General features: G+C 47.0%; 6 protein-coding genes, 1 long non-coding RNA gene and 1 other non-coding gene across 25 annotated transcripts in view; 5 read left to right on the forward strand and 3 right to left on the reverse strand.

Moving 5' to 3' along the window:
• Positions 1-11,096: 11,096 nt before the first annotated feature.
• On the reverse strand, positions 11,097-41,623 carry Cep43 (centrosomal protein 43). 5 transcript variants are annotated; one of them, XM_039090781.2, is made up of 13 exons: positions 41,438-41,570; positions 41,173-41,226; positions 38,596-38,650; positions 38,049-38,137; positions 37,539-37,676; positions 34,617-34,697; positions 31,651-31,710; positions 25,249-25,472; positions 23,372-23,484; positions 21,490-21,558; positions 16,283-16,322; positions 15,296-15,392; positions 11,097-13,071 (listed from the first exon to the last, which is right to left on the reverse strand). In XM_039090781.2, exons 1-13 carry the CDS (start codon positions 41,537-41,539, stop codon positions 12,997-12,999), a joined length of 1,197 nt encoding a protein of 398 aa, XP_038946709.1. In that variant the 5' UTR covers positions 41,540-41,570; the 3' UTR covers positions 11,097-12,996. The 5 variants fall into 5 exon arrangements, with proteins under 5 accessions (XP_038946709.1, XP_038946716.1, XP_008756996.1 ...); NM_001101008.1 differs by having other exon boundaries at positions 12,825-13,071; positions 25,249-25,475; positions 41,438-41,623; XM_039090788.2 differs by lacking the exon at positions 31,651-31,710.
• Positions 40,262-48,206, forward strand: LOC134484997 (uncharacterized). 2 transcript variants are annotated; one of them, XR_010062886.1, is made up of 3 exons: positions 40,262-40,741; positions 41,197-41,967; positions 46,377-48,206. It is a non-coding gene; the product is annotated as an uncharacterized LOC134484997 (long non-coding RNA). The 2 variants fall into 2 exon arrangements; XR_010062887.1 differs by having other exon boundaries at positions 40,725-40,862.
• Positions 48,207-54,009: 5,803 nt separating this feature from the next.
• LOC134484998 (uncharacterized) lies at positions 54,010-63,677 on the forward strand. Its single transcript, XM_063280811.1, has 2 exons — positions 54,010-58,384; positions 58,496-63,677. The coding sequence occupies exon 2, from the start codon at positions 62,688-62,690 to the stop codon at positions 63,615-63,617; it is 930 nt and encodes a 309-aa protein (XP_063136881.1). The 5' UTR covers positions 54,010-58,384; positions 58,496-62,687; the 3' UTR covers positions 63,618-63,677.
• Positions 63,646-80,815, forward strand: Rnaset2 (ribonuclease T2). The gene is made up of 9 exons (NM_001106210.1): positions 63,646-63,836; positions 65,779-65,839; positions 68,082-68,134; positions 69,049-69,106; positions 71,726-71,796; positions 74,875-74,988; positions 77,761-77,806; positions 79,119-79,193; positions 80,522-80,815. The coding sequence occupies exons 1-9, from the start codon at positions 63,742-63,744 to the stop codon at positions 80,717-80,719; spliced, it is 771 nt and encodes a 256-aa protein (NP_001099680.1). The 5' UTR covers positions 63,646-63,741; the 3' UTR covers positions 80,720-80,815.
• A 28,286-nt stretch (positions 80,816-109,101) lies between these two features.
• On the forward strand, positions 109,102-384,385 carry Rps6ka2 (ribosomal protein S6 kinase A2). 5 transcript variants are annotated; one of them, XM_039078975.2, is made up of 23 exons: positions 109,102-109,753; positions 113,838-113,897; positions 161,980-162,042; positions 303,887-304,003; positions 312,303-312,384; positions 322,733-322,813; positions 324,950-325,029; positions 327,138-327,244; positions 329,945-329,982; positions 331,730-331,872; positions 337,420-337,490; positions 338,688-338,776; positions 350,048-350,112; positions 356,633-356,735; positions 363,051-363,181; positions 363,991-364,116; positions 370,438-370,527; positions 372,362-372,520; positions 374,763-374,924; positions 377,260-377,336; positions 378,070-378,187; positions 380,366-380,503; positions 381,293-384,385. In XM_039078975.2, exons 1-23 carry the CDS (start codon positions 109,691-109,693, stop codon positions 381,416-381,418), a joined length of 2,289 nt encoding a protein of 762 aa, XP_038934903.1. In that variant the 5' UTR covers positions 109,102-109,690; the 3' UTR covers positions 381,419-384,385. The 5 variants fall into 5 exon arrangements, with proteins under 5 accessions (XP_038934903.1, XP_038934949.1, XP_038934984.1 ...); XM_039079021.2 differs by lacking the exons at positions 109,102-109,753; positions 113,838-113,897 and adding an exon at positions 161,810-161,888; XM_039079056.2 differs by lacking the exons at positions 109,102-109,753; positions 113,838-113,897; positions 161,980-162,042 and adding an exon at positions 218,563-218,897.
• LOC120093055 (small Cajal body-specific RNA 3) lies at positions 125,938-126,052 on the reverse strand. The gene has a single exon (XR_005500205.1). It is a non-coding gene; the product is annotated as a small Cajal body-specific RNA 3 (non-coding RNA).
• A 20,212-nt stretch (positions 384,386-404,597) lies between the features above and the next one.
• Positions 404,598-405,557, reverse strand: Gpr31 (G protein-coupled receptor 31). Its single transcript, NM_001169132.1, has one exon. The coding sequence runs from the start codon at positions 405,555-405,557 to the stop codon at positions 404,598-404,600; it is 960 nt and encodes a 319-aa protein (NP_001162603.1).
• A 9,910-nt stretch (positions 405,558-415,467) lies between these two features.
• Positions 415,468-423,486, forward strand: part of Tcp10b (t-complex protein 10b) — a 23,483-nt gene continuing 15,464 nt past the window's right edge. For 4 of the 9 annotated variants that reach the window (XM_008758759.3, XM_017589093.2, XM_008758757.3 and 1 more), the window contains exons 1-4: positions 415,468-415,588; positions 416,249-416,375; positions 416,690-416,844; positions 420,731-421,069. In XM_008758759.3, the coding sequence (XP_008756981.1) occupies positions 416,737-416,844; positions 420,731-421,069 (447 nt within the window). In that variant the 5' untranslated portion in view covers positions 415,468-415,588; positions 416,249-416,375; positions 416,690-416,736. The remainder of the gene's footprint in view (positions 415,589-416,248; positions 416,376-416,689; positions 416,845-420,730; positions 421,070-423,486) is intronic. The other 5 variants (XM_006227927.4, XM_063288520.1, XM_006227928.5 and 2 more) reach the window with 3 other exon arrangements.

Raw genomic sequence — 423,486 nt, forward strand, 5'->3', positions numbered from 1 at the left:
ATGATTTTAGGACAGTTGGTTCTTCCTTTCACTTACTTTGAACACTGTTTTCCTAGACCTCAGAGGCCAACCTGTCTTCATCCCGAGCCTGGGACTGATGGTTTCTCGGCATGTTTCCTTGGTAACTTGGAAGGTCTGTTGACTTCTTTGTGAAGTCTCATTGTTCTTCAGCCAGTCCCAGCTGTCTTGATGCCTATCCCAGCTGCCCTGCCACCCATCCCAGCTGCCCCCTACCACCTGTCTCAGGTGCCCTGCCACCTGTTCCAGCTGCCCTGACACCTGTTCCAGCTGCCCACAGTCCCAGTTGAGGTCTGAGAGTTGGCCTGCCTGGAAGTAACTAGTCATTTCAGAAGTCTCAGGAGTCCAAGCAGTCATTTAGGGAAAAGTTTTCTCTTATGCCTTAGGGAGGAGAGTACCTCTTTCCTGGCTCCACAGTCTACAGGTACCCTGAGAGCTAGGGTACAGCTGTGAGGAAGATCTCAGCTCTCACCCTACCAGCAGCAGGCCATGAAGAGCACTGTAGGGCCATACACTGACTGCAGAGAGTGGTCCATCCTAATCTCCTTGGGTCGGCATTCATCTGCTGTCTGTTTGCTGTTTCTTCTGGGCATGTACTTCCATACATATAGACTGATTATTCGACCCCAGCCTCACCTTAACACCTATTTTGATTAATATTTAAAGCTTAAAATGAGGTTGGAGAGACAGATAAACTGAAGGTGGTAAAGAAAAGGGGGGAGATTAGTCTTGAACTCACCGGCCCAGGACTTTCTAAATAGGATACTCCCAGCACAACACCAAATAAAAGGAACCTCATGAAATCGAAAGGCTTCTGGCTGGGCCAAGAGCTTGGACAAAGCAGCAGGCTATAGAATGGGAAAAGATCTCTATCAATTTCGTATATAATAGAGAGGTTGATATCTAAAATATATAAAGAACTTTTAAAAAAATACCTGGCCATCAAGAAAACAAATAACCAAATTAAAAAATAAAGAACTAAAACCAAAGTTCTCAAAATACGAAACACAAATGCCAGAGAACACTTAAAGAGAGGTTCAGCATCTTAGTCAGCAGGGAAATGCAAATCAAGACTACTCTGAGCTTTCCATCTGATGGACTAACCAATCAGAGTGACCAAGATCAATAAGACAAATGACAACTCATGTTGATGGGGGTGTGGGAAAGGAAAATACACATCTGTTAATGGTGGGAGCGAAAACTTGTAGAGCCACTCTGGAAATCAGTGTGGCGGTTCCTCAGGAAGCTGGGAATAGATCTACCTCAAGAGCCTGCCTTACAGCTCTTGAGCAAATACTCAAAGGACTCTACTTCCTACTACAGGACATTTGTGCACCCATGTTCATTGCTGCCCTATTCATGATGTCCAGAAACAGCCCAGATGTTCATTAACAGACAATATGTAATGAAAATGTGGTTTGTTTACACATTGGGATTTTACTGGGCTGTTATAAATCATGAAATTGATAACTGGATGGATGGAGCAACAAAAATCATACTGAGTGAGGTAACAAAGACCTTGAAGACAAATAAGGTATGTGTTCTCTTCTATGTGGATGTAAGCCTTTAATCCTTCAGTAGGTATGCATCAATCCATATAACCGAAGCGGTTAGGGATAGAGAAAGGGACTAGGGGTGAGGGGATGATCTCCCAAGGAAGGAGAGATACAATATACAGTTAGACACAGGGTGGAGACTGGAAAGGGAGGATTAAGTGGAGGTGGGGAGGGAGTAAAGAAGGGAATTCCTCAAACAACTTAGGCTATTTCAAGGCCATCAGTTGCTCTCCATAAGCTGATACTAAAGGTCCTGTTGCTGAAGACAATAGTCTCATTGAACACTGAGAGGTCGAGGTGGTGCCTGGCTAGAACCCCCTACTGCCTAGTGTTAGTGGCATTCAAAGGTTCTCTGTACACTACCAGAAGAGAAAGGTAAACACCAACCCAATTATAAACTGGTCTTAGTTATGGTTTTACTGCTATGAACAGACACCATGACCAAGGTGAGTCTTATAAAGGACAACATTTAATTGGGCTGATTTATAGGTTCAGAGGTTCAGTCTGTTGTCATCAAGGTAGGAGCATGGCAGCATCTAGGCAGGCACGATGCAGGAGTAGCTGAGAGTTCTACATCTTCATTTGAAGGCTGCTAGTGGAAGACTGACTTCTAAGCAGCTAGGGTGAGGGTTTTCCATTTTTTTTCTTTTTTTTTCAGAGCTGAGGACCGAACCCAGGGCCGCAAGCGCTCTACCGAGCTAAATCCCCAACCCTAGGGTGAGAGTTTTAAAGCCCACACCCACAGTGACAAGCTACTCCAACAAGGTCTCACCTCCCAATCATGCCGCTCCCTGGACCAAGCATACACAAACCTTCATATTCTACTCCCTGGTCCCATGGGCTTGTTTGAACACATGAGTCTATGGAGGCCATACCTAAACATACCATAATGCAAAATACATTTAGTTCAACTTCCAAAGTCCCTATAGTCTATAGCAATCTCAAGTGTTAAAAGTCCAAAGTTCAATGTCTCTTTTGAGATTCATCCAAATAATTAACTGTAATACCCAAAGCAAGACAGGAAAACAGCTGGGCAAACTCCAAACTCTGCATCCCCATGTCTGATGGCAAAGCGGTCTTCAGACCTCCACCTCCTTTTTCATCTTTGTTGACTGCAGCAAACTTCTTTTTCCTGGGTTGGTTCCACTCCCTGTCAGCAACTTTCCTCAGTAGATAGCTCATGGCTCTGGTATCTTAAACATTTTGGGGTCTCCAAGGCAACTTCAATGCTACAGCTTCTTGTTTCAATGTCTGGCATCCACACATAATCTTCTGGCCTCCACCAAAGGGCTGGTGTCACTTCTCCAGCTCTGCTCTCTGTAGCACTCTGAGCTCAGGTTGATCCACTCCCCTGCTGCTGCTGTTATTGATAATCATCCCATGGTCTGGTATCTCCAATACACTAGGGTCTTCCACTACAACCAGGATTCACCAATAGCCTCTCATAGGCTCTCTTCATGGTGCCAATCCTTAAATCCTTTGCATGACCCCTTTAGTCCTGGGCTATGAACTGAAACTGAGGCTGCACTTTTACCAATGGCCTTCCATGGCCTCTCACAGTGCCAGGCCTCAGCTGCTCTTCCTGACCCCTTCATTCCTTCAAAATCAGTACCACCTGGATGACTCTTACACATTACCAAGTACAGCTGCAGCACGAGGTACAACCTTGGTTATCTCTGGAACACAGCTCTTTTGTGCTCTCAGAAAAACTTCACAGAAGATCTCACCTCAGTGATTCTGGTCTCTTTTTAATCACAACTAATTTCTTAGCTCCAGTTAACTGGCGTCAATTGTCTCAGTAGTCTCCTTGTCCTCTTGACTATAAAGCCAGAGCCACGTGGCTGAAGCTGCTAAATTCTGCTACTTACAAGAGCTAGATTATTTGCCTGTTCTCTTACATTATCACTAGCTTCCTTTTTCCAACTCTTTCACTGGGTAAACTTGGCTGTCCTGGATCTTGCTCTGTAGATTGTCCTTGAACTCAGAGATCTGCATGCCTGTCTCCTGGGATTAAAGGTGTGTACCACCATGCCTGGACGCAAGCTTTTCTTCACCTAGAACTTGCTCTGTCTCGGGCTGATCTCAAACTCAGAGGTCTGCTTGGTTTTATCTCCTGGGATTAAAGGTGTGTATCGCCATGCCTGGATCTATATTTAGCTGGGTAGGATCTTGCCCCAAAGTCCCACTCCCTTAATTTGTTATCTCCTTGAAAACAGAATTAGGCTCCATTTCACTTCCTGGTACCCTTTTAATACTCAAACCATATATTTTATATTTTTCCTTTCTCAGCTTGCTATGCTTGTTTAAAATGCTCTTCATGAGACTTAACCAGAGAACAAAATCTATGATGGGTATTTCTGAGACTTCCTTTGTCAATGCAATTAATCTGAATTTCTTCATCTTAGTCTCAGGTAGACTCTTCAGACAAGAGCAAATAGTAGCCATATTCTTCACCAAACTACCACAAAAGCAGTCTCTAGGCCACATATTGAAATTCTTCACTGAAACCTCTTGGGCCAGGTCTGCACAATTCAAATCACTCTCAGTAAAAGTCTTCCATAATCATACCAGGATATCCCATTAAGCCCCATTTAAAGCATTCCACTGCATTCCAGATCCAAAGTCCCCAAATCCACATTCTTCCAAACAAAAGCATGGTTGGGTCTATCTCAGAAATACCCCACTCCTGGTACCAACTTCTTAGGGTTTTTACTGCTGTGAGCAAACACCATGACAAAGGCAAGTCTTATATAGGACAACATTTACTTGGGCTGACTTACAGGTTCAGAGGTTTAGTCTGTCAATGTCAAGGTGGGAGCAGGGCAGCATCTAGGCAAGCATGATGCAGAAGGAGCTGAGAGTTCTACATCTTTATCTGAAGGCTGCTAGTGGAAGACTGACTTCCAGGCAGCTAGGGTGAGGATCTGAAGCCCGTGCACACAGTGACAACCTATTTCAACAAGGCCACAACTCCTAATAGTGCCACTCCCTGGACCAAGCATATACAAACTATCACAAAACTCTTTGAACTACTGTGGTGACCTGTTTGCAAGATGTGCAGTTCAATAAGGTCACAAACATTGTGGGAGTAACCACCCACTTTCTAATTGGATTTAAGGCCCATTCTCAGAGATGGAACTCATGCCAGGTGCCTGAGTGTCCAGAAACTGAAACTAGATAGGCCATAGACGTAGGAGAAACCCAAATACTATTGTTCTACTACTAAAGGAGCTTGCAATGACATGGCTCTTAATGACATCCTACTGTGCCTATGGATCATGTTCCATTCAGCCATCATCAGAGAAGCTTTCTCCTGCAGCAGATGGGAGCTACAGAGACATCCATAACTGGGGAATATGCAGAGTGAGGGACCTTGGAGCACTCAGTCCTAAATAGTATGTCTTTACCAACTCCTCCCTTCAGGACGTGGGGACCTCTCAGAAGAGATTGCCAAAAGATTGTAAGGGCCAGAGGGGATGGAAGACACCAAGGAAAATCTTCAGACGCAGCAGAACTGACACATATAAACCCACAGAGACCAAGGCAGCAGGCACAGGGCTTGCAGGGTCCAAGCTAGGCAGAGTCCCAGTGCTGAGATGGGGAAGTGGACATGAGGCCTGCCCTTAAGCAACTGTCTCCAACTGAGCACTGCTTGCAAAGAAAAAGTTAGTTTGCTCTAATGGAGACCCACTAGGTATATAGACCACATTTAAGGGCAGGTTCCATAGAGAGTTTTTTGTTTCTTATTGCTTTGAACTTTTTCTTTAAACCTTACTGACAGTTTACTTACATGCTATGGTTTCATACCCTTGTCTATTGTGTTTTTCATGGGTTCGTGTGAATCTGTTTCAAATGCTTTATTAATTATTATTTTTTGCCTGTTTGTTTTCTAAAGAGAAGAAGGTGTGGAGTTGAATGGTTTGGTGGTAGTTTGGGAGGATATGGGTGGAGATGAGGGCAGGAAACTAATCAGGATACATTGTAGGAAAACTTTTTTTTTTTTAGAAAAAGAGGGACTGGAGGGATGGCTCAGTGGATACAGTACTTGCTGTACAAACTTGACATGATTTTGATCCGCAGAACCTGCAGTAGGAGGAGGGGAGAGTTCTGACTTCCACAAGTTCACCATGGCATATGCATCTCTCTCTCTCTCTCTCTCTCTCTCTCTCTCTCTCTCTCTCTCTCTCTCTCTCTCTTTCTCTCTCCCTCCCTCCCTCCCTTCTTCTCTCTGTTTAACATAAACAGTTTAAAGTTTAGCATGTCTGTATTACTTTCTAAGGAGTGTATTGACTTTCAGGGATGTGTTGCTGGAGAGATGGCTCCATGGATTAAAGTGCTTGTCATGCCAGTGTGAGGGGCTGAGTTCAGTTGTGCCCATCTGCAATCCCAGTGTTTCTATGAGGTGGAGACAGACTACCCAGAAACTCGAGGGTGGGTCACCTACCCCAGTACACACAACAGTGAAGGAGAGACTGTGCCAAGCAGGTAGAAGGTGAAGATAAGCATTTGAGGATGCCCTCTGACCTCCACACTCCTGCCCTGGCATGCACACACTGGCACTCACACATGAGCATGTGTGCACATACAAAGGTAGCGCAGAGAGCAGCATTGTAAGGTAACGTGAGGATCAGTGAGACCGTTTAAGTATTCTTTTGCTGTTATTCATCTTCAATATGTAAGACTCTCCTCCACAGACAGACAAGGAGAACACAGGAGACAACACTCCTCAAGCTTTCAGAAAGTCCCATTTTAGAAGTCACTAGCCATCAGTGAGCTAATGCATTGAGAGGTGGAGGGTAGAGACCATCTCGAGCAGCCCACTCCCCCCTGCTGCTGCAGTGCTGTGTAGAACACACCACACCATCCTCCGAATCTGCATCCTGTCATGGAGCAGGGCCCATGGTTCCTTAAACGCTCACAGACAGCTATGAAAGTCTTCTTTCCTAACTACACTACGGTTAACTGACTCTGGCCCACTTGTGAGAAACTACAGTGCATGTCATGGGAGGCGTGTTTTGGAAAGAGGGGAGCCTGGCACTGAGCCAGGGAAAGATGTTCTCCCAGAAACAGGGGTGGCCAGCAAGATTAGAAAGGTCTCATTGTCCAGGGGTACAGCCTGGGAGCTCAGATCCCCGCTGAGGCAAGTTGAAGTACTCTCTGAACTTACTCTGATCTTCCTTCCTTAGTCTGTCGCTAGGAGCGTCCCTGGTTCACTTTGTAATCTTGGGCACTTAAAAAAAATATAGTTGTAGAAAGCAGGAGTCCCAGCAGATGTTGGGCTATGGGGCAGTTATACATGGGGCAGGTCTGCTAGGGATACCATGAAGGCAAAGTGCAGAGGCATCGAAGACTGGCCCTGCATCCTATTAGAGGAGAACTGTGATAAACTGACGGGTAGGCTGTAGGACCTGGACCAGTCACTGAGGGAGATAAACGAAAATAAATTTTAAAAGATTAAAATATTTAGGAAATTACATTGGAAAGTATGAAAATATTTGCCACATGGAAACAATATGGGATAACAAAGACACAGATCTGAGCCTTATTAAAAATCTAATGTTGTGGGCTGGAGAGATGGCTCAGCGGTTAAGAGCACTGACTGCTCTTCCAGAGGTCCTGAGTTCAATTCCCAGCAACCACATGGTGGCTCACAACCATCTGTAAAGAGATCTGATGCCCTCTTCTGGTGTGTCTGAAGACAGCTACAGTGTACTTAAATATAATAAATAAATAAATCTTAAAAAAAATCTAATGTTGCACACATAAATTCAACTATAAACATTCCACCCAAAAATACTTAGAGTAACGACAAGCAAACCAACCCAAGCACACGGCATCTACGGGAGACAGCATAAAACCCAAAGACACAACTGTGTCTTCAAGGGATGAATTCAAAGGACGAAAGGAAATGATACCCCATGCCAACAGGCACTAGGGCAAGAATGGCTACACTGCCACCAGACAAGATGGACATAAGCAGTCAGCCAGGCAGGGTGGCAAAAGTCTGTAATCCCAGCATTCACTTGTGGGCCATAAATCTGAGGCCAGCCTGATCGACATTGTGAATCTCAGGTTTTAGCTGCTTCTGACGGTTGGAAACTTGGAGCGCTGGTACTGAACGACCTGCTCAACACTGCTCCATCAGGCGTCCATGCACAGGGATTCTCTCTACTGCTTATATTCATGCTGTCTGTGTCGCTCCACTCCCTGCATCCCTGCTGACGCACGCTCCTTCCTAGGGACATTTTCCCCATAGAGTAGCCTTCTGATTTTAACATGGGATCTAAGGAGCACTGTCAATCATAGGCCACACACTCCAAAAGCCTCTTTCCTGGTAGATGTTTGCTTCTTCCCCGATTGTCTCCATGCACAGCCTGACATCATATCTCAGCCAAGTTTCTTCACACAGTGTGGCAGGTGGCACACTGCACCATGTCACTCCATCACAGACTGAGCTAGCCCAGAGGCTGAGTTTCAGGCATAGGGTATAGAATAGGGTCAAGGCCTGACAGGAGCTGGCATAATGGGTGGCGGGGTTAGGTCTTCAGGGTTCACAGAGAGCTTCCAATGGAGGCTGATGACTCCCTTTCCATCTGAAGATGACATTGTTCTGTGATTCACAGACCACGCCTGGGGACCACTAGAATTTGGCACGCTCAGTGGCAGAGAACTGGCTCTAACCTGAGCCTTGAAGTGGGGGGAAGACTGGCAATGCGAAAGTGTACGTAAGATGGGGAAGGCAGGGTCCTACGGGTAGAATACAGCAGTGCAGCCAACCCAGAAAGCTGCAGTACCTCAGCACCACACACAGTCCAGGAGCCAGCACAGCTGGATGGAGAGGCAGGAGACTATCCTGTCAAAGCTCCGAACCTAGGTCAGATGAAAGCCTTAGACCACACAGGAGGGGAGAAGAGAGCTAAGGGGTATTACTTGCCAGTGATCTTCATTTCCAGAGAGCTATCTGGTTTTAGAAACCTCAGAGTGAGCAGGAGAAAAAGGGTCCAAGCCGCTTGCATGTTGTAGTGAGAACAGAGGCTGGGTGGGGGTGGAAGATCGGGGGTTAAAACAAGAACACCGAGGAAGATGGATATGCTGCTTGAAGTCAGCTATGCTCCCAGCTGAGACACCACAAACTCAGATCAACTTGGGTGCCCTTGTCCACCCACCCTCATGCCAGCATGAACTGACAGCTACAAGGATCTTCCTCTTTTTGGTTCTTGTTTCTCAGGAAGTGGGGCAGGCTTGCAGGAAACAAACTTTAAGCCATATAGCTGCTGTGCAGGCAGGCAGGCAGGCAGGCAGGCAGGCAGGCAGGCAGGCAGGCAGGCAGGCAGGCAGGCAGGCAGAGCACAACCTTCTAGAAGCTGTCTGGGAACCTTTGTCTGCAGGCAGAATCTGTCCTGCAGGATTACAGTAGAACTTTTGATGATGAGACTGCTCAACCTACTGGCCTGGAGTCCCATGTCCTTCTGGTAGCAAGACTTTTTATGGTCTTAAAAATGGGTCTTACAGGGGTTGGGGATTTAGCTCAGTGGTAGAGCGCTTGCCTAGGAAGCGCAAGGCCCAGGGTTCGGTCCCCAGCTCCAAAAAAATAAAAAAATAAAAATAAAAAAAATAAAAAAAATGGGTCTTACAGATCTAAGCTACACCCACAAACCATCTTCCTGGGAACCACTACCTCCTTTGCAGGATCCTACCCAGGGATATTCTGTTCTCCATCCAGCCATAGTTTTCTATGTGACCACCTCAGTGCTGACCCTATTAGTTACAGGACGGCCTTTGGCCAAGTTTCCCAACTATTCTTATCTTGGCCTTTTTTTGTAAATAGAATCCTTGAATTCATCTGTAAGCTCATGAGTAAGGTTGTGATATATCTTGTTAGTTCAAACCTTCCAGCCCTGAATATTCAGCTCAATGATTTCAAATTCAAATTCACTTGAGAACCAGGCACAGTGGTATGGGCTTGCAACTCCAAACAACTTAAGACTGGCAATAGTGATTGAATCCTCCCAAGTAACACACCAGGAACCCATGTAAAAGGGGGTGGGGATGGGGAGCCAAACCCACAGGGCTGGCAAGATGGCTCAGCAGTTAAGAGCTCTTCCAGAAGACCTGGGTTCAAGTCTCAGCACCTACATGATAGCACATCTTTAATTCTAGTCCCAGAGGATCCAATGCCACCTTCTGGCTCCTATGGGCACTACACACATCTAGTACATAGATATATATGCAGGCCAAGTATCCATATGCTAAAAATAAAAATAAAGAAAAAATTTAAAAATCAATAATTTTCTGTTCACAACAATGTGTTTTAGGTAAAAGACATCAAATCTAAGTAGCTTGACAGGTGTGACTTTATCCTCTGGACTCCATCTCCTCACTAAGGCTTTATCTACACCAGGGGCTAGCAGCATGGTCTGTTAATATGCACAGGCAGGGACCATGGGGACCACACTCCTAGTCCAGTGCTCAGGGCTGAGAGCGCACAGCTCCCTCCAGGGCAGCTGCTCCTTTATGTCAACAAGGGCACCAGGGCTATGAGTGGGCATCTCCAGGTGCCAGAAATGTCTGCCTGGCCTTCAGTTGAGGAACTGTCAACTTCTAGAATGTGGCCTGCATCTAACAACCCCGTGTGAAGACTCCAATCTGGCAGGGACACTATCCCAAACGCAGCCCTGAGCTTGAGAAGGGCTGCTTGGCCACTAAACAGTCCCTGCATTCTGCAGTACGTGCAGAACCCATTTCTAAAGTTCGTACTAGGGTCCAAACGCTCTTAGGGAAACTAGATTTTAGCACAGTTCCTGTTCTGGAGCTTTCAGACAACATACAGGGACATGGAGCATTTCAGAATGAGTGCTGTTGGCTACTTCCCACCAACCCACCAATCCCTCCTGCAAAGGTAGGCAGACACATATGCTGCGGAAACTTGTAAAACTCAGGTTTAGGAAGCCACGAGCCTCGAGTTAACTCCCTCCCAAGGTCAGATACGCAGTGCACAGTAGCCAAGGACACTCCTCAGCAGAGCCGTTCCAAGTTGGTCAGGATGTTCTAGGGATGCTGGGATGTAAGAGCCCATGTGAGTTGTTGTGGGCTCTGTAATTAGCCCCACTAAACTGACAAGTTCACCAAACTAGACTTGGTTTCTTGGGTATCCATCCTATCTAGGTGAATGATATTCTGTTCATGTCTCCCACAACAGAGATAAATCAAACACAAGGATAAAATACGTGTGAGAGGGGCGCCTAGTCTAGTGTGCCATCTTCACTGAAAACCAGCCTGTGTGACTGTGAGGAAGCCATTTCAGACAAGGAAAGGTGAATACAAGCAACTTGAGGAGCTGCAGGGTGCAGAAGCTGCAGGGTCTTGCAGCACACAGTTCTAGGACGGTGAACAGACTTCAGACGACATGAGCTGCGGTAATACATGAGGGGCAAGTCAGTGGCTCATCTAAATGAACGGCGTTTTACAAGAGCAAAGTCCTGTCGAGCATTTAAAAATAAAACACTGTAAAATACACGTCACTGCCAGCCAACACTGTAATTCACTTTTCAAAGAGACATTTTTTACATGCAGACCCTGTCATTTCACACACTAAGGTTTAACAGGTCAACAATGACTAAGCAAGGAATACTGTAGAAACCACTTCTTCCCTGTTGAATTTCACATTTTTTACAAGTATTCAATACCTGCATGGAGTGGTGACCACAAAGTTGCAGTTTGGCTTTTTCTTTCCATCCTCTCAAGACTTACCAAAAGGTCAGTCACTGGGTAATAGAAAGTGACGAATTTCACATTTGACTGTTGGAAAGTCTTCCTCAAATGTAAAAAGCCACATCCTGCCATGCTTGCAGGTCAGTTCACTAACTGCAGTGCCCACCAAATATTAAACCACACATTCAATCCAGACTGCAGAGGCTCAGTGGCCCCAGGGCATCCCATTGCTGAAGAGATGACACAGGGCAGTGCAGTTTCTAACAGCAGACAGCGTCTTCATCCTGTTTCCTAAGAGTAAAGCACGAAGAGCAGGCAGCGCCATGTTGGGGCAGACTGAGAACAAGCACTCCAGGGCTTTCCAGGCCGCCTGCTGTTTCTGTCCTACTTCCTCTTGATTACAGCTCAGTTTCACTTAGGTGAAAAAGCCAGACTCTATGTCAGAGAGCCTGAACCTTTACTACGTTTTCATTTCCTCTGCACTCACAGCCTGAAGAATGTCACTGTGCTTAGGCAACTATGGAGTGGAAAGTGGCGCTGACACAAACCACAGCGCCTGCTCACTCACTCAACACGGATCAATGGTTTCCAATTTCTCTTTTTAGTAATAAAGGTAGCTTTTAATAGTCATAATTGAAATAAAATACATCTAATTTCATACATTCCCAATTTTAAGTGGTATGACTGTGCATGTATTGGACTGAGTTTCTATTTGCACATTGTAAATAATTCAGCATTATTGATGCCAATGGCCTATATCCCTATAGCACTACATACAGATTTAAATTAAATCTGCCAAAAATTCTATTATTGGCCTTATTTTTAAAGGACTACAATGCAATTATGTACAGTATACAAAGTTTGTCAAACTGAATATACATGGTCTTAGGCCATTACTACTGTTTCACTCCAATTTGGATTTAAATATAATGAACTTACAGATCTGAAATGAAAGCACAGCTTAATGGTTTCAGATGCATTTTGGTATTGAATGTTTCAAGGCATTTTTAGAAATAATAAATTAAGACTGTAATGAAGTAATCTGTGACTACAGCTGCTTAATAGACAGCAAGAAGAATGTGACCTTAACTGGTAACTGTTATTGACAAGTCTATGAATTAAGAGTACTAACAATTTCTAGTTTAAAACAAGCAAAACTAAGTACAGAGTACTTTAATATAACCTTAATGGTCTAACAAACCTTCCAAATGGAAGGAGATACAAAATAAAGTTTATAAACCCGATTTAACTTGTACTGATACTCTTTAGCATCATGGATTTATAGGTCAGCTCACCAACTCTGGGCTAACCCGCCTGATACTAAGTGGGTGAGCTCTCCATAGCTAATGCTAAGGCTTCAGAGAACCCTGGAGCAGCCACAGTCACACAGTGCACAAAGCATGGCTGTCCTGAGCCTCTCTCTGCTCTTTAACACTGATGCTCAGGGCTCCCTTGCTGTAATGAGCCTGACCATAGATGACGTCCTTGGAGATGTGCAGCTAAACCAAGGTAAGAACGTTAAATCTCCTAGACGTGCGCTCATATAGGAAGTATTTGTTTACCAAACTGAAAAGTTAACTTTGAAAAATATCTGCAGTCTTTTTGAAATGCAAGGCACCAGCAGGAGCGGACATTCCAGCAAAAGTGACTGAGGAAAATGGAGCCAATGAGTCGTTCGTCCTCTGTTGATCAGAATACTTCCTTTTCCTGTCTATGCAACATCTTCCAGATAGTCAGCAACATCACTGAGCTGGGAAACAGTCAGGTCTTGTGTGAGGTCATCGAGCTTTGTTGTCCAGAAGAAAGAGAAAAATCAGTATAAGCAAAGTCAGAATCAATCTGTATATTGCTAGAATTTAAATATACAATTTAAAAATTGTAATTTATCTTCTGTAGCCTGTTTAGAGAGGCCAGCCCGACTAGAGATGGCTTATAAGGGACAGGGACACTGGGTGAGAACAAGTCTTTGCAAACTTTGTGACACTCTCTTAACTCTGCTCATTTGGTCTTTTGAATCTTTCTTTGTCATTGTTTGGATACAGGAAATATTAAAAACAAAATCTCTTCAAATAAATCACCCTCTTCCTCTCCCTTGATCAAACAGCAGTCTTAGTATACAACTGTCACAAAGAAAATTATAATTATTGTATATAACCTTAATTAAAGTTTATAGTTCTTTAAAAAAAAGTAAAAACCCACCTACTACAAAATCCAAAATCCTTTGGATCTGTATTATTTTTAACACATCGTTATTAAAAAATGAACTCAATAGGGTAATCCATTTTATTTGCAAAACAACTGAATACTGTATTAATGTTAGTTTTAGATTGGAGACAAGTGGGGGAACTATAGGTAAAAATGATTTGTCATAATCTACGGCAGATGTCAGTCTGCTGGGGTTTTAGTTCTTAGTTAAAGCAAGGAGGACAGAGCAAATAGGCTTGGGTTTTGTTTCTTTCAAATGTGCTACTGGAGCACAGCAATGCTGCTGACTTTGCATGATACTGTACTATGCTCAGTCTGTTAATCAGTTCAATAGCTTTAAGGTAGACTTCTCTGTAGTTTATGTATTCTGATCAAGCTTGCTGTGAACAATGTCAATTTGATTTCTTCCTTCCCTATTTGGATGCTTATTCTCTCTCTTGCCGGACTGCTTTGGCTAGGACCTCCTGCCCTGTGTTAAATCAGGGTGATCAAAGTGTTGAGTGTTGTGAAACCTGAAACACAGTAGTTAGCGCTAGCGGCTGCTGGGGATCAAACCCAAGCCTAAGCTGGCTACCTAGGTGCGCCATTGCTGAGCTGGCCTGCTGATCTGTTTTGAAATCTGTGATATTACCAAGAGGATGAGTTGGCAGCTGACCTCTAACATGAACTCCATTACAAATGCTAAACAAAAATAATAAAGCGCAGTATAGTCAAACTGTTTTTGACTTTTATGGATGATACCTGTTTGCTTATATACTGGGGCAGTAACTACACGCGGTCTCACCTGCTGTCATTAAGTGCTAACATTTTAAAAGAAACTGGGTAAAGCTGGGCACAGTGGCACACACCTTTAATATCAGCACTTGGAAGCAAAAGGCAGGCGGATCTCTGTGAGTTCAGAACAGTCAGAGACTTAATCTAAAAAAACCAAAAGACAAAAACACCTCCAGAACAAAAAAGAAACTAAAAAACAATCAAGAACAATGGAAAAAAATAAACCACACCAACAAAAAGAAATTGAGATGTAAGACTCATTTTTATCTAAGACAATTAGCATCTGAAGGTGGAGGCAAGAAACCTGGTTCAAGGTTGAGGCCTGCCTTTGATACATAGTGAGTTGAAGGAGAGAGGGACTTAGATCAGGACCCTATCTCAAAATATCCAAACCAGACAACAAAGAAACCCAATACAATAAAAACAGCCTACACCGCATTTTGCTTACTCCTTTAAAAATACCACCTTTCTTGAAGGCCTTCTCTTCATGTGATAATCAGAACTCATCCTATACCCACCTTTCTTTGAAGGCCTCAGGCATTTTCTAGTTATCCCATGACATGAGAAGGCAGACCCACCCAAGTTATGAACAGAGATGCTGCAGCTCATCTCTGTTGGGTAAAAAACTCCAGTGCTCACTCTAACAATGGATTCCTGTCTTTAACCTCATACCAAGGCTGTTTCCCTTTTGTTATCCTGCCTTGGGTAGCCTGAGATGATCACAAGACCACCCCACCCCTCCACCCCCTGGAGACAGAACCTCACCTGTGACCCTTAGAGAGGCAACATCTGACTCTAGTCCTAATCCCTTATGGCCACTCTTAACCAGAAGCAAGCCCTGAGGCCTGTCAGAACACAGGTACCAGCTGACAGACAGCTGAGTCCACCGACCCTTAAAGGTTTGCTTCAGACTTGGAATAGGTGTCACAAACTTTTTGTGATTTTCAACCATTTTTTACTAGGCACATATATTTACTAGGTCTCACACAAGTCATCGAGTGGACAGACACAGACAGACTCTGGCACCTTACTTTGTCACTGGTGTTCACGTCCTCTACTCCCATGGAAAGGTCTTCTTCAATTTCTTCACCAATACTTAGCTCACTTTTTTCTGAGCGATGGCTAGCACTAATTAGAAGAGGGGGAAAACGACAGAGAACTCTGAAGAACAACTATCATTGGCCAAAATTTCCAGAGAAATTGAATCCTCTAAGTAACATACAAAAGCAACATTAAACATCAACTTTATATATATAAAGATGATTGATATATATATATATATATCATCTAAGAAAACTGACAAGGGTGGCAGTGACAAATAACATGGGAAACCTGCATTTCTCGGGCTGGGGATTTAGCTCAGTGGTAGAGCGCTTGCCTAGGAAGCGCAAGGCCCTGGGTTCGGTCCCCAGCTCCGAAAAAAAGAACCAAAAAAAAAAAAAAACCATGGGAAACCTGCATTTCTCAAACGCCACTCACCACCTGCTATTCCTATCTCCGAAACATGGTACAATAAATTATTGTAATAAATAGAAATCTCTAATCAAAAGAAAATTGTCCTAATACCCAGGCATGCAATTTGACTTTTCTAATCATATTTATAACATATATTATTTTCCCATTAGTAGGCAATTCATAGAAGAAAGCTACCTCAAACAAAATGTTAAGTAATGTCACATTGAAGAACACAGGTTTGCTTAGAGTAAAACACAGATGATTCCCATCCCCAAAGACAAAAATGTGCCTCAGGATCAGCCAGTGACTTGGTTTTGAGGGACAGGCCAACAGCTCAGCCACTTCTGTATTATTGCCAACCCTCCAACACGGCATACATACTCATCTGATTGTACTGTAAGGTGAAAAAATCACCCAAACATGACTCTGGATTAACTATCCTTCTGTACTTTCAATCAATATAAAAAAGAGAATTAAACAAAAGTAAACTCAATGTAATTTTACCATATCTGTATTCAGAAGGTTTTTAAAGACTTACATATTCACCTCAAGGTGTTTCTTACCTATTAAAATCATCAACATAGTCCTCATCTTCTCCAGATCCTGGCAATCAGTTTTAAAAAAAGGAACATGTTAAATATATTATTTAAATACTTTTTTTTCAGAGCTGGGGACTGAACCCAGGGCCTTGCGCTTGCTAGGCAAGTGCTCTACCACTGAGCTAAATCCCCAACCCCAATACTTATTTTAAATAAGCGGTTTCCTCCAAAAACAATATATTGTTGAATAATATTACTTCATGAAAACATGAGTATCAAAATAGTATTTAAATGTTTTTTAGATTTTATATGCATGAATATTTTGCCTGCATGTAGAGTATGTACGTGTGCCATGTGCATGTCTGGTGCCCAAGGAGAAGAGAGTATTGGCGTCCCTGGAACCAAGGTTACAGTGGTGGTGAGTTGCCAAGTGGGTGCTGGGAAATGAACCTGGTCCTCTGCAAGAGCAGCACTTAACTCTTAACCACTGAGCTATCTTTCCATCCCCAGGAATAGTATTTTTATCACATGAAACGAAGGCAAATAATAAAAAATGTTCAAGTCATTGCATCATATCCTAAGTAGTGAATACCCTGTCTGTGTTCTAGTTTCAATCAAGGAGCTCACCATGATGCTGTCTACCCTGGGACCTAATGAAGCAAAGCTCAGGGTGGAGCTCAATAGCAGAACACTTCCTGGCATGTTTTTGGACCTGAGCTCTAGCCTCATTATCACAAAAACAGAAAAAGACACAACAGCAAGGTACCATCAACTTCTCTAGCCACCCTATTTCCAACTGCCATGACCTTCAACTCAACAATTCATCGAAAATTCTAAAAGCAATCAGAAGTCGTGAAGAGGCAATGGCACATGTGGGCCTATCACCCAAAAGGGCGCTTGGCGTTCTTTCATGGTTGTGTCTGAGCACAACCAGGCCCGAACCACAAAGTTTTGAATTCATAGGGTTTGGTGAACAAGAGGTTCCAAATGCAGTCACCACATGAAGAGGAGCTGCCATCAATGCAGAAGGACCGGAAGCTTCTTCACATACACAAGAATCTGAGGCGCTAACCTATAGTTCTCAGTGACAACTGCAGTGGCTGTTACTGCGATGCCTTTTAGAGCAGTCAAGGAAAGATGCTGGAGAAACAAGACAACCACTCCCAATGGAAAAGAATGGCTGCTAGGAAGTGCACAGGAAGTATCTGAGGGACAAGAGGAGGCTGCAGGGCAGGCAAACCCTGGCTGGAGAGTGAACTGCTCAGAGCTGCCGCCTATACTGTTCTGGGTCCTCCAAAACATGGGGCCAGACCTGAGGAGAATTCAAGACCTAGAGGAGGCAGAGCACTCTCTTACAGTAGTTGACTATTCTGGAGTTGTCACTCTGGAGTGACAGAGGTCTCTCACAGCACAGCAGTTAACACAGAGAGAGGCTCCACTGTACAACAAAGCAAAAGGTAGCATGGAGGGTGAAAGAATTGAGGCAGCTTAAGCTGAAATCTAAGGCAGAGAGGGACAAGTTCCAGGAGAATGTGTTCCTGAAGAGAAGCAAAGCCTGACACAATGAAGACTGCACCTGAGACATCCACTGTGGAGCATGATGGGCTGGTAGCATAGAAGAATGACCTGATGTCTTTTCTCACAAGGAGAACCATGTGTAGGAGAAGCAAGAATGAAAGTTAGAAAGCTGGGTAGGTGGCAAAGCTGGAGATGACTGGGATGAGAGCTCCAGTGCGAGGTGAGAAAGGCATGGCATGGGGTGAGCAGCAGAGACTCTTTACTGGAGTCCCTGAAGAGAACTAACAGGCAGGGACAAGTTTCTGGGTTGCTCTTCTCTGGAATAAGGAGGTTGTCTCTATCTCCAGCCACAAAAGTTAAGGGGCTGCAAGGGATTGAGAGAACGCAGGCAGTGTCTGGTCCTCAAGGGAAGAGAGGAGGGAAAATGTTCTGGTAACAAACCCCAACCTTGGCCAGTCTACAAGTGTCATTATACAAACAAGAGTGACAGCTGATAATATACTGGAGCCTCTAAGGACCGACTGCTGTCTCCAAGAATTAAGACAATACAATAGAGGAAACCAAGTCAGGAGAGCAGGGCGGATGTGAGTTAAACCAAGTGAATTCTCTACCTTCTGGCATTTGTAGTTAATTCAAACTCAAGATATTTAATGACTAGTGTGCTACCACACACGAGGCTCTCTGCCTTCCTGGTTATTACATGTTTCTGAAGTTATGAGTACATTTAACAAAGCACATATTAAATGTGCCTGGTACACGCTGCTCAGCCAGTGACTGTGACTCTCTTCATTCTGTGTACATGAGCTCTGTCCCAGTCTTTATCCCTGACACCTGCCTATCACTTGTTTCCTTTGCATTCATTCTTGTGTCTGACCAGTATTAGCCTATGAGCTAAGAGTGTTTTTTATATTTCTAAACAAACATTTTGTATAACTTTTAAAGATTTATTTATGTATTTATTTATTTATATGTATGTGGGTACACTGCTGCTGTCTTCAGACACACCAGAAGAGGGCATCAAAGCCCATCACAGATGGTTGTGAGCCACCATGTGGTTGCTGGGATTTGAACTCAGGAACTCTGGAAGAGCGGTCGGCGCTCTAACCACTGAGCCATCCCTCCAGCCCATAACTTTTAAAAATTAATCTTTATTTCATGTGTGTGGGTGTTTTGCCTGCAGGTGTGTCAGGCTGTTTGGCTGCTGCCCTTGGAAGGTCTCAGATCCCCTGGAATTAGTTATGATATGGACAGTTGTGAGTTGCCACGTAAATGCTGGAAATTGAACCCAGGTCCTCTGAAAGAGCAACCAGTGCTTTTAAGCACGGTTTAAGCAGCCCATACATAAGTATTAAAACAAAACCAAAATAATAAATACCATAAGATATGTGCTGGAGAGGATTCCCAGGACTTGCTGAGCTGACCTAATACTCTATGAAATTTGTTATGGTTGACTACTCTTGCTGTAAACAGGAAAGTGTGTTTATAAACACGCCATTTGTAAAGTTGTGTTTCTTTTTACCTTTACTATAAATCACATATACTTATGTAATGTATAGCATGTCTTAACGTGGACAATGTAAAATGAACAGTGACTTTTGCTAATGTATTTTTTGCTTTAATATTTTGGTACAAACAAGCTTGACTGTCTTAGAAAACTTAAGGTAGTCGCTGTACCATCCCAACAGTACTCACTGTGCTAGACTTTAATCTCTAGAAGGGGTCATTTACCTAACTTGGTCTCATTATGTAGCCTGGCTGGCCTCAAATTTAGAGGTCTAGGTAGAGGTCTCTGTCTCTGCCTCCCAAATGCTAATATCAAAGGTGTGTGCCACAAGCCCAGCTCATTTGCCTACTTTTAATCTGTTAACGTAAAATAGATCGGGTTGAAAAGCTTTATTTTAAAACTGTTCCTGTGAAATCCAATTCCCATGAAACAATATTTAAATCATGTCCAAGGAGAACCCATGAGAAATCCTGAAGGTTCTAAGTAATTCAGTCAAGACTCTAGAAGCTTACACTCACTGAGAAGCTCACACTGTCTGTAGAACAAAACAGGCTGTTTCTCTGAATAACAAAAGCAGTTTCTTCCTAGGGTGGGAGCTGCACTCTGACATTATCCTGCATGAGCCCAGTACCACAGCTCTATATTCCTCACCAAGTGCACAACCTTGCCATGCACAGTACAACAGAAACAGGTCAAATGACAGCCACTAAACAACTACTACTTATTTCTATAGGGTCTGATGACGCCCTACTATGCTGCCACTCGACACTGGTACAACAGCCAATCTCAACTCAAGGTGTGCGCCAATGCCAGCAGAGGGGGAAGTGACCTGCCACTTTATTTGCTCCAACAGCCTACACTCAGCTATCTTCAGCAGAGCAGGGAACTACACTTTGATAAAAAAAAACAAGAATGATGAAAAGGGGGAGCCCAAGGCCTGGCACAAGGTGAACCATCACAAGGTGAAACATGATGTCAGAATGAGGGGACAGAGCAGTACCTGAGGTGTCACGATCAAAGAAAGGGGCAAAAATGCACTGAGGTGCTAGGATAAAGAGCTTTCCTCCATCACACCTAATGTGGAGGAAGGAGATCAGGCCACAGAGTCAAGCCAGCCAGGCAGCCACCAGGAGACCCTGAGGAAGGGCAGCTCCAGCAGCCACTCAGCAGTTACCCAGGAGGCCTCCAGGGCACTGTAAGGAACAAGAGTCAAGACAGCTCAGAGAACATCTACCCTGCAAATGGAAGACAAAGGAAAGCAGCATGTAAGGCCCTGAGCCAGGCTCTGTTCTGTTGTGCATGTAGACATGGTAACATCCTGTGTAGTCTTTAAACTGAGGTGCATGTTATTGGTTCCACTTAACAGAGGAGAAACAAAGGCACAGTTTACCCTAAGTCTGGGCTATAGCTGGAATCTTTACATAAACCTCTCCATCTTTCACCTACTATTCAACCAGAGTGGTTGTCCAGAAACAGGAGAGATACTCTGCACTGCCCCACAACATGCCCAAGTTCACAAACTGCCCAAGTTTGTGGTACTTTCTCCTCAGCCTGCCTGAGAAGCAGTGCTCTAACCCCGCTAGAGTTCAGTGCTCTCACAACAGAGCAACTTAGCATTATATCAATCTACAGAGGACAGGAGATGGCTAAGTGCCCCGGCTATACCATTTCCTTCAGGTCAGTGAGAGAGTAAGGGTCTCTTGAGGTCTCTGTGTTACACCAGTCTACAATGTGCCCACAACTCAGTTCTGTGCACACTGGCCCTTTAACTCTCACAGAATTCCATTTACTTATACCTGTTCCAAATAACACAGCAGTCCACAGTTGTCCTCTTACAAGTATGAGCCTTGCACTAGACATGACTCCCTGTGGTCTGGATCTTGTATTCACAGCCCCCAGAGACAGCCCTGTCCCTGCACCAACTTAACCCATTCTTAGCCAAACCCTTCTGTTCTACAGTCTGACGAGATCAGCCTCTTCTGGAGGTCTTCCCTGAAAGCCCAGGCCAAGGGCATTCCCCGACTATCATCTGAACACCACGAAACAAAGGTCTGTCCAGCTTGTTGCTGTAGTCATCTCCTCAAGCAGGGCTGAGCTCGACACATGATAGCTCCTCAATATCTGCCAAACAGCAGCAGGAAGGCTCTCTCTGTAGACTTTACTCTGGAGGACGGTCTCAACAACCATGCTAAGACTGAAATCTACTTACCTAGCCCAAGTGATCCAATTTTTTCACCAACCAATTTCAGATCCTTCAAGACCGTGCTTCCTCGTTTACCTGTGCACAGCAAAAAATACTTGCATGAAAGGAACTCAGAACAACATTCTCTAAGCCACAGCAACTTCTCTTTTGGATGGGACATCTATACCCCTAAGCATACAGAAAAACCTAGAAGTCATAAATTATAATCAACAGAGGCTGGAATCATGTACTATCATTCCCTGGGTATTTATCATTGGTAAAAAAGGTAAAGGATTCATGTGGGGAGAGAAATCAGATTTTACTATTCTTTATTAGAACATAACCATCAAAATAAAAATATACATGAAACCCAATCCTGTGAAGTCCAAGTGGATCTACTTCAGCTAACCTGCTGATTAAACACTGAACTGACTGTGATGGGGTGAAGTCCACACCTGCTTTCTTAAAGACTTAGCAGTGTTGTCCCAGGGGTAGGGATGGGATGATAGGATGGCATAGTGCAAGAGGCTGGCTATCCTACATGGTGCCAGCAATCTCTCCCCTGGATCTCATACTCATAGCACCCGGATGTAGGCTCCTGAGGGCAGAGTGAGTCCTGGGATAATCACTCTATGCCAGAACTTCCTTTAAAGATCAGGTTATTTTAAAGGTCCATGAAACATGCTTGGAATGGGACAGCCTCTAATACTCATCCTAAGTGGCCAATAGTACAAACCAAGCAGCACTCTGCAGGGCACTATTTGCCTTCCCTAGTGATCATGTGGCTAATGAACATGTTAAAACACGGAAGGACATGCACATTGTAGCCAGAGAAAAATCAAGACTAATTTTGGAGTATTGAATGTGTATCACATCTGTAAAAATTGAAAAAGTTTAAGTCAAGCTGTAAGCTGAAACACAGACACAGACACAGACACACAGACACACAGACACACACACACACACCTATCAATAGTCTAAATCAGTTAAAAAGGCAGTTTGTTAACAAATATCTTAATTAGCATAGCAAAGAATACAAAATGATATCTACTGACTACATTAAGAAATGAAAATAACAGCCGGTTGTGGTGGCGCACACCGGTAGGATTTGCTGAAGGAGGCAGAGGCAGGAGGATCACGAGTTCAAGGCTAGCCTGGGAAAATAACAAAATATTGTCCAACTGATTAAAATTAGGATTGTGTATAAAAAAAACCCAAAGGAAAAAAACAAAAACAAAAACAAAAACAAAAAACGGGCTGGAGAGATGGCTCAGTGGTTAAGAGCACTGACTGCTCTTCCAGAGGTCCTGAGTTCAATTCCCAGCAACCACATGGTGGCTCACAACCATCTGTATGTAATGGGATCTTACACCCTCTTCTGGTGTGTCTGAAGACAGCTACAGTGTACACATAAAATAAATAAACCTAAAAAAAAAAAAAAAAAACAAAAAACAAAAAACCCACAGTAATCCTATCACATGTGATTAGCTAGTTTTTTTGTTTTCTGTCAACCTGACATAAGTTAGTCATCTAGGAAGACTAAATAATCAACTAAGGAACTGCTTCCATCAGACTGACCTGTAAGGTAAGTCTGGGGGACATCTTGACTAATGATGTAGCAGGACCCAGCTTCACTGAGCAGTGAGCACTGCCCCTGGGCAGGTGGGCCTAGCTAGTTCTATCAAAAAGGAAGCTGAGTAAGCCATGGGGAGCAAAGCAGTAAGCATTGTTCCTCCATGGCCTCTGCTTCAGTTCCTGCCCTCACTTCTCATGAGGAACTATGATTGTCAGCTGAAATAATGGTGCCTTCTTCCTCAGCTTCTTTTTGGTCATGGTATTTTACCACAGCACAGCAATGAACGCCACAGTTGTCTGGAGAAAACAAAACCTAGAGTATTCAAGTACTTACTCTCAGCATCTGTTAGTGAAGGGGCTCCTGCCAGGGAGCTGAGACCACTCCTTAAGTGGGGCTTGTCAGACAGTGAAGCCAGACCTCCCACTTGCTTCCTAGGTTCACTTCTCCTAACAGGAAGCAATTGACAGGTAAATCACAATTTCAAACCTTGTCACTATAGTCTTTTATTCTGTAAACATAAAAAAGCAATTTAAAGAAGTTTTATATGCGTACAATGGTTGGAAATGAAAAGAATTTACAGGTTGTAAATCATAAAGCAAATCTGCAGAGCAATGCAGACTGAGAGCACGCTGTGGTTACAGATCCCTGATTCGTGTGCTAAGTTTGTCAGTGAAGCTCCAGCTCCCTGAATTTACGACTGTCTGTGAACTCTCTAAAGTCTGCACTTTGGAAGCCCTCCCCCACTTTCCAGAAACAAGACAGTACTGGAGTCAACAAACACAGATGCACACACTGTCATAAACGGCAGAGCCTTTGATGTTGAGGGTATTAGTCTGTGCTTTCCCCTCAGCTTACTCCTAATTCCCCAGGTACTGCGAATCAGGCCCACACTGTACACGCTCTTCATCCTGCTGGCAACTCCTTCCTGGAGTCCAGTACCAAAAAGCACTCCAGCAATTCTTTGCTCTCTTATACTAAACCCCAGGTATCGTTTTCTTACACGAGTGTTTGTACCCAAATACAACCACATGCACACATGCACCGGGACTCATATTCCATCTAAGTCCCCACACCTCTATTCTCTGTACCCTTTTATAACTCACTAGGAAGTCTTATTTTAATCCTCCCCCTGCATTCCTTCCTGGTCAACTGTAACCCTTTTATCTGTCCTATTTCCAGTCCAACAAAACTGACAGCCAAAGTCATTACTAACCTCCATGTGGGTGTGACTTTCAGATGTCACTGCAGCTGTTGCCTCCTGCACTTCCTGCCATGGTTCCTCAGTCTCCTTTATGCTCCTGCTCATCTCGCTGACCTCCAGTGTGCTTGGCCCACTCTTGTGATCTCCTAATCTATGGCTTCAGTATTCTGTGTACCAATGACTCCCTTGCTCTCTCCAGGGTACATCCTGCCCACCAACATCTAGATCCTAACTTGTCATACTCAGGACTCTCAGGCCACCCATCTGTGCCACCTAATCCAGCTTCTCCCATTTTTTTCCACTTCTGTTTATGGGTTTTGACCTTCTGAGTATTCAAGTGTAGATCCTCGGGAGCCACCCTGTTTATCACCTGGTTCTCTTGTACTTATCTGCAAATCCTTTTACAATTGACCTTAAAACATCCCTAAACCACCTATTTTCCATCATTTTGCTCCTGAAGAATCCAGACAGCCTGCTATCTGGAAACCCTTGCATGGACTTGGCTCAGCAGCAAGGATCTGTGTGGGCTGGGTCAAGACTTCAGTGCTTCCAATCTTAGCCAGAAGTCACACTCTCGTGATTTACCTCCAACTCACATAACCCTCTCCTCTGTGACCACACTGTCCTTCTTCCTCCTGATGAACCTAAGCCAAGAGGGCCCCGACTACAGCCTTCTCTGGTCAGCTACTGAAACTGATGAGTCCCCGGCATCCTGATACTGCCTACCATGCAGCATCTCCGCTGAAGACGAGTCTTGCTGACTACCTCACTGCCTCTGAGGGTAAACTCCCAGGCAAGAGTCAGAATTCATTGCTGCACCCTGAAACAAACTGAAACCTGAAACAGCTCCTGTTATACAGAAGGGTTCTGATGCAGGCTTTATAAACAGAACATCCGATTTGTGGGTCTAATAATTATAAAGTTACTAGCAGATTATCAGTTTTAAAATATAAAGTGAAATTTTGTTTTTAAATCATGAGTCATATAATCTGAAGGAGAGCCTACTCACCAACCATAGGTTTTTTCTGGTTTAGGAATGGGATCATCAAAGAAAGAATCTCCTTCCACATCGTCTTCATCTGGACAAAGAGCACTTTTGTCTTTGGCATCTACAGTGCTGTTGCTTAAGAAAGATGCAATTCTTGTTTCATGGACCAGTGAGTGCAGGCTGCTTTTACTCTTGGACTCTGACAAGGAGACACTTGGCTCACTCTGACTGGTCTCGCTGCTGGTCTTCTGAAAGAGGGAGAGAGAGCTCTTCTTGGTGATAAAGCTTCTAAAACAGTTTAAACAATAGTCAACACAGGGGCATGGGCATGTATGCTGCATGTATGTAAGCGCGTGTGTCTAGCTTTTAACAACAGAAACTGCAGTGTAATCCTAAGGTTTCCCACTTCATCTGAGGCTTCCTGACATGGGCATGTTTCGAATGACAAAATGTTAAAGAAATATGGTCACACTATTTCTTCCCTTCCTTTCTAAATGAAAAGGCCTTTACTATGCCTAATTCACATAGCAACTCTCAATTCTAACAGGTTTCCCTTTTCATTCCACATGTGTGTCACTGTTGCGTAAAATATTTGAACACACTTTCAGCTTGCAACCAGGAGAGAGCATTAAAGTTATGAAGACTACGTCACAAAATAAAGTTGCATTATTCATCAGAGAAGAGAGCAGTATTCTACCCAGCACCAAATAAAAGCCTTTGAATGCTCCTATGTATAACAAGCAGACCCAGGCTACAGCAATTACCTTAATTCAGGCTTGCTGGGCTATGTACCGACCTGCACCCCATGAAATGTACACAAGCAGGCACATAAATCCTTTTTGTAGCTTAATCCAAGGTTAAGAGTTCCTATGGAGGAGCACTTCTTTCCTGCCCCACTGATGTAGCCAGGTCAGCATGAACTATTACAGTGTTTGGTTTACTCTGAGAACCACAGCGTAGTTTTAGTCTACACCTGGCCATACCTCTTTTAGTCGCCAAACACTTCAATCTATATTAATAACAACAATTACAACAAACAATGCCAGTAGTAACAGCAGTGGCTAACAATTATGGAGAATTATGAGTGCTGCGCCTCAATCAATCTTTAGGTTATACGTGTAGGATATATTTATCTGTACGGATTTTAAAACAGAACACAAAGGTTTTTATGTAACTTGTTAAGACCCCTAGGGTAGTTACGTGGTAAAATGAACAACAGATTAGCTCCCCCATTTCCTCCCTTTTTTGAGGCAAGGTCTCATGTGGCACAGGTGGCCATGAATTTGCTGTACAGCTAAGGATGACCTTGAACTCCATCTCCTTGCCTCTTAGGTTCCAAGGGCTGGGATGACAGGAGTTTGCCCCTACATCCAGAGTATAACACTGTAATAGAGCCCTGTGATGCTCCAGAAAAAACACTTGAAATAAGAAACCTAGAAAACACCTGTTCTGGCTTATTAACTCTGTGATTTTAGACAATGTGTTTAAGACATGAATTTCCTCCAGACTTAAATTTAGGTCAGTATGTGTACATTAAATTACACACACAGGCTGGGTCAGAGCTGATCAGCAGCAAGGCAAGAAGCTGGGCAGCAGAGATGTGGAGTAGATAAACACACAGGGCACTACGCAGGCGATGCTGTTTTTCCACATGCAGACAGCACAGTGCAGCTTAAGATGCACACTTACATTTTTAGACTCGAGGTTTTGGGGCGGGGGTTGCCAGAAGCAAGGCATATACTACATTAGTTTTAGGGACTTAGATGGAGCTGTATAGTCTGTGGGTTATTAATAATAAACTAATAATCACAAAGAGATGCCTGGAAAAAAAATTATCCAAGTTATCCTTTTAAGGAGGTACTTTGAAAATTCCCTTCTAATTTTTTTTCAAGTTTTCCTGGTACTGTGAAAAACAAAATTATTACATGTTTTTATATATCTAAATTAAATTCATATCAATTTCAATTTTTTATTTGAAAATGTTTTAATAATTGACTTTTTCAAAGCCACTGCAACTACATGTCTTAGGATATTTAAACACATCCACAGAAGCTTTGATGGTGACTCTCTTCTTCAAAACTTGGCAGAGAAAGTTATGAGGGAGGAGGCAGAGTGAGACACACACAAAGCACCCTCACAAGTCAGTGTCTCCAGGACATGCTCTCCTCCTCCTAGAGTTCACATCATCAGCTCAAGCCCACACAGACCACAGAAGACTGAAGAGCCTGCTGATGCATGCTTGTCATGGACACCACCTGTCTGGTGTCAGTGACATTTGTACTAGTGATGCAAGGAAGCCGGGTTTCGTAGAGAAGGACATTACAGTATGGCAGATACACTTTTAAAATAACAGGATTATTGATTTTATTCTACTATTGCAGTTCCATTAATGAACGTGAAAACCAAGTTTCCTAACCCAGTAGGGAGCTAGTCAGCAGAAGCGGACATGTGAGCCTGGAGGCAGACACAACCAGAGTGGTCCACTTGTAAGGGAAAGACCACCATCCAGGCTTGCCTCACACTACAGAAGCTAAGCTAAGACCGACACCTTTCTTTCTGCTATGCCTTCAGACAAGGAAATAACAGGCCCTATTTCTCCAGATCCAGATTCTATTCCAGTACAGAAGCTGAAGAAAGTCCCAGCTGTTTATAATACAACACTTAGCCTTTGTCATTTAATACAAATGTAAGGACTTATTAAACAGTACTGCATCAACCGTTCCCTTTGATGGAACTCAAGATTAAACTATATGGTAAACTATGATAAAAAGTTTTTTAAAGCTTTAGTATAGGATTAACTTTCCAATAAAATAATCAAAAAATCAATTATTTAAAAAAAATAGAAAATGAGCATCAGAGGAAGGTTACACAATGAAAAAAACTCCTTGTCTAGTAGCCAAAAATCGAATTATTGCTGTCTTTAGGAACCTGAAAAAGGGCTTAGGTGTGGCTCAATGGTAACAGACTTGCCAGACAAAGGCCTCAATTCTCAGCACTGAAGGAAAAACAGAAAAATATAATTTGGTTTCCAAAGTAAAAACTTAATGTGCACTGTTCATAAATAGACAAAATATTTCAGTTTCTACCTGCTCTATTTCTTTTCCTCACACAGGGTTCTAACACTGCCTCCTCCTCCACTCTGACAAAAGCAGTTTTAGATTGATGGCTTATGAAGTTTACTTTTACTATTTCTAATATTTACTTACAAAGTATTGAAAGAATATTATTACAATTATATTGAGTACTATACTTAACAGTTTCATTTGTTCACCTTAATACTGCAGAATTCTAGAATCCATGACAAATCTTTAAACCTCTGTTTCTAGAGAAACTCGCTTCCTACCAGCAGTCAGTCATCTACATCATACACACACTCAGCAGAATCACAGCCTTAAGTAGCAAGCCCAAGACAGAATGGCCCCTGCCAGGTGCCTCATCCTTGTCCCCTCAGCCCTCTTGCCCTTTACAGCTCTGAATCATCTGAGGATAATGCCAAGAGGTAAAGTCCAGAGGCTCAAGGGATAGGGAGTCCAGGGCTAGGTAAGTGCTTCCTACTACCTACCTCCCACTCACCCAACTTCATGGTGAGGAATGAATAAGAAAAAGCTCACACTCAGTATAGACAGCCAGAGACAAACAAACCTAGCCTGAAAGACACACAGCATGCTTGTTACCAATGTCCAAAATCAACATTCGCCTGAATTTATCTGGGAAGGAGTAATGACCTACATCATGTTACTAAGAATTAAAGCAAATGTGCCTCATTATACATTAGTGTGGAAACGGAAGAAGGATGCCTTCTCAGACAACATTTAGTGGTGTGATACAAAGGACTTCATTTTAGAGCTGCAGAGGTGCTTTGGCACCTGAGGCCCTCAAGTTCCACCCGACCCCACAGTGCTGTCACAAAGTAGGAAGAGAGGAAGAATGCACTGAGGGTAAATATTAAAAATACCATCTTGTTTTGCTTTTCTAATTAAATGGTAAAGACCCAAATGAGCAGAGTTCTGAAAGTCTGCTACGATGTTTTTGCTGTTGAGTTCTTGAGAAAGGGTCTCACTCTATAGTTCAGGCTGGCCTAGAACTCAGTACATAAGCCCAGAATGGCTTTGAAGCAGCAATCCTCCTGCCTCTACTTTCCCAGTGTTGGTATACAGGCATACACCACTACATCTAGGTGTCCTAGTTCTTTATATTTATTATATTTTAAGAAACATTCTTTGTTAATTCTTTAAGAATTTCCTGTAATGAATGGCATTTTGAACATATTTTCTCTCCTCCCCCAACTCCTCCTTTCACTTTCTCCCCTCCCCTCCAACTGAGTTTTCTAACCCACTGCCTGCATGGAGCCCAGCTTATGCTGTCCAACTAGTTTGGTGACTGGGGCTTTCTCATATTGATTTCTCAGACAACTGACACATTATTTGAAAAAAAACAAAACAAAAACAAAAAATGGTAAAAAAGAAAACCTGAGCAGACAGCTCTAAATCTCGCCCTTCACAGCCAGGGGGATGTCTCAGCAGGGCAAAGCTCCTGCACAAGCCTCAGGCCCATCTGACAGAAGAAGAGAGCCCACCTTCAAGTTGTTCTCTGACCTCCACAAGTGTATTATGGTATATGTTCAACTTCACAAATACAACTCATTAAAGAATTACTTCCCATTTAACTTTAACTCTGTGTTCTGAATGTATATATTCTACTGTTTAACAACAAAACAAAAAACCTTACCGAAATTGTTTTTAAAAATCCTTATATCATCAGTTATGTTTACATAGACATCACACACATTTGCTTTTGGGTTTCTTGAGGCAATCTCAGTACTGAAGCCTGGCCGGCCTCAGACTTGCAGCAATCATCTGCTTCTGTCTCCAGAGTGCTAGGACTGCAGATACACAAGGCCACACTGAGATAGCCTATAAGTAATTCAAAAGAGTACTTGCACAATTAGCACAAGTCTGGGCCTCTCAACAGTTGCCCACAAGGCTGTCTCAGAGTGCCAGAGCTCAATGAGAAACAATACCCTGGGCTTCCTTGTTTTTGCTCAGTTCCTCTGAATTCTCTACACACAGCACACACACTGTGTCTGTCCATCACATGGATGAGGTTCTGACAACTGGAAATGGCACTCACCTGCCAAAGCAGTGGCTCCCACTGGCATTCTGGTGGGCATAACCCCAACCACTACATGCCAGTAGGTATCTTGATTATGTCGTTAAGAATGTTCTGGAAACTGAAAAGTTACTGCATGCAGAGGGCAAAGCAAAAAAGGGAAAGGTTCAAGAAAGAGCAAAGGGCTTAGCTAACAAAGGCTAGAAAGAGGCAACGCTGAGATTCATACTGGCTACGAAAGCAGTTCAGAAAGAAGACCAGAGAAGAAAAGGATAAAAGGACTTCCAAGTGACTGAGGAGATAGTCTTGACTCAAAACACCAGGAGCTAGACTTACAGTCTCCACTATGAAACATGGGCCCAAAAGGTTCTCAATTCCCCTCAGGTCAGAGAACACATGAATTCAAGTCTGGCCCACCACAGCTCTATCACATTACAGGGAAAACCATTCTCTTTGTATACACTGGTTTTATGTACTAATTCGTTCAAAAGGTTTAGAGTTAAAGACTTAAGACACTAGTAAAGTTATAAGAACTCAATTCTATGAAACATGCATCTAATTTAAAAATTCAAAACAATACAATGAATCTCAAACCACAGGTTAATGTCCTTACATAGTCTCAAGGCTGTCCCACCTCTCCAGTTAGACTGAGTTCACACAAAGCCACTTTTACTATGCTGATGTTCCAACAGGACAATGGAACATACTTTCATAGAATAATGTATAAACAGTGAATGCAGAGAGTTTTTCCCTTTAAAAGCACTACAGCTAAAGACAAATCTAGGCAAATCTAAGGTTTTGCTTTTGTTTTTTTTTTTAAATAAAAGCCTTTATTTCAGATATTTGTAACTTTGAAAAATGTCTATACATCAGACTCCACAGAGAACTGAGGGATCCTAGAGAACTGAAAATTAAATCACTGTGTCTTATTCGAATTACAGAGACTGAACGTTATTTTTGTTTTATGCCAGTATGCATTCCCACACTCTTCTGCACCTCGTCTTTTTATTACTGAGGACTGAGCTCAGTGCATGCTAATCTAGTGCTCTACACCATTCGACAGTTTCCACAGCCTCCATATTTACTTTGTAGTTTTAAGATGGGATTTCACTAAACTGCCCAGCTTGGCCTTCAACTTGCAGTCCTCCTTTACCCTCTCACGTAAGTTAGATGACAGGCCTGTGCCTTAGGTCTGATAACAGATGGCAGTCATGTTTAAGAGGAAAGCTGAGAACCCAGGCCAGCAGGAGGCCCCGTGTCTGAGGGCCTGTCTCAGCACAGGCTGCTTTGCTCTTCTGCCCTCATGCATGTTACCTTGTCACCAGACTTCTGACCGCTTGTCTTCTTCTTACCTTGTCCTTTATACCTTGGTATCTGAGCATGAGAATAAAATGACATTTTACCATAAATGTAATTTTTAAAAATAAACTAACTCATACCAAACTAATAAAGATTCCTATTAGATAATACTCTGTAATTGGACAATTTAATTAATATATTCCTCTCCACAGCTTCCTTTCATAACTTCTGGGAGTGTCCACCCGTTTTAACCAGTTTCCAGCAGGTTTCTGGTCAGCAACAGGCACTGGCTATTGCCCCACCGCTTCTGAGTGTGCAGCCTGGTTTCTTTCACACTGCTCTTCCTACCACTCTACAGTGGCCTGGAGAGAGTCCTAAGCAGCTTGCTGTGGGCTTGTCACACTTTACTTGCCCTTCCCCAGGAGCACACAAAGCTGGTTCCTAACAGCTGGGCTGAATCCAATCCTAGGCTACAACTTTCTGGTGTTCCTCACACTTACACTTTCACTCTGTGGGCTCACAAGGCTGGTGAGGAATCATGGAGAGACAAGGAGGAGTGGAGAGCTAGAATCTCAAATTCTTCAGGTATGTAACGGAATTGTACTGCAAGTGACAAAGCAAGGATGTATTTTAAACAGACCCCAGACCTGGACAGCTAGCAAGATCTTGGGTGTTTCTTAAAGGGCCACTCTAACCCCAGCTTACAACATAGGAGACTACACTGAGAGAAGAAATGAAAGGTGACAGAAATGTGGCACCCCTCCCCACCGGAGACACAGGCCTCTATACTAGCCTATGAGAATGTTCTTTTGTAAGAACTTACAGCAATATTTCCTAAAACACTTAGTATTATCATAACTCTTAGATATTAAAAAATATACAGAGAGAATAAAACATGTAATAACATCTTACTATGTTTCTCTTCTTGAAGATATACTTTAAATGGAGTGTCAGTAACTCTTATAAAGAACAATTTACTAAAAAGTAGATTTCCAAGCAGGTCAACGCTTCAAGCATTGATTGACAATGTCAGTATTTAAAGAATTTTGTAAAATGTACTCATGACCTATTCTGTCAATCACGGTTACAGCTTTCCATAATCATTAAAAAAGAAACATCTTTAAATACTCCTTATCTGAAAAGGCCTGGCCATCTCAGAGGCCACACAACAGAATAACCCCTCTAGCTACAAATAAAATATTTTTTTGACTTTCAAAGTTTAAAAAGGGAACAAATTGCCAAAGAACAAGCCATAAATAACACCAGTGTGCTGTACCAAGACACTTGGCAATTAAGTACTTGGCAGTATACTCACAAGCTCCAAAGGCCACCTGATTTAAGACACCAGTTTTATCTATATAATGCATGTCCCACCCCTGAACCCACATGAAGCCTTGTGCTGGGATGGACTGCACACCATCTTCCTATTCTGATGGGAAAGTCAGAGTTCAATACTCAACTTCAATGAACTGTGCAGCTATGCCTACCCACCCTCCTAAAAACCTTGATCATGTTGAAATCCCAATCCTACAGTAAGAAAAGTATTAAGAAGGGTCTTTGGGGAATGATTAATCAAGAGCGTGGAGTACCTGTACATGGGATTAAAGAGTTCATTGAGCTCTGCTTCCCCTACATGAGGCTATAGAGAAAGAACTGGGCCTACACCAGACATCAAATCTGCCTGTGCCTCAATCTGTGAGAAGTCAATGTCTGCTGTTCATATGCGATGCAGTCTCTGCCACTTTATGACAGCAGCCTGGGTGGACTAAGATATGACCCAAACCCATTACTTCACAGGACCAACTAGAAGCCGTCAGGATGTACTCTATCAGCTTTGGGAGACCACCACTTCAAATCCACTATTATTACATACATCTTAGGGCTAGAGAGACGGCTCAGAGGTTAAGGGCACTGACTGTTCTTCCAGAGGTCCTGAGTTCAATTCCCAGCAACCACATCACCATTGCTCACAACCATCTATAATGGGATCTGATGCCCTCTTCTGGTGTTTCTGAAGACAAACCTCACATACATAAAATAAATAATTCTTAAAATTAAAAAAGAATAATTTAAATAAAAACAAAACCACATCCTTGATTTTAAATTTAAGTGTTCAAAATTTTTTTCTCCTTCATGTAGTATTCCTAAAATCAGGTCTGGTCTGGTGTCTCTCTCTCTCTTTCTCTCTCTCTCTCTCTCTCTCTCTCTCTCTTTCTCTCCCTCTCTCCCTCCCTCTACTTGCCCCCATCTCCCTTGCCCTTCTCTTCACCCCCCCCACACAAATACACACACACACACACACACACACACACACACACACAAACCATAGTACACTTTTCTATAAATCTTGTCAAAATAGTTCATAAATACGTAAATACTGGGGTTGGGGATTTAGCTCAGTGGTAGAGCGCTTGCCTAGGAAGCGCAAGGCCCTGGGTTCGGTCCCCAGCTCCGAAAAAAAGAACCAAAAAAAAAAAAAAAAAAACCCATAAATACTACCATAATTCCAAATATGGTCACCTAGCTAAAAAGTCTACAAAACTCAACTACAACATTTTATATTCTGGAACCTCATGCTCACCAGCTAGAAGTTTATGCAAAGCTTCTTACTAGTGCAATACAAAAATACTTCCAAGTATCAGTGTCTGCTGAGACACAAAATTCAATTATTACCAATAAACAAAAGAAGCAACTTTTAAAAAACACTTATGCAGGGGTTGGGGATTTAGCTCAGTGGTAGAGCGCTTGCTATAGCAAGCACAATGCCCTGGGTTCGGTCCCCAGCTCCGAAAAAAAGAAAAGAAAGAAAAAAACAAACAAAAAAAACCAAAACACTTATGCAATCAAAAAGGGGAAAGTACCTTCAAGACACTTTAGGAAAGCTTGTTACAAAGGAAGTTTATAGGTAACAGGTAAGAAGAGGGAGCAGAGTACCTGGGTGTCTGCCTAGTGCCCCCATCTCTGTCCAGCCATACACTCACCTTACTTGGGGTGGAGTTTACACTTGTTTTTCCTTCTGGTGACTTTGATGGAGGATGTCCATCAGATAGATCCAGTGCACCCTAAAAAATAAAAATTTAAACTGAAACACACTGAAACTAAAACATGACTATGCCAATAATACTTCAATAGAAATTTAGCATTTAAGAGCATTATATTGACATTTATTCATAAATCCCTTTTCTAAATTTTCCTCTAATTTGAATACACACTTAACTGTCAGATTTGAATTACCTGCAAAGTATTTCCCTTAGCCACCTTGAACTGGCCACTCAATCTACACTGTAGCTGCCCAGTCCACCTTCCATCATGGCTTCTTGGATTTGCTTGGATGGCAAACTCTATGGAAACATTATAAAAACTCAAAAATCTGAACTGCTTCTGCTCCTAGGATTACAAAAGCCGGGTCCCAGCTGTACACAATGTACACTTTCCACCTCAAGTTGGAGTCATTCCAATTTTTAAATAGACAACGAATATAAGAGCAGAATCTTAAAAAAAACATTCAGCATGAGTGAAGAGATTGAGAAGCCATCGGCAGGAATGGATGCTTCTAGGAGAGACAAAGATGTAATTGCCAAAGATGCCAAAAAGGAGGGAACTCAATCACTGGGAAACTCAGAAGAGGTGCAGTGTCTTTAATCATCCACAGCAGGGACTAAAGCCAGCAACCCAATTCTTAAGTTAGCTTTTAAAATGCAGGTGTAGGGGCTGGCTGTCTAGATGGCTCAGAGGGTAAAGGCACTTCCTGCTAGGCCTGCCAATTTGCTCCCTCAGACCCACATGGTGGAAGAAGAGAACCAACTTCCACAAATCGTCTCCAGAACACACACAGACACTAATAATTAAAATACAAACTTTGAAATGCAGTTTTGGTAAAGAGCAACAAAACTGAGTCTGATGTGTCTGATCTTCATATAGGAACCTTTCTAATCTAAGTTTAGGATTAAAAAAAACTATCATTTTTTATTTGTTATGACAGACTTCCTTTCAAAGTAAAAAAGTAAACACCAGTGAATTATGGAAATGAAAACAAGACCCAGACCCGCTGAGCTCACTTGTATTGTTTGTACAGATGCCTCCCAATAGCTCCCACCCAACACCCACTAACGAGTTCTACAAAACAAAAAAGTAGCAAAAAGTGGAGATACATCCCAATTTCATAGTGTTTCAATTTGGACAGCAAAGTATTTCCTTTTGAAGATATAAATATCTGTCTGGTCTGCTTTAAGAATTTGAGTTTTTAATGTCATGGTGGACTGAGTTCAGCATTAAATAGTTGCTTCACACCTTTCGATAGAATCTTAGATGACCATTTAAACATAAACTCCTTATAAAAGCCTATCTTCCTGATTAGATGAGCTCTTTCAAGATACAGGACTCTCATAAATCCTGCTCTTTTATTACCCAGAGAATCTATTTACTATGTCTTAAATGCAATTAGTATTCAGACAAGCTTTCGTGATTTTCAGATTCTGACTGATCTTTAAATGGAATCAACAAGTAGTTTATGATCCTCCCACCTCTCTCAGCTAAATGTTTCTCTGACTGAAAGCACACCCAGCCAGACAGTGGAGCAGCCACTAAGGAGTTAAGTATGTAAAACAGTATGTCTAGGTAAAGATAATGTGTGCAACTAGAAGTCAGATCATCAATCCTATGAGCAAGATTCCATAAAAGAAAGATGACAGGCAAGGAAAGTAACTGCTAATAAGAAAGTATACATTTGTACAAGGCTTGATAGCACACACGTGTAATCTAAACACTAAGGAGGCACAGGAAGATCATGAACTCAAGGCCCACCTTAGACTACATAGCACAACTATATAGAAAAAAAACAAAAGAAAAAAAGTTGGAGTTTAAAAACATTTTAAAAATAAGTAATGTCAAAAGTTCAGGGTTTGTTTTTTGTTTGTTTGAAATCCTTTAGATGGCTAGAGAGATGGCTTAGTGGTTAAGAGTACTGGCTGTCAGCTCCGAAAAAAAGAAAAAAAAAAAAAAAAAGAGTACTGCTGTTTTTGCAGAAAACCTGGGTTCGAATCCCAGCACCCACATGGCTATTTACCATTGTAACTCTAGTTCCAGAGGACCTGACACCCTCTTCTGGACTCTGTGGCCACCATACACAGAAGATGCATACACACATGCAGGCAAAACACTCATTTACACATGACAAAAAGTTTTTTTAAAACCTTTATGTCTAAAACCGTATGTATAAGGCAGCCCTTCACGATGAACTAGTAACAAGAACACCCATCAGAGGATGTTCTCTATGCTGAGTGCTGCTCTTACTCTGTCATTTTATAGCTGAGGCGATGGAGAGGTGAAGTACACATGGTCAAGGCAGCGGCTTATCCTTGAGGAGTTATGATTTATTCCAGCCTGGCTCCTGAACTCTGAGGACCAACAGCCAAAACAGGTACACAAGCACAGCTGCATAGCTTAACTCTCATTAAACTCTTTACATACCATCACAGTCCATCTCACTTCGTTTTAAGGAGCAGCTTCTTTTTTTTTTTTTTTTTTTCAGAGCTGGGGACCGAACCCAGGGCCTTGTGCTTGTTAGGTAAGCGCTCTACCACTGAGCTAAATCTCCAACCCCAAGGAGCAGCTTCTAATGCTAGGTGAATCCCAGCACTCGGGAGGCAGAGACAGGCAGACCTCTTGAGTTCAAGGTCAGTCCAATCTACAGAACAAGTTCCAGGACAGCCAAGGCTACACAAAGAAACTCTGACCTGAACAACAAAACAAAATAAAACCTTAGAGTGGCCTGAACAAAACAACAACAAAGGAGTAGCTTCTTTCTGTGCAAGCCTCAATTCATTGAGTACATACTCATCTCCATGACTTAAGTAGACAAGTACTAACATAAAATAGAGAAAACAGTAGCACAGGATACTTACTTCCACACTGGTAGGTCCTTTTTCCTTCTGTTGACAGCGTCTAATCACTTCTAATAATAAGGGTCCACCCACAGTACCTTCTGCTTCAATGATGCCTAAATCCCGGGCTAAGTTCTCTCGACCTTCAAGACCTTGAATCTAGAAAAGAAGTAAGATTTAGGGGCAGAGAATAAAGCAGGAACAGCCAGGTACCAAAAGGAATATTTTGGAAACTTAAAGACTTCTTTAAATTTAAAGGGACCATGTGTAGTGAATGGACTTATGGCAGTTTTAAGATGTCTACTGTGACAGCTGCAGTACAAAGTCTAACGTCTTAGTAGGATCAACTCTACAGTGACATTTATTTCTCAGCAGCTTCAAGTTACATGAAGCAGGTCAGATGGCTTTTAGAAAAATAATCTAGCAAACACAAAAAATAACTTAATGTGAAGCATCATATTGTTCTAACTTTTCTCTTAGTATTCACTCTGTAGAGACATCACAGGATAGGTATAAAATCATTTTCCTTACTGTGCTCGTTTCAGGATGGAAAACAGCCAAGGTGAAGTCAAGATTAAAAAACTGAAGAAATTCTGCTACGAGACTAGCCACTAAACGACCTGTAAAAACCAAGGGAAAAGAAAAAGACATGATGAACAGAGCCCAAAGAACTCCCGATTTTCCTTGTGAACCGAAGCATTCTATGGGAAAAAATTAGGTTTTGAAGGTTTTAAAATCATATATTTCCCCTGTGACTAATTTGCTTAAGTATGAAAATCCCCATGTTTCTACTTTTGTATTTGGATCATCAATCTGCAGCTTTGAGGCCGTGTAGTGTTTGATAAACGGATTCTAGTGTTTTCTTGCTATTCTCCTACGTCTGCTTTAGCCAACAACTCCCCACTGTCCAGATGCTTACTAAGGCAGCTTGAAGCTAGGCATGGTGGTCTGCTCCTGGGTAAAGTCAGCATCAGGCAGGAAGATCCCTGAGGACTAGAGTCAACATGAGTCAGAGTGAGACTACTCTTCCCACAAATACTGACAAAATTGTAAAGCTCAGAGATAAACATTATCTTACCATCTTTTGTATTTAAAAACTTTTTCAAGCTCTCATTAACCAACGGAGTTTTGTTCTGTTGAAAATAAAAAGAAATATTTATGTTTATAAAGTGTTTACATGTGCTATATGTTTACCCTAAAATAACTAAAAAGTGTGCATTAAAGTTCTCTCGTTCCCACAGCCCAACTTTACTGTCAGTAGGTGAAAAAAAGAAGAGCGGAGAGCATGCCCTGCAGAATGGAGAGCAGGCGGAGCTAAGTATCAACAGTCACGTTTATTTTGGCAAAGATATAAAGAATACATACATTTGGGGTTGGGGATTTAGCTCAGTGGTAGAGCGCTTGACTAGCAAGTGCAAGGCCCTGGGTTCGGTCCCCAGCTCCGAAAAAAAAGAAAAGAAAAAAAAATACATACATTTATATTCACAAAATCATGGTTTTATGATCCATCTCACAACTATTTATTTAGCATAGGACTTACTTTGTGCTATTTAGTAACTTTTCAAGTTAAGGAAACCAATCTGTATATGAAGACATTTATTTCAACCTTTAAAACACTTTTTTACACTGCAGGAGATTAGACTCAAGACCTTTTACATGATGGGCAGGCACCCTACAATTGTCTACCACAAGCCCTTCAACATGTTATAATTACACTGCTTTTGTAATGGTTTATTTAAAAACATGTGTGTCATTAGATTTACTTTTAACTGTTTATATTTCAAGTACATACAATTTGAAATTTATAATCTTAGATAGCTACCATTTGCAATTCCAAACTAATCAGTAGTGTATGAGATGACTTTGTATGGCCATAGCTCTGAACAAATGTAGTAAACTATCCTTCTTGCAAATAGAAATGTGGTAACTGTTGACAGTGAGGATAACATAGGTAACACATGATGGGGTCCTTAATCAGCCTCACATCTTGTGAATGGAAATACTAAATGCATGGGCACTGTGGAAAACAGTTGGAAGGTTTGTTCATTTTTAGGTTAACATTATCTCCAGCAGGTGAGCCAGTCCTTCCACCCTCAAGCATTTTCTCAAGATCAGTATCAGGTCCCAGCAAAGATTTGGACATGACCATTCACAGCAGCATTATCCTCAAGGGAAAAGCAGGGACAACTCAATGTGGTATCAAAGGGAGGGTGGCTAGGCAAATGAAGACTATCCGCTCAGTGACTAGAGCAACGATCACCATTCTTGAAATGAGGACTACGTGGAAGAATAGGATACACTGCAGCATTCTGCTGACTATCAGACCTAAGTGCATTTTACACGTTCCCATTTGCATAGCTCTGAAAATAACTGAGATGCTGCGGAAGGAAACTCAAAGGGTTGGGCCTGTATTTTCTTTCTTGTGTTCCTCACATTCCGTAAATAGCTTATCAAATCTGACTTTAAGGTGTGCATTTCCACAAACAATTATACCTCAAGTTAAAGAGGGAGAAAAATCACAGAAGTACATAGTGTGAAGAATCTAGGACACCGAGTTAACTGAACTAGTCAAGGAGAACAGAAGAACAGAATCAGGCATGTACTACAAATGGCCAACCCAGGACGGATGAAGACCTGAGACATATGATGAGGGCACCAATGACAGGTGGAGAGTAGCAAGTGTCGCTCTGGAAAAGCTGTAACTAAGCCAAGAGGGGCAGGCAGACACTGCCAGGAGACGATGGAGTATGGGTGAAGCAGGTCTGGAAAACTCGGGGACATCAGTCTGTTACTCAGTCTAATGAACAGGTCTGAAGCTGGGAAAGGGAACTATGTAGTACAGACACTAGACAAAGTTACCACAGGGAAGCTGCAGAATAAGTACGTGGACTGTGGTACGCAGGAACAAGATCCTGTTAAAGAAACCAAGGAGTATGCAAAGGAAAACACATAGAGAAAGCTTCCCGAGGTCAAAACATTTCCAAAAATGAGAGAGGGGTTACTGTCAGATGGTGTAGCGGCTAGGTGAGCTGGAGGATCAAATGATCATTACAGTTTGACTAGAAAGCAAAGAAATATGGGATTCCAAGGTGTGGACAATGGAACCTAGCCTAGATTCCAAGGTGTAGACAATAGAACCTAGCCTAGATTCCAAGGCGTGGACAATGGAACCTAGCCTAGTCAAAAATTAGCAGTAAGGATGAGAAGGAGGAAGTTAAGAGCGGGTAGGTATACAGGTCATAGAAGGATGGAGGAGATCTGTCGCACAGGAAGACTTTGATTATCCTGTGATTCTTACTGACAGGGAGTTCCAGGACACACTCAGGATGGTTGCTGGGAGCTGGGGTAGGCAGAAAAGCCAAGTTACAAAACATTCAGGGATTACTAGGGTTTTTTTGGTGTGTGGTGGTGGGGGAGGGGGGGACGGGGACACAAGAACAGAGATATTTTTAAGGTAATGGTCAGATTTTTATCCAACCAATCAGAATTTGGGAAAAGGTTCCACAGTACAACCCTTAATACTTTCAGAGTGTAGTAACTTTTAACCATTCAGAACCATCCCCGTAACGTTAGTCACTGAACTATTTCAGAATGGCTTTTCATTTATTAGAAACCAGGCGTTAAGAGGTACGGCGTTAAGGTCTGGGGCTCTTACCTCTACTTTTTCTTGTTCTTCTAGTGCTAAAAACACAGCCGCTCTGAGTTCAGCCTTCAAAAAAAAAAAGCCCACAAGTTATAAGTCAGTTTTGCGACCTGAAAGTACAGGGACAGGCACGAGGGAGTGTGCAGCGAGAGAGGGAAGGCCACGGGCCTGTGTGCTCCACACCCGGCCCACGAGCTCGGGCCCAGGCGCCATGGCCGCGTGACTGCCCCGCGCCCGCGTCCCGCGCCCTTCCTCCCTGGTAGCCGCTCCGCCGCACCTTGATACGATTCAGCACGCCGCTGTTCTCCAGCGTCTGCACCAGCAGGTCGCGCAGCTCCGTGTCCTCCTCAGCCACCACCGCGGCGGTAGTAGCCGCCATCTTGCTTCTCCAAGACAACCACCCAAGCTGCGCTAACGGCCAACAGCCGCTGCGGAAGCCGCCCGGCGCGCGAGCGCGCAGTCGCAGCCCCGCCCCTCACGCGGAGAAGACCAACGGGGCGGAGCCTCCAGGCAGCAGAGTCTGCAGGTTCCATGACGTGAAGGGCGGGGCCTCCGTGTACGGTCTGTAGGCGGGGCCACGAGCATGGGACCGGGTCAGGCTCTGGTGACACGCTCTGTGGCATATTATAATTATATTAGAAATGTCACTAGGTTGCACTTAATTCCCCCGTTCCTGTGTGAGAGAGAAGAGTCCACTCCGGCTGAACGTACCGGTCCCTCTAACTGAAGTGGTGGTGGCAGTGGAGAGCCTCTAGGAGGGAAGGAGAAGCGAGCTGCGGGGCAGGGCGGAGACTTCAAGTGGGCGGGGTAAGATGTGGGGCGGGGCCTTCCTAGGGGCTGTTTCTAAGCGGGAGCAACGTGTAGGCGGTCTGTTCTTGCCTCTGTGTGTGCGTATACACATTCAACTTAAGTCGGTTTTGCGGGGCGGCGGTAGTTGGACCGCGGGGGTGGGGAGGGAGTAGGAAAGTCTGCTGTCTGGTACCATGCTCTTGTTCTTTTGAAAAAACAATCAACCAGGAGGGTAAATTCCAGGCTGCCGCATACATGGGAAGCTTCAACCGTGTGGGCTTGGAACTTCACAAAGATTCCGGTACCAGTCTGTAAAAGGGTTTAGAACTCATGCAGGTGGCCTGTGCAGTATGAATGCAGATGCACATAAGAATAAAGTTAAACGCTTTCTGTGCTGCTTTTCAGTTTATGAAAGAAATTAGAAGAGTGGTTTTTTTGTTTGTTTTCCTATATCTTTCAAGAAAGGAATCATTGAGAGGTTAATTTCTTTTTTTTTTTTTTTTTTTTTTTTTTTGGTTCTTTTTTTTGGAGCTGGGGACCGAACCCAGGGCCTTGCGCTTCCTAGGCAAGCGCTCTACCACTGAGCTAAATCCCCAACCCCGAGAGGTTAATTTCTAAAACTGGCCTTAAGGAGAACAGTTAAGGGGTTAGAAGGGTCACACGGAACACAGAGAAGGTGCAAAGTATTTCCCATGCTGGCAGTCTAATTACAATTTGGGCACAGGAAAAAATGGGTTTAATAGATCTGGACAAACTAAGGCGTCCTTGGAGTGTGCAAACTTCAAGCTAGGGACAGATGAAGGGGAGAGTGCTCCAGTAAAGGAATAAACTTGTCTGTGCTTGGCTTGGTCCATGTGCAGTGAAAGCAGCATTGGTATGATTGGCAGAAGGAAGCTGCATTGGGGTGGGGGAGCTGGTCCAATGCAGACCTTGACATATTACTTTGGAGAATGAGGGCTTGAGGCATTAGCTGATCTGTAGATTTGGGCATTCAGAAAGGTTTGAAATGCTTTTAATCAATACTTTAAAACTGAGTGGCTATCCAGTTCTAGACCCCAAATTAAGAGGCTTGAACATGGTCAAAACTAATTCCCACAGCCAGGCAGCCAGCAGTCTGGGAACTCAGACAACAATCTTTACAGCAGTCTGAAGCCTTGGAGTGAGCCCTTGTGGGAGGACAGGGAAAAGTGCAGCTAGAGGGCCTGGAGGGAGACTAGAGATGCTTAAGACTCTGAGACTATAACCTCTACTTTGATCGCAGTGAAGATGAGATCTCCACAGACTAGTAAGGGTTGGATGAGGTCATAATCAGTGTCCCAGGTCAGTGTCCCAAACCCTCCCAACACTATAACTCACAAAAGGGTCTCTTAACAGGAACTGAAGACACTGACACCATCTTGAACTTCCTCTAGAAGACTAAGATCAGTTTCTGTTGTGGATGACACCTGGTCTGTGGTATTTTGTTACAGCAGCAGGAGCTACCAAAGCCAAATGGCTTCCCCAACAGGTTTATCGAACAGCTGTTGTTTTGGGAGGTTTGCTGGTGAGCAAGAGAGGGCACTCCAGGCAGAAGGAACTGGACAGAATGCAGTCAGGACTCAAAGGAAGATTAGTCTGTATATAGGAGAAAGTCAGGACCTAAAGTAAAATTACTCTGTATATGGGAGTAGCAAGATGCCCATGAACATATACATAGACACATACCTACTTGCATAGGACTTTTATTATAATCTGCCTACAAAGTCATGGAGACTGACAAGGGCTTGGGTCTGCAGTGTGAGTTGGAAGCTGGCAACTTGGGAAAATTGTTCCTGAGCTAGCAGGCTCAACACCTGGCAAAACTGAATCTGACCCTGGAGCATGTCCCCCTTCCCCTCCCCCAGTCTAAAGGCCAGGAACAAAACAGTCTCTTATTGGAGAGACTAAATCCCTTAAAAAAAAAAAAATCAGAGGCTGGAGAGATGGTTCAGCAGTTCAGAGAACGCACTGCTCCTACAAAGGACCAGAGTTTGGCTCCCAGCACCCACACTAGGCAGCTTATAAATGCCTGTAACTCGAGTTTCAGAGGATCTGACACCTCACACCTATTTGGGCACCTGTACTCATATGCTCATATCCACTGACCCCCTCCCAACTACAAAAATAAATCTTTTAGAAAATAAAATAAGGCTAGGAAGGATGGCTTGGTGTTAAGAGCACTGGTTGCTTTTCTAGAGGATCTGAGTTCGATTCCCAGAACCTACTGGCAATTAACTACTGCCTATAACTGCAGCCCCAGAGGGTCCGCTGCCCTCCTCTGGCCTCTGCAAACATGTGGTGCACAAACATAAATGTAGGCAAAATGCCCACCCAGATAAAAACAAAATGTGTAGTATTAATATTTTTTTTGTAAATGGCGGCACAGGGTGACTGCCCACTTCAATGGTTTATGTTCCTGAATGAAAGACACACACACACACACACACACACACACACACACACACACACACACACACAGCCGTTATATTAAATATGCCTTAAACAGCATAATAGCTGGGCAGCTGCCTAAGCTCCGTGCTGTTAATCTACTTCCCACCACTAAATCTGAGTTACTATTTACTAATTTTCATGTTCCATCTTGGATACTCTTAACTCTTATCTCTGTCCTGCACACTCCTAAGGCATCAAGTCTCTCCTACCTCTTCCTTGATGTCCCAAGCCTGGGAACCCTAATTCTCACCTCTCTCTGCCTCGCTGTCTCTGTCTGTCTCTGTCTCTGTCTATCTGTCTCGGTCTGTCTCTGTCTCTGTCTCTGTGTCTGTTTCTGTCTATCTGTCTCTGTCTGTCTGTCTCTGTCTGTCTCTGTCTCTGTGTCTGTTTCTGTCTATCTGTCTCTGTCTGTCTGTCTCTGTCTGTCTGTCTCTGTCACTGTCTGTCTCTGTCTGTCTGTCTGTGCAAATGATGTGGCCTGCTTGGGGGGTCATGAATCCACTCTCCCTCTGCTAGAAACCCATCAGAGTGCACTGAAATTGCTATAGTTGGTTGTTTCCATGAAGATTTGCCACTAGTTTTGTGGATGGTGCTTACAGTCCCCCTTGGGCTTCGGGGCCGTGCTGTGTGGTTTTACACTAGCAAGTTACTTTAGCCTCTCTGTGCCTTACTTTCTCTACTGCAAATGGGAACAGAGTCTAGAGTACGTGTGTGTATGCATAGAAGTGTGTGTTGTTGGTAAATAGCATTCAATGCCTGAAACAGATACAATAAACTTTAAAAAGTAATTCATTGCTTGAGCATCCTGCCCAATTCCATTTTCTCTGAAAATGTCTTCGATGCTGTGAGCAAATTGCTCTTGTTTTTATACTTGCTTCATGCCCCAGAGAGGGTGTAAAACCTAGGAAAGGTGAGTGGTTTGCCCATCATGTGCAGCCGAGATTTACCACAAGCCTGTCTGGATCCCAGCTCTTGCCACGGTATCTTGCTTTCTTTCAGAGTTATAGGGCGTAGTTATCAGAGTTTGTCTTTTGTGGCTGCACGGACTAATTTAAAAAGGACCGGGTTTATTTAGCTCCTGTTTCTGGAGATTGGAAAGAGCAGAGCCAAGGTGTGGCTTCTGGTGAGGCACTGACAGCATGTGAGTTAGCTCAGTCCCTTTTCCTCAAAAAGCTACTAACACCACCACAGGGCCCCATCCCCTCTGTCTCTCAGCTTGTCCTAGCCTCCTCCTGAAGGAGCTTGGGGCCTTAACTGTTAACACATGAACTTATTAGAGAACCTTTAAGACACAGCAGCAATCTGATTAAGTAAAATGGAACTAAATAATAATAAAGCAGAGACAATAAAAGCAGAATAAAGGAAATGTAGAATGGGAGACAAGTTCATAGCATAACCACCAGGGGGAAGTGTGCAGCAGAAAAAGACCAGAGAGAGGTTTTCATTATTTTGTATTAACTACCTGCTCAAAGATGTGGTAAGTATAGTATGCCACACCTTCTGATCCCCCTCGAATGCCCCCGTCCCCATTTTGGCATAAGAACTATTTTGAGCGGAAGGCAGTTTAGAAGAACCAGGTCTATAAAAATATGCTCTGCCTTCTGCCTGTTTGCCCACCAGCAGGATATGCGTTTACAAAGGTGTCTTCTCCTCTCTACTTGGCAACAGGAAAGCCAGCAGTCACCAACAGGCAGACCCTCTGTACTCTGTAGCCTGGGAGGAGGTACTGAGGAAGCAAACTGTACTGGCTAGCTTCTTCCACCATTACCTCTCATGTGTGCCTCTGCCCTTGTTTTCTGCCCTAGAACCCTGGCCTTTGTGAAAAGTCATTGCTTTTCTAGGATGTAGAGAGACTCAAGGGCCAGCTTTTCCCCTTGTCACTCTCCTCCTAGTGCCTCTGAACACCACATGGTACAGGGCAGTAAGCTTCTGTCTTTTCTCTTAACCTCTTTTGCCAGAGCCCCAGCCAGACACTAAAATGGATAAAGGGAAAATCTCTCTCCTACAACGCCGAGAAGTGCAGCCAACACTATCAGCTAATTGGCCAACGTTACCATACCCTTTAAGTTAGAGGTTTTTTTTTTTTTTCTTGCTGTGCTGTGCAAGAACCCAAGACCTCCCGCCGAGTTATATCTCCGTCTCCTACATGCTTTTAAATATGAACAATAAGAGAAACTCTTTGAGTGTTTTGTTATTTACTTCTGCATTTAACTTCACACTGCCTAGCCTTTTTTTTATACTTAATTATCTTGTTGCTAAGTGCATGTCTATGTTAAATTGATTGGTTCAAAAGTTGTCACCATGGTAACAGCAATACCTGGCACATTCGAGTGCTGCAGTGGCTGTGGCTGAAGAGTCACAATTTTAAAAACTACTTCTGATTGCTGCTAACCCACCTTTTAAATCGATGACTTACATGTATCCCACACTGAGAATCTGGCCAGATTCTAAGCTATGGTGCTAAGATAATTAAATGGGTGATGATATTATTTATCTTTTTTTTTGTTTTGTTTTTTTTAAGATTTATTCATTTTTTTTCTTTTTTTTCTTTTCTTCGGAGCTGGGGACCGAACCCAGGGCCAAGCGCTCTACCACTGAGCTAAATCCCCAACCCCAATATTCATTTATTATATATAAGTACACTGTAGTTGTCTTCAGATACACCAGAAGAGGGCATCGGATCTCTTTACAGATGGTTGTGAGCCACCATGTGGTTGCTGGGAATTGAACTCAGGACCTCTGGAAGAGCAGTCGGTGCTCTTAACCGCTGAGCCATCTCTCCAGCCCGATATTATTTATCTTTAAAGATTATTTTTTCTCACACTGGGGCTAGAATCAAGGACTTTGAAGCCTGCAAGCTAAGCATACTCTAAGTCTGGTAGACCTCCAGTCGCCTGCTAGTAGTATTTTAATTTTAAAAATCTATGCAAGTTCATTAAAAAAAATTGTGTGCATTTGTGTGTGAGGGTCTGGGGTGGTGGTGGGGAGATGACTCCTGTCAATAGTGTCTGTCTGCCTTATAAACATGAGATCCTGACTGGATTCCACAGCTAGGATTGGTAGGTGTCAGTAATCCCAGCGCTCAGGAGGAAGTGAGGTCTGAGGCAAGAAGTTAGTCAGCCAGCCTAGGTAATTGGTTAACTCCGGATTTAGTAAGAAACTCTGTCTCAAAAGGTGGGGGCTAGAGAGTTGGATCAGCAGTTAAGAGAACTCTGTTCTTGCAGGTCCAATTCTTGGCTGTGACGTGGTGGTCCATGACCATCTGTAACTTCAGTCCCAAGGGATCTGAAGCCCTCTTCCAACCGTTGAGGTCATCAGACACACAGGTAGTGCACAGACATACATGCAGGCTAAACAGATAAAATAATAAAATAAATCTTAAGAACAATACGGTAGAGGAAAGCACCTGAGGAAAGCACCCGATATCGACTTTGGGTCTCCACACCCCCACCCTGCAACCTAGACATGTACGTGTTACACACAAATACACAAACACCTCAATACCTTCAAAATGTTAGGAATTTAAAAATTATAAAGAATGTTATGAATTAACTTTCTACTTCAAAAATGAGAATAAAGAGAATGGATTTTGGACCCGGAGGCACAGGGCTGAGATCTAGCTGCTTAGAAGGGTGATGTAGGAGGATTGCAATATCAAGGTCCACACGGGCTACAGAAGTCGTTCAAAGCCTGTGGGCAACTTAGTAACTCAGAGTGCTTGCCTAGCAATGAACAGATTCTAAGTTCAGTCTCCTGCACAGAGAGACATAGGGAAAGTGGGGGAGAAGGGGGAAGGAGGGACGGGGAGAGAGAGAGAATTGAGAAACTCACTATGCCTTTCATAGAATATCAGGAGAAATCAATTTATAGTTGATTTTTTTTTTTTTGGCAAATAATGACAAGCCAGGTGGAGGCAGCTATGCACACCTATAATCCCAGTTACACATGGTGTTGAGACAGGAGGATTGTGATTTTTAGGCCAGCCTGGGGTGCATGGAGTTCTAGACTAGGCTATCTTGAACTATGTAATAGGGCTCATTCTTAAGAAGGGGGTGGGGTGTTGCGAGGGAGCTGGAGAGATGTGGTTAAGAGCGCATGCTGTTCTCGTGGAGGATGCCAGTTTGGTTTTCAGGGCTATGTCAAGTGGCACGGCCAGGTGTAAGTTAGTTTCAGCTCTGACACCTCTGGCTTTTATGAGCACCTGCAGTCACACACAATGATGAAATAGTCTTTTTAAAAGGAACCCACAGAATTACAATATCACTATTTTCCAACCATTCAAAATGGCCACTGAACACAAAGACCTGCAATAGCACATGTACACAAAGACACAGGACACACGTTCCTTTGAGAGACGGACACAACACCACCTAAGAGGTAGCTGAATTCCAAAAATCAAACCTGCACCTTAACAAGTTTCTCTCTGTCTGGCTACAACTGTGTACAAAATGCAAAAGAATGACGTTGTGATCGTCACAATCTTCACTGAGAATGCAAGGAAGAACGCCTTTGATTGTAAAAACCTCCATAGGAAGGCTCAGGGGAGGAGAAGGGGTATAGGAAGCTACAATTTAAAACGGTGAAATTATAGTGCTTGAAGATGCCAACTCGGATAATAAATTATAAAGAAATAAATGTTTGCCATACAAGCCCGGAGAGTTTCCTACGGGTAATAGCTGGAGAGAACTGGGAGGCTTGGACAGGGGACCCATTTGCAAGGTGGCCTGGGGGAGCTGGCAAGAGTCCAGTGCCTCACATTGAAGGTGACTTTAAAACAAAAAAAGAATCACAACGAAACAGCCCAAAGCACAGAAAGCAACTATTTGGCTTCAGAGTCACCACAGTGTAGTAACCTTGAGAAAATGATGAGACATTTTCCAAACAAAGCTACAGGGAAGTGTAACCAAAAACCAGGAAGTGACCCCCCTGCACAGTGGAGGAAATAAACTTGGGCTGCCAGTGTCACAAGACAGGGCTTAAGAAAGGACCGCAACTGTGTTTGTCTGCATGGTGACACTTCTGCAGTTAGTCTCTGAGATGGAGGACTGGAGGACGGGACCCCATGGGGGTCCCGGGAGTGGGGGTGGGGGAGCACAGACAGGACTAGCCTTCAGTACTCTTAAAGCAAACCCATTCTCTCTCAACAATGTAACATTAACTGAAAAGATCATTGAAAATAAACAAAGTAGGAGAAACGGCTGGAAATGGCTTCGCAGTTAAGAGTTAACACGCTGCTCTCTGGACCCAACATCCCCCTTCTGTGAAGGCCTGTCTCTTACTTCCTTAGCCTAAGCACAGCTCCAAATACATTAGGTGCTTAAAAAAAAAAACCCACATGCTACTTGTTTACATCCTAAGCACATCTAAGGAAACACCTTCCAGGCACATATAGAAACAGAAAGGTGACGGAGTCTAAGCCGAGTTCCACATGCAACTAATCCCCACAGGTATACTGGGAGTGTCTGGATCCTGCATTGCAGGTTCAGCCATATTGTGAATCCCATTGGGTGGCTCTTTTTCTGTGTTCTCATCAAGGAACACACACACACACACACACACACACACACACACACACACACACACACACACACACACACACGTTTTCACAACCTAGCAATAACACTCCTGGATATTTACTGGAAGGAAACAGAAACTTGAAAAGAAGTCTACATGGACGTGCATAGTGACTTTTTTATTATAGCCAAATCTGAAAACTATCCAAACGCCACCAGCAGAGAAGAAATAAATCACTGTGATATTTTTACAATGGAATACTAGTGATTGATAAAAAGGAATGAGCCACAGGCATGTAAGACAAGGGTGGATTTCACAAACATAGCGCTGAGCAAAAGATGCCAGACACAAAACATTCAAGAATGGGCACAACCATTTCTTGAGAGTCAGAGTGTGGGTTTTCTGTGAGCGGGGTAGGCGATAACTGAGAAGGGGCAAGGGGCACTCTCAGGGTGGGGAGGAAATGTTCTATTTCTTGAGAGGAACAGGACTCCCTGGATGGAAATGTCTGGCAAATGTTAAAAGTAGGAGCTGGTGAGATGGCTTGTCAGGGCTTGCCATGCAAGTCTAGTGACCTGCGTCCAATCAGAACCACGTAAAGCTGCAAGAAGAGAGCTGTGCACAAAACTGTGACCTCCACTTGCATCCCCCACAAACATCTCACCACAACCACCAACCATAAATAAGGTTTTCATACTATAGTGTTGGTTTAGGTTTTTTTTAAACCTACTTTTTTTTTTTTTCTTTTTTTCGGAGCTGGGGACCGAACCCAAGGCCTTGCGCTTGCTAGGCAAGCGCTCTACCACTGAGCTAAATCCCCAACCCCTCTTAAACCTACTTTAAATAAGAGTTTTTAAATGTTTTAATCTCTCTTTTAGCTCACCACACAGCAGAGGTAGTGAAAAAGAAAGGCTATTAGGATATGGGTGACATGGACCTGTTTAGAGCAAATCTAATCTGTGTTGTTAGGACATAAGTAGTTTGGTTCACATGAATTAGCAGCGGCAGCTCAACTGACTGGTAAATACCATTTACGAATTACTAACAGTGGGTCGACCTTAATCTAATTGTCAGGATATGACTAGTTTAGTACTGTCAGGATAGCAAGTACCAATCAGCAACGGTGGCATGACCCAGTAGAAACACTCAGGCCTCCACCGAATCAGCACAAGTCAGCAGGAGCGATCAATGAAACACTCACTGTAAAGCTATGGAAGCCAGGCTTCACTGTCCGTCTGCCGAATCCTAGTTATACTTCCTCCAGACATCACGTGTCCTCCTACCACTCTTGCCTTAGCAAAACACATGAGTCTGTCTTAGTAAAACTCCATGAGTGTCTGCATCAGCTGACATCTGCAGAAGCAAAAAGAAGCCCCCAGAATACTACCAGAAGTTTTTGGTGTGTTTCTTTTTATGAAGTCACTACAAATGATGACCATTAAGGAGTGGCAAGGCGTGCCAATACAGTCCAGTGCTGTCTGTCCACTGTCTGTTGGGTCATATTTATATTCCTTACCATCATGTGTCCTTTCACATGCTAGCTTTAGGGAAACATCCCTGCACCTGTGTGCCTCAAGAAAAACATCACTTAGCATAACTGACTTTCCAAAGAAACCAGAAGTTTCCTCTTCAACACAGTATGGGCAATTTTCCTCAGGGAAATGTCTATGCTATACACAGAACAAAATGGTGAGTGTTTCAGTAGATTGAAGCATTATCAAGTTGAATACATTTAAAAGTTGGAGGCAGAAAAGATACATCAGTAACAAATGCAGAATATTTTAAAATTTGGAGCACATGTTCTCTACCTGTGGGTTGAGACTCCTTTGGGGATCAAATGGCTCTTTCACTGGGGTCACCGAAAACCATCAAATAACACAGATATTTACATTGCACTCGTAACAGTAGCAAAATCACAGTTCTGAAGTAGCAACGAAAATAATTTTATGGCTGGGTGTCATCAATATGAGGAACCGAATTAAAGGGTCGCAGCATTAGGAAGGTTGAGAACCACCGGTTTAGAAACTCAACCGATGGAGAGCCAAATCTCATAAGAATTCCCTAGAGAAAACAGGAGGAAACTTAAATAGGAGATTATCACAAAACACTTCAGAAGACGCCCCAGAGCTGAAATAAAAGTATTTATAAATGAAAAGATCAAACAAGCACCCTGAAATGAATTTTGTATCTCATAAGTGTGTGTTTGCCTTCAACCATACATGCACACTACCACTGTGTGCAGTGCTGGGAAAGGCCAGAAGATGGTGTCAGACCCTTGGGATTGGCATTGCAGATAGCTGTGAACCACGATTTGGATGCTGGGAAGCAAACATGGGTCCCCTGCAAGGGCAGCCAGTGTTCTTAACCACTGAGCTACCTTCTCCAGCCCCCAGTAGTGGATTTTAAATATAACTAGTCCCACAGCTTCCAGATATCAGTGGATAAAGACAGTTGGGCCAGAGAGGTAGCTTGGCAGTGGGGGATACTTGTTGGTCTTGCAGAGGACCCAAGTTCAATTCCCAGCGTACACACACACACACACACACACACACACACACAGTGGCTCACAACACTTGAAACTCTAGTCCAAGGGAATCCAATGCTCTCTTCCAGACATGTACATGGTATGTAGAAATATATACAAGCAAAACACTCATACACATAAAATGATAAAACGAGTATAGAAAAAATATGTATATAACCACTCCTAAAACTTTTATGTATTTGTGGATAAAGAAAGTATCAGTTTCCAGAGTAAAAGAAAAGCCACCTATGTGTCTGGAGTGAGGTCAGCTAGGAGGTGACTGGGAAGGGGCAGGGGTATTTCTTTGGGGGAGGGAGGCTGGCAGGCTGGAACGTCTGTGGTTGTGGATATTGGAAGGTTTGTTGGTCCAGGTCCGAATGATCTTGGGCAGCCTTTAGCTTACTAATGGCCAGTCAATGGCCACCTCCATGCTTCTGACTAGTAGGCAAATCCCAAAGGCTTAGAATGTCCTCAGATAACATCTGAGGCTTATAATAGAGATTTTCCCATTCCGCTGCGACCCACCCGCCTAGTGTTCATACCAATGGATCTGAAAAGTGCTTTGACTTACGATCTTGGCTGTTGTTCTGTTACTGGGAAAAAAAAAAAACTTTCAAAAAAGCTATTACTGTGTGAGAATGTGGTGCCGAGGTAATCTTTGTCCCAGCTGCATGTATCTGCCTCTAGAATGAACTGTCTTATTTCCTTTGAGGTAATATCTGTGTTTTCCTACCAACACCTTTCTGGTTTAGATCTGAAATGTTACCCCACGGGCTAGTTTCCAGCTGGCAATAGTTTCTTAGGGTTGGGGAGGAACCTTCCTGAAGTGGGACTTGGTTGGCTGAGGCAGGTCGCTAATGCAGGGACTAGGAAGGTCGCCATCAGCTGCTACTTCCTACTTTGTTTCCTGGTCTGCCATGGTGTGGGCAGCTTCCCCCATACGGTACTGCTGTCCACATGAACTGAGGCGCTCCAAGTCTTCCCCACTACAATAGGCTTAGCGCTCTGAGAGCAAACAGATATCTCCTTTCCTTAAATTCTGTCAGGTTTAGAGCTAAGATAACTACACACTGTCTGAAAAGGTGTCAGAGGGCAGGTGAGATGGCTCAACAGGCAAAGGCACTTGCCACTAAGGCCGACAACCCAAGTTTGATTTCTAGAACCTACATGGCAGACAAGGTGAACTAACTCCCTCAAGTAATTTAACAGGTTTATTGCGGCTATTTTTAATTAGTGTTGTTAAGTGTTCTCAGTCTTAATTTACAGTAATTTAGATGTGGAAAAATATGGAATAGCATAGCAAATTGGGACTCAAATTGGCCTGGGCTATGCGCATGCCCTTTTCCTAATAACACACCAGCAACCCAAGCTGCGTGCACACCTCACTCCAAACAATGGAGCAAGTTTCTCCTCCTCTTAGTGCCCATTATTCTCGAGTTATGTCAGGTCCAAGGGTAGGGAGGGTGGGGAGCTGATCTAGTTGGAGCTGATTTGGGTACATGGGCAACAAAGCAAACTGTGGTCTCGAGGTGAATTTCTAGGGAGAATTCCCTACTTACCATCTTATGCATATGCATAATTTGACATGCATATTATTAAAATCAAAGGCTTTGTAGAAGTGCACAGCAAGCTAAGGCTTATGTAATATAAGCCAGTCAATCAATTAGGGAACCATCTATGATGTGCTCCGTAGCAACCAAAACTCCCTCTCTTGAACTCCACAAAACAGAGACCCTCTATTTTAAGTAGGGTCCATGAGTACCCTTCACTCTGATCTGCCCTCTCTTTGCTTTGAATAATGTGCTCTCGATACTCTGTAATTTTTAATTTGCTACTTGCAAATTTTACTTTACTCATCTTGAATAAGGCATCATAAGAACCTGGAAACATAGGTCCCAGACCCTGACCTATTAACATAGATGTCCTTAAGTACAACAGCTCGGGACATAGTAGTTGAAGGACCACTGTCCCAGAGAATAAATTAAATCTTGCTAGGTGATGTCCCAGGATGGCAGTGGAAGCCTGTGGCCCCTTGGGCTACTCCTGGGTGTTAAACATCATTGCTTTAAAAATGTTTGCTGGACCTACTATTCTATGAAGGAAGAAATGTCATCAGTGCCCTTGGGCTCTGGGCTGTTCCTGACACACACCGCTTAGCTGTGTCTACTCGCATATGCAGCAAGTGTCATGAGGCTTCACTTTCTGCCTCTCTGAGGTAGGACAGTCACCTGACCTGCTAGTCCTAGGTATGTTAGAAAACCCAACAAGATAATGATAGTAAAGCATGTACTGACCCAACGACTGCTTTGTATTTTATTCCACAGTTACAGCTGGATGTGTGGGCAGAGTGTCTTGGATCGAGTGACTGGAGGAAGGATGAATAAATGAGTAAGCCTGTGTGCCACAAACCTCTCCCAGTAACAGGACACAGACAGATCATGAGACAGCTCCATCCTGTGGCAGGGTAAGGCACTGCAGGGGGCTGAAGAGGCCTAACTTAGAGAGCAGGAACCACACAGGGTGTCTGGAAAGCAGACAGAGGAAGCAAGTGGGGACCAGCAGAGGCTTCAGTACAGGTTTGCTGTTACAGTAGAAACAACCAATGATCCCCAGGAACACAGAGTTCCAGAGCTTGTGTGCATGGCCGACTGCATCCTGGTGAGTTCTCAGACCATGTTCTGTGGCTGGTGAGCTGGTGTAGCCTTCTTTCTCTTCCCCAGCAACCACTTTCACACTCTCTCTGCCCACCTACACATCTCTTTGAAGCCTGCCTTTACATATAAGGAGATTAATAGTAACAATGCCCCAAGTGGCCTCCGCCTCCTCCGGGCTACAGAAGTGCTGATGAAAGTGAATTATGATGGGGATGGCGCTGACTTTAAAGTAACCGAGACCAGCTGTGTGTCGCCACCTCAATCTGGTCCACGGAGACTTTTCTGTGGTTTAACCAGTTTTCCGAAACAGAGTCTGCCCCAGGGAGCAGGGAAAATTACTTTAATGACCAGTTAGATTTTGAAGATGGAGCAGGGTGCCATTTAGACAAACAGAATTCCCTTGTTAATCTGTGGCCAAATGCTTGCAAGACATTAAAGGGACGTGGGAAAGCCCATAAAGCAAGGAACCAAAACGAGAGAGGCTCTCATCCTAAGTTTGACTTGCAAATATCACTATGAACTCATGGTAGGTTTCCTTTAAAACAGAAACCAACAGGGCGGTCTCCTAGCTTTGCCTCCTACGTACGCTTAGAACAGAGTAGCCTGTTGGAAGAACATCCTTGAACCTGGCTGTGGTCTCTATGCGCCAAATTCCAAAGCACCACCATGTCTTGTCAGAATGAACATGGAGTCATGATGTGTAGCCATGGCTGGAGAACGTTGCAAATGACCAAAAAGCAAGTGTCACGATGCCTGAAACTACAGCCCTGAACAAAGGCCAGAAAAGGCAGAGCAGTGCTGGACTTCAAGGCTGCGTGAAGGTGTGCTGTGTCCTGCTGTATCCGGCTGTATCCGGCTGCCAGCCTACTGCCTGGTGGCTTCTCTCAGTGTAAACACTGCTGGGGCTTCAGGTTCCTTGGCTGACCTGAGGTGCAGTTGACACAGAGCAGCAGATTCAGTGAAGACCTTCATCTGCTCACACAGTTTTGGAATTCAGAACTATTCTCATGTGTGCCCCAAAGTGACCAGTGAGGACTTTCTTTTCTGTTCTAGTCTTTTTTCTCTTTTCTTTTTTCTTTTTTTTTTCCCGGAGCTGAGGACCGAACCCAGGGCCTTGCACTTGCTAGGCAAGAGCTCTACCACCGAACTAAACCCCCAACCCCTCTGTTCTAGTCTTATTTCTCATCAGCATCATAATTACTGTGTACTCATATACTTTAGCACACATGGAACTTCCTATGGATCACACTTCTTGTGCCCATAGGTGCCATTTGAAGTTAGCGTCCAGGGTCTGCCTTGGCCCGAGGTGTTTTGGGCCTCCCAGCTCTCGAGTGACAGACAGCCTGTCTCACTAAGAGGTCCTGGTTCCTCTTAGTGAAAATAAAGACTCAGGTGCTCCTGTCCTAAGGGTGCTTATGAGCTGTCCATTACCACTGTTTGTTTGTTTTTAAGATTTATTTATTTATTCTATATAAGTGCACTGTAGCTGTCTTCAGACACACCAGAAGAGGGCATCAGATCTCATTACAGATGGTTGTGAGCCACCATGTGGTTGCTGGGATTTGAACTCAGGACCTCTGGAAGAGCAGTCAGTGCTCTTAACTGCTGAGCCATCTCTCCAGCCCCTATCACTGGGTTTTTAAAACTAATTTTAAAATTCTTTATTAGTTTACCTTATCTTTAGTTTTAATTAATTTTTTTACATTTATTCATTTTTATGTGTATGTGTGTGGTGAGAATTCTGAAATTTGGGTTTCTTGAAAAACACAAAAGTATGGTAATGTGTTTTTGTTTTAATCCAAGGTATAGGGATGTAGGGCTGCTTCAAAATGTCTGCAGCAGCTAACTATGATTTGCCCCGTGCTCTAGCAGAGGCATGATTTGCCAGCTGCAGACAGTTACTGTGATTGTGTACCATTTGGAATTCTGGAAACTTTTCAGAGGGTCTATAGATGCTAGAGACCTAATAGGTAGGGTAGGTAATTGTTGGTCTTTCAGAGGGGTAGGTTGTGGTTTGTTAGTAGTCATTTCTTCAAAGTAGTAGTTTCTTCAAAGAAGAAACAAAAGGAAAGAAATTAGACTCAGGGACCTCGCTCTCTCCTCCCTATCCTTCTTTCTCTCCTATTTAGTGATAGAGGGTAAAACCATGGTGGGGGGAATAAAGGCTGGGCAAAAACGAACCCACAAAGTAGCAAGGACCGGCTACATGTGTACACATATGTCCGTGGATTCACGTAAGCCATAGCCTGCATGCGAAGATCAGAGGACAGCTGCAGGGAGCCAGTTCTCTCCATCCACCATGGGGGTTCTGAAGCTCAGACTCAGGTTTGTCAGCTTGGCGCAGGCACCTCTCCAGCTGAGCCATCGATCACACCGGCCCAGTTTTCATTCTTCCATACACCAGACAAACCTACCATTCCTATCAGTGCTCATTTGTTCTCTGTATTTGGAGTCACGGTAACAATGCTATGTAATCATTAACAAAATGGAAACTGAAAACAACTCAGTTTCTTTTATGTTAGGTTTGGTTTTGGTTTTGAGTTTCCTTACAAAATGTCCTAGTAGGAAACTTGGCCACCCACTCACATCTTAATTCTATATTTCCCTTCTGCTTTGCTTTTGGTTATTAGGGGTTGCCGTTTTAAGAATCAGTTTTTGTTTCATAACTCTAAAAATGTGTGCCCCGTGCAAAGATAAATCAAACTCAAAGAAATGTGTCTTCCATCCTATTCCATTAGTGTGCTCCTCCATTAACAATCTTCTCTCCCGTTGCCATGGTGATGCAACAAGTTACCCCCGAAGCTTAGTGGCATGCACAAGTACTGTGTAGGTTCACACATTTTGTGGGTTGCACATTTAGTCGAGGGTGACAGCATGGGCTTCTACCTGGCTTAGGCTATGCACACACCCCTCTCAGAACAAAGCAGCTAGCAAGCTGTTAGCGACCTAGCTCTGCTAACCTGCTTCAAACTTTAAACCCATCCCGCTTCGAACAGTGGAAATACCGAACAGAAGAAACACTGGCTTTCTCCTCTTAACAACCGCCAAACGTAGATTCTATCTTATCGTTTCCATTCATGTCCAGGCTTGGAGGTTGAGGAGCTGATCTGACCTAAACTGGTTTTGGGTTCGTGCGCATTAAAGCAAATCATGTCTTCAAAGTGAACTTGTAGGGAGACTCTCTTATTCACCACCTTATGCCTGTGCATAATTGGATACACATAAGATTAAAATCAAATACATCATAGGAAGGGACAACCATGCCAGAGAAGAGGTAGTACAACTTTTTTTTTTTTTTTTTTTTTTTTGGAGCTGGGGACCGAACCCAGGGCCTTGCGCTTCCTAGGCAAGCGCTCTACCACTGAGCTAAATCCCCAACCCCGAGGTAGTACAACTTAAAAGCCCTTCAACCTACTTTTACTAAGTCCCTTGGCAGCCAAAGTTTCCTTCTCCTGAATCCTATAAGTTGAAGCCTTCTTTCGTGGCTTGCTGTCAATTTGGATAATATATTTCTTCTCTCCGGCACTACTGCATTGCTTAGACTAAAGTTTCCTTGCTACACTGCTATCTGTGCAAGCTTTCAATTCCTTGAATAAAATATCAAGAGCCTGGAGACACCTGGTCCAGACACTGACCATCACTAACAGTATGATGGGAACGTTAGGTACAGTTTGTACTTAAAATGCTCCCCAAAGATCTTGGTTGCCGGCTAGCGGGGTTTCTGATTGGGCCCTGGGGGCTCTGAGCCATATGTGCTGAGGGCTTTCTAATTGACTAGTTGATGGCAACTGGATTTGGTAAAGCCTACTTGAGGAAGCTGGGGTGTGCTCTTGGGGCCTAGATTTTTAAGTCCCCCAGCCCTGTTTCTATCAGCATGCTCTTCCACCAGGATGGGCTGCCTTACCACAGGCTTAGGAATAGCAGCAGAGCCAAGTGACCCTGGCCTGATAACATCTTAAACCTTGAGCTAAAATAAGCATTTCCACCTTTTAATGTCTCCTGTCAGGTATTTTATCACAGTGATAGAAAGGTAGCATCTAGTGACTTAACTACTCCTTGATGCCTGGGTCTCAGCTTGTCTTAGTCTCTTTCCTCTTGTTAATAAAAAATACTACAGACTAACAGAGTTAAGAAGGGAGAGTTATTTAGCTTACTTGAGGCTAAAAGCCCACACAGTGTTGCTGGCTCTGGTGATTGACAGCTTTCTTGTTGACAACATCCCGAGGTGGTGCAGGTAACTCTATGTTGAGATAGGGACAATCTTGTCCATTGTGTATGTGTCCTCTAATCTCTTTCTAAAGAAAGATAAAATTGGGAGGGCCCTGCTTGTGACCTTTTTCAATTTTAATTAATCCCCATAAGCCCATCACGTACAATCCAAGGTTGGATTTAATCTCTACCCTTTTAATACCTCACCGTGGAGGTCAAATTTCAACAAGTGACAGAGGGGTAAACATTCAAACTACAGCTGGAAGTGTCAGGAGCTATAAGAGAGGGAGTTCCTTTGTATGCCAGCCTTTAATGGGTCTCTCCATAAAGGTCATTTGCTCATGCCCAGTTTTTGTTCTTCAGTGAGGGTCCTAAGACAGAGGTCACTGAGTAGAGAGGCTGCAGCACCTCAGGAGGTGCAGGGCATCACTCGCTCTGTAATGCTTGAGCTCCTGTCCCCGCACCCATGCTGAGTCTACTATGCACTGGCTGGCTTCCTGCAAGATGATGGTTTAAAACGCTCAAGTAAACAGCCTTTCATAATATCCACGTAGGAGTGTTTATAGGTGCATGTGGGTGTCTATACACGTGACTGTGTGTGAGTAAGCTCTTTTTTTTTTTTCTTCAGAGTAAATATCCTTTGTGGAATGAGTCAGAAATATACAGATAATAAACTTTTAAGGCAAAATTTTGTAGATGACATTTTGGTCCAAGGTACAAAAGTTGACATTAAAGGATAAAGATGACATATTTCACATGACAGAGCATCAGGCTGTTTGGTTTATTCCGCTTCTTTCCCAGGGCTCTAGTTTTCTCTGCTGACATCAACAGGGAAAGATGACATGCCAAGTGACACCTGACAAGGTTCTTCTATTTCTCTCCTGTGGCTGTTTGTCATAGCCGCAGCTCAGAATATAACACTTCTATACAACGTCCCACAACAGCCAGCCTGACAAGCATTGGCAAGGCTAGAAATCTGGGAACTGTAAGAAGAGAAAGGGCAGAACAACTTGAGCTGTCCCTTCCCAACACACAGACTGCAAAGGAGTTTTAAAGCAAGACTCGACAGAGTATGGCAAAGCCCTTCAGAATTTGAGAGTTCTCAGCTGGCAGCTTAAAGAAGGAACCACACAAGTATATAATCAAGCCAAGGGAGTTTCCACCAGGAAGCCCTGACTCTACTGTCCCAACTACAAGGTCCCCTAGTCTCTGTTCCGGGAGAGGAAAACAACATGGGTTCTTCCTGGGGATTGGGTGTAATGGCTCCCGACACCATTACTGATGCTTTCTTTACACCACATGGCAGGCTACCGAGATGGTTGGTTTCCTAGTTGCAGAAGTGGAAAGCTTGCTGGGAAGAAGCCAGTTAGCTAGCCTGCTTCCTTCACATTGCTCACCACTGGGAAACCATGAGCTGAAGCCCAGGTTCTTCCTCTTAGCAGGGATGGACGTACCCTCAGCTTTAAAGCCTCATGCAGTCCTGGTGCCTCATCTTGCCCACCTTGACCCTTGCCTGGCCTTTCCACTGGAAATCATCCAGCAGTGTGCACTTTGAACTCAGATGGGATGCTCCCTTCCTGTTCTGGCTGGCCACTGCCCCCATATTCCCAGGGCCTGTTTTCCTGGGAACACCCAAGTCTCAGGGTATGTGACGCTTTAATAAAAGTTTGCATTCTGACACTTGGCACATTCAGTTGTTGTATGGTGCTCGGCTTGTTGTTGACAGCTGACACATTTGTGCTCACAGACGCTGCAAACTACAGCTACTTTCAAGGCAGGTCCTGACCCAAGGGATTCCACTGGACAATGAAGCATCAGAACTAATGTGTTGGGGCCATCGAAAATGTCATTCTGCCTTTTGAAGAAGCTTTTATCTTCTAGCTAGGTCTAGAGCAAAAAAACCTTACCTTCATCTGGAAAGGAAACTATGTTGCAACAAGCCACCAAAATTGGGCCAGTTTGTTGCTGCAACACAATCTGGTGAAAACTGCAGTGGGAAGTCTCCGTGTTAAACCTGGGAGGTCACCGAAAGGTCATGCCACGAAAGCATCCTGGCCTCTCGGGTCTCAACAGATTTAAAGACCTCAGCTCACCTACTGGATTATCCCTGCCTGTTACCCCCCTATCCCTCACTGAGGTCCTGCAGACACACATGCAAACTCCAACCCGCAAACTTCACCATCCGTCCCCTCACACTATGTCCTGGGAAGGAATAAAATCCCTTCAGAGCTTCACCTCCCTGCTGCCTGGCTTCCGAGTGAAGCTAGTGCACCTCTTTCCCTTTCTCTCCTTTATTACAAACATTTCCCCTCTCCTCAGGTTGCACGGGGCACTTGGTCCTGCTGGACACTTGTTCTGGGTTCACATCCAACTTTTGGGAGGTTAAGCACTTCCACAGCTTGGAAGCTCCTTTTTTAAAAAAGGAATGAACTGGAGTCTTATATTTAATCCAGCAGAGTCGGGCAGATCTCTGTGAGACCAGTCTGGTCCATATAGTAAATTCCAGGTCAGACAAGGCTACAAACTGAGACTCGGTCTTAAACACAAACAGCAACCCACTCAGGAATACACAGCTATAAACACGAAATGAAGCATGGGTCTTGAATGGACCCATGTCAGTGAAGGGGGAAGCAGGAGCCCATGCTCCGCTCAGGTCCCTTGCTGAGGGAAGCAAGCATAGTAAGTGGGTTGTAATTCTTAAGGGAGGAGAGACCTTTGCTGAGGATAAAGGAAGTAACTGGTGACTCCTTCCAACCGATGTGGCAAATATTACAAAACCAAACCCCTCACTCTTTGGGTTCTGGGAGGTGGCTTATTGCAAGAGCTGTTTTTTCCCCAAGTGACCTAAAAAAAAAAAAGCCCAAATGTGCCTGTCAATTCTGCTCCTCACCAACTCCATCACCACCAATGTAACAAAGGACTACCCAAACATTACCCAAGCCATGCTAAGCTGTTCTCTCCCTAGGCTGAGGGGCTGGGGCTCACCCATTTTAGGTAGAGGCTGGTCCTGGGTACAGCTCTAAAATTATACTCCAACAATGTGTTGAAGCCAGGATACTCATGAGAACTATTCCGACTACATCACCCTCCCATGAATGTGGTAGTTCTCAGCCAAGTCCCTGCAATTACCCTTCCTAATAACACCTGGCCTTAGAAGTCCAGGTTTGGCTTTTGTTTGGCAGGAGCAAAGCAGGCTTCTTTCTCTCAGGTGTTTAAGTAGACATGACTGAGGTTGAAGTAGAATTTGGGGTAATTCGTTTAAATGGTTATGTTTATCCATGAGAGAAAACAGAACCGTGGGTGTGTCTGCATCATCTAGTCTTGGGGGTCTAACATTTTGACAGTGTGGCACAATTTTATCATCTACAATGCTCATCCTAGGGCATCATGACATTATTTCAAATTGCAAAAAGCAAACAAACAAAACCCCTCATAATGTTTTAGGTTGGGTTTGTAGTTTTGTGTTGGGCCACATCATAGCTATCCTTGGCTGTGTGCTGCCCGGGGGTGTGGAAATTGGACACTTCTGGCAATGCAGACTTAGATGGTTAGTGCTCTCTGTCCAATCCGCAGCCGGGGTCCTACAGTGGCAATGTGGCCAAAGTGGCACGGGCCTCACTTCAGTCTGGAGGGAATGGCAGATAGTAATCTGGATCATCAGATCTTTATTTACATTGGACCATGGTGTTTTTCCCACGGGGTCCCGGCCTGGAGGAGTTTCACAGATCCAAGTGCTCCAGTGCACAGGGCCCGAGTGTCCCCCTCATTGTGGACCAGGTATGTTGGAGGCTGGAAAGCAAGGGAACCTCGGGTGCCTGGGGGGTACGGGGCTGCATGGATATGGTATAGCAAGGAATTTGAAGTCTACTAGGTGGCCTGAGTATTTCAGTGTGAGGGGCGAGATGGGTGTGAGGTTCCTCAGGAGGGCCTGGGCGTGGGATCATAAAGTGGGTCAGGTGGGCCTGGGCGTAGGGGCACATCCCCTTATTGGGGGGCGTTTCAGCGTGGGAGCGTGTCCGTCAGGTGGGTCAGGACCTTTGGGTGTCTGGAGCCGGAGCGTCGGGGCGTGTCTGTCAGGTCCCAAGCAGTTGGGGGCTGATCTCTTTGGAAGGCCTAAGCATCGGGGTCAAGTAAGTTTGGTGCCAGGAACCGAGCCGTCGGTACCCGGAGCGTGGGGGCTTCCTGGGCTAAGGCGCTGGGGGTGCAGCGTGGGGGGCGTGTCCGCCGGAACTGGAGCCCGGGACTTTCTGGGCTGGGACATGGGGGCGTGTCCGCGCAGGCCTGTGGGGGTGGCTTAAGGTTATCCGGTGCTGCGCAGCGGACTGGCGGAAGCCTGAGGTGAAGAGTCGCTGGCGGTCAGTCTGGTTGCCGAGCGAGCGTGCGCAAAGGCCGCTGGGAAGCTGCGGAGCCCGGGACAGCGCGATGGCGGAGGCTCGCGGCGCGCTCCCGGGCTGGGTCTCGGTGCTGGGCTGGGGCCTGGCGCTGTGCTGTCTGTGCGGGGCGGGCCCGCTGTGGAGGTGAGCGCCTACAGGGCTGGAGACTGGTTTCTAGAAGGATGCCCCTCTTTGTTAAAGTTTTCCATTCTCTGGGGCCCCCGCGTTCTCACACGCCCCTTAGTTCTCTCTGGGACACACGGGCTATCTCTGGTAATCTCGTCTACATTAATCCCTGAACACATTATGACTTTTTCCTTCCTCTGTATAACAGTCGTATTAGTAGGTTTTGGTGCTTACATCACTGGAGCGGAAATGGTGGGGCATAACTCTCTAGAAGTAGTTTGTTACCCGAGAGTAAGTGAACACCAGTGTGTTGGGGTCCGGGGTAGTGGGGCAGCATAGTTGGTACCAGGCAGAGCAGCGGACACAGAAAGTACTAGGAGCAATGAGTGTTAGCTGAGGCTGTAGAGCACAATTCTCCTACCACCGGCTTAATGTATGCAGCTGACATAATGGCTAGGTCATGGGATTGCTTTAAGCCCTAAGGTCAGGTGAATCTCTTGCTTTGGGAGGATCTTTAACTTCTCTGTGACTCCTTGAATATTGTTGGTGTAGGTGGGGCTTTCGATCTTATGAAACTGTTGTTGTACCTTTCTTTTGTCTGAATTACAGATATAGTTTGGTTGAGTTTTATTGTAAGCCTGCAGTCTTGGCCTTTCTAGGAATGGCTGAAACTCCCAGGCTCAGTGTGAACTTTTACAAATAAGTTTCTGCACAGGAGACTGCCGGAGCTTTAACTTTCTTCAGCCCAGTTCTTTTTTTTTTCTTCTTTTTAATTTTTTTCGGAGCTGGGGACCAAACCCAGGGCCTTGTGCTTGCTAGGCAAGCGCTCTACCACTGAGCAAAATCCCCAACCCAGCCCAGTTCTCTTAGTAGAGAAGGCTTTACTCCTCTGTTATTTCATGGCATTTGTCAGGAGGTCTCACCAGGATCCAGGAAGACTACCATAATCCTGTCCAATGCCATACCACCAGTGACCTGATGACTCCCAGTTGGTCCCATATCTAAAAGCTCCCACTGTTGCTTAAACTCTGCCTCCAACACATGCACCTCGGGGGACAACCACACTACAGCTCCATGGTCCCTCTACGAAGGCTCTGGGTTGGGCGAGCTTCACTTCACAGACTTGTGATAGAAGCAGTCCAGTGTGCATGCATGTGACAAGGCATAGAGTGTGTAGCATAGACACCATGTTAGAAGGCTGTTTACCCGGGACAGGTTATGGATGACACACACGGCCAGGGATCATACCCAGGCCAGGTTCTAGGTAACACCATATCCACAGTGGTCTCTGAAGCAGAACCCTGTGAGGCTAGAATATTGATAATACTCTTGTGCTATTTCAAGTCAGGTTTTGTGTTGCTACATGAAATAGAGGGAGATGGTGAGTTTTCAGAGCCCTAGAAATTCGCAAAGACAGCTGAGGGATTATGGGTCTGTGTTCATAAAATACCTGAGCATTCCAGAAAGGGAAACTTACTGTTCAATTACTTTCCAGTAGTCCTTCCCAGCTATACCCCCGCCCATACCACTTTATTGTGTTTATATTCTCCTTCACTTACAAATATACAAGTTGTTGTTCTTAAGAGTGTTTGTTGCTGGGCTGGAGGGATGGCTCAGCGGTTAAGAGCACTGACTGCTCTTCCAGAGGTCCTGAGTTCAAGTCCCAGCAACCACATGGTGGCTCACAACCATCTGTAATGGGATCCGATGCCCTCTCCCGGTGTGTCTGAAGACAGTTAACAGTGAACTCATATACATAAAATAAATACATCTTAAAAATATATAAAAAAAAAAAAGAGTGTTTGTTGCTGTCCTCTGTGGCATGTGTGTCAGGAGGTGGGGACTTCCTGGCAGTATGTCTAGTCCCATAGACTCTCCCTGTTGAACGAGTGGTTGATTGGATGGGTGGATTTTTGTCACTTTAAAACAGGATTGAAAAATACATCTGTCTTTTCAACAGTGGCAGCCATGAGTGGAAAAAACTAATTTTGACCCAGCACTGGCCCCCCACAGTATGCAAGGTGAGCTCTGCTTTGGCCTTTTTGATCCAGGGAACCTGTCTGAATCGCTTTGTGTTAGTGCCCACCTGTACACCGGGCATATTAAACCGGTGCAGTAGACCCTATTTCCGAATGAGGTTATTGTTCACAAGGTGATTTTGGAGAGAGAGTTGTCTTTGGGAATAATAGGCTTTCATTAGGCCTATACTTGTTTGTTCCCTCTGTGCACCTAAATTTTATTCAGATGCCTCCCATGAACAGAATGTGGATGTTGCCTGCTGCCAACACTGTTCTGCTTGGTACCCATGGTGCCCTTCTCCCACTCTGTTCTCCGTAGTAGTCACGATACCCTTCCCCCCTGGAGGGTTGCTCCCTCTCTCCATGTCCCTGTCTTGTTTCATGCCTTGTGTCCTTTGGGCTGCCAGTGCTGAGTGCTGTGCTGTAGTGATGGCAGCTGGAGCCCTTGCTCTGCATCTTCCTTATGGGCAGTTTATAAAGCTGATCCTGGAGTTGGCTATGTGAAATCTGAAGTGTTCTGTCATATTACAGACTGGGCAGTGGCCTTAGAGATGGATTTTCTGAAAACCTGTTTGAGTTTAATGTCTGAGACCTCTTATATATTATGCGGGGTCCAAGCAAGCTTCGATGTTGTTTGATCATCTTCCCCAGTCAAAAGCACCCCTGCTTTTTCTCATCTGTTCTTGAGCATGGCGTAGTGGGGGTGTGGGGGTTTCTTTTTCACTTCCCGTCTTAATTTCCTGTTGAGAAAGGAACAGTTTGACTGTCACCGAGTTAAACTCTTGACCTGGAAGGTCACAGGTGCAACCTTGTTATAGTGCACCGCTGTGATTCTCTGGCTCTGGTGCTGCGGAGTAGGAATGTATAAAAGGGGAGGTATAGGGCTTGAGCTCTTCTCAGCAGGGTGGCTGGAAACCTTGCTCTCTATTGCAGGAACCACATGGAAAGAAACCTCTGCTTCAGGCCAGCTCTAGAGCAGCTGCCTTTAAGGAGGAGACACCAAGCTGGTCTGGCCTGTCTGAGAAAATTTGGGCTGGTTGTCCTTTGGCAGTTGTGAATACGCATGGGAGTGCCTTCCTGCCTTAAAGCTTTAGGGATTCAAGGAAGAAAACCAGACACTATTAAAAAAAAAAAGTCACCATTAAGCAATTTATTTCAAACTATACCCCCCCCCCCATTGATAAGGAACTTCTTTCCTCAGTGTGCCCTTCTCTGGTGGCAAGTGCTGTCTCTTGTTCTCCTCGCCACCAACCCCCACTTGATGAGGTAGACATATGAATTATGCTGGGGCACACCCGTCATAAGCTCAAGTGGTACCCGGAGTCCTCAGTGCTGGCTGAGTGAGGAAGGAAGCTGCCTCCTGTCTGAGTTACCATCATAAAAGCAGGTAGACTGGAGCTCTGCAGAGACCTTTCAGACTGACTCTTCTCCTCAGGCACAGTGAAACAACAGGAAATGAGCTCTTTAAGGAAGGAATTGTGCTGGCTGAGGTGTAGTAAGAGGCCTGTTATCCTCTAGTCATTCTGTCACTCTCCCCAGTGATTCAGTCACCTGAACTGCACTCTCTATAATCCATAGGAAGAAGCCGTGTGGTAGGGAGGCATCAAGAGGCGCTTGATGTCTGCCTGTAGTAATTGGGTCCAAGTGTCATATTTGCCAGCTTACGGGGGTATGTGTATATATGTATGCATGTGTCCTGTTTCACCCACTCTGATAGCCCAAGAATATTTATTTATATTTTCATTTATTGTGGAAAAATTCCATCTTAGCTAAACCATTTGGAGGGCCCTAATAGTTTATTTTACTGAGATTTTATCTCTGACTTTATCGTTATTATTGATACATTTTCACTCTGTTAGATTTGTTGGCTTCAAGTGTTTAGTACTTTCTACTTGACTGATGTTTTTCTGTCTGCTACCAGAGCAGACTTGAGAGTCACAGAGTATCAGGGTGTTCTTACACATTCGCTTGTGGTAAGCAGGTTATTCATAGGTAAGTGTGCATATGCTTATCTGTGAATGCATGAGAAGAGCAAAACCAGCTGCCTGATTCTCTGTCTGCTCAGTTGTCTGAGGACTGACCTAGAATGTGCAGGCCTGACTTTTCCTCATGAGCTCCATGTTGGATAAACTACAGCAACACTGGATTTTCTTTCTATTAGTGGTGGACCTGTTGATGTGTGTTAAAAGAAAACAACTGATAAATATTTCAACAACCAATCACCTTCCTTATCTCTTCTCCCTAGGAAGTTAACAGATGTCGGGACTCTCTGGATTACTGGACAATACATGGACTATGGCAAGCATCTAATGCAGTTAAACCCAATGAAGTAACCGGGAAAAGCTACCTTAAGTCTAGTCACCATAAGTAGAACTGTTAACACTTGGTAGACGTTTCTTCAGTTGACCAGATGCATATACATATATTCATATACATATGAATATATACTTACTCTTTGTGTATGATGTTTTCCCTGCATGTATGTCTGTGCACCATGTGTGTACTAGGTACTTTCAGGGTCCAGAAGTGGACATCAACTGTGGGATTGGAGTTACAGGCTGTTGTAAACCACCATGTGGGTGCTGGGAATTTAACAAAGGTCCTCTGGAACAGTAGCCAGTGCTCTTAGCTACTGAGACTCTCTCCAGCACCCCTTATCATAGATAAATAAGGATCTTGGGTCCTTTCTTGCTTTATTCTTGGGGCCTATTATGGACAAATATTTACAGTGTTAGATCAATAGATAGACAATAAACTGCTTTACACACTTTACAGACAACCAACTCCCCCCACCATGTTTGTGTGCATTCTCTTTAATTCTTTATTGATGCATACACCTGTGGTATCGAAGTATGCATATTAGTTTGTCACTTTCAGAGTGGATATGGCCCATATACCAGAAGGTCCTTGGATAGGAAAGAGCTGAGACTGGGGTCCCTCCGAAGCTATTTCCTATGTTTCTCCTGCTGACAACCCAGCTTGTCTGTTCTGCTCCTGGACTTGTTTGTCTCTACCAGTTCCTTTTTTCAGAACAAAGTCAAACTATTTGCTCAGACCCATTGTTTGTTGACTGCCACATGTGGAGTGAGGAGTTCCTGATCAGAGTCTCTCTGTTTTATGCAGATTTCGATGACAGTACTTCCCAGTGTCTTGTACTAAGCATTCTAACTAAGACTATTATTTCTTCTTTCTCTTAAAATTCGGATTTCAAGGCCTGACAGAGCAGAAGATTGTAACCACTCCTGGCACTTTAACCTAAATGAGATTAAGGTATTGATCTTTTTGTTATACTTCTATTGCAATAGAATGTTGAACTAAATGAACTCTTTTCTTCAAAAGTGTACCTTCAAAGTTAAATTTAAAACTACAGGATCAGGAATGAATTCACCAGGACTGAGTGAGCCCCTGGGTCTGTTTAGTAATTAATATCTACAACAATCCCATAAGCTCAAGAACAACAACAACAAATTTAGCCTTTTCCCTTCACGTCCTCCGCCGGAGTAAGCCATAGAAGCAGGCTCAGGTGGGAGCAGGACCTTTGCTGGCTGCGCAAACCCTGACGCTTACCTGCCAGTCCTAGCTAGTCCTTGGCCCTGGGGCTTCTGGTCAGCAAGTGAAAATGGGCACCTGGTCTGTGTGGCCTAGGGTAAACATTTCCAGACGACTGTGCCTTGGAGAGTAGGCACATAGCACATGGTACTCCAAGCTGGTCAGTTCTGGCCATAGATGGCATGGGAGTCTAAGTAGGATCTCTGAGCAAGAAGGAAATGGTGGGTCTCTTCATTATCCAAGTTTCTAGGTCAGGAATAAGTTGTAAGCATGCAAGAGATTGTGCTCTGGGAGTCATGTGGCATGTTGAACTACTCCTGCACATTCATCTTTCCTTAAGGGAAGCCAACAGTCCGGAGTATGGTCCTATGTCAGGGTGACTGGGGTGGTGTAGAGCACATGGCAGGCCTGACAGGTGAACATTACAGAGCCGACAACTGTTGTTGGGTGGCAAGTGTGACTGCCCTTTCCTGAGTCACTACTGTGCACACACTGGAGCTCTGGTGTGAAGTATCACTGAGGTGGATACTGTGCTGTCAGTCCCTCCTACGCTTCAGGGTGCGCCATGCACGTTTGCCATGGCATATAAAACTGCACAGATGACTTCAGGCTTCTCTTGTTTCTCAAGAGTCCAGGCCAGGTCCTCCAGGAAAGAGATGCTCGGTCGAAGTAGATAGTGAGGCTAAACCCAATAGTACATGATTGTCGCTTAATAAAAGTACATTTTCTTTCATTTTTTTAAAAAAGTACATTTTCCTTAAAGCTAGAATTATTCAGTGTCTATGGAGATTGTAAAATGTTGCCCATGCCCACTGTATTGCAGGTCATCGCACCGAGGTATTAGGCAAAGTTTTCAACTCTCTGTGGTTGAGCCCTGGATAAACCTCATCGGCTAGGATACTCTTGTAGCACAACACTGACCCTGGGGTTTAAAAGCTGATGGGAAAGGGAGCAGTGAGGAGGAGGAAGCCAAGAGAAGTGGGGTTTCCGAAGTTTCCTTGTGTTAGAAAGCCCAGGAGGAAGGAAGGTCAGAATGGCAGGGTTGAGCTGCCTCTTGCTGGGGGCCCCTGGGTCTGTAGTAGCCATGCCCTACTGTCCCTCAGAAAGTCCTGGCTTGCTCCTGTAGCATTAGTGTTCAGTGAAGTGGCCCCACAGCAGGAACGTGCCCTGGCTTGGCTCATTTACATCATCACCCTCCATTATCCCCAGAGGTCTGACTAGGGCTGAAGCCAGGTTGAGGGAAGTGGCAGTGAGGAGGCATGAAACTGACAGGTGGGGCAGAGTGGAGAGGAGGAGACAGGCCTGTGCTTACCTGGGATGGGGAGGCTGGCTGACAGGATTTGGTATGTGGGGATCAGGGGAAAGCCAGGGAATCCTTCTTATACACCTTTATCTGCATTCCTTTCCAGTGACGTTCCTTTGTCTAGTGCTTGCTTCTGTAGACATTGGAAACTGAGCTTGAGTCCTTTGGGCCGTGTTTACTACCTGCCAGGCTAGGAAGGTGCAGGTTGCCGTGCTCAAAAAGCGCTGGAAGTCAGAGTCTGACATTTTTTTAAAATAGAAATTTATTTTAGAGCTGTTTTATATAAACAGAAAACTCAAATGCAAAGTACAAACTGAGTTTTTCCTCACTGTGACCATCCATCCACGTGCTGTATTCTTACGAATGAGCCAGTATTGATACCATACTATTAACTGAAGCAACAGCCTACATTAGGATTCATATCTTATGCTGTAGTTTATGGGTCTTGACAAGTCAGGAGGGTAAGTATCCTGCGGTATCACTGCCTAAAGTGCCATGTTCACCTCCCGACCTTCTCTCGTCAGTCCTGATATCCACTGCAAACCATGGATGCCGTTGTGTCATGATTTGACCTTCCCAGAACGTCTTGTGGTTGGCATCGTGTGGTGTATAACTTTTGCAGTCTGCAGCTGTCACTAATGGCAGTACTTTTAAAATTCCTCACGAGTCTGTGATTTCAGATCCCGTCTCTTCCTTGGCTCATCATTCTCTCATAAGGGCTTGTGTTTTCATGCGAAGCCCAGAGACTATAACATGCTTCACGCAGAATAAGCACAAAGTCATTTTGTTCATTTAAGTTGTCAGAGATTGGATACTTTTTGTTTAGTACGTTGTCAGAGATTGGATACTTTTTGTTTAGTACGTTGTCAGAGATTGGATACTTTTTGTTTAGTACATTGTCAGAGATTGGATACTTTTTGTTTAGTACGTTGTCAGAGATTGGATACTTTTTGTTTAGTACATTGGTTTGTTAAATTTGCTTAGAAGTTTTGAGTTTGCTGGGTCTTGGGTAAACATTCTGTTTGAATTATGTATAGGACCTTTTGCGAGACATGAAGATCTACTGGCCTGATGTGATTCACCCGTCTTCTAATCGCAGCCAATTCTGGTAAGTCTGTGTTTCTGTTGGTCATATGCATTTTAAACAGAGGTATGAGAGTTCCTAAGTGTTTTGGATGGCAGCTTGTGGGAGGCACGAAGGACAGACACCTGTCTCTAGAGGCTGAGAGCTGCCTATTGTCAAATGACTGGGTCTGTCACTTCAGACGCCTCTCTCCAGCAGGTTAAAAATGAGGTCAGGTGGGATTTATATTCTGAACTTGTTTTCTAATCTATTATTTCATCCATTACTTCATTTAAAGAGTCTTATTTCCTGAAATTTAGCTAAATCAAGTGCTTGCATATTTAAAAATCAGTCTGAATTAGACACACCCAGAAGGAGCATGCCTTAAAATAGTGATGTCATGGAGACCTAGGTCAGAGAAAAGGTGAGGTTCTCACAGCCATGGTCTTCTTCTGGGTCAGCAGGGGCCGATCCCGGAATTAACTCAGTTGTTTGGAAAGCACTGGGGTTTTGTTTTTTTTTTTTTTTTGTTTTTTTGTTTTGTTTTTTTTTTAAGAGAATAAAATTTACCCAACTGAAAGCATTTTTTGGCATTTTCCAATATGAAAGTTTATAATTCATATTATAGCTAATAATATTTTCTAGATAATTAAACCTAGAAACATTTCTGTTTTGTAGGATTTTTAGTGCATTAAAATGCTTAAGTTTGGCAAAAGACTACAAAGCAGTGGAATGTAAGGGAAGCCCCGGTCCTGGGTCATGGTGTGGAGTATGACTTTTTCCTGAGGGGTGCTAGTTGGGATCTGTGGACCGTAATGAGTAGGTTGGAATCAGCTTGAGCTAAACAGAATGCTCAGTGAAGGCTTGGGTGACAAGTAGCTTCCTGGGCTGAGTCTAGGTTGTCCCTGCATTAAGTGCTTTCCCTCTGAGCTTGGTTCCCAGTGTTATTTTTAGTTCCGAGAAGGCTGCTCACTCAGGCGCTTAGGCTAGGTCACTTCGTAGCCCAGGCAGGTCCTAAACCTATCTTTTTTTTCTTTTTTCTTTTTTTCCGGAGCTGGGGACCGAACCCAGGGCCTTGTGCTTGCTAGGCAAGCGCTCTACCACTGAGCTAAATCCCCAACCCCTGAACCTATCTTTTGTAGCCTGTATTCTAGGAAGTACTTCAACTTCAATGAGGTGAGGGAAAATGAAAAGTCCTTTATGTAGTATTTCTCAGTGTGCTTGAAATGATGAATTGTGTGTGTGTCAGTTTTCTGTAACTGAGACAAATATCCCTGAAATGTCAAGTGGAAAGTGAAGATTTGCTGGGCCCGTGATTGTCAGAGGTTTAAGTTTCTGATCGATTCTGGTGCCTTTGGGCCTTTGCAGCACAGTGCGTCATTGAGGAGCCTGTACAGAGGCGGCAGCTCACCTCACATCAGCGTGGAGACACAAACAAATAGGAAGAGGGGTGTCACAGTGTCTTCTTAGGTACATCCTCCCGTGGCCCGAATTCTTCCCAGAGGCTACATCTCTATAATTTTATACCACAGGCTAGGGACCAAGCCTTTGATGTATGGGTGAGAACTTTGATGTATGTAAAAGAGGATTTCAGTTGTACGTCATGCCTGAGGCAATCGGACCCTAGTCAAATGGCTTGAAATAAATGAGCACAGATAAGGCAGCTCCTCTGTGCAAGGGGCCCTATGTAGTTAACCAAACAGTGAGGGCAAAATAGGAATTTATTTTTGTGATTCACTAATGGCAAACTGATTTGCCTTCATGTTTAAGTTAGATGTTAAAATGACAGACTTTTCACACATGACTTGTATCTTAGTGTTTGTACTTGGGAGCCTGGTGCTGTGTTCCCCTGAGCCGCCTTTGGCGTGGCATCCTTGAGGGCGGGCTTCATTACAGTCCTGTGATCAGGGTGAAGGGAAGCTCTTAGACAACATTTAAAACTCCAGTTAAGGTTGGGGATTTAGCTCAATGGTAGAGTGCTTGCCTAGGAAGTGCAAGGCCCTGGGTTCGGTCCCCAGCTCCGAAAAAAAACAAAAAAACAAAAAAACAAAACTCCAATTAAAAGCATAGTGTCCTTTGAAAAACTGCTTACTTACTTACGTGTGGGGTTATTCTGCCTGCGTGCACTTCTGTGTGCCATGGCACTCAAGGAGGTCAGAAGAGAAGAACGTCAGATCCATTGGAAATGGAATTATGGACCGTGAGAGCTGCCATGTGAATGCTGGGAACTGAGCCTGGGTTCTCTGCAAGAGCAGCACACACTCTCTAACTGTTGAACAGTCATTCCAGCCCATAGGATGTCTTTTAAACTGTGCGCGCACACACACATACACACATGTGGTTGGTCAGTCTTTGTGTGTTGGAGCTAGGGGAGGGCAGAATTTTCTCATTCATAAACTAACAATACTATTTCCCTTTGTGGAATTCTGTAAAGCAGTAAAAAATGCAAAATGTTTACAAAACTTAATGCTAAGCAGGAAGGTGGTTCAGAGCTAGTCTGAGTTACACAGCAAGACCGTGTCCCAAAAACCAAACCAGCCTAACCAGGCAGCACACAACAAAGCTCCCTAATTAGCATTGAGTGCAATGAAACATAGTTTTTGTCATACAATAATTACTAATCATTTGCAGGTGTCTTCCCAGGTTTCTTTATTTACTGCAGGCTTCAGGAGAATCCCTATGTGAGTGTTGTTATTTACTAGAATTATTAGAGGGAGGCTGATAAGGAATGGGCTCAGGTGGTTGTGGTGACAAGCCACCCTGCCTCTTCTTTGTCCTTACGTTGAACCATGCCTGGATTGTGCCACTCTCTGGAATTCCCTGCTGTATGCACTGGCTCTGCAGAGGGCCACACAGTGCTGTGTAATGTGCAGGTGTCTCAACAGTGACATCTCTTCTTTCTCAGTTAGTTTGTTATTAGAGCACACTGGTCACAGAGATGCCCCGGAAGTGGTTTGTAATGGAAAGCATGAGAAGATCGAGTGGTGCTCTTTGGAGGTTGGTGCACATGGCCAGGCTTTGGCCTTAGCACAAGGTATCCGTCCTTCCTGCTTTGTGAAGGCTGCCTATGGACAGCTCTGTACGAGAGGACTTATCTGAGCATTATTACTGCAAATCTCACAGGAAACATGAATGGGATAAACACGGCACCTGTGCTGCCCAGGTGGATGCCCTCAATTCCGAGAGGAAGTACTTTGGGAAGAGCCTGGATCTATACAAGCAGATTGACCTCAACAGGTGGGTACACACTTCACTCAGGCCTTTGAATTAGTTCTTGTTCATTTACTTCTTGAATTTATTATTTCTTATTAAGTGTATGTGCATATATGTGTGCATGCGTGTGTACATGCATGTACATGTGTGGAGGTTTGAGGACAGTTTTGTGGAGCTTTTTCTCTTCTATCTTTACCCAAGCTCTGGGTATTGAACCCAGTTTGTTAGGCTTCTGTGGGAAGTGCTTTTACCTGCCAAGTCGTCTTGCTGGCTCTTAAGTTGTCTTACTGTGACTGAATGTTATAAGCCAGGGAACTGTGAGGGAGTGGTGAGGGCATCACACGGGAGCCCAGGCTCAATGTAGGCAGCCTAAGGAGGGTGTCACAGGGGAAAAACTGTAGGCCAAAGCCTTCATCCCCAGGGGGCTGGGCCATGAGTGTGGAGTGCTCACTCACGAATGGAATTAGTTCCCTCACAGCAGACCCTGAAGCTAGAGAGATGGTTAATCCTCCCTATGTAAAGACACAGACGTATAGACTGTGAGGACAGAATGTCTGCTGATGATGAAGGATTTTACGGTGCCTGCATACTGCTTGTCATTTGTACAGCCTGTTCTAGTCGGAGCAATTCTCTTTCAGATGGGAATAACCCCCAAGATCCTGTGCACATCAATCATATTTAATGTTCATGGATTAAATCTGCTTAAAGGATGACTAAACCACTGGTTCCCTAGAAAATGCTTTGCCTCTGTAGCACAGAGAGTGCTCATGATGCTGTCTCACCATCTCACGCAGTCTTCTGTGTCATTTTGCTCAAAAGCAGCTGGATTTGAATTGATTAATCTAGCTGGTGCCTTTGGGAGAGAGGAGGTAACCTTAAAACCACCAGGCGGAAAGCGCAGGGCTGCAGAGGCCTTGTGATCCTTTCTGACATAAGTTGTACAGTTTAGCTATAGAACCTCTAGATCTTTTCTCCAGGACATAAAAAGAATGGGTGGGCAGTGCCTGGATTTTGAAGTTCCTTCTTTCTTTTAAAATTTTGCATTATTAGGCTTGTATAGTGGCATATACTTTTAATCCCAGCACTTCAGAGGCAGAGGCAGATGGGTCTCTTAAGTTTGAGGCCAGCCTGGTCTGCATAGCAAGTTCTAGACCAATCTGGCCTACACAGTGAGACCCTATCTCAAAACAAAATAAAACACCCAAATATCTTCATTATGAAGGATATGCACTAGGAGTTACATACTGGCATGTGTAACAAGTCCTCAGCACTGTGAGTTATGTATATACTTTACCTAGCCTGTGGGGTTTCTGAGGACACAGTGTTCTCTCAGTAAGGATAAAGCCTTTGGAAGCCCACTGGGCACCTCTGCAGCCACCGTGAGGGATCACTGCAAGAAGGTCCACCCTGTACTTCTGGATCACAGGAAGGCAGTTGTTGAAAAGAGACTGCCCTTTCAGAAACTGACAGACAGACCCACAGAGAGCTGCCGCTGCTGAGAACGGCCAGACCCAGGCTGGTAGCCACAAGTTGTTCTGAGCTGAAAATGGCCTAAGTCGCTCCTATTTGAAGCTCCACTTGAAATAGACACTTAAAGAGCATTTACCCTTGAAACTCTGGCTGTGTGGGGTTCACAGACACTCACAGCCACACACCTGGTTGTTGGAAAGTCACCCCAGAGGCCCACTACATGGAAGACTCCCAGTAGTGCCTGCTTAAAATGGCACAGCTGTAGAAGAGTGATTGCTCTCCCGTTTCCCAGGCAAATGTAGGACTCCTGTCTGTCTATATAAGCAAGGTGTCTTAGGCCGCGTCATGTTCACTCACTACTTAGTGTGTAAAAACTCCTGCAGGCAGTTCTCAGAGCGCCTGCAAGTGCACACATGGGCTAGCACCCAGCTCTTGCATGTGGCACAGCTTGGCCCGTCTTTCTACTTTATTCCTTGACTGCCTGCATCAGGTAGAACAGTGTGTGACCCCCCGTGCTAAGCAGCATTTTTCAGTAATGCCATGAAAATGCAGCAGTTAAAAAAAACTTTCAAAAAATGTAGTAACATTAAGCTCAGTCCATCCAAGGTACTAGTGTTGTAACTTAGAACAAACATAGTTTTGAAACTGGAGTATTTTATACTTTCTCAGAGCCCATGTTGATCATATACTGACGGCTAGGACAGGCAGTGACAAGCTTATATGGATTTGGGGGCATTTCTGGGGTTCCAGGGACCTTCCTGCCTCCTCTTTCATGCTTGTCCTTTGCTGCCACAGAGCAATAGCAGGCCAGCATTTAGACTCACAGCCTCGAATCTACCCTCTTAGGTCACAGTCCAAAGTCGTGCAGGAGCTGTGGTAGACAGCAGGGAACTGCTTTGGAATGAGTGGTCGGGCCTCCAGTACTTCAGTTCGTTACCAGAAACGTGATGGGCACTAAGCTCTATGCATTTAAATTCTCCGAAGACCTGGCTAGTGCAGGTCCTCAGGATAAGCCTAGAGTCACGTGGTCAAGGAGAAGGTGCCTCGCGGAGCTTGTGTGACCAGTCGCCCGAACATGGTCTGTTGCTGCGAAGGGTGGTGTGGAATACTGTGTAGTTCTGGGGAGGGCCATGTGGATAGCATGTGATCAGGCCAGAAAGGAAGGGGATGGGAGCTGCCTCTTTGCTGTCTTTATTAACAGACTTTTTGCTGGACGTCAGAAAAGGCAGACTTCTTTAAAACCATCTTGATTCTTACTGAAATCCGATAAAAAGAACACAGGTAATGTGCTATCATAATGCAGCTAATTTTTAAATTTTATTTCAGTGTACTACAAAAATTTGAGATCAAGCCATCTATCAACTACTACCAGGTAAGTTTACCTTTATCTAGTATCTAATGTGTCTCTGGGGACATTTGGCAGGATCCAAGCTGCACTTTGGTTTTAAAGTGACCCAGCACAAACCTACTTGAAATGGATTCTTTGTGTTTGCATAGGAGCATACACTATAGACTACTTACATTACTTACTGGCTTGAGGCACAGATCCATTTTCCTCTAGGCTTCAGCACAGGGCGGAGCACAAGTCAGCAAAAGTACATTCAGTGTCATGGAATTGGAGGGGAAGCACATTGGCTCTTTGCTTGTCAGGTAAACTGTGTGACACAGGAAATAATGTCCTGTCATACTGACTGAGAAGGACATGTGCAATATAGATGCCTTCAATTCTGGATTGTCTTGTTTTCTGTCTGTCGCAGAGACATGTGCCTTTCACAAAGTTTAAATACTACCTGGGCTTACAGGAGAGCTCGCAGATGGGCACTGCAGTTACTCTGTCCTATTGGCAGTGTGTCAAGTAACCTGGCAGCTTTGCCTGCAGGACTGTGTTCATTTTCCCAGTTGATTCGTATCTCCCTCTGTAGAGAGTAGGGAGTTGGAGCCTGGGCTTGAGGAAGGTGCTTGGGTGGCCAATTAAGTTAGACCCTTGTGGACAACCTCAGGATGGAGGCTTGTAGGGGCTTCCCCAAGCTCACTGGACTTCTGTTTAAGGTGATAAGGGGAAGGAAGGGGTTTTATAGTCTCACCTGGCTTGATGTTCAGAGGTATCTGTGACCTCCTGAAGGAAAGAGAGGGAGAGGCAAGAGCTCCATCTGGGGCATGATGGGATGCGTGTTTATCCTCCGATGGAATTCTCCGCACACAGGGTCTGATTCTGTAGTTCACTGAGGGAGGTGGGCTCTCTGAGGAGCTACGTATTATTTTCTGTGATGGAGGCAGCGTCCACTGCAGAGAAGGAGAGCTGCAGAGGCAGAGGTCTGAGGAGGGGTAGGCCTGCATCCTAGTCATCAGATTGGTACGGGTGGCTTTAGGTAAGATAGCATAGTGGGAGAAGCTGGGCTGGGCTGAGCTGGGCTGGGCTGGGCTGGAGACGGGAAGGAAAAGCTGCCTAGTGCAGGGAAAGGAGGAGCCACAAGCAGAAAAACTTGATGCTTGGGCCTCCTAGGAAGAGCCGAAGTTGGGTAGTTGGTAGAGACTTGTCCCTCAGTGATGGGTCCAGGACATCCTCAAACTTCACGTCAGATTCTCTAGGCATACAGGGGTAGGAGGTGCTCTTTAAAAAAGTCAGTGAGTGTGTGAGAATTCTGCTGTTGAAACTCATTGCTAATGCTTTTGTTTAATGTCAGCTTGCAGATTTCAAAGATGCACTTACAAGAATCTATGGTGTGGTGCCTAAAATCCAGTGCCTTATGCCAGAACAGGTAAGACATGCATTTTGTCACCCTCTCTTTCTCTATTGAAAAGATCATTTTACTTTCCTGATAGTTTTGTCTCCACTGTGGAGTTTGTGGAACAGGGATGCATTCGGGTGTATCGTCTTTGTATGTGCAAGTACATAGATGTCTTGAAGTAACTTACGCATTTCTACATTCCTTCCTTGTGGGAGACATAAACATTTGCTTCCACTCCTAAGGACCCAACAACATACTGAGGCATGATTCTTCCAAAGTTCACTCTGGGGACCCATGAGTTTATAGAACCTAGTTATAGAGCATAGGCAGGGGTTACCACAAGGGCAGGGTGCTTTTCTCCCAGAAGGCCTCACCAGAATGTCTTTAGCCAGCAGGGATGAGGGCATTTACAAAACCACATGATGGACCCTTACATCTATTCTTCCCTGACCACATACTCAAGCCCCTCCTAGAGACCACGTGCAGTTAGTTGCCTTCAATAGGAGATAGGAAGCCACTGGATATTCAGGCAGGGTCAAGTGACCCTCTTGCCCCTCTGTGACAGCATGTGAACAGGTAAGGAACCCAGAAGGAATGATCCCTTGTAAGTGGCACAGCTGACCTCACCCAGATGGCAGTCATTTGTTTAGCTCAAAGGCTAGTTCTGTGCAGCACCAGAGGCCTTGTTTTTATGCTGCTTCATTGTAACGAGAATATCCTGTTGGAGCAGGAGGAGGGAAGGGAGGAGGGAAAGGAAGGAGCTATAGTTCTGGGTTAGACATTTCTAAGTTTCTAAGATTTTTGTTTCCTTTTTTTAATATTGTCTGTTCATTTGTTTGGTTTTGTTTCTCATTTTTGTTTCTGAAAAAGGGTTTCTCTATTATATAAGGAGCTGTCCTGGAATTGGTTGTGTAGACCAGGCTGGCCTCCAATGTACAGAGATCCACCTGCCTCTGTGTCTGCCACCACACCTGTAGGTTTCTAAGCTCTTAAGTACTTAATGTAGTTATACTGTCTAATTTCTAGAACAGCCGTAGTTTTTCCAAGCTTCTGAGTAAAACATGCATATTCTTTGGGCCATCCTGACCTTGACTCTGCTCTGCCAGGGTCTCCATGTGTGCTCTATGTATCTTTATGGTCACTTTTTGTTTGTGTTTTCTCCAGGCTAAAAATACTACCTCGCCCCAAGCTATGAGAGGCAAGGCTCCGGCCAGGTCCCCTCCCGAGGCTCTGCTCAATCTGGAGCCTGATCTGGAGCCTCTGCTTTTATTGTTTGCTAGTGTTCAAGTTTTGTGACTCCCAGATTGGTAATAACCCAGGGCGCTTGAGTTCTGAGTCGTCTGCCATTTTCTGCTTAGGGAGAGAATGTACAGACCATTGGGCAGATAGAGCTGTGCTTCACCAAGGAGGACTTCCATTTGCGGAACTGTACTGAGCCAGAGGAGCAGCCATCCTCCGGGCAGGAAGCCCGGCTGGCCAGGGAGGCTTCGACGCATGGGATGATGGTCTGCGAAGACGGCCCGATCTTCTATCCTCCACCCAAGTCCCAACACTGATGTTCACATTTTGGAAATATTTTATGTTCCACAAAGTAAGAGAAGTTCCCAAATCATTGCTTTCTAAAAATTCACTAAAAAGTTTCTTAAAATGTGTGTTGAAGAGTTGATTTTTGTCCGGTCTAATTAGTAGGTGCTACTGTGCGTTCCTGCCAGCTGGCTGCCACAGACAGCCGCCGTCAGTCTCACTTCCCATCCTACAGACAGCCACTGCCGCTAGCCTCATTTCCTGTCCAGAAAAGCAAGATTTACATTGCTGATAAGAACTTGAAAGTCTCAACACAACTTTTTATTTTGATCAAGTTTGTTACTCTATTTAAAATTAAAAAATATTATGCATGTATGTATGTATGTATGGTGTGTGTGTGTATGTGTGTGTATATATGTGTGTGTGTGTGTATGTGTGTGTGTTTGTATGTGTGTAGGTGCACATATTATGGCACCTATATAGAGATAAAAGGAAAATTTGGGGGAGTCATTTTCTCTAGCATTAGGTTCTGGGTATCAAACCCAGGTCATGTTATAGTGAAGTAACACTCCCCAGTGAGAATTCGCTCGTGTTCTCAGAGAATAAGGAAAAGCTCTTCAGTAAAGTCTGTGTCTGCTCTGGCAGCCTGGCTGGTGCTCAGAGACACTGGCCTTGACAGTTTATATGGATGTTGGGCTACAGCATTCTGCATACATTGCCAGCTGGAAATCTCCTCTAGGTCCCTGTCCCGAGTTAGCTTTGAGCAATTAAACATGTTTTTAGAGACAGACAATGCAAGCTTCGCCGTTTTGGACGTACAGTAGAATTACACAGCAAAGATACTGTCCCAGTTATTTTTGAAGTAGATAACATTGCTCTTTTCAAGTAGTTTTTACCCAGGGTCATCCTGCCTGCCTGGCAGCATTCTGCAGTAGGGCCAGGACTTTGTGGGCAGCTGTTAACCAGTGCCATCCCCTTTGAACTGAATGATAGAAGCATGTTCTTTTGATCTGGGAATAGGGCCTACTGCCCAGGGTTGTCCTTTTTATTATGGGAAGAGGGGTTACTAGTGGGTGGTGGCAATGTTAGTGAACAAATCTTAGCAGAAGAATGTCTTATGCAAACCTAAATTTCAGTTATGTTAGAAATAGAATATTTCTGCAGTTTCTAACAAGTATGGTTAGTATGCCAGTTATCTTCCCTCCTTCAGCTAAATTGTCCTTTTTGTAACTTATTATTTCCTAAGCAACTTTAATGGTAAATCCTTTATAACATTAGCTCATTACTCCCAGTCCTTTCCTCATCAGTCAGCCCTGTGCAGCAAGCACGTCCCACTGAGCCGCCTCACCAGTCCTGTCCATCCTGCTTATTTAACAGTTACAGCAATGCATGCAGGTATAACATTAAAACGCTTTACATTGCATAGTCCTCAGAACAACTGATCTCAAAAACTCTTTAAAAACTGCTGTACCGGGGTTGGGGATTTAGCTCAGTGGTAGAGCGCTTGCCTAGGAAGCACAAGGCCCTGGGTTCGGTCCCCAGCTCCAAAAAAAAAAACAAAAAAAAAAAAAAACAAAACAAAAAAAAAAACAAAAAAACCAAACCAAACAAAACAAAACAAAAAACTGCTGTACTGATTGGAGTTACTACATCTACTTACAATTAAAAGGCTTTCAGATAGGCTCAAGCAAAACCTGACTTGTTGTCTATAAGAGACATCTGAAATGCAGTGAGTTCATTAACAGGATTTATCTGGGTCAGTAAAACAGCCGTCATTGTGGTGGAATCGGAAGGACTAGTCCTCTCCAGCACAGCCTGTGAACTTAGATGGTTGCTCTGTGGACAGACATTAATAAGGATTTGAGCAGGAGCAATCTTTCAGCTTTTCTGTGTTAGAGGGAATTGCTGACCTTGCTTATGTGGTCCTGGGTGCTGGGTCCCACATTTCCACAGTCCTTCTCCTTGTTCCTATTCCCCTCCTGAGGGCACGTGTGTTCCCAGTCCTCCTTCACTTAGGCCCAGAGCATGTGCTGCTCTCTGGAACTCATAGTTGGTGTTGAGCTGTGGGAAGGGCCCAGTTGGAAACATGGGTAAATGAGGGACTTGTCTCCTGTCTGGACTGATACTCACTCCTTCACTGTCCTCTAGTGGGAGAGTTGTGTACCTTGGGCTTGTTTAGAAGATGGCTTTGTTTCTCAAGTCCCTTTGTAAACAGAGCTCAGAGCTGGGTTTCCACAGGAGGTCATGTTGTCTCTCCTCTTCACAACAGTTTATTTTGTGTCCTGGGAGGTCAAGGGAGACAGGGCTTGCAGTGTTCCTTGGACTTTATCTTAGTCTGCTGCTGTTTTAAAGGAAGCATCATTCTTTGAAGTGGGGCATATTTGTAATTCTAGTCCAAGTATTTCTTGAGAGCAGCCTGAATTCAAATAGGCTGGCATGATGGGGAGGTGTGGACCATGGGATGAAGTGAGTTTGCTAGAGTCCTGTGGTCCTCATACAGCTAAACAGTGAAATCCTAGCAATAGCATGGAGTTCTCAGCTTCCGTCACTGGACCAGGGCTCTGATTTTCTGGGCCTACTGCACAGCAGCAGGTAGTAAGTAAGTCTCAGTGGCCTTGTTCAAGTCAGGTTAAGTGTGAGCTTTTGTGAGCCAAGGGAGACATGGAGAGGCCAGTTCCAAATAATAGCCAATGAGTGTTTCCAAATTTAACTCACTATAAAGCAGCTCTGACAGCTTACTTTTGCTGTAAACCTGACAGATTTTAAGACAGCCTGCAGGTCTATGGGAACCTGCGTTAGGGGTGAGTCGGGTGTATGTTGTCTGAATTGGGGTGTGATTCTGTGTTTCTGCCTTGCTTCCAGGGTGTCAGAATGCTGCTTGGGGAGGTGAAACACAGAGGCCCTCGGCAGCACTTCTTCCTTGAAGCTGGGGGGCCAGGCTTGTGGGACACCAACATGCCACTAGGGAGGAGAAACACAGTCTAAGATGGGGTCTCTGGGAGAGAAACCGCAGGGCCTGGGATGGAGGCTGTGGTTCTCAAACTCCTGTGCACCCAGTCTGCCCCGGGAACTCCCGTTCTCTCTGTGTGTACTCAAACATTGCTTAGGATCCCTGAGTTAGGAGTGGGGCCTGTGGACCTGCAGTAGCCCTCTGTGGGCGTGGGACTCTATGATGAAGCACCCACATATACACAGCATCCTTGATGAAGGAGACAGGCCTTGCTTTCCAAACTGTTTATTCACGGCAGATGAGGGTGCATATGGTTTACTCAGGGTGAACCAGAGATAGAATACCTATTGCAGGAAGGGATTCCTAGGAAGGGAAACTCATTGGCTAAACACTCACGGCCCCTAGATACCTCTTTAGCATGGAGAACTCTAGGCTCTATACTACTTGACCAGTTGTCATGGTCCTCTTAATGAGGTGTCATGGTCACATGCTCTAGGATAGGAACCAGGTCAGGAAGTAGTCCACACTCCTGTCATTCTCAATTATGAGTATTACTGGGGTTCTGAACTTCGCCACTACCTTACCTGTTCTGTCTAGTGGCACAGTCCACTGCCCCACATAGGACCAGTCAATTTTGGAGGGTGTGGCATGGAGACAGCCTTTCAGGGGGGCAGTTCGCTCAGGAGGGTGGTCCTTTTGCCTACAGTGTTAGGGAAAGGATAGTCCTGAAGCTGGGCCTGGAGGGCTCACTGAAGTTAAAGTGGAAAGACACTGAAGACAGCAGATGCATGCAGATGGTCTCCAAGACTAGCTATGCCATCACTTCTTGCCTTGGTGTGCATGGCTCCTACCCAGGATGCTTTGCCTAGCCCTGGAGCAGTGCCTCCTATTGAAGTAACAGTGCATGATACAGGATAAATGAGCATCACTAGCCTAGACATACTTCTCAGAGCTGGATCTGACGGCTTTCCACACCTGCCCGCCGTCACTCAGTCTTTTTTTAAAAGCATGTCAAAGCAAGCAGTTTTACTTTGCTCACGAAAAGCATTGCATTCAGTTTACTTCCCATTTACCAACTTAGTTCAGAGCCTTATGGCTTATTACCCGGATCATTCTACAAGCTGCGTTCAGACTGCAGATGTCACTCTGGACATCTGTCCACTAGAGAATGGGTCTCCAGCCTACAGTTTGCTGCTCTCCCCTGGGCTCTTGATGTTTGCCAAGGGTTTTATCTGAATGTACCTTCTCGCCCGCCGTGGATGTGACACACTTGATCTAGTAGGTGGGAGAATTCCCACCATGGCTTTAACACCCTGACCTGTTAAGACTTGGGATGAAGTCAGCAAATGGAAGGAGGAGTCTTCCCCTTGGAGTGCACGAATGAGTATTCACTGTAGATTTCTGTATACGTCTGTACTGGCTCTGACGTTACATAATACTGATTCCTCTGCATCCTCTGTACTCTTGTAAGTCAGTGGACTCAGGCGTCCTATTTCATTCTGTGAGTTAAGAGCCATTGTGGTGATGATTATTCCAGTGGGAGTCCCCAGCTGGCGTCTGTGTCTGCTCCCGTGTACCCAGATCCCGCCTCTTTCCACCAAGACAAACGCTGTTCTTCCCACACACTTAGGTTGAATTGACCTGCATATGCAGCAAACCACAGTTTATGCTAGTTCCAGTTGTAGCCTGTTACACGGAGGATTATGATCATTCCCCTTTCCACTTCAGCTTCTGTTTACCAGTAAATCTGGCTTCTCTTCCCTCTGGTGTCTTTGCTTATGGATCCACTGAGTGGAGCTGAGTTCCTCCTGCCTGCCTCCTCTCCTGCACCATGTAGCTCTCCACATTGAGCTGTTTTCCTCCTTCACTATCATGGACCTTAACAAACAGGGTCTCTGGTATCCCCCATTCCTACTCCTCACCCCCACCCCCAAAAGGAGGAAGGGAGGAAAAGGAAGGAAGGGAAATCTTACCAACTTTCATGCTTCATTTTCACAACTTGAAAAGTTCATTTTGTGCATCCCCACATACTAAAATTCTTTGCAGAAAATATAAAATGGAAGTAGTAAGGTCAGAGAGCAGCGTACATGTGTAGCAATATTAGACACGTTCTGAGAGCTCACACTCAGCTGAGCATTGCCCGGACACTTTGCTGTAAGGTCCTGCAGAGGGCTAAGTGCAGGAAGATTGCCTTGGATATTTCTTTTACCGCTCCAACACCCCAGTGGATGAACTCTAGGGTGCAGTTCACATGGAGAAGCCCTGCAGGCTGAGGAATGGGGCTGTTGCCTCCTCTGCAGAGCTGTAGGGACATATCTTCTGTCTTTACCTTGCTTCAGTACCGTCTTTTACATAATAGCTCATTTCCACCTTCTGCATGCTGATCTTAATGTTTCCCGGCCCTCTTGGACTATCTCTACCTCCCCAGCACTGTGGAATGATTGAATCAGCTCTCCAGGCAGCCTCGGCAGCAGAGCCTGGCAGAACAGGGAGGGGTCAAGGGAAAGCTAAGCAGGCAAGCAATGTTCCTTTTTCAAGAGCTGGCAAGAGAGAAATGTCCTTGAGCTGCTGCTGCTGCTGTGGTGGCTGGCACCTGTTCTTGGAGTCTCAGCACAGCACAGCCACACTGGTGCCTCCTCAGGCAGGTGAAGCTTGAGCCTTCCATCCGGCATGCTCTTCTGTAGCTTGGCTCTGTGGTGCCCACCCTCTGGGAGTTCATGTGGTAGGTGGTGTTTGCCTTAAGATCCCCCTCCTCTTCGACTTGCTACAGAATTCTGAGTAGCAGACAGAGGAATTTGGAACTTATGGGCAGTAATTACATAGTTTGGCTGTACGTTGCCATATGCTATCGATTTTGCCCCACATGAGATGATGGTAAAAGAAAACATGATTCCTACGTAAGTCTTTGGTGAAGCCATGTTATGTACCAGAACCCTTGCAAGACTTTGCCAAGTTACTGCCAAGCCATAGTCACCAATCTGACCTCAGCCCTGTGGCCTAACAGCACTTACATGCTTTCCCTGTGCTATGTAAGCTGTAGGTGGATTAAGGGCACACACCAAAGCTAGTCTCCACCCACAGTCCACTTCTCTACCCTCTCTCTGATTCTGAGACATGGCTTTTATCCTTTTTAAGTGGCATGTCCTGTTATGGTGACTTATTAAACAGTGAACAGAAATGGAAGCTCAGGAAGTTTTTTTTTAAAAATGCATTTGGGTGTTTGTATGTCAGGAAAACCCATGGCAGCCAATAATGCCGTCAATGGGAGTTCGTAAGGGCGCTCCTTATGAGTCCTGGAAAGCAGAGAATGTGGCTGGGGGCAGCAGACAGGCCATAAGAGAGAGGGACATCAGAAAATGAGTGCGTAAAGTCTCATAGACTCTCCTGTGTTAGGAATAATTTAATTTTTGCAGCATTTTTTTGTGCACGTATGTATATATGTGTATGCCATGGCATGCATGTGGAGGTCAGGGGACAAACTGTAGGAGTCAATTCTCTTCTTTCACTGCAGATTGAACTCAGGTTGTCAGTCTTGGCAAGAGTTTTCACTTGTTGGCCTGTGAGTAACATTTTAGCTTAAGAAAGATGTCCTTGAATCTATCCTAAAGGACACTTTGATGAGGGTGACTGTGAGGAAATGGGGAAAGCACTCAGAAGACAAAGAAGGTTCAATGTAGGCACAGCACCAGGAGGATACCCATCTATGGGATGCAGGGTTTTGAGTGACAGGGACCTTTAATGACCCAGGTGTGCATCCCAGGTGTGCACTACCTGAGGGTCTAAAATGCTGGCACTCAGTCACCAAAGAAAGAGCTTGTGCAGTAACTCATCAGAGAAGATTAGAGACTCGGACAGTTGCAGTATGCAAAGTAAGAGCAAGCATTATTAAGAATTATTGCAGAAAAGTGGGAAATTGAGGAAAAGTGAGAGAAACTCCAAGAAAGGAAAGAAGTCCTTGAGTTTTCTTTGTCTAGGGATTTTATAGTGTAACAACAGCTGAGGTAATTCCTATTGAGATTGGTCAGTTTCATGAGCTGTCATGGAGGGAGCCAATGGGATCCCACACATCCTATGCATGTCCTCCTATACCCGCCACATGTCCTCCTAGCCCCCACCGAGTGTTATTCTTGTGCTCCCCACCCAGTCCAGGGCAGTTTGAAGCTTTTCTCTGCCCATCTCTGACTCCAGCTGGGCTTTTTTTTTAAGTTTATTTATTATAAATAAGTACACTGTAGCTATCTTCAGACACATCAGAAGAAGGCATCAGATCCCATGACAGATGGTTGTGAGCGAGCCCCCATGTAGTTGCTGGGATTTGAACTCAGGTCCTCCGGAAGAGCAGTCAGTGCTCTTAACCACTGAGCCATCTCTCCAGCTCCAACTGGGCTGTTTTTTAGCTGTTAGTTACTTGACCCGTGTTACTACCCTCTGACCTTGCCCTGCTGTTAATTATCCTAAGCTCCCTTTCTTCTCATACTCCCTTGACCAGCTCGTAGCTTCACCAGGCCAGAGTTAGCTTTTGTAACTGCTAAGATAGTTATAATTTTTCTTGGTTACTTCATATTTAGCACCATGCTATTAGGATGGTCTAGGTGTAAGCTCATTAACAGTCAACTTAAAATTCACTTGGCTGAATTTAGAACCAGAGATGTGTAATAGGACAGGCATACCCTGTATCTATTCTGGGGGTTTTGCTAGGGCAGGTCAGCCTGCTCTCTTGGTGACCCAGAAGGTTGCTCTGCCTCTTTTCTCTTCAGCTTGGTTATCTCCCACCACTTACTCTTCTTCCTCATGCTTCAGGCTCTGCTGTGTTAACCCATAATCGTCCTTTAAGCTTCAGCCTCTGTTCTCACTGCAACACACAAGCAACTTACAGTTTTGACCAGGGGACCCTTTCCCTTGCTACCTACAGATAGCATTTGCTGCCTTATATGCAAGGCCTAAGAGGGACAACCAGTGTATCTTTAGGACCTCACTCCATGTGTGTGTCAACATCAGGAAAGGCAGCTTCTACCCTGTGTGAGGCTTGGAAGCACCAGTGCTGTTCAGAAAGAGTTTGCGTATGACTTCCTTCCAGCCATGGGTATACCTGTGGGTGCCATGATTTCGCAAGAGCAAGGACTGTAAGCCTTGTCATGGGTTCTTCCAGCAAACCAGTGGTTTCCAACCAGAGGTTGGAAATCCTCAGACACTGTTGCTTTGACCCCTCCCTTCTTATCTCCTGTAGGGCTTTCTTAGAACTTTATGCTCCAGGTCCCTGTACCAACAACTACCTTCATCTCCACCTCTTTTTTATAAAGTCAGCTTTCTGGGTGTGCCCCCTTGGCTTTATAAGTCCGTTCCCATCATTTTCTGTTAATATCTTTTGCGTAAATCCTGTAACTAATGCTTTATAGAGTGCTCTCTATGCAAGAAGAAAAGAGACACCTGACCTTGAGGGTGCTTGAGGTGGGAGTGAACAGCTGAGTGAAATGACCGGGGAGTAGGCAGGAAGCAAGTGAGGCCCATGGAAAGGGAACACAGAGAACGCAGCGGAGTGAAGTGTTGGGCAACAACAGCAAGCCTGGCATAGGCCCAAGAGAGTAAGAGGTTCAAGGACTTGTCCAGCTGCTGAAAGCTTTTCAGGAAGTGGTAGTCTCGTTTTCAAAGAGAAGTGGAGTCAGACAAGCTGAGACTGCAATGATGGCTTAGTGGTGGACGTTTGGTGGAGAGGTTGGACCACAAGAGGGACAGTGACAGAAGAGGCCAAAAGTCCTGGGCCAGATCATGTAGGTGCACAGAGAAGTCTGTAGTTCAGGGTTGGTGTAGATGATACTTAGACTCATTTCAGGCACTGCCTGCAGTGTGGTCAGCTGAGAATGATGGGTATGTCTGACAACAGAGCCTCACAAGCTGAAGACATTTTGAAATTCCTCTCAGATTCCAGGTGGAAGCCCCAAGTGTCCCACACACCTTAGAAATGAGAGTGCACTCCAGGAAGGAGATGCACATCCATCTACATAGAGCCACATGTGCCTCATGATGGGTGGAGACACAGAGGGCACATTCTAGTTTTTACCCCATTGTGATGAAACACTCCACACAGAAACCACTTAGGAGAATAGGTTTGTTTCAGCTTACAGGCCATGGTTTAGCACTGAGGGAACTCAAGACAGGAACTGAAGCAAGAGCTTGAAAAAACCACGGAGGAATGCTGCTTGCTGGCTGGCTCACGTGCTCAGCTAGGTTTCTCATGTAGCCCAGACCACCTGCCCTATAGTGCACCACCTAGGGAATGGAGCCACCTGTAGTAGGCCGGGCCCTGCTATATCCACGAATAATCAAGACCATCCCCCACAGACATGATCACAGGCCAAACTCCCCATCTGTCTGCCTCAGCCTCTGTGGTGCTGTCTTCTCTCCACTCTTCTGGAATCCTTGTGTGTCTTCACTGACATTCTTAAATGCTGTTTCTCCCATCACTGTTGGTAACTCCCTCCCCTGCTCAGTTATCTTCATGCAGTCTTTCAAGTGCAAAACTTTTAAATTACTGGCAGTAATCTTACCAGGGGCAGGAAAGCAAAGAATTTGTTGATTTATAATCCAAGCAAGCAGCAGGCCCCTAGAGAAAGGGTCAAATTTCTTTTATAGCAGTTAAAATGTAGGTTAATTTTTGTATTGGATATTTTTTTTAATTTACATTTCAAGTGTTATGCCCTTTCTCAGTTTCCTATCCATAAACCCCCTATCTCATCCCCCTCCTGTTTTTTTTCTATGAGAGTGTTTCCCCATTTAACCAACCACCCCTTCCTGCCTCCCCGCCCTGACATTTCCCTACACTGAAGGGTACAGCCTTGGCAGAACCAAGGGCTTCTCCTCTCATTGGTGCCCAACAAGGCCATCCTCTGCTACATATGCAGCTGGAGCCATGGGTCAGTCCATGTGTAGTCTTTGGGTAGTGGTTTAGTCCCTCGGAGCTCTGGTTGGTTGGTATTATTGTTCTTATGGGGTTGCAAGCTCCTTCAGTTCTTTCAATTTTTGCTTTAACTCCTCCAGTGGGGAGTTAAATGGTCAGTTCAATGGTCAGCTGCTAGCATTCACCTCTATATTTGTCAGGCTCGGCAGAGCCTCTCAGGAGACAGCTATATCAGGCTCCTGTCAACCATCACTTCTTGGCCTCAGTGATACTGTCTGGGTTTGGTGACTGTATGTATATGGACTGGAACCCCAGGCTTTTTTTTTTTTTTTTTTGCCCGTGAGAGACTCCAATGGGAACCTGTATCTGAGAGGTCGGGTTGTCTGCTGGCTACTTGCTAAGCAGTAAATTTTGCAGGGACAAGTTATTATATTTTTTTTTAAATTAGCTGTGTAAGGTTATTAGTCATTGGGCCTCGGATGTGTATGTAGAACATTGGTTAGACTCTAAATGGTTATAGCTGGACTGTAAGTGGGAATTTAGATTTTATTTTGGGGTCCTTGTCTATCTGCACTGGCCTATGTGTCTATGAAATCAGCGAAGATAAGATTGACTGTCTGAGGACTTGATGAGACAGCATTGCCCAGATCGTTTGTGTTGTTTTTGGTCTTGGCTGTTCTAGCTATGGCCTCTAATGCTGCATGCACTAGATCCAGCCATCGCTGGCCTTGAAATTTTAAAAGTAAAATTTTCATTATTATAATATAGTTACTGAAGGGCACTTGGATATGCAGATAGGTCTGAGCCAAGACCTAACATTTAACTATGATTCTACAGTAGTGTCTTGCTTTCCCCCACCCCTCCTCGTGATTTTCGGTTTCCTCCGTACAGGACAATGACCTGGGTTGTTTTTGAAACACTCATTCCTGTGAGAGGTTCTTTCTGACCAGTTTTTACCAAGTCCTTGGAAGTCTTATGCACAGAAAAGTTTCAAACACTCCTAGGATCTAGCTAGTCACTTAAGTCTTTTGATGCTATGTTTTATTGACCTTCTTTATCTAGATACAGCCTTTACTTTAATTTTTTTGCATGGTGGCTCACATCTGCAATTCCAGCACTCAGGGGTCAAAGGAGCAGGACTGCTGCAAGTCTGAGGTCTGCATAGCTCTGGAAGGAGGCTCTGTGTCCAAAAAAAGAAGAAGAAGGAGGAGGAAGAGGAAGAGGAAGAAGAAGAGGAGGAGGAGGGAGAGGAGGAGGAAGAAGAGGAGGAGGAGGAAGAGGAGGAGGAGGAGGAAGAGGAGGAAGAAGAGGAGGAAGAGGAGGAGGAAGAGGAGGAGGAAGAGGAGGAGGAAGAGGAGGAGGAAGAAGAGGAGGAAGAGGAGGAGGAAAAGCAAACAAGCAACACCCCTTCCAAAACAAACAAACAAAAACCCAAACCAAAAAAGATTAACAGTAAGATTAAAAACCGACCAACTCCCCAAGAAAACCCAAACAAAGGGGCTCTCTGGAGACACTTCCTGTTTACCACCTCTGCTTTGCCACCAATAGCTTAGTTTTATCACATACCTGTCCACTTATTCCTCCCTCTAGCTATACCTCTGCAAACCGAATCATCTATATCATAGACTGGATTTCAGTCCTTGTTTTTTTTTTTTTTTAACTTTTAATGTCAAATTTACATTCAACAAGGCTGGCTAAATGGCTTAGTGGATAAAGGAGCCTGCCAGCAAACCTGCTGACCTGAGTTCAAGCCCCAAGCCCCCCTGTAGTGGAACAAGAGATCTGACTTCATCAAGTTGCCTCTGAACACACTCATCCACATGAATAATACATACACATGTGTACACAAATAAGTAACAGTGTAACAAAAATTGTCATTCAACATGATGCACACATCATAAGTATATATATATTTAAAGATTTACTTATTTTTTAATGCATGAGTATTTGCTGTCTTCAGACACACCAGAAAAGGGCATCAGATCCCATTACAGATGGTTGTGAGCCACCATGTGGTTGCTGGAATTGAACTCAGGACCTCTGGAAGAGCAGACAGTGCTCTTAACCACTGAGCCATCTCCCCAGCCCCGATAAGTATATATTAAAACCGCACTTTGATTCATGTACTCATTTTGCATCATGGCCCTGACAAGTGACTTCCTCCAGCAAGGCCGTGTCACTTTGCCAAACGGTGGCACCAAGTAGGACCATGTGTTCAAATACCTGAGCCCATGGGGGATATTTTTTCACTCAAATCATTGCAAATACCCTCTAATCGCTCTGGTTTGTGCTGTGGTAATGAAAGAATAAAAAATGCAGCCAAGAAGTCAGAAGTTTAAAAAAGCCCTAAATACCTCAAATTCCAGACCCTGCCCTCTACCTGTAAGTAAGTAAAGGGTCACATTTCTTGAGCCTGCTCCCCCAGGATCCAGATAAAAGGGTTTAAGATAAGGCCCTTAGATAGGTGATCCCGACTTAGTAAAGAAAGCTTCTTCCAGGAACTAGCTGACCATAAAGTTAGATTAGAATCTTAAGAGAACAACCTTGAGAAGCAGGAAGCTTCTCCTAGGAACTAAAGGGAACATAAAGTTAAGCAATCTTGAGAGACGGGAAGCTTCTGGTGATTTTCCAATGACACTACCCCTGCCCTCTTGGGTTGTGGTTTCTCCCTTTAAATACCCTTTCTCCCAGCCTCTCGGGTCGACACCTCTGTCTCCTGCATGGGATATGTGTCGGCCTGGAGATCTCCGTAATAGATCTCCATAATAAACCTCGCCTTTGCATATTACATCCAAAATGGTCTCTCTGTGTCTGGGGTCCGTGATTTCCTGAGGCTTGAGTAAGGGTCTCTCTTCGGGGATCTTTCAGTATGGTATCTACACACCCTGTCCCTAGGATCTTGCTGTTAAGCTCAGGACTGGTTTGGATCTCTTGTCTCAGGGAACCTAGTGCTGAGATTTCAAGCATGCCCTGGGTTACTCTGGGTCTTTAAAAGTTAATGCCCTCTGTGTCGATGGCTCTTAACTTGTGGGTAGAAGTACCCTTTCCTAGGGGTTCCCTATGACCATCAGATAACACAGATATTGACATTATGATTCATGAGTAGCAAATTACAGTAATGCAGTAGCAATGAAAACAATTTTGTGGTTGGAGGTCACCCCAACACAAAGAGCTGTATTAAGAAGCATCAGGAAGGCTGAGAACCACTTCTGTAGGTGACGTCTGCCGCTACCATCACTTAATTGACTTCTTCCCGCTGTCTAGCTCAGCTGCTGGCTACCTGGCTTGTTTTATGGAATTCTATAACCACTTGGCACATAGTCCCACCCTAAAGGGGATTTTCGAATTCTGTAGTAAGAGTAGCTCACATGTTCTAGTATATAATAACCCTTTCATTACTCTTATAAACACAATTCTAGATAGACACCAGAGATGAAGTCCTGAGGACTCAACTTCTTTTCCACACTAATTCCTGGTGAGGAAAGAGAACACAGGACATGGATGATTCAAGCTGGATCTGACCTGAAAGCTTTATTTCCCTCAGTGTAGCTTTTGTGGTTCCAGAAAATGCTATATAAGCTGCCAAGGGAGGAAGCAATTAGACAGTCCTACCCAGCTGCAACATCTATGAAATACCCACGTTTTTACAGCCACATTCAATTCCTTCTATGATGTAATGAGAGTGATAGAAGTTAGCAACTTCCCCTTGCTCCAAACCCTGATGCTCACCCAACCACAAGCCGCTGTGTGGAGCCCTCAGGAGCAGGATGTCCTTGACCCTGCAGACCATTCTTCCTCCTTCCCTCTCAAGCTTCCTGCTCTCTGCCTCCCTCCACTCCATACACCATTGCTGGGAGGCTTTGTGTCTTGTAGCTTGGCAAATGCTTCTTCATTCTTGGGCTCCGGGTTTGAGAATTGCTTGGCTTCCATGACGTGAAGGCTTAACAGAGAGGTTGCCCTTCCTGTCTGCCCTGGAGCTGGGAAAATTCACCAACCACTGCTATTGTTGGGAATCTTGAATGTGCTGCACTGTCGTCCCCACCCCCACCCCCTATCCCCCCACTCTTCCACCCTCCCAACCCCCCCAACACCCCAATACCCTGCATGTGCATGCCCAAAAGCTTTACTGTTGGTGGTGGTGAAAGGATTGCCCTGGTTTTGTGGACTATGTGGAAGACTCTGTATGTCACATGACAGAGGCTAATGGAGCCCTTTTGCCTTCAGGGTTCCTGATTCTAATGCAACTGCACTAACCCATGCTGTGGTGTCACTGGCTGAGATGGGTCCCCTCTTCCCGAGTCCTGATCTTATTTGGCTTTTCTTATCACCTTGGAGATTTTCCTTAAGGCTACACAGCCATGTGCATTTCTGTCTTGTGGGGGTGCCATGACCTGCATGTCTACTTGCACTGAGCCTGGTCCTTGAGTTCCTTGTCCAATGTCACTGCCTAAGCCATAAACTGCATCCCGCTTTCTTTTAGCACTCAGCTTAGATGACAACCGCTAAACCATGAGATGTAATACAAGCGCTAACAAGTCTATAATTTACCCAATTACCAATGGCTCAATTTTTGAAAATAAGTTTTAGACAGATGGTTCATTAAAACATAATGGAAAACATCAAAACTGTTACAGACACATAATAAAATCTAAGGATGCATAATACTTAAAACTGGTGCTTTAAAAGAGTCATTCGCTCCGAATAAGGAGCAAGGCAGAAGCATTTACCCTAAGCTTGCTGAGGGAAGGTTTCATGCATATGTTCATGGCAATGATTTCTCTGCCTATTTTATTTCTATTTTAATTATGTGCGTGGGCTTGTGCACGTGAGTTCAGTACCTGCCGAGACTAGAAGGGGTGTTAGGGCCCTTGTTAGCTGTCTAATAGTGGGTACTGAGAACTGAACTTGTGTTCTCTGCTAGAGCAGTTCATAACTGCTATACTAATACTAACTAAAATATCAAAAGCAGTATTGTAACTACCAAGCCCTATCTACCTATTAAATCTTATACTAGAGAAACTAGCAAAGAGAAACTGTTACCCTTTGCTGCCTTTTAAGATAATTTTTATGTAGATATCACCTTAATTTGGTCTTTTGAAATTCATTCTAGTTTTGCTTGCCACATAGATATTTACCCACATTTCTTCTTTGTTGTTACAACTTCACACCGTAAACAAATTTAACGTTTATTTTGCTTGCGCATGTGCAGAGGGGCAGAGGAAGGTATTCTGGCATGCACGTGGGTATCCTGCCAGGTCATGGAGGTCGCAAGATGGTCTGCAGGTGTGGGTCTTTCTTGACTTTCACTATGTGGATTGGATCCCAGGGATCAAACTCAGGTCTTCAGGGTTGGCAGCCAACGGCTTTATCTGCTGAGCCATCTTCCTGGTCCCGTTTTCACACTTCATGATAATGATTTAAATTACCCTGGTATATATATAATTGGGTTTGTATATTTGGGAAATAAAGCAAGTTTCCCCCAAATGTAATCTATCCCTGTAACTTGTGTTCAGTCCTTTTTCTAGTACCTTCCAGGCCTGTACCGATGAGCATCACTGCTTGGATAGTTCTCATTGATGTGTGCACACGGGTTTGCCTTTCCGTGGTTCTGCTTTAATTAGCAATCCTGGGGAGTATGTATTTTATGTGACAGGAGATACTGCCTTTCTTATTTTTATTCTCTCTCTTGTCTGCTTTAATCTTGTAGTTTTCATAAGGAATGGACCACAAACAAATCTTGATTTCAGTTACAATAAGGTTTGATTGTAGTTACAATTAATTATTTTCTCAGCCAGAAATATAGCTTTGATTTTGTCAAAGCTAATAAACCGACTTTGTAGTGCGTTCAAGCCTCCTTTCATAGTAATCATCCTAAAGGTGCAGTGCCTTTGAGTTGGGACGATCTTTCAAGCCACTTAAAATCTACAGGAGCAAATCTCACTTCCCATAGCTGTCAGGTAAACCTTGCTTTGGAACTACTTTATTGTTGTACATAATAAGAGGCAGACGTGTTCATACTCTTTATTTACCTAGCAAGCTCACTGTGAGGATCCCATGAGTCTAGAGTGGAAACATTATGTTTATTGAAGCAAAAGTGTTCATCTGTGGGAACAGATCTACGAGCAAAGGCATAATGACACGATGGAATACTGTACAGAACTCCAAAGTGATTTTCATGACTAGAGTGTTTAATTTTTATTCTCTCTCTCTCTCTCTCTCTCTCTCTCTCTCTCTCTCTCTCTCTCTCTCTGTGTGTGTGTGTGTGTGTGTGTGTGAGAGAGAGAGAGAGAGAATGTTCACCTGGAGGTCAGAGCCCCGCTCTGTGAAACCGGTTCTCCCCTTTCCTATTTACATAAATTCCAGGGATCCATCTCTAGTTCCTAGGTCATAGCAAGTGTTTTTAGCCATCTGAGCTATTTGGCTAGCTCAGAAGATATTTTTAATAGATGGTAATTTAAAAGATGGAACCCCCCCTCCCACCAAGATGCTTTGCTTTAAGAGAAGCAAAATGTTAAGGTGCTGTGTCCACAGGACAGACCTCCTCCCCATGGTTTCTTCTCTCCCAATCTGATCCCCATATACAAAACAAAGCTGCCCCATTCCTGAGTTAGCCAGGTGTGGCTTGGAACTGCCTCCCCAGCATGGACCGCTGTGCATACAGCCAGCCTGTTTCCCACAAGCCCCAAGTCTTTGTCCACACTTGCATCTGAGTGAGGAGTTCTCTGAATGTGGACTGCTGTTGGCTTTCCTAGGCTGACCTCCCCAACCATCTTGTGCTCTCCAGGAAGCATTTTCTATCCTCTCCTACTCCGACTGAGACGGGACCCGGAGAGAGTCTTTTGTGTTCACTTTTAGCTCATGCCCGATGTAAGCTAGACATGTGAGTCACTGTAACATGAGCAAGAATCTCTGCCTGGAGGAGCTGTCTTATTAACATGGCTCTGCCTGTACTGGACTGGCTTGGCCAGATTGATAAAAGGCAGTCTCTTGCCTCTTGCAGAGCAGGTCTGCTCACCTGTCCTTACTAATTCTCAAACGGTTCCCATGGACAAAGAAAACCCAGAGCTGAGGCTGGGCTGAGCTAAGCTAGAGAGACTGAGGCTCTGAAAACTCATGAGTACTGTTCTAGAAGGACAACTTAGGGACAAGCTCGGGTCTAGACTCTTGACCACAGGAGGGGACAACACTATTGCCAGCCTCTGTCCTCACTTGGGCCCGAGATGCCAGGGCTCAGCTTCCTGAATCCTGTTCCCTTCTCTGGTCTAATTCAACTTTATAGTCATGTGCCCAAGGTCTGTGGAGATTGTGTTCTTGAGGAGAAAGATAATACCAAAGCCTCCTGCTCACATGTGTTTTGTGGCCTCTGTGGACACAATGTTGGTCAGACTCAGACTGATCATCTCTGTTCATTGGGAGCCCGTACTCTTTTCTCAGGATCGAGTTAAATTCTGGACAGGTGACTTACTGCACAAGAATTAATTTGGAATATAGTTTGGGGAGGTGTAGCCTTTTGTGCTGGGGATGGCTTTGTGGTGGGTGGGACTCTTACCCCCTAATCTCATGAACAGGAAGCTAAGAGAGGGGAGTGCAAGAGACCTTTGTTTTCCTCCCTTTCCCTTTTATCCCTTCATCCCACCTGACACCCCAGTCTCTGGAATGGTACTAACTATAGTTAGGGCCATCACAGACATACTTAGTGCCGTGTCTCCTAGGAAATTGTAAATCCAGTGAAAGGCCAATGAGAGCAAACCATCACCCTGCCTCACCCTAGCCATTCCTTTCAGATGCAGGGTACCAGGTAACCAGTAACACATTCTATGGGTTAAAATAATGCATTCCAGTATAAATGAAATAATGTATTCCTGTATGTATAAAATAATATGTTCCTATATGTATAAAATTATATATGTATATGTATGTATATATACACACAAATATATATACACACAAATATATATATACATATATACACACAAATATATATATATATATACATATATACATATTATCCTTGTATGCCATTACTTTCCTTTCCTCTGGTTTTTCAAAGTTCAGTTACAAAACTTGAAAGGGCTGGTGAGATGGCTTAGTCAGTAAAATTACTTGCTGTACAACCTGAGACCCTGAATTAGATTCCCAGAGGTCAAGTTGAAAGGAGAGAATCAACTTCTAATGTCACGTGAGTGACACACACACACACACACACACCTCTCTTTAAAAAGGACACTGACAAGACATCAGCACCTGACAGCGCAGAAAGCTTCCAGTAGCTCCGAGCAGAGACATCTATTTTTATTGAAGGAGGAAGTGATCTCAGCTGGCACAGTGCATCTAAAGGACGGTAGCCAGCTGTGGGTAGGAAAACAGATTGACAACAAGAGACAAAATGCTGTTTTTAAGGGAAATCAAGCCACACTTTTTAAAAAAAAAAAAAAGAAAAAAGAAAGAAAGAAAACCCTGGATGAGGTGAGCAAATCAGAAGGCTGTTTGGCTTGTCTAAATAGCCAAGTCTTTGATATTTTATGTGAAAGAAAATATGGAAGCCCGACACAGTGAAGCCATTGGCAGAAAATGTATCTGCTCCTGCTGTAGCAAACACAGGGCGGCATGGGTCCATTTCCAAATGCAGCCAGGAAGAGGGGAGACATTCGCTTGAGGAACCATCACTTTAACTACAGTCTGTCTACCACAAGCTAGAGAAGACATATAATAGCCAGAAAGAACCAAAAAATCACTTTTCCTTCATGGTTATCATGGGCGGTCAAGTTTGTTCAACTCAACATGTGATTTTGTTATTGAGGAAACTCACCATTACAGAACAGATGAAGCAAATTAAGCTTAGCATGATTTACTTGGACAATGAGTGACTGACAGGTTAGCAGAACTTGGGGGTTTGCTCACATGGCAATGGGGTTGAAGTCCTACATATAGAGTCTCCTTAAGGAAAGATGACCTCCCTTCCAGGCAGGACACATACCTTATGTTGCTCTCAGGTATACAGGGCTATTTCCCTCCCTATCTTGCCTCCTAGAGTGGTTTGAATGAGGACTGCTCTACTCCAAAGATTCATGTATTTGGATACTTGGTCTCCTGTTGATGGCACTGTTTGGAGAGGTTTAGGTGGTGGGCATTACTGGAGGAAGTACATTGCATCAAGGGGCTGGCTTTGAGATACATACCCTTACCCTACTGTAGTCTGAGCTTACTACTTTGCGTTTGTTGCTGAAGATCTGATATCTCTACTCCCTGCATACGCTGCCATGCTCCCACCATTATGAATTCCTCCTCTAGTACTATAAATTCTTTCTTCCATAAGTCACTTTTTGACAGAAGCTATGGCAAGCTAGTGAGGTTCCTGGAGATGGCCTGCCATTTTATATGACTGCAGTGGGTTCACTCTGGAGGGGCACAGCCTCAGAGACTTACTTCATCCCAAGATTGATTCTTGCTATTGATCTGCCTTTCCTGCCATTATTACATAGCCTGATGATTCTTCAGCATCAGCCCACCCTATTGGGCAAATTTCCTGCAGAATCAATATGAAGATAAACTTTCATGAATTAATGCTGTTTAGATGAACTAATGACTGCATTTCTGATTTGATTCAAATAATTATAGGAAGAAAGTTTAAGTTGTTTTGCCAGTTAGAATCAAGAATAACATGTGTCCCTTCCTTGTAGACTAGTAAGTGAAGTCTGCATAATGAGGAATGCAATGAGCTTTCGTAAATTACACTAAGAAGAAAGATGAGCTTGGGACAGATTTGTGATCAAGGAAAAACATTCATTCTAGATCAGATCCAAGGATAAAGTCACAGAAGTGCACTATGATAAAGCAAGGCCATGTGGAACTGTTGCTTTGAACTTATAATGAGCTTACCGAATGAACACTGCTTTGAAGTTACTATCAACATCTTCTGTAACTCCCCTTCTGTGTAACATTTTATCTGTGAGGTAATTTATAAAGAACTTTTGTCTAGGAAGGTAGAAAAAGGCTAAGAGAAGAAATAAAGTTGTGGCTGTTGGGGTTCTGCTTCATATGTATATATGTCTCTCTGTCTATAGGTATGTACATGCATATGTGTGTAGGTATATGTGTGTATATAAATATGCATGTGCCTTTGTGAAATTGATGAAACAGGTGGTTGGGCCCAACCAGTATGTGTGTGTGTGTGTGTGTGTGTGTGTGTGTGTGTGTGTGTGTGACTTTCTTCCTTTCTCTTTTTCTTTTCTCCCTGGCTCATGAAGAGTTAACAAACTCTAATCCTCTTGCCTGGCTATCAAGGGGCCCTTGAAGAGTAAAGAGCCCAAGTAACCAAGATTTTTTTTTCTTAATTCCCTCCTACTACCATCAGTGTTAAATTGACAGAAGCCAGCAACTTCTGGTTCCAGAATAGCAAGAAAAATTAAATTGCCAAAATTCAGCAGCTTTTGGCTCCAATCTCCAGCTCCATACCCCTGTTTGGCTGCCAACCTTGGGAAACTGGATGACAGGCTAGCTCTTGGCAACTCCTGGTCATGGTGTTTTTATCACTGCAACAAGAAGTAATTACTATACTTCCTGTCACATATCTTTCCAGGGTCTCTATGTTGCCTGTGAAGTCTTTGGATTTTTTTGTATACCTGTTGCTGCCCTTGAACTTGTGTTTCTTCTGCATCTTTCCCACTGGGGTTGCAGATGGATACCACCACACGTGGCCCAGCTTCACCCTCTTTTCCTACCCTCCCTCTCTTTCCCTTCCTCTTCCTTACCATTCCCCTCTTCCCATCCATCCCTCTTCATCTACCTTTCCCCATTTTCTTCTTCCTCCATTATTTTTCCTTTAAATCACATTAATTATGAGAGGAGGCAGGGACCTATTTTGTTGCAGACTCCTGAGAAGCCTTAGAAGGTGCTGGCTATGTGATGGCCCACACTGGCTATTCTTGGGCCCTGTCTCCTGCTCTCAGGGCAGGAGAGCCTGTCACAGGAAGCAATGGAAGAGGTGAATGTGTGATGTAGAACCTCCTCAACACTGATCCTTACTTACAGGGTCCCCATAACTGTCTTCTAAGACACTACCTGCCCTGCTGGGGGCTCGTGGTCACTTCTCCCACATGCTGCATAGAAGAGTCCTTTGGGGGCTTAGTGAGGAACCAAAATTGATTGTCCCAAGACTTCTTTGGTGCAACCTGTTAACTCTGAAAGGAAAAGTTATTTTTCTTTAAATAAGTGCTTCTCATTTCAGTCTCTAAATGATCCTAAAAATTCCTAGTTAAATCAAGCTGTTCTGAAGGGATAACCTGGTCACACTGCAGGGAATTAAAAAGCTCTGTGGTAATGATTCCTTTTCCAGCACTCAGTGCTGTGCTCAGTATTAACCTCTCAGCATTTTCTTTTTTAAAGATTTATTTATTTTATGTGAGTACACTGTAGTAATCTTCAAGGAAAGGTAGAACCCTCCCATTGAGCTCTACTCTGGAAAATTCATGTAACCTGTACTCTCTTTAAGGAGATACACTCACACATGTGCAAACACACAGGCACATAAAAACTCTGTCCTGGAGCTGGAGAGATGGTTCAATGGGTAAAAGGACTTGATAGCTAAGTTTGACCTCTTGAGTTCGGGTCACCAGGATCCACAGAAAAACTAGACACAGTAATGCAAGAATCTGTAATCCTAGTGCATCCCTGTAGGGAGAAGGGAGGCAGAGCCAAGAGAATCTCTGGAAGCCTGCAGGCCAGCCTGCCGTGATCACTGAAGACTAAATCCCATCTCAAACAAGGTGGAAAGACAAGGGCTGACCCCTGAAGGTTGGCTTACCTTCACAAGCAGATGATGGCATGACCGTACCACACATTTAACCAGCACCCACCCTGCCCCGTACTGGTTCTGCATGACCACATCACACGTGAACCAGCACCCACCCCACCCCTCTGCTGGTTCCATTGGCACTTCTTTAGCACTGGGTGAGTATTCAGCCCTGCACTAGTACTCTGGTGAGCACTGAATGGCCTGTCCCCAGTACTTTATCAATACTTATGTCCCTAAACCAAATGGTTCCCAGAGGTGAAATGAGATCGGCTGTAGCTGAAGTGCAGTGCATACAAACACAGTAGTTGTTTGACTCATGACTGGTATGAACTCTGCACAGATGGGTCCTTCAAGATAGTCTCTGAAGCTCTTGTCCATCCGAGTTTGGAGGGCCTTCCTGGTTCCTTCTGCTGCCTGGACACACGGCTTCTTAGTTTAGCTTCTACCCAACATATCCTGATGCACTTGTTCCATACAAAGACTCTAAGAGGTCCAATAGGGCAACAGCAAATTACCTATCTGGCTGCTGTTTTCTGGTCTTGCTGATTATTGTTCCGAGGTTACTCTCTGATTTCTCTTCAGTGTGGAGACACATTGATGCACATATGCTCCTATTACCTCTCTGCTCTATGCATGTCCTAAGCAGAACACTTCCTGGAGAAAGAACAAGAACAAAAGCCTGTTTTCCTGCAAGGCGTCCTGTCAAGGTTGCCAGGCTCCTCTGTTCTCCGTCTCCTGGCAAGGTAAGAAAGCATCAATTTATTTTGTTGTTTTCTTTTTGAGACCTGGACTCATGCATTCTATGCTGTCCTTGAACTTGCTATGTAGTCAAGGATGACCTTAAATTTCTGATCCTTCTTCTTCTTCTGTCTCCTGAGTTCTGGGATTACGACACCACCATGTCAGGTATCCAAACAATAGTGCACTGTGTGATTACAGAAGCTAAGGGGGAAAGCTGTGAGTTTTAGCATTAAGATGGTAAATATTTCAGAATAAATATTAAATCGGTTTCAATAATGCCCAGGGCAAACCTGTGTAGAGACACAATATGGCACTCATTAATGTGTACAGATCCCACATTTTTATATAGTAGTAAAAAATCAAAACAAAAGAAGAAAGTATGTCTGGCCAAGAAAGGAAACAAGACTGGGCTTCTGGGGTGTGCTTGGGTGTGCTGTCAGGAGCACAGCCTTGCAGCCTCCCTGGATGCTCACCTGTCTCTGATTTCTTCTGTCCAGCCTACTCACTTGTGGAATCAGACAGCATGCTTCTCTTGAGCCATCCATCCCCTGCCATAGAGAGGTCTCCACAGCACTAACAGTGCTATTCTGTGGTCCCTGAACCTTGTAGGATACTCGGATGCTGTTGCCAGGGGCATATACTTGGTTCTGCAGAGAGTCCTATAAATACCGTGCTTTTAGCAATTACTCATGTTCTGAGAGTATTACTGCTGTGCTTTGGTGACTTTACCAAGGCTCATTTGTGCTCGTGTCTAATTTCTTATGGTAAATACCAACTACAGTGAGGATTTGTTCCAGTTTGCCCCAAGTCTTGTGAGCACAGAGTCTTTGAATCACCTGCTCTTTAGTCACCTCTGTGTGTTTTTTTCGTGTGTGTGTGTGTGTGTGTGTGTGTGTGCATGTGTTTGTGTGGGGTGTGCATTTTAGCTAAGTGGTCTACACTTGGACTCCTTAGTTACATCTGAGACTCCCTTCCACTCTGTCCTTAATGACTGCTGAGCACTTCTTTTGTAATAAAGACACTCAGCCATTATGAATATGCAGCAAGGATGATTAAAACTCTGTGTGCTGTTGGTTGAGTCTGGCTCATGACACCCTTTACATCTCAGCTAATTTATCACTACAGTGTCTATCAGCACCACATTATTATTATTATTATTATTAATTATTATTAGCATTTTCACATTTGGTCATAGGTATCATATGCATACATATGGTTCAGAAGAAAAAACACTTTTAAACGGTACATCTCTCTTCATCTTGATCCGAAACTCTTGCCAAAACCATGCTTATATGCCTATCCCTCCACGTGGGTGTGTGTTTGAATGGGGTAGCATCTCTCAGCATGGACCCTAGGAACTATAAAAGCCCTGTCTTCCTGAAGGTGGCTTATCCACAGATTCTAGCTGCAGTATTGTATGATCAGAAAGAATCCCGAAAGCGGAAATAAATGTTTAGCCAGTTGATAAGCTAATTCGATAATTAAATTTAATTAGATAATTAAATAAGCCCCAGGGGTTGCTTAGTGGGCAGTAACTACAAGGACACTGTATCAGGAAAGAGCATAGCTTTGGTGTGATCCTTCCAGGGCCAGCGAGGATGGAGTGCAAACAGAAGGCTGGTAAGTCGTGTGGCATAGATGTCACGAGCCTGCGCTGATTTCCGGAAAATGTATGCAGGCAGAGGGATGGGTGTGCGGAAGCCGGAAGGTAGCATGGCACTGTTCCCCTTTCCTTCTGCACTCTGCATGTGCACATGTGTATCACATGAACCAGCCGTGCTGGCCTGAGCTGTGCTGCTCCTTGGGATGGCGGCCTTTTCAGCCGCAGAATACCCAGGTGTCCTATGTGGACAGGCTGGGTTACCATGACTCTTCCTGATGAGATGGAAGGATCCGTTAGAAAGGTGGCAAATTCCTTCTTTAAAAATTTCTCGGGGCTGGGGATTTAGCTCAGTGGTAGAGCGCTTACCTAGGAAGCGCAAGGCCCTGGGTTCGGTCCCCAGCTCCGAAAAAAAAATTTTTTTTCTCTGAGCTTATAATTTGCTTTTCATAATAAAGAGAAGCTGCTCTCTCTCTCTCTCTCTCTCTCTCTCTCTCTCTCTCTGTCTCTCTCTCTCTGCCTCTCTTTCTCTGTCTCTCTCTCTCTGCCTCTCTCTCTCTCTGCCTCTCTCTCTCTCTCTGCCTCTCTCTCTCTCTCTCTCTCTCTCTCTCTCTCTGTGTGTGTCTCTCTCTCTGCCTCTCTTTCTCTGTCTCTCTCTCTCTGCCTCTCTCTCTCTCTCTCTCTCTCTCTGTGTCTCTCTCTCTGCTCAGCCTTTAAATATTTTTCCTTGTGAGTAATTTTCTGAGGAAAAAAAACCCCATGGCTGTTCTGTAAAGCATGTCGTGGTGCCACTGTGCTGGAGATGGGACTCTGACAGCAGCCTGTAAGGGCTGCCTGGATTCAGTGCCTTGGTGTCTTCCTGATCCAATGAAGACTGCTTTGAGGTCTCACTGTTGCCAGCTGATAGGATGTCTCCATGCTTGGACAGTCCCTGTGCAGGAGGGGGCAGTGCAGGGTCTTCAAGCTTCTTTGTATGAAATGCCATGGAATGGCGGTATTGCAGTATCTGGTTTATTGTTCTGTTCTCCCCAGTCCCCCAGCGGGTATATCACTTTGGTTATGTGCCACAGTAACAGAACACCAGCTTAGAAGTGTATTATCTCAGTCTGGAGGCCAGAAGTCTGAGATCGAAGTGTGGCAATATGGTGGTATTCTCTGGAGGTCTGTAAGGCAGGATCTTCCCTAGGCCTCCCTAGCTTCTTGGAGAATGTGCAGTTCCTTGACCTTTCATGGAAAGACTTGGGCTCCATATGGTGTTCTCCGAATGCGGTGTGCAGCTGCACAAAGATCTCCCCTTAACAGTTCCAGTTACTACAAACAGTGACCTCTATCTACTCTGTTGTGGCTTCTGCATGTACCCAAATTCTATACTATGGAGGCAGGATGTCAAGACTTCGTTGTGTGCATCTGAGGGCACAGAACTCACACAATACCGATAACTAGCTTGCCTTTTTGTTAAAATGAATTTGGTTCTAAGGTGTGTGTGTGTGTGTGTGTGTGTGTGTGTGTGCGTGCTGTGTAAATGTGTGGGAGTGTATTTGTGATATGTGTGTGGTGTGTGTGTGAGTTTATGTGTATGTGAGTTGTGTGAGTGTGTGCATATGCTTGTGTAAATGTGTGAGTGTGATGTGTGTATGAGTATGTGTGCATGTGTGAGTATGTATGTTTATGTGAATGAGTATATTTGTGATGTGTGTGTGGGGGGTGTGTGAGTGTGTATGTGTATATGAGTTGTGTGAGTGTATGATGTGTGTATATGTATGTGTATGTGTGTATGTGTGTGTGTGTGTGTGTGTGTGTTTGTGCATGCACATGCGAGTGTGTGTTTGGGAATTCTATAGAACTCTAGAATGTGGAACTGGCAAAACAAGAAAGCACCTACTAGAATTGAGCATATGTCTTAGTCTACAGATCTTTAATGTACCTCAGCTGCAAGATGAAATAAGACAGGCCAGAGCCTGAGCCATTTGAAAACAGCTGTCAGTGACAGAGTGAAGGGCAGGAGCACCTCATTATTTCAAACACCAGGTGCCTTAGATTTGGCTGAGGCCTTCTCCTCAGCTCACACAGTACACTCTTGTTTCATGGTTGCTGGGACAGCCAGGAGCCGATGATGACCAGGGGCTCCAAAGTCCACAGCAGGGGACAGCCACTTTCTTAAGTCATTGAGAATCAGGGCGTGAGCAGGCTCCCCCTTCTTCCTTCCTTCCTGTGAGAAAAGAAACATGTTCTCAGACTTGCGGGTCTGAGCACCTTGGGACTCCTCCTGTCCTCTTTGTGCTGTTTGGGGAATGGGTTCCCTGGGTTTGACGCCTTGGTGTCTGTTCTGTATCACGACGGTCCTGTGGCTGGGACTCCGTCAGGCCTTCCCATCATTTTTACTCTGGAGAGTTAAATTCACGGAAGAGTGGTGCTATCTGCAAGGGAGGTGGGTTTCTTGGAAACTAGATTTGGGAGGTGCTGTTCTTGTTGAACAGGCCATTTGCGTTTTCCTGGGATTCAGTTGAACACTCATCCAAAGGCACTTGGCTCTTTAGTGCCAACTTAATCCTCTTTGGAATTTAGATGGAATTCTTCCCCCTAGAAGAATCCACTCCTTCTTTTATGTGTCTTTTCTGGGGAATGAAAGCTTTATAAGCAGGGATAACATCTTCCTGGACCCTTAATTTTCTCTCATAAGCTTCCTTTTCCACTTTACCTCACTCTTAGGTCTTACGCGCCCTGTTTGGCACTCCTGTCCAGCAGGCTGGGCCTCTGTGTGCTGCATTCCCTGATGCCCAGGTTGTTTGCTTTGAATAACCTGCTTCCAAAGGCAGCAGTGCAGGGTGAGCAGAGCTTTGCTCCCATTACTGAGAGCCTTGCCCTCCCTCTCTCTCCCATAAGATCTACTCAGGCTTCTGTGTTTCACCTGGAAGGGGTGGGGGTGGGTTCAGCTCACGTAGCAGAGACTAGAAAGAGGCAAAATGCTGAATTTTGAGCCATGTCTGCAGCAATACCCAACACAGCCCTTCAGTAGTCAGCATTAGGGTTTGCTGACAGACAGTCAGGGCCTCCCAGCAACTTTAGTCAAGTCTCTTAGGAAGTGTGGCTCACCCTGAGAGGCCCTGTCTAAACCTCTTTCCTCCTCATTCTTCCCTCAAAAGAAGGACTAATATTTCTTTCCATCTCAGGGCATCTGTAGAATGTTCTAGAAGTGGGTTCTGGGTAGGTGGGAATCACAAGACAACTATTGTGTCTCCCTCCATTGTTTGTAGGTTTTCAGGTGGTCAAATGAAGTGTTTTTCACATCTTTTCAGCAGTCTTTTAAAGTTTTCCCTTGGCTTTATTACAGAGAAAACCCATTCTGCTTTGCCTGTTGTCAGTCTCTGACCTTTTACCGCCTCAATTGACTGTATTATGGTCAGCACACAGGGTGTCCTCACTCTACCCTGTCAGCCAGGAGGTGTCCAGTGTAAAACAATGAACAACATCACTGTTATTTTTATCCTGAGTAGAATTAATTTTTAAGGTTCTCACTGACCTCATTTTGTAAAAAGATGAAATACGAAATGCCTATTGTAAACCCACCTAGTCTTGACTTCCTCTGTTAATGTCACATGCAGTAGGCAATATCTGGGCCCCTTTCCTTCCTTGATAAGTTGCATTTCTTGGTGATCTTTATAAAGATGAAAGGGACATGATAAAGTTCTGAACCAGGGAGCCATTGCCTTAGATGTTCTCAAAGATAAGGGCACACAAATGAAAGCGATGGTTCTCAGAGCAAGGTTAAACTGCACTCGCCTTGAACACTACTTCCCAAGTGCATCCAGGCTCAGTACTGAGATGAGCACATCCACTCCTGCGTGCATTTCTTATTCAAGACAGAGATGGAGGGGACCAAAGATGCACCTGCAGGGAATCGAGGGCAGGAGGTGCACCCTGAAACACACTCCCTCCTCAGAAACTGTCTCTTCACCTCAGGCAGATATGTCAGGGCTTCCTCTCTTTGATGTCATCTATGTTCGTGAGTATTTGCTTCTCTTTGAGCCACGGGACTTTCTCATCTGTGAAATGGGAGTGAAACGCCCAGTCTGGGTGGGAAAATCAAATTGAGTTAGTGTGCCTAGTGCATATGAGCTTTAGAGTAACCTCCCTGTCCTGTCCCCCTGATCCTGCTGGGGTTTCAGCAGCCTGGGCTCTGCTCTCTTCCTGCAGAGAGGAAAGGGATGCCATAATGTTTCTGCTGCTGGTCCTATCTTCCTGGTTAGAGCAGGAAAAGTGAGGTCAAAGATTGGATCCTGAGGTACCATCCCACCAGGTCCCTTCAGCCTTTGTGGGCACTTCTTTCTCCTGGCTGTCACCAGCCCAATGCCTGAACAAGGTGGTTGGTTGGGGACAGCAGGGAGCCGCTGCACCAAGCTACCTCAGGCATCAGCGCAACCCCCAACGCGGGTATCTGAAACCCTAATGTTGAGGGGTGTCTCTGCAGCTTCTGGTATACGGCTTCGGCTTCGGCAAAACTCCTGGCAGGGGTGGTGGCATAGCGTCCCAGGCAGTGTCGCAGAGGTGGGGAGGGGAAGGGCAGAGCCTGAGCTCCAGTCCTCCTTCTCCCTCCCTGGCCCTCGGTGGTTGCTAAGCAGTTTCTATGGCAGCAGCATCCTCAGACTCAACTTTCACCCTCATTTAGAGCCAATTAAGGTAAAATAGTGAGGGGCGGGAGCGGAGTGGCAACGTAACTGGGAGGCAGGGAAGCACTTGGAGGCTGCGAGCAAAGCTTTACTCTGTCAGACAAGCAGGCACGACACCCAGAGGCAGCTGCAGTCTCCTTGCCTCGCTGCAGCCTGCTGAGCCTGCTGAGCAGCCGCACTGAAGACCTCAGGACCCTTTCCAGCAGCGGAGATTGTCCAGCGCGTCTTTCCCATTCTCTGCTCCAGCCTTGCGTGCTGCCCCAGCCCCTGACATCCCATCGGGTCGATTCTTTGGCTGCTTATTTACTTTCTTACTATCAACACTTGATTGGAAGAAAGGGAAAGTTAAAAAAAAAATGCCCATTGCACAGTTGCTGGAACTATGGAAGAAGATCGAGGTGGAACCCATGGAGATAGAGGTGAGTGCAGAGGAGGGACGCTCGCGCTTTCTCCCGGTGCCCTCTGGACTGTAGCAAATGGGCTCTGCTCGGTGAGGAAAAAAAAAAAAAAAAAAAAAAAACCACACAATTATCCAGGGGCTGTTGGCATGGTAGAGGTGTGGACGTTCTGCATACAGGTTTCACATATGTGGCCACATAAACATTTCCGTTTGTGTGCCCATGACAGCGTGTGGTATTAGTGCATGCGTGAAAGGAACAGGAGACAAGCGTTGTTGCCCACCGCCACCCTTCAGCATGCTTCCTGTAGCGTGTCTTGTGCCCTGAAGTACTCCGTTTGTCAACTAGTTGGCACCAGTTTGCTTTGCTTTCAACAAGTGGCTCATGGTCTAGATCCCCATTTGCCGCAGAGACCAACTAGCTGTACTAGATGGAACAGGAGACAGAGAGAGCCATGTCATAATGGCCATGTGTGTGAATATGGGAGTCACTAGAAAGGAGAGGCGAGGAAACCTTGGCGTCTCGGTGCCGGGGCTACAGTGAGGAGGATGCTGCTGCTCTTGTCCTGGGGCGATGGATGCCTCTGTTGTCTGGAGTCCCATTTGCTCCATTTGGGCTCTTCATGAGGACCAGACATATTTCTGAGAAGAAAGTTTTCCGAAGTTGTTAAGACTGACCGCCTCTTGAGATATACCTGTGTTGTGTCAAGAGCAGCTGAAACTGAAATGAAATGGCTAATCTTTATAGGCTCCTAAATTTCACAACCCAAGGTCCAACACTGACTGCATCGATGAATTTCATGCTGACCGTTTTGCATTTCACGACATGGAGACATTCACATAAGTAAATCTTTTCACCAAATGAAGGGTTCTGTCTTAGAAGACAGATTATTTGGTATTTTACATTGAAGGCTTTCTAAGCAGGCAGACTCTCATAAAAACACGGGGAATTGGGCTTGCGGGTGGATTAATGTGCTTGCCTATAAGCCTGATGTCCTGAGTCCCTAAACTCAGGTCATAGGAAAGAACTGACCCCTGAAAGTTGCCCTCTGACCTACACACACACACACACACACACACACACACACACACACACATACACACACACACACACATACACACACACAGACAGAGGCAGCCAGACACACAGAGACAGAAAGAGACTGACAGACAAAAAGACATAGACTAAATAAAGTGTAGATTGTTTTAAGTGCTTGGAATGGGTGTTGGTGTTACACAGGAGAAGAGCCTTTCACAGAATGTGTGGCACATCTTGTAGCTAGAGCAGTCTGGGTGTTGGTGCAAGGCTGTTCCCGTGGTGAGTGAGGGTGACACTTGGCACAGCCACTGCTGTTTACTCCACTGGTACTTGAGTCTAAGCACCAGCCTTGGAGTTGAAGGCAAAATCACTCCTTCCCCAGCCAACAACTCTTTTCTTGAAAGGTATTTGATTCTTCTAAAGATCTGCCTAATGCAAGAGCCAATGATGAAGGCAGACATCCTAGTCTCCTGTAGCTGACCCCATGGTTTGTGCTCTGATATTCAGCTGCTTGGCTTCTTGAACACAGAGCTCTTTTCAGGAGAACTGGCTGATAGGGACAGGCAAGCATGCTGGAGACGTTGGGTGCTGCTGGAATTCTGGGTCTGGCACTATCACCAGGACAGAGACTCCTGAGAGCAGCTTGTGTTTGAAATATTTCTGAAGTTGATGAGAAATAGACTAGCCAGAGAGGCAGATGAATTTTACTATAAAAATAGGTCGTGACCCAAGAAAACGTGCAAATCCAAAATGTTGAAGCAGAAGTGATGACGCCCGCACTGTCCCGCTGCCCAGCAGGAGAGACTGTAGTTTCTGTGATTAATCTGTCTGATACCATGAGAAGATCCAGATGCACTAAATAGTCTTGAAAGAAGACCTTTCCTCAGGCTTTCTGGGTTAGTTTTTCAGAATAGCAAACTTGGAGCACACAGAGTTAGGATGGGCATTAAATTATCAGTCATCTGAAACCAAGAAAAACTAGAGTTCTTTCCACAAAAGGATCACAACTGAAATACTGCAAGTAGAATGATTCCAGCTCTTAAGGAACCTTCCTGTCAAGTGTGAAGTTCTCCGGTCACAGTACATTGAAGCTGACCGTATTGTCTTATTTCACCCAGGTTTTATGACCTATGGTACTAAAATTAACTCATAGATCAAGAGGGTGGGTGGAGGTGGGTGAAACACATGTAGTGTCTGATTTCCTTGCACGGATGGGAATGTCTGAGGAACACATTCAACACACTGGCTAGAAATCAGGGTTTCTGGATTCTTCTTTTAGGCTAACATTACTACACTTTGCTCTCCTCCCCAAATGTTTTCTTGTCCACGTCCTATGAAACCTAGGACCTGAGGCCCACTGAAGTAGAACAGGTTACATTCTTTATAAAACCCATCATCAGTCTAGCATGTAAAACAAGAAACCCATTGACTGTAAGGAGACTAATTGTGGTGCTGTGGATTGGTTTGGGATATTTTGGATGGTGTTTTATCCATGAATAGGGTAAGAAAACAGGCTAATTAAAAACTGGAGGAGCTGGAGAGGTGGCTCAGTGGTTAAGAGCACTGACTGCTCTTCCAGAGGTCCTGAGTTCAAATCCCAGCAACCACATGGTGGCCCAGAACCATCTGTAATGAGATCTGATGCCCTTTTCTGGTCTGAAGACAGCTACTATGTACTCATATACACAAAAACTGGAGATTCGGGTTGGGGATTTAGCTCAGTGGTAGAGCACTTGCCTAGCAACCACAAGGCCCTGGGTTCGGTCCCCAGCTCCGGGGGGGAAAAAAAAAAAAAAAGAAAGAAAGAAAGAAAGAAAGAAAGAAAGAAAGAAAGAAAGAAAGAAAGAAAAGAAACCTTGAGATTCCAGAGAAGCCCTGAAGAATTTAGTTTGGAGGGGAAGCTGTGGTGTTCTGTGAGTTGTACTCACCACTCACCAGCTAGAGGTAAGCACCAGAAGCAGGACTCTGGGGTACCTGGTCTCAGCAGGGTTTCACCAGCCACAGCCATGCTTTGGAGACAAGGGGTGACACGAGAGCCAGTGTGTGAAGTCACCTGTGAGGCTTAGCTGACTCATTTTAACCTTATTTTTGTAGGAGCCAGTACTAGTTTTCCGGGATGTCGCAGTATATTGGAGAAAGCAAAGTCCTGGTTTTCAAAACAGTATACATCCACCATGGTTCCCTGGTGACTCAGAGCCAAGCTAGTGTGGTTTCTAACCTAGTGTGGCTGTCAGCAGCTAAACTGGAGTATCAGAGCCCACTAGAGCTGGTGATAGGTGGGGAGTTTCACTGAGTTCTCCCAGAATCTCAAGGTGGTAGGGGTTGTCACCTTCTGATGTCCCGTGTGAGGAGACTGAAGCCACCTGAGCAGTTCTCCATGCCATGGCATAGTCAGTGCACATGCAGCTGGGTCATTCCTGCTTAAGCCCCAGGCTACAGAGAAGCCGTTTGATGCCTTTGTGAGCCCAGAGATTTACTATCTCTTATTAATTCCCAGTTGGGCTTGGTGGCCTATACACCTGTCATCCCGAAACCCAGAAGGCAAGGGTAGGAAGACTGCCACAAGACCAGACATGTTTATATATCAAATTCCTGGCTGCCAGGATTTATACAAGATAATCTTTAAAACAACAAACCAATATCCAATTTCCTATTCCAGAATTAACCAGAGATTTGTTCCGTTCAACTAGGAATAATCACAGATGTCCCTACTGTCTATCTGTGTGCATCCTTACCATACTGATGTTTGAGCACCGTGGAAGCTTATGTCTCCTGCCTCTTGCTGGCTGAAGGCTGTGTAAATGTCTTCTTTGGATTGTCCTGGAAGTTACAGACTCTTCATTGGTTCAGCAGTTGGTGACTTTAGATATGCATGCCCATCGTCTGTATGTAAAACGCTGGTCTCTAGGACAAAGCATTCCACAAGTAGAGGTACAGGTGTGAGGGAGCCATGGTGCAGACCACACCACCTACCAAGCTAGTTTTACTGGTTCCGGTTACACACATATGAAACCATTGACACAAATCTTGAGATGCTAACCATATTACCCTGTGTCTTTGTTGTCAGACCACCGAAGAGGAACTCAGCCTGGACATAGAGCCGACCCCAGAAGATACCACAGAAGAAGTAACTATTATCTTTTTTCTTTTTTTAAATAATCTGGTTATTTGTGGGAGATTGGACCTGGAAGGTAGACCAGAGGGAAACCTGAAAGTTGAAAGTAATAAGCCACGAGCAGTCATTTTAGTGAGACGTGTGTCTATCTGCACATGCTTGTATTGTGTGAGTAGTATGTCAGTGTGTCCCTCAAAAGAAACAGTTTGACCTAGGAAGGACAAACATAAGCCAGGGGAGCCTTGGCTTTGGGAGAGCAGTGGCTTGCTCTTGACCATTAAGACAGGTGCGGAAATACTGGCAGAGATACAGGGAATGAGCCTGCCTGCTGGGAGTTATTAGCACGGCTCTTAGAAGGTTTTGTGAGTGTGCAAGCAAGCCCCGGGATCCCGGGATCCTGGCAGGTGGATTCTTCTGTGGGAATTTCCTCTTCGGAGGTGTGGGAGAAGATGAGGGTCCAAACAGGAGAGTTGAGGGGGCAGTGCCGAGGTCAGTGAAGAGTGGGGCAGGAAATGAGACCGGAAGCAAAGAAGAGGCGTGGGGCATCTCTGGACGCTGCGGTGAAATGGAACCCTGAAAGCAAGAAGACCACAGGCTTTTCCATCTGTGTACCCTCCGGCTTCCATGCTTCCTAGGAGCCTGCTATCCAGCCAGGCAGATGGGCCCTGGCTTAGACACAGTGACAGTGTCCCAGCAAACACTGGTGACATAGAGGGTGAGTTTGTATAAGAGTGTATCTGCCAGAAAGACCTTGGACAGTAGGGGCTTAATTCCAAAGCTGAGTTGAAGATATAGCAAAAGAATTCGAGATAAGCAACTTTCTATCCGACACTTAGAAAAGAAATTCTTCCAACAGTGGGTGCAACTATGGAAGGATGTGCTCATCTAGGGCCACTGGGAGCCGCAGAAGGTGCCGAGTCCACAGCTCTGTCATAGGAGAACTGCATTGTTGGGCATTGCTAGCCCTGCTCACAGATGAGAATCGTCTTTGCTGTATCCTAAGCTACACATGCCAGCTCAAATGTCTGCCTGGTGTCCCCAGGTCTCAGAATCCCATGAAGCAGCCTACTGGTCAGTTAGGAAAATGTCATTAATCTGCCTCACCTCCTTCCCCTCTGTCTCAGTGTTTTGGAGCTCAGCTCTCTCCAGAGCTTTGAAGAGACATGACTGAGTTTGGATAAAATACCAGTTTGGCTGTGAACCTTGGCTTTCTCTGGATAGTGGGCCACAAAAGCAGAGGTTAACGAAGCATGAACTAGGTACTTTCCTGAAAGATGCTCATTTGACTGGACCTTTGCCAAGTTTCGGGGCCCCCAAGACTCATCAGACCTCACTTTAACACTGCCTTGCTGCATTCTGGTGAGAGCCATGCACCGGGAACCTTCAGTGTATTCACATAGTGCAGAAGGCAAGGGTGAGGTGACCCACTTCAGCCTGCTTGGCAGGGGCAAGTGTGAGCGTTCTTTCTGGGATGTCACCGTGCATTAGAGAAAGGAAGGGGGTTGGCTTCTGGAGACAGATTCCGTGGCGCTGTCAGTGTAGGTGAGGCTGACTGCTCATTTTGCAACCTCATGAGGAGCAGTAAGATTGGGCATCAGAATGAGTTAGCTCATTTGAGCTGTTAACGAAAGAGCAGCAGCTCAGTGGCTCTTGAATGACAGATCCTGTTCTCTAGTTCTGAGGTTCCTTAGAGCTTGGATTATAGCTATGTGACACACACACACACACACACACACACACACACACACACACACACGCACAACACACTGACCCTCAGTGCTTCTTATGGGAATCTAGACACGAATCTACAAATATCGCAATAGTTGTTTGGGGGAGTGGACTGTGGGGTAGTAGAAATTATTTCTTGGTAGTTCACCTTGACTAAGATGTTAGGAAATTAGAATTTTCAAGTCTTTAGTAAATAAAGGAGAACTCCAAACCCAACTTAGGGGTATTTGCAGGATCATAATGCTGGCTCTCAGGCAGGACTAGAGTGACTGGAGAAGTCACCTGATTGCTTAATGATGCTGATAGATGCCACTGGAAAGCAGCACGTAGCTTTCCCATTGTTCCCGCAGAGTGCTGCATTTGAATGTTCTCTCTGGTTGGCTTCTGTTTGCCTGAATCAAGTAATTCTCTACCCATCCTTCTTGGTCTTGAGAGGACAAACTGTAAGGTTTTCTAAAGTAAGGGATTTAAGTAGGGAAATTTGATGGCCACAAGCTGTCCCAAAAGTGTCACCTTTGCCAGTAAACAGCTGACAGTAAAAAGTTATCTTACTTAGGAAGAAATAATCATTCAAATCATAACTGCAGGTGAAGCACCATGCTTGTTCTAGAGAATGCTGGAGGAGGGACATCGCACAGTTCCATGACTTTAATACAGGTGGCTGCTTCAAAAAAAAAAAGGTTTTTTTTGTTTTGTTTTGTTTTGTTTTGTTTTTGAGATAGTGTCTCACTATGTAGCCTTGGAACTCAGGTGTAGTCCAGGCTGGTCTCAGATTTATAGAGATCTGCCTGCTTCTATCTCCCAAGTGGTGGGTGGAAGGTGTGCCCTACCACTCCTGGCCTTCATTTTATTTTTTAATAGCGTGTGTGCACGTGTGTCTGTGTGGGGGTTTGTTCATGCAAGTAAAGTTTTCTCAGAGGCCAGAGGCCAGAGGGCTTCAGATTCTTTGGAGGTGGAGTTACAGGCAGTGAGCTACCCAGAGTGCTGGAGTGCTAACTGTGCTTCTAAGAGCAGTGTGCACCCTCAAGGGCCAGGCCAACTCCCTTGCCCCAGGTGGCTTTTGAAAATGAAGACCTTTTCTTGCCTTTTAAAATAGAGAAGATGTTGGATATTTTATGTCTAAATATCTCCCTGTGGAATCTTTGTCTAGCTGTGTCTGGTGCCACGGCTCTGCCCAAAAGGAACCCCAGGGAAGTTCCAACATAAAGAGTAGAAATAGGTCAAGAAGCCTGCGCCTGAGTTCGAGAGTTAACACAACATGGTTTGCCTTCACCACTGTCCTTTCTAGGGAGAGTGGGTTCCTCGTGGGGAGTTTGTGTTTTAATTCCTAGGAGGGAAGACTTACTCCGATTCCATTTGGTCCACACAAAGCACATATCTATTGTTTTCTAAACAATAGCAAGGAGCCAGCAGGTTCTCTGCGAGTGCTTCCCCGAGGGTGTATTCCAGGAGCTCAGCTTAGGGCAGATTGCTGTCTCAGAAGGAAGCAGATGCAACAGATTTGAGAAGGAGCCTGCGGTGTAACTCGGTGTAACTCGGAGGCTCTCTTAGTTCCTTTTGAAGATTGTGTTGTGAGCAAGCCGGGGTGCTGGAAAGTTATGGTGGGCCAGAGAACTTAAAGATGGATGCAGGAAACACATGTTTTCATGTCTGAGAAATTGCTGTGCAGAGTCGAGGGTCTAAGGGGGTCCCCACTGACTGCATGGGCTTTGCCCTTCAGGGTTAACTGAACACATTTATTTGTCCGTGGTCCAGGGGCAACTGTCTCCTCATTGCCTGGGAAGCATCTTTCAGCCATTGCTTTAAGTGACATCCCACAGTGACATCCATTCAGAGACCTTGCCCTTATCTGTCCATGTGGGAGATGGGACATCAGGGACGGAGCCATGGAGGGCACTGTCCCTTTGCCAGTCAGTTCCTCCTGGGCCATAGACAGGGAGGAGGGTCAGGTGGAACAGTGGAGTGGGGAGAGCTGGCCTTGGGGAACACTTGGGTATAGATGCTTTCTATGTCTTCTAAGCGCCACACCACATCGGGTTCCAGTGCAGTTTGTCAGCTTCAGGCGCCGGTGTTGCCAGTTGCTCATATGGTTTATAGGCAAGCTTTCAGTTGATGTGAAAATGCTAGAGCACTGTCGACGAGCGTGGTTTAGAAGGGCTGAGGTTCCGGGGCTGTGCTCCTCAATCATCCTAAAGAACAGTTTCCTGTCTTGACGACTTTAGATCCAAGGAAACTGTGATAACGTTCTGAGATTTCACATTCCTTCTTGTGACTGCAGCGGCGGCGTTTCCCCTCCCCCACCTTTGCTGGCAGCACAGGAAGTGTCTGTAGTGAGTGGGTGGCTTCAGTCTGTAGGAGAGAGCTGCAGGAACACTCCCCGGGCAGGACTCTGCTGGGCAGAAGACAGCTGCCCAGAGACGGAGAGGAAGCTGAGGCAGTCAGCACCAGTTCGGAGGCTGGGGGAGATCTTGGAGCCGGGTTCATGGCCTCCTCTCAGGGTGTCACCAGGGTCTGTGGCAGATCACTGATGAGCTCCCAAGCACAGCCCTGTCTCGTACAGTGACTGGCTCGTGGGCAGGAGACTGGAGCAGGAGACACTAGGATACCAGATGGAGAGAGCAGGCCTGAGGGTATCATCAGGGCCCTGGACACGGTCCTGCACCAGTGTGAGTGGCTCAAAAAAGGCCCCTGTGCAGGCATGTGTGGAGACAGCACCTCACCTCTCCCTCTCTGGAATCTATAAACAGCGAGATTTTTCTTAAGAAGGAAAAAAAAACAACTGAGACTGGTTTGAATAGCAATGAGACAAGATGAATAATGAAGCTTAGGAACTAATAAAGCAATTAAGAGCGGTGCGATTACAGCTTAAAGAGATGGTTAATAGGCTTGAGCGATTAATAAGGCACACTCTCAAGTCCTGCTTATTAGCTTACACAGTCTGTTCAGGCGTCTGTGGGTTCTCTAGGATCAGTCAGTTCCAGTGACCACCCCAGTCTCTGGGTTTGCAAATCTTACAGTTCCATGTCGGTTACTCAGAGCTGTGCTTGTGTAAACGACTGTAGAAAATGGTAGCACACAGTGCTTCCTGGAAAAAAGAGACTTGGCCCCTCAGTTTAAGTAATTGTGGGCATGCATAAGTAACAATGTCTGTTTGGAGCATAAATGTTTATTGAGGCAAAGATTAGGGGCCATCTATTAATTTACAGCAAAAACTGACAGTGCACATAACAGTTTTGGGGCAAGAATTCATAGAACACAGAGCCCTTAGCTCTTGTCATCCATGACATATGTCTCCAGGCATCTGTCCCCTGGGCAAACATAGATGGCTTGCAACCCTGTTTAGCCTGACATCGTCATCTTTCTGTTTTTTTTTTTTTTTCTTTTTTTCGGAGCTGGGGACCGAACCCAGGGCCTTGCGCTTGCTAGGCAAGTGCTCTACCACTGAGCTAAATCCCCAACCCCTATCTTTCTGTTTTTATAGCAGGCTAGGCATTGTACAATCCCAGAATGAACACAGAGGGATCATGCAGCCAGTAACCAGGGCTCTCAGACTGGGGAGGGGGCACAACTGCAGTCCAGTGGTTTTGTGGGTGAAGTTGCATGATAGCATATTCTCCATGGGCATGGCCTTGTCAAAGCGTAGTGCCTGCTTTCTCTGACTTGCTAGTACCTGGTATGAGGAACAGATTATCATTGAATGGAAAGGGGACACAAGTCGTACAGGGCCTCAGACCTTCCTTCTGCTCAGGCCTTAGCTTGGTGCTGCTTGTAGCCCTGTGATGCAGAGGTCTATACGAGGGACCTGTGCCCAACCCATCATATCTTTCCTACAGTGTATACAGAAGAGCTGACTACAGGAGGGGGTCATGTTCCTTTGAGACCCTGCATGAGTTCAGTGCCCTGAGAGCCATGACTAACACAGAGCTGGTCCTGGAGAGCTCCCACCTCTCAGATGAGGCTGTGTACAACCCAGACGCTGAGTTTTCACACAGGGGTTCTCTCAATTTTTAACTCTTTTCTTCAAATGATGATGATGATGGTGCTGGTGGTGATAATGATGGTGATGATGATGTGGTGGTGGTGATGATGATGACACCAATGATAATAAACCTAAGTTCTTGTTTATGTATATAAAACACTCCAGAAGAGCCTTAGAGGGGAGATGCTTTAGAAAATTAACCTCTTACCCAGGTTTTGGACTATATCTCTTTCTCTCCATCATAAGCAAGCTACCGAATTACCAAATGAATAATCTGAAAAATTATGGCCAGGGAGGTCATGTATGTGTGTGTGTAAATGTGTGTGTGTATATGTGTGTGTGTATGTGTGTGCATGTAAATGTATTTTCAATGATAATGTTAGCTTTGATAAGATGCAAAAAAAGCCATTAGAAAATTCCAAGTCTGGGTGTACACCTGCAGCTAGGTGTTGGCCCTGGTGTACACCTGCAGCTAGGTGTTAGCTCTGGTGTACACCTGCAGCTAGGTGTTGGCCCTGGAGTACACCTGCAGCTAGGTGTTGGCCCTGGAGTACACCTGCAGCTTGGTGTTGGCCCTGGTGTACACCTGCAGCTAGGTGTTGGCCCTGGTGTACACCTGCAGCTAGGTGTTGGCCCTGGTGTACACCTGCAGCTAGGTGTTGGCCCTGGTGTACACCTGCAGCTAGGTGTTGGCCCTGGTGTACACCTGCAGCTAGGTGTTGGCCCTGGTGTACACCTGCAGCCGATGCAGAGATGAAGTCGTTACAATTGGTGTGAGTCATAGCAACTGCTAAGAAATCAGCAAAGCACATTTTTCCCAGAATACAAGATCAAAACACCCGAAGTGCCAAGCACGCCCAGAAGAGCCAACCATTGCCAAAGAGGGCTTTGTGGCTCAGTGCTCTCTCAGGGGGAGCTGTGGGTGAGCTTCGGCTCCCTTGGTTCCCTTCTGCCTCTTCTAGATGAGTGGTCCATCAGAGCATGAGTCACGGGTCCAGAGAGCAGCAGATGAATGAGCTCCAGGCCACTCGACAGGCAACTCTACAAATATTTCCTGAGTATTTATGTGAGACAGAGTCTGTGTTAGCACATGGGACAGAATCGCCAGCAGTGTGTGGTGTGGCTTCCTTCAGAGTCACAATCTGTTTGGGAACTCACACATACGTGCGTAGTTCAAATTTACAGGCACATACAGAAGGGAGTGTTCTCCAAACAGTGTGGAACTGTGAAAAGTCTCCTGTACCCATAGGCACAATGTTTGATGCCTTTGCACCTCTCAACTCGCAAGCCCCAAGTCTGTCCCCTTCCTCTTTCCGTCCCTGCCTTTCATCTTATTCACTTGTGGGTACTTGTGTGGGTGCTTGCACAAGCACAGCCACACACATACACAGATACACAGACACACACAGGCCTACAGACACACAGCAGTATTGGGATATCATGTTTTATGCATCCCATTAGTGTTGCATTAGTGTTTTATCTATGTATAAGTGCTATGTGTGCATGTGTGCATGTGTGTGTAGGATCCAGAGATTGTCTTCTTCTGTTGCTCTTTACATTATTAGAACTCACTGATTCAGCTAGACTGCTTGGCCAGTAAACCTCAGGGTCTTCCTGTGTCCACCTTCCCTGTGGTGGTATTATGGGCACATGCTGCTGTACCCAGCTTCTTACATGGATGTTGGAAATTTGAGCTTAGGTCCTTGTGTTTGTGTCAGGAAGGTCAAAGCACTTCATTGTGGAAGTTAAAATCCATTCTTCCTTCTCAATGTGTTACCGTGCTTCCTTAAGGAAGTCAATCACACACATATTTAGCCCTGTTGGACAGATATTGATTTCCTACCGGTAATTTTAGCAGACAGCTTCAGCTGCTGACTACCTGCTAAGACTTCTAGAGAATGAGGTTCTCAGCTGTGACTCAGGCATTGCCATGGAGGGATGCTGCATTTGCCAAGGAGACTGACTGACTGAATTATTAATCAGGAGAGCCTCCGCTTACTAATCTGTGGGAACTTTATTTTCACTTTGTAGGACAGATATTTTTGATAGGTTATTTGTAAAAGGAAAATGGCAATCTACAATAACAACAACAACGAAGGGTTTTTTGGTTTAGCTTAGGGTATTAAAGGTCGTAAGTGAACATGGCTAACAACAGCAATAGATGTGGGTAATCTGAAAAGGGGATGGTGTTTCTTTTTTTTTTTTTTTTTTTTTTTTTGTTCTTTTTTTCGGAGCTGGGGACTGAACCCAGGGCCTTGCGCTTCCTAGGCAAGCGCTCTACCACTGAGCTAAATCCCCAACCCCGGGGATGGTGTTTCTTGAGCCTTTAAATGGAACAAGACAGCCAGGATGCTATCTAATGTGAGGGTTGCATGGTGTGGGGAGTTCAGTTGTGGCCGCAATAGAGGCAGACAGAGCATCCTCATGGTGGATACAAAGATTGCCGCTGAGTATGGGCTATGCACCGGCTTAGATCCTCAGAGTCCTTAATAAAGGAATCTCCATTTGTCCCCAGATCTGGTGTATAGATCTCCTCCACTGGCTGTGACTGCATGGCCAAGGGAGCAGGGGAAAGGCAGGGCCTGAAAGAGTGACCCTCTGTGGAAGAAAGGGATGAGGCAGAGAGGAGGAAATCCAGCTCCCAAATGTTCTCTTATATGAGGCAAAGCCCGAATCTCTTGGATGAAGGGGAAAGGGACCTTACTTGGAGGTTGTGGAAATTAAAAATGGCCACTCAGAGTGAGATCAGGGAGAGCCCACCGATGTCCCTGAGGGGTCTGCAGTTAGGAAATGGTAACAGCCATTGCTCTACTGCTGGATTTTGAGACCACAGGAGAGGCAGAAGTCAAGCTCCGCCCACTGCTGGGAGACTCAGGAAGCCAGCGTTCCTGCACACATGTACCTTCTGAGCTGAGGAAGGGAAGGCAGCTACCCCTAGCAAAGGCTAGGAGTTGTCCTCCCCCAAACTTCCCCCAGTAAGGCTGATGGTGACCCCTTGGTGGGCCATGAATAAAGGTGGAAAGAGGACCAGAAAACACTACCGTCTTTTTTTTTTTTTTTTTTTTTTTTAAGCAGGTAGCAGGATATGCAGCAACTTGCTATACCTGGGGTAAAGACACTGAAAGTCCCATTGCAAGAATAGGAGATCTGAGATGACCTCTGGGAGGTTGTCCAGGGAAGGAAGCTGGAACAATTTAGTGAGACTAAGAAGTTTAGCAATGTTGCTGGATATAAGGCAAATATAGGAAAGTCAGTTATATTTATATAGATAACAAAAATTTGAATTTAAAATAATACATAAGAACATCCAGTGACAACACTAAGCAACAAACATTATATAATAGGTACAAGCTTTGCATACTGAAAACTACAAAAGACTGCTGACAGGAAGAAAAAATTCTTCAAACAGAATGCTCATGGACTGACAAACATGTCAGTGGGGAAAGGCACTTCCTCAGCCTGACTGCCTGAGTCCGATCCTTGGGCCCAACGGTAGAAAGAAAATATTAAAACATTCTTGTGAGTGGTTCTCTGATTTCCACATGCATGCCATGTTTTATACACACACACACACACACACACACACACACACACACACACACACACACACACACACTGCCACCAACCGCCATCACCATCACCACAACAAGGTAAGGAGAACTTGAAACCTGAAACACTCAGACTGTCAGAGCAAGCATAGGCAGCGCCCTACAAGATACAAGTGAAGGAAAGGGCATTCTGAATTGGACTCCATCCACTCAGGGATGAAGGCCAGTAATTGACAAATGGAACCTCAAATACTAAAAAGCTTTTGTGCAGCCAAGAAAACAATCAGCTGAGTGAACACCTACAGAGGGGGAAAGAAACTTTGTCAGCTATATGCTTGACAGACAATTACTATCCAGAATATATAAGGAACTAAATAATAATAATAATAATAATAATTTATAATATAATATTATAAATATTGCTATAAATATAAATAATATAATAAATATTATTAGAAATAAGTAATAAAAATAATACATGACCCGATTAGAAAATAAAGCTATGGATCTGAACAGAAAATTAACCAAAAAAGAAAGAAAAATGGCCAAGAAATCTCAGAAAGATGCATTGATAGGATTCCATCCTCACGGCAGCCAGAGAGGATAAGAGCAACCAAACAACAGCCAGTAACTGTCCTGGGAGTCAGAGGGCGAGGATTGCCCTCAGCCACTGCTGGTGGGACTGTAATGGGGTAGCCTCAGCCACTGCTGGTGGGACTGAGTGGGGTAGTCTTATCTACTGCTGGCAGGACTGCAATGGGGTAGCTGCTCTAATTCTCAAGTCAAAGTTGAGAATTCTCACATGTCAAGGCACTGCCTTTTCAAAGAGACCGACACCCAGTGTAACACAAGTAAAACCTGTAGCGTTTCTCCTCGGAGAGTGTGTCAAGGTGCCGCCTCAACTTACATGGAAGGACTTAGTGTAGCCTCAACTTCGCAAAGCAAGAGTAAAGCAGGCGATGCCATGCTGAGCGTGTGAAGACCATGGTAGAGATTGAGTAATTGAGACAGTTTGCTGTTGCATGAAAATAAACACCTCAGTGAGTGGAACAGAAAGAGACCCCTGGCATTGAGGTCAGTTGATTTTTACCCAGATGTCCGGATATTTTGCTGGGAAGAGAAAAATCTTTTCAACAAATGGTGTTTGAGCAACTAGATATTTGTTTTTCAAATGTTAATATAAATATGAAAGGACGGGTTCAAAGTATCCCTATTTTCAGATATTAGGATTTCATACACGATAGACCCCAAAGGCTCCACCAGGAAACTCCTAGAGCTAACAAACACTGCTGTAAAGTGATAGGTTACAAAATAAAGATACCCAGCATCCTTCTTAAATACCAATGACAGAAAGTCTGAGAAAGGAATCAGGGAAATGATCCCGTTCATAATACAAAGCAAACAGACAAACAAAACGAAAGACCGATAGAATTAGAACTACGAAACCGTGAAGAATCAGAAGAAAACACTAGGAGATGGAGAGACCTCTCATGCACATGGTAGGTTTAATATTGCGAGCATGGCCATCTACCAAAATCAATCTACAAATTCAGTGCAACCTCATAAAAAATTCCAATGCAATTCCTCGCAGAAGTTGAAAAGGCAATCTTAAAATTCATACAGAAGCATGAAAAACCCTAGGCAGTCAAAAAATCCCAGAGAATAAAGACTGTTTGAGGCATCAGCATGATTAATCTCAAGTTATACTGCAAAGTCATAGTAGTAAAAACAATATGGCACTGGCACAAAACCAGATACACTGATCAGTGGAGTCAAGGACCTAGATATAAGTACTCTACTCACCTATAACCACCTGATTTTTCTCTTTTTGCAAAGATGCCAAAAAAAAAAAAATACACATTAGAGGTAAGACACCATAATAAATGGTACTGGGAAAGTGATCCTTCTCTCTCATCCTGCACACGAATGCACCAACCATCCCAGTGTTATATCCGAAACTTCTGGAAGAAAGAATAGGGAGTATATTTAAGGTCACACACTCATACAAGGACTTCCTGAGTCGGATTCTGATCACCCAGGAAATGGGACCGGCAAATAGCAAGTGGAACTTCCTGGAATTAATAAGCTTCTACACTGCAAAGGAAACCGATAATCAACGGAAGAGGCAGCCTACAAAGAGAGAAAGGGGTTTCCAGTCATACATCTGAGGAAGGATTGATGTCTGAATATACAAAGGACCTTTTTTTAAAAGCCCTCAAGAGCAACAAAGCAGGCAACTAAATTAAAAACTGGGCTATTGAATTCTCGCAAGGAGAGCTGCACATTCATGAGCAGCACTTTTAAAGAAACACAAAACCACTTTGAGATTTCACTGTATTCCAGGCAGGAGGGCTTAGATTAAGACACGCAGACAAGCAATGCTGACGTGGCCCTGGGGAATGGAGAGTGCTCGTGCACTGTTGGGAGCGCGAACGGATGCAGCTGCTGTGGCCGACTGTGTGGTAGTTTCTCAGAAAACTAGAAATGGATTTACTGTCTGACCCGGTATACTCCCTGGCCATGTACGCAAAGGACTCTATTCCTGCTGTAGAAATGCCTGCTCGCCCATATTAATTAATTATCAATTAATTGAGTAATTACTATTCTTCACAGTAGGTAGGACATGGGAACAGATGTCTGTCGACTAATGACTAGACCATGGAAATACAGTATCAGTACACGGTGGAATTTTGGAGGGGGGTTTGTTGAAGGAGTAGCTTCACTTGATTTTCTTTTTTGCTTACTTCTAAAATCTGTCCACCTCACCAGCAGAGACATTGAACTAAATCGTAAGGAAACAGTATTTAGAGCGGCAGTTCACAGAGATCTCATGTTTATGTGGGACTGTTGCCTTCTGCAGACAGAAGGTATTTTTCTCATTTGTCTACATGGCTGGCTCTGCGGCTTCCATCACGGTGGAATTTTACTCAAGTGAGCAGGAAGATGCGATTTGGAGGTGAATGGCAAGAACCAGAAAACAAAATACTGAGCGAAGTAACCCAGACCTAGAAAGACTTACGTTCTTACTCTGTTAGGATCTTTAGTATCAGATCTTTAGATTTATATGTTTGACTTTGAGTACACGTAGAACCCAGGAGACTGCACGGGGACCATCGATGGGGAGGGGAAGGAAGATTTTACGGGAGGAGGATAGGAGAACACAGATGATGCTTAACATCATTGATAATTGAGAAAATGCAAATTAAAAACATGATGAGGTTGCACTGTGGTGCCTAAAACTTAAATGTCAAATGTTATTAAATGTGGACAAAGGCAAGATGAAGCTGTTCTTGATGGTTGAACACAAAAATAGCACAGCTACTTTGAGAAATGATTGGAATGCACCTTCCTGATGGATATCCACTTACCTTGAACTTAATAATCTTACTCTTGAATATTGACCTAAAAATGTCCACCAGATACCTCTATGTGGACATTTACAGTAGTTTTTCAACACACGCACACACACACACACACACACACACACACACACGCACACACACACACCAGAGTCAGTTCAAATGTCCATCAGCTTGTGCAAAGATCACCATTGTATTCCAGTTGTAAAAATGAAAGACCAAGCCAAAGGTCTATGCAATGTGGCGTCATCGCAATAATACCAGGTTTAGAGAGAAAAGCTAGTCCCGACACTGCAGAGCAAACATTCTGTCAGTGAAGTCCAGGCTGCAGGAAGACACACTGGTCACAGAGACGCAGAAAGGACATTTCATTGTGGTCACATGACTGCATGAATTTGTCTAAGTTCGTTGATGTGGGGAATGCAGCTCAGTTGGTGAAGTGCTTGCCTGGACTGTGCAAGGCCTTGGTGGCCCACTCCTGTACTCTTCCCATGCAAGAGGTAGAGATGGGGGAACAGAAGTTCAGAGTCACCCGTAGCTATATAGCAGGTTGGCCACTAGCCTGGGATACAGGAGACTGCTAAAAACTGATATGAACTGTCTTGTATGTATAAATAAATGACGTCTCTAAAATATAAACGTTAGGAAGTTACAGTTCCAAAGCCTCTATAATAAACGCGTATGCCTAGTCACGAGCTCCGTCAATTTGGGCCCCATTCACATAGACTGCTGATGCCTCATCTCTGCTTTGCTGCATAGAATGGACTCTGATCAGAGCCTGAACTGCGAATCTGTCCCTTTCATCTCTTCTAAGCTTCCTTTTCATCCTTTATGGAGATGTTTGCGACTCTGAATCCACTCGTTCTACGTCATGGATTCAATCAAAATGGACTGAAAATACCTGCAAGTCACATCTGTACCAAATATGTACAGATTATTTCGGTATAAGTTTCCTGAAAACATGCAGCCTAACAACTGCCTATCTACTGTGCACAGTGCTTTTGGTATTCTAGGTGATCTAGGGATGATCTCAAGGACACAGGGGATTTCATATGCAAATCACCAAGTATCCATGCGGAGCCCAGCAGCCACTCCCTCACAAACAACCTGTCTCATGGTTCTGAGGATAAAACGGTGTGAGGCCATGCCAGTGGTTGGCTAAATGCCAGCATAGTAAGCATCCACTCTGTTCGCTCCTGTGATTATCTGTGTTCTTATGGGAGAAAAAGTGTGCCGAAAATCTTAATTAGGCAAATGGATAAGGCGGCAAAATGTTTTCAAATACATTGGCAAGATCTATTTGTAATATGACATCTTAATATGAGAACTGCAAGTAAAATTTGGTCCTTACGGTATTGATTCAACAATTCATGCGCATTTAGTTTATTCCATTGTGTGGGCTTAAAAACCATAAACCACACTTACACAATATCTCGGCGATTCACAATTTTCATAAATTCATGCCGTTTCCCTTCATAGCTCATGTAAATGGCATTGAACATTAAAACCAAACACTTATCAAAAAGTCGTTAGCTTTCTGGCACTCGCAGTGTCTGATTCTTACATTGTGAACGCTCTCTTCTCAGGAGATGGATGTAGGAAACGTCTCAAGGAGAGCTTGGTTTCTCGTGACATCATGGATCTGACACAGGACATCAATAGTACTTCGGCTTCTAAGCCATGTGCCGTGTGGGCATGTTTAGGGCAGCAGGCAGTGTAGCAGAGAGCAGTGAGTGCTACCTGGGGTTCCAAGCGTAGGCCTCAGTCTCTCCATAACTCACTCACACTGCATAAGAAGGCAGGGTCAGCCTCTGGCATCTGTTGCTTCAGGTAAATCCAACAATAGAATTGGGATCCTGCCTGCTTCTGCCCAAAGCCTGGAGTTCCTGCCCAGCATCCCGTCCAGCATATGCACGTAGGTCTCATCCTTGCTGGACCAGTGCTCTTCCTCCTGGGCTGTGCTCACGAATTCCATCCTCACCAGCCAGGAGCCCTGCTACTCTTCCCATGATCCCTCAAACCGTTCCCAAGCGTCTCCAAAGGCCAAGTCAGAAATGTGTGCATTTCATGTTCTTCCCGAATTCTATGGGCCTAAGGCAACCCCCCCGCCTGAAGAAGCTTCTCTAAGGAGAACGAAGACTGAAGAATGCTGGCTCAAGCTTCTGTGTTGTCACTGTCCTCACAGACAGATCCTTTTGTCTGACTTGGGTGTGGTGCCAGGACCTGCGTACACAGCGAGCTTACCAGCAGTGTATTCTTGCTGTGGTGAGAATGCACAAGATTGCTTGGCACGCTCCTGCACACGGAGCCGTGTTACCAACAACAGTCCGTTGCCAGGTGTTGGATCTTTAGAATGCACTCACTTTGTCTGGTAATCCTACGTGTCTTGGCCAACATCCATTCCCCGCTCCCTGGCCCTGATTACCATCACTCCATCCTGCTTCTGTATTGAAGGCGAGCTTAGGATTTGAACTGTGCTCCTCAAAACCAAGGAGTAAGGAGACATGTCTGTATGTCTATCCGTATGCAAATCCCAGGACAGTCAGAAGTACAGCCTTCTCACAGTGCTGTGGTATAGGGTTAGCTTCCCTCTGTGGATTTGTTGAGGACCAGCAATGAGTTAGTTTCTTCTGCCTCTCTCTTCCGATGTCTTTACCTCAACCTGAGACGGTGTCAGAGCAGAGCTGGGGGCGCAGCTTGGTGCTGAGTGCAGGCACTCAGTAGAGTTCAGGGGAGATTCTGCAGGACCCTGGACAGTACAGCTCCAATCCAGGGCTCGATTTTATAAATTGCAGAAAAGTGCAACAGTAAGAGAGGTTTTTTTTTTTTTTTTTGCTTGTGTTTTTGTTGTTGCTTTTTTTTTTTTTAATCCTCAGTGAAATCCGTTTACCCACTTAAGCTTTTGCAATAGGCAAATTGCATTTACCTGTGGCCAGGGGAGTAGGTAATGAATCCATGAGTCCTCTGCTGTGCCGGTCAACTGCAGGCAAGGCTGGACCTTCCGCAGGCCCGTGTATGGCACAGCACTCTATGCCTGAACATAGGATTGCCCCATATGCTCTTCTGGGGGGTTATATGCAGTGACACAGACATCTATTTCCACAGAAGAACGAGAAAACCACATTGAGTTTTAGATTTAAAAAAAAAATCCATTAACCTGGAGTTTATTTGGAAGCTGAAGACAAAAATATGGAAATTTTATATTCTACGCCCCTTTTATTCCAGACACTTAATAAAATTCACATGCTTCCCTCAGGAGCTTAAAATACCCACTGACCTAGAAAAGTTGCCAAGGGAGAACATCTATTTATGCCCAGTGTTTTTAACAACTGTTTGGTGAGTGTGGCACGGTTCAGTCTTTCAGACTGGCTTATTCCTGTCCTCTTTGCTTTCTCCTCACAATTGTTGGTGTGAAAGGCAGGACCACAGGGCGAGCCAGGCACAGGGACCTGCTCTGTCTTGCTAGGGCACCTCATTCGTACTGTGCTCTAAATGGTACTCTCCCCCACCCTGCAAACTGACATGAAATTCTCATTACCAAGGAGACCGGTGGTGTTGGGAGGCAAAGCTTTAAGGCAGGGAGTTAGTCACAGGGCGGAGCCTCATGGGTGGGCTTAGTGACCCTCCAGCAGAGACCCAGAGAGATGGCTCACTCCTCGACCATGTGAGGACACACCCAAGCTCCCCGAGCAAGTCTCCAAGGACCAGGGCAAGCCATAGCGGATGAGGCCGGCCTGGCCAGAGAGCTCTTCATTCTTGGTATTGTCTGGAAGGGAGGGCTCACATCTCTTTATTTCTGGAGTAACCATCAGCTCCTAGATGCAGAGAGATCAGGGGCACAATCAGCCATGCTCCTGTTTGCTGGCCTCCTCTCCTTGTCTCTCCATCCTGTAGCAGTCTCTGTGAGACTCCATCCACATGGAGATAGCTCGTCTCTCCTGCTTTGAGAGAGGTATTCAAGCAGCTGGTTTTAAAGGGGCTTTTAACATCTTTGACCAGGGAGAAAGCACTCTGGGAGATTGCTTCAGGTGTAGAAGCTGAACGATGCTCCTGCCCCCATTCATAGGAAGAGAGGGGAGTGCCTTGGAGTAGGGTCTCTTCCTGTCTGGGGAAGCAGGTCTGCCTGTCTGGGGTGCACAGTGTTTAAAAGATCAGTGCCCTTGGAAGTGTGGGGGCTGAATCACCATGGCAGCAGAGGCCAGAGCACAGTACATTTTGGCTTTTAGCTGTTTTGACGTGATTTTTTTTTTCATATTGTAAAAGGCATGAGTGTGTGCATGTGCATACACACACAAAAGCACATGCATGCATATACATAAATGTTTACATACAAATAAAAGGACTGAACTTAAGGCAAGGTTAAATATCCAAGTTTTATTTTAAGTAAAAATAGCCACAGAGGAGTTCTACACTAATATAGCCTGGGGCTCCCAGACTCATAGATAGCAGAGTCACCACCTATGGAGTGGGCTGTTTTAGGCTTCAGTGGTCCCTACTCAGGTGGAGAACGGCAGCAGGTCAAATGCTGGTTTGGGCTCATACCAATATGTCATCGTTGTCCAAACTCAGACCTACTCACAAACTTTGCTTAACCCACCTATCATGAAGTGCCTGTGGACATTTGTGGACAAGGATCTATATACATGAAGAAGAACACAAACACACACATGTAAACACACGCACCCACTTGTCATATAGCTGCAATGCACACTAAAACGACAATTCAGAAAATATCACCAAGTATGAAGTCTTCAAGTTAACTTTGAATCAAGATCTAAATGTGATCTGTCTATAGTTGTGGACTACGTGTACAGCCATGGTGGCATAGGCTGCAGCCTGTATTTTAAGCTAGGTGTGAATATACCAATACTTCTGTGGGGCTGCAATTGCAACAGTGATGTGCTGTATGGCCCCAGTCTTCCGTTTCCCTTTCCAGCCGTTAACTGGAGAATTTTCTTCAGAGAGGTTTGTTACTCTCATAAGAAAAATTCAGAACCAACAGCTCCATAAGTTGGGGTAAAATCCACTTCATGGTTCCTTCTGGGAAAATTATAGGATCTGGGAATATGTGACCTGCATTCGTTTGTTCGTTCATTCATTCATTCATTCACCCCCTCATTCATCCATTCACTCACTCATTGATCTATCTAGAACTGTGTCTCTGTGAGCCAACATGGCTTGGGGTGGACAAATGCGTGGTTTCTTGCTGAGTTCTTAGTGAGCTGAAACAGATGGATGAGGAAACACAGGATAGAAGCAAGTGTGGGGAGCAAGCATGGTTTCCCTGACTGTGACTTCTTTCCATCTGTCTCACCATGCAGAAAGCAGGTTATTGTCACGTTTCTGGGGGCCAGAAGTGCAAGGCCAAAGTGCCAGTGGAGTTGACTTCTTTGAGGCCTTGCTCCTTGACTTGTGGGTGGCCATCAGTTTTCTGAGCACACAAAACCAAGGCATCTTTGCATCAAGATTCCCGAATCCAGCGACAGAGTAGATCGGGACCACCTTGCGCCCTCGTTTCCGTTTGTTCATTCCTGAGAGACCCTGGCTCAAATGTACTCATGCCAAGTTGAGGTACCAGGCATTAGGATTTTAACACGGGACATCGATGGTGGTTAGGAAGATAGACAGTCCTAATACTGTGGAAAATGCTAAGTGAACATTAAGGTTTTAAGGCTACTGTGTGGGGCAGGTGGGCGGGAGATAGCTGGGGAAGGCTGGGAGTGAACATGACCCATCAGGAGAACTCCCTACTTCCTGGAATGATGGAGGTTCTCTTGGAGGATGAGGATGTTAGGAGGTGACTGGGTTCTGTGCCACAGCCAGCACAGCCAGGGACAGTGCCAGGACTTGGGAGAGAGGGTAATGGTGGGCAAAGACACAGGACTCTGGGTTCACTTCAGAATGAACAATTTTTATTTTTCTCATTGCTGTTTAAATATTGTCTATTAGCTACTAAAGATAGCATTGCAAGCAGACCTTGAGCAAACCATCTCTTTGCCCGATTCCCCTGAATTCTTTCTTCCATTCTTTCTTTTCTTTGTGACCTTCCCCAACCCCCAGAACTTTCCTCCTAGGCCTTATTTCATGGCTGCAGTTTTCTGCAATCCACATCTGGGTCAGGTTTTGTGCCTGAGAAAGGAACTGTAGAGGATCTGGACCCCAACAGATCCAGATAGATTTGAAGCTTAGTCACCATTGGGTGTGGAAGGTAAGGCAAGAGAGGCCAGCAGGCCAGTGTTCAGGTTTATAACTGGACATCCATTACAGAAGAGGAGATTGGGAGATACTGTGAAAGGGGAGTCATAGCTAAGTTTGACGACTATGATTTGAAGGGTAAGCTAGTGTCTAGGCATCTCCTTTTAATACCTCACAAAAGTAGACTGTCTACTGTGCCCTGGGCACAGATGTACAGCAGTACCCCTTCAGTGGCTAAGAGAACTAAGGAGTCATTAAGAGGACAGTGGTTCGGGGTTGGGGATTTAGCTCAGTGGTAGAGTGCTTGCCTAGCAAGCACAAGGCCCTGGGTTTGGTCCCCAGCTCCGAAAAAAAGAAAAAAAAAAAAAGAGGACAGTGGTTCTTAGCCTTCGTGCAGTAACATTTTGGCCTGGATGACTATGCCATTGGCTGTGTTGTGCACCGTCAGATGTTACATTGGAAGTCCAGCAATGCCCCTGCCCTCCCCTAGCTATGGTAGCCAGGACTGTCTGTGCCCTCAAGAAGTGACTATGGAAGCAAAGAGATGCGTGTTCTGTGTGTGGTGGTTTGTGTCCAGTTTAGCCAATGTTTTTATTGTTTGGTTTTGTTTATGATAGTATTGGTGATTGAACCAGGCCTCATGTGTATAAGCAAGTGCTTTACCAGTAAGCTATATCCCCAGCCCTGTATTTTAGTTCAAAATAGGATTAGGCCATTTAGCTTATACTGTCTGTCTTAGGTAGGGCTTTTTTGTTTGTTTTGTTTTGCTGTGATGAGGCAGCATGACAAATTGTTGTTCATTATTGAAGGAGGTCCAGGACAGGAACTCAAGCAAGACAGGAACCTGGAGGCAGGAGCTGATGCAGAGGCCGTAGAGAACTGCTACTTACCGGCTTGCTTCTCATGGCTTGCTCAGTCTGTTTTCTGATAGAACCTAGAACTACCAGCCCAGCCCAAGGATAGGACCACCCACAATGGGCTGGGTCCTCCCCCATTGATCACTTTGCCTTATAGCTGGATCCATTGGAAGTATTTCCTCAAAAGAGGCTCCTTCCTCTCCGATCACTCTAGCCTGCATCAAGTTGACAGAAAAGCAGCCAGTGTTGTCCTCTTGCCTAAGCTTTTTGAGTAGATGGGATTGAATTCATGAATCCATGTGCATAGTTCAACATCTCATGACAAGAAACCTCTACCCTGGCTCCATCCCCTCGAAACTATTGCTTATATCCTGCAGATAAACTTCCAATTTAAAAATTGTGTTTAAAAATTTATCTGTGAGTGATTCTTTTTTTTTTTAAAGACTTATTTATTTAATGTATATGGATACACTGTAGCTGTCTTCAGACACACCAGAAGAGGGCATCAGATCCCATTACAGATGGTTGTGAGCCACCATGTGGTTGCTGGGATTTGAACTCAGGACCTCTGGAAGAGCAGTTGGTGCTCTTAACCGCTGAGCCATCTCTCCAGCCCCTGTGAGTGATTCTTATTGATTGTTACTTGTGTGGAACTTAGGTAACTGGTGACTACAGATTCTGTTCTCAAACTAGTAACCACTAATTCTTAATATAGTAATTAGTTCATAATAATTAAGCAACATAATTGAGGGCCTAAATGGATTAATTACTTTTTGGTAAGGAGGTGATGATGTGTTCTCTCATGACAAATGTAGTTGAAAATTTAATGAGCACAGTTCTTTGCAGCAAATGTTCAGATAATCGTGCTTTCCCGCGCTGTGTGTGCATAATGTGAGGACACGCCAGTGCTTCTTGAGATGTTGGAAGATCTTTTCTCATCACAGGGGAGGGTTGTCTTCTACAGAGTCAAGAAGTGCACACCATAACTTAGACTTGCAACAACACAGAACACTTAATAAAGCCTGTGTGTGGCAGGCACGTGAGTATCTTCTCACCGTGTCTTTTCCCCCTGTTCTTTAAAGCAGACTGCTCATCAGTCACGATGATGTAACCTACAGAACTGGCCACCATTCTCATCCTGAAGCAAAACACTAATAACCCCCAAGGCTGAGGAGGGAAGGTAGGGGGGTCATCCAGGAGGAGAGACATCTAAATGATGGTTAGGAGTGGCCTGGGTACACAGGGGTGGGGCCTCCAGAAGAGCAGTGACCTTCTAGAGAGATCTACAAAGAGGAGGGTCAGAATACAGGGGCGAATAGAAGAGGGGGTCTTGTCAATTATATGGGTCAGCTCTACAGAGCTGGTGTGTACAAAAAGATCCAGACAATACTCTTCGGCCTGGCATAGAAGGGAGAATTCTCCGGAAGACTCTACTCTAGAGTCCCAAAGCTTCGATGCTCGTGACACAGGCATGCTGCTACTATGCCAGCAGAACGTCAAGCTCAGTGAGAAGGCCTGGCATCCTTTACCACACCATGTCTGCCCCCATCCCACCCTGCTCTTCATTATTAATAGCATCTGAAGAGATCTCCTTCCACACGGCGTGTGTGGATGGCTGTGGTGATGTTTGCACAACCAGTTCTTAGAAAGAAACTAATGCCATGCAGAAAACATCAATCCCTGGCTGAAATTTAATCTGTTCCCTTACTGGGGTGGGTGGCCCACAACCCTGAGACACAAGGTGGTGCCTGTAAGAGCTCACCGACTCTTTCCTGGATTTGTCTGGAAGCTTTTCACCAAAAGCTGAGCTACATGCCATAGTTCATATATGTTTACCTGTAATGCAGCTTTTATGTAAAAAGAAAACCTGAGAAGTAAGGATATATTTCTATATAGTATTTTTGAAACAAACTCAAAGCTACACAAAAAGTCCCTGCCAATGGGGGTCTTCCACAGTGAGGATAAACGGTCTCGTTAGAGGATACACAGAATCTGGCTATATGGGTAAGGGCTGGAATAAGACTCCTAAAGTGTGGTTTAACAAATCTTACTTTTTATTTTAATTTTAACTTATGTGTCTGTGTGTGGATGTGTGCACATGACTGCAGGTGCCTACACAGACTAGAAGAGGGTATTGGATTCCATGGAACTGGAGTTACAAGTGATTGTGAGTCACTCAGCCTGGTTGCTGGGAGCAAAATTTGGTTCCTCTGGAAGACCAATGGGCACAAGCATCTTTAACCATAGACCCATTTTTCCGGTCCCATCCAGCAGACTTTTAAACTAGGATTTGTGATTTTGAAACATAGTTCATATAACAAAGCTCATAGGCACCTGGCTCTGTCCACCAAGGGGCATTGGGATGACACCCAGTTGCCTCCTAGCATCTCATTGGCTCTCAAGTAGCCAGATGTGGTGCTGTCTCTTTCTCATTGGCTCGCTCCCTTGTCTGATCCAGCGTCATCGGTCTCTAGCCATGTCAGCAGAATCTAGGTTGGCTGGAGAGGAAGCATCAGTAAAGCATGTGCCAGCATTGCACCTGGGCCTGCTTGGCTAAGTTCCTCCTACACTTTACTTTTATCTACAGGAGCTATTGACTGAAACAGCAGCAGCACTTTCTAAATCGGGCTGTTTACTGATAGATAGGCCTGCAGCTATGAGGTAGTTAGTGCCCCTTTTCTTTGTAGAAGGACCCAGCAGAAGGAAGTGTGTGGAGCTCTCTGTCCATGGTCCTGACACCCTCATTAAGGCTTACAAAAGCTGGCCACTCTGGGCAACCCCCATCTCGCACCCCGTCCCCCTTTCACCAGCAGTTCTTCCAGAACTATTGCTGACTGTGCCTTTCTGTCCAGTCTGCTGTCCTTCTCTTGTCCCACATTGCCTCATGACATGCTCATGTTCACTGAGTATAGCTGCGTCTTAGAGAAGGTGCTGGAATGAAACCACAGAGCCAGTAGCTGACTCCAGTACACTGCCTTCTGCTTGTTCCTTAAGGCGACCGATGTGTGTGGGTCTTCAGCTAAAGGCCAGAGACTGTGCTGTCAAGTGTATTCATTTGGACTTAGTTTCCATGGCACTTGGACTGTAAAGGTATTTAGTATCCAAGCCAAGAGTGCAAACAGACCCTCCGGTGTCTCAGCAGCTTGGTGCACCAAGGGCACTGGACATTGCCCTCTCACATCCACTAAAGTTTTGGCAAGCATCCTTCACATGGTGGCTTGGGGTCTGTCATGCCGCTGCATCCTAAGTGAACTCCCCAGCTTTCATGGGGCCTTATACTAGCCAGAGAAAACGAGAAAGATAAGACAGTTTTATGTTACACAGAGTGATGGCTGCAGATAGTCCCCATGTGTATAGACAGTGCCAGCACTTCCCTCAGGGTCTGCCTTCTCACTGTGTCCTATCCCAGAAAAGCATGTCTGAAATGTGGGGATAAGACTTTCCTACCTTCCAGGAGTACGTCCATTTGCACATGCTGCCAAGACACTGCCTTCTACTGCCAGCAAACGGCACGGGCGATTTAAAAAGTTGTATATCTTTGCTCTTCTGTGCCTTAAAATCAAAGCATGCTTGTAGTTTTTTTATGAGATTTTAAAAAATATCTACATTTTTCTATGCTGGTTGACATAGCTAACATTTGCAATTGCTCTTAATTACCATGGGTTCTGATTTTTGCCAGGTAGGGGTGACACACACCTTTCATCTCAGCACTCAGGAGGCAGAGACAGATAGATCTCTGCGAGTTCAAGAGTTCAAGGCCAATGTGATCTGTACAGATGGAGTTCCAGAGCAGCCAGGGCTACACAGAAAACTTGGTCTCTAAAAAAACAAAACAAAACAACAATTGCTCCTGACAGTCTTCTTTCAAAGCCCGGTGATATTCTCATGGAATCCTAGCAAGATAAGCTTAGGGCAACAAGTTATGGCTCAAGCCTATATATATGAGTTAAATATATTAAGTGCATTCTATGGTTATACGGGTGAACCATATGCATGATGAAAACATGGAGTTGGTCAATAACAATCAATACATTTATATGTATTTGGTATTTTCTCTATGCCTGCTAGAATGCCAGATGCCATCCATCCTTATTCTTTGAGGTACAAAACTATCTCAAGGAAATACCCAATGTACATGTAGTTTCAGCTTCTTCAACTGCCCCATACAGGGTCTCATAACTGAACGTGGAAGGTCATGAAGAATTTGGCAATGGTAAAAGGTCTCAACACTCAACTAGAAATCAAATGTCTAATGAACCAAGTGTTTGTGGCATCTCTTATCCTTGCTATATCCTGTGGCTTCACTGCAGCCCTGGCTCTGGATATGTAGCACATGCTGGGCACTGTGCCTGGGCACTCCACAAGCAGCACTGAGGAGCAGGGCCTGAAACCCCTCAGCACAGTATTTATCAAGAGCTGTGCTGTTTCTACTATGTTTACAAACTCCCAGAGAAGCAGAATTGTTTAATTATGAAAAACAATGTTCCCAAGATGTTTAATATTATCTCACTGCCATTCCTCAGTGTGTGAACATCCAACCAATATATTTCTGATTGTTTTCTGTAACAATGTTTGATTTTCTAAAATTGTTGTTTGAGGGCACACAAGATGTCCTAGCAAGCATTTGCTGCAAAGCCTGAGTTTGATCTCTAGGATTCGTAGATTAGGTGGAGAACTGTCACCTGTAGGTTGTCCTCTGACTTCCAAGCATTCATTCTTTCTACACTAAAAAAAAATAATAATAATAAATTTTAAAAATTAAAAAAAATTGCTACTTCAGGGTAGATATGGTGGTACAAGTCTGTAATTCAAGTACTGGGGGGGGTGTGGAAGTACGAGTATCAATAGTTGAGGGCTACCCTCTGCTACATAGGAAGTTCAAAGCTAGCCTGGGTTACATAAGACCTTGTCTCAGAAACAAAAGACAAAAGCAAACCAAAAACTGTAACAATTGCTGTTTGAGTTGTTGGCCTGAGTTTTATTTTTTAAAAAGTCATTAAATTTTGGCTTGGGAACAGGCTAGACTTTCCAGCCATTTCTGAAACAGCTCTAAGCAAACATCCACCGTGTTGTACCACATGTTTATGCAAAGTAGCATCTTGAACATTGATGATTATACCAATAAAACCAAAACACTGATCAGCTGAAAAACACTGTGGATGTCGCACATCCTGCTGTGTCACTCACTCAGGGTTTAATCCTTCAAATAAAAACAAATAAGCAATCTGATTCTAGTACGAAAATCTGCTTTCCTCTTTAGTAAATATATCCAAATCAAAGAATTGTTTTAAATGAAATTTCTTTATGATTTGTCAGCAGATGTTCGGTTTATATCTAGTTTCATTTATCTGTATACCTTTAATCTTGTTAAGAAAAAAAAAACATTTGGGCAAACATGGTTTGTGAACTGGAAGCTTCAGAATTCCTGTACTGGAGGAAGATGAAATAAATAATGTCTTTCCAATGCTCTCCCGATGCAGCGCATTCTGCATTCAACTAAAGCTTGACACACTCACTCAGGAAAAAAAGTCTGAAGGTTTTTTATTATAGCAAAAGCAGATTTTCTTGTGTTATACCTTGCATTTGATTTGTGTACCTCAAAAAGAAGTTTGGGGAGTCTTACCCCAGTATCTGTGGCTATGATCATGACTCTATTTGGAAATGCTGTCTGGGATGGTTTGTGTTGGGTTGGCCCAGGGAGTGGCACTATTAGAAAGTGTGGCTCTGTTGGAGTAGGTGTGTCACTGTGGGTGTGGGCTTTAAGACCCGCAGACTAGCTGCCTGGAAGCCAGTATCTGCTAGCAGCCTTCAGATGAAGATGTAGAACTCTCAGCTCCTCCTGCACCATGCCTGCCTGGATGCTGCCATGCTCCTGCCTTGATGATAATGGACTGAACCTCTGACCCTGGAAGCCAGCCCCAATTAAATGTTGTCCTTATAAGAGTTGCCTTGGGGGATGGAGAGATGGTTTAGAGGTTAAGAGCACTGGCTGCTCCTCCAAAGGTCCTGAGTTTCCTAGCAACCACATGGTAGCTCACAACTGTCTGTAATAGGATCCAATGCCCTCTTCTGGTGTGCAAGTGTATATGCAGGCAGAACTCTATACATAATCTTAAAAAAAAAAAAAAGAGTTGCCTTGGTCATGGTGTCTGTTCACAGCAGTAAAAACTTAACTAAGACAGAGTCATTATGGATCTCACTGAGATAAGTACCCCTTAGGGCAGGTTCTAGCTGAGTGTACCTGGCATCCTTAGAAGAGACACCGGCAGGCAGGTATGTGGAAAGCAAGTCCTGTGAGGATCACTTGGGGCTGTTAGTTACCCCCAAGACTGCCAGAGGCAAGGAAGAGTTCTCTTTCAGGTTTCCAAGGGAGCACAATCTGCAGACACCCTCATTTCAGACTTCTGGCTTCCAGAAACTCAGGAAGGTATTTCTCTCATTTTAAACAACTTAGTTTGTGATTCTTTGCCATGGTAGCCTTAAGAAACCAGTGAGATATATCACAAATGAACTTGGAAAACGAAATTCCAGATGTAAAGTGAATTTCTTATCATTAAGAGCTGGACATAATCAGATTTGTTGCTGTCTGTTCCTGGAAAGCACTGTGTGAAGGTAGCCATCCCAGGCAAGGCCAGAAGGGGCAAGGACAGAAGTGGAAGTCAGGCCTTCCTGCTGTGGGGTTCCTGGTCCTCCCACCAAGGGTGCATGTCCCCCCTGTAAGTGCAGCCCTCGCTCACCAGCATTTGTAGTTTATGACACAGCAATGTCCTGAATTATACAGGAGATATCTGGGAGGATTTCTGATAGGCAGGATCTGGGGTAGGGAAGACACAGGTATCTCTCACCCCCTGGAACTAGACAGCACTGAGAAGTGGAATCTTCAGAGGGATCTGAAAATCTAATCCGTGTTAGTTGATTTGTCTGGAAATAAAGCCCAGAGGCCTCTTGCTCTGAGTTGCTAGTTATTTTCCATCGGAGACGGAGAGTTCCTGACTTTTATAGGAATTATCTTGGCACCGTTTAGTTTTCAGTGAGAACGTCATCGTTTACGACTTGTCCAGCGGTCCTTCGCTTCTTTCTCACTGGTTCTGCTGCAAAGATGCAAAGCTGATGAGCAGAGATGCCCCTGAGGTCATTAGAAGACAGGAAAACTGAAACAAAACAAAAACAAAACACGAGAACTAGTTTCTCTTAAAATTTTTCGGGTTTTAGCTCCCGCTACTCATGAAGGAGCTGTGAAGCTGCAAAGGAAGAGGGGTCCGGAAGTGACTTGTGGGGTTTCACAGGCATTCACAGCTTGGTGTGCGGGGAGGGAGGCCCGGGTCAAACACCAGCATCCCAGAAGAGGATTTCTTCCGTGCATGGGAGAGAGGTGCAGTAGGGCTGCCTCAGACCTTGTGCTGTGTGCCTTGTACGGTCCCCTGCACCGCAGGGGCTGTGTTGGAGGACAAGCGGCCACACATTGCAGGCTTTCTCTCACTCTTCTTTCAAGGACTGTGTGAACACAGCAAGAGTCTTGTTTTGTTCTGATTGAGTTTTCGTTTGTTGAAACAGGAGAAGATCTCGTGTATACCAGGCTAGCCCAAAACTCACTATGTAGCTGAGGATGACCTGGAACTTCTGAGTCTCTTCCTTCACCTCCGGAGCACTGGGGTTACATACAGGTGCCACCTCCAAGGTTTTATAAGATATTCCCTCCACTAATCTCAGAGTCGCTCCTGCACTTGGCACCCATTGTTCAGCCTTGTAATTACCATCCTGATGAGGCTCTGAAATATTTTTAGAGGACTCTGGAGCCACTAGAAAAAGATTGCATTATGCTTAATGTAATTCTCTTGTTAAGTGAATTTTAATTTATGAGAACTGTTATTCCAGGAACTGTCTAGGTAGTTGGATTGTAAGGAGCAGGTAACTAGACATGACTTTTCTTTCCTCCCTGTAGAACTGAAGTAGAATCCTGGCTGCACTCAGATTTACCAAAATCTGTTCGTGCGTTACTCTGAAAGGTTTAGGGCATGTCTTCTTGTGGTCAAAGGATTAAAAATAATTCTGGTACATTTAAAGCACCTTTTAAAGATTGTAGCATGCTTAGAATGTTGTTTTTCTAAGTTCACAAACACTGTCTGAGTTTGGGTGCTGGGGCCAGTGGTGTTAGCTCACAGGCAGTGGGCAATGGCTGCCTCTCAGTACAGGCTCTTCATCCTCCTGATGCAAGCATAGCACAGTTCCAGGTAGGCTAGCTATTGTCTCTGAACTTACAGCACACACAATTATTTTATGGGGACAAGCAAGTATTCTGTCACTGTGAGCCTACCACCAATATGGCTCCTTCTGCCACTATGATCCCTGTGTGGGTCATATAGATATGAAAAGAATTAGAAGTTGGCCATCCAGGGGTGGGTTTGTGGCCAGCCCTTACTATGTGTGACTGTGGGAGCATCTTAGTTGGGGTTTTACTGCTGTGAATAGACACCATGACCAAGGAACTTTCATAAGGACAACATTTAATTGGGGCTTACAGGTTCAGAGGTTCAGTTCATTATCATCAAAGTGGGAGCGTGGCAGCATCCAGGCAGGCATGGTGCTGGAGGAGCTGAGGGTTCTACATCTTCATCTGAAAGTTGCTAGGAGGCTCCCAGGAGCTAGGATGAGGGTCTTAAAGCCCACACCCACAGTAACACACCTACTCCAATGAGGCCACACTTCCTAATGTGCCACTCCTAGGGCCAAGCATATTCAACAGGGAGACACACCAGGGACAAGAGTTTGTTCTTCCCGTGTGAATGCTGGATGAGACTTGTCATTGTTGGTGACCTCAGAAGAGAGAGAGGCTTGCACTGTGGCAGCTAAGACCTCATTAGCAGAAGCAAGGAAGCTGCCTGCATGCAGCTGTATGTAGTCACATTAAGTGAGGCACACAGTATGACCTTCTTTGCCTGATCTAATGCACACTGAGCTGTTTAGAAGTGTTTATTTTATAACCACTTTATGGTGAGCTTGGGATCTGTTTGTAGCTCTGAGGGGTCAAATTCTGTAAGCCACGTGGGTTGACCCACAGATACGTTTCCAAATGAGAAGAAGCCCTAAGATTGGTGGGTTCAGCCTATTGCCCTGCATATCATAGTTATCTGTGTACAATTGTCACAAATCTGAAACAGTGATGACTACACCATTTCTCCTTGTGTCTGGTCACAATAGTGCTGGTCAGCCAAGACAGCCTTGTTCTCTCTCTCTCTCTCTCTCTCTCTCTCTCTCTCTCTCTCTCTCTCTCTCTCTCTGTGTGTGTGTGTGTGTGTGTGTGTGTGTGTGTGTGTGTGTAGTACCCGTGTCCAATGCACTAGCTTTTCCTTGTGCTGACTGAAGCTTCTCTAGCATGTGTTCATGCTCTCTGTACTTAGGGACAGAAGCCACACTTTTGACACTTGGATCAGGGCTACTTTGAGAAGGAAATCAACTGAAAACATAAAAACATCAAAGTGCCTGGTTCTAAGTAGATGGTGAAGAGGATGCTTCTTATAATGTGACCAGAAACATCCAGGCAGAGACTCCCCAGGTTCAATCTCAGCAGGGGATAGGGGTGTTAAGGAACAGAATTTTTGGCCTCCGTAGATGTCCTAGAGTGACCTTGAAATCTCACAGTTTTGAGTTATAGTGAAGTTCTAGTGAGTGGCTGTGGGTGAACTTGTGTTGGGTCCCAAAGTCATGACTTTATACCAGCTTTAAAGTTGTCACAGATTGTAGCCACATTGTCTTTCCTTGGAGGTGCATGGGTGATAGAACAGCTCAAATACAGGCCTTCTCTGACTTGCCACTCCTGAGGTGTGAGGTAGTTGCTGTTCCCACAGGAGAAACCGTCGCTGGCGGCAGCGGGATTGGATTGACACCTGCGGCATTGTGTGACTGTGGCTAAATTGGATCTGCTAGGGGAGCGCCTCCCAGGAGAAGGGGCACTGAGACTCAGGTGTGTCAGGAACAATTGTTTTCACAAGTCCTCCCCCTCTACTTACACTGTGCACCAGCCGTCCTGAGCGGGGAGGCTGGGGTTTGGGTGAACCAGTAATGTGCAAGCTCTAAAGCAATGAGCAGGCTGAGCGATGCCACGGGAAGGTCCCCACATGACCATTAGTATAGCGCAGCCTTCACAACCTCTATTTTGTTAATCCCAGATCTATTCTTGTCAACTCTCAATATTGTAGAGAAGCCACTGGATGGGGTGGATTTCCTCATTTAAGAAAAGTATACATGTGGGTGTTCTTCTTGCATGTATGTATGTATGTATGTATGTATGTATGTATGTATGTATGTGCTGCATGTTGTGTACAGAGCCCAAAGAGGCCAGAAGAGGGCACTGGATCCCCTAGGAATGTAGTTACACATGGTTGTGAGCGATCATTTAGGTTCTGGGAATCGAACCTGTGTCCTCCAGAAGACAGACTGAGCGCTCTTAACTGCTGAACCAATTCTCTAGCCTCTACTCCCAATTTTTACCATTGTATAATAAACATGGATAGATGGTGTGAACCATTTTAAAGTGTGCAGCTTGGTGTCATTAAGTAAGTTCATGCTGTTTCTCGGCCATTGCCACCTATGACAGACCTTTTCAGCACTGGGACTCTGGATCTACTACCCTGACTTCCCGCTCTCCCTGCCAGCAGGCCAAACACCTCCCTTCTACTTCCTGGCTTTCGACACGGTTTGATTACTACCCGGTGTAGAAATGAGTTCATATACCAGCTTTCTTTTCGTGTCTGGTTTTCCTTTAAAATGCTGCCTTAAAAGGCCACACCTGTTGTAGCATCTGTCAGAATGTTCTTCCCCGAAGGCTGAATAACACTCAGTGTATGTCTAACACACCTTTTGGGTATCTGTTTGTCAACAGACATTTGCTTTGTTTCCACAAATCCTCCAGTACTTGGAGTGCACCCGGGGCCTCTCTTGCGGTGGCAAGCACTCTAGCCCTGAGCTGTAGGCCCAGACCTGCGTCGCCATGGTAACTCTTATGAATAGTGGTTCTTATAAATGTCTCTTTGAGACCACTTCCTGTTCCTGAGTATAGACCCAGATTGGCCATTTCATTTTAATCTTCTTTAGACACCATACGGAGTCCACAGCAGCCGTACCATTTGTACTTCTAACAATGGTTCTCAGGGTTCTGGTCTTTCTCCATTTCGCCAACATTTGATATTATCTCTGTGGGGTTGCTATTTTGATAGGTGTAAGGCAATGGCTCACTACCGACTTGGATTTTTTAAAAAGTTTGTTGGCCATTTGTAGAGATGACAGCTCAGTTCCTTTGCATGTTTTCAATTTAATTTACTTTTACCATTGTGTTCCTACTCTTTATATACTCTTGCTATTACTCCTTCACTAGATAAACGGCTGGCAAATGCTCACTCCTACTCTGCAGGTTGACTCTTTACTGCTGGCAGCATCTTTTGATGCTTGTGACATCCGCGAAGTCGGATTTACTGGTGTTTCCCTTTTGACGCCTGATATCTTGCTTTTCCTGATATATCCCAGAAACTGTTGCCAAGTCTGTTGCCGCCCATTGTCCCATAGGGATTTTATAGCTTTGGGCTTTACATTTAGCCCTTATGCTGGTGGTTTTATGCCAGCTTGAGACAAGCTAGAGTCATTTGGGTAGAAAATTCTCAGTCGAGAAAAATGTCTCCCTGAGATTTGCCTGTAGGGAAGTCTATAGTGTGTTGTCTTGATTAATGATTGATGTGGGTGGGCCTAGCTCACTGGGGATGGTGATAGCCCTGGGCAGGTCATCTTGTGGGGGTAGGGGCGGGGGTATGAGAAACCAAGTTGAGCAAGCCCTCAGGAGCAGGCCAGTAAGTAGCACTCCTCCATGACCTCCTCTGCATTCCCTGCCTCTGAGCTGCCCGGAAGTAAGCTCCTGGCCTGATTCTCTCAGGATGGAGCTTGACCCCAGGGCTGTAAGCTGACAAAAACCTTTTCTTCCCAAGTTGCTTTTGTTAATGGTGATTTATCACAATAGAAACCCTAACGAAGGCCGGTCTCAAATCCACTCTGAATTATGTCTTATAGATGCTTTCAGAGTGATCCAGAACCATTGTTTGACTGTGGATATTTGATTTTCCCAGCCTTCTGTTGAAAAGGCCGTTCTTTATCCAGGGAATGACTGGTACCCTTGTTGAAGGTCATGTGGCCCTTTCCGTGAGGATTCACTTCTAGTTTGCATATCTGATTAAATTTGGTTTATATGTCTGACTCTCTACCAGCCCCACAGTGTCATAAATACCTAAAAAATACGTAAATATGTAATGTTGTAAATACGTAAAAATCATAAGCTTTGGGATCAGGACATATGATTTTCTCAGCTTTGTTCTAGGTTAATATTGTTTGATACCCATTGATTACATATGACTTTTAGCATAGATATTTCTACTTCAGCAAAGTAAGCCCTTGACCTTTCGGTAGACACGTATGTTAAAGCTACCCTCGGTGTCACCCATGTCAACATCTCATTGATTTTACATGTGTGTGCACACAGTTCATTTCTCCCCATTCATGTTGCCCTCAGGTCCCTCAGAGACGCCGTCTAGTTTTCATTACACATGACTTTTATTTTTGGTTAATTACCAAGTGTTTTATTTTTTTTCAATCTTGTTGTAAGTAGAATTGATTTCTTAATTTCTCTTTCACACTGTTTACTGTTACCATGGAGAAATGTGTCTGGTTTCTGTTTGGGGAGTTTGTGGACTGCTGCTTTACAGAATTTGGTTTTTCGGTTCTGATATTTTTTTGTGGAATACTTTGCATTACACAACGTGGCAAGAGATAAATTTACTAGATTTCTACTTTGAATGACTTCTATGTTTTCTTGCCTAGTTGCTCTTGCTGGGGCTTCTAGAGCCATGTTAAGTTGAGGTGGAAAGAGAGGGCAGCCTTGTCTTGCCCCGACCGGCTTTTTCCAGAGTCTGATCTTGGAAGTGACTTTTTAACATGTGGTTCTTATCGTGTAGACCTGACCTTCTCTTAGTCCTAGTTTGCTGAGTGAGTTCTCATGGGGAAAGTGTGTGGAATCGTGGGTACCACTTGGGTGTTTGCGCCTTCTCTTTATTTGCACTAAGCTGTTCCATGTGTCTTCGCAGACTCCTTTGTTGTAGTAGTTATTAAATCTCAAATGGGAGTTTATGCTCTGCCTTTGACCACTCAGTTCCCAGATAAGACGCATGACCTTTATATTTATAATAAGCCTCTATGGCCCTGGAGCTGGGCAGAGATCTACCCTCTCAGCTATTAGAGTTAACTTCTGCATCGATAACCCTGAGCTATAACTTGCCATGTTCCATCGGGGCAGCTCTTAACTCCGATTGGCTGGCCATGGGGGCATGGTTTTATGATTTCTAACCCATGGGGTCTTGTCCTCTCCCTTTCCTCTGGTCTCCTCAGCCCCCAAGCTCTGGAACCCAAACTCTGCCTATCTCTCTTCTGGACAGCTATAGGCTGTAGGCATCTTTATTCATCAATCAGGGATAACTTGCTGGGGTTACATAGCCTCACTTGGGTCTAGGTGTAGATTCTCTTATCCCTGGAGGCAACCAGGCCTTGAGGGCCAGTATTTTAGCATTATAACACACAGCAACAGACCAAACCTCAACACTCCTTGAAGTCTTTGAATTTTGTGAATGTTCCTTTAAGATCTGTGCCCTGGGCTCATCCAGGTCATTCTCTTCCACAACCATATCTACAGGTGGGCTTTGGAGAGAAGGTACTAGTTTGATCTTTCATATTGTTTGCACTTTGCAATGAGGTCTGAGCATGTGGACTTCTTCAGTTCATTCTGTGTCTAAGGTGGACAGAACAGGTTGGGACAGAGGAGAGGATGTGTTGGTCAAGTTGGACTTGAAGGTTGGAGATCTCTTCAGTGGGATGAAGTCAGGTGGATACAGGGGACTGGTCTAGTGTGCAAGATGAGCATCCTGGTTCAAGTCTGGATAGATCTAGAGCAGCGGTTCTCAACCTTCCTAACACTGTGACCCTTTAGTACAGCTCCTCGTGGGTGGCAATCCCCAATCATAAAATCATCTCATTGCAACTTCATACTGTAATTTTGCTAATGCAAGTAACTGATATGTGACGCCCCCCAAGAGGTCACGACCCACAAGTTGAGAACCAAAGATATAACGTCTAGAAAGAGTGCATGAAAGGGTGGATCAGACAGATTCACTGGTGTAGACCATGAAGAAGGATGTGGTTGTATGGAGGGCTTGGATGTGCCATGGGAAGGAGCCTCCACATATGATTTTTTTAAATAAATAAAATACCTTTAAACTTTAAAAATTGAATACAATAAAATGACTAAAATTTGACTTATCAGGAGTGATATGACTTTTTCTTCCTTTTTTTACTTTCCCTTGCTCCTCCAGGCAGTGTCTCCTTCCTTCATGGAGAACTGCCTTCATGGTTTATGATTTGCTTGCAAGCTTCATCAAATAAATGGTAACAAAACATCAGTACATTTTCAGGAAAACCATTTACAGAAGTGCTAATGCCATAATGGTGTTTCTTTATTGTCTCAGTTCCACAGAGACTGAGTTCCTGATTGCCTAGAGAGTTTCTCAGCTTTGCCCTCTCTCTGTTGCCTCTCTTATACTGGTCTAGATCCCACTGCCGCCCTGGAGCAGGCATCTTCCTGATTTATGGCCTGCCTACTGCAAAAGCTGAAACGGGAAGCTGTCATTCAGCCGTTTGACATTATTAATTTTCTTTGTAGTTGCAGGACAAACTGAAGACATGCTTCCCACGTCTCACAAAATCAAGCTTTAATTTGGGCAAGCAACTGAATCGAGGGTAAAGAAATGCCAAGGGGCTTGGCCTACTTGGACTCTGTGACAAACTGCAGTGGGCTTGGTGGCCCATGAACACCAGAGACTTAGCCCTCAGTGCTGGAGTCTAGATGTGCGCAGGGAGGAGTCCTGTGTACTCTGTCCCTAGTTCAGAGATAGAAACTTTTGTCTCAACCTTGCCTGGAACAAGACTGAAGTTCTCTGGGGCTTTAATTCCCACTTCTGGCTCTCCGTTTCTCACAACTGGATCACCTCTCAAACAGTTGGCCTCCTGACGTGGCACACTGGGACTAGTACCCATTATTTGGACACTTACAAGTGTAATTTGACTGATTTCTCATTCTTCCTGCTGAGTTTGTTCCTGCCGCTATAACAAAACATCTCAGACTTCGTGTTTTACAAAAGCAGACATGATTTTTCGCAGATCAGAGGCTGACTGTCAAGGTCAAAGGGATGGTGTCCAAACTCTGTGTCCTCGTGTGCCAGGAGGACCTTGCTTGTTCTCTGAGGCCTTCCTTTTATTAGACTTCCAATCCCAAAATTCCCTCCTCCAGTACCCTCATTACTGTATTATCTGGGGTTTAGAACCTCACGAGGAACTCTAGACCTGTGCACCTAGGCTGCCATATGACCGTCTTTCTCTTTAGTCACAAGCTCTGCCCCAGCATCTGGCCTTGGAGAGCAGGTTGTGGAGGCCAGAGGTTATTATGGAACTCCAGGACCTGCCTCTGGGCCAGGGCAGATGGCCTCTAAGTGTGTCCAGGCCTTTATGGATCCTTGCCTATGGCTTACTTGCCCGGTCCCTATGAGTCATTGGCTCTAAATATCTCTCAAGAACTGCTGAGGACCTGCTCTGATGAGTTGAGATGCCCATTCTCCTGGACCCACAGGCCTCCTTTACAGCAGAAACAAACAGCTTAAAAAGTGCTCTCTCAAGGCTCCTGTTAGGGCTTCACAGGGAAGTGCTGTATTTCTCAGCATGTAAACATCCTGGTATTTTACAATAAAACTCCTGGCACTGCTTAAGGTTTCCATGGTGATTAGATAGGCTTGCCAAACCTCTTCAAAAATACACCAAAAAGTGTGTTTTTTTTTTCCTGAGAATGCAAAATGATGTTGTCAGTCTTCCCTTTAGCTTGGATTCCTATTCTGTTCACCCCCCTTGGGGAAGCTGAGCCAGACAATAGGGTCTCCCTCTTCCCTCCCTTCCTGGCTCCCTCAGAGCACTGCATCAATTACCTTCCTACACCACGCAGTAAAGGATCTTTCTGAACTGAAGTTCCATTTTAAATGTAATGCTCTGCTCTCCATTTAAAGTATAACCATTGTTAGCATATAGCTGATTAGTTTCACTCTTTGATTGATAATACATGAGCATAATAAAATGGTTGGTCAGGAGCTGGCTACTCATGGCGATGTGGGTGCTCGTGGGTCGGTGGAGGGTCTGCTCTGTTCAACAGGGCTCTGCACCACTTCCTCTGGTTTTCAGACATCACGAGCAGAAGTGTGTCTCATAAACAGCCATGGAGAGATGGTGGGAAAGATGGGAATGAAAAGAGCTTTGCTCTGATGATGTCACTTGATGACTCTTTTTTTTTTTTTTTTTTTTTTTTTTTTGAGCTCCTTCCAAGTGAATGCCCAGAATCAGCTGCTGATCATTACAAAAACTCATTTGGAAAGTCCTGTCAGCTGACAACTTGAGTGGTTGAGCACATGCCCAGTTTCCAGGCAGTGTGCCTTGCTCTGCTCCTCCATAGTGTTTCATCTCGCCCTGGGCTGGGCTGGGAGGCCCTGTGTTAGGATACCAGGAGGCCTGTGGGGTTCAGAGGCCATGGGTTTCCTTGCCTGAGAGGTTGTGTAACAGAGACTGGTGGGAAGTTTCCTCCCTGTATCCCTGAAAGCAACAGTGAGTGGGCTCTCCGGCCCCTGCCCCCTTTCACAGTAGCCTTTTTCTGTCTCCTGGGCCTGTCATGGGGGGCAGGAGGGGATCTCCCAAGGAGTTTGCTTACATTCCTGCGGTAACCCCTTCCTTGATCACATCCATTTGGTCCTCTGCCAGGACCGTCTTCTCTCTAGCAATCTGACAGTAATAGACACACGCCTAGGTCAGAATACAGGAGACATCGGTAAGGGAGACCCATCAGGTCCTGCCAGTTTGCACAACTGGCCCATTTCCCATACTCCCTGGTCAAGAAGCCAGAATAGGCTGGCAGGAGCTGAGATGGAGATGCTCTCCCAGGCAAAATGATGTGCAACTCAGGTTCTCCTGAATTGGAAGCTTAGCCAACAGGAGGTGCTTGGAAGCGGCAGCAAGCGAGGGATACGAGTGCAGTGTCTGGAGCTGTGTGCATATAGCTCTGTAGATATCAGACATGTTTGTTTTAGGAATTGGCCCACAGAGGAGTATGAGTCTAAACTCTGTAGGGCAGAGCCACAGACAGAACATCCTAGACAGGAGTCAAGACGTTAGCCCAAAGGCTGTCTGGAGACAGGCTTCTCACCTCGCAGAGGTCTTTTAAGGTCATTAGGTGGTTAGGAGATGAGGCCACTACACTGTGGAAGGCCAGCTTTATTACTCAGCAATGCTGCTTTAAATGTTAAGCAACCTGACACAAGCTAGAGCCACTGGAGAGGAAGGAGCCTCAGTTGAGAAATATCCTCCAGACGATCAGCCTGTAGGGCACTTTCTTAGTGAGTGATTGATGTGGGAGGGCCCAGGCCATTGTGAGTGGGTGAGTGGGGCCATTCCTGGTGGTTCTAGGTTCTAAAAGAAAGCAGGCTGTGCAAGCCATGGAGAACAAGCCAGTAAGCATCCCACCCCCATCCCCCATGGCTTCTCCTCTACATCTCTGCATCAGCTCCTACCTCTGGTTCCTGCCGTGTCCTGACGTCCTTTGATAGTGAACAGAAAAATGGAAGTGTAAGTCAGGGTTGGGGATTTAGCTCAGTGGTAAAGCGCTTGCCTTGCAAGCACAAGGCCCTGGGTTCGGTCCTCAGCTCAAAAAAAAAAAAAAAAAGGAAGTGTAAGTCAAATAAACCTTTTCCTCCCAAAGTCGCTTTGGTCATGGTATCTCATTACAGAAATAAGTCACCTCAATTCAGACAACACCCAACAACCACCTCACAGCAACATCCCAACAGATGTTTGGCTCAGCATCTGTAGTCCATGACCCAGCCACATGGACATAGTAGTTCCCTCCCTGGGGATCAAAGGACCATGGTTAACCAGAAGGGGCAGGAGAAGACACATCTCCTGAGTGAACTCTGTCATTGCCACGCTGCCTGGTTTATGAGGTTGAGTCTGACATGAAGGTAGTCCCCACACGGGTCCCAGCACCACGCTCCTGTTGGGGTATAGGACCGTTTTTTACCTCTGATCTACAGTCCCAGGAGATTCAGGGAGGAATCCCACTCATCTAGGCCTGGGATCTGTTATCCTTTCTCCTAGTTGCTCTCACCTTTCTGGTGCTGAGGGTCCACACCATTCCTGAAAGTGTGACTCAGAACCTGCCTGATAGTTTACACCAAGCCCCTAACCTCCTACCACCTGCAAGGCTCCCCAAGGACTCCTAAAAGCTCAATTGCTTATTAACCCAGGGGGACCGTCACAAAATGTTTAGCAGGTCGGGAGACATGTTATTGGCTTCTGGTGTTCAGGCTGGGACATCAAGAAAGTCAGAGTGCAGTGTGTTTCAGCCTCACTCTCCAGATCCTCTCCAGCCACACTGCATGCTGTTTGTACCTGCTTCTGCTTGCAGGGACCAGGGCTGTGGCTCTCTGAGGAGGCCACACACGCTCTCATCCCCTTCTTTTTGGTGTAGGTTATGAGTGTATTGTTCTGCTCTATGGCTTACCTGGACTTTATGATATCCTTTAACCTTCAATGTGCTTTTTCTTCTGTGAATTGACGCTCCCAGGAAAGTCCACACCGGTGTTAAAGACTCTACCGGGCAGACTGGCTGATTAGAACACTGGGATTGCTGAGGCCCAGGCCCACATTATCTTGACTCCCTTAAGCGAGAGAGAACACTTGTGGAAATGGTTTGTGGAAAATGGTTTGGCTTTCTTCTTTTTATCCTGATTTCATTTATGTTACTGCATCTTTTGTGATATTGTACTTAGCTTGTATTCTCTTTAGCGTTGCTCTCCTCTGGAATTCTTACCTCAGATGAGGCGTTTGGACAGATCCACCCACGGTGGATGATCTTAGGCTCGGTTTATGAGGACAGTTTAGGCACCTCCCTCTTCCTTAGTGTGCCTCCTGGGCCTGGCTTTATGTGGTGGCTGTTTGGAGCTTTGTGTGTGTGTGTGTGTGTGTGTGTGTGTGTGTGTGTGTGTGTCTTCCAAGTGACTCAGACACGTTTCTAGTACAAGACCAACTGTCATGTTGAGCTTCAGCTTGAACCACGCTGCTGTTACAGATTCACAAAAACTCACAGAAGGCCTAGGCCTGCCACTCTGAGTTGGCGAGAAGTCTGAGAGGCCCACATACGTTTAGCTTGAGTCCAGAACAAGTCAGATCCATTTTCTTGCTGTATCCTTGCTAAGGGGTGGGGCTCCAGTGTCCCTTACCAGCACAGTACATCACCCCTAGTACATCCTACCAAGTGGCCCAGGGCGTGGAGAACAGTGAATTGCGAGTTGGACACAGTAATGCAGACAATGAGGAACTCCACACAGCATGATCTGACTACTGCACTAGCTGCTCAGTTAACTTGTGTTGGGTAATCTGGGCACTTCCTAAGTGGGGACATTGCTGAGTCACATGGGAGTCGGTCACATGTGTACCTACCATCTGTTTGACTTCAGGGCTGGGAATGTACTGGGGCCTCATGCATGTGAGGCTAGTGTTAGAATCTCAACTCAAGGGGTTGGGGATTTAGCTCAGTGGTAGAGCGCTTGCCTAGCAAGCATAAGGCCCTGGGTTCAGTCCCCAGCTCTGAAAAAAAAAAAAAAAAAAAAAAGAAAAGAAAAAGAAAAAGAAAAAGAAAAAAGAAGAATCTCAACTCAATTGCTCTCTTTGCAATGATCCATAGTATGTTATGGGAGATTCATCTTATTAAATAAATTGAAACAGAATTCTAATCCTGAAGATGACAAAAATGGGAACTCCCCAGCATAGCCATGGTGAGTGTAATATGTTCCCCTCAGATAAGTGTAAGGGTGCTCCCCTCAGGTGAGTGTAGGTGTTCTTGCCTCCAGTGAGTGTAAGGGTGCTCCCTCAGGGAATGTAGAGTGCTCCCCTCTCTAGGCCCCTCACTGCTCATAGCCACAGAGAGTGTAAGGATGCTCACCTCAACACCCTGGCCTTTCTTCTCAGTTCTTCTACCTTTGCTCACCTCTAAGCAGGGGTCAGTTGGCCCTGGGGTTCTGGATGGCCCCTGCTTGGGTAGAAGGCCTCCAAGTGTGTCTTTCTGCTCTAGCCTGTCATGAGCCAGATCCAGAAATGAGAGGGCGTTTCTGACTGCCATCCATAAGGCCCAGATCTAGTCTCCACTGTGTTTCTACTGTGTGGGGACATCAGTTCCGACTCCTTTGAGTGGGCAGACAAAGCCTCCTGATCCCTTCCTTCCTTGTGTCAGTGTTGCTGTCTGACTGCTCAATGGTCCCTCCAGCCCTGTGGAAGTAATTCCTCTCTGATAAATGGCTACATACTTCCTTTGTCCCTCCATCCCTGCCGCCTCCCATGTGAAAGCCACTATAATCTTACCACATGAGAGAAGATTATGAAAATAGCTAGGAATTCTGAGGGGAAGGTTGCAATATGAAAGTACTGCCTTTGGGGGTAAGAGGGGGGAGAAAGTACTGTCTTAGCAATATTTTCAGGAATGCCAGGGCACCGAGATAGTGAGACCAGACAGTGTCAGGGGAGCACACTTGCCTTCACCTGTATTCTGAGCACTGTGGGCAAGGTTCATTCACCTGGTCAGCAAGAGGCTTTGGGGTTTCTCCCAGTCCAACTTCAGTGTCTGAGGTCTTGAGACACTAATTCTGTGACCACTCAAGCCAACTAGGTAAGGAAGGGCTTGTTACTTTTCAGTTCTGGGATTGGACACAGGCCTCACGCGCTCTGGGCGAATGCTCTTCCACTAAGTCACCGCCAGCCCTGTTTTTAACTTTTCTACTTTTGAAATTTCCCAGTATGTACCTGCATTAGTCAGGCTTCTCTAGAGTCACAGAACTTATGGGACGTCTCTATGTATTAAGGGAATTTGTTGTGATGCCGTACAGTCTGTAGTCCAGCTAACCCAACAATAGGCAGCTATGGATGGGAAGTCTAAGAATCCAGGTGTTGCTCAGTCTCATGAGACTAGTTGTTTCAGCTGGGCTTTTATAGGTTCCAACAGATGTGATGGCTAGCAAGTGCAAGCAGGAGAAGAGTCTTCTTCCAATGTCCTCATTTAGGCCTCCAGCACCTGGTGTGGCTGGGATAAAAGGTGTGTATCACCACGTCTAGAACTGAAACTTGCTTTGCCCCAGGCTGGCCTTGACCTCAGAGATCTGTTTGTCTCAGTCTCCTGGGATTAAAGGCTTGTACTACCTTGCCTGGGCCCAAGCTTTTCATGGCCACTATGCCTCAAAATCTCTATGTCAAGATCCAGGTCAGAAACTTGTGTCTTCCAGCCTCAAGACCTGGGTCACAGGGGTGTGCCCTCCATTTCTGGATTATAGTTCATTCCACATGTAGTCAAGTGGACAGCTGGACATCACAGTTCTCCTTTGTGTTTGAGTAGTGCAGGTCATGGGGAGTTGGGAGAAGAAGAGGAAAATCAAACAATAAACAGTGAGTGGAGGAGTGTCCTTCCTTCAGACAAGGATGCCATAGCCCTTTTCTGGGGGTGTTTTGGATAGTGATTTAGGGTGGAAATGAGCTTATGAGGAAGACGGGTCAGAGCCACTGCTCTAGAAACCTGTCTTCATTGCCTTGTGGGACACTTCTCTTCAGCTTACTTCACATTCTCTCTTGATACCTGCGGAGTGACGAAAGTCAGCCTGAGGCCTCAGCAGCACACCGTTCCTGCTTCTGTCTAGCAGAGTGATCCCCGCAGATTCTCTTCTGATGCTGATGCGGGACTCAGGCCTCCTGTCCCGATGCCTCCCATGACCCCTGAGCCAGCCATCATGCATCTCTTTGACCTGGCAAAGCTCCTTTAGGCTCTGAGAGGCTCCGCTGATTTCTACCATGAGCTTCTGGGCAAATGTGGCAGCCCCTTACTTGGCCAGGAGCACTGGTGAAATGGGAGGCATCCCGTGTCTCGGCTCTCAGTGAAATCTCAGTGTGAGAGAAGCTATCCCTGCATTTCCTTTTTCCTCTGGGCTTTGGCCCACTGGGGACATCAGATTTCTCAGAGTCCTGGATGAGGTCAGAGTGCCCTCTCCGAATGGAGGTGATCTTCAACCTTTATTCTCAGCATGGAAATCCTGACTGGATTTCGGTGAGCCTGCTCCGGAACTTGTGAATCTCAGACAGGGCATCAGCCAGCTCTTGGGTGCTCTGAACGTGGAGTTCTGCAGCATTCCAAGTCTGCAAGAAATCTCTATTGAGCTTGCACACGGCTCTGAAAAAATGTTTAAAGCTACATGTCCATACAGGACCTACTGATTTGAATGTGGGAGTCCCAGGAAAACAACCCAGGGTGTGTTTCAGGTCCAACAGGCTTGGCTATGAAGGGAGGCCATTTCCTGCTGTCCTGGGAACTGCTAATAAAGTCTCAGTTGCAGCAAGAGTATGCACAACTTCAGTCCCCTGCCTCAGCAGATGCGTATGTGTGGAAGGCTTGCACTGTGGATCATCTGTTTCTGAAGATGTCATAGATGGTCTCCCACAAAGTGTAGGAGGCTCTAGGTCCTGTGGTCACTCCGCTCTTGGCCAGTAGCTGTGACTCTCTGGGGTTTCCACAGTGTGGCCAATGCTTTAAGTGTTTCTGGTGGTGGGAGAAAGGCTTGGATGATCTGAAGAATGGGTGGGAGCCTGCACTTGTGTCACAGGATGGTAGGTGCTAGGCCAGGGTGGGCTGCATGTGTGAGGTCTGAGTTGAACCTCTTCCAGGACCTCTTGAATGAGACTCACGGAGATAGTGATCGATGCAATAGCAAGAGGAGTTTAATTCCAGCATGCTGGGATCCTCCCACTTCAAGGGGAGATAAACCTGAGCAGACTCTGACAGGGAGTTATATACCTTGCAAACAATTGGGGCAGAATTCAAACAATTAGTAACTAGGCAGGGTATTATTGATGGGGCAAAGTGACCTCCAAGTTGACTCGTGATCAGGGGACCGTTCTGGACTTTCCAGTGGGGACAATTGGGAGTCAAGGGGAGGGAAGTTTGTTGGGAGTCCCAGGTAGCTTTGACAGTTTGGTTTGCAGTTCTTCTGGGAACTAACTACTCCCTGGAAGGGAGTGGTCTTTGTGCTTGGAGGTTTGTGGTGGAACTTTCCCACTGGTCTTAGATTGTCCTCAACTCTGGCTCTTTTACATGGTGAGACTGTCAAGAACCCAAAACCACCATGAGCACCATTCCAGCTCTCCAGAAACTAGACTCCCAAGTGCTTCCTGCACTACAAACCACTTTTGTTTTCATAAAGGATCTCTGGGGATTCACAGGTGGCTGACTGGAAGCTTGCTTCTCCCTGCATCCTCTGCTGACATCTAGTGGTGCCGAGTGAGAATGCATGTGAGACATGGAAGGCTAAAGAGATCAAGGGAACTTCTGCGCTCCTCTCTCTCTCTCTCTCTCTCTCTCTCTCTCTCTCTCTCTCTCTGTGTGTGTGTGTGTGTGTGTGTGTGTGTACAGGCATGTGTGCACGTGATATGTATGTGATGTGTTTACTATGTGTGTGCATGCACAGATGTATGTGTGGATGAAGGCTGTGTATAACATGGTGTGGTGTAGAATTTAGGGACAATTTTGGGTGTTGGTCCTTATGTACTTTGTTTGACTCTGGGTTTATTTGTTGTTTCCCAGTATGTGGAAATACTCTTCTAGCTGGCTCAGAAGCTCCTAGAATTTTGGTCTCTACCTCCATCTCTCCATAGGATGGCTGGGGTTACAGACAGTTATGCTGCATGTCCAGTTTTTAATGTGATTGTAGGATTTGAACTCAGCTCCTCATCCTTGCATAGTAAGTGGCTTTTCCCACCGAGCCATCTCCTTAGCCCCTACATGAACATTTTAAAGTAATAGAGTATTAATGTTGGTTGTATGACCTAACTCTATATAGGAAATAAAATTTAGGTGGTGTCAGGTGGATATATATATATATCCAGGTCCCTCAGGTTGTTTGAATTGCCCCCTCCCCTGATGATCTGTAATCCTTCTCCGGGCACACTCTTATAGACCTGGAGCTGGGTGGCCATAAACCTTGGATCAGATGGACATACATGTGTTACTAATGTTCTCAAAGAAGGGCTAGAAGCTCATGGGTTCCCCATGATACTAAACTGGGAGGGAAGCCTCCATATTCCCCACTCACTAGTAGGGCAACATCTGAATCTTTTGGCAACCCACCACTGGAAGCTGGAGCTTGTTTCTCCCCACTCTGTGTGTGGTTAAGTTCTCTTTGTCTTGACTATACAAATGGGGAAGTTCAGGCTGAGCGGTAGAGTGACTTGCCCAAGGTCTGGTGTCTGGAAATAACCCTGGTTGACCACTGAGGAGGAGGCAGGGGCCCTTGCAAGTTTGCAGCATGATTTAGTGATGGGTGTGACATAGAGCCAAAGCTCCTCCAGGACAATGGCCATCAGTGTGACACCTAGCTGTGACAGGAGCAGCACTAGGCTTGGACAAGTTACTACCTGAAGGGATGAGGGATGAGTCTTTCTAAACTCAGGGTTTGGAGGTCAGAGGACCACTTGTGCGAGTTAGCCTCCCCCTTCCACAAATCATCAAGCTGTCAAGCACACTTATCCATGTACACACACACACACACACACACACACTAATATAAAATGTAAGGAAACCAATTTTAAATTTTTTAGAACACTGCTTACACATTGGTTCTATCAACCTGCTGCTTGTCAATATGGCTGTGCAGAGATGTGCACAAAGGCTTCAGGCTGCTCCATCATCCAGTGAGCAGGGGCCCCTTCATTCCAAACTTTTCTCAAAGGGCCAAGTTGAAAGAACATGGGGGCATTGAAGATAGTGTGGTCTCCAGACCAGGAACCCCAGACAACACGAGAGCTACATGTGTACTGCCTATGCTATCACACACACATCCATTTAGACTGTTCTCACCTCCCCTTCCTATCTCCTTTCCACCTGCCCTGTCACAGAGACTCCATGAGGGGGAAGGGGGACCTGTCTTTCCTATTCGCTCCTGGGTAGCTGCAGGGAAGAGGGGATATTTGGAGCAAAGACCCTTCCCCCCCGCCCCCGCTCCCCAGGTCTGGCTCAGAATGGAGAAGATGTGAGGTCATTAGCAGGTGGAGAGGACAGCAGAGGGCCAGTCATGAGAGGTGAGGCAGGGTTAGAAAGGATGGTGCGACTGCAGGATTGTGGGAGCCACTTCTGAGTTCTCTGATTCCTGCTTATCCTGAATATTTCTTGCAGACCTCTGGAGGTGAGAAGGGGCAAAAGCCCAAGTTCTAAACAAGAAAACAGATGCAACTTAGCAGCTTGTTTCTTCAGGGGTCCTAAGCGGACCATGCATAGTCCTGGAGCATGCTCAGGGTGAGGCCATTGCTCAGTGGGTTGGTCACGGATAAAGTGCGGTGTGGATAGTGTATCATGGCATGCTCCATATGATAAGGCATCTGCCGGTCAGTGTATTATTTATGGTCACTAGATAGGAACCAAATCAAACTGGCTTAGAAAATTTAGCAATTTGTCAGCAGCCATTCTGAACAATAATGGACTCTATTGGATTTGAACCGAAAGCGTCAGTGGGGTCTGGGTTTCTCCACATCTGTCTCAGTTAGGGTTTCTATTGCTGTGAACAGTACCGTGACCAAGGCAACTCTTATAAAGAACAACATTTAATTGGGGCTGGTTTACAGTTCAGAGGTTCAGTCCATTATCATCAAGGCAGGAACATGGCAGTGTTCAGGCAGGCATGGTGCTGGAGGAGTTGAGAGCTCTACATTTTGTTCTGAAGGCAAACAGAAGACTGGCTCACGGGCAACTAGGAGAGGGGGTCTTATTGCCCATCCACACAGGGACATGCTTCCCCCAACAAGGCCACACCCACTCCAATAAGGCCACACCCACTCCAACAAAGCCACACCTCCTGTAGTGCCACTCCCTGTGCCAAGCATATTAGATCACACCATTCATTTTTCACTTCACTCTCTATTTGGGTGTGGGGTGAGCATTTACTGCACAAAACAAGCACATGCCCACACTTGTATCCTCAGCAAAGGTAACATCTCAGACAAGGTAAACCCTGGACCTCATGATCTCTGGGAAGAAGGGACAGTGAAGGGGGAGGCCACACACATGCGGATTACATAGAATTAATGTCCCACAGAAAGAAAGAGCCCGGGGTTGGGGATTTAGCTCAGTGGTAGAGCGTTTGCCTAGGAAGCGCAAGGCCCTGGGTTCGGTCCCCAGCTCCGAAAAAAAAAAAAAAAAGAACCAAAAAAAAAAAAAAAAAAAAAGAAAGAGCCCATTTGCCACAGAGGGAGAAACATCTAAATTGACCCAATCCAGCACTATGTTCTCTATGCATTCCAGTGCCATGGGAGCTGCAGGTAGAAAAGCTTCAGGTCAGGTAAGGAAGTAATCCAGAGACTGTGCCCATGCCGTTCAGTCACTGCTGTCCAGCTGGGGACATTCCAGGCAATGGCTCTCACACACACTCATGCGGATGCAGCCAGCATCTGTCCCCAGAGGGTCTTCCTATCTGGGCTGGGAGTCCTTTAACTACCAGGTAGTTCCAAAGTTCCCAGTGTGTGACTCCCAGCCTTCTATTGGTCCTGTGGGGAAACAGTGAGCTGAGGGTCAGTACCAATAGAGGCAGGGCTCTCTCCACACCGTGAGGTTTGCAGCATGGGAACTCATGACAATCTAGAGCAGCCCATGCAGCAGTGACACAGCAAAGCCCTTTGACTTGATTAGGGAAGTTAGCAATTCTGGCTTCCCATGACAGCTGGACCACGGCTATTATTAAATAGCAAAGATACAGGCTTGAATTTTGGCTTTTCCTCATCTCTGATTCCCTAGTAAATGTGAGTAAAGGACAGAGGTCAGAGAATACAGGACAGCGTGGCAAGGAAAATCCTGATCAAACACATGAAGAAGCAATCTCTTTTTTAAAATGCTATTTATTTATTCAGTGCGTATATATGTGCATTTATATGCCATGGTGAAAGAGTAGAGGGGTTAGTGGGAGAAGAGGGAAAGGGGAAATTATATAATTATATTTTAATTAAATAAAAATTCTTATTTAAAAAAGCAACTAGAAATTATAAAGTTGGGCATTACTTCAAAAAACATCGAAACAAACATGTGAATGTTAAAATCCACAGTTGGGCACCCAGGATAGTCACTACAATGAGGTCTGATTGACAAACGCCAAAGCCAGATATAACAATGACTCCTTAAGTTTCATATTAGCATCCCCTTCTTTGTAGACGCTTATATAAGCAACCTGTTACCTATTCAATCAAGATAGCAGGAATTAAGAAAGTTGAAAATATTTATTTATGTGTGTGTGAGTGTGTATGTGTGTGTATGTGTGTAAGTGTGTGTGTGAGTGTATATGTGTGAGTGTGTGTGTATGTGTGTGTGTGCGTGTATGTGTGTGAGTGTGTGTATGTGTATGTGTGTATGTGTGTGTGCGTGTGTATGTGAGTGTGTGTGTATGTGAATGTGTGTGTGTGAGTGTGTGTGTATGTGAGTGTGTGTGAGTGTGTGTGCACACATATGCCTTGTGCATTTGTAGAGAGGTCAGAGGATAACTTAAGGAATGAGGAAGTCTGTTTTCTCCACCCACCATGTTGGTCCCAGGGATTGAACTCAGGTCATCAGGCTTGGTGGCAGCTGTCTTTACAATCTGAGTCATCTCACAGGCTTGAGAGATGTGCGGAGATGGGGACAGGCACAACCTCTGTCCTCAAGCTCCTAAGGGCACATTGTCAAGCAAATCTCCAAACCTTCTCTAAATCATTGTGGCCAAAGGGGGTTTGAAAAAGACAGACTCCTGGGCGAGCATAGTCTTGGGTTGAGTGTGATTGGATTTTAGTTACCTGTCTGCTTTTACACTGTAGTTACGTTTGTGGTTACAGCTGCTGCAGGGAGCATTTCCATGTGCTAGGTACCAAAGACTCAAGCTTAGAGGTTGCTCCTTCTCCGCCACAGGTGATAAACAGGCCAACCCACCGCTTAAGCCAGTGGCCGTTTTCAGTTGAGATTTGAGGCTCAGGATGGGAACATCACCATTTCCTCTGGTAAAGTCTTAAAAGTTGCACAAAAGCTGCCAGTTCCCCTCTCTGTCCTCTCTCCGGCGTCAGAAGCTCCTGAGGTTCCTGAAGCTATGTGGAGGTTTATGTTCAGAAGCAAAAGGAGGGCAGTCTTGGTGGGTACCCATGGGCAGGTGAGGACAGCAGAAGGCATGTGCTGTGGTCAGTCAAACTTACCCATATTCCTTCTCCACTCTGCTTTCCCAGGGCAAAGGTGACACAACCGCCTCAGCTGAGACGCAGCCAGCCTCCTCCTCGTCATCCGCAGAGGTAGGACGATTCACCCGTCACTTCTCTGGTAAAGTAGGACCTAGGAAAATGACCACCGTGAAGGCTTTCTCAGTGGGTTTTTTTTTTTTGGTTGTTTACTCTGCCTGAAGTCTGATGAAGCTAACGGTGGTGTGCTTTTTGGATGACTAAGATATAAAATTGAAAACGTCTGACATTCTAGGGGAAGTGCAGCATAGTAGGTTGGGCAATAAAGTCTTTGAACAGTAGGGGTCGCCTTGCGTGCCAAACGGGAACAGCACCCAGCTAACGGTCCTTACAGTGGGGTGGGGTCTTTTAGTCAGAATCTCTAGGTCATCATAATTATTATACTGTGTCATGTACAATACTCCTTTAAGGCATCTGTGTGCTGTTGGTGCCTGCCAGCTCCTGAACTCTTTGGGTGAGTCAGGGTCCTGGTAGTAACATGTTGGGAGCTAGGCCTCAGAGGAGTATCTCTGAATGGAGGTGGGTTTCTCGTTTTTCAAATGGCTGTTTGCTTTTAACAATATTGTAAATAAGAAAGTTTCTAAGGTGTCTTTTATGTTAGTTCTCAATGTCTGGCTCCCAGGATACAAGTAATGCTTACCATTTCTGAGGAGGGTACTGGGACCCAGCCAGTCAGTGTTTTTGTTTATTTGTTTGTTTTGTTTTATTTTGTTTTGTTTGATTTTTGATTGGATGATGTTAAATTATATTAATGTAGAAGGTGCTGAGCAAAAACTCTGCTAATTTTGTGGGGTTTTTTTTTTGCTTTCTTAAAGCAAAAAGAAAAACGATATTTTTGTAATGACAATAATACATAATGATATTACAAGGAATCAAGGAAAGGAAAAGAGTAGAAAGGTTCATAAAGGAAAAGGAAAGGTACTGCAGGGTGTGCTCAAGAGTCAAGGTCTGGGTAGCCCATATGCTAGGCAACAGGCATTTCTCTCTGTGTATAGAAGGTATTAGAGAGGATGGGGACAGGGGAAGGCACCTGATACCCAGTTCTACATGCCAAGCAACACAAGGCACAGACTTGCTTGTTTCCTACCCTCCTCTCACCAGCCAGATTTGTGGGACTCTCCACTAGCTTTCACGTGCTTTACCTGACAGCCCAACACAGAGAATGGGTCTGATTCAAAAGAGTCTCATTCTCAACATCATCCTCTCACCATGGCATCATCTTCTCATCATGACATCATCCTCTCACCATGGCATCATCTTCTCATCATGACATCATCCTCTCACCATGACATCATCCTCTCACCATGATATCATCCTCTCACCATGACATTATCCTCTCACCTTGACATCATTCTCTTACCTTGACACCATCTTCTCACCATGACATCATCCTCTCATCATGACGTCATCCTTTCACCTCACCATGACATCATCCTCTCACCAAGGTGGGCTTCTATGTTAGGCATAAGAATTGTGTTGGTAGAACTGTCTGCTCTGTGATAATGGGTTCTGGCCTTCCATATCTCAAAGTGCCTCCGGTTGGTTTTGTCTAAGGGTAAGATGGATGTCAGAATGCTGTTTTGAAGGGCATTCTGGTTTCAGCAAACTCAGGAGACAGTGTGGATTGCGGAGGGGGTTGGGGGACTTCTGCATCAATCCTGGGAATCACTCACTGCAGTGTTTACCCTCCTTAGGAAGGGGCAGTGAGGCTGCAGTCGATAAGGCTCAGGTCTGTCTGTAAATGGGTGAAAGAAGCTGTGCTCCTTGGGGAATCCGTTTTGTTATTGTGTGCGTTCTCATAATCCACTCTCAGCCTCATCATAGCTATGAGAAGGGATTCCAGTGTTGAGTGGCTCCTTTGCTCCTGGCTGTAGATATGAGGAGGGCTCCGGTTACAGTAACACAAGTCATGCCTCTAATCCCAGAGCATAGAGAAGAGAGTAAGATTCCTGTACCTTTGAGACTGCCCTGATCTGCACAGCAAACGTCAGGCCCTCTAGGGCTATGTAGTAAGTTCCTATCTAGGACATGGGGGTGGGTATGCCAAGGGAATAAAATTAGGTGTGTTTGTTAGGACCTAAGAGTGGGTTTCGGGGCCATGGCAAGGGGTGTTATTGCTGGTGAGTCCTTTCTGGAGAATCAGTGGCTTCTAATGAGATGTCATCCATAGGACGGTGGCTAGAATTGGAGACTGTTCAGCTGTTTCCATCAGGACGCTGTCTCCAGATCACACCCCAGGTCCAGGCACAGGAGAGCCTGGTGCTTGGCAAGTGCTCTCTGCTCCCATTAACACCCAAATGGGCAGGGCTGTGCTTTCAAAAGTGTCTTGAGTATAAACTACCAGGAGTGGTGAAAGCACATCCCGGACTTGGAGTGGAGTTCTGTGGCAGAGTCAGACACTGCAAGGCTCTCCAGCTGAATGGGGTCCTGACTGGAGGTCAGTCCTTACTCAGAACAGGCTGGACAGCATAGGAGGTAGCAGGGAGAGGTGACTTTAAAGGGCTGATTCTGGTCTCCCCTCTGCTGGTCCTTCTGTGATCTTTCCCTCTTCCTAACCCTTACTCTATATAAGGCTTTGAAGGTGTATTTTAACAGACTGTGTACTACAGCGCTCTGGGCTGAACTCCTGGCAAACTTTAGCTGCTGTGGCTTATGTGTGTGCCCAGAACTTTGAAGAATTGGGACACATCTCTAGTACTGTCATGGAGATGGATGATGTAAAGATAGTTGTGACATTAAGTTGCTAGTGTGTTTTCCAAGCCCCACTAACAACTGTTTGCTTAGTTAAATTTCCTCACCGTGGCGATCTTACTATTTATTTCTTTGTCTCTAATAAAAAGAAACGTGGGTGTCTTAGTTAGGGTCTTATTGCTGTGGACAGACACCATGACCAATGTAAGTTTTATAAAGGGCAACATTTAATTGGGGCTGGCTTACAGGTTCGTTCAGAGGTTCAGTCCACTGTCATCAAGGCGGGAGCATGGCAGCATCGCAGCATCCAGGCAGGCATGGTGCAGGAGGAGCTGAGTTCTACATCTTTGCCCAAAGGAAGCCAGGAACAGCCTGGGCATCCTCAGGCAGCTAGGAGGAGTCCCCCCCCCCCCGCCCCCTTCCTCCGACAAGGCCACACCTTCCAATAGTGCCACTCCCTGGGACAAGCATATTCGAACCAGCACATTGGGGGAAGGAACAAAGGAGATAGAATCGCCTTCAGGGGATGATCTGTGTGCAGGTCCCATGGCCTGCTGAAGGTTGTGCTCCCGCCCCACCCCTTTTCTCTCTATTATTACTTGGCAGTGAACACGAAGCACTGTTTTACAGAGAAGACTCTTCACTCACTGACGGAGTCTATAGAGCCCGGCAAACCTAGGCTTCCTGTCAGACAGGAACAAAATCACAGGAGTGTGGCCGTTCTTGATCACCGTTATGCAATGACAGAGGCCAAGCTTGTTTGCAGGTGGGGAAACAAAGGCAGTTGTCGGATAAAATAAAAATAAGTTGGCTCCCATAGGAGCCATCTTCTAACAGGCCTTCAGCCTTTCTCCTCCCACACCCAGCTGACCTGGTTCATATGCTGTGTTTTCTTTTCTGTTTTATTATTCCTTATCTCTGCCTTGCAACCAAAGCACAGGAAGCAGTAACACAGCTTTGTATTCCATTCCTTCCGATGAAGCTGCTCACCAGGAGGTGACGTTTGAAAACACCTGACCTGTAGGGGGTAAATGTGAGAGTCTATGCTTTAGTTCTGAGACCACAGACCCTGCATCTAAATAGGCTGTGCCTTCAGAGCCCCTTGCCAAGGCAGCCCCAGCTAAGGGACTTGTCCCTTTCCAGTGTGACTCTGTATCAGCCCTACAGGGGAGCCAGGGGGTGCTGACACCTGTGACACTGGGGAACTGAGGGAACTTCCTGTATAGAGGTAGGGAGTGTCACCTCAGGGAAACCTGCAATCAACAGAACATGGAAACCGTGTGGCTTTTTGTTATTCTGTCCAATGGAATTAATTTCACGGCTGCATCTAATCATTAAATGGTCTCAAAAATTCCAAATGTGGCATTTCAGCAGGAACTGTCCAGGGGTTTCTCTAGACTAAGGGAAACCCTGAGCAAAGTAGTCATTTTCCGTTTCCGTCTAGGCTGTGCTTTGATAAACCAAGCACTAACTTCAGGAAAAATTACTGACCCAAAATTTTATCATAATATTTCTACCCTGCTTCCCAAGCCTCAAGGTGACACACAGGGTTCAAAGAAATGTCTGGAGAAAAATGATCAAAGAAAGAGGAGGAGGAGGAGAAGGAAGAAGAGGAGGAGGGGGAGGGAATAGGGGGAAGCAGGGGGGGAGGAGGAGGAAGAAGAGGAAGAGAGAAGAAGACGAAGAAGAAGAAGAAGAAGAAGAAGAAGAAGAAGAAGAAGAAGAAGAAGAAGAAGAAGAAGAAGAAGAAGAAGAAGAAGAAGAAGAAGAGGAGGAAATCCCTAAAGGGTCTGAAAGTTCTCCACTAAGCTCTAGAATCGCAGGGAAAATGACTGACTTTTCCATACTTTGCTATAATTTCTGAAGAAGTTTGTATTACCTGTGCACTAATTTTGTATATATATATATATATATATATATATGTATATATATGTATATATATATATATATTTGTTGTTCTTTTTTTCGGAGCTGGGGACCAAACCCAGGGCCTTGCGCTTCCTAGGCAAGCGCTCTACCACTGAGCTAAATCCCCAACCCGTATATATTTTTAACTAGTTAAGACAGAGCTGTCCTAAATACTGAAATTGACAGGACAACCTTGGATTGATGGTGTGGTGCATACTTTATCTTTCTTGGTGTGTCTGGATTTGATAATCACCATTTGGCAGTGCAGGTATTCTCACCATTTGGAGGTGGCCTCTGCTCAGTGACACCACAGGAAACATTTGATCTGTTAAGAGAACTACTGTTCCCTGTGTAGTACAGATGTGATGGTTTCTCCCACCTCAGCTACCCAAGGAAGGGCATTCTGGGACCTGTAATTTACCGTTCTCCACCACAGACACAGCCTGGTGACTCTGGACAGGGTCAGGGGTAGGGGTGCTGTGATGGCCTCCAGACCCAAGTAGACTGGCTTTCTGGAGCTTCCCTTCTGTCATGACATTACTGAGAGCTGCCAGGACTCTGAGTCCTGCACTCAAGTGCCAGGCCAGCCTCACACTGTAGGGAAGTGGACAATCTTAAGTTCTCAGTTCTAAAAGCCAGCCAGGCAGCTCAGAGCCTCCACCTTCCTTAGACCAGAACCTTCTAAACCACAGCCTCAAGAGACAGAGGCCAGAGGGATTGACTATCTTTAAGAAGACTCTCAGAGTTAGAGGAGCTGCCCGGTCATTACCGTAGGTCCTATCTGAGCCCCACATGCCGAGGTGCTCTCTGCCTGTCCATAGGCAACAATGAGGGACCCGTAGCCAGGGAGTGAGCGGCTGCAGGCTTGTCCATGCCCCTGTGCACGTGATTGCTTACTTCTTCCCTCCAGAAGGAATAATCATACCTTCTCACACCAGCTCTCAAAACCTTTAAAGTAGGGGCAGCCATGCAGGGTTACAGCGAAGCACACATCTTCACCTCTCTGCCTTCTTGTTTTCTGTCATTTCTCACTAAGCAGTAAGAATTCAAGAAGGATTCTCCAGTGGCTTGGGACGGTGTTAGGACTGGGTGGTGCTATGCACAGAGCACCAAATGGTGCTTCTAATACACAGACTCAACCTGTCTCATATCAAAATATTTGAGGGAAAAAGATGGACTGAATATATACAGACCCTGTTCTGGCCTCTGCTTACCAGTTATGTACACAGCACGTATGTCACATGTCATCTAGAGAAGACAAAGTTCAGGGGACACTGTGCAGGTGACATAAGTCATTTAATGCTAGAGACTTGGACAGCCTAGCATTGGGAATTAGGAGGATCCCAGGGCAAGTCCTGAAGGTGGCAAGGCCGCCTGTAACTCAGGGTTTGATTCCCGGCACCCACATGGAGGCCCACAAACTGTTTGTAACTCCGGTCCCAGGGGATCTGATGCCTTCTTCCAGCCTCTGTGGGCACTAGGCATACACATGGTGCTCAGACTTACATACACATCAAACAAGCAAACAGATGATGTTTAAAGTCTAGGATTCCTCAGAATGTTGTCAGGATGAGAGGGCATCTGCCTCTCTGCCAGTGTCATCACAGAGTTAGCCTGATTTATACTAGGTTCACCAAGATGGTGGCCAAGTCACATGAGGAGCACCCCGTTTTTCCTCATGCACATGTCTTTCCTCAATGCCCTTGGTGCACAGGGAGGGGACAGGGGACTGGGCAGCTTGGATGCTCTAGCTCTGTCAGTTCTCTCCCCACAGCCCCTGCAAGGATCTCCCCCCTCACTCATGGTTTGTTCCCATCTGACTGCACCATGGAGGTGTAAGTGTGGAGGGTGAAGGGTAACCTTGTTTGAAGAAGAGTTTCTTCATTGTTCATTGCTGTATACATTAAAACTAGCTGGCCTGTGACCGAGCTTTGAGCCAGTCTCCTGTCCCTGCCTTGCATCTCATGTCGGAGCGTTGGGATGACCATGGAGACAGGTGGACCATGCCTGGCTTTATGTGGGTTTGGGGGATTTGAAATCATATCCTTACACTTCCACAACAAGTACTTCACCCACCAATCCCTCTCCACAGGCTTGAATTATCCCATTTCTAAGCTTTATAAGTGTTAACCCGTTAATCAGTCACAAACACACACACACACACACACACACACACACACACACACACACACACACACACACCACAGAGGATGGATGTCTGTGTTCCCAGCTTTCAGATGAGAACACAGAGGACATGGAGCCAGGGTGTGGGGTTGGAATTTGAACCACGTGGTCTTGGCTCAGTGTCTTCACTCTGAACATGGATCTGTCATGTAGACATTTACTGGAATCCAAGATAAACTCCTGCACTCCACTTTAGGAAAAGAAATAACATTTAACCTTCTCTCTGCGTGACTGTTCGAGTACGGAGAAGGAATTCAGGATTGCTCTTGGTCCTGCTCGCTCCACGCTGAGCAAATGCCACTCTAACAAGGCTCTGTAACGCTGGAGCTGAAACTGTGAGGCGAGAAGTGTAATTCCCCCCGCCATCCTGATTTGCTCCTGGAACTCTGAAGGGGGTGGGTCTCCAACTTGTTCTTTATACAGAATCCCTGCAAATCGAGACCCATGTCCCACGAGTCTTACCTTTCCTGTCTGAGCACTGAGAAGAGCTGTGTGAACTGTCAGTGCCTTCGTGCCAACACATCTGAACACCAGTAGAGAGGGGAAGGGGTTAGTGTCTCACAATCGCAGTTTCCCATTCCCCACTGAGAAGACCTGTTCTTCTAGGACTCTGGGTGAGGAGGACACCTCATGACATTATGAACACACAGTATCGCAAGCTGCTTACCTCATGGCAGGAAAGCAAAATAAGAGACCGGTGTCCCACATCCTTCAAGAGCTGCTGCTCGTCACTCCAAGGCCTCCCTCAAGGCTTCTTAACGGCTCCAACTCCAATAGTGTTTTAGGCTGGGGATCAACTCTTGAAGACATGAGCCTCTGAGGGACATTTAAGATCCAAACTGTAGTCCTAAATTATGTGCTCCTGTGGGTGTGTATGTGTTAGATGCATATGGAAACCAGAGGTAAATGTTGAGAATCTTCCTCAGTTGCCCTCTGCAACCTTTTGAGGAAAGGTATCTCACTGGTGAACCTGGAATTCATCAGTTCAGCTAAACTCTGAGGAAACACCTGACTTCTCAACACCCCTTCCTCCGCCCCTGCCCTGTGCTGAGGTTACATACGCATGCAGCTGTGCCCAGATCTTATGGTTGGGAGCCACATCTGAAATTAGGTCACCACACTCGTACAGCCAGCGCTCACTGACACCCCACCCCTCCCACTTCTAAGCAGTTTTAGCCATGATGATGTCATCCTCACATGTAGCCCACGGGCAAGTGACGTGGCATCTGAGCCTGCCCAGACACTGTGACAGCTGTTCTCTCTGCACTTCTCGCTGGTCCAGGCGCACACTGAAATCCCTTCTTCGTCTACAACCAGAGTGGACATATGTGATGGCAGTTTCCAAGTAGAACCAAACTGCAGAGCTCTGCCCCTCCCCTGTGAGGCAGCTGACTCCCTGTGAGTAGAGCTGCTTGGGATTCTCCCAGAGACACAGAGCATCCTCACAGACTGGGATGTCAGGGTGTGGTGGGACCTCACCTCTGTGCCTCCTGGAGATGCTCTGCCCCCACTAACTGATCATAAACCAGTTCTGGGGAGGTAGAGGCTGGCTCTCATATGACAACACAGTTGTGCATGCATCCTGTGTGGAGACTACACAGGGGGCCATCACATGTTCTCTTTCCTCTCCCATGGGGCTGGGCGTGGACCCGCAGACACAGATGGGGCACACATGCACACATTTGGAGTCCCTGGAGGATGCTGTGGATTAGACCAACTGCTAAAGTGACAAGGGACAGTGGCTATGGAATTGCCGCTTAATTGCATTTGAGGATAAATTCAGTCAGATGTGGGAAAGAGTTCTGTTTCCACTTTGTAGGCGACTTCTCGGACTCTCAATCTTTTCCCTGTGCCTTGTGGATCTCAAAGACTCCTGTCAGAAGCCTTCATCCAGATAGGCCAGGCCGTGCAGCTCTGTGAGGAGTGAGGATACCAGGCATGAGAGAGGCTTCCTGTCCTTGTCAGTAGGTTCCCTGACAGGCCACGGCCCGGAGCTTCTGCACCTCTCCAGAAGCTCTCCTGCCCTAGGCTCCTGTATCCTGGTCCTGACATGGGACACATGTAGTGCAGAGACACACGTTCCAACCCTGTTTGTAATGGGGAGGACATGGCACATGGTGTCCTCGACGTCAGGTCCTCATGGTGTTGTTCTGAGTGGGTTCAAAACAAGAAAACACAGTGTTTCACATGGCAGAGGGAGACAGGACACTTGAGGCTGAGCATGATGGCCGGAAGGGAGCAGGGAGACAGGGTGCTCAAGGTTGAACATGGTCGCCAGAGGTGCTGCACGCGGCAGAGGAGAAGCCGGAAGTGTTGCTTGTGGTAGAGGAAGACAGGACGTTCAAGGCTGAGCATGGTGACCGGAAGGAAACAGGAAGACAAGGTGTTTGATGTTGAGCATGGTTGCCGGAAGTGCTCCTTGTGATAGAGGAAAAGTCGGAAGTGCTGCTCATGGCAGAAGACAGGAAGGGCGCATTAGGCCAAGCTTGGTGGCCAGAAGGGAGCAGGAAGACATGGTGCTTGAGGCTGAGCTTGATGGCAGGAAAGGAACAGGAAGCCTTGCTGTCACAGCTGTCACAGCATTAATGTTAATTCTCTGGGCATGACTGTGTGACCTATGGGACCTTCTGCTGGAGTGGTGCCCATGTGGCAGTGGTATACATTTGCTCAAAGCGTGGGCCAGCAGATAGAGGGCTGCTTCTCAAAATCATTTCTTTAAACGTGCAGCTGGAGATAAAAAAAGCCAAGGTTGTTATGATAATCTTCCATGGCATTCAATAAAGGCAATTCTTGTCGTGGTCACCATGACAACATCCAGTCTACACCTTACATGCATCTACAATTACATTCCATTAAAAATGAAAGGTTTCTGTTGCTGCACTCCAACCTAACATGACCACCATTTCCCTGGAGATCAAAGCCCTGTTCTGTTGGCTAATGCACTTTCAAAGGCACCGAGTCTTGGGTGATTGCCTTTTAATTCTTGTGGAAGTTGGAATAGAATTACATTTAGGACAGCTCAAACTACAATTATAAAACGTAGTCATTTTAGGTCAGGGCTACTCAGACTCGATTCTCAGCCCTCTGCCCAGTTTTCTTTATACCAACCCCATGCTCAGCTATGTCGTCATTGAGAGAGAGGCAAGAGGCACAGCACCCCCAGCGAGGGGGCTTTTTCTAGACCACAAGCAAACAGGCTGCAAGCGTGTCAGGCTGAATCATTTGTGACCTGCACGAGCTTAGGAGAATAGAGCTCAGTCTGTTTGCAACGACCAGGAAAGCCTGGATGAATTTATCGTCCATATGGTGGCAGCATCTTTTCCCTTGAAGGATCCCTTCTTTGGGGGCTAACAGGCCATGCACCTTTGGACCTGGGCACAGATCCTGAAGGCCTAATTCTATTCTGTGCACAAGATAAGCTGACAGAACTGTTTGCTCCTCTCTCTCTGAGTACTCTTTCTCCACACAGAATGTCAGTGATATGGGTCAAGCTGAGACTATTTCCCTATGTAAGTATCTTTCCTAAGTACTCGAACAGGGAAAGGGTAGCTAGTGAAAAGAGCTCGTGCTTGAAACAATTCCCCAAATCTCCATGGTCTTCCATAGAGCACGTGGACCCTGCCACCGGAGGAACGGGCACGGAGGTGCCAAGCTGGAGTGTTATCAGACCCCAGCGGTCTCGGCCATCTGAGACTGGCCGGAGCAGAGCTAACTCCCGCCTTGTTGCCACGCCTGCTTTAGGGCGCGTACCCACAACCCCCAAATAGGTGATCAGGAGCAGCCAGTCATGTACCCAGCCCCTGGACTGCCACTTAATGAAGCATCTCAGTAGCCTTAGCCTTCAGCCAATGATCTTTCCCTTCCTGGATGGTCCCGCACCCTTCCCAAAGTTATATAATTCTTGGTTCACCACAAATAATGCGTGTGTTCAAATCCACCCCCCAATAAAGAAATCCGAACAAGCTAAGATTGTCTCAGAGAGCTGTTTCCTTAGAGATCAGTGGGGAAGGCGCCACCTAAAGGAGCCACAACACCAGGACTCTCAAAGAAGGCCTTCTCTCTCCTCCCCACCCCGCCCTGGCACTTGCTCCCAACCTGACCAGGGATCCCTCTTGTCCCAGACTCTGCTTCCCCATTCCAGCCTGGTGTACAGTTGTCCTCCTCTTCACGAAAACATGGACTGTGGTCCCCACTGGGAACCACCCTGCCTTGTCCTCCCCAAGCCAGGGTATCTGCATCGCTGGAGGAGAGGCAGAACTCAGCCTCACAGTCTTCCTCACCTTAGTCAAAACTCCATTAAAAAATACCTATGTCTCAATCAAACTCGGTCATTGTAGATGGAAATAATCAAAATAAACTTGATCACAAAGGCCATAAGAGTTTACAATCCCAGGGAAACATTTTGTTTTGTCCTCTGCGGCTCTAGGGACACCCTGTAGGAGGACAGTGCAAAGAAGCTTTGCCATTTCTCCTCACAGTGTCACCAGTGGTCATGTGCAGAGACCGGCAGGGCTGGGCTGCAGGCCACATTTACATGGGAGCTGACTCCAGTGGAAATGCAGTGGGAGGAAGGATGCTGTTGCTTCCTAACGACAGGGCTCAGGCCTCACCCAGGGCTGCTGGGGAGGGATGCAGATCCAGTCCAGACACAAGGTTGGGAAGGGTGACTTCTAATTGTCTGGTGGTTTCATAGTGGGAGAAGTCAAGACTGAGCTGTGTCAGGATTGCCTAGAGCAGAGTAAAAAGCAGGAAGAGACAAATGGAGAAAGATCAGACATGGTGGCCCAGGTCCATCAGCCACCTCCCTGATGTGGTGGCCCAGGCCCATCAGCCATATCCCTGGGAGGCTGGAGCAGGAGGGCGTTGAGGCAAGGCCACCTTGGACAACTTACCCAGACTTTATTTCCAAAAAGAAAAGAGGCTGAGGCATAGCTCAATGGTAGGCAACTGCCATCATGGACAAGGGCCATACTTCGGTCTCTAATATTGAAAAACAGGAGGAAGAAGAAGAGGAGGAGAAAGAGAAAGAAAAAAGAGAAAAAATTAAAAACAATTGTGAGACCAGGGCCAAACGTGGTTGCTGAAGGTCTGTAATCCCAGTACCGATGTAGAAGGACTGTGAGTTGAAGGCCGGCTACAACAAGACCTGTTATACACACACAAGATAAACACACAACCAGGGACAAAGACAAAATTGGGAGAAAAGGAAGAGCATTCGCTTTAACTCATTTCCCCACTGTTCCATGTCCCTGCCAGCTGCTAAAAACAGGCATTTCCCTATACTGCCAAAACCGGTCCCAGAACAAGGATGTGGCAAACATGTGTGCATGTCTCTATGGCTCACACGCCACAGGAGGGAGCAGCACAGGGACAGTGTCACCACGACACAACCTCATGCACAGGACAAGCCTTCTGCAAGAATAAGCGGTTCTTTTTATTTACCACCCCTCAGCTGTGTAAAGGACATAGAAGCGGGAGAGGGAGGGGCCTTTTTACACGTTGCTAAGGCAGGCTGTCGGCCTGGCCAGTGACAGGTGGATGGGTGTATTGTGGGGAGGGTCACAGGGCGGCCACTCCAGGTCTCTGACAGTTTTGAGCATTGCAGTAATTCTTCAGAGCTCTGGCTTTGATGGATTCTGCCAGATGCAGTAATTCCCCAAGGGATTCCACACAGCATGGGGAGCCTGCACTTAGCACACAGGAAGAGCTGTGCCTTGGGGCTCATTGCTGTTTCCCATCCTGGAGTTCGCAGAACTGGGTTTTGTCTGCAGCCACCCAGCCGATGCCTAGGAAATGGACTCCTCCTCTGATGGCCTTGGTGGCTGCTGGAGAGGAGGAGGGAGGAGATGGTCTGGGTTGCTGCTAATGCCCGGTGATGGTGACGTGCTGCACAGCGCTGAGGGGGGTGATAAAAGAAGAGGCAGCTGCCGGGTGGTCAGAATGGCTCGAGTGGCTGTGGAACCACAGCAGCCCTGGGCAGTGAGAGATGATCAGGCGGTCACACAGGAAGCTGCAGAAACTGTTTCTCAGAAAGGTAAGGGGACACAAGTCGGTGGGTGGAGGAGGTGGTACTGGGAGTTGATCTCACCTTGGGAATCACCGGAGGGGCAGAGCTTGGCACTGAGGGCCAAGGAAAAGGAAGTTATCTTCTGGATCAGAAAGAAATTCCACCTCTCATTAAGGAGAAAGATGCCCAGGTGGGAGGTTGCAGGTAAGGCCCAGGTGGGAGGTTGCAGGTGAGGCCCAGGTGGGAGGTTGCAGGTGAGGCCCAGGTGGGAGGTTGCAGGTGAGGCCCAGATGGGAGGTTGCAGGTGAGGCCCAGGTGGGAGGTTGCAGGTGAGGCCCAGGTAGAGGTTGCAAGAAAGGTCCAGGTGGGAGGTTGCAGGTGAGGCCCAGGTGGAGGTTGTAGGTGCATGCAAAGTTCCAGGCAGTATCTGCTGCCAATTCTATCAGTTTCTTTTCTTTTTTTCTTCTCTCTTTCTCTCTCTCTCTCTCTCTCTCTCTCTCTCTCTCTCTGTCTCTCTCTCTTTCTTTCTTTTTTCTTTTCTTTTTTTGCTCTTGGGTTGTAGGCAAAGGACATCAAATGTCCCCATGTGTAGTTTCACAGTTGAGAGCAAGGGCCCATTCTCAGTTTCTGTAAGTTTAGAAAGAAGAGAAAGAGAAGATGATAGGAAGTCATTATTTAGGCTTAATAAAAAGTAGAGTTTCAAGTGAAGATAATCAACTAAGCATGCTCTGTTTATTATTGTGGACTTTTTTTTAAAAGTTGTTGTGGTAAATGTACCTAACATAAAGCGTCGTCTTTACCTGTTTCTCTCTCCTGCTTGGCGTCGTCAAATGATTTCGGTTATTGTACAACAATGGTGACCAAACACTGACAGTCTCCACTCTGTGCACTTCTCAGTCTGTATCCCCTCCATTTGCTCACGTTAAAGTTAGCAACGAACCACATTTATGTCCTTCTCCAGTAAGTTTGCATCAGATTACAACCAGCCTGGGTCTTGATGAACAGCTCCTCCAGTCTTTTGCTGGACTTGTTAGAGAATTTACTTTTTGTTGACTGATCTTTCTGAGACTGAGGCTCATATAACTCAGGTTATCCTCTAACTTCTCTGTGTGGCCAAGGACGCCCTTCCGATCCTTCTGCTGCACCTAAGTGCTAAGATTACAGATGTTTGCCAACATACCTGGCTCATCTAGAAATGGGAGTTTAACCAAAGACTCTGTGCATGATAGTCAAGCAAGGTATGGACTGAGTGACATCCTCAATCCGAGGAATTACTCTTAATTGTGTCTTCTGAATCTCTTTAAAGAAAAAGAAAAGTAATGGCTGGACAATGCTGTCACACACCTTTAATCCCAGCACTTGGTAGACAGAGGCAAGAGAATCTTTGTGAGTTCCCGGACAGCCTGGTCTACAGAACTAGTTTCAGAACAGCCAGGGCTACACAGAGAAATCCTGTCTTGAAAAGCAAAAACAAAAAGGAAAAACAAAAACAAAAACAAAACCACCACCAACAAAACAAACAAAAATCTAGAGCAGAGTCGGGTGGGGAGCTGTCCCCAGATCTGAAGCCTGCCTGTGGATCCCATTCCCCTAACTGGGCCACCTTGTCTGGCCTCAGTGAGAGAGGATGTGCTTAGTCTTGCAACGACTGATGTGTGTGTGTGTGTGTGTGTGTGTGTGTGTGTGAGAGAGAGAGAGAGAGAGAGAGAGAGAGAGAGAGAGAGAGAGAAGCATTGCTGCATAGAGCAGCTTACCTCAGTGATCCCAGCTCTAGAGGGATGAGGGAGGATCAGAAATTAAGTCATCCTTGGCTACAGAAAGAGTGAGCTTGAAGCCGAGACCCTGCCTTTTTGTTGTTGTTGTTTTGTTTTTTTTTGGTTTGTTTGGTTGGTTTTTGTTGTTGTTTGTTTGTTTTTTAAGTCAATTAAGGGGGGATGGGAGGAAAAATAATCTCAAAAAGAGACTTTAGATCTCAGCTACAGGATATCAGTTTTGAGCTTTAATCATTTTTGAACAAAAATTGTCTTTCAACGGCCCACCTAACATTTCTCAGCAGGGCGAGAAGGACTCCAGTCCTATGGGCTGGCACACAGCACAAGGCTGGTTCTGTGCAGACATCCTTACATCCATAGATCTTTCCACGTGAAAATAAATGCACATGTATGTCTCCGTTTAAAATCACTCCTAAAGTGATACTATTTGATACTATTAATATAGGAGGAAAATGAAGGTGGCCTTCGTCTGTGTTTCCGGTATAGTGTAGTGGGCAGCCTGTTCCCCCTGGGACAGGACAGGCCTTTAGATGCTATCTCAGCCCTCAGGCTGCTGCATCCCAGCATTGGCTTGCTAGGAGCTTGCTGGAGTGTGTTTTGATTTAAAGGAGTGTTAGGGTTCTGGCACTGTTTCTTACTAGATACCCCATCTTCTGGTCAGAGCTTTAGAAAAGGTTAAACACACTCGATACAGAGCTGAAAGAATCCAGGTGTACCTGTTGAGGTGAAGGCTGGAAGATGAAGCTGGTATTCAGCCTGCACTGATGCCCACTGTGGGTATCTAAAAGGGCAGTGTGCTGTCAGAGGAATGTACACTGGGGCTGGTACTTACAGCTCCTTAAAGAGTAGACTCTGGACAGAACAGACACAGAAAGCAAAACCCCACTGAAGAGCAAGCAAGGGAAGCTGAGGGAGAAGGGAAGCACATCTATTTCCATGCATGAACCCCAAGAGTACATCCCCAGAGCCCTCAGGAAGAGAACGTTGTAAAAACACTGCCAACAGTGTTCTCTGCAAGGGCCTCTTGATCAATACAGTGTATCTGAATGATGTTTTGTGTCATGGCCTGACTGGCAGGCAAGGGGAAAAGCCAAAATACCACTGTGTAAAGCCTTCTGTAGGGAACCAGCTCTGGGATGGGGAGGAGGGTCTAGGCTAGCTGGCACATAGTCTGGCTTCATCCAGGGGGTATTGAAAACGGGATATCTCCGATCAGGCATCACGGCCTTGGGGGATGAGAGACGTTCATTAGGATTTGGGGGCTCTGAGCTTGGAATCCTTGATGGCTAGGAATGTAGATGTTTTACGCTGGAGGTGCCAGGAGGTACTCATAAAATTTGGGGACTAAGGGACTTCAGGAACCACACAACCCTTCCCCTTTACTCTAGAGAGGTGGTTCTCAACCTGTAGGTCATGATGAAAAGGAGTCAAATGACCTTCTCACAGGGGTCTTGTAAGACCATTGGAAAACACAGGTATTTACATAATGATTTATAATAGTAGCAAAATTACAGTTATGAAATAGCAATGAATGGTTTTATGGTTGGGGGTGGGGTCTCCCCAACATGAGGAACTGTGTCAAAGGGTCAAAGCATTAAGAAGGCTGAGAACCACTGCTCTAGAGGAAGAGCCCAGGTCTCTAAGATGCTACAATCCCTTCTTCGTCCAAGGTCCTGCAGCTGAGATGGCAGTGATGCTGGACTCCCGTCGGTGTACGCTGTTTCAGTGCTCGTACTTCTGCTGTCTAGCAGAGCTCAGCCAGCAGCCCCAGACTAGGGATGGACCCTGAAGTTTTAGCTCTTCTACATGTCTGTTGCCAGTGCTCTGAGTTTACAGCTTGCCCATGGCCGGGAGCTGTTCTCTAGGTTATCTAGTCTCTAGAAAGTGAATGACTTTCTTAGGATCTTGCCTCCCTACACAAACTGACCAGAGTGAACCACACCCAGATGCCTTCTTCATGGACCTGCCCTGTAGCAGACTGCCCCCCTTCCGTAGTGGCCATCTTTTCTCTGTTGGGTTGCCATTCTCAAGAAACTGTAAAGCCAAATATTTTGCATGCAGTTTTAAAAATTGGTGGTTTCTGTTTATTCAAGACTCTTCAAAGACATATGGTGTGGCAAATACATATAGATAAGACCAAGTCCTGTAGAGGAGAATAGCTCCTGGTACTTCATTGCCAACAGCCAGCCACAAGCACTGTGTGAGCACTGAGCAGAAGTTCCTGCATGCAGGGGCTCTGCGCTGAGGAGATGGGCATGAGAGGCAGCAAGACCGTGATCACATGGAGTTCCTGCCGCAGCAAGGGAGTCTTTAGTCTTTCCAGGTTTTGGTTCCTCACTGTTCTTGAGGTGGGTTGTCAGGTGTCTGGTCTGGCTCTCTCCCAACGTTGCTCATTGCTGACCCTTGAGAGCGCCTGGGGTCCATTCTCACCATTGGCCTCCAGAGTTCAGTACATTTTCCTCAGATTCAGAGAATCAGTGACTGCTGGGCTTCCCCTGAATGTAATGTCAGGTTTCGTGACATACCCCATTCAAGTGCCCTCCACTTAGTCTGAACCCTGGGTCAGTGTTTTATACTCATGTATGTGGTTCTGCTCTGAGCTTATCAGAGTGCTGGTCCTTTTATAGCATGCTGCTCTTCTGTAGAATATGATGGGATGATGCCGAACTAGGCCAACAAAAAGACGATTTTTTATCTGAAGATATGACATTTGTGTTCACCATGTTACACAGATGTCCAAGAACTATGTGTGTTTTAGAGGAATATTGTTGGGTCTTTGTGGGTACTTAATTTTCTGGAGTTATAACTAAAATCTTATTTATATGGAGTTTAGTTCAGATGACCAGCCAGTTGAATGTGATACTGCCACCAGAGCCCAGCCCAGGGACACTTGTCCTCTTGATGGGTGTTAGTAGAGTTCAGAGGTGCAACTGTGGCCAAGAAGGATGAGGCCCAGCCTGGAGAGTTTATATCACACACAGGGTATCTGGCCCCATATTCTGAGTAAATAGGTCACTGCCTAGAAATGAGGTAGAAAAAGAGGAGTTTGTCTTTGGTGCTACATACAAGGAGGCGGGACCTTGCTCTTGCCTTCTGAGTGACTGAGCTGCAGAAGAAATCTTGGAGTCTGAAGGGGCAACCCAACTTCATAACAAACAGAACAGGGCACAGAGGTGTGCATGCAAATACCTGTGTGTTCATGTCTGTTCATGTCTGCTTATGTCTGCTCATGTCTGTTCATGTCTGCTCATGTCTGTTCATGTCTGTTCATGTCTGCTCATGTCTGCTCATGTCTCTTCATGCCATGCTCTTCATGTGGCAGAATGCAAAAGCCCCAAGAGCAGGTCAAATTACCCAGAGTGCACATCTGACATATGCAAGCGACACACACTTACAGCCACACGGCTCAAGAGGCTGAGACAGGAGAATCATGAACTCACAGCCAGACAGGGCTACAGAGCAAGACCCTTGTGTCACAAAAAGACAAAATCAGAAAAATGAGTGTGTATCTCTCTGGCTCAGTTTTTCCTGAGAAATTAATAACAAACAGGACACCATCAGTTAATCACATAAGATACTGGAGGGTAAGCAGGTGTGGGGGCACTGGGTTCTGATCCCCGTTTCACCCTTGAGGGAAGTCTGTTAACTCTGCTGGACCAAGCCATCCTATCTTTAAAAAACAACTTGAGTAGGCCATGCTCCTTGGCAAGAGTTTTCTTCACGTATGACCTTAGTCAACACTATAAGGCTGAATATATTCCTATTCACTCTAGTCATATCATAAGGCTGAGTTCATTAAATACTTAGCTCCTTAGTATCCCTTCAGCTAATGCTTCCTTTTGAGGTAACCACTTTTCCCCACATTTACTGTAAAATGCATAAAAGGTTTTTCCCTGTCTTTTCTCTCTCCCTCCTTAAAAATTAGTGTCAACCTTTCAGTGTATTCTTTTTAAAAAAGATTTATTTATTTTTTTTCGGAGCTGGGGACCGAACCCAGGGCCTTGCGATTGCTAGGCAAGCGCTCTACCACTGAGCCAAATCCCCAACCCCGATTTATTTATTTTATGTATACAAGTATACTCTGTCTTCAGACACACCAGATCCCATTACAGGTGGTTGTGAGCCACCATGTGGATGCTGGGAATTGAACTCAGGACCTCTGGAAGAGCAGTCAGTGCTCTTAACCACTGAGCCATCTCTCCAGCCCTTCAGTGTATTCTAAATCACCTCTTCAGACATATACAAGTCCTTAGTTCCTTTATCTGCAACTAAGGTCTTAAAGTGTCTGTGTGTCTGTCCAATACTCCCAAGGTACTCTGCAGACTTCTGTCCAGCATGAACTTTCTAGTACAGTGGCAGGTGCTCATGGGCTGTGGGTATGTGACTCGCTCCTATCTGAAGATCATGGGACATTACTAGCAGGAAAAGGTAGACACAAAGTCATATTTAAAATAATCAATGTGGACTTGATGTAATTTCTAGTTAAGTGCAGGAGGCATTGATGGGATCCCCATGGGAAGGTTTTTAGATGACATGCCCTTTAGGCAGGTATGACTGAAATGCCCTTTAGACTGGGTAGGAAGAAAGCCATATTTCATCATTGCCTTTTCTAGCATTGTTTAGACCCCACTCATTCTTGCCTTCTCTGTTCTACTGGGATGTCTTTCCCAGGAGAAGCCAAACTGTTCTTAACAAGAGTCCGTCAATCCTAAAGGAGCTATGTTCTGCTTGCTCCTTAGATGTCAAGGGTTTGAATGCCTGTGGTTATGGCTTTCATTGATCTGTTAGCAATCGCCATCCCTGGCCCAGCCAGCTCCCTGCACGTTTGCAAAGGCACAGGTATCCATCTGTATCATGGCCCCCTTGTGGGGAAATGGGGAAGAGCAGAAGGTGAGGGAGTGTAGACCCAAGGGAAGCCTTGCCTCAGGGCAGGGGGGAGGGTGATGGGGCGGTATGTGATCCCTGGGAGTCCATTTACACCTTGCCCCATCCTTCTCCTTCAGAGGCAGCTGCACAGTTCATCCTCCACAGAGCTAGTTGGCTCTTCTCCTTCTGCCTCTCTTTCTCTGACATCAGCTGTTGTGGCGAGGAGAGTCGTGACGCCCAAAGCTGGCAAATCACTTTACACCGAGGCACCAGAAGGGTTTACCAGCTCCTATGTGAAGAGCCCGAGGCAGGTGGAGCCAGAACCAGCTCTTTTTGTTCTCCCATGGAATACTGCATGGAGCCCCTGCTGGGGTTTGCCGAAAGCTGACTGGGGCCTCACTTTGTACTGAGGTCCTAACTCTAGGGCCTCAGAAGGCGATTCTTTTAGGAGACCCAGATAAAATACATTCATGGGGTTGCCCTGATTTTTGTCTAACTGGTGTTCCTATCAGGGTACAGACATACACATGAACAGCTGTTTGAGGACACGTGGAAAGGGCATGGTTGCCAAGCCAAGGAGGGAGGGCCAGGAGGAGCAAGTTTTGCTGGTCTCCACCTTACACTTCTGGCGCTGGTGTGTGGGGTACAAGCATCTGCTACTCAGGAGCCCAGCTCACAGCAACGGTTAAAGCATATCTTCCCTGCGCCCCCCACGGGGGGGGGAAGCAGAGTAGGCCCAGCATGTGCTGGGCAGGGTGGTCCCTGATGCTTTAGGAAGACGGTGAACTACTGCTTCTGTTTTCTAGTGTCGTCAATAAGAACAGGCACTTTGTGCCACTGTCTCCTCTGCAGTTTCCTCCACCAGTGGGCATCATCTATAGGTACACAAGTGCACGCATGTACGCCGTAAGTGAGTGACATATATGTATGCTCGCAACCACACAGAGTTATGGGCTTTTGCCTCCAGAGTCCAGCCACTGTCTCTCCCAGGCATGACTCTGATCCTCTGGCAGGCAGCCCCAACGCAGCTTCTCCTGCAAGTCCCTGGACACAGAGGCCTCCGCGCTGTTCCTCCTTTAGCTTGTCACCATAGAGCTGCATGTTTTCAAAGTAAGGGAACACTCCTGGGACCCCAGCAACTGCCCCAGGGATACTGGTTCCTCTGCATGCCAGTAGGATCGTGCTGGCAGCTCTTGAACGGTTTCTGTGTGTCCAAAGTGTGGCCAGCATGGCCCAGGAGCGACCTGCGGCTCAGTGGGGCAGACGCCGTCTGTGCTCAGAGGCAGATGCGCTGGCCAGGCAGGATACCTTCACTTTTCCACCCATAGGCCGGGGACCCTACTGGCCCCAGGAGACCTCGGCATCGACAGGGATGACAGTCCTCAGAGACTTTTTAGGAAGGAAAGTCCAGGTCAGTGGGTAGAATGTAATAAACGCCCGGGTTGTGTGACGGGGAGTGGCCGGTTAGTCTCCATGCTCATGGATCCTGGGATGGGAAACTCACCATGAAAATTCCTATGCTCAGGCGAGGTACTTGGAAGGGTGATACCCATCTGTGATGTCTCAGAATCTCGGGGTTTCAGGGAGACGATTGCTGTGTGGGAAGCTGGCTTTCGAGAAGTATTCAAACCGCCAGTCTCCTACCCTGGGTGTCTGCTGTAGAGGGAAGTGGCAGTGCTCTGACAGGCAGCCAGCGTTCGCCTGACGTAGGCCTGGCTGCCTGTTCTCAGGTCACGAGTGAACAGAGGAAAGAGAAGCAAGAGGATCCCTGCAGATCCCAGAGTGCCTGGTGCGGCTGAGAGGCAGAGGCAGAGTTGCCCACAACTGTGGTAGCTCCCTTGGGGTTAAGGGAGCCCCGATGACAACGATGCTCTGTGACTAAGCAGTATTGTTGTTATAGCAACGTGGGCCCGATGTTCAGACACGTGCTGTGGGAAGTACCTTTCAGTTACAGTTTCTGTCACATGATGGTTGAAAGCATTGACCAGGCCAGGGGGGGCTGGCACTGGAATGGACTGGAACTCCAGTGTCTGGGTGTTTGGAGCTGATTGTTTACCTACTACTAAGTCTTCCCTGGGTGGAGGCTGGCAGCAAGAGGGCCAGAACCACCTAGCATCTGTGGTGCGGGGATGCTAAGTCAGCTCTCCTAGCCCGTAACCAATCAGAGGTTTGTTCGGGACCACTGCTCTTATGTGCAGTGCTGTGCAGCTTGGCCTGCCTCGCACACTGCTGGGATTTGCAGAGCTCAGGCTCAGTGGGCCAAGGTGGACAGGGGCTGTAGCAACGGCTTCTTGTCTTCTGTTATTAGAACAACATACGGAGACCCACACTACCTTGGGGCTCTGGTCCTTTAGCTGTATGATACTTCTGGGAGAAAACAGTGGGTCCCACCGGGTAGCTGATCATGGCCTTTTCCCAGAGCCTGTGTGGAATGTGTCCACTCCAGGGCCCACCTCATTGTGCTGGGACCTGTTTGCCTGTGCATTAGACTCCCTGGTGTTCCCGAGGCACAGGTACAAATGTGGGTGGTCCCTCTAGCGTGAAATAATAAATGTCCCCGGGTTGGGGATTTAGCTCAGTGGTAGAGCGCTTGTCTAGCAAACGCAAGGCCCTGGGTTCGATCCCCAGCTCCGGAAAAAAAAAATAAGAAAGGATACCTTTGGGGTTGGGGATTTGGCTCAGTGGTAGAGCGCTTACCTAGGAAGCGCAAGGTCCTGGGTTCGGTCCCCAGCCCTGGGGAAAACAAAAAACAAAAAAACAAAACAAAACAAAACAGACCAAATTATTTGGGGTTGGGGATTTAGCTCAGTGGTAGAGCGCTTGCCTAGGAAGCGCAAGGCCCTGGGTTCGGTCCCCAGCTCCGAAAAAAAGAACCAAAAAAAAAAAAAAAAGATTTGGGTTGGGGATTTAGCTCAGTGGTAAAGTGCTTGCCTAGCAAGCGCAAGGCCCTGGGTTCGGTCCCCAGCTCTGAAAAAAAGAAAAGAAAAAAAAAAAGTCCCCGTGCACGGTGAGCTTGCTGCCGTTACGTAGTTAACTGAGTGAGCGTCATAAACGATGAAGACTATAGTATATGAGCACTGATATGTGCAGAACGGACAGCTAGGAAGCAGGCTAAAGAGCAAGTGGCACGGACCTCCACATGGAACAGACGTCTTCCGTCCCGTGACCCAGCAGCAAAAGTTCTGCCCCTGGGGTCGAGGTGTGGAGATCATCGTTTCGGTTGGGTTTTGACTCAACTTCATATTTGTCAAAATGCCCTCTGTACCACCCTCACGATGTGCTGTGGAGCCCGCCCTGGAGACACCCTGCCTTAAGTGTGCCCCTCCCCCTGAACCTTACGTTTTTCAGACAAAATCAGCTGATGCTGAGCTTCTTCTCGAGGACATTTCCCGTGAGGACATTTCCCGTGAGCACCGCTCGCTCACAAAGGTTGACATTCCAGCTCTGTGGAGGTGTCAGCGCGGGGACAGGGTGTCAGTGACAGGCCTGGTGCTCGTGTTGCTCAAGCCAGGACTGAGGTCTGTCATGAGGTCACCATGCCCAGGGGCCTGCCTAGGCCAGGGCTCCCTGAGAGGCTCACCCTCTGCTGCACGTGCCTTCTAGTCACTTCCGCCTCAGCTTATGAGCAGTACCTTTCGTGGTAAAGAAAAACTTAACTATTCAGATCAGTCTAGTTTTGTACTTGTTTTGCATTTTGTTCAAAAAGCCTTTCCTGCTTATGAATGCAAAATTTGGCTATTTTTTTTCTTACGCTGTAAGCGTTGTACTAGTGTGGTTTGGTATACAGTATGGAGAGAGATGAGTGCTCTCTGTGGAATTTTTGAAGAGCCTGTATCTCCTTCCTGCTGGTTTTCTATGTGGGTTTCAGGTCCTCCAAGCCCATTCATCATCACACATCAGTGGGCTGATGATTGTTTCAGTAGTAAGCGCTAGCCAGCAATCCTGACTCAATTTTTAAGCACTGTGGGGCTTAACTCTAGTGACTTCTGGGGTGCACAGATAGGGGCGTGTTGTCTAGAGAATAGACCGGTCTCTGCCATCAGATTGCAGCTGTCCTGTGCTCTGTGGGACCAGAAACAGTCAAGAACATGTTCCTAGGGGTTAAGGGACCCTGCTCCAGCCATCTGAACACAAGGCTTTGGATGGGAGTGCTTATACTTAGTGCTGGGACCTGAGATGGTCAATGAATGCATTTTTCTTAACCCATGCTCTCTTGGAGGCAACACAGGAGCATGTTAGCAGGAAGAGGAACACTCAGAAGAAATGCATCAGGTTTTGAGATCCTTGGCTGCTTTATAGAAGGGGGATATATTATCTTCAACGCCCCCTGGCATACAGAACCAGAAGGTAGGAGCTGGGAAGGGCCAGGTCCCCTGGATACTTAACCTCCTTTAAGTCCAGAACCTTGCCAAGATGCCTGTGGGAAATTGCCTGCCCATATTGTATATGTCTGCACCGGGCTGTCTCTGTGCAGACATGCAGCAATGTGACTGGATTTGATGTCCAAAGAGACTTCTTACCCGGAGGTTTCTGCCTTGGACTTGTCCATTCCTTACCAGACACAGTGCACATCAGTACTCACTGGGGTGGCTGACTCAGACACAGAATGTAACGTTAGCAATTGTACTACGTCAGCTGCCACCCAGGTCTCTGCACTCACAGGGCCCTGGTCACATCTAGGGAGCATGGGTCCAGAGAAGTTAAAGTGGTTGTGCCTGGGGGGCCCATTCAGGGGTCACCAGACACAGTAGCTTCCTTGGATTCATAATCCCAAGTTCCTGATCCTTTTTTCTTTACAGCTCCAGGCTTAGAACTGCTTAGTTATAGAAAGGTACCCTAAGAATACCGGGGAAAGGAGGAAACAACACCACCACCACAGACGTGTGTTTAGACAAGTCAAAGCCAAATGAATGACTCCGCTCTGGTGCTTAGCTCGTCAAGAGGTTTATAAATTCCTGTTAACTCCTGTAAACTTTGTATCTGCTGTTAGGGTATGCTCCCAGCCTCGCTCGCTTAAAAGTAGCTTCTGTTACTAAGCTTCGGGAAGGCAAAATTGCTAGCACCAGGTTGAGGCTGTTGACATTTCAAAACTCAATATATTTTCCTGGCATTTGCCTCGCAACCACGTCCAGACAGGAGCTGCGCATATGCTATGAGGCTTAGGGCATACACTGAGGGCCACAGCAGAAAAGCAGGGCATCATGGGTGTTCCCCTGCCAGCCCTATCCTTTTGAAGCATCCTGGCCTGGCACTGTCCGACTCTCTCTGATGTGGGTCACTGGGTCCTATTACGTTGGCAATTTTTTTTTTAACCCAAGAGAGAGCTGAGCCTTTTCCTTTATAATGTGGGAACCATATTGGTAACTAGTTCTATGACTTTGGGGACAGGCTCATGAGTGAACCTTGTAAGGCAGTGTGGCTAATCACCACGTGGCCACCATTGCCACTGTGTTCCATGTATCCAACATGGTCCTCATGCAGTGCCTCCAGACTTCAGATCCACCTTGGTTACTTCCAGCACATCTACAGCTCTGCTTGGAACTCAGTCTCCCAGACTCTTCTCACACCCTCTCCCGAGCCCCTTCCCACCACCACCAGGTGGCAGACTCAGGCGGTTGCTGTGGCTTCCGCCTAAGCAGGGCTTCCTGGTGCTCTTCTTCCTGTGTGCTCTTGTGATGATTGGAGGGACCGCCCACTGAGCAACAGTGCACTTGGGCACATGCACTGTGCTTCTAGAAAAGGCAAAAACACAAACAGCAGGATGTGAGGCAGCGGCCTGGCGAGCCCTGTATCTCAATTAAAACCACAATAGCATATTTCAATGCCTGATCTAGAAAGATCCAGGGCAGTGATTCTCACTGAGTGCCTACATTGGAAAACTATTTTTATTCACTTGGTATTTTTCTGCATTTCCCATTTCTTTCTTCATTAAGAGTAGATCATTTTTCTTTTATAATCGGAGAAGCAAGGTGACTTTTTCTTACAGAATCGGAAGTAGCAGACTGTAACAAAATAAGGGTTCGAGATGAGGCCCCCACTCAGCAGGTGATGTGCTATTGTGTGGCCAGAGCCTTGTCTGGCTCAACAGACTTCTTTAGATACAGGCGTGAGGGCAGGAATCCCAAATACAGGGGAGAATTGCTTCACACTCGCACGGCCATCTGGGAGGAGCCCTCCATCAGGGACTGTTTTCACAGATTAAAAGGAGTATTAGCTTCGTACACAGTGACTCTTTCAGGTTTTTACTTAGCTGTTTGCCCAGAGAAATCCTAGAAGTCTCTTTCTTACCTCCGGAGCCTGCTGTCTATGTCTAACAGCATCTCACAGTCTGGTTTATACCAGGCATAAGGAAGGCATGTGTCTTTCCCCAGGAAGTCCAGATGCCCATGCCTAAGATGAAAAGTGATATTTAGACACTTTTGGAATTAAAAGCAAACGGGTAGCATCTCGGTTACACGGCCATTGCCACTGCTGGACGAGCGATGGGGTGCGTGTGGTACACCGTGAGGATTCCTTGTTTCCATGACACTGGCACACTTTCACAGCAGCACACTGCCTGCTGCACCAGGAGGGCAATGGGTATTTTGAAGCCACAGTGCACCTACCTTTCTTTCTTCCTAGCTTAAGTACAAAATAACCGCTAGTGGGCGACTGGCACGAAACGACCTTGAAATTTAATGTAGAGTCTCCGAACAACAAATCACACAAGTGTGACAGACAGGCTGTGTCTCTGTCTTACAGGCTTTGTTAGAAACGTGCAGCCTTGCTGCCTCTGCTTCCCCTCTTCTTCCCACCCTCATTCCTCCTTGAATAGTTACAGCGCTGGGGGGACAGGTACCAGGCAGGCTCTTAAGGTTGTCACTTGTGCTGTATGTTCTCTTCAGCATCTTCTGCCGCTGTGCCTATCGACTAGCCTGGTCCACAAATACCGTAACTGGAGGGAAAGGCTTCTCATGCTCCCAGCATAAGCTAGCCACTCTCCTTCATGCCTCCATCTACAGCCATTGTCTAATAAACTGGGGACCTGCTGCAGGTGGAGCTTGGGCCAGCTCTCAACAAGCAGAGCTGTGGTTGGGACAGATGAACCTGGGGTAGACCTCAGGGTTTCCCCCACTCAGGAGTGGATGTCTGGTCTTAACTTTTCCTGCCATGTGCTAGCCATCATGGTATTTTGTGCACTTGAATTAGAATAATTCTACTAGAGAAATGAGAAGAGACAATGAGAAAACATTATCAAGTGTTGTCTAACATCATGAAAGTGGCCAACAGCAAGGATGGCGGTAGTAACCTTCTAATATGGCACTCACCCAAGGACAGCATTCATGCACAACACGGATGTGCTGTGCTCCCCATATGAAGAAAAATACATGAGGCTGTGGGAGACATCCAAGGAACAGAGCCAAGTGGACTGAGCCCATTCATCAAATGTGACTTATGACCATGCATTCAGCTCCATCTTGTCAGCTATAAGCAGCATTTGCTCGCTACCTCAGCTCTGTGAGGCACAGTAACTCTCTGGCAGCGAACTATCACACAAGATTATTTTCTTTCCTGAGTCTGGGTGTGTTTCTCGCCTATGCGATAAGCCAGGGGCAAGCCTACAATTCTGCATTGGTCGATGGGTCTGGCCAGACCTTTGTCTTTAGGGGAACCAATAGAACAGATTTTAAACTAAAGAATTGCTGTGCTAATCCCCAGGGCCACTTTGTACCAGAGGTCATGTGCTGCTCTCTCTTTCCTCAACTCCCAGAGCCATCTGCTCAGTGTCCTCTACATGGAGCCAATCTGCCCTGAGGTGTTTGTCAGTCAGAGAGTTCTCTCTCTGTACAGTCAGGCGAGTCTCTCTGTTCTGTGTTGTTGCAAGCATTTGCTGTAAGCACATTTCCTTTTCTCTGTGTGAGTTTCTCTCTGACATCATCTCTAGTGACCGGCGGGGATGGGATGATGGTGGCTCCCTGATTTTTCTTTCTTACATATCGCACGGCTTTCCAACACGACAGGCTTGGTGACTTCTCGAGGTTCTTTGTATCTGATGGAATTTTAATCTACAGCTGTCTCCTGTGAGTCAGTGGGTCTGAACTAAGCAACAAGGTCCAAGCACACAAATCAGGTTGTCAGGCTGGATCGCATTGCTCTGATTGCTACAACAATGGAATCCAGACCCTGCAGCATTTCCTCAGGTATTCTCTGTAAGGAGACTTTTGGGAGAAAGGTGAGCTAGCTTAGTATTTCATTAGATAAACTCGCCAAAAAGCTTAAGTGGTCTTGAAGGGAGATGCTGCCTTATAAATAACATGGCCTAGCATCTCGGGCTCAGACCTGTCTGGCCCTGCAGCAACACTCCTTTCTGCTGAATGGAGGATAGGCTGAGGGCTACTTGTGGTGTGCTGCCAGGGTGAATGTAGCTGTGTGGAAACTCATTAGCTCCTTACCACTCTGAATTACACACGCATGCTGTGAGATGCCGACAGAAAGCCAGTCTCATGTCGATTGCCTACTCTGAACACCGGATATCCTTGTGCCTTCCATTTGGTGAGGTGGCTATGAAGAATGGCTTTGAGCTTGTGGTCCCTTACTCTACTGAGGAAGAAAAAGGTAGGATGGGTGTTGGGGTGCTGAGGTCTGTTGCATGTGGTCAACCTGCAGAACCCCAGCACCGTGGTGCCTGAAATTCCCAAGCTCCTTCTAGGCACCAGTAGCTCCACCTGTTGTTCCTGGTCATCCCCAAGTCTTCTCAAACCTCAACCTCCCCACCATCGCCCAACTTGTGAACTGATGACCCTGGTCTCCTGCTGTGGGAGAAACTGAAGACACCTATTACATTAGCTCAGTTTTTCTGGTTGTTTCTTAGAAATATGCCTTTACCTGTGCCTACCCACTGCGTATATTCAACTTCAGGAAAGATGCTGCTTCTCCTAGGAAGGCTACATGTCTCCATGCTGTTTCTGTGGGAAACGCTTCACGGGCCTACATCCTCAGTAAGACTTACAGCCAGCAAGGCACCATCTATACACCACAGTTCCCAATGCTCAGGCATGTGCTGGCCTGTTCATGTGCCTGGGACCAGCCTGAAGGTGTGGCCAAGGGTTGACCCAATGAGACCAGCCAGAGGCTATGGTTAGTGCAGGGCTGGGGCCAGGCACACTCGGGATTCATGTGTGCGAGTGTGTGTGTGTGTGTGTGTGTGTGTGTGTGTGTGTGTGTGTGTGTGTGTTGAGGGGCTTGCTAAAACTCTTGGCTTCTACTGGCTATCGACTCTTGGCCTTTGCTTTAAACCCACACTATGTTTAGTCTCTGAAGACTGTTCTGAGTCTTGGACACAGATTTTTCAAAACGACTGGCTATTTTTCTTAGTCTTTTAAATTTTCTTAAACTTTAAATGTTCTTACTGTGTAGTTCAGGCTTGGCTCGAACTCATGATCCTCCTGCTTCAGCTGCCTGGGTACTGGGCTACAGTGTGCAGCACGTGTCTGACTCTAATTATTTGACCTTACTTGTTCCCTGAGAGGGCCATAACAATGTCACAAAATGTCTAACTTAACAGAGACGTAGTGTCTAGCAGTTCTGGAGGCTGAAGGCTAAGATCGAGGTGTGAGAGCATCTGCTCTGAGTTTCTCTTGGGAGTTTGCAGTGATGGGGATCCCTGTGGCTCATAGACGCCCCAGCCCAGTCTCGGGTGCCTATTCACTTGCATGTGACCCTGGGCTCAATTCCTTTCTTCCGGGGGACACAGTCACATTGAATCAGTGCCCCCCCAAATAACTTTATTTTAACTTGATCTGCAATGACTTCATTGGCGACCACTAACTAAGACTGGTTCAACTTACACTTACTCAGCGTTACAGTGGTTTAAGCATGATATATGCTTAGTAGAAGCTATACTTTGAATTTGGAGCTGTGAGCTTTCTCCAGGCAGGTACTTGATCCCTTATGATGATGCTTGCTGCGTGGTGGGAGCAAGCCAAATTGCTGTTAGCCTCACACTTTAAGGGAAACCACTGATGCTGTGTTTGTTGTGTGACTGAGCTAGGCTGGCCACTAGTATGGCGAATGCATTTCCAACTTAGGTTATTTTCGATTTCTGAAGGGTTTATTGGAATGTGATCATATTATGGAATTAAATAAGGCCACTTTCTGAGATAAGAAAGGCCAAGGCTTCTTCTTCTTCTTCTTCTTCTTCTTCTTCTTTTTTTTTGCTGTTTTTTTTTTTAGATGTATTTATTTATTTCATGTATGTGGGAACACTGTCTTCAGATACACCAGAAGAGGGCATCAGATCTCATTACAGATGGTTGTGAACCACCATGTGGTTGCTGGGATTTGAACTCAGGACCTCTGGAAGGGCAGTCAGTGCTCTCAACTGCTGAGTCATCTCTCCAGCCCCCTGTTGTTTTTAATTAACTATTTTTTTTACATTTTTGTCAAAACCATAATCACATCACTTCCATCTTCCCTTGAATCCCTCTCACACCCTTCTCTCTCAAGCTGATAACCTCTCATATATATATATGTATATACATGTATATATGTATATATATATGAGAGTATATGTATATATGTATACACAAATATACTCACAAGCTGCAGAGTCCATCTTTGTTGTTTACAAATATATATAGTTTTAGGCATGACCACTTTGTATTGGATAACTAATCAATTAGGTTTTTAGGAAGACACAATGAGGGAGATTGGCCATTTGGGGACAGGTCTCAGAGAATGGTGCCTGTCCCTTCAATGGTATTCTGTACGCTCATCTGTCCCCAGGATGGCGAGCAGGGACAATTTGCTCCAGACAAGCAGAGGACTTCAGAGATTTCTGTCAGCTTCCTGAGAAGGGGTAATGGGCTTTCGGGGTTTTGCTGTGTGCCTTTTTCTTGGGGAGACAGGAACAAACAAATGCCTGATCACTCCAGGAAGGGTGCCAATGTCGAACCGAAGGAGTGATTGTACCAGAGCCCAGCGTGCTGGACAATGAGTCTATTGGGGCTACTTCCAGGACCACCCTATGGGTGACCCCAAGGCGGTAGTGATACTGAAAAGCTCGCTGTAGCATGGGGGGATGAGCCATAAAACTGCACCCCTGAAGCTTTCTGCAGAGCCTGCTGCAGCTTCACTAGAGAGCATTGCCCCCCCTTTCCCCCGAGTCATTTCTGTTTATACCTTGGAGTGGGGCCTGTGAGTCTTGTAACTTCTGAACGTCCTGGGCTGTGAAAGATTTCTTTAGCTTCTGAGTCTTATGTGTATCTCCCTAACCCCCAAAGGGAATGTTGCAATTCAGAGGACATAGCTACAGAACATTAGTCTAGAACCTTGATGTTTTCTTCTTGTTCTTGGAAAACAACTGTTTCACCTCACAGTAAACCTTTTTCCTTCCAGTAAATATCTGTAGGAAAGGAGAGATCCAGCTGGCCATATCTTCAAAGGCTCTCACATGAGTGGGTCCCTTCTCTAGGGAGGGCGGGGTTCTGACCATGGGCTGTGTATGTGGACAGACTCAAGATGCACCATCCCATGGGTAAATGAGGATTAAGCATCGTTCTGAAGGTCCAATGAGATGGTCTGTGGGATTTCCCTACTTACTACAGGCCTCAGGAGACAAGATGTTTTCAAGAAAGGAATGTAAAACTTTAAAAACTAAATTCATAGACAAGAAACGGTTGTTTAAAATAAGATTCTAGAAACCTCTAAGCCTTCTTTTTAAAAATTATGTTTATTCACATTACATCCTGCTCACAGCCCCCTCCCTCCTCTCTTCCCAGTCCTACCCTTACACATCATCCCCCTATGGTCCCCTCTCTTCTCCTCAGAGGAGGGGACACCCTTTAGGTACCAGCCTGCCTTGGGGCATCTAGTCCCAGCAGGGCTAGGCACATCCTCTCCCACTGAGGCCCAACCAGGCAGTCCAGGTAAGGGGAGGGACTCCAATGGCAGATAACAGAGTCAGAGACGGCTCTGTTCCACTCGTTAGGGGACCCACAGGAAGACCAAGCTGCACATTTACTACAAATGCGTAGGGGGTCTAGGTCCAGCTCCTGTATGCTCCCTGGTGGGTGACGCAGCCTCTGTGAGCCCTCATGGTCCCAGATTAGTTGCGTCTGTCAGTCTTCTTGTGGTGCCTTTGATCCCTCCGATTTGCTCACTTGAGTTCCCAACTCTTCCACATGACTCCCCGCGTCTAGCTCATGTTTGGCTGCAGGGCTCTGCATCTTCCTCTATCCACTGATGAATGAGGCCTCCAAGGACATAGTTGTACTAGGCTCCGATCTGCAAGCATAGCAGAGTGTCATTACTAGTGTCAGGGGTTGGCTGTCCCACATGGGGTGGCTCTCAGGCTGGGGCAGTCATTGATTGGCTGTTCCCTCAGTCTCTGCTCCATCCTTATCCCTGCCCATCTTGTAGGAAAGACAGAGTTTGGACTGAAGATTTTGTGGGTGGATTGCTGTCCTTCTCTCTCTTCTGGAAGTCCTGCCTGGCTACAAAAGGTGGCCATTTCAGGCTCTATATCCCCCGCTGATAGGAATCTCAGTTAGAGTCACCCCCAGAGACTCCCCGTATCCTCCCATCCCAGGCCTCCAGCTGGTCCCACCAATTTCCCCTCTCACTCCCAGCCCGCTCTCACTCTCCTCCCCCGACACCGGAACCCCACCCCTGTTCCCCTCCTTACCTCCTCTCCTACTCAGTTCCCTCTTTCCATAAGGCTCTGATAACTATTTTGTTTCCCCTTCTGAATAAGGTTCACACGTCTTCCCGCTGGGACCTCCGCATTACCTTAGTTTCTTCGAGTCTGTGGACTGTAGCACAGTTACTCTGCACTTCACGGTTAATATCCACTCGTGAGCACACACCACGCATGTCCTTCTGGCTCTGTGTTACCTCACTCAGGACGATATTCTCAAATTCCATTCATTTGCCTGAAAAATTCATGATGTCTTTGTTTTTAGTAGCTGAATAGTATTTCACTGTGCAGATGTACCACATCGTCTGTACCCATTCTTCAGCTGCGGGACGTCTGGGTCGTTTCCAGTTTCTGGCTATAATGAATAAAGCTGAGGTGAACATAACTGAGCAAGTGTCCCTGTGATAGGGGCACCTATTGCATATATACCCAGGAGTGGTATAGCCGGGTCTTGAGGTGGAATTACTCCTAGTTTTCTGAGAAACTTCCAAATTGATTTCCAAAGTGGTTGTACAAGTTTGCATTCCCACCAGCAATGGAGGAGTGTCCCCCTTGCCAGCATGTGCTATCTCTTAAGGTTTTGGTCTTAGCCTTTCTGATGTATGTATGGTGGAACCTCAAAGTTGTTTTGATTTGCATTTCCCAGATGACTTTGGACATTTCTTTACATGCTTCTCGGCCACTTGAGATTCCTCTGTTGACAGTTCTCTGTTTAGCTCTGGGCCACATTTTTTAATTGGGTTATTTGGGTTGTTGGTGTTTAACTTCTCGAGTTCTTTATAAACTTTGGATATTAGTCCTTTCCCAATGTATAGGCTGCCATTTTGTCCTTCACTTTACAGAAGCTTTTCAGTTTCATGAGGTCCCACTTATCAATTGTTGGTTTTAGAGCCTGAGTCATTGGTGTTCTGTTCAGGAAGTTGTCTCCTGGACCGATGAGCTCAAGGCTATTTTTCACTTTCTGTTCTGTTAGATTTAGCGTTTCCAGTTTTATGCTGAGGTCCTTGATCCACTTGCACTTGAGTTTTGTGCAGGGTGATAAGTATGGATCGATTTGCAATCTTCTGCTTGCAGACATCCAGTTAGACCAGCACCATTTGTTGAAGGTTCTTTCCGTTGTATAGCTTTGCATTCTTGTCCATAGGTGTGTGGGTTTATTTCTGGGTCTTCGATTTAATTCCACTGATCAGCTTGTCTGTTCATATTCCAACATAGTGGAATTTTTTATTACTATTGCTCTGTAATATGGACCTCTAAGCTTTCTTAATGAGAATAAGAGCTTGGCCACAGTAGGCCTAGGTTTCAGAGCAAGTTCCCAGGCTTACAACCAGCCCCATAAAAATGGCTCATACTGCCTGGAAGACATCACACATAGTCGTCATGTTCTCTGGGTGGGGGTAGCTGATGGCCCTGAAGTGAGCAGGGAGAGCAGGGTTTGTACTTAAGTGCATCCAGATGACCTGTGAGCCCTTCACCAACTTGAAAATCTGTGGTATTTTACTGAGCAGTAATACCGGTTTTAACCCTCATTAAAAATAATAAATATTTCCTTTAAAATGTCCTGAAAGTCCAGTGGGATTGTGTATGGAAGCAGCTTCCTTTTAAAGCCTTGTCTTTCAGCGCGGTTTTATCATGGCCCCTGGTTGGCTTCTTCACAGCATCGTTTCTTAACTACAGCGACTGTGCAGCCAGGGTGGTTGTCAAGAACATTTAATTTTTTTATGCCAGATGATTTTACTTGAAGGACTAATCTTGTCTGCGGTTTTGTTCTTTATATAAAATCTGTAAAGTTTACGATCGTTCTAATGTTCATTCCTTTCTGTAGTCAAATACCCTGACAAAAGCGGCTTAGGGGAGACATTTTAGCTCAGCATTAAGGTCACACAGTCCATCACTGTGGGGAAGTTGAGGCAGCAGCAACCTGAAGCAGCTAGCTACACCCAGTCAGGAACAGAGAGTTGAGTGCATCCATGCTGATACTGGATCACCTTTTTAGCCCAGGATCCAAATGCAGACAATGATTCTAAGATAACCCCTTCTAACAGACACGTCCACAGGCTAGCCTAATTTAGACAGTTCCTCAGTGAGACCCTTTACCAGGAGATTCTGCATTATATTTCTGGCAGTTAAAGCTAACAGCCACACCACAGTGAGCATCATTAACTGAACAGCCCAGTAGGGCTAAATCTGTTCACGATGTTACAGACTGATTCACACAACTGGTCAAAGGTGTCTGTCTGTCAGACAGCACCATCGCCCCAGGACACTCTGTCTCTGAGCATGACTGCTCTGGGGACTGGACTCATACAATGCCTTTTCTTCCCCTGACTGGTTTATCCCACTCAGAATGCCTTCCAAGTACACATACATTGTGTAATGTGTCAGAATTCCATTCTACCTTAAGGCCAAATAATACCACAGATCTCGAATTTTGCTTAGCCAGTGTCTGCTCATGGGCCCCAGGGCTGCTTTCACACTGGGCTTTGTGGACAGCTAGCTATGCCCGTGTGAACGCAGGTGTGCGGATATCTGTTTGAGACCCTGCTTTCACCTCTTCAGCTATATTCCCTGAAGTAGAATTGCTACTTCACATGGGAATATGTGCTTAAGTTCTTGAGGGACAGCCAGACTGCTTTCTACAGCAGCCACCAGTGTCACAGTTTATCAGCATCCTCTCTAGGACTCTCAGTTTCTGTGGTTTTTGTTTTGGTAAAAGCTATCCTAACATGTGTGATGCAAGGAACCCTTGTGTGTGTGTGTGTGTGTGTGTGTGTGTACATGTGCACATATATGTGTATGTATGTTAGTGTATATGTGTATGTGTACATGTATGTGTGTGTTTACATGTGTGAATATGTATATGTATATATACATGTGTATATGTGTGTATGGGTATATGTGTGTATGTATGTGTGTATAGTATATGTGTGCATATGTGTGTATACATGTATGTATATATGTTTATAGGTATGTATGTGTGTACATGTGTGTATTATGTGTGCATACATGTATGTATATATGTTTATAGGTATGTATTGTGTACATGTGTATATTATGTGTGCATACATGTATGTATATATGTTTATAGGTATGTATGTGTGTACATGTGTGTATTATGTGTGCATACATGTATGTATATGTGTTTATAGGTATGTATGTGTGTGTACATGTATGTATGTGTATATGTGTGTGTGCATGTTTGTGTGTGCATGTGTATGTGTGAGCAAGGGCTGTGCTTGTGCACTGTATGTGTACCCCAGGATTCAAAAAGGATGGAAGCTCTGTCCTGCTTCAAGTCTGTGGTTCTTGGAATGAAGTGCCCTGTGTGGTCAGAGTGCGTGCATGGTCAGAGAGCACGTGTGGCTAGAGCACGAACCTGTTCTCCAACTGTGTTTAAGAAGCACGTGTCATTCTACAGAAAAGACCCTTTTCTTTCTAGAAATAGATATTTCCTTGTTTATAAACATGCAAGCAGAAGGAGAAACAGTTCTCTCTGCTGTGAGTCTGTCTGAGAAGTTACAGCTGCTAAGCTATGACCTTGCAACCCCAAGATAAAGCTAACAGACAACTTGTGGGTCGGTCTTGCCTCATCTGAAGCCGGTAGTTAACATGGCTGGACTGTGGCACCATTAGCAAAGAGAAATGACTGAGGAGAGTCAGGCTGGGCAGGTGGACTCAAACCGCCATGCTGAGTGTGACCACTGATTCTGCTTATGTGGCAATGTTCTCTGGACATGTGCTTACCCTGAGCACCCAGGTTTCTGAGCTCTGCTTCTTGCCCACCAAGGAGGCAGTTGATGATAACCTAGATGCTGGTGCCCAGGAGGACCAAGCAGGGACAGGAAGTGGGAAAGGGAGGAGTGTGTGAGAAATCCTGTAGCCAGGGTCATTAAGGAGTGTCCAGTAACTGAGTGATAGGAAAAGAGAAAAAGTAGACAGAATCCCCGAGTCAGGCTCTGTGGTTGGAAATGGTATTATTTAAGATAGAAAATTTGTTCTTGGAGAAAATCTGGCTAATTTAGTTGGACATGTTTTGGACAGTTCTAAGGTCTACTGGGGGAGTTTTCAGGTGGCATTTAGAAGCAGACATTGAAATGGTAAAAGTAGTTTAGGGCTTGAGAGCAAACAGGCCTTCTTCCCTGTGAGTGGATGTCATCAGGGAAAGGGTGTATGTGGGCCACAGGAGGAAAGACCCAGGATGGACTGCAGACAGCCATGCCTGCAAGACTGAGGGAGGGGCAGGACACAAGGCAGAGAACACAGGGCAGAGAAGCCAGAACAATGGAACCGAGCAGAGCCTGGTGACTGGGCTCCTGGGGACCGCCATAGGGGACTGTGGAAAGGAGGGGCGTGAAGCCAAATTGGGTTTAATTCAAGAAAAATAAGCAGTTAAAGTAGAAAGAAAACTGGCGGAGGGTTGCCCTGAGGCTGTATTATGCTCAGAGCTGGCTCAGAGTCAAGGATAGACCCGAGGTGGGGAGCTGGCGTCAGGTGGGGGTACATCAGGTGTGCCTGGATGACAGGGTGGAGTGAGTCAGACCATATCTCGAAGCTTTTGTCCTCTCTGCAGAGAGAGATTGTTACTTGTAAGAGAAAATGTCACTTGGTATGCCTGTGAATTTAATACTGAGCCAAGGTTGTCTTGAAGGAGAAAGAAAAGAAGACATTTTAAAAGAGGAAGAGATCAGATAACACGGCAGCAGCAGGCCTTTCTCTGAAACATCTTTTAACACAATCAAAATAAATGGAAAAGTCTTTACAGAAAGAGGAGAACCAGAGTCTTTTAACAATACGGAACCAAGGCTAAAGAGTTGCAGGCTCACTGTCACAGATGGAGTGCGAAGTCTGCAGCTGAGTTTAAACGACGTCAAACCAGGAGCCTGAGAAGGTGGTGCCAGGGGCTGCTTTCCACTCCTGGACTCTTGGAGCAGGGGCAGCTGAAGGTTGCAATCGGTAATCCAAGCAGAAAGGTCCTGAGGTGGCAGAAAAACCAAGATCATAGATTAAGAAACTGAAAAGCCAAAGGTACCAACCGAAGGAGTGACCTATGGCGGGCTTGTTTCATACAAGGTCATTTCAGGGGGCAGGATAAAGTTGATGACCCAAGAGACAGGTGTTTGCATTCCTTATAGAACTTTCTCACTGACGTGGGCAACAGCTCAAGGTAGCAGAAGAGGAACACAGGGGCAGCAAAGAAGGAACCACTGCCAATCCCTGGGAGGTGCCAGTGAGCATGAGAGCCAGGTCACTGAGTCTGGGGACACGGCTAGGCCCTGCAAGAGTTAGTCTTGGAAAAACAGACCATATTAAGTATAACATGCCTAAAAATTCTCACACTGCCTTGAGCAGAAGAAAACGAAACAGAAAACTCACTATTTGGCCATACGAAGGAGTGCATCCCTACGTGTTTTTGAAAACAGGAAAGACTGGTGTAAAAGTTTCAAATAGAAAAGGTCACCTCTGGGGCCGGAGAGATGGCTCAGCAGTTAAGAGCACTGTCTGCTCTTCCAGAGGCCCTGAGTTCAATTCCCAGCAACCACATGGTGGCTCACAACCATCTGTAAAGAGATCTGATGCCCTCTTCTGGTCTGAAGACAGCTACTGTGTACTCACATACATAAAATAAACACTTTTTTAAAAAAAGTGGGGGTAGTATTAAAGCACGCAGATTACGGACGCAGGTGTGATCCACTATGAGACAGATCAGCCAAACCACCATCCACAGAGCATCAAAATTCACGATTGTCTTAGTCAGGGTTTCTATTCCTGAGCAAACATCATGACCAAGAGCAAGTTGGGGAGGAAAGGGTTGATTCAGCTTACACTTCCACATTGCTGTTCATCACCAAAGGAAGTCAGGACTGGAACTCAAGCAGGTCGGGAAGCAGGAGCTGATGCAGAGGCCATGGAGGGATGCTGCTTTCTGGCTTGCTTCCCTTGACTTGCTCAGCTTGCTCTCTTATGAAACCCAGGACTACCAGCCCAGGGATGGCACCACCCACAATGGGCTGGGTCCTCCCTCCTTGATCACTAATTGAGAAAATGCCTTACAGCTGGATCTCATGGAGGCATTTCCTCAAGGGAGGCTCCTTTCTCTGTGATAGCTCCAGCTTGCGTCAAGTTGACACACAAAACCAGCCAGTACAATGCTACAGCAGCAGATGATCCAGAGAGAAAAGAACTAACCAAGTTAGGAGTCCTTAACTCCTCCACTAGGATCTGACCGGTCTCAGCAACCATGCCAGCCATTTACTTACACTCACAGGCAAATAGAGTCAATACTGTATATCTGACACGTGCACAGGTCCATATGTATGTGCGTGGCAAGGGAATGTTTGCATACAGAGACAAACTTGTATCTGAAAGGGAGCTCTTTCTACCTCTCAAATATCCATGAAACACCATGTATGATTTAACTTACGTCTCAAGGCAGACCGTTATTTTCTCGCTTGAGGAAGTGGGTCACACTTGATTTTCCTTACAGTCGTAGTGAAGATCATTGAGAATATGTCTCCTGGTTCTGACTTCATTCTCCTGTTGGTCCTTGAGAGAAGCCTTAGAGCACCCACACAGCCTCCAGCTGCTGCTGCGGTTCCTGCATGTCAGTTAAGGAAATGTCTGTGCATAGGTTGGACATGTCCTGGGGGCTGGGGTGCTGCATGCTGGTGCATGCCTGTCCTTTCTGACAGTCTGACCGGCAGGGTCAGGTGCTCTGACATACTCTCACTTGGCTGCTAGAAGTCACCTTCTTTTCGGGAGGAGGGACCTGAACAAAGAAACAGCCTGGATCTTGGGACTAGCAAGTTTGGAAGCAGGATCAGTCTTGGGGGCTTTGGCCTTCGCTGGGCCTTCCTCCAGCTTCCTTCAGATTCTTGTGAGAGAATCTGAGGCTCTGTGTGAGCCTCAACTTTGGACATTGCTGTCTGGACAGGACTCTAGGAGTTGGTGTCCAGCCTCTGAAGATTGTTTCTCTGCGTCCTCATTGGTGACAAGACCTGAGTACTGTAGTCCTCTTCTAGTCATTTAAGTCAAGCATGGGTGTAGGTGGTGCCATGGAGGGAGTGGTACTCCTCTAGGCCCAAGGACTCAAGTGGATGGAAAGGGAGTAGGTAAATGAGAAGCCTCCAGAAAGGCACAGCCTTGATAGCAGAAAATAAAGTGGTTTCCATGAAAGAACCTGAAGGATTGCTGGTGGAGTCCCGTAAAGGGGAGGCAGACTATATAGGGCATGGTTTGCAATTGAGGTCAAAGGTCTTTCTACCACAGCTCATGTGGCCCAATCTAAAGACTGTCACAGCCTTGTTGGGGGCCTGGGCTTACAGAACACTGTTCTGCTTTAATTCTGTTCCCCCCGCCCCCATTCCTAGCCTTTGGGGACCCCAGTCTTCAAAAACATCACCCCCTTGTGAGAAGTCAGTGTGGTGCCCGGCCTGAGACAGGGCTGGGGTCCTGAGTGTTCACGGGATCCTTTGAGCCAATCTCCCACACTGATCATTTCCCCCAGCTGTCCTCTTCTCTTTCAGATCACTTTACCTTCTTTCTGATCACATGTTTGGTAGCAGCCAATCAGTGTCTGCGACCACATGACAAACTCCCCTGTGCTATTTATCACTTGAGTGTACTGTCCTAGCAAAAAATCTAACCTGACAGATGAGGCAGAGTGGGCACCTGTCCTCTTCTCTTCCCTGCTCAGAGGCCTGCCCTCTAAACATGAGCGAGTGTGGCCGCACACGAGAGGCAGCGGGATACCTGTGAGTTCAAGGCCAGCCTGGTCTACATAGCAGGTTCCAAGACAACCGGGCTAGCTACCTAGAGAGACACCATCTCCAAAAAATAAAAATTGCCAGGGGCCCTACAATTACAAGCTACAGTGTGTTCTTTGCACCTGACAGTGCAGAGGGTGACCTAATGAGTGGGCAGTTCTACTCATTATCCTAACAGCTTCAGGAAACAGCCCTGGTGTAGCACACCTCCCTCCCCCAGGGGAGAGATGTCTGCTTGTCCTTTGTCCTTTCTCTGCCACAAAGAGTGACACAGTGACCAGCTCAGGAGCTCTGTGGGCCAGCTGTTAGTCGGAGTCAGCCCCAGCTTGCCCAAACCTGCCTCTTCATGAGCCAGACTTAAAAACCGAATGTAGAAGTGGATGCATGGAGCAGATCTTCCAAGGGCACGGTGTTCCCCAGACTCTGGGCCGTCTGAGATCAGGTCCTTGTTCTCTGCAGCAGGGCAGGCTCATCCGTGGATACCAAAGCTTACAAGCATTCTGGTTGTGTGAGATTTGGAGAGGGTCATGTGAGGAAGGAGCATCTATACATTGGAAAGAAAGCAAACCAGGTACCAGCTGACAAGACTGTCCCATTAGAATTGGGCTGGGTGGCCTGAGGGCGTCTTCCAGAGGACGGTTTTTCAGCAGGCGGTCACACCTCGGTCTCTGTTTCATCATCAAGATGGCTGCCTCTTGTTGTTTAAGGGTGAGAGAGGCTGCTGCTTATCACACTGCCACCACCTTTGTTTGAATGGCCTCTGGGCCAAGAATGAGTTGCATATTTCTTAAGTGATTGGAAAAAAAAGATCTGAAGAATTTCTTATGACACATAGAAATTGCAAGGAGCTAAAAAAAGAAAGTATAATTAGAAACCACTACATTCACTCATTTCTGCGGTGTCTGTGGCGTTTTCTAGTACAATCTGCCATCTGGCCCTCTGTAGGAAGGTTTTGTTAGATGAAGCTGAATTTTTTGACTTTATTGTCCGAGGTCAATTCTGGGCAAACCTCTGACAATTTTTATCCTGTATGATCAGACAGCCACCCACAAGGTCTTTAGAGTCCTGGAATTCTTGTTAACTTTTAAATGTTAGTATTTTTTTCAATTACACGTAGGAGGCGAGGGAGAAGGGAAGAGGAGGAGGGAGGAAGAGAAGAGGGGGAGGGGAGGAGGAGGAAGGAAGAGAAGAGGGGGAGGGGAGGAGAAGGAGGGGGAAGGGAAGAGGAGGAGGAAGAAAAGATGGGGAAGGGAGGAAGAAGAAGAGGAGGGGGGAGGGGAGAAGGAAAAAGGAAAGGAGGACAAGGAGCAGGAAAGGGAGAATGAGGAGGAAGGGGAGGAAGAGGAAGAGGGGAGGAGGAAGGGGAGGAGAAGCCTAATGGGTAGGTATGAACCTGGTGATCTCACTTCTCATGAGCTTCAGGCTAGTGTGGCCTTCCGGTGGTTGCTGGGTTCGGTGCCCACCACAAGGATGAGCGTGAGGAGATCCAGCAGGAGCATGTGGGATTTCAGAGTCTTTGTGTTGAGGTGTTTTGCCACGTGATTGGAAACCCATCTTTATCACTTCATGCTTTGACGTCAAGTTCTTTGGATCATCTGAGGAGGAATGTGTGGACAAACACTTGTGTCTTCTGATAGATCTGTCTTGGTAAGAAGGCAGTAGGCGGTCCTTTGGATTTTTATATGGCTTTAAAGGCCTGAAGCATGTTCACAACAAGTCGGAAGACTGCCTTTTTAAGGGGGAAAGTATTTCTGGGTGCCTTTGTTTTCCTTGATGAATCAGTTAGAATCCTCTTAGAAATTAAAAATCAGTTGGGTGATAAGAGGTTGGGTTATGGTGAGCCCACGGCCACCCTAACTGCTGTGTGTCTAGAGTAGCCTCCTGGGACAGACATACTCATCACTACCTTCCAGTGCCCACAACTCAGGAAGCTTGTCAAGGGAATTAAAGGTACATACACTTTGTAGAAAACTGAAAAGCTAGTACAGCTATCGTCAACAAAGAAAGATGCGAGTGGCAGTCTAATTATGGAAAGCATTGGTAGGGGCAGTTCCAGAACATTCCAACGTACTGGTAGCCTTGTTATCTTGGAACCTTCTGGAACCTAAATGTCTGAAATCTGTACCCTTCCCACCAAGTGCCTTCAGCCCCACCAGAGCCTTTCTTTCGTTAGCAGTGAGTTTCGAGACTTGTCTGCTAAACCTCATCTCCTTTGCACCCCGTTTCACCCATGGCTCCCACCTCCTGACTGCTTCCTACACAGTTTCAGAGCAGTGTACAGAGATCAGGAGAGCCTCCTCAGGGCCCAGCAGGGCTGCTCGACCCCAGTGCCGCTCACATGTCCACTCCTGACGTTTTCACTTAGTCCTGGTCCTTTCTGATTCCCACAGCCCTGAGTCCTCGGGTCTGGGAAAGGAGACTCATGCCAATGATCTCAGCTGCTTACTCTCCTCCACCAACTTTTTCCAAAGCTACTGCTGGATCGTAGATGATGTCCCCGCCTGCATGCCCTTGCAAAACCCTGAGTTCAGACAACCAGAAACACCTGTCTCACTGGCCAGTGAGTGAAGGCGCATGCCCTTCCCTCCGCTCTCTGGGGAGAAGGAGACCTCCCCACAGTTTCCATCCCTCCCCACTGACTCATCCCCTCCCTCACAGGTCCTCCTCACTGTCTGCAGGGTGTTCTCTCTCTGCGAACACTGACACATTTCATGTCATAGAACTGTTTCCTTTTCCAGGTTGGTTAAGTTTTGATCGCAGTGTTTAGACACCTGGAAATTGTAAGCTTGTCATGTTTTCCGTTAGCAAGGCAGCACCTATCAAACACGTTCCTGGATTCTAGTATGTGCATCTGGCGCTGGCTTGCTCACCTTTTTGATGCTTCAAGTGCTGTGCTGTGTGGAAAGGACTTCAAGTATCACTACCTAGATGCAGATGGACCCAGCGTTAGGCTTTTCTGTTCCTTTGACCTGTATGTCACATGCTTTTAAGGTGAGATAGCAGCTGTCCTTGAGACAAATGGGAGGGAGGACAGGACAGGCAGGCTACTGTTGAGCCCAGGCAAGAAGGTCTGAAACTGGCTGGTGAATGCTGACAGTGACGAGATGAGACCGTGGGTGGTGGGTCCAGCAAATGGCTGACTGGGGCTCAGGCAGTAACGAGCTGGTCCACGTCCTCTGTTTCTGGACATCACCCACGACACTGATCACTTCTGAAACAGCACTGTCAAAGGGACCCGGATGCGACATCCAGGAGTCGTTTAGCCTTTGCCTCTGGCATCATTCTGAGTATTTAAAAAACGCCCAGGCCTGCGCTCTTTGCTTTCTAAAGAAAACAAATGTGAATTAATGGTGCGCTGGGCACAGATTGGTTTTTGCTTCCAGGACTCATAAACCGGTGTCTGTTCTCTTTGTGTGTCCGAGATGTCTGCATCCTTTCTCCCCTCCATAGCCATCACGCATGAGGTTTTTATATTTCTGCCCAGGGCTCTGACCCAGATATCTACTTTCCGCTCCTTCGAAAAAACAGACACACCCGGCAGCTGCTTTCTGTCTTTCCCATACAGCCCGACTGCATTTCCATCCCAACAACTCTCACGAAGATCTCCCCTCCCGTGCTCCTCCGATTCACTATATTCAACGAAAACCGATTTTATTAAATAAACACACAAACGACCTAATACCTTCACAGGTATGAATACCAGAAATGAATCTGGTTGCTTTTTTGGTTTATTGGTAGCCATCTGTGGATGTGGACCTCCTAAAGCTCAAAAGAGAAAAGTGGTGTGTGTCTTTTGGGTCTCAAGGGCAGTGAGACACACTCAGAGATTAATCCATATACATGCTATGTGCTATGTATGCATCAAGAGCTGGGTGCTGGGTGCAGATCCTGACGGTACAGAAGGAGGGCGGGGCTATGTGATTAGCGTAAACTCTGACCCCCCAACTTAAGTCATCCTCTGTATTGACAAGTGTCATCTCATTGGCAATAACAAAATAAAAATAAAAATAAAAATAAAAATGTGAGTCCACTTTCTGTCACACAAAACACCTGAGAAAGGCAAGAGCTTGGAAGGTTCCTTTGGCTCACAGACCCTGGTCCCACGCCTGCATTGCCTCAGTCTCGGTGATGAGACAGCAGTGTAGGGGGAGCAATCGGTAGTGGGGAACTGCGCATGTCATGGCAGCGGGGAGGCGGAGAAAGGAAGAGAGGTGGAGGCTTAGAGTCCCCGCCCCTTCTCCCCCCCCGCCCCCCCCTCCGTTATCCCCATCCAGGACGTGTTCTCACCGAACTCACCTCCTCCCACCAGATTACACTTCTTCAAGGTTCAGCTACCTCCCAATAGCGCTGTTGTCTGGGGAGCAAGCTTTCCCACAAGGCTTTTGGGGACATTTGCCATCCTACCATAGTGTTATTGATGTCTGCAGGCTTTGAAGTTTTCCACTCCTTCCTCGGATCACTGCCCTGACATCTCTGCTCTCCACTTTCTCTTTTCTTGTCCTGTCAATTTAATTTGCTTAGAGGTTAATATTATTGATCTTTGAAAATGGTAAGACTTACATGGGCAGGGGCTTCTTGTTGCACACTTGAAGTTAGCCTGTACGTAGCTCATAGCCTGTACCCTGTAACCCCATAGTCTGTAGCCAGTAGCCTGCGTGGCCTTGAACTCTCAATCTTCCTCCCATAGCCTTCTCACTACTGGTATCCTAGGCATGCACCACCATACTCAGTAAGAAAGTCCTGGCTTTTTGTTTCACTATTTTCCTTCACTCATTTCTCCTGATTTTTTACCTTTGCATTTGTCTGTCTGTACTGCAGCTTGCATTTGTCTGACTGTACTGCAGCTTGCATTTGCCTGTCTTTCCTGCAGCCTGCATCTGTCTGTCTTTCCTGCAGCTTGAAATTATCTGTCTTTCCTGTGCCCTGCATTTGCTTGTCTTTCCTATAGCCTGCATCTGTCTGTCTTTCTTGCAGCCTGCATCTATCTTTCCTGCAGCTTGCATCTGTCTGTCTTTCTTGCAGCTTGCATTTGTCTATCTTTCTTGCAGCTTGCATTTGTCTGTCTTTCCTGCAGCCTGCATCTATCTTTCCTCCAGCTTGCATCTGTTTGTCTTTCCTGCAGCCTGCATCTGTCTGTCTTTCCTGCAGCCTGCATTTGTTTAATGCTGCCATCTTTCTTTTTACCTCTGAACTGACCGTATTCCATTATCATGCCTGCTACCTCTCTGTTTTCTGTCCGGCTCTCCCTTCTCTCTCTCATCTCTTAGCTGGAACTGCTTGTTTCTTTGATGAAGCCCCACTCTGTCCTTGTTTGCAAGCCTGGCTGGGGGATTCTCATCCCTGATGCTCTGTGATCCTGGACACGTGACCTCAGCTTCTCTGCCACCTTGATTTGTAACAGTGGGTTCTTCCATTTTTCATTCTGAGGTCTTCCTGCTCCTCGATGTGATGACCAGTTTTCCTTGTAACCTGTGTGTTTGGTATTGTGTTGAGGCTGAATCTTCAATAGACATGTATTCTAAGAGGCTGGCTCCAACACCCCACCAGAGGAATGGAGGGCACCACCTCCACGCTGCAAAATGGGGATTTAATTAAGGCTTGTTACTGGCTGCGTGCAAAAACCCTAAACATGGTTTCAATGATCCCAAGGTGGGAGGACTGACCTTAGGGCCACTGTATAGTAGCTGAAGTCCTTTCTGTCCATCAAGCGATGGATACCACCACAGGGTATCCATGGCACAGTCTCCTGAAAGAATTCTGTGCTTACTCAGCCTCTGGCTGCCACAGCAGACATGTGGGGACTTCTCTGTGATGGGTAATTAGAACAGGGATTCCCTGTCAATGCTCTCTGACCGTTCCTGCTCTTTGGCTCAAGGGCCGGCTTTTGAGCATCTCTGGGAAATTCTCTGAGAAGATGCGTGCCATTGGTGATTCGGAGCTGCTGGTTTCTTCAGCCCCAGTCTAGCATGAGACATGAATAAAACCTAGGACTCAGGACTGTCTTAGGTTCCAAGGTCTTCAAACCGCCTTCCTCTCTGCGCTCAGAGTCCTCTTTCATGAGTGCCAGGGATGTTAGCTGTCCTCTGTGCCCCAGTCTTGAAAGCAGAAGAAGGCTACATAGTGTGGTTTGAATACTAAATGTCCCCGGCTGCTTGTGCTAAAGATGCTTAGCTGCTGGTAGTGTGGGGATGTGGGTAGACATTAGCCAAAGGAACAAACTCACTGTAACTGGTCCCCAGTTTATTCTTCACTCTTTGCTCCCTGTCCACCATGGTGTGAGCCCCTCTCTGCTTCCTGTTTGGCATGAAGCGAGCAGCCTCTTCCTCCGCACTCTCCCTCCACCACGATATTCTGCGTAAGCTCGTGGAACCAAGCCATCGGGACCACGAGCCAAAAACAAATCTTTTCAGCTTCAAGTTGTCACAGCTATAGAAAAAGAACCGCTTCAATACACTATACATGTCCCCTTCAGGGTGAAACGAAGAGAGGAAACATTTGGCCATGGACCCGGACGCACACAAGTGTCTGCACACACACACATGTTGTCAGAGTGCAGTCTCTATGGCTACAGCTGAGGAGTTGCTTCGAGTCGTGATCTGAGACAAGGTTTGATATCAAAGGACAGATGAGTCAGAAATTGGGAGACCCAGCTGTGCATTAAGTGTCATGTATGTATTTTCACAGCAGTGAAAGCTAGAGGACAGGTGGGAGGGAGAAGATTATGTGGTGGCTTAAGGAATGTGTGTGCTCAAACTTAGGTCATTTTGTTTGACTACTATCCCGTTAGGGTAGTGAGGCACATATATATAATATATATGTATATATATAAAATTTCATATATAATATATTTCATAATATTATGTATTTCGTATATTGTATATTTCATGTATTTTATATAGTATATATTACATAGTATATATATTATATATTATATATAGTATATATATAGTATATAATATATATATATATATGAAATATCTATCTTATGGCTCAAGAGAATGTAGCATCATCTGAAACTCTTAAAGTTGCCCCCCCCCCTTTTTAAAGAAAACCATACTGTACATACTGTGGACCTTTTCTTTCTTTCTTTCTTTCTTTCTTTCTTTCTTTCTTTCTTTCTTTCTTTCTTTTTTTTTTTCTTTTTTTCAGAGCTGGGGACCGAACTCAGGGCCTTGCGCTTGCTAAGCAAGCGCTCTACCACTGAGCTAAATCCCAACCCCCTGTGGACCTTTTCAACACCAGTTTATTCTTGTCTGTGATGAGTCAGGAGACAGGCAGACCCTGAGAAAGACTTCCTGATGACTGTCGGTGTGCTCTGGAACAGAACACACTCTCGCGCCTGTAAGCCAGTGGCTTGGCCGACTGAAGAGCGCACCGGGTTTCATTTCATCCTGCTCGGCTGTTGGACAGTTACTGATCCTCTTAATGAGCCTTCACACGAGACTCTTGTCCATTCCATTGGCTAGGCTGACTTCTGTGAACAGAGGGACGGCATGGGGAATGGTAGCTGCAGGCAGGTGGGATCTGAGATTTGGAAAACGCGCTGCACGCTGTCCCCTCTCCTAAGTGTGCTTTCCTGTCTCTCCCTGACTTCTGAGACCCCCCCATTCCTTAAGAAGGACAGTGGCAATCTGCTCATAGGGGTGCAGCTTAGAGAACTGTGCCTCTTACCACTCCGCTGCTTTACAGCCACCTGGGAGGTGCATGGTAGGAAGAGGAGAGCATGCTTAGGGACAGGCTGACAGTAGGCCATGTCAGAAAGACATGTGAGCCATCGTCAGCTCATGGGCTGTGGCACATGCATGAGCCCCAGAGCCCTGATTCTGCTGGGAACGGAGGGGATGCAGAGCACTGCCTCTGGCGTCTCCCAGCTGCTCACGTCTCTAGCTCATGCACTGTTCTCAGTGTGTCCACCCAGGTTCAGGTCACTGTTCTTCATGCGGCTCCAGAAAGCTTGTGCTGGGGACACCAAAGGAGAAGCCACCTGTCCTCTGAATGGGACTGTACTTGAAAGCAGTCAGGCTCCAGGGCTTGGGGATGTGAGTTACTGGGGTGAACACCCTGGAGTAAACTTAAAGTGTTAGCTCACAGAAAGGCCCTTCCTGATGGTTGCGTGAAGACACTGTACTTTACCTCCGAAAGATGTCCCCACCCACTCTCTGCCATGTTAATTTCCTGCTGGCCCCTAAGGTAGGAAGGATAGAAGTTTCATAAAGGAAGGACTTTGCCCCCCAAATTATTAATATCTCTCTGCAGTGCCACAGATGAAACCCACCACAGAGCCATATCCCCGGCACACTGGGATAGCTTTTTAAGAACCATTAATTCTTGTCAGTGCTCCAGTAAAGGAGCTCATTTGGAATAGCTTCACTTCTGAGTGTTAAGATTTCCCACAGAGATTCCAGGGGATGTCACTGGGGATCTGCTCTGTAACTAGACTTGAAGCACAGTCCTTTCCCATCCCTCAGAGTCAGAATGCCAGGGGCAGAAACAAACTGAGTGAAATGAGGCCATTTCTGGTCCCCTCAGGAACACATGCATCATAATGATTGGCTATAAATTCAAATACAAATATATAAATTTAGTTATATAATGTTCTCTTTTTTGCATTTGTCTACGATTGTGAAGTATTTCTCCCTGCTCCGTGGTAATAATGATTACTATGAAGATAGGATGTGGGTTTTTGATAGTTTCTCAGTCAACTTCTCTTTCTGACTCCTTCCCACCATCTGGAAATCACTTACTGTAACTGCTCCTTAGCCCCATCTTGGACTTCTCCATTCTCTGCTGGGATCTTAAATGTGCCCACACACTTGCTGCCATTTCAGTCACGATATTTTAATTTTTCTGTACTTCCCACCACCCTCTGCCTATAATCCAGCTTTGCCTTTTGCCACTTCAAGGAAACTGTTTCTAGAGGTTTTTATTTACCTTCTTCCCGAGCCAGCAGTGTGTTCTCGTTGAAAACTACCGCTGCATGTTGAAAATTGTCCTGGTTAGTTTCATGTCAACTTGATGGAAGCTAAAGGCATTTGGAAGGAGGTCACCTCAACCGAGAAAAAGGCTCCCACCAGACTGGCCTTTGGGCAAGCCTGTGGGACACCTTCCTGATCAACGGTTGATGTGGGACGGCCCAGCCCACTGTGGGCGGTGTCACCCCTAGTCACGTGATTCTGAGTCATATAAGAATGAAAGCTGAGTAAGCCATAAGAAACAAGCCAGTAAGAAGCATTCCTTCTTGGCCTATACTCCACTTCTGCCTCCGGGTTTCCTCTTTGGGTTCTTGCTCTAACTTCCCTCAATGGTGAACTGTTAGCTAGAGTTGTGTGTGAGCTGAAAGAAACCTTTTCTTCTCCAAGCTGCATTCGGTCACAGTGTTTTATCGCAGCAATGAGAAGCTCTCCTTGTGTGTTTGTAGCGTGTGTGCATACAGTCGTGTGTACAAAAGCAGAGGCCAGAGGTCAATATCAAATGTCTTCCTCGCAACTATTCCATTTTGGTTTTTGGGACAAGTCACTCACTGAACCTGGAGCTTATTGATCCAGCAAGCTTCTCTGGCAGTTAGCTTCAGGGTGCTTCCTGTCACCACCCAAGTGGTGCAAGTCACTACATGGGTGTGAACCCACGTCCCCATGTTTGTAGGTCCAGTATTTTCCTGACCTAGCCATATCCCTGGCCCCCACTTGCTCTTGAAGATCACTCTCCTGTCACCCTATGAATGTATTCACATTAGGGACACGGTCACCCTCCAATCCTGGCTCTGTGTTGTTAGCTGTGTGGTTGTCACCTCTGATCAGTGAGAAGAGCTCACAGTGTATGTGAGGTGACCCTCAGAGAGTGTCACTATGGAGGGGACATTGTGAGGTACTGTTCTTCCTCTTCTGCTAACTCTCTCAGGATCCTCTGTTGGCAACTCTTCTGTCTGTCTCTTCTCCAATAACAGTAGCCACACATACCTTGGACCTTGTTCCCTTTGAGATAACACACAGTTGCTAATTAGAGCTAACTCGCTGAATAGAAGTTACGCTCCAGTCCTTCTAAATCTTGCCCATTAGTCTTTCAGCTGCTTTGAAAACTCACGCGTGGCTTTCATTGCCACATCCAAGGTTCACAGTAAGGTCTGTCAGGCTTAAGGTGACCTCATGACCACCCTCATCACCACAGGGATGCACTTTGTTATGCCTGTTCTGTGGTCCCAGCCCTTTCCAGAAGCTCAGGAATGGGGACAAGGATGTAACATGTCAATTGTCATAAACAGCTGTGATAGCTGTGATATTTGTTCCTCAATACTGTTTGAGTGAGTGGACTTGAGCCCAGGAACCATGACTCAGCTGTGTCTGGGTGACACAGCTGGAACACTTAACTATTCTGTGAGTGGCAGTTACCCATGCATCCTCACACAACTCACAATTCCAGACAGCTCACTCTGGTCCTGTTAAGCTTTCTAAACCATAGAAACGCAATGGTCAACGAGTCCCTCCTTGTCAACTAGATTCTCTTGTTCTGAACTGTTTTCATATATTGCCTATTTTTCTGTTTCCACATCCGTTACCTCTTTGTTTCTGGGACAGAATGCTTAACAGATAATTTCAGCAGAAAACATTTATTTTGGCTCCTGGTTCCAGAGGATTTAGCTTGTGGCTGCTTAGCCTAATATGCTTGGGCAGAAGGCCATTGTGGTAGGAACTTATAGCAATGGTGTTTCTTCCCTTCTTGGCCAGTAGAAGACAGAGAGGAAACATGCCAATGCTGGCTAGGTGTATTAGTCAGGGTTCTCTAGAGTCACAGAACTTATGGAATGAATATGTATGTGTATTTGTATACACATGTGTGTGTATGTGTGTGTGTGTGTGTGTGTGTGTAGGGAATTTATTGGAATGACTTAAAGGCTGCAGTCCAGCTAATCCAACAATGGTCAGGTGTGAATGGAAGTCCAAGAACCTAGTAGTTGCTCAGTCTCATGAGACTGGGTGTCTCAGCTGGAATCCAGAAGCTGTAGGCTTCAATGGATGTGCTGGGAAAGTGAGTGGAAGCAGGTGAAGAAGAACTAACCCTTTCTTCTTCCACTGTCCTTGTGTAGGCCTCCAGCAGAAGATTCCTTCTGCCCAGATTAAAGATGGGCCTCGAGATCTGGATTAAAGGCATGTGTCAAATACAGATCAAAAGTATGTGTAATTCCACCTCAAGACCTAGATCAAAAGCCTGTGACTTTCAGACTCGTGATCCAGATCAAAGGCATGTTGTCTTCCTGCCTCAAGATCTGGATCACAGGTGTGCCCTGCATTTCTGGATTTTAGTTTGTTCCAGACGTTGTCAAGTTGACAACCAAGCATGGCCATCACAGTTGGCTTGTTCTTTTATCTACTTGTGTTCTATCTGGTGACATCACATTCAAGAGTCAATGCTTTAATCCCACAGCTGTGCCCTATCTAAAGCAAATGAAGTTGATCCTCAAAACCAGCCATCTCAGTTGCCTTGACTTCCTTGGTGCTGACTGTATGGTTCCCTCAGTGCGTATTGGAAAAACACATTAGTTTAATAAAAATGCAATTGCTTACTGTCAGTGTTATCATTCATTCAGGCTATAAATAAAACATCGTCTCACCGTTCTGGAGGCTGTTAGCCCAAGATAAAGGTGACAGATTTGAAAGTGTTGAGGCCTCTTCCCTGGACTCCCACTTGGCATGTTGTTACTGTGTCCTCCCATGGTGAGTAGCTCAAGGGAGCTCTGTGGGTTCTCTTTTAGAAGGGTGTAGATTCTATACACAAGAGCCAGTCACCTTCCCAAAGACAGAGAACTAGTTTCTAAGCTCACTTAAAACCTCTTGGCAATCTTGAGATCTCATTAAGTTTAATTTACTGTACTCTGTTGAGCTGTGTATGCATCTGGCTTTCACACATATATGTGGCTTCTGTCAGTTCTCTCCCTTGTGGCCCTCATGCCACTCGGGTCTGTTTCCTTTCCCTTCCTCATCTGAACACATCTGAATGCACCACTGATCCTGTGTTTCACATATATGATGCCAACGGGCAATGTTGCTTCTGATTTTAAAGTTCCTCTGAAATGTGATGTTTGTTAAATGTTTCTCAGGCACACCAAGACAAGGTTTCCTTCCACTTCTTGTGAAGAGCTCATATAAGAAGGTGTCTAGGTCTGTGATTCACTAAGCTCACTTTGGCCAGGAAGAAGGTTGCACAAATTACCCATGTGTGAGACAGCAGCATCTTAGGCCAAGTTAGAAATAGGCCAATCGGAAACATTTAGAGGGACCGGAGAGGTGGCTTGGTGGGTAGGAGTAGCTTATTCCTCTTGCAAAGGATCCGGGTTTGGATCTCAGCATCCCCATGGCATATTGCAAGTTCCAGGGGATCTGACACTCCCTTCTGACCCCTGAGGGTACCAGACACACATGTACAAACACATGCAATGCTAACAAAGCAGTCATACAAAGAAAAGAATGCTTGCACGTCAGTGGGGGTTGGAGATACTGGATTTGGGAAATGAGGTTGAGAGAAATATTTAGCCCCTCGGTCAACTTGTCTATGTGGACAGGCACCATTTTTTGATCTGCGGACTATTATGAGAGCATCAACTCTGAACATAAGAGTGAGATGTTTTTATGAACTCCCCAAAATAAGCAGGATTTTGAGATAGACCCCAGACTGCATGAGGACAGGCTGGCTGAATGACAGGCCCAAATATCATTGACAGCTGACAGTGATGGAGTGACAGGAAACCTAAGAACTTTGAGGATTCCTTAGGGATAAACACAACAACAAAGACAGAAGCAATGATTAGAGAAATGTTGGAAATAACTTTTCTTGTCTGAGAAGAGTTCGGGGTACCTGGGTCACAGGGCATCAGGGACCTGGAAGAGGGCCCTGAAGGTGCAGAAGCTTCTGTTCATAAAATCGAAGCGTTATGCCGATGAACTTCAGTGTCTAGGTAAATGAATAATGATGTTGAGAACTTGAAATGTTGAGAGACCAATATGTGTCCAGCAGGATAGAAACTACAGTTCTCTCTATAATATCATAGCTGGAGCAAAGGCCACTGAGGCACGCCTTTGCTAAGGGATGGTTAGTTTAGTTATTCTGGCTGTATAGGAACATGCATGCTCCCAGAAGAGCCCATGCTATTCCAGACATCCCCAGGAATAACAAGGATGAAGGTCGGTAATATAGTTGGGCAGGATAGCACTTGCCCTGCACAAGGCCCTCTGGCTGAGAATGCTCGCACAAACTGAGATGTCACCCCTCCCAAGGCCAGACTTACCCACAGCTGCAGGCTGAGGAGTGTGAGAGATAACCGCCTCACACGGGTCACAGGTGATTATCCCATCTTAAAGGTTGAGTGAGTGACTCAATGACTCTTTTATGTGGATATACTTTTTACTAGTAACAAAAGAAATGCAAAACGATGACATGACCTATGAGACATGACACTCTTAGGAGGTGTGGCCTTGTCCAGTGGGTGTGTTATTGTTGGAGGAAGTGTGTCACTGTGGAGGTGGGCTTTGAGGTCCTATGCTCAAGTTCCACCCAGTATGGAGGAGATCCTCCCCCTGGCTGCCCGAGGAAGATAGTCTCTCTCTGGCTACCTTCAAATCAAGATGTAGAGCTCTCAGCTCTTCGTGCACCATGACTGCCTGGACACTGGCATGCGTCCCATCATGATGATAATGGACTGAATCTCTGAAACTATAAGCCAGCCTCAGTGAAATGTTTTCTTTCATAAGAGTTGCCTTGGTCATGATGTCTCTTCACAGCAGTAGACCCCAATCTAAGACAACTGTGAAAAAACTCATATTGGATTAAAAGGGACCTAGGTTGCATAATTAGAACTGCGCTGTGTGCAAAGCCTGGACTCCCCTCATAAACTCCCTGAAATGCGCACCACTTTAGGGAAACTCTTGAGCTGCTAAGTGGAAGCCTGTGAGAGACAGAAGACCCAGGCCGGTTAGAAGATGGGCAAAGACAGAAGAGGCAGTAAGGAGAGCAAGCACAGCTGGGGATACAGACAGCAGGGAGAAGGTCCATGGGGTAGCAAGACAGTGCAGCCTAAGACTCGGAAAGAGAAGCATTAACCCAGCAACCTTCTCAGCACATAGTCTGGGTGATGATGGTTCTAATGAGGAGGAGAATAGTCAAATCACTTTCTAAAATCTCTAGTCTGATCACACAATGACTTTTAAGGGACAGTTTTGGAAATAAAGTGTGCACAAGTTAAGAAGCAAACGCATGGTGGCAAGTCAAAGAAAGAAAAATCTAATTACAGCATCAGAAAGAGTATGCCCTAGTGTAGGCCGGCCTTCCTTCCTTCCTTCCTTCCTGCCTTCCTTCCTTCCTTCCTTTCTTCCTTTCTTCTTGTTTGTGTATGTATGTGTCTGTCTGTCTGTCTGTCTGTGCATGCTCATGCACACACACACACACATGCACACACTGCACACGTGTAGGTCAGAGGTCAACCGTGAGTATTGTTTCTCAAGTACATTCTGCTTCTTCCTTGAGATGTGAGACAGTCTTTCACCAGCTGACCTGGCCAAGGCAGGCTAGGTTGGTTAGCCATCGAGCCCCAGGGACTGACCTGTGTCTGCCTCCTCAGTGCTGGGCTGTAAGTACACCGCCATACCTGGCTTTTCTTACTTAGGTCCTGATGTGGAACTCAGGTCCTCATGTTACACAGTTCCTGCTGCTCAGCTGGCTCTGCCTCAGGTCCTGCTGCAGTGAATTTCAGTGTATAGCTTGTGAGACTGGAAACACCAGAAGGCCAGATAATCAAAGACTTGAAAGCTAGAATGCAAAGAGGATTGGTGGGAATTCTCAGCAAGAATGCAGATGAAGAACAAGCCATAAACGATCGGCCCCACTAACATCCACAGGCGTCAGGGAAAGGCCAGTGGAGCTGTGTCAAAGATGTGGTCATCACAGGCTAAATTACAAGGCCGAAGGATGTTTTCCCGGGGAAGGGCACTCTCCTGAAAGAAGACCAGAGCACATCTACTTTTCTGCTTTTCACATCTCCTGACCCATCACCTCACAGCATCCCTTCTCCTCACTGGCCCTCCCTCTCCTCCTCCCTAGCCCTCCCCCTCTTCCTTACTAACCCTCTCCCTCCTCCTCCCTAACCTCCCCCTCTTCCTTACTAACCCTCCCCCTCCTCCTCACTAACCCTCCCCCTCCTCCAGCTCTTTCCATGAATGTCTGCTTTCTGTAACTACAACATGGTGGCTCTAGGGACTTGCTCCTCTGTGACCTCCAAGTCATCAATTCTCAACCTGTAGGCTGTGACCCCTTTGTGGGTCAAATGGACCTTTCATAGCAGTTGCCTAAGACCATTGGAAAACCCAGACTGGAAAACTCAAGATTCGTAAAGGTAGCAAAAGTACACTTATAAAGTAGCAATGAAATTAATTGTATGGTCGGGGATCACCATGGCAAGAGCAACTGTATTCAAGGGTCGTTGCATTAGGAAGTTGAGAACCACTGCTCTAAGCGAAGCAGTTCGTTTTCGTGGGTCCTACTCCTGAGATCCCGGCCCTGAGGTCACCAGCACTCTGTCCTTTATTGTTTCTAGTCCAGCTCCTCCCCAGCTCCAAAGACTCACCTGATGTGAGCCTTAAGTACCTTGCTGCCAAGCTTCTCCTTGTCCTTGTGGGTCCAACACTGCCCAGTGTTCTCTGAGCATGCAGTAGACGTCCCAGACCCCAGATTGGTCTTCCCCGTCACTGTCGTGCTCACCATTGCATGTGACGTCATCCACATTCTCATGAAGACCATTTGGCCCCGGTATTCTTTGGCTCCTTTTCCCCTACATCTTCAAACCATGTTAAGCTGGAAACACGGTCTCTCTAAGTTGGAGTCATTCACCAATTAAGTGGCGGGTGCTTTCAATCCCGTCTCTATCCACACCTTGGTGGCTCGCTTTCTCACTAGAACTTCCATTTACGGACAGCGCCCGTCTTGTCCATTGATCTCTGTTGCCCGCTCTGTTTCTCACCAGCAGAGATCTCACCAGGGCTGTCTTGTACCCTCGCTTTCAAATCCTCAGCATCCAGGAGAACTGTCCTCTCCATGTCAACATCTGGAGCTGGCAACAGCAGAGAACACACACCCGACAGACCGTACCATTGAAGGCCCAGGCGCACCCTCACCTCTGAGCATTTTTTTGGTTCTCTCTACCAGGTAGCCATGCTATTTGATGTGTGTGTGCACGCGGGCACACATGCTGTATTAGTTCAGTTCATTGTGGCGAGCAGGCTGTGCCCATTTAAACTGGGTGCGTGGCTCATGGTGCGTTTCTTTCTCACCGCATCGTCGCCCAACTGCCAAAGATGATCTGTGATCAGTTTTCAAGAGGTTGAGATGTCTGTGGCCGTAGATCCAAGGATTCTGTGCATGTCTTGGATGGGAGTGGACAGCTTTGCCATTAACTGTGCCACTTTGAGTGTATGGCTCAGACTCTCGGAGGTTCAGGTTTCTTCGGTAGAGGACCTTCCACTGGCAGAAGGAAACTGGGGTGTCTATGCTACAAGAATAGGATCTGCAAGACAAAACACCACATCACATTATGAATATATTGAGAAGAACCACTTAGTACTCACGGGGACCTTGGACGCCCAGTGGAGACTGAGGTCCCAGTACTGCGGCTCCCGCCAGCTGCCACAGTGTCTCACGCTGGTTTGGGCTTCGCTCTGGACTGCCAGATTTGTGGCCTACCGTGTTACACTGGCTGCCCAGTAGAAAGAGCAGCACTATATTAAGTAAATGACCCTAGAGTTTGGCTAAGCCAGTTACTAAAAGCGGGGTGGCTGCATCCTGGCTGTGAGCAGCTGCTTACTGCCCTCCGCTGACTTTCAGATGATCTCGAACTGCCCAAGTGTTTACAAACCATGCTGGAGGCCAGCTCTGCGATGCAGAAGAGTAGGGTGCTTGAAGAGTAAGACCATGTTGCTTCCTGGCCCAAATCATCATCATCGGCACCTCTAACCATGCTCTCTCGGCTCCGCCGCGTTGCCTCTAAATTCTATGGGCTACTGTTAGTAAGTACTCAGCTGTCGTTTTGTGAAGGAGCCTGTGGAGAGGGTCAGGGTGTGGGGTTTGTCTTTTGCTGGTTCTCAGTCCTCTGGAGAAGCCGTCCATCATGTGATCACGTCTGCATAGCGAAGGCGGCCTTTGAAATCTCTCTCTTCTCGCCTTAACGGTTACCTCACAACTTCAAGTATGTTGTCTGACACATTTCCTTTGCCTGTTTTCGTACTGCCTTTATTCCTGATCCCCTTTGAGATTTGGGTTGTAAAAGTTCCCTGATCTGTGCAGCACAGGCTACCCAAGGAGCCAGGCTGAGCTTTTTCCTCTATGTACTGAAGTTCAGTCATGTGCTCCCTGGTGCCTCTGGTCTCCCTTTCCTGCCATCCCTTTCTTGGTCATGTTTTCAGTACTGGGTGTCAGTTTATACCAGGCTTGTGGCAGTGCTTAGGATGATGGGGTGCACTGGCTTCCTTGTCTCCCTCGCATCCCGGTGCTTTTCTCCATGGTCCCATGTTGTTCCGTCCCCCTGCCTCAAACCCACTTTTGGAGAAAAACCTGGAATGGTGCTGTCGAAGGCAGGAGGTCTCCACGAGGTGAGGAGTTGTCCTCAGGTGGGACTCTCAGGGACTCATCTTTCAGCGTGGAGACGCGCCCAAGGAAGCACGGAGTCTCAGAAACCCGGCAGGGAGACAAAAATGTGTAAGAGAGAAAAATTGGACCAGGGGAGGTGTCTTGAGGAAGCCCCTGAGCGAGGGGTGATGTGTGAGCAGAGAGCTGTTTATGCAGAGGAACCTGGCGGGTGCATGCTGTGTTAGAAAGGGCAGCCATTCTGGAAGTAATTGGAGCAAGAAGGACCCAGGCGAAGAAGGCCTCACAGCATAGGCCCATGAAAGCCTAGGGAGACAGTCCCAAAGCAAGGAGGCTAGGGACAAGGACAATTGGTTCCACAACCGTTAGAGTCACATAACAGGAAAATACAGCAGAGCAAATTTCAGGCCGCCTAACACCCGATTCTTCCAGAAAAAAAAGAAAAGAACTTTCTACTTTCAGTATTGTGCTGAAAAACCATCTGTAATATATATGGGAATTGTATGCTATTGACTGTCACAGATGCTACAGTCCTGAGTACCAGAGTAACAGGCTTTCTTTTCATGAATGTCTCTATAAAGCTTTGCAGATCAGGGGCTAGGGAGGTCCTGATTTTGAATCCCAGAGTCCACATAAAAAAACTGGGCATGAGGGCTCAGTAGATAAGGATGCTTTCTGACCTGAGTTCAATCCCTGGGTCTCACATAGAGGTAGGAGAAGGCCAACTCCCAATGATTGTCCTTTGACCTCTACATGTACGAGAAGGTGCAGACCTCCCAGATAGATAGATAGATAGATAGATAGATAGATAGATAGATAGATAGATAGATGATAGATAGATGATAGATAGATAGATAGATGATAGATAGATAGATGATAGATAGATAGATAGATAGATAGATAGATAGATAGATAGATGATAGATAGATGATAGATAGATAGATGATGGATGATAGATAGATAGATAGATAGATAGATAGATAGATAGATAGATAGATAGATAGATAGATAAGCAAGCAAGCATTATGAGCTGGATATGGTGGTATATCACTGGAAAGGGGAGGCAGGAGAACCCCTCAGGGTTGCTAGCTAGCCAGCCAGTTGGTAAGCTCCAGCTTCAATGAAGGACCCTGTCTGAAAAACTAAGGGAACAAGTGATTGAGGAAGACCCCTGACATCTCTGTTCTAGACATATACACATATGCACACACACATGTTGCACACAGATACATACATGCACACAGACACATGCATGCACACACACATGCATACCTAATCACATACATATACACATACCGCACATGCACACACACATATGCATGCACACAGACACAACACACAGATAAACACATACATGCACACACATGTACACACGTACACGCAAATGCACACACAGATACACAGATACATGCATACATACAGGCACACACCCTCACACACATTACACACATACATGCACACACACGAATGCACATACACAGATACACTTATTCATAGAAAGAGAGAGATATAAACACACATAGGAACATGCACATATACATACAGCCTCACAGTCGAGACAATTTGGCAAACAGCCTCACCCCGCGTGCACTGCAGACACGTGCAGAGGCCTCCATTAGCAGAGGTTTCCCTGGGAAAGTGAACAGACTTCTGTAATAGACTTCCTTTTTTCACCCAAGCACATGGCTTCATTTTAATACCTTTGGCCATTTAAAACTGGGGCCACCCAGCTGCTTCCAGGACTTGCATTGGCAAAGACATGGGATTTCCTGAATAAAAGGTTTGGGTTCAGTTTAAAAAGTGAGAAAGTGGAGGTTAACCAAGGGACTTACTTGGTTTCCCAGAAGGTGTGGGCATCTGCCCCGAGGACGACCTGTGCCTTGTTTACAGGAGAAAGCTGGAGCTCGGTAGCTGATTCTGTGGGTCAGAGAAGACAGAGCTCTGTGAATCTCCCAGCTCTCCTAGCCCCTCCCCCACCTCACTCTGTGCCTGTGAGGGTGCATGTATGTGTGCATTGTGTGCACACGAATGTCTATGTAAAGCTGCCTGTGAGCACTGGGTTGTACTTCTATCAAAATCAGATCATTGCAGACAGAGAGTTGACAGAATTCCTGTGTGCTGTCTGTGCTGACTGACCTGCTCCGGTAGCCCACGTTGCAGAGGAGACTAGGTAGCTTTGTCCTGAAGAATGGTCGCTCGCTCCCTCTGTAGAATGGACAGAAGGGTTATCCATACCCTTTCCCAGCAGGGGGTGTGTGTAAAGAGCCACAGGAAAGGGCTGGTGGGGGTCACTCAGTCAGCAAAGTGCTTACCCCTGCCCTCAAAGCAGGAAGGTGGGTGTAAGCTACAGGATTAATGTAAAAAGGGCAGACATGGTGCACAGTTGCGAAAGTAGTGCTGAGGAAGCAGAAACAGGAGAGTCCCTGGGCTTGCTGGCCAGCTAGCCAAGCCTAGCTGGGAAGTGACTGAAGTTGACCTTTGACTTTCACAGGGATGCTCACAGCACACACATGCCACAAGCACACACACACACACACACACACACACACACACAGAGGAGGGAGAGAAAGACAGACAGAGACAGAATCAGAGACAGACATTTACAGAGACCTGTGGTGGTTATACCTGGCTACTTTCCTCCTGTTCTGTGGAGTTCCTGTACCCACCCTGGAGATACGACATCCACCCATTGGCCCAGCAGAGCTAGATCTCCAAGGGGTTCCCTAGGAATTTAGAGTCAGCCTCAGTTTTGCTTGGATTCCACACCACTTGTCTTGCTCTGTTCTTGCCTCTCCACTTGTGCACTTGTAGACACTGTCAGCCTTCTCCTCCTCTAGGTGGGGTGTCACATATCTCCAAACAGCTGCAGTCTGAGATCTACCATGTAGAACTCTGCAAGGGCATTTTGGGAGGCCATGACCTGCAGGGCATTCTCTATCCCAGATCCACCAGGATTTCATGTCAGTCTAGACTGGATTCTGTTTTAAGGACACAGGTAGTTTCTGCAGGATAAAGAAACAGCGTAAACTCACATGGAAACATGAGGTGCAAGGAAGCAGAAGAGAAAGGAGAGAGAGAAGGAGAGGAACAGGGTGAGGGAGAGGGAGAGAGGAAGAAGGTGATGATTTTGGAGAATCGTCTTTGTGTACTAAGGAGTGGGTCAGCTATGCTTGAAGCAAGAGGGAGCACACTGCCGTGGTCACCTTCGGGTTACCGTTAGCCGTTATTTAGTCTTGTTGGAAGACAGAGGGATCCGTTCTCCCTGAGCTCTGCATCCTGACCATGGCACAGAAGAGGGCGCGTCAGCAGCATCCTTTCTCAAGAATGTAGGTCACCCGAAAGAAACCAAGGTTAAGAGCCGGCTAGACCACGTGTCCCCTCTGGGCAGCTGTGACTTTCAGACGCACAGGCAGCTCATGGCTCACAGACAAGCTTTTTCTATAAAGGGGACCTTGGCCTCAAGCAGAAGTTGAGTGTGACACTGAGCTGCTACAAGGAGACAGTAGCATGAAGCGACGAGCGTGTGGCATTATCACAGGTGGCGACTGATGCCCCGCCCCATGGTGCTTCGAGGTCCCCGTTAAGCCTTTCCTTGGGAACTACAGGCACACTGGGTACAGAAGCACAGGCCCCTGCACAGGGATTGCTGGCGCCATGTTCACAGTGCCACAGACCCAAGGCTGGCTGGCCGTTGGGATGGCTTCTTTCCTTGCCTGCATCCTGACCTGGTCCTGGAGCAAAGTGTATTGTCCAAAGTATTGAGATCTGGGTTGGTCCCCGAATGCTGCGGTGTGTGGACTACCTGACTTGGTCTTGTTTCCCGCAACGAGTCCGACTGTCTTTGCTTATCTTCAAGCTCTGTCTTGCAGATGTTGCTTCTGAATCCAATGCCTGCATCACCTTCATCAGTCGTCATCTCAGATTCTTTTCCTGGTCATGACGTCTTAGGGGCTTAGGAGTGTGTATCCATGTGCTTAGGTATTAATGAGGCTGTAAGACTCGAGACAAGCCCTCTGAGCCCTACGTTCAGGATGTCCCACTCACAGAGACACAGAGATGGAGATCAATGCAATAAGCAAGAGGTTTAATAATCCAGTACACTGGGGTGGCCCTGTAATCAGGACATGGGTGACCCTGAAGAACAAAGGCCCACACCCTTTATACTGTTTCAGGGTATAGGCTTTAGGTTACAGCATGAGTTGATTATTTCTCTTTGGTGGGGCCTATTACCTTTTGAATTCATTGGTGGCCACCTATTATCCTTTGAAATCATTGGAGGCCCTTGGTGGGGAAATATCTTTGGCTCGCACAGTGGGTGGTGAAGGACTCCTGCTAAGGGCGGTTAGCTCATTTCCTGGAACAGGGTGTTTTCCTAAATTCCACCTGGTGCTTGCCTAAGGCAGCCTTTGTCCTTAAGTTTGAATCTTACAAGGCATAGGTGTGTGAGTGACTGCGGTGGACGAGCATGTGTACACACATGAGCTTGCGTGCACACATGTCCTGGAAGACTCCTCATGCCGAGAGCCCCCAGGAGTCTCTGCTCCCTGCTCATTCTGGTTCCTTTCCTCTCACCTTTTCAGTTCTAATCCTGTTTGTCTCACATCCTGTGGGACAGTGAGCCTCTGTTAAGGACTGGTTGCAACTGGCTGACTCTACTATTGGTAAACTCCAATGAGCTCTCTGGATCTCAGATTTCCACCCGGAAAATGAAGGATTCAGGCTGAAATCCAGGACCCTTTGCAGACCTGAAGTTCTGCAGATGAATTCCTTATTGGCTGGTGGCTGTGTCTCCATGGACCTCTTTCTGTACCAGACACTACCTACCTCTCCTCACTTGGTGCCCTGTCCACATTCCACTCTGAAGCCCTGCTCTCTCCTAGTTTCTCCTTTCTTCTTCCGGTCCTGACTCAGTCTCCTTTCCCCCAAATCTCTCTCACAGCGAAGAACAGTGTGGCTCTGTGGGCTTTGGTTCTCATGCTGAACTATCTCAACCTGAATAAAACCTTTGTCATGGGGTATCTTGTTCTGCCTCAAATGCCTGGGGAGCCTTCTTTGAAGTGTGCATAATGGGGTAGTAGTTCTGGAGAAGGCTCACTGCAGGCCCCACCAGTGCATCATTCAGAAGCTGGACTCCTGAGCCTGTCTTGGCTGCTTCATGCAACGTGGCAGATAAAGTCTTAGCATCAAGTGACCTGAGAACCCACACCAGCATCAGTCCAGTTCGAGGACTAGCTGTCGGATACTTGTTGCTGATCTTGTAAGCCAAGCCATGGGGAATGTGGGTGTAGGGAAGTCTTACCTCTCTGACATCTGTCTGGGTTAATGCTGATAAGAACTTTCTGGGACTCCTGAATCCTTCAGACATGTTTTGGTGCAATGGTTTTTCCTAACGAACAAAATATGCACCAGAGTTGCTATGCATAGCACAAGCCAGAGCCAGGAAGGGTATCCCCTGGCCCATGTGCCTGACTTTACAGGGACCCATGATAGTACACCGAAGAGCCCTGCGTGGAAACTCACCAGAGGTTATGTCCTCTTGTGATAGTGGATGGCACTGGTCATGGGCCAGGAGTCTGGGGTTCCTCCTGACATGGGCTCAAAATGCCCAAGTCTCTGGGCTTTTGTTCCCCCAAATATAAAATAAAGATATTTAAAGGAATCCATTTATCCTGGCGTTTTTAACCACTTCTGTCATTTTTCTATATGGCTTCATGCTTTATCTTGGAACTTGGCTTGTATGACAAAAACCACTGTGTTTTAAGAACAATATTTTTTCAGTTTTGTTATTCAAATGTATAACTGTGAAATTGTGATTGAAGTAAGCCAGCTAGTAGTCGCCATCACTCTAAACAGGTAGTTAGTATAGTGGGATTTATTTTTCCCCTCCTTTGTGTAGTACTGAGATTGAACCTAGGACCTCATGCTTGATCAGGAAATGCTTGACCATTGAGTTTTTCCTCCCAGGTATGGAGGAACACCAACCCTCTGTAAATAAATAACCCTTAGTTTTATCATGAGACACAGATTCACAAGACACTGGAAATTTGAAAATTTTATAGGAATTCCTCCTATCTTTGCCTGAGAAGACTAAAGGAACCTAAGAATAGATGTTCTAAAGCCTCTTCTGGCATCAAACCCCAGTATTCCTGTGATCTGTATCCTGTGTGTAAAAAGATAAACTCATTTCTATGAGATCTCAGGATGGGCTGGAGGCAGAATAGAAGCTAAAAAACAGCGCAGAGAGCCACCGAGTACCGCTGGACGCAGGGCAGTATGCAGTGGTGCAAAGGAGATGCCGCCAGTTGTGGGAAAGCATACAGTTTGAGAGAGAGCATCTACCCTCGCTATGAAGACATGGCAGGGCAGGGTGGGCAGGGCGGGGCAGGGGTCAGTGGCGCCCAGGAGGAAGACCTGATGAATAGAGCTGATGGGAGTCCACCAAAGAGAGATTGGTTTGTCCGTCTCCAGGATAGCGCAAATCTGAAGAAAACAAGAGAGGTCAAACACACTGGTCCAGAATCTAGGAACATAGAAGGATCTAGAAGGAGGATGAGAATACAAAGTCCCATGCAGCCTGCAGTGAGCACCTGAGTGCAGATCCTTTTAGATGTGTAGAGAAGAGAGGGGAAGGGTAGGTGGAGGGACAGTGGGATAATGATCTGTGCCTGAGAGGAGAATGCTGCCTCAGGGGAATGGCTGAAGGCTTAGTAAGAATGCCAGACCCTCTGTCAAATATTAGAGGGTAGACAGAGTGGACATGGTGATGCTGGCACAGTGAAGTGAATCCCCTCAGACAGATGTGGTCCTGGGAAGCACCAGGCCTGAGGCGAGAGAGAAGATCCAATTAGAACTCGGTCTATGAAGTTTCCAGAGCTCGAGGACCAATGAACCAAAGCACTTCCCTGACAGAGTTGCCTTTCCTTCAGCACCCAGTTGGCGCTAAAACTGGCTGTTACCAGCTGAAGCAACTGTATGGGTGTGAAACTGGAATTGTTTCAGGATAGAGGTTAGATGTACAGAGCTCAGCTTGCTGGAATTCACTGTGGACCCCAGGTTAGCCTCTAACTCATGGTCATCCTCCTGTCTCTGCCTCCTTGTTGTTGGGATTGCACTGTGAGCCACCCTAGTACTTTGCATGGTAACTTCTATCTGGAAAGAAGTAGGCACCGTGGAGGGGAGGGCGAATGCTGTGGATAGAGCACAAGTCGTCTCCAGTTCATCTCCTGCTTGGACCATTTGTTCCCCCAGCAGGAAGTCCTGGCTGTGCCCCAGCTGCCTTCAGGTCCTTCTCTGAGGGATGGGGAAAGAGACTTCAGGCTGCAGAGCTCCCGCAATTTCAGCAGTCCTTGTCGCTACCTAAGATGTGATTGAAATTCTGCCGCTACAATTCAGGTTTTGCAGTTTCCTGTGATTCCACCCAATAATCCTTGCTAGGCTCTTCAGCTTCTCTGCCTGTAGCTTTGCCGTCTCTACTGAAAGGAACCAACTAAGTGCATTGTGAAATTCAGAGTGAATTTGTAGAGACATTCCTCTACAGACTCTTTGGTGCTACAGGGGCAGGCACAGTCCCGGATTCCTGACTCAGTTCTGAAACATCTTCACCTCACGAGTGGGCACAGCGGCTCTGGCAGAGAGTGTGTCTAACCCCAGCCAGTGCCAGCCTGTCATAAATGACACAGCTTAGCCTTCTGTTGGTGCTGTCTGAGGTGTGGGTTCATTAGCAGAGGAGATGGTGCCCTTTTTATTGCCAATAATTTCTCAGAGGGAGGATGGGACCAACAGAAATGGCACAAAATAGGGCTGCAGTACTTAGCACTGGCTGGGAACAAGGGAACTTAGATCAGAGCCACTCGGAATGCTAAGAGAGCAGCAATACCGTTCATTCACATGCATGGACTCACAGGTTATCAGTGGACCCAACAAGTTTCCTCTTTAACCGCAGTGGAGCTTTTCAGAAAAACCCACAGAGGTCAGTAGCAGCCGTGTGGCTTCCTGTTTTAAGCCTAAGTAAGCAGTTAGTGTTATCATCTGTTATCAGTTACCAGCATGGCTGACGGGAAGGGAAGAAAGGTTTCAGACGTGGCCCAGAAACTGGTGCTGCTTCTGGGGTGCCAGATCCCTTTCTCATCTGTAGCCAGCAAGCCTGGCCACCGTCCCACACCACTGTCTGCAGGACCCCCAGTAATTCTCGTTCTAAATGCTAGGTATTCAGAGTGAGGCCAGGGTTGGTGTCTTCGGAGGCCCCGCTCCTTGGCTTCCCGGTAGCCCCTCTTCACCCTGTCCTCGAAGGCCCACCATGTCCATATGAGTATATGGCACCTCTGGAGCAGTGGTACTGGAGGTGTGTGCTGCCATGGCTGGCTTACAGGTGATACTTAATAGTAACGGCCATTCTTTGAGAGATTCGCTTCAGTTCTCCAGGAGAGAGGGTGTGTGGACTCACACTTTCAGGGAATGAGGCTAACATCACTAACTTCCAAATTGAGGTGGCTTTTTACTCAGTACTTCAGTGTTCGTGATCGTGTTCTAAGGAAACCATGTAACTATGATTAACGACTTGTGCTCTAGAAAGCTCTCTGTATCCTTATGTCTTATCTAAAGGAAAGTCTGGTGATGGCTGTGAGGTTGCATGAAAAAATCAGGCATAAAGACTGTGTATTGCAACAGGCCCGCTCCGTGAGTCTTTTGTCACCTACAGATGTCCCCACAAGTCTTTCCGTACTACTGATCTTTTGGTGACTGAGCCATTGATTGTAGTCATTTACCTCATGCTTCTTCAAACAGGCTTCATGCTCACGAGGGAGGCACTGTTTATCTCGATTGCCTCTGCATCCTGGTACCAATACTGTCTTCTCGTCTTCATCTTTGTTCAGTAACCTCCCCACTGCCGCTCCCCCCCTCCCACCCTTTCCTCTCCTCCTCTGCCTTTCTCGATTTCTCTGTGTGACGCGCACACGGGAAGATAACAGCTCTGCGTCCGGGCGGCAGGATAACGATTTCTCTCCTTTTCAAAAGAGCGTCCTGATCCATCTGATCTATGAAAGAGCTCCCTATTCAGAGCACCGTATGGTCAGGGTACACTCCACAGAAAGCTTGGCAACACCACCAAAGAGAAAAGCACACACGTGTATGTATAAATCATACACACATGTGTATATGCTCGGACATATATGCGTGCAATAGCAGGAAGTGAAAAGAGAGGCCACAGATTTGAAGGAGAATGGGGAGGGGCGTACGGGATGGGTTGAAGGGAGGAAAGAGAGAAATCTTACAATTAAATTATAATCTTTTTAAAAAAAGCCAGCCCTGAGAATTCCTCAGTTCTAATGGGAAATGAGAATTCAAGAATAATTCTCAGGGGGCTGGGGATTTAGCTCAGTGGTAGAGCGCTTACCTAGGAAGCGCAAGGCCCTGGGTTCGGTCCCCAGCTCCGGAAAAAAAAAAAGAACCAAAAAAAAAAAAAAAAAGAGTAATTCTCAGAAGTCCCAATTTCCTTTGATTCTCACAAGCAGTGGAGAACCTAAAAGCCACTGCTACCACATCTGTGACCCTTTGTATAAAGAAAGAGCTACTTTTAGGTGATGCTTACTCTAAGCCTTGCTGACAGCAGCCTTCTTTAGAGGCAGACAGACCCCTTGTTGTCCCAGAAGCCCTCTAGCCCTGGGCAGGGCTAACAAAGGAGCAACAGGAGAGTGTCCATGAAGTTAGAGACAGAGTAAGCGAGCCCATGGTTTTCAATTAGTAAGCCTTTAGTTGGAAAACCACTCTTTTGTCTTAATATTTTTAGGGTGTTTGGTTGACTTTTCTTCCTGTCTCATTGGTACCTCTTCTGGGACACCTCACTTGCATAGCCAGCCTGTGACTCATTTCATGTAAGTGCCACAGGTCTCTAGTGAGGGTCATGGCTTTTCCTTCACGTGCAGTGGGAAGGCAGCAGGGCCAGGCAAAACTTCCATGGCAGGGGTCACTGGGAAGCAGGGGATTCTGGGAAGGTGTGCATCTCTCTCCTCCCGAGAGAGGGCATCTGACCCTCTGCATATGACTTCCTTGTCTAGTCACTTTGGTTGGGCGTCCATGCTAATGAAGCGTTCTTCCTGTCTGTGTAGTTTATGCCCTTAGAACCATCACTGCTTTCTGCTTGGGCTGCTGTGTGTGGCTCAGCCGTCTCCCTGCCTCAGGTACCCACCGCAGTTATGCCTATCTCTCCCATTGCTGCTGGACATTGTTATCTACAGTGAACGGATCTTGTCAGAGTATGCCCAAGGCAGCTGTAGGTACTTCGGCCATATTCTCTGAGCACACGCGGCATTCTGATCTCTCTAGCTCCGAACTGATGCCCAGGGCACTGTTACTCTGATCAGATTGAGCCTTTGATGGCCAAGCGCATCCTGCACTACCAGTTCATATCCCTTCCAGCCTTGTGCGGGGATATCAGGATTTTAATAGCTATGGGTTCTTTTGAGTGATAGCAAGAGAGATGGATCTCCCCGCGTGCAGAGAATCTTTAATTTTTCATTGGAATCATGAGAAATTATGGTGTCTCTGCTTTCCCTCCCAGTCGCCCACCTACCAGCCTCACCCTGCCTCAGTTCTATCTTTAGAGTACAGAGGCCCAAGGTCCAGGCTGTGCCAAGTGGCCCAGCCCGAGTGAGAGCTAAGCCCCCATGCAGTCACATGGGCTCTGAGCACGAGAGTTGCCTCCTCGCCCTCTCTACTCCCTGGTTCCTGCTGTTCACGTGGCTTCAGGTGCAGACAGTGTTTCTGAGCACTCTCACCACTGTCACCGTCCACCCTACCGCAGTGGCTTCTCATGCTCACACTGTGGTGGGTTTCCTCCCCAGTGAGCATGCCCATTGCCTAACTGCACTTTGCGCTCAGTCCTCACCTTGCAGTGGCAACAAGTCACTGATGGTACCGTGTCCGTCTCCTGCTCCACCTTGCAAAGGGACATCTGCTCTTGGGATGGTGGCAAGGTGGGAGACCCAGCCTGTTTGCTCATCACCCTCATCTGCCTTGCTGCCTTCAGCGTCTCCTCATCTCGAGCTCCTCTGCTTCGGGAGGAGACCTTGTGTGTTGTGGTAATTACTTAATCTCAGTCGGGGGGTTCTACCCCATCTTTGATCATTTGGTTCCCAGATAAAAGACACATAACTTTTATGTTTCTAATAAGCCTTTAATGCACTAGAGTTGGGCAGCTATGCCTATCCTCTGAGTTATTAAAATCTACTTCCCTATCAATAACCCCAAGTTATAATTTGCCATGTTCCATCTGAACAGCTCTTACTCCAATCAGCCATCCCACATGGCCGTGTTCTCATGACTCACCTAACCCATGGTGTCTTCTCCTCTCTTGACCTCCTCCTTCTCCCTCCTCATGGTCCCTGCCTCAGAACCCCGGCCCTGGAATGAAAACTCCGCCTATCTCTCTTCTGCCCAGCTACAGGCTGTAGGCATCTTTATCCACCAATCAGGGATAACTTGGAGGACAAGGTCACATAGCATCACTTGGGGCGCTATGAGAATTTCCTCATCCCTGGGGGCAATCAGAGCCAGTATTCAGCATTTCAATGCAGCAGACCAAACCTCAACACATCTTAGCCCCAGAAGTAGTATCTCAATTGGTCACATCAAGCCAGCTCTGGCTCTAGACTTGGGCTTTGGTAATCAGTAATAAATAACCTTGTACAGTGTCTCAAGGCTGGGGAGAGCTTGGGAACCAGTCGGGTCCTAGCATCATGGTGAACATTTCCCAGTGCTGAGATGTACTTCTTAGCAAGTTAGTACCACCAAACAATGGCTTACATCTGGGAATCGAATGCATCCTAGCTGAGCTGGGCTTCACTGTTTCTGTAATGCTACCTGATAAGGAACTTCAAGTTTCAGAGAGCAAGATGTAGCCCTGGGCATATTGCTTTGTCACCAGTTCTAGCCCATTCTCTTCCAGCAGCTCTAAAGCAGATGGTTGGTATGTTCAGAGATAGAATCTCTTCCTTAAGTATGTGCAAGTATCAATACGAACCTAATATGTTTAGAGGGTCGTTCCGTTTACATATAAATGCAACATTCACTGAGACATCCTTAGTCTTCTTTGTTTAACCAAAAGGAGTGTGTGTGTGTGTGTGTGTGTGTGTGTATGTATGTATGTATGAGTGTGAATACGGTGTGTGTGTGTGTATGTATGAGTGTGAATACGGTGTGTGTGTATGTATGAGTGTGAATACGGTGTGTGTGTATGAGTGTGAATACGGTGTGTATGCTGTATGTATATGAGTGTGTGTGAGTGTATGTATGAGTTTGCATGCATGTATTAGTGTGTATGTATGAGTTTGTATGCAAAAGTGTGCAAATATATATGACTGTGTATGTGTAAATATGTATGAGTGTGTATGTTGGTATGTTTTGAGTGTGTGTGTGTATGAGTATATGAGTATATGTATGTGTGTGATTGTGTATATGAGTATGTGTGTGTGAGTGTGTGCATGTGTCTATGAGCATGTGTAATGTTTATGAGTGTGTATGTATATGTGTGTATGTGTATGAGTATGTATGTTGGTATGTGTGTATGCATGTATGTGTGTCTATAACTGTGTATCTGTATGTCTAGTAGAAGTCTTCTAGCATTGCAGTGGAAGAAATGTTAACAGGTTAAGAATATTCTTATTTTTACAAAGCACTATAAAACCCATAATATCTAAAATCTGAATATGTATTTTTCAACAAGCAAAAATGAATAAGTAAATATTTATGAGCCAGGAACTCTCCCTGAGTTATGGTCTCCTCTCCAGCACTTCCATTGTGTGAGTTCCTCCATTTAAAACCCTGTCCTTGCTATGTCAGGAAGCAGGTTCATTAGGGTTCACAGTGCCTCCAGAATCTGACAATAACAGCCATTTTCTTTCTGTAGAGCTCAGAAGCCCACAGTTGCATACAAACTGGTGTGGGGGATTTTACTATGGAGTCCAGCCTGTGTAGGGTGTGACTTGCTCTGTCCTCTGTATCCCCAGCTGTTAACAGAGAGCCATTTGTACTTTCCTAAAGGGGAGGGCTACTGACACAGTATTTGGCCACCTTCAGATCACTTCTGTAGCCCATCCAGGAACTGGAGGCCAGTGCTGACCAAGGATGAGCTACATCTGTGGGAATCTTTTTGTCTCAAAAAAGTGAGGAGAAAAGAGTGGTGGACGGTCTGCAGTGGCTGTGGCACCTGCGTGTGCTAGCTTCTCACCTGCCACATGGAGTTTCCAGCGAGCCAGGGGAGATTGGCAGGAGGTTCAGCCAATAGAGGGCCCTGAAATAAAGCCTGTGACCTGAGAGTTTGACTGACATGCTTGCCTGTTTAATTAACAACCGCTTCCCTTACTCCACACCAGCCACAACCAGCAGCAGCTCTCCCAAGCCCGGTGGCCCCTCTTGAGGCTACAGGCAGGACCTTAGCAACAAAGGTCCTGTCTTCCCAATGTGATCACTTTGTCAGAGTTCTGTAAGAACTGTCATAAAAAGGAGGACATGAGCAAGCTGGGGAACAGCGGCCAGTTAGCAGCTGTATACACCATGTCAACCTTCTTGTGGGTCTCTGTAAAGAGAATGAAGTAAAAATGACCAGAGCTCATTGGAGAGTAGAACTACTGGACTGTGCTGGAGGTCATATTTGATGTATTTATATAAAGATAAAGAGAAGGGGGATATGTTCTATGGAGGTGTGGTGAGGTGTGTGGAGGAAGGGGGTGCCTCTGCCTGCCCATACTGAAGCATCCCTTCTCCATGAGGGGCCAACCACATGATGACAACAGTATAGTATAGAATAGAGTTTATTCAGGTCATGGGGAAGGGAGTTAAGAGAGTAGTAGGGACAGAGAAAGGCAGAGAGAGAGAGAGAGAGAGAGAGAGAGAGAGAGAGAGGAGGAGTGAGAGGAGGAGTGAGAAGAGGAGGAAGAAGAGGAGGAAGAAGAGGAAGAGGAGGAAGAGGAGGAGGAAGAGGAGGAAGAGGAGGAAGAGGAGGAAGAGGAGGAGGAAGAGGAAGAGGAGGAAGAGGAAGAGGAGGAAGAGGAGGAGGAAGAGGAAGAGGAGGAAGAGGAGGAAGAGGAAGAGGAGGAGGAGGAAGAGGAAGAGGAGGAAGAAGAGGATGAGGAAAAGGAGGAAGAAGAGGATGAGGAAAAGGAGGAAGAAGAGGATGAGGAAAAGGAGGAAGAAGAGGAGGAGGAAGAGGGGGAGGAGGAGGAAGAGGAGGAGGAGGAGAGGCCGGCCATGAGCAGGTGGAGAGATGGGGGGAGGGGAATGGTGAGAGAAGGGACAAAGGGGAAGGAGGGTAAGAAAGCAAGAGGGAATAAGAGGACAAGAGATTGAGGAGAGGGCAAGCAGCCCCTTTCATAGTGTCAGGCTTACCTGGCTATTGCCAGGTAACTGTGGGGGTGGAGCTTAGACAGAATGCTAACAGTATTCCAGCCAGCTGGGTTCAAGCTCTTGGTGCAAGTGCCTTAGGGGTTTCATTGAGGGTACTGAGCAATGTTTTTAAGGTAGGGAAGAGTACCGGAGTGTGAAATGCAGATAGAAAGTAGTCTCTGGTGCAGTGTTGTTTTTAAACAAAATGAAACACCCAATAAACAAACTTGCACAACAGAGGCTATGGTCCCGGCAGAGCTCTTTCTACCTGCCTTCTGAGTGGTTTTCTCTCTGTGAGACATCCAGCCCTCTGGCTCTGACCCCCCTAGTCAAAGTTCTCAGAGTGGCTGTTTTAGTATCCTTACTCTTTCAGCACCACATGACGACAGTAATCTAACAGCAGGAACAAATTCAGGTCTGGTCAATTCTGTCAGCCATCAGAACACAGACTCACGGCTCCTGGCTCTAGGCTGTCTGCAGGTAGCCTGAGTGAAGACAGGAGGCAGAGTAGGAGGTGGGGGAGAGGCTGACCCATGGCTCTGTCACCAGAGACTACAAGGACAAGCACTGAGTGCTCTTCTGCAGTGCCACCTTCCTAAGAGTCTCAGAGACGTCCGGTGGACTGACAGAACAGTCAGTCACGGTCTCATGAGGCAGCCTTTGCAACGCCATCATTAACCTGCAGGCACCTTGGGCCACACCCAGGCCTGTTGCTGCCTTTGTGGATTCTGCACACGTTTAGCACCATGTGACACAGTTGGTCACTGCTGAATGCTGTCACCAATATTTCAACATGGCATTTGAAGTGCTTCAAGGATTTTCTGATAAAGAGGCTTCATAGAGTTCTTGTGTTTTCTATGGAGTAGTTTACAGTCGACAGGACATGTTAGGCCAGAGAAAGTAGCCCGGTACGCTTCAGCGCTCACTGCACAGCACAGAAATCCATAGAGCAGCTCCACAGAAGTCTCGTTTGCTCTAGCTCTAACCTGTTTCCAGGTACACTTACATAATTCTATGCAGTAAAATCATTGTATAGTTTGGTTAAAAAAAAATCTTGGCTGCCCACGTGCTGGGACACTGTTCCACACTTGCTGGATTGTACGCATGGTTGCAGATGGTACTCTAGAAGCAAAGACTATGTTCTGTTTTTAACCAAAGGGATATATAATAAGATGAAGTAGGAGAAGAAACACTTTGCGAGATAGAGAGGAGGCTCTCGCCTGAACTGGGATCCTCATGCAGTCGAGTGGTGTCCTCTTGGAAATAGCCTCAACTTCTGGGACAATCCTGTGCCGGGAAGTGTGGTCACATGGTTGTATCAGGGTCCCATCGCAGCAATCACAAGATCCTAGCAGGGAGCCATCCAGGGGCCACAACTCTAGATACTGAAGACTATACCAACTCATAAAAACATCATATTCCACATTAAATGTAAAGTCCCGAGCCTTGCTGTTCCATTCACACACCTCACATCTTGCCACTAGTCCCAAGGCAGGCAGAATTCACAGTCTCCTGCATGTCCCTCAGGACAGTTTTCTCTGTGGGTCATTTTGTAGGGAGAAAGAGGCAGGAGGCCGAAGCCGTGGCAGACTCCAAAGAGACAGGACAGAGGCCTAAAAGAAATGTCATTCTCTATGGCCCTAAACTGAGCTGGTGAAAGAAGGTGATAGCAGCCCCTCTTCCTGCCCGACCTTTCCTGCCCTGCCCTCCCCTGCCCCAGCAACCAGGCAGTGGCTCCCCTTTTCTATACCGCCATTCCTTGCACAACACAAGTGTCTGACAGGAACATGGCACACGAGCTCTTGCAGAATGAACACTGTGCCTTGCAGAATGAGACCTGTACCCAGCAGCTGTGACCGAGGTGACCATGTCTGTTTTGATAGTCCTAGCAACAAGGGCTCACCCCTGGGTTTCTAAGAATTGACAGCTGAGTCGTTCATGTAGCAGTTCAGGTCAGGTCTGATAAGCCTGACAATGGTTAGCTTGCAATAAGTCACATGACAGCTTACATGATAATCACAAGGAATGGTAAGGAGTATCCCTCTACCCATCGTGACCCCCTCTCTGCCCCAGGATACAAGTCTGACGTGCTAGTGCCCACTGACACACCGGTTACCATACACTCCCAGACAGTCATGACCTTGCAACCTGCAGAATGACTGGTCGGTCACGTGGGAGTCCTCGCTTTCCTGACATGAGCTTTGGTGCCAGCTGTTCAGACATGCGTAGGGTTCAGCTGCCTGAGGAGCCAAGGCGCTCCCTTGTCAGCCACCAGAGGACCCAAAGTCTGACCAACTCCACTGTCCCTCCCACCAACCAAAGCATCACCTTGTGCAGCTTGGTATTTGACAGCACTGATACAGGCAAAACCCGTTTTTAGCTGTGGCGTGGCTCAGCCTTAGCACATTCCTTTAATTCAAGAGCCTTCTTCTTTGAATACTGTAAACAGGATTAAATAAAGTCAGCCATAACATAGGTCAAGAGGCGGAGTGAGCAACCGGTTGACAGAAAGTGAGCACAGGATTATTAAGATAAAAACCATAGAGGGAGTAGAAGGGAGGGACATTCGGTTTGAGGGGTTTTGAGATGAGAAGGAAAGCTTCCTTTTCCTTTTTGGAAGTCGACTGAGGAAGAAGGTCAGCGGGGTGCTTTCTCTGCCTCTCTGAACTTGCAGTCTTCCACCCCAGCATCTGGCCCCCGAGTCTTCATTGGTAAAACTAAACAATTGAGATTTTGTTTTTTTTTCTTTTTAAAAAACATTGCCCTGCACAAACAAGAAAGGGGAGGCCCTCAGCCATATGTAACACAGTCTCCCAGGAAGAACAACTAAGAAACTAACACCTAGAATGTTCTGTATCATTGTCAACGTAATAGCTAGAAAGTGCTAAGGACTTTGTGTGATAAAGTTGGACCCTATCAGAAATTAGGCCGTTCAAGAATGGACCTTGATTGGTACTTCCAAACAGTACAAACCACCGTGAGCAGTCACTAGGGAAGAATGAGGAGAAAGGGCATCAGAGTCCCACGCACTGGAGTGCTCTCCTTCGTCCCAAAAGAATGAGGCTTGAGGATGACTGATGGTGGATGGTGGGATGCTTGAATAGCAGCCTGAAGTTAGTACTGGGCTGTCATCGGTGGCGATGAGATTAGAGCATGAGCTATGTGAATGAACTGAAGAGGAGAGGTAGTGGAAGGTCCTGGGTGTGGGGCCAGTGACCATGCATGGAGGTGGATTTGGGAGGCATTGCACAGTGAGTCGCATGGGCCTTGGGAGTGGCGGGTCTAGGAGAGACTGGCTGAGAAGAGTACAGAGGCATCCTGTGACCAGCACTCACACTGTGAGTCGGAAGACGAGACATGTGCAGAACCATCACAGGGCTGGGGAGCTAAGATGGGATGGTACAGTGGCCTTGGTAACAGACTAGAGGCCACTGAGAGCTGAAAGAGAGATTTCAAAGTTGGCTACACACGAGGACGGATGAAAGACTGAGATAGCCAGTTCCTGAGTGAGAGTCACTGCTTACAAAGGGATTGTCTCCCTCATCCGTGCCACCAAATCCATCCCTGGCCAGTTGCCTGTTTGTCAGGGCTGTGGTCTGCACCTTAAGGAGCACTTTAGTAACAAATGTAGGAACAAACTAAGAGCTGTGACGATTGTGATCATGTGACAGAGAGTGCACAGTATAGTCCAGGAGCTCAGGGAGGGGGTGGGAAACAGGAGATTGTGTGTGCAAGTGGGAGTGCACACGTGTCTGGTGTGTGTGTGTGTGTGTGTGTGTGTGTGTGTGTGTGTGTGTGTGAGAGAGAGAGAGAGAGAGAGAGAGAGAGAGAGAGAGAGTTGAAAGGTAAAGAAAGTGGAAGCTGGAGGATGTTTGCAAGCTGTTGTCTTTGTGTGTCAATCTGGCAGTCAATGCCAGTGCTCGATCTATGATGGAAAGATAGTTGTTAATGGTGGTCAGGTGTGGAGAAATCTGAATCCAATGTGGGCACTGGATTTGCTCATCTTATTGTTATGGGCTAGGCTTGGAGCTGGGCTCTGTCTCTATGTTGATCTAGAGTAGCCAGATAGGGTTACTGCAGGGAAGGGAGTGGAAGGATGCACACCAGAGAGGGAGGGGAGGTGGGAGCCAGTGAAGAAGGAGGCAAGGCCCCTGAGGGCCTGGGGGCAGCACACTGAAGTGACTGCACTGCGGCACATGCCTCCAGGGGACATCTCACTGGACTTGAAGGAAGCCGAAGCCTGGTCCTGCTGCAGCACACCCGTCCCATTGGCAGCCTTGGTGACAACTGTTCCTGCCCAGTCAATTTTGAAAGGTGACTACTTCTCTATGCTATTAAGGTCAAGTTTTTGTCAGATGTGACTGTTCAATAGTTAGCCTGAAAGAATGCAGTTTATGTTGTTGGTTTCCCAGGGTTGCCATGACAACCTTCCACAAACTGGGCCACTTCAAACAATAGAGATTTATTCTCTGTGGACAGCTGATCACAGGCTGTTCGTGGGCCAGCTCCCTCTGAAGGCTACAGGGGACGTGTGCCACCCCAGCTTTTCATTTAGGTGCATTCCCAGGCCCCTTTACCTACCCTCTTTCCCTGTCTCCCTCCCTCCTCTCCCCTCCTTACTCTCCCCATCCGGCCTTATAAAAACACCTGCCATATTGAATTTAGGATCAATTCTACACAGTGAAAACCTCATCCTCACTTGGGTTTATCTGCTAAGACCCTGTTTCCGGTTTAGGTTATATTTAATGGTGCCAAGATTAGGATTGCCACTTATTTTTCTAAGGGACACAATTAAGATAGAAACACTAGCCAGGGGGTGGTAGCATATGCCTTTAATATCATCCCTGGGAAGGCAGAGGCAGGAGGATCTCTGAGTTCGAGGCCAACTTGTTCCACAGAATTAGTTCCTGGACAATCATGGCTACCCAGAGAGATCCTGCCTCAAACAAACAAGCATACAAAAAACTATGTGGAGATGGTGCAATCACAAAGCCTTAATTTCTTTGGGATTTTTCATGGTTTTAGACTATTCAAAAATTTCTAAGCTAAAATGTACCTGCAGTATTCTTTCATGCTTATTCCTTAAATCTGAGTCTTTCCCCCAAGAAGACTATAGATTAGCTCAGGGCACTTGTATTCCAAAGAGGAGAGGATAGGGTATGGGGGCTTTCTGCACTGTCTCCAGAATCCTAGCCAGGTGCTCCAGGAAGGAGGCCCCATCACAGAGTGAGTCACTTAATGTGACAGTGTTTGCCTTGTTATCAAAAGTGATTTAAATAAATATAGCTTCTAAAGAAAAAAAAAGATTTAGTTATTCAAAAAATGTGGTGATTTTTTTCCGTTGTGTTTTTTTTCATTTACTGGGGGAAGTGTTAACAATTTATTCAAATGATAATGGTTTGTTGGCATGGCTTTGTTTTGTGGGAGTTTAGCCAGCGTCTTCTGAAGCTGTATTAACCAGCACATGCGTGTTTAAGTGATTGTGCCTTCCCTGTGGCTGACTCTATCAGTGAGTAGTGACTGCCTTTTGTGTATCCGTGCTTTTGTGTGAGAGTAATTCCTTGTCTCTCTCATTGCTAATTGAATGGTATGGCTTTTCCCCATACTCCTGTTTGAAATTCTCCATGTTCTTGTTTTTAGCATATCTCTGTAGCTAAGTTGTACGATTTCAAAGCAGCTTGACGATCTGTCCCTTAACTGAAGGAACTGTCACGTTAATATTGATTGTATGCTTCACATTTTAAAAAGTAGGAGATATATTTTTTAAACACTAAAAATTACAAATTGACCTTGCCTCTTTTTTGTTTGTTTTTTGTTTTTCCCGGAACTGAGCCCCAAACCCAGGGCCTTGCGCTTGCTAGGCAAACGCTCTACCACTGAGCTAAAACACCAACTCTTGACCTTGCCTTTTTTTAACAAAGTAATAACCAGCTGGCATTGGCTGGACACAGTGGAGGGAAATGTGAGCTTCCAGGATGAGAAGCAAGGGGCCGCTCCATTCAAAGAGCAGGCGGTGAGAGGACTACACCCACACCGATCCTTGGTTCTACAGGTCCTAACAGGATACAGCAGAGGGATGCTGGGCTCACACCAAGCTTAGGGGACATGGTAGTTTTGGACACATGGTAAGTTAGTCTACTCTTGTCCTGGAGGGAACTGTGACTTCATTTCTCCAGGTTGTCTCCTGCATACCATCCCGGGAAGTGGCTAGTAGGACGCAGAGGCACTCTGGGCAATGTTGGTAGACTCCCAATCACAACTTCCTTTCTTATCCAACTTCACTTCTTTTGCACTTTTTCTCATGTTACATGTTTGCTTTTTACCAGTGTTCACCTTGGATCTGTATTTTTATTGATTATTCTAGAAACTTCAACGTATGCACTTTCACCTGAAATTGTTTGGCTTTTATTAGTCATCTCTAGAAAAGCACAAAGACAAGGCTCGATCTCAGATCATGAGATCACATGTGTTCTAATTTATCTTTTTAAGTTACATTTGTTTGTTAATGTGTGTGTATGTGTATGTGCCTCTGTGTGTGTGTGTGTGTGTGCATGTGTGTGTGTGCGCGATCGCGCATGTGCATGCATGTGTGTGTCTCGCCGTTCGGGGGTGTTCACTCACTGAAAGGTGAGTGTATAGAAGTCAATTCTCATGAGGCCTGGTGATCAAACTTGGGTTGTCAGGCCTGCCAGCAAGCTCCTCCTTCCACTGAGCAGCCCTATCATCCCTGCGTGTGCCAGTTTTTAAAACTTGATTTAAATAAATGCCGTATACAATATTTTAATTTCTGTCTATCTAGTTCTTACGTGGTTAGCGTCACTCTTAAGATTTTCATTGGTTGCACACGTCCCCATGTTGCTTCTGAGCAAATGTCTTTCTCATTCATGAAAATTAATTGCTTTTGCAAGAGAGAATTTGAGACCGAAATTGTTTCTTCCATTTAATCTCTCTGTATTTTATACAAATCACTCCACTCTCTTTGGCTCACGGCTCAGAGGAGCCCGTCTTTGAGACAGTGACTTCTTCCCTCAACTGAGAAGTCACCCATAGTCAAAACTGTCTGGTTTCCTGCTTTCCTACTCTTGTTAACATGCAGGATTTAGGTGTGAGGTTCTTTCTGTTTAATCCTCCTTGGAATTACCAGATCTTTGTAAGACACTGGTGGGTTTTGCCCATCAGTTTGACTTTTCTTTTGTCTTCTCTCACTGAAGACTGGGAGCTTGCTCCCTGCCCTCCCTCAGCTCCTATTGTCCTTCACACTCTGCCTGAAACACTTCCAACTTCTCCTTTACCAGATTTTTCTAGTGCTTTCCTTAAACTGATGTTTTCCTTTTTTTTTTTTATGTTCTAAGCTGATCTATTTATCTATCTGTTTTTAAGATAAATTATTATAGTTTTAGTCTTCAAGTTTTACTTTTTTTTTTTTTTAAACAGACGTGCTTGGTCGTTTCATAACATCTAGTTTCCTTGTAATTTTTTAGATTTCCCCAGAGGCGTCAGTGAGGCCTATTCTGTGGGACTCTAATGTAAATTCATCCCTTGTCACCTCCACTGACACGTGGTCACAGGGAGTCTATCAACTCAAGACCATGAGCGCATATGCTGTGGGGTTCTGTGTTTATCATGGCATGAGTTTGACGGGCACGTGTCCAGCAAGCACATACATGTACTTCTGAGTAAGCATTACATGTTCTCCACCTGGACCTTTAGAAACAAATGTTGTCACCTTTGGCTTCAAACCAGCATCTCCCCTTGCTCCAGGTTCACCTGCTCGCATTTAGGGACACCATCTTTGGGACAGACTAACATCACGTCTTACCTCGTGTGGCCCCTGGTGCTATCTCCAGATTCTCTGTGGGAAACTTGACCTATGTGGCAGCTCTTCATGCTAGACCTCAGGCCCAGCTCTGAGTCAAGAAGATCAAATACTGTCTTAATCATTATTTGTGTGTTTCCCAGAAAGACTGGATCGACACATGTCTTCGAACACATGGCTTAGAATTTTCCACTTTACCTCATCCTCGGTCCTGACCAGACAGTGTATGTGTGGGGTGCCACCCCCTTCCACCTCATGGCTTTCAGAATTTCTGTATGCCCCCCTCTTGTTCTGTGTTGTTCTGTTGATGCCTATGAAATATTTTTAAATGGTGAAGATCTCTATCAATATATATATATATAAAAACCTACCAAGGAATTTACATTCTCTTTTGAACAGATTCCAGATTTTTTTTTAGACCTTTCTATTATAAAAAGCTTTTCCCCTCCCTTTCAAGTTACAGGACCCTTTCCTGCTATAGTTTCAACCTGCTTCCTGTTTCCTGCTACCCCCACCCGCATTCAGGGTCCCTCTATAATTCATGCCTAGACTTGGGGGTGAGAGGAAAACTCCTTTTCTCTTAGTTAACTGATTACCCTCCTCATCTTGTCTGGTGTCTGTCTTCACTGCAGAGAATGGGGTTCTGTCTGTCTGTCTGTTGGATTAATGGGTTGCAGAGATAAAGCCCTTTATAGGAAGTGACTCTCTAGAGAAGCCAAACAGGAGTAGAATATAGGCCCCGGTTTAGTGTTGGCACAAGATGTAGGCAAGGCTGTAGAAAGCTGCAGACAAAACAGAGCATCAAGCAAGGACCAGGCAGAGCCCATAGAGTAGAAGGCAGAGATAGGGAGACCAGGAAGGAAGGTCCAGGCAGAGGCCAAGGTCTTGTCATGGTGGACTCTAGCAGCTCACCTGGCAGACAATGCCAACACGCAGGCAAAGAGCCTTTGTCCTTCAAAGGCTCCAACTATGCTCTGAGGAAGATTCCCTGTTTAGAAGGCATTGGGAGCTGTGGGTGGACCTGCTGGCCTGCTTAGTTTGGTGACAGGGTGACAGGAGGTGGTGAAGGTTGTATCCAGTGAATTGTATCTGGCAGAATTTATGAGAGAGGGTTGGAATGGAGGGGTCTGAGGATGTTTGCAAGTACAGTGACCATCCTGAGGAACCTCTTAGATCTGAGTGGAGAGGCTGGGAAACTAAGGCTGACTCTTACTTCGGGAGTGGGTTGGATTCAGTGATGGAACCTGGTAAAGACCGCACAACTTAAACTCAGTTTCAGCAAAGGTTGGGTCATGCGATCTCAAAAGTTTAGAAATGCAAGTTGGGAGCCTTCTTCCCACCCCCGGATGCTCACGCATAAAGCATGTGTATTTGTTTGGGACCCTGCTCTTTGCCTGCTTCACTCTAACCGACCTCTGATGAACAGCACACCTATGCTGGCCATATCTAACTAGTGTCAAAGGTCACATCTTTCCTCCCTTGTTCTGTATCTGATCAGTCACCCTTGTTGTCTCCTGCCCGTAATCATGTTTGCACATCTTGCTTTAATTTCCGTGGACATATTACATTTGGTCATCTTGTCATCTGCAGCAGACACTTCCCCTAGCTGCGTTACTACACTCTGACTCTGGGTCTGTGGCCTTGGACTCATGTGGGTTTCTTTGTGATCTGTGGTTAGTGGCAGCATGCCTGTGTTCCTTGGTCCCACGTCTGAGGGATTCTCTGCTACCTGGCTTTCTCTAAAACAGCAGTTCTCAACTTGTGGGTCATGACTCCATTGGCTCAATTGACCCTTTCACTGGGGTTACTTATTAGATAGCCTGCATATTTATAGATTACTTCTCCGTCAGTGAAATGAGCCAATTCAGGCCAGATTATACTATATTAAAGGTAGGTTTAGCGGTGAGAGATAGGAAAGGAAGAGAGAGAAGAGAGACACCTGAATGTCTGGATAGACAGGGAGGAGCCTCTGGGGAAAGGGCAGCGCAGCCTCTAGCCTGGCAGGTTTATGGTTGGGGGCAGGGTATGCCAGGTAGGGACTGAGAGATGCTGGGAGAACCTGGAGGCTAAGTCTGTTTTGATACATAAAATATGCACCTCAGCCCCTTGTCCCAGGTTGGAAACCAAACACATATTAGAGATTTACATTACAATTTATAGCAGTTGCAAAATTACAGTTATGAAGTAGCAATGAACTAATTTTATGATTGGGAGACACCAAAACTGTATTGCATGGTTGAGAATCGCTGGGCTAGAGGCTATGTGTGACTGTTTATGTTGGACACACAGGCACAGACAGTTTATGTTGTCTGTTTTCTGCCTGAGCTTTGGTCGTTGTGGTCGTCACACAGTGGAAGGACTGGATGCGTCACCAATGCTCGTATTTCTTCCCTCCCCCATTATCTGCTGAGCTTCATACATCCAGGGACCAAGAAGAAAACCAGGGCTTGAGCCTGCTGCTGGGAAGGGTGATAGGCAGGATTCAGGAGGTCCAAGGGCGTTTGTATAATCCGGAGTTGGGGTTCTGCTTTGTGGGTGGGGAGGTAAGGGCCTATGAGGTCTTCAGCAAGGAGTGCAGAACTATTCATGTCGGACACAGAGCTCGCTGCTCCCAGGGAGGTGCGGACAGGCGTTAAGTTCTTAGGAGGCTGAGGACAGCAGCAGCTCCGTAGGGGTAGTGTGCAAAGCTGAAGATGCTCACAGTTAGATTTGCCAGGATGGGCTCCTCAAAATCCCCATGTGCAAAGTCTGTCCAAAGTCTGCCTTGGGACCCCTGCCCTCTTCCCTCCACACAGCAGCGGGCATGTGGGCTCAGCGGGTGGAGTGGTCTTTGGACCGTGCTTTCCGGTTCTTCAGCTTCTTCACTGTTATCTGGCCAACATGACCTTGTCTTCTGGGGTGAACACAGGCTGCCCTCTTGTTTCTCATCTCAACCAGAAGCTCCCAGAGCTTTTCCTACCATGCAGATTCACCTTGTGAGCACAGCCTGGGCTACCTTTCCCCTGTGTCTCCAGGCTTGGCACTGGGTGGATGGGGGGCGCAGCAGCAATCAATGGGGGGGACAGGATGATGACAGCGAAGCTCCCAGTCCCAGCTGTCACTCCCTCCCCTAAGTCACATTCAAATGTATGCAGGAGAGAACTGATTAATAATTTGGGAATCACAAAAATAAACAACACACAGGTGTTCACACCAGAGGCAACTGGTCTCGGTTTACTACAACTGTTTTTTTTTTTTTTTTTGCCATCACAGGTCTTATTTAAATTTCGATTTCATTTTCCCCGTAGTTTTTAAATTGTCTCTGCTAGTTCTTGATTATTAGATATTATTTACTACATTTTAAAGGAAGCTAGATATTTCAGTGTGAAAATAATCCCAAACTTTAACAAAGGGAGTTGCATTTGCTCCTCCCTCGGAAGTCGCAGGGGTTTTTGTAGGCCCAGTTTGGAATGACACTGTGTCCAGGAGCTGCCCTCTGCCCTCGCACACACATCCTGCCATGTTCTGGAACACCGTAGTTTATTCTCTGTCCAGACACTCTCATCCCCCCAGGTTGTCACAGGTCTTTTCTTATGGAAATGGTTTCCACTTTCCAAGGATTTTCTACTCTGCACCCCGTTGGCAAGAGAAGTTTTAAAATGAAGATGCATTTCCGTGTGTATCATCTACTACTTCTTAAATGTCTCCTTTGTTTGGGGGAAAAATGTCTTCCAACTGTCACTCCTTAAGCTCTGGCTTTGGCCACACAGTGAGGCAGGATTGGCAATTTTTTTGCCCCCTGGGGTATGGGGTGCTCTCTTTCTCCATCCTTCCCTCTTCTTACCTGATCTGAGAAGCCATGCTCCATACATTGCTCTTTCCACTTCCAGAGGGACCAAGGGTGTGCTTCCTCAGAAGCTGGCGTGTGCCCGAGTCATAGAATACTCATTTTCCGACAGATCTTTCCCTGTGGTTCTCTGGAGAGAGAACAGTGCTGAGGCATGAGACCAATCCATGCCCTGCTCGGGGTGAATTCACATCTGAGAGTCTCCTGTTCTGCTGCTATGGCGCTTGTCACAACTCCCACGATAGTCTTTCAGCATCATGGCTATTGAAATAACCTTAAATAATTTTCACAAAAATTTGGATTGGATAACTGGACATATCTGGATAAACCAACTGAGCAAAGAATGAATGCCTTACTTAATGTTTTCAAATTCTGCTGAAAAAGGGAAAATCTGGTCAATGGAGTTCTTTTTTCCCCATGGAAATAGTTCTCAAAGAAGGTTGGCCGCAGAATTGGTTAATACAGCAGCTTAACAGGATGATTAGAGGACCTGCATTTCCTAGTGTTTATCTGCATCATGTTTAGCCTGACAGCTGGGTCCCTCATGGTTCCAGGACAGCTGCGCAGCTCTAAAATCATGTTAGCACCCAGAGACAGAAGAGCTCGCTCCTCTGCTTTGCCTCTCTTATTTTTTCACTCTGTGAATGCAATTGTTAAAGGACCGACGACGGGCTGTTTTCCCTTCCCTCCCCAAGCTCCAAGACTCAAAGAATATTTACAAATACCTAGGCCATACAGTTAGACTCGTTCCCTGACTGGCTAATAACTTAACATAACTCATTTATATTAATCTACATTCTGCCACATGGCTAGTTACCTCTGTCCTCCTCAATACTCACCAGCAACTCCTCCTGTGCCTTGTTCTATCCCAGAATTCTTTCTGCCTTTTGGATGTCCCACTTTCTCATCTACCTCTCTTATAGGCCATAGCTTTTAATTGACAGGAGATGTATCCATACAACACACACAATACTCTACTCTCCCTACACGTAATGATTTCTCTTCCATGTATCCCTCCTCCTCCTAAGTCAGTGCTCTCTCTTGGCGTTCCTACATCATTAATCATGAATCTCCTTCTACCTGTCCCTTCTGCTTGAGATGTCCTGCCCATTTCTGCTTTTCCCTTAGGGCTGTGCCCCCTCCCCCCAGTTCCCCCTTTCCCTTTCAGTCTCCAGAGCTGGAGACACAGGCATGGGAAGGCATGGCCAACCAGTTGGCCAATCTGCTTTCTTTTAATCTCCACAGGGCTTTACCTGGTTGTTTCTGAGGTGTTACTCTCCCCTCCCCCAAGTCCTCAGCATGCATTATGCCTTAAGGGGAGGAAGGTGCATTGGAAACCAGTACCCCTTCCCCCACTTCTTGGTGTGTGGTATTCACTGTAGATGTGCCCTGAAAAATTCCAGGGTAGGCATGACATCTAGAGGGACTGGAGACACCGAAATCTTCAAAGAAGTTGCCGGGATTAGTATTCCTGTGCAGCTCTGTGCTTTTCAGTGGGTTCCAGCTACGGAACTCCTTCTCCAGCTCACATGGCCTTCAGCAAAGTGCTAAAGCCACAGGAAGTCAGCGTGGCTCTAGGTGGACAGAGCTGATGCTGCCTTGGTTTTCTCAGCTTGAAGCATTCTTATCTCACTTCTGCTAACTACCACTGAGCCCTCCAGGCTCTGCCTGGCCGTGGCTGCAGCCTTCCACCCTAGCTTTGGAATGTAGCTTGCATAGCTTGCTTTTGAGCTTCATTTCCAGTGTTTCGGAGACTTTCTGGCTGTCCAGAGTTCTTATTAAATTGCAAGCGATCTCAGAAGCGGTGAGCTCCTGAACCTAGTTGACATGGCTCAGGGGCTCCCTAAGTATAGAAAAAGAGCCAAGATCAGTTTCCTGGGAGCGAAAGCAGAGTGATCAGAGGAACCACTAACGATTGTGAGCTGGAAGCCTCTGCCCTCATCTCTCCAAGGCCTTGTCAATTCAGGAGTCCCTGAGTCAAGTCTTCTTGAGGAAGGACCATCCCTGCCCTTAGGCAATGTAAAATAATAAACATTCCAAGAACAATTAAAAAGGTTTGCTTAGAGGCCCTGACCTTAGCCCTCCCTTCTGATTTCATCCCCAAAAGGTCCCTCAGGGAGTTCAGGCATCACTGAGATACTGTGGTCAAGTCACAAGTCACAAGTCACAAGCCTCTGGTGAAGCCGCAAACCCTTACACTGCATGCAGCTTATCTCTGGAGCCCTAGGAGAGTAAGGTAGCAATCCCTAAAAGCTCTCTCTAGATGGGACTGACTCCCAATCCAGGTGAAATTAACCCCTTGATGTCTTCCATGACATGGTGGGCTTCCCAGCATGTTGGGTCTTCTGATTCCTGTGTCCCTTTTGACTACCACCAGTCTGGGAGGGAAAGTGTTGAGAACTGCCTGGTGGGCTGCATTTCGTGCAGGAGAGGCAATCTGTTTTCTCCAGAGTGGCCACAGATGCGGAAGTCAGGCCAAGAGAACTGTGATTAGATAGGTACTCCACAAGCCCGCTGCTCTTCTTTAATCTGCTTCTACTCTGCCACAGGGCGTAGTACTTTATTAACCTCAGCCTTTCTTTTTGTGTGTCTAGGAAGGATTATTTGGACTTAGGTTAAAGCAGGCTCTGATTACTCGCTCAGATTGGGACTCAGGATGTTCCTGCTGCTGGCCCTGATAAGTCATCTGTGTGGATAATTGTCTATAAATGGAGCCGGAGGTCACAGAGAGCGGATGTGAGCCTTTGTTCTCAGCTGCTAGCCCCGACCACGTGAGGCGTCCTTACCGAGAGGAGGAAAGCCGCTGACATTGCGAAGCAGGCGGGGTCCTCTCTCAATGGTTCCCCAATAAGCTAGGAGTTGCAGGGACCAGCTGAGGAGTGACCCGAGTGTAGCGCTTGTGGGCGCTTTTCTAGCATGCTAGGTCATTAAAGTTTTGCTCTGCGGAGAAATGCATGATGCTAAGCGTGGAGTTCAAGCAGATAGATATGTTTGGAGAAGAACACAACAGCTCGGACAGATGAGGCTGGGAGACAGGATCCGAGCAGCACACCTCACTCAGGAGCGGCTGATTAGGCACACAAGGGGCGTGGGCGCTGATTGGTGGCCGTAGCAGTGGGCGGGGCGATACTGCACCCCACTGTTCTCTGAGGGCAGGAGTAGTAGGAGAAGGGGGAGTAGGCAACCACGCTGATTGGAGGGGGTACAGAGACAACGCCCCTGGGCAGGATGGCTGATGATGATTGGAGAGTATGGTGGTGGGCGGGGTGAAGGTGGGGCTGTCCCGAGTGGGTTTTCCAACTGAAAGGGGAAAAAGGAGCTACTGCTGCAGGCAATCATTGGTGGGTGGGCGTGTAGGCGTGGTACAGAGGCGCACTCTGGTTGGTCGGAACAGCACTGGGTGTAGTCTATGGGCGGGGCAGGCTGCCAGGAGCTGGTACTCCTGGCCGGAGGCAAAGGCGCCGCGGGAGTGATCCTGGGGTCGGGGCCCGGTGGCCGGCGCGGCCTGCCCTTTGTGCTTGCAGTCCGCATCCGCGCCCAGGGCCGCCGCGTCGGGCTCCCCGGCGCGCGTGCCCGCCAGCGCGCTGCCTAGCCTGGGATGTGCCGGGGATGCGCGCCCGCCGGCCCTGCGGCTCCTGGCAGCTGGGCGCGGGGCGATGGAGCTGAACATGAAGAAGTTCACGGTGCGCAGGTTCTTCTCAGTGTACCTGCGCAAGAAGTCGCGCTCCAAGAGCTCCAGTCTGAGTCGCCTCGAGGTAAAGGCCCTCCCCGGGAGCGCGCAGGATGCGGGTCCCCGCAGCGCCTAGAGTGGGCATGTGGAGCCCCAGGGCGTGCGGCTACAGTCCGGCGCATTATCACCCCAGACCAGAGCCAGTTGTGGGAAGTTATTTGAAAACTGGTCCAGTTGTCATGAAAATCTATCAAAATGACTCCAAATGTTAGCACTTCGTAACAACTGCACAGAGCGAGTCCTCGTTGTGACTGAAGTTAACCCCAGTGAATTTCTATCTAGTGCCCCTGTGTGCACAGGATTCGGGGATCACTCCCTAGAGAGAGGCTTTAGAGGAGGGGTGCGGTCAGTGCAGCTGGGTTGCTTCGTGGTGTGGGGGTGCTCTGGGAGCACATGAGTCCCAAGTTCCGTAGCCTCTGGTGCCTGCCTGCCCATTCTGCCATGGGTTCGGTACTGTATGGATCAGGGTATTTGAGATCAGTGTAGAGTTGACCAAAGCAAGTCAGGAGGGCTCTATGGACTCTGGTGCTCCTAGGTGGTGGAGGGCCTGACGCAATTCCCCCGCAGCCCGGGCTTTGAAATAGATTGGTTCTGAAACCCGAGGAATGCCGGAAAATCTTGACCTTTGCAGGTCCCACATCTTCCATGTTCAGTCGTCTGTGATTTTAACGGTGGCTTTCATTTCTAACTAACAACTAAACTCTATACTCATCCCAGTGCTCAGACCACCTCTGTTGAGTCCATAGATGGCAAAGCTGTGACCCGCTTAAGTGAAGTGTGTGAGAGAAAGTTGACAACTGACCTAGAGATTTCATGGAACATTGATGCCCCTGTTTCAGTGCAGGCCCATATGGTATTGTGTGTGTGTGGGCGTGAGTGTGCATGAGTGTGTTTGTTCCCATGTGTGGTTAGCAACAATGTCACATATTTCATGTTGAAATTCTTTGTCTCAGCCTTAGATTGTTATACAGAGGCAAAGGGCTCTGCGATGATCAAGAAACCTTTTAAGTCCAGGGAACTGCTTGTTAAAAAGTTTCTATTGTAAATTCCAGCTCAGAAACCAGGAGAGTAGAGCTGTTCTCAGAGAGCAAAACACTGATTTTGGATAAACACAATTTTTGGTCTGGTAATCCGGAGGAGTATTTAAACTTAATGATAAGAAATTTAGCAAAAGTTCATTTTTTCCCCCTGGGATTCTGCAAAAATCTAGCTAACAAGAATAGAAATTACAGAAGTATTACCTTCTCATCATTTGGTTTAATCTCCTATTTGCTCTCAATGCCAAGTTCATTATGCTGTTCCTTGTCTCCGAGTTGTTGCTCTTGTCCCTCCTTTGCTGTGAGCAAACTCTTCCTGCCATTTATAGAGAAGTTGGAAGGACCTGGGAAGTTTGTGTGCTGATTCAGCAAGGAGAACTGAACTGAGCTATGGGAAGGCCTCAAATACAGTGGTGGACAAGGTGCGTGGATGTTGGGGGTCAGTAAAAGTAATTGTGTGTGTGTGTGTGTGTGTGTGTGTGTGTGTGTGTGTGTGTGTGTAACATTCCTAAGACCTGTGTATGTGAATAACATTCCTAAGGCCTGTGTATGTATGTGTGTTTGTGTATGTGTGAATAACATTCCTAAGACCCCTATACAAACCTGTGGATATGCAGAAGGTCAAACTGATGAGAAGGGGGAAGAGAGACGGCTCAGCAAATGAAGATGCTTGGCTACCAAGCCAGACGACCCGGGTTCAATCCCCAGGGACTCACATGGTCAAAGCAGAAAACTGAATCCTACAGTTGTCCTCTGACTTTCTTTTTTTTTTTTTTTTTTTTTTCGGAGCTGGGGACCGAACCCAGGGCCTTGCGCTTCCTAGGCAAGCGCTCTACCACTGAGCTAAATCCCCAACCCCCTCTGACTTTCATATATGGCAGTGTGTTGCAGTTGTACACACACACACACACACACACACACACACACACACACACACACACTTTTTAAAGGCTCAGAAAGCAGTGCATTCTATCAGTAACTTGAACGCCCCCTGTGCATCCGTGTGATGCTGTGCTAGGTGCTGAGGCACAAGCTAGTTAAGGTGGGCGTTCAGATGCATGGATGTGGGCTTTACAAATGCCCCCCTCAGTTTTCTACCATTTGATGTCTGTGAAAACCCACGTAGCATGTTCTGCTGTTCTTATTCTATTTAGCCAGGGGAAAGACCGACCGTGAGAAATGCTGGGTCTGTTAGAAGCTTGCCCATCTTTCAGTAGGCATTTGTTAAGAGCCTGTGTGCATTCAGGCTGCTTTTGGACAAGGCAGATTGTAAATAATGCCAAAGAGGTTCTGGCCTCTGGGCACCTCACTTACGCAGGACCACATGTAGCTGGCTGTATGCTCGTGCTGTAAGTGTCAGACAGTTTCACATTTTTCAGGTTCCTTCCCATTCCTTGGTAGACAGACAGCTGCTTATGGGCCAAAGAAGAGTCCATCCAAAGAGTGTAAAACTCAGCTGGAAGGTCTGTCAGTACGTTGAGGTTGAGAGAAGGTTCGTAAAGTATCGAACACTGTTGTGTGTTTCTTTGTTGGGACAAAAAAAAAAAAGGCAACTCACTATACTGAAGTTCTTCATTGTTCTTTGAAAATTGTTCTTAGGATACACAGAAAAACTAAACACCTTTGTTTTTGCAACCTGAAGCCTAATGGTGTAAACAGGAAATCAACAGCAAGTTAAGTTTGATTTAACATTGTGTTCAAAATTTATTTTACTTTTAGAATACAACGTTTGATAAACCTTGGGCTGTGGAGACGAAGTTACTTAATCACGTGTGGAAACGTGAATTTTCAACTTAAAATAAATCTCATTTAACTATTTTCGTCTTGTATTGGCATGGATCTAAGTGATCTGGCCAGGTGGGCCACTCCGGCAGATGTGTTTCAGAGACTCTGGGTGCAGCCTTTGTGTCATGCCCTGAGGTCACAGGAGTGAGTTGTTACCATTACCTCATTTCAGGGTCCAGCTACAGATGAGGAATCGGAGTCTAAGGGGGCCCCATCTCCTGTGTTGGTCTAAAGAATATCTCTCATGTAGGAGCAGGGGACTGCTGTTATCAATTTTAGTCATTTCTGGCTCTGTAGCCATTGATGTATTCAGGCACACAGGAAGCTTTGCCATTGTAGAAAGGTAATTACTCTATGAAATATTTTGGAATGTGCTTCATAGCCTGATTTTTTTCCCCTCTCTCTCTGGAAAACCTTTTCTGGAAGCTGGACAATTCTAAGTGAATCTGACATGTGCACTCAATTAAATTCACACTCCCCCTTTGACTAGAGCAGCTATTAACCTCTGTAAGCCTCTTCTTTCTCAGCCACAAGACAGACATGATAGATAATATTGGGGTGAGTGAGTGACAGTATGGAAAGACAAACTGGAGTCTGGGTGATCAAGCTGCTCAGTCACTGTTAGCTGTGGATTCTGAAAACGCTTATCAATGGCTTTCGTATTATCCAGTGTCTGCATGGCTAGTGCTGTCCCCGAGATACAGGCCTTGCCTGGTAACCAAAAGCTCCCATGCCCTTCCGGCCTGACATGGGGAAGGTCAACTGCCCACAGGATAGGATGGCCATGTTTGCTCAGTTGGAGTTTCCATCTCCTGTGCTCCTCTTATCACCGGTACCTGCCATGAGTCAGCTGCACTTATCCATGGATCCATTACCCACGTGGGTTGCTCTGCCCTGAGCCGGGGTGGCAATTAAAACCCAGTGATGGTCCAGTGTCCATTTCCAACTCAGAGCTGAGCAGGAAGGCATCTGAAACCCCAGCGGAGACCCCAAAGGTGTGATTGTAGGCATGTGTACTCCTGGTTTATAGTCTCCCCAGTGGCGGCAAAGGTTTCTAATTAATGTAAAATGATGTTATCTGCTAAACGCAGGATCTCATCTGTTAACTAAAGGTATGGATAGGCAGTCAGCTTGCTTATGGAGTGGCCTTCTGCGGTGTTACCATGGCCAGGGACATCTCTGATCTGTTATTTCAGCCATTTCATCCGAAACTGAGATTTCTACCAAAAGATAGTCTATGAGAAATAAGGAGGAAAAAAAATGGGATTTTTTGGTGGTGATAAACTGTTGACTGGCAGGATTGTTTATTTATTTGCCCCAACGTTTAGTTTCGAGGATAAAAAAATCCTAGCATGTGGAACATGTACTGAACTAAGCAATTAGGATATAAAACTATGATCTTTGCCGCAGAGGAACTTAGTATCTAGAGACAGTGGCCAGGCAATCAACAGAAGCCTGCTCTTGGGGTGTAAGTCATGTGAGCTTCTTAAATCAGCGGATTTAGGTGATTTGCTTAGATCAGATGCCGGTTTGTTTGTTTGTCACGGCATAGGTAATCGAAAGTTGTGTTCTCATAGGACCGTATCTTAATTGCTCGACTCTTTTTTTTTTTTTTTTGGTTCTTTTTTTCGGAGCTGGGGACCGAACCCAGGGCCTTGCGCTTCCTTGGTAAGCGCTCTACCACTGAGCTAAATCCCCAGCCCCGCTCGACTCTTTTTTAAGAAAAACATGGCGTCCCAGTCATGTAAATGGTAAGAAAGGAGCTGAGGCAAGTGTCAGGCATGCCTACAGCTGTGGTAGAAACGTTCTTGTTCTTGGTGGTCAGTAGCTAAGTACGTAAGTTCTTCTAGTTCAGGTAATGTCCAAGGAAAATAATTTCTAATTAAAATAATTTTCTAGTACAGTAAATACCCAAGACATGCTGTTACTACTTGTATTGGGCTTTGACAACCAGGAGGAAGGCAGACAGACAGACAGGCAGGCAGGCAGGCCGGTGGGCAGTCCACACATAAGAATGGTCACATTAGTAAAGGTCATTTGTCTATTTATCCTTTACCATATTTTCTAAACACTATGGTTAGTCCCTTTCTTGTGTTCACTGCATCTGGGATATACCCTAACTTTGTAGCCTCCCCCCCTCCCCCCCTCCACATTCTTTCTTTACATCAAAGAAATATATCAAAGTATCTTTTGCTTACTCAAAAATACATCTAACCGAACTCTTGAGATTTTTGCCAGTTCTCCTTTGGCTGTCTCCGTGACCATGGTCATAGGAGGCCACGGGGGTCACCTCGGGGAGGCCACACAGAGTGATTGATGCTCATTCCGTTCAAGTCTCTGCTCCTTTTTCATGCACTCTGAGGTAGAAGACTGAAATAATGGAACATTAAATAAGAGTTGGGACATCTGTCCCCTGACGTCCAATTAATTACTCAGGGGCCTCTCTCTTTATCAGATGTGATGAATGGATGTTACTTCCTCAGATATGGTGGGTGTACACTCAGTAGGAGAGGAAGAAACCTTCTGAGGCAGCTTCCATAGCTGTGGCTGCAGGGAGGAAGCTGGAGGTGACCAATGGGATTGCCTCAGTCACAGATTTTGAATGCTGCCAGTGGAGAGAGTGCCTCTCTGACGTGGGGGGAGCAGAAGATGAGTTTGTTCATGGGAGGTGGAGTTGGCATCTAGGAGTTTAGTCAGAAAAAATATAAATAAATACATACTAATATATAAATAATATGTCTACTTAATAATAAACACATATATACAACATTTATATACATAAATATTATAAATATCAAAATAAATATTCTTTGTATTATAATATATATTTATAATATATTATTGGTATAAAAAAATCTATTTTCTCCCCTGCCAAGATTCCATGCTCTTGAATAAGCAAAGCAAAGCTAAGGTGAGCCTTGAAGAATTCTCTGGAATGATCTGCGGCTTACTTAGTGATAGGGCGTGTTTCACTGCTTCTTGGCATCCTGTTTGATGATACATTTTCACTTATTAAAGTTGTCGAGTTGACCATGAGGAACTTGCTAAGATGTAGGCTTTTTAGCTCCTGGGTGAGATGCAGATATGTGCGGTGTCCATATCTGATGCTCAGAACTGTTTGTGCTGATTGGTAAGTCAGTGAGGATGAAGCCAAGGGAGTGTGGCTGTCAATCACAGAAGGAGCCTCCCACCAGGGCTCTCTGGGTAGATGCAGGAACAGGCGAGAATCAGTGTGCCGGCCAAGCAGGGATGTGTGTCTTTGCTTAGCTGGCTATTTGCCTAGTTCCTTGAGGTCTGCTAAAAGACATAGCAACCACACCACTGGTCATGGAGACCTGCTTGATTCCCAGGTACAGCTTGCAGAGGTCTTCAGGCCCTGTCAGCAGGGCACTTCCAGCCATAGAGGAAGTTCTGCACCCCTGGGGCCAGCTGTGTCCCTGTGAACGCCTGCTGTGAGCATGCCTAGATCTCACTGGCTAGCTGCCTGACTACCTCATACTTCCTGTTTTCTTGCCTTCAGCTGGATAACTTACTTAATCCTTCGGATTACCTGCCTCTTTAGAAGACAGGTAAAGACTGCTTTCTAAAGGTGGTACCTCAGGCCTTTAGAGGCCAGCTAAGGAAGATCTGTACTGGATATTCCATGGGGCTATACCCAGATACTAGCCGGACCCTCTGTCAAGTGCTGGCGTTATACAGTTCTCCCTGCCAGCTTCCTCTGCCTTCCCACTCTGAGCACACATTTGTCTCAGGTTAGTATTGTCACCAGAAAGCTGGCTTTCCTAGGTTACAGTGGTAAGTGTCCTTAGGATGAAGGCTTAGGGTTGGCGATGCAGCTCACTTGGTGGAGAGCATCCAGAGGCCCCAGGCCTGACCCGCTGTACCTCATAAAACTAAGTGTGGCTCCTGCCTGTAATTCCAGTACTGTGATCGCCGAAGGTAGAGGTAGGAGGGTCAGAAGTTCAGGCTCATCCTCAGCTATATAGAGCTAAAGTCCTCTCTGGGATGCACGAGGTTCTGTCTCAAAAAGAAGGAGTTTTGTATCTGTCATTTGCAACCTCTCTCTCTCTCTCTCTCTCTCTCTCTCTCTCTCTCTCTCTCTCTCTCTCTCTCTGTTCAAGCTGAGGGATGGTGGCAAGGGGTGAAGCCTTGGTAGAAGTGCACCAGCTTCTTGGGGAGAAAAGATGAAATTTCAGGAGATTAGGACATCCAGCAGTGGGGAGCAGGTCATCACTGGTTGGGACTGGGAAAGAACTACGTCAAGGAGGCTGAAGCCCACAGAAGGTCTGTGTGCCTCTGGGGCTGTCATCCTCTGGGCTTCAGATAGACACTCGCCTGTGCAGAGCTGGAATCTGCTGTGGTAGGCAGGTGCTCTCTACTGCAAAGTGGGGCTTCGTGGGATGGGCGGGACACCCCCTCCTGAGCATGGATGGGCTGTGCCTTTGTGTTTCACTTAGTAAGTGGGTAGCTGAGATCATAATAGAAAGAGAAGTGACTTCTATTTGGCTGTGGTGGGGGCTAGCCTGAGTGTTTGGGAACAGGATAGAGGGCCTTTCAGGAATGAAAGTTGGAGGACAGCCTACCTGTTGATGTTTACATCTAGGCGTCTTGTGGAGTGTCAGTGTCTTTATACACACACACACACACACACACACACACACACACACACACACACACAGGACACTGCTTGTTAGGTAACTGCCTGAGTGGGTTGAGAAGCTGCCTGGAGGGGCCCATGTGAGGGAGCTGGAATGGAGTAATGGAGTGTAGTGTTCAGGAGGGACAGAGGAGCCCATGGGTGGGCTGTGAATGCTCTCAGGAGCCGCCAGACCCCCGTTCATGCTCATGAGGGAACTGGTAGCCAGAAGCTCCTTGTCAGAGCAGGAAACCCAGAAGGGCTGGTACTGTAACTCACAATGGGCTCGCAGAGGTGCGCTGAGACCTTTGTAGCAGGTAAATGATTCTCCATGGCGTGGTTGACTTTGAGGCTAGCGGAAAGGAAAGGAAAACAGGCAAAACCAGAAAAAGAAAATGTTTATTTTTAGAATACCTTTGGCTTTTGAATTCTGTTCAGTTGTTGTCACTGTGGAACATGGGACAGATAGGTTACTGGACTGAAGGCAGCCATGGTTGGTTTCTAACAGTCTTCATCTCAGAGAGTCCCAGAAGCAGCAAAGGTTGGGTGTGAGTTATATTTGTAAAATGTAGCAATGCAGAACACAGGAGTTTTGATGTGTGACTCAATGGAAGGATGGCAGAACTTACCACCAGAGAGAAGTGTCCCACTTGAGGTTGACATGCTAGGTCTTGCTCTGTCCTTTGACAGTATGGTACTGTGGTCCTGATGAAGCCTGGGCAAGGGCTGTATGTCAGAAAAAAATCTGCCATGGTCCTTGTGTATGTGGGAGAGAGGAGAAGAGGTTGCAGACTACAGTGAGCAAACACAATCTGTCACTACCCATGGCTTTCATTTTTCTCCATTACTCCTGTCCCCATCCCAGCCTGGAGGGGATGTTACCCTCTGTCTAAGCCATTCATCTCTCCTCTGAGACTGTCATTAGGGTCTTTCCCACGAGGACTCCAGTGTGGGGGTCGTTTGTTTAGCTTGGCATCTCCAGCATCTGGCCTGGGCTGGAACTCCCTGCAGTAGCCAAAGAGGCACCACTAGCTGGACAGAAAGCGATTTGGTTGGTGCAGTCCTAGTTTGGAAAGAATGTTAGGGCTGTGTAGTTAGGGCTGTGTAGGTGGGTGGGACCTGGTAGTAATGCCCAGTGATTTCCCCCCACATCTGTGTCAACCTTTCGTGACAGCTTTCTGTGCTGTGACATAAGTGGTAAGGATGCTTGTTGGCTTTGGGGACTGATCACTCTACTTGAGTGTAGACTTCACCTTTGGGATCCTTGTTGAAATATTTGATACTTTGTGACTTCATCAAGGTCACCAGCAATAGCAGCTGAGCTCCAATCCCTTCCACTGTAAAAATAGCACTCCTCTCCCTTAGAGGGTTCTATCGGGAGACAATGAAGCTGTCTGTGTAGCAGGCTTGGTGGGTAGCTGGTAAGGGCCAGCGAGGCAGCTTAATAGGCTATAGTCAAACCTTGTCACTTCCTTATAGCCTCTGATTCTAAACTCACACGCCATAGCAGTGGTGCGGTGCACATATGAGGTACAGGATGCATATCTGGCTTGGCATCCATCACCCTTCTGTGGCCTGTCATTTTAAACCCTCATCATTTAAGATTCACCGTTAGGTCAAACGGGGAAGACTGCACGAAGGGTGTAGTGTGTGCTGTGTGTGTTCACACTGGGTCTTCCCGATGCAGTGGACGCCCTCCATTTGCCCTTCAGAAAGCATCCAAAAGCCATCAGGCTGCTGTTTGAGGTTGGAAGCCTGCAGAGTAGGAGATTTCAGTGCCATCTCCACTGCAGATGGTGACCATGGCTCTCCGGAGTCCACGGCTTCACCAGGGCACTTTGGTGGGTCCTAGTGATTATCCCTGAGAGGACACAGCTGAGAAAGGAGCTGGAGGCATGTGCTATCTCCTTCTGGAGCTTCCTCCCACCCCCTTCAAACCCTGTGTTCTCTCCCTTGTCTAGGCAGAGGAGCACGTGAGCAGCATCTTGTAACCCGCCCCCTGCCCCCACCACACATCTGGACAGGAAGGGCGTGGCTTATGAACTTCATAGGTCAGTATTTCTGTCCAGTGTGACTTCATTCCAGTTCTTTTCTCAGTTAAGAAGCCGAAGCAGCATGTCTGGTGTCGTCGGAAGTCTCACAATACTTATCCGTCTGCCCCGTGTGTCACATATTCCCTTCCTCCCGGCCCCTTTCTCCTCTTGCAATCTCCGGTTCGCGTATTTATACATCAAGCCAATAGCAGCCTGAAATGCAGGCTCGTGAGGGGAGATGCTGTGCTCTCCATGGTGTACATAGATGGGTAGCAAGGTCCAGGCCCTGGGGAATGCCTGTTCGTTAGGTGGACCCACTGCCACGCGGTGTTGGACTGAAGTTCTGAAATAACACAACAATGAACAATGCCAGCATTTCCTGCTTGGATGTCCACGGCAGGAAGTGAGGTAGGAACAAGTTGGGGTCAGGATGCAAGGTGTACTCCAGCTGTGCAGCTACTCACCCCTCTTTATCCCCTCTGTTCCCTGGGGCCTTTAGGGGCCTTGCCAATGTCTTGAGCTCAGAGTATTCTGGCTTTAGCAGATAGTGTGTATTCCTAGAGAATACAGAGGTAGTTATAGGTTGGCTCCCAAAGATAGCCACAGCCTAGTTCCTGGAACTGATAATGTTACTGTGTCAGGCAGACGTGATTTTACAGGTGTGATTAGGTTGGATCCCAGACCCTCTGAGTAACACCCTACCTAGAAGGAGACAGAGGAGACTCCACTTGGGGGAGGACCTGGGGCTATCGTGGTGGAGGAAGGGTGTTGCCATGAGGATGTTCCCAGTCTTCAGAAGAGAAGCCCTGCCAGCAGCTGCAGAGCAGTCAGGAGACCCTGGCTTCCAGCTCTGCATAGAGTGCACGGCATACTGTATTGATTTATTACCCAGGCGATGGGTAACAAATGAACCTGTCAGTCTGATTTTACATCTACTGCGTTGCAAGATGGAGGTGGGCCCGACTCAAGCAGAGTGTCGTAGGTGAATGCGTGCGGTCTGGACAGGGTTGACCTAATGAGTAGAAATTGAAGACTCAGCCTGCATGGCTATCTCAGGGCTTTCCCATACCTGGGGCTGCAGTCTGTAAACAACACTGGATCTGATTTCCTATCCATGTGGCCCTATGTGAGCAGAGGTCTCCTCCAAGGTGCACAAATGAGCAAGGACTCTGCCATCATAACCTTTATGCTTCACTGTTAGAGAAAACAAGCGAGTGCACCTAGGAAACGTCACCACCTCAGAAGGTTCTAGGGAGAAATGAGGGCAACAAGCCAAGCAGGGCAGGAGGACAAGCTGGGTGTGCTACGTAAGGGAACCTTCTGTGGGTTCCTGAGAGGGTGTCCTGGAGTGATCTGTCTCACCTGAAAACGGGCGTGCCCGGGTGCATGGAGGTGCAGGTCCTTGAGCAATTTTGACCGTAAAGGCCATGAAATATCAACATGGGAGCAATGGGAACCTCAGCTCTAAAAGATCCTCTGAGAACCAAGAGGTGGGGCGCTCCATGGTGGAGCACTTGACAAGCAGTATAAGCCTCTCTGTTCAGCCAGCACCAGCTCCCTCTCTCTCCTCCCCTTCCCCTTCTCCCTCCCTCCCACCCCCATACCAAGAACAAATAAATGGATTCTTAGGCAGGAAGAAGGGGCAGCAGAGGGCCTTAGTAGCTAGCTCCAGAAGCTGTGTTTGCTAGGCCTTGTGGGTAACTGGACATGCAGATGAATGAACGAGGAATCCAGATGATGCCCTTGCCAACCCAATCCTGAGGTGGGAAGACAGCACAAGGGCGTATGTAGTCAGCCAGACAAATCTGTTTTCCTCAGTCCCGAGGGTTCCCTCCTTACTTCTGCTCTGGTGCCCTCAGGCAGCCGAGTTGAGGTCTTGCTTATGGGCAGGGAAGAGTGAAAAGTCAGAGGCAAAAGAAGAAAACTGGCCTGAGAGAGCATTATGAGAGAAACAGGCATCCAGTCCCCTCAGCATCTCTTCTGCATGGTGGGGGAGAGGCAGGTGGAGAAGGCCGGAGCACCCAGCTTCCAGATGCTGGACGTTTAGGATGCAAGGAACTCCAGAGAGCCCTGGCTGGAGCTCACCTATGTCTGTACATCTGTGGTGAAGTCTTAGGAGTCGTGACACATTCACACAGAGCGTATGGGAGAGCAGCCGTGGCAGATAACCACTGACCTACAGACTGGCCTTATTGAGCTCCTCTGTCTCTGACAATAGATTCTAGTATGGCAGTTTGCAAAATCTGGTTTCGCTTTTTCAGTCTTCAAGACATACATATCCCTTGGATGTTGCTTCTTCAAGGTTTCTGTCACCTCAGCACTCGACAGTACGTGGCTGTCCATCACTGCTCTTCACACACATCCTGCTTGTCCATACTTCCTTTACCGCATCTCGCCAGAGAGGAAGTGCTCCAAGAGCCCGTGTCAGGAAAAAGTGAAGGGACAAAGCCAGGCTAGAATGGATACTGTGTTTCTGGTCCATGGATCTTCCAAGCATTTTGTAGTCTTTAAGGGGAAGGAGACAGGGGTTGGGGATTTAGCTCAGTGGTAGAGCGCTTGCCTAGCAAGCGCAAGGCCCTGGGTTCAGTCCCCAGCTCTGAAAAAAAAAGAAAAAAAAGGGGGAAGGAGACAGTTATTTGAAAATTAGTTAATGTGAGTTCTCTTTCTTAGCAAAGATGAGTAAGAAATGTGATTTCAAATAAAGTGATTAAATCTCTAAATATAAGTGAATGTTTGTACACGTATGTTCATATATATATATAGGCATGCACATATGTACACATAAATGTGTATGGTAATGCATGTGTATGTGTACATGTGTATATGTATGTATGTATACATGTAAAGACACTATATATGATATTTTCCTGCATTGGCGGTTAGGACAAGATGGACCTAGAGACTGAGGAGAGATGAGGAAACCTGGAGGCTAGCCTTGTACTTCTGTAGTCATCTGTGACCTGTAAAGTGCCCAGCCTGAGGCCATCAGACTGAGGAGCAGCGTCATGGAGAGACGTGAGCTCACAGCCAGAGCCTGAAGTTCAACTTACTTTGGAGAACGTTGGTTATATGATCCAAGCATCTCCTTTCCTGATTTAAGCCATTTTGACTTAGGTTTTCTCTGTGGAAATAAAGCTGTTCTAGCACGCGTGTATTTTCTCAATAATACCTCATAGGAACCCTAAGAAAGTAAGTATGTCTGCCTCCCATATGAAGAAGCTCCCTAACAAAGGTCAGGGCTTCTGACAAACTGTCATGGAGTCGGGAGTTGGCTCTGCTCTATTTGTCTTGGTGTTGTCTTTATCTACAGTGATGCGTGTGTTTACATGGGGGTGAGCTGCCCAGTTCGACGATATATTTATGGTAGGACCTCTATCCAGAGCTGTAGCTTCTGTCCTGTCCAGGTACTATGGGTCTAAACCACACACTTCTCACGATTTCTTCTTTGTATGAGAGAGGTCTGACATTGCCCGTTTTCTCTGCTTTATTCGTGTTTGTGTGGCAGCGGAGCGGGGCAGCGTGGGGCAGCGTGGATGTGACGGGGTGTTCTGGAGACTGGGCAGGGCTTTTCAGCCCATTGTTGTTCCGTGGAGGGCTTGGCTGGAATGTTTTTGAATGATTAGTTTATTGGGATAAGTGTTTAGCATAGTATAATTAACAATTTTGAGCATGCTTACGGAATTCTGCTACATAGTTACGTGTCCAGAGGCATTCCTTAATAGGAAGTATGTTTGGGAAATGCAATAATAGTTTTTTGAATTTATATTTCAAACAATAGTAGAAATGTCTTTTCCAACTTTCCCGTTTAATGAAGATGATGAAGTAGGAAATTAAATATAAATTTCTTTCATTCCTTGAGAAAGCCCCGATTCCCTATTTGTTTGTTTTTCTCTGTATGCGTGTTAGGTACTTTTCTATCACCCTGACAACAAGCCTGATAAATCAGCTTCAGGAGGGGGAGGGTCTTGTGGCTCACAGTTTGACCTGATACAGCATCATGATGGGGAAGGTGTGGTAGCAGGAGCCTGGACAGTTGCTCACACAGGAGCAGAGCCATAGGAGCTGGAGTCCAGTGGGCTCTCTCCTCTCATCCAGTGCAGATCCTCTGCCAGGGATGATGCCACCCGCTCAGGGCCGGTCTTCTGACTTACACTCTGGAAGCATCCTCCTAGACACACCAGTAGTGTGTTCCATGGTGATTTTAAGTCCGGTCATGTTGACCGGCATTGACCCTTCACAGTATGCTTAGTGGCTTCAAAGGTACCATTGTTCCTGCTTTGTCTACTCTTCTTTCTTGCGCTGACCTCCCAGCTAAAATCCAGCACCTCTAGGCAAGGGTTTAAAGATGGATTCATGGAGGCAGGGTGGAAATGATTGAATTACAGAAACAGTATTTCTAATTTTTTTTAAAGGATAGGTATGTATTTTATTTATTTTTCTTTTATCTTTTTATTTATTCTTTTCTTGTATAATACTTCCTGACTGCTCCCCATCCTCCCCTCCTCCCAATCCTCCCAACATCCATTTCCCCTTACTCCCCCTAGATCAACTAGCTTCCTGTTTCCCTTCAGAGAAGAGTAGGCCTTCCAGGGATATCAACGGAAAACTGTTGTTAGCAAGATACAACAAAACTAACACAAACCCTTATGTCAAGGCAACCCAGGAGGAGAAAAGGGTCCCAAGAGCTGGCAAAAGAGTCTAAGATACCCCCCACCCCATTCCTACTGTTAAGAGTCCCACAAAACCTCCAAGCTAAACAAACACTTATATTCAGAGGACCTAGCTCAGACCCATGTAGGCCCTGCCATTTCGGTCTCTGGGAGCGCCTATGAGGCCTGCTGGTTGATTCTGTGTGCTGTGTTCTCTTGGTTTCCTGGCCTCCCCCCACCCCCGCTCCTATAATCCTCCCTCCCTGTCTCCTACAATCCTCCCTCCCTGTCTCCTACAATCCTCCCTCCCTGTCTCCTACAGTTTTCCCTCCCTGTCTTCCGGTGGAATTCCCTGAGCTCACCTAATGTTTGGTTGTGGGTCTCTGTATCTTCCCTATCACTGCTGGAGGAAGCCTCGTCTCTGATGACAATTGGACTAGGCACCAATCGATGATTATAGCAGAATTTTGTTAGGAATCAATTTCATTTTTTTTTTTAAAGTCAGTTGTGTTTGGTTCTACCCTGGGTCTCTGAGACATCCAGCTTCCTGTTCCTGGTCATTCAGTCAGTGTCGGGCATGGGCTCCCTCTTGTGGCTTGGGCTTCAAGTTAGATCAGCCTTTGGTTGGCCGCTCCCTCAAGTCCTGAGCCACCATTGCACCAGCGCACCTTACGGGCTGGGCAGGTCATGGGTCGGAGGTTTAGTGGCTGGGTTGATGCCCCCATCCCACTGGGAAACCTTGCCTAGTTACAGAAGGTGGCTGGTTCAGGCTCTCTATCCTTCATTTCTAGGAGTCCTCCCCAGGGTCACCCTCATGGGTTCCAGGAAGTTTCCGCCGCACCTTGTCCATATCACCCCATCCGTGCCCCTCCATTCCTGTTCTCTCTGCACCCTCTTGCCTCCATCCCTCCCTCCCCAACCGATCCCTCCTGTCTCCATGCCCACCCGCCCCCAGTCCACCTGCAAAATCTATTCTATTTCCTCTGTGTCCCTTGCAGAGTGCAGCGAGGGAGTGAATATCAGATGCCACTGATAGAATCAATTTTATAGAAGCACAGAAGTATTCATTACTTTCCTCCTCTGTGTGTGTGTGTGTGTGTGTGTGTGTGTGTTTGTGCACGTGTGTGTGTGCATGTGTGCTTTGGACTGGGGAGTGTAGGTGCACACCTTCACCGAGGCCAGCAGTCAACCTCGTGTGTTCCTCAGTAACACTGCTTGTTGAGATGGTCCCTCACTGATTAAGTTAGCCTGGTTACCCACATTGAGCCCTAAGGGCTCCCTTCCCCCCCCACTCCCCATTTCTTGACTCCTCAATACTGGAATTTCAAACCACATCTGGCTTTTTGCTTGGCCTCCTGGCCTCAGTCTCAGGTTCTCACACTTCGGCCTGTGCTTTACTTCCTCTTGCCCTCGGCAGAAGCTGAGCACTGCTCTTTGACGGTAATCTCGTTCTGATAAATTACTGATAGAGTGTTGTATAAAAGGAAACCAAGACTTACAAGGAGGACTCCTGGTGAATTTTGGATAGAAGCAATCTCTTCTCACCTGGGGAGATGTCCACAACCCTGGGAAGAAACACACTCTAGTGTGCGGCATAGCGCGCTGTGTTACCAGCTGTAGAGACTTTGGGGTGCGTTGTGCCTCGTGTGCTCTCTCAGGGTGTCTACCTGTGCTGTGCTAATGGGTCCTGGGCAGCTAATTGCCTCAGAGCATTTAGATTCACGCTTCTTACTCCTCACCCCACACCATCGTGTGGTCGGATTATCTTTTTATTCATGACAGGAACTGGAGATCCATTTTCAGTTACCTCCCAGAAGAGCTGAAAAGAACACTTCATGGCTTCTATTTATGTGTTTGTTAGATGGCCTGGCACACTGTGCGTGTCCTCCTGCTCACAGACAAAAGAACACTGCTTTACTAACAAGCATTGCCCTTTCTCACAGGGTACCTTGTAGTGAAAAGACAATCGTTTAAAAAAAATGCCCAAAAAATATAATGAAGAGATTGCAGCAGAGGGAAAACTGGGAACAAGGGAAGGAAAGAGCAGGAAGTTTCAAAAGTATGCAAATGAGAACAAGGGACTCAAAATTAACCACTTTATCTTGAAGCAAGAACAGAAGGGTACTTTCTGATTCCCTGGTGGGACAGTTGCTCATCCAATAGAGAGCCCCCTCTGAGAGCTGTAGGGCCTGAATGTGGTCCTCAGCACACACATATGGATGTAGGTAGGCTGGTGCATGTTTGCAGTCCCAGTGCTGAGAAAGCGGAAACACAGATCTCTGGGGCTCCGTGGGCAGCCAGTGCAGCCCAATCAGTGAGCTCCAGGCCAGTGAGAAACCCTGTCTCAAAAAAGAAATGGTGCTGTCAAGTGGCGGTGGCACATGCCTTTAAATCCCAGCAGGGATGCCTGCTGACATTTCTGGGCCTCCCCAGGAAACCGTGGGTTCCAGAGAATCCCTTTAAAAGACAGGACTCTAGAGTTTTAGTAGTCATTTACTGAGGGAGGGGGCAACAAGATCCTTCCCATTAGGGTCTTCTGGTTATTTCCATCCATCCTGGGGCGGGGAGAGGAAAAGGTCCTGATCTTCTTTTAGTGATGTGACTGATGGTGGGGTGCACGGGGACCTGTGAATACATGTCCCTATGGTTACTTTGTGAGTCAAATCTCCAGCTTCAAGTTGTTTGTTCCTTTTTGTTGTTGTTTATGAAAATTCTATTGGAAAGTCTTTAGCTCCCTGGATGCTTGTCTTGGGAATAAACACGGCTGTTTAGATGAAAGTTCACTGGCCCTCTGGAGCCTGCACCTGCTGGAGGGCATCTGTCCAGAGCGCTGCACCTGCTGGAGGACATCTGTCCAGAGCCCTACACCTGCTGGAGGGCATCTGTCCAGAGCCCTGCACCTGCTGGAGGACATCTGTCCAGAGCCTTGCACCTGCTGGAGGACATCTGTCCAGAGCCCTACACCTGCTGGAGGGCATCTGTCCAGAGCCCTACACCTGCTGGAGGACATCTGTCCAGAGCCTTGCACCTGCTGGAGGCATCTGTCCAGAGCCCTACACCTGCTGGAGGGCATCTGTCCAGAGCCTTGTACCTGCTGGAGGACATCTGTCCAGAGCCCTACACCTGCTGGAGGGCATCTGTCCAGAGCCCTACACCTGCTGGAGGACATCTGTCCAGAGCCTTGTACCTGCTGGAGGACATCTGTCCAGAGCCCTGCACCTGCTGGAGGACATCTGTCCAGAGCCTTGTACCTGCTGGAGGACATCTGTCCAGAGCCCTACACCTGCTGGAGGGCATCTGTCCAGAGCCCTGCACCTGCTGGAGGACATCTGTCCAGAGCCTTGTACCTGCTGGAGGACATCTGTCCCTAGAGAGTGCCCTGTCTAGACACTTCAGACAAATGGAATCCTAAAATTAGTGATGCTCTGTGACTGGCTTCTTTCACTGTGTGGTTTAATGTTTCTAAGTCCCATCCACTCGGGCATTTCTTTGCCTTGCATCATATGGCCACACCATGAATTTATTTATTTGTCAAGAAGCCAATAGATGTTTGAAATGTTTCCACTGTTTGGCTATGGCAGAATGCTGCCAAGAACATTTCTGTGTGACTCGTTTGAGGGTATACCTTCACTCCCTTGGGAGAATACCCAGGTGTGGAGCTTCTGTGTTGTCCGAGATCCCTCCACCCTTTAAAGCCTCTCTGCTTGTTTTAAAATCACTGTGATTCGGGGACATGCAGTTCTCACCAAGTTTGTAACTGTTCTTTCTACTATTTCCACGCTGGTGGCTGTGAACATGCTGGTGGCTATGGTGTGGCGTCTCCCCGTGGTTTAGATTTACATTTCCCGAAGGACCTATGACATTGAGGTCCTTTCTTGGGCTTTCATATGCCTTTCTTGGAGAAACAGCTATTTAGATCAGTTTTCTCTCCTTCAAAGTTGAGTCTGCCAGTGGGCCCGCTGTGTAAAATGTCTTATGACTTCCCCAAAGAGCACCAACTGGGGACCAAACATGCAGGCTGATGGGACACAGTTCCCATTCAAACAGCAATGATCTGTCTCTCATCATTGAATTTTAAGAGTGACTTACATGTCCTAGAGACATATGCTCACCAGGCGCTATTTCCCATTGCTTCTCTCCCAGCATGTCAGTTGTCTTCCCGTTCATGAGGGCGTCACCTACAGACTCATTCTCTGACTTACGTCTGTGTGAATTCTCCCATTCTCCCTCATTAGCAGTCACACTGAAGTCCCTGGGCAGCCCTTGGAGCTAACAGTAGGATACACATTCAGAGGCCGTTTGTGTGGAATAAACTTGATGTGGTGACTTCTTTCTGTCTTTGCCTTTCCTCGTGTGACGTGGGAAAGTTAGTGATCTCCTTATAGCTAAGCCCCCTGCAAGGGAAAACTGTCTGAACACTAGCCAGTGCCCAGGTCTGGGTGTCAAAGAAGACACAGTGAGGACGGCGGAAGTCTAGACTGTTCTATAGTCTCACGCTTCTTGTTTCCCTTTATGGATGGTCACCCTGCATCCTTCTCGTGGGCAGTCACCAAGGTACTGAGCCAGCAGAGGTGGAGGTCCCCATCTTTGATGCCTTCTGTCAAGTTCATATCCACCTGCCAGGTGGAGTGGAGGGTGTGGTGTCATCTCAGGTCTGCAAACCTCATTTGCTTCTCCAGTGGGATTTACTGCTGGTTCTACTGATGCAACCCTTGGAACCTTTCCAGGGATACAAGAGGGGAACGGGTGGTGGCTCGTATTTCCTCCATAGCATGCCTCACTCATGGCCTCTTCCTGTCAGAATCTCTGCCTCTATGTCCACATTTTCGTCTGATGTCAAGACCGGAAGAGAAAGCATGGCATTTTAAAACTTAATAACGAGCATATTTACCTTTCTAGTCAGAATGTTATAGGCCTGGGTCTGAGCGCAGAGAGGCACGGCGGAGGCCTCCTGGTTCTCTGTCCCATAATAAATCATTAGACCGGGGGCGCGTGGCTGAAGATGGAAACAGAGACACTGTGCAGTAAGAGAGAAAGTACCCTGAAAAAGAGTGGTTAGAGCTGAGGGAAAGGCCCCAAAGTGCCAACTGAGAGGCCTCCAGACATCTGCCCCCTCCCCCACATTTGTGTGGCTTGGGGTTTATTTTATTTTATTTTTTATTTTTTTTGAGCACGCTCCATGCATTGTCAGGCGAGGAAGGGCTGGGCGCCAGTCTTCCTCTGCGAACTGGCTTCTTGGTGTAGCTTTTGCTTTTTTCAGTATCTACTCTTTGGCCCTGAGAGTTTTGGGGATGTCAAATTCAGTGTTATCCCGAGGGCTTCCTTTTACGGAGCTCACCTATGTTACGGAGAATAGATAATAGTTCCGAAGTAATTGTGGGTGCCTCATGTGGGGCTTCTCGTGCCTCACGCGGGACGTGGACTCAGCGGCTGTGCTCTGTGGGAAGGGTGTGTTTGATATGGTGACCAGCACCATGGATGGCTAGGCTTCTAAAACCAACCCTTACAGAACTTGATTGGGGCTGGTTGGGGGCTGGTTTCGGATAAGGTGGAGGGGCAAGGCCTGAAATGCAGCAGCAGGAAGCTCCTGGAAGGGAATGCAGCCCAGCTGGGGCCTGTGAAGATGGCATGGGGGAGGGGGAGCCCGGGTGGGCAGAGCCCCTGGCGGGGAGGAGCTGCCATTCATTCTCTGCCTGCAGCAGTTGGAAATCCCCTCTGCTGGCGACTGTCTACACACCAGGCCTGGATAGACTCAGCTCTCTGTTATGTTTGATCTCAAGCCCGTGATGTCAGCCTCTTCCTGGACTCTGCTCGCAAATAAAGCATGACTGTGAGGAACGGCTAAGGAGAGGATCCCAGCTGGCCTTGCTTGTGGCCCCCTCTTTTCCTTAGTGATGTTTGGAGGAGCAGAGAGACGGGGAGAGCTGGCTAAGCTCTTGCCATAGTCTTACCCTTGACCCTGTTACCTGAGTGGGTGGTGTTGGGGCGTGGCTTTGAGTCCTCCTGCAGGGATGACTTAGGTGTAAAGCATCTGGCCCACCTGAGTTTCCTCCACTCTCCTTAGGCCCCTCAGAGGAGTCTTGTTTTGCTGCTCATACCCCTGATTGGCTTGAAACGGCCTGCTATTTTTCAGGGTGCGCCCCCTCCTGCGGTGTTATACAGTAGGACAGCCCCTCCCCCCATGGCAACTTAGCTCTTCACTGCTGTAGCTCGTTATAACCAGTCACCCTCACCTCACAAAGAGCCTGGTCAGGGGTCTCTTCACACCAACCCTACTGGAGCCAGACAGGGTACCCAGATCCACCATCTCCACTGATCTCCTGGGTCTGGTGGGAGGTACCCCGCCCTCTGCTCTGCCCACTCCATCCACTCAGGCTTCTGTGGTCCTGAGTTAAGGAACACCTTCATGTGTGGAAATGCCACAGCCTGTGCACGGCAGGAACACGGGCTAATCTCAGCGGAGCTGCCTTCTCTTATAGGCAGGAGGGGTGGTCACATGACATCTCAGAGACAGGGCAACGGGCAGAAGGAAGGACTTTTCTGGATCCAGAATGCGGGCTGGAGAGATGGATGGCTCAGTGGTTAAGAGCACTGACTGCTCTTCCAGAGGTCCTGAGTTCAATTCCCAGCAACCACATGGTGGCTTCATAACCATCTGTAATGGGATCTGGCGCCCTCTTCTGGTGCCTCTGAAGACAGTGACAGTGTACTTATATACATATATACTTATATACAAAAATAGAGAGAGAGAGAGAGAGAGAGAGAGAGAGAGAGAGAGAGAGAGAGAGAGAGAGAACACACCTTTGGATCCAGAATGCTCAATTCTTGCTGTCCCCAGTGTTACCTACGCTGTCAATTCAGAAGTTTCCCACTGTGTAGGTATGTGGAGGCCCCAAATGTTGGCATCTGTCAGCCTGAGTAAGCTCACCTTCTTTCCTCAGCAAGCAAAAGCCAGGGACCAGAGTTCTTTTCAGAATTTTCCCTATAAAATATGTCAAGTATCTGTACAAATAAAAAAGTACTGTGATGAGTGCCTATGCTTATGAAACAGAAGTTTTTCAGTGTGACTGGATACCCAGTGATCTCTCCCCAATCTCGTTTTGCCTCTGCCTTGGATTTGATGCCTTTCGTGCCTGTTTATCTCCCCACGTTGCGTTTTATGTTCCCCAAACACGGAGACAGGCTCACTCTCTGCTTTGCATATGATATAAATGGAATCACGTTGCTTCTGTTACATAACTGGTACTGTAGGTACCTCTGTGTCCCGTTTGTGTTGATCGGTGGTACAGCTTGCTCCTCCTGTGTGCTCGCTTCTGGGTTGTGTTCTGTTTTCTGACTGAGACTGTACTGACACTTACCCCCTCGTTCCCTGTGGGTGGACGCCTGCCATTCCGTCCCATTGCTCTCAGTAGCACTGCTACTTGGAGTACCCAGCCACACCAGTCATTGCCACACACAGAGCAGGGTGAAGGACAGAAGCTCCTTTAGTGTGCATCTGAGAACGAAGTGGCTGGCTGCGGGGCACGTGACCTCCAACCGCCGCAGACATTGTGCATTCACTCCACATGGGTCGTCCAGGAGATGCTCCTCCAGCCGGTTGTCCTGTAGACGCTCCTACCATCTGCACAGGAGTTACCTTCTCCCCTGCTTGCGTGTCACCTGACGCCCTTGGCCACCATCTCTTTACATTGGCCATTTATGTAATTTTCCTGGTCTCTGTCTTCACAGGAGTTCATCTTGTGTTTTGGACATCAATTATATGTATTATGCAAATGCCATCTAGTTGGTGGCCTATTTTTAACCCTTTTATACAGAAACTTTAAATTTTATGCAGCTAAATTTATCATCTTTTTCTTTATGGTGTGTTCATTCTGTCTCTGAGCTAAGAAATCTGCCCTCACGCTGAAGTCATAAAAGTTATCTGTCATTTTCTACAAAGTTAAAAGTTTCACTTGTGTGTGTGTGCCTGTGTGCACATATATGTGTGCGCATGTATGCACTTGTGTGTGCATGCACGCATATGTACATGTTTGTAGATTCGAGTGGCGGCCAGAGGGAAAGCCTTGGGTTCTGCTACTCAGGAGCCATCCCCCCTTTTTTAGTCAGGGTATCTTAGTGGCCAAGCAGGCCAGGCTGACTGACCGTAAGCTGCAGGACCTGCTATCTCTCTCTGCCCCCTTTGCTGGGATTAAAGCTCATGCTCTCACACCTGGCTTTTAAAAATGTTTTACATAGATTCCGAGGATTGAACTCGGGCTCCTGCGGCAGCGTGGCAAACCCTTTGTGAACTGAGACCTCCCCCAGCGTCCTGTTCCTCTTGGCTTGCTTGCTCGTTTGTAGACTGTGGCACAGGCCTTTGGTTTGTGACTAGGATGACCTGCTTTTCTCAGCAGCGGTCCAATTGCTTACCCATCCTTTCTGCACTGCCTTGTCACCAGGGAGGCTGCTGAGCCATTCCTTAGGGAGACAGGGACTTCTGACCTTTACTCTGCTCCGTTTTTGAACTTGAACCCTAACCATTCTGTTCTAGATACTATCTGCTTGAGATAAGTCTTGATATCAAACACAGTGGGTTTCTCCTGCTTTCTCTTGTTTTCTTTATAAGTTATTATAGCTCTTCTTTTTTTTTAGTTGAAGTTTTTCATAGAGTGTCGTCTGAATCCCCCTTCTTTATCTCCTCCCAGATCCTCCGTACCCATCCAACTCCATGCCTTCTATCTTTCTCTTTCTTTAGAAGGCAGGCCGGCAAGGAAAAAAAAAACCCAAAACATTAAAAATAAACAAACCAACAGAGAAAAACCATGAGAAACAGATAGGCAGGCAGGGACACATATGCACTCAAACACAATTCATAAAAACACAAAATCAGAAACCATAATATCTTTGCTAAAGACCAGTAAGGTTTAAGAAAAGGGCCCACACAAAGCATTATAAGACAAAAACAAGGGCTGGAGAGATGGCTCAGTGGTTAAGAGCACTGACTGCTCTTCTATAGGTTCTGAGTTCAACTCCCAGCAACCACATGGTGGCTCACAACCATCTGTAAAGAGATCTGATACCCTCTTCTGGTGTGTCTGAAGACAGTGACAGTGTACTCACATACATTACAAACAAAATAAATCAAATCAAAATAAAACAAAGCAGAGCAAGACTCCCAAATGCCAGAGTCCATTTTGTGTTGGCATCTATTGTGTTGGGCACGGGTCCTACCCATAAGTATTTGTTTACCTGGTGAGACTCCATTAGGCAAAACTAAATTTTCCTTTATGAATGGTCAGTTGGTCAATAGTTTCTTGGTCAGGGATGGGAGATCGTGTCCACTTCCCTCTCAGTACTGAGACCCCATCTGGCTTGAACTCTTGCAGGCCCTGTAGATGCTGCCATGGTCTCTCTGAGTTCATACGTGTGCCAACCCTTTTCTACCGGGAAGACACACCCTCCTTGGTGTCATCTGTACCCTGTGGCTCTTACAGTCTTTCTGCATAGCTCCCTGAGCCCTTACGGGAGGGATGTGATGGAGACATCCCATGTGGGACTGAGCATTTCTTGGTCTCACTCACTATTGCTGCTCTTCATGGTCCTGCACAGTCACCTGTGCTTGTGGATAGCTTGACATTGACACACCTCTTTAATCTAAGCACATGAACTTGCTTTCAACTGGATAAGATGTTGTGTGTGACGTGCCCATGCCGACTGATGGACTGCAGTTCTTCGGATCAATGCAAGGGTCTTGAATACGCTGGCACTCCTGACACAACCTTGTACCTTGGGTGGTGTGCCTTGTAACCAATGGAATGCCTACATGGGTGTAAGTCATAGATGTTACTATCATGAAAATGAGTGATTTTTTGTGGGGGGGGCATTTCATTATGGCGAGCATCTAATAGTATATAACTTGATAGATGAATGTGCTTGATTTTTGTCATTTTCTTTGAGTGTCACTTAGCCTGGGTATGTTGAGGACATATTGATTCAGCAGCATCCCAGGTGAGCTCTGAGGTAGAACAGGCTTGAACTCTTCCTTCATTCATCTATTATCATCATTCATAACTATGTCTCAACATCTCTCTGAGGTAAGCTTTTCTCTTTTAAGAGGAATATTGCAATATATGATATTCTGTATCCGGTAGGCGAAAACAAGGTGGGTTTTAACAGGAATGTACTTTGATAAGAGGTTTCAGGTGCACACGTTTCACCTGCCATTTCTGTCCTTGTGGACTGCATGGGGTTCTGGTCTGACGAGAGAGAATGCTTGGAGTGTTTCTGTTCTTTGCCATTATTTTGTAGTCCTATCTTTACATTGTTAGTATCTTAGGAATGTGCATCTTGCAACATACAGAATATTGGTCCCTCAAGGCTTAATGAAGCTTCCTCTATCACCCAGGTACTGCCAAGAAAGCAAGATGGGCCAGGCCAGACATCAGCAGCCAGGCCTTCCTGGTGGATGTCGGTTGATTAGCTACTCTGCTTCGGCTGAGGTAGCTATTAAGTAAAAGACGCCAGGTCTTCACTCAGGGTATAGAATGAGAAAGTTTTACTCACATCTTGCTTCATTTGAGAGAAATGTGGCACCCACCATGTTTCCTACGTCTACCTAACTGGAAATCTTGTCATCAGGAAAAGGCAGCTAGAATACTTCTCCTGTGACTTATCTGTTGAGAACATCTTCTCTAAGATGTCCTCAACCAATTTCAACACTTCTGTGGTTTCCAGGATTCACGTTTCTAAAGATCTGGCATATTTTTAGTTCGTGGTAGCAGTGCCATGGTCATGCTTCTTGAGACCTCATCGATAGTGGCCATTACGTACTGTGTATTCCAGGTGGCTCCTCAGGGTGAGCCCAAGCTCCTGAGGTGAATGCTAAGCAGTTCACGGAAGCTGGAGGTTTGAGGGTTTGAGTCCAGTCTGCGTTACACAGTAAGAGCTTGTCTTTGGTCAATGAGCTTGTGACCACAGTTGTAACCCTGCATAAATATCTGCATTCACCTAGGTGCGCAGGTGAGCCAGGGAGGTTAGGGGTTTCATGTCCTAAGTTGGCCATCTGACAGTGAATAGGAATCTTATGTGACAGGAACTGGATGAACTGTGGTCAGCAGTCAGGGAGGAGGACAGGAAAGGGGGATGCTGGGAATCTATGCAAAGAAAGAGCCTGTCCTTCCTGAACGGGTGCAGACTGTAGCAGAGCTGAGATGTGGCTTCTTTTCCTACCTCCATTCTCCTGGTTTCCTCTCCCAGAGGCAACAGGAAGGTGTGTCACATAAATGGAGACACTTAAGGACCACACTGTTTAGCCCTTTAACCACACAGACCACTGATGTTTAGTTCACAGTGAACAGACTCTGCACTCTTCAAGCGACGTCTTTCGGCTCAAGCCACCCGGTTCCAACCTCCTCAGCAGAGCTAGCTAAGAATTTTGTCAGCTCCAAATATAGCTGAGCGTTTTACTCCGTTACTACCCCGTCTGTCCACGCTGTAGAGAATCCAGGCTTAACTTTGCAAACTGTTCCATCTACCGTCAGCCTCATTGTGCTGCTTCTGCAAGTGGGAGTACAGGCTGCCCACCTGCCCACACTCTCTTGCTGGGGACCTCTTCCCCCCATGCTTGGGAGTAGTACTGTAAGGAAGAGGGGTGTCAGGGGAGTTACCTGCTGACACTAGGTTCCCGTTGACCTTTGGTCTTTTGCTATGTACTGTAATGTATTTAATACTGGCCCCCAAGGCCTGGTTACCCCCAGGGATGAGAGAACCACAGGTGGGCCCAAAGTGACGCTGTGTGACCTGATTGGTGAATAAAGATGCCCACAGCCTATACATGGGCAGAACTGAGATAGGCTGGGCTTGGGATTTCCGGTCTTGTGGTCAGAAGAGAACCATGATGAGGAGAAGAAGATGGAGAGAGGAGGAAGCCACCATGGAGTAGGCATCATGAAAACATAGCTATAAGGGCTAGCCAACTGGATTTGAGAGCTGCCCAGATTCCCTTGTCCTTAGAAGGGCTTTTTTACTTTCTTCCTGTAGGGGAGCAGTTAGTACTGCCTGCATTATAAGCATGGGTGTGGGGTCCCCCCACCAGGGCACAGGCATCCCATCAGCAGTGCCCACTCTCGGAGAAGCAACTCTCCCTCCTTCAGCAGCCACCAACTGGAAATAGCTCCTTAGCTGGTGTGGGGCCTCCGGAGCCCTCCCACTCCATGTTGGAACTGTTAACTGGTTTGGTCTCATGTGTATCATATGTAGGTAATCACAGCTGCTGTGAGATCATGTCAGAGGACAGCATTTCATAGCCCTTCTCCTTGTCCTTCCATCCTTTGTGTCTCCTTCCTTGACATTCCTGAGCCTTGGTGGGGCTGGGTGGGTGTGGGTGATAAAGATGCATTGTCCATGGCGAACCCACATAGCTTATCTCAGAACTTTGAACAGTTTATGAGCCTCTACACAAATCACTATCATAAGAAGCTTCTCAGCTAAAGACTGAAACCAGCATAGATTGATGGGTATAAAAATATAATTTGGAGAAGACTGGTCACCCAAGGGAGGATTAGCTACCCCATAAACTATGCCCCCCATCCCCACCCATCACTGCACCAATGGGCACATCCTGCCTGAGTGGTTGGTTTTGTAGCAAACAGGTTCCAGTGCTGGGTAAGACTTTTGATGCCTTTTCTCTCCCAGCAGTGCACATAACGCCCTCAGTGCTGTGTAACGGCCAGCAGAGAGAGAGAGAGAGAGATATGGAAGCATGCTTATATGTAAGGGTAGATGGGCAGGTAGCTGTATGTGGTCTGTGCCCCACATGGTCAGAGCCCTTGAATATCAGTGGCCATTTTCCTTATGGGACACAAGAGCAGCGGTCATGGCAGGTAAGGGTGTTGGAAAGAGCAGTGCCTCACTGCAGTTCTTTCCTGGACACCCCATCCCCACCTCCCTGTTTCTCTGCTGTGCAACTGCACATTGTCCCCTTGTCACTTAGAGTCTGATATAGACACACGTTAAAGCTCACCCTTAACTCATTTTACACTAGGAAATGTGGTGTCAAGGAAGGGAAAGTTGACTCCTAGATTGTGGGTTTAAAGTCCAGCCCTCCCCTCACTCCCCAAGGCCTGCTGAGTAGTTTGCTGAGAAGGGCTACATTCTCCTGTGGCCTACATTATATAAGGTGAAGTTACAAACACTTGCCTGCTCCTGGAGCTGGGTGAGCAGCTCTACCAGAGGACAGACCCAGGAGCAGGGCCCAGGAAGTCAGGCCTGAAGGTCAGTATACCAGAGCATGGCGGGCCTATTCTCCAGGAGATCCCATTTCCGGTAGACACAGAAGCGTCACCCAGTGGTGCTTTTTGTTCCTAACAGAGTTCCAGTTGCTGTTACCATCTCTGTGAGCCTCGCTCCTCTAGCTCCTTGAACAGTCCTTCCCCTCCTGTGTGGAAATGAAGCTGCTCCCGCCTCCTGCCCACCTTCCCAGATGTCTGAGAGCGAGCTACAGAGCTGCTGCACCCTACCTTGTTACATTTCATAATTTAATTTATTTTTTTAGGAGAATGGTAAAAACAAGCATTGTGTACTTTTGGTGTGTTCCGTGCGATGTTTTGATGCTTCGTGTATTGTTTAAGTTGGGGTAGACACACTCATCATCTCAAAGATTCATCATGTCTTCCTGTGACGACATCGCCTCTCCTTTCTTTTGGCAGTTTGAGAAGCACAGTCTGTACTGTTACTTTTAGTGTGGCTGCCATGCCTTCTCCTGTCCAACTGGAGCTTAGCACCCAGCAATTGGCTTTCCCCAGACGCTGTGCTCATATCTTACAAGGCTCGCCCCATGTCTAAGCTCTGAACTCTTAACCCAGGTGCTTTCGTCTGTGAAGATATGGGAGAGCCAGTCCATCTGTTCAGCTTGGGTTTAGCAGCTGTTCCTTATCCCATGGTGTTTTGTGGAACTAGTTGTACAATATCGGCCTGCTTGAAATTGTCACGTGGGTCACCATGGATGTTGGCAGAGTGGCCAGGTTTCAGTGTTTTACTACAAGCTGGGTTCACTCCTAGGGATGACTGTACATGTAGGGCTTACACCAAAGGAACATGTGTACTCCCAGTACTGGAGGCCTGAGGTGTAAACCACTCTGGGGCAGGGCCAAGCTGCCTCCAAGGGTCCTAGAGAGGGCCCTTTCTGCCTCTCGTGTCTGTAGCCTAGACTGGATGGTTCAGAGAGTTGGAGCCTGACTCTCTGTGCTTCCTGTGTGCTTCTGACAGCTGCCATATTGCTTTAGGGGACGCCCTCCCCTGTTGTGCAGAATAATTAGTGACTCTGACTGACGATATTTGTAGAGACAGTATTCTAGTAGGATCATGTTCCAAGGTTGGTGTTTAACATGTTTTGGGGGACACTGTTCAACCACAGGACCTGCTGTGACTGCAGACTGAGGCAGGCTTGCCACCAGCCTGTGATATTCACACATGTGGGTCTCTCTGCTCGAGGGTCATAGTTTCACCCATCAGGGCCGTGCTTCCAGAGTCAGGTTCAGGGACAGCTTTGAAAACAAAACAAAATATTTATCTAGTCACTCAGTGTCTGAACGCTGAAATTACAGGGATGTGGCACTGCCCTGTTTTACGTGGTGCTGTACACAGAACCCAAGGCCTCATGTGTGCTAGGCGAGCAGAGCTGACACCCTCTCAGCCTGTCTGTGGCTTTTTGTCTCTTGTTCCGTTTAGAGAGTGGGACTTGCTCACCTGTGAAATCCGGCAAAGCCTTCGGAGTTAATGGAGTTTATGCTCAGTATAAGCTGTGTCTTCTGAGGAACACTCTCAAGTCCGATACAGATGACCTGCTTATCCAGCCCCACGGTGCTGGGCCCTGGAGGGAGCAGTGTTGATTCTGTCTGGCAGGCACCTCCTGGTTCTCATAGACTCGCCTAGCTCAGTTTTGTATTTAATTTCTTGCTTGTATGCTTAAGCTCTGACTTGGATGATCTCTCCTGATCTACTTTTTCCTGGCCCTTTGCTCAGGGGAAGGATTGTGGGGGACCATTGTTCCCCAGGACTGCACATCTGTCTGCTCCCTTGGTGTTTGTGTTTCCTCTACCTGGCTTCACCAATGCTGGTTCTTCCTTCACTTGCTTTGGCTCTTTTGAGAAAAAAATGTATCTAAAAATATGTATATGCATATATATATAATTTAAATATGTGTATATTTAAAGTAAATTTTGTTGTGTGTAGCTAAAATCTAGAGAGTGGTGTTATCGATTATTGATGAGAAGACTTTGACAGTGAAGAATAGGGACACACGAACTGTCTCATGTAGTTAGCACTTAGTCCTGTGGCTGTGGTTAGAGTGGCTGTCACTTGCCACTTTAGCATGAAGCTCATGTACAGCACAGTCTTACTTACTGTGCCTCCCAACCCTTCTACTCCTGTCCAGAGGGATTAAAATTCTGCTGTTTTAGGCCTGGGTTCCTCTGGAAGACTGAATGGCCCAGTCTTCGAGGGGTCATCATCTTGGAGTACTTGGAGCCCTGAAATGAGATCTTCTTTCCCATAGGGTGTATCTAGAGCCCTACAGCACAAGGATTTATTTTCGCTAGTTGCCAAGTTGTAGGCTCAAGCAGTCCCCCTGCCTCAGCCTCTTAAGCAGTGGTTGTGATAGGTTCATGATCTGTTGGGTCTGTTGACGTGTAAACTAGTTAGTACTCTGGTTTTATTGGCAACTATTTCTGAGGTTTAAGCAGAGAGTAAGAACTATTATGTTTGCTCTAATCAGGTGGTCCGCATCACCCAGTTAGGGTTGCCAAGTTCCAGCCCTTAGGTCTTTGTCCTACCTTGACTGACCCCATCCAACCATGTTTTTATGCTTCTTTAGTTTCTCAAAGGGTTCTCTTGTGTTTCAGTGCCCCCTCTTATACCCAGCAAGCCAATCCTGGGCTACCTTCCCTAGGTCTCTGTTCACATTGCCTGGGATGGTCTCTCTCTCTCTCTCTCTCTCTCTCTCTCTAATTAATATATAGTCTTTCAACCTTATTGTGTTTTCAAGAGTTTGTTTTTGTGTGAATTACTGAGCAAGAGAGTTCAAAGACATTTCTAGTAAATACAGCTTGCATGGGTCTGAGCATCCCGTAGGTCTTTGAGTGCTCGAGTGTGTGTTTCTAGAGATGTTTGAGATGTAGGTGATGTGACCTCTTTCTACTGCAGGTCAGTATCGAACACCGTGGAAGCTGGAAAGGCAGCTCCTGCCTTCCATGCCTTAAACTGATGGAAATGAAACAGAAGATCTAAGAGTCGAATGACTGCCTGAATGGAACATTTCCATAATGCAAGATCAGATCTGTTTCCACTGACCTCCAGTCTAGAGTTTCCCTCCCAGAAGGAAGGATTTTGGGGATCCTGGATGTCAGATGTTGAGCTGGCTTATTTTTTCATGTGGGCATTAGTGGGACCCATGTTCACGGAGCTGTGCACTTAGTTCTGAAGTTAATACCACCCATTCCTTATGCTTCTTCACATGAACATGAGCAGCTGGGAGCTGACCTGTACGTGGGCTCCTCAGTCTCTGCTGGTGGAGGAAGAGACGGGCCTCAGGGCCAGTGTCTGTTTTGTTCTGACCATCTGTTCGCAGACAGCCTGGGGCAGACACCACTGATCTGTAAAGTACTGCTCTGAAGAGGGTAGTGGCTAGCTCAGAGTTTCTGATCTGGGTTGCAACTCACCAGGCCATACAGCTTTTCTTACAGTTGACTCTGCTCTGCAAAGGGCCAGCTCCCTTGCTGTCCTCCCAGGCCATCTCTCCCTATCTCCCAGCCTGAAGCCAGCCTAAAGCTCTCCTTGCTCCAACAGCAGCTGGTCACACCGAGCCACTATGAGTGAGCGGACCTTGTGATGTTCCAAATGCGTGTTTAACTGGTTCATCTACCTCTTGCGATGACCAGTCAAAGTACACTGACCCTCCCTTCAGAGGCAGGCACCGAGCACACGTGGTAAGGGGCTTTCCTGGTATATCACAAGAGTGAAGGAAAAAGACGAGAGCAGGTTTGGAGGACACGTCTCCCTTGCATTTATCAGAAGCGAATCTGAATCATTTGTCTTATTTTAGCCTCCTGTCTTCCTTTGTCCACACTGATGTGGAGCCTGGAAGACGGGAGGTCACCATAAGTGCCCTCGCTCACAGGCATTCAGCCTTGTACTTTGCCCTGTTGGGTGTTTTGCCCAGTGACATTTCAGTAAGTTAAGAAGAGAAAAATCATTTCTTGCTGTGTCCACTTGCCTTCTTTATAGTGATTTCAGGGATTTTAGGACCACGGATCCCTACCCCCCAAGACTTGCACACACTAGGAAGAAATACTATGCTTCCGGAAGGAGCATCATTTGTCACAGTCTACATAATGCATACTTCCTGCAAAGAGACCTGGGAAATGTAGTGTCTGCTGGGGGATGTCTTGTACACAGCCCTATTTACAGAGGGTAGGATGTGTTTCTGGTCAGCTGCCCGCTCCTTCTACCAGGGTGTTTTTGAAGAAGCCCACTGTCGTCTGAAGTTGACTCACTAAATCTCAGTGCATCAGAGTACACCTTGGTTATTTTTCTTTTCTTTCTGTTTATAGTTTCTTTCTTCTTTTTTTTTTTTTAAATTTGATGTCGTATTTGATGTAGCCTTGTAACATTAAGAATCATTTTGGGCATGGCGTATGCAGGAACTCAGAAGCAGATCTGTGATTAGGTTGGCAGTAGGCATATTGGAGAACCATGCTGATCAGGAGAGGTGTGAACAATCCTCAGTTTCCCACCTGCCAAAAGAAGGAAGCCACAGTGAAGCCATGGCAGCTGCTGACAGCGTGAGGACCCAGAGCCATCCCCACAAGCGTCTCTTGATCTCCCTGTCCAGTCCCACATGGCTGGCCCATTCTGCTGCTCTTGCATGGAGTCAAAGCAGGACTTCATTTTTCAACTCTATTTCAGGACAATTTGAGTGGAAAGAAAAATATATTAGTCATGATCCTCTCTTGGAAGCCCAAGCTTCAGAGGCCCAAAGACACTACAGAGTGCCTGGCCGTCCATACTAGCTGCTGGCATGGAAATCCTTCCATCTTTCTGTGGAGCTTTGATGTGCCAAGATCCAAAAGCTGGTCCAGATCAGTCAATGTTGTTGGAAACACAAATCCTGCCAAATGTTTCTGAGCTTCTGAACCAATACTGCATCTCATACAGGAGAGCCTGTGAGAAGGTGGTCTCACTGGGTTGGCTTCTCAAACAACCCGTGTGCCACAGGCTTGATGCCATCACCTAACCAACCGCCCATTGTAATTGACCTTTACTTAGGATCAGTGTGACGTCGTGGGACAGGTGGGAAAGGGCACAGCAAAGTCACAGTGATCAGAGCTGGGGCACACGCCTGAGTCCCCTCAAGATTCCCAGGCAGTCTTCATTTAGCTGTGTCACTGCATGGCATGGCTGCTCTAATAGAGCTGGAAAATGTTATTTGAAAGTATAATAGACACCGGCAGTGTCTGGATCACTACTGAGTGTGGTAAATACATGACCACATGTAAGGGATTGAGTTCTGAGGACTGGATTGTGTCCCCAACGAGTCATATGTTGAGGCAGGACACCAGCGTGACTGTATTTTCAATAGGGCCTCTGTAAGAACAAGCAGAGTTAAAGGAGTTCACAAGAGTGGGGCCTCTGAGTTAGAGGGATCGAAGCCCGTGTATGAAGAGAACACAAGAGCTGTTCTCTCCGTGCGTGGACCTGGTAACTACGTAAGCCAGGAAGAAGACCCTTGCCCTACTGGTAAGCCTTAATCTTGAAGTTCCAGCCTCAAACCCTGAGAAACAATTGTCTTTGAGCAAGTCCAGCCTGTGATATTTTGTCATGGCATCCAGAGCACACGAAGTTTCAGTAATACCCAAGTATTTTCATTTATAGACCTGGTCCCATGGCAGAGCCAGTCTAGTAAGATTATTGGGTAGACTTCAAGGATACATTTTTATTAGTCCTTAGTTAGCATCTCAGTCACCCTGGGTAATGACTGTACACAAATAGACCATGCTGGTGGTGCTTTGCTGTAGTCTAGGCTAGATAGAATGAGTGCGTGTAGCCTTGTGGAAGTGGTGCGTGGGACCCAGTGAGGTTGCATCTTTCCTTCCAGCAGATCCATTCAGATCTCTCAGTGTCTCCTACAGTCAGACACATCTCTTGTCACCAGGGCTGGCATGTCTGGTGTCTGGCTTCTCCATGCTGCCGAGGCTTGCTCCCCACATCATTTCAGGACCATCTTTCCTTTGTCACCGCTGGGCAGTGCTGGAGCAGTGACATCAGTCCTATCGTACCTGTGGGTTAGTCTCTCCTTCTGTGTCCCCCACCCCCACCAACTCTTACGGTTGTTAGAGACTCTTATGATGTGTTCAGTCCCTGAGCTTCACGGAGGCAAAGTGGACTGACTCTTCCTCGAGTTCAGAATGGCCGTGCTAGCCTGGTTTCCGGGCCAGGGTGCTTCCTGAAGTACCCCAGCTCCTCAGCTCAGATCACAAATACCGATTCTGACAGTTTCAAGCAACTAATTATCTAGAAATCGATAGTCTGAGAACACATGAAAATAAAGGATAAGCTAACTCAAATTGCTGTATCTTAGAACTGATAGTGGCAGAATTATTTTGTTTTTCCAAGTCTGGTTTCTATTTATACTTTGGTTCTGTTTCCTTGTGTGAATCTATTATGAGTAAAAGCGATCATTAACCAAACGAAGACAAAAACATTTTAAGGTAGGGAAGATGAGAGAGAACATAAAATACAGTGAGTTATTGTTGGAGATATTGAAATAATTATACAAAGTAAAGTACCAAAGACTCCTAATTGGAAAACCCGCCTATCAGGGTGCTGATATATGGGTTCCGAGGGACTGTGGCAAAGTTCCCCACTCTCCGTTCCCCTTGCTCTGTCATTTGGATGCATAGTAGCCATCTGCACAAAGCTGCCCTGTTAGTTTGTATCTGGCTTTTCCATTCAAGGTGGATTCACATCTAACTGTTTTAATAGCAGAGAACTTGAAACTATGTTAATTTTTCATGGTGTTTTACTAGAGGGAGAATAGATGGTTATTTTATTTTCCAGAGTAAGATGTATGCATTTGTTATATTAGGAATGGGCTAAAGAAAAATTTGAGAGAGCTATCACTGAAGGAGAACTTCCATGGTCCAGGCGCATTTAAGTTTGAAATGTAATCTGTATCTGGGAGTTCATCCACACCCAGCTAGAGTGCCAGGGGTGAGCAGCTGGCAACAGTTACCATAGTAACAGGGGTGGGGAGCAGTCACAGGGAAATCCTACACCCTTTTAAGAAGTTGCACTGGGCTGTATGCTGGACATTTCAAACAAAAAAGGCTTTCTTTCAAAATACTTCTTGTGCTCTCAGGCTACCTATCAGGTCTCATCACCCTGGGTGGCATAGAGCCTTAAAGGCCAGCGCCCCTGGTCTTACGCCTGTGCTCTGGCCACTGGATCAGCAGCTTCCTGTGCCAGTACCTTCCCTCTAAGCTGGTCTCTAAGTCTTTCTGACCTTCTGTAGTCTGCATCTTGTCCTGGGATTCGTGGACAATGTGGAGCCCTCCTTGGGAGACTGTCCTTAGTGATGAGAAGAAATCAGGCTAAGCAGGAGCATCTCTTGCATTCTTGGGGACAAAGCAATTTGACTCTTGTACCCAGGAGGGTATGGTGCAGGGTACAGCTGGACAGCCTCACTCCCCAACCCCTGACCCCACCCACTCCCAGCTCCAGGCTCAGGGAGATCTGGGATTTTCCTAATGTGGAAGCAGAGAGCTTTGCAATCGGAAGTGGTCCTTGAGTGAATTTTCTTATCCTTGGTAATTTATGTAGGAAGAAGGATTCAGCCCCCTTGTTTGATTGTTTATCAAAAACCACTAGTTTACTGGGCCTAGGAATAGAGCTCCACTGTGTCTCTTGTGTGGCATAAGCTGGGTATGGTGGCTGTAATCCTAGTACTTGGGAGACAGAGGCAGGAGGACAAGAAGCTCAAGGTCATCCTTGGCTACGTTGCAAATTCAGGCCAGTGTAAGCTGCACAAGGTCCTTGTTGTCCTCTGCAGAAGCAGGGCAGATGGGTCCCTCGGGTCTCTGTCCATCGGAAAAGCCGGAAGTTGCTACAGCCCTTAGCAGAGAAGTGAGGTGGTTTGGGAGGTCTACACAGAGCAGGTAGCTGAGCTCATGCTACCTTGGCGGCAGCAGCACGAGCAGCATGAGCCTGGCCTGCCATGGGTCCAGGGTCCAGAGATGACTGCTTCGGGAAAGAGAACTCTTCCCCAAGTGTTACCACTCAGTACAAAACAGCCACTCTCAGACATCGTGCACTCTATCCCATGTGGCCAGTGACTATATAAACATTGAGGTGTGAGGTGGGATTTAGGTGTTTCCGATTGGCTCAGTTTGGGATGTTGGCGATGCTCTATTTGCATGGGGAAGGACTCCAGGTGTTTGCCCTACTTGACTGATTGTCATGGTCCTCTCAGTGGGGTGTGCCATGGTTACATGTGTGTCTGAGCTCGCTTAGCCTTCGCAGTTCTTCTGTCTGGTGGCCAGGTTCACTTGCCCCACAGACCCTGAGTCAAACAATCAAATAACCAAAAATACCCGTTGGTGTGGGTTTTGTGTGCCTAACCATTTAAAAATGCAATGTTCCTTCATTTGTTTCTCCCCATTCTGTCCCACAGGATATCTTTTCCCTCACTCACCCCAAACCCCTTTAGTCTCTGACCTCTGTCCTTTCTAGTTGGGACATAGAACTGGTAGAGGAGGAAAAGAGAGAACACTCCTGAGTGCTCTGTTAAGCTTGTGCACAGCCTATGAGATCTTGGGATTCTCCCTGACTGTCAGCTCTGAGCAGAGTACAGGGTGAGTTGGGGGTGCTACAGGGTGGGTTGTAGCTCTGCGCCCTGTACTAAGGAGGTCAGAGGGGTTGTTTTTAACTTCCCCTTTTTGGCTCCATTTGCCCAAGGTTGTGTCAGCCTTGGGTGGCTGTGACTCCACACCTAGTGACTAGGTAGTAAGGATGCATTGGTCATCGGGCAGGAAGGGCGGAGCCTGCAGGACTGGAGCTCCTGATGCCAACAGTACGAGGGTGCCCAGTGACTCATGGGAAGACGGAGCGTAAGCCCTAAAACACTGAAGTGATAAGGCTGCGGTTAAGCATCCCTGTTCTTTTTGGTTGAGACACCCCTTGAAGATTGTTTGGCTGTGTGTTGTTTGTATCATCATGAAAGGGGACACTTGTGAGTCCCCCTCTTAACATAGAAATGAGATTGCAAGTGTCAGACCTTCGGAAAGGGACGGGTGGAGAATGGTAAAGCAGGAGACACGGTTGCTTTAAATACCACGGCACTGCTCTTTTCCTGCTGATCAACTCCTTACATTTTAAAAGCCTGTTCACTCTCCAGAGGTGCCTTGTAGCATATCCCCATGGTTTGCCCTTACACGTGTCAACTTCACGTGACATGGGCTGTTCATCTCCCAAACACTCTGGCACTCAGCAAAGGTTTTATTTAAAAAGTCTTCAAACAGAAGCCGCTTGACTGGCCTTGGCTGCAGAGTGTGTTTTTTTTATAATCCGAGGATTTGCCATCTTGGAGACTTCTGCGAGCACACCATCCAGTACATGCTTCTCCCTCACAGATGGGCCAGCTTCTGTACAGAAAGCAGCCACCCTTCCTAGGACAGCCTCAGCCCACGGCCACCATGTTTTATAGTAACTTCCGATTTTACGGTATTCCTCAAAGCAGTCTGAATAAAGGAAATAGAAAACAAATTAAACAACATAGGTAGAACTCTGTTTGTGGTTGCCAAGCCCCATGCACCCATGTCACAGGCTCCCATTATGCTGACCGTCCTCCCGCTTCCACCTCTTGTGGTCCTCGGCAGCATCTGTGTCTGTGTGTGCCCGTGTCGGGATTGGTGGATTTTGACCTAGAGCCTAAGAGAAAATGTGAAGGGCTTTTGCTCTTTGAGTTGCATTGGGGTATGCAGAATCTCATAAAATGCTGTCCACTGTGCTTCCTGTAGCTGTCGGGTTGGTCCACGCTGCCCTCCACATTCACAGTGCACGGCGGTGGGAATTCAGATGGCCAAGCTCAGGACCAGTTTTCACACTCTACTCAGGGCCTCCCAGCGTCAAGCTGTTGTGTTACAGAGCCGTGTTGCAGAGTGGTCACGCGGAATTTTCGAATGTTGTCTTTTCTGTTTGTGACTTACCACTGTTCATCCCCAGCATCTCAGGGCAAGGATACCTGCTTCTGGTGTGCAGCAGTAAGTGAGGGGCAGAATGGCTGGGGTACTTGGCCAAGGCGCTCTGCTCCTAAGACCGAAGGCCAATCTGAATCTCACCATCACTCTCCCGCCCCTTCACGGGGCAGTTATATTCCTTTGAGTAGGTAGTAGAGGGGATTTGTCTGTGATTCTTGTAGGTAAGCAGCAGAGAATCCCTCAGTTCTACAACGAAGATGTAAGAAGAAAGAAACCGCTGTCTGGGTAGCTGGAACGCTAAGATGTTTCCAGAGGCAGAGAAGCACCGCCAGACCCATTGCTGATGGCAGCTCACTGCTGTGGTCTTTAGCTGGTGTCTCCCCTAGAAAGCCTAGCCTTTTCCATGGTAACAGAGCAGAGTTGCTATTTTGGAGAATTTGTCGTTTTGGTACATTTGGACCCCACACAGAGGGCCTCAGAGCACTGCAGAGAGAGCTCTGTAGTACTGGTCAGACCACCTAGCATCTACTTTCCAGTGTAAAGACAGAAAGAAAAAAAATGTGAATCTTTGAAGTTATCCAAAGATTATTTCTGTTGTCTTCATGGGGTGTTTGTGTGTGTGTGTGTGTGTGTGTGTGTGTGTGTGTGTGTGTGTGTGTGTGTAGGCCTGTGTGCTTACATGCAAAGGTCAGAGCGGGCTGCTGTTTGTCCTCCATTGCTTTCCACATTCTGCCTTAAGACGGCCTCTCGCTGAGCTGGTGGCTGGGATAGGTTGGCTCAGGCTCTGCCTGTCCCCTCCCCCACTGCTGGAGTAATAGGCCTTTGTAGGCATGCCTGGAGTTTTACATAGTCATAGGGCCTCAATCTCAGGCCACCATGCGTGTAGTGCCAGCTTCCTTACCCACTGAACCATCCCCTGAGCTCCGGCTTCATGGTTTCAGGTCTTCCCTACAGCACGCTGTGAGAGGTCATCTCGCTTCCAAACCCAGCACTGTATTTAGGGGAGCTGAGCCCACATGGCAGTGCTGTAGTGGATCGGCCATGTGTTAGCACTGAGAGCTGGGGTGGGGTTGGGGTAGGGCATCTGTAAAGTAAAGCACTCAGCTCCTGGCTATGCAGGTCCACAGCAATGAAGCTCTGCCCTGACACCACCCTGTCCTTGCTATGTTACCAAGAACCTCCAGTTTTCTCTAGGCTACGCTCTGCTTTTCTAACTGCCTGATACATCTCTCTGTAGTTCCTGCTTCTCCTTCCCTAAAGCTGGGGAAATGTCTAAGATCTCCCTGCCGCCAGCATTGGTTGGTTGGTGAGGACAGCAAGAAGCTAGGCACGTGCTCCGTGGTAAAGGGACCCAGCTTGTGGCATTGCCCACATGGTATGACCTAGCTGGTCACATAGCCTAGGGCAGCTTTCACACACAGCTGTATCCCGAGATTATGAGGACTGAAGACCATTTAAAGCCGTAGTTGTATCTGTGTGGGTGGTGCTGTCTTGAGTGACCTTCTGCACTTGGGGAGGTCTCGAGGGGATGAAGAGTGCTGCCTTCCTTGTCTTTGAACTCTAGGCTAATCATTTATTAGCTTTCCCTCTCTCTTGAACTTGGGAGAGTCCAATGTGTGTCCCTACTCAGCTTGTCTCTGATTGGCTCACTGTCAGGTCTCTAGAGGATGTCATTGGTCATGATGAAATTAGGGACAGCACAGAAAGTAAGGACACACTGGAATGTGAGGGGCATAGTCCACCAACAGGACACTGCAGCATGTCCTGGGCCATGGAGCCCCAACACCTTTGTCAGCACTTTTTAGGAAACAATTAATGCGAGGGAGACATTGTATCAGAGATGAATCAGGAGACCACAAAGATTAGAGTCCTGGAAACCCCACCATCGGGCACCTGTGTTTCATACCTTGGGACATTCCATTTTTTTCAGTTTGTTCCTGCACAGGGATTTTCTTATAAAGTTAATGAGAATCTGAACATAGAATCCTATGTTCTTTCAAAGGAAACAACAATATCATAAGCATGTTCTGATGTCATTGTTATCATAAATGAATTTTTTAATGTAGGCATGCTATGTGTTTAACTTATTCATGCAATACAGAGTATCCAGGATTTACCCAATGTCTTCAGCCTGAAGAACACTGAAATGGATTCTTACATGGCTCTATGTCCTTAATTCTGCTGCTTTGAAAACTGAAAGAACAATCAGTTGCTTCAACATTGAGGCTTTTGCTACAATGGACTCTCTCCAGTTGGGCTCACACTATCTTTTCTGTCAGGCAATCACTGTGCTGAAATTCAGTAATCATTGGGGATTCCCCCCCTCCAATATTTTGTTTAAGTAGACAGAAAATTTTTTCATTTATTTTACTTTACTTTATTTGATTACTGCATAAGTTATTTTAAAAACCTAAATCTTGAGTATATATTTTCATTATATGGTGTTCATTCCACTGACCACAGTTTGCACACACGTGCACTCACGCCCTCCGGCCCGTTTATCTGTTTATTTGAGTCAGGTTCTCACTAAGTAACCCTGAAACTAAACAGGCCTGAAACTTGCCAAGTAGCCTAGGCTGGACTTGAACTTGTAGCCATCCCTTTGCCTCATCCTCTGCCTCCTCGGTACTGCAGTTATAGGGGTGTACCATCACACCACCTCCTCCATGTCTACGGTCAGTATTGTCTTTTGTCTGTGAGCTTTTATAAAGGGTGGCTGTGCACAGATCCATGCTTCCCTTGCAGTGACTTCTTTTCTGAGCTGGAAGCAGTGGTGTGTACTTGTGCGTCCCAATCTTCCCCCTCCGGTGCGAGCATTTATCAGACCATCAAGAAAATATCTGGGGTCTGAGATCACCAGTGATGGGTTTGCTTTCACAGAAGACAAGGCAGCCCTAATGGCCAGATCTGACTGTCCCCTTTCTTTCTGTGCTCTGGTGCCTTTATCATGCGCTGATCTCTGCCTGCCTCTTGTCTGGCTGTGGTCCAGCCCCTCGTCCATCTGCAGTTGCTTTGTGTGTGCATACTGTCCTTGTTCCACACGCGCATGGCGCATGGTGGACACGGGAACCAACTGCCGTTCCCCTCCTAACAATCTGTATTTTCCTCAAATCGCTGTGCCAGTCTCTGGTATTTTATGTGACGTTTAGAGACGTTTTACCATTTTTAATTTCTAAGGAAGAACTTAAGCTTCCTTAGATTAAATGTGTGTTACCCTAGGCAGCCTTCCGCTTGTCTTTCTGCACGCTTGTATCCACCACCTGTCACTCATCCTTTGGTTTGCCTCCGGGCAATGCTTTCAATATTTGAACACTTACTGTTACAATTTAGGAGGGCGCATTTAATATTTATATTTAAATGTTTTGTTTTCCCCGTCGATCTAAACCACCTTGCTATTTTTGACATCCGGGGAGAATCGGGTTGTGCATAGGAATTTTCATCAAGCCCTCTGCTATTATATATAATAAGACTTATTTTGGCTTACCTGAAGTGTACAGCACCAAGCTGCATTTGTGGTCTCGCTGCCTTTCCTGTGCTTGCTTGCTTATTTAGAGCTTGTTAAATAAAATCATTGATTTGGTCATCTCTGTAAGTCCTATACTTTGGGGCTCCAGAGTCTGTGTTTGGGGAGGTGACACACACAGAAATGAGGGCACTGTTGTTGCCCTTATTTCTCCCTCTGAAGCAGTGACAGGTGTCAGAGTAGCTCTGCAGAGTGTGGTAGAGGAACTGTTAAAGAAAGGCACTCAGTGCCCCGGAGACCTGCCTGTTCTCAGGAATGCTGGATGCTCTCACTTCCACAGGCCTTAAAGCCTAGATCCCCTAGGGCAGGTGGTCTAGGACTCACTGTTATGTGACCTGCACAAGGGATGTCATAACCTTGGTAGCTGAGTTGATGCATGCTCTGGGTCAGCCCATGCGGTGGAACCTTATCCTCCAGTTTAATCACGTGAGTTTGTAAACTTCCATCAAGTAATGATCAATATTTGGATTCTGAGCTCAAGACCTACTCATCATAAAATTGACTTCCTTAAATCTTGTTCACTGGGCAGTAGAGTTAGTGTGGGGCACTTGCTCCTCGGGTGCCAGAGTAGAATATGTTTTAGGTCTTGCTCAGAGCTGTGTGGGTTGTGTGAGGATAGTGTTTGGGAGAGCAGCGGAGAGCTGCTCTTGTGGGGACAAGAGCTGCTATTGTTGTCTTTGTAGAAGCATATGACAAATCTCAGGACAGAACACACACCCATCCTAGAGCAATGGCAGCAGCTAGGAGCTGGTCCAGCTACACACAGATTTCTGCCACTCTTGGCAGATTTCCATTGAGTGGCAGAGAGACCTCACAAAAGAACACAGCCATTGTGTACACGAGAAGTCAGTAGTCATTGTGCCCAGAGAGGTAAACCCAAGAAGGGTTGAGAAAGGGAACCAAGAGTCAAGCACAAGGTACTCAGCAAGGGCCAGGGCCAGCCCGACTGCCCAGAAGGTTCTCCTATAGAAGGAGATGCACCATGTTCAAATATAAAGGACACAGGCAAGAAGCTAGTAAAGGGGCAGATGCTTTGGCCCTAGAGATCAACGTGGTCTTCCTCCAGGAATTGTCACATTCAAGAAAAGTGACAAAACTAAGAGGCAGCCCCGAGAAGTGACCAAGCCTCTCACGTCTTTGTTAGTCATATCTGGACCAGTGTGGAGGGTGGGCATCAGGCATCTACATCAGGATGTAGAATGATCTTGAACGTGCTACAGGCAGGCACACAAAGATGTGCTGGAGTGCAACCTTGAATTCTGCATTCCTTCTAGAACATCACATCTGCCACATTGGGTGAACCCACAGTTCACTCTGCCCTGTTTTTCAGGTGGCAAGTTGGCAAATATTAGGAGAAATGCAGTGCCCCTAATGTTGTTCTAATTTACCTCAGCATACATATGAGGTCAAGTGGCAAGATTGCCCTCTAAGTGTCTTGTTGCTCGTGGACTTTGGTTTTGGTCTAGTTCTGGGGTCCTTGGACCCACTGAGTTAAAACAAAATGAGAGATAAGCATTAGTCAGCTGCAGAGTGTACATTTGTATGTGCAGCTGCAGTGTGTGCATTTGTATGTACATTTCCAGTGTGTGCATTTGTATGTACATTTCCAGTGTGTGCATTTGTATGTGCAGCTGCAGTGTGTGCATTTGTATATACAGCTACAGTGTGTGCATTTGTATGTGCAGCTGCAGTGTGTGCATTTGTATATACAGCTACAGTGTGTGCATTTGTATGTGTAGCTGCAGTGTGTGCATTTGTATGTACAGCTGCAGTGTGTGCATTTGTATCAGCTGCAGTGTGTGCGTTTGTATGTACTTTTCCAATGTGTGCGTTTGTATGTACTTTTCCAGTGTGTGCATTTGTATGTACAGCTGCAGTGTGTGCGTTTGTATGTACAGCTATAGTGTGTATTTTATGTGTAGCTACAGTGTGTGCATTTGTATGTGCAACTGTAGTATGTGCATTTGTATGTACAGCTGCAGTGTGTGTTTATATGTGCAACTACAGTGTGTGCATTTGTATGTGCGGCTGGAGTGTGTGCATTTGTGCAGCTACAGTGAGTGACATTTGTATGTGCAGCTGGAGTGTGTGCATTTGTGCAGCTACAGTGAGTGACATTTGTATGTGCAGCTGCAGTGTGCATCGAGTGACTTTTGCATGTACAGTAGCCTGCTGCAGTATGCATAGTAGGTGATTCAAGTGTGCAGTGCCCAGCTGTAGAGGCCAATGCAGTGCATGTAGTGGGTAGCTACAGTATGGATATTTGGGGTATGTGCAGGGTGTGGCTAGTGCAGCATCCAGTTCCACTTCCAAGGAGGGTGCATCTCTGCCAAAGGCTACAGGGTGGGATGTGGGCAGACCTCTCTCTAAGGGCATGCAAAGATTATAGATATTGTGTGGGAACATGTAATGGACTGGACCCGTGTGAGGGCAGGAAGTCCACATTGATGAGGGAGAAAGCTATTCTTGCCTTTGTGTGTAGTAGCAGACCTGGCCTGGTTTGGAATCATCTTCATTTAAGAACCATAAGTGAGTTAATTGACTGTGCCACTGGCTTGGATTCACTGGCTTACAACCTCGGCCATGACTGGAGCAAAGGGACAAAGCCTTTGGTGCCACCAGTGACGTTGCAAAAGTGATGATAGTTCCAGTTGATTCTTGGTCAGCAGCCATAGAATTGAAAATGGGGGTGGGGGTTGGTTCTGTGAACTGAACCTGGCACGTGGAGCCTACACTGCAACTGGCCCTTTTGGCACTGCCACGTAGTAGGCTTTCCAGAGAATGTTCTGAAACTGGCGCTGATGTAGTCTCACCCCAGAATAGTCCCATCATAAAAAAGAACTGGCCTCACCTTGTTCCAGAAGGCTGGTGATAAAGCCTGCATGCTGGGTTCCTGGAGCCCAGCTAAAAGTGCTGACCGGGTGCCACAGCCATAGAGGTCAGCTCTGGGTTAACCTCTGCTAATCTGACTTTAAGTGATACCCTTTCTTACCCTACTCCTATGCTGGCTTCCATGTGTTCCTCTTGAGGATTCCCAGAACTGCCTGCCAGTTCTACACCCACACGGGAGAAGACTGTTTTGTTAGAATGCCCTCCTGGCAATGTCCCTGCTGGCACTGATGACTGCAGCAGCCCACAAGTGTTGCGTCTCCTGGACAAGTCTGTGATGTTCACAGATGCATGTGGATCCTGGATGCTATACCCAACTCCAAGCCCATGGGCTTTAAGGTTCTCCCTAGGTGCCTCATAGCAGCCCAGCCGTGATCTCCTGTCCAGCTCTGTGCTAAGCACTGACCCCTGGAGGCCAGGGAATTGGAGGCTGGCTCCGGTCAGGCTATTAACCTGTGAGATCTCGGTTCAATGAGATGTTGACTTGGTTGCACATGGGATGTGTTTGGTACTAGGAAGGTGATTCCCAGGCTGCATCCTCTCAGAAGAGCATGTTGACAGGCAGTTTGAGGGGACCACTGTGTAGTAGTAGTTCAGGTCTTTGGTTCCCCTAGGAATGAATGAGCCCAAAGAAAATGTGTGCTCCGGGGGAAGCCAGGGAAACGACAAAAGCATACCTCAGAAGCAATCTCTGCTTCTTGTGACTCTTCCAGTTAAACCATGCTTCTCTTTCCAGTCGGCCCAAGGATTTGGAACTAATTGTGAATTTGGTGATCTGGGGTGTGGGTGGGGCACAGAAGGTGCTGGGGGTGAGGTGTGGGTAGGGCACAGAAGGTGTCATCCTGGCAGGGGCCCCAGTGTGTGCAGTTCTAGCTCTGCTTGTCCGCACGTCCGCACAGGCCACGAATGGGCCTAGCCTGAGCAGCATTAATCTTTCATGATCTCCAGGCTAACTGTTATCACAGATTAATTTTAGCATCAGAAGAGCTGGCTTCCCTTTTGTGCAACCCCATGGTTTTGTAGGGGAGCCATAAAAGGTGCCTTTAGTAAGATTTCTGTAGAAGACTCATTTTCCTTTTCTCTTGAATGTCGGAGGTTTGTCAAAGGGTCTTTCGAGAGGCAATGAACTGAACCCATTGTTACACAAGAGGCAAGGGCTTGAGAGGTCAAGCTGAGGTTCTAACATTGTGGTGGGAGAAGATCCTGCTCACCTCATATAAGCTCTGAGACTCAGCCTTAGCTCATGAGCCCTTGTCTGGTTGCTCCCACGGAGTCCCCCATGCCTTTGCTTTGGTTCTCCAGGCATATTCTAGGCGCTCGTCTTAGTTTGTCCTTGCTTCAACAGGTTCAACTCTGAGGCCCAATTTCACAAAGAAATCCCAGAGCTAGTTTGGGTGTGAGTCCCATTTCCATCCGTCATAGGAATTTTCCCGGGACAGCCAGCCTGAATGCACTCCGGTGAGGTCCCCTTGTGGATCCCACATGCTGAGATATCAGGCATAGTTTGCGTGTCTCCACCAGAGTGAACTGGAGGCAGAGAGCATGTTACCTCTGGGGATAGCCAATGATATCCCGAGGTCTAGCTCCGAGGAGTGATCCAACTGTGGCTGATAAGTAGTACTGGTCATTGCCTTTGACTCTCTCTATAAATGCCGGGGCTACTGATCACCCTGAGGGCAGGGACTGCAGCTTCTCGGCTTCATTGCTCTTTATGAGGGTGCACACATGGCTGTGTGTGCACACGTGGTCACTGCTTTCATGTCCTGTGCACTGCCTGCTTATCAGCCCCTCAGCCCTTCTCACCATGGGATCCTCGCAAGCAAATCTACTGCTTGGCCGTGTGGAGCCTCTGTGGTCCTCAGTTCAGATCTGCCCCAGCGAGGAGGCAGCAACTTCTCTCAGAGTGCTCTGAGGGCAAAGTGGCATGAGGAGTGTGGACAGCACAGAACACGGAGCTCATGCTACCGCCCCGTCAGCTCCTATAGCCTGCCCCTTCTTGCACCCACATTGGTGAGATGAAGTCAGATCCTTCTTTTGCACCAGCAAGGAGCCAGGAACACTAAGGGCCAGTTTTTAGGCCAAGGCAGGCTGGTAGCTTCAGAAAGGCCATGGAGCAGACTGAAGACAACAAGGGACTGACTGAGGCTCATGGGAGGCACTGCGGAGACAAAAGTGGGCAGGCTCACCTGCTTAGTGGGAGAGCAAGGTGTGCAGATCAGCTTTTGCTTGGGAGGGAGGAAGGAGGGAAGTGATGTGTGTGCAAGTGAGGAGGAGACCCGGGTAGGTGGGGTGATGCAGCAATAGAAGAGTGCGAGCCAAGGATTCAGAGTTTCAGAACGGGCAGTTATCACAGGGTGGGTGAGGCCAGAGAAGGTCTGTAGATAATGAAAGTAGAAATGCACTTGTAGGTTGGGGAGCATCGGGTTGGTGTCTGGTTGTCTCCCAGTTCCCTCAGACATTTTGGAGTATAGGCTTGTGCATGTACACGAGTAACCACTCCCCTGCTTGGAGGAGACGATTCCCACCAATGTCGTCCTTGAAATCACTGGGTTGTTTTCCGTACGGGTGGGTCAGTTGAACTTTTCCCTCCAGTTGAGTGATGTCGGAATTGGCTGTCTTTAGTCATGGAATGTGAATCGCCAGGCACAGCCCCCAGTGCTGTGGGTTGAGTCTCAACAAGACGTGCCGGGCTGGGGTGTCTGCCTAAGGAAGAGGAGTGAGGCTTCAGGACCAGTGGCCACTGACAGTAGTGAAGACTGGGGAAGAGCGGGGCAGCTTCAAGGCCAGAGAGCTGGTCCTTCTGTTCTCCAAGTGTGCGCTGGTCCTTCTGTTCCCCAAGTGTGTGCTGGTCCTTCTGTTCTCCAAGTGTGTGCTGGTCCTTCTGTTCCCCAAGTGTGTGCTGGTCCTTCTGTTCTCCAAGTGTGCACTGGTCCTTCTGTTCCCCAAGTGTGCGCTGGTCCTTCTGTTCCCCAAGTGTGTGCTGGTCCTTCTGTTCCCCAAGTGTGTGCTGGTCCTTCTGTTCCCCAAGTGTGCGCTGGTCCTTCTGTTCTCCAAGTGTGCACTGGTCCTTCTGTTCCCCAAGTGTGCGCTGGTCCTTCTGTTCCCCAAGTGTGTGCTGGTCCTTCTGTTCCCCAAGTGTGTGCTGGTTTTTCCATTCCCCAAGAGTGTGTTTGGTACTGGCCATTCCCCAGGGGCTTTTGGTGATGGTGAGTTGGCGCCTACCATTTTTCCTTCTAGAGAATTCTTGGATATGGCAGCAACATCTGATGTGTTATGTACCAAGCCCACTTGTGGCACTAGCCACTAACATCCTCTGGGCCTGCCTCTGTGAGAGATCCTAGGCTGGCTGTCAGCACAGATTGCTGTGAAGAGCGCTTCAACACGTTTCATTGCTTTCCATTGCATTCTAAGCAGAACTCACCAGAGCACTCGACAGCCTTCCAGAATAAGGACAGCGCTTCTAGAATTGTCCTAATCGATGAGAAAAAACAGTAACTCCCTATCCCCTCTTGGTTCTCATTTTTCTGATCGTAGAGGAAGGTCTGTGCTGTTTGCTCCTTGGCTGGTGCTGAGCCTCCCCCTCCCATTTCCAGTCTCCAGGATGAACCTGGCAGTCTTTGGCCCTCAACCCCATCAGGGCATCTTGCTTGTTTCCATGCTGAGGAGCTGCCTGTGGAGAGGCCATTTGATCAAAGGGAATGGCGATGTGTGTGCGTAGTGTTTCCTGGGAGGTGCTGGCATGCATGGGCAGTGTTCATTGGCTGCCTTTCTAGGAAGAGGATGAAGAGGCCAAGAAAAGTGAAAGTATAGGGTGACAGCCTCAGCAGCCGCCACCAGGGATCTTCAGCAGGGAAATGCAGAGCCTGGAGGGTAAGGCTCCTGATGCTTCCACATGGAGGTGAAGGGGGCTGCGTAGTCGTGTAGGGGCCAGGATGGGTGCGCCCTACAGTAGAGGTGCCTCGTTGACTCTGTTGACTGAGCCTGGAAGGAGAGAACGTCTTGTAAGGTGCCTGCCGCATCCTAACAGACCGGCCCCAGATGAGGAGCATTGGAGTTCCTACATATGGAGAGACGCAGGAATTCTCTTCTCTCCCCAAGATGTCTACACATGCTCAGCAGCCCTGATCTCATAGCTGTCATTGAGCTCCCTCCCTGAAAAGAGTTCCTTCTTGGTAATTGTCCCATCCTAATCGCCTGTGTGCTTCTTCATCTGGAGGTGCTTTCCACGTTTCCCACGGTCTTCTTAAAGTACACTGTCACATAAGCGAGGCATCAGTGGCTCTGCTGAGTGTCACTGGATGTCTCAGTCACTGTCCTGAAGAGACACCGTAACCATAGCAGCTCTGACAAAGAGAGCATTTAATTGTGGCTGGCTTACATTCAGAGGGCTAGTCCATTGTCAGCATGGTGGCAGTCAGGCAGACATGGTGCTGAAAGAGCTAAGACTTCTATCTACCTCCAGGTCTGGACAGCAGGAAGGAGAGAGACATGGCCTAGCTTGAGCATTTGAAATCCTATAGCCCACTCCTATGACATCCTTCCTCCAAGGAGGCCTCATATCAATCTCCATCATGTAGTACTAGGTTCTAATAACCAAGTATCCACATATTTGAGCCACTAGGGGCTGTTTCTATTCAATCCACCACAGTGGCTGAAGGGGCAAGTCTGGGTGAGAAGGAAAGATGTCATCACTACGCAGTCAAGTCTTTTCTACTTAGATGCAGGAGTACCCAGGACCAGAAGAGGGGATAGCTTTCCTCATGTAAAAAACACCGTGCCTCTGGGAGACAGTAAACGTGCTTAGGTGTGTGTTGGTGGTGTACTTGCAGCCTGCCCCATCAGAACACGTATCCACAGTTGATGGGAGTGGAACAGAACTGTGAGTTTTCCCACTCCATGCTCACTGAACATTCTTCACACACAGTCTGTGGGTTATGGGCAGGCCCACTGTCACACTCCCCTCTCTGAAGCAGGCCAGGGACCCAACGCATGGTGGTCATGAGGCTTGAAATGTTCAAATGTACTCGATCCCTCGAGACCTGATAAGAAAAACATGGCAATTTTCTGCGTGCATATCCATTATTTTAAAAGTTTGAGACACAAGGAAAACATGCTACTCTGAGAAGAAGTGGCTAAAGATTGAACTTAAGAGCTGTATCGGTTGCTTCCATAAGGAGCAAATCCTAGGAATGTGCTAGAATGTTCCATAACCCCACCCTTACCCAGCCACTGTTTTGGACAGTCTTCCGAGGAGATGTTCTGAAATGTGGATCCCAGTTAGCCATGAGAAGACTTTGTCCAACTCTGTGTGTGCTGCAGTGGGGCTGGGTTCTGGGTAAGATCCAAGAATACCTACACAGATCTCAGCGGGGATTTGCACTACTGTCCCCAGGCTGTCATTCCGAGACAGAAGGGCAATTCAGAAGCCTCCAGAAGCAGCTGCTAGTAGGCTGGTTCTCTCTTTTAAGTGCCTTGGCTTCTTGCCAAAATTCGGTTACAGCCATGCTGGGCTTGGCTCAGGAGCTGTGTCTTCCAACAGTGGGTAAGCCAGAGGTCTGGTGACAGGAAGACAGTGATGGCTGATAGCAGATAGGTAGCCGCCACTCCAAATCTGGGGCAAAGCAGAGAGGAAGAGTTATCATTCTGACTGGGAGCACTCTGTTGGCTGGGCTGGCTCTGAGGCTCCTTCCTGTTCTGTCCCAACAGCCACTCCTGTATCACACCTAGGCTGGCCATTCCTTTTAAACTAACCCCCTTTCTTGCTCTGTGTTAACACACACACACACACACACACACACACACACACACACACACACACACACACACACATATTCACCAAGGCGTTCGATAGTTCCATAGCACACACACAGCGCAATGTGGAAGTTTAACACAGGCAGTTATTTTAATGTCTATTCCTGTGCTAAGGTGCTCAAGTCATCAGAGTCCACACTGCCAGGAGAACCCTGTGTACCAGATCCCTGCTGATGACGTTAGGCCTCTGCTCAGACACCAGTTCACAGGTCAGGATTATGGGGGTTCCTGCACTGTTGCTGTATGCCTCCAAAACCAGGCCTGCTGATCCTTGGGTTCAAGCATCAGACTTCTCTTCTGATGATCCAGATGGGTGCCCTCCCTGGATGAGCTCCAATCTACTTTATCTAGGATAAATAATTGACACTTTGGCATCCCATGACCAGAGGTGGATCATCCCCAGTGTCTCATAGGGGGTGGGCAGGGTGTGTGATCTCTATGTGGCATGTGTATCTGTATCTGCTGAGCCTCAAGTGATGATGACTTTCTGGAGTTGTTCCAATGCAGTTTCCTCAAACTCAGAAATGTATGTATAATGTAAATAATGGCCTCGGCATTATAGAAAGTTCCCAACTCTTCTTACTCTACAGATAGAGAGGGTCTAAGGGCGGTGAGGTCATGTGCACGCCAACACTGGATGCTGTCTTGAGCTGGGTGTCCTCCAGAGGCCAAGGCTTAAACTATCCCACAAAGTGTCCCTTGTAGGTGCTTACAGGTAGATGCTGTGAAGACATTTTGCTGGGTACACAGTGACACACTAGAGAATATACAGTTAGTGCAATACACGTCTTGTCCTGTGGAGGAATCTATGGACATGGAGATGGGCGTTGGGCATCCCAATGGCTTCTGGGAGGGTTGGCCAGGCCAGCCTGCTTCTTCCAAACCGTGACACAGGGTGCAAGGAACGAGAAGCTCAGGAACGGGACCCACCTGCGGAATGTCACGGAGAGGGTTGCCATTGGCCTTGCCGTCCATCTTTGAGTTCTTGGTGCTCAGTATCCCTAGAGAAGGGGGAATGTGACCTCAGGAGTTAACTATTGTGAAGCTCACAGGGATGCAGTTCTGGGGAAGCAGCTCCAGCTTGTCACCTCTCTTCACAGCCCCTTCATTTGCACCTGTCACCGGAAGCCTGTAATTTTTGGTTTGTGCGGGCTGCAGTAAATACCTTTGTTCTACTCGAGTTTTCCTTCTGTGCCAGGTTCCCAGCTCTGACAGCTCTACAGACCAAGCAAGGGTAGACAATAGCACCATGTTGAAGGGCGGGGGCTACATTGGAAAGCTTGGAGCTAGATCCATTTATTTTCTTTTCGCTAAATACTTCATAATCTTTTAAACATATGAAATCGCTAAGTTGACTGTAACAAAAAATAAGGAGGAAAGAAAGAAGAGGCAGAGGAGAGAGGGAGGGAGCATGGGAGAAAGGAAGTGAAGGAGTGAGAAAGTTATTTGGTAGATTCCTCTCCATGAGGTTTCTTCTGTTTCAGAGATGGGTAAACCGCGTGCTGAATTCTGAAGCTCATGGCTGCTTAGATCTGGGTTCTGCTGTGATAGTCACTGGGCTGGTGAACGGTGTGGACAGCAGGGCAGCTGGGTCACGCCTGTTTTGACACTTTCTTCTCCATAAGGATCCCAAAGAAAGTCCAGACAGGAAGCTGAACACACAGCCAAGGCCAGAGACAGAGTCCTCTCACTGCCTGCCACTCAGGAACCACATCCCAGGAGTCCTCCTGCAGAGACATCATAGGCAGAGTATGAACCCAGCAAACACTCGCAGAAATGGCTACCCTGTGTGTGCCTGAAAGGAAAAACCGACTCTCAGGTCCTTAGCTAGAAAGCCAGGAAATTGAGATAAATGAATCACACTCGATTCAGAGGTCTATGGTTGACACTGAACCTTGATTTTACTACATCATCATCATCATCATCATCATCATCATCATCATCATCATCATCATCATCACCACCACCATCATCATCATCAACAACAACATTATTATTATTAATAGTAATAATAATGAGTATTTGTATGCAGTGTGTGTAGAAGTGCTCTCAGAGGACAGAACAGTATGTAGGATCTCCTGGAGCTGGAGTTACAGGTGGTTATGAGCCACCTAATGAACATGGGTGATCGGAACTGGGCTCTTGACTACCGAGTCACCTCTCTAGCTGCCATGTCATCTTTAAAGGCTTTTGATTAGTTCCCAAGATTGATACCAAGCCCACCTCAGCTCTCTTTCAACTATGAACCTGTTGGCCTCTGGGTGAGTGCCCAGCTGTTCCCACTGCACATCCTCACCATGTACCTTCCTGAAGGCCTCTGTCCCTGCATCCAGAGGGATCTTTCGTGTCAAGTGTTAACACTCCGGTCTAAGAACACTGACCTTCAAGGCCCTGGGTTTGGTCCCCAGCTCCGAAAAAAAGAACCAAAAAAAAAAAAAAAAAAAAAAAAAAAAAAGAACACTGACCTTTTTCTTCAACCCTTTCTCGTTGCATCCAGAAAGTATTCACACTGTTGGTTTCTACCCCTGTCTCCTTGCAGCAGGTTACTTCATCTTATTTGTTTTCCAAAACGCAGAATTAATTTTAGCCAGGCGTGTGATCTAATTAGTGTAGCCGGACGGGATAATGGTAGGCAAGCCTGGGGAACCAGTACATCTGGGGTGGTGGCGTTGTAGCATCCAGTTTCCTCATACAGAGAGACACATGGTCATCTTGATTAGCTTTACATTTCTGGAGACAAAAAGTAGAAGACAGAGAGGGAATTGATTGCTTCGGGCACCGTCAGTTAGGGTGTGGTATTTACACAGTCGCACACCCGTAGGACTTAACTTCCAGATGGACAGAGGAGCCGAGGGCTGACTGGACTCAGACGTCCCAAAGGAAGACAGGCTTGGAGTCCTCCAGGGAGCAGAGCGTGTTTTAGGTTTCTTCTCTTTTATCTCCATTGTCTCTGCTACCCGGCTTTCTGTAACTGCCCTTCAGTCTCTCTTCTTCTTTTATGTCCTGAGTGGTAGTTTTCTCATCCCCTCCATCCCATTATTTATCCTCCTTTTCTCTCCTTTCTATTCAATATATGTTAATAAAATTAAAATATAATTATATCATTTCTCCTTCCTTTTCTCCTCCTCATCCCTCCCGTGCACACCACCTCACTCCCTCTCAAAGTCATGGCCTCTTCATAACTGTTAGTATTATGTATATGTATAAGTAAACAGATGCATAGATCCACTCTGCTGAGTCTTTCTCGTGGCCCTTGTGTGTATGTGATTTCAGGGCTGACCGTTTGGACTAGATGAACAGCTAAGGAACCCCTCCCTGTGTGTAACCAGCTTCCCCTCTCTCAGTGGTCCTTAGTTGCTGTAGCTAGGGGGTGAGGCCCTGTGAGATTTCCGCCCTTCTACAGTGTTGTCTGTTGCTTCGTTTTTTTGGTCCTGTTCAGGCAACCATTATTGCTAAGGTTCATGAGTACACTGTCCTTTCTGTTATACTCCCATGTGTGTGTATTTATGTGTGTATGCATACACGCATGCCCACCATACACTATAGACTAAATCTGCATCTGAGAGAGAACATGTGGTTTATCCAAACAAACCTGCAGCCAACATTCTAACTGGAGAAAAACCAAACACTTCCTCTATAGTTGGGAACAGGACTCCATGTTCACTCTGACCATGATTATTCAATATCGTACCCAGAACCTTAGCTGCAGCAACACAAAGAGAAAGCCATTGAAGAGGTAAAAGCAAGAAAGGAAAAAGTCTAGCTGTCTCTGTTTGGAGCTCTGCTCTTATAGCTGCTTTTGGTGGCTGTCCTTCCTACTCCCTGCTCTCCTAGAACATTCTGGAACCCTGCGGCCACTCAGGAGAATTTCGTAGGGCTCTTTGTCATCTATGGCATGGTTTCTCTCGCAAGTCACTAGATGATAGCTTTGTAAGTGCAGCTGGCGTCTGGCCTTGAAACCAGCTTCTTTCCCCAAACATTGAGTTATTTTTAAGAGTCCTGTTCCCTCTCTGACCCCCACCCCAACTTCTCTCTCTCTTTCTCCTTCCCCTTCCCCCGTCTCTCCACATGTTTCTGGCCAGCCTCTTCCCTTCTCCCTCTCTGACCCCCCTCTGTCCCCTCTTTCTCTGCCTCCACTCCCTTCTCAACCTCCCTTCCCATGCCCCCAAATAAAGGCCACTTTATACTTAAAAAAATAAAAAAAAGTCCTGTTCTCAGGCACTGTGCCAGAAACCTGCATTTAGTGAGATTCATGACACAGGTCATGTCCTGGCCCCGGAGGAATTGTGTCAAGAGCCCCAAAGCAACTATTTCAACACAAGACAGGGAGCCAGGCGTAGTGGTGTCACCTGTGATCCCAGGCCACTCAGTTCTCTATAACATATGATGTGACATGAATGGTCACTGCCACTGTGCCTGCTGCTGTGGAACTCAGATATTGAGAGGAAACTGTGCTTGTGTTTTGTATGAAAGAAAGAGGTAGGATGGTCTCATCTCCCTGGCTGTTTGGGGATGACCTCCTGCCCTGTCCGATGTCCAGAGTCCCCCTAACCCCACAAAGACTGATGTTAGCAGAGCCAGCGTTCCCGGTATATAGCAAGTCACACAGCTTCAGGACAGGATGATGGACGCGTACTGATTGCTGTGTGGGTTTCATGGAGACGAAAGGCTCTGTTTTGGCACTCTTTGTGGTATCTGTGTCAAAAATACTGGATAGTGAGGTGGGAAGAAAGTAAGTCATCTGCATTTCCATGTGGGAGCCTCTCCCAGCCTCCCAAGCGGTGAAGCTCGACACCACTGGGTCACTGTTTGATTCCTGAGGCCACGCACACTGTTAACTGCAGAGTGATGTTCATGGAGAATACGTTCAGATTTCCCTGTGGTATTGGTGAGAGGGGACAGAAACCTCTGGAAGAAAGCATTGAAGATTTACCTGTCAGTCACAGCACACCATTTCAGTCCCCCGTTCTGGAAGACCCCAGAGCAAACACCTTTCTCAGATGTAGGGGTACAGATGGGTTGAAGGGGGCCCTGGCCGTGTCCTAACCGCACATCTCTGCTGTCTTGCAGGAAGAAGGCATCGTGAAGGAGATTGACATTAGCAGCCATGTGAAGGAAGGCTTCGAGAAGGCAGACCCCTCCCAGTTCGAGCTGCTAAAAGTTTTAGGACAAGGGTCGTATGGAAAGGTGAGTCGAACGGGTCAACACTGGTGGGCTGGCCTCAGATGCAAAGGCAGTACAGGCTGAATCTGGCAGAGTTTGGGCACGGAACTGCCCACATTAGCTGAGCTGTGTCTGTCAGAATCGTGAGCCAAGAAGCGCCAGATCACCCACATTCTCGTGCTCATCGGGGTCCCCTTGACTTGTGGTTATTACCAAAGGAGCTGGATTATTCCATTTAAACCAGGGAGTCTTGGGAAGGGCATCCACAACAGCTCTTACTGAAAGGGAAGTGACTGATGAGAGAATAAGAAAAAGAGGGGAAAGCCCTTCTCTGGATTGGCCTACACAGCTGTCACTCAAGAGTTAGGAAGGCCGGCATTTGGAGTCTGTCTCCTCTCCTCACCTGGTCAATGACGATACTTTGTTTTCCCCACTTGTAAAATAAAGTAACTTATTTTATATCCCTTTGCTTTGAGTTAAATTAGTCCTGAGTCCAAGCTGGAAGGGTTTAAGTGCTGAGCCTGCACATGTCCGTATATCTGCTTACGAATCATGGCGATGGTGGCTGATTCAGGAGATGGGAAATGCTGGCTCTTCCCCCGTGCCCCATCCACACACGGTATCCACTGGACTAGCAGCTAGATGGGCACACACTGACAGCCTGAGTGCTAGAGCAGAAGGGCCCAAGTATACCAGGCAGCCAATGCTCCCCAAAGTGTGAACAGAACTGTCCCGGCGTTTCAGAATGACTATTTTTGTGTTGCATGTGGATGTTTGCCGAATCTTGCCAGTCTTCACATGACTGTGCCGGGAAGAGGGTGGGCTCAGTCCAATCTGACTCAAGCGCAGGCATGCGAGGTCTGAGGTTTGGAGAGATCTCTTACAGACTCCATTGCCTTCATTGTGTTTAGGGGCGGGAGGCCTTCCTTCCTTCTGACTTTCTCCGTGGTCAAGTGACAAGGAGCCTGTTTATACTTGTGCATGTTACCAGTATAATCATGAGGTTACAGAGTGGATGCTTACTTAGTAGGGTCCTGGGGTTTATGGAAGTAGCAAAACAAAACTCTGTCTCTCTTCCGTCCACAGCTAGTAATGTAAACTGAAAGCGGAGCCTGTCTGCATCGTCAGGAAAATGGCTCAACATTAATAAGAAGTAGGGAGGAATTGAGAGATAATTTTTTTCTTTAAGTGCCAGGATTGGAAAACACAGACAAGGGTCCTCTCCCTTTCCTGCCTCTCAGAAGTGTCACCCATGTGCTGTCTCCTGAGGGAGAAGCCTCCTCCAGTGTGAGCTCAGGCTAGCGGGGCCGTTCTTTCCCAGAACAGAAGTTCTGCCATGGGCTGTGGGTGATGCCTCTGCTGCTGGGTAACCCCTGTTTTCTTGTGGCTGCTACAGCTCCATCTCAAAATAGAAGCACCAAGTAGTTCCTGGGGATGAGGAAACGGGACACTCCCCAGGCAGCACAGAGGTGTTGTTGGAAGTCTGAGTGTCCAGTCAGTACTTACCTGAGCAATGGCTGCCCTGAACCTGAACACAGCTTGCTCAGGAATGGGGTCATTATAAACATGGTTAAGAAGGAGGTCTGAGATATGGGACAGTTGATAGAAGACTTCTCTTGTACCCAGGAAGCCCTGGGTTCGGTTCCCAGCACTGCATCACCTGGATGTGAGGGAACACATGTAATGTCTGCACTCTAGAGGCGGAGGCAGGAAGATCAGAAGTTCAGTCAGTCACAGTTGCTTATTGAGTTCAAGGCCAGCCTGGGCTATGTGAGATCCTGAGTTCAAGGCCAGCCTGGCCTATATGAGATACTGTATTTGAAAAAAAAAATCGAAAAGGCCTTCCCAGACTTCTCATTCATTTACACTTTAACTTCGCTTTTAAGAAAGCATTTCTATAGAACAAATCTTTGACGAGGCTCTGTGGATGTGGAGGTGTTAACGATACACTACACAGCCCACCTCTTCAGTTCCTAATCTTGTATGGGCAGGTGGGACAAAGGACTGGAGTTGGGTGGGTACCCATCAGAAGGGAAGAGGAGGCAGTGGAAGGGTACGCTCCTGTAGGTGTCCCACCCTGAGATCCTTGTCTCCAGCCATGCTCTGTCTCAGAAAGGGAGGACTCCAGACTAGGAGTCTAGAAAGAAGTGGGTCTCCCCGGAGTCTCACTCAGGCCTTCCTGGACTCTGCACAGCAGCTAAGGGGGGTGTCAAATCTTGATATCTTTGTCCGTACAGGTTTTCTTTTTCATGAGAGCAGCAGCAGGGAAACCAGCCCAGGTCTGACTGACTGCCCTGCACGGCCCAATGCCTGCGTTGCAGGCAAATACACTGTGTACATATATGTGTAGGGCAGGCCTATGGAAGGTTCTGTCTGCTCTATTAATCTGGATGCCATGGATCCAGGGCAGGCCATGCTCGGAAGCTCTGACCCCAACATGGGTGGCTGTTGCCCATCGTTGAGCCTACTGTCCCACCTTTCTTACCTGGGTGACTGAATGAACCCTGACACAAAGGAACAGAAAACCATCTTTGCCCTGGACCTCAGCAGAGGGCCACTGGACTCCAGCTGTGTGCCTCCTTTTTTGCTTGTGCTCCCTAGCCAGATTACACGGAACCTCGGAATAGGGAGGCTCAGGCTGGGATTTCCCCCAGGCAGCATTTGAGTCTTGTCTGCTGTGGGTCCCCATGCCAGAGCACCCCAGAACCTGAATGCCCTTAGCCCGGAGACTGGTCTTACATGGTATCCTGTGCTCCAGAAACACATGACTTAGATGCTGTAGCGTGTACATGGTGTGTGCAGTCTTTCTAATGCAGTGTCTCCTCATCTGTGTTGGGCTACAGCCCATCAGCACTGAATGAGTCCTGGGGTGTCTGGGCTTGCAACAAGAGAGAGAGGTGACTAAAACAGCCTTTGCCTTCAAAAGAAAAGTCATCTACTCTTAGGAGAGTGACAAAGCCTGGTTGTGTGTTCCAGTGCTGAATGGGGTGGTACAGACTGGCCACTCTGGGGTGGAGATGCAGGATCTGCCACAGCCTGTGCTGGGTGCAGATTTCCCACCTTTTCCAGCTCCTCACAGCTCCCCTCTATCAAGAAATGCCAAAGGGGGGTAGATGCTTTCTCCTTTTTCCTTTAAAATGTCCTGGAGTGTGGTAAATTGTGAGTGCCACATTCCGAGACGGGAATAAGCTGGCATTTTAAAATGTCCTTGCTTTTCTATAACTGAACAGTGGCATTACATGAGTGGAGCTCTAAATGCCTTCGCTGGAGGGAGATTGTTGCCTGGGAGTTCCCAGAAAGTAGCCATGTTTCTTCGGCTCAGCCCCAGAACATCCTGTTGTCTGAGGTCCCCTTGGCCAGACTGAGAACATGTGGCTAAGAGCATCAGGCAGTGGTGTCTTCGATTACAGTGATCCTGAGATTGTGTGTGTGTGTGTGTGTGTGTGTGTGTGTGTGTGTGTGTGTGTGTGTGTGTGTATGTGTGCGCGCGCATGCGCATCTGGCCCGGGGCTGCACAGCTGCCTATGCAGAACTTGTTCTGAAAGTGGGACAAGTCATCACACATCACAGCACACACCGCTGCTGGGAGTGTCAGCACACAGTCAGTGCACACTGTTGCTGGGAGCATCAGGGCACAGTCAGCACACAGTCAGTGCACACTGTTGCTGTGAGTGTCAGGGCACAGTCAGCACACAGTCAGCGCACACTGTTGCTGTGAGTGTCAGGGCACAGTCAGCACACAGCGCACACTGTTGCTGGGAGCATCAGGGCACAGTCAGCACACAGTCAGCGCACACTGTTGCTGGGAGTGTCAGGGCACAGAAGCTACAGTTGCTAAAATCATCAAAGTTGCTCGGGGCCTTTCTCACTGCATCCAAATTTCTAAATTATATAAGCAGAGGACCAGGAAAGAGATGTGCGTGCCTCACCTGAGCGATGTCTCATCTCTGCTGCTGCGGATCTAAGTCCTCTTTCTGCCTGCACTACAGCCATCCCCCTTCTCTTCGGAGACCTCCGTCTGCCCCTCCACTCACCTTAGGGAGAACTGCTGCGCACGGCTCTAATTCTTGGCACTTAGTAGGAGCATATTAATAATGACACAGTGCAGCTGCGTCTATGCCTTTAAAGAAACAGAAACCCTGCTTTAAAACAGATGACCGTAAGCATTAGCCACTCCTTTTCAGTGCTGAGGCAGGAGGATTGCTGTGATTTTGAGGCCAGCCTTGCCTACAGAGTGAGTCTTTGTCTCCAAAAAGCTTTAAGCATTTTATATGCAAACCTCTGTGCAGAAACTGACTTTGTCTTAGCTAATTTGTGATGGGCGCTGCTCAGTGCTCTGCAGGTGTGGTTTTCCCTTTAGGTGTTGGTTAGGCCGGAGTACTCACCACAGTCATTTATCATTTCCTCTGTCTTAGCCCGTGTTGTGGTGTCATAACTAAATCTTCAAAGACAAAACATTGGACAAGTTCTAAAGGAAAAGAAACTCATTTGACTCATGGTTCTGGAGGCCAGGAAGTCCAAGGGTGTGTCTCCAGTCTATCCACATTTGTGAGGACTTTCCTGATGTGTTGTAATGTGGCACAGGAGCCTCTCGCCCACACTGCTGTGTGGGAGGCGAGGACTACAGGGAACTTGGGGGACACTGTAATATCGTGTCACATTACATGGGGGTGGGAGCGTGGGGGGAAACACAGAGGAAGGCCTGCCAGTCCTGAACGTAAGCGTACTGCTTCCTCTTCCCGGCTTCTCCCCGCAGGGCGATTTTATGACTAAATTTCCTCTATGCGCATCTTTCTTCTTGGGGCTTCTGTCTCATCTATAGCATGACAGAATGGAGGGGTTCATCTGTCTACTGGCCATAGTCCTGTGGGGGCTCGAACAGTGACCCAGGATCCTGTTCTCCCTGTGGAGACTCAGTGGCCTGGCCATGGATGCATGCATCCCTGACCCCGCACATCGACATGCAACCACCACAGTTGTGTGCAGGCAAAATGCCTGCTGGATGCTCAGTGCTCAGCCCCACTGACTCCTGATGGCTGGCAGGAAAATGTGATGGTCCTGCGGCCAACAGCACAGACCCTGCTACAAGCCCCATCCTGCTTTCCAGCTCTTAGCCTCCCTTCTCTTGTGATGGATGGATGCTTAGCTGCTGTGGTCTGCATAGCGCCTGGGGCCCATCATCACCACCTAGATGTTATACCTTTTGCCCCTCCTGCTTCCTGCTTCCTGCTTCCTGCTTCCTGCCTCCTCCCCCCTGCCTCCTGCCTCCTGCCTCCTGCCTCCTGCCTCCTGCCTCCTGCCTCCTGCCTCCTGCCTCCTGCCTCCTGCCTCCTGCCTCCTGCCTCCTGCCTCCTCCCTCCTCCCTCCTCCCTCCTCCTTCCTGCCTCCTGCCTCCCAGGCATTAGCAATTCTACACTTTTTTGACAAAGTGTGGATAGATGCTGTGGGTGTCAGGAACAGGCTGGAAGAGTGAATGGAATTTTATACACTGAGTCAGTTCAGACACAGGGACTTAGCAGTTAGGCTCTAGTGCCTTTTGCTTTAGAAAAAAAATCCCGGGGTTGGGGATTTAGCTCAGTGGTAGAGCGCTTGCCTAGGAAGCGCAAGGCCCTGGGTTCGGTCCCCAGCTCCGGAAAAAAAGAACCAAAAAAAAAAAAAAAAAGAAAAAAAATCCCTTATTCCAATGAATAAGAGACTTTGCTGCAATGAAAAAGAGAAATGCTTCCTCATTTCTACCTGCTTACTGGGAAGCTCATTCCCTACAGCAAGGAGGTGGTCTTGACCCAGTGCGACATTGTCTAGAACTGTAGTTTTCTACCTGTGGGTTGCAAACCCTCTGGGGGCTGAGCGTCGTTTGCACAGAGGTCACGTCACCTAAGACGATTGGAAAACACAGATGTTACGATTCATAACAGCAGCAAAATTATAGTTATAATAATTATATAGTTATAGCAATGAAATAATTTTATGGTTGGGGGTGGGTCACCAAACATGAGGAATTGTATTAAAGGGTTGCAGAATTAGGAAGGTTGAGAACTGCCGGCCTAGAATGCGAGTTTTTCCACCTACAGTAACTTTTAGGGATGTGGCAGAGCTGTGTTCTCATGGGGATCTCAGGGTCCTGTGGGTGGATCTGGTGTCGAAATCCAGTGTGGCAGTTGGTGCACATGAGAGTGAGCCCCAGGCTCTCTCTTGGACCTGTACTGTAGGCTTGTTCATCCAGCCTTGGAGATGTGTACACACATACCGTGGACATCCCGTACCGCTCTCAGTGACAGTGTGTCCCCACGACTTCCCAGGGCCCTGTATGTTCCTGGCAGTGCTGATCACCGTACAAGACAGGGCCCTTCTCTCCTGCACCTTTGCCATCTGACAGAGAGCATGACATTTTCCCATGGATGTCACATAGTCACTTCTGCTGAGGGATGTGATTACAGCATTGACAGTGGCCAGGAGGAGTTGGGTAGAGGCAGTGCTGGGGCAGGGGGCAGCTGAATTCCCTGCAGGACACGTGGTGTAGGTGTGGGGTTGATACTCCATCTACAGATGTGCGTCCTGGGCTTGGACAATGCATCCTCCTAGTTCTTCATCTGCTGTGCCTCTGGAATAGATGTCTGTGGTCTTGCGGGAGGACAGCAGATATCAAGGTCCATACCTTGTCTCTGCACTGAGAGACTGTGCTCCATGCCCCGCAGGTTCCCGAGTATGCTCCTTGTCTGTGACAGAGAACCAGGAGATTGAGGACTTATCTACCTTCTGGCTAAGGAAACCTGCATCCCTACTGTGATTGATGTTACAGATAGCTTATCATGGTGGTGCTGCATCCTTGGCCAGTGTGGGCTCTCTAGAGTTTGCATGGAGCTAGAATACCTCAAAGTGCATGCAGGAGGGCTGGGCACGAGGAAGGCCTTTCAGAAGGAGAAATGCAACAGATCCATTTAAGGGAATCTGCCTCTGCCTACAGCTACACCACAGCCCAGGGTGCCAGTGTGGGCTCTGCCACCCAGCAGGGTTTACATCAGTGGAAAAATTCTTTTAGGAAATCATTACTTTACTCATGCGTGGAACATTACTTTTCATACTTTGCATTTTTCTTCATTAATTTTTTAAAAAAACAGCAATCTCACCTTAAGTTCAGCCTGTCTCAGGTATCTATTGCTTTGTTGATTAGTTCTTGCATCGAAAGTGTTTTCAGAGAACGTTAAATACCCACAGGAGTGTGCTTAAGGGCCATCAAATACTGCCTGTGAGCTTCTGCTGCCTACAGGTAGAATCTTCCCCTGGCTAGTCTCATGTCGACTTGACACAAAGCTAGACTTATCCGAGAGGAGGGAATCTCAGTTGAGAAAATGCCTCTATGAGATAAGGCTGTATGCAAACCAGTAGGACATTTTCTAGGTGAGTGATTGGGAGGAGGGCCCCAGCCATTGACGGTGGCTTTGTCATGGGGCTAGTGGTCCTGGGTTCTATAAGAAAGCAGGCTGAGCATGGGTAACAAGCATAGAAACACCCTTATGGCCTTTGCATTGGCTCCTGCTTCCATTTTTTTCTGCCTCCTGTTCTGACTGTCTTTGATGATGGATTGTGATGTGGAAGTGTAAGCCAAATAAACCCTTTCCTCCCTGACTTGCTTTGGTCACGGTATTTCATCACAGAAACTCTAAGACCAATCTGGATACAGAAAGTTTAAATAGGAGTAGCTAGTGTGTCTGGTGCAGTCTGATCTGTTTGGGTCTCCCTTCTGGTACCCAACCCAGATGCAGGATGGTGCGAAGCCCAGAGCTGCAGCAGGTAGATGAAGCATGTGTTGGCAGCCTGAGTGCTGGAGATAGCTTATATTTCCTATGGGCACCCACAATCGGAGCATCCCTCACAGCCCCTTATCAAATCCCTTAAGATCGTGTCCTATTTCATCTCTGCCACTGAGAAAGTGCCCAACAGAAGCGTCTTAGAGGAGAACGGGCTTAGAGGAGAACCGTTCCCCAGCCCAGTAATGCAGGGAAGTCGCAGCAGCAGGAGATTGAGAAAGGCGGACACGTCATATCCAGTCAAGAGCACAGAGGAAGGGAAGCATGAATGCTCACTTGTTAGCCTGCTAGCTTATACTGAGCTCAGCTCCTCCACTCCCATACAGTTCAGCACCTCTTGCCTTTGACCATACCAGCCGTAATGGGCTCGGTCTACCCACATGGGTTGGACACTCTTACAGCTAAACCCAATGTAGGTAGTTCTTCAGTGGGCTCTTCCCGGTCGACTCCAGGTTGCGTCCAGTCGACAGTTAAGGCTGACAGCACAGACAGCCACTGTATCTCTTGTTCCTCAGGTGTTCTTGGTGAGGAAAGTCACAGGATCGGATGCTGGTCAGCTCTACGCCATGAAAGTCCTGAAGAAAGCCACCTTGAAAGGTAAGAGCCTTGGGAGGGACCAATTGCTTCTGAGCCACACTCTGCAGTCTTCTTGGGAGTTTGCAGAAATACAGTCCCTGCTTGGTCTTCATGGTTTCGGGAACCGCTCTCAGAGGAGGGCACCAGGCCCTTGATCTCTGGGTGATAATAAGCTGTGGTCCTTTCCCGGGTGCTGTAGCTATCCCTGCAAGCTTCTCCAGTTCTCGGAGGAGAAGTTGTTGCATAAGGAGCGTTCTACATATGCTCTGCTGCAGGGACCGTGTGGGAAACGAGCAGTGGAGAAGCAAGCCATTTGTTCCGCCGTGGCTCCACAGTAGGCCGTGCACCACCCGGCACACGGGATTGCTCAGTTTCACAAATGCTCCACTCGCAAATGTGCTAGGCTCCCTTGCTGCCCAGTGACTGGGGGCTAGACGTGCAGTGACCTGCTAGCTTCCAGCCTCTGCTGTGCCAGCCTCCCAGTAAGGTATAAGCAATAAACACAGACTGGGCTCACTCAGACCTGCTCCGTTCTGATTGTCTTCATCTGCCACTGAGGAGGGATCCAGCATCCCCCACCCCCCAGCACGAGGTTCACCAGCATGGACATGATATGACAGCGGCTTGTTGGTGACATTTATACAAGGTTTGCTCCGGCATGGAAGTGGTATGACAGTGGCTTGTTGGTGACGTGTACAGGTGGAGCCTTGACTAGGGGCTGATCTGGCAGGAGCATGGGAGCTCATGCGTAGGCCTTTGTGTGCCGTGAGCTTCAAAAGATGTCATGGGCACTTGAATCTTTTAGGACCTATCATGTACTGACCTTGGCAGAAGAGGATCCAAAGAATGTGTTATTCTGTGCCTTCAACACACTTGATCTCTAGCTGGGGAGATAAAATGCATGTCTTCCAGCAGTATATAACCAGTAAGCTAGGGCGGTCGATGTATGGACGAAGTCTCCGTAGACTGTAAGCATCTTAGTATACAGGCCAGAAAAATCCTTCCAAGGGAGATGGCTCTGGGGTTCAGCAGATATGTGAGATCCAAGGCCTAACTTTAGAATTGGCAATTATTTCCCATAAAAGCGATAGATTGGGTTGGCCAGTGGTTAGAAAATGCAAATACTGACTACTTCTGCCAGCCTGGGCAGAGATCTGTCCTCTGAGCGTTACTAGGGAAGGCCACTGTAAACATTGACAAGTGACTCATGGCCACACAGGAGCCGAGCCTAGACCGTGGTTCTCTACACATCATTCAGATGCACACCGACGGCTTCTTTCTTAGAGCTGACAAAAGGTTATGGGCGGTGTAATGTTGGTACAGTTAGTTGTTAATTGAATACGGTGAACCGGTCCAAAATTCTTCACAAAAAATGTTAAAGAATTGTTCCTTCTGGCTGAGAAATGTAGAAGAAACAACTCCACCCAACATTTAATAAAATAAACTCTTCACTTAAGGATCGTCTCAGAGAAACAGACATTAAAACCCCGCTAGTTCAGGATCATTTAAAATAGACCACTCCTTCAGTTCTTCAGAGGCAAAACCCCTGCCCTACGACCCAGTTCGCCACAGAGACCCAGCACCTCCATCAGCAGCTCTGAGTGAGCGCAACCCCCCCTGTGCACTGTGATGTCTGTCATCATCGCTGTCACCTGAAAATGCACACCTCAGTGTGCCTCTAAAGAGGTTTCCAGAGAGGTCCAGCCAAGGAGAGAAGGGCCACCCTGTAGCTGGGTGACAGCGACCCATGGGTGAATAAAAAGAGGGGAGGAGGGCCAAGCACCAGCATCCGTCACTGTCTGCGTCCTAGCCGTGAGCGCAGCACAAGCAGCTGCCTCCTGCTCCTACCTCAAATCGTGAGCCCTTCCTTCCTGGAGATGTGTTTCTTTGCTATCTTTTCCCATAGTGCAACGTGGTCTGTCCACACAGTGTGTGTTTCTTGGCAGTAAGACTAAATACAGTACTCATTCATGTCATAGCCTGGATGAACATGAGGACAGGACGCTGAGAGGAAGAAGGCCGACACAAGGTTCATATGTGGCGATTCTAGTTTCTTGATGATGAGAAGACCGACTGAGCTGGTTTTGTGGACTTGGCGTAAGCTAGAGCTGAAAGAGGAGGAACTTCAGTTGAGGGAAGGCTTCCATGAGGTTGGTCTGTAGGCGAGTCTGTGGGGGAATGCTCTTGGTAATCATTGCCGTAGGAGGGCCCAGCCCACTGGGATTGGTGCCACCCCTGAGGAAGTGGTCCTGGGTTGCCTAAGAAAGCAGGCTGAGCAAGCCATGAGGAACAAACCAATAAGCAGCACTCTTCCATGGTCTCTGCATCAGCTCCTGCCTCCAGGTTCCTGCCTTGACTTCGTGCCCTGGCTTCCTGCAGTGATGGACCGAGGTCTGGATGTGTAAGCCACATAGGCCCTTTCCTTCCCTAGTTCCCTCAGGTCTTAGTGCAGCAACAGAAACCAAGCAGGACATTGACTCACAGACGTGGCTGTTACACCTGTGGCTCTGGAAGAGACGCTGGAAACAAGCTTGAGTTCTTCATGGGCCTGGCCTTCTTAGGGGTGGGGAAAATGTTTTAAAATGGAAAGTGTCAAAGATCCTCTCAGATCCAGATCAGGTGCCTCTTTGTCTTGAGGACGAAGGAAGGTAGATGACAGCGGGTGCTGATGTACACTGGGCTCAGACTGAGGAGCTTATCATTCTTGATGGTCACACATGCGTCCCTCTTAATGATTGACTCCCTGTTAGGCTTCATAGTCTTAAAGTGACACCTAACGGTGCCTTCTCTGTCCTTCCTGTCCCTTACATCAATTCCCTCTGCAGTCATGTGATGAAAGCCTGACAGAAAAAAGGGTGGAAGAGCACTTTGGACTCATGGTTTCAGTCTGGGGCTGTTTGGCTCCGTGTGGTTGGGCAGAGTGCAGCACTAACAGGAATAGGAGGCTGAAGAAAGGGGCAGGGACCGGAAGTAGCCAGAGCACAAACACACCCCAGATACCTATGTTCTCCAGCTAGGCCACACCTATCATTCATATTCCAGTGATGCTACCAAATTGTGACTCCACCATGGTGTCCATCTGTCCATTTAGTGAGAGCCCCATTGTGTCTGGAATTGCCCATCCTGGATTGAGCTACAGTAACCACTTAACCCATGAGGTTGATAATCAGAGAAGCACTGCTTAAGCACCCTCACCCCTCTCCCCATCTCTGGGATGGAGGGAAAGCAGAGTGAAGGGGAGCCACTAAGGAGGGTCCTAGGTGCCCGGCCTGTGCTGCAGCATGCACAGGTGTGACAGGCCAGGAAGCTGTGCTCTCTGCAGCCCTTACCAGCCCTTTGCTCCATCAGAGATAAGCAGGATGTCCAGCCTCTAACTTCTACAAACATTATATAACCTATAACCATTTCCCTTGTGTGATAGGCCTTTGAGATGGTTTGTAGTACAAGGTGAATTGCTCTCAAGAAAAGCCTTCCGATCCAGTTTTAAGTAAGATATGAGACCGCATATCTTGGATGGCCATAATAAGTGCCCTGAGCCTGTGTTAAATGTATGCACACATGTACACACACACATACACACACGTATAAACATACAACACATGCACACATACATACACACAAATATATTCATATATACACATACAAAGTCACATGGACACACATGTACACGTAAACATACACATACAAATATACACACATATGTACACACACATACATGCATACAAAATCACATACACACATGTATATGCACACAAGTATACATTTACAGCACATATACATACACATGTCTACAAATATATACATACAAAATCACATGTGGACATACAACACATGTACATACTTGCACACACAGACATACACATAAACATACAAATATATACACACAACATATGTACACATACACAAAAATATACACACATACAAAATCATATACACATATGTATATGCACACACATATGTCTTCATCAGCAGGAATAATATGGACATGTAAACAAAAACTGTCTAGTTACCAAATTACAGACAACTTTTATTTTCTTCTCCATGAGTTGTATTTCAAGTTTTCAACAACAAAATCCTTTGAACCTGGTATCTTACAGTTTTTTAAAAAACAAATACTCTAGAATAGTATGTTTGACTATGTGCAATCACTTACATATTATGAAAATGAGCCATATGGGGAAAAGGAATGGAAAAAAATGTATCTCCTTGTGCTCCTTCCAAAGTCGACTGAAACCAAACATTATTTTTTATTCCACACCATTTCGGATATTATATTCCACACCGTTTCAACTCTCCATAATGGACCATCACTAAGGAATCAATTTCCTCCCAGGAATTCAATTGGGTTTCTTTCTTAAGAGAAAATGGAGGAGCCTCACAGAGCAGGTTATGTGTGAGAGTGGTGGCCACAAGATGTGATACTGTATCCCATGGCAGCTGTAGAGTGGTCTCCTGGCCCCCTTGTGCTCTCACTGGGCTAACCCCACTCTCCCCACATGGGCCTCTTTCTCAAAGCTGGGAGGAGAGTCTAAACAAAAGAGCATTCAAGTTGATTTTACTTCCAATTCCTCTGGATCGTCTCAGATACCGAGTTCCTTCCCTTCTCTGTCATGCCCCCAGCTTGCAGGCCAGTTGATTGTAAGACGTGCAGCGGGGAGAGGTGTGTCTGCAGCACCCATGGTGTGTCTGTAACGCCCACGGTGTCTTTCCTTGCCAATCACGAACTCTAAGAATATAGTCACCAGAGGGAACTGGAATTCAGTTGAATAGCAAAGTCAATTTGAAAAGGAAGAAATGAAAAGGGGGGTCGGGGCTGGTGGAAACCGTTCTTTTGAAACATGAGATTGTCTCTCCATCACAGTGCAGTGACGGCCAGGTGTGCAGGAGGAGGACTGTTGTCAGTGGGAGTCCTCGGGAACTGACAAGGAGGACAATAGTTCTCAGGGTTCTATTTTACTTTCCAGTCTGCAGTGTCAGGCACAGCCCCTTTTTTTGTCACAAAGGTGACAAGCAGTCTGATGCCTAGCGTGCCAAAGCTGGAAAGAAAGGAACTCGCAGGGGCACGCTCTTGTTTGCCGTCCCAGCTAAGGTCCACCCTCTTCCCAGTTCTACTCTCACTTCGTGACAGGATGGTGCTCCTTAAGGACCTTTATAGTTTGTTTTTTTTTTTGTGTGTGTGTTCTTGAATTTGGCAAAGTTTTGTGACAGTGTAAAGGAACTGTGGGAAATGGTTTTCTATTGTGTACTTTAAATATAGGGAAACGTGGAGTTTGGCGTCTCACTCAGTGATGGAAGGCTGAGTGAACACATTCCCAAGCACGAGCCCCAACGTTAAACCCAGTCTCTTCCGTGCGTTCATGAACTGGTAAATGGGCACACGTACCAGCCGTAAGAGATGTTCTGTATCAAGTCTGACAACGGCTTTCTAGAAGATTCCCAGCTGCAGCTGGGGCTTCACGGAAGGTCTGAGCCCAGGAATCTTAAACTTCCCTCCTGTATCTGTTCATTGCCAGTGTGGGATTGCTTAGGACATGGTTCAGAGTAGGAAACTGGGCATGCATGGAGCCGCAGCCGGCTCTGACTCCACTGGCCATGTCACCTGGGAAGCCTCTCCCGGACCCACACCCCCTGAGCTAAGACAGGGCCAAGGTTAATAGGTGCCTTCTTCCAGCTTTTGAGTGGAAGTCAGACCCGTGGTGATTTGGAGCGTCGATGGCACACAAACCTTCAGGAAGCTTCTCTGCTCTTTTTCTCCAAGGGAGCCATCTGGTCTGGAGATGAGCCAGGAGGGCAAAATGGGCAGCCCGCTCCAGGCTCGCCTCAGTCTGCTGTGCAGAGGGGGGCTTGCCATCTGCTTAGGGAGAATCCTGTGCTCCCTCCATGAATGGTCTGAAGGTGGCCAATGGGTGTAATGATGGCTCGCAGTGACTGTTACCATACGTGGTACAGAATTCTTGTCGCTGTGGTCGGCACGTGGCATTTCTTTGCAGGACTAATTTGCATTGGTTTATTAAGATAGATTTATTTATTTATTTATTTATTTATTTATTTATTTATTTATTTATATGTGAGTACACTGTAGCTGTCTTCAGACACACCAGAAGAGGGCATCAGATCCCATTACAGATGGTTGTGAGTCACCATGTGGTTGCTGGGAATTGTACTCAGGACCTCTGGAAGAGCAGTCAGCGCTCTTCTTTTTTCTTTTTTCCTTTTTTCCGGAGCTGGGAAGCGCTCTACCACTGAGCTAAATCCCCAACCCCGAGCAGTCAGTGCTCTTAACTGCTGAGCCACCTCTCCAGCCCTTGATAGGGTTTTCAACTCGTGATTTAGACCTACCTGATAGTCCTGGAAGTCAGTGTTCTCACCCTGCAGCTAGCATGCATTTTCTTCTCAGAAGGAAAGTATGTTCTGCTGATTGAGAAGGAAAACAGCACCCTCAGGCCAACTCTCTAAGAGAGTAACTCAGCCCATGCATGGACAGTCACTGCAATGCCAGACATGACTCTTGGTGACTGAGGGGTGGCTCTTTGGGAGGCATGGACATGAGTCAGAAGAGGGAAGGAACCTAAGCAGGATGTTGTCAGTAGAGCCTGCTTCTTGTGATGTCCTTGTGGGAGAGGAACACTGGTACACAGCTCCACAGACATACGTGACTAAAATCCCGTGACCAGTACAGCTGAGTATTGATGACACTTGTGTTGACTGCAATGTCTTGAAACAGTTCCTGGCTGGAGTTGCCCCAGCACTCGTCCTGGCCCCCAGGGTGGTATTGTCAGCACTTCTGTATTGTTTCTGTCATAGCTGAGGTACTTCGTTAAAACATTGACTCATTCATGCTGCCTGCATCTGAACAGATTGCGTTTCTAAGTTAACTCATTTATGCCATATGATTCCCATTTGGGTGATTTCAGATTCCTGGGAGGCGGGGGGCATGCAAGGCACGCTCCAATCGCAAGTTCTAGGTGCCCCCTTTTCAGTGCTAGTACAGGTAATACCACTTTACAAATGAGGGGACTGAGGGCAAAGCTGCTGAGCTCTCCTAAACCACATTGAGCAGAGGTGGTAGTGGCCAGGGCAATGCTGGTGCCCTCCCTCCCCAGCATTCCAGCCTCCTTCTCAATTTCCTTGTTAAGAAGCCACCTGCTTCTCTTTGGGTAGCATGTAATTATCTGCAAAAGGTTTTGACTCCCATGTGACCAGGCACTCCTCTGCTCACAGATCGTTTTCTGTCACAAATTAAACCTTCAAAAGCTGGAGACTCTGACCTTCATATGGGAAATGGATGCTGGACAGTGCCCTTCGTTCATGCTGAGTGAGCTTAAGGATACTGATGATTTTTAGAGGGTTTTCAGATGAAGGGGACTAAATTAAGGCCACGGTGAGATGGTGGAGCAACAGGCCTCTTTCTCTGCCACCCTTTTTACCAGGCTGTGTCATGGAGGGTGGGGCCAGGCAGTTCGTGTAGAAATTGCATAGTGAGGCATGGGGTGGACGGCAGTAAATGTGTTCTACTGAGACAAAGGGCATAGGTGTAACAACACAGGCCAGGTACTGCGGAGGCCAACAGAAGTATCAGCCTCGGCCCAGCTTATAGAAGAACTTTCTTGGTCCATAGCAACTGCCCTTGAGCTCCCTGATGCAGGAATGGGAGCTTTTCCTTTTTGATGGTAACATGATTTGAGTTACAGAGAGTCAGAGCCTGGATTCGTGATCAGTGTCTCCCCTCATCTTTTGTTTTGAGAAAATACCCCCCTTCCCTCCAGTCTTTATTAACTGCCTGTCAAGCTGTGTTCTTACTGAATAAACAGGTTTCAGTTTGGTTTTTACTAACTACCCTGGAACTCTGCCACTTTCTTGCCTCTGTAGTCTGAATCCATGTCTTGGGGTCGAGGAGGTAGAGAAGCTTTGTGCCTCCTATCTTATTTGTCTCCCGTGGTTGATTTTGTCCTGGGAGCCTTGGCCAGTGGAGAGACTCATGCTGGAATCTCCAGGGCACCTTCGGGGAAAAGTCTGTGGGCTAAAGGTGCTCTCAACCTGGCATAAGCAGGAGCCCATTCTTTTATCTGCATGAAGATAGGGTATTTCTCTAAGAGCGGGTGGGTGGAAGCTTTAATTGAAAAAAATAGGCTGTGAAAATTTGAAGGAAGGAAATAAGGTCAAGTCCACCCTAGGCTACACAGCAAGATCCTTTGCAAAGAGAATAAAAGTGTATCAAACCTTGTAAAAGTCATTCCAAAGGCATGACAGAGGCATGGACTTATCCAGTTTTACTCGTCTAATCCCATTGCAGACCCCAGGAAGAGTGAGGTTTCAAAGGTTCTAATGATCCTTCACTGGCCTCATGTCTGCCCTCACATTGGTGAGTCCCATCCGGTCTGGGACTGTCCAGTGTGGCAGCGTGTTTCTCTCATGCTTCTGGATTGTTCTCCATCTTCTGTCGTCTTTCGTGTTGCTCTCCACAATGGGGCTTGTCCTCTCTAAATCCTGGTACAATACAGCAGTACCCCTGACCCGAGGTCTCCATCAAGGGCTTCTATCATTCTGTACATCCCAAGTTGACCCCTGTGTGGGACAGGGGCTTTACATCTGCATTGCTAGCAAAGCTATAGCCCAGCCTCCTGCCAGCCTCAGCATTTCATTGAGTGTGGCTGAGGTGACCTCCTCCTGACAACCCTATGGCTTCCCTTCAAGGTAATTTCTCAACATCCAGGCTAGCGGGCCAGCTCCCATAAGTGCTCACCTATTGTGGGATGGTCCTGGTCTGTTCTCTGATCTGCCTCTTCAGTCTAGCTCAGTGTCTTCGGTATTGTGTGCGCAGCCTCTCACGATTCCTGATACTGTCACATTCCCCATAAGCACTTCAATCAGGTCCAGCCATGGCTCTATGCTATGTGTATGTCCTTCCTCCTGCAGCCTCTCTGTGCTGCACCCAGGCTGCTCAGAACGTGTACAGTCCTTGTCTGCAGCCTCCTGACGTGCCATTCTTGTAAAGTTCTTCCTCCCTCCACTTCCCTCAGCACTCGCAGGCTTCCCACTGACAGTCCCCACTGCTGCCCTCTTCTGTGTATCTCTCTACCAGCCTCTTCTAGAATGCAGAGCTTCAGATTTGAATGGTGAATGCTAGCACAGACTGCACTAAGAAATGGTGATGGAATAGAAGTGGGCAGGGAGGAAGTGTGAGGGAGAAAAATTCGTGACCCTTGTCCTATAGGCATGTGTATCTGTGTATCTGTGTATCAGTGCTCCTCTCCCACAGCAAGAACATCACAAGAAACAGGCTCTACTGACAACATCCTGCTTAGGTCCCTTCCCTCTTTTGACTCATGTCCATGCCTCCCAAAGAGCCACCCCTCAGCCACCAAGAGTCATGCCTGGCACTGCAGTGACTGTCCATGCATGGGCTGAGTTACTCTCTTAGAGAGCTGGCCTGAGGGTGCTGTTTTCCTTCTCAATCAGCAGAACATACTTTCCTTCTGAGAAGAAAGTGCATGCTAGCTGCAGGGTGAGAACACTGACTTCTAGGACTATCAGTTAGGTCTAAAGCACAGGTATAAAACTGTGCCATATTCCACTTCATTAGAATTATGGCATCCTTGGGGAAGGATTTCTTTAATAACACTTTAAGTGTGCATATTGTCATTCTAAATAGTGATGAGCAATGTAATATGACACACTTGTCACTTTGGGCATTCTAGATATCCAGCCATTCCTCAGAGAGGTCACTTGAGGTCACTTGGGTGCTGCCTCCTGGGTATACCAGTTGGCTGCTGGAGTCTTTGCCTCGTTCTTACTCTCAATTGGTTGTCAGCCTCTTTTTTCTTCATTTGTTTCCCCTCACAACTAAGTCTATTCCAGATGGCTGAACGTGAGACCGAGTGGTCACGGAAAAGAATGTCATAATACACAACACACACACACACACACGCACACACACACACACACACACACACACACACACGCACGCACAGTTGAAAGACCCAAGGCTGAGGAAAGTAAGAGCTTCGAATGGTCGGAGGGGTGATAAGCATGGAATGATGACCAGAGACACTACAGGATGACAGGACACTGCAGCCCGTGAGGAAGGGTCCTTATTCTTAAGGCACACAAGTAGATTCTCCTATGAGGAAAGTGTCATGGTGTCTATAATACACCTTCCTGTTTCTGGTAAGCAGAGAAAAAGCTGGAAATGAGGACGAAAATGTGTCAAGATGTATGTGCCCCTTAGAGCCGGTGAAGGAGGAAAGTGGCCGTCACATTGCCCCAGGCTTTCCGTGTGTGAGAGGCCGAGCTAGCTTCTCAGTTGCTGTGTATCCAAGCCTCAAGCTCTCCACTGACATCCTGAAGACCTTTTGTTTCTGTTGTGCAGTGCGGGACCGGGTCCGGTCTAAGATGGAGAGAGATATCCTGGCAGAGGTGAATCACCCTTTCATCGTCAAGCTGCATTACGGTAAGTGCAGCAGGTGCGACATAGTGGAGGACTTACGGTGATGTCTTCAATCAGAGGAAACAGAGATCATAAGTGGTCCAAACGCAGATCCCCGCTGTGTCAGAATCCTGTCTTACATGGAGACGACGTTCTCTCAAATCCCCAATCTTCTATCTCTTTCCCGTTTGATTTTCCAAAAAGCGCAAGACCCCATCTTCATCCCGGAGACTTTGTGTGAGGTGGGGCTGCCCATCATTGAGACGTCACCATGGTAACCCGGCGTCACCATGGTAACCCGGCACCAGGTCTCCTGACCTTGGGGTGAGACATGATGACACACCCAGTGGTGCTGGGCAGAAAGTGTCCCACCTCTACCTTCAAAGTGACTGAAGAAAGGCAGGGCAGAGTGCCATGAACCTCAGACTGCCCTCGAAGGCTGCTGCTTCTGTCTGGCGAGGCTCAGAGAAAGTACCTTCTCAGAGGCCACAAACCGGCCTTTCTATTCAATACCAGTTCCCCCCCTCTGTGCCGCATGGGAGAGGCAGGAGGCAGAATCCATAAATCGATGGCTCCTTAGTTATGTACCTCCCTGCACGCTTTTCTTGTTAAGGCACTCTGGTGAATAGAGGATGCAAAGAAAGCATGGCGAAACCAGAGATTCCTATAAACAGGGAACAAAGGCATGAATGCACCTGGGGGGGAAGGGGGAGACTTCCAGAGCCCAAGAGAACAGTTCAGGCCTGCCGTGAGTCACGTGGTGTTGCGCAGAAAGCGTCCAACCTCTACTCTTCAGAAAGAACAGACGCTGGCTCCTCTGTTGGCTGAGGGGCCGGGGAACCTCCTCCTTCCAGGCTTTACAGCCGTGCTTGCTGACACCCTCATGCTCAGTGGCAGCACTAAGGTTGCTTGCCTTGCTCCCTCTCCTGTCCTGCCCCAGAGCACAGCCTGGAGTCACTGCCTGAAGTGTTTCATTTTTCAAAGGCGATTAAGTCCTTTCATTTTTATTTTTTAAAAGAAAAAAAAAACCAGAACACTTTTCAAATTTGCGTGTCATCCCTACACAGGGCCCATGCTAATGATCTCAGGATCATCCACTCCAGGGTGTGCGCTGCCAAGGCAGGCACTGGGGTTGCTGCTTTTATGAGGAAGTTAAGAACCGGGTGTCTCACACAGACTTTCAAACAGATGTTCTGCAGTATACACATAGCCCAACTGAAAGTCTTCTAATTAGGGGCCGTGTTTCTAAATGCCAGCATTTATAATAAATGGTTCAGGATCTTTTAGAAAATGGAAACTTTTTTAATACACAGAAATAGCAGGACCCTCTCGCCTGGTAACCTGTGTATTAAAACTGGGGCTCAGTGAAGGATGCTTCCTGACCATCATGGTTGCTGACCCTTTCTCCTTTGTTGACCTATCCACCAATGCTGACAGACCCATTGGGCTAACCATGACAGCAATAACAGTGTGACTCTTTTCTTCAGGTCGTTATGTACTCATGGGTCCCTCAGTCCGCGGTGTGCCCTTGTTAAGCCCTCTATGAGATGTGTAGCCTGTGGCCTGAGTCACTACCATTACGTGCACTTGGAGCATGGGCCCCCTTCTGACACGTAGACGGGCAGGCAACACAGTAAGAACGTTGCTAGAGTGGAGAAAGTCCACCGTGGTCCTCTTGTGCCCTGAGGATAGGATGCACTTCCACAGGAGGAAACAAATGTACTTCCTGTCTGTCAGAACCGTCTTCCATCAGCAAATGATACAGCAGATTGTCTGCCCGTTAAGACCCACTGTGACAGATGCCTGATTGATAAGGCCTCTGACAAACATGAGTTTGTTCAGACTTTCCTCTGAGTCTTTCAACCACTTTGTGATTAAAAAGTATAAGGGTGGAAGAGAAGTAAAGAGAAAAAGAAAGTTCCAAGACCCCAACAAGATGGACGCTGACCTCTTTTGAGTTATATGGCATCCCCTTGAGGACCATGAGCAGCATTCCTCTCCTCCTGCTGGGCTCCGTCCCCGGCCAGCTGTGGTCAGCTGTGCCTGTCTGAGTGGATGACAGCTCGGCAGATTAGCAGCTTAGTCTGAACTGAAGGAGACTCGATGGTCAGAGGGAATTGCGTTTGCTGGTGAAGTGCTCAACTGTATCTCCTCCCACAGCCTTTCAGACCGAAGGCAAGCTCTACCTGATCCTGGACTTCCTGCGGGGAGGAGACCTCTTCACCAGGCTTTCCAAAGAGGTAGGTAAGCTCCCTACCCACCCACCCCAGATGGCTCTCCATCTAGGAAAATAGGAAGGAAGGGCATTAAGGAAGATGGGCATGCGAGGGGATTATGTGTATGATGGCTAATGTGACAGCTAGTGTGGTGATGTGTGGTGATGTGTGGTGTGTGATAGTCGGTATGTGTGATGAGAAGTGTGTGGTATATGGTGTCTTGTGAAGGCGTGGTAAATGCGAGTTTTCAAAGGCTTTCACAGAACCAGCCATGGTTACACACACCCAGAACCCCAGCACCCAGGCAGGGTCTTGAGTTCACTATCAGCCTGAGCTACAGAGCCAGATCTGCAAAGCTGCATCAGCAAACAGCTTAGAGCTTACAAACGCTCCTCTCAAGATTTCAATAAATGAAGCTCAAGGCATCGTCCCCTGTCCATGCCCACTGCCCCAGATAGAACAGGTGAAACAGTTTATGGCAGCATGTGGGAATGACTGCTATTTGATGGCACCTCACTTCTCATGGTCGGAAGGCACAGTTCACAGCCTGTGGCCCTCTCTTCCGGTCAGTGGTCCCTGCGTGCTTACATTTAGGAACGTCTCGTCAGGCCTTTGTTCGCTGACTGAGCTTCATTGGCCTAGCTGTAGACTTAACTTTAAGTACTAGCACTTCGTGTAAGAACTCTCCAGTCACACTGGGAAGGTTCTGTGTCCCTCATGACTTGAAGAGCGTTGGGCTAACATGTGGGATGGGGAGATGGAGGATTCTGTCTATGGCAACGGCATTCTTCTCTTCTCATTTGAATGATTCTGTAAGGCTCAAGACAATTACAAGTGTGACAGCGTCCTGATGGAAGGCACCTCACATCTTTTCAACAGGGTACTTTTTATTTGCCTGTGACAGTGGTTTTCAAATTGCCCCCTCCTTTCCTCCACCCCCCGTCAGACTCCAGCACAAATAGCAGATCAAGGTAGAGCATGCGGCAAGGAAGCAGGAGAGACACCTGGAATAGAATGTGGTTAGAAAGGCGCTGGGAAGCAGAGGGCCCACAATCCAGGGCTGGGTCCCAGGGGTACCAGCTGACACTTCACAGGACCTAGGGGAGGTGTTCTTACTGGGAACTGAGAGGCCTGTCTGCTTGGCTGATGACAGTCACCACACAGTACTATAAATCACTCGTTTTAGCTTGGTCTCAAGCCACATTCAGTTTGCGTGTAGGTTTTTTGTGTGTCTGCTTTCAGGGAATTCAGTGATCACGTGGACTACAGCCTCTTCAACATGAATGTCTCATAGTAAACGTGAAGGTGGTTTGTGAGAGCCCTGGGGAGATGACCCACAAGCATGAGGACCTAAGTTAGGATCTCTACTCCCTGTCTTAAGAAATGGGCAGCACACCCCTATAAGCTCAGCACTGGGAGGGTTTGAGATCACATCCAGGCTATGGAATCATGACATCATAGGGCAAGCCAACTTAGCCAAATTAGTGAGCTCTGGGCTTGGTGAGAGTCCCTGTCTCCAAAAATGATGTGGAGCATGACCAAGGAAGACACCTGAGGTGAACCTGTGGCCTCTATGCACATATATGCAGATGCATCCGTGTGCATACACATGCCTATATTCAAGATCGTATAAGGATTTGCCTTTTTGTTGATATCACTGCAGAAGCAAGGCCAGACAGGACAGCGCACTGTGCACCAGTGCTTTTGAGGCCCCTCTCCAACCAGCTCATTGTACTTGTCCCTCTGGGCACAGGACTGATCCAGCCCAGGGGGAAATGAGAAGCGTGAAACAAGATACCTATGTTCTGTAGTCCTTCAGCCTCCACGGTGTGCTTATTTGAATTGCATCATGAATTCACACCAGAGCATTCCTAACAAGACGGAAGCCTGGGGTTGCCCTCGGCCTGGGCAGATTGTAGGGTAAGGGCAGGTTGGTGGTGGGCCGAGGTTCCTCTCACAAGGCTGAGGAAATCAGCCTCACAGCAGCATGACCTGTAGCTGTGAGAACTCTCCTTAGGAGACTCACGGGGGAGCCAGGATCTCCACACACGCAGCCCCGGTTTCCTTGGGGAGAGCTTTGAAACAAGCAGCCATGGGACAAGCTAAGCCACGGTCCTTTCCCACCCCTCTAGGTGATGTTTACGGAGGAGGATGTTAAGTTCTACCTGGCTGAGCTGGCCTTGGCTCTGGACCACCTCCACGGCCTAGGGATCATCTACAGGGATCTGAAGCCTGAAAAGTGAGTACGAAGAAGGGCAGTTCGTCCTCCTCAGACATCTGCTGCCAGCCCATGGCAGTGCCTGCTACCTAGGATTTCTTTTCCAAGTACACTCACAACAGTGGGCTGGGCACGGTGTCGTGTGGGTGGGTCCTGGGCTGAGCAGATGCCACCTCCTTACTCTGCACTGGTGCCCAGAGAATGTGGGGCCTTCGTTGATTGTGGTAGAAGTGCCCACTGTGGGAGATCAGGCCACACTCATTCTTCCATGTACAAAGATGGCCAGGAAGGTGGGGCTCGAGACTAACTGCACACCTCCCCCTTCTCAGTCCAGCATCTTCCGACACCAGGAACCCTGCCACACAAGACACTTGTCCTGCCTGCTTGCCTCTCCCTAAGCAGCAGGGACATGGCCACTTAACCTCCTTTAAGATGGCTAACTAGGAGCCGGGTTAGATTAGAACTCTGGGGGATCAGCTGAGGGACAGTGAGGGACCCCAGGTCACTGAGAATCTATAATGTTTTTATTTCTAGAGTTGTCTGTTAAATCTAGTCTAAGTGAAAACAGGAACCCCCTTGCAAAATCATGGGATTCATGGTCCTGATTTTCATTGTGCAAGGTCTGTGAGCAGTAGAACTGACCGAGGAGCTAGCACTGAGACAAGCAGACAAGGAAGGACTCAGTGGGTGGTGCCTTAGGTTCCTCTGACTAACCGTACAGTGTTCCTGGCTGAATCATCCTACCCCTGAGGCCTCAGCCACAGCTGTCTCTAAAGGAGGTCTCCCATCAGGGCAGCCCTTGGCCACACCCTAGTCCAAAGGGTCACAGGTCAGGATAGATATCCCCCTGTTTCTCCTCTGTCTCTTACCTGCACATTCTGAGATAAGGACAGCTGCCTCCCTGAAGACGTGGCTGGGTTTGGTGAAGAAAAGCACCTGTATGGTGTGTGCATCGTGTAGCTCTGATTCACTCCCAGTCAACAGGGTATCACTGGCTGATGCCATGGCTCTTTGGTCAAGCAATCCTGAAGACCCTGTCCTCAGGAGCCCATAGGGAGTGGGAACTTGTGACCTCTACCTGACCCTTCCATGGGCAAAAGTGGATGTCAGAATGATACCTCAGAACAGATATGATATCATGTCTCTTAGTGCCTATAGCATCCTTTCATCCCTCCCTGATCAGGAGATGATAGCCGAGACTGGCTTGTTCCCAGGGCTCATGCAAAGCTTATTCTAAGTTTACCTCACATTAATTAACACCTTATACAAATAAGTGCCCACAGCGTGACCCTTATGGAAGACTTCTGTGTGCTCGGAGCCAGTCTTTCTGTCATCAAGGCCCTGGCTTCCATTCATTTATGAAGGCCGAGATGGTTCTCGAGGCTGCAGAGTAACTTTTAATTACAGGATAAAGGCAAAGGTTTTGTGGTCTAATTAGAATTATTTGGGAACAAATCTTGAAGGCTGCTTAATTCTGGGCACAGATTCGGAACGACTGAAGAGCAAAGATGAAAACATTTACCTCTTTCACATAAGCTGCCATCTTAATTAATAACAGCTTTCCAGGAAACACTGGCTATTCTTTAACCCCGTGGCAGATACACAGAGAATAACCTTTACTCTTTAGGTGTGACTGAGGGCACAGCTAGGTGACCATAGCAAGTGTCAGGTACCCTCACCTCTGCCTATTCCCAGAGTGCCTTTCAGTCTGCAGAGCTGTAACTGTCCCTGCTCCCTCTGCCCAGCCAGCTTCTCCCTCACCAATCCCATGGTGCAAATGGGGCAAACCCATTCTTTACAAATATGAAGCTCAGGGTCTGTGTGAGTGGAAACCTAGGCTGTCCCAGCCCTTGGGTGTTGTTTCCTTCCTCTGTAGCCACATCCCCATGTCTTTGGGGCAGATGGTACCTCCTGGGATCTCATGGGACTGAATTTAATGACAGTATTAATGTTGGAGCCCTGAATCTCAGGGTCTCATGGTCACTCAGCCTAGGGTGAAGGGAAAAGTGACCAATGACGGTCCATCCCCTTTTTCTCATGAGATGGTGCAGACTCTGCATCTGTGGGTTGGCTAGGAAGAACTCACAATGTGAATGAAGGCTCACTAGCAGACTGTCCAGGCATCCGATGGTTATGGGTAATGCCAGACTAGCCCTGGTCCCATCACAGGATGAAGCCTCGGGTAGCTCAGGAATCCCTTTGCTGGACCTCAGCTGTATGTGGCCCTGACCAGAAACCAGGATTGGTACCATGTGCAGGGACTAGGCCCATGAGAGTCTGAGATTCTTAGAAAAGGGTCTCTGGTCATAAAGGGGCTGCCAGGGTCAGGAAATTTCCTCTTCAGAGGCTCTGGATATCTGTGAAAATCCAAGAACCCATACTTCTATATTCAGAAGGGGCCCATGGGTTCTACTCTGATGACTCAGAACATACATTCCTGCATCTCCACAGACTCAAGACCCATCCCCTTGGTTCCTCTCCTTCTGGCTCATGACCAGGTCTTTGGTTCCCCTCCCTCAGGCTCCCTTCCTGAGCTGGTCCAGGCTGTGGTATACAGACTGCTATAATAGAACCTATCCAGGATGCAGCCACGCCAGAAGCCCAGACCTGGGGCAAGGGCATTTCAGCTCCATGGGACTTTTTCCTGAAGTCTGCGTGCCTGGGACTATGGACTCTGTCATTTTTTCCTCTCTGAAATCTGCTTTCTTCCCTTTTTTTCAGTATCCTCCTGGATGAAGAGGGACATATTAAGATCACAGGTTGGTAACAAAACACAAACAAACAATAACAAGCCTGATCTCCCTTCATCACTTGTCAGCCCCGATGAACTTGTGGACCACCTCTTAACAGCCCCATGTCTCATCTCTGTCCTGGCTGAATCTTTTTGTACCCAAGTGCTGGCCTTCTGAATGTGAGCACACAGCAGGGGACTCTCAGACTTCTGGAATACTTCCTCTGATCCCTTGCCCGAGCCTCCCTCCTGGCTTTTCTGGCCTCTCGAATATGTGCGCAGAGGAGACAGACTTATAGATTGCCTCCTCTGTTCACCCGCTGAGTCTCCTTCCAGGACTTGCTCTGCCTCAATCGGGTGTTTGACTGGAAGCCTTGAGCTCATGCTCATCCTCCGGCAGACACAGGATTGTTCAATGTTTGTAGCCTTGTCTCTCCCGGCAGTAATGGCTCAACTGCTTCCCTTGTTTATATCCAGACCTTGTAGCACTAACATAATGAACCCAACTGCGAACACTCCATCTTACCCTGATGCCCATGGCTTCCTCCAGACAAACGATTTAACTCTTTACTGTTCTGGAGATGTTAAGTCTCAAGGCTAAACTCAAGATGTCTCTCTGGGCCCCTAGTTCTTCAGCTCCCAGTAGAGGCCCTTCTTCTGCAGGGCCAGCAGGCCAGCCTCTTGAAGTTAGTTAGACTCTCCTTCACATAGAGATCTGTAAAGTCATCCAGGCCAGATGGTTAATACCCTACCTCATTCTTGCACTGTACTGTATACTGCAAGTCCCCTTCACACTATCAGATAATCTGTTCCTGGGTTCTGGCCTTTACTTGGGCACCATTATCTTGTCCATTGGCTACATCCTGGCCTCATCTCCACATATACTATAACTCACTGAGTCCACTCACCAGGGACCTGCTTTCCAAGCAGGTGCCAGTCATGCTTCCTTTTCTCTTTCCTGCAAAGGCTACACCTCATTTCTCTCCAGCTGGGCCTCTCAACCTGTAGCCGCCTCATATTTATACATTGGAAACACTTTCTGGGAATTCATGTTCACTACTAAGAAATAAAACTCCTTGCTACTTGACAAGGCATGTGGTGGTGGTAGTGGTTGTAGTGGTGCTGGTGCTGGTGCTGGTGCTGGTGCTGGTGCTGGTGCTGGTGCTGGTGCTGGTGCTGGTGCTGGTGCTGGTGCTGGTGTTGTTGGTGTAGGTGGTGCTGGTGTTGTTGTTGTTGGTGGTGGTGGTGGTGATGCTGGTGCTGGTAATGTTGGTGTTGGTGGTACTGGTGGTATTGGTGTTGGTGTTGGTGGTGTGTTGGTGTTGGTGGTATTGGTGTTGTTGTTGTTGGTAGTGCTGGTGCTGGTGATGTTGGTGCTGGTAATGTTGGTGTTGGTGGTACTGGTGGTATTGGTGTTGGTGTTGGTGGTGTGTTGGTGTTAGTGTTGGTGGTACTGGTGGTATTGGTGTTGTTGGTGTGGTGGTGTTGGTGTTGGTGGTGCTGGTGGTATTGGTGGTGTTGGTGTTGGCGTTGGTAGTGTTGGTGTTGGTGGTGCTGGTGGTGGTGGTGGGGTATTCAAGACTCTTATCATAAATTCCACTCTGTAGGTCTTAACCTCAGGAACTTGCCCTGCAAGTTCATTAAGCCTGAATAATGTACATGAGGCCCGCAGTCTCTGAGAGAAGTGTTATGTATGGGGGTGGGGTGTGTGTGTCTCCACACAGGGACTGTGGCTCAGAGACTCAGGCCATGCTGTGTGCTGTGCTTATTTTTAGATTTTGGCTTGAGCAAGGAGGCCATCGACCATGACAAGAGAGCCTATTCATTTTGTGGGACTATTGAATACATGGCGCCCGAGGTGGTGAACCGGCGTGGACACACACAGAGTGCTGACTGGTGGTCCTTTGGTGTGCTCATGGTAAGGGTCTGTCCCCTGGTTTCCTCTGTAAGGGTGGCTGATACCCAGCTGAATTCCTCATCCTAGCTTGATCCAGGGACGCTGGAAACTAGAGAGGAAACAGGGCTTGAAAGCCTGGGTCTGTTACCTGAGCAGGAGTAAGCAGTGAGTTAGAGAGGAATCCCTGCGTCTGTCCTGGCTCTTATCAAACAGAAGTGGGCTCAGGTAAGAACACAAGGATACTAAAGACCAAAACTTCTTCACACTTAGCGCCACAGATTTAAGAAGAGGAGAGGCAGTGACCTCGGTGTTAAACATATATCTCTTATTTCAGAAGAAATCCTTTTGTTTAGTTGTGAAATTTGACATGCACCGAAGTGTTCACAGAGCTAGCCAGTTTTATATTTCCAGTCTGGGCCTGCTTGTTCCTTCTTCCTACCCCATCAGGGGCACACTCATCAATTCCTCCACGTGGGACAGATTCTGTTGCTCTGGAGTCTGACACCAGTGATTGTCAGGGTCACAGCATTGCCCAGTGCCCTTTTATTTTGAACATTTAAACAGCAGAAGCTGAGACTGTGAGACCCTCAGTAGACGTGATAAGGAAGATATAGCCACTTGTCAACTTCCAGCCTGTGGGCCTCTTAACCCTGGTTCAAATTCGCCCCTAATTATGTCTTGAAGCCTCAACAAGCTGTAGCCACCAACACTTGGGCCCTCAGCTAGCCCCGAGGTTGAGAAATTCTGGCTGTGTCTACACAAGCTGTTAACTTCCGGAGTGCTTCCAGTAGCCAGTTGGGGAGAGGGTTTAACTCACGGTAAGAGACGTTGTACCAGAGAACTATAGCTGATAAATACCACCAGCAAAGTGTCCAGACATAAAATTACTTTAAAAAAATTAGTAGCCTCCATTTTAGACAAGAAATAAATGGGCTGAGAAAGAAATTAGGGAGACCACACCCTTCACAATAGCCACAAATAATATAATGTATCTTGGTGTGACTCTAACCAAGCAAGTTAGAAACCTATATGACAAGAACTTCAAGTCTATGAAGAAAGAAACTGAAGGAGATATCAGAAGACGGAAGGAGCTCCCATGCTCATGAATCAGTTGCATTAACATAGTGAAAATGGCCATCTTACCATAAGCAGTCTACAGATTCAATGCTGTTTCCATCAACATTCCAACACAATTCCTTATAGAACTTGAAAGAGCAATTCTCAGCTTCATATGGAAGAACAAAAAAACCCAGGATAGCTAAAATAATCTGTACAATAAAAGAACTTTTGGTGGTATCACCATCCCTGATTTCAAGCTATACTACAGAGCAGTAGTAATAAAACTTGCATGTTATTGGCATAAAACCAGATAGGTTGATTAATGAAACCAAATCAAAGACCCAGAAATAAACCCACACACCCATGGACACTTGATTTTTGACAAAGAAACCAAGACCATACAATGGGGAAAAAGCCTTTTCAACAAATGCTGCTGGTCTAAGTGGATGTCTGCATATAGAAGAATACAAATAGAGCCATATCTATCACCCTGCGCTACACTCAAGTCCAAGTGGATAAAAGACCTCAACATAAAACTGGATACACTAAATCTAGTAGATGAGAAAATGGGAAACTGCCTTGAACACATTGGCACAGGAAACACATTACTGAACAGAACACCAGTAGCTCAGGCATTAAGATCAACAATTGATAAATGGGACCTCATTAAACTGCAAAGTTTCTGTAAGGCAAAGGACACCATCAATAGGACAAAATGACAACCTGCAGAATGGGAAAAGATCTTCATCAACCCTACATCTAACAGAGGATTCTTATATATAACAGAGGAATATATATATATATATATATATATATATATATATATATATATATATATATATATATATTTGACACCAACAAATTAAATAAATACCCCAATTAAAAGTGGGGTACAGAGCTAAACAAAGGCATCTCTAATGGCCAAGGGGCTCAACGTCCTTAGTCATCAGGGAAATGCAAATCAAATGACCCTGAGGCCCCATCTTACCCCTGTCAGAGTGATTAAGATCAAAAACTTAAGGGACAGCTCCTGCTGGAGAGGACGTGGGTCAAGGGGGACACTCCTTCGTTGTTGGTGGGAGTGCAAACCTGTACAACTATTCTGGACATCAGTTTTTTGGTTTCTCACAAAATTGGGGATAGTTCTACCTCAAGACCCAGTTATACCACTCTTGGGCTTATACGCAAAAGATGCCCACCATACCACAAGGATACTTGCTCAACTGTGTTCATAGTGGCTTTATTTGTAATAGCCAGAAACCGGAAACAACCTAGATGTCCCTCAGCTGAAGAATGGACAAAGAAAATGTGGTACATCTACACAATGGAATACTACTCAGCTATTAAAAACAAGGACACCATGATATTTGCAGGCAAATGGATGGAACTAGGAAATATGCTGAGTAAGGTAACCCAGACCCGGAAAGACACACATGGTGTGCACTCACTGGTAAGTGGGTATTAGCTATAAACTTGTTTTTTTCTAAGAATGTTGATCCACCAGTAAATGTGAATGTAGACTCCTGTGTGAAGAAGATCTGTCTTCCAGAGTTTTCTCATGCCAATACCAAAAGGCTGTAGGAGGGGAGTATTCACACCTGATCTCAAGCTGACCTTGGGTTCCTCAGCAGGACTCCCTTGAAGCAGGACTTCACCTAGGCCCTGCTGGGAATTCGGTCTGGAAAACTCTGTTGCAGGCATCCCGTGCATATAGGGGTAGCTCCCAGCCTCCCTGACCTCTCAGACTCTATGTAGGTGGCCTCCTCAATGCTTAAAGCCATGGCAATTACAACTGCTAACTTTGGAACTACTCCCTGGGCTCTGAGATTGCTGCTGGGAGGTCCGGCTTCTCATCCTGAGAGCATCGCAGTGGTTCAAGTGAAGCTGGTCAGTGTCTCACGGAGTCACATGGAATGTTAGACAAGCGCATGCATCCTGTGGGAGCCGACATGAACCTTTGCTGCTGTAACTTTGTTCTGCAAGCCGTGGTGCTGTCTACACCAGGACACTAGTCCCATCACAGCCGAAGCCATCCACTGGGCCCTGAACTGAGGTATAAAGGACAGGCATTTCCTGAGGATCAACCAGAATTGAACCACTTTCTGCAGGTTCTGAGGTCTGGAGATGAAGCCAGAGAGGCTGAGAAAGCAGACAGGCTGAAAAAACATCCTCTCCTATCAGGAAGAGCCCCTCAGTGAGCTTTGCTGTGTGGCCTGTATTGGTTTCTACCATGTGGAGCTAACCACAAAGATGGGGATGGCACACAAGGAGGGAGGGAAAGGACAGATACAAGCAGAGAATGACTGTCACAGCCACCGTTAAAAGCCAGAAAGAAACTGCTAAGTAAATGTGGCCACGCATTGACCTGCGGCAGCAAATGGCACCATGGCACTCAGACATGGAGATGGGCTCCATTTCTGCAGGAGGAATTTAATGGCCAGAGGTGGGAAGCATCCTTCTCATTCTACACAGTCGCATGCTTTCTTGGAAATGGGATTTCATGAGTACTATGAATAGACTCCAAGGAAGAACCAAGCAGCGAAGAGCTCCCCTCCCGGCAGCCTATTTTGAGATGGTAATTTCTATAATCAGCTTATGAATGCTCATCCTATTTATCAGACGACTTGCTCATCTTCCAGTCATTTTAATTATGTCTGTCTATTTTTAAACCCTCAACGGGACCCTGTTGCTCTTGCTTTTATTACTTATACATTTGTTTACCGTCTGCAGCCTGGCATCGCGTGCACTTTGGTTTAACCGGCACACAAGACGGGCAGCAAGTTCAACCTGACAGGGTGAATGGCAGATATCAGAACTGGGCTTGTTTGATTTTAAAAGTTGGTCTACAGGAAGAAGACAGATAGTAAACTACATCCATCTCCCCCCACCCCAACCCTCTCTATCCCTCTTGTGCCAACACCCTCCTTCTAACAATCTCCCTCCCACTCTTATGACATATTTATGTGGGAGGTGGAATGACTAAAAACCATTACGTAAATGTATGAAGCTGTCAAACAATATTTAAAAAAAGATTAAAACCTTGTAACCTCCTCATTTCTCTAAGTTGATAGTTTCACTCTGATAGCCTTGTCAGTGGTGGTTGGTCCTCACTGCCAACTTGACTGGATTGGGAATCGCCTAAGAGATACAGGTGTGGGTGTGTTTGTGAAGGCGTTTGCAGGGCATTTGCAAAGAGGCTTGCCTGAGGAGGGGCAACCCACGATAAACATGGACAGCATCATCCTTGGATGGAGGGAAAGAGGAAGAATCCAGCTAGGCACCCATATTTATCTTCCTTGGCTTCCTGACTGTGGACACAATGTGAGGTTAATGTTACCTTATTTTTGAAGTTTAGGAAACTTTTAGTACATTTCAGTTTAATTTGGCCATCCTCAACCTTCCTAATGCTGCGTCCCTTTAATACAGTTCCTCGTGAGCCCCATCATAAAATTATTTCATTGAAAGGGTCACTCACCCACAAAGGGGTTGAGACCTACAGGTTGAGAACCACTGGTCGAATGTACACTGTTAGTGGGATCTTAACCAGAAACATGTTTAAGTGTCCAACAGTAGATACCTTTGTGTATATTGGCTCATCCACATATAACACAATGGCACATAAGTTTTATAGTAAGCACGGAAAGTTTTATATTGTAGGAGGTCAGTGCAGTTGTCTTTGAATAATGGCATTGAGGTGATTATTTTGGTCTTTGTTACTTGTTTTTCCCAGGATGGATTTTTACAATGCAAAGGAAAGACACTAGACGATAAGTTGTTAAGGGACCAAGGCAGGCAGGCGCAGTGAAAATTATCCAACACACAGACTTAGTGTGACCAAGTAAAGCCCTCCAGCCAGGGCTCCTCGTTTAGACTTGAGTGAAAGGTGCCCACAGTGGTGTTGAGCTTTTGAGTCTCACATGTGAAAGGGGTTTGCTGTTGCTGCCTTCCCCTCTCTCACAGCAGCGATGCTCTGAGGGTGGTGTGCGGTGGTGGTGGTGGGTTATGGTGATTGTAGGAACCCCAGCCATAGCCTCTGGAGCTCACAGAATCAGCACTGTTTGTGTAAGAAACCCATTATCAATAAGGGCCCTACCTTATCTCAACTCCCTTCCTGGCCAGTCTGTGTGAGAGACTGCTGGTGCCTTGGTGTCAACATCAGATGTTATTAATGGGCTGTAACCAGGAGCCTTCCCATCAGGAGGGAGATAAAGACCATGCAGGGGTCAGTGTGGGTGGCCTCCTGCTCTCCCTCCTTCCCCTGGCTTTCCTCTTGCCCTTCTTATGACCCCTCTCCTGCGACAGATCGCCACAGTACCCATCAGGAAAAGGTGGTCCCTAAACTAAATGGGGTACAGTCATTCACTGTGTTCATCCTTCATGAATCTCTCCAGCTAGAATGGGATCCTGGAGGCGACCATCCCCAGTGCCTCACCACATGGCTGGTGTCACACTGACTGTCAGGGACTAGAGATGAAGGAACAAACTCACCTGCTCTGTTTTGCTCTGCAGTTCGAGATGCTCACAGGATCCCTGCCGTTTCAGGGGAAGGACAGGAAGGAAACAATGGCCCTCATCCTCAAGTGAGTGCGGGTACCTACTCCAAAACACACAGCTCCACACAGGAGCAGAGTCTGAGGAGGAGGTGGGCTGCTGGGGTTTAGTAGGAGCTGTGGTATTGGGGTAGAGCCATCTGCTCTGAATCATAATCACCATGGATGGGGTGTATGCTCGCTGTATGTGAGATCCCTGATGCCCTGGAAGATCCACTAGGACATTACTCAACTTGGGAGCATCGAACAGTGCAAGGCTAGCCTTTGTAGGTTCCTCCCTTACACATGGGATAAAAGATGAAAGGAGAGTACTCTACAGCAAGGACACATCACAAAGGCTTTCGTTGTTCAGAACCCCCCAGTAGCTTTTCCAGCTCTGCGTGCACTTGATCAATGGTACTGACTAGGTAGCTGCCCATAGCTGCACCCAGTGTTCTTGTGGGAACGCCTCTGTTCACTGGCTTTTAATGGGAGCTTGATTTACTTTTTTTCCCCCTCTGGAGTTGAGGACCGAACCCAGGGCCTTACGCTTGCTAGGCAAGCGCTCTACCACTGAGCAGAATTCCCAACCCCTTGATTTACTTTTTACTAAAGCTGGAGTAGTCCATCCAGCAATGGCCTATGCCTGTCCAAGCTGATGGGTCAGCACACGCTCAGTACCTGGTCCTCAATAAGGTTCACAGATGCCAGGGTCCAACATTCCTGCTCGGCCCCTAGAATGCTCCTTACCAGTCACCCTCCACAGTTCTACAGCAGGCTGATGCAGGGAAGATAAGAGCACCACTGTTCCCAGGGTGCCTGGAAGGAGCTCACCAAGTGTAACTCCAATTAATAGACTCTTGCTTAAGGAAACTTGGTGCTATAAAACAAAATGGTTTTGAAAAATAATTTCCACTGAAAATGTTGGTGAGATGCTGGTGATTCTCAGGGAATCACTATTGCTGCCTTGACTGATCTCTGTGGTTTAAATGGGTTATTTAGTGGCCGTTGTGAGAATTTCACTTTTTACTTTGATTACAGTCAGCGACCGGTTGCAAGCCCTGTGAACCGAAGCTCTTTGGGGTCTTCATACGGTTTCAAGGCATAATGGGGTCCTTACACCAGAGTGCTGCCACTGGTGCTCTGAGTATTTGGGGTCTGTCCCCTTGCAAGCTTCTTCTTGTAGAAGTAGAGAAGGCGCTTCTCTTTGCTCTCTCCCGTCTAACCTGCATTCCTTCTGCCTCCTAGAGCCAAGCTGGGCATGCCTCAGTTCCTCAGTGCGGAGGCACAGAGCCTGCTGAGAGCCCTTTTCAAGCGGAATCCCTGTAACCGGCTAGGTAAGGGTCCCCATGACACCCCTCCCACAGGAATGCAATGAGCTACCCTCTAGACCCCTTAGGAATGTGGAAGGTCACTATTCTGTCTCCCATGGGAACGTGGACGACTCTACCTCCCTGCACCCCGACTCTGCACTGTATGCTTCCCCGTGCTGAGGTCACAGGAAGCAGAGGCTGGAGAAACACTTATATGTGGTCTTATCAGGATCGCTGAAAGGCGTTCAACTCTCGAAGCATAACAATTTATTCTTTTTTTTTTTTTTTAAAAAAAAACCCTCTGCTTTTACAGAAAACCACTATATTCTCTTCTTGGTTTATGTTTCTTAGTTTAAGAACGCCATAAATTGCAGACAGAATAGTTGAAAGGTCACTTCTGATTTATAGCCTCTTAACAGGCCAACACGTACAGAGCCCAGTTTACTTTAAGCACTGCCTCCCTCTCCCAACCATCCAGAGTTTACTGCTTGGCCTGGAAAGGCCTTGGGGGTGGACGGAGACCCAGGAATAGGGTGAGGGTCCATGGACACAGGAGCTGCTGGATGGTCTTTCCCATAGATTGGCAGAAGGAGCACGGGCCGTTGGCTCCAGCCTCACAAATAGGAACCAGTCATTAGACGTGTTAGGAAATAGTTCATTCTCGAAGAAATAATTAGATTTTCCTCTCTGCCTGGCTCAGCCCCAAAGGAAGCTCAGGCCTCATTTGATGTCTTTCACATATCAGCTTTAATTCAGGGAACTTCTGCAGGAATTTACAACCTTTTAGTTATTAAGAGAGTAAAGCCACTATTAAAAGTGCTGTCCCACTTCCTAGGATCGTCCCCCTGGCGTGTGACGGGATTTGTCTACAGTGAATGCAAACTGTTGCTGCTACTCCAGCAGCTAAATAGATTCCCATTCAGCTTCTGATCCAGGTTTCACATCACACACAGCTCTTCCGTCCTGAAGCCGCTTTAGAAGATAGTTCTAGTTAAGGTAGGACAGGACAAGGTTAAAAAAAAGGTCCTCTTCATGAGCTGGTTAGAGACACATCAACTGTAGTCACCCTGGTCCAGATGCTCCTGGCACGACCCCACTCCTCGTGCACGGCCATCAGACCCAGACACGCAGGGTCTCGGGAGAGCATCCTCACTGAGAATGGCTGCTTCACAAACTGACGGGGAGACCCCTAGAGCGGACTGCCCAGGAGACACTGCAAGGGTGCTTGTCCTGTGTGGAGCCTGGGGGTGCCTCTGCGGTCAAGGTAGCAGGGCAGTGGTGAGCTCTCGGGGCAGTGGTGATCCAGGCTGTCGTGTCACCTCAGGTTCACTGCATGAACCCCAGTGGGGTCTTTACAGTTGGACCCTAGAGCTGGGACTGTGTACAACTGGCCAGAGCAGTCTCCCTAGCAGGAACTCACCAAGATGACCACCTAGAATGTCCCAGGGAAGCAGCTCGGGTCCCCAGGATGCCAGGGGCGAGATGAGGTGTCAGGCCCCAGGATGGGAATGTGTAGAGCCACAGTGAGTGCCTTGGTGTGGACGTGCACACAGGTTGTTTGTGTTGGGCTCATAATTTAGAGGAAACCCGTGGGTCAGATTGTTCTGTGCTGTTCTTGGATCACTTGTGTAAGTCTCAGATAGGACCTGAGACCTCGGCCAAGAGTCACTGTGATTTCTCTTGGGAGTGGGTTATGATCACACTGGGTAGGCCAGATTCATGTGTGTGTGGCCTGAGGTCCCCTCCCTCCCCCGCCCAAATCTCTGAACTCCCAGGTTTGCCTTGCTTTGTTCCCTCCTCAGTTCCTGATAGGGAACACAGTCAAGGGACTATGGTCCATGGTCACTCAGGCCTGCGAAAGCAAGACCCTATATCCTCAGGGGCGGGGCATGGAGGGTGGGGTATTCATTTTCAGCCAGGGAGCACAGTGTTGTCCCAGGACTTGGATGACAATTGCTCCTAGAACTGCCCTCTGATTTCACTTTCTCCAGGGCAACTGCAGCTGCCCCAGGCCAGCCGGTAGCCCCTCTTTGGTGGATACTTGTTAAACTTTATAAACAGAGTAACCCTGAGACAAACCTCTCTGGGCACAGGGCTGGGCACTTGCTCTCAGAACAGATCGTCCTTGAGGTGCTGAGGATCATACGCAGGACCCTCAGGCTAAGCTTATTAGCATATACCCTTAGCTCAGGCTAAGCAAGCACTTTACCATAGAACCCCCGCCCCCCATGCCCCAGACCTTTTATTCCTTCTGACACAGGTCTTACTAATTTACCCAGGATGCCCTTAAACTCACTCTGCTAGGCCTTGAATTTGAGATTATCCTGTCTTCAGAGGACCCGGGTCAGAGCACAGCGGAACACTCCTGCCCCTCAGGACACTCTACTTCTGAATGCCTTTTCAGTACTCAGATTCTCTGAAATGCAGGCACCTGCAGTTCATGTCATTACCGCTTGCCTCTGAACCCTAGAGACGTGCCTGGAGGCCTAGCCTGATTCCATCCGTCTTCTAAATGTCTAGTCCCAGTCAGCTCTTTCTGGTGAGCCTGGGGCATGCCTGGTGCCCCTTCCTGAGTGGCTTACACTGTCCAGGGTAAGTACAGCGATGCTCAGTGGACCTTGAGGCAGTTAGGGGATGATGACAGCCTGTGACAGATGTGACAGCTGCTGCTTAGTGACCAGGTGAATAAGTCACGGCACTTGACTGAGCGCTAAGCAGTCAGTCTTCCTTAGACAAGGTCTCACAGTGTGTGCTGTCTATAAATTAGGTCAGAGGAGAGCTCTCTGACTCACTTACGAACAGGGAGGCATCTTTAATGCCAGCACTTGAGGGCAGAGGCAGAGGCAGACAGAATTCTGTGAGTTCGAAGCCAGCCTGATTTAACAGTGTGAATTCAAAACCAGCCAGGGCCACACAGAGAAAAAGAACAACAACAAACCCACCCCAAAACAAAAACGGAACCAGGAAAGCATCTGTGATAACTGCTTTAGGCTGTGAAGAACATACTTCAGCCTGTGATTTGCCTCTCTTGGTAAGCCGTGTGCCGATGTGGATTTAGCAGGCACTGCCTGGCAGCTGGACTGCGGTTTTTGGAATCCCAGACCCTTGCTCTGTTTTAGCGATCCTCCGTGACTTGCCTTTTCAGTCTCCTCCTCGGCTGGCTGCCTCTGATCACAGAGTGGCTGCAACAGCTCCGGCCATACCATCAGGACTCAAGGGAGGAAGAGGAGGCAGTGGAGAGCACCTGGGCCCCTTTGGCCAGGAAAGCTTTTCTGAGAGTCCCCTTCCAGCTTACCTTCACTTCTGGCTGATAGAGCTTGGTCCCTTGGCACTTCTGGGGAAGCAGGGGTATGTGGTTGGAATGACATAAGGAAGGAACTGGCTGAGTCCCTATCCCGAAGTTCTCCGTTTTCCTCATTAAGGGGTAAATCGGAGGAGATACTGATCACAAATGTCTGCTCCCGCTGGGCTGCACTTTGTCTTTGCCCAGGCTAGGGCAGAGGTCGGGGCGCCATCCATCCTAGAATGCACTTCTCCTGATGTACTCACTGGGGATCTTGGTTACTATGTTTCTCCACTGGGGATTTTCAAATGCACTTACCCATGGGTTCAGCCTTCTCCCCTGAGGGTTCTTCTCTGAGTTCCCTCCCTGCAGTATGGTGTGGCGGTGCCCATCACAAATCACGTAGGGAAGAGCCCTTGATTCCGTCCCTTCTTCTCGGACATGGAGATGCCACATCTGCGGTTCTTCTCTGGGCATAAGGTTCGCTCTTACTGTTAGCGACTGTTAAAAAAGACCCTGCTCGTCTCCTTTGTCAATGTTGGGATTCAGCTCTGCGGTGTAAGAATCCCTGCCCCTCTCAGCTTCCAGGAAGAGAGACCACCGTTCTGTCCACTCCAGCAGGCGTAAGGGTCTCCCATAGAGGGGAGGAGTTCTTCGTTAGTTGGGCCACAGATGGTGGAGAGGAAGCACACAGATGAGCCTCTGTGTCCTTCCCTAACTGAGGATTGGGTGACCTGGCCATGTCTAGCTAAGTGACTGTGGGCAGTCAGTTCTTCTCCCAGCTGGTCAGTCCCTGAGGTCTCTCATGACCTCACTAGCCCACGGCTTTGCACACCCTCCCTGTCCATGGAGGCATCCAGGGTCCTCATTGCAACTGTGGAACCCATGCATTTCATAAAACTGGCCTATCATCATATTTCACTCGTTCCTGAGGTCGTTCAACCATGAGGTTTGGGGAACCTGTTATATCTGGCTTTTTCATAAACACCTGATTTTTAGGACATCAGGGAAATACAAGTACTCCATGTTGGAAATCTCAAAGGAGGGGCAGGCCCTCCCTGAGTACCATAGTGCTCAGGACAATATATATATATTGCTGTGAGTCTGACATCCACTTCCAAGGGGTCTTTGGCATTCCATAGAAGTCAGGTGCCAATAACCTGTTCAGATCCCTGAGTTGGAGCCAAGAGCCATTGCTTTTACTAGCTGTGCAGCATCAGAGCGCTGTCCTTGGGGTCTCCGGTCCACATGGACAGACTTGGGAATGCTCTTGGAGGCTAGGCTTATGTCTTTGAGTCCTTGGGGGTCTTCAAGATTTGCAAGTCAATTGTCTTTAATTCACACATGGATTCTGTACAACTTAATTCATGCCAAGGTTGTCTCTTCTATCTCCTTGCAGAGAGGCTCCTGGACTCTCTCTGCAATTGCACGTGCTGAATTGTATGAGAATCTCTATTTGTTTTTCTTGAACGTTACACACTTTTCATTCCAAACAGCCAATGTGCATAAGAGATAGGAAGGTTTAGAAAAACAGAAGAAGAAAGACAATTACATAAAAGTCTTAACCGATTTGTGTTTATTTTGAGATTGTATTTATCGACTCCAGAGGCATCCAGCAAGGATTCAGTTCTTTACCAGACTTCCTGTCTCGAGAGGCAGTTGTGATCATAGACTTCTGGCTTCCTGAGAATGTCTTCATACCTCTGTGTGTGTGTGTGTGTGTGTGTGTGTGTGTGTGTGTGTGTGTGTGTGTGTGTGTTGGGATAAAACAAAAAGCTCTGTTCCTTTCATACCTCACAGATGAGATGGGACCTCCAACCATGGCAGGGTCTGTGTGAACTGGTGGCACCCTGGCCTGAACTTATCCTGGGTGAATAGTGAAGGCTGATGAGCTTCATCCAGCATCCCCAGGAAACTTCCCCCACACAGCAGCTGGACTGCAGCAGTGGGCAGCTCTTAGCCACTGCTGAGTAAGGCCAAGCCTGTGAGATGTGGCCGGATGCTTCAGCCTAAGAGCGAAGAAGCTAAGTAAATAGTCCACAGCAGCCCAGGACGGCCTGTCTGCGGTAGAAGCCAGGGTAGGAGAGAGACAGGTTCCCAAGGACAAACACAGAGGTGCTCCTCTGCATGGTGGGCAGGAGTGGGGCACCCCTTCCACTTCATGCTCAGCAGGCTGGCTCTGTAAACAGTAAGCACATATTAGTTTTATGATTTTAAAGAGTTTTTTTTTAAAGGAGGAGCTGTTTTAAAGGGAAAAATTTAATATTTAGAGACGACAATTTTAGAGACTACAGTGACCCACACTGGAGAGTAAGTGGGCCATCAGTCCACTTTTCCCACCTTGAGGCTACACCGGCATCCTCTAACAGACAGGGGAGCAGGAAAAGGTTGCACTTGTACCCAGCACGAGGGTTTCAGGGTTTGATAGAACAGCACAATGCACAAAATGAGGCTGAGGCAGAGAACAAGATGGTAGGGTTAGGAAACCCAGGTGCTTGGCAAGGCTTGCCCCAGGCTCCCCCACCCAGCATCCCACTCCCAGGACCCCATATCTTGAACAAGTGTCCTGGGACCCACCATCATAGGAGTGGTCAGAATCTCTGTGCTCCACTCCTGCCTGGAAAGGCAAGAGTGGCGGTAGTCATGTGGCTAGAGGGGTACTGGCTTCTCTGCACCATGTGGAGAGCAGAGATGCTACAGCCTCATTTGCTCCACAGAAAGCTGGTGTGAGGGGGTGGTGCAGAGAAACTCTCGCTCAGAGATTTGCTTTGGGGTTCATTTCCTGATCCCCCCTCCCCCCCACACACACATGCTGCATGCTGCATAGTCCCTGGTGGTCCCAGGCAGCCTTCCAGGTTTCCTGGCACAGGTACGATCTAGAAGGGTCTCATTTAAGCCCCCTCATTCATATGCTGGCCTCAGAGGTCTTCCCAGATCTGACAGATGACCCCCATTTTAGGAGTTGTGGGGTGGCATACAGAAGACAGAGCTCCGAGGTGTACACACCTGCCTTGCTGCCAGGGTACAGGGGAGAGGGAGCAGCTGCTTTGCCGTGACCCCTGCCTGGTCTGTACTTACTTGCTGTGCAACCTTGAGCCTATAGCTCAATCTCTCTGTGCTTGCTTGCTTCTCTGCAAACTCAGTCATCAGGTGTTTCACAGGGGCACAACAGCGCCTGGCACGTAGGGAACACTGCCCTGTATCAAATAGATTGAGTGTGACTGTAATGTGCCTGGGGGTGGGGAGGTGCTGTGGTTTACATCAATGTCTTAGAGCAGCCATTTCTCCATGTTGCCCTCCACATCCTGAGCTGTCCCAGGCCTGAACCATCTCCATCTCACAGTCTTTTCCTTTGCTGACTGAGTCATTCTATACCACACATTTCTGCTCCCACATGGAAACCTCCATCTGCCCCTACAGCCTTACATGAGTGCTGTGTACCTTCTGTAGTGCTGGGCATACCAAGGCCCCGAACCCCCAGATAGCTCTGTCAGATCCTCTGGACGGGCAACAGAGGTCCTGTGGGGCAGAGAACACAACAGCCTCGGGGGGACAGCTCCTCATACCTGCATGGTGAACTGGTCTGGCTAAGGCTCAAGGACCCATCCATGGCAGAGGCTACAGATTACTGTCTTGGCGTCTGTACCTGAAGACAGTCTCTAGATCTTGACTTCAGGAAGAGGAGGTTTTCAAAAGTGAGAAATTGTATCAGGAGTTTGGGCCAGCCCCCTTACCCTGATGCTGGAGAAGGAAACATAGGAGTCACCTGTAGAATTCAATGTGGACATCTCAGAATCAGAACCTTCTGCAGGAAGAAGCTCAGAGTTGTGGCTGCTTGGTCTTCTGACTGCATACTTCAGACTTACGTACCTCTCCTGGTGGGAGTTTGTCCAGTGTTCGTTTCTACACAGAGCTCTGTCTGTGTCTTGCCACCCTGACACCTGAACATCCGCAAGGGAATGGTTCTCTCTCTCTCTCTCTCTCTCTCTCTCTCTCTCTCTCTCTCTCTCTCTCTCACACACACACACACACACACACACACACACACACACACCCTTTTCCTGCTCTGGCTTTTCCTGCAGAACCAGATGAGGAGGAAGGAGCATCAATTCTATTAACCTGCTTCCTGGTCTTTCCCAAGCTAATACCTTCCCATTCACCTGGATGAGCAGCTTCAGCCTCGCCCAGAGGGCCTAGGAATCCTCACATGGGGGCATGAGGCAAGGTCAGCAAGAAGCTAGATTTTATGAGCACAGCAGCTCCGTGTAAGCAGGGCCTCTCCTCGCACTGACAGGGTGAACATGGTCTAGAGCTGCTACTGAACCCTATTCAGATGCACCCAAGGGTTCTCTGAATGGAGATTCTGTTTCCTGTCCAAAGGCCATTTGGACAGATGGCAGACATTGTCCATCTCCGAGGCCTCATCCCAGTTTCTACAGACAGTGCTACCAGCCTCTGACTGTGTGCACGTGTCATACACAGACCTTTGATGACTTCCTCAAACCACACAAACAACCTGAGCTTTTATTTGGAATTAGCTCAGAATCAGCCCTACAGATCCCTCAAGAACTCAAGTTGACCTAGGGCTGTCTAATGAAAGGATGCCCACATGGGTGGGTTTGCACGCGCGCGCGCGCGCACACACACACACACACACACACACACACACACACACACACACACGAATGCACACAGCCCAGCAGTTCTGCATGACTCACAATTATCAGTCAAAGGTTGTTAACATCACACGGGTGAGAAACCACTTTAAAACTAAAGAAACAATGTGCTAATAACATATTGGTGGCTAAGAAATACAGAAGAGAGCTCATATTTCTGTCTGTCCCAGCCAGGTCTGTAGGTGGTTAGAGCTTGGATACAGATGGTTTGCCAATCAGGACAGGTAAGAGAGGCAAGCCACCAGCAGAGTGAATTCTGAATGTTACCTAGAGGATCACGGGGTTATTCTGTGCAATTCTGAAAGGACAACAAGTGTAAACATTATGGAGGATCTGGGAATTAACTACTTTCAAAAGTAAAATTAAAGTCAGTGAAAACCTTTTTAGGAGGTCAGAACCTCCTGTGAATAGTTTGCTGGATTTGGAGGTCCGGATGAAACGGGTACACCAGAGGGGGGTGTTCAAGTGCAAAGAAGACTTGGCTAGACATGGGAAATAGAAGGAATCCCTTTCTGGGATAGCATAGATCTCGATTAGCTTCATGCCTTTATCAAGTATAGAAACGCCGGTCCAGAGGCTCTCATGCCTCAAGCTGTCTCCATGTGAAAAGTACCCGCATGATTAGAATGTGTGTGACTAGGTGTGATGGCATGGGCAGAGCTGACGTCTGAGTTCCGCAGTCCTCTGGCTTTGTCTGCGAAACTTGCTGCAGAATAATGGAGCCTAAAGAGAGATACATGGTCCTCCGTTCTGCCTGTCTCTGTCGGATTCCAGGCTCCTGTCAGGGTGTGTGACAGGAGATGATTCGCAGGCATCCTCCTGGAAGCCGGGAGGCTTGAGTAGTGTTTGGTCAAGATCCTGTAACAATGTAGCAACTCTGGCTCCCTCATGAGCACAAACACATCCCCAGCCTCCTCTCCCAGAGCTCTGCTCCCTGCTATTTGTCAAGCGTGTTCAGTCTCGATAAAGGCAGAGCCAAATCCACAACTATCTATTTTAAAATACTTCCGGAGAGGATAAGACTAGCGTGAAGAATAATGACCAAGTTTGCTCTCTAAAGGTCACTCCAACATTAAGGACCTGGCTGCAGATACCTTCTACCAATGTCTAGAATTTCTGAACAACAATCAAGACACCAACCCCTTGTGCTGAGACGGCAAAACAGTAACAGTGTCAGATTCTAATTGAGGCAGAGGATAGTGAGGTCAGGGAAGAGTAACAGAGAACAGTAAACGCCCAGCACCAGCTTCTTTGTGGTGTCTCCCTTATCCTTGCAGGCCACACGGCAAGCCATGCCTATACAGAGGTTCTTCAAGCAGAGACAAAGCATGCTCACTGCAGAGTGTACACGCTGAGGCCTGGGAAAGTGGCTGACATTCATTATTGGGACCCAGAGGAGCTGTGAATTTGGGGCACTTGAATCTGGAGTTCAAGGCCTCATCAAAAGGAGTGCCGGGACAGTGTTCCAGGAGGGCAGCTTTGGGAGTCAGGCCAATGGCTCTGGCAGTTACTTTGTCATCATTAGAACGCCCCACAAGGAAAGAACACTAGGTGCCAGGAACTTATACAACTTCTACCCTGGACCTGTGATTTGGGACACAGCTAGGAGATAGACATATTGGTCCAAAGGAGCCTCTGCCTGGGGGTCTGAGCTGAAAGATCTGGATCAGATCTGGGCGTAAAGGTGTAGTCCTCAGAATGGGCATCACGAGGAGTTCGGAAAGTCGTGGCCTGAAGCAGGAACACAACTTACAATAGCCTCAGTTGCTCATGTGGAAGTGGCCACTGAGTAGGGGACACAGGAGGGACATGTGCTGTGCATGTCCCCAAAGGAACTCCTGACATACCACTGGGTGGACACGGAACACCTGAGTCCTTCCCTTGGTTCTTTCTTGTGTGTTTTCCTCTCAAATTGGTGACAGACTGAGGCTGGAGTGTGAATAAAAGCTGGTGTGATTGGCCTGGCCAAGCTACCTGAGAGGTGAGAGGTTGTCCACGTCACCGCTGTGGACCAAGCAGAGGACCAGAATGGTCAGCGCATGAGCCATGGGGTACATATGGCTCTGCCCCCTGAGACTCCAGCTGGAACTGGTCACCACAGCATCTCTGGTAGCCTTGTGCTGACCTTCACAGCACCCTGAGCAGAGTTGTCTCACAAAGAAGGAGCTTCCCCATCCCACCCTCAGGGCTCCAGGAACTTGGTGTGGGCTCAAGAGGAGCATCTGCTTTTGCTCAGAACCATTAGGCCTTAGAGTCAGGAGGACGTTGGGATGCAGCACTGGAGGAAGGGACATTCATTTCCTACCCCTGGGATAGGAGCTGACAAGACTCCTGACAGGACTCAGTTCCCAGCTGGCTGAGGCCAGCCCTATCCCTGACTCACAGCCTCAGAGCTGGGCTCCTTGCCTGCCTTAGCTCCTGGACTTTGCTTTTAATTAACGGACCTTATTCAGAGCAGCATCAAGTTTTAAGAAGGAGGAAACAGCAAGTCCTCTTGCCCCTCCCCAGTGTTCTCGGGCTCACATTAGGTGTCCGTTGCTTAATACACTCATCTTTTCCTCCTGGAACTCACCATTCAGCCCAGGCTGGCTCTGCGGCTGAAGGACAGGCAGAAGGATCTCACAGACACACACAGCACCATCTCCTGCCAGCCCATGCCTCTGTGCGGTACACAACTTAGGACGTTCATATAAACAAATGGGAGAGGTTTGGTAGGCACAGATCAGTAGCCACTGAGAGTAGGTGGAGGAATCAGAACCACAAACTGTCTCCTGGTGAGATAGTGACCATTGTGCAAACGTCGGGTGTGGTAGAGGGGACCCAGGCCAGTTTCCATGTTCCAGTACTTGGTCCTATCTGATCTCCTTTTCCTTTCTTGTGATTCTCTCTTCCCTGGTAACTGCTACGGCGGCCTGGCCAGGTGTTCCACACAGCACCTTCTGACCCCACTGTGCCTTGTCAGATCCTGGGAACCTGGCCTGATGCTGTATTCTGGGTGTTGTAAACATGGTCTGTTACCGTGACAGCCACCTGCTCCTGTCTTGGGCATGGAGATATGCTGTACCTGGAGCAGGAAGTCCGGACCCGACACCCACCTTTCCTTTACTACTTTCATTTGAGACTGTGTCTGCATCACAAGCCTGGAGTCAAATGGGGGCCTCCTGGGCTCTAAGGCCATGGGGCAAGTTCAAATTTTCTACTCAAAGAGAGAGAGAGTAAGTCAGGGCTTTCCCAGTAACAGGCGCTTGTCCATCCCACAGCTGCATTAGCAGCAGTCAGAGATGACACATGGCCTGGGACCTGTGCTGACATTTATTCTCTGCTGTGTTGTGACAGGTGCTGGTGTTGACGGAGTGGAGGAAATTAAACGTCACCCGTTCTTTGTCACCATAGACTGGAATGTAAGTCGCATGTGGAGCTCTCTACCACACACTCAGGGCGAGGAGAGGGAGGAGGGACTACTTCAGCTGCTTGGTGCACATGGCTTCTGTCTACACTAAGAGTCTGAGACAAGCAGACTGTCCACCTGTGAGCGAGCACACTCAGCACAGCTGTCTCCCCAGAGAGATGCAGATTGGCGAGCATCTGTCATCCTCGCTAACACCCTGCCCACTGGGTCTGTAGCATCTCTCATCTTGCTGCTGCTGAGGCAGAAGGCACACCAATGACAGACAAGCTTGCGGGGCTGACTTGCGTCCGACAGCTTGCTGGGCTCTCCCCCTTTCCCGAGGCACGCCTCCTGATATCCATGCGCCTCCTGATACCCATGCTGTGTCGTACAACACCCTTACACGTGGCATTATTTGAAGTTAGTCCCAGAGGGCTTTTTAAAAGAATGTTCATGCATCAGGCTGGGGGTAGCTCAATGGCAGAACTCTTGGCCAGCATACATGAGGTCCCCAGCATTGCAAAACACAAAGGGGAAATCAAAAGCAAAATGTACATCATGTGTGAAGTTTCCTCTCTGCTGCCTGCCTTCCCTTATGTCCTCAGTTGTTTTACCTCAGAGAGCACAGGGTTAAAACTCCCCACACAGAAGCTCCAGTCCCTTCTTATCTGAACCCTATCCAAAACAAGCAAGTTGGGGAGTCTCTGAACCCTGGCTCTGCAGTTCTGATTATAGAACTCATTTGAACAAGGGAGGTTTCTGCTCCCAGGTAAGGTCAAAGGGGTGTAGGCAGACTGCCAGGGTACCCGTGTCTTCCAGCAGGTGTTCAGAGAGTGTGTAAAAAACCTAGACTGTTGGGGCTGGAGAGATGGCTCAGCAGTTAGCAGCACTGACTGCTCTTACAGAGGTCCTGAGTTCAAATCCCAACAACCACATGGTGGCTCACAACCATTGGCAGTGGGATCTGATGACCTGTTCTAGTGTGTCTGAAGACAGCTACCATGTATTCATATACATAAAATAAATAATTTTTTTTAAAAGAGCAAGGCTTACTAAGGGTAGAATTAAAAAAAAAATAGTAGACTGTCCTCCTCAAAACCCAAAGACGACCTTGCAGAAGCAAGGCCAGACCTCCCCCTCTGTCCATCAACAGGCCCTACAGCTCCCATTCGAGCTGTGTGAGCTGAGGAGGAGTCACCCCACTGTGGAGCTGGTCCACAGACAGGCCTCATGTTGCCCTTAGGGGTGATCAGCACAGTATAAGGCGTATGAAAACCAAGCCTCATGGGTGGCATATCCTCTGCCTGGCGGGGGACACACCTTGGTTTCTCCGCCATGAGTCATTCCCTAGTCAGTGATTCAAGCATACACATGGGGCTTCTCTGGCTGGGGAGAGCCATGATGTGGTTAAGCCATACCTCGAGAATCCAGTGCCCTCACTGAGAGAGAGAAGCTGTGAACAAATAACCCAGTGCTGCGTGCGTCACAGAGCTTCTGTTGTGTGAAAGGAGTCTGAAAGAAAGAAGGCCGAGGAGAGTGGAATCCACTCTCCCCACCAGCCATCTTCCTGGACCTGTCTCCCCCAAGCCCCTCACTTTATCTGCCCCCATTTCTCTTCAGTGTCCCTGCAGGAAATCTGCCCTCTGCTCCTGACCCTGGCCTGAACCCTCTGCTCCTGACCCTGGCCTGAACCCTCTGCTCCTGACCCTGGCCTGAACCCTCTGCCCCCATGGCCCATTGGCTTTGATTCTGCCACATAGTATCATTGGTTTGTGATGAGTGATGCTTTCTGTCCCTCGCCTCAAACGCGACCCAAAGGAAGTCATGACAGCTGACCTGAAGGACTTGATCCAGGTCTCTAAACAGACCAGGGAGCCACCAGAAAGCTCCCTTTGAGAGAGGGGAATGGTGAGGGAGGGGGAGGGAGGAAGGAAGGAAGGATAAAGGGGCCTCTGAGTGAGTGAAGGGCAGTTAAGAAGTCAGGGATGAGTCCCTGAAGTCTCTCTCAGGGCCAGGGTGGTGTCTGTGAAGGAACATTAGCCCCCCAATTCCCTATCTGATATATCCTGCCCTCTTTCCAAAGGCCCTGCTGGGGAGGGGAAAGGGGTTGCCAAATCAGAGGTGGGTGGGCTGGGCAGAGAGTCGCTGGAGTGGGGGTAGCTTGAGGAGGGAATCCTGGTAGCTGTACCCGGCCATGCCCACAGGTCGTGGCCCCCAGGGTACACCCTTTCAGAGGATCTGACTGAGAAGGAACTTTGATGAGTGACCATCTAAGGACATCCTAGAGCAGGCAGTGGTCATGAGTGTGAAATGAGGTTCCTAGGATTTGAGCTGCAGATGGATCTGGAACCCAGTGTTCTTCTGTTTCTGTGGTGGTGAAGTAACTGGAAAAAAAGAAACTTACAGAGGTCAAGGCAGCAGGAACTTGAGGCAATTGATCACATTATATCTACAGTCAAAAGCAGGGGGAGAGAATGCAGTCACTCGCTTGCCTGGTTCAGGACGCCCTTTCTAGTGTATGGTGCCTCATACAATGGCCTGTGTCTTCCTACATCAATTAAGTTAAATTAAAACAGTCACCCACAGGCATGCCCATAGGCCAGCCAAGGTAGACTATCCCTCACTGAGACTTCCCTTCCTAGATTGTGAGTCTAGATTGTGTCAAGTTGACGGTTAAAGCTAATCACTGCACTAGGCCAAGCCTGGCCTAGTGTGTGCTGTAGAAGCTCAGTCCTGTGGGATCCTTTCTGCAGCCATATACACCTTCCATAGACTACACCAGGCTCTGAGCTTGCCTTGCCCCTCTGTTACTGGGGAACACATTCCCTTGGTGCAAACACAGACATTGGGTTTCTGTACTAGGGACTGATATTTCTGTACCAGTAATTCAAGTTAAAGTACGGTGGGAAAGTGTTACTTGTTTGTCTCGGCATTTGGTTTATTTCGTTTGGCTTTAAAAGAGGCCCTTCTGGGTCACCAGGACCACACATGTTTATTCTTACCCTGTCCTTGACAGACAGTGCCCACCAAAGCCTGGAGAGATGGAGTGATGTCTGATGTCAGACAGCCATAGTGGGTGAGCATCCAGTGCAGAGCAAACAGAGCAGGGAGAGGGCGTGTAGGAAGTAACCAGGAGAAGAAGGGGAAAGGAGAAAGGAGAAAGGAAGGAGGTGCCGGTAGTATAGAACATGGGTGTGAATGGTTTCCAAAAGAACTGTGTTCAGGCTCTGAACCCTGGGTAGCCAGTGCAGAGGTCTTGCTGGTCTGATCTGACCTATCATTCTGTCTCAACTGTCCTTCCTCACATAAATGGTCCAGGTGCCACCGCTGTGTGTCCATGGCAGGGCCACGACAAACCTGACCCCACTACACACATATATGCACATCATGCTTTAGGAAGTCTGTAGACATGTGTCCTGGGCACCTTCCTGATGTTAGCAGCTCAGATCACTGAAAACCACAGAAGTCCTATGTTCTCAAGGACTCTTTTCACCAGAGGGTCTCCTCCCATGCCCCTCGGCAGCACGAACATTTAAGGGTGACAACAGAGAAGACATTTGCTGGCATCAAATGCATGCCTGTCGACAGGTTATCCAGGTGCAGCCTCAGGATGCAGCTGTTAAAATAATCATTTATTTTGCTTTCCACTGCCTTCTGTGACCCCAAACCTACCGGCATATATTTCTACTTTTTAAAAGTAAACACCTGTCCTCCACCAGCTGCCTCCTGGGGATTCGATGATCTGTGGGCACAGAGCAAGCATGCCATCCGCCAGAGTGTGGGTCACCAGTGTTAGCTGGAGCAGGTGGAGGGTGGCAGTTCCCTGTGATTTACCTGGCCTTTCTGCTTGTCCTCTGCTCCCAGCACATTAATGCCAGCCCCAGGTCTGCCCTCCGAACACCCTTGCTGCCTACCTAGCTAAGTGAAAAATTACAAGTTAATTATAGACCAGGAAGCTTGTGCAGAGGACGGTGGAGCTGGCAAATGTAAGCTGTGTTTACTTTTCCCCGGTGGCTGAGGCAATGCTGAGAGCTCAGGATTAGCACAAACCCAAAATAAACACACAAGGTGACCTCACGGGCTAGCAAGGCAGTCCACATTGGTATCCAGCCAGCCAGCTTCTAGCAAGCCGACCCAGGGTGAAATGGCACTCAGATGGGCAGAGAACAGTACTGCACCAGATTCAGCCTAGTGTGGTAGGGTGGACGTACCTGACAGATCGCTTGTTTCCAGGCCACTGTCCTCAGTCACAGCTCCGCCCGTCAGCATAAGGATCTGCAGATGTGCCTGCAGGCCATCGATTCACTGTTAACTGTGACACATGCTTGTGGTGCTTTCTACAATTCTGGCCCAGCACATCATCTGTTTCTTTGTGAGGTGGGGAGTCTAAAGAGAAACTGAGCACCTAGGTGGCTCTGGTGTGACAGTATGCTGTTGGTACTCTTGGCTGTCCTGTGCTCTGACTGGAGCAGGGGGAGGGTAGTGACTCACTGTAGGTGGTGTGCACAGTGTTTGCTAACTGGACCTCAGCTGGGTTTTCATCATGTGCTCTTGCTTCCACTGCCGCAGGAGGATTTCCACCACTTCCTCCTGTGGCGGATGCACCAGGAGAGCTCACCCCTCCAAAGTCCCCACATGAAGAATGTGGCTACGGTCCCTCTGTCTTGGGACTTTGTAGATGAAGATAGCTTTGCAGCATCACTCGGGTTGGGCAGGCTTGTAGAGGTATCGTTCTTCCTCAAGGCCAGTCTACAGCGTTCTCCACTCCCCAACTTCCTTTCATTCTGTTTCACAGCAACCTATGTGCAGTAATTTGTACTCAAAAAACAAAAGCACAGTCACCCTTCTCAAAACCTCAGAGCCACCCATGTGTGGAGACAGGGGAACAAAGCTATGCTGTGTGTAGTAGGAGCGCATATTGGCACCTTCCAGAATGCGAGTGCAGCAAAAGCAGACACAGAACTGCCCTTAAGATCATGAGAAGTCTCTAGGAAGCCATTGTAGCACAGAGCAACTGCTCTAGAGAGCCCTACAGGGGATGGGGTGCAGGCTGCCCAGAGCTTGCTGCCTCCACCCCTGAAGATGCTGTGACAACCTTGGGACGGAAGGCATGGTGCCAGCAGTAATACCTATCATGGACAGTCCCGCCATAGCAGTGACACACGTGTACGGTCCTCCCTCAGGAAGACTGTCTGTCCTTTGACAAATGTTCTGTCCACTCTCTTGCGTGCCTCCTGCTGCCTCTCTTATAGCTGGATCAGGCTTCAAAAGGAACATGAGGGGACACATTGCCAGGAAGCCTTATGCGACCTGGTGTTCACAGCACACAGATGGGACGTGTGACCATCTCGGTCCCTGGTCATTCAGCAGTGGCCACTGGTGGCTCCAGCACTGGGCTCTGGGGCATATGAAGGGCAGAGAAGTGAACCAAGAATAATGCAGGGTGAAGCACAAAGTGTAGCTGAGCAGAGCCCCGAGGCAGGCACAGCATCTGGCCTGTCTGTGCCCTCCATTTGTCCGAGATGCTCTTGACTGAGGATCTCTCAGCCCTGGCTGTGTTATGTGCTGTGTTCTAGTCACCCCTGTTTCTGTCAGATAACATCAAGGCATGGACCCCTGCTCTGCTAGACCAAAGCAGATAGAAGGATCGGGATCAGGAAAGTGTCCCTGCAGTCAGAATGTGTGGAAGTAAAGCTAAGCCTTCTCAGGCAGTGGGAGCTCCCGAAGCATCAGTTCCCCTGTGCAATGCCGGTCTGTTATAGGTTAACAGACCCACTGACCGCTTTGCCCGCATCAGTGCTTCCTAGCACCGAGGTGGCAGCTGTCTTCTGTTCCCATGGTGCTGTGACATCACTCATCCTCAAGGTGGCCCTTAGGCTCAGCTCTCCCAGTGCTTCCTGCCTCCTCCTCTTCCTTTACACCGCCTTCCTCTTGCCAGTGTCTCCCTCAGTCCCCTGATTTCTTCACCATCCATATTGTCTACCACAGCTACCTTCTAGATCCCAAATGTGTGTGCGCTGTTCTTGAATTCCATCTTCCAGTATTGTCTCTAAAGAGGATGGCAAACACGTTTCAGAAGCAGGTTCCAGCAGCAGGTCTGAGAGGGACCCACCCTGGACGTCTGTGTCTTGCCAACAACCTGCGCACTAGGAAGGGCTATATGAGCAAGGGGTGTTCTGTGTCTCGGTTTCCACAATCCCACAGGCTTCAGTGTGTTCAGTGTGCACGGCTCACCTGTAATGTTTTCTTGGAGATAAAAATCCTGTAGCCGAAAACAAATTAGAAAACCATTGCCCTAAACTGAAGAGTGTCCAGCAGGCCTCAAACCTTCAAACCTCCAACTCTGCCTTTTGTAATTCACATTTAGTATATAATTTCCACACTGTATTCATGGTCTCTTATGACGCAGCGGGATGTAGTAACAGAGTCTGTATTGCACCTCGTTGTACATCTTGGAAGTGTGAGAGCTCCTGTGGCCTCTGGTCTCTGTTCTCAGTAGTCTGGTCTCAACGTCTGTCTTGTTCTCCCTGCAGAAGCTGTATCGCAAGGAAATCAAGCCACCCTTCAAGCCAGCAGTGGGAAGGCCTGAGGACACCTTCCACTTTGACCCCGAGTTTACTGCAAGGACCCCCACAGGTGTGTGCTGGTTCTTCTTGGCTGGGCTGACCCCACCCAACTCCAGTGGGCTTTGTGAAGGATGCTCCCTTAGGGAAAAACCGTCAGTCGCATTCTATGTTCATGATCTGTGCTTAGCAGTAAGGTATCGGGGGCAGAACCAATTCTCTCTATCCCTGTGTGACACCCACTTCAGAAGCAATCAGGGTTCTGTGGACCCCTCTCTTGTGAGATGCAAGGCACTGACAGCCCTCCCAGGAACACACAAGCAAGACACAGAAAGGAAACAGGTAGTTCACATCTCTAATATATGGAAGAAGATGGCTATCTTTAGGTCCCTGGGCTTATCAACTAAGTGTATTATTTCCGTGAAAGCTGGGGGCCTGTTTGATAGATCCCAGCACAGAAACTAAGCTTCAAAAAAAAAAAAAAAAAAGAAACTAAGCTTCACAACATGTGAGATCTCCGGAGTCTGTGTCGTGACCCTCATAACTGGTCAGTCCCTTTAAACATTAGCATTCTGGTTTACCATTTTCTTACATGCTGTAATTGCCTTTGACTATCATGACAGAGTAACCCCAGAGGGTGGTTTAGCAAGGGGTATTTGTTGTGTCACGGTGCAGGAGGCTTTTGCGGACTTTGCAGGCAAGGTCTGTCCCTGGTAAGACCTCTCTGTCTTATAGTTGGCCACGTCACTGTGTCCTCTCATGGCCTTTCTTCTGTGGATGGGAAAAGCTGCAGCGTGTTGGCGTCCCTTCCTCTTCCTGTAAGGACATGAGTCCTGTGGGAAGAAGGCCCACTCCCTGACCTCCGTTAACCTTGACTTCTCCCATGAAGACTCTGTCTGCAAATACAGTTGATTGTGGGTAGGTCAGTGGGAGCCACTTCAATGAAGGTGTGGCTAAGCCCCCTTTAGACTCAGGAGTAAGTTCAGGCAGCCATTGAGGGAGCTGCTGACAGCCGAGCACGGATTCTTTGGGATTCCACACTACTTTCAAATAGGAAATGGCATATGGTTGTTGGAAACTAAGTGCAAAACAAGATTACCAACCACGAGTCTTAAGTCGGGAGGAGTGGAATAGAGAACCCACCCCGTTCCCGTGGGTACAGGCTCCGGAGCAATGCCTTTATCCACACCCTGCTGGGCAGAGAGACGGGTGTGCCCTCCCCAGTGTCATGATGGACAGAGCTGTGGGGACTTCTCTTGGGCCTGGGGCAGGTCCCCTTTGAGCAACATGGCATGAAGCACAATGCATTGATTCAGGGCAGGCAGCTCCCGACAGTTAGCACACAGGTCGCTCTCTCTGACCTCTGGGTCCCACTCGTCCCCAGGCAAGACCAAAACTGTAGTCAGCAGCAAGACCGAGGTAGGGGTGTCCATGAAGATTGTCATGCTGCATGTTACCGATGCCACAGTGTGGTCAGCCCATGACAGCATGAGTCAGGCCATATAGGAGGACTTCTGTTCAGCTGCCGAGGTCAGCAAGTCAGATCCCAGAAGGCACCTGAGTGGCTCACAAATCCTCCTGCCTCAGAGCTGCATAAGAACAAACACAGGAGCAGTTGTCTCTGCATGAGAGGGTGGCCTGTGAGCCAGAGAAGACTCCGCCAAGACCACGGGGATGGCAGTAGCCCTGTTGGAAAGGACAACACCAGTCATGAGTCCATTGTGTAAAGGAAGCTACATGTTAAAAATGCTCAACGGTAGCTAAGCCGCACCCCTGAGAGCGAGGGCACCGATGCAGGCAGCTCCAGATGATCTGGTGCCTGTGCTCTCTGCATTCGACTGGGAATTTAAACCCCAGCCTGGGTGGCTGGTGTGGCCTTAAATAAGCCCCTTAAGCCTTCTGTGCATAGAGAATGATGTTTTATCTCAATACGAGCCCAAGGAAGACCCATCAGACATGGTACATTCAACCGTGTGCCTAGAACTGGCTTATAGTATTCCTTAGTAGTGTGGTTTGTCCAGATGCTAAGTTAAGATATCTTCCAAGCCTTTAGGGAAGCACTAATGGAAGCACTAAAGGTGCAGAGAAGCAGCTCTGATGTCGACATCAGGGTAAGATTTTCCCAGCAGGAGAGCTGAGTAACCTCCAAGTTGAGGACCGTAGTGGTGGGATTCTGAGACAGGATAGACACACCGAGAGTCTTGTGGTAGGCTTTCTGAAGTCTCAGTTAAAGTGAAGTCAGCTAGTGTATGCCTCTGGGTCACATGTCAGCTGCTCAGTGGGGCCTGGCGATCTAAGGTTGGGAAATGCGTCCCACTGGGCAGAGTGTTCCCAAAGGTTGTTTCTGCTTGTAAAAGTTTACTTTCTAAGATTTAACTTATGATTTTGATCTTCTGTATGTACTACGCTGGCGTTCAGCCATCTCTTCACCGAGGATAAAGCTTTCTAAATTCTGTCTCTGCTGCCTACCATTTGCACTCCATCCAGCCTCAAAAAGCAAATACCAGCTCCTCCCTCCAGCTTCTTATAAAGACCTCTTTGCACTTCGGCGGACTGGCCATTCTTGTGCCTCTGCTGACTTCTTTACTCTAAGCAGAGAGGATCTTTATTAGCTGGAAAGCATTGCTGACTGGATCTGCATTTTCTCACTCCTAAAAATGCATCCATTTGAGTCAATGCGACCTGTTCCCTACACACAGGCACAGGCACGCACACCCAGTGTGCTATAAACAGACCGTGGTCTGTACCCTTACCACTGCCAGGCTCAGTGAATTCCTAGAATCGCCCAAGTTCTTAACCTTAAGTCTAAATCCCTGAGATTAACATACCTGTTGTTAAACTCTTGTTCCTCTGGTCCAGTGTCTTAGTGTTAAGAGAAGGCAGAAGAACAGATCTCACAGCTAGACTCTCATGCTGGGAGAAGAAAAATCCAGGAGAGCCTGACAGAGCAGGAGCCCATCCATCTATAGGGCCCATGTAGAGGGAAGGAGCCTGTCTCCATTAAATTGCCAGCTGCCCCTGGGCGTCTCGCTGTGCATAACTTCACGTTCTAAAAACAGCACTGCCGTGGTCTCCTTGTAACTAAGCTTCCCCAGTCTAGCACGTTTGGGGTTTATTTCCAAGCAGCCAGCTCTGGTCACATTAATTCAGGGTCACATAAGTATCTATCTACGTGGGAGTCTGAGCCTCCTTGCAAGACAACGAGTCTTGCGTCTGCTCCCTTTCTGTCCAGGAGTCTTAAGATGAGCACGTATCCAGGAAGCTTCCTGTCCTATATGACGTGCTAGCGTCTGTGCTCCAATAAAGCACATGTGGAGTATCTCCACCTGTCTACAGCCGGGCCCCGCCTAGGATCAGAGACCCTTTTGCCACTGGGCTGCGAATCCCTCATAACCCTGTACCTGAAGCAGAACATGAAGGAACAAAAACTCCATTTCCTTCACAAGTACTTCCCCCTCCTATCCCCCTCCCAACCATTTTCTTTATGTCAAAGTACAGGACTGGAAGAGGAAGAAAGGTGGAACAAGCAGAAAGGTGGAAGCTTCTGTTGCCTCAGGATAAACGCTTCTGGAATATGCAAATGTTTTGAGATGCTTAACGTAGCGTGTGTTTTTCAATTGTCACTTATACTTGTAAGAAAAAATTCATGTTATATTTTATATATTGATGAATAGATCATTTATATATTTATTTATATATCCTGATGGGATTTCTTATATATTACATATTTCATGTGCTTCTAATATATAGATATATTAGATATACAACCTGAATTTTCACTGCTAGGGAGCAAGTTCTCTTTATCATTTCATAACATCCTTTCTCTGTCTCCCTTTCTTCTGTCTGCCTGCCTGCCTGCCTACCTGTCTGTCTGTCTGCCTGCCTGTCTGTCTCATGTCTTTTTCTTTTTAATATCTTATTTATGGGTTTTGGTGGTGTTTTTTCTGTTATTTTCTTGAGTCAAGTCTTGTTTGTAGCCCAGGCTAGCCTTGAGCTTGTGATCTTCCTGCCTTAGCCTCCCAAGCTGACACTCTGACAGAAGGATACCACCATACTTGACTGGTGTCTTTGTTTTTCTGTTTTCACTTTCACACTGTTAGGATCACACTCCTGTCTCAGATATGGTTGCCCACCTTCCTAGAACGATCACCTAAGGGATGGGGATGACTCAAATGCAAACCTGAATTCAGATCCTGAGTACTCACTACCTAAAACGCCCACCACAGGGGTCAGTGGGATGACTCGGAGGGTAGAAATCCTTGTTGCACAAGGCTGTAACGAGTTTGGTCTCTAGAAGCCCACAGGAAGCTGGATGTGGTGCTGGTGCCTGTAATCCCAGCATTCTTATGGGCGTCAGAGATAGGAGAAGTGCCCTGAGGTCCTGGACTAGTGCTGTATTATTTACCTCTGCTGATGTGCTGAAACACCCTTTTAAACGCAACCTAAGAGAGAGCAGCATTTGTTTCGCTCACAGTTTAAGAAGGTCATAGTCTGTAATGACACAGAACATGTGATGACAAGAACATGAGGCTAGCCCAATGCATTTTATCAGCTGAGGCTAGCCCAATGCATTGTATCAGCAGTCTGGAAGCAGAGAGGCTACAAAACCTCACGGCCCGCCCCCAGTGATGTATTTCCTCCAGCAGGACTCCTTTAGAAGTTCTTTTTCCTTCTCAAACAGACCAGGTGAGGACCAAGTGTTCAAACACATGAGCCTATGGGAGATATTTCATACTCAAACCGCAGCGGCCAGACAGCCTGGAGTGTATACAATGTGTCAGAAGCAAGAGAGACACAAGGGGAGAACAGAGGAGCTGAAAGTTCTCAGGCTACCACAACATGCCTGCTCTTGCTCTGTCTGTCTGTCTGTCTGTCTGTCTGTCTGTCTGACACACACACACACACACACACACACACACAAATAAATTAAACTCAGGTAAGGCACTGCATCTGTAATCCCCAGAACTGAGGAAACAGAGACAAATAGGTTCCTAGAGTTTTGTGCCTAGTCGGCCTCGATGAATAAATAAAATAAACTCAAAGTTCAATGAGAGAACCTGTCTCCAAATAGTAATATGGAGAGTGGTCAAGGGAGACACCTAATATTAACCTCTGGCCTCCACACATGTGTACACACACACACACACACACACACACACACACACACACACACACACACACACGCATACCCCAATCCTCATATCGTCACTGTCATCATCCTTATCGTCACTATCCAGCAATAAAGATTCTGATATGGGCAGGCTGTTACTAATGTGGCTGTGACATCTTTAACAGTGGCGTATGGGTTGGCTTTGGTGTTTTTTGTTTGTTTTGTTGTCATTGTTTTTGCTGTCACAAAGAATGCTAAAGACAACATTTCTGTATACTCACTGCACTTTTGAAAGTAATTCTAAGGACTACATTCCTACATGTAGGCTGGCTCTTCAGAGGGCATGTGCCATTGACGGTGCAGGGGCCGCTGCCCATCTCTCCTCTTCCAAGAGGCTGTGCCGGTTCATGTTCCTCCCTTCATCCCCTTTGGCAGATGTGGTTGCTGCTCTCCCTTCTCCAGATCCCTCTCCAGACAGTGCCACTGCATTTAAATAAGCACGTGTCCCCTCATCTGAGAGCCTGGGCGTCTCTAACACAGTACCCATGGGGGTGGCTTGCCCATTCTTGTTTGTCATATACAGTACAGGCATATGCCGAGCAGTCACGTACCTTGCTGATATCTAATGGTGAACCTGGGGGTGAGGGAACCATGTGCTAACAGTCATGCTCTGAGCAGGCCTCGTGAACTTAGAAAATCACAGTGCAGAAAAAAAAAATCACTCCTCACATTTGACCACTGGACCATGGGCAGTGACAATTTTGGCCACGTATCCTTGAGGGTCAGAGTGGTGTAGACTTGGCATAGAGCCGTGCAGCTATGGAAGGGGCTGTGCTGGCTGTGGGCCGGGCCTTGCACAGTGGTAGGGGCTACAGGTGAACATGGAGCAGGGGAACGCTTGAGGTTTCTGATTGCCTTTATTCACATAGCACTTGCCTAACCTAGAAAGGTGGTGCCTCCTGGTAACCCCTCCTAGAAATTCTGGCTGCTTTTCATCTTGCTCTGGAGTTGGGGGTTGATAGATTGTGTTGAGGACAATTTAGTAACCTCTGAAGTCAGTAACCTTACAGCATGTGATCCATGATCATCTGAGAACGTCTGGGTTGTGTGTGCTTGCCCAGTCAGACTCTTGGCAGCACCTGGAGTAGGCCGTGTGCTTCTACCCCTCTCTGCATACGTCCCTTCTCCAGCACACATGATCCGTATGTAATCACGTGCACACGCCATTACTTTGCCCTGGCTCACTTGGATCTCATGAAGGGCCTTGCTCGTCCGCAGACTCTCCTGGTGTCCCCCCAAGTGCAAACGCCCACCACCTGTTCAGGGGGTTCAGCTTTGTGGCCTCCAGCCTGGTCCAGGAGCCTTCACAGCAAGACGTGCCCAAGGCCCCCATTCACCCGATTGTGCAGGTAAGTCTGATCGCCCCAGGAGATGCCTGGCCTTGGACTTTTATCAGCTCAGTGATGGGAGCCAGCAGTGGGTTAATGGCAGACATCCCCTGGCCCTAGATGTTATTGTTACTGTGGTGATCTTCCTGGTGGTCTGAGCCCACTTATTTCTAAAAAGGAATAAAAAGTCTTGAGGTGAGGATCACCATGGATACCTGGGCCCGAGGCTTCTTGGGACAGGTTTGGGGATTTTCTCTGTGTGAGCTGTGGGTTCTATGTCGTTCATTGGGAGGCCAGTGAGGGCATTATTTAGACTTCTGTCATTACGTGGCTATAACTAGAATTCAGAGAATCCAGAAGGATTAGGAGTGAGCTCGCTTGAGCACTTGATGTCTCCTTCATCGTAATTAGATGGCATTCAATCTTCCTGACCTTCATCCCCCTTGTGGTTATGGCTCATGGGGCTTTTGTCCTCAGGAGTGGATGAGTGGGGACTGTACACACAGGCCAGAACTGGCTTGCGACTCAGCTGTTCAAGGGTTGGTGCTTTGTGTGGATACTCTGGAGACAGCGAGCGCTCCAGCCGCATTCCAGGGCTTCTGCCTTGTCACTACCAGAGTCTCATTTCCACAGAACTTTGGGAGAAAAATGAGTGCCCAGTGGACAAGTAATGTCTATGTGTCTGAATATCAAGAACAATCTATGCATAGCTCTGGGACCTAGGACGAGGGAGTCTCAGTTTCCCCAAGCGAACAAGTTCTTGTTTCTGTTGCACATGTGTGTACCCGTGTGAAAGGCTGGTAACCGTCCCTGTCTTGGCCTCCCTGCAGCAGTTACATGGGAACAATATCCACTTCACTGATGGCTACGAGATCAAGGAGGACATCGGGGTGGGCTCCTACTCAGTGTGCAAGCGGTGTGTACACAAAGCCACGGATGCCGAGTACGCCGTGAAGGTGAGCTGAGGAACTCGGATGTACCGTGACCCGGCTGGGCAGCAACTCCAGCAGGAACCTGGGTGCTGAGCAGGCACAGGCCCGCAGCTTCTAAGGTCTGACGTGATAGACTTCAGTTTAGTTTGATACGAGGTCACCCATTTAAAAAAATTTTTTTTCAAGCTGGGTGTGGTGGCATACAGTCGCAACCAAAACGCTCAGGAAACTGAGGCAGGGGAGCCTGGCCTATATAGCAAGATCCTATCTCAGAGGACCCAAACAGTTCTTTTCAAATCATAAATATTTCAGTTATGTTCCACATGGAACCATTCATCTTTAGTAACTAAGTGATTAACATATGCCAAGAGTAACAGCCCCAGAGTCCCGTATCCAGGAAGATAGGATTGAGCAAACAGGAATAGTGTTCATCAAAGGAAGGAAAATGTGGCGGTGGGGGTGGGAGGAAGGAAAGAAGAAAAAACATAGCTGTGGAAAAATGATCCAAGAAGTAAATAGCAATAGAGAATAGAAGAGAGGGCTCGGGCTTTACTCCGCCCACCAGAAGCAGTGTATAGTATAGACTGACACCTATAACCCCATATACTAAGTTCAGAATAGAAGAGAGGGCTCGGGCTTTACTCCGCCCACCAGAAGCAGTGTATAGTATAGACTGACACCTATAACCCCATATACTAAGTTCTCCACAATAATTTTCAGCTCTGTACCTGTTCCTAGATTAAATATTGGACCTAAGAATCCAAAATGCTGATTTCTAGGGTTTTCTATAAAGCTCTTTCTTCTGAAGTCAGAGTGTGACGTACACAAATGCACACACATTCTCTCTACACAACTGTGAGTCTTAACCTTCACCACTTGTCCTAACACTGGAGACATGGGTTTTGGAGAGATGGTTCAGTGGCTAGAACACTTGATGCAGAACACTGACTTCAAGTCTCCACATAAAATCAGGTGTGCAGCCCACATCTGTAGTACAGTGCTCCTAGCCGAGATGGGAGGCAGACACAGGAGAATCCCCAGGATTGACCGGGCCAGCAAGCACGGCCTGTGCTTTGGCAAACAACGAGAAGAGACTGTTTCAGACAAAGTCAAAGGAGAGGCCTAAGGCCTGAGGCTGTTTTCTGCCTCCATACCTGTGCTGTGGCGTGTATGCACCCACATGTACACGTATATACACACACACATATATACACACTCATACATACAGTCACTCATACACACACTATGTCTCATATACACACACACACTCACACTCACTCGCACATATACACACTCACACATACACACACAGTCACTCACATACACACACACTCACACTACACTCACACAGACACACACAGACACACACAGACACACACAGACACACACAGACACACACACACACAGACACACACACACACACACACACACACACCATTAAAGACTTAAGAGACAAAGTCCAAGCCTGTGCCACCATGACATGGACCACGTTGGCTCCACTTGGCATGTGACTGGCCCAGCTCTTCAGAGAGTATCGAGGGAGGAGTGGAGCTGGCCAGCAAGGCAACAACAGGAGCAGTTTCCACCCACGGTCATTTTCCAGGCTCTGAAAAGGGTGCACAGCACACGAACTGCACAGGGTATCTCACCTCCCGTGCTGTTCTTGACAGTGGACATTTCTCAAAAGCACGTTCTCTAGAAACCGTGCATCTTCACCAGCCATCTACCCCAGGTTTCTCAGGCATTCGTCAGCCCAGAAAAAACAAAGCAAAAACAAAACCAAACCCCTCCAGCCAAACATCTCAGGAATCTGTGGTCTTTTGACAAACTGACCTTGGATTTCTTAAATAGGAGTGTTTAACCGTAGAGGATTAACTTAAAAGCCCTCCTGATGAGCTCTCCCCATTCGGCCTGCCTACGAAGGGGAGGGTTGAGGGAGGAAGTGGGAATAGAAGACTCTGGGAGTCCTCGATGTGATGGCCATGAAAGCGGTGCTTGGAGATACAGCAGGGTTGCCAGCCGGTGTCATGGAGCAGCCGCCTCTGTGGCACAGACAGTGGTCCAGGTTGTGCGTGGCTGAAGGTTTGCTTAAGACCTGTACTCTGCCTCACCCCAGGACTTTCCACTGCTTTGTAAGCTTGCGTGAGCTTCCTAGTACTTCTCTGTGTGAATTGTTTCTCACAGAAATTCTTTAGATAGTTTATCTGGAGGCCAGCAGCACTCCTAGAAGCAAGCACGGCTGCCAACAAGTGCTAAGAAACATGTCTATTGTGTGGCCAGCTCAGCTGACCCAGTGCCCTTTAGAAATAACCTGCTACTGTTCAGTGAAATTCCGTGCCCTGAGACTAGGCCCCATGGGCAAGAGCAGTGGCGTGGTCTCTCTGGCATTTCTCCATCCAGCTCTCACATAGAGCCGTCTGTTAACAGCTTTGTTGGGAGTTAGGACTCTGGCCTCAAAGATGCTGTTGTGTTGACCCTGTGGACCCTCAGTGACAACTCTCTTTCCAACCTGTACACCCCAGAAAGAAAAGCTAGACACTGTGTCTCTAGTTAGCGGTGAAGAAAGAGCCAGGCTCTCCTGCTTCTCTTTCAAAGCTTTGAAATTTCTTGGACAAGGCAGGTGGTGGGCCTGTAGGGGCTCCCCTTGTTCTTTCTAAGATGATAGTGGGCCATAATTTATTGGGGAAAAATGTTTAAATTAACCCTCACTGGAAGGAACAGGACGACGGAATACCATGGCTTCTTGACAAGACAGTTAGGCATCCACCATTTCACCTAGGGGCATGCACAAGCCATGTGTGGGCGGGAAGCAATAAGTCCACTTCTGTGAGGGTTGAACCAGCATTGAGTACTTTTAAAGAAGAAAGAGCCAACAGTACACCATTTCCTATGTCCATAACACAGTGGCTGTCCCCTCTGATGAGCAGAGCCTAGATAGACCTTTCCGTAGGTCTGATCTGTAGAAGACAGAGGCCTGTGCTCTCGCATCGTTAAGTGCACATGTCAGTTAAAAGGAAAGCACTCCAAGGCTGTGCTTCGAATTTGGATCATCTTTAATTGGCATTCAGAAAATTGTTCAACAGAGAGCATACTGCCTGGTGACCCCTTGATTTCTCCTTCAGGAAGCCAGCTGCTTTGCAGTTATGCTTCTCTGACACATCTTTTCTCTCTGGCCAAAGAACTAGAAGCCTCGACACACATGGAATAATAAAACTATGAGGTCAGCAGAGACAGAGTCTCCCTCCCACTTCCCTATCTGTCCCGCATGTGGCCACTGAGTTCAATTCCATGGCCGAGGAGATGAGTGGGTGTTTACTTGAGTCAGAACAACATATCTTTGGCCCCCACATATCTTCTCTCTAACAACTCCCACTACTGTTAGTCCCCCGAAGAAGGCCTCGCCGCCCTGTGCCCGTCTTTTCAGTTGCAAGCTTGTGTGCAGAGTGACAGATGGCCCTCTCAACAGCCAGTGATCCCAAGGTGTTTTTGGCTTCTCTGTCAGCAACTGGATGACTGTGTTTGCTTGTCTGTCATCCTATTTTTAACTACAACAGAGGATGTGGCCACCACACCCAGGCCAGGCCTTACTCCCCGTAGGAGCCAGAGTTTGGATTCACATCACATCATTCGTGTACAAAAGCATTTGCACGGCTGCACTCAGCTTCGTTCTGTGTATATAATTTGTCATCCAGAAAGGAAGTGGAATTAAACAGATGCTTGGCCCGGAGATCGTATTTTTAGAAGGACAGATTGGCATGGAAATTTTAATTTTTTCCTATTGAGAAAGCACCGGACTTCTTTTTCTTTGTCATTTGCTTTAATTAATGCTACAGGAGAAAATGTCTGTTAGAGTTTTTTTCTAGTAATTACATGCTCCACTTGCCTCGCTCCTAACATAGTATGATCCTTCCAACAAACGGAAGGGGGTGCTGGGCAGGGGTGCACCCTGCTTATCCCACAGCTCACACTTTGGCCTTCAGACCCTGAAGTGCCTCAGCACCTGGAAACACAGCGCTCCAGTGATGGGGCTTGAGAAACACAGGAAGGACACAGACAGACTCAGAGAAGGAAACTGGAGACTCGGGGGAAACGCACATACACGGATGGCAACAGGGATATTGTGTGTGCCAGCAGCAGCCACCAGCAAACAGGCTTCATCTGCTAAGAAAGCCACCTTCCTGTCCCAGCCATTGTGCAAGCCACACTTGCTTCGGGCATATGCACACTGTGGCTTAGCCTCTCTGAGGAGGGTGAGCCATAGTTGCTGGCCTGCACAACCACAGGAGCATTCATGTTCAGTAGGGTCAGCAGCCCCCTGGGCAGGATGCTGCCTGGTGAAAAGAAGAGACATGAAGTAGGAAGGTCCCCCTTCCTCCGGCCTTTGATTGTCTCGTCCCTGTTATCAAGCCAATGCCGGGAGAGGAGAGCCAAGCAAGAACATGGTTAGAAGTAAATTCAGCCACATCACTCCTAAGAAACCGCCCCTCCGGAAGCTCACCGGAGGATCTTGCATACCCACTCGCTGATCCCATTTGATGGAGGTGCCTTACAAGTTCCACCAAACAATCAATTGATATTCAGAATGGTATTATGGCACACAATGTTCAGGCCCAGGAGCACGCCATGCTACAACAGATTAACCAGAGCGAGCTCTGGTGTGCCTCCTAGGCACGTAGGAACATAGGTTCTTCCAGTCTTATGGCGCTAGTCAATGTTAGTGAGATCTTAAGGTCTTCAGTAGTGGATTTGTTCTCAAGTATTTATAACCTTTCATCAGAATTTTTCTCACGACTTACATCAGAAGAACACAACAGGAATGAAACACACTGAAGTGAGGAAACAGATTAAGCATTTGAAGTCCCGAGTGATTTTGTGATAGTTAAGGTGATCTCCCATTTAATATTTTAATAGATAAAATTCCCATGTTCCGGATTCAAAAGCTATGCTGGAGGAAGCCTCAAGGTCTCCCAGTCATGGCTTTAGCTCCTCGTCACCCATTTCCTCCTCCATGGGAAGCCGAGGTTATTAAGATTTCCCTCTTCCCTCTCAGGGTTATTTATGCATTCTCAAGGAAATGCATGTGTCTGACTACATTCCTTCTCTGCCTCTAATACAAACGGCAGCATGGGATGCGAGTGTCCCTGGCAGTAGACAAAACCTGCCTTCTCGTTAATCTGCATCCAGCTCCTTTGTGAGGAGACCGGATTGATGTCAGGAGTGGACTGCTTCATCGTGGAAGGCCTTTGAGAAAGAAAATCCATCTGCCACTAAACTGTTGATGCCCATAAATGTATGCTGGGGAGGGGTGACCCATAGTAGTTAGAGTGGGGAGGCTTTCAAACTAGATAGTGCTAATGTGTAGGGGCAGAGGGTGCTGCTGGGGGTGGCGGGCATTTCTGAATTCGTGAGCCATTCTCACCGTAGGTGCTCCCCGTTCCACACACATGAATCCTCTCTTTCCGTTAACTCTCCCCACAGACATAGGTGGCAAGGCACCTTTGAAGGTTATCAGAGCCATCAAATAGCACTCCTGTTTCAAAGGCATGTGACAGTCATGGCTTCGACTTAAAGTGCCATGTAAGGGGAAGGCACCCGTTATTCCTGGAATTAAACAGCTTTCAGGGCTGTTCCAAGATACTGTGCAAAATATTGGACAGGAGGAGGAACCCAACAAGAAAGGGGTGTCTGGTCGGCCTGACGGAAATGCAGCCTGCTCAGCCGCCAGTGTGTGTCTGGGAGGACCTGCTTCTTAACCTCTTTTTGTGGTTGGCTGCAGTTTCCTGGACAAAGCAGAGGTGCCCAGTGACTGGAAGCTCACTTTGAAGGAGGGGGAACTTAACTACCCAGAGTTCAGTGGCAGAAATAGGCTGTGCTACTTGCTAGTGCCTGGGTGAGCTCTCTGAGATATTTTGATACCTTGAGGCTCATGTCTGAGGGTCGTCTTTCTCTTTCTTGTGGTATTGGGGATTGTCTTGTACATATTAGACATTGTACATGCTAGACATGCACTCTGCCACCAAACTTCATCCCCAACTACATTCCTTCTTTTCAGCCTTTCACTCTGAGGCAGGGTCTCATTAAGTTGCCCAGACAGGCCTACAATTTGCAGTCTTCCTGTTACATGCTCCCTGGAATTACAGATCTGGTCTCTCCTCTTTTTGCTAGCTGAGACAGGAGAGACTAGATCTACATTTCTGAGTAGTTTGAAGCAATCTTGGTTGAGTACTGTGGGGTTGGGGGCAGCTGTGCCTTGGCTCTCTGGAGCCTCAAGTTTGTTATCTATCTGGAATAGTCTATCAAGGTCAACAGCAAACCTCTCACTGCCACCTGCTGTGTGTCCTTCAGATCATCGATAAGAGCAAAAGGGATCCCTCAGAGGAGATTGAGATCCTCCTGCGGTATGGCCAACACCCCAACATCATCACCCTAAAAGATGTAAGTACTTCTGTGTAGCAGCCCCATTTTAGCCTTTTGCTTCAACTCAGACAAAAATCCTACCGTTTGCATAGTACGAGGTCTCTCACATTGCTCGTCTTTAACGTGTCTAGGATCACATGTATTAGACACTTGCCACCCAGGAGTCTCTGGAGACGCTGGCCACCCTAACTTGGGTGCATACACACATAACTGGATATATGCATGCCCCTGGATAGCCCCCCACTCTCCCCAAGCATGCCATGGACAAGATTAAATGACCTGTGTGTGTGTGTCAGAATAAGAGTGCCAGTCCTTGTCTTTGAGTTACTCTTGGCTGACAGATGCAGAGTGGCATGAGGGTTGCAGGTCCCACCGAGCCCTGGCTGTGGAGAATTTTACAGCCTCTTTTGGGCGTTCCATGATGAGGGGATTGGAGCAGGAGTCAGCGACAGCAAGCCATTATGCAAGGCCACTCTACCCCATGAAGCCTCAAGTGCAGCTATGAGTTTAGGGAGAGAAGAAAATTCCTCTTCTTGGCCCATTGAGTAGCCCCTGGATCTACTTCAGTGTTCCTTGGGCAGCAGCTCACAGAATAGAGCTCAACACCAGGGAATGTAGACAGCGAATGCCTCGTATTATCTCAGACGCCTCATCGCATGAGTCTGGTGCTTTGGCTGTGCATTCTTGGTTTCTGTGTAAGTTTCAGAACCCAGCTCATCCACAGACACAGAGCTCCCTTCTGCGCTGTCTGAGGTGAGCAGCCCAGGTCTGAGACAGCATCATCTTCCCACCTTCAAAATAGAACAGTGGATTCATAAGCCCAAAACAAACATAGCAGAATTAGCTTCACACCTTTTACATAGGTCACAGTCAGGTAAATTATTTTAGTAGCTTGTTCTGGAAATTCGATGATTAAATTATTATCACTGAGATAAAAATAAGCATTTAACCCTGACACCTCATTTGCACCATTCTCAGAGCTCGGGCCCCCACGGGCTCCCATGCATGTGGTGACTGGGATACACGTGTGATCTCCATATGTACATGGGGGATACATGTGTGCTCTCCATGTATACAGGAGGGGGATGCACATGTGATCTCCATACGTACAGGGCACCAAAGTAGCCAGAGTTTGAATTTTTTTAAAGATGTATTTGTTTATGGTGTATGAGTACACTATATCTGTCTTCAGACACACCAGAAGAGGATATCAGATCCCATTAGAGATGTGTGTGAGCCACCATATGGTTGCTGGGAATTGAACTCGAGACCTCTAGAAGAACAGTCAGCATTCTTAACCATTGAGCCATCTCTCCAGCCCTTGTTTTTAATTTTTAAATCGAGTTTAAGGCTAGTGTGGGCAAAATCTGTGCCTTTCTTTAGAGCCATGTCCCGTCCCCCGCAGACATACAGGGTCAGAACATACACTCTGACTTGACCTCTGAAATTATGTACACGATGGTAGTTGAGAAGCAGTGTCCTTGGGGAGTGCTGTTGCTGCTGTCAAGTTTCTTTCTCTTGGGTGCCACCACTCAGAGACTGGCAGCATCACTATACATCATATCCCAGTGAACTAACCCTTCTCCTCTATGCATCCCGTCCCAGCTTGCTCCTCCCCCCAAGATGTCAAAGCTCCAGCCTTCCTAAGAAGAGCCACTCCTATGTGGCTGGAATGGCTACCCGCCCACTTGCAATAGTTAAACAACTTGATCTTCCTCTTAGGGAACCAGCCACCAGCATCTCTCTGACATCTCATTTGGAGCCCTTGCTCCTGCACATTCCCAAGGCTGAGGAGGGCAGCCATGGTGCCGTTAGATGACTGAGACTTAGTACACTTCCCCTTCTCGCCTAGGTCTATGATGATGGAAAATACGTATACCTGGTGATGGAGCTCATGCGAGGTGGGGAGCTGCTGGACCGCATCCTCCGCCAGCGGTGCTTCTCAGAGCGGGAGGCCAGTGATGTGCTGTACACCATCGCCAGGACCATGGACTACCTGCACTCCCAAGGGGTAAGGCCAGGGTACCACAGCCTGCAGGAACAAGACGTGGCCTAGGTGGGGCTAGGTCCAGGCCAGGGCAGTGGACCAGCTTCTGGGCAGCTCTATAGAGTCCACGTACCCACACGATGTAATTTGCCATGGTGTGGTCTGCTATCCTTTATGGGTCTAAAGTCATTTGAACACTTTATACAGGAACTATGATAATAAGTTGTGTGAACCAGTTTTAGCAAAGAGAATTTGATGCTCTGGCCTCGATAAAGAGAGATTTAGGATTTCCATTACTTGTGATACAGAAAGCTAAACAGAAAGGGTAACAGTTCGGGTCCCCTCAGCCTCAGACGGCCCAGGCCGCACCAAGCTCTTCATGGACTCACTTCTGAAGCCTAGGCCATGTACTTTGTGTATCTTAGGAGACCAAGCACGGGTTGGTTAAGGACCCAACGGGGCTGCACTGCAAAACTCAGGCCACGTTCTAAATCTCCAGGACGGAGCCCAGCAAAATATACTTTCTGTATCTTCTCTTCCTTCTTCCTTCACCTCCATCCTTCCCACACCCTCCAACTTTCCCTTCCTTCTCCCCCCATCCTTCACTCTACCCTGTAACTCCATCTTTCCTTCCCCCACTCTTCACCTCCTCCACCCCCCACTGTTCTTCCCTTCTCAGAATTCCTCATAAAGCAGGCTTGGGCCAGCTCTGTCCACAGGCTTGCCAGATCTTGCCAGATCTCACAGTAAGTCCTCTTTATGCAGCTTCCTGGAGATCCAGGAATTCTACAACTGTTGTTATAAAAATGTAAAAAATATAAAAAATATATTGTTGTCTTTTACCTCGCTCGGTCCAGCACCGCAGTGCCCCAAGACATCTGCTAGATATCTTGGCGGAAACACATCCCAACTCTGTGGCAGCCCAGTGTCTCCAGCGGCCGCACACTTTCTTACACTCAAACCGTCACGATAGAACACACAACACAGTAATCTTTGACCTAATTGATAAGATATAATTGCCCACTTAATCATACAAAGCCCAGTACCATCCATCCCTTAAGAACATTTGTAACAATCTGTAAAGGTACAGAGTGGAATCTTAACATCACCCTCCATATTGTCCTGCCTTGGCTTCTCTCTCTCCCTCTCCTCTCCTTTCCGTTCCAGTCTCCTCCTCTTCCTTCAAACTTCTCTCCCACCCATCCTTCCGTCTCCTCCAATGACAGGCCTCCTTCTGTCCTGTACCTGCCCCTCACCTGCATTTTACAAATTCAATGGGGAGAAGTTTATGGTGAAGTCACCTGATTCCTGAGTACGAAACTGGGCAGCTGTCCTTGGGGCAGTGGAATTAGCATCAAAATACAGATAACTCCAGGGCAAACCATGACATACAACAGTTTCCCAATAGCCAGATTCTAGCAGTATCCTGAGTGTGAGTTTCCCAGACATTCTTCTGCTTAATGAGGGAAGTAAGGGATGGAGACAAGTCTTCCACTCTCCTGTAGCCTGCCACCAGTGTCTGGAAGCCGGGCTTGGTGGCCCAAGTGTGTCACTTCAGTCCTCCTAGCAGAGCCTGTCATTGCTCCACAAGAGGACAGTTGGGATGCTCAGCTTCCCAGCCTCGAGGTGGCATACCACATGTCTGCACAGGGGCCTCTGTGCCTTCTGAAGGCCTCACTTTGCATCCTAAATAGCTTCTTTGTTTTGAGGGATGGCTGGCCCTTCTGTTGTGACAGCTGTCACTGTAACAGTGGGACATACTTGAAGTCTGTGCCTTGGATGGGGCAGGTGCAGTCTGTGCAGCCCTGAGCCCCTCCCTTAGCTGCCAGGAGTCAGTCCATCTGTGACAGCAATCCACCAGTGATTCTGGCACCTGTGACAAGTGGCCCACGCCTGGGATGCCCCAAAACCCCCTGAGTGAACATAAAGCACAGGAATCTTTTCATCTCTGCAGCCAGAGCTGCCTGCCACAGGCCCTTCTGTGGCATAGAGCCAGCAGCTGCTCCTGTGTCTAGGGTAAGCATGTGCTTATTCAGTCACACAGTCCTGCCATGTGAAGGCAGGCACACAACACGGCCTTCACAGGGTGCTTGGCTCTGAGTGACCAGCGTGGGTGAACAAGACAGGGCGGCCCCTCAGACGAACACAGACTTTTCCTCCTGCCGAAAGACTTGCCCTAGTAATCAGTTCCCAGGTGGCCCTGGCCGCCCTCACACCCTCCTGTCCTCCTCCCCCTCAGCTTTGACTGATGCTTTCTGCCTTCCAGGTTGTTCATCGGGACCTGAAACCAAGTAACATTCTGTACATGGATGAATCTGGAAACCCCGAATCTATCCGCATCTGTGACTTTGGGTTTGCCAAACAGCTGCGAGCAGAAAATGGACTGCTCATGACCCCCTGCTATACTGCGAACTTCGTGGCTCCTGAGGTCAGGGTTCCCCAAACCCAGGGACGACACATTAGTCAGGCTGAGGAAGGCAGCCTTTTCTGTTTCCAGAGTAACCAGAGAGCTCTGGGCACTGAGACGGCACAGTGGGCTCAGCAGCCTTCTCAGGAGATGAAGGCAAGCCTGCTGTAGAAGGACACACAGCACAGCAGCTCTAGAATCAGCCAATCCTACCCAGTCCCCTCGAGCATCTTACTTTCCATTGGAAAGACTTAAATGGTACTGGCGCACCTTGGTTCTCGTATAGAGCAGTGGTTCTAACTTTCCTGATGCTGCGACCCTTTAATGCAGCTCCTTATGGGTCACCAATGATGCCCAACCACAACGTTTTTCTGTTGCCACTTCCTAACTGTTTTTCGCTACTGTTAAGAATCATAATGCAAATTTCTGTGTTTTCTGATGGTCTTTAGGTGACCTTTGTGAAAGAGCCATTCAGTCCCCAAGGGGTCGCACCCCACAGGTTGAGAACCACTGCCCAAGAGTTTCCTAGACAGCAAGTCAGCATCCATTCAACTTCAAAATCCTGGGGTCCCACAGTAGCGTGCAGCTGAATGCTCACGTGTGTGCAGGGGACCCACTCTGCTCCACACTCCATACCTCAAAGGCTTACAAAGGAGTACCTTGTCCCTCTTGTCAGCGTCCTGAGGCCAATCCCAATAGGTTCTGCTCACTGTGCTGGGATGTTAAGTCTGGCTTCTTGTGTGAGTTGATGGCGAAGTGGGACGACAGTGGTAGAGGCAGGGGCAGGGACCTGTGTCTGATTGAGTCAGGAGAGGCTCAGGTTTGTGAAAAAAGGACTTTCAACCCTGTGTGGGGCCTTCTGAGAATGGTCAGGTCTGCTCTGAGTCCTAAGGACTGCTGTGTGCTTTTCTGAGAGAGACTCAGCAGATCCAGGTCTAAGAATGACTGAGGGGTTGCATGTGAACAGCCTGGTCCCTTTGGACACGGCTGGTTTGAAGCTCTAATTGTGCCTCTTTTGGGTGTTGTCAAAACTGACAGAGTTCATGCAGGTAGCTTCATCTCATAGATTTAGGAAAGAGAAGCTAATGCAGAATTTACATGACTCTGAGAGGTCACTCAGCCAGGGACTTGGAAGTGTGCCCTTCATTCAACATATGAAACCCATCATGCACCACGGCACATAATGGTTCAGAGACAGTAATGAAAGCAGGCCTCTCACTCTCACCCGGGAAGAAACTGAACACAGAGTTATAATGCCTCCTTCAGGCCAACAGAGCAATCTACAGTGATCTGTGACTATAGCCCAGGCTCGTCATCATCACCCAATATGAACATATCCAACAATCACCCTGTGTACACTGTGTGCCGGATGACTCAGCAGAATTCTTCTTTAGTAATTCTTCATGTTTAACTAAGACATGTTGGTACAGGGACACACACCTCTAGTCCATTGGAAGTCTCTAGGAGGCTGAGGTAGGAAGGTCAGGGACAGTATGGTAAGACAATGTCTCAAAACATTACCCAGCAATTGCACTTCTGGGTTCACACCCTCAAGAATTAAATATGTCTGTCCATCCTTGTGTATACCGAGATTATTTACAACGGCAGCCCAAGTATCCACCGCTGGCTGATAAACAAGATATGTGTGTGCACATACCAGAATGTTACTCATCCCTCAGAGGCCAGGAACTGACTCCTGCTACAGCGTGAATGGACCCTGAGGACAGGGCTCAGTAAAACAAGGCAGTCACAATAGACAGACAGAGTGAGAGAAAGCACTCAGGGTGTAGTTGATACAGTGCATGTCTGGGCATTCATGAAGCCCTGGCCTCAATCCCCAATACCATGTAAACCGGGCATAGTGGTGCATCCTTATCCCAGCACTGAAGAGGTGGAGATAGAAGGATGATAAATTTAAGATCATTCCTGTCTATATCGTGAGCTTCGGGCTGACCCTGTATGGTTACACTTACATGGGGTTCCTCACAAGGCCAGATTCATAGAGAAAGTTGAGTGGGGTTTGCCAGTAGGGAATTTGTACTTAACAAGGAGCAAGTTTTAGTTTGGGAAATGAGGTTCTGGAGGATAGCCGCGTTGTACCATGAATGTTCATAGAATGGTACCCCTAATCGTGGCCAGTATGGTAAACTGTAAGCAAAACTTCTTAAAACTATGAGTCAGGCAAGGGCTATGACTCACTCCTCTGTCCCTGTGGGGGCCATGTTACAACACGGAAGGTAGGACTGTCCGAACCCAGCAGATGAGCCTGCCCTGCCCACTTCCTGTTCTCTTAGGAAAGCCTACTCTGAACTGGAACTGTCCAGTGCAATCCTGACCATGCCTGTTCCCCCTCCAGGTCCTGAAGCGGCAAGGCTACGACGCAGCGTGTGATGTCTGGAGCCTGGGAATCCTGCTGTACACCATGCTGGCTGGGTAATGGAGGGTGTTCTTAGCATCAGGCTTGAAGGCTTCGCCCCACCTCCCTGGTGCTTGTGTGTAAATAAATACCAAGGCATCTCTGTCATGGTGAATATTCAAACCCTGCTGGATAATGAAAGGACAAGGATAGTTAGCTATGTGGCCTCCTTAAACTCAGCCCCCAGACAAAACATGCAGGCCCTTTGTGGACCAGCCCACCTTCCCTCTACCACCTGAACCAGTATCTTGAAAGGAACTCAAGGCACATCTGACGTGATCTTCCTGGGAGGCTTGTGCCGATGTGTGCCTAACTTGTGTCAAGGTCGTGCACCAGGACTACACTTGGCATCCATGATGTGACCTTTGTAAGTTCATGAATCAGCCTATCCAAGAGCCAAGACTTGGCGGTAGACCAAGCCCTGAGTCCCTCAGACTTCACACCCCGGGTCCCCAGCCACTGAACCTCTGTTATGTAAAGCGAATCTTCAGGAAGACCTCTTGCCATCCTTGGCACCAATGGGACCTGGAAGGGCCCAGAAAGGATGCACACTCAGGCTGAGAGGACTTCCCCGTCCATTGTGCTGACTTGTAGCACTGACCAAGTGAGGGAGGTGGCATGGTGATAGGACATGCACATGCCCTGGCATGAGCCCTGGACTCAGAAAAGAAAGAGACCGACATTGTCCCCTCAACAGAAAGTACTGGTGTGGAGCTGTGAGCTCAGTGTATTGATCCTCTCCACACGCAGGTTCACCCCTTTTGCTAATGGGCCAGACGATACCCCCGAGGAGATTCTGGCGAGGATTGGCAGTGGGAAGTACGCCCTTTCTGGAGGAAACTGGGACTCCATATCGGATGCAGCAAAGGTGAGCGTTCTCCCTAGCATTCAAACCTCCCATGCAGGCGGTTCTGCAACAGGGAGAGTGTTTTGGAGAAAGCTGGAAATGCACATACAAATGTTATAAACATTATGATCATTATAGGCTTTCATTCTCAGAGTGTACCACACGTTACTTTTTAATGATAAGATTTTGATGTTTATGTAAAGCTCTACAGAGGAACAGGACCAGTAGAAGACGTAGACCGATGTAGACACAGGTCAAGAGGGTCGGACACAGGTGGTGCTTAGGGAACTGGCCGCTGTGACCAAGCCTACAAGCCTGAAGTTTACAGTGACTAGCAGCTAGGGACCCCGAGAAAGAGGTGATCCTGCAGAGTACAATGCAGAGCTTCCCGCCACCAAAGTGCCTCCCCCTTAGAGAGGTTTCTTTTAAAGTCACGGAACTGGGTCACCAGCTTCATTCCCCTGCCCATTGGACTCTGGTCTGCTATCACCAAATTATGGTCTAGCAGAAGGACGTACTGCCGGACTGGGGCTGTGGGTCAGTGGTCAAGCCCCCTGGTGTTTGCAGTGAATGTGGTTGTGGAGGTCCTGGTGAAGGTGATGATGCGGTATGGGGGAGGGGATAGTATAGGGTATAGTTGTGGAAAAGTGATGGTGGAGAATATGGTGGTGGGGGTGACAGTGGGGGTATAGTGGAAATCCTGGCAGAACCGATGAAGAAGAGGGTGGTGGGAAATGTGGCAAAGGTCACAGTAAAGGTGACAGTAGAGAGACAGTGGAGGTCCTGGTAGAGGTGGTGGTAGTGGGTTTTCTGGAGGTCCTGGTGGGTTTGGTGGAGACGATATGTCGGTGATGAGGAAGACAGCTTGTGTTTGGGGAGCACATTCCGTGTGTAGGACTCTACCACCCCAACGTCTCCTTCCTGTGTACCTACACCTTGTCTCAGAGGACTGTGGGAAATGTCTTAGCTCGTATCCCACAGCTAAGCCTCATCTGTGCACAGAGCTCTGGTGCCCTGACTGAGCAGAGAGTAAGTCCATGCAGCAGTGCATGATCAAGACTGCAGCTGCCACCAGCCTCTGCTGGTGATGGGGTACGGTCCTGAGACCCTAATGGCTCCTCTCACCCTCAGTACCGCCTCTCCCCCTGCTGCACCCTCTCCTCCTCATCTTTCTCCTGTCCCTCTTCCTTCCCTCACTCACCACACAGCAGAGCCTTCCATCCCCCCCCCCGCCCCCCATCTCATACAAACCTGTGATAGCATGGTTTTGAATTTGCCATAGTTCGGTTTGAAGTTGTTGTGTGGTACTGGAAATCAAAGCCAGGGCCTCACACGTTGCTGGGTGTGTTAGCTTTTCAGCGCTGTGACCAAAACTCCTGCCATAAACAACTTAGGAAGGATTGATTTTGGCTTAGTTTTGGAGGACTCGGCCCATGGTCATTTGTCCTCAGGTGCTTAGTCAGCACATTGTCAGCAGGAACAGGTGGCAGAGCCAGACAGAAAGCAGAGAGGAGAGACAGGAAGAAGCCAGTGACGATGACTCACTTCCTCCAGGTGGCGCCACCTCCTAAAGTTTCCAGAATCTCCCGGCATAGCACTAACACCTGGGGACCTAGGCTTTACGCATGAGCCTATGGGAAACTTTTCCATTTCAAACTATAACTTCAAAGGGCTCTGTCACAGAGCATCCCTCGCCAGCCCTGACAGCATGTTTTTATCTACATCCTGTGTGCACTGGCACACCGCAGCCCAGGGCTGAGATCTTGAGCAGACAGTGTCTCATTACTTTAATGCGCACACTGGAGACAGGAAGCAACTGTGCGTACAGGACAGACCTGTCCCAGTGCCACTGAGGTCCCTGTTGCCAGGTGCTAGGTTTCTCTGTAGAAGGACACCCACCGCTGTGGTATTTCTTGTGTTTGTGGAGGGCAGTCATTTTCATTAAAATAGTATTTCACCAGCTGGTTGTGTCATTTAACATTTGAAATACCTTCACTATAAAATCTTCAGTGAAACAGACACTCTCTGTCTATTGCTAAGTCAGTAATCATCGACACTTAAAATACACTCACAACTCATAGACCTAGGAGTCCTTTGAGCCCAAAGTGCAAAGAATCCCCTCAGAGTTGCAGCTGTGCTCCTACTGAGCCTTCTCTGGCCAGCCTAACATCACAGTCCTTCTCTCTGGACCCTTCTCAGGACGTCGTGTCCAAGATGCTCCACGTGGACCCGCAGCAACGCCTAACAGCAGTTCAAGTGTTGAAGCACCCATGGATCGTGAACAGAGAGTACCTATCCCAAAACCAGCTGAGCAGACAGGACGTCCATCTAGTGAAGGTACCTCGTGGCCAGAGTCCCGAGAGTGGGCATGGGGATCCTGGAGCAAGCAAGGCAGTGCCTCACCATTGGTGGGAAGAAACTACAGCATGTAAGGTCACCAGGTATATGGGACACCAGGCCCATAGGTGTCACTTTATCACACATGCAGAAATTGTGTTTGAGAGATGGCTTTGGTGTAGGGGTGATGTCTGGTACTGTGGCTGTACAGCCTTATGCTCAAGAGCCTTCAGTTCTGGAGCAGAAGTCTGTAAAAGTCCCCTTTGTGCTCGCAACTCCTGTTTAGAGCAGCTTCCACCTGCCAGGCTGGACCACCTTTCTAATAAGTGCGGATACTCCAAGCCCAGTCCTGTTAGAAGGCAGGTCCTGCTTGTGTCTCTAGGGTGTGGAGCTGCACCAAGATGAGCCTGGCTGCCCAGGTTAGTCCACTCTGCTTCAGAGTAGAGGAGCCTAAGAATCAGCGACCATGACTTCCTGGGGACCCAGCTGGTCCCAATAAACACATCTGCCTTCCTGTCAGCAGTAAGAAGATCCCATGGTCTTCTCAGGAATTCCGCTCTAGTCTTAAATACTCCTAAAACATAAGCCCCAGTCGAGCGTGGGGTGCTGTGGTAGTAATCATCATGTATGGGCTGATTATATGGTAGGCATTGCAGCATAGCTGGTACCCTCACTGCACCAGTAATCCTAGAGGATTTACGTGGGGGTAAACTGAGGCTCTCACGGTCCTGTGGTTCCCATTGAAGAGTGATGAACACCATGCTCACCTGCCCACCTTTCCTCCTACAGGGTGCCATGGCAGCCACCTACTTTGCTCTGAACAGGACCCCACAGGCGCCGAGGCTGGAGCCTGTGCTCTCCTCTAGCTTGGCCCAACGCAGAGGCATGAAGAGACTCACGTCTACCCGGTTGTAGTGGCTAGCCAAGTCTCCAGCCTCAGCCTCCCTGCCCAACGTCCTCTCAGGCTCACAGACACCAGATACAGGTCCTGTTCACGGGCCCTTGCGTGCCCGCGAGTCCAGCACAAAGATGGATCTGGCCTTGGCTGTCTCTCTGTTTCCTTTGCAGCCCTGGAAAGGGTCCTGCCCAGGATGTCTGAGCCTTGCTGCGCCGACCTCGCCGCCTGCTCTCCTCTTCTCCTGAGTGAAACCAAATAAACTTGTCACCTCACAGCACCCTGCTGGAGCCTCCCTGGGCTCACTCAGGGCTCTCGGTGTCTCCCATGTCATGGCTTATGCTCAAAGCAGAGAGCTCTTCATGTCACCTATGTGTCCCACTGTCTCTCTAAGAGTGTTAGTGCATGGTCCCTGCCAGGAGACTGCAGAGCTGCTCTGGAAGGACTGGATGCTCCTGGATGTTCCGGTGTCACCAGAGGCTGTGTGAAGGCATCCAGCTTAAATGCCTGGTTCTGTCCACAATCACCCAAAGAGTGCCCCTCACCACCCTCTGGTTCACAAGTGGGATGCTGGCTAGCCTCTCCCTGACCTGGTCACTGACTTGGCAAGAGTCCAGGTGGCTGAGTCTGTGTGAGAGCCTGATTTGTGCTGGTTGAGACAGGAACCCAAGGAAATTGCTGGGCAGAGCTCAGAACCCACTGCACTGCTGCCCCTCTAACCCTGTGGCCCCAGGGACACTGGAAGAATGGGGGCTCCGCTATGGCTGGGTGTGTTGGCAGCCCTGCACGCGTTTGCCTGAGGCCATGTAGCATATTCACCCCCTGCTGCCCTGGGCCACAGAGAAACTGAAGAAATGGAACTTTGCTCCCTCTCTCTCCCTTCCTTAGCCTGACTGAGGACAGGAGAGACACCTGAGTCCCTTGGCTGTAGAGAGACAGAAGGTGCCAGGACGTTGAAGGTGCCAGGACGTTGTCAGCAGGAGCGGTGCGCTTCGTAGAAGCCGCGGCTCTGTGTTGCGTCTTGTGTTTTCTGTTTCTAACCTGTGTTTCCAGGCTGTGGGCTGCACAGGGAGCAGTAGCTCCACTGACCAGGCTGTCTGTGCGCACTCTGGATGCAGAGTAACCGAGTGAGACCCTGCCTGCGTAGCATGCTCCACTCCAAGTGGTCCCGGAAGAGGGGCTTGTGTGTCCTCCGGTCTTTCTGGGGGCTGCTGAGGATGATGGACTCAGGTTAGAGGACACTCCACTGTGGCTCAGGACCTGCCAGTCTGATAAGCGGCCCCTCTGCCTGGTAGGTGTAGGAGGCGCCTGTTGGTCACAGAAAGCTTGCACTAGGAAGACCACGGGTGGATCGTGGCTGCTTCTCCAACTCCTGCCCCAGTGGAATGTTCGGAACATAACTCCTTTGCTCAGCCTAATTATTTCAGACCTCAAAATGTAAACGTGTTTCACAAGCTTTAATTACCCCACTGGACTCTGCTCTGTCTCAGAGTTGTAAAATACAGAGTGGGGACAGACTGCCCGCCATTTTCAGTGTCGCTAGGGATGTTCTCGTGCTTTCTCAGTGGACCTTGCTCTGCCCAAGGCTGAGGTCACCTCCCCGTTGTTAATGTTCTAGGTCCAGATCCTTCCATTTCTTGATAGAACTCTAGAGGGAAAGTATAGTGGGTGACTCAGTGACAGATTCTGTCCTCTGGGAAATGGGCTCGCATCCTCTGAGGGCCTCTCTGGCATGCGCAGTCCAGCCGTCCACAGCTTCAGGCTGGCTTTCCTTGCAGCTTCAAGAGTACATCTTTCGAGGAAAGGAAAGAATAACAGAATATAGAAGGCGTGGCTGAGGAGGCGGGCACAGCGTGCCCCCCTCATGGTCACTTAGTCGCATCACCTCTTTTAATCATGCCAGGTTATCTGCCTTACACTCAGCCTACTCTGGCCAAAGGGATGGAGGAGACCGTCACACCAAACGTATCCTCCAAGTGTCTGAAAAGGATGCTGGCTCAGCCATGCTCTGCTGAGAGTGGAGGGCCCCACACTCCCACCCCCACCTAGTACTTGATACTTGAAATCTCTCGTGGAATCAACCTGAGGAGCACGTGACAGGATTATTTTAATCCCTGTTCTTTAAAGTCTTCAGTGCGACAGCAGGCGGCTGTGGCGTGTAACCCAGTATCCCAGTGTTTACCTGTCCTGCGAACCCTTTACCGAACACGATAAAAGACCCTGTATTCTCTACACAAATGACTACTTGTGTAGTTACAGAATTTGTCATGGGAAAGCCCAGCCTACATCCGGGACTCCTTCACCATAACCAGGAGCCACTTTTGGGCTATCCCACTGGCAGCTCCTGTCCTGTTCGGGCTAAGAACATGATGAGTGTCCGGCTGAAGGAGGTGTGGGCTGGGTGTTGGTCAGATTCTCTACCTGAGAGTCAATGGCAGGCAAGCCGTGAATGTCCCCTGTCCTATGGTTGTGTGATTTTTGAACTACCCGTGTGCACTGATCTTTGGATATTGTTTGGCTTTTTAAGTGAGGATCTTCCCGATGGTATCTAATGTCGACAGTATTCTTTATTAAATGGTGTTCTTCTTTAAGAGGCCCTTTGGGATTTTCCCTGCATTGTTCTGCTTCTCTCAAGCACAGGAGGAGATCCTCGTGCCTCTTCATTCTCTCTGGCAAGTTCTGCCGCCCTTCACCACCCGCAAGACTGTGAGACACCTGAAGTGGAAAAGGACTCTGTGGTCCCTATGTGGCAGGGACACAGGTGGAAGGGGAAGCCAGCATGGCTCATCCGTGCAGGTGAAACGTACCTGTCCACCCTGCTCCCACCCCCGCTGCGTTTACATGCTCAGCAGTTCCGTTTACAGCTCACTCCACTTTCACACTTCCTGTCTGTGTTTGAGACGGGCGGCCACTGTACAGATATTTATTATGCTTTCCAAACTTTCCCATGAGATTTTTTGAATAAACATGGATTTTATGAAGTGTAATATTTTTCTGGACTAATGAGACCCGTTGCACTTTCTACGTTGCTACGAATAACAGTTCACGAACCCCCTCCCTAGTTCCTCTGTCGCTTTCTCTGACACTAGGTCACCGTGAACCTTGGCTGCCACTGAAATTTGTGGGGAGGAGGCATGGCATTGTGTTCTCTATACACACACACACACACACACACACACACACACACACACACACACACACACTTTTGTGTGTACCTGCATTGGTAATTTGGAGCAGCGGGGACCTATCCACTTGTGAATCTTGTGTATATGTGTCTCTGGGCATTCATATATGTACCTTATAGGGAAATGGGTCAGAATACCATCCACTACCATTTCAGGGTGGTGGAGGGGGAGCGCTTTATGCATAAAGTGCATATACATGAATGTATAGGAACATGTGCACACATGGGACCATTATGTGTGTATCATATGTGTGCGTGCGTGTGCAGAGCTCATAAGCTGGGGGCATATTTGCATAAATGCAAGCAAGTGCGCATGCATACACACAGGTACAATAGCACATTTATATACATACTCCTTTAAATGTATGTAATCTAAGTGTGTGAGATGTGTTCTCCTGTCTTAAGGGGGGACATTGACATTATGCTGTGCATCAAAACAGGTGACTAAGAGTTGCTTTGTCACCTGCCCCATGGGTGAAACTACACTCTTAGTCGCTGATTCTTTAACCCAGTGCTCTCTCGGTTGGTATATCCCTAGGCAGTTTGTCGGTTAGCAGTACCAGCATGCCCTCTGCTCACCCTCCTGCACCATGTCCTGCACGTACCACACAAACACAGATGTATGCTTGGCTGTCATAAAAGCCCATGTGCCAGGCCGCCCACCAAGGCAGATTTTCCCGATGCTCTTGGAGTTCTGTGCAGACAGGAACACCAGAGACCCCTGAAGAGATTTCAGCATAACAGCAAAGGCATGGGGAACCAGCTGCTGCCCCTCGGGGTGTGCTCAGAAGATCCATGAAAGCCATGGAAAGATCATCTGGACCCCTGGTCCAGTATCCACCTTAACTCCCCTTTGTCTCCCAACCTGCCCTACATGCTGCTTCTAGGGATTTGGCATTGATGGGGGTAGGGGAGATGGGGGAGGTTGGCAGCTCCATGCCACCTGCTGGAGGCCCCCACAGCCAAGTGTGGGTCTGCTTCCAGCTGTGGGCCTCTGTTTTCTTGGTTGGAGGAATCTGGGATGAAGAACTGAGGTTTCTTGGCCTTTGCCCCACTTACAGGCCAACAGGTGGGCCTGCCAGTCCTGAAGATGCTGACAAAATCTCATAACCACTGGAGAAGGGACTGCTAATAGCATGAACGCCCTGTGTTCAATAACCCAAAGGCTCCTAAGAGGGGCTATACACAAACTGGCCCATCACTAACACTGAAATGAGCATTGCCTATAAAGAAAAACACTGGGTGGGTAGCCCACCGGCCCTTGCATAGAGACAAGTCAATGCTGCCCACTCCACAGATGTCCTTAGAAAGTCAAGAATCAAAGTAACTGATTGCAAAATGTAAGAGGCCAAAAACTTGCCCCGTGTGCCACCCCCAGCAAGTGGCTCCCCGGTCCCAGCAGAAGAGCTCTATGTGTCTGCTGAGCCTGGGAGAAGAGGCTTGTCCTGGACTGTCGCTGTTTCTTGTGTTATTTTGTCAAGACGCCTGCCCTCCACAGCTCAGTCACATCGAAGCAGCACCCACCTCCACAGCATGGCAGACTTGGCTCTGGGGATCACTTTCCTCAAAGTGCAGGTAATTGTCTGCCCTAAACAGGGCACCAGCAGCAACTGAGATCAAGTCTTCTCAGAGTGGCCCACCCCACTCTGAGACTGAAGAGTCACCTGAATTTGGGGATCAGGGAGCCCATGTCCTTCCCCACATAATGAATAAATCTCATCTGACTCTCAAGAAACAGGTACCTGTTAGCAAGGAGAGGGCAAAACAACCACCGAGTGAAATACAGAGAGGGAGGGGTCAGCCTGCCGGGGAGGGGCGGAGAGCAGAGGGAGATGCTGGGTACTAGGGGAGCTGAGGAACCAGAGCCCAAAAACACACCCTGGCCCTGCTCTTCCAACAGCTAACTCAGCACCGTTATCTTCTTATCTATCTGCCCCTCATGGCTAGAAACCGTGATTCAAGATAGAAATAAATAAACAGAATACCACAACACCCAACAACTTGAGAGCCTGAGGCAGGAGGATCACCTGAGCCCAGGAGTTTAAGGCCAACCTGAGCAACACAGCAAGAATCAAGATAAAACAGAATGTAGAATTGAAAAACACATGTGGCCAGTGTGGGTGTTTGTCACTCTGCTCCTGTGAGGAAAGACAGGTAAACAGGCACAGAGAGCATGGTCAATGTGTTCTTTTCATCCCACATGAGCTTAGGCAAGAAATCAGCTCTCATCACAGCAACTTGGGACCAAGTGCAGGTTGGGAATGGGTCCTTGGCCTGGCTGTGCTCTGGAATAACCCCGTGGGCTGCCACACCCCATGCCTGAGATCAAAACTAGGGACCCAGAGACCTAATCCAGCGAGATTTGCTTCTCGGCCCTGACTTGCAGCTGAAAAGGTGAGTGTACCCTCAGAAGAAAAGAGTGTTTAACTTAACTCACCCAAGATCAGAATTGGACTCCTCACCTACATCTAAGCTGTGCTAGCGCTAATGGTAGTCCAGTTATAGTACACTGCCATTGGAATCCAGAAAACCTCCCAAGAATTCCAAAACCATAAAGGTCTTGGCACCACACAGGAGCACACTCCGGGCTTGATCTCTGAACTCTCAGGAGCCATGCCATGCCAGCAAGGCGGTGGTGGATGTGGTAGTGTAGCTTCGGGCCAGCCTGGTCTACACAGTGAGAGTTTATCTCAAAGAGAAGAAACAATGATAAGACACTACGGCTCCCCAGCCCCAAACACAAATGGTCCCTAAATCCCTTTCAAATAGAACATCCCCTATTTACCATGTGGAACGGGGACAATGCTAAGTTCACATAGATGGGTCTTCCAGTCTCACAGCTGAGCCTCAACTGCTGTCATTCACCACCATGGGTGTAGGGGTCAGGACAGGCTGCCCAAATATTGCCGCTTGGCTTCTGAGAAACCAGTATCTGGAAGGTTCTTCTTACTCGGCCCCCCAATGTAGGGCATGCCCCCTACACACATGTACACACACACACACACACACACACCACACATGCCCCCACTATTCCAAGGGAGTGTAGGGATCCTTAACTCCCCAGGAGAACTCTTTCTAGAACTTGGCCACCATACCTCATGCAAATTCTGACTGTATGCAGTTGTTAAAATCGGACACTAGAGGGCAGTGAGTCCACATCCTCAACACTTCCCTGTTCAACCCTGCCGGTAATTATAGCCTTCTTCAATCTGTTTCCTTTGATGGGTCTCTCAGAAGCCAGGCACTGCGCTAGACAGAGCCTCCAGGGGACACTGCCAGCCAGCATTGGCTTCTGGTTCCTTCTACAATCTGGACAGGAGACTGCTGGCTCTGAGTTCTGAGCAGACCATGGAGTTTGTGCACCTATGGTCCATACTGAGAGAAGCTGAGAATCATAGATCTCACAGTAGAAATGCACAGGTGGACAAGGTTGAGACGATCGGTGTGTAGTGGCGTCGTTGGAACCCAAGGAACCTGGCTGTTCCTCCAGTGGGAGGGTTCAGATACTTCTTTTAAAACACCTGACATAGAGGGCTGAGGGCTGCTCAATAAGTATTTTAGGGGCGTTTGGTGTGTGTGTGTGTGGTTCTTTTGTTTGTTTGTTTCTTGGTTTTGCTGACATAGGCTGTCTTTCACTATATAAAGGTAGATGCTATTCTTTTGTCTAGAAGTCAACACTCTTCTTTAATGAGCTCTCAAAGCTTCCGAGGCCATCAGGGTTCCTCCAAACTATTCCAGTTATCGATGTACAGTGGGCTTTAATTTGCACCGTGTGAGAGAGATTATCTCCACTCAAAGGAAACCAGAGGGGCTGTGTCCCAACAGCAGCAAGTGGTTTGAAGATACCTAAGGAATCAGCCAGAACCCACCCATCCCACCGTAAGATGCAAAGAGAAGAGGAGGGGTGATTTATAGGGATGCAGTAGGAGACTGTTTGAGAGAGTCCTGAGGGGATTGTGTCCCTGGGATTCACTTCTGCCATGCCCATCTGCCTCAATACCCAAAGAGCACAGTAACTAAGAGTCTCACAGGTTCAGGCAGTGTGGTTTGTATGCACCATCCACGTGTTGCTGGTTTGCAGTCTCATGGATACAGTGAGATTGGGGGTGTGATGGTTTGACTAAGAACAGACCCTGTAGGCTCAGATATTTGAATTCTTAGTCACCTGGGAGTGGAACTCTTTGAAAGGATTAGAAGGATTAACAGGTGTGGCCTTGTTAAAGGAAGTGTGTCACTAGGGGGTGGACTTTGAGGCTTCAAAAGTTCATTCCAAGCCCAATCTCCTCTCCTCTCCTCTCCTCTCCTCTCCTCTCCTCTCCTCTCCTCTTCTCCCCCCCCCCCCCATATGCTTACAGATCAGGATGCAGTAGCTCTCAACTACTTCTCCAACACCATGCCTGTCACCATGTTCCAGCCCCAATTAAATGTTTCTTTTATAATAGTTGCCTTGGTCATGTGTCTCTTCACAGCAGTAACAGTCACCAAGACATGTTCATGGCATAGAGACAGGCAGGATCCCATTGAGAGCCAGACGGGCAAACAAAGATGTGTATATTCTCAGACCCTGATTGACTGGGCGTGTGGAATAGGGACCAGTCAGAAGAAAACCTGTCAAACCAGAGGAGAGCAGAGGCTGTCGTCCCTAAGGCTGGTGACTGTCTGTGGAATCCATTCCCCTAGCTGGGATGCCTTGTCTGGTCTCAGTGGGAGAGGATACACCTATCCCTGCAGAAACTTGATGTGCCAGGGTGGGAGGATGCCAGGGGAGGCCTCCACCCTCACAGAAAAGGGAAGGTGGAAATATGGGGGGACTGGGAGGGGGTATCTATGGGGATCAAAGTGAATGAATAAGCTAACCGAAAAAAGAAAAAACGAATGAAACGAAACAAATCTAAAAAGAAATAAAAGAAAAAAGAAAGGAATGAAAACAAATACAAAATAAACAAAATGCTAAAACCCAAACTGCAAACACCCTCCAAATTAAAAAAAATACAGAATAACCTCAAAATAAAAATAAAAAACAGAAACAAAAATAAATAAACCCAAACCAGAGAACAGAAAACTAAAAACCAAACTAACAAACCAAAATAAAATCTGAAAAGTAAAACTGGCTAAAAGCTAAATGGGTGTCAGTTCCGTGGATTAAGAACAGTGTTAGTGGTAAATATTTGTTCAGACAGCGTTTCTCTATCTACATAGCTATATCTGTCCTGGAAATCACCTGGCTAATAATTTTTTTTAAGAAAAAGGATTAATGGAAAGTAAAAAGAAACAAATGAAAAAAGAAAACATCAAAAAAAAAAAAAGAAACAACAACAAAAAAGGGCTCCAAATACAACATTAAAACACCCACAAAATCAAATGTCAAGTAAGTAAAAAGAAGGAGGCAGAAGTCACAACCAGAACAGAACAGAACAGAAGTCTCCACAAACAGAGGCTGGGGAGGTGACATCCACTCCTAGGAGGACAAGCTTCTGGATTCTAACCAAGAATCCATTTTTAAAAAAACTTTAAGGGGCTGGGGATTTAGCTCAGTGGTAGAGCGCTTACCTAGGAAGCGCAAGGCCCTGGGTTCGATCCCCAGCTCCGAAAAAAAGAACTAAAAAAAAAAAAAAAAACTTTAAAAATGGTAATAAAAATCCAAGCCAGAAAGCACAAATTTTTAATTTCACACTAGAGCGAGACCTGGGGCTTATCACCTGGCCAGCCCAGCCTCCTTGTTGATCTCTGGGCCAGTGACTCTGCTTCAGAAAATAGTGGGCAGCCCATCTAACCTGTGGTGCCTGGGGTTAAGGGCTGGCCTCGCCTGAAACACAGAGGCATAGACAACCATACCCACATGTAGAGGGCCGCAATAACATTCGCCACCACTAGATGGCGCTGGCTTCCACTGCGCCCCACGTGGAAGGCCAGGATAGCCTCCGCCATTAAAAGATGGCGCCAGCCTTCGCCACGCCAGCCGGCTCCCTTTCAGGAAGTTAACTGTGCGCATGTGCAAGAGTGCCTTCGTGCCAGGTCTTTGCGCACTCTGGGGCGTGCCTTATGAGATCATGGGTAAACAACCAATCAGGTGTGGATGAGCCACACTAGGGTGTTTATAAGCGCGCCATGTTGGCGCGGCGGGCGCTTCCTCTTCTAAGATTAATAAAGTTGGTCACAGTAAGGATTTCTATGTACCCGCGTGTTTCCTGCCGGCGGGAAATCGCGCGCGGGACATTTGGTGCCGAGAACCCGGGACACAAAAAAGCTACATCATCGCCGGTGCCAAGAGGAGGCTCTGTTACACAGAAGAAGTCCAGAAGCTGTGGGATGCGGGTAAGACTCTGAGAGACTATGTTTAGCCTTGATCTGTTCCAGCTTAGTCCTCTGCTGGACGCGGCAGGAGCCGCTATGGTTGCTCTGGCAGCCCTCAGGTTGTTTCTATTGACCTTTGAGTTTCTAGTTACCGCCAAACGGCATCAGAGGTCGTGTGGGAACTGCCCAGTTGTAACAGCAAAGTGGAGAGTGTTGGGGGAAGGGCGAAGTGTGTCAGAAACAGAGGGTAGTGAAAAGTTGCAACGAGAAAAGGATCCTGACCGATCTCAAGCACCAGGCCCTTCTAATTCGGAAGCGAAAGATTGGGGAAAGAACGCCCCGGGTGAGGAGAAGGGAGGAGATAAAAGGAACACAACATTTTGGGAGAAAAATTTTGTCTTTGTGCCTGTAAGAAGTGTGCTTAAGCTCCGGCTTTGCAGAGTCATACTGATTAGGCTTGATAGAGGCAAACCGCCTGAAAATTTATTCAGGAGAATCAAACAAAAGGACATCTCAGTGCCCGTGCACAGCCTGATGGAGTTAATGTAATTGGGTTGTGAGTAAATATATTCAGGGCTGTGTTTCACTTCCATACCATTGGCAAATGTCAGTCGTTCTGCTCAGATAATATATCTCAGTATCTTACAGGAATTTCAACACGTTGGTGGACTAGTCCAGGAATTGAGACAATCCATCGCCCATATCGACTCCACTCGAGTGGATAGTCACCGTGAACACCATCTGGTTTTTTCCCTCTTTGTCTATTGTTTGTCTCTGGTGCACCAGGATGTCCCCATGTCTGTCAGTGTATGTCTGTGGTTTTTATTTCTTGTTGTTTAAATGTCTTATGTTTCATGTTCAAAAGAAAAAATGGTAAAAACTTTATCTGCCGGTCGTTCACATCTTGACTTGGTTTTAACTCGTTTCAAAAGGGAACAAATGAATAAAAAACAGTTTCAATCGGGTCTTTGAAGCCCTGTGCCTGGAGCCAGGTGTCTAGATTAGCTGGAGAAGCTGGCCAGAGGCTAAGCGTCTACACGAGCTGATCTTAAAGGCGCCAACAGCTTCTCAGTTTCTTCGATACAAGAGTTGATAGCTGATTCTCTTAGAGAGATTCCTGACTTATTATTTGACTCAACAGGTGACAAGGTGCTTCTCTTAAAATCATAGCTAAAAAGGTAAAAATGGTGTTTGGTCTAAATATTAAAGATATGTGTAGCCACTTCAATTTTGTTTCTCATCGGTTTTAAATGTATAAATATGCTCTACTTGCCTTGGTTATGGACTATTGGCTTTCAAGTTATTGGATATGGTTAAAAAGGTATAATATTGGTAACAGAAAGTTGACATAAAGCTGGTAATCTGGATGGAGTCATTCTAGATAGCGTGTGACATGGGCCAACCTAGGGAGACAGGTCTAAATTGAGGTAATGTTTTTATGGAATTCTTATTCTAGGAACCAGGCTTCTAAAAGAATTTAGGACATTGTCTCTTTGTTGAGGTATTGGAGACCTCACCATCGTTCATATATAAGAATTGGCAGTCAAACTTTGTATCTGTATTTTAATGCTAATTCCACTGCCCCAAGAACAGTTGCCTAGCAGTTCTGCTCTCCAAAGTTGTGGTTTGCCCTAAGGCTATCGGTATTTTTATGCTAATTTCCACTGCCCTAAGGACAGCTGCCTAGTCACATACTCAGAACTCAGGTGACCTTGTGGCTGTGTTCTGGTGTTACAAAGAGAACTTAAAGATTGTGATTTAGGATTGCCAGTGTTACATTGACAAACTCAAACTTATTTTTAATTAAGGAAAAATCAAACAGGTAGAGATTGTTACAAGATTTACGAAGGATTGATGAGGTTTTGGAACTTGTGAGAACATTACAGCCAGTTTACTTACTCCAACTGCCATTTCAGGATAGATTTAGAGGATTGCTAACAGCCTTATATTAGGTAATTTTGTTGCTTCTTCAGTGTAAGAAATTAGAACTTAAATCTTTCAATGTATATGGAAATTTTTACTACAAACCTTTGCTCTCAAAATGAGCTTTGATATTTGGGGAGTAGCTGTTACACTACTCCAGATAAGAATATTTGAAACTAATTTTAAGCTTCTAAGGATATGTTAATTGGCTAAGTACCTCACCCTACCAGAGGACTTAGGTCTTTGTTATGCACATTGGAGATAAAGCTTCAGCTGTGTTAGTACAGAGTTGTGGACTGGAGTCATAGAAGTATTTTGAAAAGAAACCTGGTAAAACATATCTTATTCCAAACAACAGTTAATTGGTTACTACAAAATACTGATATTTGGCCTATTACATATACAAATTTTTCAGACGAAATTGATAATTTTACTCTTTGCATGCTTTTGTACTTCCTGTATATTTGTGCATACAACCCATAGGAAATGCATTTACTGTATTTATAGGTGGTTCATCTAATGAAAAGGCTACATGTATGATTGGATCACTTGTTTATTCTCTTGAGTTTCTATTGCTTCAACACAGATTATTAAATTCTGTAGTTTAGCCACTGTTTTTAAATCAAACTTTCTATTCACATACTGATAGCCAATGTGTGACTTGTGGTTTACAATTGATTTCAATTACTTAATGCTTTATTAGAGACAGGTTTTCTACTTAAAATCAGTGAGTGATTTCAGTGTAAATTGTCTGACAACTCACTGTCCTTTCAGTGCTCTGGCTCAGACAACTAAACAAAACCATAGACCCAGCTCTTTAAAAATGGTAATGGAGTTGATAACATACCCTCACGAAAAGAGGAAGACTCCATTTGCTTACTTTCAACTCCCAGCCTCACCCTGCCAGCTCAGGGATTTCTAGTGAGACTGAATCTAGACGATATTTACAAGATTCGACATTTCTAATTAATGCTTATGTTTAGGTAAATAAAGTTTGTGAGGTGCTAGAGAAATGGCTTAGTGGTTAAGAGCACTAAATACTGTTCCTTTATAGGCCATTAAAGAACTCAAACTGGATTGCCTGGGCTCCTTAACAAGGGAGGGCAATGATACCAGACAGATTATAGGCCTTACATAGGAACAATTAGTCAAAAAATCTCATTCTTTATATATCCAAAACAATAATGCTGGAGACAATAATTTGGTATACAAATCAATTCATAAATACAAGTGCTCAGTGTCCTCAACTTAATCCTCGAGGACTTACCTTAATAAATAATATCTTTACTATATCTTAATAAATAAAAAGGGGGGGTTATCCCTGTATGCTAAATAATGCTCCTTTTATTTCAATTTTAAAATTTTGGATGCCAAAGTTTATGGCACCCTACAACTAGGCATACTTCTGCCTAGGTGAAATAGAGAGAAATAGATTATTGACATGATCCTGTCCAGATATTTTATATGGGGAAGAGGGAATGTTTGTGTTTTTTCTACAGGATGCTACAAGAGTGTGCCAGCTGCCTGAGTGGTTGCTGAGACTTGCTGATCCTGGTTGCATAAAGATTCAGCTCTCCTGGTTCGGGTTCCTGGAGTCATTCCCCTGCTCTGAGAGGAAGATAGAAGATTCCCCTTCATCCTTTGTCATCACAGAGATTTTGCCGTTGCTGCAGTGTTACCGCTGCGTGTGTCCCGTCCCACTATGGCCCGCTCTCTGACCCTCTGTACACTGCTGCTTGCTGGGGAAGACTGGACTCCAGCCGTTGCTGCCCCCTTCATTTTCCCTGGTGACTCTTGCTGCCTTAAGTGGTCATTTTACAGACTGTAGCTTTACAGAAATGCTACCTGTGTAAAGCTACAGTGGACTGGGGAACTCTGTCCTGGTTATACAGATCTCAGAAATGGTTCCATTGTCTGCTGGTTGTTCCAGAGAAAAATGACTGATCCTGAACTGTCCTGGAAAAGACCTTGACACTTTCGCTGCTATTGTAGCAGCCATTACTGCTGCAGACATTGTGTCTGCAGTGTCTGGAGTTATCCTCCCCCAATCTATTGTTAGACAAGTACAGTGGATGAACTTTCTGGAGTAGTTACTAACAATTGGGAATTCTAAATTTTATTATAGGAGCGGCTTGAATACGGCCCTTGGTGGTAACAGCTGAGGAGGACCAAATGAGGTGCCCACTACTTATCGGGAGTGGCTCTGTCTGATGCAGCCCTATGCTGTGGATCAGTGTTCATACCATGGTTGGTTTGCAAACTCAGATCTCAACAGAAACGTGACAAGGCCGTTATCACTCAAGCACTTGTGGCCATTGTACAAGGGGCCTCCCCTGGAATTTGGTTATCTTGCTCAGGACTCTCTCTGTATCTGAGTTCTCTGCTCCTGCACCCCATGGATCTGTGGGTCCATTGCACTGGGAGGAGAGGGATACTCTCTGTATCTGAGTTCTCTGCTCCTGCACCCCATGGATCTGTGGATCCATTGCACTGGGATGAGAGAGACTCATTGTTCCTTTGATCAGCCCTTCCACATCGCTGAGGTTTCCTCATTGCATGCGATAGGGTGATCATGACTGCTATAAAATAATATAAATTATAAGGGTGAGATGTAGAGGGCCGCAATAACATTCGCCACCACTAGATGGTGCTGGCTTCCACTGCGCCCCACGTGGAAGGCCAGGATAGCCTCCGCCATTACAAGATGGCGCCAGCCTTCGCCACGCCAGCCGGCTCCCTTTCAGGAAGTTAACTGTGCGCATGTGCAAGAGTGCCTTCGTGCCAGGTCTTTGCGCACTCTGGGGCGTGCCTTATGAGATCATGGGTAAACAACCAATCAGGTGTGGATGAGCCACACTAGGGTGTTTATAAGTGCGCCATGTTGGCGCGGCGGGCGCTTCCTCTTCTAAGATTAATAAAGTTGGTCACAGTAAGGATTTCTATGTACCCGCGTGTTTCCTGCCGGTGGGAAGTCGCGCGCGGGACACCCACACCTGCACACAGGTACACACCTATACATGCAGTAGTGCATGTACACAATACCAAATAAACAGGCAAGTGCACACACACTTGCACAAATGAGTGCGCACAGCTGTACACACTTTCACATAAACACACAAGTACACACACAAAGCAAGCAAACAAACGAGGGAGACACACACAATTCACTAGATAGAATGAAGTCGCAGAGGGCACCACTCCACACTTCCTCTCATCGCACACAAAGAAACCCAGGCCTGGCCACAGCTTAACAGCTGCTGACTGGACCGCCTCAGAATCACTCCTCATGAGGTCACAGCAGGACCTGTCCTGACACAGCTCAGGTGGGCTATGGAGACTGACATTGGGCTTTTAGCAATCAAAGCCTGTAGAATGTGCTCATGTCCTTAGGTCTCTGGTTGAACATTTGCTGTGCCCCCTGCTTTAAAGTCCTCGTGTCTACACTCAGTGTTGCCTTTGTATCCCAACCAATGGGTCCAAGATGGTGCTACGGCTTAACATGAAAAAATGCTCTGTTTGTCAACTCTAATAGAGCGATTTATTACCACCTGTGAGACTGGTTCTCGCTACCCAGAAAGTAATTAGATTCTCATAAAAAACAAACAAACAAACAAACAAACAGAAAACCTGGGATGGCAGAAGGAACTGGATCAGTATGCTCAATGCTGAGTAGAACAGTAAATACTCTGTCTTGTGTCTTATTGCTGTGAAGAGACACCAAGACCAAGGCAATTCTATCGAAGAAAGCTTTTCATTGGGGCTGGCTTACAGTTTCATCATTATGCCATTATCATCATGGCAGAATCGTAAGGGCATTCGTGGTGCTGGGAGACGTAGCTGAGAGCTCTACATGTGGATCTGCAGGCAGCAGGAAGTAAAAATATGACACTGTGCCTGGACTGGGCTTTTGAAACCTCAAAGCCTATCCCCAGAGACATACTTGATCCAAAAAGGTCACACCTTCTCATCCATTTAATCCTTTCAAATAGTGCCACTCCCCAGTGACTAAACATTTATAAATATGAGCCTATGAGAATGGTTTTTATTCAAATCACCACATAATCCCTGTCAAACATGACTCAGGTATGTGCTGTGTGTTGGGCTTATTTTGGTGAGCAAAGTTCCCAAGGTGGAACAGGCATGTGTGAGGACAAGGAGCTCTGTGCAACCTGGGATCAGAAGGAACAGAGTGGCTGTGCTGACACAGTTGAAATAAACTCTCAATCACAGTCTGTGACAGCCAGGTCACAGGATACAGGCTTCTGTGTTATTTGTGAGCACCCAGTGCAGCCAGAAGCTAACTATTGAGCACTGACTGGACCAAGCCCTGAAAAGGTCTCTGTTTTTCAGAGTGCTGGGGGCAGTGCAGTGTGTAGCACTTTCCTTTTGAAGACTCTTCTGGGGTTTTCAATCCCCTGTAGAGGACCCTTATGGCTGCAGACACTAAGCCTGGGAGGAAAGATCCTCATCTGTAGAGTTCATTGAAAGGCCTGAGAGCAGAAAAGGAAAGAAACAGCAAAATGTGCCACCCCTGGTCATTGTGGTTCAGCTTCTGCCTTTGCAGCTGAACTCAGGTGCCCTGGAGTCCTCCCTAGCCTGAGTCAGTGATCTCAAGTTCAAGTCCCAGCCTCCCGGTTTGTAGTATCAAACCCAGCACAGTATCAAGCCATGGGAGATGTGGACACTATCTAGGCCTTGCTGTTTGCATCTGAGTGGTGCTGTTGAGCACCAGAAGAAGCAAGGGCTACAAGGTCATGTAGAGTACTGACAGGCACTGGGCTACTAGTGACTATTAAGTCACCCTTCACCCCCACCAAGGTGTTCAGGGACATGCAGCCTTGAGCTAACCTTCCTCCCAACCTCGATTTTCTGATCCCTCTAGCTCTATATTTTGGTTCTGCAACACCTCCTAGCCTCTCCTCAGACAGTTGTATCTCTGAAAGAGAAGGTAAATTGCCCTTCACCAACCCCTCCTTTGAAAGATGTCCTTTCTAATACAGAGTGGCACCGCAGAGACTGGAACAGAAAGAGACCTCCCTTCACGGTCCTGGGACTCAGTCCGTTCTCAGTCTCCAGTTTAGTTGGTTTTTAGTTTATTTCTGAGCCAAGACTCACCACTGAGGGGTGTTGAGAAGGTGCCATGATGGGGCAGTGTGTGTGTGGGAGGGGGTACCTTGCAGGTATTGAGAGCCAGACTGATGCAAGGCTTTCTCAGGAACTCTACAGAAAGAACAAATGGACCCTAATTCTGTGTACTTGTCCACAGCCAGACCTGGCAAGGCCATTCTGGAGCTGGGGGCCTTGAGGGAGTTTAAAGTTTTGGTTCTGGAGAACGTGGCTTTTTTCCCTGAAGACTCTGGCGTCATCAGCTCCAAGGCTGCTGTACTTAGCCAATGGTACCCTTGAAATATCTTGTGTTTCCTTTGTACAACATTGTTTTGTTAGCCTCTTCCTGATTTCACCCTACTATATGACAGCTTTCTGCTGACACTGTTCCTTTTCTCCCCAGGAAATAGATGTCCAAGAAGCTACACTTAGCAATAAGCCTGCTTGACATTTGACATTGGTCATGCAAGACTTCCCAATCCCAAACTTTTCCAACTTCTTATCTTCTAATTCCCTGGTCTTTCCACTTGGGACCCTGTCACTGAAGAAGGTCCTGCAGTTCTAGATTGTACAAAGGCTGATAAAAATTCCCAGAGTCATGTGTGAGATGGGAAATTATTGAGTCTCTGAAGAAGACTATGAGGACATATGACAGTGGGGAATAGGCAGTGGTGACTCGTTGAGTGAGAGAGCCTCCCATCTCACAAGGCTTGAACCACCATCCCTAGTCTATGATCCCATAGTCTATGTACTTAGTACTGTGTAGTATTAGTACTACTCAACCTACATTCCTAGATTAAGCCTCACTTATTCTGCTAAGGGAGGGAGAGCAATTTCAGGGTTGAGGACAGTCAAACTGACTCCAGTGTGTCATCTCCTGAGTACCCTTGCTCTCATCTGGGTGTTTCTGCTTGGTGACACCTCTTGCAGTTGGAGAGTGGGGTCCAGGACATCACCCAGTGAGCTAACCTATTATCCAAGGTCACTGGGGACAAACCCTAATGGATATCACGGATTTCACACATGAGGGCTATAGAAGCCCTCTAAAAATATAATGGACAAAGAATTTGTGGTATTGAAAACCGTATTCAGAGCCTGGCACACCCTAGGGCAGCGCTCTCCTATTGAGCCAGACCTCGGCTTCTTCTTTGCTTTTGAGCACAGCGTAACACACTTCCTAAGGGAAAACAGAGTTGTGGTTGCCCTTTGCTTGTGGTCCACAACACAGACACTCGAGGACACATTGCTGTGGACCTTTAAGCCTTTTCAGTGCCACTCAAAGGCTCACACAAAGTTATGGGACTTCAAAATATCCAGGGAGGATGTTTTCTACAGATTGAAACTAACTGAAAAGAAGCCACACTGGTAACAGTCAGGCCCACCAGCACTACACTAGATCCTTGGGTAGAGATAGCTGGACTCCTTCCTACCTAATTCCCCGACCAGAGTTAGGTCCTGACGGATAAAAGAGACTGTGAGTACTAAGGGACAGCATGGCTCCTGTGTGGATCCTAGCTGGCTTGCTAGAGTTCACTATCATGCCTTAATATTTGTCTTTAAAAGGCCTATGAGTCCTAGTAGGACAGTTTCACTTCTACTTATAGAGTGGAGCAGGACTCAAGTTGCAGATCAGTCCTTGAGGGAGACATACTGTCACCCTGTAGGAACTTGGGTGAGGTACAGGTGGTGGTCGTTAACGGAGCACATTGGCTCATTGTCATGTAGTCCCCAAAGCTGTGAAAAAGGAGGACACACAAGGAAGGCACCTATTAACAAAGCAGCCCCGAGAGTTACATGAGATCTCTGCCTGCTCTGGTTTCACTTTTGAAGCTATGGGACATACTGACAACAAGCAAGTTAGGGAAGAAAAATTTGACTGGCTATCAAGTCCAGGTTATGTTCCAGTCCTGTGGAGGAAGTCAAGGCAGTAAATATAAAGCTACACATGCCAAAAGCAAGGTGAGAATAAATACATGGGTCTCAGTTCCTTGTGAGCTCTCAGCTAGCCTTCTTCATCCTTATACCATTCAGAACCTCCTGCCTAGGGAATGGTGGTACCCATGATGGGCTGGGTCTTCCAACGTCAACTAACAACCAAGATAATCCCCACAGGCACATCCGTAGACCAATATGATCTAGATAATTTTCCACTGGACTCTCTTCCCAGGTGTTTCTAGCTTGTATCAAATTGAAACTTAAAAACTAACCAGCACAATGCCCTTATATTCAGGGCCCATGGGTGTTCCCAGGATCCTCCAATCACAAGAACCTTCAAGATGCCATCTCCAGAACTGAGAGCATCCCTCACCAACCCTGTTCTGCCAGGGTCTCAGTCTGGATTTTTTTTTCAGCACTGCGAGCTACCATGCTTTGCCTTCTGAGCCATGGGTGCTTTGTTCTATTAGCCCAGATTGACTAAGACAACGGGAAGAGAACTTAAGTAAAAGACAGTCACAGTATTCGCCACTGGCAGTGCCAAGGGCTGGCTTTGAGAGCTTCTTCTACGTTTTCTAAAGATTTATTTATTTATTATATATAAGTACACTGTAGCTGTCTTCAGATACACCAGAAGAGGGCATCGGATCCCATTACAGATGGTTGCGAGCCACCATGTGGTTGCTGGGAATTGAACTCAGGACCTCTGGAAGAGCAGTCGGGGCTCTTAACCGCTGAGCCATCTCTCCAGCCCCCTTCTACGTTTTCATAGTAAGCATTTTCAGATTCCCAGGAAGAAAGGCCACCTCCTGTCTTCTACAACTGTCCTGAAGTGGACTGGTGATGGGGGTGAAGAATTGGAATCCCCATCCAGCAGTGCTGGGAATGTAAGTGATGTGGCCTCTGGGGAAACATAGGCCTTAAAGCATTAAAAAAAAAGAGGAAGAGCAAAGAAAAGAAAATAGTTGTCATGCGACACAAAAGTTCCATTCCCTCCCTGTAAACGGACTCTACAAATACATCTGCACACCCTGCTCATAGCAACCATTCACAACAGCCAAAAGGCATGAGTGACCCAAGAACCGATCAGCGGATGCAGGAAAGGACAAGCTTCATTTTTATTGATTTTATTTTTATTAAAAAAAAAAGGAAGCTGATGTGTGCCACCTCACAGGTGAGCTCTGAGGATACCATGCTTCATAAAACACTTCCTGTGTGAAACACACATTGTAGTTCTCCACTTGTGAGAAGTGTCTAGAGAGATTCACTCACAGAGAGGAAAGTGTGGCTTGGAGTAAGGAAGGGCAACCATGTGTATTTGTGAAGGAAAAGGCTCTGGGGATGGATGGTGGTAATGCTCCATAGCATAGTGATTGAGCCTCTGAACTGAGGCAGTCATGGTGAAAATGGCACATGATGTCATGGATGGCAAATGATGTCATGAACTTTAACAGATGAAAGCCTCTGGGGGCCTCAACATACATCCCTTGTCCTCATCCAAGCTCTACCAGAACTATGTTTTGGTCCCTTATTCTGCTGTGCACTGCTCAGTATCATTTGACTTTGAAATGTCTCAATACTTTTCAGAACCCCCTGCCTAGGGGCTAATGCCGCCCACAGTGGATTGGATCTTCCACATCAAGACAATCCCCAGAGATATGCCTGTAGGCCAGTGTTTGTTAGATTACTGGCGAAAATGACATGTGCACATAGAGGGAAGCTTTCAGCAGACAGCATTGTGTAGTTGTCATCTCTATCAGCATCTTCCTAAAGATTCTCAAAGAGATCATTTTAAGTTTGCCTCTGGAGTCAGACTTTCAAAGTGTATTTAAAAACAAACACCCCTCAACCTGCTACATAACTGGTCTCGATTGTTAGCTTGGTCTAATCTGCTCACTTTTCTCTTCACATACGGAATGGTTTCTGTGTGCTGGGCTGTGAGTAAAGCACTAGGGGTGAAGAGTGAGCTGATGCTCTGGCAGTGAGGAAAGAGGGTGGGTAAGGGTGAGATGTGGGTGTCAGATGAGCCCCTGCTGTGTCCAACTACTGTTGGAGATGTTGTGCAGGGGAGTATCTACAAAGGCAATATCCCTGGCTGAGGCCAGAGGCTGGCCAGAGCTAGGGATAGTGGCAAAAGATGTCAAGACCAGGGGAATCCAAGAGAGAGAGAGAGAGAGAGAGACAGAGAGACAGAGAGACAGAGAGACAGAGAGACAGAGAGACAGAGAGACAGAGAGAGAGAGGTAATAGCAACAAAACCCACAATGGCTATGGTGTCATATTTCTCAGAAATTTGAAAATCCAGTCTTGGAGAGCTGCTAGCGCAAGGAGAGACACAGCTGGGGCCCTGAGACCTGTGGGCTACGAGAGTCTCCACTTTCCTTTTGTGTCAGTGCCTCCCTCTAACAGTTTAGAGGGAAATTAGTCTTCCACACAAACGCAGCTGTGACACAGGAAGATGTCTCGGGGACAGCTCTCTCCACCTTGGGCAAGAGAGATCCTTTTTCCCAATGTGAGAGATGAAGCCAGGTGTGCTCATTGCAAAGTGTGGACATGGGGAATGGGGAGCCTTTGGTTTAAATGAACCCTACAAGGCTCCCATCACTGAGCACCAACTGTGTGAAAAACAATGTCCCCAAGACCCACAGACTGATGGGAAAATCAACCAGGCAAACAGAAATAAGCGCTGATTAAATTAGTGTCTACTGAATGATTGTGACAGGACTGGCTCTCCATCACCAACCTCAAGGGTTGTTTAATCCCTGCAAGGATTTCTTATAGATTTTTCCCTTCATCTTGAAGTTAGGGGCAGATGAAAACAGTTAGGTATCTTGTCACAGAGCTAAGGGATGGAGCCAGGTGCTATCTCCAAGATCTCCCTGGCTACACATGAATAGATTTAAGGTAAGGGACTTTGCCAATGCTGGGCCCTCCCCATTTTGTCCAGTTGAGTGGGAATGTCACTAGTTGGATACGGCCCTGGTGTTTCCTCCTCTGTGGCTCCTCTGTGGGGGGCAGAAAATAAGACCCTGATGGCAGGGACGCTGTATTGGCGATGTCTCCCAAACAGCCCAGCTTACTGATGTGTGAGTTGGCAGAGAGATGAGACAGTATCACTGAAGTGAGAGAGGAGCCCAAGGCAGGAAATTGGAGGATGAGTAGAGGAGGCTTAGATCCTGAGCCTCTATACGCCTGCCCAGCAAGGCTTTTTGAGGAGTGGCAATGGTCCCACCACTGTAGATGGGTGGACAGGCTGTCCAGATAATGGCATCATGTTAAACTTGTCATAAGTGCAGTGGGAGACTTGAAGGTCCAAGAGCAGGAGAGAGCTGAGACTCGTGCCATCAATAAAGACACAACATAGGGAATGCTTATGCTAAATGGAAGGCTTTCATAGCATCATTTAAACTTCTGATACCTGAGGGTGGGGAGAGAAAACAGGAGGCAACTTTCCTCAGTTAAAAGGGAAGAAAGTGGGCACAGCACAGAGTGCATCCACCCAGCAGACTTTGGTCACAGTCTGGTCAGGCTGCAGGACTGTCTCAGTCAGGCCTCTAACAGTCTACTCTTTTAGGAGGAAATAAATCCCAGAACCCAAAATACTGCTGCAGAGACTCTGAGGCCGATAGGCTACCCTGGTCTATGGGACTTTACTACCTTTCTACCACAGGCAAGCAGGCAAGGAGCACTATGAGCTGACATGGTGTTGCCAAAGCTGATGGCATTGGCATCAAACTGGGAACACTGTAGGATGCCTGTGTGAAAAGCCATGGCTATTGCAAGAACATTCAGGTAGGCAGCAGGTGGCCCCTGCTCCCCACAAGAACTGTGGTGATCCCTCTGTTGTAGCTGCCTTTCTCAATGTGAGCCTGCACACAGAGATGAAGTAGTGAAGAGGGTGCCTTTCAAATCCTCTTGCTCACCAGCTGTCCCTGGCCTGTGTGTTCTAGGAGTGAGGGGACAACACCAGTTCCAACTCCCATGCTGTTATCTGCCAGCCCTTAGGTTCCCTGGCTTGCCTCAAGCACCATTTTAATTGCAAGTGTCTTTCCCCAGGACCAAGATAAAGGTATGGCCTCACTTTCAAAGCAGGGTAGGGAGCGTAAAAAGTAGTCAGACATTCAAAGCAAAGCAAGAACTTCCAGGTCAGTTTTGAGGCAATTAGCAGATATTTCTTACAGTGAGGGAGGTAACTCACTGAACCGTCTGAGATACTCTATACAGCCCATGAAAGCAAAGGAGAAATTTATAAAAAACAGAAGGTGACCCCTACGAAAACAAAGAGACATTTATAAAAACCAGAATGTGACCTGCAATGCCTTCAGAACCTGGGGGTTTCCAGCTTTCACTGTTCTGAGCTCCATGGTGGACAAGAAGTGAGGAGTTTTCACACTGGACAATGGAAGCGTGGAAAGCGATCGAGGCCGGATAGACCAGATGGCGCTGGAGCGGCACCAACACTCTCCTCTGCCAGTTGGGTCTTCGTGTGTGGCTGTGCAGAGATGCTCAATGCAGCTTGGCAACCCCATCAGGATGGCCACTGTGCAATGGAGGAAGGCTCTGTCCTGGTGATTCAAGTCAGTCACTGATCCCTGTAAAGTATCAGGGGAAATCCAAATGAGCCCAGATTGTTACCACAGCGACCAACTGTGGATCCTTGCAGTGCAGTTTCTCTCTCCTTATCCTGAGATGGTTGGGTTGTTACTTAGATCCAAGGTGGTTCCCAAACAAAAGGGAGTTGAGGATTTCAACAGTCATCAGGAAATGGAGTCCCTGAGGTTGGAGCTAGGTGATTCTGCTACCTTCCTCATGCCCCGAAGGCTTTTGAGCACCTTCCGGTATGAGTGGGTGAAGGCTGGATTGGAGAAGCAGTAAATGGCCGGGCTCAGTGCACTGTGCAGGCAGGTGAGGCTGCCTGCGATGTCAGAGGCCTGCACCATGGCTTTCTGGACAGTGCAGCTCTCAAATTCCTGAAAGATGTGCACCAGAACCCTGGTCAGGACGCTAGGCAGGAAGCACAGCCCGAACAGTAGCAGCACCATGGCAACCAGCACCCTGGCCCTCCGGATCCTGGGCTGTTTGTCAGACTCTCGGAGTCTCTTCTGGAGGGTCCTGATGAGCTCACTGTTGCAGAAGGAGATGAGGGCAAAGGGAATCAGGACCTGAAGGAAGAAGAGTACCTCCTGGCAGGTGGCACTGGCTTTGGTCTCTCCTACGGGGTAGAAGCTGGGGCACTCCGTGGAATTCTGGGTAGTCTTGCAAATGAGCAGGTTTTGGGGAGTGAGAACAACCATCAGAAGCCAGATGAGGCTGGAGATGCCCCAAGCTGCCTTCAGAGACAGCAAGTTAACTCTGAGCCGAGGATGGATCACACGCAGATACCGGTCTAGAGCCACTGTCGTCAGGAAGGCTACCCCCACACCACGGCTGAATGTCAGCAGGAAGAGCAGGACTTGGCAGGGCGTGTGGCCGAGCTTCCAGGTCTTGCCCTTCAGATAGAAGGCAGCTAAGAATGGCAGACTGGTGGCCAGCAGCAGGTCAGCCACCACCAGGTTGAACAGGTAGACGGCATAAGGCTTCCACACTTTGAGACGGTAAAAGAAGGTCCAGAGGGCCACAGCATTGCCCATAAGGCCCAGCACACACTCCAGTGTCAGCATGGCGCCCACGGCTGTCTCCACCACAGGGCTGGCCGCTGAGCAGTTGGTGCGCTCCATTGGCCTGAGCCACACTGACTCGAAGCAATGCAAAGCGAGAGAGTCCAGGAGGCCTCACTATGCTCCTTCCTCTGAGAGAAAAGGAAAATGCCCCTTTCCTGTCACAAAGCAGACAAGTTCTGCATTTACTCAGTGAGAACATAATACTGAAACACTGCCAGAATCTGGTCCAAGTAGCCAGCAGAATTTGTTTGGGGAAAGAGGATGGACGGACACAGGGGAAGGCCCCCAGCACAGACATAGGGGAAGGCCCCCAGTTTTGCTGTTTCCTTTGTCCCTGAGAAAGAGGAAACTATGTTTCACTTCATGTCAGGGGCTTTGAGGCCAAGGCCCTAGTGTTCCGAAAATGTTTAGTGAGCAGAGCCATATCCCAGAAGCTGAAGACGGAACTGGAAACAGTTAATGACATGAAGATATCTGCACCTTTAGACAATGATTGGGTTGAAAAGGCAGACTGTTTCTGTGGTGTGAACAGGCTCCAGATGGTTCTGTAGTGTAACTTTTTCATGCGGGAGGAGGTTCACAATTCCCTTCCTCAAATGATGACACTGGTAAGATCCTCTAGTGTAGCAAGATTTACACACCAGGTCAGAGCTGGTTGCCATACTCACTTAAAAGAGTATTTTAGATTTTTTGACTATTTAAAGTTGAAATTTTCTTCTATTCTTCTATCCAGTCAAAAGTGTGTGTGTGTGTGTGTGTGTGTGTGAGAGAGAGAGAGAGAGAGAGAGAGAGAGAGAGAGAGAGAGGAGAGAGAGAGAGAGAGAGAGAATGTTTTCTGCTAACTCTTTCCTGAGATCCATAGGACCTAGAATATAGGGTTTTGAACCCTGCAAGCAAAGTGGAGTCCTCCCATCCATTCACTGTCTGTCCCTGGTTGCAACGCTGCATGAAACCACATTCCTCTGTCTGGAGCCATGTTCTGGGAATGACTAGAGCTCATGAGCTGTGAGGATGCACCACAGTTGAGAGTTGTGGAGACAGGAAGAGAGAAGGTTTTAGAGATGCTGATCTGAATATTTGGACCACCAAGGCCTCTTGATGGGTAAATTGTGAACATTTGAAGGATGCAAGACAATGTGAAAATAAAAGGGTGGGGTGCCGATAGGAGAAAGTAAACACATTTGACTTGTCTTAGACTGTGAAGTTCCTGCATTTATTCTTTAGGGAAATATCAGCATTTTAAACAAGATCCACAATTATGAACAGTCCCATCTAGAAGTCCAGGTTCGAGACCCTCACCACCACCATACAGGAAGGAATATGACAGATCCTCCTTTACTCTTAGGAACCCATGGGCAATCCAGGAAACTCGTGCCATCTCAAAATTCCCAAATGAATTCCTCCAGCCCCTGTTGCCATATATGGTGACTTGGTCATAAGTCCTAGGAGTTAGATATGGACAGTGTGAGAGCCATTATATTTCTTACTGTGTCGACATCGTCAAGCATGAACTCTTTGTGATGTGAGAGAAGGGGCATTGTGGAGTCTCATGGAACCTAGATCTTTGGTCCCAGGAAGGGCTGCTGCCTCCCAGAACAGAACTGATCAGAGGCCACCTGCATCCCACATACATGTATGCTCCCTGCAGACTGGAATGCATGTGGGTTATATGCAGAGCAGAGTGCATGCTTCAGCTCTTATTTGCACAGCTTATCACAAAGAGAAACAGTTATTTCAGACCCTGAAACTCACCACCTAAAGTTTTATCTTGAATATTTATAATTACTATTTAACCATGAACCCAATATACTCAGTCATAGGAAATAAGGAAAGAAGTAAAATACATAGAAAAATACTCGTGTGTAATCTCACTGTCTAGAGATGCTGCTTGCTCCGATTCTGGCCATTTCTGCCCTTGGTTTGCCCTTAGTTTCATTGCAATTTTGATTTGATGTGTAACTGCGTATTTCTCGCGTCGTTGGGATTTGGTTAAGTCTTGAGAATATTGAAAAAGTAACACCACCAGCACATTGTAATGAGCATCCCTTAGGTTTGGTCTGTCACATTTCTAGCTGGTGCAGTGTAAAGGTTTCTAAAACTTAGAAAGGTGAAGGTCCTGCACTTCACCTGGGCAGCACAGTAGAACGGACCATGGTGGTGTGGAGTGGGCAGTTGAACCAGCGCTAAGGGCATGAGAACAGGAGAGCTGACTCTGCCCCTTGCTGGATGAAGCATCTGGAGAGCCAGCTGGGCAATGCCGGAGAAGCTCACTTACCCTAACAGTGTGGGTGCAGGGGAGCTGGTAGGCTGACCAACTCAGATTCCCTCCTAGGCTCAGATCTAGTGCTTCGAGTTGGCTCACCCCAACACCAACTCCATCTATGAACAACTCAAGTTCATGAAAAGGCCATGTCCTGCAGATTCAAACCTACAGGATCTCCAGGACACAGGGCAACAACAGGATATCTCAGAGGAGTCCTGGTGAGGGTCCAGTATTGAGAGAATAGCACAAACCAGAGGTTCTGAAATAGACCAACAACTCATTGCAGTGAACATTTGCAAGTAAAGTTGTTTGACCAAAAAGGTATACTGTGTGATACACTACAACTTCCAAGACATGATGGCCTGTCTGTCTGTCTGTCTGTCTGTCTCCCTCTCTTCTATTCTATTTTATTTTGGGGGATTGCAGGTATAGACAGCATATACAAAAGGATGGGAAGATGGGTGGGATTGGGGTACCTGATGTGAAATTCACAAAGAAGCAATAAGAAGTTTAAAAACAAAAGTCTAGAAACTCTACTGTGTCGAAGCCTCTTGGGGGGCTTTGTGTGTACACAGTGTTGATGTTTGTTTTTATAAATCTTATTTTTAAATAAATACAAAGTTGACAAGGGGGTTTTATATTCTTCTTATTTTCTTGACAGAATTACTAATCCACGGATTAGTAAGGGATTGAAGGGAATAAGATCTTTGTAAGACTTTGTCAAGGGATGTATTAATGTGGATTCTTGAATCACAGAAAGTCACATTCTCCCATGCAAGTGAGAGGGACTGGCCTTTCATGTGGCTTGCATTTGCAGTGTATCCTAGTTCATGGGCCAGTTATGTTTTATACAAGGTGAGCCTGTCACTTTGTCAGCAGCCTCTAGAGTTGAGATACGACAGAATTGTCTGTAACTCTAGTCAGCTTGCCCTGTAGGAGACTACTCCCTCACACACTCTGCCCCCACACGCTCCACCTCGAGGCCCTTATGTCAGAGATTCAGACATCAACCTCATTTTCCTGCTTCTCACACTCATGATCATGCATGCCTCGTGGGTTCCCTAAGCTGCACTTCTTGGTAGTCCATCATGTGTGGCTGAGGAGTCTGCTCCCATTGCCAGTGGGAGGAAACCAGGGGCTGGAGAGTGAGGGCAGTTTCCAAAGGGAGACTAAATTTTATCCATGAATTATTCATTTTAATTTAATTCCTTTTAATCATGCAAAGATTAACGTCAATATCATTTAAGTCTTCTATCTAGGTCCCGGGAGAAAGATCCTCTGATGCTCAGAAGGAGGGAAGTGAGATCTTCCCAGCATGCCTCTCATCACAGCTGTGGGACCTTCACAGACAGGAAGAGAGAAGAGAAACTCATGTACAGGGAGGACTTCACGCAGGACCTCTGGACCTTCTATTAAGACTGCCTGTGGGTATGAAAGGCAACATTTAGTTACAATAATGGCCCAGTCTGGGATGTCTTAGGTTGGCCACAGAACAATTAACTTTCTCTGGTGTAATTGATGCATGTGGCATGTTTATCAAGTTGTTGTGGTTCTTACTGATGTGATTTCTGAAGTGTTTCCTCCGAGCTTATCTTAGTTTCTTTTCTACTTGATATGAAGCGACATAGGCTGAGGCAACTTATAGAGGAAAGGTTTTACTTGGAGTTTGCACTGGAGCAGTAACTGAGAGCTTACATACAATCCGTAAGGAGGAGGCAGAGACAGGGCTGACTGGGAGTATTGTGGTCTTTTGAAATCTCCCTCACACACCTCCTCCAACAAGACCACACCTCCTAATCTTTCCCAAATAGTTCCACCAACCAGGGATCAAGCATTCAAATATATAAGCCTTTCTCTTGCATATCACAACAGTGGTCCTTAAGGATCACCGAGGATCTTTAGGGATCTTAGCTTTTGGAACTCTGTAAGATCTTAGGAACTAACATTTACAGATGAAGGAGCTGAACCCTGAGACTTTGATCTTGATCATCTGCCCTAGGTTGATGCATTTTCTATGCCTGCACCTTTCCAGAATTCTCAGCTGCAGCCAGGGCTGTTGGCAAGATGTCCTGCAATGTGCTACCCAGAGCCCACTATGTCCTGCTCCCAGTGTGTACTTTTCTGTGGCAGACCCTGCCTTGGCCTCAAACACTTGATCTATTACTGTCCTGCCTGCAAATGTGCTGGTCTTCGGCAGCAGCTCTTGTTCCATGTGCTGGGGATCCTCTGGTATACAATTTTGAGCCTACATTTCTCAGTGTCTCTGTTGTAGAAATATTTAAACCCGACCTGGGGTTTCTAGCCCTCCTTACACCACTCAGTTCTTGGCTAAAACACACACACACACACACACACACACACACACACACACACACACACCCCTTATATTTACAGTAAGCCTTAAACAGTACAAAAGCTGGGCAGCTGTCTACCCTCTGTGCTATTAGAATATACAATCAATTTCCTATCAATAACCCTAAGTTATTACTTACTGTGTTTCATCTGGGCTTCTCTTTACTCCAATTGGCCAGCCCTTTAGGGCCACATTCTCTTGAGTCCTAACCCATGGCAGCTTCTTCTTTGTTCTCTTGTACCTTCTTCTCCATCATGATCTATTTCTGATCCCCAAGTCCAGGAAAACTGAACCCCGTTTATGTCTCTTTTGCCAAGCTATTGGCTGTTGGCATCTTTATTGACCAATCAGAAATAACTTGAGGTCAAGGTATATGTGAGGATTCTCTCACCTCTGGGACAAGCAGGTCTTACCATTACACTTAGCATTACGATAAATAGCAAAAGACCAACCTCAACATGCCTTGTGCATTCATCATCTGTTTCAGCCACTGCAGAGCCAGTGTGTCTGGAATGGCTATCACTACCATCCCTGGTATCTATCATTCTCAGTACCTCTGCTATTAGAAAGACATTCTTCCATCCCTGCTAGCTAGGACTAAGCTGTGTGACTCAGAGTACCTGTGAAATCCCTTAGTCTCTAAGACTAAGAACTGTAAGACCCAGAAAGGTAGGCTCGGGAACTTTCTGCGTCCTGGACATGGTACTATTCAAGAGAAAAAGCCAGGAGGATGAGTAATTCAAGGCCAACCTGTGTTATCTGGTGAGTCTGAGGCCAGCCTGAGCTATGTGAGTCCATTTCAACAAAATAAAATAGAACACGAGAAAGAAGAGGGAGGGAAGAGAGGATGAGGACGGAAAGCAGGAAGAGGTAGACAAGGAGAAGAAAGAAAGACAAGGTGACAGTCCAGGGGCTCCAAACAGCACATTTTCTCCCTACTGCTCTGTAGGTCAGAAATATAATGCATATAATTACATATGGAGTCCAGCAGTCTCCAGGGTCTCGTGCTTCTGTGGGTCTCAGGGACGAATCTTTCTTTCGCCTGCTGTTGGAAGCACTTCTGTTCCTTGCACTGAGGCTGCTTCCCACAGTCCACCATTAGCACTCACTGTGGCTTCCAGCATTCCATCTGCCCCCTGACACAAGCACACTAGTGACTTTGCTGTCTTTAATCTAAGCCTCCTCCATCATAAGATCCATGGCCTGCCCACACAGAAAGTTCTCTTTTTGGGATGCATCTCTGGAGATCACTATTCTTCCCACCACAAATGCTACTTATCTAAAATATAAAAACAGAGGCTTGGAGCCAAGCATGGTGACCTGTGTAACATTTGGGAAGTTGAGGCAGGAGAATGGCCATAAGTTACAGTTGTGGGATGAATTTCAGACCAGCCTACCATATATGTAAATAAATTAATGCAAACCAAACAAGCAAAGAGACCAACAGACAGTATCCAATGCCGTCTCCTCACAACAGGCTGCTGAGTTCTGCCCTGAAAGGATAGGCATCCCACCTTCCTCTTTCAGAGGATGCCTCTTCCAGAATCATCTTTCGCAATCCACTGGTTTTATAATGACAAAATTGCAACAGACCCCATTGCTTCCTCTATGGAGTCTAAGGTTTAAGTGTAACAGGAATGGCTCCTAAGGACACTGTTTTGTGTGGTCTGGAGAAGAATCAACAATAGGTATGCTTTTGGACGAGTGAGTTTATTAAGAGTATAGCAGGCAGGAATGAAGTAATAAATAGTAAGGGGCAGATAGAGAAAAGACTATCACCACCATCGTCACCACCACCACCACCATCATCATCATCAAAACATCATCTGACAGCAGAAGTGACTGGGGCAGCCTAATTGAGAGAGCAAGCAGAAACTAACATCATCAAATCGGGTCTCAAGACACCCAGCAGAAACCAACCCAAGAAGCTGAGGGAGTCTGAAGTTTCTGACAGATTTTCACTCTGTGCCTTTCCCACTGTAGACATTTTATATCCCAGGATAAACAAGAGTAACCCCTGTTGGAAGAGGTTACCTTCATAGGTGTCTTCAGGAACTTGATACTTTTACTCTTGGGGCTGCTTTTGTTCTCTTCCCATCCTGTCTTATAGCTTTGAGGGCCATCTCATCCCCAGACAAAGTTTTGGAGGGCTCTCTGAGACAAACATGCTTGGGTTTGGAATGGGAGGGGGGTATGCAATCTCAATCCCAGAGTCTGCTTTTAACAAGCCTAGTTACATGCCATCAAATCAAATTATCGTCACAGGACAATTTATCAATAAAGTATGCATTACATCGAGACCCTACAGTTTAGTCTTATCTCTAGATTCCAGAACTTCTCTTCCTCAAGGGTGGTCTCCTGAGACAGTAGTTGATCACCCCTCCTGCCCTTTTTGCCTCTCTGTATGCCCTCCCATCTCTGATTCTGCAATACTCTCACCCAGAGCCCTCCTTGCCGACTCATGCTACCTTGTATGAGTGTCTGGGCCCAGGCTCAGCGAGTCCCAGACTCTGCCTCACTGGTTGCACCTTATGTCCTGTGAGGCCAAGACTCAGTCACATGACACTTTTCTCCCATCATGAGCTAAGCCAGTGACTGGTTTCTCTTTCAAGTGTTTTTAAAGATGAGAAAAAGCAGAACAAAATCCACGACATTGAGTTATTTCCATCCCAGTGACTCGTAAGATCATAATTTTGTGGGGTTTCAGGATCAGTGTCAGAAATCTCGTCTTCATGTGTTTCTCACACAACATAGGAGCAGAGCTCACCTGCAGCCAGCTGGTTATTCAGCGTTCCCTCAGAGAAGATAGTGCTCTGTGCCTGATACTTTGTATCAAGGAAGGAGACAAGTCTATTGCAAAGTGTTTAGGATTCTCTTTGCCTTTATCATTGGGGTCCCCTTAGCTGCATCCTGGACTTTTGCACACTCAGCTCTTCCCCAGCTTCCGGTTGCCCTCCACCCCACCTCTCCAGGCAATCATGGCAGTGGTTTGGAATGGTTCTACCAGTGCACATCTTCATCCTGCACTGCTCATGTGCCCACAGGGATCAGAGGAAGTACACTGGAGTTAGACGTATACTTCTAATTCCCAGACTTGATTAAATGGATTGTTTGTTAAACAACAAAGTACTTTTTGAACAACAGAAGAAGCCAGGAAAAATTGAGATGAACACCAGTTACTTGGGGCTGGAATCCAAAGAATTTGTCCACAGACGAACTGGAAAGGGGACGGACCTCCCAGGTCTGAGATGTCAATCTGTTGTCAGGATCGTGTGTGGTCACCTTGGTGGTTAGAGTCACACCAGGAAACTGTGCACAGCTGGTATCTGGAGCCTTTATGGGTTTGCCCTCAGCGACTATCCAGTTTTGAGGCCAGCAGTCGAGGTTAGTTTGAAGTAGCTCTCTGGGTCATACAGGAAAGAAATAGCTCATGGTCGAGTCCACATGAGTCTGTGTCTCCTCTCCTTTTAGTACCCAATCCTATTCCCAAGTCACTTGGATCCTCTTGCAAAAACAAACACACGTGGAGAGAGTAATTCTTCACGCCAGCAGCTCTGGACATCTCTCTGCTCAGAGAACAGTCACCATGAAAAGTGCCATGTGCTTCCCCTGCTTAGCAACTGCGTGTTTAATAGGAAGGATGTTTACTGGGTGTCTACTGGGTGTAGACAAGGAATTTACCTGGTGCTACAAACTCTCAGCTCCTCTAAGTCAGTGGTTCCCGACCTCCCTAATGCTGCGGCTTTTTAATACAGTTCCTCATGTGCATGAAAAGCCAACAAAAAAAATGTTTTCATGGCTACTTCACAGCTGTAATTTTGCCACTGTGAGAATCATAATGAAATCTATTATGCAGGATATTTGATATGCGACCCCCAAAGAGGTTGTGACCCACAGGTGGAGAACCACTGTTCTATGCTGTCTCACCACTGAGTGTAAGGAAAAGGTTGCAACCCTTACACAGTGTAAAGTGTGTATGGCCTGTGGTATTCACACACACACACACACACACACACACACACACACACACACACACACACACACACGAAATTCCAAAGAAATAGGGAGTTTTGTGTGAATTGAAATGTCCTCCATCAACCTCACATTCAAAAGGGTATCAGGAGCCCCAAGGGTGATGGATAGTTAGAGCCAGTGTTAGCCAGCCTCTTTAGCCTGGGTGGATGTCGGAGACTCTGGCCTAAAGCAAACATGTTATCCCTAGTAGACAAGTCCAGGACCAGAAAGTCCAGTAACATGATGATCTGTCCTGCCTTTCAATCCCAGAGTTCCTGCTTCCCTCCAACAACTATGTCAGGAAAAGAAAATGGAGCCACTGACCTATTCAGGAACCCTTTGGGTGGGTTCGTGCTTCCTGGGCTGACAGGCTTCCCCTTGATTGGTCCTTATTCTTCATCTCATTTGCATATACACACCCAGTAATCAGAGTTGGCCTGGGTCTATATAACACAGTGCTTGGCTTCTTTATTGTCAAACTTAATGGACAGCTCCCTGGACAGGGAAAAATGGATGACTGCTCCTGCCTCTCTAGACACACCACTGCTGCTACAGGCAGGGGAGTTCCCTCATCTTCATCCTCTCTGACCTCTTTTCTTGTGTCACTCTCTTTAATGGTGTGCCTATTGTGGTGGCTATTCTTGGTTGTCTGCCTGACTACATCTTTTTGAATAGGAAGACCCACTTCTAATCCAGAGCTTTGAGGTGTGAATAGCCACCTTTAATCTGGGCCACAGATTTTCCCGGCAGCCTGTGTGGACATGGAAGAAGGAAGCTTTCCAGTTTTGCCTTCTTGTCCTTGCTCTTGCTAGCAAGTCCATGCCTTCACTGGCATGAGGGCTGACTTCAGGACTCCAATATACACTAAAGACCAGATTGAGACATCCAGCCTCATAGGCTGAACCACTACTGGATTCTTGAGCCTTCCTTTGGTAGAGAGCCATTGTCAAACTAGCTGGAGCGCAAGCAATTCTGATAAATTCCCTTCGGGTGTGTGTGTGTGTGTGTGTGTGTGTGTGTGTGTGTGTATTCTTTCTATAGGAATTCTATAGAACGAATGTATATGTATGTGTGTATGTGTATATGTGTGTACATTATGTGTTTTTGTATGTGTATGTGTCTGTACATGTATGTGTGTATGTGTATATGTATATGTGTGTATGTATGCAACTTACTCTGTTATCATTTGAGTAGAGAATCGGGCTCTTTCCAATTCTCTATGTGGATGGACATGAACTTACTCTAGCTGAATCATGGATGTGTTGGTAATTATAAAATCTTATAACCTTATAAAATCCCAAGGCTGAGTGAGATGGCATGGCCCTTTAAGACAGAGAGTCGGTTTAGAATGGACAGGTTTCCTGAAGTTCTTAAGCTAGCTGTGTAGAGGGCGCAGAGAGCTGTTGGGATATGGCCTAGATGAGGAATATCCTGGTAGAAGTCACCATCTTAGGCTAGGTGAAGTGACCCAGAATGGCTGTGGGGCACAGAGGGAGGGTACTCCCTGGTGAGAGGGGCTTAGGACCCAATGCTGGGGAATATAGAGTTCCCTTTTTGAGAAGCCATGGATGACAGTCTACCCCTGCAGAAAACCATGGGGCCTGGGGCCAGTGGAAGGTGCAGTGGGTTATGAATAAGTCCTGCTATAGATGCCTTTGTCTGTCTCTCAGTAGGAAATACCTTGTCTCCAGCTAGATCCCCTACTGCTGTGCCTAAGCTTCTCATTCTTGTTATACACAGCCTAGGTTTCTGAACACAAGTATTTATGTGTAGAGACAGGAAATGTGTTATTATATTTGTGATTTGGGGGTAAGGACATTCCCTAAGGCTCTGTCTGCCTGGAAATCCCTGTCACTCACCCATCCTCCCCTCCCCTCCCCAAACCTACCAGTGGCCACCATTCCTGACATTGGTAAGGGTGTGGGAATTAGCTGCAGGGGGACTTTAGGTGGGAGAAGGGTTGATTTGGTTGCTGATGTCATATGTTGGTGCCCATGCTCTCCTGTGGAAGGCTGCTCCTCGATTTTTCTCTCCACTCAGCTGTCTCCCACTGGGCTCTTTTCCCATGGCTCCAATTCTCAGGTCCCATAAAGCTCTGCTTCTGTGTCACCCTTTTAGGCTATGGAGTTGTAAGTTGGGGACCAGGGGTTTGTCCTGATGAGAGGCAGTCAAAGCTTCCACAGCAAGGGTCTGACGAAGGACTAAGACCTCCCAGGTGCCCTCTCAAGGCCCTGCTCGCCTCAAGGTAATGCTGGCAGTACTCATGCGATCAGTCATCATGCTGACTCTCTAAACCAAAGTGTTTTCCATCCTCCTCTGGGGATGTAGCACTTGCAAGTAACTGGGTTTTTTCCGTTCTGTGGTTTCCAGACATGGGAACATTTCTTGGCCAGCTTCAGGTGGGGACTGTTCCCAGGAACAGGGTGGTGGGACTTAGTGAAGTGTGGTTGGGTATTCTTCATTCTAAGTGGGAGGATGGGAAGGCCATTGGATAATAATCAGAGGGGCAGAGGTGGTATGCACTAAGAAACCCCCATGACCTTTCTCCTTTACAACCAGAATGCTTACTGGTCACCTCGAGGCTAAGGAGTCAGCTGAAACAAATCATGTTAGAGGACCAGAGTCAGGGAGGAGGAGGGCCCAACAATGAGAAGAAGAAGATGGAGGCCAAAGCCCAGGCCCCTGGGGAGGACAGCAAGACTGATGAGGTTGTGGTAAGCCAGGCCAAGAAACCGTGTGGCCCTTGGAGAACTGTACTGGGTAGAACTCTGCTTCTGGTCTTTTCTACAACTCTGATTGCCCCTTAGGGCCATCTCAGTGTAAGTTCACTCTCCTGGGACAAGCTCTGGCTTTACCCCTGTGATGCCTCTGAGTGGCAGGTGCAGAGGTGCAGAGCTGAGAACATTAAACACACTGGTTCCTTCCTCCTAGTTCAGGAGAAAATGGGTCAAAAATTTCAGGACAATTGCATCCCTTAACTCATACCAGCAAACTCCCTGATCCTTGCCAGATTCTCCCATCTGCTGCAGAGTGCCTCCTTCTATTAACACACACACACACACACACACACACACACACACACACACACACGAGAGAGAGAGAGACAGAGAGACAGAGAAACAGAGACAGACAGACACAGAGACCGATGGACACACAGAAACATAGACACATACAGAGACAGACACACAAACACACAAACATACACGGACACACACATAGAAAGAGACACAGACACAGATACACACACACAAACACACAAGCATATACAGACACACACATAGAAAGAGACACACAGATACACGCAGAGACACACACATAGAAACAGACACAGACACAGATACACACACACAAACACACAAACATATACAGACACACACATAGAAAGAGACACATAGATACACACAGAGACAAACACATAGAAACAGACACAGACACAGATACACACACAGACACACAAAGAGACAGACACACCAACACACACACACACACACACACACACACACACTTTCACACATCCAGCCCCTTTTCCCATGGGAGGTTGGACTGTAACCTCTCTTAGAATCTGATCTCATTTATTGTCAGCTGCAGCGTCCCCTGGGCCAACCGAAGGAGTCCACGGAAAAGTTGATGTGTGAAGTTTAAAGCACTTTGGCTTCCAGTAGTTGTTAGAAAGCTAGGAAGACACACATCACAGGATTATCCGAGGGCTTGCTGTGGGCGTAGGTGAGATCGTAACAGGGCCACCATGACCTTGGTGTTGACAGTGTTTAGTCAGCACTGGGTCCTTGCCTAAACATACCTCATGTTTTGTCAATATAGACCCATGCCACAAATCTGGGAGGAGTGTTAGGTTCCTTACTTTGTTGAGAGTAGCCTGCAAATATCACAGAGCCTACACTTGATGGGACTTTTTGACTGAATGTGTGAGGGTCTCCCTGCAATAAGGGGCTCAGAGAGCACAGAAGAAGTTACCAAGTAGCCAATAGAAGCCTGATCATGCAAAGATGGAGGCCTCGGTGCACGGTCCTCACAGAGCGCACAAGAGAAGGGAGTTTTCTTCTCTCTGAGGCATGAGAGGATCCTTCAATATTTCAAGGACTTTTTTCATTTCGTAGAAGATTCACATTCTAGATTTTTCTCGGAAAGCAAAAGCACGGAGGGATGCAAGGGGTTTACATCCACAGGTAGAACAGATTGCAGTGTGAAGAGCTGGCTTGGGGACTCCTCAGGAATAACACCCCACTCGGGGGAGGGGGGCACACTGTGTTAGGTTCCTAAAGTGTGTGGAGGATCAGGGTGCAACCCACTGGCCATAGTGGCCACACAGCACTGTTGAAGAGAGGTGGGAGGGCATGGGCAGCATATATATATATAATCTCAACGCATCCCACAGAGACTGTCATACGGTCTTAAGGGAATGGTCAGGAAATGCTGGGGAGGTGGATGGAGCAGGAGTCCTGAGCTTGCAGGCATCCCCGACTCTTACTGTTGTAAGGAGTTTGACTCCTAGTCACTAACAGACTGTTCACCCCTCTTCTAAAGTCAATGGCTTGCTGGTGTCAGGGTTTTCTAAGGTCTGAGGACTCCCATGAGTTGAAGTTACAGTTTGAATCTCAAATGTCCTCCCAAAGGCCACATGTGTTATACCAACCAGTTCCACCTGGCTGGTGCTATCAGTAGGTGGGTAGAGAGTAAGGCAAGCATAATAACTTATATAATAACTCAGGTTATTAGGGGTATGCCCCAGACGGGCTAATGAGACCTCAGCCCATTTTGCATCTCTCTCTCTCTCTCTCTCTCTCTCTCTCTCTCTCTCTCTCTCTCTCTCTCTGTGTTTATGCATGTCTCTCTGTCTGCCTCTGTATCTCTGTTTCTTTCTGTGTCTGTGTATGTGTCTATCTGTCTGTTTCTCTCTCTCCTCTTCCCCCTCTCTTCTCTCTTCTCTCTTTGTCTTTTTGTGTTTCTTCTCTGTCTATGTCTCTCTGTCTATCTCTTTCTCTGTGTCTCTCTGTTTCTGTTTCTGTCTCTCTGTCTCTGTCTCTCTGTCTCTATCTCTGTCTCTGTCTATCTCTGTCTGTGTCTGTCTGTCTGTCTGTCTGTCTCTCTCTCTCTCTCACACACACACAAACACACACACACACACATCCCTCAGGACCAACATTTCCCAAAGAGGTGGCTTGGACCTCTGCTGGGATACCTTCTTTGATACTGAGCAGGAAATCACCGGTGAACTGATGGGACAAAGGACAAGCCTTGAAGGGTCTGGGGCAGCAGAGGATGGGAAAAGCACTAGCTGTGGGGGAAGGAGTTTCTGGACCAGGCTTTGTCAGTCCCAGTGGCATCCCCAGGTATGACTGTCCTGTGATTGGCAGAGGCTAAAGACCATGCCCTCACCTAATTCTCCCCACTGGCCCTCAGTTCTCCAATCCTCAAGCCCACAAAGCATGCAGGAGCAGCTGATGCTGGCGTCTCATGGTACCTGTTATGTGTATAGTTGAATTTATCTGACATTAAAACCAGCACGATGTAATACAGAACCAACACACACACACACACACACACACACACACACACACACACCCTAGTGGCATTTTACAAGTAATATCTGTTGCAGTCTCCTTCCTCAGATAGTAATGCAAGGTTATTTTGTCTCGGCTCTCTGTGGGGAAAGAAGCAGACCCAGAGAGGTTAGGTGGCCTCTCTCTGAGGTCTCCCAACAAGGAAGTCAGGGCTGTTGTGTTTTATAGAATGAGGTGTTGTGATGCGGTGGGAGGGAGCACCTTAGCTAGTCAGGTCAAGGTGTTCCCCCTAAGGAATCAGCCATATGACAGGTCTAGTATAAAAAGGGAGTTTATCGGCTGGAAGGGAAGGAGACCTGGGGAAGCGGGTAGAGGCAGAGAAAGGGGACAGAGAAGGATAGGAAGGAGAGAGAGAGAGAGAGAGAGAGAGAGAGAGAGAGAGAGAGACAGACAGACAGACAGACAGACAGACAGAGACAGACAGAGACAGACAGAGACAGACAGAGACAGACAGAGACAGACAGAGAGAGACAGAGAGAGACAGAGAGAGACAGAGAGAGACAGAGAGAGACAGAGAGAGGGAGAGGCTGGCTGGGGACAGGGGGTAAGAGGGAAAGAAAGAGGGGAAGGGAGAAGGAGGAGAGAGGGAAGCAGCCTTCTTATACGCCTGGTTCCAGGCTGGTACCTGGTGGGCAGAGAAGTAAGCTGTTATTAGGTAACTGTTAGGCAGAGGCTAGAAGAAAAGCCAACAAGGACCAAGTCTCGACATTTTCAGGCTCATGGTGGCAGCTCCTTTTCAACCACCCCCGAGGAGGCTGAGGAAGAAAATCGGATTTCTCTTGTAAAAATATTCTAGCACTGACTGAGACTCACCATTCCGTAGCTCTAGTTGGGGTACGTAGAATAAGTCCTAGTCAACACACTGGTCGATGGTGGCGGTAGCGGTGGACTTCCGGTTTTCTCTTTAGAGGTGGACAATGTCCCACAGGTCCTCAATTTTTCAGGGGGAAGGAATCTGTCTGGGGGTCAGTACCCCTGCAGGTTGCCTGATTAAGTGCCAGTTACTCTGTTTCCACCCCAGGGGCTGCAGAAGCAGATCTCTGACCTTGGGACAGAACTCACAAGACAGTCATCATGGTGGTGCGTAGCTCACAAAGACCTCCAGAGTCAGATCGATGCTCTGATAAAGGAGAACCAGGAGATCCGTGCAGAGTTGCAGACCTTGAAGAAGCAGGACTCGGAGGCCCCAAAAGCCCCTACAGCCTCACCATCCCCGCCAACAGCGACCAACACTCTGGTACAGCAGATTTTCTGCATTACGGAGATAGCAGCATACGAAGGATGCACCCTCCCATGTAGGCACAGTCTCCACTGGGTACCCCGTGAGGGCTTAACGATTATAAATCACACAGAACTGACAGTAAGTCCTGACTCAGCCTTCCTGGGAGCCCCAGGGAGAACATGTTCCCACCCTGTCTTCAGGACACTCATGGGCTCTGGTGGAGCAGTTGTGCACCAGGCCACCTCAGGACTCCAGGTCCCTATTTGACCTTAACTGATGGACTGGATCCTGTCATTAACTCCACTGAGGCACAGGGGGAAGTAGGACTTAGATCAGACCCTGTAACTAAGTGACTGGGAGCTGGCTGCTGTCGCTGGTAGAAGCTGAGAGGGGTCCTGTGAGAGGCTTTGCATAGCCCTTGCTATCCTGTTTCCACCACACCTTGCACATGCTAAGTTGGTAGGTGTAACTCCAAGTCTTCAGATGTCAGGCTCTCCTCACTGTGAGGTAGTCGCTTGGGGAGTTCTTAAGCACTCACTGACGGTGGGCACAATGCTGCTCCTCACGTGACTGCAGATAGGAACAGCATCTGCACCACAAATGTACATCTTTGAACAACAAAAACAACAAAGAGCAAGGCTGAGTGCCACACCTTTAAATTTGTCCAGGGATGTCGTAGTCAAACATAGTTCTAGGAATGATGTCAGGTCAGCCGTGTGTGTGTGTGTGTGTGTGTGTGTGTGTGTGTGTGTGTATAGCTGTAAGTCAGCCCTAAAGACACAGAGTTGAAGTTTCACATTGCCCTTCCTCAAGAGGAGAGTGTGCAACTTAAAATACCCACCCCATACTTGTAGATAGCCTCTGAAGAAGGAAGTCCTGTATCTCAGGATACTCCCCTCCCCGTCTCCCTTCCCCTCCCCCTCTCCTCCCCCTCCCCCTCTCCTCCCCCTCTCCTCTCCTCTCCTCCTCCCTGTCCCTCTCCCCCCTCCCCTTCCCCTCCCTCTCCTACTCTTCCCCTTCCCCCTCCCCCTCTCCCCCTCTCTTACTGTTCTCTCTCTCTCTCTCTCTCTCTCTCTCTCTCTCTCTCTCTCTCTCACACACACACACACACACACACGGAAGGGATTTAAATGGATCCACTATATATAAGGGAAGACAATACCTCATCTAGACATCTTATCCTATCAAATAAATGTCCAGGGTCAGGAATGGATTACATCTTGTTGAGTCATTGGCCAGAGGGGTCCCTTGGAACTCCCCAAACATCACTGGCTATAGCTAAGACTATCAGCTGCTCTCCACAAACTGATTTGTAAGGCCCTATTTCCGAAGACACAGTTTCCTCACTGAAATGGACAGATCAAGCTGCTGCCCGCTAGAAGCTTCAGCCTTAGTGTTCATGGTGCTAAGAGGCTTCCTGCAAGCTACCAGACGAGAAAGGCAATCATCAGTAGCACCCATTACTGACCCATTGACCTAGAACAGAGGCCTGCCTACAAGACCTATCAGTGCAATCATGGCATGAGTGTTATGGGAGTAACCAGCCACTTCTTTACTGAATTTAATTTATTGAATTTAAGGACTACACTCCAAGAGATAGAACCCTTACCTAAACTGGCCAAGAAACCGAGACTAGATAGGTCATGAGTCGAGGAGAAAAAAAAATAGAATTATTCTGCTAAAGGGACACATCAATAAGATGAGTCCTAACAGCACATTGCTGTATCCGCAGATCAGTGCCAACTTGGCCCTCACCAGAGGCATTTCTTCCAGCACAGATGGTAATTAACATAGTAAAGCACAGGTGAACAGTGTGCAGAGAGAGACTGGGGCACTTGGCCTTAAATGGGGTATCTTTCGCAAACCCCTCCCCCCATGCCTCTGAAGAAATAGTCTCAGCCAGGCATAACAGGGCTGATACACTACCAACTCACAGAGACCACAGACAGCACACTGAGACCTGCACAGCTCAAACTGAACAGAATCCCACCACTAAGAAGGGGACGTGGACATAAGGGGGCCCCTTGACTGACAAGCTATTTCTAAATGATACCTCCTGGGAAAGAGAAAATTCCAGTTCTTCAATGGGGGAACGGGGGAGCACGTTATTAAGCACACTCCAAGGAGACCTTGTAGTTGACCAACACAAACCAGATCCCATGTCTTGTTTGGTTGTTTAGGTTTTTGGTTGTTGCTGCTGTTGTGTGTGTTTATGTTGTGATGGTGGTAGTGGTGGGTTTTTTTTTTTTTGCCTTATTTTTTCTTATCTATTTTGATTTTCATTGTTTTTCTTTTCTTTTCTTTTTTTTTTTTTTTTTGGAACTGGGGACCGAACCCAGGGCCTCGCACTTGCTAGGCAAGTGCTCTACCACTGAATCAAATCTCCAACCCCCGTTTTTTATGTTTTATTGATTTTTGTTATTTTTTGAGATATATGATAGGTAGGTAGGTAGATAGATAGATAGATGGATAGATAGATAGATAGATAGATAGATAGATAGATAGATAGATAGATAAACCAGGAAGTAGTGCAGGTAGGGAGGTAGAGGGGAAGT

The sequence above is a fragment of the Rattus norvegicus genome, chromosome 1, assembly GCF_036323735.1.
Source record: "Rattus norvegicus strain BN/NHsdMcwi chromosome 1, GRCr8, whole genome shotgun sequence".
NCBI lineage: Eukaryota > Metazoa > Chordata > Mammalia > Rodentia > Muridae > Rattus > Rattus norvegicus.

Excerpts from the sequence above, each read along its gene's own strand:
- Cep43 (NM_001101008.1), bottom strand. The coding sequence starts at position 41,539 with ATGGCGGCTACTACCGCCGCGGTGGTGGCTGAGGAGGACACGGAGCTG. Across the intron at positions 38,651-41,172 it reads AAGAACAAGAAAAAGTAGAG|AACAAAACTCCGTTGGTTAA; the intron begins GTAAGAGCCCCA and ends TATTTTCAACAG. Across the intron at positions 31,711-34,616 it reads TAAACTCCACCCCAAGTAAG|ATACCAAGGTATAAAGGACA; the intron begins GTGAGTGTATGG and ends TCTCATGCTCAG.
- LOC134484998 (XM_063280811.1), top strand. The coding sequence starts at position 62,688 with ATGCTCATCCTAGGGCATCATGACATTATTTCAAATTGCAAAAAGCAA.
- Rnaset2 (NM_001106210.1), top strand. The coding sequence starts at position 63,742 with ATGGCGGAGGCTCGCGGCGCGCTCCCGGGCTGGGTCTCGGTGCTGGGC. Across the intron at positions 65,840-68,081 it reads GGCCCCCCACAGTATGCAAG|GAAGTTAACAGATGTCGGGA; the intron begins GTGAGCTCTGCT and ends TCTTCTCCCTAG. Across the intron at positions 71,797-74,874 it reads TCTAATCGCAGCCAATTCTG|GAAACATGAATGGGATAAAC; the intron begins GTAAGTCTGTGT and ends CAAATCTCACAG.
- Rps6ka2 (XM_039078975.2), top strand. The coding sequence starts at position 109,691 with ATGCCCATTGCACAGTTGCTGGAACTATGGAAGAAGATCGAGGTGGAA. Across the intron at positions 363,182-363,990 it reads CCATTCACCCGATTGTGCAG|CAGTTACATGGGAACAATAT; the intron begins GTAAGTCTGATC and ends GCCTCCCTGCAG. Across the intron at positions 380,504-381,292 it reads AGGACGTCCATCTAGTGAAG|GGTGCCATGGCAGCCACCTA; the intron begins GTACCTCGTGGC and ends TTCCTCCTACAG.
- Gpr31 (NM_001169132.1), bottom strand. The coding sequence starts at position 405,557 with ATGGAGCGCACCAACTGCTCAGCGGCCAGCCCTGTGGTGGAGACAGCC.